Source organism: Panthera pardus, unplaced genomic scaffold, assembly GCF_024362965.1.
Source record: "Panthera pardus isolate Hobbes unplaced genomic scaffold, ASM2436296v1 HiC_scaffold_21, whole genome shotgun sequence".
Taxonomy (NCBI): Eukaryota; Metazoa; Chordata; class Mammalia; order Carnivora; family Felidae; genus Panthera; species Panthera pardus.
In genome coordinates this window covers 18,502,317-19,079,032 of record NW_026526777.1, presented here as the reverse complement: position 1 = coordinate 19,079,032, position 576,716 = coordinate 18,502,317, and the positions used below count along the sequence as shown (strand labels likewise).

Below are 576,716 nucleotides of genomic sequence, written 5' to 3'. Positions count from 1 at the left end.
TTTTAATATCCATTTTTATTTCTGACTATTCATTAAATAATCTTTATGTACTCTCAAATGTGTTTGTAGAAGTAAACTCTGATTATATATGTACATAAATGAAATGATCTATCTCCTCGTGAATTTAAAATCAAGTCGATTGCCATTTAAAATGAAGTTCATTTTTTATTACTAATTTGTTAGCTGGCACAATGTATAAATGAGTTAAATATTAGAAATGAATACATTTCCTTGAACTGATTGTCTATTTTAGTATTCAGAGTCTTCTCAACATTATCAAAGAATCTCAGAACATGACATTTTATTAATAGTGATACATTGTGAAGTGCTTTCAGTATCCCATGGCCATATTGGCCAAGAACACCAGATAGGTTTCATCACCCATGGTAAAGATCCCTATGGCAACAAGCAACCTGAATCTCTTTCTTTTAAAATTCAAACAAAATATATGAAGGCAACATTCTAAAACACTTTGCAATCCAGATCTTTTTCTGCCATATAATTATTAGTTTTTAAAAAGAATTTTCAAAAAGTTAAACACTTAAGACATTTATGAAAACAACTCTCCCAGTAGTTTATTACAGAAAAATTCAACTATGAAGAACAGAATTTTTAAAACAATTTTTTCTCAATAAAAAGAGTTTATGGGGAGGCTTAAGTAGGATTATAAACTCAGGAGTTGGACTCTCTGAGTTCAAATTCCAGTCTAACACATATTAGCTGTAGGAATTTGGGGAACTGGCACAATTTGTGTCTCAGTTATTACAACTGGAATATTGACATATTGATAATAGCTATCCCCCAGGATTTTGGTGAACATTGAAGTAAATAATGGAGGTAAAGAGATGTGAATGGTGTTTGGAATATGAAATATACTCAATAAATGTTAGTAATTACATCATGTTATTGTGATGAGTCCCAAATACATATAACTACTACTGATTATTTACTTACGGTCCATTACCAAATATATGTCTTTCTGCCATTCTAAAATAAACCTCAAAACTAAACACAGTTTGTCTCCCTTCCTCAAGCAAGCTGTTTTCCTCAATCTTGTCAACATTTTATCAGTACATTTCAAACATCAGAGTCGTATTTGTCTCTTCCTTTTACCTCCTCCACCAAGTCATATGAATTCTCTGATAAACACAGTGATCTTAAACAGTACATGATACATTCAGATGACGAGGGAATGTTTACTGACCGTATTGAGAAAAAAATAAAGTTATCTTTTCATCCTTGTATCTTAATGCCTGATTCCTTATATAAATCTTAAAAGTTAATGAATTTAACAATATTAAAATTTTAACACTTAAAGTAAATTAGTGACACAAAGAGCAAGCCTCCCCCATTTCCAAACAGAATGTAAAATACAAAGGCATTTTCCAGAAATTCTGTTTTGGTAAGAGTTAAAACACTAAGGGAGGGAAACAAGAGTGATAACTTCTCTGTCCATCATTCGCTCTGGAACTGCCTTGTTTTCCACACGGATGACAAAAGAGTGGTCATTGCACAGTATGTTGTGGTGATTACTTTATGGACTATAATGCATGATACATGTACCAAGTCATGAGAATTCTGTAATGAAGGTCTTCAGGTGACTGGCAGTCAAGCAGAGAAGTGAGCACTCACAGGAAGTGAGTGCCACAAGGGAAGACTCGTCAGAATAGATAAGAAATTTTTTCTTTACCATTTACCCACAAAAAGTGACTTTACCACTTTCTATCCAAAAGATATACATCACGGATAATAATGTATTTAGTAAATACATGTAAGTGAACTTAAGGAAAATGTGGCTAATTACATTGCAAATGAGCAGCTATTCTTCTATAGAGAGAGCACTTGATCCGTATTTAATTATAATGAACTTTATTACACAAAAATTATACTATTGATCTGTATAAGATCGTAACTGGTTCCGGGGTATCAAAAAACATCATAGGGTAAGAGAGACATTCTTCATCTCTAAGAGTGTTTTTTCTGGGATCAATCAGTGGCTGAGAAAGAGATTACAACTAAAGAACTTTGTTGGGGTGCCTGCCTGGCTCAGTTAGTAAGGCATGCAACTCTTGATCTCAGGGTCATGATTTTGAGCCCCGCTTGTGGCATGGAGTTTACTTAATCTCTCCCAAATTAAAAAAAAAAAAGAACTTTGCCTTTATTACAAGAAAAGGAAGACTGAATATTATGTATCTTACACATATAAATGGCAGGATTTTTTTTTAACACTGATCCAGTCCTTTCATACAGTTTAACAATTAAAAAAATACAATTTAATCAAGTTAGTAGCTCTATAAATAGCCTAGACTGAATGTACTTGTAATTCCAAGGTTACGAATATTTTCATTGAACTGAGGAATTTAGGAAGAATTAGGAAAAATATGATTTTTGAATTTTAAATACATTGTAATGAAAATGTTCAAGAAGAGCATTTTAATGTGCTGTACAATGTCTTTTTTGTGACCTTGGGGAAAGGACTTTATGGGTATACAAACCTATGCTCAAAGATGGCTGTCGGTAGGAATTTCCAATACCAACAAGTTTACATAAGCAATGTAAAACTTCTGGTTGATTCTAAAATATATGATATGTAATACAAGGCATCGTGGGAAATACAGCTATTTAAGGAAGAAAAATTATGGCATATAGTTCCAAATGGACAAGAAATTAGACATGAGTGTACAATATAGCTTGGTGGCAAAAGTGAAATATTTCAAGATGCTTATCAAGTATCATATTAGATTTTTAAAGGATTTGTTACTTTAACTGAAATAGTCACACAAGGAAATAGACTGAACACAGTCCTGACCACTTTTTAACTTTACTTCCAAAAAGGATTGCTTCCTCTAAAGGAAACAGAGACCCAAACAAATATATTTTTCTTCAGATGCTTCAAATTTGCACCTCTTCACGACTTCAATAAGTACAAGTTTTGAAATGAGTCCACACATTTAAATTCCTTCTGAAATGCACTGTATTGATGTGCCCTAGTAAAGTAATCATCAATTTTATTCCTTTTTCTGCTTATGCACTATAGGCAATGTAGAGAAAATGTAAAATGGAGGTACATTTGTCACTGTTTAAAACTGAAATCACCCTGTTAGATTCTTACTCCAACAAAAAAGGTAACATTTTTGCAAAGTAGAAAAGTTCAAAACATTCATATGAGGGCTGGAAATAATGTAATTAAGCTCAACCCAGAGTGAACAGACACAACAGCAACTTTAATAAATTATTTAACTTGGCTCATAGATTATCCTCCATACAACCAAATAAAGGTAAAGCATATTCTTATTGCAGTTATATTTTTTAAAAATACAATTGTGACAAAACTAAATTGTGACATAGATGCCAGTAAAGCAATAGTTTCTTCAGAAAGTTTAACAAGAGAGTTATAATTGATACATCATGCATTTTGCCTTTTCATGTCAGTTTTTATAACTCTCTTTTCTGAAACAATTATCGAGAAGTAAAAAAGTTTTACTTTAATATCAATATAAGCCTGCTGCTTCTAGCATACTTTATAATGATAATGATTGGAAGATTAATTGATAAGGCTTAACGGGGCACCTGGATGGCTCAGTCGGTTAAGTGTTCAACTTCAGCTCAGGTCATGACCTCGTGATTTGTGAGTTTGAGACCCGTGTCAGGCTCTGTGCTGACAGCTCAGAGCCTGGAGCCTGCTTCGGAATCTCTGTCTCCCTCTCTCTCTGCTCCTCCCCTACTGACGCTCTCTGTCTCTGAAAAATAAATAAACATTATTTTTTTTAATTAAAAAGGCTTACTTTCTATGGAAAGTGCAATTTAATAATGGGAAATTTGTTGATTACATGGTATGTAATTTCCTAGTAGGAGGAAAGAGAAAGATAATTTAGTGATAATAATATATCATGAAATGGATACACCATCTTATGGGGCTTTTTTGTTGTTTTCTTGATGACAACATTTTTTTTTTTGCTTCAGAACATGCACATGACTTATAATAATAGTTGTTATAAAAATATTATAACAAACTATGAACTATTTTTTAAGTTTATTTATTTTGAGAGAGAGAGAGAGAGAGTGTATGTGTGCAAGTGGGGCAGAGGGAGAGAGAGAGAACCCCAATGAGATTCCGTGCTGTCAGCGTGCTGTTAGGAACCCTGAGATCATGACCTGAGCTGAAACCAAGAGTGGGGACACTTAACCAACTGACTGATCCAGGCACCCCATTAACTGTTTTCAATAGAGCTTTGATTAAAAGTAAATTCAGAAGAGGAGCTATAAGCTTCAGTAGCAAGAAACTTTCCAGTATAAAAGTGCATTTAAGAATGCAAAACCCTGGGGGCGCCTGGGTGGCTCAGGTCACGATCTCGCGGTCCCTGAGTTCGAGCCCCGCGTCGGGCTCTGGGCTGATGGCTCGGAGCCTGGAGCCTGCTTCTGGTTCTGTGTCCCCCTCTCTCTCTGCCCCTCCCCCGTTCATGCTCTGTCTCTCTCTGTCTCAAAAATAAATAAACGTTAAAAAAATAAAATAAAATAAAATAAAAAAAAGAATGCAAAACCCTGAATTAAAATCAAACTTGTTTAGATACATAAGAAAGGTTAGCAAATATTTATACATTAAGCATCATTATATGTGAATCTAAACTTTCTCTGTTTCTTATCATCATAAAGCAAAATTTCTGTTTTTCTGTTTGCTAAATCTATTCCTATGATATTAAAAGATCAATTTCAGTCATCCCAAAGTCTATAAACGAGATAACAAATGTTGTTCTAATAAGAATGTTTTATTAAATGTGTGGTATGAACACGCTGTAATTTAGCTATGTTTGCAAAGCATTGTTAAGTTAATCACTGACCTCACTATGATTAACTGGTGTATGTTCCACATCAATTGATTAGAGCACCTAGTGTGTGTCAAGCACTTTGTAAGCTCTGGTGAGACAATAGATACAAAATATGTAAGCATGGATGTGACATTCTAGTAAGACAAACAAAAGCTGAATAAATGTATAACATACTAATGGCAAAATGTTATAAAGAAAAATAAAGACAACAAAATGTTGGTAAACCTCCGCTTCACGTTTTTAAAGTTCACCCACATGACTCAGTCAGTTAATTTATCCAACTCAGTCTTCTGTCCTTAAATCTGGGAGTATACATTCAAATGGATATTTGATTTCCATGCCTACTAGATATCTTATGCCCTTGGCATTGATTGACTGCACTGGTCTACTTCTTCCCTCATATTTCATATCTCTGAAGCTGATGGTATTGCTCACCTAGTTGGTCAAACCCCACACTTGGAAACCTCATTGACTCATACCTGTCTCAACATCTAATCCATCAACAGATAATCCTGTCTCAATTCTGACTATTTTTCACCATACCTACTGTGATACTTCTATGAAACCTGGCCTCTTATCAGTTTCCACCTAGACTTCAACAAAAGCTTCTCTACTGATTTCCTTGCTCTATTCTTCCTTACCCACCAATTTGTTCTCTAAGTTTGACTATTTCATCCCGTCCTGAAAATCTTTTAATGGCTTCTCTTCTCATTGGGAATATAATGGAAATTACCAGTCATGACCTCCCAGGCCCCATATGACCCTGCCTAATCCTGCTCACCTGTCTGATCTCAGATCCTACTGCTGTCACGTTTTGTCTCAGCAACACCAGCCTCCTTTCTGTCGCTGTAATGTGGCCAGCATACCCGTGTCTTGGGGAGGGGCACTCCTCCAACAGATGTTACAGAACTTGCAACCTCATCACATCCAGGCCTCTGCTCAAGTGTTATCCCTGGGAGGCCTTTCCTGATGTTTTTTCTATAAGAACACTCATGCCGTATCCGTTTATGCTGATGAATTTTCCTCCTGGGGATTTGTTATTGTCTGCTGTCACATTGCTTTATGTATCTATTTGTTCATTGTCACACTTGCCTCTGGGCCCCTACCCCTCCTTCCCACCCCTAGTTAAAATACAAGCTCCAAGAGGAAAGGGAAGTTATCTTGTCCCTTGCTGACTACTGAAATATGGGATAAATGAAAAGTGGAAGAAAATGGTAAGCATAATAAAATATAAGACATTCCAATTTGGAGTAAACTAATGCCTAAAGTTGTCCAGAGGAAACTCACCAGTTTGTTTGTGTCCTTTAAAGGAGGTTATATTTATTTCCAGAACTGTTACACAGGGAGAGCACTACTTGTCCTCCACACTGAACAAGTATATTTTTAACAAGTAAAAGAGGAAACATTTTGCCCTCCAAAGAAAAGAAGGTTACATTTTGATAGTAGCGGGATGTTCTAAATTATAGGTTATATCTTAAATTCCTCACAGTCAAAGTTGCTATAAGGAATAAAAAAGGCCAATATGCTGTTTAAAGACCATGAGTAATGGAAGACAATTGCTCTTTGGTTACTAATTTTATGTAACTTAAAAAAAAAAAGTATGTTTTCAGGCATAGGAGAAATACATAACCATTTTGGAAATTATAGAAACGAACAGTGTATACATACAGAATAGAATAGTATACAATAGTGTACAAAGAATAGTATTATGTATAATAATGAACATAACCTCATTACTTGTAGGCAATCATTGATAGTAATTGGGTAAACATAATATTTAATAGTTTCATATCCATCTTATATATAATATCTTTAACTATATGCCCGTGAGTTTATACAATTGTTTGAAATTTTCCATAATGTGAATAACATTTATTTTAATATCAGTACATTAAAATTAGTTGTGTTATTATCAATTATTCTCCATCTCAGGTGAATTTGCAAATTATCAAATCAAAAACATATCACAACAGAAAATAAAACTGAGTAAATATCCAAATTCAAAGTTAATATTTTAAGTCATTTTTTGATGTGAAACAGAAATATTTCACCACTACAGACTTGATTAAATGTTTTCTTTTCAAGCAATAAGAAACAGAGACAATCACCTTTTAAAAGGCAGTACTATGTCATTATAAACTCCTATTCCAGTACATCACCACAGTATAAATGAATACAAAATTAACAGAATTTAGACAGAACAAAAATACTTGCAGTAGTATAGCACATTTTGGTAAAACACAACAACTATGAGATCTCTCATATTTTGAAATATATGAGGTTATGCATTTTGAATTAAGAACAATTTATATGTCTATAGATAACAAAGGCCATTATTTAGAATCTTCTACCAATTCTGAAATATTACTTTTCATCATTTTTCTCATCTTTAATGGCTTGAGTTAAATGCTTATGATGACTTTTTCAAAATTAATTTAATAATGATTCTATTATATGTTGTTTCTATGGCACATAAGCATAGTCAATATATTAAATATTCTTTGAAGTTTAATCTAACTCAAATTTTTATTAAAGTCAAATTAAACATCCTAATGGAACACTGAAGTAACTTCCCAGAGATGATTTCCTTGTAAGTATATATTCAATATATATTTAAACAGCAGCATGTTTTCTTAGAGATAAAACTCTTTTTCAGTAAGTGTTTAAATTTTAATTTTCTAATCTACGTCTTGTTTATTTATTATAGACTTAGAAAGAAGCTCAAATTGAAACACACACAAACACACACATACACACACACCTATATGCAGAACAGAGCATTTTCTATAATGTGTTTTCATCTAATGTTTCTTTCAAGGATGGGAAAAAAAACTGCTTGAAGCTCTATTTTTGAAATTTAATGGCTGTTAAAGTCACAGGATTTTTTCCTCATTTTATTTCAGTGCATATATTTTTAAATTTTATATCTTAATTTGTGGTAGTTATACTGAATGACCAATTGACTGGTCATTGATAGACTTAAAATAAAGGTAAGATTGTTTTATATACATATTTCAAATAATAGACCCCAACTAAACTTATCATTAGATTTGTATTATTTAAATAATATATCTTGACAGTTTTTTTTAATGTAGTTAAAATAAAGGTATATTATATGGTGAAAGTATAGATTTTGGAACAATAATATTATGTTTCTACCTTTGCTTATTAATCTAATAATATGGCTAAGTAAGTTAACATATTTTGGTAATTTTTATCTGTGAAATTAAGATAAATTGAGGATTATGGCAAGAATAATGTAATAGTTATTATTAGTAACAGTTTTATTTATATTAGCTTATACCCTCCACACAATTTTTGTGTGATTTAAATAAAATAACATATAAGAATGCATTTTCTAAACTGCAAAGCATTTTAGAAATATGTAGCTCAGCATTCACTATGAATTGATTTGTAGAATCAAAATGGTTCATATGACTTTGGTTATTAATAACCGGTCTTTAACAAACTCTGGAATACTAATATTTTTCCTGGGTATGGCAGCATATTTAAGACATGGTCTTTCCAATATTGAAATGCTTCAATAATAGATACGGTAAACTATTGTTTTGCTAATAAAATTCTCACTTCTGCAATGTTTGGCATATATGCCTTACATTTATAGGTTAGACTTAGAGTATTAAAACTTTTTAACAAAAAAGTATCTTATTTCTTGCTCATAGAATATTTCCGAGATAAGTAGGGAAGAGCATTATGCGACAGTATAAGGAAGATTATAGCAAACTGCTTCCACAAAAGTTGAGCCACCTAAAGACCTAACCATTGTGAGAGACTGTTAAAGACACCAAAGGAATTTGGAAATTCCCAAGGTTCGCAAGAGTTCTCCCTTTCATATCGAATATGACCAAAACTATTTCAATATAGTCAGTTCAACGGATTCTTATCTATGGAAGAAAAATGCTAACATAAGCCTGTAACATGCAAGAAAAGGGAAACCATATCCCAAGCTTTTGAGAGAATATTTTCCTATGCTTGAAATGGGGGGGGGGGGGGGGAAGACACTGAAGGAACTAATCCTACTCACTAAACTGTTGACTCCATATGACAGTCATCCAAAAGCATTTTTAGAATATCAATAAAATTATCTTTTAAGCATATCTATAGGCTGTCTATCTATCTATCATCTATCATCTATCTATCTATCTATCTATCTATCTCTATCATCTATCTATTATTTGCTCCAAATATGTTTGTTGAACAAATTGCTGACCATCTCACCTTTTAGGTATCTTTAATTTATACAATTCATTATTGTGTATGATGATTCCTTTAAATGTGGGTTCCTCTGGATATCTTCTAAGTTTGAAATGTAATTGACAAATTATACTGAATGTGGGACAAAATTGAATGACAAATTCAATGACAAAATTGAATGGGGGACCTGAAATCTCAGAGATATTTTCAATTTAACTTTTTTACATCCGGATTTTGCCAAGCTGCATGTCCCACAAGCATTGACACCCTGCGCATCTTTGATAGATCCATTTTATTTAAAATTGCAGAGCTAGTCTCCAAACCACAGGACCTATGCCTTTTCTTCTGCATCAAACTGAGTCTTATAAATTTTACTGTATTTATCGATGGTTTTCACTCACATCCAAGTTTTTTATAACCTGTACTCATGGCACACAAACAACTATATATTGGAATGTTGCTTGCTGGACCAGAAATATATCGGAGAGTAGTACTTGAAATGCAAAACCCCTTTAAATATGAATTTCCTTTTTATAAATGGTGATTCATTTTATCCTTCAGTGCACTCCCTAACTCTTTCCCTAATTCTAGCTTAGTCTATGTTTTAAAGGTGGTTTGCTTTCTCTCATTGTGTCATTCAGACTGAAAAGCCACCCACTTTTTTTTGTAGGCTTTTTTTTCTTTTTTCAAGTTTTTATTTAAATTCCGGTTGGTTAGCATACAGTAATGGTTAGCATTACTCTCAGGTGTAGAATTTAGTGATTTATCACTTACATACAACACCCAGTGCTCATCACTACTCACGCCCTCCTTAACCCATCACCCATTTAAACCATCTTCCTGCCCACCTCCCCTCCAGTAACCCTTGGTATGTTCTCTATAGCTAAGAGTAGGTTTCCTGATTTGCCTGTCTCACTTTTTTTTATCATATATTCATCTGTTTTGTTTCTTAAATTACACACATGAGCGAAATCATATGGTATTTGTCCTCCTCTGACTGAATTATTTTGCTTAGCATTATACTCTCTAGTTCCATCTGCATCATTGCAAATGGCAAGATTTCATTCTTTTTGAGGGCTGAGTAATATTTCATTATATATATACCACATCTCCTTGGCTTCTTTTCATAATTTGGCTATTGTTTATAATGCTGCTATAAACATCGGGTGCATGTATCTTTTCAAATCAGTGTTTTTGATTCTTTGGGTAAATTTACCTAATAGTGCAATTGCTGTATCATAGGGTAGTTCTATTTTTAACTTTTTGAGGAACTTCCATACTGTTTCCCAGAATGGCAGTACCTGTTTGCCTTCCTACCAATAATACAAGAGGATTCCCCTTTTTCCACATCTTCTCTAACATTTTTTGTTACCCGTGTTGTTAATTTTAGCCATTCTTACTGGTGTGAGGTGATATCTCATTATAGTTTTGATTTGTATTTCCCTGATGATGAGTAATGTTGAACAGCTTTTCATGTGTCTGTTATCCAGCTGTATGTCTTCTTTGGTAAATTGTCTATTCATGTCTTCTGTACATTTTTTTAAACTGGATTATTTGTTTTTTGGGTTCACCCAATATCCTTTTTCAAAATATTATTCCAAAGAAGCAATAGTACTAACTATGATATATACAATGTATGGTGTTCCCAAAGATTCAATTTGTTAATGTTACTTTGATTTGTTTTCACATCTTATAAGTAAAATTATCTTTTTAGTTCCTAATAAGTATTTTGCATATAATTAGGATACATTTTACATTTTTAAGGTGGCTCCATCATTACAGCACTTTTTTAATTTATTATTTTTTATTAAGCTTTGTATTTTAATTCCAGTATATATAACACACAGTGTTATATTAGTTTCAGGTGTACAATATAGTTATTCAGCAATTCTATACATTACCCAGTGCTCATCATGATAAATATATTCTTAATCCTTTCCACCTATTGCACCCATCCCCCTACCCACCTTCACTTTATTTTAAATGAGTACCCTTAAAGTTAACTTTATTTTGATATACTTTATTTTAAATGAGTACCCTTAGTTAAAGTTAACTTTTTTCATCAAGAACATTTTTACTTGAGGCATATTTTAGAATACGTGGCTCTAAAATACATATATATATATATATATATATATACACACACATACACACACACACACACACATATATATATATATATATATATATATATATATATATATATAACATTCCATCCAAGGAAATAGAATACACATTTTCTTCAAGTACATACAGAAGAGTTCCCTGGTTATATCACATTAAAAGGGACATAACAAATATTAGAAATTTAAGAAGACTGAAATCATACCAAGTATATTTTCCAACCACAATGGTACAAAACTAAAGACCAACAATAAGACAACGCTGGATTCTACAATGTAAATGTTAAATTTTTAATATGTAATTAAACAATACACTACTGCACAAGCAATGGGCCAAATAAGAAAATCAAAATATGTCTCAAAACAAAAGAAAAAGAAAACACAATATTGTAAAACCCATGAGATACAGCAAAAGGACATATTAGAGTAAAATTTATGCTATAAAAAAAAGTTCAAATAAACAACTTAACACTACACCACAAAGAACTAGAAAAAGAGAAAAAAACTTAGCTGAAATTTAGTAGAGGAATGAAATAACAAAGAAAAATCAAAAATAAATAAAATAGAGACCAGAATAAACAATAACATAATACTGAAAGTAATGACCAGTCCCCACACCATCAAAATAAACAAAATTGGCATTGCTTTAACTACATTAACTAAGAAAAAAAGAGAGAAGTCTCAAAAACAAAAATGAGAAATGAAAGAGAAAATAATACAACAGAAATACATAGTGTGATAACAGGTTATTATAAAAATGATTATACTAACAAATCAGATAATTTAGAAAAAAAACACATAGTTATTTCTAAAAGCACTCGAGTTACCTGGATTAAATCATAAATTCTGAATCTAAGAAATAGGACTAGACTAGACTGGAAGTTAGACATAGATATAACCAGAATGAAAGTTGATTTGGGAATCAAAGATCTCCCAGTACAGAAAAGCCCAAGACCACATGATTGCAATGGTGAATTTTATCAAACATTCAAAAAACATATAATTAATGGCAATCTTTGTCAAAATCTTACAAATAATGGAATTGAGGAAACAAATTCAAAATCATTCCATGAGGCCAGTACTACACTGACACCAAAGAAAGATAAAAAAATACAAGAACAAAAAAGTCTAATTGATCCAATTTAAGTATTGCTACTCTGACATTCTTTTGACATCCATTTGTATGATAAATGTTTCTCTACTCCCTCACTTTCAATTTGCAGGTGTCTCTAGGTCTAAAATAAGTCTCATGTAGGCAGCATATGCATGGTTCGTGTTTTTTTTTTTATCCATTCTGACATCCAATGTCTTTTGATTGGAGCATTTAATCCATTTACATCCAGGGTAATTATTGATAAATTCATATTTAGTGCCATTTTATTACTTCTATTAGGGAATATTTTATATTTATTTTACATAAAATGGTTCTCTATAGATATTCATCCTAGTATGCTTATAGTTGTTACACCTTTTTAAAAATTGATTTGAAATAAATTTCTTTAAGTTTTTCAATCCAAACTGTATTATGATTTTCAAAATTAAATACTTAATATTTTAAATAATAAGAATATTAACAAGCAAAGGAAGAAAATATTGCTAACTCAAATACAAATAAAGCAGAAAGGGGCACCTGGTTGGTTTACTTGGTTGAGCGTCTAACTCTTGATTTCAGTTCAGGTCATGATCTCATGGTTCATGGGATCAAACCCCTGCTGGGATCCACACTGACAGTGTAGAGCCTGCTTGGGATTCTCTCTCTCTTTCTCCCTCTCCCCCTCCCTAGCTCATGTTCTTTCTCTCAAATAAATAAATAAATAAATAAATAATTTTTAAAAAAGGGGTGCCTGAGTAGCTCAGTTGGTTGAGCGTCTGACTGGCTCAGGTCATGATCTCGAGGTCTGTGAGTTCAAGCCCCATGTCAGGCTCTGTGCTGACAGCTCCAAGCCTGGAGCCTGCTTGGGATTCTGTGTCTCCCTCTCTCTCAGCCCCTCCCCCACTCATGCACACACACACACACACACACACACACACACACACACTCTCTCTCTCTCTCTCTATATATATATATATCAAAAATAAACAAACATTAAAAAAATTAAAAATAATTTAAAAAAGAAAAGAAAATAGAAGACGTTAGAGTGTTACAACTCCAACAAGATTGAGCATGTCATTTTACTTATTTCATAGAACACATAGACTTACACGTTTCATAGACTCACACATGAGTAATATAAATATATTTACTTATATTCAACTATTATTTATATTTGTCACATAAATTAATTTTGTTCCATAAAAGAAGATAAGTAGTATTTTTGTTTGTTTGCATGTGTGTACATATGTTTTTTCCTTTTCATAATCTGCAGTGCCTGGAACTAAATTAATTGCACCAGTCCTGTAGTGGGTGCTTGATAAAATTTGCTGATTGAATGAATATTAGTTATTGAGTTAGACTTTTTTTCTTTTTTTTTTTTACTTGATATTACATCTTGAAGATCCTCAAATACAGCGACCCTTAATATGGGGGTTTGAAGCATCAACCCTCGCACAGTTAAAATTCTATTGTATAACTTCCATCTGTCCCAAAACTTAACTACTGATTGCCAATTGTTGACTAGAAGCCTTACTGATAACATAAAAAATTGATTAGCACATATTTTCTATATTATATATATTACTGTGTTCTTACAATAAAGCTAGAGAAAAGGAAATGTTATTAAAATATTATACGGAAGAGAAAATACTGTACTTAGGGAAAAAACTTCACTTATAAGTGGACCCACGCAGTTCAAACCCATGTTGTTCAAATATCAACTGTACAAGTATCTATAACTGCACATAATGATTTATGGGCTGCTTTAAGATTTCACCATTATAAGCTATAAATTTCTATTATATTTTCAACAGTTATTTATGGGATTCCATACCATTATACTGACATCATAGAGGCATTGGAGACACAGGTACAAATATAGATCCCTTCTGTTTTATCATAACACTAACATTCCAAGGGATGAAATATATTAAGCAAGTGAAGAAATGGGGAGCCTGAGTGGCTCAGTCGGTTAAGCATGTCAGACTTCTGCTCCGGTCATGATCTCGGGGTTTGTGGGTTCAAGCCCCACATCTGGCTCTGTGCTGACAGTAGGAGTCTGGAGCCTGCTTCAGATTCTGTGTCTCCCTCTCTCTCTGCACCTCCCCTGCTTGCTCTCCCTGTCTCTGTCTTTCAAAAATAAACATTAAAAAAAATAAGCATGTAAGGAAATGGAAAATATAATTTAAGAGTGGATGGTGTTAAGAAATAAGCAGATTTATCTGATACAGGGTAAAGAGAAAAAATAACTAGATCAGGATAGATGATTAGGGAAGGCCTTTACAGGACATAAATATATGAGTTCAGATATGTAAAACAAGATAAAATCAGCAAAGAAATTAGAGAAAGGAAGAAACAGAACAAAAAGTGCAAAATGCCTGAGTTAGAAGAAATTTTTCCCAGAGTAAAAATGATTGTAGTGATGGTAGTAAACGAAGTACTAGAAAGGTAGATCGGAACCCACACTTGAAGAACTTTGTAAACAGTGTTATAAGACTTAAGTTTATGCTAAATTCAATGGAAAATCAAAATCACTAGTGTAGAAATTATCTGATTTATATATTTTTAAGTCATTACATTTTTGTGTGTGGTGCATATTGTGTGTCATATGAATTGTAGGAGGACCAAAATGGAGGGAAGAAAGTTGTTTACAATAATGGCCATTTAAAAACCTGCAAATCGTATTTTTTTCTTTCTTTTTTCTTCTTTTCTTCCTTCCTTCTTCCTTCCTTCCTTTCTCTTTTTTCTTTTTCTTTCTTTCTTTCTGTATTTCTTTCTTTCTTTCTTTCTTTCTTTCTTTCTTTCTTTCTTTCGTCTTTCTTCCTTTTTTTCTTTCGTCTTTCTTCCTTTTTTTAAATTAACCAGTTAAATGATGGTGCATTGGGTATCTATGCACTTATATTTTTGTGAAAATTATTTTATTTTTTTTCAGGACAGATTCATTGATTATTGGGTTTACCCTGTGTCTTTTGAACTTAAATATTTTTGCCATCTTTCCTTTATTATTATTAATGCTATATACCATATACTACTAATAAAGTCATAATAAAATAATAAAAAATCCTCTAATTTTTTGCGTTTAATTTTGCACATTTATTTGTTTGTTGGTTCTGGCAAATTTCTTAAATCTCCTATAGAATAAAGTCTGATATAAATAGAAAACAAAATCATTTTTAGAAAATAAATTTTAAAGTTCAAACATTGCAATCCTTACACCTTCTTCTTCATAATTTTAAAAATAATATGTGTCCTGGCTTATCCATTTTGTTCTTAAGAAAATAAAGCTAACAAGCTGGATTAAATAGTAAGTCATGAAAATATTCACAAAGCAGGACATTCAGGCAACAGCGTGTCTCTGAAGCAAGTAATCAGATGATTTTTGTGATACGTGTGAAGTATAATCAAAAGAACAATACTTGCCTTTAATCTTCCGTATTGTGTAAACAGCAGTATGAAATTAGCACATTGGGAACTCGGATTAACATTACCCTCAAACAACTGTAAACATTTGACAGACTTAGAATTTTATTCTAATTACTTTCCCAATGAGCGACATTATTAGAAAAACATGTCCGTTAATATTTTACCTTGAAGGTCACAGCAGAAATTGCATTCACATAATACTTTCCCATAAGTGTTTGTATTTACACAGCACCCATTATTTTCTTTCCAAATAAGCAGATTTACTGCCATCAGCATGCTAGAGTTGTAAATAAATTTCAATATGGTATATACAAACAGGAAATCAGATTCCTGGAACTTGGCCATTGTTTGATTTTGTCTCTTGCTAGAAGTAACATTAATTTGAAAGAATAGATTGATTGCTGACTTGTAGGAAATACTATAGAAGGAAAAGCAGGCAGTAATGCAGCATCAAACTCTACTGAATATTCACCAGAAATGAAAATATGCATGTAAACGTGTAAAATTAATTATAGAAATTTTGTTCAATTCTTACACTGTTTTCAAATAATCGAAAGTTAATTATATATACTATAAAGTGAACATTTTAGTTATTCGCTATTTTAGCAAGTAATTTGAACATATGCATAAGCTAAACTCCACCTAAGTTCCCTCTTATAATGTAATATAATGTAATGGAGTGGTACTACATTTTATATATGCCAGTAAATAAGATGTTCTGAGAAAGGAATCTGAGACCATGGAGGGGGGTTATAAAAATATGAATTTAATTGTATTATAATCCCTTAAATCAGAATGTTTGTAAAATAATTTAACAGCAACGATTCCTTGTGAAAGTGATCTTCAGCAAATTACTTTGATTAAAATATATTATGTTAGGCAAAATAATGTGGCACAGGATGTGGCCACATCCTGATAACTGGAACCTGTGAAATTGTTACATTACATAGTAAAAGAAACTAAAATAGCAGATGAAATTAAATTGCTAACAGTTAACTTGAAAATAGGGAAATCATCCTGGATTATCTATGGGGGTCCAATGCAATCACAAGATTCTTTACATATGGAAGACAGAGCAGAAGATGGTCTCAGAGTGATGCATTGTGATGTAAGATTCCACCAGCCTTTGGAAACACTCCCCTTACCATCACTGTTTTCGAAAAACGGAAGGTGGCTAGAAATAAAAGAATCCGAACAGCTGGAAAAGGCAAGAAAATGGATTCCAGAAGGAAATGCCATCAGCAATCCCTCTGATTTTAGCCCAGTGAAACTCTTTTCAGGCCTCTGACCTCCACAACTAGAAGATAATAAGCTTATATTTTAAGTCACCAAATCTGTGGTAATTCGTAATAGCAACAATGGGAAACTAATATATACATCAAAGTATTCAGTAAATAACTTTAAGGGGATGTATTTCATATTTCTTTTACACTGGTAAGATATGAAAATATAATTAGTATAGCATCATCTTACTGTACATATTCTAAAGGGAAAGTACAGATTATTGGGGAGAAACTGAATAATCATAAAAGGTCATGAATTCAACCCCAGTTTAACACTCATTTTCATACACCATACTACCTAAACTCAGAATGTACTTCAACTCCATAGCATCTTACTTGTAAATGTTTCTCAAAGTCCAGAGAACGAACTTCTTAGATGATTACATTAAAGAAAATAATCATAATTTTGGAATAAAAACACAGTCATTTCAAATTTAAGACCACAAATACAAATTCATTCCAGATCTCTTATAGGGAAAAAATAGCCAATTTTTAACATCTGCAAAATAGGTTTTCCCATAAATAAGTAATATCTCTTCTGTGAGAAGCTTTTCTTTGTGTTTAAAACCTAATCCTGGTTCTTGAGTGCAAAACTGACCCTTTGTATTATATGTAGAAAGTGGTATGAGAATATTTTAAAGAAAGTCTATATTTTTATATTAGAATGAGATAGGTAAAATAAAAATGTAACTTTTTTCTTATTTCTATTTAGCAGTTAAAACGCTTTGGATTATTTTCACAGTAAATGTTTTTACACAAAATCTTTTCCTTCACAGACTTTAATATCACAAACTCAATAATATCTGCCTGAATAAAAAATTTAACTCTTTTATTTGACAGTTGTTTTTAAACATGCACACACACATGAAAAATAGAAACAGATTGGACAAATCAACTACAGACCTGTAAAAGTGTTCCAAATAGATTTGTATAAAGAATTATAAGTTTAAGTAACAACAGTGATTTAACACTAAAGGTGTTTCATAAGTGCCTTTAAATCCCAAGCAATGTGGTTTGTTATTGGTCTATAATACCCACGTGGTCACGCATGATCATCTGGGAAACAGATCACATTTACATAAGAATTGGAATGTATTCAGTTTTGGCAGGAGCGTCACCTATGGTATAGAGCAATAGACAAAATGTTTTTAAACTGTTTTATGTTTATTTATTTTTGAGAGAGAGACAGAGTGCAAGCGAGGGAGGGGCACAGAGCTAGGGAAACAGGATCTGAAGCAGGTTCCAGGCTCTGAGCTGTCAGCACAGAGCCCAACACAGGGCTTGAACCCACGAACAGTGAAATCATGAGTGGGGCCAAAGTTGAACACTTAACCAACTGAGCCACCCAGGTGCACCGACAAAATGTTTCTAAATAAACAAATCAAATATAGACCCATAAAGTTACAAATCTTTAAAATTGTCGAAAAATTACATGGACTTCAGATGTGATCGTATTTGAATTTACACTATATACACATGATATCGGTAGCCTGGGGAAAAGAGCTACTAATACCAGTAAATTCATTTATTTATTTATTGTGTTAAAGATAGAGCAAAAGCATGCTTATATACTTTTGGACTTAATTTCTCTTATATGTAAAATAATAATTTCCAAAATCCTTTCAACATTTATAATTCAATGAGGCACAGAGGAGAAAAGTGAGGGTATGATAGAAGAAAATAAAAAATTCATGTTTGACATTTTTTTAACAGCTTCCTTTTGGCAGTTATCTTATACTATAATTGTTCTGGGCAGTGTACAGCATTTAAGAAAATACTAGGCATTTCCTACTGATAGAAAGGTAAAATTGTTTTACAACAATTTAAAAGGAGATCATGTATTAAAAAAAAAAAAAAACTTTGGCAGGTGTCAGATAAATAATAAAAATACAGATGCACTATGAGACCGATGTAGTCTTCCCTTTTCATGAATAAAGAAGTGTCCTGAAACACACTAAAACCTTGGAGAGCCTCGATCTCTAGCAGTAACTAGACTTGTGTTAAGTATGGGAAAATTCACCACCATTTTTTCCTGCTGGATTAATCAAACTAAAGGAAATTTTTTTTTTAATTACATACCAAGCCAAACATTATGCCCATATGTTTTGGGAAAAAAGCAAGAATAAAAACCACAATTATAACACCATTTTGAGACTAGGAAAGCAAATCAATTTCAATATCATTTCTCCATTAACTACCATGAGGTAGCTTCTTATTCTGTTTTATTTTAGTTCTCACAGAAAGGATAAGTTAATGTATCAAGAACTTCCTTGATCTCTTGAGCAATGAAGAAAACAAACTTATGTCAAATCTCTAAGGTGACTAGCTTTGGATGGGCTCAGAGGAACCAAGTGAAGCCTTGTTAGACACATGGATGTATGGCCATCTATGCCATGTATTCTTTAACGTTGTGATTATTATTCATTTAGTCTATCTACATGAACCTATTTTTCTTCCTTCTCCACATCTCTCTTACTCACCACTTTGTTATTCATTCCATAAATCCTTATTCAGTGGTCCCCAAGCTCCAGATATACTTCCAGGCATTCAGACGACAGAAGTAAACAGATTGGCCAAAAATCTTTGCTTACATCAGAAAGGAGTTTATGTTTTAATGGAGATAAACAAGAAACATGAAGAAAACATGTAAAACATATGGCATGTTACCTCGTGTTTGAAATGTAAGCAAGATGAGGAGAACAAGGAGGGTAGGGAGTCAGACAAGTTGCAATGTTACATATGAACCGGTGGAGACTTCAGTTAGAAGATACAGTTTGAATACTACCACAAAATTTACCTTAAAACAGCAATCATTTTATCGTGTCTCATAGTTTCTATGAATATGGAATTTGGGAAGGGCTCAGCTGGGCAGTTCTACTTGAAATCTTTCATGCAGTTGCAATCAGACAATGAATATGTGATTGACATATCCCTTGATGTATCTATTAAGATACTATACCAAATAAAATTACAAAGAATTTCTATCCAGAATGATGGTATAATGGTGAACTTCATTATTGTGCTTCATGTCAATTATAGAAGACAATCAGTTGTCCTGTGATATCAGTTTCCCTTTTCTTTCTTGCATTATGGTAGAGTTTTAGCTCTACATATGCTAGAGTTACATTTCCTGATTAGACTAATTTTATCAATTACTGCAGAGAGATGTAGCTATATTACCAGTTCCAGCTGATGAGATTTTAGAGCAAATTGTCCTGAAAACAATTTGACATCGTTTTTCTGGTGTTTTCTTTCTTCTGGTGGAGAGATGAGGTGGGGAGAAAACCTCTCATGGACCCACAAGCCAAAGCCACTTGCTGAAGACAGGAGAGATACTTGCCAGTAATGGAGTGCCTAAGTCTGTATTGTTACATCAGAAGTAACCTTATACCTTTGTTAGAGCACTAAAGACATTCAGTTAATACAGGGTGAACAGAGGGTAGAAAGTTTCCTGTATTCCTCCCAACCCCCTTAAATCTAAGCCTCCCACAGTGGAATGTCCACTGAAGAATATAGAAGTATAAACAACAAAATAAGTAAGGATGTTATTGGGTTCTAATCCATAGAATAAAAAAAGTGCCCACAAGTCCATCTTACATAGATAAATGAGTAAAGAAAAACAGAAGGTATTGAGGGAAGAAGAAAATTCTTCCTTACAGAATTCTAATTTATAGATGGAGGAGGAATAATGGGAAATGAAAATCACTATTAATAAATAGTAACAATTATTAAAGGCAATAGATGCTAAAATTAGTGGGCAAAACATGGTGAGAAAAAGAATACTTGCATAGTCCCCAAGTATATATTCTCAAAAGATTCTAGTGTTTTATAAAAGGAAAAAACAAAGTACAGTGAAGAAACCTGGCAGCCGCCACCTTAGTCAGGTGGGTGATTAAAGTGCCAACACCATTAATAAGAGATACTGACATCATGTACACCCTGGTACAACGAACGGAGAAGGGGAACAACATAATTTCAGTGACAACCTTGGGCAAATTGCACAAACTCAATCTAATCATCTGAAAACATTAGAGACAAATCCCAAACTGAGAGACAGTTTGACAAAAAAAAAAGCCCCCCAAAAAACAAAAAAAAACCCCAACTGATTACAGGTTTTCAAAAGTCTGAAGGTCATCAAAGACACACAAAGACTGACAAGTTGTCACAGAGTGAAGGAAGCTAAGGAGATATGACAACTAAGTGGGATCTTAGACCAAAAAAAGATGTTGATGGGACAACTGGTGAAATTAGAATGTGTAACATAGTGAAAAGTATTGCATTAACACTAGTAAGAGGAGTTGGAAAAAAAGGCTCTGGGAACTCTTTGCACTAGTCATGCAAATTTTGCCGGGGGAATCTAAACTTATTTCAAAATAAAAAGTTAAAAAGGGAGAGAAAGACTGCAACAGTGGATATCCATTATTAACCAAGACTGTCTTAACATTTCTCACAGCCTGAACTTTAAACAGGCTTCTTCCAGACTCTAGGCCCCTGACTTCCCTTTTCTTAGAACATTTACTTCTGAAAATTTTCTATTGTAAGGTCTTGGTCTGTCTCTTTGAGATGTAAATTTTCTCTGCCTTTTGCCAGTTTTATAATCCAAGAATATATCTTTCTTAAAAGACCTGGGAGCTGTCCCTTTGAAATATAACCACATAGGACATCTCCCTTATGTCCCAGTCACTGTGGGTGGGTGGGAACCTAACTTCTAGAGGGGACAATTAAGCACAGAATGCTTAATCACACTGACCAACCTGCTACTAAAGTCCTCTTGTACTTTTCTACTAGTTCACCCATACATTAAAACTCTCCCACATTTTGTTTCCTGGGAGTTGAGTTCAATCTCTCCCCCCTACTGTAATAGTCTTGAGTAAAACACTCCAGGCCTGTTTCACTTGTCAGGTACAATTATTCTTTGACAGTGTTCAAAATTACCATTCAGTCACATTTTACAGAACCATGATTGTATATAATTTTGGGATTTTAAGACACAATGCTATTTAATTAACTGGTAAATAAAAAATGCCATAATTTAACATTAAGACCTGGAAGGATGGAACATGTGTATTTAATCTCCTCTATTTTTATTTTTGAATTCTTGTAGTGAAAATGACAGGAAAGCAGGATCCTAGGTGCTTCAGTAAGTTTCACCATTTTCAACCAGCACATCTTTATATTTGGAATTTAGAGCTGACCATTTCAGATAGTTTCCTACATGTTGTCCTTTGATAGAGCAAAAGGAATACAGATATTGAAGTCACACGTCATCATCATCATCAACTGAGGAGTGTCATTTAATATCTTTAACTCATTTTCTTCATTTGTAAAAGGGAATCATAATCCCTATGCTGTGGTATCATTGGAGAATTCAATTGCATTGTAAAGTTAAAACAGCACAAGGCCAATTGTGTATTAAGTATTTCAGTGTGATGTTGCCCTTTTAAAAACTATTAGAGAAAATTCAAGAAACTTAGTAAATGCCCTTTGACAATTGTTATTCCCACTGAAACAATTATTTGTCTCTGTTTTTACTAGAGGTAACATTAGATTGGAACTTAATTAGAAAATTGGAAGGGGGAAATCAGTAAATAAAAATTATAGCATTGCTGTGGAAAGAATTCTGTTAAATCCCATCCATTAGTCAATATTAAACAAAATGATGCATTTAATAATTAAACTTTTAGGGAAAATAAGACAGTAGTGAAACAAATTTAATGGCTATTTAAGGTATAAACATTTGTTTCCATAATTAGCTATTCTTAAATGAGTGTTCCTCTCTAAACTTCCATAATTATGCACAATTTCTATAGACCTATTAAACTGTTCAAAGTGATCATAAGTACTAGCAACTTTCTGAGGTAAATTTGTCATTGGCTTTATTTTGAAGTAACTGATGATTCAAAGAATAATATGACTTTAAGAGACAAAGCACATTAAGTAGAGCACATTGGTTTCTTCAGATGTTTATGGTTGTTAGAAATGGGAAAGATGCTATTAAGTCTAATTAATATGAGCAAATAATAGAAATGGCTTGTGTGGGGATAAAGGAAATTACTTTATATTTCTAAGATATCATCAAAGATACCCTGCTTCAATTTACATATTTAATTCTTTTCTTGTAGAATTTGTGTCTAATCAGATAATAGTTGCATACAAAAAAAGTTACAAGGAAAATAAATCATCTAATTTCTAAGTATATATTTCTAAAAATGAATTTCCTTTGTAAAATAAGGCACACGAAATCTTTAAGTTTTAACATTAGAAGGACTATTTCCATGTGTGGGCACAGCAGCATCTATGGGTGTGAGGACAGCATATTTTCACTTTGACTTTGGTAAACTTCAGCATTGGAAGTCTTGCTCAAACATGATCCAAGTCCAGACTTTTAGACCCTTGGTACAACTGCACCAGACACGAGTTTCCAAAATCTTTTCAACAAATTAGAATACCAAGAATGTAAGTAATTTGACTTACAAAAAGACAGGTTCTGATTGAGTCATGGAAAAAAACTTCCAAGGCTTTCTGTACCATTCTACATGAAATAACAAGAAAACAAACAAACTATATCATCTATATCTATATATCTACAGCTACGTCTATATCTATATCTATGTTACTATCTATGTATATATCTTATCTATACCTATGTCTATTTATATCTAGCTCTGTGGTGATCCTTCACTTCCCAGTTTTCATTTTTAACCCTTGGTAGTTAGTATCAACTTTATTCCATAATGTTCCTTATCTATTGATCTGTTCACTGTTTAAATGATGATAAAATATCTTATCCCATTGATTTATAGCCTTAACTGCCTTCCTCTCAAATGCATTTTTTTGCATGTAACTACTCAACTATTCTAGAAAAATGCCCCCAGAAATAATAAAGCCTCACCTTTGTAAGACGAATGGCATAGCAATATACTAAAACAATAAAAGCTTGCAATATTCCTAGAACAAGATTTACACACCTAGAGCAATACTGGGGAAACAGAAATTCCCTTCCATTGTTTCTACCAATTAACTAGTATAAACTGTATTCTATGTTATATTTACGGGTTTCATGAGATACCATACTTGAGTGTTATCCATGAAAATAAATTATGCATGATTTCTAGTCCTTTATTGATGGATTAATATTTTCCCAGAAAAATGATGAACACTATTTAATGTATTAGATTAAAGATCTATCAGTGGTATCCAATAAAATTATCAGCAAAAATGGAAATGTTTCATATATGTGGTGTTTAATATGGAACCACTACCCACATGTGGCTACTAAGCACTTGATATTTGAATGGTGTAACTGAGGACCTGAATTTTTAAATTTAAATTTAACTCATTTAAATTTAAATAGCTACATATGGCTAGATGTTATAATACTGTCCACATAGACAAGATCATTTTATGGGTTTATCTGATAATTCCCAATCTTGTCACAGTTTTGCATTTATTTGTCTGCATAGGAAAAAATATTCTGTATTGTAACTATAGAACAAAATAACTATACAACTTTGACTTTGGGATAAACAAATAAGCAAATAACTATAAGTGAACAGTCAGACCAATTTTTTTATTCATATGAGGATACAAAATAAATTTACATTCTGAGTTATTTGATTTATTAAAAGAATAAATAGTGACCTACTTTTTTATTTGGATGTTGGAGGTGGATATCTTCTACATGATTCTACTATAACCAGAACTTTTTACATGAGAGTTGGAAATGTAAATATTGAGTCTTAATTAGGTGATAATTTGAATAGCTCCAATTTTAGTATATTGAGAAGTAACTTGAAGTCTGGCTGAACGATTATCTTTTTTTTTTAAGTTTTACTGATTTATTTTGAGAGAGAGAGAGAAAGCGGGCACATGTGAGTAGGGTATGGAGAGAGAGACAGAGAGGGAGAGAGAGAATTCCAAGCAGGCTCCACACTGACAGTGTGGAGCCTGACTTGGGGCTCAAACTCATGAACTGTGAGATCATGACCTGAGCCGATATCAAGAGTCCCACACCTAATCGACTGAGCCACCCAGGTGCCCCAGAATTAAATTAAAATTAAAATTAATTTTAATTAAGATCAATAATTTGGAGTGCCTGGGTGGCTCAGTCAGTTAAGCACCCAACTCGATTTTGGTTTAGGTCATGATCTCATGGGTTTGTGAGATTGAGCCCTGAGTGGGGCTATGTACTGACAGCACGGAGCCTGCTTGGGATTTTCTGTCTCCCTCTCTATCTGCCCCTCCCCCCAGTTGTATGTGGGCTCTCTCTCTCTCTCAAAATAAACAAATAAACTTTAAAAAAATCAGCAACTCAAAAAACTGGCAAATATCTAAGTTATACACACACACTGTATCATTTTACTAGTTATTGAAAAATTTTAAAAATTTAAATGAAAAAATAAAAATGATTCTCAATAAAATAACAGGTATCCTGTACATTTGATATTCTGCTTATACTCAAATACTGATAGAAGAATGTAAAAAAATATAGGGATTGCTTTTAAAACTATGTTAACTGAATAAAATTTCTACTTAACAATACTATTCCTAAAGTTTTCAGGTCAAATTCTAAACAAAAAAATAGAATTGTATCAGTTGTTACCAGCCAGAAACACTAAAACAAATTTTTTTTTCCAGAACATAAAGTAAAATGATTCATTCCCCACAACTTTCCCTTAGATGTTTACATTTATACAGCATGAAGCAAAAGTAAAAGGCAAATGTCTTCTCTTGCTGGTCCACCCTACTCACCTAATAGTTTGTGTTATACCTTTAGATTTTCTTCTTTGTTTAATTAATTGTATATTTATAAATCTTAGTCCATGAATCATAACTTGTATTGTTTGTCCACAACCATATCATGTCTATTGCAAACTAGTCTACGGGACTCGTAAGACCTTGCCTTTTCTGGTTTCAGTCCAGGTTCTTGGGGTAACACTGTGGCAAAATTCCAGTAAGACACATCCAGTGCACCTTCCTGTCCTCGTTCCCGACTGGTCTGCTGTTTTTCGTCCTTCAATGTGATGATAACACTAGATGCATGGGAGCCACTCTGTCTTCCTGCGCCATGCGGGGCCACAGCTAAACCCTGAGACCTAACACTGTCCTGTTCAGTACAGAAGGCATTCACCACTGATGTCTGTGGAGCACTTTAAATGTACCCAGTTGGATTTTAGCTGTGCTGCAAGTGTAAAATACATACCAGATTTTGAAGACTTAAATGAAAAGAAAAAAAGGTAAAAGATTTTATTAATAATTTTTAGACTGCTTGCTTCAATGATTATATTTGGTTATATTGGGTTCAATAAAATATGTTGTTAAAATTAATGTTCCTCATTTCTTTTTACAAAGTGTGGCCACCAAACTTTAAACTTTTCCAATGTGGTTCGTGTTGTATCTCCATTGCACAGCGCTACATTAGGCATTGTCCGTCTAAATGCCCCACACAGCTACCCCTCAGGATCTTGCTGCTTCCATAGACAGCTGATCTTAGGTCTCCTCTGCTGTCAGATTTCAACATCTTTCTAAGCATCTTGCTGTGTTTTCCTGGGGGTGTTTAAGAGTTCAAGTATCAGGCAGACACAGAGATACATATCAGTGTTACCACGAACTTCTCTTTATGATCTGTTTATGATTTGGAGGAGTTGGGTGTGGGGAAGGAGAAAGTTTTTATGTTTCTCTTTATATATTCCATTAGATTTTTTTTAAACTAGATTTCTTTCCATAGTCAAAGTTGCCTAGGCTTTTGAAATTAAACAAACAAAAATACAGCTTTTTTTCATCTAAATTTTTGCTTTATGCTCTTTTTCCTACTTTGAGAATGATCATAATGAATGCAAAAAAGTATAATGGGAGACAGAAATAATATCACAATAAATTAAAAGTTATTGTTTAGGGGCAGCTGGGAGGTTCAGTCGGTTGAGCATCTGACTTTGGCTCAGGTCATGATCCGATAGTTTGTGATTTCAAGCCCCACGTTGGGCTCCCTGCTGACAGCACAGAGCCCACTTTGGTCCCTCTGTCCCCCCCCATCTCTCTGCTCCTCCCCGGCTCACTCTGTCTCTCTCGAAAATAAATAAACCCTTAAAAAAAGTTATTGTTAAAAAAATCATTAAGCACATGAATGTAAACAAAAATGAATATATAGTGAGGGAAAAAATAAGGATGTTTATAATAAAAAATCAACATCATTCCGTAGTAACAACAAGGAAAAACTACAAAACACTGTAAATATTTCTACACATATTTTCCCCCCAAATATCATTTCAAATAACCGTGGTATTCAATTAGCTCTTTTCCATTAATCATAAACTGTTGACATCTTCTTAAAGTCAATATCTATTTTTAGCTATTTTATTTTATGATATATAAATAACACCTTGTATGTTAGCATTATTGGGGGCAAAACACATTGTTTCCATTTATTACAATCAATATAATAAATGTATTGTACAAACAGTATTGCATACATCCTTGAGTAGACCAAAAACATTATAGCAGGCTACACTGAACAATGTGACTTTGGATATAATGGAGTTGGAAAATGGATCCCAACTCTTTTTCATTCTTGAACTGGGCTACCCTCCCAGTATTCTCTGGTCTAAATATTTTGTCAGGAATGGACTTACAAAATGTGTGTTAGTTACTAGGGATATACCTATACATACTGCCACTGTTTGGAAATCTTAGCCAAGCTCAAGTCTCAGAAATTTCTTCATCAATATTTAAGCCAGAATTGACTCTTACTACCAGGTGGCACATGTCAAATCAAAGCTGTGACTCAGATGGATTCGGATTAGGTAGCTCCATCACTGGAACTATTGGTCAGCTTGCTGGACATGTTTATTGTGGTCATTTCATTAAGCACACAATTAAGCCACTCCTTGCCATTGACATTTCTGGAAACTATTTATTGTGATAGAATAGAGTGTCACTATATTTCTAGAAGACATATTTGTAGAAATGAAATTGTACTGTACAATATTGTACACAATTAAATTTTGATAAATGACCAACTCCCAACTCTTCTCTAAATATGTGTATAAATATTATATTTACTCACTAAACACTCTCCCTCCTTTTCTTCTGCACATAAGGCTATTTATCAGCTTTCTTTACACTGGCCAAGCCATGCCACTGAGTTCTGGCTAAGGGAATGTGCACAAAGGGAGTATGCATCATTTCCACAGATAATTCGCCTATACTTTTAATTCAAAAGGATTTCAAATCATGAGTAGTGTAGCTACAAGGTGAAGGAAGCTTGGGACAGGAACAACCATGGAAAAGGCTACATACTGATTGGATTTTGTATGAATTAAAAAATTGCCTTTATTAAACTGCAGAAATTTTGGAGTTGTTGTAGAAATTAGCATTTGGGACCAACATTTGAATTTTTCATGGCATTTCATTGGCCTTCCCTATGTCATGTGACAGTAATTAAGGTGAAAACTTAGCTAGGAAAGCAAGTATCTGGCCATCTTAGCTTCTTTAGTGGAGATTGTACCGGTCTGCCTCTAACAAGACTTTTGGATTTAGACTATTTATCTGGAGAGAAGGAGAGAGAGAAAGAGAAAGAGGAAACTTAACTTTTAAATATTTTTAAAATGCCCAGTAATGTCAAGTGAAGCAATGACTTTACAGAGATCTAAAGAAAGAATCTTTTAGAAAGAGTAAACAATGATCCCAAGAGCTATAAGGTAAGACAATCTTACATGTTTAGGGATTAGGAGGCCAGGGTAATTAGAGACTCGTAAATAAAGGAGAGAGTAGCAAGAGCTGCCATCAGAAAATTAGAGAGAAGACATATCGTGTAGGGATATATAAGCCAAGAGAAAGATTTTGGACTTTATTCCCTCTTTCCTTTCCTATATTCCACATTTTATTTGTTCATAAGTAACTTCTATAAACTTTTTTCCCTACTTTAAATCAAATAACCTTATTAGAATATTTTGAGTTTCATGAAATTTAATTTGATGGTTTGCATTACGTACTCCGAAATTTCTCTATGAATGTAACTTCCGAATGTTTTATATTTACTATAAATGTAGTAAGGTACACGTAAATAGATGTAAATACTTGGCAATTTGACTCAAAATTTTTATTTCCCCACCATACCTTTCATTCATACACCTACATCCACACACACACACACACTATAGATTGTGCATAAATGTATTATATATGTGAAATCATTGAAAACAAATGTAACATCCAAATAAATAATAGGAATGCCAACATATTTTATTACCCAGCCATCTTCCACTGAACATACATTATTAGTTCTTGGGATAAAGCCTGTTTGAAAAGCTGAACTATACCATTTTGGTGCAACCGACTTTAGATATCAGGCCTGTGGGTGCGAATGATGAAGTGTGTTATAAAAAGGATTTAGTAGGTTCCTGGGCAAAAGGATGACTGGCATTACAATGCACCAATATCACCTACCAGCTGTTCCACGCACTGCTATCCGAATGTACCGGGAGAAACATATCACCCGCAATACTGACAGGTGCTATAAGGCTAAGCTGCCCTTCACCAGTGAATAAAAATAAGCCACAGTGAAGATCAGAAAGTGAATTTAAGGAAGTATTTTTACAGAGAGTCTATGAAATTTATATTTGTTTAACCAGTAAAATTACAAAGATTTCAATCTATGTTGAATCCATAGGCTGAACGACTTCAATGGAACAAATATTTAAAATAATGTTGCTGTTGTATTTACTGACAGTATGCATTTTTTTTCCGAGAAACATTCAAAATAAATTTATATAGCAAAAAACTTTCCTTGTACTTTGGGTAAGTCTGAGACACATAGCAGTTAGTCTTCCTGTATTAAAGTCAGTGTCCATGGGATACCAAGTATCTATGTTAAAAGTACTCTGTCTCCCATCCAAGTACTAACCAGGCCTGACCCTGCTTAGCTTCTGAGATCAGATGAGATCAGGTGCGTTCAGGGTGGTGCTAAGTGAAATTAGTAAGTCAGAGAAAGACAAAAATCATATGACTTCACTCATATGAGGACTTTAAGAGACAAAACAGGTGAACATAAGAGAAGGGAAACAAAAATAGTATAAAAACTGGGAGGGGGACAAAACAGAAGAGACTCATAAATATGGAAAACAAACTGAAGGTTACTGGAGGGGTTGTGGGAGGGGGGATGGGCTAAATGGGTAAGGGGCACTAAGGAATCTATCTACTCCTGAAATCATTGTTTCACTAGGCGCTAACTAATTTGGGTGTATATTTAAAAACACAAAAAATTAAATTAAAAAATAAATAAATTGATACAACCACTTAAAAAACAGTATTCATATTGTTCAAATAGGAGTTTGGCAACACATGCTTAAAATGTTTACCTTCTCAAACGAGTTTTATTTTTAGTTTAAAATTTTATAACTATATAATCATTATATTAGTGTGGAATGTGCATGTTAAATTTTGAGTTTCTCAGAGATTCTTAGGGAATATAAGAGTAGTGAAATAATAAGGAAGAGATTAGCACTAGTGTTAAAGATCCCAGGCTTCATGTATTTCACAGAACTTAAAGAGAGCTTGAAATATTCTTCAGCATTAAAAGAAAACTGTAAGATTGTCTTTAAGTAGTTTATTTATAACAGAACCAAATATTTTTCCCTTGAAAGTCAATATTCTCCTGAAAAGCAATAGATATTGGTAATTGTAATATTCATGGAATTGCTATGATAAATCACACAAATAAATGTAACAAAACAAATATAAACCCAGACAAGCATGAATTTAAAACAAATATAGGCCAGGAGAAATACAACCTGTGAGAGACCTAAGAAGTGATCTTTAACTATAATTTCAGAATTATAATTGCTAACATGAAATTTTATCAGGCATGTTTTCTATACTCCAAATTCAGGGACATACTAAAATTTTAAGAATTTCTTTATTGAAAACTCATTTCATTGTCATGAAACAACACAAATGTGCTCTTTATTATCATTATGTATTAGATTATACTCATGTTTTAAAGCCAGTAAAAATGGTTTAAAAATATACAGTACTTACAGAGAGTGAGAAGAATAAAGTGTCACAATCTATAATCTATAATCTAAAGTGTCCTAGAATCAGTAGTTTGGTTTGAGCTCCAGAGTCTGGAGGCTTAGCCAAGAGGCAGTTGAATCAAAGCCCATTTTCCTGAACAATGTCAAAGACAAAATGGTTAATCGTGTTTACTATAAATTTTGAAGTTAAGACACAAAGAGCATATCTCAAATTGATGTTCTTTACAAGAACATGGTGAGAAAGAATATCTTTTCATATAGTATGTTTTTAAAATTTTCATATAGTGTTTGTATTGAAAGTGCATTAGTAAAAAAAAAATCCAATGCTCTTTGGAAACAAAAGGTAAGTATGATCTGGGTTTTATGTGTTTATTTGAATTGACCAAAGTATAACATGGTTTTATGTATGTAGATAATGTGAATGTTGTCCAACTTAAGGGAAGTTCTTTTTCACCAAAACCCAATTTGAATATATTTTTCTAATATAATTTTCAATTGAATCATTGTGAGGGATATCTACAGTTATAAATAAAATGTTTAAAATAATATAACATTTCTTTCTTATACAATTGCAATAAATATTACACAATGCAAAATATTTAAATTAAATAGTTCTTATTCACAACCCTAGTGATTTTCTAGAGAACATATTTCATGGAAGCAAGTGAACCAATTAATTGGTTTTTATTTATTAATCCACTTCAGATGTAATGAAAACATAACAGCAAATAAAATATATTTACACTTTAATCTATGATTAATGCTGATACTACTGTTGTATTCAAAGTAGCCTCATATTTCTAACAAATGCATGAAAATATATAATAACAATTTAGATAAAAGTCTAAATTAAATCACTAGAGACAAATAGAAGTAGTAAATTATTTTTCTTCATTGATTCAATCAAAATTATTTATTGACCTCATACTGTGCTCCAGACCTTGGAATAAGTTTAAAATAAAGTGTTTATCTTAGCACTTTGAAAGTTTTATTGTGGCAATTTAAAAATAATCTCTTAACTAGGGATGCCTGGGTCTGTCTGTCAAGCATCAGACTCTTGATTTCAGCTCAGGTCATGATCGCAAGGTTCATAAGAATCCCCACAGGGTTTCATGAGATCAAGCCCCACGTAGGGCTCTGCATTGACAGCACAGAGCCTGATTGGGATACTCTCTCTCCCTCTCCCTGTTCCTCTCCATTGCTCTCGTGCTCTCTCTCTCTCTGTCTCTGTCTCTTTTTCAGAATAAATACAGTAATTTAAAACACTTAAAAAGTTAATCTCTTCCCTATGTTTTTTCAATATATAGACATGTTTTCAACTTGATCTGAATGTAACATTACAGCTTTGTTTTGTTTGTTTCAACAGTTTCAAAGTCACATTTGGAAAACCTTTAGTATTCTTATTTCTATTTTCTTTCAGCCATTTGTTTGTTTCAGAGAATTTTTTATTTGTGTTCATACTAATTACTTTATTCTTTAAAATAATTTGGTTGTGGCAAATTTTATATTCCACAGATTTCACTTATTTTAACTTTCCATTTCAGTGAGCTATAATGCATTTATACAGTTGTGCAGCCATCACCACAATCCAGATTTAGATCATTCCCTTTACTCCAAAAAGATCCCTCGTCATCCTCTACTCAAGGGAATTAGAACCGACAAGAGCGAACATCCTTACTCTTTTCCCAGTCTAACAAGAAAGGCTTCCCACTTTCACCATTAAGTATGATGTTGGCGGTGTCTTTTTCATAGATGTTCCCTACTAGGTTAATGAAAGTCCCTTCTATTCCTAGGTTGTTAATATATTTTTTAAATCATGAATGGATGTTAAGTATTATCAAATGCTTTTTGTACCTCTATTGAGTTCTTATGGGTTTTGTCTTTTATTCTTTTTCTATGGTGTCTTATGGGGTTTTGAATATCAAAACAACTTTGCATTCCTGGAATAAACACCATTTGTTCATGATACGTGATAATTTTTATATTTTGCTAAAATTCTAATATTTAATTAAAGGTATTTTTCATTCACGTTCTGAGATATGCTGGTTGGACTTTCCTTCTCTTGTTATGTCTTTATCTGGTTGGTCAAGAGGGTAACATAAGCCTTATGAGATGTGTAAGGTTGTATTTTGGTTAAGAGGGTAACATAAGCCTTAGGAGATGTGTAAGGATGTATTTCCTCCTCATCCATTATCTGTGTTTATATAGAATTCTTAGGCCTGGAAATTTCTTTGTGGGAAATTTTTTCTAGACTAATCAATTTCTTTTTGTCATATGTGTTTAAGAAGACTTTCATTTATCTGGTAAATGTATGTGGATACTTTGTGTGTTTCTAGGAATTTGTCTACTTCATTACATTTGTTGGTATAAGGTTATTTATAGTAGTACCATTTAATCTTTTAAATGGCCCAGAATCTGTATTGATGAACTCTTTTTTATTCTTGATTTTGGTAATTTGGGTTTGTCTCTCTCTCTCTCTCTCTCTCACTCTTTCTCTTATTCTCCATCTCTCTCCTCTTTCTATATCTCTTTCTTTTCCTGGCTGTCTAATTATTTATCAATTTTGTTCATCTTTTCAAATAACTAATATTGGTTTTATTGATGTTTTTCTATTTTATATTTTAACTCACTAATGTTTACTCTGACATTCCCCCCACTCCTTTCTATTTGTGTTGGATTTGATTTCCTCTTTATTTTCTAGATTCATATGAAAGAAGCTTAAGTTGGTAATTTGGATCTTCTTTTAAATGTAGGTGCCAAAAGTTGCAAATCTTCCTCTAAGCACTATTTTGCCCACATTCCGTATACATCAATGCATTGTTATTTTTCATTTTCATTCAATTTAAAATGTTTTCTGATTTCCTTTGTGACTACCACTAGGTTATTTAGGATTGCATTATTTAATTTCCACATACTTGGAAATTTTCCAGAGTTCTTTCTGCTGCTGACTTCTGATTTAAACCTATTGAGATGGAAAAACATACTTTGCATAATTTTAATAATTTGAAATGCAATAAGATATGTTTCATAATTTACATTTGGTTTATCCTGGAGAACGTACCATATGCACTTGATAAGAAAACTGCATTCTGATGCAATTGGTTAGAGTTGCTGGTTGATAGACCTTTTTTTTTTTTCCTTTCAGAATTTCAAATATGTTATTCCATTGCCTTTTTTTCTCTGAGAAGCCAGCTGTTTTTAATCACATTGTTATTCTCTGTACATTAGGATTTATAGTCTTCTGCTGATTTCTCTTTGTTTTTGGCTTTCAGCTGTTTGACTATTATATGCCTTGGTGTGATTCTTTTCATGGTTTCTGAGCTCATTGCATCAGTAGATTAATGTGTTACATCAAATTTCAGAAGTTTTAAGCTATTATTTTATCAAGTAATTTTCTGTCATTTTTAATGTTTCTTCTTTTTCTGGTACTTAAATTAAATTTACATTGGAATGCTTGATTGATTGATTCCATAGGTCTGCCACGGTCTTTTCATCATTCTTTCAACTTTTTTTTCTCTCTTCTTTGGATTGGACATTTTCCACTAATTTCAGGCTCATTGATCCTTTCTTTTGTCATTTTAGATCTGTGGTTAAGTATAGCTGATTAATTTTCATTTAAATTACTATATTTTTGATCTGCAGAGTTCAATTTAATTCCTTTTTTACAGTTTGTATTTTCTGCTGAGTCTGCCTATATGTTGACTCATTGTTAACATAGTTTATTTACTATGATCATATTTGTAATAACTAGTTTAAAGTCTTTGTTTGCTAAATCAAACACCCAAAACCCCTCATGATCAGTTTCTTTTGAACTTTTTGTCGTGAAACATGGCTCACACTATGCTATTTCTTTCCATGTTTAGTAAGTTTTAGTTAAAAATTGAGTATTTTAGATAACATACTTAAGCAATTCTGGATTTTTGAAAATATTTTTTTCTAAAGGTTGCTTTTTTTTTTAAAGTAACTTGCCTGAACTTAAACTAGAAACTGTTTCTACCATTGTGTTCACGTATTTACTTAACTACATAGATTTTTTTTAAACCTATTGTGATTATTTTTTAGCCTATCTATCTAAAAGTTGCCATCTTCATAGCTAATTAGTCGGCCAATGTTTTGGACAGGGATTGCAATTAAACATCTTAAGCACAGAAGTCTTTTACTGTCACTAATCAGTTTGTGAGCTAGCAAGACCCTCCAAATTGCACCCACCTCTCGATGTTTCCTTGGCTTTCATTCTTCATCATCTTACTTAGGGTCTCATCTGCTCATGGACACCCGTCTGCCAGGAATGTATGGAGAGCTTTGCTCAGTCTCTACATAGCTGTCTCCTTTCTAGGATCTTCCTTTAAAGGTTCTGTCTAATCCATTGATGGCCACAAACTAGGACTGTAAACTTCAGTTAGCAAGTCCCTAGGTTTACTTCATCCTTTTCAAAATGGCCCTACCACTTTTAGCTGGCAAAGCTGTGGACTTCCCATACCCAGTCCAAATGTGGCTTGCTTCCATCTGACAGGAAAGCTGCTTATTTTCATGGCCATCCTCATGCTGGAAAGAAAGCATTCTTAGAAAAGAGCTAGAAAGAGAGAAAGGAATGGTCCCAGACTCAGCATCATTCTTCTCCAAAACTTAACATTATTTTTATGAATCAAATGTTTCTCAATTTGTTGTTTGCCTTGAAAATTGGTCAATGTGCAATGCCACAAAATGATTGTTTTTTAAACTTTGTCCAGTTTTAGACAACTTTTCCAGAAGAAAGTCACCGACCTCTTCATACCACCAGTAATGAAAGCTATTCAGAACTGGCTGCTTTTGTCACTGTTCTAAGTTGACTATTACAGGGTAAAAAAGCCATAAGACTAAAACCAAATACAACTATTTTGTTTCTCCTTGAAACTTTATTAAAAGTCTCTGTGGAGACTTTGTAAAACTATTGAATTGGTTAATCAATTATCTATAGGTTCTTTCCTTTTGACTTCACAAACTGAAAAAAAACAGCTACCAAAGTAGCAGTTTATAAATATATCTAAATAGCTCTTAACTCTGATAACATATCAAATAAATGGTGTGTTATCTATGAATTGAATATTTACATATATCACACTTCTAATCAAAATTATGTTAACCCTAAGTATTTGAATATGGCACAATTACATGCTACAGTTCTAATTAAATAATTGTTATTAAATATGTATAATTCAAAGAAATTATTTCTTTCCGAAAGTGAAAAACTGTTGCAGAATAAATTATAAATTGATGTAGCTATACATTATATATTATGCATAATTATCTGTTTTGGTCATGAAAAATAATCCTAAGACTTCAATAGGGAAAATATGAATATTAGTGATCAAATTTACTCACAATGTGTTACATCAAGTGGTGTATAAACAGAAACCCCAAGGAAATGATAGGATATTCAAAGAGGAGAATCAGACTAAACATGAGCTGCCAAGTTCCCAGTAAGTGGCAAAGCAAAGTCCCTAAATCAAAGATTCTTTTTTAAGTTACCATATTTGGGAGAATCACGACAAAGGAGATTACATTTAATTGGAAGAAGATGTTGAGCAGAGGTAACTCAGAGGCTACAGCTTTGCTCAAGTGAAGGAAGAGGAGCCTTTTATGCTTTTTTTTTTTAACATTTATTTATTTTTGAGACAGAGAGAGACAGAGCATGAACGGGGGAGGGTCAGAGAGAGGGAGACACAGAATCTGAAACAGGCTCCAGGCTCTGAGCTGTCAGCACAGAGCCCGACGCGGGGCTCGAACTCACGGACCGCGAGATCACGACCTGAGCCGAAGTCAGACGCTTAACCGACTGAGCCACCCAGGCGCCCCAAGAAGAGCCTTTTTAAACAGTTTTAATGGAAAGAAGAATATAACTGTGATTCCTGATGGGCTAGAATTCAAGCAAGCTATAATATCCAGCAGGACAAAAAGAAGGAGAACACACATGTAAGGCAGAGAAATACTCACAAAATGTTGAACCAGGAGAGCGTAGTGCATGTCCCCAATATACCCCTGAGAGAACCCAATGCATGAGGAATTCAGTCACTGTTTTTTTTTTTTTTTATTTAAAATTCCAGTTAGTTAACAAACACTGTAATGTTAGTTTCTAGTGTACAATATAGTCATTCAACACTTCCATACGATACCCAGTGAAGTCACTGACTCTTAATTTAGATACATATTCATATGTGTTTTCTTTTTAAAAATCACATCCTAGATTGATGTGTATTGATGAAGATTAACCATGAATGTTTTAAAAGTTATCTTTTCCCTACGGACATGGATTTTCAGGAATTTTCCGAACTAATTTGCAAAAGTATATATATTTTTTAGTTTATGTTAGCATAGATATAACAGCTGCAAATAACAGCAACTCAAGAACAAGGATCTAGAAACTCATTAGAAAAAAAAAATAGAAGCATCTTTTTATGAATTACCTTAGACAAAAATGTCAGGTCATGCCCAAGTGGTGAAAAAAACCTGTTAACTGGGTCCAAATATCCAACTAGATCACCTATTTATTATTACGCCCCTTCTGGGAGAAAATAAAAGACAATATAAAATGGTAAGAATAATTCTTAAGCAATCACTTACAATTAAGAGTAAACTGTCAGAAGTGTTAAAAATAGTAATTAAGATAGAGGAATTTCAAAGCAGAGGGATAGTCTTAGAAATACAATAGACCACACAGAATAAGACATATGTATGTGTCAAGACTTGAGAGTGGAGGCAGGCAAATCTCTAGAGACGGGAAAGATTTTTAAAATAAATGGTTCTGGGACTATTAGATATTCCTATAAACAAATTTATTGTAGATAACTTCCTCACAAAAATTATACATCAATTTTAGATAATAAAATACTCAAATGTGAAAGGCAACATTATATAACTTGTTAAAATATCTATAGAAATATCTATAGGACCTTGAGATAGGCAGACTTCTCAAAAACTTCTGGATAACTACATACAAGAAAGAACAGACTTATAAACTACAGTAGAAATACATTTGTTTTTCTAAGAAAAGAATACCATAAAAAATAAATAAATAAAACAGGGGCACCTGGGTAGCTCAGTTGCTTAAGTGCCAGATTTCGGCTCAGGTCATGATCTCACAGTTCATGGGTTTGAGTCCCCCCGTCGGGCTCTGTGCTGACAGCTCAGAGCCTGGAGCCTGCTTCAGATTCTGTGTCTCCCTCTCTCTCTGCCCATCCCCCAGTGGCATTCTGTTTCTTGGTCTCTCAGAGGTAAATAAACGTTAAAAATTTTTTTGAAAAAGAAAAAGAGGATAATATCAATACATTAATAAATTGAAAGTCACTGATATATTCATTGTTTCCTTTTCTTTTCCTAAGATAGAACTACCATTAGTTTTGGATTTTGCTTTATTATTTCACTTTTCTTTTCCATTGTGATATATACATATATATGTATATTAAAATATATATTATATATTATATGTATACATGTATTACATATTATCATATGTAATATATATTTTAATATAAATATATAATGTATAATTTTTCTAGAAATCATAATTTCAATTTAATTATTTTCATTACCTTATATATTTTGTCTTTGTCACCTACTACTTCAGAGAATTATGATTGTGGGATGTATTCATGCCTACATGTGCATTTGTACAGTGCATTTATGCTGTATAGCATTCCATTTTCTAATATTCCACATTTATTTGTCAATTCTGTTATTGATGGACATATGGACTTTTTCAGTATTTTGATATTATAAACCAGTGGCTATGAATTTTCTGGTATGTGCTACACATATACAGAATTTTCTCTATGTTATAGACTTATCTGGCATTGTCAGAGTGTGGGGTACACATATAATATATAATTTATGTAGTATGTATATATATACATGAACCATGAGATCATGACCTGAGCCAAAGTCTGACACTTAATGACTGAGCCACCCAGGTGTACCAATATTTTCCTAACTCTTAAGGTTAGTATGTGATTGTGTTTATTGTTGAACTATTTTCCACATATTATTTTATTGAGAACATTTATGGCAACATACATGAATAGGGAGGATAAAATGAGAAATTAAAGAAATGATTTGATGGATTTAATTTTTACAACAATAAATCTAAAATATCTTGGGGTAGGGACATCTGGGGGGCTCAGTTGGCTAAGCATTCAACTGGTGCTGTCAGTACAGAGCCTGCTTGGCATTTTCTCTCTCCCCCTCTCTCTGACCCTTCCTGACTTGTGCACTTTAAAAATAAATAAATAAATAAATAAATAGATAAATAAATAAATAAATAAAATATCTTGGGGTATTCAATTGTTCTATACAAAACCACGTGTCTACTTCACTCTGAGAAACATTGGCCGATGTTTTTTTTCCTTTCCAGCATTTAGCATCCTTCACCTCCCAGACAAGATATGGCTCTATTTTACCTTTAGGCTGGCACCATAACTCTTTTGACCACATCTTGGGGTTACCTGTACTGTTTGGTACTCTTTTACCACAGTGGCTAGCAAAGCCTCTGACTTGGATGCCTCCATACACCTTGATTCTTTGCTTCTTTGTAAGTCTAATATTGATCTTTTGCTATGGTTAGACTCCTCAGTTTCTAGAACTTTTCATTGCCAAGGGCTACATAATTTCGTGAGATACTATTTAATTGTGCTGAGGAGACATCCTGATTTTGTATGTTGCCTCTTGGGACTGTGGAAAGGGTGCCTTGCCTGGCATAGAGATTTATAATTCTTTATCTTCTTATAATTTTTTTCATTAGTGCTTTATTTATTTTTCTCCCAATTACACAAACCATTATTAAATGTTGCCTATTGTCCCTGCCAATTTCATCCTTATTTAATTGCTTCTCTTTTGTTGCTCACTTGCTGTGGTAGTGACAAATCATTGGTATATTTTAATTGTTAAGATAATTTCCAAAGAAATTATCTCTAAATAAACCATTTCATAGAGACAGGCTTAAAATGCTTTTGAATTGTTAACTATACAATCAGTGCTTTGTACTGCCCCAGAAATTTCTTTAAAAAGCAAAATGTGTACTGTGTCCTTTTCTAACTCCTGCAGTTACAAGACACAATTTTGCATTTAATTTTTGCTGAACCAAACTATTTTCACATTGTTTAAAGTATATTAGTTTTGTGTTTCAAAATGGGCCATAAGTTGCTTGGGGACAGAGAAAACATCCAATTTTTGTAACAATTTCTAATAACCACCTACCACCTCAATATCTAATACTGAACTAGATTGTCTCGCTCAGTTAAAAAAAAATGTTAATTATGTCTTCGATTAATTCCTATACTAAGAATACATTGATATATAACAGATTCCTCATATTTTTCAAACTGCAATTTCGTGGGCTTTCATTCTTTTTCCCTGAAAACAAAAATGAACTTTGGAACGAGTCTGATGAGTTTCAGAGACCAATATTTATGGTTTCCAAACATCTATTCTCTTTTTCAAAGTGATGGGGTTACACTAACTTTATATCAAGGAAACACTATCAATTAACTGGAACTTTCTAAGAGGCCAAGAGTCTTAGTAAATTGTAGTTTCTTTGAAACCTGAAACCTATAAATATCTACCGACCACTGCCATCTAGCAAGATTGTCCCTGCTTATTCCTCACCAAAGAAAGATCCTGTTTTTCAAGATCTTCTCTAATAAATAGCTGTTAGATAGTGATGTTTTACCACTGCTGCTCACCCCTGGGTTGTCTCTACATGCAAAAGGTGAAAGGAAGTACAAACTAAGGTTACACTCCTTAATTATAATTAGACACAAACAGAACAGCAATAACCATTTTGCTTCCAATTCCTATAGACTCTAAAGTAAAGGTCATCCAAATTTTAGTAATCAATCTCTAACAAATTTACATAGTATGGCTTCTACTGTATTTAGACAGATAACATGCCTTGTTAAGCCCGATTATTATGGAAAGATCCTTACCTGTATTACCCTTCTCTGAAGATAAGTTTCTATATGTAATCAACAATCTCTTGGAACTATATAAAGAAGATGATAGAATTTCCTGAAAATTACTAACTCCACTACACACAAAAAAACCTTTTCTTCATTTCTATTCTCAACTACAGAATTCAGCATAATATGGAAAAGTATTACTATCAGCCACACGAACAGCTGTAAAGTGTTTCAAAGGACAATGCTAGTGCTCCACCCAGATCCTTTCCAATCCCCTTTACATTTTGGGGCATATCCTCCTCAGTTTTTGTGTGCTTTTGCTTCCAATGGCTAATAATCGCATATTTTCAGAGCCCTGTTCTTGGTTTACAAAGTGCCTAGGAATTTTAGCTACCCTGAGGCAGTCTTTTATAAATGACTCCTTTACAGTTTAGAATTCCTCTGCAAGAGAAAGAGATTTGGCTGGAAATCAAACATTTGTGTGGCTTTCTCTCCTTTCTTGCCCAGCTTTCCCTACAACCTCACCAGTTTTTCCTGGGAACACCCCTTTGTATATCACATGCACAGTCATCTGCTTCTCTGAGTTTGTTTGTTGATAAATTTAAAGAAGCAGACATTGATAATCACTTATATGATTTATATGTACTAGATGTTGCCTAAACTTCAATCCAACCTCACGTAGAGTCTGTGGATCACCCAAAACCAGGGACTTCAAGGGCATGGTGTAGAGTTTTCAGATAAATTTCACCTTTTCCTGTAAACCTGGCTTTGCCTGTATTCACATGCTGGGTGTCTGCTTCTCACTTCAGATAACTTCATTACTTAATTATAGAGAGTCTTGGATCTCTGCTTATCTAATTTCTTCAAGTATTGTCTTTGAGTACAGAGTCTGTTTCATGCAAGTCTTTTTTCTCCCACTGTAATACACCAAGCGTTTCCTGCCTGCTTATAGATTGCAATGTTCTACCACATTATAGTTATACCACATTATAGTTCTTTAAGTCTCTAACTAGAACATTCCAAGTCTCTGCTCTCCCCCTCTTTTAAACTCCTCTCTACTACTTTTAGTTTGCTTTCTGATTATCAGTGTAGAGCAGTTGTAAATCTTTTTTTGAATAAAACTATTCTCTGTATGTAGTCATGACAGAAAAGAGTTTTCTTTAACATTTGGAGCTGTATCATTTCCCTTAAACATCTTCCTGGCACCCTCCTCTCATGAACATTTATTGCTGAAGACCATCGTGTTTAATATTTGAGGAACAATGACTTTGTACTCTCACACTTTTATAAGAATTCTTGAAAAACATCTGTTCTCATATAATAATGATCTTTGTAAAAAGAAGATCATCAAAATTAGTTTTTATTCAGGTGCAGCTCTAAATCCTTTTTTGGAACAAAATCTGTATAGTCTGTATAAGAAAGGGATTATAATCATGTAGAAAGGGATTATAGTGATGTGTTTGCCTTACAAATTTGAATGCAGCTTGACTCATTTCTATCTCATATCCCTAAGATCACTGCAAGAAATTCAACTTCTTCATATTAGGTTATTGACTGTGTGATGTTGTTGTTGAAGTTCTGAATTAACTAGTGTTTCCACAAGACCTTTTTAATCTGAATTCTAACTTAACTCTCTTTTCTGTCTTCTTATTCCCTCACTCAGAATTTCATTATCATGAAATTCTCCTCTGCTAAATCCATAGCACATGGCAAAAATTATAAACAAGTATTAGGGAAATAAAGATTTAGATTGGTATGTATTACCAAGTCTAAGATGATCAGAAATCAAAATATGTCTTCATTTTTACTATGTGTAGTCTAGTCAGGAACACACTGAAATTGAGGTGTTTGTGGCTTTACCACAGTTGTATGGAATTGACTCAAATATATAATTTAACAGAAGATGGGCTCTAGAGATTAGATGCTTAAAGGAAAAAAAAATCCAGAATAAAAAATTTATAAGACAAAGTTCAAAAATTAGACATATATATTTAAAGATTTCTTTAGCTCTTTCTGCTAGAGAGAAATATAAATCTCAATGAGTTTTCAGTAATTTATTTACATGTAAACTTATGATTTTTTACATCAAATAACTCAATAGGTAGCATATGATATTTTTAAAAAGTAGAACCACTAAAATAACTATAAGACAATGTGTTCATGTAATAATGATGGGGATTGATGTATCAGAGAGTAAGATAAATTAACTAATGTTTCCAACACTGCAGTGATATTATTTGTTACCCAAAACTCTGTTTAGATTCCAGGTTTATTTAATTAAAACTTTTTAGAAACATTAAGATATTTTTTTTTCCCCTGATGGTCAAGATAGAACACATCTAAAGATTGCTTTTATATGACACATAATAGAATTTTTACATAAACTTCAACAAAATTCTCCAAATAAACTAAGTATTAGACTCTAAAAGAAAAATAAGTCAAATTTCAAAGTTCTCCAGTGTCCCTTACTTCTACCCAACACACACACACTTATATACACATACCCACACCCACATCCCCATGCGCACATTGAAGTTGAAATATATTTCCTGTTTTCCATGTCTAATATCAAGAACTTTAAAATCAGACTACAGTTTAGAAAATCATATTTTAAATATTAAAGTACAGAGGCACCTGGGTGGCTTGGTCTGTTAAGCATCCAACTTCAGCTCAGGTCCTGTCCTCATGGTCCATGAGTTCGAGCCCCACGATGGGCTCTGTGCTTACAGCTCAGAGCCTGGAGCTTGCCTTGGATTCTGCATCTCCCTCTCTCTCTGCCCCTGCTCTGCTCTCTCTCTCCCTCTCTCTCTCAAAAAAAAAAATAATAAATATTTTTAAAAAATAATAATAATAAATCATAGTCTGTACAACTTCTAAACAGAAGAGAAATATCTGGCTCTTATCTTTAAGTTGCCAAACAGAGTACAAGACATAAATCAATTAAAAACAATTATTAAACTGAACAGACTGTATAAATTATTGTCATCAAGAGGTGGAAATTATTTTTTGACCTTTCTTTCCTATTTATTTCCATTTCTTAAAAATACATACATAATGTATTTTTCAATAAATGTCTCTAATTGAAAATGAAATTACTTATTCTAGAGACTCTTACACTATCACAACAAAGTTATTTAAATACCATAAAGGGGATTAAAATTGAAACCCGTGAAATAAGTTTCAGTCCCACAGAACAGAATGTAATAGCTTTGATATTTACAGAGCTCCCACAATGCCTTAGGTGTGCAAATACCATTAATACAGTGTGGAGGGACTTTTCTTATTTATGTTTTTTCTACTCATTTATTAGAGACCTATATTATAATATCTTATATTTTAATAATATGAATAATCCCAAAAACTGGAATAGAAGCAACACCTTACCAAATACTTTCTGATTGTTCACTCAGTTAAAGACACCAAGATATAAAATAGTATAAGTAAAACACCTGTCCTGAGTTAAGAAACAAATAGGCAGATTCATATGTCAATGAGATTTATAAAAAAGACCTAACTTTCTAATCTTGCAAGAGGGTTGACATTGTCCTTTAAGAAATAAGTTGAAAATGTCTATACCTTTTCACAGAAGAAACCAAAAAAATATTTTTGTCAGGTGAAGGAAGCAGTTGGAGGTAATGGAATTGCAGGCAGAAAGAGTGTGGGCAATTGTCAAGTGGAGGGAAATGTCAACAAATACCATGAGTCCAATGTAGCCAGAACTTAGGATAGAGGGAGGTAGGATGAAATGTATATACAACACAGAAAGCAATTCAAAGTTCTTCAGAAGAACAATGGCACCACTAGTACAATACTTTGATATTTTGATGTCTTCATCTCCTCTCATCCACACTAATTTACACAATAGACAGTTGCAGTGGTAGGAAGCAAGGAGTGGATAGAACACAAAAACAAGTAAAAACGTATTCAAAATTTTCTAGAAAAATAATGCATTCAATGGGAATAACTGCAGTCGTGGAAAGAAACGTATATGTTAGAAACAGTTTGATACTATACTTAATAGGAATTTATCATGGATTGGGCAAGGTAGAAACTTATGAAAATATGAATAGGCTCATAGGGTGGCATTAAATATAGGGAGAATAACATTAAAGATCTTCATTGCAGAAAAAGTTGAGAAAAGCAGGCTTATTAAATGTTGCTTCTATTTTAGATACTATTTATCTAGAATAGCTCCTAAATATCAATTAATATATACACAATGAAAGATTAGAAGTGTGGGGAAAATTGTAAAAGAGAAAGTAAGCAAGGTGAGTTAGGATGGCAGAGATGTAGGGGGACCTTAAAGTTGCCTCATCCTTTGAACACTACTAGATAAACATCAAATCATTTTGAACACCCAAGAAATCGATGTGAGGACTGAGAGAGTAAAACTGCACAACTAGAGGTAGAAACAATGGCCGCATCATGGAAGACAGGAGTTGCAGAGAGTTGATCTGGGGGAGAAAAGAACTGCACTGTGAAGGTTAGTCCTGATCATGGACAGAGGAGTATGAAAGAAAGAGAGAGACAGAATGAAAGATGTGCAGGGGATTACACAAGAGAATGTCTTCCCCAGCACCACTGACTGGGAAAAGGAGAAGGGCTGACTACCACAAGTTATTATAATCAGCAGAGTGCAAAGTCTGAAGTTTTGGAAGCCTGCACCATCTCCAGAGTAGTGCTTAGTGGTGCTCCTGTGGGAAGGAGGGTGGAGACCTGGGGGCAGGCAGTGTGCTCTGAGGATCTTCTGGGTTGCATGGCAGGAAACAGATCTTGTAGTGCAATTCAGAGTGGCAGAATGGCTTCTCCGAGGACAAAAAACAAAACAAAACAAAAAAAAAACCCTGAAGTGCCAACGTGCTACCCTGTTCCCTAGCATAGGAACAAAGACACTAGCTGAGGGCAGCAAACTTTGGTGCAGGCTTGATTTCTGTAGCGCTTTACCATAAAATATGAACCACTGTGATGTTGTTTGGAACAAACCAGGAAATGGCAAAAGCATGGTTAGACCCTCCCCCAGAAGATCAGAGCAGGTCCTCATTGCACAGATCCCTAAAACCCAGCCCTGTGCCTAAAAAAAAAAAGCAGAAGTACTGTGTTGTCCGGCATGCGGGCAGCTTAGACACAGTCAGTGTAAAGACAGGGATCTGGCAGAAACTAGTGACACAAAAGAGGTGATTGCTTGCTCTTCTGTAAGGGCTTCCTGGAAAGTGAATGTATGTGAACTCCCTACTCCTGGAAGGAGAGAACTGAGCTATGCCATTTCTCTGCCCCTCCCCCCTCTGCCCACGTCATCAGAACTGACCAACTTCAGTGAGCAAAACAATGCGCCCAGTGGAGGCCAGAGTCCTTCACTAAGCTCTATCCCCTGCACCCTGCAGGTGCATCTCTAATAGGGCAAGTGAGTCTGAGAATCAGCACAGCGGGCTCCACCCCCAGACCCCAGAAGACCAGCACAGACCCCTTGCATGCACCACATCGACTGATAATAGAGTGCTGCAAAGCTTCAGCTCCAGAGGAAATAGGATCTAGCTTCCTTTTATTATTTTTTAGGCCTCTTCTTAATATAGCCATTACTCTCAGGAATAGGAATACTCAGGCTTTCCCAACAATCACACACGCACAAAAAAACATTGACCTTCACAAAATGGCAAGACAGAGGAATTCACTCCAAAAGGGGGGGGGGGAAGGAAGAAATCACAATTAGGGATTTAATAATACAGATGAAAGTAAGATGTCTGAACCAGAATTTAAAACAATAATCATAGGGGGTACCTGGGTGGCTCAGTCAGTTGAGCGTCCGACTTTGGCTAAGGTCATGATCTCGCGGTCTGTAACCACGAGCCCTGTAAGTTCAGCAGTCTGTAAGTTGGAGCCCTGCCTCGGGCTCTGTGCTGACAGCTCAGAGCCTGGAGCCTGCTTCCAATTCTGTGTTGCCCTCTCTCTCTGCTCCTCCCCCGGTCATGCTCTCTCTCTCTCTCTCTCTGTCAAAAATAAATAAACGTTTAAAAAAAATAAAATAAATAAAACAATAATCATAGGGAACCAAACTGAACATGTTGGCAGCTATACTTGAAGAAGGTGTTAGGCCAATAGTCTCCCAGTTTGACAAACTGGATCATTAATTCAATATCACATTATCATTTTTCTTCATAAAACAAATACATGGGGACAGACTCTATTCTGTGGGGTTTAATCACAATAAGCAACAAAAACCACAGGGCACAGATCCTAATTAGCTGGGCCTTCAACCACGAACTCATTGTATGCACATGTCACTTCCATTATCATTAGTATGAATAAAGCAACTCTAACTTATACTACACATTTGGAAGTAGTTGGATGTCAGTGTTTGTGATTAGATATGTTGTAAAAATTACATTGTTTTATTAACAAATGTGCTTATACATATCAACATGTTTTAGAATTTAATGTCCTCCTCCTTAACAAAATAAATCATTGTTTCCTGAAAAAAAAATCATAAGGGTACTAGCTGGGCTTAAGAAAAGCATGGAAGAATCTAGAGAATTCTTTCCTACAGAGAAAAAAGAATTAAAAATTGTTAGGCCAAAATAAAAAATTCTGTAACCTAGATGCAAGACCAAATGCATACAATGACAATTAAGGTGGATGAAGCAGAGGAAAGAATCAGTGATACAAAAGATAAAACTATGGAAAACATGGAAACTGAAAAAAAAAAGAGGGAAACAAAGGTATTGGATCATGAATGTAGATTTAGGGAAATCAGCAGCTCTTTAAAGTGTAATAACATTTGTACCATAGGCATCCCAGAAGAAAAAGAGAAGGAAAAGGGGGCAGAAGTTTTATTTGAGCAAATTGTAGCTGAAAATTTACCTAATCTGGGGAACAAAACAGACATCAAAATCCAAGAAGCACAGAGAACTCACATTAAATTCAACAAAAGCTAGCCATCACCAAGACATATCATAGTCAAATTCACAAAATACATAGACAAGGAAAGAATCCTGAAAGCACCAAGGGAACACAGTCCTTACCTACAAAGGAAGACAGCTGAGGATCACAGCACATCTGTCTATAGAAACTTGGTAGACCAAAAGGGAATGGCAGGATATATCCAATGTGCTGGGTGGGAAAAAATCTGCAGCCAAGTATACTTTATCCAGAAAGGCTGTCATTCCTAATAGAAGGAGAGATAAAGAGTTTCTCAGACAAACAAAAACTAAAGGAGTTTGTGACTACTAAACCAGCCCTGCAGGAAATATTAAAGGGGACTCTTTGGGGAAAAAAAGACCAAAAGCAACAAAGACTAAGAGGAAGAGAGAAAATCACAAGAAATACTAACTTTACAGGTAACACAATGGCACTAAATTCATATCAATCAATAATAACTCTGAATGTAAATAAACTAAATGCTTCAATCAAAAGACATAGAAGTGTCAGAATGGATTTAAAAAAATCCATCTCTATGCTGCCTACGAAAGACTCATTCTAGACATAGAGACATCTGTACATTTAAACTAAGGGGATGGAAAATCATCAATCATGCTTATGGACACCAAAAAAAAAAAAAAAAATGCCAGCATAACCACACTTATATGTCACAAACTAGATTTTAAAGCAAAGGCTATAACAAGAGATGAAAAAAGAGCATTATATCATGATTGAGGGGTTTATCCATCAAGATCTAAAAATTGTAAATATTCATGCACCCAAATTGAAACACCCAAATATGTAAATCAATTAATAACAAACATAAAGAAACTCATTGATAATAATACAATAATATTAGGGGATTTTAATACCCCACTTACAACAATGGACAGATCATCTAAACAAAATCAGGAAGGAAACAAATGACTTTGAATGACACACTGGACCAGATGAACTTAATAGATATATTCAGAATATTTCATCTAAAATCAGTGGAACACATTCTTATAGAGAGCACATGGAACATTCTTCAGAACAGATCTTATATGGGTCACAAATCAGCCCTCAACAAATACAAAAATGTCAATATCATACCATGCATATTTTTCAGACCATGCTATGAAACTAGAAGCCAACCACAAGAAAAATTTGGAAAGCCATCAAATACATGGAGATTAAAAAAACATCTTACTAAAGAATGAATTGGTTAACATGAAAATTAAATAATAAATTAAAAAACACATGGAAACAAATGAAAATGAAAACACAATGGTTAAAAACCTTTGAGATGCAGCAAAGGAGGTCCTAAGAGGGAAATATATTGCAATACAGGTCTACCTCAAGAAGGAAGAAAAGTCTTAAATACACAACCTAACCTTATACCTAAAAGAGCTAGAAAAGGAACAGCAAATAATGCCTAGAACCAGCAAAAGAAGGAAAATAATAAAGATTAGAGCAGAAATAAATGGTATAGAAACCAAAAAGCCAGTAGAACAGATCAACAAAACTAAGAACTGTTTTTTTAAAGAATTAATAAAATTGATAAACCCCTATCCAGACTTCCGAGAGAGAGAGAGAGAGAGAGAGAGAGAGAGAGAACGGGCCCAAAGAAATAAAATATTTGCAAATGACATATCTGACAAAGTGTTAGTATCCAAAATATATAAAGAATTTAGAAATATCAACACCCAAAAAACAAACAATCCAATTAAAAATGAGAAGAAATGAATAGACATTTTTCCAAAGAAATACATACAGATGGCCAACAGGCACATGAAAAGATGCTCAACATCACTCATCATCAGAAATACAAAGCAAAACCACAATGAGATACCACCTCACACCTGTCAGAATGGCTAAAATTAAGAACACAAGAAGCAACAGATGTTGGCAAGGATGCAGAGAAAGGGGAACCCTCTTAAACTATTCTTGGGAATGCAAATGCAGTCACCCTGGAAAACTGTGGAGGTTCCTTAAAAAGCTAAAGATAGAACCACCCTATGATCTGGCAGTTGCACTACTAAGTATTTACCCAAAGGATATAAAAATGCTGATTTGAAGGGGTCCATGCACCCTGATGCTTATAACAGCATTACCAACAATGGCCAAATTATGGAAAGAGCCCACGTGTCCATGGACCGATGAATAGATAAAGAAATATGGTATGTATATACAACAGAATGTTGCTCAGCCATCAAAAAGAATGAAATCTTGCCATTTGCAATACGTGGATAGAACTAGAGTGTATTATGCTAAGCAAAATAAGTCAGTCAGAGAGAGATAAATACCATATGATTTCATTTATATGGAATTTAGGAAACAAAACAGATGAACATATATGAAGGGGAAAAAACAGAAGAGACTCTCAAGTGTAGAAAACAAACTGAGGCTTGATGGATGGAGGTGGCAGATGGGCTAAATGGATGATGGGTATTAATCAGGACACTTTTTATGATGAGTCCTGGTGTTACACGTAAGTGATGAATTACTAAATTCTACTCCTGAAATAAATTTATACTATATGTTAGATAACTAGAATTTAAATTAAAAAAATGGAAAATAAATGTCTTAAATTTTTAAAAAAATAAAAATTTCTTGCTAAATGATACTTTTACCGAAAATAATAACAATTTCTTACAACTTAGGTGTTCTTACACAATCTTTCATTCAAATGATACTTCCAGGAGCAGTCTAATTAACAAACTACAGAACAAATTGATAACAACTATGAATATTAACACAGGTTGCAATGTTGTGTAGGAAAAATAAACACAGAATTCTTTCCAAAAAAAAAAAAAAAGAAAAGAAAAATAAAGTAAAGGAAAATACATTTAAAATTATTGAACAAATAATATATCAGTAACAATTCTAGATGCTTCCATATACATAATCTCATTTATTCTCAAGCAGCCATGTGAGATAAGTATCACAACTTATTTTTAATGTTGAGAAGCTCTAAACTCAAAGTAATACTTGATTTTTGTCTAAAGTGCCAGAAACAGTAGCTTGTGAAATCAACCCTGCAACCAATTTCCATTTCCGGTATACTGATGATGTGAAATATGTAGATTTTTGAGTCATTTACTAAAGAGACAAAAATCAAACTCTTGATAGTAAATGAAGTCACTTTCAAGTAGGTAAAAGAGTAATATAATGTAATAAGTAATAATAAGTAATAAAAAATGATATGTATTGGGATGCCTGAATGGCTCAGTGGGTTGAGCATCTGACTTCAGCTCAGGTCATGGTCTCACAGTTCATGAGTTTGAGCCCTGCGTTGGGCTGTCTGTTGTCAGCACAGAGCCAGCTTCAGATCCTCTCTCCTCCTCTCTCTCTGCACCTCCCCCACTCATACTGTCTGTCTCTCAAAAGTAAATAAGCATTAAAAAAAGGAATAAGTATTTAAAAAACTGTCATAATGTCTGAAGAAACAGGTTCTAGGATGGATCTTCAGAATTGGCAGAAAAACACAGAACTATTGAAAGGAGAGCTACAGCATCAGAAGACAACACTAGATGTGTTAATGCAAAATCACACCTGCATCTCAGACATTAAAAGATGTTTCTACCCTCATGTCACCACACAACTGCCGCTCAACATCCAATGAGCTGAAGGATTGACATTGAAATGACACCACTGATAGTCATTCTATGTCTATCTATCTCATTCTATGTCTATAAGCAAAAGGATGTTTTGCTTATAAATGTAGGAAGGGAGAAAAATAAAGAAAAAAGAAGTAACAAAAGCAAAAAATGGAAAGAGAAATATAAATTATGTAAAAAAAATCCCTACCCCTCACCTGTCTTCGAAGGGTTATATAAGTGCATCCAAGTGACAGAAACTTAATCATCATCCAGATTTCTAGCTCTGAAGCAATCTGAAAAACCTCTCCAAATAGAAGGATGAAAGAGATATTTAGAAAGTTAATCAGTGATATTTCCCCAAAAAGAGAAAAAGGATGAGTACAGCCATGCTTTATTTAAAACATAGTAGGAGAAAGATACCAGTATAAATGATAAAAGACAGACAGCATTAAAGAATGAATGTTAAGTGTAAAGTTACTAACAGAGCCTCCTTTACCCCTGAAAATGTTACTGTTTTTAAGAACAAGGGATATAGACTGAACATAATCAAAAATTTTAAGAGAATCTAAGGTAATTACAGTGTTGTAATATCAGTGTAATATCAGTGTTGTAATTACAGTGTTGTAGTTTGTAGTAAAAGAGAAATATAAAACCAGCCTAAAGAATTATGGAGGTTATTGGCAGGTTTTTTTGTTTGTTTGTTTGAGAGACCTGGAGCAAAATATTTTCCAATTTTATTGATATATGATGGACACCTAATATTGTATTAATCTAAGGTGCATAACATTATGATTTATATATATATATATATATATATATATATAATAAAATGATTACCACAATAAGGTTATATAACAGCCATTACCTCACATTTTACTTCTTTCTTGTGATCAGAACTTGTAAGATCTACTGTCTTAGCAGCTTTCAAATATAAAGTGCAATATTGTTATAGCCACCATGCTGCACATAACATTCCTAGAACTTGTTTATCTTATAACTGAAATTTTGTACTTTTTGACCAACTTCAACCATTCTCCCCTATTCTCCCCTTCCCCACCTCCCATTGGCAACCACCAATCTGTTCTCTGTTTCTGTGATTTTGGGTTTTTTTAGATCCACATATAACTGAGATCATAAGACATTGTCTGATTTATTTTACTTAGTATAATGCCCTCAAGGTTCATACATGTTGCCATAAATGGCAGAATTTCCTTCCCTTCGTGGCTGAAAAATATTCCGTTGTCTATGTTTACCATATTTTCTTAATCCATTCATCTGTTGAGCTCTTTCCATTCATCTGTTGAGCTCTTAGGTTGTTTACATATTTGTTACTGTAAATAATACTGTAATGAACATAAGAGTGCAGATATTTCTTCTAGATCCTTCCTTTATTTCCTTCAGATATATACCCAGAAGTGAAATTACTGGATCACATGATAGTTTTACTTTAAATTTTTTAAGGAAACTTCATCCTGTTTTCCATAGTGGCTGAACCAATTTACATTTCCAACGGTGCACAAGGGTTCTCTTTTCTCTACATCCTTGCCAACACTTATTTACTCTTGTCATTTTGATGATAGCCATTCTAATAAGTGTTTTGACTAGAAAGTAGCTATCAGAGACAACTAAAATGCAAGTGAAAGTCACATAGTTGTTAAAGTGAGTATGTAGGAAAGGGAGAAGTGTTTCAAATGAAAAGAGAAAGAAAAAACTTAAGAAAAAAAAAGAATCATTTTTTTCTTGATCAAAATGTAGGTCCAAAAATAAAACAGATAATAGAACAATAATATTTTTAAGACATAGGAATAAAATTTTGGAAAAATTGCTGTCCAAGGTCTTAGTCTTATACAATGAGCCAGAAACTTTGGATAGGAATTATGAAATTGAAGTTTTGAGTATTATGAAAAAAGGGAGAAGAAGCCACTGAAAGATGGATCAGAAGATGATATAGAAAGCATGAAATGAAAGTTTATCAATAACCATCAAGTTGAGGCTAAAGTTCAATGTACAGTGAGGCATAATTTTATTCACTTTCCTCACAAAATTCAGCATCACAGATTTGAAAGAGAAAAAAAATGACAACAGAGTTGAATATTAGCATAGAAATGATTGTGTAGACTTATAATAGATATGGAGAACAGGGAAAAGTCAAGAAAACACTAATTATGCAAAAGTCTGTAAGACTGAGTGATGAGAGAGGTAGAAGTCAGTAGATTTTTTTTTTAAACGTTTTATTTATTTTTAAGACAGAGAGAGACAGAGCATGAACGGGGCAGGGGCAGAGAGAGAGGGAGACACAGAATCAGAAGCAGGCTCCAGGCTCTGAGCCGTCAGCCCAGAGCCCGACGTGGGGCTCGAACTCACGGACCGCGAGATCGTGACCTGAGCTGAAGTCGGTCGCTTAACCGACTGAACCATCCAGGTGCCCTGAAGTCAATAGATTTTAATCAGAGAGTACTTCGAGTTTGAGGTTTGGGATGATAGATGAGTCAAAGATATAGTCATTCTAGTCCACGTCTGAAATAAAGGGAAGAGTCAAACAAATTGGCTAGAGAAAATACAATAATGGCAACACTTATCACTGCAGATGTACTATATAAAGGATATGTAGGATAAAAGAATGAATTTGTGTTTAAATCACTGAGGAAATTCATATAAAGTCCCAGAGCTCAGTTGATATAAACATCATATACAGAAGACTCTGTGGGTAAACAAAATCCTTCACAGAAGTGCAATATAGGAATCTAATTTAAAAACATATTTAATCTTTTAAAATAAATAAACCATGAATAGTATAAATTCTGTGTTCACCTCCGATGTTATAATGCCACATTTGAATCAATATTATTAGAAAATTATTATAGTAAAGACAGTTTAGGGAACAATTACCAGAAACAGTGATAAATTGGTGATTTAAAATTCTAGAAAATGTCTACCTATTATTTTTCTTTGAAACACTAAGATAATTAGGCATTTTAATACATACTTATTACATTAGTAATATCCTAACTTTCAAAATGAACACAAATCTTTTGCTGAAATTTCTCCAATGTCTGGAAGTAAATTTAATTTTTACTGTTAATGTAATCATCTGTAGTCATTCTTCAGGTGGTTATGACGTTATTTCAGATTGATAACTCAACATTTTTAAACTTATTATAAAAAGAATGTTAAGATATTGTTCTATATAGGTCACTTTCTTCAAATAAGACTATATTTGAATTATTATCACGTATAATGTCAATATAAAAACAAAAAAACTAAATGTTAAGAATAAAAGTTAACATTACTAATTGAAAAAACAAACAAAAATTAAAGTTAAATAACGCAAAAGCTGATTATTTTTTAAAAGAACCACAAAATAGAAAATATTCTTATTATATTAAAAACAGAGGAATCAAAAGATAAGAATGGGAATGAGAAATAAGATATAAGATATAAATAAAGAGACAAATGATTCTAAGAATATACTGCTTACCAATTGATGGGATCAAATGTGTGAAGTGCTGAGGAAATGAATAGTTTCTTAGTAAAAATGTGTTTTGACGATAAGGGATATGAAACTTAGAGACCAGTGCAGAGAAAGAAACTTAAGATGGAAACTAAACATCTATTTTTTTTTTTTTTACATTTTATTTATTTTTGAGAAACAGAGTGAGACAAAGCGTGAGCGGGGGAGGGGCAGAGAGAGAAGGAGACAGAATCTGAAGCAGGCTCCAGGCTCTGAGCAAGCAGTCAGCACAGAGCCTGATGCGGGGCTTGAACCCACAAACTGTGAGATCATGACCTGAGCCGAAGTCGGATGCTCAACCGACTGAGCCACCCAGGCGCCCCACTAAACATCTATTTTAAAAGATTCCAAATAGCGGAGCGCCCCAGTGGCCCAATTGGTTAAGCATCAGATGCTTGATTTCAGGTCAGGTCATGATCTCACAGTCGTGGGATTGAGCCTGAGGTCCAGCTCCATGCTGAGTGTAGAGCCTGTTTAGGATTCTCCTTCTCTCTCTGTCTCTTTGCTTCTCCCCTGCTCATGCTCTCTCTCTCTCTCTCAAAATAAATAAATTCAAAAGATGCTTTGAAAGATTCTGAATAGAAGGACACGTGGGTGACTCAGCCGGTTAAGCCTCCGACTTCAGCTTAGGTCATGATCTCACAGCTTATGAGTTCAAGCCCCATGTTGGGCTTTGTGCCAACAGCTCAGAGCCTGGAGGCTGCTTCAGATTCGGTGTCTCCTTCTCTCTCTACTCCTCCCCCCACTCACTCTCTGTCTCTCTCTCTCCTTCAAAAATAAATAAAAACATTAAAAGAAAAGATTCTGAATAGCAAACATTTAGGAAAGTTGAATCACTATGTTGTACACATGAAACTAATGTAACATTGTACGTCAAGTATACTCAAATTAAAAAAAAAAAAAAGACCGAATATAACTGTTTTTCTCACTGTGTTGTAGCTACTCTTAAAAGAGAAAATGTACCACTTGGGGTGGGAGGATCAGGCTCTTCTCCTTTACCACCCATTCATAGCTGGGCCAACCAGTTGTACGCCTAGAGTTTATGACTCAGCTGCCACTGAACAGGTGGAGGCAGCTCCACACTGCAGGACATGAGAGTCTACGATCCCAAATGCCTATTGACGGACGAGGCTGGTAAGACAACCAGAGAAGACGGTGGAATAAATTTGTGGAGTAAACCTTATTCCCCTTTTTTGGGTTGCACCAAGAAAGAGTTTCTCTAAGATGTTCTTTGCTAGAAGTCCTTAAGTGTCCAGTAAAATCTTCTGGAGTATTCTGTTCAGTTTTTCTTAGGCTTGTTTCAAATCAGTAGCTAACATGGTGCGTGATGCATCACTTCCCCCATTGCGTCTCACCCTTCCTTACTCCTATTCTTTTCTTCCCACTGTTAGTACCGTATATTTGCACCTTCTAAATAAAATATCCGTTCTTTCTTTTTTTCATGCTCTGTTATATAGAGGACTCAAGCTAAGTCACCAGGGATTAAAAAAAGAAAAAAAGAAAGAAAATGATAAAGATTATTTAATACACCGAAACTCATACTCCCAAACTTCTCTTTTCATTTAACAATATAGACAATTTAATACCCAAGAACCGCCCATAAATGAATGAAAAGAGACTAGCACCATCTGTATAAACCACTGTAGTCGAATCATCATTATATTGTTTTGTTATAGATATAAAAAATATTAGTAATAATCTAAGAATATATGTATCAGTATATGTAAGTGTGTGAGAAGGGTGGAATTTATGTAAGTGAAATAAAAAGATGTTTGGTTTGAGAAATGCAATGGTATTGATGAGTGTCAATGAAGAGGAAAATAAAGGCAAACTTCTATGTCACAATTCAATTTTAAATACACACCAAATGACCCAAGGTATTAATTTTAAAAGTTTACCAGATAGGAGATTACATGTACACTATGGGGGTAAAAAATATCTTCCGATCTTATATTCAACAACAACAAAACAGGTGTATTTTGCCATATTGCAAATTAAAAGTTTTTGTGACAAAAAAAGAGAAAAATCCAACTCAGATCAAGAGCTAATATTTACACAACAAACGTTTTAAATCTAAAATGAAAACATTTTGAAACTTTGACAAAGGATATTAAAAAATTATAGATAAAAAACTTATTGACCATACATATATGAAACAAATCTCCAATTTCTCAGGAGCCAAAGAAATGTAAAGTTTCCCAAAATATCTACACAAATTAATCGGTTGATATCAAAAGAATTCTGGTTAAAAATAATAAACAAATCAACAAATATTATCTATAAGGTTTTGGTAAATGCTAAGATGAGGAATAGTTCACAGCAAGGGTACAAGGGGTAGGGGAGAGAAGAGAGATCTGTTTTGCTTTTATTTTTAGACAAGGTAGTAGTCCGAAAGAGCCTCTTCAAGCAGTAAGGAAATGAGGTTGGGGCTGAAGCCCTGAGATGCTGGGCTCTGGCCTCTCATAACAACCCACTGAGAAGAGAAGAAATTAACCTTAAAGGATGCCACCAACTTTATCAAAACTGAGATTAGCGAATGAAATGTTTCTTCACTCATAATATGAACATAATATGAAACACATATGAATATGTGTTTAAACATCTCTCCTTCAGTAAAAGTTCAAATTACTCCTGCTTTTGCCAAGAAAGAAGTATGCTTCTTTGTTTTTCTATAGGCCAAATGCATCACCACCGTAATTTAGGTTGCAAAAAAAAGTCAGATACACACCCGAGGGTGAATCCTTCATACAGAGAGCTGTAAATATAAAAATTGAAGGCCCAGAAGTGTCAACAAGCCAAATGATTTCCAAGGAGGACAATGTGATGGGAGCAGACCCTGCAGCTGAGACAGATGTGAGAACTGAGACGAGAGAAGACAGAGAGAGGCACCTGTGGACCTTGTAGGATTTGGAGGGACTTTAAATGTAAACCCTTGGAGGATTTTCATCAAAGGAATGGCAAGATGTGGCTTACAGTTAGTGAGTGAGAAAATGCAAGTGACAAAGCAAAGTAGTAAACATGTTATTATTTCTATATAAACATGTACAAGAAAATAAATGAAATCTCTCCAGGTATGCAGGTTTGTAGGAGCCAGGAGAAAGGACTAGAAAGACCCATACCAACCAGGCTACCAGTACTGCTGCCATAGGTCCATGGGGATGGTGGGTTTGGGATAGAAAACTTCACTGGTAGTGTCACTTGTTACAGCGAGATTGTATTACCTTTCCAACTTTAAAATAATCAAAGAAAAAGGATGAGTTTGAAAAAAGTGTAAATACCATCAACCATAATGATAGTTGAACAAGAAATATAGTAAAGCACATACTACTAAAAAAGATTATTAATTCAGAATCTTGGCTGTAATTTGAAAGAGTAAATGACTTTTACAATTAAAAGATAAACAATTAGATTTGCACTTTCAATTATTTCCATAATGCTAATTACAGTGTACCGCTTTCTAGGATTCATATACTTAATCTCTAAAACTCAACTTAAACATGTTTAGAAATTCACATTTGCAAATAGTTGAGAAGTCTAAGAGATCATTCTAACATTTTTTACTCTGTGACTTGGCATTTGCACATAGTATTATTTGCTCTACCCATCAGTAAAATGAGAATGATATTCATCTGTCTCATGGGATTGATATAAGGATTAATTAGATAATGTTTATAAAATGTTTTGAAGATTAAAAGTGCTAAGTATTATTATGCTTATTACTGCACTACTGACTCATCTGTGTTCCTAAAGGACTTAATCTATTAGTTGGCTAGCAATCAACATTTCAAATCAAGCCACTGAAAATAGCTTCCAATCTTTAGCAGGCGAATCCTAAAATAGTTTCCTTTGAAATTGTCTCACAAAATAACAAGAAGTTCTTTTAGTATATTTCATCCAATTTAATACCATCTCCCTAGAATGTTATTCAGATCTCAATGACTTAAATTATTTCTCCAGTGATTAATTCATTTTATCTAACAAATATTGCTTTAACATAATGCTTACAGAAACATAATCAGAATATTTCAAAAGATTTACAAGGAAATCTGTGAGTCTTAAAGCTATTGTTTAATAAAACAATGTGTCTATCATCTTACTCTTTAGATATTTTAGGTAAGATTTTCAAACTTTAATATAGACAGGAATTCTGTCTTCATTAACAATGATAATGATGTCCCCCCAAAATCTCTCTCATTCATTCCTATGTTTATTCAAATATATATACTATCTTAATTCTATCCCAGGCATCGTTTCTTAGGTGTTGGCTTTAGATAATTTCAGAGTCCACTTTAGTAACAAGAAACTGCACAAATTTTGGAAAGAATAGTACACAAACTACAAAAATAATGATATAGACAATATTCAGTAGTCTCCCATCTTCCACAAGAGCATAGGTTCAAACTTATAATACACTTACATCAGCTTAAAGTAAAATTGTTATGTCAAAAATAAATCCAGATTGAAGATACTTTGAAATTTTTTCCTAAAATGACAAAGATTTAATACAATTTTATGTCGGTTAAAAACACATTTCTGCCATTGTTCTTAACATAGCATCCATTTTCAGAGCATCAATATTCATTTTAAATGAATATAAAATTTATAATCTTATTTTATACTTTCTATTTGAGTTTTCAAGGTTTACAATTAAAAATCTTATGGAAGAAAAGACATAAATAAGTCAGTCAGAGATACACAAATACCATATGATTTCACTCATATGTGGAACTTAAGAAACAAAACAAAGGAGCAAAGGGAAAAAGAGAGAGAGAAGCAAACCAAGAAACATATTCTTGACTGTAGAGAACAAACTGGGGGTTACTAGAGAGAATGTGGTAGGGGCACGGGTTAAATGGGTGATGGGGATTAAGGAGGGCACTTGTGATGAGCAAAGGGTGATGTATGGAAGTGTTGAGTCGCTACATTGTACACCTGAAACTGATATTACATTGTATGTTAAGTAACTGGAATTTAAATAAAAACTTTTAAAAAAGACAGATATTGATTCTATCTTCAATATTACCATGTTTCTATCAACTCATAACAACGGTTTTATACATTGAATTTAAACACACACACAAACAACCCAGAAGTACATAAAGTTACACTAAATTTGTGAGTACGTGGTAACATGTATATCTGTTAAAGGAATATTTTCTCATCAGCAAATACCATTTCTTCTCATGTGCTGTCATACTATCAAATTTGTTTAGTACAGTTTATAAAACTACTATCAATCCATTTAGGATATTATATATTTTACTTTGACAATATACAGTAAATAAATATACAACCTATTATTTACAAAGAAGTATCTGTTAACAAGGTCTAGGTCTGTAATGGCATATAAAGTAGGATGCAAGAATTCACATCTATTTTTATGTTAATTGAAAGTTTTAATGTATATTGATTGTTAAATTTCTATAATGGAAAGTGAAAGTGACTAGGACATAAGATTATAAAATATTTGGATATCACTATTAGCATGTACATTGTAAACACTGATAAACTAAATAGGACATGTTATTTAGGGGATTGTTGTAATAGACTCTTATAGATTTTAAAAATCTCTACAGCCATATTTTATTATTTTCACTAAATGAGGTTACAGCATTACAAAACCTTGGGGAGATTCTATTTAAAGCAGACTGTTTAGAAAGTGGTGCTAGGCTATAAAAAATCTATTAGACATTCACTTAGAATATGCTCAGGATAAAGGAGTGTGGAAAACATCAACATTTAAGGAAAAAGAATAGTAGAAAAAACCAGTAAAAGAGGATGAGAAACAATGACCATGAAAATCTTGTAAAATTAGGTGCCACAAATGTGCAAGAAAGGAAAGTAATTTGAGGAAATAGGTAGTGGTTAACTGTGTCTAATGGTCCAGAAAAGGATAGTCACATCATCTATAAACAGATTTTTAAACAAAACATAATTGACAATTTTGGCAGTGAACATTCAGTTTTGAAGAGAGGAAGGAAAGGGAACATAGGTTGCTTGTGGCAAAGGCAAGGAAAAAAAGGATGAAATAAAGAATGAATTATAGGTGAGGAAGTGGAGACAGGAAGTACAAACCGCTTTTCAAAAGTATGTCAGTAAACAGGAGACTTCAGATAGTGCGGTCATGGATGTGAATGATTGAATGTGATGGTTAATTTTATGTGTCAACTTGACTGGGCCAAGGGATGCCCAGATATCTGGTCAAACATTATTTTGGGGTGTGTATGTGAGGGCGTTTCTGGAAGAGATTAACAACTGAATTGGTGAACGGAGTAAAGCAAATGGCCTTCCAGAGGTGCATGGGCGTCATCTAATCCACTGAGGGCCTGAAGAGAACAACAATAAAAAGGAAGATTGAATCCTCTCTGTTGGACTACACGAACTGGAAAATTGGTCTCCTGACAGAAGCACTCCTGGCCCCCAGGCCTTCAGACTCTGACTGGAATCCATGCCATCTTCTCTTTGGCTCTCAGGACTTTAAACTATATCACTGGTATTCCTGGACCTCTGGCTTGCAGATGGCAGACCATGGGGCTTAGCCTCCATAACTCCATGAGCCAACACATTGTAATAAATCATATATATTCATGTACATGTATGTATATATAAATATATATTATTGGTTCTGTTCTCTGGAGAACACCTAATATGGATTTTGGTATTAAGTGTAGGTCTAGAAGAACAGAATTTTAAAGATGAGTTTTCCAAATTAGTTCTGGGTTTTCTGGAATTAGCTCTCCAATTTGATTAGATTTAAAGAGAAATGACTTTATTTACTTACTTACTTATTTTTGAAGTTTATCTATTTTGAGAGACAGAGAGCAGGGGAGGGGCAGAGAGAGAGAGAGACAGAGAGACAGAGAGACAGAGAGACAGAGAGAGACAACCCCAGGCAGGGTCCACACTGTCAGCACGTAGCTCAGTGCAGGGTTTGAACTCACACACCATGAGATCCTGACCTGAGCCGAAACCAAGAGTCAGAAGCTTAACCGACTCTGCCACCCAGGCACCCCAGACACAAATGACTTTATTTACACTAGCAAAGAGAGCATTGACGGTCCATAGTGTCTGTGATGTGAGCTGGCAATAGAGATATGCAAGTATGTGCATTATTACTTCTAATCAACCACTTGTAAGAAGAGAGGAGGTAGGTGACAGTATATATGATACTTTGGAACATTTCCAGAAAACTAAAAAATATAATAAGATTGGCTGCTTGCATCCAATATTGCTGGACAAAGTAAAGAATGAAAAGCAAGAACTCAGGGATTTAAAGTCCCAGCTCAGGCTCTGTGTAAATTACCTGAAGGCTTATATACATCCCTGAAATAGACCCTTATCTTTTGAAGATGCAAAGATGAGATTGCTGAAAATCAACCCAGAGTCTCCTTCTCCTGTGACTGACTGAACTACAAAGCTTGTTGAACTTCCAGCCTCACAAGATATTTGCTGTTAAAATGAGGATGTTGATTTGGAAAGAATGGGACCTACATTTTGAAATGGGAATGTGTGGAGAGATTCTGATGCATCCAGAGATATGGAGATCCTAAAGTATAATAAGTTGTTTTTTTCTTTTTCTTTTTCTTTTTCTTTTTTGCTAGTAGGAGAGGTCTGTCCACACCCAATGGAAGTAGCTTCTAAAACTCCAGTGGTATCAGACCTTTCCATCCATAGTAGCATAAGCCTTTTCACCTCCATATAATAAGATTAACCATATATTCAGCTTTTTTGGAGGGAACCATAAGGGCTTCCATTGAGGCAGTTGCTTTGAGACATAATGCTTACTCTCCTTAGCACCACACACCTGACTCTTTGCTTCTGACCTACAGCTAGATTCTAGTTCCAGTGATGAGGGCGCATAAGGCAAGCTGAGCGCAAAACACAAGCTAATAACACCGGCTTCCCACCCCAGGTGAGATATGTGTACTATTCCTCAGGCATTGGCTGCCCAAGGACAAAGGAAAGGGAAATAAAACCATTGGTTAAATGATAGAGGTCACAGTCTTGCAGGACTTGAGTCTCCATCAGTTTACAAATCTTAGTAAATTACAAGAAAACACAATCTTATCAATAGCCTAATCTCCAGAAACTCCCTACTGTACTAATGATAATGCTTTGCTAGAGGGTAAAACAACCTTAGTTTAACAGTAGCTAAGCCTCCAGTAATCTGTTAGCCTCCTTTAGCATATAGAAATCCCTTTAAGAAACTTCCTCTTGACTGTGTCTCCCTCAATACCATATTATGTAACCAGTCACCCTTCACAACCCCAGTGCAGCTCTTTCTGCCCATGGGTTCTGTCCCTGTGCTTTAATAAAATCACCTTTTTGCACCAAAGATATCTTCAAGTTTCTTTCTTGGCAGTTGTCTCCAAACCCCACCAACACCCCAACACCCCATCAACTCCAAAACCCCATCACCAGCAGCCCCCTAAAAGTGAGATGCAACATACGGCCCATAGGAGGTGTGTTGCACCCCAAAAGAACTATTTTGAGTATTATAATTACACCAACAAAAATCTGGAGAACATGTATGGAAATGGATACTAAGGAGGAGGGATAATAGTAGAATAAACATAATATAGTTGACCCTTGAACAATGCAGGGGTTAAGGGTGCTGACTTCCCCCACAATCAAAAGTAGTATATAATTTTTGACTTTCCCAAAACTTAACTACTAATAATCTACTGAGGACCAGAAGACTTGACAATAACATAAACTGATTAACATATATTTTGTATGTTATGTGTATTACATATTGTATTTTCACATAAGGTAAGCTGGAGAAAATAAAACGTTAAGAAAATTATTAAGGGAAAGAAAATACATTTACAGTACTGTATTCATCAAAAAAAAAAAAAAAAAAACACCTATAAGTGGACGTATAAACCCATGTAATTCAAGGGTCAACTGTGCAACAGTAAGGCTGATAAATAGATGATATAGGTAGATAGATGATAGATGATAGATAGATAGATAGATAGATAGATAGATAGATAGATGGTTTTTGCATGTAAATGTCTTTGTTTTCTTTTGTTTCTTGTTCCTTTACTATGTAACATAAGATAGGTTGGTTTTATATCAAAGTTTTTAAGTACTGTTAATTTTATCTAACAGTATTTAACTCATGGGTTAACAAAGAAAAAAACACTCAAGTGAGACAGGAAAAATGGAGGGACCACATTAAAAAAGTTATTTTTTTTTTCTTTGTTCCTTTTCAGCCTTCTACTCTTGCTAGAAGCAGCACACCGTGTCCGTCCCCATTCTACATATGTCTACATATAGCATAGTACTCCTTGTAAGGGACAAAGAGATAATATCTTTGAAGTCTTACAGCACAATAGATAACATGTAAGGAGTGACAGGGTGGGGTCCTCATAAATATGCTCCAAGACCACTGACTTCAACCACTTTGACACCAAGACCCCTTGACTTCAGGGAATGATGACTTAAGATGGACATCTGGCCCCTGTCCTTGTTTAGACCAGTTCCTGGATGCCTAAGAGGACAGGTGCACCAGACCCCAAACAAAGATAAGATTCATGCTTTTCTCCTTTTGGAGTCTCCCAGACACTCTATTTGTATCTCTTTATATATCTTTCTGTATGTATCTTCAAAAAAACTCTTCTTTCACCTCATGCTGGCTTGTGTGATTTTCATCCTTCATGAAGCCAAGGACTCTCTTGGCTAGTCCTGTGGGACTGTCTCTAGGTCCTTGGACCTGGCCTGCTGACATCATAAGGACTTTACCTCCTTTTCTGGAGAAAGAGTGAGTGTGTTTTCTGTTGTACACAGGATAGCTATCATGTTACGATCTGGTTAGTTTGTCTACTTTGAGATTAAGTATCATTTAAGGAGGTGCTTATGAATGCCAAATTGACAAATGGTGAAATTATGATGGTTAATTTTATGTTTCAAATTGACTAGGCCAAGGAATGCCCAGATATCTCATTAAACATTTCTAGGTTTGTCTAGGAAGGTGTTTCCTGAAGAGATTAGCATTGAATTGATTAACTGGATTAAGTAGATGGCCCTTCTGATGGTGGGTGGGCATAATCCAACCCACTGATGGCCTGAATAGAACAAAAAAGTATGGCACAAAAACAGACACATAGACCAATAGAATAGAATAGAAACCCCAGAACTAGACCCACAAACGTATGGCCAACTCATCTTTGACAAAGCAGGAAAGAACATCCAATGGAAAAAAGACAGTCTCTTTAACAAATGGTGCTGGGAGAACTGGACAGCAACATGCAGAGGGTTGAAACTAGACCACTTTCTCACACCATTCACAAAAATAAACTCAAAATGGATAAAGGACCTGAATGTGAGACAGGAAACCATCAAAACCTTAGAGGAGAAAGCAGGAAAAGACCTCTCTGACCTCAGCCGTAGCAATCTCTTACTCGGCACATCCCCAAAGGCAAGGGAATTAAAAGCAAAAGTGAATTCCTGGGACCTTATGAAGATAAAAAGCTTCTGCACAGCAAAGGAAACAACCAACAAAACTAAAAGGCAACCAACGGAATGGGAAAAGATATTTGCAAATGACATATCAGACAAAGGGCTAGTATCCAAAATCTATAAAGAGCTCACCGAACTCCACACCCGAAAAACAAATAACCCAGTGAAGAAATGGGCAGAAAACATGAATAGACACTTCTCTAAAGAAGACATCCGGATGGCCAACAGGCACATGAAAAGATGTTCAACGTCGCTCCTTATCAGGGAAATACAAATCAAAACCACACTCAGATATCACCTCACGCCAGTCAGAGTGGCCAAAATGAACAAATCAGGAGACTATAGATGCTGGCGAGGATGTGGAGAAACGGGAACCCTCTTGCACTGTTGGTGGGAATGCAAATTGGTGCAGCCGCTCTGGAAAGCAGTGTGGAGGTTCCTCAGAAAATTAAAAATAGACCTACCCTATGACCCAGCAATAACACTGCTAGGAATTTATCCAAGGGATACAGGAGTACTGATGCATAGGGGCACTTGTACCCCAATGTTTATAGCAGCACTCTCAACAATAGCCAAATTATGGAAAGAGCCTAAATGTCCATCAACTGATGAATGGATAAAGAAATTGTGGTTTATATACACAATGGAATACTATGTGGCAATGAGAAAAAATGAAATATGGCCTTTTGTAGCAACGTGGACGGAACTGGAGAGTGTGATGCTAAGTGAAATAAGCCATACAGAGAAAGACAGATACCATATGGTTTCACTCTTATGTGGATCCTGAGAAACGTAACAGAAACCCATGGGGGAGGGGAAGGAAAAAAAAAAAAAAGAGGTTAGAGTGGGAGAGAGCCAAAGCATAAGAGACTGTTAAAAACTGAGAACAAACTGAGGGTTGATGGAGGGTGGGAGGGAGGGGAGGGTGGGTGATGGGTATTGAGGAGGGCACCTTTTGGGATGAGCACTGGGTGTTGTATGGAAACCAATTTGACAGTAAATTTCATATATTAAATAAATAAATAAATAAAAATTTTGATACCTTGTCAAAAAAAAAAAAAAAAAAGAACAAAAAAGTAAAGGAAGAGACAGTTCCCTCTCTTTCTACCTCACTGAATAAGCTTGAGCACTGATCTTCTGTGGTAAGAACTCCTGGCCCTCAGGACATCAAAATATACCACTGGTTTTCTTGGGTCTCCAGTTTGCAGATGACATATCATGTGATTTCTTAGCTTCCATAATCATGGGATTATAAGGTATTGATTTGTTTCTCTGGGGAATCCTGACTAACAATATTTAGGCATTGAGAATGTTTTTAGAAGATGGGAATTTTAAGAAAAAGTTTTGAAGACTAGTTCTGGGGCTTATGGAATTGGTTTTCTAATATATTCCCTATTATCTCTGTTTCTCTGGAGAACCCTGACAATTACACTGAGAAAAGTGGTGAGATAAGTCACTGGATTTGGGAAGAACTGGAAACTGAGCCTGGGGTTTTGAGTAGGCCATTTATGTCATTATGAAGTCACCTTCCAGGATTGATAGCTGGTCTTTTATTAGAGGGAAAGATAGAGTCAGATACCAGTGTCTTTAGAGGATGATCCAGGGGAGCAATCACTGTAATGTCAGAGAAAGGTAGACAAGTCTCTGCTCTGGCTATATGAGACTCAAAAAGTGTGTTTACTCCCAAAGGAGAATATGTACCATATCTCCTAACCCTGGAGTTTATAAAGTTGTTAGGAAAAAACAAAATTAGTTAATATTTGAAAAGACCAGAAAGCAGTATCCTCAAAAGAATGCCATACTTAGTCAAAACAAGGAGATTAAGGAAACATTTTACATCTAAATTGAAAAGCCAAAGTTTTTTTTCCCTTGGTTGGTTGCTTAAAGGGATGGTGGTTACTTGACCTCCGGTCTTGTTTCCCATGGAAAAAGGATCCAGTGTGTGCAACAGAAAGGCTGACAAGGCTGACCTTGAGAAAGTATGGTTGAGGGATGCCTGGGTGGCTCAGTTGGTTAAGTGTCCAATTTCGGCTCAGGTCATGATCTCACAGTTCATGGGTTCAAGCCCCATGTCAGGCTCTGTGCTGACAGCTCATAGCCTGGAGCCTGCTTCAGATTCTGGGTCTCCCTGTCTCTCTCTGATCCTGCCCCGCTCACACTCTGTGTGTGTGTGTCTCTCTCTCAAAAATAAATAAAAATTTTTTTTAAAAAGTCATTTTAAGATAGTTTGGTGGATATTAAATAATGCTAGCCAATTTTTTTGTGTGTTGTACAAGTATGAGAAAATAAGGGAAGTTAAGTAAGCTTTGTTCAGAATAAGGTTAAAGGTGAGACTAAAAATGGTTCTAAACTCAGAATAGCAGCTGATGAGGGAGGACTTTTACAAATAAAATATGCCAACCAAAATGGGAGGGAGGAAGAGGCAAAGAGCCAATAAGAGTAAGAACATCCTTTTATTGAGTATGTTAATAATAAGTTTCAGTTTAACAAATTAGGAATCAAGACAATTGGTTCTATCTCTAGTTGATTGGCCTTCTAGGCTAACTAACTAGTTTTATATTGTCACTGTCTGTCTGGGGTGCCTGGGTGACTCAGTCGGTTAAGGATCCAACTTCAGCTCAGGTCATGATCTCACAGATTGTGGGTTTGAGCCCCGAGTCGGGCTCTGTGCTTACAACTCATAGCCTGGAGCCCGCTTCAGATTCTGTGTCTCCCTCTCTCTCTGCCTCTCCCCCACTCACACTCTGTCTCCCTCTGTCTCCAAAATAAATCAACATTAAAAAAAATGTATATTGTCAGTGTCTGTAATGAAGGTATTATTCCCAGACCTTGATACATATTTGATTTTTCTGAACCACCGCAGCTCATAAATAGGAATTTGGAAAGGATGGAGACAGCAATAAAACCCACAGATAGGTTTGGCGATTCCTGTGGAAATAGATTTGTGCTCACAGGTTCTCATGTCTGATAGTCAGCAAGTTTACAGGTGTTCTTTGTGACACGGTGGCATTAGGGCAACAGAGGTGAGAGCTATAAGGGAGGCTTTATCAGTTAACTATTCTTACATATCAAACCACCCCCAAACTCAGTGACTCAAGGCCGTGAGCATTTGTCATTGCTCACAAGACTACAGGTTGGCTGGGTGTTTCTTCTGGTCTTGACCACGTTTACTTTTTTTTTTTTTTTTTTTTTTTAATTTTTTTTTTCAACGTTTTTTAATTTATTTTTGGGACAGAGAGAGACAGAGCATGAACGGGGGAGGGGCAGAGAGAGAAGGAGACACAGAATCGGAAACAGGCTCCAGGCTCCGAGCCATCAGCCCAGAGCCTGACGCGGGGCTCGAACTCACGGACCGCGAGATCGTGACCTGGCTGAAGTCGGACGCTTAACCGACTGCGCCACCCAGGCGCCCCGACCACGTTTACTTTTGCAGCTGAGGGCAGCTGTGATATGAGAACAGGGCTCCACTGATATGACTGGACTCCCTCTCAGGCTTTGAAATTGGCAGCAGTCAGTCTGGTCTAGGCTGCCACTTGGCTAGGATGGATGGGCCATGCGATGCCTTATCCTCCAGCAGACTCACCTGGAATCATTCATGTGGTCTTTCTCAGGATCTGAACACAAAACAAAACAAAAAGGTAAGCACAGAAAACTTTCCCAAACCTAGGCAAGAACCAATACATCTTCACTTCTAGCACATCCTACTCACCACAGCAAGTCACGAAGCAGCCAAGATCTGGGGGTTATGGAAATCGTTTCCACGTCTTGATAGGAAGGAGTAGCCACTGGGACAAACAAAATGAGATAAAGAATTACAGACATACTTAGAATAAGTCTTATAAGGGGGCTTTAGGGTGTCAAAATATAAAATGAGGCACATTTTTAAGAGTTTATTGGAGCACAAATCAGTTAGAATCAGTCAGTGCCAAACTAGGAGTGATTAGGAATGCTCTGGCCCACAAGAACTCGGGGAAAGACTTATAAAGAGAAGGTGTGGAAGTAAAGAAAAGACATTATTAATTGGCTATAGCTTAAAGTCTAGTTGGCTGTTTATGATTGGTTGTCCATAGCATCATGATTTTGTAAACTTGAGGTATTTACAACCTTGGATTTTTGTTTGCTTACATAGACACTCAAGCATTAGAGCCACCTCAGTCAGCTTCCTTGTGAATTAATTTAGCAAGGGGCAGAGTAAGTATCCACCAACAACTCTTGGTCAAAGAAAAATGCAAGAGAACAGTCTACTGCATACTAACATATAATGTTAGCAGATAAGAGCTGAGGGACCTGTACCAATATTTGCAACTAGGACAGGTGTCTACAGAACGAAAGATGCGGTGTGAACTATCGAGCTGAGTTTGAAGGAAGCAAGCCTACATCCTAGAATATTTCAGCGAAGACAGGAAAATGCCCAGGGATCAGATGAAACTGAGAATATCTCAAATGCTATTAATATTACATCAAGTAAAACCAATATCGAGTCTTCTATAGTCTCCTCCCCCCAATATGGCTGTACTTCCACAAGCCAGTAGATGGTGAGCATGAAATTCAGAAGGGCTTACGGTATAAAATAAAAATACTACCGGATATGATTGAAGTCATAACTTGATATGACTGAGAAACAACCGAAAATTATACAACCTTAGAAATAAGTCGTCGTGTCGCTGTGCATTAGACAGACAGAATCAGATGTATAAAGTGTAAAGTGAATTCATTTATTAAAAAAATAAAGTTAGATTTTTTCGTAAGAATATTTTATTTACTAAAGAAGTTGTACTAGCAGCTAAATCTATTTCTTTAATTCATTTTTTAAATATAAATAAGTTAAAAACTGTTGAGCCAAATAAAAGTTCGATTTTTTTTTTTTTTTTAGGCACCTGAGTTTCCAATTGCAAAACCTTTATTTTACAATTCCACCAAAATTCTTGGGGCACCTGAGTAACTCAATTGGTTGAGCATAGGATTCTTGGTTTCGCCTCAGGTAATGATCTCACAGTTTCATGGATTGGGGCCCCAAATTGACTCTGCACTGGCAGTGCAGAACCTGCTTGAGATTCTCTCTCTCTCTGTCTGTCTCTCTCTCTCTCTCTCTCTCTCCCCCTCCACTCACACTGTCTCTGTCTCTCTGAAAATAAATAAACTTAAAAAAAAATTTACAATTCCACCAAAATTCTTATAGAAGAGAAACATTTACAAAATTGGTAAGGAATTTGGAGGAAGGGTCAATTAGAACTAGATATGGTAAAGTAGCCCTATTTCAGAGCTTAAAAAGAAAGAAAGAAAAGCACCTGGGAGGGTAGGATTCACGTTTAGAAGTGTTTACCATATTTCCATAGGTTCCTTGCTTTTGTGTATTTTGTTCTGCTCTGTGTTATACAGTTCACAGCCATCATCATTTCCCATCTCTGTGTTGTATAAAATATAATCTGATGGTTATATTTTATTCCAATAAAGATATACTTATATTAATCTACACTCACTTGTACTTCAAATTTCCTGTGATCTCCCTAGTTGTGTGCTACTATCAAATGTATTACTGGAAAGCTTAAGCCCCTGCCAGGCACAGAAGTACTGCTATGACATTTGCAATAATCCATTTATTTATTCTCCAATTTCTTAAGTATCAAAACAACCCTAAGATTTATAAGTAAGGAAAATAACATTGGGTTATTTTCACTTATTTTTCCCAGAGGAACAAAAAACTAACCACTTAGAAACAGCATGGGAACTAGCTTATCATATAGCTCACAATTTGTGTTATATATACATATTTTTTTTAAACATTGCTTCACACTCTCATTATTTCTGAAGCTTTCAAACTACGAGTGACCAAAATTACTAGGTCAGTTTTTTTGAATGATCCTCAGCCAGTCAATCATGCAGATTATCAAAGCAGAATGGAAGACGGCAAAGCCACTAAATTTAGACAGACCAGTCCACAATTTGAGAATGCATGTTTGAACCTGTAATCTGAATCAAGTGTCTGTACCTGTTCATCTGTTCCAACATTCACCATATTACAGACAGCAGAGGAAACAGAGGTTGTTTTTATGTATTGTGTTTCTCTTCTTCTATTTTTGTTTTTTGTTTGTTTTTATTTTTGTTTTTGTTTGGTTTGGTTTGGTTTGGTAAGCAAGGATTCTTACAGTTCTCTATTTAAATGGCTTGGAGAAAGTGCTGAGAAACAATGAAGTTCTTTTGTTTTGGACAGGTAAATTTCCAGAACACCTCACCAGCTGACACTTTCACATACTGTCATCACATTCAGCATCTGGTGGAGTTTGTTCCTCTAAACAGTGGCGGGAAGCATAGCTAGAAGCATAAATGCCAAAGTCTAGAAGGCAATAGCTCTCCTCCAAGGACACAAAGTCAAAAGGGGTGTGTGGGCTGGAATCTGTGAATTCTAAGAATTCTCCATCTCTGTCACATGTCAAAAAAAGGGCATGAAAACAGTCAAGATATGTTTTCACAACTTGCCCAGGTATTGCTGCTGCGACTGGGCCACACACAGTGACCACAGTCCAAATTTTAATAGCCATTAATGACATGAGAGGTCTATTATAAACTGAAAAATGTTGCTTAGAATATATTTGTTGAAATTGAGCTACAAATACTGTATTTTATATCAAAATATGTGCATGTGTTTCACTTATAAGTGTATTCATGTGGTATTTGACCCTGAATTTGTCTTTCCCTTTTGAAGGGCAGTGGTAGTTGAGGCCCATTTGGGTCCCAAACACCAGTGTAAGAACTTTAATTTATTCCTCTAGTGACAGGAGGCTGTCCACTTTAAAATATAGCATAAACTAAGCTTTATGTCCTATCACAGTGATACAAGGGGGCCATCCCTGAAAATCAGATGGGAAAAGAAGGAAACAGAAAGATTTAGGAACTCACAAACTAAGCAGTTCTGTTCAAAAACAAGCACTATGCAATTGAGAATAGATTGAATTCAGACTTGTAATTTGAAAACTCGAAATGGGTAGCAATTATGAAGTTCATATCTGAATGATCTGCAACCTGTGGAGAATTCCCTCCGCCCTCAAAGACTAGTTTTTTCTTTGAGATTTTCCTCTTTCGATCTTCTGACCTCTCAAACCGCGTGGGTACAGGGTGCGTCCTCTTGGCTACCCACCATTAACACAATGGTCTATGCACTCCTCATTCACCTGCCATGGCTTCACACTAAAGCTTCTCTCAACACACCCCTTACCTCCTTTTAATCTGCACCAGACTTCTCTCTGTTGGTTCTTGGTCCACACTACTATATTTTCTCAAGGTGTTCCACGTATCCATTCTTGTAGGAAAAGTTACAATGTATTCGGAAAATTACTAGTTAATGTTTTTAAAAGAAATTCTAAGGATGCTTGGGTGGCTCAGTCAGCTAAGGGTCTGACTCCTGATTTCAGCTGTGGTCGATATCTCACGGTTCGTGAGTTCCAGCCCTGCCTGGGGCTTTGTGCTGACAGTGCAGGGCTTGCTTGGGATTCTGTCTTCCTCTTTCTCTGCCTCTCTCCCGTGTGCTCTCCATCTCTCTCAAAATGAATAAAAATAAACTTAAAAAATTATACTTAAGTATATTCTAGTTACTTCTACGCACCATTGAAAACTGTATAAAAATTCTAGGGTCCACATTTTTTGTAAAATTTTCAAGGCCTCACATATCACACAACACAGGGAGGGATGCTATTAACAATTGCTGCAGTATTATATGTGCAGTAGATATATTCTACATTAGAAGGTATCTAAAACACAGGAGGCAAATACAATCAGTATTGGTACTGACCGAATGTAATAAGGTACTATGCTGTGAAGGAGAGTGTAGATCAAAAATATCATTGTGAGCGTGTTTAAGGACTCTCTCTAAAACTCTATAGGTAGAGTGAATGAATGATTAAAAGAATTCAAGCAGAGAGATGTCATGATTGTGTTGTTACATAAGTGGCTCAAAAAACAAAAAACAACAAAAATAATCCCAAGTGTTTATCTGAACCTGGCTTGGAAATGTGCAGGAAAACAGAATAAGGAGCCATAATAATAATCAAATGCATGTCACAATATTGGTAGGTCTGGAAATCAGCACTTGGTGGAAATAATTTTAATTTGTTCTGAGCGTTGTTAATGATGGCACATATTCTCTATTATACACATTTACATTTATATACATATATTTTAATATAAACAAATTATCTGATTTTCTCACAAGCATACAATATGAACACATACCATTATGATCTCGTGGTATTCTTTTAAAAGAATTAATAGTGCTGCTTCTCAGCAGCTAATCAAAATATGTATAACTAATTGAATTAGATAATCTATATATCTGTATTTTTCTTCCTGTATCAAACTATTTCTACTGTCACTTTGAAGACAATGAAATGTCATATTTTCTTTACCATACTTCCAGTCAGATAATAATATTATATTAGGTGCACGTTTCAGCTCAAGAAATTATTATAGTAAACACAAAGAGCAGCCAGCTGCCTAGAAAGGTCCATGCTCATTAAGTAGGCTAAAATTTCTAGTCTTCACCAACAATAATATGACTTTTCAAGTAGATATGTAATATGATTTCATCTAAATTTATAGATAGGTTTTACACAAATTATTTCAATAACTATCTTTATCACCCTGTTCAACCACCACAGTAATATCCCAGACACCGTGGGAGAAGTAATCTTTAGGCTACTTGAGGCCAACCTCTCCACATGTAATTTGAAACACAATCTCTTCCTATACTAGGGGACTAGCCTTTGTGACTTCACCCCTTGTTACACACCGGGTTCTTGATGTCACATCACTATATGAAAGTGTTTACCTCACCAACTACAATGGTTGATCTCACTGTCTCTGAATTGTACTGCCTCTACTTGAACCAGTTTTCCGACTATCGCCTGAGTTACTTTGGTTAGGCAATTAAGAGTTCTAATGCCTCAGTTTCCTCCTCTGTAACGCTGGGAAACAACCTACCACCACAAGACTTTGTATGGATTAAATGAATGAAAAATACATAAAGTGCATTTTGAAAATGCATGACATGACAGATAGTGAATATTCAAAGACGATGGAGTGTTACTGTTTTAAAGTGATCATTCCCATTTTTATTTAATTATCATGTAATTTAACTTCTGTAATTATTCTTTTTTTCTCTTCTTTCTTTAAAAAATAAGTTCTTAGAAATTATTAGTTTATTTACTTACCATATCTACTTATTATCTGATATTTGGTCTTTCTTTTTTTTTAATTTTTTAATGTTTATTTATTTTTGAGAGAGAGAGAGAGAGAGACAGAATGCAAACAGGAGAAGGGCAGAGAGCGAGGGAGACACAGAATCCAAGAGAGAATCCTGGAGACACAGGCTCCAGGCTCTGAGCTGTCAGCACAGAGCTTGACGCAGAGCTCAAACTCGCAAACCTATGAGATCATGACCTGAGCTGAAGTTGGATATTTAACTGACTGAGCCACCCAAGCTTGGTCTTTCTTAATGTTAATTTTGTAATAATTCCAAACTTCAAGAAGAGTGACAAGTGTATTACTAAGAACATTCATGAATCCATCACTCAGATTTATTAGTCGTTAATATTCTACCACATTTACTTTACCATGTGCTCTTACTCTTTTCTAACACAGACACACACACATACACGCACACACACTGACAAACACACACACACACACACACACACCTGAACATGTTTAAACAACTTTTTCATGATCACACACTCTGTATTTGTAATTGGCATAAATGGGACAAAATTGACCTTTTTATTCTTGGCTTTGCCCAGTGAAAGAGGCTTGGAACAATTATTCCCATTAGTATTGAACACATCCAGTCTTTTACAAATTATAAAATCAGGAATCTTCCATGCCTTACCCCATTACATATTTTTATCTTCCTTCTTTCATATACCGTATACATATATTAACTGTATGAGTAAGCTATACATTGAACTATGTATAGATAATATGTTGATACTTATTGAAATCATGAATTTATAGTGATATTTCTTTTTTACATTTTTTTCCTTTTTTTATTTTTATTTTAGAGAGAGAAAGAGAGAGCAGAGAGAGAGAATACCAAGGAGGCTCCACGTTCAGCGTGGAACCAAGGCAGGGCTCTATCCCATGATGCTGGAGTTATGAAGTAGCCAAAATCAAGAGTTGGACCTTCAGTCAACTGAACCACCCAGGGGCCCCTAGACTGGTATTTCTAATTGTAATCTAACACCACAGAAGCCACCTTTGTCTTTTTCATTCCATATTTTATAATCTCTTCTTGTATAGTGGAGGGTTCTGGCTCCCAACAACGTCAATATATTTACTCATTACTTTAATGTTACAATACTACCCGGATAGTTACAGAATTTCTACATCCAAAATACTATGAAAAACAAACTATTAAATATAATTCAAAATGTTTTATTTTTTCTATTTCCACTGAGACATAGAATCAAAGTGTTGGGTTCAAATTTGCACTGGATATTCTTCTTTTTTTTTTTTTTTACACTTTTTATTTTGAAATACTTATAGACTCACAAGAAGTTGCAAAAATAGTACACATATTCCTATATGCTCTTCACACAGCTTCTTGCAAAAGCATTATCTTACATAACCAGAAAATTCACATTGGTGCAACATTATTAGCAGGACAACAGGCCTTATGCAATTTCATCAGATTTTATATGCATTCATTTTACACATTCACTTTTAACACAGTAGCAGTCTGACATCTATACTAACATGCAATTAATTCCTCTAGAGAAGGTCATTCCTACCTTCTCTAGGTAGGGACAGATGTAATGGACAGAAACTTTTCAAGCTATATATAACTGATGTTCATGGGATCTTCAATAATTTTGACAACTTCCTCCTCGTGATCCTGCTTTTCTTTCTTTTTCTTTTTTTTTTTTTTTTTTTTTTTTTTTTAGTTTCTGAGATACTGCTGGTCTGAAAAATTGGTATCTCCCCCTTAGTCCTTTTCTAAGATTCTCTTCTTTATCTACCCCAGAATGTCAGGATTTTTGCAGTTTACATCTATATTCTTTTTTTAATTTCCTTTCCTTACACTACTGCCATAAAATAAAAATTCAGTACATGATTACTGAATAAATAGATTGAAAAAGTTCCTTTTGCAAAACACTATTTTGGCATATTTACAATTGTAATTTAAAATTTTTAATAGGTGTTTCAAAGACCAGCAATTAACAATCCTAATATTAAATCCAATCCTCAAAATTAGAGATGAAGAGACAAATGCAGGTTGAAAAGATTTTTCCCTAGAATTCTCCTTTAATTCTGAGCTTTGTTCATAGAAACTTGATTATATAGCAGTCTGAAATAGTTTGAATTCTCTCAACATCACTGTATTATTAAGGTTCCTATTATTCTGATTAAATAAAACTATTGGTTTCTAAGCATCATCCATCTGAATTTTGTCTTATTTCACTTATAATGCAATGGAAAGGAAACTGGATAACAGAGGAAGAAAAAAAAAAAAAAAAAAAAAGCAAAGTGAAGTGCTAGGAATTAATAAAAAAGAGAGACCAGAAGGCATCTTTGTGATTTAGTTCAGAGTTGGGTTCATTTTATAATCTAAAAACTAACATTCTGCTCTTGCAAAATGTGCAAAATTATGTGATTATGTAAGAATTTAGAGCAGGTACCATGCATCTATTATCTACCTCATCTAACAGTATCATTACATCTTAAATATTGGAATGTTATTTACAGAATTAAAAAAAAAAGAAATGATCTGTTCCTGATTTGAAATCAACTGTGCCTGCTGATTTACTAAGATATTTTAATTAGGTACTTACCAAATATTAGATTTTTAATAAAATAGTTTGTTTAATAAAATACAAAGTTTTATTTCACAAATATGGAAGGAAACCCCTTATATAGTCATTAAAGGGTAAATCAAATCTACATATCAAAATTGATTATTCCACATAATGGAAAACAATGGAAAATGAGCTAGAGAACTTTATGCAGCTATACACATGTGGAATGAAGGTATTAAGTATAATGTCCTTATTAATTATAAGGTTTAAAAAGTGAACAATAAAATTATATGATATAATACATGCAAACATTAATTTTTATCATTAAATATGAAAATATACATGAGATTTAAATGATTAAAAATAAAGAGGGTTTATTAGCTCTTAATTTCCAAATAAAAGGGAACTTGAAAAGTATACAATAGAAAACAAATTTTGATAAAGTTCTACCATAGAAAAGGAATGGTTGTTATGCATTCTGGTCTGTAACATACTTGTTTTTTATATGAATTATCTTATCTATGTTGGGTAAATAAGAGAATGATATTAGTAAGAACATGCTTGTAAACATGCAATTTTCCCCAGCACATTAATGTTTGCAGCAATTTTTAAAAACACTGAACATCCCACAGAAGCACCTTTCTTTGGTGAATCAGTGGATAGCTGATAATCTTTGAACTGCTAAACCCTCCAATAATAGTAAGTTATTTTAGGATTGTTCACATATAGAAGACAAGCTTAAGTGCATATTGCCCTTTATTTTAAAATAATGATTAACAAAAATGGCTACTCCTGGAATGTATTCATTAACTTTGATGAAGTTTTTCCCTATTTGAAAAAAAAAAAATGTCTTCTGGAATCCTCATGGGAAACACAATTTTCATGATTTAAATGTACAAAAGATTGTCATTTCAGGTGCAAATTCCAGAGGAGATTTAACTATAATAATACCTATTTTGGAATTATTATTGTTTTTAAGTCTCTGATTATAAGGTACTCAGGTTTTGAGTGATTGGAAATAACTCTTTTATTCTCATAGTCCTATTATTTTTAGTGTATGATTTTTGCACAAGAAGGTTTTCAGGAACCCAGATATACCAAAAACTCCTGTTTAATTGTCATATGTTTATAATTGTCATATGTCTTAAATTACTAATAGATGAAGGTAAGATGAAGAGTTAAAAAATATCCACAATGTCAAAACATATATATCCCAAGAAACATATACAAATTTTAAAGTTTACTACTAATTTAATAGCAAGTACATAATAGAAATTGTCATGGACTTCTTAGCATGTAAGCAAAACAGAAAAGTTGTTCTTTCTTTAAACTGTAATATTCTAGCCCACTAAGTAAATTATAAATTTTTCAAGTAGGTAACTGTATGTTTTCTTTCTTTCTTATCCCAGGATAAGAAGATCCCAGGATCCCAGGATCTGTCATTCTATACATGAAGTATTCAGTAGCTGCTTATTGTTGTTAGATCGAGTTTCAGTTCACTTACTATGAAAGAATATAGGGGCGCCTGAGTGGCTCAGTTGATTAAGCGTCAGACTTCAGCTCTGGTCATGACCTCACCTCTTGTGTGTTCAAGCCCCACATCAGGCTCTGTGGTCAGCTTCCGATTCTGTGTCTGCCTCTGTCTCTGCCCCTCCCCTGCTCACACTCTGTCTCTCTTTCTCTCTCTCAAAAATAAACGTTAAAAAATTTAAAGAAATGAAAGAATATATTAAATTTTATGGAAAGTTATACAGTAATAGCAATTATATTTATACTTAGTCTATAACCCAATAATCCCATCCCTATGGATTTTCCTTAGAAAAAAGGTTACCAGAATTAACAGTACATATAAAATATGTATTTTTAAATCACTTACAAATATATTCAAATATGTGATAATAATTAAAATGTTTAGTAAGTAAATATATATCAAATGAACAAAATATGTTAAAAAGTAATTACTAATAACATACGGAAACACTATTTTATAAAATAATATCAAGGTGGAAGAGTATATCAAAAGGTATCATGATGGTAAATGGTGGTGTTTGCTGTTTTGAAAAAAATACCAAGGTAATATGCAAAAATTAACATATGTTTTATATTGTAGAATTATTTTAATTTATTCCACATTTTTATTTTTATTACATATTTTGAATAATTTACAAATGAAATGCCAAAATACTTTTAAGTTGCAAAGTTGACATTTGTTATCTCTGACAAGTGCTAGTTTGTTTTTTAAAAGATTTTTTAGGGGCGACTCGGCGGCTCAGTCAGTTAAGCAAGTGACTTCAGCTCAGGTCATGATCTCATGGCTGGCCCCGCATCAGACTCTGCTGACAACTCAGAGCCTGGAGTCTGCTTGGGGTTCTGTGTCTCCATCTCTCTGTGTCCCTCCCCCACTCGCACTCGCACTGTTTCTCTCTCTTTCTCAAATATAAATAAAACATTATTTTTTTTAATAAAAAAATAAAAGATTTTTTAAATACAAAATAAAAAATGTAACAAACTCTATTTGACATTATGCTAGCTACTTGAGAGGTAACCAAATAAATGCAGATCTAGATAGATACAAAGAGATAATTCTGTGTAAGTATTGTGTTTTTAATTCTCTCCAGTTACATACTCTATAAATATTGATAATCTGTATCTATTACATACGATGATAGTTATCAATATAGATAATGTTCTTAGGAGTTTTGGTTTTTTTCTGCATTTTCATGAATAATTTATAAGGTATATGACTAAAGGCTTAAATATTATAACAATGTACTATGTGAATCAATGTCTTAAATGAGGACTTTTAGTTTATAATTAAGCACGATAATTATTTCCTCATATTTGATATTTTGGAAATTCCATTTTTTAAACATTTACTTATCTATTACCTTATGTTGTTGATATAATTTTAACAATTCCTCATCATTTATCTTCATTCATTGTATCATGCATATAAATATATAATTTTTATATACTACTGTTAAATTATATCTCTATAAATTGTCCTCTTACTTTTTAGTAACATTTCAGTTTTTATATTAATTTAAATTCTGTTTTGTTTGATATTAGCATAGTTATACTAGCTTTATTTTGGCTCATATATTGTGCAGTGTATCTTTTTTCATTATTTTATTTTCCACCTTTTTTAAGCTGTATATATCAGTTATGTTTCTTATAAGCAGTTTATATTTGAGATTGCCTTATTTTGATTATTTATTCATTTCCTACTTTTTAGAAAAATTTATGACAGCTGTCATTCTTCCACTCCTCAGTGGTTATCCTAGAAATTACAATATACATACTTGATTTACCAAAAGTTGACATTTTACTTCTCCCTGGCCAATGCAAATGCCTTAGAATGTATTAACTACTCATTCCTCTCACAGTTTATATCTTCTTATTGTTTTATTATACATGTGCACACATATTCAGAATAAGATATCATATTTTCTTGTTTTATATACCCATGTACTCAGGTTCATCTACATATTTATATTTTACATTCTTTTTCATTTCTATCTTCATTTTTGAACTTGAATCTGTTGTCATTTTTTTTTTCTGCCTGTAAGAGACACTTCAGAGTGTCTGCTGATCAAACATTCATTTAATTTATACTTGAAGGGTACTTTCAAGTGGCTATACATTTCTAAGTTGGCATATGTTCATATGTTGTGAGTGACCATGTGTCTCTAGTTTAGGAGTTTAACCAGATTCTCTCTATGCCTCTCTGTGTCTCTTTGTGTCTGTGTTTCTCTCTCTCTCTCACTTAATCTCTCTCTTTCCCTCTCCTTTTTTGGAAAACTCTAGACCCCATGTTTTATTTCCCCTAAATTTAAAAGCTATAAAATCCCCAGGTAGTTTCTCATTTTCTCAGCCTCCCAAATTTCCAGAATTGGCAGATGCTGTTACAGAAAAAGAGACCCCAAATGCTAGACTCACAGCTCTAGTTGTATTTTCCCCCATTTTTGTAGCTGTTGTCCCTGTAATTTATACTGCTTTGTTTTGCTCTCAGATGTCCTCAGTAGATGATTATTACTTTTTACTCAGCTTTTCTAGCTGTTTTCTGTGGAAGCATTAGTCTGAATTACCTACTCTTCCTTTGTGGAAAGAAATCATTTGCTACGTGCAATATTACCTTAGTGAAATCCAGCCATCTTGCTGAATGTAAATGGGGTCCATTTTCACCATATAGTTTCCCACTGCTTATTTTTCAGTTCTGGCAAAAAGCTTTTAAAGGTTTTGCTATTGCAAATAGTGTTACTCTAAATATTTTTGTGGATGTCCACTAGCGCTCACAGACAAGAATTGTATTTATATATAAAGCTTATTCTGGGTCTGCATGGTTCTTCCCTCCAGAATGGCTTTGCTTCAGCTATTTCTAATAGCCAGAATGTGCTCAAAACTAAGAGCCGTTATAGGACTCAGATGGGAATTTCAAGCTCAGATTCTCCACATTAGTGTTCCAAACTTCAAAATCTTCTAGCAGTGCTCCATGTCTCAAGGAAGAACAGTGCCTTTGGATTCCTGCAGTTCCAAAATGTTCACCTTTACTTTGACCCTCTGCTGCTCTGACTCCCCACCACTTAAGTCTCCTTTTCCTAGTTTCTCAGGCCCAGGGATTTATGCACCATTCCCAGCTTGCACCTGCTTTTGCTTCCAGCCACAGGAAACTACCCCCTTGATCACAAAGGTCTGACTCAGACCCCCAAGGGCATAGTTCATGTTTGTTTACTTGTTCATTTGTTTGTTTGTAGGGTAATCCTTAGAGACCTCTGTTACCTTCATTATGACTTGAAAATGATGTCCAATTGAGGTCTGGTTGTTGTGGAGTGGGATAATTCCTTATACTTCCTGTTCTATCATAACACTCCAAAGAACTTTTAAAATTAAATACACATAATCCTTACAAAGATCTGTTATATATATGAATTATTATTTTATCTACTGCTCACCTCTTAATTCTGGAGCACATACAGTTCAGTGTTTAGGACTAGGTCATACAGCTGGTAAATGGAGAAACTGTTTTTCAAATCTGGTTCTTCTCATGCCTATAATCTGCTCCTTCCACTTCATAAATGCTGTGGTTCCGAAATGATTCTCATATATTAAATTCTTCAAATGTAATTTTTAAAAATGAGCTCTACCGTAGAGGTCAATAAACTCAATGTCTTAGGATTACTGATTGAATTGATAGGGAAAATTAGCAAACAGAAAAGAGGAAATTTCAATATAATCCTATTTCATTCTTTATTGACTTGGTAACTCTGATAAATCCTAATATCTCAAGGCCTTTAATTATTTCATTGATTGGTTTCAAAATTATGTCTATTGTAACATTTGAATCACTTAATAGATATGAATTGTCTCAGCAAACCTCAAGAAACTGGATGAATGAACCGAACTACTGATGTTGGCTTACTCAGCATATTTTAGTTGAAAGGACATCCTGCAAATAGGTGTGTGCACTTATATATGTATATGGTATATTCTATTTAAAAAGGAAATATACGCCATCTTACAATTGTCTTTTTTTCTGGTCAAGGCATGCTTTGCGTCCCTCTGTGGACACTTGTTTTACACCCATTCTAAGTGCATAATTAAGCTTTACTTTGTCATACATAAGATCAATGTACTAATTATATTAAATTTGTTAATATCTGACATATATTTATTCTAAAAGCTTGGCCTATGGAAGGAAAGTCTAGTCTTTCCTCTTTTAAAATGTAAAAAGTTTCTATCTGCAATCGAAACCACTGTCTGCTTCAGCAACAAAAATCCAGAATTCTGAACATGGAATATTTATGAAGAAACACATTATGATTAAACGACACATTCTTTCTCTATATAATGCTCCCTGTGCATCTATTACTATTAAAGCCCTGTATAGACTGGGAGTTCAGGAACACAGCAGAGAGTGAGGTGCCCCCATGGTGCTTCAACCAACCCTCATCATTAATTATATACTCTAAGTGGCACATTAGGAATCTTAGGAAGTGTCTTTGCTACATAGGCCAAAAGGATGATTGGAAAGATAAAATGCAAGATGAGAAATCACTGCTACCCCATGAAGTCAAATGATAAGAACATTGTGATTGACTGTGTGCAAGGCCACTGGTAAATTGAGAAAAATCAAGACTGACAGAAAACACTGGGGTTGGCAATCAGTAAGTCACATTTTGTTACATGCGCAAGCATCAGAATATATTTTATAAAATATATAGCAAGAAAAAAAAGGAAGAAAGAAAAGGAAAAAAATATCAAGAGGCATGGTTGGAAGGAAAAAAAAAATATTTCAAATGTGTTTTGGAGTTGAGCTTCCTATAGTTTGAAAAAATAAGTGGAAAATATATTAAAGTCTACAACAGAACAATTGTTATGATTGTAATAAAAAATATCAAGGTCAATAACCTCAGATAACATTATATGAATCTCAGATAACATTATATGAAATTAATCTGAATCTTCAACTCAGTTTTGAAGAGTGAAATTGCCACCAGATTTTAAAAATAAAATTAATAATTAAGATTTTTTTAAAAGATAGAGTAAAAGTAATAATAAATCACGAGTATATCTTTTAAGCATTTTTAAATATGAAATTTATTGTCAGATTGGTTTCCATACAACACCCAGTGCTTATCCCAACAGGTGCCCTCCTCAATGCCCACCACCCATCCTCCCCTCCCTCCCAACCCCCATCAACCCTCAGTTTATTCTCAGGTTTTAAGAGTCTCTTATGGTTTGGCTCCCTCCCTCTCTAACTTTTTCTTTTTTCCTTCCCCATGGTCTTCTGTTAAGTTTGTCAGGATCCACATAAGAGTGAAAACATATGGTATCTGTCTTTCTCTGTATGACTTACTTCACTTAGTATTACACTCTCCAGTTCCATCCACGTTGCTACAAAAGGCCATATTTTATCCTTTCTCATTGCCAAGTAGTATTCCATTGTGTATAAGCATTTTTTTAAAGTTTATTTACTTTGAGAGAGAGCAAGTGCGTGTGTGAGCAGAGGAGGGGCAGAAAGAAGGAGAGAGAGAATCCTAAGCAGGCTCCATGCTGTCAGTGCAGAACCTGATGCAGGCCTCCATCTCATGAACCTTGAGGTCATGACCTGAGCCAAGATCAAGATTCAGATGCATAACCAACTGAGCCACCCAGGTACTCCACACGTATATCTTTTAAAAATATTGTGATTCTAAATAGCTTTATAGAAAACTTTTCGGATGTAGAACCCTATAGTTTGAAATAACAGAAAATTCAGAAAATTGTTTAAACTCTGAAATATCTATAGAAACCTTTTTGTTCCAAAAAAATTTCATAGATGTATAGATCAAATAAATGTCAAGTATCATTTCACATTTATATGAAATATAGAAATAATTTATGTTAGAATCATTCAACATCCTGAAGTCATATTAATGGGTGTTCCATATTTGTCTGCAAAACAAATTTTGGTATTTCTTGTAATTGCAATTGTTCTTAATAGCTTTTAGACTAACATGAACTGTAAGTCCCCTTGTACTTCCCAAAGAATAATATTTCTAAGTCATCCATTCATTCATTTATTCATAACCAATACCATCTTCTTGCTCTCCTACTCATACAACAGTGAGTAGGCACTGTTCCATATTCTCAAAGATCTCAGATTTTAGTGAATGAGAAAGGAACATCAACAGTAAAATGGGTACCATTAGAAACAGAGAAATTAAAGGTAAAAACAATGCATGTCATTGGGTGACCTAGTCTGAGAAGAATTTATAAAAGTCTTAATGTATGTAGAAGGGAGCTGTTTAAAGTGGCATCAATATCATAAAATATTTGGGGATAAATTTAACAACAGATTAATATGAAGCTATAGAAATCAAGACAGCTTTGTATTGGTTTAAGGACAGATATAGAGGGGCGCCTGGGTGGCTCAGTCAATTGAGCGTCCGACTTCGGCTCAGGTCATGATCTTGTGCTTTGTGGGTTCAAGCCCCACATCAAGCTCTGTGCTGACAGCTCGAAGCCTGGAGCTTGCTTCAGATTCTGTGTTTCTCTCTCTCTCTCTCTCTGTCCCTTCCTCACTCATGCTCGCTCTCTCTCTCTCTCTCTCTCTCAAAATAAATAAAAATTTAAAAAGTAAAAAGTAAAAAAAAAAAAAAAGACAGATACAGAGGAAGGCAATGGAGCCACATATACATGGCCAATTGATTTTCAATACATGCATCACAATCCCTGGATAAGCAAAGTTTAATCTTTTCAACAAATAGTGTTGGAAAAATGAGATATTCATATGAAAAAAAGTGGACCTCAACTCTTTATATACAAAATAAATGGAAATGGATCATAGACTCTAAGAGCTGAATATATAAAACTTTTAGAGAAAACATGGAGGAAATTTTTGGTACCTTAAACATATAAAAATTTCTTGGATATGAGATGGAATGCACAAACTAGAAAAGAAAAATGATAAATTGGACTTTATCAAAATTAAATTTGTATCTTTGAAAAATATTATGTATGTGTGTGCATGTGTGTGTGTATATGTGTAGCTGTACATAAAATTTGACTAAATAATTGTGTTGACGGTTATGAAAAAAACTTTTACAACTTAATAATAAAACAAAAAAGAGGACAAAGGAAAGGTTTTTAAATGGGCAAATTATTTGAAAAGCTAGTCCAGAAACCAAGATAGACCAATGGCCAATTCACACTTGATAAAGTCCTTATGATTATTCATCTAGGAAAAGAAAACTAAATCCACAATGAAACACTCATTAAGAGCTAAAATTAAAACGACTAATAATACCATGTGTAGGTGAAGGTATAGATTAATTTAGATACTCATTTATGCTTGTGGGAATATAAACTGGTAAAGCCACTTTGGAAAACAATTTGACAGATTATAAAGTTAAACCTATATCTGTCCTATGACCCTGCAGTATAACTTCCAGAAATTTACAAAAGAGAAATGAAAACATTTCTGTATCCTAAGACATGTACATCATTGTTCATAGCAGCTATAATTATAAGAGCATAAAGCTGGAAACAGTTCAAGTGCATATCAAAAAAATGAATAAACATATTGTGGTATATTCATACAATGTAGTATTATTCAAATATAAGAAGTAATGAGCTACTGTATCTATATCAATACAAATAAATCTCAGAAACATTACATTGAACGAAAGATGTCAGACTGTAGAATTCTGTTTATACGAAAATTTAGAAAACTTAGACAAAAATGGGTATAGTCTATAATCAGCAGTCTCCAGGTCCAAGGTAAGGTGGAGAAGTAGGAATGTTTGTATGGGAACTTTTGGGGGTGAGAGAAGCGTTCTATAATTTGATTGTGGTAGTGGTTACACAGATGTATAAATTTATTAAAACTTTTTGAAATATATTCTTGAGTGGTTGCATTTAAGTGGTTGCAAATGACATTTAAGTAAAGTTGATTAAAAATAATCCAATGACGGGGAGCCTGGGTGGCTCAGTCGGTTAGGCGTCCGACTTCAGCTCAGGTCTGATCTCACCGTTTGTGAGTTCAAGCCCCATGTCAGGCTCTGTGCTGACAGCTCAGAGCCTGGAGCCTGCTTCAGATTCTGCGCCTCCCTCTCTCTCTGACCCTCCCCCACTTACACTCTGTCTCCCTCTCTCTCAAAAGTAAATAAACCTTAAAAAAAATTAAAAAAAATAATAATCCAATGAAATGTTATGCTGCCATAAGAAATTAATTATTACAAAGAATATTTCAAAACATGAGAAGACACCCTTGATATAGTGTTACATAAAATAAGCATGATAAAATATTAGGTTAAACGTTTTTAAATCTTTGAGGTATGAGAAAGAGGGAAAAAAACAAAATGTAAAAAAAGTCAAATGTATTCATTCGATAAGTCAAATGCATTGATTCAACAAGTTAATTCTGTGCTGTGTCACATGCAAGACACTATACTAGGTTTTAGGTACACAGAATAAAAAGGTATTTCCTATTATTCTAAACTGACAATTCACATTTAATTACCTTTCAGAAAAAGTAAATTTTAAGTCTCCATTTTTATTCTGTATTTATTATATTTGTAAGATTAATATTCCAGAATTGTAGTGTTACCAAAACAGACGGCTGTTTAATTTGTCAAATTACAATAAAAATTAAACCCTTAACAATTTAGTGGGCAAAGCAACAGTTCAAGAAGAACTCAGAGAGGCGCCTGAGTGGCTCAGTCGGCTTAGCGTCAGACTTGGGTTCAGGTTATGATCTCACAATTCATGAGTTCGATCCCCATGTGGGCTCACTGCTGTCAGCACAGAGCCAGATTCAGATCCTCTGTCCCCCGTCTCTCTGCCCCTCCACCACTCATGCTCGCTCTCTCGCTCTCAAAGATAAACAAACAAACAAACAAACAAACAAACTCAGAACAGGATAACCAGACCAAAAAGTCTGGTAGCAAGATTCTTTGCACGGGCACCTGGGTGGCTCAGTCTATTAAGCGTGGAACTCTTGATCTCATCTCAGGTCATGATCTCATGCAGTTTGTGGGTTCAAGCCCCATGTTAGGCTCTGTACTGACAGCACAGAGCCTGCTGGGAGTTCTGTCTCTCCCTCTCTCTGTGCCTCCCCTGCTCACTCTCTCTCTCTCTCTATCTCTCTCTCAAAATAAATAAACTTAAAAAAAAAAGATTCTATGCAGATATACATATTGAACTCAATAAAAATATGAATTTCCAAAATGGATAAAAATTAGGAATGATTTTTCATGCTACAAAAAATGTATTATTCAATTTACAAAGAAATCATTATAAGTCATAGCTGACTCACCTAGAACATTGAAGTACTTTTTTTCTGAACCATTAAGAATACAATCTTTTTTACTCCCCATAACAGCCCTGAGTACATGGTATTGTTTCATTTTACATATGATGAAACAGAAACTAAAAGATCCAAGAAACATGCCCAGTGTCCCACAGCTAGGGAGTGGTGGAAGAAACTTCACTTTGCAATGCTCATGACCTTAACAAAGTTGAGATTGAAAATTCAAGATAATTGACTTACCGTAGAAAAGCCAAGGAGGAAATGGGATAGAAGCTAAATTTCACCAATATTTTTCTTATCCTTCACAACACCACTTTCTTGTCTCTCTGCCCCACACTACACACCTGTAAAGAAAAATCATGGGAGATGTTATTTTCCTTTTCCATGCTTTTCCATTAAAAAAAAAATACATACAGGCATGCCTGGGTGGCTCAGTTGGTTGAGGGTCACATCAGACTTCTGCTCAGTTGATGATCTTGTGGTTCACGGGTTCGAGCCCCATGTCTGGCTCTTTGCTGACATCTCAGAGCCTGGAGCCTGCTTCGGATTCTGTGTCCCCTGTCTCTCTATCCTTCCCACATTTTCCCTCTCTCTCTCACACTCTCTTTCTAAAAAAAAACATTAAAAATTAAAAAAAAAACTAAAATTGTTTTATTGAATTTATTTAACTCATTAATTAAATCCATACCATTAATCCTTTAAAAGTGTACAATTCAGTGTTTTGTTTATTTATTTGTTTGTTTTTGAGAGAGAGAGAGAGAGGGTGCAAGTGAACAAGGGGCAAAGAGAGAGAGAGAGCAGCAGTCTCACCCGAAGCGGGGTTCTGGTGCTCACCCGATATGAGACTCAAACTCAAAAACCGTGAGATCATGACCTGAGCCAAAGTCAGATGTTTAATGACTAAGCCACCTACGTGCCCTATAATTCAGCGTTTTAAGTACACTTAGAGTTGTACAAACATCACTAATTTAAAAAATGTTTCTTCATTCCAAAAAGAAAACTTAATGCCCATTAGTAGGCACACTTACTCCCCTCTTCCATCAAACGTCAGGTGAACACCAATCTACTTTGCATCTCCATGAATTTGCCAATTCTAGGTATTTCACAAAAATGGAATCACATAGTATGCATCTTTTGTGGTGGGCCCCACTTCACACAGCATTATATTTTCATGATTCTGCCATTCATTTTATTACCAAATAATATCCTTTTTATTTTTGGAAGGAGAGAGGATCAGATGTGCAATTATATGCCAATTCATGGGGTTTAGCCAATGGTTTGGCTGGATGGTTACAGACACGGAAAAACATAATTCGAAAATTGGTGACAAGGAAACTTGGAGAAGAGTTTTTGTATAGATGCCTCTGAATGGGCAAAAAATGTGAAGTTATTTGTGTGCCGTGTGAATGTTCATCAATGGCTGATCTCAACAAGAGAGGATTTTAACAAAGTAACAGAATGATGACCTGTTTTGTGGTTACGAGGCAACCTCTTTCCCCAGCACCCCATGCAATTGCCCGGTTGGCTCACATAAGAAGTGGCCATGTTGGCAGCGAGGTAGGTTATGCATAGGCTCAGCAACATGGACTTCCACTCACCAAAGTCAACCTGACAATGGCTGTGACTGAATGTCCAATATACAAGCAAGAGACATCAGCACTGAGTTTCACATATGGCACCATTTCCCAGGTTGATCAGCCAGCTACCTGGTAGCATGTTGATTACATTGGACTGCTTCCATATTAGAAGGGAAGTATTTTGATCTTATTCAAGTAGACAGTCTGGATATAGATTTGCCTTCCTTGCACCAATATTTCTTCCAAAAATATCATCTAAGGGCTTACAGAATTCCTTACCCACCATCATGGTATTCCACATAGCATTGCTTCTCATCAAGTAACTAATTTCACAGCAAATAAAGTGAGGTTCATGGAATTCAATGATCTTACCATGTTCTCTAGCATTTTTAAGCAGATGGTTTGCTAGAATGGCCTTTTGAAGACTCAATTATAGCACCGGTTAGGTGGCAGTAACTTGCAGGTTTGAGGCCAAGTTCCCCAGAAGGCTTCATATGCTCTGGATCGGTTTCCAATATTTGGTACTGGTTCTTCCATAGTCAGGATTCATGAGCAAGGAATGACAGGTTATTTCTCCCTGAAGACTTCCTGTGACTCTTAATCAATTCTTTACCTGGTCATTCAGCCCTGTAGTCTATGTGTTCTTTTCCCCATCACACTGAACCATCTGATGCATTCACTAATTGGCTTTAATAGCTATGTAATCTGTCACTTCAAATGTCATGTTGGAATGCTGGGGCACCTTCTGTCTTGGGAACCATACCTGATCATCAATTTTGTTCTGATGTACTGAAATGCTAGTGATAATGTGTTTTGAAAGCCATCCTCTTTTCTGAGTCTAAAATGAAAAAAACATATATATATATATATATATATATATATATATATATATATGAAAGAAAAAGAATGGAAATAAAGAAAAATAAAAAGAGGAATGGGGGAAGAAAGAGGGAGGGCACAAAGAAATGAAGAATGAAGGAAGAAGTGAAGGATGGAAGGAAGGAAACAAAGCCTCTGTTCTCGGCTTTCTCCTTATATAGAGCAGGTTTTCCTCCTTGAGTAGGAGTTAGGTGCCCAGGAATTAGGGCCAGAGTCCGGTGGTCTTGTTTCACCTTATCGCTCACTGCCTGTTTTATTTACTTTAATGATTTTCTTATTTTAGTGTTTGGGCTTTTTCCTCTTTCTTGGGTATTCAAGAGCTTCACATACCCTATTTCTCTCCAACTCAAGGAGTATTTGCCACTCCTTCCTTTGAACTATGCAGGAATTGTTTTTGAAGTTCATCATTCATCAAGGTTAATAATAAAATACACAAAGTTCCAGGCATTATTATCACTCTTCTATGAATTGTATCACAAAATACCTCTGCAGATTTTGACTCTATGTCTTATACCTGCACTTCCAAAACTCCTTTTTTTTCCCACTAGTGCTTGTCCAATATGTCAGCATCATATTGAGATATTGAGAAGATAAAGCAATATTAATTTTACATGCAAAAATCCTGATATCCATAATACTAATAAATGAATAATATCTTTATTAGAAGCAACTTCTGTATTCATTTTTAATGTTTAATGGAACAGTTATCAAGGTAATGTTTATTCAGATTTTAATCATCACACATATGGTCTCTAACTTTTTCATTTTTATATATTTGTATATTGTTCGACCTATAGTGAAGCATGCTGTTAATTTTATATAATTATGAAATGTAATTCTCAAAATGATATAAACATATATAACAACATATTTAATACAGTGTTTTATGTAGTTACACTTGATTATATATATTTATATATAATATAGAATTTTCAGTTTATATAATTTTTGTAGCTTTCCTTTTTGTATTATAAATTACATTATTCTTGATCATTAAATGATTTTGATAAATCATTTGGATTTCACATTTTCATGTTTTCTCACTTAAAATCTTTTTTTAAGGATAATTCACTCAGAATCTTTAGAAAAATTATTTTAATTTTGCTTCCTTCTCAATTTAAAATGACAGCATTTTCTAATAAAAAAATTTGAAGAGTAATAATAGTAATTGAAAATTTGAAGTCAAAATTTAAAACCATAGACAGAAATCTTTAAGATTACTTCCAAATTTGATCATGTACAATTGAGAATTTTAATTTTTTATGGTATTTTCTACTTGTAATTTAATGGTAATGTAATATTATGCACCAAAATTTGAGATTTATGCCTTTAAGTATTATATAATACTTGGGAGAAAATGTAAATAATATGTTACTGAATAAATGTATATGATATATAAATACCTAAAACTAGAGTATGAATTTGCTTTTAAAAGTTTACAGCATTATATATTTTCAAAAAACCGAAGTCCAGAGGGGAATATGCATATTTCTTTAAACAAATGGTAACGCAATCTTCCTATCCCCAGGGCAGATGTGAAGACACATAATTTATATATTCAAAATGCCTGATTCTAAAGAAAATGAATAAAGGAAAAGTCCCTTTGTAAAACAGATTGGTGAGGAATTTAAACTGTATCTTACCTCAGATCTTTTACAAAGGATATATATTAACAGGAAAGGAAATACAGGAATCTATGAGGATGATGGAGAAGGAAATATAAGGAGCCTGAGTGGACATATTACTGTATCAGGTCTATTAACACTATAAATAATATTGAAAATATTTAAGGAATTAGTAATTAGAGTTACTTCAAACTTCATCATTTTAATTAATTCAGTAAGAGGTTAATGCTTACTTGACCAAAACTTATCTCCTAGAAGCTGACCTACCAGAAAAGAAGCTGGCTCAGGCAGAGCCCCATGGAAAGCTGTCAAGGTAAAGTGGTTATACAATTGCTTTTGGTCAAGAACAAGACTTGATCCTGCCAATGAAAGGTTTGTGCTTTTCCGTGCACAAATATTGGACTGGCAGGATAGGACTGGGGCCAAAATTCTGCTGTTATGTTGCTATTGTGTCTTGACCCTGATCTAATTAAGAGGGGGTACTTTAGGGGCGCCTGGGTGGCTCAGTTGTTAAGCGTCCTACTTTGGCTCAGGTCATGATCTCATGGTTTGTGAGTTCGAGCCCCAAGATGGGCTCTGTGCTCACAGCTCTGGGCCTGCACCCTGCTTCAGGTTCTGTGTCTCCCTTTCTCTGTGCTCCTCCCTTGCTCATGCTCTGTCTTTCTCTCCTTCAAAAATAAATAAGCATTCAAAAAAAATTTAAGAGGGGGTACTTGATCACTCATTCAGCGTAAGAGATCCTGTGGCCCAAGGATCAGCATCCCTTTCCTGGAGTGTGATGTTGTGCCTTGCTAGATTTCTGGATATGTACTAGAATATCAGGGACCTGTACACCTGCTACCACTGCTAACCCTGTGTATTTTCCCAATGATCACACTTTCAACAGTCTGGGCATTTGTGCACTTGTCCATTTGCTCTCATTTGTGGTACAGTCAGCTCCATAGTCAAATTTAAGAATAAGCTATGTTATGTTCTTTGAGAAAATAAGAGCTTTGTTTTGTTTTGTTTTAGATTACTTTGGTCACTTAGAATTGCCAATACAGGAATATTGTATTGTGTCTTGCTATTCCTTTTCTTCTCAAAATTTATAGATATTTGTAAGGCATTTAATTCTCATTTCACAACAAACTATCTTCATAAAAATAAGGAAAGAAGCTGACAAGATTATTTGATGATATTACACTTTACCATGGGTACACTGGTCTACTGTTAGAATGTCATAACCTAATGGAAGTTAACTCAATTATAGATTTACATGGGATTGAAAACCTAATTCATTTTCTTATACAATAATTAGTGATTGCTATCTGCAACATGCCTATATAGCTACAAATGTTGTTTAGGCCTACGGTAGGGATTTTGCTTAGTCAGAGTTGTCAAAGGCTCACCAGAGAATGACACCTAATTTGTGATATGACCGTTGAGTAGAAATCAAGCAAGTATAGATGAAAAGGCATCTTATTCTGGGTAAACAAAAGCAAGCATAAAGGACCGAAAGCATGTGGGGGCATGACAGAAGAAAATGAAATAAAAGTAGTGTTTTGCTCAAAGAAGATAAAGAAGAGTTTTGTACACCCTGCAGCAGGAGAATTTGGTTGGGGCCAGGTCATGTGGTTTATAGACCAAACTGGTGAACTGCGAATTGATCTTAAGAGCATTTTAAGGGCAAAGAATCATAATTTGGAGAACAACACGGTTGTATGAGTTTCGACAATATATCTCTGACTATGTTATAGAGAATTCAGATTAGATGCGGTTAGGAGGTGTTTTCAGTAGTTCAGATGAGACATAATGATATCTTGGGTAAAGGTTGTGGTAGTACAGTCAAAAATAGTTGATCAGAACAGAGTTGTTTACAGTGTTGCATGTACTTGCTGATGATTGAATATGGAAGAAGTGTAAGAAAGTAATTCAAGAATGACTTACACAGTTGGATGGTGGTACAATTCGCTGAAATTGGGAACAGTGGGAAAAGAATAGGGTTTAAGGAAAAAGATGGTGAGATCAGTTTTGAGTTTATTGATTTGGAATGCTTTGTGACATTCTTCTAATAGGAGATATTTTATGGTCAGTTATACACATCAATCAGAAGCCAGGCAGAGAAGTCTGGAACGGTAGTACACATGTTCCATTTAATTGCAAATAGGTTTCCCAAAAATAGGCAATAGAAACAACTGTGGATCATTTAAGCAGATGTGTGTGTTTATTGGAAGGATTTTTATTAGACAAGGGTTTTCTAATATGACCACAGAACCAGGCTCAGAAAACAATTAAGAGCAAAGAATGCAAGGTGGCTAAATCCAAGCAAAAAATCCCGAGCCCATCTGGTGAGAACACTGATACCCCCATCTCATACACCTCCTACCCCTTTGTGCCACAGGATATTGGATATTGCAAGCACTGCTGTTGCTACTGGGACTGCAAACGAGAAGCTGCTGTTGCGCCTGCTGCTAACGTGAAAATGAGTCCTTTAACGTTTGTGATGATTTGTCTTCCTAGTTGGAGACTCAAATTGCTAGGCATGTGCGCCTGATTATCCAACCTAGAACATATGCCTGTGCTGGAAATGTGCATCTCTGTAGCTTCTCTGCAGCCCAACTGGTCTCATTCAGTGCAGAGTCCTTCACTCATAGCAATGGGTTTCAGACAATGAGCAAGCAACATTGTGACAAATGTCCAGGCCAGTCCAGGCATTATACTGACTATGTAATAGATTTTAAGAATTTCTTAAGGAGAGAATATAGTTGAGAAAATGAAAATGCTTCCATGTAGAAGTTCATCTATATAATTATTCTTATATGGCCAAACATGTCTCAGAAAGATTTCAGTGTGACAATCCTTAATTTTTGTCCCTATACATCCTTGTGTATTTGTTTGATTGACTTAATAACCTGAGTTTACCCTTCCGTGATTGCTTTCATGCTGGAGTATAATAAGGAATTATGTATAACAAGCAGTTTATCTCAGGAGTCCTTTCTTTTAATGATACTCTGCAAGTGAGCATTTTCACCTCTAGTAAGGCAGAAAGAAAGTGGTGAATATTGCTGGGCCAGACTGATGGCTAAAAATAATCAAAGACTGTGACTTTAAAGATGAATTAGTATTGAGGCAAATTATTATTTTTTAGCACAGTCTATCTACTATGGACTGAATTGGATCCCTTCCCCTCCCCCCCCCCCCCCCCCCCCCCCCACCAATTCAGGTATCGAAGCCCTAACAACCCCTTCCCTCCATGTGACTGCTTTGGACATAGGTCTTTAAAGAGGTAGTCTAGGCTAATGATGTCATGAAGATGATGTCCTGATACAATAGAACTGGTGCCCTTCTAAAAAGAGGAAGAAACCAAAGCTTCTCTCCAAAATATGAGAACACAGTGAGAAGGCAGCCATTTCTACAGGCAAGGAAGAGAGCTCTCAGGAGAAACCCAACATGCTGAGACCTTGATCTTGTACTTCCCAGTTCCCAGAACTGTGAGAAAAAAATTCCTGTTGTTTAAGCATCCCAGGCTATGGTGTTTTTTTTAATGGAGCCTGAGAAGACTAAAGCACTGTCTACCTTCTACTGATTTTGTACTCCCTGCAGTTTTAGGAAAAGATGAGAAGACTCGCATTTTCCAACTTTGACTGAATGATGGAGAGCTACAAAGATCAGTAGTTATATTATAATACCATGATAATGTTTGAAGAATTCTCTATGAATCCATAGAATAAAAATGACCTGTATTAAACAAAACAAGTCATATTTACCTATACATAAATAAATATATTTTCTGAATTCTAATGCAATAATGAATTGTATATATTATTATAAGTAAACCACCTATTTATATATTAGGCAGAATTTATTACTGAGAATATTTAATAAGAACTTTTTTATATAAATATATGTTAATAGTGAAATCATTAAAATGTTTTAAAACCTGCTAATATCCATGTGTGGGACATGCATCATGATGAATATATTGAGTTTACATTATTTTATATTATATACATATTTATTTGCAAAAATATAATTGCCCTTTGAGAAGTTATACATTTTTCTTATATTCATTTAAGACAATGGTGACTTTCAAAAATCTACTATTATTACTCAAGATTAACAGCAAATACTGCATTATTTTCTAGAAGTGAATGAGATGTTTAATGGGCCTGTCAAAACAAATTAAGACCTTATCAAAGGAATTTAGCAATAATTGCTAAAATAATTTTTTACCAGAAATATACACATATCATACTATCTGTGACCAAAGCTTCTACCTTTCATTCTCAATATCCTCTCTCAATGTCATCTCTTTATTTTAGCTAATTATATTGCTTTTCTATGTCATATAAGCAAAACATAATTAAATCTAGAAAAAAAATTGACTATATGTATTCTTTTATTTAACTAAGAAGTCTTTAGGGCCTTTAATATTATCTACGTAAACAAGATTTACATTAAAATACTTTTTGTCTTGGCCCTAAGGAATATCATCAATTGAGTCAGGACAGGATAGAAAATTAATTTAGGAGGGGTGCCTGGGTGGCTCAGTTGGCTAAGCAGTTGACTCTTGATTTCTGCTCATGATCTCAGGAGCCCCTCCTAGGACTCGGCACTAACAGCCGGGACCCTGCTTAGGATTCACTCTTCCTCTCTCTCTGCCTCTTCCTCCACTCTCTCTCTCTCTTCTTCTCTCTCTAAAATTCGGGACGCCTGGGTGGCTCAGTTGGTTAGGCGTCCAACTTCAGCTCAGATCATGATTTCACAGTTTGTGAGTTCGAGCCCCGTGTCGGGCTCTGTGCCGACAGCTCAGAGCCTGGAGCCTGCTTCGGATTCTGTGTCTCCCTCTCTCTCTGCCCCTCTCCCACTTGTGCTCTGTCTCTCTCTGTCTCTCAAAAATAAATAAGTGTAAATAAATAAATAAACAAACTTAAAAAAAAGAAAATTAACTTAGGAGACTATAGCACATATGTACAAATTGATTTCAAACATAGTTCATGAATTATTATTAATGTACATTGTAGTTTATAATTATTAGGAAAATTGTCTTACTTTAGAATTTTGAATAATTATTCCCTTTTCCATCCTAGATTAAAAATAATTTTCCTGTAATTAATCTCAAATGTTTAATTATATGTATTAATGTGTTGGCCAATAGTATAGGTAACAACGTGAACTGTTACATTAGTTCAATTACAGTTCTTCCTAGAACTCAATTAGACTTCATCAAAAAGGAATAGTTAGATTGGACAATGTTTGTGGATTTTTTCTGAACTGAATATAGGGTTTGAGTATTAAAAGGAAGCTGCTGAAAAAACAAAATTTGTATGAGAAAGAGAACATAAGATGATTATATTTCAAACTTCTCTTAAATGTATTTGCAGGATAATTTTAATCAATCAAAAATATCCTATGACTCTATAAGATATTTACAATAATCTTGCAACTAAAATTTAATTTTTGATAGTCATTATTTTGCCTTATTGTCCCCTTACTAACTTATGAAGATCATCACCTTTTAACTATAGAAACTATATACAAATTGGTGGATATTTGCAATGAACTGTGGCTTCTTTGCATTTAACCTACACATTTTTAGGAGAATTTCAGCTTCAAACTTCCCTTCCTTTTTTTTATAGCGCAGTACAGGTGTGTGACCTAGGTCCGACAATTCAGACCCAATTTGAGATTCAATTTTTAAAGTAATAAAGAAACAGATGCTTGGTTGAATTAATATTGTGAAAAGAGTGGGAGTGGAGGCATCCAGATTTTGAAGGTGGAAACTGTCCTGAGTCAAATATTCAACACTGCTATGACACGTTCATTAGATAGCATACTGGAAAGTATCATAGAGAAGACCAAGAAAAAAATATTTCCGATGAAAGAAAAACTCACTGTTACATGTAGATGGACTCAAACTCATCACTCCATGTTTCTCTTTCTCATAAAGGTTTTGCATAAGTCCATTCTTGGTCTAATACAATGGGGTAATATTTGTATATTTCAATTTAGGAGTTGTTTGCTATTCCTGACCCCTTCTCCCTGCCAAGGAAAAAACAATGTTAATTAAAGTGTTGGGTGTTTAGTTTTTGTTTTCAGTCTCAACTGGCTTTATGGTATAAAACCAAGGTATTTCCTGTTTGCAAGAGGTAAACATTAAATATAATGATTTTTATAAACCTCCCTGTGAAAATGGGATGCCATTGGACTCATAGCAAATTTTTTTTTTACTCTAGTAGAAAAATTTTCATCTAGAGAATTTTTACTCTGATATTTAGAGCACTAGATAAAGGGTAATTTTATTTATAAAGTTAACAAAAGTTCTCTTGGCCAAGGTGGAGAAGGAGAGGAAAGGGAGAGCCAGATGGAAGATGAGTATCAACAGAAATAATTAGAAATCTCAAAGACAGAGATTTCTGCTCCTTTCTTCTCCTAAAATTTTGGAAGACAACATGCAGTGGGTGCTGTCCAAGGTACAGTAAAGCTTACATGTAGCATTTTAGAAAGAAAAGGAATCTGAAATAGTATCACTTTGTTTCTCAGGGACTGTGTGTGTGATGGAGAATATCCAAGTTTTCCAGAGGGAGATCATTCTGGACAGCTGCTTTCAGACCCAGTGAAGTCTGGGATTAAGATCACGTAAGTATAAAAAGGAAATTCCTCTCAATACGATGGCTTAAGAAGGAACACGACTGAAAATTTCTTCAAAGAGGTCAGTGTGGCTGGAGGACAGTGACTACAGATATGGTAGTAATAGACTAGGGGATAAAAGAAGGGTTACAAATTTTAGGATCTTGGGAGACATGCAATGATTTTGGTGTTTGTTCTAGATAAATAGGAAACCATTGCAAAATTTTTTTTAGCACAGAACTTGCATGAGAACTTTTATTTTAACAGGATTATAATGTCTGCTGTGTTAAATACAGGAAAAAAAAGTCAGAGCAGAGTAAAGAAGATACTGTTGCAGTAAATCAGGTTAGAAATTATGGTGGCTTAGCTTAGAATGTTAGCAATAAAACGGATGAGTAGTCAGAGGCTGGATTTATTTTGAAGGTAGGGTCAAGATGATTTGTTGATTATGCATGTCTGAGCTCTGAGAGAAAGAGAAGAGTTAAAGATTCCTTTAGTTTTTTTCCTGACTATATTCAAGGATAGCTTATCATTAAGTTGAGGAAGAATGTAGGTGGAATGGGTTTGAGAGGTGCTGGAGTACAGCAGATGAATTTTGAACATGTTAAAATTAGAATGGCTATTATACTTCCAAGATAAATTATTAAATAGTAATGTCTGTAGCCTCTGGAAAATCTACAAGGAATTGCCCTGAAAATATAAATTTGGGAGTAATCAGTAGACAGATGATATCGCGTGCCGTGGAAATGAATGAGTTCTCCAGGAGATTGAGTGTAGATATAAAGAAGTTCAAGGACTGTCCCTTAGTGAATTTCCACTTCACAAGTTCATAAACTAGGGAATAAACTAGGGAATAAACTAGGGAAACTAACTGAGAGGCAGTGACCAGAGACGTAGAAATAAGATCAATTACTGTTCTGTGCTGGAAGCAAATATAGAAACCTTTCCAAGGAGGAGTAATGTGAAAAATGCTGTTGATTAGTCAAAGAAGATTCAGACCAAGAATTGACCATTAAGTTAGATATCCCCTGTGTTCCATCTATTCATCCTATTTTTTTTCCTATTTTTTTTCATTCCCACCAACAAAACACAACCACTGATCAAACACTAATCTTTTTAGTCTCTTTATAACTTTATCTTTTCCAGAATGTCATATAGTTCAAATCATACAGTGGATAGACTTTCAGATTGGCTTCTTTCACTAAGTTGTATGTCTTTTTTGTGTTAGTACACTATTTAAATCAACTAATAATATGATGTGGCATGGATGCACAACCGTTTGTTTATCCATCTACCTTTTGAAAGATAACTTTGTTGCTTTCAGTTGGGGCAAGTAAGAATAAAGCTATAGGTATTTCTCTAGGTATACATTTTTTTAAGCTTATTTGTTTTATTTTTGAGACAGAGAGAGAGAGCGAGCAGGGAGGGGCACAGAGAGAGGGATAAAATGAGAATCCCAAGCAAGTTTCACACTGTCAGCACAGAGCCTGACACCTGACCTGGGGCTGGAACCCATGAACCATGAGATCATGACCTGGGCCAAAATCAAGTCAGACGCTTAACCGACTGAGCCACCCAGGCACTCCTCTGTTCGCATACATTTTTAACTCATTTTGGTAAATAAGAAGTACAGTTGATGAATCATATTAAGACTATGCTTACTTTTGTAAGTAACTGCCAAATATTCTTCCAAAATGGCTGTACCATTTTGCATTACTACCAGCAGTGAATGAGAGTTAATATTACTCTACATCCTCTGACAATTGGGTATTGTCAGCTTTTTAATTTTTTTTTTATTTTAACCATTTGTAGTATGTGTGCAGTGGTATTTTGTTGTTATATGTACTTCCCTAATGACGCATGATATTGAGCATCTTTGTATGCTTATTTGCCATCTTATATCTTCTTTGGTGAGGTCTCTGTTCAGATCTCCCGTCCATTTTTTAATTTTTTTCTTATTGTAGCATTTTAAGAGTTCTTTGTATATTTTGGATAATAATATTTTATTAGATATGTGTTTTGCAAGTATTTTCTCCAGTCTGTGGCTTTTTCATTCTCTTAATGGTATCTTTGGCAGACCAAAAGGTATCTAAAAAGTGATTTCCTGGGGCACCTGGTCGTCTCAGTTGGTTAAGCGTGCGACTTCAGCACAGGTCATGATCTCACGGTTCCTGGGTTCCAGCCCCACGTCGGGCTCTGTGCCGACAGCTGGGAGCCTGGAGCCTGCTTCGGATTCTATGTCTCCATCTCTTTCTGCCCCTCCCCCACTCATGCTCTCTCTGTCGCTCTAAAATACATAACATTAAAAAAATTAAAAAAATAAAAATAAAATAAATAAAATAAAAAGTAATTACCAAACTCAAGCTCATGTGGATTTCTTCCTAGTAACTTCTAGGAGCTTTATAGTTTTGCATATTATACTTAGGTCTGAGATTTATTTTGAGTTTATTTTTGCAAAAACTTTTAAGATCTGTGGATATAAAATTGAGTGCCAATTTTGGGTATAGGGATATTGTATGGGAACATCCAAAGCCAGAGGTATTCATTCATTAACAAAAATTTATTATGTATCAACCTTTTGCAGAGCCCATTCTAGATGCTGGCAAGGACTAGATTTCCTTCTATTACCTAGCAATGCACTACCCATCAAATTCCTTCTTCTAATACTGACACGATCATAACAACAAACAAAGTTAAAGTCTCTGTCCTGGACTGACAGTGCAATCAATGTTTGAGAATATCAGTCCAGCAGATTGCTATTCATATTCTTTTCTTCTTTCTAGACATGAAATTTTATTTCATTTCACAGCTTTTTTTTCGGGTAGATCCGGCCATAAGAATGTGTTCTGGTCAATGGAATGTGAATGGAAAGGATATGGACCACTTGTGGATCTGGCCCGTAAAATCTCCTAAGTAATTCTCCCTCAACTTTTGGTCTTTCCCACATTTAACAAATGAATAGCCAATATCAGAGGACTTAGTGAAACAACGGGTCATGGGATAGAAGGTGTCTGGATCCTTGAATTGCTGTGTATCAGATTGTTGCACCCATTCTGCTGACTCCACTAAACTGTGCATTAGACAAAATTAAAAGTGTGGTTGAATTAACGGCATTGGAGTTGTTAATTTTAAACTTATACTGACAAAAAAATTCACTCTGCTGAAACTGTCACCCCTTAAACACTAAGCAAACTCCTCCTGCCAACAAATGTAGGCAACAGGTAAAAACAGTTACATGCTGTCAGAAGCTAGTAAGTAATGTAAATAAGTGAAGCATGATATACTTATTGCTGAAGAGATCTTATGCCTAAAGACACCAGCAATTATTCAAATGTCAGTTTATTGTTTTCTTTTGTGTTGCTGTTATGATTCCGTCAGTATTTGTAAGAGGCTTGATGTCCATGATTTTGCTTATCTTATTCAGCATATTATCCTAAGATGTACTTGGCCCACAGATGACAATAAATTTGTTTTTCTTTCTAATAAAAGGATGATTGATGATGTGAATAGAATGCGGGATAGAGTCAAAAGTACCTTTATATTTATCAGTATACTCTCCTTATCCACCTACTAGGACATAAAGACTGTAACTTATTTATTTTTATGTCCTTGTAACATTTAGAACCTTGCTTCTTATATATAATACTATCAATAAATGATTGTTGAATAAATGCTCAATAAATACTTGTTGAATTGACTTTTAGGCTTGGTCTCCTTCCATAAATATGAAATGAATTCATTTTATGTAGTCTTTTAAAATTGCTTTTGTCTGTAAATTCATATTTTCTCCTCAGAGGCAAAACTCCATGATCAATGTGAAGGATTGTTTTTCTTCCTCCTACAAGGTATGTATTTCTTCAGAATAGGAAGTACACGCATTACGGAGATTTAGAGACACCAAGAGAATTGGCAATCAAGTAGCTCAGTTTCTTTTATTTCTACAAGGGGTGAAAGGCCTTAGGAGTTCATGAGACAGTAAAATTAATGATGCATCCTAATTAGGTAAATGTTCAGGTTCTTTCCCTGATTGCAATACTGTATAAAATACAAGGAGAAAATGATCAAATCGTTTCATATCTATCTTTCCATGAAAATAAAAATCCTCCTACATCCTGTCAGTCACTCTGTTGTGGTCTCATTTTTATCTCACATTTCTGTTAATATTTTGCTAATTCTCACTGGCTTCTGCACTTACTATTATATTATGCTTAGTATCTTTTCTTCATACCATCTAATTTTCATATATTCTTCAAATGTAATGATTATTATTTACTTTCTTACCTGCATCAATATTTGTTACAACCAAATCAGCATGCATTGGCTGCTAATATGTGTAAGACTCTATGCTAGCAGTATGTAGTAAATGAATAAAGCCATATACTATTATAAATTCTTAAATTTTTAGTTTATTTCCGGAGACTAGAGCTATTGTCTAGTTGTCCCCACCCTGGTTTCTATTCACTCTCTATGTAACCATGTTGGATGAATCACCCTGCTTTTTGAGGAAATCAAGTTTCAACCTGATGAAAGACAGTGGTTTGTTCAATACCTGGAGGAATGGAATGCCCATGAAGCAAGAATTTGCTGTAAAATGTTAAAATTCCTAGAGAGGAGAGAACATACTACTTATTTTTGAACTCTTTGCATGACTGGCTTTATTAGTTTCCTGTTGCTGCTGTTACAAATTACCACAAACGTATAGTGTCTTAAAAAAAAAACAACACAAATTATTAACTCAATGATTTTGTAGGTCAGAAGTCTAAAATGGATTAGCAGGGCTTAATTTCTTATGAAAGCTCTAGGGTATCATCTGTTTCCTGCCCTTTTCAGCTTCTAGAGGGTGTCTCGACTGCATTCCTTGGCTAATGGTCCCTCGTCCTTCCATCTGTTTCTGTCATCACATGTCTTTCTCTGACTCCATCCTTTTTGCCTTTCTCTTATAAGGATGTTTGTGATTATATAAGGGAGACACAGCTCGTCTAGGCTGCTGTCTATATTTCAAGGTCCTTACCCTTGTGAAATTTACAAAACTCCTTAAATTACGCAAGGTAACACAGTCACACATCCTGGGAATTAGAATGTGGATGTTTTGGGAAATTATATTCTTTCTATCAGACCAAATAATCATTGAAATTCAGATACAAGGAAGGATTGTAAGGAAGCTGTATCTTATCATATCTTGAATGTTTTCAAAAGTTTTACTTTTATAAGTTACTTCAAAAATTGTGCAAGTTTGGGGCACCTGGGTGGCTCAGTCGGTTAAACATCCAACTTCAGCTCAGGTCGCGAAGTAATCTTGCAGTTCTTGAGTTTGAGTCTCATGTTGGCTCTGCTGGCAGCTCAGAGCCTGGAGCCTGCTTCAGATTCTGAGTCTTCCTCTCTTTCTCTGCCCCTCCCCGACTCATGCCTGTGTGGGCTCTCTCTCAAGAGTAAACATTAAAAAAACTTTTAAAATAGTGACGTTTATTCATGTCAGTTGATAATGCATTAATCCATATGACCACTACGCCAATGAACATATTTTGGTCATTGTACTCATGAATAGATTTTGGAACTATAAATAATTTAGAAACAATCATTTTTGTGAATATCAAAAAAAATCTTAATTCTAAGAAGTCTGATTAGCAAAATGTTATATAAACCGATAGTTTTATGATTCAGCTCACAATATTAGAAACTTTTCTCTCTTCTATAAATATATTTTACTTGCAAAAGTTGACAGTTGAAGAATTTACTAACACATATCTTATTTCCAACAAGTTAGGAAATATAATATGGTGGATAAAAACAGCTTAATTGTTTCTTTTAGTAATCAATAATAGTGCTTTAATTTCTTCATACTTTATTTCCCTTATTCTCAAATAAATGAAATGCTTTAATTTATACAGCATGGTGAAAGGATAAATTAGTGTGATGGATAATAAGGTATTTATAAAAATACAAAGTCTCACGGAATAGGAAGGGGTCATCATTTTAAAAATGGTTTACTAAGGCCAAATATATGTCAAATATTCTGAAAATATTTTGAAAAATGCTGCCACTTAGTAATAACATTTCTAAATGTTGGATAAAAATTAAATACAGTAAGTCCTTGTAGGAATATTAAAGATGGAATGTTAAGCTTAGTACTTAATTTCATCCATTAAATAAACAGTTATTGAGTTTCTTCTCTATGTAAGGTCTTGTACTAACTGGTGCAGATTCAAAGCAAGAGGGGCGAGCATAAATATGAAAACACAGTCATGGTTTCTCCTTCATGAAACTGATAGTAGGCAGCTTTTTTCTGAAATAGGTTAGGCTCTGAATTCTATTACATGGCTGTGAAGACATTATTAGTCACACAAAAACACATACAGCAATACAGATGCCATTTAACAAATGCTTCCAGAATGCTTCTAGTATCCCAGTAATTTATATGTGATAGAAAAGTGCAACGGGAATCCACCTAGACTTTGGAGTCATAAGACCTGATTTCTAATTCTGAATCTTCTACTTAGTTTGTGACTTTGGACAAATTAATGAAGCTCTTTGAGACTGTCATTGCGTATATGAAGTGCTTGTAACCAACTTGCACAGTAGATATTGAGATAACCTATTTGAAGAGGCAGGTCTATACTAGGTTCTTCAAAATATTCTATGAATCTACTTACATTTCTCTTTAACAATTAGAAATTTTTATTCAACAACAGGTAGGTTTTAAATAAGACTAGAATTTTTTTGATCTTTAAAATGTAAAATAACCAATATATATTCTTTCTCATATGTATTCCATCTTTTGCAATATTTCAGATTAGTGTGAATAAGAGCACATTGTATACATTTAAAAATATGTTCACATTTGCTTTTATTCTTATTTAATCTAAGAACAATAATCCCTTTGAATAATAACTGTCAATGGATTTCGTTGTTGATATTTGTCTTTTAGGTTTGTTATTTCCAAAAAAAGTAACTTGCGTGTTACTCAAATATTGATGTCTATGAAGGAATGAAGAAGAATGGCTTCAGTCACTCCAGAAAACTGAATATTCCTAAACCACTGAAGTTTTATAACTTTTCTCATAGTAGAAAGCTCTTTGTTAATGGAACATGGATTTATTTTTGCATAATAATGTTTCCATCACAATGTATCGTCTTAGTCTCTGCGTTTTTTTCCTATTGTACATGTGTGTGTCTGTGTGTATGTGTGTGGTTTCAGATATAAGTTTAATTAACCTTCTTATTTTGAGATGATGGCTTTCTTCTCGATACACTTCTATTTTTTATATCGGTAGGGAAATTTAAAAGTAGAACTGCAGGTGACATGATGGAATGTGCTATTGCGGGTGTTGGAATTATCTATACGTTAAGGTTGTATAGGGGGTGGTTGGTAATAGTTTAGGGAACAACCTAGTGAAGTACAAAAACACTGAGAATCTTTTCTGAGAAAGTAAAATTACACCAAGAAATGTTCCCCAACCATTGAGGGCAGGGATGGGGTGGGGCGGGGGGGGGGTGGGGAACTGGGGAATATAAACCATGATAGGGAAATAAAAAATTTCTACAATGGAGAGTATTAGTTGTCAACAAAATAAACTCCAATAAGGACGCAATTTATTCATCTTTGTACTACCTTCTCTTTCATCTATTCCTTATCCCAATCTTAAACAATAGCTGCTTTAACAGCTAGTGTTACAGTTTAATGGATTTACAATGAATACTACCTAAGAAGTTAGGAAAACTACATTTAAAGTTCCTTGGATTACCGGTTAGTGAATGATTACACGAATCACTTAACCTCTCTGGTTCTCAATTTCTTCATCATAATGAAGGAGTTAGACTCAATGGCCATTAAAGTTCCTTCAAGTTCCAACATACAGTGGTCCCCTCTTATCTCTGGTTTCACTCTCCCCGGTTTCAGTTACCTGCCCGCAGCTTCAGTTTCCGGAAACTTCTGACAAGCAGTCAGAAGGTCAACAGTAGCCTAGCGCTATGTCACAGTGCCTATGTCATTCACCCTACTTCATCTCACCACCTAGGCATTTTATCATCTCACATCATCACAAGAAGAAAAAAGGTGAGTATAGTACAATACACACATCACAATACGATACGTGAGAGACACACGTTCACATAACTTTTATTACACCATATTTTTATAATTGTTCTATTTTATTATTGTTCAACTCTTACTGTGCCTAATACATAAATTCAACTTTATCATAGGTGTGTATGTGGAGGAAAAAACATAGTGTATTTAGGGTTCTCTACTATCCATGGTTTTAGGCATCTGCTGAGAGTCTTAGAATGTATCCCCTGTGGATAAGTGGGGAACACTGCTGTACTTTTTTTGAGATTCAAATATATTGGCTCAGTTTATTTAGCAGCACATTCATTTTATGGAGTAAGGCAAGCAGATGCCTGCACACTTAGGTATTTAAGAAACTTTAGGCACTTTCAAAGAGAAAGATCTAAAACCAAAATAAACATATAACAGAGACTAAAGAAATTTAAATATTCTAATGAGGGAAATTATATATGCATACCTGTGTGTGATATGACCCTTTCATATGCAAGGAACAGTTTGAATTTACTTATCTTCTACATTTTTGTTATAATTTTGATTTAAGGTTAAAACAATCTGAAGCATATTGACATTTTTATTGACAAAGCAAACTGACTCACAATTTCCCCGATACAATATACCTTGAATATTGCTTTTAGATTAGACATTTTTGTGGATTAATAGTTAACAAATATATCAGGTGGTACCTATACCACTAAAAAGGAGCCAGGATAGCAAATAAAAATATTACCAGTAATATAAAATGTGCTTAGATACCCATTATAGATGTGCATTGAGATGATCCAGGAAAAGATATGCTGAGTATAAACTTATAATGTATAACTTTTGAGACAGATCTAAGTACAAACAGGGTAAAAGCTAGCTAACAGAGGTAAAAGCCTATGGCTCCATTTTGAGGTTCATCACACTTAATCATACGGTTTAGTATAATGCTCAAAGACTTAGCTAGTTTAATAAACTTTAAGTGCTATTAACTATGTTAAAGTTAAGGAAACATGGGTCACAAAATTAATATTTTTTAATCCTGTACTTTTTATTCTCCAAATATTTAAAAGAACACAAATCTTGCATTTATTTTACATATAAAATAAAAATTTTAATATTATACTTTCTAACTTAAGTCAAGTTGGGTCCTCAAAAAACAATTGTATTTCTTTGAATCACAATTTAGGTAAGTAAGTTTAGCAGCATATTAAATCTTACATGAAAAATATGCTGTCTAATATATCACAACTGTTAAGGTTGAGATTGTAACAAATTTAATTCGGGGCATCCATCCCCCTACCAACATTCGTCAGCCTGCGTAAAACAGAGACATAACACAGAAATGAGCTTTTGGGTAAAATTAGATCACTGAAGAAAAACTTCTGCTCTAGGTCCTTATTAGGGCTGGAACACAGCCTAAGAACAGAAAGAAAAGAAAAGTTATACACACACATGAAATTTTTTCCCTGGACAATGTTGATAGTAATAACGACTACAGATACTTGTGCACATGCACAGTTTGCCTTTATGTTGTAATATGACACTTAGCTATCTCTCTTCTGGGATTTCCTAGTAGAGATTTCTAGAAAATTGATGACTTGAAATAAAGTCTATTCTTATCAATGGAATTTTAATGTCAGATACTTTAGATGAAATTAAAACCATCCTATTTGTATCAGGAATAGCTTATTCTTTATCGTTAAAATTTGGGAATAAGGGGTGTACAGTGTAAGGTATGACAACAATGGAGAAAAAAATAATACAGATATTGTACCAGTAAAATATCTGTAACTCAAAATTGCAATAATTTCTCTTAGAGCAAGTCTCCTTTAGTTTTTCACATCCACACTAGTCAGCTTACGCTTGATAAACCAAGTTCACACAATTTGCAAGGTGGATTATTCTGCACACTTAGTGACATATGATGTAAGCACAATCAAGAGGTGTTTGGCTTCCTCCCTCTTTTACACATAATGAGCAAATGCAGGTTGGGGGTGCTATAGACTCATGAAAACCAGAGGGCTTTCTGAATTTATAGCTATCACCACAACATGCAAATAGCTATCTTGGATGCTAATAATTTGTATCTGGTACAAGAGTTGGAACAAAGATGTACAGGTTAGTAAGGGGTATGAGAGCTTTAAGTTACCTTTAGCTTAAAGCTGACTTATTAAGCTTCAGCTGAATACACATTCTTATTTCTGGAGTGGAAAGAATATCATATTTTAGAACATGGCCAAAATATATGAAAACCATGGACACGGAGCTACTACAGTACCCATTTTCTTCATTTTGAGAAAGAAAAGTGTTAGTAAGAAATAAAGGAGATATTTAAATACTCTTCTAACAAGCAAGTGGGAATCAGCTTTACCTGTGTGTAGGTTTGGAATATAAGAACTGAAGCGCCTTAAAGCCTTCATATTGCCTCCTTAAAAGCCCCCTAGTTCAAATTCACCCTTACACGCTGCTATTCTCCTAGGAAGAGGGAAAAGAAAATTTCCACTGACCCAGCTCGTGATTTACATACAGAGAGCAAATAAATGAATGGAGTGGGGGATGGGCCGGTGAGAAGCAATGTGTTTCTTTTTCAACCGCAGAAAATAAGATTACTTACCAAGAACATTTTTATCCAGGGCAAATGTTTATTCCCTCTATCATTCGGCGCCTCAGTCTCTGCAAGAAATCAATTTCCACTCTACCTTTCCCTCCTATTTCTGAAAAAAAGAGAGAGAGGCGGATAATGCTTAAGCTTCAGGGTCCAGAGGAAGGTAGAGCAGAGGGCGAAAGACTCCCACAGCGCTCTTCATCCAGATCCAAGCTCAGACAGGGAACCCATGGGGAGGGAGGGACCTTCCCTAAGGAGGGGACCGAGGGTGGCGAGGGGCGAATCATTTCACAGCCAAAATATAAATCATCTACGAAGAGAGTTACCAGCCCCTAGTCACACAAGCAATCCCCTGGGGAAGTAGGTTTCAAAGAGGAAAGGGAAGTTCCTCACTTGAAAGAGAGGGAGAGAGAGAGAAAATAAGAGAGAGAGAGAGAGAGAGAGACGAGAGACTGCGATTTGGGTTGGGGTTTGGGCTTGTAGAAGGGATGGGACCGTGGAGAGCAAAAGAGAGAAGGAACAAAGCTAATCTTACCCGATCGATCAGGCGATCGTGTGTGCTGTATCGGGATACCAAAATGGCAAGATAATGCATTCGGCAGCAAAGCCATTTCTAGCACTCTCTCCCTCGGTAACTGTGCAGGAATCAGAGGGGCCGCGAGAACCTCACAGACTGTCACCCGCCTCCCCAGGAACGGTCCTCAGAACCTCCAAAGCCCCAGCTTCTAAAACAAGGCATTTGGAGCTGAGGTTTCGGGTGGAACCGAATTGCCTTGAGTCGCGGGCTGCAGAATTCTCCGAGAAAACAGGACCCGGGAGGGCTCCCGCGGCCGCCGCTGCAGCTGCTAACAACCGCTCCAGGCCCCCGCGCCCGAGCCTCCGGCACAGCGCCCCCGAAAGCGCCCGGCCACTCGGCCTCCTCCGCATCTTCAGCCCCTCGATTACCCGCCCCCCCCCCCCCCCCCCGCCCCAGTGCAAACCTCTGATGATTTGGTCGTCCTAAAGTGACCACAGGGGCTTATTTGGGGGGGGGGGGGGTGTGCTGGGATTCCTTACTACGCCTCCCTCAGTTGCTGCGAGTGAGAGAGTTCAAGGGAAATCCTAGTGAAATACACTGATGGAAAACTATTAATCCTAGTAATAATGTGCCCAACGCAGGTAACTCTTAAAGAACTGAGAGTGGGAAGATCAGAGCAGGATTTCCGAAGCAGTGCCCTCTTGAATTCTCATTGGATCCTTCCCAGCAGCCTAAATCATTCTTGCTGCTGTATCTATCAGGATGACTACAGCCCTGCTCACTAGTTCTCTCTTTATCTCTTGTCTTCAGCACATCCTTTTACTTCTCTCTGCAGATTTATCTGTATCTCACCTCCTGTTCTCTGGGGTTACACCGCTTCTATTTCTCCCCACTGTATGGGCATGTTACAGTCAGTAAATTTTCACTTTGTCTGCCCAAGGATCTTCACAAATAAGCCCCCCACCCCCCAAAATAAAAGGCACCTCTTTCGCATGTTGCTTCTTTTCCTTGGGGGTTCCGTGGCTTTCTGTGTAACTGGTTTTTAGTTGGTTACATGCCACCAGGAACTGCTGATTTTTTCAAAGTTCCACCACCCTGCAGCTCATCACTACCATAATTTGGAAGATCATGGAATTTCTGTTTGAATCCTGGATATCTTTTTCTCACAGTCATCTTGCTTCCTGAAATGTCCTCTGGTAAGTTATTCTCCTTACATTTTATTAGAAACTTATTGCTAGTGTTATTTTTAATGAGCTGTGTTGAGACAATATCTCATTAAAAAAATATTTTTTGTTACTTTCAGAACTCAAACATCTATGTGACTGTTAATTGATTAGTATATTAGTTGCAATTGTGCTACCAAGATACAACCCATGTGATGAATTATCCCATCACCTTTTACATTATTTATTTCTGTCCTCATTTATATTACAGGTTATAGGAAACATTAACCACCCCTCCCCCCTCCCATTAATGCTTCTTGGCACACATTCTTGTGCCATTTGAAAGGTCAAATTTTATATGTTTGTCTAAGAGTAAGCTTAAAAGAAACCTTCAAGAAAATTTCAGGGTCTGAGAAAGTTCACTAGTCTCTGATCTTCCGAAGGTTGTTCAGGTCAGCATTTGTTCATTGCAAGCAATTACATGACTGAAGGAGGACTTTTGTTAAGTGTATTTTTATGGGTTTAGCCGGACACTAAGTGCTAATAGCCACTCTATGGTAAGAAGAAGAGTGGGAGTTTTAAGTGAACCATTTTTTTTTTTTTTTTCTCACAGTATCCCAAACACACATGAACATATTATTTTGGGCATTGTATTTCAATACAGGCATCATACTTAGTATATTTCTGATTTTATGAATTTAGCTAGTGAACAGCTAATTGGACACACAGTACTCATTTCAGAGGAAGAAAGCCATCGGAAGGAAGCACTGATTATCTTCGTTCTAATAAATTGAAATTCAGGGGCAGACCTCATATGAAAAATTTAATTACCTCACTCTTCACACTTGTTCAGCCCCCAGACTCAATTTTTAATAAGTATGTTAATATGGCAGTGTTTTTGGCTTTTATGAACATTTTTTATGGGCTTAACTGACAGTTATGATTATCACTTCCCCTTTAAGTATAGGTATGTTGAGGAACATTTAAATCTTAGCTTTTACTTCACATATTGACAAAGACAGTGTATTAATTAAATACCAAGCCTGCGTGTGTTAGTTATCTCTAGTGCATACTAAGGTTTGAGGGCTTTCTCTGTGACCCCCTCTCCTCCGCCCAGCCCCCCTTAAGAACAAGTTCCTGGATTCTACAATATTTCTCTTTACTGGGATGGATGGAGGTGAGAACCTATTGTTTAAGCTTTTTACTTCCCTTACGCCTTTTCGTTCTTCATTTTCCTTTTATCTCTCTTTTTTTCCCCCTTTCTCGCTCTCTCTGTCACTGTTTTTTGTTTTTTAATTTCTCGGAAAGAACTGTTCCTGCCCTCATTGATGGCTGACGCGACTACCTAAGTAATGCTTTTTTTAATTCAAAAGCCCTTTTAGCTTCCAGACATAAAAGTACTCCAGCTGCAGCGTCACCCCATCCCCCAGTCTCAGGATTCAAGGGCTTTCCCCCCTTGGCTTCCACCAGCAGCCCATCAGAGCAGGGCTGAGACTGTGGTCCACACCACTTGGCGCCCCTCACCCGTCACTAGTTTCTACCTGGTCTCCTTCCCAGTCTGGTCGTCCTGACAAGTGCCATCAGCAGCCCTGACTTTACTTGAAGAAACGAGGGTTTCGCATAATTCACCCATTCAAATACCCTCTTTGGAGGACTGTTGCTATTGCGCAAGGGTGCAGGAGGGGGGTTAGGGGGAAAAAAAAAAGCCAAAAACACCTAAAAACAAAACCAAAAAACGCAACTTTCAGTGCAGTCAGATCTTTTCTTCCACCTAGTCTACTCCAGTGAAGCACAGACGTACGTTGTTGAGGTAAGTGCGTTTTGCTATATTCTAGCCTGAAACTCAGGCTTGGGAAGGGGACATTTACGTTTGAAAGGCTCTGCCACCGCCAAGGACGCTTTAACCGGAGGGCTATCAACAGGCGACTGTGCCTGGAGGCTTCTCCGCAGCTCCTGGCAACGCCTAGGCCACCTGGGCGCGGAGAGCGCGGACGACAAGGTGCCCGGTGGCCTGGCTGGCCCTAGGCTCGGCGCTGGGAGTGGGGATGGCGGCGCGGGGAGGGACTGTGTCCCGCACTCTGCCCGGCCAGCGCAGGCTCCGCACTCAGCCCCTGCGGCGCGCAGTGCTCGGTGTGGGCAACCGCAGCCCTGGAGCGCGGGGCGCGCCGGGGGGCTGCGTCCGTGCCCAATGCTCCGTTTCCAGCCTGCCTCAGGCCAAACTTGAGCAAAACCTCTTTTCTGCGTGAGAGGACGGACTTGGGAGCTCTAGACTCTCTTATCAACGCCCTTCTGCATTTGCATTTATTTATTTATTTATTTATTTATTTATTTATTTATTTATGTTTTTTAATGAGCTATATCTAAGACTAATAAATGACGGCTCTTCAGCACGCCCGCTTTGTAAAACCCTAATCGCCCTCTTCATCCCCCTGCTTAGTCGGACTCACACTTGCTAACTGACTTCTCAGGCTCCGTGTTAAAGTATCATTGACCGTCATTCCCTGTCTGCCTTCACCAACTCGCAAGAATCTGGGGGGGGGGGGGGGCGGGGGGAGGAGAGAGAGTTGAATTTCAACTTGGAGATGGAGCTTGTGATATAAGGTTGAAGTTAAAGCAAAGAGTGGGGTTGGGAGCCGTGTGGCTTATATTAGACCCACTTTCCAGTTGGGCTTTTATTTTTTGTTTCCCCCTTTCTGGAGGTGGGGCGGGAGGTAGGAGGATCTGGGACTGGGCGCGCTCCCCTCCGCTGTCCTGGAGGGGGTGGTGCTTCTTGGCCGCTGGTTACTGCTGGTTCTGCAGCCAGGCAGTGGCAGAGAGTTTAAGTCTCTGATGGCTGTTCTCCTAGTCCCCAGGAGTTGAACCAGAGAGCGTTTTACTCTGCACCGGGTCGAGAACGTGATCAACCCTTTAGAGCAGGGACCTCCTTCTAATGGGGATCGGTCTGGAAAAGGCTGGGGAGGCTCTGCCTCCGAAGATAAGATGCCTGTTTAGAGCTGTGTGAGATGCCAACCAGAGGCTTGAAAAGAGGAAGAGGTGACTGGGGTTGCAAAATAACCCCACTATTGCTTACAGATATTCTAGCCAGTCAAATGTATGTAAGCAAAGAAGAAAGCATCAGGGTATAAAACTGTCACAGCAGCCTCGAAGACAGAGGATTCAGAATTTTGAGACTTTTTTTGCATGCTGTTTAGATTTGTCATCATGCAGTTAAGCAGGTAAGGACTGAAGGTCTATATTTTATTGACAACCATGTAACCTGCATTTGACCAATCCTGTGATAATCTTTTTTCTGCCTCAAGAGATGGGATACATGTATTTTCAGATGGTTCTCCTATGATGCATAACTTCGTGGTATTCATATTCGTGAGCCGTTTAAATCAATTTAAATGTTTAACTTGCATTCATTGAAATGTGTAACAATGCTACAAAAATCATAAACTGGGCAGAGGTCAAAGGAAGAAATGGGGAGGGTACAGAGTTGGAGGGAGGGATGCATTACCCTGATGAAGTATGTAAAATAGTAGTTGAAGAAATGCCTTGAAATTGTGCTTCTTGTTAAGGTCACAGACCTTAATATAAGGACAATTGGAGATTATTAAGGGCATCTTGAACTAGCAATTTAATTCTGACTATTTGAGAGAAATGTTTAATGGGTTATAGTCCCATTATTTTCTCACTTTCAAAAAACAATTATTGGGGTGGGGGTTGCTTGGGCTTTCAAATAGGTTAAGAAAGGAGCTTGCCCTAAGGCAATGTTTCGTATAACCCCAGTATAGGAATCTTTGGGCTTGGAAAACTAGTTGCAAACTGAAAAATAAGCAAATTTAGAAAATTATAGTTAATCTCTCATAAATAAAGCCTTTTTTTTTAAATTTTAAATTTTGTAGATGTATAATTTTAGCAACTAATAGATTTCTTCAACTATTAGATTTAACAAAAAAATAATTAAAATGACAACACATGTTTTGAATGTGTGAAGTTTTGTTAGTATTGATAATGTTTTGTAATGTTTTGCTTACATGTTGAAGGAGTCTGGAGTCCCCACATAATGAAGCAAAAAATTAGTGAAACCCAATTCTAAAACTATCCTACTCATTTCTAACACTTTCTCTTCTCTAAGAAATTGTATTCTTTAAGATTTTCCCTGGAAATAATTTTAGTACTTACATTTATTGATGTGGATTTCTGATCAATAATTTTTCTGCTTGTAAGGCTCACTGATAACATCTTGAAGATATAAGAAGGATAATTGCACTTTGGGTCATAAAATTGCAAAGTTATAGTGCTTTTCTTAAAAGGGAGTTTGATACAAGAGGTAGTTTTTACTCCACTGGAGAAAGTAATTTGTCAATGAATTCCAATTCTTCAATTCTTCCCAATTCCTCAGTTCTTTTGCATTTTACCCTCTAGAGTTTTATCGTAGTGAACATGTTCAGTGTGTGTGTGTGTGTGTGTGTGTGTGTGTGTACACGCCCACTTTTGGGTGGGTGGAGAAAGTATTTATTTAAATATACATTGCTTTAATAATGTTTTTGAAGTGAAATATGCACAATACCTATATGATTGATTTCATTTATCATTTAATCAGATAATGTGTTATTCTAGCCTCTCACAAGATATTTTCTTAAACTCAACATTACAGTGGAAATGTAGATTTTTAAATAAAATACAGTACATCTTGATTTTCTTCATGCAAAATGATTGGTATATATAGGTAACTAAATCAAATCTAAATAGGAAGAAACCTTTGGGATTCTAAAAGAATGTGTGTGTGTGTGTGTGTGTGCGCGCAGTGCGCTTGTATGGATTATATATACACACATGCATATATAAAATTAACCTTATTACTAGATTTGTATGTTCTTTAAATAAAAGTGGAATTTATTTTCAGAATAGTGTCTTTGTGTGTTTCCCTCTACAAGTGCAAAGAACTTAACTTGTAGGACTTCAAAACTTTGATATTTTGTTATCAACCTATGCTTCAGTTTCCTATATTCCCTGCTATTTTGATTTTTTTTCCATATTCTTTTTAAAATGAGCAGTTACTGACTGGAATAAGTGTCTGCAATTTTAGCAATCTAGAAAATTGGGTATTAGTTTGAAGTTCAGACACAAACAGAAATGTAACACCAATGTGGCAAGTTGAGCATAAATTCATCTTTCATGAAAAAATACCACAAAGGTATTTGGATATTATGATTATGACTTCTGATTAATGACGTAAGCTCCTAAGAGTCTTAATATTTTTCTCTTAATTTCCTAGCAGGGGGTTATTGTGATACGTAGAGTGAGATGGGTTTAGGATTCCTTCCTCAGTGTCAATTCTAGCTCTACCTCAGTAATATGATCCTAGTGAAATTTCTTGACCACTCTTCATTTATTTTCCTCAACTCTCAAATGGGGGAAAATAATATCTATAATGTTGTTATAGATAAATGACATAAGAGATGAAAATGCTTTAAACAGACAAACATGTTCTGAAAACAAAATATATTTTGAAAAAGATAGCATTTACATTTATTTTATTTTATTTTTTTTTTGGCCTTTTTGGATACAGTTCTTCCATGAAGAAGTAATGATGTTGACAACTTTTTTTTTTTTTTTAATGATAGTATCAAATATTCTTGGTATATGGTGTCACGGTGTCTAATGAATTTAAATAATGTTTTCTTTTTGTTTTGATATTGTGTAGCTGAAAAACAAAACAGAAGTTGAAGAATGCATTCCTTGAGGCACACTAATTCTTAATTACATTATATTTACCTTGGCTTTAGTGTATTTCTGGGACAATAGTCACATTTACAAAAGTAGTTATTCTTCATTAACTTTTCAGTGTCAGTTAGTGAAAGGAACGTCTGATTTCTTAGCAAATTTTTGTTATTAACCTGATGATTCCTGTCAGTTTAATTGAAAATAAGGTCAACTGTTCTTATGTAGCAACTTTAAAAATGGAGTAAGTCAAAAAATGTCAGACTTTAAATTTTGAACATTGTTTATAAACTAATATTCAGCTTACCAGAATTAATTAGGAGACATCTGGCATTGTTGCTGTTTTAATTTAGCAACTATGTGGATATTTTCATTTAGACATTTAGGTGTGTAATTGAGCAGTTTCTCCATTTGCTGCTATATGGTTTTATGATTTTAATGTTTACAATTTATAAGTTCTAAAGGAGAACAAAAGAAAAAATAATTTGTGTTTGAAAATTATTGGCTGTTAATGGATGATCGTGATTGTTAAAAGAAGGGAATAGTATAATCATGTTTATTCTATTCTAGAAAAGAGGAAAAGAATCTCTAAAGATGAACTTTCATCATGAGCACTAATGATCTTTCTACTGAAAATCTATCTGGAAGTTCTTTTTCTTTCTTCTTGTTCTTCTTGTTCTTCTTCTTCTTCTTCTTTTTTAAACTGATATCAAATAGCCACTGTAACAATTTTATACTGGTCATCAAATACTGTCATCAATAACATTTTAAAGCTTTCATTACTGTCACTTCAAGGCATATTTGATGAGTTATTAAGAATATTGGTATCCACTTACTCATGTGCAAACCTATCCAGTTACAAAGTATCCGTAGCTAATGATATCTAAAGCTATGAATCCACTTTTCTATACTTAATATATGATATGAAGTATTCCTGCATACAGTTCTGGGATATTTCTCAATTTTGTATTCAGAGTAACAAATCATGAATAACTAGTTGATGCTCCATAATTGAAATAAACCCAATTATCATTCTCTAACAATTTATTTTCCCCTAAGATTGAAAGATAAAACAAATATATTTTTTTAAAGAGTTGGCTGGATTGCCAGGTATTTTTCATGAAATAAATGGTTTGTGTTGATTTTTTAAATGATTATTTTTAACCAAGAAAGTATAAATTCACATATGGAAAAATGACATGCAACCTAAAAATGTAAGAAGTCTTATAGATTCTTACTCTTCCATATTCATTATTATTTCTTAAATAATACAATTTTAATTTTTATTAAATTTACAGTTGAAAGTGTATTTTCCCTGTGTGACCTATTTTTATTTAAATTTAATATTTTGAGAGTGTTTGTTTTAATGCCTAAACCCTAATTTACTCAGATATAGATGCCTTTGAAAGCACCCAAAGCATAACAAATTCCCTTATATAGCTAATAAAGAAGTTTCCATGATATAGTTCCAGCAAATTAAATCTATAAAATACACATTTATTGATTAAATTAATAAATATGTTAACATTACATTCAAATGTATTGTAGTTCTCTGCTCTAAAAGAATTATTGTCTCATAATGGTGTGTTTCATTTAAATTCCATTATAGAGTTATGTGAAAGAATACTTATAGATAGACTTATTCTTCCTGATTTCTGTGAATATCAGCCAACCTCATCAGGATTGAGCTGTTTTTTATTAACTTTTTTGGAGTCTTGCATTTTGTTAATTTTAAAAGCTATCTCTAGAATATTGCACTATTAAAAAACAATCTTGCCTTGGGAAGAGCAGAATTGAGGAAGCTAGATTTTCAATGTCAAATAGTGGCCAGAATATAAACACACTGCTACTTTATAGATTCATTAAACACTCATTCTCACAACTGAAAAACATTTTCTTTAAAACATGCCAGATGATGTCCACAAATACAAGGTAGTTTGGAAAAGGTGATTAAATCAAACCAAAAATTACATTTAAAAAATCAAGCATGGGTTTAATCAAGTATCATATTACTGAATCCCATGTGTTGCATATAATGTGTTTTTTGTAATTTGTAATATCTTTGATAGGCATATCCTTTAAAGATACAAGTATATTTTAACTGCTTTCAGATATGCAACTTAATACTGTGTGCAGAAGCTTCTTCTGTTGTAGCTAAAGTAAATCTAGAACAAAATTAATTAAATCAGGAAGTCCTGGTGTAGATAATACATTTAAGTGTTTTTCATGTCTTTAGTATGGTAACATTTCTGATGGTTTGAAAAATCAGCTCTTTAAATGTATATAAAGAGATGATAGAACAGTCTTTTTCAGAAGTAAACAACTGTTAAATAATAATAAACACAATTGAAATTTTTAGAAGAAAATCATTAAAGGTTAAATAAATCTTACATCAAAGTTGTATAAAGTGATCTCTTTAGATAATTAACTCATGCTTTTCTCAACATTTTCTTATACCAAAGATATCAATATATAGACCAAGTCTAACTTACACAAAACATTTAAATTGAATGACTCAGGTTTACAAGTAATTGAATTTTTGATTATTCATTCTGACCTGTCACTAATATTCAAAAACAAAGTTACAATATATTTTATCACTGTGATAAGTAGTATTTTGGAAATTACACTAGGGAATAATGTGGAAGACAAAAAGTTTCCAGAGAATGAAAATGATCTCCCAATTACCAATCAACAGCAGTAACAACTAGAAAGTATATATTTTTGTTCCATTTTACTAATTTCTGTCCAAATGGAGTTTTTAAACAACTTCTTAATTTTAAGTAAAAAAAAAAGCAATTATTATGGGGGGTGTGTTTTCCAATGTGTAAAATTTACTCTTTTGTACATGTCAAAAATTTTAACAATTACCCAAAAACAGTGTTTTCATTTTTACATTGTGAACTAAGAGAAGTGAATCCAGTCTTCTCTGTGAGTCGAAAGAAAATCCATAGTTAAGAAAAATGGGACTCCTGAGAAATTTCTTAAGGGTCACTCCACATATCTTAAATTTAAATTTAAAACTTCTTTTTTGACTAAAGGACTTGCTTTAAGTATCTTTCTCACCTTTGAGTGGAGATATAGCTTATGGATTTATAAACTTCTTTTTCTCCAACACACAGATTTTTGCAATGTATCACTCCTTTTTTTGAGAACTTTTAGATCAGGACAGATTATTGACATTTTAAATATGTAGCTATCTTTATATTTTGGTTAAAAGCATAACACTGATTATGTTTGACTAGTGACAAAACCATGAGGAAAAATAACTGAGGATCCACGTTTCCTCTCAGAACTCTAGCAGGTTTTCATTTGTGTTTCATTTGTGTTTTCATTTCTTTCATCCATCCATGAAATGAAGCCATTTTACAATCATGCAAAAATAGGCCAGAATGAATAAGAAAGATCACTTATGTCATTATTACTTTTAAAACCTATCCCTGACTTCTGCTATTTAAGAAAATCAATTTTGATTTAGAGTAAGAATCAGTAACTTCATATAAATGGCTGTGATTAACTAGCAAAAATATTTCTTTCTTATCAATAATATTGAGTCAGTAAGACAAACAAGTTTTATCTAGCTTCACATGATTCTTTCATCACAAAAGTGACAAAAATTTAGCATGCTTTACTATAATTTTGATATAGATTTCTAGAGGTCTAAACTGAAGATGAAAATTTATTGACTCAGGATTTGAAACTAACCAGTTGCTAACTGTTCATGAAAATTTATTTATTACTGGGGCACCTGGGTGGCCCAGTCAGTTAAGTGTCCAACTCTTGACTTCAGCTCAGTCATGATCTCATGGTTCGTGAGTTTGAGGCTTGCGTGGGGCTCTGCACTGACACTGAGGAGTCTTTTCGGGATCCTCTCTCTCTCTCCCTCTCTCTCTCTCTGCCCCTCCCCTGCTGACTCTCTCTCTCTCTCTCTCTCAAAAGAAATAAACTTTAAAAAAATTATTTATTACCAAATTTCATTCTCAGATAATTCCCATAATATTGATTCCTATGATTATTGTTTAGAAGGTAATTCTTGACAGGTTCAGACAACATCATTTAAAAAATTACGACCAGTGTGTACATAATGTGCTGGGTATAGCTAATACTGAATAGTTTCTATATATTAGACATAGTAATGTCTTATTTATGCTTTCTTATAATATCCTTCAAGATCTTGCTGTTTTTAATATAAAAATTCTCTTCAAGAATATAAATTATTTTTTCAAATAGATTTACTTTGCTTTTCTTTTGAAATTAATATCTTATGTTCCTTATAACTTTCTAAGTTTGAAGAGTTAAAGTAACATAGTGACAAGAATGGTCCTTGAAAATGTCAGATGTTTTCAAAATTGTATATTGGGGGAAAATAAAACATATTGTTAGAAAAAAGCTTAATTAGACAAGCTGGAATATATTACCAACCAGGCAATATATGGCTAGCTACCATGTGAAAATATTGGCCATTCCAGCATTTCTGGCCATGAGGTAAGATGTGCATTCTTTGATTAGAAACATGGAGAGTCCTGACATGCTTTCTTAAATAAACATGTTTTTAAATTTTTTTTTACATTTATTTATTTTTGAGAAACAGAGTGAGACAAAGCGTGAGCGGGGGAGGGGCAGAGAGCGAAGGAGACACAGAATCCGAAGCAGGCCTCAGGCTCTGAGCAAGACGCAAGGCTCGAACCCCCCAACCGTGAGATCATGACCTGAGCCAAGTACGCTCAACCGACAGCCACCCAGGCGCCCCTGACGTGCTTTCTTGGATGGTAGTTCAGAAGGCACGGAGAACAGTAGATAAAAAAATTAACTACTTGATGTTGGATTGGTTTGCTTATTGTAGATCACCTCTTTTTATTGTTATTTTGGTTTTTTAAAAAATTATTTATTGGGGGCACATGGATGATCAGCTGGTTGAGCGTTTTCTCTTGATTTCAGCTCAGGTCATGATCTCACAGTTCATGGGTTCAAGCCCCATGTCGGGCTCTGTGCTGACAGCATGAAGCCTGGTTGGGGTTTCTCTCTCTCTCTGTCCATCCTCAACATGATCTCTCTCTCCTACTCTTTCAAAAAATAAACAAAACAATTAAACATTTATTGGATGTATGATCAGTGGTGTGCAATGGAGTGAACCTTGGGAATATAACAATGAAAAGATATAACAGTTGTTCATAAGATGTTTACAATTTTTATTTTTGCTTTGTGTAGTACACTTTGTTTTAGTTAATGAACAAAGGCAAATTTAATGCTTGGCCACTATTTGTTTTCACACATGTCCAATTTTGATATTATAAATACAATTCTCTTTGAGAAAAGAGGAGGGATGTCATATTTCTCAGGATAGAGATAGGTCAGTAAAGAATGTATTTTCCATTCAGAGTTCTGAGGATAATTATTAAAGGCAAATGAAGGAACCAGGACAGTTCTGAAGGTAAAACCATAACAATTCTCAGAGTGATGACTGACTTAGTTGATGTTTTATCACGGTTTGTTTTGTTTTTAAATGTTAGCTTTTTTTTAAATGGAAACATTTCCAATGTGTTATGCTTTTGTTTTTTAGTGACTAGAATGAACAAAAAACGATTAACATTGTAAGAATTTGCAAATTTAATTTTCTTATTCCATCATATGTGTACTGAGGGCTTTCTCCACGCCATGTTATTTTGTTAGTGCTACAGATGCATTAGTGAATAAAAACAGATACCAATCCCTGCCTGGTGTTGCTTGCACTGGAATTGCAGTAAGTATTACATTATTACAGGAATTATTGAATAATTACAAGAATTATCCTGTGAATTTAGTGGTATCTGTAACCAAGACTAGAAGACAAGTTTAGGACTCCACTGGCAATATTTCTAACCATACGCTTCTAGGTTAAAAACACTTCAACATTTTCATTTCCTTACAAAAGAATAAAAAGAAGCTGAAGATTATTATTTTGAGATTAAAAAAGAATTTCCTTTGGCTTAATAATCAGAACCTTTTTAAAAACTTTAACAATTTTATTGGACTTTCTTTGAAAATTCCTTAAATGTAGGGTACTTGTGCGGCTCAGTTGGTTAAGCATCCGACTCTTGATTTTGGCTCAGGTCACGATTTCATGGTTCAGGAGTTTGAGCCCTGCACTGGGCTTCTCACTGACAGTATGGAGCCTGCTTGGGATTGTCTCTCTGCCTTTCTCTCTGCCCCTCGCCCATGTGCAGGCACGTGTGTGTACACGCACGCATGCACGCGCTCTCTCTCTGTCTCAAAATAAATAAAAACTTAAAAAAAATGTTTTTAAGTTCCTTGAATGTAATGTTTACTTTGTGTATGACCTCAGAAGATACACTCCTATTTATGTTTCTTCATATAATAATTTCTAATTAAATAGCCTACTTTACCTTGTAGCCCTGGTTAACTCCAAGATAAGTTTTGGTCCTATTATAGAACAATGGATTCATTGTCCATTTGGTTCCAAACTCCAGCATTTCTACACTTCAACCCAGCATTATGTCTTACTCTTCGAATAAGTATAAATGCCTTTGTTGAAAGTCTAAGTTAGTATTATACTTTGTTTTTACCCAGGATCATTATTAAAAATTTTATTTTAATATTTCTAAAGCCTTTCAAAACTGTGACTGAGGTCATTTTCCATAGAGGTGAGGGAGAAATGTTTATTGTCTTTGTATTGCATAGTACTTACACATAGTCCTTTTTTAAAAATTATTTCCTCAAATTCTCTTTAAATTTGCCTTTATGTGACAAAAGTCTTTTACTGACCAGAATTGTTTTATCCAGGGTGCTTTATTATCAGACTGTGCCAGAAACAACAGAATTTTTTTCCTGGTTATAGTGACCATACTAAATACAGATGTCTGTAACCATGATTTCCATTCCATTTCTGTATGTACATGTAGATTATTTTAATCTTTATTTAATTAATTAATTAATTAATTAATTAATTAATTATAGTATTGACCATATCCCCTAGGTTGTACTTTTCATCCTTGTGACTTATTCACTCCATAGTTGGAAGCCTGTATCTCCCACTCCCTTTCAATCACTTTTTCCCCCACCCCAACCATCAGTTTGTTTTCGGTCTTTGTGGATCTGTGTCTGCTTTTTTGTCTGAATGTTTTGCTTTGTTTTTTAGGTTCCATATGTAAATTAAATAATATTTGTTTTTCTCAGTCTGACTTATTTCACTTAGCATAACACCCTCTAGATCCATCCATGTTGTCATAAATGGGAATATCTCATTCTTTTTTATGACTGAGTAATATTTCATTGTGTATATATACCACGTCTTCTTCATCTATTCATCTGTGCGTGGACACTCAAAGCTATTGTAAATAATGCTGCTGCAGACATAAGGGTGCGTATATCTTTTCAAATTAGTGCTTTTCTTTTCTTTGGGTAAATAACCTGTAATGGCATTATTAGATCATATGGTATTTCTATTTTTAATTGTTTGAGGAGCTTTTATACTGTTTTCCACAGTGACTGCGATTTGCAGTCTCACCAACAGTGCATGAGGGTTCCTTGTTTTCTATATTCTGGCCCTGTCTTCTTTCTAGTATTCTTGATTCTACTTATTCTGACAAGTATAAGGTAATATATCTCATTGTGGGATTGATTTGTATTTCCCTGACGGTTAGTCATACTGAACATCTTTTCATGTGTATGTTGGTCACCTGTATGTCTTCTTTGGAAAAAAATCTTATTTTATTTTTTAAAAATTGTTGTTTATTATAATGTCTATTTTATTTTTGAGAGAGAGAGAGAGAGAGAGAGAGAGAGAGAGAGAGAGGAGATATATGGGGGAGAGGCAGAGAGAGAGGGAGACCCAGAATCTGAAGCAGGCTCCAGGCTACAAGCTGTCAGCACAGAGCCTGACGTGGGGCTCGAACTCACAAACAGTGAGTTCTTGACCTGAGCTGAAACCAAGAGTCAGATGCTTAACTGATTGAGTCACCCAGACTCCTCTGGAAAAAATATCTTTGTTTTAAGCTGTCTCCTCTTTTATTGTTTTGGTAATCAAAGATACTTATAATCAATTTTCAAAAGCATTTTTCATACTTTAACATTAGATTTTGCAATTTAAATATACTATTCTAAACATCTTGCATCTGAAATTTATTCTTTATCCTTTTACCACTCTTTCCTTATGAATTAAAAAGAAATACAATCTGAATCTCACCAAGATGTGCTGTTATGTAATCAGTTATGTTGAAACACCAAGATATTTCACATTTAAAATCTAAAAAATAAGCCAAATGACTCTTGCACTTTGGGCATTTAAGAATTATGCTCCCTACGTGCTGGACAGAATTAAGGAACGGAACTCCCCTTCTCTTCATTTTTTCTAATCAGCTCCACCATTAGGTAGTAGCATTTAACTTCTTCTTTATTGGTAGGACAAGATTGTATTGACAGGATCAAGCAGGAGATTAGTTCCCTCTGCAGTATATACTCCTCAGAGGAATGCTAACCCTCATTAGGATGGAAAACACTTAAAGCTGTAATTCAGAGGCACTGTATTGCCTGATCAGCTAAAATAAATAATGAGAAGGACCCTCTGGAATGTAGGTTTATCAGAGTTAAATCACTGGAAAGATTCACTTCTCAGGCTAGTCTTAACCTATACAACATGATTTAAAATGAGAAAGCTCAGTTATTTAAAAAAATAAAGTGAAAAAATATAAAAATAAAGGATTACTAACAGATTAATATAATGACAATCTCTTTCTGGTTTAAGCAGACATAATGAAATAGCCTACAAACAAAAGAAAAAAATGGCATTCAGTACATGTTCCAGAAATTTGCCATGTACATGACAGTTTGTTAAGCTTTAAGGGCCACAGGGATTACTAAAACATAATCTCTGCCAGCAAGACCTTCACAAACTTCATATGAACAAAGGTGGTAAAAAGGATAATAGTGGCATATTGTGAAATTTTAGAAGATTTATGAATGGAAATCCATCTAGTCTGTAGTTATTTTAATAATTTTAAAAACAACATATTTGAAAGGATTTAAAAGAGTTATTAACCCACCAGGAAAAATGTTTTTAAACTTTTCTTTTTTAAAAAAAATTTTAAATGTTTATTTTTTTTTGAGAGAGAGAGAGAGAGAGAGAGAGAGCGCATGAGCACAGGAGGGGCAGAGAGAGAGGGAGACGCAGAATCAAAAACAGGCTTCAGGCTCTGAGTTGTTAGCACTGAGCCCAACATGGGGCTCAAACCCACAAGATGCGAGATCATGACCAAAGTCAAGTTGGATGCTTAACTGACTAGGCCATTCAGATGCCCCTGTTTTTAGATTTTTCTTAAAGTTCATTTATTTTGAGAGAGATAAAATGTGCACAAGTGGGGAAGGGGCAGACAGAGAGGGAAAGAGAGAGAATCCCAAACAGGCTCCACACTGTCAACAAAGAACCCGATGCAGGGCTTGAACTCAAGGAACTGCGAGGTCATGACCTGAGCCGAAATTAGGAGTCAGGTGCTTAACCAACTGAGCTACCCAGGCATCCCCATTCATTTTTATTTTTATTTTTTTATTTTTTATTTTTATTTATTTTTTATTTTTAACATTTTTTTTAAATGTTTATTTATTTTTGAGACAGAGAGAGACAGAGCATGAATGGGGGAGGGTCAGAGAGAGAGGGAGACACAGAATCCAAAGCAGGTTCCAGGCTCCGAGCTGTCAGCACAGAGCCCGACGCGGGGCTCAAACTCATGGACCGTGGGATCACGACCTGAGCCGAAGTCGGATGTTTAACCGACTGAGCCACCCAGGCGCCCCCCCATTCATTTTTAAAATTCAAAAGGAATTGCTATTTCACATAAAGAACACATTCCATTTTTTTTTTTTTTTAAGTCGCTGATTGGATAACCTTAGGTGTCTGTGATGCCTAGAGTTATATGATATTTTTTTTTGCTTTGGGGATTATCACAACTTTTTGGCTTTTTATATATTTGTTTTACTTTTTGAGAGATATTGAAAGGATTATTAGTGCATAAAGAAAAGAAAAAAAACCTTTCATTATAATTTCCAGATATACCCAGTGACAAACTGCATGGCTAAAAGTCAGAATGACTTTTTTCCCCATTTCTACATGTTACTATTTATTTCAACAGGTGCACAAAGGCAGAGCAACTATTTCTGTATACTCCTGGTGGAGTGCAGGAAAGAGAGAGTGGCAAAATTCTGCCTACTTGTGTGGAAAAAGGCACGCATTATGTAACGTATGCAAGATTTTATATCTTGATGAATTTCTTGACATCTTTATAGAATAAAATGCCAAATTCTACTCCATTAGGCTATTTAAAAATTCATTACTTTTATATAAACAATGTCTAGATAAGAAAGAAGAATTTAAGGTCATTTGAGGTAAAAAATTATAGAACATAACTGGCATTTAACTAAAGCCGTAAATTAATACATCATTACTGAAGTAATGATGTAAATCATTGAATAATGGAACTCTTATTCTTTTATTTATTTGACCATATACCATATATAGGTCATGAATATTCAACGGTGAAAAGTGTATATGTATATGCATATAGGAAGATGATGTGTTATATTATCCATATCTTTGAATACGTTCACCAAATGTAATACTTGAGTTTGCCATTTTAGAAAAGCAATGCCTTTGAAATGATTTTCCTCATAACTCATCTATCCTGCCAAATAATACTTTAAAATATATATTTTTAGTTGTAGTCTTGACTTTTCACACTATTATTCCTTAAAATAATACTTGTGAAAGATGATCCTAGTATTCATGTAATTATCTGGCATTTTTGACAACATAAGAAAACTTACCTTGGTTAAAAATTTATAATGCATTTCAGAAAATATTAAAATAATCTCATAATTTTATTATGTCTCCATTTTGAGACACCAACTCTGTTTTTTTTTTTCATTTCATTATAAAGCAATTTATAATAATATGGAGTCATTAAACCTACTGGATTAATCTTGCAATTTCTATGAAGAGCAAATAGGTAAATTAAATCACTCTGACCATGATTATACTTTTTAACCCAATAAATAGCACACATAATCTGAAAAAAAGTAGTTTTGCAATTTTTTAGTTTATAGTACCTGTTTTTAAAGATATTAAACTGAATCACATTTAACTTTTATTTCATTTTCTATTTCCATTATTTATATTTTCCATTTAAAATTTTTATTTTGTTCAAAAGCATTTTATTAAGTGGTAACAAAATTCCTAATAAATAAATTTCAATCTGCAATCAGTTCTGATTAGGTTGTAGTGTGGTATCATAGGGAGAGCATGGTTTTCAATATGGGTTCAAGACTAATGCCATTCGGTCCTTGCTCTGTTGCATGTTTATTCACCTTGAACCTCAGTCATCTAAACAAGCTAATGGTGATATTAATATATACTGCATTGTGTTGCTATGAGGTGAAATACAGAAATATTGGCAAATTTTTGGCATACCAAAAGACCTTGATAAAGGTAATTTATTGGGAAGAAAATAATGTCATTTTCATCATCACTGTCTATTTTCCCCCCAATAAACTTTGGAAGGATTTGAGTTAAAGTTATCCCTAGTATATGACCTTTCAAATGGGGAGGAGCAAGCTATTCAACTGCTGTTTCTGTTATTAAATTCCAGAATGACAACACAGTATAACATACATTATGCTTAATAATGAAAAGAGATCTTATGTTTGACTTTACATTTGACCTCGTGTTCATGTGACCTATCTTTAGAAACTATGAATAACAAATATAAATGACAGGATCCTAAGTTTATATGCATGATCATTATATTCCCTTATAATTATACTTAAAGCTAATAATTAATGATAGTTTTATATCCTTGCTCTTAACAATTTTTGAATATTAAGAATGCTTTGCTTTGATACTACTTGAATGTGTCATTTATGTTTGTGATTTGGACATCTAAACCATTATGTCAGGACTCCTTTTCCCTCCTTTCTCAAGTATAAAACTATGGTCATCCTGTGTAGCTCAAATGCAAACTCCTTTGTAAAGCTTTCTTCTTTCCATGTAGAATGAGTTTTCTTAATCTTGTCATCCACATCACATTAATTACACCTCATTTTACTACTTACTTACCCACTATTTATTCATTCACTTAACCAATTCTTATTAAGAAACTTTATTTCAGGTACTTTGTTAACTGTACCTGGTTGTCATTAAAATACGAACAATTATCGTCCCCTAAAACTAAGTCTGATTGAAGTCAGGGGAGATATGTAGCCAAACAGACAAAATATATGTATAAATATACAATATAAATGTGCTATATAGATGAAGTGATGGGATCATGAAGACCAAACAATCTCAAAGGATCACAGATAGCTTCATGGAGAAATGACAGTCTAGTCTGAAATTCAAATATAGGTAAGGATTGAGCAGGTGAAGGGATTCAAGTAGAAATAATAGGTCAGGTAGAATAAACTGCATATGCAAAGATGCTGAAGAAAGGGAGAAAGGGAGATGAATTTGAGGAATAAAATTATGCTTGCAGCATGGTTGATGTTTGATTGATAACTGTAGTGTTATATATAGGGAGAAAAGATGCAGAGGAAGAGTTAAGTAAGGAAAGATCATTTTAAAAATTATCTTGAAAAGTTTGGATGTTATCCAGAGGGTAAATGACACAAAATCATAAGCGGGGGTAAAAGAGTTGTAGGTTCAAACTTAACTTTATATCAAGATAACTCTGTAGTATAAAGAACAAATTGGAGAGAGCCACATGGGTATTAGGAAGACCAGTTATGAAGCTATTGGAGCGACCCAGAATAGAAGCTATGGTGGTAGCATTGGGGGTACAGAATGACCCACTCAAGTCAAGTGCATGTGGAATGAAAGTGTTAGATTTGATTCTTGGGAAGAACTTGGGAATTGATTGGATATGTGCAATGAGTGAGAAGGTAGAGGAAAGTAAGATTTGGGGTTAAAGATTTGAGAATATGGAAGTATCGTTTATGAGATAAAGAAACCAGAAGGAGAAAAAAATGGAAAATGTTGATTTTTAGTTGACAGAGGTATTGGTTTCTAACAGAGACTACCCTATAGGCCATGTGTCCTTCCTTACATAAAGCTTTCCTCATTTGATTGTAAGATTCTGAAGACCAAAGCAGCATTTTTAGTGATACCTGTGATCCAGCTTCATACCAAAACATGTTAGGGTATTTTGCACATTGTAGATGATAAGTAATATTTACTTTTTTTATCGTGTGATTTCTTTGTTAGTAATCCTACCAAAAAGGAATATAAATAATTGCTATTTAGAAAGACTATTGAAAATTTACAGTTAAAAATATGTTAACTCTTCCATTATTTATTTACTTATACAGTGTTTAGTATATATTTACTTCAGAGCTAATGTTTGTTCAATATATAATAAAATACCATATATTATATGATCTATGGTAATATAATAATATGCTATATATTTTAATAGATTCTAGGAGTATTATATACAAATATATTTATTTTATAATGATAAAATGATTCTAATATTTATGCTTTGGTAGAATGTATTCCATTAAATTATTAAGGAAGAATGTGGTTTTTTAATAAATATAATCATTTGGGAGTTAGAGACTTTATTTTGAAGACTTAACTTTTTATATTTATAAATTCCAATATTAGTGATTATGACTGTTGAGGAGCTATTTCATAGAGCAATGTAGCAGTTGCTGAAGATGAGGAATTTGGAAAATGGGTGTATGACCTGGAGCAAATCAGTTTTCCTTGGATCCTTGCTTCATACAAAAAAAACATGTATAAGGGATTAAGAAAGAGAGAGAGAGTGTGTAGAATATGTGGTAAAATGTAAACAATTGGTAGATGTGGCTGAACGATATATGTGTTTATTGTACTAGCCTCTCAACTTTCTGTGTGTTTTACAATTTTCAAAATTAAAAAAAAAAAGGAATCTCTTTGACACAATTATTTTCTGAAGCTTCTTTGCATATGCAAAATTGTAAATGGGTTTTATTCCCTGAGAAACTATTTTGAACATGCTAGCGAAAAATCAGTTCAAATGCAAACCTAAAAGAAGCAATTATATAGTATGCAATGTTAATTGTTTAACAAATAGTAATAATTAATATTCAGCATTCAACTAGACATTAAATAATGAGATAATGTGCTCTAAAAGATGAACCTCTATGACACGACCCTTCAGTCTAAAGGATATTAAGTCTAAGTCAGTAATTCATAATCTACTTTCTATCTCTGTAATTTCAGCTATACTGGAAATTTATTTTTAATATTATAGGAAATATTGCATAAATTCCAATATTTTATGAATTTCAAATAATATGATATGTCATTATTTTGGATAAAAATAATGCATTGCCATCCTGCAGTAGGATTAAGAAGAGCTAATGATGGGGAATATTTATTATATACTAGAATACATACTATATATATTATGTTACATAGTCTCTTATTATTTATGTATTTATTACATGCTTTAGTGTTTATTACTATATATGTAACATCCTTTGGTGTGCTTCTTCTGCATAGACTTTTTGGGTATTTGCAAGTAATAAACTTGTGTCATTTGGTAATGCTCCCACTGAATTTTATTTTGTGAGGATTGGTTATGACAGAAGGCCATGTACTAAATATCTATTTTTTAAACAATATGATACTTCAATATTTACTGCTTCCTCTTAATTTTTGAAAATAAAAAACTTGATCAGTGCGATTTTTAATTGAATACCACTTTTTAAATATGAACTCATGTTTTTTTTTGCCTTGTTTTTAATGTTTTGTTGTTTTTTGTTCTTCATAAAATATACCCTCACATGTTTCAGAACATGCTGTGCATTGACATTGTCATTTCCTTAGTTGGCCTCTTAAATACTTAGTTAGAAATAGTAAATTCAAGATAATTTTGTCATTTCCTCACAATCCAGAGGGTGACATTAGCAAATTCACTTCTCAGTTTAATAATTCTTTCTTTCATTGGACCTCATGATTTCCCTTCCTTAGTAACACCTATAAATACAGCTGTTCACTTCAGTAGTAACTTCCAAGTAACTTCAAGAGAACCCTACCCAATACTTTTGAAATTGGCATGCTATATCATAAAGGCATCTCTCACACAAGGACAAATGTGGTTATTAATCCGAATCAAATAAAGGAACCAATGCAGGCCATTTGGTAATAATTTAAAATTTACAAATGTGCATTTACCTGCTTTTATGACAAACTAGGTGAAAGAAGTACTTTTTTTTAAGTGAACATCGAGTCTAATGGCCACTTGTCCTAAGAATCTTTGGAAGCATACATCTTGCCTTAATGTATTCTGATACTACTTTTCCCTCTGCTTTTTAACTCTTAAAGGTGATTTCTCAAAGGTGACTTCAGTGGAAATGTTGGATATCATAGTTTGGTTATTGTTCATCTCTTTAAAAAGACCTTATAATTATGATTTCAAGAGATTCCCCCAAATTAATACAAATTTGGACAGGATTGATTCTCTCATTATCCCAGTGCTAATGAACTTTCTTTCAGAAAAACCCACTTTCAAACAGAAGTGGGAGCATGTACCCAAATTAGAGAAGTAGAAGAAACAGAAATAATGAAAACATAATACTAACATTTTTAAGTAGTTCTCCTACACACAATTTAAGAGAATCTTTCCATTTTTCTCTGTGTTAAGATTATGAAATATCACAACCATGAAACATCTTCAACACACTTGGTAAAGAAAAGAATAAAAACAGTAGTTCTGGCTAATTAAATATTGGAGAACTATAGAATTTTAGAGACCTTAAATGCCAGGTCAATTATGTGCTACTTTCTTTTTTAAGTTTGTTTGTTTGTTTGCTTGTTTGTTTAGAGAGCACATACTTCTGCACAGGGGAGGGGCAGAGATAGAGGGGGAGAGAGAGAATCCTAAGCAGGCTCCACGCTGTCAGTGCAAAGCCTGACATGGGGCTCAGTTCCACAAACCATGAGATCATGACCTGAGCCAAAATCAAGAGTCGACTGCTTAACTGAGCCAGCCGGGTGCTCTCCTATACTACTTTCTTACGAACTCATGTGCTGGAACATAAAGAGTTGGCTTAATTTTATGGTATATAATTACACAGTTTCATATTAGTATTAAATGTACCTTGAAGCACTCCTAAGCTCCTCCCAACTTCCTGGTACTATTCTAGGTCTTTATGTAAGAAAATATGACTTTTTTGTAGTGTAGTGATGATTAAATGTTTCTTATTTAAATGTATTAGATCAACAGAATGAAAATATGTGTTCAACTGGGGCGCCTGGCTGGTTCAATAGAAAGAATGTGTGACTTTTGATTCTGGGGTTGTGAGTTCGAGCCCTATGTTGGGTGTAGAGATTTCTTAAAATAAATAAAATTTAAAAAAAATATGTGTTAACAAAGATAAATATTTATTAGTAATAATGGGATTATACTATACCATTACACACAGTAAGAATCCTCAGTTTATGAATATAAATGAAATGTACTAATTTTAAGAAAAGTGGTATAGTTCCTACAGAAGAAACAATATAATTAAAAGTTATGTATTGAATCATTTGACAGTGTTACATTTATACAAGTAATTGATGGCGATCTAGAAACTCTCAACTTATATTCCAAAATCTGTCTATTATATGATATTATTCTTCATTGTGAAAAATACTTTTTTAAATGTCTTTACTTATCAGATTTCCTATGTTGTTTACAAAAGAGGGCATTGTTTAATAATGACAGCGGAGAACTCACATCATTGGGGCAACTCGTATAGTATGTGGGCATTGTCTTTCTAATTGTATAGTGTGTATGACTGAGAATCTGATGACCTAGGTCAGTCATATTGCATCACTGTTTGAGATACTTTATAGTTGTAAAATTATTGTTCTATACCTTTCACGTATAAATAGTGTATGATTAAATTGTGAATTATAGAGTCATAACTAGAAAGCAAATTAAAAATATCAATCACCCTATCCAAACACCAGAGAAATATGGTAACTATTATAATTAAAATATTTTATTTAATACTGTGCATTTTGATCACCTTCTAAAGAGATTTTCCTGACTAAAAACTCTCGCAATCAAAATGTTTTCATTAGTCAGATTTATATATTGCATAGTTCTAGGTGGCATAAATAATGATATTGGAAAAGATTGGTGAAGGTTGGAAAGTACAATTGAATTCAAATATTTGTAGAATATTTTGTGTAACATATAGACATTGCATTCGCTGCTCTGTGTGAAGTCCTCTATATTCTCCCATACCAGGATTGCACCTCTGGGTATTTTATTTTTGAATGCTTCTAATATTAATGTATGTGATTTCATAGTTTACGTATAATCTGCATCTGTCTGTTTCTGTGTGTATATGAATTTTGCAGATATGCCTGTTTATCTGAAGAATAAGACACAGATGCACATTTACATGTTTTTAAGGTCCTAGAACTAGTTTCATTATAATTCTGCTTAAATAATGAGAGAAGTTTGTCCATAATAGAATAATGGGAAAAAAGTCTGAGAAAACACACACACCTCCCCTTCCATCCATCACCCCTGCACATCCATCCATCCATCCATCCATCCATCTATATATAGAAATAGATAGATGATAGATATATATATATATATATATATATATATATATATAAACACAGTAATATATTTATGTATTCTTAAGTGCACAATTTTATTCCATTTAGTCTCTATATTATGAAAATAACTACCTGAATATCTTTGATCCATTTCTTAGAGATTATTCTAAAACAACTAAAATAAACAATAAAATACACCTAACATTAAAATTTATAACATAACATATGGAATAATTAAGCATATCAACATTTCCCTTGAAAGTGACCATTGTTATAAACACTTAGGCAGAAAAGAAGTATTCGTCAAAACTTCTGATCGTGGCTGTATGACACTGTCATGACCAAGTCTGTTATGACTCAGTGACTGTTTTTCCAATAAATGCAAAAGGACACAAAGTCTGCAGGGCACACAGCTTTGGAAAAGAAAAAAGAAATCATTTTGTTTTACTTATTATTTACTTTTGCTATCATCTATTTCAAACAATGATATTAGATTAAAAAAAACAAAAGAATTTGCCACCTCAGCACCTTAATTGCTAGAACAGAATCTTCTAGGGGCTAACTAATTGCCTGTGTATTTTGTCTAGGTGTTGAGGGAAAGCTAAGAGAATGAAGGCTCTAAATCCCCAGTGGAAGCATGATATGGCGGAGCAGAGCTGGTGCTGAATTGTTCTCTCTGATGGCTCTATGGGAGTGGATAGCCTTGAGTCTTCATTGCTGGGTTTTAGCGGTTGCTGCTGTTTCGGATCAGCATGCCACAAGCCCCTTCGACTGGCTCCTCTCTGATAAGGGACCCTTCCATCGCTCACAGGAATACACAGATTTTGTGGACAGAAGCCGGCAGGGATTTAGCACAAGATACAAGATATACAGGTATGAAGCAAAGGGAAAGCAATTATAGAGATATCTTCCTTGAAGGTTGTGTATGACTAAGTTTCTCTAAGGGAAAGTTTCAGATGGGAAAGGGTAATTCTCAGAAGGGTTATTATTTACTATTCACAATAGTACTGTTTTCTGGTTATTTAAAAGTATTTCTTGTACATGCAATACATATATATTGTATATTCCAATATATATAAATTTCAATTAACTTTGAAGCTGAGTTTATCATTTTAAATAGCCAAATTTTTAAGTGAATTTTCTTGAGATTCCTTTCTACCTCATACCATGCTATGTTACCTTTTTTAGCTTAAATAGAAATGGTATCTTCTAGTTGCTGAGAAGTTGAGTCTCCTGATCCTTTTTTCCCTTAAAGGTAATTGTACATTCAGAAACTGAAGAAAATGGCAATGGGCTAAAAAGAAGTAGCAGATAAATGTGACATGATAGCAAAGGCCAAGAAAAAGGAAGGGATGGAGATATATGGCCTTTTCTTTTACCCTTGTTATATATTTGAATATAAATAAGTTACACAAAAGGAGTCATATATTAAATCCAACACACTGCCTGCTTCCCCCAAAACCAGTGAATCCATTAAGTAGAGGAGTGTACAAATGATTGCCTGAATGGATTAGATTGTATTGATCTTTGCCATAAAGAATGTTTCACGTAAGGTTATCAGTTTGGTTTGTTTCTTCATGATTGAAATTTACAATTCCCAGCAGCTGGTTTAGCATTTATGCAGAAGCAAAATTTAATATTGTATTTTTGTGTCTGATTCTATGTAGATACTATTATATAAGTATTTTATTTTATGTTGTATGTGCACCAGAGGGCACTGTGCTTCTGGTCTGTATGTAGTCTATTATACATCATTGCGAGAAATTTATAAATCCTATCAGTAATGCATATTTACAGAACAGACTGAAGGTACTGAACAAGTTTCATGAAATCACACTGTTCCCTGTGTTTGGATGCACGTGCGTGCACATGCTTTTGTTTAATAAGAAATCCCTTAGTCCAGGCAGCCAGGGCACATTCACAAGTCTGCAAAAAGACTTATTCTATTTTTAAAAAAATGACATAATAAGTATTAAAGATTTTCTTTCTGAAATGCAGCAGGAAACAGTCAATATAATATAATTCCAGCTTCATTCTTTTTACATGTGTTTGTTGGTTTAGCCAGATTTCCTTTACAAATTGTGTGAAGCTACTTGAACTTAAGATTGTAAGAATGTCTAATATTTCAGCATTCTGCACGAGGATTTTTAACAGTCTGTCAAACCAACTAACCCAGAGCATGTCTCCATGATCTATTGGCATCTGTATTGGGAGGTCTGAGGTGTTGACTAGTGTGTGATTGTTTGGCTCAGCTTATGGGTCGATCAGCTGTGAGTTGGAAACATGGCCTGACATGTCTTTAGAGGTTCTAAGTTGAATGAAAGAGACACTATTTGGATCACCACAGTGAAAGGTAATGAAAAACAGTGCCTTGGGATGTGTTTGCAAGGCTCATATATACCCTTTTATCTTCATGGAACTGTATTCTTAAAGACCTCCTTTACCCCTATGCTCCTCATCCTTCCTATGTCTTTATCTGTGTGGCTTGAATAAACATGTATGGGAATTGTTTATTTATAAACAGTGGAATACAGTGTCCCTTTCCCCCAGCCCAGACAAGGCTATAACTTCTTATGTTACCTTTGAAACCTTGCCTAATGATATTCGTTGATGGTTGATATGTAATGAACAGTGTAATATATTTATGAGGATTCCTTTTGTTTTGGAACAGTAAGATATTTATTTATCCAATTAGTATTTATCTAAATTTCAGATAATTCTATCCACCAGTGCATCTAATGCAATGGATCTGCACTGTTCCTTGTGAAGTTAAGGTTGTTTTTGAGATATTAGAGAATCTCAAATAGAAGGATTAGAATGACTTTTTGTTATTGTTGTTTTTACTTAAAAAGTATTTGTCTTAAAAGCTAATTATTAGAGACTTTGTCTTTTATAAATATTTGTCTTGAAATACAGAATTTAAGGCACATACGTGGAAAATTAACATTTCTTATATTAAGCACTAGATTAATCATTCTAAAAAGACCAATTTCAAAGAATGATCAGCCAAATTTTACTATGTTTATTATTACTGTCATAAGCTCCTTCATGCAGGGTATTGCACTGATATAGTTTCTGCAAGGTATTAGTTCTAAATGTAAAACATATTAACCTATTAAAAGAATTAGGTCAGATCTTTTTCAGTTATCTTCATTTTATATCCTTCTCCAGCAACATACTTTTCTTTTCACCTCAAAAATAAAACAGCAAAATCATAACCATTAAACATTACTAAGATCACAGTCAAGGCTTAAAGAAGAAAAAAGTGCCATGATTTTTTTGACAAAATACATTTTTGCCAATTAATGAGGCCCATATCTGTATTTTTAAATTAAAGTGTATTATAAAGAAATTTTAGATTTTTGCTCTGGAATAACACAATCAATTAAAAATGGTTATTTTATTAGTAGATCGTTGAATTGGAGGATATAGAATTAACTTGCTAACACTTAACTTATCTGGTTAACATTAATAGTTGGGTGTTTAGCCATCTTTCCCTCTTAGTTGAAGATTGATAATAGAATCTAAGCATAGGCATTTTAAGTATCCTCAGTTTTAGAAAAAGGATTATGCTTGGAGAAATTTTGTGTGCTACAAGGCATAGAATAGGAGCACACTTGATCCCTTAATCAGTTGGAGCCTTGTGATTGGTTACTATGCTCTAGAAACGCCCATAAGCAGTAGGCCACCAGCAAATGCATAATTTCTTTCAGTCCTGGAGATTCTTCCTTCCTTCCTTCCTTCCTTCCTTCCTTCCTTCCTTCCTTTCTTTGTTTCTTTTTTTTCTCAAGAGAGTCAAAGTGCAAGTGGGATAGGGGGAGAGGAAGAAGAGAGATAATTTTTTTTAATGTTTATTTATTTTGCGAAAGAGCAAACATGAGTGGGGGAAGGGCAGAGAGAGGAAGGGAGAGAGAGGATCTTAAGCAGGCTCCACACCCAGTACGGAGCCCTACACAGGGCTCAATCTCCCCACCAGATCATGACCTGGGCTGAAATCAAGAGTGCAATGCTTAATCGACTGAGCAACCCAGGTGCCCCTTCTATTCTTTTAATAAATTATAAGAGTTCCAGACAAGGGACTCACTTTTAGCAACTCAAACTTAGAATTATCTTGAATCACATCTATAAGTTCTATGGTCATAGGAAGGTGAATTTTATTTCCATAAAAGAGACATTTCGCATATGTAGATCTTCAGATATGGTGATACAAAACAAAAACCTATAAAATCCTTTCTTTGCTTTACCAAGCTTCTACCATTCTTTGTTTAAGCATATGTGCAGGTTAACATTAAGGAAAATAATGTTGCTTTTCTTAAAATCTTCCAAGATAATATAAAGATATGGCATATTACCACAACTTAGTTTACTTCCTCAAAGCAGTTTTTCAAAACAAAATTTGAATGAGAATAGGAAACAATTGAAATAAATGTTAAATGTTGTGCCTTATTGGTCTTGGTGGTCATATTCTCTGAAAAAAAAATACTTAAAAAATGGTGTGCAAAGGAGAAGATAGTCTAGAAAATAAACAAATGTATGGACATTTTATATATGATAGGGGTATATGAAATTGTATATGGGAAAGGGTGAGCTTTTGAGTAAATGGTGTGCAATTTGAGTATCCATATGAGGTAAGCAGAAATCACATTCCTTCCTCTTCTGATATATACAAATCCACTTTAAATGGAATAAAGATCTATACGGGAAAGGCAAAAATGTTAACTTTTTAAAAGAAAACAGAGGAAAATACTTTCATGATGTTGGGGTTTGTACGGGTTTCTTCACCAGGCATTAAACATTGCACATCAACAAATATTGATCAATTCAGGTATATTGACATATATATATATATACGCGCGCGCACACACACACACACACACACACACACACACACACACTAACAGGAATCTGGCCACCGGTAGCAGCATGGATGAATCTCCAAAACAGAATATTAAGTGAAAGAAACTAACACAGGAAAAATTGCACACAGTATGATTCTGTTATATGAAATTCACAAAACTAAATTGTATTGTTTGGAGATGCACACCTGAAGATAGTGGGCAAACTTAAAGAACAGCAAGGAAATTACTAAAACAAAAATCAATATAACAGTTATTTCTATGAGGATGTAAGAAGGATGGGATTTTTAGGGCAGAATATGAAGGATTTTTAAGGTAATGACAACTCTCAATTCCTTAAAGTGGATGGTTGTTGCACTGGTGTTCTTTAGATTCTAAATATTTGTTTTAGGGGTGCCTGGGTGACCGAGTCAGTTAAGTGTCTGACTTTGGCTCAGGTCATGATCTCATGGTTTGTGAGTTCAAGCCCCACATCAGGCTCTGTGCTGACAGCTCAGATCCTGGAGCCAGTTTCAGATTCTTTGTCTCCCTTTCTCTGCCCCTCTCCTGCTTGCACCCTGTCTGTCTCTCTCAAAAATAAATAAATAATAAAAATGGAAAGAAAGGAAGAAAGAAAGAAAGAAAGAAAGAAAGAAAGAAAGAAAGAAAGATTTTAGACTTTTAATATAGCATTTTATATTTCACAATATAAAAAATTTTAATAGTAGTATTGTGTCAGCTTTGAATTGGAAGATTGAAGTCTTCAAATTAAATAGATTAATTCTTCCCTTTGAATTACCCCAAATTCAATACTTACTACTAAAGCTTATTAAGCTCTTATAAATTCTATAGAAATGTTTAATGATATGAGCAATATATGCTCCATTATAGTTTAGTATCTATACATGCATTAATATGCAATAATAAAATTTTTCTTGTTGATTTTTGTTTACAAAAACCATAATTTTTATATGTGAGTTTTACTATAGCCTTTCATTGATGGGATTATTACATAAATTTCAAAAAGCCAACATATAGATATTTTAAATAATATGTCTATAAACAACAAACATTAAAAGAACTTATATTTCTAATTCAAATTAATGACTATTTTACCACAATTAAAAAAAAAACCAAAAGCCCCCATAGATAGTTGACTAAATCTTTCTGCTGTTCAAAACCCAACTCCATTGCACCACTCTTGTCTTTGTGTTCGTGTGTATTAGTTTTGCTCAGTAAATATATCCTTCTAATATACATTCTCTGTTGCCAGAGGCCTAACAAAATTGTGTTAGACTGTTGCATTTAAGGTTCCCAATATATCAGGCCTCCCCATCTCAACGACCTTATGTATTACCTCCATCCCTGACTTGGGCTTGGGCAGCCACATTGCCTCAGTGAATGGGACATCAGCAAATATGATGCAGGCAGTATCTTACGAAGTGCTGGTGCACTGGGCTTGCCCTGAATCTTACCTGCAACTACTCTGTGAAGACGTTCAGTCTAGACCAGTAGAAGAGCTGAGGACACATGGAGCAGCTGTTGCTGCTCTCTGGACCTGATGGCCATCATATGAGTGACCCTAGGCATACCAGGAGAACCTTCTAGCTGGGCTCAGCCAATATTGTTTACTCATTCACAGAATCATTAACAGCAACAATAAAATCTTGTTTTAGGCCTCTAAGTTTACAGAAGGTTTCCACGTATTATATGTAACTGATAAAAGTATTCTTCATCAGGAATACAGATTGGACAGGTATTTATTAATGGTGTCATAAGTAATATGAAATGGTAAAGATAACATTTATCATAAAGTGCTTCTTTATTTAAGGATGCATACATTTTTTAAATAGAAACTAAGGGGGTTTGGGCTTAAAATCTCTCCTATCCAAACAGCAATTCCTACACAATCACTTTAAATTTCCTACTAAAATACTATGAATCTATGAAAGGGAGTGGATTTTGGAGGAGAATGAAAACTGATAAGAACACAGGATTTGAGATTGACACACATTGTATTGGACTATGAAAGGCATTTCAATAGTCATAAGTGATTAGCAAACATACTTAAATGCTTAAGATAGATTAAGCCAAATAGTCTTGACAAAGGTGATACCTTAAATACAGTTGGGAACTACATCATTATCACTACCTACTCAGAAGCCCAGAGTTGGCACCTAGGTAAAACTATGCAGCCCTCTTTCAGCTGCAAGACTCTGTTTTGTGATATAACCAAGTACACATAATTGATTTCTCTCTTTATTTTTTTTTCAAGTTTTAATTTAAATTCCAGTTAGTTAACATACAATGTAGTATTAGTTTTAGGTGTAGAATTTAGTGATTCAACCCTTACATGATTTCTCTCTTTCTTACCATGCTTGGAGATGGTAGTTCCTAAGAATAATACTATAGGTAGAGAGTTGCCAGTTGAGTAGGACCCATACAATATGTGGGGCATACGTACACTAAAAAAAAATTAATTGTTTATTTAAACTATAATTTGATTGCTTGTCATGTATTTTATCTGTTCTATCTGGTAACTCTATGAGAGGAAGTGATTACTGACTTTGATGATGTTGTATCAAGGACAAGGACTCTCAGAAGTAAATTAGGAATAAGAAAAGAATATAATCAATAGAGTTTCTCATGGACGTTTTTTTGTTCACCCTGTCAGAGAAATTAATGTCAGGGTAACTACTGCATTCGATGAAGATAGCCACACACTGACAGTTAAGCCCAAACCTCTACACATCTTCAGCAAACCAAAGAGCATGTGGGGAAAAAAGAGTGACTCAAACACTGTCTCTTAGCAAAATCTGTGTATTGATAGAGCTCTCCATTCCACATCATGTAAATAAAATAAGGCAGTAATAGCACCTTTGGGTTTGCAGTATATGACAGAGTGCCTATCACATTGTAGCGCTCACAGACCATGTAAAGCATGCTTACAGAAGGAGGCAAAGAACAAATAAAAAAAAAGATTAAAAAAATTACCATAAAAACTCAGTGAGAGAGGGGCACCTGAGTGTCTCAGTTGGCTAAGCTCTGACTCTTGATTTTTGGCTCAGGTCATGATTTCACAATTCTGTTACTTGAAATCTAAAATGCTCTAGCTAAACATGAATTAATTATATAATAGTGGAATTAAAAAAGTGTTGTGTCAGGGTGCCTGGGTGGCTCAGTCAGTTAAGTGTCCATCTCTTGATTTCAGCTCAGGTCTTGATCTCATGTTTCATGAGATCAAGCTCCAAGTCAGGCTCTGTGCTGACAGCGTGGAGCCTGTTTGGGATTCTCTCTCTCTCTCTCTCTCTCTCTCTCTCTCTCTCTCTCTCTCCTTCTCCTTCTCTTTCTCTCCGTGCCCCTCTCTTGCTTGCCTTCTCTCTCCAGCTCAAATAAATAAACTTAAAAAAAAACTCAGAAGAGATGGCCTCTACGATCCTCCTCAATACACACATATACAGGCATTACAAACATGTACACCTTGTCTCCTCAGTAGGTTGTAAGAAACTGTGAAGTCTACCAAACAGAAGAGACGGTAAGGAAAATATGATCTGAAAAGAAAAGAGAATTGGGTAAAATAATGTATAATAATTGGGTAATAATGCAAATAAATGCAGCAATAAGAATAAAATCTACATTAAAAACCGTTACACACAGTAAGTGTAAAAATTGCAAGCATGCTTATGAAATTGTATGGAAGTGTTAAAGTATAATTCTTGGAGGATATAATATTTAACATGACAAGCAGTGATTAAATACCTGTGTTGATAAGTTCATTTGATAGAAATAAATACCTAGAAGAAAGGTCTTATTATAAACTGAGTGAAGTCTTAAAAACTATTTTAAGAATAAAAATTTGTATTTATTTAAACTCTGAAAGTAGAAACTTGAAAGAATAAGTTTAAATGTTATTGCAAACCTTAAGGGTAACAACTAGTGAATACAAAAAGTATATTTATATTAAAATCTAATGCTACATACAAAAACAAACATATAAAATGTCAAAAAAAGAAGATAGTAAAGTAACTTAAGACAAGGTGACTGCAGAAACACCAAACATAAGGTTAATGTAATGAATGTATATATTTCAAGGTCTAAGCATAATTATTGTATTTTGATTAAAACATCTATTTGAATATGGTACTCATAGCAAAGTTACCCAAAACAAAATTATACCTAACAAAAGGTCATAAGAGGTAAAAAGGTGATCAATTAATTATCTTATTATCCATATAATACTATCTAATGAAAGGTATATTATACTAGATCTTCTAAAGGGAGTTAAAAAAAACAGCTGTCATGAAATTTTAATCTACCGTTCTTATTGATGGATGAAATAGTTCACACCAAAAAAAGCAGTGTAGGCGTAGGAAAAAGCAGGTAACTTGAGTATTGAATTTAGCATAATTGTATCACAATAAAATTGTATATGCTAAACATGTAATATACTTCTTAAACATATACATGGGGAATTTATAATATTTAATTTATAAGTTTATGTATATGTGTGTATATATTTATTTTAGTCCACACAAAAGTTTTCAGCACAATGTATCCCTACATTTTAGAGCTTTTGAAATCTTACCATATAGCCTTAAAACTAGTTACTTTCTATATTAATTTAAGATCTTAATTCAACTATTTGCTCATCAAATTGAAAATTGAGATTTAATGGTGTTAAACATGATTTTATTTTAAAATATATTTAATACAATGAGAAATTATTTCATACTTTTAAAAATGCCGAGTTAAATAAAACAAACAAGAGGATTGCTGGAGGGGAGGTGGGCAGGGAGATGGGCTAAAAATGGGTGTTGGGTATTAAGGAGGCCATTTGTAATGAGCACTGGGAATCAATGTAAGTAATGAATCACTAATTCTATGTTTGAAACTAGTATTACACTATATGTAAACTAGAATTTAAATAAAACTGGAAGTATTAAAACAAACAAACTCAAAAACTCAAAAACAGAAAATGGAGCTCAAATGACTTCTCTATGATTTTACTTTTTAAAAATACAAACATGCAGAGCATAAAGACTACAAGTAAATGTATCTCAATGTTTGCTTTATCTCTCCTTGGAAAGTTTTGTACATTTTTCTTATAGTTTCTATAATAAGTATGTGTAAATCTGTGATCAGCAAGATATTTAATATCATTTAAAATATCAAGATGAGACATACTTGAAAAACAACTTCCAAATAATTAACAGTGAAATTATTAGTATTAATCAGGATTATTTAAATAAAAGTTTAAAAAAGTTTTAAAGAAGAGTGTACGTCTTCACACCTATTTTCAAAATAATTATAATAAAACAACTTTATGTCACAAAGAACTATAAAATTGGTCAACACTGGTTTATGGAACATAAAGTGTAGACAAGGAAAAAGAAAGAGATGGAACTAAATATTTTATTTTCATTATGTGATTGTACTTTCACATGTGACTTTATTTAATCCCCAAACAACCCTAATATAAGAATTCCTATTCTACAGATTAACAAACAAGAACATAAAGCTATTGTCCTTTTGTTGACTCCTAGTATTCCCAAATATCTCTTTCATTGCACTTATGCCATTGCACTAAAATCACATGTTGACTCCCTGAACTATGAATGCCTTGAAGGTGGGAATTCTCCATCTTGCTACTTTATTTCTACATTATTATTATAATATCTATTTATTTATTTTGAAAGAGTGAGAGAGCAAGTAAGGAGGGACAGAGACAGAGAAGGTGAGAGAGAGAGAGACCCAAACAGGCTCCACACTGTCAGCACAGAGCCCAACATGGGGCTCGAACTCATGAATGGTGAGATCCTGACCTGAGCTGAAATCAGGAGTCAGATGCTTAACTGAGACACCCAGGCACCTCTTATTATATTCCGTATATTATTCTCTTTCTATATTTCTATCCATCTTTATATTCCTTGAGTGAGCCAGCTGCTCTCCCATTAAAGGCATCAGCTTTACATTTGGGGCTGCCTGTTTTCAAAGCCAATGCTCATGCCATTGAAAAGATCCCCTCTTGACTGTGAGTAAGGAGACATGAATTGTTTTCTGTCTTTGCCACTAACCAACTGTGCTACCACAAATTTATAAATTAATTTCTCACATCTCAGTATCATTTTTGTAAAATTAAGAGTGCACTAGACCTCTAAAGATTCTTTGAATTATAAAATTCAGTGCCTGTAATCCCAAAAGTGAGCAGAAAAATATCAGAACAAATAGATAAGCATTAAATAAAAAATCAACTGTGGTTAATTATTCTATCTGTATTATTCTGTATTTTGCAAAAGTCACTTATAAACACTTCTAGAAACATAATATCTAAACATTTCATATAAATCTGTGTTTATGCAAACTTAAACATCAATTTTGTAATAATTTCCCCTCTACCCACCACTCCAATTATTTTCTATTTCTTTATGTTCTTTTGAAGAGGCTATAGTGGAAGGAAGCTATTTTTCCCAATTGGTTGACTTTCTACAAATCATTTCATTTGTCTGCTACACTTTACAGTGCAGTGATAAATTAGAGAGAGTATTCTAGATAGTGATTTTATACATAAATGCCATAAATTATTTGTTAGTTGATATTTATTCAACAACTCTATTTAGTTATATCTCTAATTTTAAGAGTAAACCATATAATAAATTAACAATTTTATTAGTAAAGTCTAATTCACAATTGAATACACATATGAATTCATACTTTGTGTACTTTAGCTGACATCTGGAAACTTTTAGTAAGGAATAAAATAGAAATATTAATTCAAGGGTTTAGGAATTATAATGGATTTTCAGAAAAGCCCGTTTTCAATGGAGATTGTATACAATCTCATGATTATAAGTAAAAGACATGCTTCATCATAATTTCTGTAATTTGTAAGTAAAAGTTTTAGTCTAATAGTGCATTCATGTTTGTAACTATTAAAACAAGAAAATGAACAGGACTGCCAGCTTACACTATTATTTACAGAAGAGGAAATAACACTTATGATTTTTTTGTCATTCAAACAAATAATTTATTTGATTATTTTGCCCTCTCCCGTTCCACCTTACCAAACATTCTAATTCTTTACTGTCATCATCTCTGTGATCTTCTTCCAAACAAAATCGCCAAAATTGTCAGTGTTGTTTTCTTTTGGTGTCGCTATTCTGGGACTTTTGAATTGTTAATATGTATTTTTTTTTTTACCAAGCCCTATTCAAAAAAATGCACTGTTTAAAAATTGAGGGGAAAAAATGAGTAATAATACTTTTACAAGGATTTCCTTGTCTTTTTTCTTGACTGTGTTTGTATTGCACCTATTTAAATGGACTCTTATTTTAAAAATCATTTGCATTGCATTTTTTATTGTAAGTAAGAAAAGGTCCTAAATAACATTTATTATGCCTTTTCTTGTCTTAACACAAAATAATTACCGTAATTGCCATTTAATTGAAATATTAAAAAAAAAAGCCAACTTTTGAAATATAAGTCAAATGATTAAGATTAGGATATCATCTCTTTTACTTTAATAAACATGTAATGTGAATCATGGTAAAAGATTAGACCTGTACCTTCAAATTGTACTTTCTAAAAAGCTGAAATTTGTCCTGAGTACTTATAGTTTGTAATAGGTTTTATGTAATTAATATATATAATTAAACCATTCTTTTATAGAAGTAGCACATTTTAAATTTTTTGAGATTACTTTCCTATAAATTCCTTATTTTCCCATTATTTTCAATTAGACTCATAATTCCATAATTTGTTTTAGAATGTAAGAATTATCCAATAAAATTCATTCAGCTTAGAGAAGAGGCTTACCATCAATTAATTAGTAGTATTTAACCATGAAATTTGCCTCTCAGACTCAAGTGGCATATGATAATATGTAGATATTCAACAAATTTGGTAGAAAAAATTACACAAAGAATATTCACATATATACTTTTTATTGGAGTATAGTTGACATACAATATTGTATTAGTTTCATGTATGCAAAATAGTCTACAAGTCTATATTTTATGAAATACCACAATAAATGTAGTTACCAACTGTCACCATACAGAGTTATTACAATATTATTAACTATATTTTCTATGTTGTATTTTTTATCCCCATGATGTATTTGTATTATAACTGGAATTTTGTACCTCTTAATCCCCTTCACCTATTACACCCATCTCCCCACCCCCCTTTCCCTCTGGAAAACAAACCGCCAGTTTGTTCTCTGTATTTATGAGTCTATTTCTGGTTTCGTTTTTTAGACTCCACATATAAATGAAATCATGTGGTATTTGCTTTTTTCTGTTGGGCTTATTTTACTTAGAATAATGCCCTCTAGGTCCATCCAAGTTGTCACAAATGGCAAGATTTCATTTTTATGGCTAATATTCCATTGTATATGTATACATCTGTATCCGTTCATCTTTTGATAGACACTTAGGTTGCTCCATATCTTGGCTATTGTAAATAATCTTGCAATAAACATAGGGGTGTACATATCTTTTTGAATTTGTGTTTTCATTTTCTTTGTATAAATACCCAGAAGTGGAATTACTGGGTCATATGGTGGTTCTATTTTTAAGCTTTTGAGGAACTTCCATACTGTATTCCACAGTGATTGCATCAATTTACATTCCTACCAACAGTGCATGCGGGTTTCCTTTTTCCATATCCTCACCAACACTTACGTTTGTTTTCTTGTTGATACTATCCATTCTGATTGGTATGAGATGATGGTAGCTCATTGTGGTTTTGATCTGCATTTCTGCAATGATTAGTGATGCTGAACAATTTTTCATGTATCTCTTGGCCATCTGTATGTCTTCTTTGGAAAACTGCCTGTTCAGGTCACCTACCTATATATTCTTAATCTCCCTTTCATCTATTTCTCTACATATTCCAATAAACAAAGGCAATATAAAAAGCATACTATTTATTAAGTATATTTAAGTGTAAAAGCTAATAGCCTTGAGTTAAAAAAGAAATTTTTATGCTCTTCAGTTACTATTAAAGAATTGTTAAAAATTATCTGAATGTTTTCTTGGTAGAAACAGAAGATTCCACAATATTTGAAAGTACAGTTGAACTTTGAATAACATGGATTTGAAATGTGCAGGTCCCCTTATGTGAAGAATTTTTCCAATAAATACAGTAAAGTACTATAAATGTAATTTCTCTTATGAGTTTCTTAATAACACTTTCTTTTCTTTATCTTACTTTATTTAAGAATACAGTATATAATACATAAAACACACAAAATGCTTTGTTAATCACCTGTTTATGTTATCAGTAAGGCTTCCAGCCAAGAGTAGGCTATTTATTAGTAGTTAAGTTTCGGAGAAGTCAAAAGTTACACACAGATTTTCAACTCTGCAGGGAATCAGTGCCCCTAACCCTCCCCCATTGTTCAAGGGTCAACTGTATATACATTATACACACACACACACACACACACACACACACACACACACACTGCAGACATAGAATTATTTTTGTGTCAGCCTTCCCTTTTTTAAAGTAATTTCCTCCTCTTTCCATGGATGTGCAGGGTACCTGTTCTCTTCCTTTTTGACACAAGTGAAGAGAAGCAAAGAGAATGGCCTTACCATGCATTTACGTGTCCTTTTTCTAGCAGACATTTCCCAGGCTGCTCACTTAAATAGATATTAGCAGCTAACTAATTAAACTATCTCTTCTGTCAGCCTGAAATTAGCGAAGGCTCTGTTTTGCTGCAGCCTGGTGTGCTATCTTATCTGAAAGGCATGTACTACTATCAAGTGCAAAACATAATAGAAAATTATATTTAAAGAGACATACCTCGTTGAACTGTATAAAGTATTTCCTCACAAAATGTATCCTTAAAAGATTAACTATTATATGAAGTGTGATTTTTCAGTCATCACTAAATTCATCACGCATGAAAGTTACACACAGTCACACATTTTCCTTGTTATAAAAAACAAAAAGAATTTTTGAATTATATTTTCAGAAGTGATATTTTTTAATGTACAAGATTCTAATGATAAAAAATGCCTTTAAAATCCATCGACTCAAATATTTTGGTTCTACTGCATGCTTTTTATATGTCATTGTTTGATATGTGTGTTCCTATCTCCTATAATGTAATACAAAAGCACTTTTAACCATCTGACATACCTGTAAAAAATTTTCTGTTTTTCAACATTATAATCTGATACCTTGTTTTATTTCAAATCTGCACATTTGAAAAGAATGTATCCTATATATTCATTTGCATTGCTGATAATTTTAGCTGAGTAAGAGTAAAAATAGATCGCTCAGTCACATCATGAGAAACCCTCACACAACTAGATACATTTCAACTCTTTGTAAATGTTCGAAGGCCTTTATCAACAATTTCAAAATCTCAAAGCTCTGAAAATGAGCCATTTTCTTTTAGTACACATGACTTGAAAACCGGCCCTGACCTGGGCAGATGTGAGACTACTTATAGTTTTTATTTTTGTGCTTGATGCAAATATTCATACGTTGCATTGCAGGGATATGGGTTGATGCCTTTATCCACTGAAGATGTACAAAACATGCGCAATGTCTACCTTATTTTTTCTCTAAAATCTGAGAATTTCTGAATTCAGATGCTTCAGATAGAGCATTGTGGATCTGTATTAATCCCTAACCTTTTCTCTAGCTTTTGCATTTGGATAATATTTTTGAACATGTTAAATGCAAACAGCACAGTTGGATCCCACAAGGTGTGTTTTGTTGTCCAGGTGTGTGATGGGGAATATGTGCAGGTCCAAATGGAGGGCCAAGGAGAGGATGGGCTGGGACGTGTTCAGTGTCAGGAGTGGCTCAGAGAACAGGGGAATCAGGCTGCAGACACTTGCTGTTGAGACCACTCTTCCCAGAGAAAGACCTGTCTCCGGGGATCTTAGGAGTTATATGGAAGCAGCAGCATCATTTTGTGATTAGAAATACTTGTGTTCCCCCGGTGCCAGAGACCCCTGGTCCCAGGCTCATCTGTAAGGAGTCTGGCTCACACCAGTTATCAAGTAAACCCCAATTCTCTTCAACACATTTCCTGGTAACCCTCACAAATTGCACAGAATACCAACTGATTTGTTCATCTATCAGGTTAACAATCCCATCCAAGGAGATTCAATACATTTTTCTATTCTTAGCTTAACATATTAAAAATTCAATCTTGGACACTTAATTTATTTAAATTAATAAACTAACTTTTTATTTTAGAGAGAGAGAGAGAGCATGAGCAGAGGGTGGGGAACAGTGAGAAAGAGAGATAGAGAGAGAATCTCAAGCAAGTTCCATTCTCAGTGTGAAACCGAACACGAGGCTCGATCCCACAACACTGGGATCATGACCTGAGCCAAAATCAAGAGTTGGAGGCTCAACGAACTGAGCCACCAGGTGCCCCTCCCTTTTCATTTTAAATGTTGAAATTATATTCATAATTTTTTTTTAGGTTGTGACCTTGTGATTCTTATGCTTTATTGAAAAGTTTTTAATTTTAATCTTTTTTTAGTTGATCTTTAACTTAAGGAGTTAAATTACTTATTTTTGACATTATATTTACAAAGTTTTTTAAGTTTATTCATTTATGAGAGAGAGAGACAGCACAAGTGGGGGAGGGGCAGAGAAAGACGGAGACACAGATTCCAAATGAGGCTCATGATCAAATGAGGCTCATCAGGCTTCATGATTTCAGCACAGAGCCTGATGCAGGGCTCAAACTCACAAACCGTGAGATCATGACCCGAGCTGAAGTTAGACGCTTAACCGACTGAGCCACCCAGGCAAAGGCAACTCATGGTAGGATAAACAAAAAATGAATTGGCATTATAGAACTAAAGTTTCAGGCCTGTACCTATCATTTACCTTTTGTGTAAACCTGTAAAATTATATATTACCACTCTGTGCTTCTGAATCCTCATTTAACAAATGGTAATGACAAGACAATCTATAAGTTTCTTTCTCACTTTGCGGTTCAGTTGAGGCAAAGCTCTCGCTTGTCATTTTTCTGACAGAAGCTATTTTATAATGCTAATAATTGTTTAGGATATTATCACTGCATATAGAAATTAAATGTAAATGTACAAATATGCCATGGAACTGTTTGCATATTTTTTCTTTAGGATTAATGTTTGAATTTGTTTTGAATATAGATTTGTGATTTAAAGAATTTTACTTAGTGAGTACCATGTTTGAATATAAAGATCTCAGATTTTTCTAGAAAATAATTTCTAAAATTTAAGTGTAATTTTTCAAGATAAGCAATCTTAGTTGCTTCTAAAAGACAATGAGGGGGCATCTGGGTGGCTTAGTCAGTTGAACATCCGATTCTTGATTTCAGCTCAGGTCATGATCCCAGGGTCGTGAGATGGAGCCCCACGTAGGGCTTTATTCCAAACGTGGAGCCTGCTTACGAGTCTCTCTCTCTCTCTCTCTCTCTCTCTCTCTCTCTCTCTCTTTCTCTCTTTCTCTCTCCCACTTTGATCCTCTCCCCCACTCTCTCTCTCTGTCTAAAATAAACTGAAAGAAAGAAAGAAAGAACAAAAGAAAGAAAGAAAGAAAGAAAGAAAGAAAGAAAGAAAGAAAGAAACTTAAGTAATGTAAGATATGTGAATAAAAAATCCACTATTGACCCAGCCATGATAATTTGATTTTAGTAAGTCATATAAATAGAGTTTTTTTTACTCTATAAAATTTCCAAATAATTGTTTCCTATTTTCAAACTTTAAATTCACTTAATGCATTTTATATTATTTGTAGCTTTCAAAAATATGATGTTTGATATCTGCCTGAATAAATGTCGTCTAGTAAGATTCTTGAATGTTGTATTAGTACGTTTTAGATTAAAGCAGTTATTCAAAGTATTTTTCTGAAAAAAAAAATAGAACTAAAGTATTGTGAGTATTCTTTCCTTTCACCAATGGAAAAAAATTCAAAAGGACAATAAAAAAAATCTGTCCATGTTACAGGAACTTAACATCTTGCATCTTGTTTTTGCCCTTATTTATGGACTCCAGTTGCCTTGTTAGAGGAAACAGGATCATTGTCAATATAATATGACATTAATATTATATCTTGTAAAGACTGAGATTCTCTACCTCAATTTCTGGCACATGCTCGTACTTTAGTCTTTTCCCTAGTACTGTTCACTGTTGAACTTTATGCTTTAGGTATCAGGTTTATCAAGTTATCTGCCTTCTGTTTCTTGGCCTTAGTAATACTCCTAAAATAGATCATCACACAGTTCAACATCTGTCTGCCATTAACTTATTCAACACACACACACACACACACACACACACACACACACACACAAATACAGGCTTTATTATAAAAAATAATAATAGACTGGTATTTTTCCTGGATTGGAATAAGTCTTTTTTAAAAAAAAAAATAAAGTCTAATGACATATAGCATTATATTAGTTTTAGGTATGCAACAAAATAGTTCAGTATTTGTATACATTGCAAAATGATCACCACGGTAAATCCAGTCAACGTCTGTCACCATACATTCACAAAATTTTATTTTCTTGTGAAGAAAACTCTCAAGACCCATCCTCTCAGAACCTCCATATATGCAATACAGCAGTATTGACTCTAGTCACCATGCTGTACATCACCCTTGATCTGGTTTTTAACACCTGCCTTATTTCATTAAATATGAGAGTCTTATGCTATGCTTGTGTGACTTTAAACTTCAAAATAAATTAAAAAGGGAAACTCAAACCACATTAGGGTACTAGCATTATATAAAAAACACTTTATGTTAATGTATTCAGTTCATATTCAATTTCAGTTGAAATACTCTTCAATTTTTCTTTATTATATATTCATGTGAGCGTTATACCTACTTAGGGGCAATATATTTTTCCCCCATAGGAATAGTGGAGGGTAGAATATAGAGTAAGTCACTCACTATGTCTGTTGCCCTGAATTATTTCACAGCCAAAAGGGAAGAAATATATTCACTTGCATTCCCTTCCCCTTCTGTCCCATCTCTCACACATACACATAGTTCTGAAAATAATACCTTTACAGACTGGATAGATGGAGTATCATGCTAAGCAGAATAAATCAATCAGAGAAAGACAAATATCACATGATTTCACTCACATGTGGAATTTAAGAAACAAAACAGATTGACAGAGTCGGGGGAAGAGAGTCAAACTGTAAGAGACTCCTAACTATAGAGAAAAAATTGAGGGCTTTGGGAAGGAGGTGGGCAAGGGTTAAATAGATCACGGGTACTAAGGAGGGCACTTGTGATGAGCACTGGGTGTTGTATATAAGTGATGAATCACTAAATCCTACACCTGAAACCATTATACTGCATATTAACTAATTGGAATTTAAACAAAAATTTGGAGGAAAAAAACCAGAATAGGTAGAAGGAGTGATATCAAATCAGGAAAGATCTGGTCAATTTTACTCTGCCATAGGCAAGCAGAGAGCAAACATGAGTATAGGTAAACCTCAAAATAACCAGTAGAGTTGCTCCTGGAATCTGAGGTTGGTGGATCCTATGAAGAGAAAGAAGGAAGTCCCAGAACAGGGCTGGCATTAACCTGTCCTTTGCTCCTTTGCTTCTGTTATTACACTCTTTGATAGCTGAAAGCACCTCATAGTTAGGCCATCTTAGGAGAAAATAGTTTCTCTTCCTTGGTTAGTTCTCAGCTTTTTTTTTTTTTTTTTTTTTTTTTTTTTTTTTTGGCTCCATGCTCAACTTGGAGCCCAATGAGGGGCTTGATCTCGTGACCCTGAGATCAAGATCTGAGCTGAGATCAAGAGTCAGATGCTCAACTGACTGAGCCACCCAGGTGCCCCAGTGCCCTCCTTTGCAATAGATCTTTGACTTAGGCCACAGTTCAAATAAAATTGCTATTCACAAATCACTTATGAAATTGGATGTAGTATATACCACTATTTTCAAAATGTAAAACCTTTGTGAAAATCATTCCACTATCTTTAAATCTTAAGGTGCTTATGAGATTTCATGTAAAAGGCCCTCAACCTCAGGGCACCTGGGGGCTCAGCCGGTTAAGTGTCTGACTCGATTTCAACTCAGGTCATGATCTCAGGATTTGTGAGTTCCAGGCTTGACAGGCTCTGTGCTGAGATTCTCTCTCCCTCTCTCTGTGCCTCTCCCCCGCTTGTGCCTGCTCTTTCTCTCTCTCTCTCTCTCTCTCTCTCTCTCAGTAAATAAACTTAAAAAAAGTTCTTTAGAAAAAGCCCTCATCCTCAACGTAGGTTACCAGTTTAATCTAACAATGGAGTTCCATTGGTAAAATGTAAATTTCCCCAAAGTCAGGAAGTATGTCTTTCTGATATGGTAATTCTGAAAATCTTGTTAATACAGAATAATACAGATTTGTGTGGTCTTGATTTTAGCATAGTTTGCATACAGATAAGGGTGATAAGTTAGAGGAAGAGAGAGAGCGAGCGTGGGAGAGAGTACTGTTGATAGGGTCATCTGGTATATGCTTTAAAAATAATATTTAGGGTTCTGTTGAACATTGTTTTATAACAAAACCACAATATTCTAGTTACTTTTATAGTTTTTGCCAAAACATTTAAAAGTTGTATTTAATAATATACAATGAACAAAGAGTAATTCTACAATAACTCTTGCACTTGGAAGATATCTTAAGGATTACTGATTTGTAAGCTCCTCCTTTTACATTTTTGATTTTACGGTGAAATCTTGAAGAATGAAGGACAGGATTTTGCAAAATAACCTCTGTATTAATATTTATTTCAGCATTACTTTTGTAGTTCCACTACATATCTTTCAAGGAAAAAATTATAACAAAATCCTGTGGAACATTAGTCTTTAAAATATTCATTTATCCTGAATATATTTTATTGTCTACAATTCCATAAATGTAAAATTAAATGAGTTAGTTATATTTCCACATAATTTTAAACAGTTAAATTGTATACCAAGAGGTCATTAAACATTTTAAAATATAATTCTAAAAATTACCTAAATAATAACATTGTTGAATTCTGGCTTCCCAAAGTATTATCAAAATAATCTGTTGATAACAAAGATGATTTATTATCACTGCCACCATTTCCACAACAGAGACAAAATAGTGTCTCAGAGAGGAGAAGGTAAAGTTAGAACAGTTCTGAGATTTTAGTTTTGTTTATATGGGTCCATCAATGTGGGTAGTGTGAGGCTTGATTAGGGTTGGATAAGAACCCTGGATGTAACAGTTTAAGTTGACTGAATGGAGGAAAGGATGGATTTGGAGGCCAGGGGTTGAAACAATATTGGTGAAAATCTATTGTTTGCTTTGTTTTGAAGAGTCTATAAGCCTATCAGGAAGATTCTGGAGTGAGCAATAAACTTATTTGAAATTTATTTTCCTAAATAAGAATTTTCTGGAATTATAAAGTTATGCCGATGTGGATGTTAATAGAGATAGTAAACTGCATAGAGATGATACCTTCTCAGAAGTCTATGCTTTTACTGGAGATGGCCAAAAGAAAGTTCAGAAAGATTAAATAATTTGTATCTATTTGGGAGACAAAGGAATAGAGCCCAGGTATTTTGACGTTTAATGTGCCATCTTGGCATTTTGTTGAGGAAACTTAATGAGGTCACTTAATTTTTTTTAATAAAAATTTAATAATATGAAAAACTCTATAAAAACAAATAGCCACTTTAAACAATACTGATTATTACCAAATGCTTTAGTCAGTTCTCAATTAGGTGAAATTTGTCTTCATTAAATGGGTAGACATGGTAACATTTACATATCTTATATTGTAATTACTTGATTGCCTGACAATTACCTGAGAATATCAGCTTCCTGAGAGTAAACGTGATGTTTTATTTGTTACCATGGCTCTAGCGTGTAGCACAAGGTCTCGCACATAATATTCGCTCAATAAACACAATCACAGTACAAAAGAAGCTTGTACCAGACGGCACTGAGTGTAGTTCACACCAAGGCAAATGCTTATCTTCAGCCAAGGACAATTGATGCGGCTGTCATGATACTGTTTTCTTGAGTTGATTTGCAAACAAACCTATTTTTCTGTATTGACTTTTTTTGGTGTATTGCGGGAGGTTAATTATTCAAATAATTTTATTTGAAAACACAATTTCAAGAACATAGTTTTTAAATGAATTATTAAGCACCATTATGTGTCACATATTTGCCATTTATAATTCAGATATGTTCAGAGGCAAATCTGGATCTTTTTTTGTTTGTTTTTGTTTTTGTTTTTAGGTAGGATGATTTAATTTGAATAAGTTTATCTGATACAGTCATGGTAATTTTTATCTAAGAAGATCACAGGATTATTGTCCTTTCAGGGAAGATTGTTAGCTATATAAATTTTAAGATCTTTAGGTCTGGAATGGTTCACCCAAGGATTGGTACAAGTATACCAGAGCGAAGCTGGATATTCCACTGTTTCCAATTTCAGTACAATTCCATGACTTTAATATTGTGTTTAGGACGTGTGACTTCTGGACTTTAAGTATCAAAGCCATGTTAAGTACGGCATAATTTGACTTGCATGTGAATGAGAGCAGTAAGATGTGGATAGAAAGGTTAGGTTTTATAGGAAACTGCTGGGATTTATATATTTGTGACTTGTAGTTTTGATTATTTCCAGTACATCACTCTTCCCATTTGTATGTACACTTGTGTATGAATGAACATAATTTGTCACTGTGTTCTGCTATTACCTTTAGTACATTCCTCTTAATACCATTATTTAGTTCTTATTTTATACTAAAAATGCCCATTTTTTTAAATTTTTTTTTTTTAACGTTTATTTATTTTTTGAGACAGAGAGAGACAGAGCATGAACGGGGGAGGGTCAGAGAGAGAGGGAGACACAGAATCCGAAACAGGCCCCAGGCTCTGAGCTGTCAGCACAGAGCCCGACGCGGGGCTCGAACTCACGGACCGTGAGATCATGACCTGAGCCGAAGTCCGACGCTTTAACCGACCAAGCCACCCAGGCGCCCCTAAAAATGCCCATTTTTAATGCCCATTAGGGCTCATAAGTTCATGTGCAAATTATTATTATTTTTTCAATTTTTTTCAGCAATGCAAGTAAATTTTCGAAAGATATTTTGGAAGAAAATTAATTATGTTGTGGATTAATATTAATTTAATTTGCATAATCTGACAAAAACAAATAGTTATGCAGTAGGAAATTACTGAAACAAACTGGTTATGTGTAAAACGTATGAGTATGAATGCATCCACTTTCCCATGAGATTTTTTTTCATGGAAAATGAAAGCCTCATCTTTTTCAGTTAAATTATTTATGAATATAATTATACGTAACTGAAATAATCTCTTAAACTTGTATATAAATACAAGTGCAACCTTTACACGTAGAATATCAAATGTATTTAAAATGAATTAGTTAGAGGTGCCTGGGTGGCTCAGTTGGGTAAGTGTCCAGCTCGTGTGTTTCGCTCAGGTCATGATCTCATGGTTGGTGATATCGAACCCTGCATGAGGCTCTGCACTGACAGTGCAAAACCTGCTTGGGATTCTCTCTCTGTCCCTCTCTCTCTGTCCCTCCTGCTCTTTCTCTCTATCTCTCAAAAATAAATAAACAATAAAATAAAATAAAATAAAATAAAATAAAATAAAATAAAATAAAATAAAATAAAATAAAATAAAAAGTAATAGCCACACTAAATGTATTATTTAAACAAAATTTTTAATAAAATTCCAGATATATTTTAATTTAAACTTAATAATGTTAATAGAATTCAGAAGCGTATTGCACTTTTAGACATGGGTGCTTAAACTAACATTTTAGCTTAAAGGGACATACATACCTATATAATGTCATAAATTTTCTATTTCCTGAGACCTAATAATTAGCTACCCCATTATCCTGTAGTTCTCTCAGACATATGACTCAGGAATAAGTTTTCTGAGAAAAAAAGTCTTGTACAATTATCATTTGAACAGGATGAACATATTTGACTAGTTTACAGCACCATTAATTTGATTTCTTATAAATTATACAGTGGGATTGAATTGTTTCATTTTATAGATTGGCTCCAACAGCGAAAACCACAACAATTGAATTCCTTGCTTCATAAAGCTAAATTATGGCTTTTTGTCAATACTTCAGCATTCCACACTAAGAAGAAAATGTGCTATGCCATCATTGTTGTGTATCTGATGATCTTTAAATGTCATTGAGAATTGGATATTTCCCTTAAATGGTTCAAGTTGCAAATTCTAGATAAGAGAAACTCATATATAAAATTAAAACATATTTTAGGTGTATAATTTAGCTATGATATTCTGACTTATTTCCTATATGTGCTTTTCTCCTTTCCCCAAAATTGAGACCCTTTGACCTTTATCATCTGTAGTAGGCATAGTCCTCCCTTTTATGAATCTTAGCCCAATAAAAAATACATATATATATATTCACACACATATATATGTACATATACATATATACATATATGTATATCTATGACTATAGTCCTACATTGTAGGACTGAGCCTTTACCCCCTCTTTTTCCAGTTCAACTTGAACTACACATATTCAGATTCTGGTGGCTGGGATTCTGCCTTGTTTATAAGAGTAAATAATAACCATAATGGGCAATAATGGTACTTAGGTTTCTGCCATCATTTTCAGTTTAGGTCATAGCATTAATATCTCTCCCTCACTCTTAAATAAGACTGCTGGCAAAGTGACTAATAATGATTCCACTCATATGTGGAATTGAAGAAACAAAATAGAGGACCATAGGTGGGGGGAAAGAGAGTCATACTATAAAAGGGGCTCTTAACTGTAGAGAAGAAACTGAGGGTTGCTGGAAAGGAGGTGGGCAGAGGGATAGGTTAAATGGGTGATAGGTATTAAGGTGGGCACTTGTGACGAGCACTGGGTGTTGTATGTAAGTGATGAATCACAAATCCTGCACGTTAAACTAATATTGTACTCTATATTATCTAACTGGAATTTAAATAAAAACTCGGAAGAGAAACAAAAAAGCAAAACTGACTGGAGGTGTTTGAAAATCTTTTCTTTCTGTGATTCACCTAACCTCTGATAAAAGTCAAATTTAAAGTAAACATCTAAATTTGGTGATCAATGCAGACATCATTATAAAGAAAAATAGAAGAAATCAGGCTAAAGTGAAGTCAGATTTTATTAGAAATGTGCCTAAAACTTCCAGACAATAAGAAAGTACATATTGACATAAAAGATTTCGAGAATTTTTTGTCAAAAATTTTGTTGTATTGTTCCTTAAATATATATTTAAGATATGCAAATGCACATTACTAACATTGCCCTTTAAAAAACAGTTAGACATAATTAAAATTGCTTACAAGTTCTTCAGATAAATTGTTACAATTAAACATATATACAATAATAAATAAACACAGTACAAATTCAAACAGCACAAGAGAAAATATGGTGAAAAGTCTCCATCCTACTTTTGAACCTCTGTGCACTAATTCTCATTTTTTTATTACAGACGGATACAGTTTTAGTATGTATAAACCTACCATGTTTTTTCTGCTGGTTAAATTATTCCCACTACATGTGAGAAACACATTTGTCAAGCCCATCTTCTGCTGTTGATATTCAGATTATTTACCATCTGTACTGACATGAAATATATCCTCGCACATATGTCTTTGTTCACATGCATTAACGTATCTGTAGAGAAAATGCCTATCCATGGCATTATTCGATGAAAAGTTACACACATGTGAAATTTGATACTGCTTCCAGTGGCCTTATAGGTTAAAATGATACTTAGGTTTTCAAACTTGTTTGTCTTTATTATGAGTAAGCTTACAAATCTTATCTGTTTTCCCGAAAACCGTTCGTTCATGACTTTTGACTCTTCCTTATCTTTACTTAACTTTCATGTTTAAAGAAGTAAAGGTGACAGTATGAAACTGAAGTAATGTTTCTAAAAATTCTATCCAACATAAAAATTATGAAGAGAAGTATTTTAACTAAAGAGTCTAGAGAGGAAAATAGATTTGGTATTTTATCCTTTTGCTCTTCACAAAATCTATTGGCTTTAATTCAGGAAGAGTGATCTTTTAATTACCAGATCCTGGGAACTCTTCTCAATTTAGTGGCAGTATGGGAGTAACTAAATAGAATAATAATTAAAAAGCATGGCCTAGGTTTGAATTATGGTCTTGTCAATTCAATAACTTGTAACCTTGAACAAGTCGCTTAAACTCTAATTATCCGTATCATCATCTGTAAAATGCAGGTAATGATAGTATTTACCTTACAGGTTTTATATGAGGGTTCAGCTAAATAATGCATGTCCAGAAAACACTTAGTGTAGTGCCTGACATAAAGTAAGTCATGTTTCTGTAATTATGATTATTATTGGCATCTTGTCAACCTATCATATGTTCCTCTTGACCACATCTCAAGGTCTAAACTCATTTCTACTTAGTCTATAGTTGTAGGCACTTGGCTTTCCTCCCGTTTCTTTGATAACTCTTAGAGCTTCTTGCCTTATCCCTCTGTCATCTCTTTAATGAGTGCTTCTATTTTTGGAGGCTATCATATTAGATATGGTATGAGTGTTTCTTAGTTACAGTTCTGATTATGTTATCACTCTGATTAAATCTTTAACAGCAAACTGATTTCGAAACCCTTCTGTTAACTATTCCAAAGTTAAAATCCAATAATATATTGTGCAAAAAAGAACACCATGTCTGCACTTCCTTGTTCATTCCAGCACTGTTTATAATAACCAGGATATGGAAATAACTCAAGTGTATGTTGACAGACGAATGGATATAAAAAAAAAAAAAAAGTGCTATGTACACACAATGGAGTACTATTCAGCCTTAAACAAGATGGAAATATTGGGCACCTGTGTGGCTCAGACAGTTAAATGACTGACTCTTGGTTTCAGCTCAGGTCATGATCTCATAGTCTTGAGATCAAGCCCCACGTTGAGCCCCACGTCAGGCTCCACACTGGGCATGGATCCTGCTTAAGATTCTCCCCCTCTCCCTCTGTTTATTCCTGACTCATGCTCTCTCTCTCTCAAAATAAATAAACATTTTTTAAAAAAGAAGTATAAAATTTTACCATTTGGAACAACGTGGAGGACATTATGCTACATTAAGTCAATTACAGAGGGACATATACTGCATGATTTCACTTTTATGAGCTATCTAAAATAGTCAAACTCATAGAAAGAGAGAATACCATAGTGATTGTCAGGGGCTGGAGGATGGGAGGAATGGGGAGTTGTTAATCAACGTGCATAGGTTTTGGTTATGCAAGATGAGTAAGTTCTAGAGATCTGTACAACATAGTGCCTATAGTTAACAGTGCAACAACGTGCACTTCAAAATTTGTTAAGAGGATAGTTTTCATGTTAAGTGTTCTTAGCACACACATACACAAAAAAACAGAAACAAAAACAAACAGAATAAGCAACATCAAAAAACAAAACAAAACAAAAAAACCCACAACAAACGCTGGGATGTGTTTGGATATGTCCATTACTATATCAGCTATACCTCAGTAAAGATTTTTTTTAATGTTTATTTATATTTTAGAGAGAGAGAGAGACAAAGCATGTGTGGGGCAGAAGCAGAGAAAGAGAGAGACACAGAATCCAAAGCAGGCTCCAGGCTCTGAGCTGTCAGCACAGAGCCCAACAAGGGGCTCAAACTGAAGAACCCATGAGATCATGACCTGAACCAAAGTTGGACTCTTAACCTAACTGAGCCACCCAGGCGCTGTTTTTTTGGTGGTTGTTGTTGTTTGTTGGTTTGTTGTTTTTTGTTTTGGGTTTTTTTTTGTTTGTTTGCTTTTAATGAATGGAAAGAAGGCAGAGATTTCAGACAACATTTACAAAAGCTCTGGAGGGTCAAGAAGAAAAGAGAGTGAGACAAATTTGAGCAAAGCTTTTTTTTTTCTTTTTTAGTATAAATTATGAGTATATATTTTGGTTGTGAGGTATTAATGGAGAGGAAGAGATGGAACTAGAAGCCATCCTTTTCCCAAATTAAAGCCACAAAAATTTTTGTTCATAATATATTTTAGTATCAATAGACATATTGGTTTTTTATTGGTGCTGTAACAAGTTACCACAAACTTAGTGGCTTCAAACAAAACAATTTTTAGTTTATATTTCTAGAGGTAAGATATCCTATTTAAAAATAATTAAAATTATTGTATAAATGTGATATAAATTAAAGTATTTTATGTCCTTCATAGACAGTGATTCTTGTCAAAAGAAGGCTTCCGAATTGAGTTTGCCTACATGATTTATTTCTCATTTGTACATGTAATGTCAATGGGTCTTATTTTTTTTCTTCCACATTAATTCTAAGTGGGTACCTACAAATACAGACAGTATTTTAAATAACTTGAAATTTAGGATAACTTCTTTTTTATAAGAGGATGTAATTGCTTGTTTTTATTTATGCCCATATAAAGTTAAAAAACAAAAGCATACTGCCTAGACAGAAAAGAATACAATATTCCTTTGGCTAACACTATTTACAAGTACGTCTTCCTTCCCACACATGTAGATGAGAGGTATAGAAGTGTTTTCAAAACTCATACAAATTTTTTATGTTATGGAATAAACAAACTAAAAATATTTGATTTTAAGACTATAACATTTTATTTTTTTAAGCTTTTTTTTTAATGTTTATTTATTTTTGAGACAGAGAGAGACAGAGCATGAACAGGGGAGGGGCAGAGAGAGAGGGAGACAGAAATCGGAAGCAGGCTCCAGGCTCTGAGCCATCAGCCCAGAGCCCGACGCGGGGCTCGAACTCACGGACCGCGAGATCGTGACCTGAGATTGTGACCTAGCTGAAGTCGGACGCTTAACCGACTGAGCCACCCAGGCGCCCCTCTAGTATTTTTTCTAAGCATAATTTACAATTGAGATTATATATTCTTAATCTTAATTTTTCCTAAACATTATAATATAAATAATTCTGTTAGTACATTCGTTATAGGTGTGATATTTTAAAAAATGCATCCAATTTAATTAGGTTCTGTGCTCTCCTATAAGGTATAAGAAGGTAGAATGTCAGAAATTATACCATATGTAATCGTACACATTATATGAGACATTTAATGTCGCCATAGACTTATGTTTTATTATTTTCATTTTATGAGGGGTCTGGAGGGTGTTACGGTGAGACTGGGAATATTTTATTTTTTCCCTCAGAGATGATCCTGAAAATTATCCTCTGGATTTAGGTAAATATTTCTAGTACATATTTCCAACCTAAAAGATACATATAAACTTTTACAATCCTCAGGTTATATTACAATATTGAAAAAATGCTTGCTTCTTCACTTTTGAAGCTATGTATTATACATATCAATATATAATTGTGAAACTTTTTTGCAATACTGACGTTGTATATGCCAATGCATTTAAATTTTTGCTGATTAAAAATAAAATGCTGGGCTTTTCATTATTTATTGGCTTTTCATGAAAGTCAGATTTATTGGCTTCCTCTTGAAATGAATACTGTTAGAGAGGAAGATTTTATTGCAATGATTCTGGTTTGAGCCATTTACCTTTCAGAAAGGCACAAATCAACATTGTTTGGGTCTAATGGTTATTGATTTGGAAATAATTCTAACAAGTATAGTTCTTTAAGGTCAAGCAAAGGTTTTGCCAACTTAGCTGTTGTGTAACATTACACAGTACCTAAGTCTCTTTTCATAGGAACCATTTTCTTTTATTTGGCTTACAGTTTATATTCCTAGGGCAATGAGTGAAATGTTACCCTTTTTCATATTGCCTTGTTAAGTATGTTAATGGTGACTTATAATAGAAGGAATTGTTGTTATTTGCAAGTTAAAAATCCAAATTTCTTTGAAATAAGTAATTTGGCACTCACTTTCTTTGTCTAGTACACTCTCTGTTTTCCCCATTGTTGAAATAAATTAGTTGCTGAAGATTGATTGCAGATGTGAAAGAATTGTCCTTTTGTGTTTAGGAGTTTGGCCATGCTTATTTTGAGACAGTAGCTATGTATTTGCCAACAGCTGTCTGTTCAGTTTTTAAGTGGTTGGTATTACCTTGAAATTGTTACCTCGTCTCTGTCTACAAGCATAAACCTATTTTCAACTCATTAAGAATTTTTTTCCATCCTAATTTTTTATCATTTTCCATGTGTGTAAATTGCTCTATAGGACCTCTATTCATAGGTTTCATATTTGTTTTTGGTCCTTCAAACTGTCACCTTGCTTTTTACTATTTTAAACGTCTTTTTTCTTTTTCTTTCCATTCTAGCATTCTTTTCTTGATATTTTCCTCCTTTCTTGCTACAGCTTTGAAGTGTCAGCTCTCTCTGGGTTTGGTTCTCATCTGATTTTTATTTTCTTATTGTAATTCTAGGTTTTTTGATGTCCTTCCATATCTCATCCATCTTTCCTGTAATCATATCTGTTTTCTCTCTCTGACTTCCTCACCTCCAGATGTGCTCTTTTAAAGAGACACTGTCATCTTAGATGCTTCTTTGCATATTATTGGCACAGTACTGGCATTTCCTTCTGATGTTGGAAAGGGACATCTTTTTAACAGATGACTTCCTATAGATAACATACCTGAAACTTCTAGATTTAGCTTCTTTATTTGTGGCATTTTTAATGAATGAATGAATTAATTAATCTATTTATATATTTCTAAACTTTAGTTTGAGAGAGAGAGCAGGGTAAGGGCAGAGAGAGGAGGGCGAGAGAGAACCCCAAACAGGCTGAGCCTGATGCGGGGCTCAGTCTGATGAACCGTGAGATCATGACCTGAGCCAAAATCAAGAGACAAGCGCTTAACTGACTGAGCCATCCAGGCACCCCTATCTGTGGCATTTTTTAGAGCTCTTGTATTGTAATATGACCTAATCTTTGAGTTCTAAAAAGACTCAATGCTTACAGATATTTCTACCAGACTTGCTGTCACCATTTTCCTTTCTCGTATGTACAACAAGAAGGTAATCTGTTGGGCAGCGTTTCTGGACTAAAGTTTTTATCAGGGATTCCTTAATGGTGTGGAGTTGGAATGCTTCACTCAGACATCATATGGTGCCTTAATAACCTGAATTAAAAGAATGTATGAATATGTAAAGCCCCTATAATAAATACATAGTTGGCTCTTGAACAATATAGCTTTGAACTGTGTGGGCCTACTTATACATACATTTTTTTAAATGAATACAGCATAGTTCTATAAATGAGTTTTCTCTTCTCATTTTCATAACATCTTTTTTTCTAGTGTACTGGACTGTAAAAATGTGGTATATAATACATACAGCATACAAAATATGTGTTAATTGACTCTATGTTATTGGTAAGGCTTTTGGTCAACAACAGACTATTTAGTAGTTACATTTTTGGGAAGTCAAAAGTTTTACATGGATATGGGGGGGTTGGTTCCCCTAATTTCCATGTTCAAGGGTCAACTATGTTTCTTTTTTTATTGAGGCATATTAGTTTCAAGTATGAAACATAACGACTCAGCATATGTATACATTGCAAAATGATTTCAATAAGTTTAGTTAACATCCATTTCTATTCATTGCTTTAAAAATTTGTATCTTTTTTTTTCTTGTGATAAGAACTTTTAAGATCTACCGTTTTAGCAACTGTCAAATATGCAACATCATACTATTAACTGTAGTCAACATACTGTACATTATGCCCCTATGATTTTTTTATTTAACATTTTTTAATGTTTATTTATTTTTTAGAGAGAGAGTGTGAGAGAGCGAGAGTGAGCACGAGTAGGAGAGGGCAGAGAGAGGGAGACACAGAATTAGAAATAGGCTCCAGGCTCCGAGATGCTAGCACAGAGCCCGATGCAGAGCTCAAACCCATGAACCATGAGATCATGATTTAAGCTGAAGCTGGACGCTTAATCTACTGAACCACCCAGGCGTCCCTAATTTGTTTTATAACTGGAAGTTAGTACCTTTTTATCCCCTGAACCCATTTTGCCCCATTCCCCCACTGTACAACCACCAATGTGTTCTCTGTAAGAGCTTGTTTGGTTTGTTTCTTAGATTCCACATATAAGTGAGATAATATGGTATTTGTCTTTCTCTGTCTGAATTATTTCATTTAGTATAATGTTCTTAAGTTCTATCCATGTTGGTGCAAATGGCAAGATTTTATTCCTTTTTATTGCTGAATAGCATATCAAGTCTTCTTTGTTCATTCATCCGTCAGTGGATACTTAGGACAGTGGGGAAAAGACAGTCTCTTTGTTGTTGCTTTTTTTTTTTAATTTTATTTTTTATTTTTTTACATCCAAATTAGTTAGCATGTAGTGCAACAATAATTTCAGGAGTAGATTCCTTAGTGCCCCTTACCCATTTAGCCCATCCCCCCTCCCACAACCTCTCCTGTAACCCTCAGTTCGTTCTTCATATTTATGAATCTCTTCTGTTTTGTCCCCCTCCCTGTTTTTATATTATTTTTGTTTCCCTTCCCTTATTTTCATCTGTTTTGTCTCTTAAAGTCCTCATATGAATGAAGTCATATGATTTTTGTCTTTCTCTGACTAATTTCATTTAGCATAATACCCTCCAGTTCCATCCACATAGCTGCAAATGGCAAGATTTCCTTCTTTTTGATTGCCCAGTAATACTCTATTGTGTGTATGTATATATCTATATATCTATATATCTATATATCTATATATCTATATATCTATATATATATATACATATATGTATACCTATATATAGATATCTATATATAGATATAGATATACATATATGTATATAGATATATCTATATATATATCTATATCTATATACATATATGTATATCTATATCTATATATAGATATAGATATACATATATGTATATATATACCACATCTTCTTTATCCATTCATCCATCGATGGACATTTGGGCTCTTTCCATACTTTGGCTATTGTTGGTAGTGCTGCTGTAAAACATGAGGTGCATGTGTCCCTTCCAAACAGCCCACCTGTATCCCATGGATAAATTCCTAGTAGTGCAATTGCTGGGTAGTTCTATTTTTAGTCTTTTGAGGAACCTCCACACTGTTTTCCAGGGTGGCTACACCAGTTTGCATTCCCACCAACAGTGCAAAAGAAGAGATCCTCTTTCTCCTCATCCTCGCCAACATCTGTTGTTGTCTGAGTTGTTTATGTTAGCCATTGTGACAGGTGTAAGATGGTATCTTATTGTGATTTTGATTTGTGTTTGCCTGATGATGAGTGATGCTGAGCATTTTTTCATGTGTCGGTTGGCCATCTGGATGTCTTATTTGGAGAAGTGCCTATTCATAAGACAGTCTCTTTGATAAATGGTGCTGGGAAAACTGGACAGCCACATGAAAAAAAAAAAGCCACACCATACACAAAAACTAACTCAAAATGATGAAGGACTTGACTATAACACCTGTAATAATATAACAATATTAATTCCCTTACTCTCCCTGACTGTACTCCTTCGTGCAAAGACTCTGCTTCTCATTTTAAAATGCCTCTCTGCCAATATCAGAGTTTTTTTTTTGTTTGTTTTTAGTTTTTTTATTTTGGGGAGACTGGAATGTTTCTGAATGGGTATGAAAAGACTGGGAAGGGGCAATACTTACAATTTTGAGTAAGGTAGTAACTACCAATATATGCTATGCGGGCTTTAATCCTTTGGCTGTGTAACAACACATTCAGAAAATAGTAAAGTAAAATTTAGAATAGAATGGAAGAAAGCAAAATTTAGAATAAAGGTTAAGGCTGAAGAATTTATATACACACACGTTCTTTCATGGGAAGAAGCAGAAGAACTCTCTTTTAAAATTTTTAATAAGCTGGAACAAATCCCAAAATAGATTGCACATATACCTACTTAAAAAAAGCAACCCTGCGTATTTATGGAACTCTCACCAACGAAGAAATGGAAAGTAATTTAATATTCAGGATGCAAAGCCTATAAAAGAACAGATTGGGAGCAACACTGAAACTAGGTTAACATAAATTTACCTCACATTGTTCAAAATTAGGTTTTGGTGATATAAAATTATAAACTCCCTGTGAGAGAAAGATAAAAGCTGCCATAACAATAATCAAAGATAAAATCCTTCTGTCTAGCACCAGTGATAGGAAGTGTATGTGCATATGCTGTGTTTGGGGGTGGAATTGTTGAGAGAAATGTGTGAAGTCAAAAGTTTGACAAATTCATTTGTAAATGGGAAAATATCAAAAGGCAATATTTCACTCTTTTGCAATGATTTAATTTTAAAAATGTTTTAAATTATGGTATATTTGGATGCATAAATATAGTATAAAGTAGAAGTAAAACTTAAGTTAAAAGGATTGGCAATATTTTTCTTGTCAATTTGCCAAACAGACAAAGATGCAATAATTTTTCATACAGTAAGAGTAATCTGCCTGCTGTCAATTCATGATATAGATGGAGGAAAAATTTTACACTATGATATGAGTATATTTTAAATATCTACAATATTTGGTCAATATTCTCTCCAATTTTATGCTAAATAAACAGACGGAATTCAAGTCAATGTAGTGGCTTGGGCTGCCTTCAAAAGGCTCCGCTGTACTCCAAAAGCACAGAAATGTCAGATAATTTTTTGCAGTTGTTGTCCATGAATTGAAACATATAGCCATGAAAGGGACGTAGAGGTTCAGCTTTCCTCAATGAAAAGGGAACCCCCCATACTAGGTTGTGGAACAAATTTAACCATTAATGACTAGAGTCGGTGCTGTAATGACACCCCAGGAAGGGGAATACTTGCCTCAGAAACTCTGTCTCCTTACAGGAAGCTGGAGCTAACCTAAGCATAAGGCACTGCTCATCTATAACGGCAGTATGAAAGGAATGAGGGTCTAGAAACTTCTCCCTTCCCCTCAAAAGAGAAGGATCAGTGGAAGCTTGCTGCCTGCCTGAGCTACAAATGAAAATTGGCACCCTCCAAATATCAGATTAAGAAACCCTAATAGTTCAAAGACTGCTTTCAATAGACAAAATAAGATGTCGAAACAGGATAATAATACCCTAGCATTTTAGTTTTTTTCTGTGAAAGTTAGTATCTTTTACAAATGATATGATATGTCAAAAGATTTTTTAATATAGAAAAGCTATTTTGATTTAGCCAAAAAATCACAAACTTAAAATAAATGCTTAACACTAAAAATACTCAGCGTCCGCTTTAGTTTGTGTATGAGAGTCAAGATTTTAAATTCACTCCTTCCTCCCATTCCACTACCCCAAAATCTGGACTTTAGCTCTTATTTTAGGAAATTAGGCTTAGAAAATGTGGTATTTATGGGAGGAATAATTCGCTTATAAATTCTAGAAATCCTACCGCTGCTCTGGTTATCAGTATGTTTGGAGTTACCTATCACATCAGAGAATGTTCGTAGTGAATTTGCAGCGTATGTCCTGAATGTGTCATTTCTCATGCTGACTTCCCCTACAGCATGTGTCATTTTTCACTGACAGTTACTTTTATGATTTTTGAAGGTTTAAATAATTTAATAATATAGAATATAATTTTCTGGTGTCTTTTCTGAGGTTCACAGCGAATCTGAGTAATATGATTTCTACAGTTCTAGATTATTTAATATATTCAAAATATGTTACCTACCTCTATCCTGAAAATGACTTGTCAACCAGATTTAAAAAGAGCAAGGACACACATTCATTTATTATCACATTGGTCACAGTTAAGGGCTACAGACATAGGTCTAAATGCTTCATACAGTTTCTTATATATCCCTCAAAGTACACTGTGAGTTAAATATCACATTATGATTTCTCTCTACAGATAAGAAGGCTGAGATGTAAAAATTTAAGAAATTCACCCCAGGCCGTATAGCTATTAAGTGGCAGAGAACAATCATCTGATGAGATGTAAGGCCTCCTTGGGAAACATGGACAGGAAAGGAACAGTTTCTACAGATGAGTGATAAATGGACAATTCATTGAGTAGCTAGAAAAAGATAAAGGGTAAAGTGGTTTAAAATTAGCAAAGAAAAAGAAAATAATGTAATAAATATTCATGGAAAAAAACTTATGAGTAGTGAAAGTGGTAACAGAGACTTTGGCTTTGTGGACATTATGCTAACACCACACACTCATCACATTTGACTCTTTCATGAACTGTAATTAGTAAATTTTTGAGATGAGAAAGTTGCAGCTTAGTGAAGTTAAATAATATGTATAAGGAGTCAGAACAAGTGAGTAGGAGTAACACTGTCTATTAGACTATATGTCTATGAAAAGTTCTCAGACATTTATGACTTTTTCTTTAAAAAAAGAGAGAGAGATAGAATACAACTCTTGTTTGCAAGCATTAGAGTAATAAGCCTTCTAATTAACTGTCCCTTAAAAACTTTGTGACTTTGGACCCAGGCTTGATGCTTATAATTGTAGTGATATTACATTTTCTCTTGAACCTCATTTAATTCTGTGTGCTTGAAAATGCAGTTTAATTACAACTGTGTTGAATTTTGAATTAATCAGGGACTTTATGCACATAAATGATATCTAAATGTTTGCTAAAGTTTTAGAAACAACTTTTAAAAATGATTAAATTTTTTATCCTTTAATTTTTTTTCTTTTTTTTTTCTTCCTTGAATGACTCTGTCGTTTGCCTTCTGAATGGTTCTAGAACCAATTCTGACAGGTGTGGGTGGGAGAGTTGGTTTCCCCAGCACCCACCAAGCAGTTCTCAGAAGCCATCTGGGTGTCCTGTAATTCAACTCAGTTCTGACACTGTCTACCTGGAAATAGTGTCATATTCCAAAGGTTAAATCAGTCCTACAAGACTGCCTGCTTCAGGCACCAGTCACAATTCCAGGCTGTCATTTATGCTTCTTACCAACTGGCTATAGGTTGGAGGTTCCCAAGGGGACCTCCTTCATTTTGAATAATTTGCTAGAGTGGCTCCTTGGGTTTGAGTAATTTGCTAGAGCAGCTCACAGAATTCAGAGAAACATTTTACTTACTAGGTTACTGGTTTGTTGCAAAGGTTATAACTCAGGAACAGCCAGTTGAGAGAGATTCATAGAGCAAGGTGTGGACTAAGTGTACAGAGGTTTTCTGTTCTTTCTGAGGTAATCACTCTCCCCGTATTTCCACATATTCACCAACATGGAAGATCTCTGATCCTCATCCTTATGGGTTTTTATGAGGGTTTCAGTGCTAAGCATTAAAGCATTGGCCATTGATCTATCTCTAGCCCTTCCTCTCTCCCTGGAGCTGGAACAGAGGAGGGTGGAACTGACATGTTGTTGGGTTCCCATCTTTTGGTTACCTGGGCGCTTTCCAAGTCATCTCATTAACTTTACAAAAGACACGTTTATCCCTTTGGAAGTTCTGAAACAGGGACAAAGACCAAACATATATTTCTTATTATAAATCACAATATCACACCTCCTAATGGAATTCCATATTGAATTACATTTAAGCAAATTAGATACATCTATTATGTGGTAATATTACATTATTTTCACTATTAAAGAACTGAATTTTCTTTATTACTGCAAGTAATCATGCAATATTTAACATGCCAAAGCAGATATTAAAAAACAAAAACAAAAAATCAGGTACCTGGGTGGCTCAGTTGGTTGAGTGTCCAACTTCAGCTCAGGTCATGATCTCAAGGTTCAAGAGTTCAAGACCCACATTGAGCTCTCTGCTGTCAGCACAGAGCCGGTTTCAAATCCTCTTCCCCCCTCTCTCCCTGCCCCTCCTCTGCTTGTTAACTCTCTCAAAAAAATAAATATTTAAAAACATTATGATAAAAATTTAGTCATATTTGTTATTAACCTCTTAAGAGATTTTACTTTCTTCCATACTTTATGTGGATCAAACTTGAAAATCAAGATAATTATGAATAAATGAGAAAACTAAATATATAAAGATTTTATTTTAAAGTTTTGTTTTTAATTTATTCATTTTAAGACGTGGGTTGAAGGGCAGAAAGAGGAGAGAGAGAGTCCAAAGCAGGCTTTGTACTACCAGTGTGAGTCAGATGTGGGGCTCATACCCAGGAACCTTGAGATCATGACCTGAGCCAAAACCAAGCATCGGATGCTTAACTGACTGAGCCCTCCCAGGCACCCTAGAAAACTAAATATTTAGATTTTTTTCTCCAATTATGAAAATTGAAAATTATCTGTATCAATTTGAACACATAAACTAAAACAAGGAAACAAATTAGTCGTATCAAATGACAAAGCCTAAATAATATAGTAATGAGTTTGATGTCCTTTATCCTAGAGGGGATAATCCATGGATTGGGGGAATACAGCACCTCACAAGCAGTGGAGAACTCTTCCCTAGGGATTTTGGGCAAGAGCTAATCTTATAGAATATTAGAAATACGAAACAAAGAGGACATGATTTGCTAGGAGGTTGCAATTTCCCTATAAGACTAAAACTAAGCTCAGCTAAGGCTGAGTTGGAGGATTGTGATTGGGGTTCTGTTTCCTTAACAGTGAAGTGTTTCCCGTAAATGCAGACTGACTTACAATTAGATCTGAGACATGGGACATGGGCCAGGCCACTGGGGTGGCCTCCAATTTGTGGGTTCCCGTATATGAATTAACTTTATCAGGCATGTATTCAGAAATTATGTGTCACCATATTCACACACACACACACACACACACACACACACACACCCCTACACACACACTTGTTAAAGTCTTCACATGTTATTAAATCATATAAGCAAGGACATAAAATCTTGCAACTATTAAGATAAATGCTGTCATAAGCAATATATGTTTTCCCTAAATTCAGTAGCGTGTATACTCTGTGATTTAAATGAAGAACAAATTGTTTCTGAGGTGATATACTTGAAGAAATGATAAAAATGTGCACATTTTGAAAAATGTCTTAGAATCATATTATTATGCAGAAATTGTATGTGAACATTCTGAAAAGTATGATCTTTGACAAGAGAATAGATATGTGTGCAAAACAACAACTAGATTACACATTAAGAAAATGCTTGTTCAAGCACAATTTTCTTTTATAACACTCATGTGTTAGAAGTATTTTCATGATGTTCACCATAAATTACCACTATTCCTAACATTACCAGATCTAATAATATTTTAATACATATATTGATGGTCTTAAAATGCTGATGTTCACATAACCACATATCCATACTTTAAGTTCTTAAATAGCAAATAATAAAATATATAGATAGCTATAAATAATTGTATATGTGTATTGGAAACTTCTTCCTTTACCTTTATTATAAAATCTATATTTACAAGGACACTTAATATTGTTCTCCAGTTATAGTGTCATGGATCTATCTCCGTCCTTCATAGAAATAATTGTAATCTCTTCTTTCATTGTATAATATTTAACATCTACCTCATTTCATATGAAAACTTACTGTCTGTGTGAAAGGCCCAATGTGGTTTTTGTTCAGTTTTACCACCACAGCAGAGTGTCTGACACATAGTAAGACTTCCAAAAATATTTTCCACACTTTGGCTGAATGAATAACTTGAAGAAACTTTGAAAACTTTGGAACTTACCAAGTTTCAAAAGAAAGCACAATATTTTTGAGGCCATATAAAGAATATAATTAAATAGAAATGCTGAGTTTTTAATGACCTCTGAAATATTAACGATATATAATGTTATATACATATAATATAGACAAAGGAAAAATAAATATAATAACATGGTTAATGCTGTTGGATTACAACTATATTTTCAAGATTATTTTTAAAAGCCTGAATGCATGTGCCAAAATTCTAGGAGTCGTTTATTTTAATCTGTGGGGTAATGTGAGGTAATTTTCATGTGTATTAATCTTTTTGTAAGTTCCAATAGTATTAGCAGGCATTATTACTCAACAGAAGGAAAAAAAACAGCATATAAACCCAAAAATCTATTTTCTCATTCATAGTTATTTAAAATGGAATGTCTTTCTGCTCAGAGTTCAGGTTTAACTCAATGTAAATATGTAGTTTTATGGCTCCTACACATAAATACATATACCCTTCAAAGAGTTAAAAGTCCCTCTTATTATAAATTTGACATTCTTAAATATAATTATACATTTATTTAGATCACATTTGAGATATCGTTATTACAAATTCTTTTTTAATGAAGCATTTGAGTATTTCTGTCTTAAATCAGTCATTAATCCATGCTTCTTGTTATTTGACTACTATTAATTGTGTTTTGCTATTTGCTACAGAAAATTCTGCTTTCTGGGATTACCACAGTGGGAAAAAAACAAAAACCAAAAAAGTCTTACGTTATGGAACCTATGCTGTAATTGAGGGTGTATAGTAAACAAATGAATGGGTATATACATATTGTGTTGTGTGGTGATTGTTACTGTAAAGAAAAAATAGAGAAGGTGGATAGGTATTTGTGTGTTGGACGCAGGGTTCGAAAACTAAGTGGATGACTAGGAAAAAAAAAACTCATCAAAAGGTCATATAGAAATCAAAGTAGTTTTATATCATACCTCCAATCCATTCTTCATAGAAATCCCAGAGTGAACTTCCTACAAAATACTTTTATTAATCCAGCAACACATAGTAAAAGTAAAAATATAAAAAAGTATCAAAATTAAAATATAACCTTACCTCCAATGCCTACATAATTTTTTGTCTATGTTATTTATTCAAGTGTGTTTCTCACACAGCCCACCCAGCTAGGCTTGACTCAAGTGTCTTATGTTTATTCTAAATGTAGGTCCTGCTCAGAAATCTCTTCACCTAACTGTGTCACCGTAGATTGTTTTCCACTGATTATGACCCATCATTTGTATAGGAACAACGTCAGGAAAACATTAAAATTGTAATGATTTAACATAAGAATTTTGAAACTAAAATTTAAAAAATTAGCCATATTTTAAAAATTATGAAAAGAATGTATGGAATTGTGATAGGCACAATGGATGAAAACATCACTTCGTGCAGAAAAGACTATGATAATCATAAAAGGGATGGAGAAGATTTTATGTGAGGATCAGCTAGGAATACTAGAAACGTTAGAGATAAAAAACTTACATAGATTACAAATTATGGGTAGAGTGATTTCAGGTCTCATGAAATCCTAATCATTATTATATTCCCTTTATGTTGTGTGGAGTCTAAACAGAGGAAAATGATATTTATGTGCATAATCACATATGTTACAAATTTCAAGAAATGGAGCTAAGATTTGTATCATAGGGAATCACCTTTCATAAAATATATTTTGTGACCATGCTTTATCATGGTTGGAGAATCTCCTTTCATCCAACTTATATATAGTGATGCATTTCTACATAAAATTGAATAAAATAATGTAGAGATTCATCTTCAGTATCATTTTTTTAAAGATTACATCTTCATTAGTTCATGGGTCATAGATGGACTAAGGAATCTGCTGAAAGGCAGAGTTTCCCTAATAGCCTATACAACTTCAAATAGTTGTAAGAAAAAAGATCTTGTTTAAGTACCTTCTACTATTTTTCATGAATAGGCTAGTCATTACAACATTTTAATTGCATCTGGTACACAATATAAGACGTGTGATTTAAAAAAAGGACAAGTGTCGGGAATGCATATGAAAAGTCTACTGATTAGCAATTTATTGGATTACAGTATGAATAATTTTATTTCTAATTACAATTAGTGTTAGGTTAAAGGTTTGTGCACTTGTCAGTACAACAGCTAATACCAAGATGATATTTGTGTCATTCTTTCATACTAAGTGAGAGTCATGCAACTATTATATTTGCTAAAGTCATAAGGGCAGGAAAGTAACACCTCTTCACTCAGGAGGTTTCAATGAACAAGCTTGTTCTGACCTCTTTCTGATAACTAAAATAGAAACCTTTAGATGGTGAAAGGGCCAAAATCGCACTGGAAGCCCCGTCTTTTGCTAACATCCTCATTCAGACTTGGAAATCTGTAAAATCTCAGCTGTCTTTGTTGGATCTTTGAATGAGATAACTGACGTTGCCTGAATAAGTGACAGGATTTGCGACGTTTCACTTTTAAAGAATAATAAGAATTTTGTCAAGGATGATGGTTTGATGACATTTTCTAAAATCAGAGGACTAAAGTCATTTTTCTAAACAGAAATTTATCAAAACCTAACACCTGACTAAAGTTTTGTGAACAATTCATCTGTTAATTATAAATAGTCTAGTGCTGAAACTTCAGCTTGTGTCTACAAAACGTGACACTTTTTAGAGATAAAAGAATCAGTCAATTTGCCTAATTCAGGGTTACAACAGAATCATTGTTAAAAGTTCGATTTCCTCTTGTGATGAAAGTGGGAAGTCTGATCTAACTGCATTTACTATCAAAGCTTTGCTTTTTTGCGGGGGATGGAATCAGGTTTTGTATCCTTACTAGGTCTGGTAATCTCTAACCTTTTCCACACGTGTCCTATACACCTCTTTGGGATGTAGATTCAAGGAAGGTAACACTAGGACTGTTGAGTGACTGTGACATGTTGTGACAATGGAGACATAATGGTGGCCAAATGATTGACAGAAGATGTCAACTCAATGGACTGGAGAATTAGAGCAGTTGTGTGTGTCCATTGTTACTTCAAGACACTAACACATGCTCCTTCTTGAAGAGCTTCAGTTGTTAAGACATTACCACCTGCAAAACCATCTGTGTGCTCATGGAATCATATTTAAGATTCATATATAGATTTTTTTAAAGAAATCTACTTTGGTCCCCAAATCTGGTTTGCTTGCAAACATATTATACCAACACAGCTGATATTTGTGAAACCTCTTAAAAGAAACAGCTTATTTCAAAAAACAGAATGCTTTCAAATGACATTTGCATATTGACCTGGAATTTTTTTTTCTAAGTAGGGAATTTTTTTTCTTATAGTTGGCAAAGGTCTGTCTGCCAGTATCTTACATTAACTTTCTGTTTCTCATCACCATTGTTCTCTTTATACTTTCTTAGCAACCTGAAATATGTATGTGTGTGTGTGTGTGTGTGTGTGTGTGTGTGTGTGTGTAAATGTATGTACACATATAATCTTTAAGACTAGGAACCATACAAAGAGCATATGAAAAACTAAGGGAGGGAGTAGGGCTTGCCATATTTGTTCACTTGGCATCAGTTACCAAAACTGACATAAAATACTTCTATGTATAGTTTTATTTTAAGTATCCGTTCATTGTAATAAAATACTTTTAAAACAAGTTTAGATACAATACTCATGGGATAAATACATGTATTGTCTTCAAACTCAATTATAAATATTACTGAACAGAATTTTTTGTAAGGGTGACCAATGATTTAAACTTAAAATTCATATAGATTTTGCATTGTGTCCTTGTAGAACAAAAAGAATGACAAGAAACATACGGGATTTAGTTTTATTAACTCTGTTAATTCAATAAGAAATTGGTGAGCATGCAGTGACTGACTTTTTGTTCTTGAAAACTGGTTTCAGAGTTCTGAGATTCATTTTACATTTCTAAATGTAACGTTGTCAAAACACTCAGTTTTCCATTTTCACTTTTGATCATAAAGGAACTCATGTAATTAGGTTTTTTTTAATATTTGAAGTTTAACTAAGGAACGAATATTGATTTTAAGATTTGCTTAGTAAAAGCTAAACAGCCTTAGTAAAGCTAAACAGCCTCTGGCTCTCAAGTGGGTGCTCATATGGAAAAAGAGAATTATTTTAATTTTCCATAAACGTTCTTTAATATCAGGGGCACAAATACTTTAGAAAGGGTAATTTATATGGCAAAAAAAAAATCATATGATTTATTTTTTTTAGAAAAAGTAAACTCTTACAGGCACAGTTTCAATGGGGACCCATCAGGCATTACTTAGGTTTGTCAGCAATATAATGAGTAAGTTGAGGGTGCCATTTGTTTTTTAATCATAGTCAGGTTGTGAATTGGATGTAGAGGATCATAAAGAGGCTGGCCTTGTATTAGGTTTGAGACTCACAAGTTAAAGCAGCAAAAGACGAGGCAGACAGGTGGAAGGCAGATGAGAACCTTACAGGGCTCACAATAAGTCACTATTCTTGACAGTGTCTACTCAATTAGACTTTAGGGGTTATTCCTTCCATACCTTCCACAACACCTCTCAAACTTATTCCAGACAGAGATATAGATAGCATTCTTGGTTCTGACCCATTAAAACCAATAAGAACTCAGTTTTTTGCTATATTGTTTTTCTGTTTTGCAGACTTTTGTGTAAAAAAGCAGAAATCTATTTAATTGTAGGATAGGGTATATCTAAAAGGATTTAATTTTCAAAGATTTAATATTGGGTAGTTTTATTCAAAGAGTTATATGAAAAGACATTCACCATCATTAATTATCAGGGAAATGCAATTCAGAACTACAATGAGATGTTACTTCGTACCTGTTAGGATGACCCATTGAATAATAATGATAACAAGAGTTATTGAGGATGAGGAGAAAATGAAAGCCTTGTACTCTGTTGGTGGAAATGTAAAACGAGGCAGCAGCTATTGGAAACAGTATGAAGATTCCTCAAAAAAATAATTAAAAATAGAACTGATGTTAGATCCAGCAGTCCCACTTTTGGTTATATACCAAAGGAAATGAAATCAAGATCTCAAAGTGATATCCTTACTTCCATGTTTATTGTAACATTGTTCACAGTACTCAAGATATGGAAACAACCCAAGTGTTCATCAACAGATGAATGAAGAATATGTGGTGTATATATATTATACATTATACACACACACACACACACACACACACACACACACACACATATATATATATATATATATATATATATATATATATATATATATATATAATGGACTATTATTCAGCCTTATAAAAGAAAAGTCTGCCATCTGTGACAACATGGATGGACCCGGAGGACATTATGCTACGTGAAATCAACAGAAGGACAAATACTGCAAATACTGCATTTTGCTGTTGTTTTTATCATAAAGATCACAGTACAATATTTAACATGTGTTCAGATAAATCTGCAATAAGAAAGAAAATAAAAATTCACATAATAAAGAAAAACAAATTGCAAAAACATACAGAAAGGAGAATTATAAACAAATAGGGTAGAAAATCTGTGTGTTATACAGGGTCACAAATGCAACATGATGCTGAGTGACATTTCAATTTTAAAAAAGAATGAGAAAATAAGTGTGAATCAGAGCATGAAAAAAACTTTGTAATCTATTTCTCTTTTATCTTCATCAGCCAGGTTTTCTTTAGATTCCCCCCTCTCCTGGTAAATAGCTATGATATTTAAAAGATGTGTAATTTTACATTTAAAATTTTCATTATTGAGAAGAATTATTTATTGCAGCTCCTATTCAAGCCTTTCTTCAAGAAATTGGCAATCTAATTAATAATATTACACACAGGGGCCCCTGGGTGGCTCAGTCGGTTAAGCATCTGACTCCTGGTTTCAGTTCAGGTCATGATCTCATGGTTTGTGGGTTCAAGCCCTACCTCAGGCTCTGTGCTATCAGTGCAGACCCTACTTGGGATTTTTTTCTCCTTCTGTCCCTCCTCTGTTCTCTCTATTTCTCTTTCTGTCTCAAAATAATAAATAAACTTAATATAAAATAGTGATAATAATTATAATAATAGTAATAATACACACCATCCACCAACACACACACACACACACACACACACACACACACACACACACACACTGAGTCCATAAGCAATGAGCATTAGGGGAGAGTTAAATACTTTGAAGGCTTTGATATAGGCTATATGATGTTTTAGGACTTTGCTCTGTACAGGGAGGACTGAAATTCAAGGAGACATTAAATGGTGATATCTTGAAAGGAGGTAAATTATAGTTGAATCACAAGATGATGAGAATCTCTGTAAGGATGCCTGCAATGCGCATTGTAGGGATGAAGAATAAGGAATTATTTAGTTAGGAAGAAAGGAGAAACCATACCACTAAGACTTTTAGCTAGAATGAGATCAATAGTGTTGAAGGCTTTGGGAGGTCAAGAGTAATGGGAACTAATATGGTGAGTCACCGTGCTGATATCATTTAGGGATTAGGTATGCTTAACCTAAGAACTAGATGCTTGACGATGGGACCGATTACAATTCCGTTTTATTCTAAAACTGGTACACTTAATAATTAATTCTCTAGATTCAGAGAGGAAACTTCTGGTTTTATGCTTTTTATTTTATCTGGTTGTTTTGTTAATGGGTCAGAACCAAGTTGAATGATAGCTATAATCTTGTTTTCTAAGAGGAGACAATTTTTTTTTTGTGACAATTGTTATAAAGAATGGCCCATCCATACTTCTCAATATTTCTCCCCCTCACCCCTAGCATCATCACCATGTCATCAAATATGGCATATTCTTTTCTATTGTCTAGGAATATAAGGTTTTTATATCTCATATTGAAATAAATTTTGTATTTATAAGTTATGCTTTTGAATATTTTGTATTTTTTTATTGTTTGCTACTCAAATCCTTCTGTTTTAACTTTAGAGAAGGGTCAGTTACATAGCACTTAAAAAAAACTGAAACAAACAAATACCCCAAACTTATGCTATAAGAAAGGCAAAATGTGGTTATATTAAAAATATTTCAATTTTTTGGTAGATGACCTGCTAGATAGTATTACTACATCAGCAACAGAAATATCAGTAATGAGTAGCATTCATACTGAAATACCTGTGTGTTGCTGAATAGGGTTTTTAAATGAATGTTAATAAACAATAAGCATATTATGTTGATCAGATATACTTAGAGTATAAGAAGAGTTCTACCAAAGACTTTAATATATGCTCAGGAAAAAAAAAATCACAAAATGTGTAATCCTATACTTGATTTTTTTGAGAATGAAATCTAATGATATAGTCTTGTTTTGTAAACTCATTTTATAGTAAATTGTATATATATTTGTTGTTTCAGTTTAAAATTTTTTTTAATGTTTATTTATTTTTGAGAGAGAAACAGAGTGTGAGTGGGTGAAGGGCAGAGAGAGAGGGAGACATAGAATCGGAAGCAGGCTCCAGGCTCTGACCTGTCAGCACTGAGCCTGATGCAAGGCTCGAATCCACGAACCATGAGATCATGACCTGAGCCGATGTCGGATGCTTAACTGAGTCACCCAGGCGCCCCAGAAGTTTTTATTAAATTCTAATTAGGTAACTTATAGTGGAATATCGGTTTCAAGAGCAGTATTTCGTGATTCATCACTTACATATAACACCCAGGGCTCATCACAAGTGCCCTCCTTAAGTCAATAAATAGGTATATCTAATATTAAAAAAAAAAATTGTTAAGTGAGTTTTACTTACCTTAGTTTGTGATTCCATTTTAATAGATATTTCACTATATCTCAGAAAACTGTTTTTGTTCACTAGAATTTAGGGGCAGTTTACACAATTCTGAAGTGTAATTTTTTTTGCAATAGGAAAACTGGGGAGCATGATAAAACTAATCTTACTTTGTGCTTAATCTCATACATATAGTTTCCTGATTTAGCAACAGATATGAATCTAGAGAAAAAGGTAATCTATATGGTTTTGATATGGAAGAAAACCCTGCAGGTGTCTCTGCTTACTGAGGTTATCCATGTTCACAGGTTCTAGTTGTAAACCCAAGGCTAAATACTCCAGTTGTGTAATAAAACTGTATGTCAATAGCTGTAAAATCTTGGACAAAACAGGTTTATATTCTCTAAGTTCCTTGTTGGTAAATGATGGATTATAATAACAATGTGTAGATTACATGGGAAAATGACTGTAAGGTGCTTACAGAGACTGGAGTATATTTAGTGGGGAGTTAATCTTTGCATCATTATTACTTTCCTCAAATTCATATGAGAGACTTTTAATAAGCTGTGGGCTGTTATAAGCATTGGTAGACATATGCACCAGTACAAAAGTCTTTCAAATATTATGCTCATGTAGGTCTATGTTCTACTTCTGGTTTTGAAATTTAATTGAAATGAACTCCAGATTATTTCGTTTTTATTTGTTCACTTTTGTTTTTTGTTTTTTGATATGTTTGTTTTTTTAATAGTCACTCATCGAGCATGAATTAGTCTCTAATCTCAATAGCTTTTGTTGTGGTAAGAATATTTAAGATGAGATCTACCCTCTTAGATGTTTACGTGTACAATCCAGTATTACTAACTCTAGGTACAAGACTGTGCAGCAATCTCTAGAACTTAATCATCTTGCATGACTGAAACTTTATCCCCAATGAACAACAACTTCCCATCCCCGCCCCCATTGCCTGTCAACCACTGTCCTTCAACTTTCTGCTCTCTGTTTTTATGGATTTGACTCTTTTAGATACCTCATGTAAGTGCAGTCATGCAGAAGTGAGACCTCCTCTTCTAGAAGGAAGTGGGGCTTTCCCTAATGGATCTTAGGCTTTTAAAACCCCTCCATATGTAACAACATGGATAAACTCATAGAATGTTATGTTAAGTGAAATAAGCGAGAGATAGAAGGACAGATGCTGTTGGGTCCAGGTTATTTCCTAAGCACACACAATGTGCCAGGTACTCTTAGAGGAGCAGCAGTCATGCCTGGGATAAATCAAAATTCCTTCTCTCATGGTACTCCTGAGCAAGAGGTGGCTAGGGGTATATAAGCAGTATTAGCATCCAGTGGGTGCTTATTAATTAGGTAAGAGATTGAAAACTGAGCAAGTTAAAAATACAGAGAAAGAAATTTGTACATATTTATAGCAGAGCTAAGAACTATGTCTTAGCTTGATATATATGTATCTAAATATTCACCTACCATGGATGTGGAGATAATATAAACAAACACACATATATAGGGATAAATTTTTGAAGAGGTTCATAGTTCTTTAGACAAGCTAATGAATTTGTGTATTGAGTTGCTCATTGTTTAATCACATTTTTATATTGTGTTCTATAGAAATCAATTTAAAAGACATTCAACAGGGACCAAAATTGGGTTTAACTTTAGGAATACATTGAATGTGACTGAGACACAGTAGAATAAAATGTGTACAATAAACATAGATGATGTGTATGAAAGAGAACATTGTCTGAAGATCTTTTTTAATACTGAATCAAATTATATTTAGATTCCTTTATATTGTGCTCATATTCATCTGTTGAGTAATCTTTTCATGTAAAAAAGTGAGAATTTTATTTAGGTGAAAAATGTTCACTGGTGGGTTGTTTAGTATTCATTTGTGATTTGTCTTTTTTCACTTTGCTTCATTTGGCTATCATGAGTCACTAGAATTGGAGCAATTAAATACTAACCATTAATTTATGTAATTTACAAATTGAGGACTTGAAAATTGATAGCTTTCAGTCACACAAAAGTTATCCGTTCATTGTCATTTTTCTTGAATGTGTGGTCTCTTTATTTAGAGACTTTTGATTTCATATCTCATTTGGTAGTAATTTAGGTAGGCAGGCACTTCATGAAGTAGATTTATTTAATGAACAAACTTACATTTCCGCCGATGCTGTATTAGAAAAGAACTGCTCAGCAAGTTGCTGCAAAAGGATTAAGGGTCCTTGGCAGGCAGCTTCCCTATAGTATCACAAAGTAAAGATGAATTTGGAATTAAACATTTTAAATTCATATTTAATAATCTCTAACTTGCCTATATAACTTAAACAAACTGAATAGTTTTGAATCAAGAATGTAAAATAGGAAACTAGTCTATTTATAGTTTAAGTGGGCAAGAAAGAGAAAGTGGCAGGGTCTCTCTTTAGTCTCAACATGAAACAGTCTTATTGTCTAATTTTTCTTCCTAAAGAGATGGTTGGCAATAAATGTCACATCAGTGAAGCCTCTTGGATCTTGATGTTAATGCTTCTCAGTGACATGTTTATCTTTTTACTTTTTATTTTTTGTGGTTATTTTTTTGTAGTTTATTTTTTATTTTGAGAGAGAGAGATTGAGATACAGAGAGAGAGAGCATGCATGAAGGAGGGGCAGATAGAGGGGGGGACAGAGAGAATCCCAAGCAGGCTCTGCACTGTCAGCACAGAGCCCATCGTGGGGCTCCATCCCACGAACCTGTGAGATCATGACCTGAGCCAAAACCAAGAGTCAGCTGCTGTACTGTCTGAACTACCCACGTGCCCCTCGGTGATATCTTTAGTTGTTAGTGCCATGGGTATGGAAGACACTGCCAGTTGTCAAACCAATATCCATTCTTCCTTCTGCCTTAAAAACATTGCGCTCATCTATAAGACTATGATTTGCTGCCTCACGGCAAATTGGGATAATCAATTAGATATAAGTGGATATTAGAAATCATACCTCCTAAAAGAACAGAGGTTCAGCTGTGTCTTCCTCTTTACCCCTTTTCATTCTCCTAGAATGTTGATCCAGCAGCTACCATATGATGCCCTAATGCCTCTGGGAGGAAAACCATGAGCTAAGAATGGCGGAATAAAAAGACAGAAGATACCTGTTCTCCTGGTGACTTCTAGCACTGCTGCACCAGCCTTTAATATCCCATCTTCAGTTTAATTTTATATGGGAGAAAATAAACCTATGATATGTTGAACTGATCGAAGGCCTCTGACATTAGCAGCCAAATATGATTCCTAAACGATACACAGGAAAGGAGAAACAGATTAATTCAGCCTCAAAACATTATTAATTACATAAATAAGAAAACTAATTCAGGTAGACATGCCATCTCATTGGACTCAATACCCATGGGTACAGATACTTGGACTCTACACTTCAGCCTTTTTGATTAGATATAGGGATGTTTTGTGCTCAGACAGATAAGCAAATGTTATTAATTTTGACTTTAAAGTGAAAATAACATTATTTTTACCTGAAAAAATAATAGTGTCAGTGTAAAGGTTAAAAATGTTTTAAATTATAAACTACCAATATTCTCAGTATTCGTTTATAATTCCTGTTAATATATTTTTTCAGGCATTTATGCATGCAGTTTGGGATATGCATTATTTACAAAGTGCCTTTCTCAATTAACAATATAACCTAGGTACTTTTTTCTTGTCAGTGAACATAGTTTGAGATCACAGAAAATATTATCTAGGTCTCTGTCCCTGGTTCCTGACACAGGGCTCCTAGAACCCTTGTAACTTCCAAAGGGATAGGAGCACTCGGAGCGTCTTTTGTTCTAATGAGACGACCGACCCTGGGACGGGAAGTGTTTACCATGGAAGACCAAGCATGGGTAGAAGCTTGGAATTTTTAGTCCCCAACCCCCTTTTTTAGAAAGGGAAAGGCAACTGAAAATGAAGTTAATAATTGATCACGCCCATGTTAGTAAGCCTGCATGAAGGCCCCAAAATATAGAGAGCTTCTGTATCAGTGAGCAAATAGGCGTGTTGAGAGAGTGGCACACCCAGAGAGGGCATGGAGGCTCCCAGCCCCTTCCCTCATACTTTGCCTTATGCATCTCTTCCGTCCAGATATTCATCTGTACTCTTTATATCCTTTAAAAAACTATAAGTAAGTGTTTTCCTGAACTAGCAAATTAATTGAATGCAAGAAGGGGTTTTTGGAACCTCAGATCTATAACTCGTCGGTCAGAAGCACAGGAAACAACCTGGGTTTTCCACTGACATCTGAAGTGGGGGTTGGGTGGAGCCCTGCAGGACTGAGCCCTGAACCTGTGGAATCGATGCTATCTCTGGGTAGATAATGTCAGAATTAAGTTAAATTCCTGGACACCCTGTTGGTGTCCTACAATCAGTTGTTGGTGTGGGGAAAAACCTCTGAATACTTGATGACCAGAAGTGTCAAAAATGAAGGGTTTTGTGTGAATAGTAAAGGAGACCCACAGGAGAGAAACACAAAGTAGGGAATAACTGGGGTTTTCCCCGCTCAGGAAGGAAAAATATGAGTTTTACCATTACAGTAGTGAATTAATTTTCTGTGACTGCTGTAGCATATTACCATAATCTTGATGGCTTCAAACAGTAGACATTTAGTCTATCACAGTACTGGGGACCAGATCTCTAAAATTCAGTATCACTAGACCCAAATTAAAATGTTGGCAGAGTTGTGCTACCTCTGTGGGCTTTAGAGGGGAATCTGCTCCTTGCTTCTTCCAGCTTCTGATGGCTCGGTTGGTAGCCACATTACCCTAATCTCAGCTTTGCTGGTAACACTGCCTTCTCCTCTGCTGCCTGCTTCTCTCTTATATGGACACTTGTAAGTGAATTTGTAGCCCACCTGGAGAATCTAGCAAAGTCTGTCCATGTCAAGATCCTTAATCATATGTACAAAGACACTTTTCCTTGTACGGAAACATTTACAGGTTCTAGAGATTAGGATTGCATGTGTACACATGGTACTTAATTTTATCAATTCCCCAGGATAGGCACTTAAGTTTCATTGACTTTTGAATTAATGAAACAACAACAAAACAATCACACACATCTCTCCACATCTTTCTTTTTGCTCACTCAAAATATCTGAACATTGGCTTATCAAAGTATTTGAACATGAGAATGTGAAAATACATCAGAAAGCCCTTCAAAAATTATTACTACACATTCAATAGTGGATAGAATTAATCTATTGCATTTTTGTTAATTGGGGTCACCTGGGTGGGTTAGTGGGTTAAGCATCTGATTCTTGATTTTGGACTCAGGTTTGATCTCGCAGTTCACGGGATCCAGGCCCCTGTCGGCTTCTGTGCTAAATTTTGTTAAATTTAAATTTAATTTAAATTTTTTATTACTAAAGGTGAATATAGTTCTTATGTAAATTACTTATGTACATTCTTTGCTCATTTTACCATGAAACTATTTAACTTCCTTTAACTTAATTGCAAAGCACTTATAAAAGGGATATTAACCCTCTTTTGGTTATATATATCCCAAAAGTATATTCTCCTAGTTTGTTGTTTAATACTAATTGTATTTTTATTGATAGTATATGATTTTCTCATTTCCTTTACCACAAGATTATAGAAATAACCATCTATATTTAATGTGACAACTAAAATCTGTCACATTTTTAGGTGTTATGTTACCCAGTTATATGATAAACAAACCTCATCCCATCCCTTATCTTCCCTAATCCTTGTTAACTTTTTCTTGGTCTGTGTTTATTGTTTTTTCATGAATTTTGCTGTGCCAGGTGTTATAAACTCAGGAACTTTTTCAGTGCTCTTTTATCCTAGTCAGTCCCAGATTTCCTAGAGAGGATATGGACATGAGGGGAATATGCAAGGCACGAGGTAGGTAGGTAGTGGCTTGGGGCTAATGGTAGAAAGAGTCGGAGGTATAAACAGACTTGTGTCCATATGCCTTTCCCAGTTCCATTTGTTACATATTGGGTGACTCTGTGAGCAAACTGATTTGCTTTTTCTACATTTATCCCTTCAAGCACTTAGGTTTTAGTTTCTTCGCACTTCTAAACTGGTTTTCAATTCATTTGCTTTCCAGATGCTTAAATGTGTTTTAAGATCTGATTGCTATTATTGTACCCTCTGTAATTGGTCTTCCACCTTGTAAATTTATACCTTTAAAAAATTCTTAATGTCCTTTTAGCAAAACTTCAGTATGGAAAAAAAAAATAGACACTTGTTCAATAGACCGTATTTCCAAAAATCTCTATTTTTTTATCCACTCCTAATCAGACTTTTGCCTAAGGCACTTCATGGAAATAATTTTTGTTAAAACTGGAAATTTTTCTCTCACTATATCCAATGGCTGATTCTCTGTGCTCCCCTCACTTTACCTCCAAACAGCATTAGACTCTTTTCAGATCTTCGTTCTTGAAACATTGCTTCACCTGCTTTAAGGACAACATTATCTATTGGTTCCTTTTCTAAAACTGGCTGTTGCTCCCATTCTCCTTTTCTGATCCCTTATCATCTTCCTGACCACTGAGTCTTCAAATGCTGTGTGCTACCCTGTTTCTTTTTCTCTTTCAAGTTTTTATATTCTCTACAGGTGGTTTTGTACAATTTAAATACTACCTATGTCCTCCTATGTGCTGATGGCAACATATTTATAACTCAACCTCTAACTTTTCCATAATTCTCAAATATTGTCTTATATCTGTATTTATATGACACCCTCAACTTGACATGCTCAAAATAGAATGCTTGATTTTTCCCCCACCAAAACAAGCAAGCAAATGACAAAAATTGCTCAAACAAAACTTATTCTTCAGTCTCTTATTTTAGTGACAATCAATACTATTTATTTACTTGTTCCAGCCCAAAATTTTGGAGGCGTACTCTCTTGACCTTCATATCTGATCCACTAGAAGATCTTATGAGTTTCACCTTACTACTGTATCCGGCACGCAACCATTTTTTTTCCCCCATTTCTAACACTACTAACTTAGTCCAAGTCATTACCATTTCTCACTTCCTCAGTCTATTTTCTTCTTAAGAGCCAGAGAAATCTGAAAGGAAAAATGAAAGAAGAAAAACGAAAGGAGGAGGCAGGAATAAAGAGAAGGGAATAAATCAGAGGGGAAGGGACCAATTCTTGGCATTTTACTGCTTAAAATATACTAATGGCTTCCATTACATGACCTTCCATGCCTCATGTCATTTTTACTCCTGCCTACCTCTCAGGATTCGTTTTCTATCATTCTCTCTCATTCATTATTCTCCATACCCAAATCCTAGGCTTTTTCGCATTTCAATTTTAATTTCTTCAGTTTTTCATATGGTCTACTCCTTCACATCATCCTGGCATGCAAAGAGTGCTCACTAAGTGTGTGTCGCATGAATAATATTCAGTGTAATTCTCAGTTTCTATCTTCCAAAGTGAGACATTCACATCAATTTTCTTTAGAAGATGCTTAGTTAAAGGGAAATTACTTGAAACTTCTGCCAAAGAATTATCAGTTTGTGAAACAGAATATCAGTTTCACTTTCTAAAAAAAAATCCTTTAGGTTTTAGTTTTTTTCATTGTATAAGATATGCAAAACATCTTTCGCTAGTAGGTTAAGATAAAAGGAGCTAAAATATTAGACTACATTTTAGAAAGAGATGAAGATATATTAAATAAAAAATGGAGTGTTTTGCTTTCTTCTAAAATAGGTTGTGTTTATAGTTATGGTGCTTTTTATGGAGATATTTATATTTATCTAAATAGAGAGCAAACTAAGGACAGAGAGACCTTTTCCATCTAGCACAGGGTTTCTCAGCCTCAGAACTTCACTGTTGATATTGTGGGCTAGGTAATTCTTTATTGTGAGTGGCCATTCTGTTCGTTTTCAGATGTTTAATGCCATGGTGGGCTTTTACCTCCAAGGCCATTAGCAACTCCTAAGCCAAGTCATATGACCAAAACTTTCTTTAGACACTGCCAAATGTACCTTGGGGGTGAGATCCTCCCACTCTCCAGAACCATTGATTTAATTTGACTATTTTCTCAAGGCCGTCTTCAGCAGCAATATTGTACCATTCTAACCCATACGGTTAACACTTAGAAGTTGATAGCTTAAACTCCATGCTGTTTTGACAACCAAAATTTCTGCAGACTGTGATAAATAGCCTCGTGGTGGGGGGAGGGGCTGAATCACTCACTTGAGAATTGATGGTCTAGTATAATTGATAGAAAAGACGTTACATATATGGCTTTTCAAAAGAAAATTAAAAAAGTAGTAGTAAATAAACTTCACTGACCTTTGTGCTTTGAATTCATCAGTAAGACCAATCTTTTCTATTAATTAATTGATAATTTCATATCTTTAAATCAGAGCTTTTAGAATGGAAATGACCCTTGGGTATAGTCCAGCTCTCTAGTTTTATAGGTTAAGCAATTAAAACACCTACAATAAAATGTTGATGCAAGATCAGGTGGAGAACAATTTTTTAAAATAAGTTTTATCTGATATAATTAAAAGAAGATTTTATAAAAAATAGAAAAAATAAAAAGAAATCACAAAAATGTGAAAAAATACATAAACATAGAAAAGAACAGACATTTTTTGAGGAGGTTGGAACTATATCATGCACAGCATTTTCTCTGAATAAACATGAAAAGCATAACATTTAAAACAGTACTTGTTTGGTTAAAAATATAAATTATTAATTTTTTATATTAATGATGTCAGTATGTTCTCATTTCCAGATATTAAACTTGATATAAATTAGAGTTTTAATGCATTGAATGTATAAATTGTATGATGCATAAATCTTTTCTCGAACATCATTCCTTTCCGCCAGGGTTTACCAAAGAATTGGGTAACAGCAATGCCTTTAAGTTTATACTTTATGGAGAGAACTATACATGCCAATACCATTTCTTGACTGTAGAGGGATTCAAATATTTTAGATTGCCATATAACATAGGTGGATTTGATAATCTATTATGTAAGGTGGTAAACCAGAACTGTGTTGATTTTTAATTGCAAGAACACCCATCTTTTGTGGGCGTGGCCCTCAGAGTTGCTGACAAAATTCAAACAATGTATAATTTTTTTACTCAATAAATTGATTTGCTGCTGCTACAAAACTTGTCCTGTAATGATCAAAGAGTTTCAGTTCAAGGAACATGGCTAGTACCTTAGACTGAAATATTTTAAGATTGGCTGTAATCTGGCATCTAATTTGACCAAAAGAAAGCCTCGATAATATTCATGTGAAACCTTTGAGTTTGTACTGATCTCCCTTCACTTTCAAGGCTTTGATTAAAGTGAATTAGCTATAAAAGTAACTAAATTAATTAGTGAGTGAAACTGTTTTATCATTTTCATTTAAACTTTATTAGTTTTTGGTTTTGTTTTATTTAGATTTGGTAGAGTTTTCATGGGGCACTTTTTTTTTTTTTTCTAGAGGAAATTAGACAGGAGATCCTAAAGGTTTTTTGAGGAAACTCTTGGCTCATGATGACAAAACTGTTTTCAGCATATACGATGCTTGCATATTATAAATTAACTGGATGTATATCACAGCCCGGCAGCATGTATCTCAGTTCATCTCAAAGCTGTATTGAATTATTGCAAAATAAGAGAGGAAAAAGCCAAACTAAAATGCATTGTATTTTATATCATTTGAGATTAAAATCTGATCTGTCAGGAGATTCATCCAGATAGTTCTTATTCTTGTAGTGGTGTGAAAATACAGGTCTAGCAGAAATAGTAGGATAATGTGATTTGTGTTAAGCTTATAAAGCATGGTCCATAACATATTAAAGGATAATGATGGATAGGTGACTACTCTGAAGCATCTTATATTATTCTTGCTGATTTCTCAGCAAGATGAAAGAAAGCAGCCAGTACAGCAGTTGTGCCTAAGAACTGGAAACATAAAGATTTAGTGGTAGAGCTGAGTTTAATATCAGTGCCCTATAGCCATTTCTACAGTTTTACTTCTGCAGCTGTTGTAGTATTAGCAGCTAACAGTTTCACAGTACTTAAGACAACTTGGAAGTCAAATTTAAAATATGCAAATGAAGGAATGGGCAAAATCCAGCTGCCTCAACAGCCCAAATCATCAGGTATTCGTTGAACGTTCCTAGGCACGCTGTATCACCTAAGAAAAATGATGAAAAAGACACATCGATCTGGCTGATTAGTCTTCAGTCCTATTACCTGAATATATTTGGATTAATTTTGCTACTCTTTTGTCCATCTTATACAGTGACAGCAGCAAATCTAGCATGGTAAAGGATGATTGCAAATGAAATCCCCAAATCCACCTTTGGAATTCAGAAAGCTTAAACTGAAAACTAAAACAATATTGTTGCATGTTTTCGCTTTATTTCAGAGAATTATATCTGGCAATGCGTTTCCTTCAGTTTGAATTTGTTTCTCTGATTGTGTCTTGCTTGCTAATGTGACACTGCACTAATTTCTATGGTAAGCCTCCAAGCTGCATTCTCTGTGATCTTGCAGCATCATTAGAGCTCAAAACCGCTCATCGTTATTCATGCTAAGAAAGAACGTGACATGCCGATAATTCTTGGAAAATATTTTTTATTACTACAAACTAAGAATGTGGTAGTGTTAATCCTAATATTCAGGAACTGTTGATGCAGGGCATGGATGCCCTTTTTATTTCAATAAGCTGAAGAACAATTGCTTCCTTTTTGGTTCATTTGTTTATGTTCTTGGTTTTCTGTATTAGAAATATACTAACCTAATATTACTGCGGGATTTTTAAAAGCCATGTTTATGGGATGTTATGGTTATTTTTTTTTCATGGAAACTATTCAGTTATAATTTTTAGATTAAACCGTCTTGAAAACTGGGAAACTGTAAAACTCCATCCCAGATAGTAAAACCATTGCTGTTAAAAGAGAGGACCCCCAAAAATCCAGAAAGACACTTGACTTTAATAATAATATATAAATGCCACCATAAAACTATGTGTATTATTAGGTAAGACACTTAATCTTTCTGAGCCTTACTTTGCTCACCCATAAAACTGGGTTAATAATTTATCTTCCCTGGCAATCTCACCAAGCTCTTGAAGGGCTAAATGACATAATGTGTATGAAAGAGCCTTGAAAACTATAAAGTGCTTTATAAATTTAAGATACTATTATCATTAATTGTTTTTTCACTAAAGATAGTTTTTACCCATTGGTTAATTACTTATGTCTTGGTTGCTATGCAAATATGAGAACATTTTTAGTAATTGCCATTCTTTTCCAAGTGAAGGAAGTAAATACGTTAATAAATAACTGTTTTATGAAGTTGTGAGCCTCTATAAGTTTATTAAGAAAAAGTGACCACATGTTTTTAGCATGGTTCCATTTGCCCATCAAACAAAATTATTCTAGAAGTACAATATAAACTTTTATTAAATTTCAGCCCTGGGCCATGGATTTCTTCAGTGGATTCATTTTCCTTCTTTCTGTAATAACCTTTCAAAGGTGTCAGATTGTGCTCCTGGCTACACAATAGCTACTGCTATTAATTTTGGTTTGCGAAGGACTGAAGTTTGTTTTATTAGAATGATAACTTGCAAATAACAAAACCATAGAAAACAAAACTGCAGTATAGCCAGTAATTTGATTTAAAGAGCATGGACTATGGTGTTCACCGGCAGGGTTCAAGTATAATTTTACTTTTTCTTCTGCTCAGATTTGGTAGTTTGTGGTTACATGGAGTGATTATCACTATGGCCTGGAGTTTTTCTTGAGGATTAAATGAGATAAGGTAGATATGTTATCTGGCACATTGTAGAGTACAAATGATTTCAGATATATTTCACACATTCCCTTAAGAAGGTCTGCTTAAAATACACATTGCTTTCTGAGCCAAAAACTTCCCTCTTCGATTTTCACTTGGGTGTGGAGATATTATGCAATTACCTGTGGGGATGGGGATAATGATTCAAAATCAGTATATTTAGTGATGAGAAGGATTACATTAAAGAGAATTAGTATTAAATACCAAGAGAATTTAAAGAAAGAGCTCCAAAACTTGGAAGAACCTCAATACTTTTCAATTTATCTACAGAATCACCCTTTAGTTCATAATTTCCCTTAGAGAGTGCATTTCTTATTCATACTGTGATCCACTGATATGTTGATTAATTCCTCCTGCAATTATTAAATTATTCATGTACTCATGTACATGTATTTGTTCTGTGTTAGGCAGTGAAGACAATTGGCTCATCCCTGCTTATTTGATGGTGATGTTGATTTCTCTTCTCTCCACGTATGATTTTGGCTGGCATTTTAATTGCACTCATTCTGTTTTCACCCTGTTAGAAACTTAGAACCAAATGCGGGTGCTATGCAGACTTGCCTTAAGAATTCAAGTGATTCAGGGTGCCTGGGTTCTCAGTTGGTTAAATATCCGACTTTGGCTCAGGCCATGATCTTGTGGTTCATGAGTTCCAGCCCCGTGTCGGCCCCTGAAGCCTGCTTCAGATTCTGTGTCTCCCTTTCTCTCTGCCCCCCACTCCCTCTCGCTCACATTTGGTCTCTCTCTCTCTCAAAAATAAACATTAAAAAAAAAAAAGAATTCAAGTGATTCACCCAGCAGAACTTAATGGGTTAACTGAGTACCAATTTAGTAAATCTTTCCCATGGAGCCAGAATACTGTAATTTGACTTACATCAAGTTAGATTATAGGCTGTTTACTTTGTGTCTTCAGGTTCACACTTGCGAGGCTAATTCAGTATTGAACAATTTTCAGATAATTTGCATGTATAATTTATTGATTCAGAAGATTATGTTTTCAGGACAGTAGGAAAAATGTTTTGATAATAAAAAGAAATCTAATATTTTAAAACAATTCAAAGTAAGCCCACCTTTAAAGTCATGGCAGAAAAGTTGAGCAGATCACTGTGACTAGGGTGCTTTTTTTTCTTTTCTTTTCTTTTCTTTTCTTTTCTTTTCTTTTCTTTTTTTTTTTTGAGACTTCAAAATTTTTCATTTGGCCTGTTTTATAGACTGGTCAAGCTTGAACATTAAACTCTGTGTTCTGATGCGTGTAAAGCTTGATTCTGATTTTCTAGTATGTCCAGCATCAGTATGTGAACCTAGGACTCTTTCATCTGTTCTGTGAATAGACTGGATGGTTTTAATGGCAAAGCCTCCTTCTCTGGAGACACCTTCAAAGAAATTTTAGCATAGAGTCTGAAAGGATGTTTTAAAGTAAATTGGATTTCTAAAATTGATAGTTGCTATTAAGTATAAAGATAATGTAACTAATTTTAATTTATAATAAGAAGGAGCTATTACAGAACATTAACATTTGAATGTTCATGTGTTTAAAAGTCTTCCAGCTGAGGAGCATATGAATATATTTATTGCATATATTTCTATAATTTTTAAAATTGCCTATAATTTCACAAATGAAACCATAATCAACCATGTAATTTTTTTAATGTAAAAATATATTACTTCAATTTCTTTAAGTCTCTTTAGAGAAAAAAATATATACCATACATACAAATATACATACTTGTACACATGACATCAGCATCCATTTAAGAATGTTTCATGTGGATTTATTCTCAAGATTGATATTCTAGTCATTATGATAATGTATTTTTACTATTAACTACTATTTAGATTTTTTCATGATAGACTGGTTAGAAAAAAACATGTCTACTATAAGGATACTATGGTTTCTTTTTATTCACACCACAACACTTCTACCAGTAAATATGTAGGTTTTTTTTTCCCTCATACCAACCAATTTCCCATTTCTCCAGACACCATCTGGGGTCCAACCAATTTTTCATCTCTCCGGACACCATCTGGGGTCCTACAGTCCTAACAACCAAGTTAGTATAGACCCCATAGGTTAAGGGCTCAGTTCCATAAGACTGTCTCTTATTTTACATGCCAGTCACAAGTAGTGGATCCCTCAGTTACCCACGCTTGTGTCAACTTGGCAAAATATTAAGGGTTCCCATGATTCTCTTCTCAGGTTGGATACACTGCTGTAGTTGTTCTCAGAACTCCAGAAAACACTCACTTACGCTTTTCCAGATTATTATAGAGGATATGATAAAAGATACAGACGAACAGCCAGAACAAGGGAAGGTCCAAAAGGATTCCAAGCCCAGGAGCTTCTGTATTTGGTGAGTCAGGATGGGCCATCTTCCCCACATATGGATATGTTCCCCAAACCAGAAGCTCTCCGAACCTCATAGTTTATGGATTTTTATGGAGGCTTCATCACATAGGCTTGATCAACTTTAACTCAATCACCAGCCCCTCTGCCCTTCCCAGAGGGTAAAAGTGGGACTAAAAATTCCAAGCTTCTAACAAGGACTTGATTTTTCTGGTGACCAATCCTCTTCCACACGTATACCTAGTCACTTTATTACAAAAAAAAAAAAAAAAAAAATGCTCCCAGGACTCCTATGACTCAGGATATTTCAAGGGATTTAGGAACTCCGTGTTAGGTACCAGAAGCAGATATCAATATATTTTTCTTACCTACTATAATTTGGTGAAATACGCCTGGACCTTCTTTTTGTTCATTGAATGAAAGGAATATTTACAGATTGAAAATATAGATGTATAGTATAATTTTAAATTATGGTTTTTAAATAGGTTCCATTAAAATTAATGAAAATTTACTAAAAATATTTTTAAAATAGAGCATTATTTTGGTGACTACATATGTATAAATGGCACATTTGATAGAAATGATTGGTTTTTTTTATTAGAGTACATTTGACTATGATTAATAGAAATATTGACTCAAAAGTGGTTCATATTCACATTAATACCTCTTAACCTTTGATGCATTTGAAAATGCCATTGATATCTTGTACAGCCCTCACATATCCGTAGACAACACTCTTAAGTTCCTGATCCAGTTGGTCTGGGATGGGACCCAGGATTCACATCTTAATCAATTTCTCACCCGAGGCTTATCTTGCTAGCCGTGGGGCACACTAAAACACCTCTGGATTAAACAAAAAGACACGTTAAACAGTCTGAACTTTGGTACACTCCAATACATAACTGAGCCCTCAATTAGTTTGTTTATATTTCCCTTGTATTTCTCCATTCAGTGCTATACCAAAACATGTTGGATTTGTTGTGAGGTAGGCTTCCCTCAGGGCTATAATATGACTGCAGGAAGCAACTGAGGCAGAAAGCTTCCTTGTTCACCTTCAACAAAAGAGAGAGAAAGCTTCTCCTGAATCATGGAATATAAGGTCTTTTGTTAGAACTGACTGGACCACCATAAGTCAGGCACCAAACTCTGAGCAAATAAAAGTTGCCAGGGAATTATAGGATCTGCCTGACTTATGCCAGTGTCCTTGCACTAATATTACTGATAAGGGGGTTGTGATTCCCTTGACCAGCCCATACTAATCAGGGTTTATTTATTGAGTTATGGATAAGGTTTGCTTTTCTGAGTCACAGGGGCTGCACTGAATGGGATAGACAACGTAACAAAGCAAGTGTTCTGTTATGATGGTAGAAGGAAGTGGATGGCACTGGTTGGCCACCTCTAGCAAACACTACTACTGTTTTCACATACTGACCAAGATGTATTTATACACAAACCGATCCATAAAAAATGGCAGAAATCAGATGTGACCAATCACATCTAAGTAGTTGGTAAAATAAATCTTTGACTACATGTATTATTCTTAAAATACAGAGTTTTGGGGCACCTGGGTGGCTCAGTCGGTCAAGCCTCTGACTTCGGCTCAGATCATGATATCATGGTTCTTGAGTTCAAGCCCCAAGTGGGGCTCTGTGCTGACAGCTCAGAACCTGGACCCTGCTTCTGTGTCTCCCTCTCTCTGCCCCTCATTCCCGTCTCTCTCTCTCTCTCTCTCTCTCTCTCTCTCTCTCTCTCAAAAATAAACATTAAAAAATAGTTTTTACTAGATTAAACTTTCTTTTTTACAGTTATTTAATGCACAATATCCAGTAACATTATTTTTCTTTACATTAACTAGTCAGTAGAATTGATTTTGCCTCTCAGCCATTTTTGAAAACCTAAAGCATTTAAAAGAAAATTTTTTTACATTTATTTATTTTTGAGAGACAGAGAGAGAGAGAGCGTGAGCAGGGGTGGGGGGCAGGCAGAGACAGAGGGAGACACAGAATCAGAAGCAAGCTCCAGGCTCCTAGCTGTCAGCACAGAGCCCGATACGGGGCTCGAACCTATGAACCATGAGATCTTGACCTTGAGCCGAAGTCAGAGGCTCAACCAACTGAGCCACCCAGGCTCCCTGAAAACCTAAAGCATTTTTAATTTTTTTTAAATGTTATTTATTTTGAGAAAGACAGAGACAGAGACAGAGAGAGCACAAGTGGGAGGGAGGGGCAGAGGGAGAGAGAAAGAATATCAAGCAGGCTCCACGCTCAGTGTGGAGCCCAATGTGGGACTCTATCCTACAACTCTGGGATCATGACCTGAGCTGAAATCAAGAGACAGAGGCTTAACCAACTGAGTGACCCAGGCTCCACAAAAACCTAAAACATTTTGAGGTTGTTCTGTGCTCTTTCAAAATTAAGTTATATGATTTATTTATACTCCTCTTAAAACAAAATGAAGTACAATCAACATATACTATAACAAATTAGTTTCAGGCTTAAAGCATAATGATTCTCTATTTGTGTATATTGCAAAATGGTCACCATAGTAAGTCTAGTCAACATCTATCACTATATAGCTATAAATTTTTTCATATGATGAGAATATTTAAGATTGGACTCCAGATATATAAGACAGTATTATTAACTGTAGTTAATACATTACATCTTCAGGAGTTAATTATTTTATAACTAGAAGTGTTATAGCTTTTGACCACTTATGCCTAATTTGCCTATGCCCCTCTCCACCCCACCTATGGCAACCACTAATTTATTCTTTGTACTGAGGAGCTCAGTTTTGGTTTTTTTTGGGTTTTTTTTTGTTTTGCTTTTTTGTTGTTGTTGTTGTTGTTGTTGTTGTTTTTTAGATTCCACACATAAGTGTATTTGTCTTTCTCTCTCTGATGTATTTAACTTAATGTAATGCCCATGAGGTCCATTCATGTTGTCACAAATGGCAAGACTTCAGGGCACCTGGGTGGCTCCGTGGGTTAAGTGTCCCACTCTTGATTTGGCTCACATCATGATCTCACAGTCCTGAGTTTGAGCTCCATGTCGGGCTTCATGTTGAGTGTGGAGTTGGCTTGGGATTCTCTCTCTCCCTCTCTCCTTCTGCCTCTTCCCACTCATGTGTGCACTTTTTCTCTCAAAATAACTAAATAAACATTTTAAAAAAACCCACAAATGTTGGGGCATCTAGGTGGCTCAGTCAGTTAAGCATCCAACTTTGGCTCAGGTCATAATCTTGTGGTTCATGAGTTCAACCCTCAAGTCAGGTTCTGTGCTGATAGCTCAGAGCCTGGAACCTGCTTTGGATTCTGGGTCTCCCTCTCTGTATGCTCCTCCCCCACTCACACTCTGCCTCTCTCTCTCAAAAATAAATAAATGTTGAAAAATTAAAAACAAAAACAAATATCAAGATTTCATTATTTTCTATGGCCAAATAATACATCATTATATGTATATATATGTATATATATACATATATATCATCATTATATGTATATATATGTATATATATACATATATATCATCATTATATGTGTGTGTATATATATGTATATATATACATATATATCATCATTATATGTGTGTATATATATATATATTATATTATATTAATTTATCCATTCATCCATTGGTAAATGCTTAGGCTGTTTCCATGCCGTGGCTATATGTAAATAATGCTATAATGAACATGAAGGTACATATACCTTTTTGAATTAATGTTTTTGTTTTCTTCAGATAAAACTTGGAGGTGAAATTGCTGGATCATGTGGTGGTTCCATTTTTACTGTTTTGAGGAATCTCCGTACTGTTTTCCACAGTGGTTGCACCAATTTACATTTCCACCAATAGTGCACAAATGTTACCTTTTCTCCACATCTGCACCAACACTTGTTATTTCTTTTTTTATGATAACCATTCTTAACAGGTGCAAGGTGATATCTCATTGTGGTTTTGATTTGTGTTTTTCTGATGGTCAGTGCTGTTGAGAAACTTTTCATGTGCTTATTGGCTATCTATATATCTTCTTTGGGGAAATGTCTATTTAGATCCTATGTCCATTTTTATTATTTATTTTTATAAGTTTTATTTAGTTTTGAGAGAGTGAGTATATAAGTGGGGGAGAGGCAGAGACAGAAGGGGATAGAGGATCCCAGGTGAGATCTGTGCTGATAGCAGTGAGCCCAATGTGGGGCTTGAACTCATAAACCATAAATTCATGACCTGAGCCAAAGCTGAACACTAAACAGACTGATCCACTCAGGTGTCCCAAGATCCTCTGACCGTTTATTAATTTATTGATCATTTGATTTTTGTTTGTTTGTTGCTATTGAATTGTATGAATTCTTCATATATTTTGGAAATCAGTCTATTATCAAATAATATGATTTGCAAAAGTTTTCTCTGATTCAGTCAGTTGTCTTTTTATTTGGTTGATGGTTTCCTTTGCTATGCAGAAACTTTTTAGATTGATATAGTACCACCTGCTTATTTTTCCTTTTGTTGTCTTTGCTTTTGGTGTCAAACTCAACCATTGCCAAGGCTGAAAGCAAGGAACTTACTACTATTTTTTTCTTATGAGTTCTATGGTTTAGGCTTTACATTCAAGTCTTTATTCAATTGTGAGCTAATTTTTGTGTATGGTGTAAGATAGTGTTTGGTTTCATTCTTTTGCATGTAACTTTCCAGATTTTCCAACTCCATTTGTTGAAGAAACTGTCCTTTCCTCATTGTTGGTCCTTTGTCATAAATTAATTGACCATATGTGAATGGGTTTATTTATGAGCTCTCCATTCTGTTCCATTGATTATGTTTCTGTTTTTATGCCAATTTTGTATGTTGTTGGTTACTACAGTTTTGTAATATAGTTTGAAATCAAGGATTGTGATACCTCTAGTTTTTTTCTTCTTTATTTTTTTTAATGTTTATTTATTTATTTTGAGAGAGAGAGAGGGAAAGAGAGAGAGAGAGAGAGAAAGCAGAGAGAGAGGGAGAGAGAAAATCCCAAGCATGCTCTATACTGTTAGCACATGGCCCCTTGTGGGGCTCAATCCCATGAATGGTGAGATCATGACCTGAGCTGATCAAGAGTCAGATGCGTAACTGACTGCACCACCCAGGAGCCCCTGTTCTTAAGATTGCATTGGCAATTCAAGGTGTTTTGTGTTTCCATACAAATTTTAGGATTGTTTATTCTAGTGTTATGAGAAATGATGTTGGAATTTTGACAGAGATTAGTTCAATCTGTAAATTGCTTTGGGTAGCATGAACATTTTAACAATATTAATTCTACCAGTTCATGAACATGGGTTATCTTTGCACTTATCTGTAGCTTTTTCAATTTCTTTCCTTAATGTCGTAATTTCAGTGTGAAGGTCTTTCACCTCCTTGGTTAAATTTATTCTTAGACATCTTATTCTTTTTGATGCAGTTATAAATGGGATTGCTTTCTTAATTTCTCTAATAGTTTGTTATTAGTATATAGAAATACAATGGGATTTTGTATATTGATTTTGTATCCTGAAAATTTCTGAATTCATAAACTAGTGCTAACAGGTTTTGAGATTGTTAGTATTCAAGATTGTCTTGTGACCTTTCAAAATTAAATTATATGACATTTATACTTCTAATTTAACCTACATGAATTGCCATTATTTAAAATCTGTGGTAATCTCTATTATCCTTTTCAGATATGATATTCTATGAATCTCTAATGCCTGATAAATGGAGATATGTTACAAATTCAAATAGACAAAATATTTTTTAGTTTTCTTCTATGTCACACCAGATATTTTAGTCAAATACTTACATGGATTTGAAATGTCTTCACCTGTGGTATCTTACATCTTGACCATTTAGGATTTAGATGTTGACCCTTCTGGGAAATCCACAAATGTTTTTTATGTGATAATGAAATAGAAATAGAAATATAGAAATAGAAATAGAAATAGTGTAAAAAAGAAAAGAAGACTAGTAGTGTTTGATATAAGGAGCAATAGATTGGAAGTGATAAGACCACTATCATCAGGATGTATGTATTTATGCTCTCCACTTAAATAAATTTGAGACTCAGTATATTCATCTTTAAGATAGGGAACAGCTGAATATAGGTGACCCAGACATGCTTTAGCAGTTTTAAAAGTGAATGACACTAATTGTGACTTGTTCTTGATCCCAAAGAGTCTAGTAGAGTGAACATCTGATTAGGTAGACAGTCCAGGAGAGAAGGTTTTTTACAGTCAGAGAATCTTTAAGAATCATCTTTCTAAGTAGAAACAGTCTCTGTTTGTGTTTGTACATCGTATTCAACATAGGGAAATACTATGTGATATATGCTTCTTTTTCTGTTCCACTTGTACCTACATATACCAGTAGGCTAGTAATGAACAGAAGAGCACAGTATACCTATTTAAATTTTTTTATCTGTGAAACCCCTGGGAAATTTTAAATGAGAACTATTTATTGTACTTTATAAAGCTATACTTCAATTTCATGCCCAAGTAGTGTCACTTTCATTTTTAGCTGGAAGCCATTGTAACCTGATGAAGAGACACATGGGATCACAAATTAGCTCCCTTGAGAAGATTTCTATTTTTAGTCAGGGACTTTTGTAACTCAGAACACACACACACACACACACACACACACACACACACACACACACGCACACAGAATTTTTGGAAGCATTGCTATCTTTCCTTTCTACAGGCACTACTGGGTTTTTGTTGTTGTCGTTTGTTTATTTGTTTGTTTTGTTGTTGTTTCTTTGTTTGGAAGAATAGATATTTGTTGTTCAAGCAACAGTGTGTTTTTAATTAAATATATTTAATATTTAATATATTAAGTCAATTATCTTTTTTTTTTTTTTGGTTGTCAATATTGAAGTATTTTTCTTTGTAGTTCTTAACTAGCTGGGCATTCCCCTGCACCATTATTGATGTAATCTATGATATCATGAGGGTGGTGGCCATCAACATTGTAGCCCACAGATTGGGCAGTCCCCAGGATCTCTTTTATGGTTCCAGAGAGTTCTCTGGCTAAAGATCGGTGCTGCATCTGTCAGGCAATGTTGAAAATCTCATCAAAAGTGATATGTCTACTGTGCTTAATGTCTGAATGGTCAGTTTCAAAGTAATTCTCAGACCCTTCCAATCACCAATTGTCTTCGCAATGCCATCACCATCCTTTTTTGTAGACAGACCCAGAAGGCCAATCTTTGGGGCTAGGGCAGAAAAGGCACTGACTCACCCACAGTGCACCTCAAGTATATAACTTTGATTTCATTGGGGTTGAACTTAGGTGGCATGGTGGAGGCAACTGGTGTCAGATGAACCTGGATTCAGGAAGACCAAAGACATTCACCCCTTTGCCTCTTCTGAGCTGAAAGCCATAAAATTAGTCATCTTAATTCACATGTATCTAGCATGTCTTAAGAGTGTTTCAGAATTTAGCTTGTAGCTGAAGTGTTCCTTCTGCTATTTTCACAAGACATATAAATTAGGACAAATTCCTGTCCACAAAAAATTTATAATCTCTAGAAGAAACAGATGTAAAAACAGACATTAACACCGAAACCTGCCCAGGGGTGACGTATGATTACTTTTTATTTTATTATTATTTTTAGTTTTTAAACTTGTCAAATTTGAATATAGTTGATACACGATGTTCCATTTGTTTCAGGTGTACAACATAGTGATCCATCTTCTCTATATGCTATGCTGTGCTCACCACAAGTATAGCTACCCTCTGCCACCATACGACACTATTATAATATCATTGACTGTATTCCCTATGCTGTGCCTTTCATTTCTTTGACTTATTTGTTCCATAACTGGAAGACTGTATCTCACACTCCCCTTCACTCATTTTGCCCATCCCCTCACTCCCTTCCCTCTGGCAAACACCAGTATGTTCTCTGTATTTATAGATCTGATTCTGCTTTTTGTTTATTTATTTATTTGTTTTATCAGGTTCCATATATGAGTGAAGCCATATGATATTTGTTTTCTCGGTCCAACTTACTTCACTTAGCATTATATACTCTCAGTCCATCCATGTTGTTGCAGTTGTCAAGATCTCCTTTTTTATGGCCGTGTAATAATATGTATATCATATCCTCTTTATCCATTTATCTATCATTGAGAATTTGGAATGCTTGTATATCTTTGCTGTTGTAAATAATGCTCCAGTAAACATAGGTGTGCATGTATCTTTTTGAATTACTGTTTTTGTTTTTTAGGGGTAAATATCCAGTGGTGGAATTGCTGGGTCATATGGTATTTTTGTTTTTAATTTTTTTGAGAAAACTCCGAACTATTTTCAACAGTGGCTGTACCAATTTATGTTATCACCAGTGGTGCACAAAGATTCCTTTTTTTTCCATATCTTGGAAACACTTGATACTTCTTGTCTTTTTGATTTTATCCATTTGGATAAAATGATGATGATCTCTTATTGTGGTTTTGATTTGCATTTTTCTGATGATTGGTGACATTTAGCATGTTTTCATGGCCATGACTACTCTTTATAAGAGACATATCTGACTGGAAAGAGATGGATGATGAAGTCTTCTTGAAAGAGTTTAGTTTTAAAGTAGGTACATTTTTTGCTAAGTGACGATGGTGGAGGACTTGGCAGCAGAGGTGTACTAGGGAGAAGGAGACAACATCCTATTTTGTGCTCGTCGTAATTTCCTCACCAGTTATTGCAATGTTAATAATATCTACCTCATAAATGTTATAAAATTAGAATACAGTGTAAGTATAAAACACTGTGCTTAGCATTTGGTAGGTGTCCAATAATTGTGAACCATTTTTCCATTTGTACTTAACTATATTTCAGACGATTAATAGAAAAATGTTCTTTTAACTAAAATTATGTTGCTTAGTTAGCCTCTTTGCTAACATAAATTGGATCTCTCTCTCTCTCTCTCTCTCTCTCTCTCTCTCTCTCCCTGTTTATATCTCAGAAATGAGATTTTAAACCAAAAGAGTTAAATCCTTAACTCAAGCAATGAATGAAACAACTACTAACTTAATTCTCTCACATACAAAGGTTTATATAAGAAAAAACATTCTCAAATTCTGGTTATCTAAAAATTGCTTGTGTTTGTTTTAGTGCAGATTCCTGAGCCTTGAGGAGTCTGTTTTTTGTAGGCCTTGTCTACAACCTAGGAATGTGGATTTTTAGTAAGTACTACAGGGGAATCTGGTGCAGGTGTTCAAAGGGTAAAACTTGTAGAGAAATAGACTTAATGGATTTTGTCTCATTTTTAGCACAAAGTACTGCATCAATCTGCAGAGTGTCTAGCATAAAGTGTTTCATGGATCATATTCAATACAAAAATAGGCTAGCAACTGGCTTTTTAGATTCACTCGATCCAGATTTATACAAGGTGCATTCATTATTTTTTTCCAACATCATACTTCGTACAAGAGGTAGTCATGTGTAAGAAGTAACCCCCTGGTGAAATTAGGTTATCTTTTCCGCCACCCATATCTTTGAGTCACCACACCTATTCATTTAAATGTTCAAAGTAGACTCTACGTAAATCATCTGTCTACTTTCTGTTAATCATATATGGATAGTCAGTGAGGGTTTTAAAGCTAATGCTTTCTCTCCTTTATAAACATACATATGATCCTTCACACTCTTGATCTCTAAAGAAAATTGCACAGCCTCTCTGTGCTCAAGACATGAACTAATATTAATGTGAACTTAAGTGGAGCATTAATTAAAGGAAAACTTGTCTATCCTCCAAAATTTTTCACAAAGAAAAAAAAATACATGACTTTTGGGTTCTTTGAATTTATGTGATATTTTGAAAACTAGTTTGATTGATAGGAATCTTTCAAAATCAAATCAAATTTTGTTTTTGTGGCTTAAAAAAATACTTCTTTTAACATGTGTCCCAAGTAAATTTACTTTAAAAAATAAAATCTGCACTGAACAGGATATTAATCCCATACTATAGAGTCATTTAGGCAAAATTTGACAGACTCATATATTAATTTTCTTTTTTGGTAAAAGGTTGTAAAAATCATCTCATACATAAAAAATGATTGAGAAAATATAATAAATTATGTTTGGTGTAGTAATATTCAATATTAAAATAGTATTTACCTCTTCCTTTTCATGAGATAATTTTCTTAGTAAATTGTGGGGAGAATTTTAATAATTAAATTCAGATAACTAAATTACACACCTGGATAATTAGTGAAAGCCTAAAACTCAACCTTTGTGTTCAAACTCCAAACAGATATTCAGTTGGGTTCCAAACTTGCTGACTCAGGGAATACAAAATTTAGATCATAATTAGATTAGATAGTTTCACTATATTTTCAGTGTGGAGAGAATTAGGATCTGGCGTGAAGGAAGTAAAACATGGCAAACTCATTGTTTCCAGCCCACAAGGTGGCAGTAAATAAGGGTGAGGGAGATAAGTCCAATGCCTGAGTCCAAATGTATGGGGAAGTGGGGAAGGAGAGAGTTAGAAATTCTGGAAAGTTAAAGAACAGCAGGCATAGTGACATCCTTCACTGCTTATTGGGGAAGGCCGGAAGCCTGTCAAAGAACAATTCCAAAATGACATGGGTGTCTTGGTGATAGTAGAACATGGCTAGAGGGATGAACCTGGGCACCATTCTTGGTTCCCCATGGCTTGCAAGTGGTTTGCAAGGGACCCCAAATAACACTTGCCCTGTTAAGGGGCTGCAGAAGGGTGAGAAGTGGAGTGGCAGAAGATCAGAATCAAGTGAAAAATCCAAAGTAGATCTCAGCTTTGAGTCCAAAGGTAAGAGGTAAGGACCATGTTCTCCAAGGAAAAGTCCTAAGACCAACTGAGTATTAGTTCATAGGAGCAAACACAGCAGCTACTGCATATTGAACCTCCACATATCCTCTAACTCCACATGGTTATTAAAGGTCACACATCCCCTTTGTTTTGAAGGGGGTTAAAGAAAAGAGAAGTGTGAAAGCTTTATGCCTACAGAATCAGAAAATATACCTAAAGGGGAATGTTTAAATACTGAAAAGGACTATATATTATATCATATATAACTCAATTATATGTTACAAATAATATATATTTCTTAAGTGTTAATTTGACATATTTTTTTCAATGCTTACTGGGTGCAACGACTAAGCATTAGGATAAAAACTATGGTGTATTTAATTAAAATATATCAGAAAAACTGGATAAAGTATTTAATAGTTTTAATAGAGAATTGGATTGTGTAAAAAGCATCATTAAATGGAAAGTTTATTTTCTCTGTTGAAATTATTTTTTCCTTCTCTTAGCCTTGCTTATGAAACTGCTATTTTCAACCCATATGACCAATAGAAGACTCTCAGCACGTTTTTCCTTCTATTAAGCAACTGGATTTAGAAAAATTTACACATAGATGAGGCCACACCTCCTCTTACTTTATTCTCAGTGATAACCTGATAAAACCATGTATTTAGAGGAGGAAATCAAAATACAATTTTTGATTAATTTTTACTTATGGTAGCACATAGCAATTTCTGGCAAAATGATAGGAAAAATAAATAAATGCTTCTAAGCCATTGATAGATAAGAATACTATAAACATCACAATATGCTTTGATTTTATGAGATCTTGTCCACTAAAATCACTATGTACAAGATTTCTTCAGTGGTTTTACTAAATCTCTGCTTTAAAAGTAACACATTCTAAACATACTGCAAAGACATCTCTTTGAAATGGTGTAATTCTGCATTCTTTCAGGTATCTTCCCCTTTCCAAAAGGAGAAAGACTTTTCATGGCTGGGCTGTCTATTATCCTATCATTTAACTCTAACTTAGATGTATGTCCCTAGAATATATTTTCCAAGTATGCGAATCTTGGTATAAAATAAATATTTAAGTAAACATAGTTTATATCAAACTTTATATATTATAGTGAACACAGAATATAATATTTGAAAAAAGAAATAATGGATAACAAAGTACAGTTTCTTCTTACTTTTAATTAAAATGTGTTTCTTAATTTTCTTTGCTATGTTTTAGTTTTAATATCTCTCTCTGTAGTAAGAGACCTATGATACTTTAACTACCTAATTTAAGAGAATAAATCCCCTCAGATTACTATTTGAAATATCCTGATTAAAGAAAATAGCATAGTTTGCAATAATATGAATTTAGACATTTTGCTTTTTTTGGCATATGCACATGCATATTCTCTATAGAAAAGGGAATTAGTCATTTGAAAAAGAGTACAAGGAACCTATTTTCAGCTGAATCAGTGTTACAGGAAATAATGACATTTTAATTGTGCTACTCTGTTTAAAAAATCCATTTTTATTAAAAAAGGAAATTATATTTTGTTCTGAGGACTCATTAAATACTCCATAATAATGAGACTAAATAATCATAAGTAAAGAGAGAGAGAAATATTTTAAACTATTATAAAATGTTATAGAAGTGAAAGGTTTGGCACTTTTTAAAATCCTGTGCATGTATCCTGGCTTAATTTGTTTCTTTGAATCAAGCACTAAATTATGATCAGCAATTTGCCTACAATACTTCACTTACCTAAATGATAAGAGATTCAAAATACAACAGAATTGATGTTAAATATTTTGTATGGATTAAGCTTGAGTTAAAGAATAAAACACTGGCTACTTAGTATATTCTCAAGCAAAATAGTAATTTTAATGCAGAGGGAAATTTTAAAATAAAATACTTAAATGTATTTTCTCTACTTATTCCCTATTCCCTTGGCTTAGCTTTAGGGCATGTGGAAACATTAAAATACTTCTTAAAACTGAAATTCTGCAGTGAGTGCACAAAACTAGCCATAACATTCATTTTAGCATAATCAAATGCAAATTCTAGCAACCATTTCCAGAGTAATACATGCACTCAAGGTTTTTCAACATGCTTTTAGATTTAATAGTTCTGAGATGTGAGCTATATATAAGAAAATTAATGTAAAGTATATTTTGAATTCCTCCTTTAAGTACATGATTTTACTAGATGATTAGGAGGGAATACAGAAGGATGTGATTTTATATGTCTTAGGTTTTCTTAATGTCTATTGCTTTATTAAAAAAAATATATGTATGTATTAAGAGCCTGCAGCTTTCCATACATTGTCCTTATATGAATTGAAGAAATGAACTTCATACATACCTTCTTTTTTTTTAAGTTTATTTTTATTTATTTTGAAAGAGAGAGAGCAAGCAGAGGAGGGATAGAGAGAGGGAGACAGAATCCCAAGCAGGCTTCACGCTGTCCGTACAGAGCCCAATGTGGGGCTCAAACTCATGAATCTTGAGATTAAGACCTGAGCCAGAATCAAGAGTCAGATGCTTAACTGACTGAGCCACCCAGGCACCCCTGATATATATTTTCTATCATATACTGTTTGTGTATTTGATGAAAAGTGTATTGATGTATTAGCAAGGTTTTATTCTGAAGTTCCTAAAAGAATAAAAATTTCATGCTTATTCATACGTGCTACTGTGGTTCCCTTTCTCCACAGGGAGGGCTCTCTTTCCCATCAAACCTGGTCTCACACACTTGTATCCTTCTTAGAATTGCACTGAAGTCAGAAGCCCATTATAAATCAATCAATCAATAGCTTAAGTTGGTATCAATAATGCCTATCCCTACCTTGATTTTAAGAGAACTTTGTAGCAGTCTTAATCACATTTACTGGTCCTTTGACACACACTGTACTATATATGAATATGCATATAAATACATATATATGCATACATATGAATGTGTTTAACCTATTTAATGCATATAAAATGTTTTAGAGTCTCCCCGTTAATGTTTGAGTAAATATTATAAATAAAACAAAATTAGAATCATGTACTAAATACAATATTATCCTAATAGTATAATTAAAGAAGTTTCAGCTATTGAAAAGTCTACTTAGATCCTTGACAAAATACTATTCACACTGGTAGTCTTTTATTTAGGCATATCCCATTTCTAATCTTGTGATCTCAGCCTGTTCATAACTACAAACAATGTATAACGAAACTATAGTAAGAAACTCAGAATAATTAAGTGTAACACAAGGATTTTGTTACATTAACAGCATTTCCAAGACAATGCAAACAATTTAAAAGTCATAAAACTTAGGTCAAAGAAGTTCTAATTACTTTGTTTTCCCGATCTCCAAATTCTGTTTTTTTCCTTTTTTCTTTTTGCTTTGAGAAATGAGATTTTTTTTCCTACAATATACCCAGTCTCTCTCTCTCTCTCTCTCTCTCCCTCTCTCTCTCTCTCTCTATATATATATATATATATGTGTGTGTGTGTGTGTGTGTATCTATATATAGATATAGTCTATACATCTATACCCAATATAGAATAGCAGTGGAACTGGGTATAGGTTTGGATCTACTAGAGATGGAGTTTTAAGTTTTTCATTCTTACTGTAACTAACAAAATATCAAAAGTGTGAAGCACAAAGTGAATGTAAGGTATTACAAGTTGGGTTTATCTTACTTTTCTTTCAAGAAACGTTTATATTGGGAAGGAACAAAAGTGAGCGTTTCAGGGAAATCATTGTAAACACGTGCTGCCCTTACCTGCACCGTAGCAATATAATGCATTATGGGCAAGAGAGGCAATCTGAGAATTCCAATTATACCACTTGGGAGCTGGGTAAACTTAATCAAGTTACCCTACTTTTTTTAATCTCAGCTTTTTTCCATCAGTAAATTGGGAATTATAATAGTATCTACTTCACAGATTGGTTGTGAGAAGTGACATAAATTCCGTGTATACAACTTAGTTCCTGGTCTTTAGTAAGGGACTGAACATTTTAGACAACATTATCATCATCATCATCATCATCATCATCATCATCTGTACTATTGCAATTATTAGGATTGTCCAGTTTGGCAATATTTGTTGAGTTTTATTACTTTAATCTCATGTTTATATTATGAAACTGTGCAGATGACAATATAATTTTAAAGCCACTGTAAGAGGAGTATTAATCATCTGGCACCAAAACATGTTTGAAACTAATCTCCAGAAGATTATTTTTAATTACAAAGTTTAGGGTGTTTGACCAAGCTAATCTCTTATTCCATTTTTAACTTCATACCATCTGCTGTGCTAACCAAGTAAAATGGCAATGCATTGAAGATTAGGGTTATGCACACATTACCATCTAGTGAAATATTGTAAAACTGAAGAGGACAGATTCTGAAAATTAATTAGTAGTGTCTGTCCTACTTCAAGTATGGAGTGTAAAGTGATAAAGTTAACTGTCTTTAATCCTTAAGGTGATGAAGGCAGGCATGTTTTGGTCTCTATCACTGACCCTAAGAATTTGGCAAACCCTGTTCTGATGTTAGCATCAGTAGATTAAATTTAATTTATAGTGTGGTTACAGCTCAATCATATCCTCCTACCTGTGAATCACCACAGGAAGCCTTAGTTCCTGGAAGAAAATGTCTAAAAAGAACATTTCTATTTCTTATACTCTCTAAGAAACCTATAAGATTTTTTTTAAAAGTCAATTTACTCTTTTCAAGTTTCTATTTAAATAGAGCTATTTTAAAATCTATTGTTCTATATAATATATAATTGTTGTTTGTTTTCTAATGGCTAATCGAAGACTAGCTATTTATCATGATAACAAGTTGCTATCCTAGATCTGTCAACATAATATACATGCTTTTTCTGATTCAAATTCAAATGCTAATCATACCAAGTATGGAGTAGCAATTATGTATCAGCAAATGGAATACAACATATAGTTTACTAGGTATCTATTTTGAGACACTACTGTAAGGCTGTGTGAAGTTTTAGAAATGAATAATCCATATCCCCTTCCTTCCAAAAGCTCATTCAAGAAGTCTTTCTCATTTCTACAGGAACATTTTCATCAGTGTTTAAACAAACTGTTATCACTTCTATATCAATTAACAACAAAAACAACAAATGACTCTATTGACCCATGACTGCCCATTTCTCTGCACTTTTGAACAGTAAAACTCATCAAAAGCAATTTATATACATTTTATTGCCAATATTGCTTCCATTTTCCCTGCGTCCATCCCAGTTAGGGTTTGACTTAACACACTCAAACCATTGAGCAATCTTACCAACTTCGCCAGGAATTCCCATGTTCCGAAAATCAATGGTCAATTGACCATTTCAGTTATGCCTTTTTTCCATTTACTGAAGCCTTATTAATGCTTCAGAGAAAAACAAATGATCAAAAGTGCCAAATGATATGATTCAAGCTCATGATTTTTTTTCCCAAAAGAGAGGAAAATATCTCTTCTGATTCATAAAATAGAGCCTTTCACATCAATATGATTGGGTCAAATTAAGTCTTAGGTTGTTTCCCTTCATAATAGTCATTTTGACATGTTGACCACTTAAACCTTCATTCTTAAGCCAGTTATTTGTAAAGCAATATAATGGTGTCTGTTTATCAAAATCTATTCTTGGGAGTAGGAAAAAAAAATATATATATATATTTACATTTATGAGCCATATGATATATGATTTGATATTTGATCAAAATTAGAATTGTGGAGGAGCCTGGGTGGCTCAGTTAGTTGAGGGTCTTGGTTTGGGTTCAGGTCATGATCTCATGATTCATGAGCTCAAGCCCTGTGTTGGGCTCCATGCTGACAGTGCAGAGCCTGCTTGGAATTCTCTCTGTCTCGTTGACCCTCTGCCTCACTCTCTTAAAATAAATAAATAAACTTAAAAAAAATTAGGATTTTATTAGGAAGAAAATATGAGGGAATAAAGGGAATGGAAAATAGGAAGTGATCACTACAAACAGTTTTAAATTCATTTTTGCTTTTTTAAGGTGAGGATTGTATCGTGTATAAGGGTGTCAAACTTGGCTACTCATACAAACGTATAGCATATAAAAATATAATGAAATACTTATTACAATATTACATGTTATCATATTTTTCTCTTCATTTTGTGCAAAAAGTAATTTTGCCTGGTACACAGTGTTCTTTTAGTCTCGAACATTCTTCTAGGCCCGCTTTGCCTTATTTCTACTTTATACATTAACACATTCATTCATTATTTGTTCAAGCATTCATTAAGCATCAACTACTGTGCTAGTACCTTCCTAAATTCAATAAATAAGCTAAAGCCTCCATAGAACCTTTACTTCAGGAAAATCTTTCCTACCATCTCCTGGGCATATAAGCTTATAACATTCTGTATATATTCATAGCACTGTTGCATGATTGCGATTTTTCATCTTTGATGGACTTTGCCATTAGACTGTAAGCATAGTGATTATGACTTGTTACCACTCTATTGCCAGTAGCTAGTCATTTAGTTTCCTAGGGCTACTGTAACAAGTAATCACAAACTGGGTGGCATAAAATGATAGACATTTATTGACTTACAGTTCTGGAGACTAGAAGTCCAAAACCAAAGAGTCAGTAGGCCATGCTCTCCAAAGGACTGAGAGGAAGATGTTTACTAATCTCTTCACAGCTTCTTGTGGTTGCTGACAATTCTTGATGTGTCTTGCTTCATAGGTGCATCTCAATCTTTGTCATCACATGGCATTTTCCCTGTATGTCTTTGTCTCTACATTTCTCTCTTCTTATGAGGATTCCAATCATTGGACTGATACTATCCAGTATGACCTGATTTACAAAGACTCTGTTTCCACATAAGGTCACATTTACATGTACTAGTGGTTAGGACTTAGACCCATATTTTTAGGGAACATAAATCATCCTGATAACCCTATAGTGCCTGGAATATTGCAGGAACTCAGAAAATATTGTTGACTAACAGATAGAGTGACTTCCTCCACCTTCCATGGACACTGAAGTATATAGTAACTTACTACATAATCTGAAATACTAGAATTTCATAAAGGGAAGATATTTTGCTATTCATTTATAATGGTGATTTAGAGAAATAATTCTTTTATGATTTATGTTAAGATATGTTTATTCAACCTGTATTTGCACATTAATGACAAAGGAGAATTTATTTTTTGGGAATGGTTTATTTTTACTAATTGGTCAGCTGTTATTATACATTGTATATACATATGTACATACAATTATATAAATAAATATATATGCATATAATTAATGAAAATTAATATATATGAAAGCATACTTTTTTTTTTTAATGTATTTTTTAAAGTTTATTTATTTACTTTGAGAGAGGGCACGCAAGAAAGCACATGTATGAGCAAGCAGGGGAGGGGCAGAGATAGAGGGAATAGAGATAATCCCAATCAGGGTCAGCACTGTCAGTACAGAGCCCCACATAGGCTCGAACTCCCATTAAGATCAGGACCTGAACTGAGATCAAGAGTTGATCACTTAAGGGGTGCCTGGGTGGCTCGGTGGTTAAGTGTCTGACTTGGACTCAGTTCACGAGTTTGAGCCCTGCATCGGCTCTGTGCTGACAGCTCAGAGCCTGGATCCTGCTTGGGATTCTGTGTCTCCTGCTCTCTGACCCTCCCCTGCTCTCTCTCTCTCTCTCTCTCTGAAATAAATAAACATTAAAAAATTAAAAAAAATAAAGTGTCAATTGCTTATAAGCTTTCAAAATGCAATTAAAAAAAAGAGAGTTGGTGACTTAACCAACTGAGCCATCCAGACGACCCTTTTTATTTTAAAGTACTACTGGGACCATTGTGTTGGGAAGTGACTCAGCTGTTCAAAGGCCAAAGCAAGGATGCCAGTCTGTTGTATTCATCCATATGAGAGAAGAAGGTGACTTGTACCAAGGTTGTAGTCTTGGAGATGGTGAGAAGTGGCTACCTCATGCATACTCCTGAAGATGCTGATGAATTGGAGGTGAAGTGAAAAGGACTGAATTGCCAAAGATGACAATAGATACTTTATTTAAGCAACAGCAATGATGAAGATGCCATTCATTTAGAAAAAGAGGAATTATTATTTAGAATAATTATGTTTTGGGGGAGAAATTGATTTTGAATTTATTGAGTTTAAAATTTATTATATTTTCAAGCAAAGATGTCCAGAAGATAGTTAAGTATTGCAACATGAAGTTCAGCAAAGAGATCAGATACAAACTTGTGAGTCATTGTAAAGATGGCATTTAAAGCTGTGAAGCTGGATGAAATGATAAAAGAGGTTAATGTCAACAGAAAAAAAAAAAAAAAGTCAAGACTGAGCATTGAAACATTCCATTGCTTAGAGATCGTGAGATGAGGACAAGCAAACAAATGAGACTAATGAAAGAGATAAAAAAAAAAGTAGCCAGTAAAGTAGGATATTAAGGAGAGTATAGTGTCCTGCAACTCTAACTCACTCTACACATTATAGTTTCCTCAAGAATTCTCATACAGCTTCAATTACAGACTCATCCTCATCTTGAATCTTTTTTGATGGTCTCTTGATTCCATTGCCCTTCTTAAATTTTGGTATCCAAAATTAAACAGTGTTCCAAATTCATTTTGACAGTGCAGAATAGAGTGAGCTTATCAATTCCCATGATAAGCACACTATAACTCTATTAATGCTGCCTGGGATTAAATTAGCTTCTGCTAGCTTGTCACATTATTTGCTTTGATTAACTGAAAATCCCCAGATCCTTGACATATGAACTGTTTTCAAGCCAAGGTTCCTCCCTCCTTTAACTTTTACTATTGATTTTTAGAAATTATATCCAGAAATTTACATTTATACTTACTAATGTCATCATTTGGTTCCAGCTGATTTCGCCTTTCCAATTTATTCTCATTCTTGATTCAACAATGAAATAAAATAGTTACAGTTTTAAACTAGATGTGTTGTCCCAACCTGATAAGCATACTTTAATTGCCTTCTGCAATTCATCAGTATCAGAAAAGATGAAGTCTGTAGCTGTCTATTAGAAATGTCTGCAAAGAATACCACTGATTCTTCATGGTAAGGGATGATGTTTGTTGTTGGTGATGCTGGTATTTGCAAAACATTTATAAAATCAAAATGATTAGTTCTGACTTTTTTTCTCACTCTAAAAGAATAATAATGTTTATTAGGGTATAATTAGAGAATAAAGACATAATAAAACCACTCTCCTCTATTAACACAGTTGACAAATATGTAGCAATTATGGGCTGATATAAATTATAAGCTCCTTACTTAGATCGTCAGTCATTTAATCCTTAGTGAAACTCTAAACTAGATACTATTAACATCTCCATTATACAGAAAAGGAAGCTGAGGCTTAAAGGAGTGAATATAGTAATTCTTCAAGTAGTCATCATCATTCAAAAAACGGAGTCGATATATTATTCCAGGCATCTGACTCCAGAGCTCCTGCACTTATCTGGCAGGTTCTGTTCCCTCCTTGCAAATCAGTCTGAGGAGATCAGTGTAAAATTAAAACCACAAGTAATCTCATCATCAGATAAAGTTACTATGAATATTTTCAGCTGTATTTTTGCACATTTTTGAGTATATATGTTTATATAGACAATAAAAAATTTAATTGTTATTACATATATGCTTTTATTTATTTTTTTTTAATGTTTATTTATTTTGAGAGAGAGAGAGGGGAGGGGCAGAGAGAGAGGGGGAGAGAGAGAGAATCCCAAGCTGGTCCCATGCTCAGCGCAGAGCCTGATGTGGGGCTTCATCTCACAAACTGTGAGATCATGACCTGAGCTGAAATCAAGAGTTGGACATTTACCCACTGAAACACCCAGGTCCCCATAAATACTTTTGAAACTTGACTTTTTTGTCTTTACTTAAAAACATACCCTGAAAACATTTCCATGCCAAAGAGAATGGACCCATAGCAACAGTTAAGTTTATATAATTATATAAACATATAATATTAAATAATTGTAAGAATTAAGTTACATTGTTTATACTTAAAGGATGGGTTATTATTTTATCAACCTCTTGTCACTTAACTTTGCTTCTAAATATTTTTTTAAATATTTTAAACAAAGCTGATAATATCCATTATAAAATTATAGCCACTATGATATAGTAGTTTGAAATCATAAAGCCTAAACTTTAATGCAGGGTGCTCCATGGGATAGTGATCTGATAAGTGAATTACTTAGATTCTCTAAGCTTCAGGTTGCTTATGTTTAAATGATATAGTTAACAGTACCAGCTTCCCAGAGTTGGCGTATGGGTAAAGTAAAAGAGTGTCAGAAAAAGCTTAGAATGCTGTCGGGAAACTAAGAGCTAGTATGTTTACCCTTAGATTTGTGCAAATGATCCCATTATTTCTATAGGTTGCCTATAGATATGCCTCTGAAACTAAAACATGTGGCACAGAAAGTATTTGTAGTTTTTCTGTATGTTTATTTATTTATTTTGATAGAGCATGAGCAGGAAAGGGGCGGGGGGGGGGGCGGGGAGAGAATCCCAAGATGGTCCCATGCTGCCTGCACAGGTCCCAATGTGGGGCTTGAACCCACAAAACTGTGAGGTCATGACTTGAGCTGAAACCAAGAGTCAGACACTTAACTGACTGAGCCACCCAGGCACCCTATTTATAGTTTATTCCATCTTGATATACATGTGAAATTTCTTTCCAGAGCCCATTAAAATTTTGCCATTACAAAACACATTTAATTACATTGATATAGATCAGAGTTTTCATTTTTCATTACTTAAAGTAAGAAATGACATTTACAATTTGATTTTCTTAGAAGAGATCTGTAACTCGTTTATGTCCTAGGATTTACTTTTGCAAAAATGAAGGGTTTTTTCTTTTTATTTTATATACAACTTTAAGTTTTATGAGAAATAGTTTTTTTTAAAGATTCGGCTTTGATGGCTACATATACATGACCTTATACTTATAAAATGCTCAAAAATAAAAGTTCAAAAAATGAAAGTAATGGTAAAGTTGTGCAAAAGGCATTCAGGTCCAGAAGTTTTCCATCAGTAACATAATGTGGAATGATATGATATTGCACCTTTTCACATACTAATGAGGTGACTCTCTTAGTGTTGACGTGGCTACTTCTGTTAAAAGAGAGTTCGTGACTCCTATATTCCTAAAACTGGTTAAAGATACCAATGCTCCTGGGCCCCTTCACAAGAAAACTTCTATGATTGATTACATAAGAATGGAGAGTTTAATTTACCACAATGTTAGAGGCTGACAGACCAGTATTGATGCACAATGTATCAGTTTAAGGGTAGAAGCAGGTTAGACATTGTCTTCAAACTAACATTCTACTATTAACCTAAAGGAAATGTACTTGCTGATAAACTTCGGTTTAACTCAAATTATCTTTTTTTCCCCACATATGGAAAGAAGCAGCTATAGACAAATGTTTTTCATTATCTGGGCATTGTATATTTATCAAATAAGGCAAAAATATTCATATTGAGGTTTCCCAATGATACAGATTAGATGATTTACATTGCACTTCCTCCTTGTCATAAACTTCTCTCTGAACATTGTCTATCAAATGTTTTCATCAAATGTTTTTAAGTATTAATATAAATTCCAGTTAGCATACACTGTACTACTAGTTTTGGGTGTATAATATAGTGACTGGACACTTCCATACATCACCCAGTGCTCATCACAAGTGAACTCCTCAATCCCCATCTCTTGTTTAACCCATCCCTCCACCTGTCCACCCTCTGGTAATCATCAGTTTGTTCTTCCTAGTCAACAATATGCTTCTTGGTTTCTCTCTCTCTCTCTCTCTCTCTCTCTCTGCTCGTTGATTTTGTTTCTTAAATTCCACACATGAGTGAAATCATATGATACTTGTCTTTCTCCTGACTTAATTTACTAAGTATAATACTCTAGCTCCATCCCTGTCATTGCAAATGGCAAGATTTCATGTGAATGGATAAAGATGTGATGTACACACACACACACACACACACACACACACACACACACACACACGGAGGGATATTACTCAGCCATAAAAAATAATGAAATCTTGCCATTTGCAATGCACAAATATTTAACATTTGCTATTTTAAATGTTTACTTTTTACTCCACAAATCGTAACCATACTTTAGAAAATGAGCTTACTTTAATGATTGAATGAGTTACTACATGTAAAGTGCTAATAACAACAACGAGCTCCTAATAATCCCTTAATAATCCATAGCATGTATTACTTTATGTGTCTGTATAATCTGAGAGCACGTGAAAACACTTGCCTATTAGAATAAAAATAGTTAATATTTGTTTAATGTTTAATAACTTAAATATTTTTCACAAATATTAATGAGTCACATAATCTTCTCAAGTAAGTGTTCTTATTCTTACTCTATGGGTCAAGAAAAATAAAACATGGAAGTGCTGAGTAACTTTTCCAGGTTAAATAGATTTTAAATGACTAGGACTTATTCCAAGGGCTTATGATTTAAATTTCATGATTCATCCTTTATTTCGCTCACCAACAAAAGATGATTTACTCTCGAATACTATGAAATACATTCTAAAAGTACTAATGGACACAAATCTTATATAATTGATTTACAATTCATTATTTTCTGGAAATTTTTAGGGAGTAGGACCAAATATCTAGAACTCAGACAATAGATTTTGTTAAGTGGGAGATATTTACACTGACTACTGTGCTTTTACAAGGGAAATACAACGTTGGAACTTAATCGTGATGCTTCCTCCTTTTATATGTGCTCATAATTACCAAATGCTGTGTCACTGCAACCTAAAGGTGACAAATAATGTCTTCAATAAATCAGAAGTCAGGTTTTATTGTCATTTTAATACAAAAACATGAAATTTAAGTTCTCCTGAATCTAATGGCTCACTAAAAATGTTAAAAAACTAGGGAATTACTTTGTGAATGACTTCATACAAAACACCCAGTTAGATATTTTCCCGAGATGAATAGAGAAGAAAAAAATACATCCAGGAATGGATGAGTGCCAATATACTAATTTCAAGGGCCTCCTTTCATATCCCTGTTCCACCTGCACCACTGAGAAGACACAAATCAATACTGTATCTATTCTGAGTTGTCAATTTGCCAACCCCACGTGATGAAAGCACTTGAGGAAATTTAGAATGAGGCTGGGTCTACAAGACTGCAGTGAATTGAAATGACTGCAGCATTTGCCCTTTCCAGATTGGGTTGGGTAACTCATTCACATGGCTTGAACCTCACGGTCCACAGAACTAGGCACGTTTATTTGGATCTCACAACCAAGACAAACCTATTAGGACTGCGCTTTGGCCAATTAAGTGGCTGGTAATTTTATGAAAGCAAATATTAAATGAAAGGGAATTTTTAAGATCTGGGAGCAGGTGAAATTCGTTAGAAGGACATCTGAATTGTCAGATGAAGGACACCTTTGAACGGCCTGTTCTGAAGGGACAAAGAGTTTAATAAATATGTACTGTACTTCAGTATTTGCCAAAGGTAGACTGTCCTTTTCTCAGGAAGATTAAAGAATTAGAGCCTGACTCCCCTCTTTGAATAAATTCATTCTTGGCTCAGGGTGATTTTTTACAGAACTTATAGTTGTTTTTTTTTTTTCCCAACTTGTTACACAACTAAGTTGAAGTATGAGTTTTGTAAGACTCATTAAGTGAGTACACATCTCTAATTTTCTCGGCAACTATTGAATATGCAGTTGGAACCAAAAACAATGTTTTCATTTGTGATGGTGTATTAGGAGGGAGAATGTAAATCCCACTTGTGTAGACAAGGAAAGATGTGACAGGATTTCTAAGTATGAAGTAATTAGGAAAAGTTGAGAGGATAAAAAAAAAAAAAAACCCTCAAGATTCTTTAGAAGTATGTACATGCATCTTGGGATTTTGTTTTTGTTTTTGTTTTTGTTTTTGTTTTTCAGTTTTATATTTCATGTCAATGATAAGGTGAAATGGAACTGCAAGGTTCATGTTAATGAAAATTTTTAGGTTTCCCGAAGTAGAAAATAATATTACATTTTAAAACAAAAGAGTCACATGTTCTCTGCAAGTTATAAATGGCCTTAAGCAATACGTACATCCATTTTCTGTATGTGCACATATAATTTTCTACTATTCCTCATTATTTGTGTCTTTTTACTTTCAAATTTACACATCATAAGCTTTACCCAGAGGAGTTAAGCTTAATATAAAACTTTTTAACAAGGAAATTACCATATAAAATCTGAGGAAGTTAATTTCCACAAATTATCTTTATGAAAAGGCAAAGAATATTGAAATAGTCTTGAAAATAAGTACTGATCCATATGCCTAAGACCAATAAGATATCAGTGTGTGGTGAATGAAATTGGGTTGGAGCATGAATGAGAATTAGCTGATAGATTTAATGAGAAATATGCTATTCACTACCGTTCATTTACATTATTATTATTTGATAATTAATGAATCTCTGGTAGAAGCTTATGAATATTTTTATATGATTTAGAGTAAAAGAAAAGATGGCTAAAATAAAACTCAAGGTCATTGGGATATATGTATGTTATCAATTAAAATTTTAAAGATCTTGTAAAGTTAGAGATATCAAGGTCTAAAAATAGAGATAAGAAATATAAATGCATGCTTATATTTCCTTCACTTTTTTTTCCCTTTAAAGAAGTAAATTAGTCATATCACATATCAAGATTAATGTGGGTATTGCTTCTGAAGCTCAAGGCTGGCTCAGCACATGACTGTAAGGAGCTAAAGCCTGTGCTTCCACAGATACTGAGAACCTTATCCATATCGCCAGTGCATTTTTGGTGGAGGAAAATGTCAAGGAAGCAATGTATTGCCAAAATGAGGAACTAGGACCAACATACTTGGAGATTTTCAAATGACAAATTTAAGAAAGCAGGTAAATGAAGAAATGTAAAGATTCTTTTTATAATGGGACCAAGACTAGACAGGAAACCTGACATCCTGAGGTATGGGGAAGAGAGCATTTTTGTAAGAGTTGACACTTGAACTCTAACCATGACTACTAATTTTCAGGGTGGCCTTGAACAAATTATCAAAGATTTTTGAGGCTCATATTTTTCATTGATAAGAAAATGGGGATAACTGGACTTCTCAACCTAACTTCATGGGGTTGGAATATCATAATGAAGAAGATTAAATATGTTTTTTTATGACAGATAGAGTGGTGTGCTGGAAATGAGCTTAGACTTTAATGCCTGGGTTCTCTATTAATTAATTATGCCACCATGTGCAAGTTGTTTTTTTCTCTCTGATGATCTATTATCTGTAAAGAAGGTAAACTCTAACAACTATCTTTAAAGACTGCAACATCATTGAAGTGGTGAATCCATACCCTGAGAAGTGCAGTTTAGCTCTAATTTAAGTATTTGCTACTTGATAAGATTCCTTCTTAATTCAGTTTGAATTGGAGATGTTTTAATTGACCATAACTGGTCTAATGCTTCTTGTCTAAATGTTTTCTTGCCTCAAATTTCTGTCCTAGTACATCTTTTCCTCTGAAAATGAAATATCTTTCTAAGGAATCTCATTCAGTCCCACCCATTTAATACCCATAGTGTTAAATACAAGCATTTACTGATGTAGATATATAGCATTTGTTTCTTTAGTCCAGATCTCTCTGCAGAAATTCATCCTGATTCTAATACCTGTCTGCTTTTTGACATCTTATTGTGGATATTAAAAGGCTATCTCAAAATTAATATTTTGAAAATGGAGCTCTTGATAGTCCTTCAAAAATTCATCCTCCTCCTATTTCCTCACCATCACTCAGCTACTTGGTCAAATGAAAACTCTATGGATTATTCCTAATACCCCCTTTTCCCTCATTAACCGTATTCAATCCATTAACACCTTTAATCTCCAATCCATCCACTTGTTGCATTCCATATTTCACCTTTAGCCAAAGATACCATAATGTTTGATCTGAACAATTCTTACAACCATCTGGCAGGGCTCAGTGAATTCACTCATAGTAGCCAGGGTGATTCCTCAGCAGTGTAAATTAGATTATGTCAATCCTTTGAATGAAAAATATTCAGTGATATTTGTTCTTTTGTTCTTGGAACAAATTCCAAATCCCTTCCCATAACCCACAGATTTCTTCATGAACCTGCTCTCTCCATCTTTCTGATCTTTTCTTACAGAATTCTTTACCTTCTCACTGTTGTCTAGCTACCTTGTCTCCAAGCACTCTTCCCAAGCCTTCACACTATTTATCTCCTCTGGAATATGTCTCCTTGGCCTTCATCATGGCCACTTTGTTCTCACCTTTCAGTCAGCCCTGCAATGCCACTTCCTCAGAAAAGCATTTCTTGGCTGCTGTATTCAAACTGGATTCTCTGGTTCCTTTTTATTTCAAAATGATTGTGCATGTTTTTTTCTTCACAACACTACTCTCAAGCTGCTTATTTTGCTATGGCATTTCTCTACTGATTTATTGTCTTTACAATGCATCTCTCACTAGAAGGTGAATTCCACAAAAGAAATGTCTCAATCTGAGTTTGGTACAGCTATATTCCCATTGCCAAGAACAGTGGCAAGAGTTGAACTTGTGCTATAATAAATTTTACAGGGAGTATGGGAAGGGTAAGTAAAAGAGCATCTTTTCAAATAGGTATTCCAGTCTTTTTTTTTTTTTCTTGATACTCAAATCAGCAAATGACATGTTGCTTTCATCATGAAAATGAGTGAATTTCATGAAAAATTTTCATATTTTTAGATACAATGTGTTCATCAGCTGAATATTTGAATAACAGTATTCTATTTGGGCGTGTGTGTTTTAATCCTGTAATAAATCTAGGGGTAGATACTCAGAGGTTGGTACTGTGGCTCTGTTAAGCAGTTCCTATCTTTTACTCTACTGTTTTCAACAAGCTGGTTTTTGTGTTTAAACTTGTGTTTGTCAGGAATTGTGAAGGGTTTGAAACTTCACCCTACTTGCAGAATAAGTACAGCTGACCTTGGAACAACGTGGGTTTAAACTGTGTGGCTCCACTTATACAGGATTTTTTTTTCAATAAATATAGTACATTACTGGGGCGCCTGGGTGGCTCTGTCGGTTGAGCAGCCAGCTTCGGCTCAGGTCATGATCTCGGGTCTGTGAGTTCGAGCCCCGCGTCGGGCTCTGGGCTGATGGCTCGGAGCCTGGAGCCTGCTTCAGATTCTCTGTCTCCCTCTCTCTCTGCCCCTCCCCTGCTCATGCTCTGTCTCTCTCTCTCTCTCTCTCTCTCTGTCAAAAATAGAGATTTAAAATATATATATATATATATATATATACGTGTATATATATGTATATATATATATATACGTGTATATATATATATATATATACGTATATATGTATATATATATAGTACATTACTGTGAATGTATTTTCCTTACAATTTTTGAAGTAACATTCTTTTCTCTAGCTTACTTGATTGTAAGAATACAGTATATAATACATATAACATAGAAAGTGTGGGTTAATTGACTATGTTATCAGTAAGACTTTTGGTCAACAGTAGGCTATTAGTAGTTAAGTTTGGGGGGAGTCAAAAGTTATACATGGATTTTTGACTGCATGGAGGTCAGCACCCCTATCTGCCCGCATTGTTCAAGGGTTATGTGTAGTTATCTTGCTACAGCTTCAGAGATACTGACAGAAGACTTTGAACTTCTGGGTCAGAGACAAACAGAGAAGACTTTAGGAATCTTAGCATAGGAGGTGGCATGAATTTCATGTTTACATTGATTCTGTTTGTCCTGCAAGCCCCTCAGAGCTACTCTTCAGCAGCTCCGATGGACGCTACACACACACTCAGGTTGTTTCACGGATAAGTAACCCCCAGGTAGGAAATCCCAAATGTTAGAAGTAGGCTGCTGGCAAACATGCCCACACCTTTGTACCAGAGGAGGGTATTGTCTTAATTATCCTAGTCAGAAAACAAATGTTCTCTTGTTCAAGGGAAATACTATTTCCAAGTTTCAAAACTGTTTTCCATGCAAATTTTCTTGGAAAGATAATCCAAAAAAAAGCTGTCACAGTAGGAATAGAAACACCATGGAGAATTTCCTCCAAACAGTCTGGTGTTGCAAGAGAGCTTCTGTAGGTCCAGAATCATGTCTTCACACAATTCTTTTCAAGGCGGAAAGAACAGAGCCACGTATACAGCCTTTTTTCTTGTAACTTCTTTCTATATTTTTCTTTCTTTCTTTCTTTCTTTCTTTCTTTCTTTCTTTCTTTCTTTCTTTCTTTCTTTCTAGTGATGCAAGTCTTTCCTGGTGAGATGCCAGGAGACATTTTATTAAGACTCCTTGGCTAGAACTGGATCATATCTTTACTTCTAGACCAAAAACTGTCAAGCAGGAAGGGAATTCTCATGTATGATTTAGTTCAAAATTGGGTATAAGACCTTCATCCATTGAGAAGGTCACTGCTTGATAAGTACATCAACTGTCTTCTTTTGGTAAAAAAAAAAAAAAAAAAAAAAGAGCAAGAGGTAGGAGGAAGAAGGTATGATAACTCTTGAGTAATAATAATAATAATAACAATAATAAATGGAACACACTCAGTAACATTTACCATGAGCCAGACTTTAGTCTAAGGACTTCTAGTAATTAATGTTATACCCAAAACATATGTTATACAATTTCATAAAGGTAGGTTTTATTATTATTTTCATTCTACATGTGAGCAATTTGAGACATAGTAACTTACAAGTCATGTAGGTAGTATGTGGTGAGGTTTGGATTTAAACTTTAGTAATCCAGCTAGGGAATTCATGGTTTTAAGTAGGACACTATGCAATTACCTTCTCAACTGCAATAAAATTAAATTTATAGAAAAGCCAACATGTGCTTGTTGTAGACAAACAAGCTGGTATAAAGGTCTTAAAGTGGAAATAAGCTTAACATGTTCAAGAAACGGATATAGGAATATTTAATGGCATGAGGTTGGAGAAGTAGACAGGAGCCAAAATACACAAGGGCTTGAAAGCCTAGGTAAGGAAATTTGGATTTTATTTTTTAAATAATGAGCATCTATTTGGGGGATTTTCTGATGACAGAATGATATGATTTGAGAGGTTTTTTTTTAATGTGGGGTGCCTGGGTAGGTCAGTCGGTTAAGCGTCTGAATCTTGGTTTCAGCTCAGGTCATGATCTCATGGTTTCAGGAGTTCAAGACCCACATCCGGCTCCAAGCTGACAGTGCAGACCCTGCGTGGGATTCTCTGTCTTCCTCTCTGTCTCTGCCCCTCCCCCACTTGTGCTATCTCTGTCTCTCTCAAAATAAATAAATATTTTTTCTAAAAAATTATAAAAATGTAGTTTGAGGTTTTGTTATTTTACTTTTTATAATTATGCTAAAATAGATACATACATGCATAACAAACATTGCCATTTTAACAATGTTAAGCATAAAATTCAGTGGCGTTGATTAGATTCACAATGCTGTACAACCATTACTATTGCTATAGTTTTGAAAAATTTTATCAACCCACACAGAAACTCTGTACCCAGTAAGGAATAACTTCCAATTCCACCATTGTCCCAGATCCTGGCAAACTCTAATATATTTCCTGTATCTGCGAATTTGTTTATTTTAGATATTTCATATAAATATTTTTATATGAATCACATACTTTGTGTGTGTGTGTGTGTGTGTGTGTGTGTGTGGCTTATTTCGCTTAACATAACGTTTTTATTATTTATTTATTATTTATTTCCGAGAGAAAGTGGGAGTGGGAATGGGGCAGAGGGAGAGAGAGAGAATCTTAAGCACCCTCACACTCAGCATGGAGTCCAACATGGGGCTCAATCCCATAACCCTGGAATCATGACCTGAGCCAAAATCAAGAGTCAGGTGCTCAACTGACTGAGACACCCAGGCACCACTTAACATAGTGTTTTTGTTTGTTTGTTTGTTTGTTTGTTTATTTTTTAACATAATGTTTTTAAATTCACCCATGTTGTAGCATATAATAGAATCTAATTCCTTTTTTTTGGCTAGATAATATTCACTTTATGAATATATATTTTGTTCATCTGTTCATCTATTGATGGTCACTTGAGTTGTTTCCACCTTTTGACTGGTTGAGTGATGCTGTAATAAACACTGATATACAGTCATCTGCTTGAGTCCCTGTTTCCAGTTCTCTTAGGTATATACCTAGGAGTTGAATTGCTGGGTCATTTGGTAGTTCTATGTATACAGTTTTGAGAAACTGTCAAACCTCTTTCCATAGCAGCTGCCTCATTTCACATCCCCACCTGCAATGTACAAGAATTCCGATTTTTCCATGTTTGCCAGCACTTGCTTGTTTCTCTCTCTCTTTCTCACTCTGCTTCCTTCCTTCCTTTTTTTTTTTTTAATTAGAACCATTCTAGGAAGCATGAAGTAGTATTGAATTGTGTTTATGATTTGCATTTCCCAAATGATCAATGCTGTTGAGTATCTTTCATGTGCTTATTGGCCATTTGTGCATCATCTCTGGAGAAATGTCGATTCATGTCCTTGGCTCATTTTTAAAATTGAATTGTATGTGTTGTTGTTGTTGTTGTTGTTGTCGAGTTGTAAGAATTTTTAATATTTTTTGCATATTAAACTTTTTCAGAAATACAATTTGTAAATAATATTTTCCCACTTTGTAGTTTGAGTTTTCACTCTCTTTATTGTGTCCTTTGAGGTTTTTAATTTCAATGAAGTCCAGTACCTATTTGTCATTGTTGTTTTTCCTGTACTTTGGCATCATATTTAAGAAACTATTGCCAAATCCAAGGTCATGCAGATTTGCCCCTAAGTATTCTTCTAAGAGTTTTATAGTGTTTTAAAATTTACATCTTTGATACATTTTGAGTTAATTTCTGTATCTGGTATATGGTAAAGGTAAAATCCTACTCTTTTGCATGTGGATATAAAATTTTCCCAGGATTATTTGTTGAAAATAATGTTCTTTCCCTATTTAATGGTCCTTGAAACCTTCTACAAAATCAATTGACCATAGTTGGTGAGAGTTTATTTCTAGCCTCTCAATTGTATTCCATTGGTCTACTTGAATATCTCATGCTAGTACCATACTATTTTAGATATTATAGCTTTATAATACATTTTTAAATTAGGAAGTGAAATACTTTCAACTTCCTTATTCTTTCTTTAAGATTGTTTTGAGGGGCACCTGGGTGGCTCAGTTGGTTGAGTGTCTGACATCGGCTCAGGTCATGATCTCACCGTCTGCGGGTTCGAGCCCCGCGTTGGGCTCTGTGCTGGCAGCTCAGAGCCTGGAGGCTGCTTCAGATTCTGTGTTTCCTTGTCTCTCTGCCCCTCCCATGCTTGTGCTCTGTCTCTGTCTCTCAATAATAAATAAACATTAAAAAAAATTTTAAAAAGATTGTTTTGACTATTCAACTCCATAGAGACAGCATATGAATTTTAGGTTGGGTTTTTACATTTATGAACATATGCTGTTAGGAATTTGATAGGTATGCATTCAATCTGTCTATTGCAGTGGATAGTATTGGCATCTTAACAATAGTAACTCTTCTAATCCATAAACATGAAATGTATTTCCGTTATTTAGGTCTTCTCTAATTTCTTTCAGTAATGTTTTGCACTTTTCAGTGTACAAGTCTTATGTCTCCTCAGCTAAATGAATTTCTGACTATTTTGGTTTTTTTTGATTCTATTATAAACGAAATTGTTTTCTTAATACTATTTTTGGATTGTTCATTGTCAGTGTATAGAAATACAACTGTTTTTTGTGTGTTGATTCTGAGTCTTGTACTTTGCTGAATTTATCAGCTTTAACTGTGTGTGTGTGTGTGTGTGTGTGTGTGTGTGTGTGTGTATGCACTCATTAGGTTTTTTCCTATATAAGATCATTTCATCTACAATGGAGATAGTTTTACTTCTTCCTTTCTATTTTGAATGCCATTTATTTCTTTTTCCAAGCATTAGTGTTCTGGCTAGAACTTCTGGTACCATGTTCAAAGGAAGTGGTGAATTCAGGCATCCTCGTCTTGTATTCAATCTTAGGGAAAAAGCCTTCAATCTTTCACCATTGCCTATTATGTTATGTTAATTTGAGTTTTTTAAATACTTAGTTTTATTGCTATCTGGAGAAGGGACTGCCAGGAGTAAAAGCAGGTTTTCTAATTAGAAAGAAATTATAATGTTTGTTGCTATGGTGGCTTAACAGATGGGGGAAAAAAAAGCAGATTAGGGATGTGTTTGGATGTAGGATGACAGGACTTATATCGTTACAGGGTGGTGGTTTGGCAAAGACATTACTGGTGCACTGTCCAATACATCACCTATTGGTCACATGTAGCTATTGTAAATTATAATTAATTAAAATTAAATAAAAAAAATTCTAGCTCTTTACTTGTGTTAATCACTTTTTTCATTTATAACAAAAATTTAACATTTTCTTCTAGCTTTACTGAGATTTGGTTGATGAATACCATTGAGTATGTTTGTAGCTTAATGATTTGATGTATGTATGTGAGGTGGAACACATTCACCACCTCACATAGTCTGTGTGTGTGTGTGTGTGTGTGTGTGTGTGTAGTGAGAATATTTAAGATCTATTCTCTTAGTAACTTTCAAGTATACAATAAAGCACAGTTAACTATAGTCACCATGCTCTACACTGTATCCTCAGAACTTATTCATCTTATAACTGGACTTATACCCTTTGACATTTTGACCCTTTCTCTCCTTGTGGCTAGTGTCTACCATATCAGACAATGGAGATATAGAACAAATTGATGATGGCAGAAAACTCTACAGCATTAACCTAAATCCTGCCTGTGTGTTGGTCTCTGCCTTTCTTCCTTTTTCATGGCTAAGAAAGAGAAAATGAGTTTAAATAGGAAAAGAAATATCAACAGTAGCCTTTAAAGAGAGAAAATTATTTTTCTAATGTAACGTACTTAAATCAATTAGCATTCAAGCAAGTTAGATGCGTTTGTTTATGTCAGAAGTTCAACAAAATACATTTGTTATAAATGAATATTCATGACAGTATTTTTGGGCAGACAATATGGTCTGGTGTTTAAGAAATTATGCTCTGATGTCAGATTTCTTATTTGTATTCTACCTCAAAACAGATTAATGAATATTTGTAATCATCTGTTTCCTCATAGATATTATGGGGATAAGATATTTTTAACTACTTGTATTGTTATGAGAATAAGAAAATAAAGCTTATAACACAATTTCAACACATTTGAAATGCTTACTCTGAATCACAGAGAGATATTTATGAAAACAGGTTATAAATAGATAAGCAGATAGATGATAACATGGTTTCATTATACAGCTCTAATTTAGTTATGCCTGCTTCAAATTCTGAATAAAATTCACAGATTTAACATGGAAATTATTAAATTTTATTTCTTTGAGTATTCTGAACTTTCTATATTTGATGCTATTTCTGTATTTCATTTCATCAAAACAATTACTGGATGAAAAAGTCACAGAACACCCAAAGGTAAACAGTTACTTTGCCAGTATAGGTTTTGTTTCTCAGTGAGCTGTTATTGTATGAAGAGAAATCATGTTCGTAGAGTATTATGCATATTTAACACTGCAGGGACAAGATTTGTAATCCTCTGCTTCTTCATAGATACAGTGGGGCTATGATAGCTTTGACTATTTCGATTGTTATGAAAATGAAACAAAAAATATTGTAGCTATACTTTGTGGCTTGGAACTTTTTGACTTCCTTAGTACTTAAAGATGCCCACAGTCATCAGAAGAATGTGTTTTTGGTTAAATTACAAAGATATCTTTGTTATCAGAAAAATCTATGAAAAACATCATGTCTGAGGATATTCTTGTTTTTATTATGAGGACATTTTACTTAAAACTAAGAAGGCCATGAGGGGAATTAAAAATTCTCATTATATAAAATGGAAAAAAATCCTAACATATTTATTTACTTCTATGGTCTCAAAATGGCAATGTTTTCAGGTATCAAATATTTCAGAAGGCCTTTTTAAAAAAAATACTTTATTTTTGAGAGAGAGACAGAAACAGAGCACCAGTGGGGGAGGGCAGAGAGAAGGAGAGGGGAATTTTAAAGTGAATTTTCCAAACATGTATATGAACAAATATAATTAGGTTAGCAAGAAAGTCTGTTTCTTCGGATTACAGTTATATGAGTGATTAACTTATTACTCAATATATATAATTGCCTATTTATCTATTTATATGTTTTGCCCATTTCCCATTGAATTAAACTTTTTTTATTGATACATAGAGTTGTTCTTTTTTTTTTTTTTTCTAAATTAGGTATGTTAGCTTTTTTATATGTATTGTGAACTCTAATTTTGTTCAGTTGTTATGCCTTTTGCCTTTGGTTGCCATGATTTGGGGAGTGACAGTGTGGTGAAGCATACATTCCTATTTATATCAAGTAGAAATAAATATTTTATTTTATGAATTTTCGATTTTAACGTAAAGTTAAAACAACATTTTCCACTCCATATTCATAAGTAAGTAACCATATCTTCTATATTTTTGTTGGATATATATATATATATATATATATATATATATATATATATATATAAATCATGTGTGAATGCATGTATCTTTAAATCCTTTGGATTTATTTTAGTGTGTAATGAAATATCAACTGAACCCCATTATTTTTTAAATAACAACCCAGTTTATCACACTGTTGATTTAAAATTCTAATACCACCTGGTTTATTTGAAATGCTATCTCTAGGTTATAGTAAATTTCTCTATGTATGTGGGTCTATTTCTGAAACATTATTTCGTTGGTCTGTTTATCTGGAAGTCATTAAGTTAATTTTTCTTTTTATTTTGTTTTTTAATAAGCCTAACTTGTCACTGCTACCGCCCTTGTCCCTCTTCTTTCTAAAGGTTTCTTGGACATTTATGCTTATTTGTTTTTCCATGTAGCCTATCCATGACACCTTTATGAGGTTGTCTTTCTATGGTATATATTTCCATTTATTTCATTTTATGTTGGTGATTAAGAATGTTCAAAATTTGGAGCACCTGGGTGGCTCAGTCAGTTGAGTCCAACTCTTGATTTTGGTTCAGGTCATGACCTCATGGTTGGTGAGATCAAGCCCTATGTCAGGGTCTGTGCTGATAGCACAGAACCTACTTGGGATTCTCTCTATTCCTCTCTCTCTGCTCCTCCCCTGCTCACTCATGCTCGCTCTCTCTCTCTCTCAAAATAAATAAATAAACATTTAAAAAAAGAATGCTCAAAATTTTTTCTCAGGTAGATTTTTCTCATACTTTGTGTTTTTTCTCAGATTTTGATTTTTTTTTGTTTAAAATATAAGTAAGATCTTTTTCCTTATATCTTCAATCGGTCATTGTGCATATACATGAAGGCTATTGATTTCTGTATTTTAATTTCACATCCTACCACTGAACTGAATTATTTTCTTTGTAGAAGTTTTTCACTTAAGCTTAGTGGAATTGCTGAGTTTAAATCATATCATCTGCAAATATTGATATTTTTAGTGCTCCTTTTCAGTGTTTACACTTCTAATTTCTCTCTTTTGACCAGTCACATGGGTGAGGACATCTAGTACTGCGTTACACAGAAAGGTGATTATAGTACTTTTATCTTCTTGACTTAGCATTAAGGCCTTCAGTATTAGCCTGTGTATATGATGCTTACTTTTCACACATATATAATACACACACAGATATATAAAATTTATATAGGTGTATGTATATGCACATACATATGTATTTCAAGTATTATAAATGTATTTTATGTATGTGTGTATAATACTCGCCCATACACACACACTCGCTTTTCATTCTTCCTGGTCTAATTATAGTCTATGAAGTCACCACAAACCCTGAATTAACAAGTATTGAACCATTGCTCCCAGGGGTAATATGTGTATATGTATGTATTTGTGTGTGTGTGTAGATAGAGACATATCTCACGTATGATCTTAATTCCTAAAACAATGCATCCTGGTAGATTATATTTGCTTTATTTTGCAAAAGAGAAAATAGGGTTTAGAAGTGTTAAATGACCATCCCACTGACAGTACCAGACTTAACTCTGCATAACTGGCCGGAGAGCCAGAGTGTCTTGTACTACACTGTGCTGCCCCCTGCTGTCCCCATCCTGTGGTCATCTCTGTGGGAGAGCAGAAAGGAGAAGTCAGAGAGAAGCAGCACCTTGCTGGACCTCAGAGGGGAAGTGCACATTTGGACGACCAAACTTTTCACTGCTCTGCGTGTGGGCATGTCTTGGAATGATGGCGAAAAAGCCCCAAGTATTAATTTCAGGGTTATGAATAAATTTAGCCAGATGGTGAAATTGCAGACACAGAACTATCAAATAATAAGGATTATAAATGTATAATGCCATTTATAAGTTATGTTAAGGAATTATCCATCAATTTCTATTTTATTCAGTGTTTTTTTGACCATTAAGTAGTATTGAGTTTTGACAAATTTCTTTTCAGTGACCAAGAGGGAGATCACTTGAATTTTCTTCTCAGATATATTAATATTGTGAGTTATATTAATAAACTTCTTAATATTCCATGATCTCTCTGACTTCTTAGAATGTTTCTGTTACTACTAATAAAATACTATTTAAATGAGGTCCTGGAACTTCTTTTCTAGTATCTTACTTACATTTTTAATTGATATAAGACAGAGATTGGTCTGTGAAGTATTTGTACAATCTTTCTGCAATTGTTTTTTTTTTCCTAATGATTTACACTTGTTTCATAAAAAGTATTTGAGTGGAAATATATTCTCTGGAGTAGTTTAAATAGTATGTAGAACTATCTGCTCTTTACAACATTCTGTCTTGAGGTAATTCATGTTTTAGAAACTGAAATTACCTAATAAACAATTAGGAAACAGGGGGATTATGACAGTAAAATGCAGGAGTCACGTTAGTTCGTGCACAACCTCTTTTTGCGGATTTAGGATATACAACACTAAATAACAACAGCTGAAGGGAAGTTACGTGAACAGAGATGCCTGCATTCACCTCTTGTTCCAGAGGCACTTTCTTGTTTGCCTTCCAGCTGGTACAGGTCTTGATCTTGTGACAGCTTGAACCCTTCCTGAACTGTATATGGTCTGTGACTTGAACATCACAGAGCTACCCCTTCTGTGTGTAAACGGCCAGCTGACGTGTGCAATTCCAGTCGGTGAACACCTTGGGGAGGTGAGGCAGGACGTGCTGACAGAGAAGCTCTTGCAGAATGCAGCGGCATGGCCTGCAGTGAAAATGGCACTCCCTTGAACTTGGTCAGAGAGGCTGCAGGAGTGTGGGCAGAGTGCAAGACATCAGGCTGAATGGTGTCGGCCTCTCTTCATCCTTTCAAATTCAGTGATGTCTGAATGTCTTTTGGGTCTAGACTTTTAGAGTGTCCTCTCTCAGCCCCCTAGGGCTTCGGTCCTTCACCTCTCCCCTCTGTGCCTCAGACACGTGCTTTTGTCACTCCAGGCTGCTCTTCCAACATTCCTGCTCACAGACCGGTAAAGAACCAGCAGCGACTGGAGCGGTGGCCAAGTCTCCCATCTGTGGCATTTTAACCCTTTGGATGGGGTTTTGAGGAAGTGAGGGGCTGAAAATTAAGTTGCTGCAGAACCCTCAGGGCACCTGGGTGGCTCAAGTCAGTTAAGTGTTTGACTCTTGGTTTCGGGTCAGGTCATGATCTCACGGTTCATGGTTTCTAGCCTCACATCAGGCTCTCTGCTGTCAGTGCAGAACCTGCTTCAGAACCTGCTTCAGATTCTCTGTTCCCCTCTCTCCCTGCTCCTCCCCAGCGCTCTCTCTCTCTCTCTCTCTCTCTCTCTCTCTCTCTGTCTCAAAAATAAACATTGAAAAAAGAAATAAGTTGTTGCAGATCCCTGACAGGGGGAACCAGGCACTCACAGCCATTATTCCAAGGCGGTGATGCTTGAGTGGCACCTAACCCTTTGGAAGCCTTCAGGTCTTGGGCCTTGACATTCAATCCCCCGCTCCCCCACACTCAACTGTGATTCTTAAGATCAGTGCAGCTGTCCCGGTCAGTGGCTGGTCCAGCTCTGTGCCAGGAACAGAGGCCTCTCCAGCCAGAGCCCACCCTGCCTCAACCATGCCAGCTTTCTCACTGCCCCAGTATCCTGTGACCCATTTCTTCACAAGTCCAGTTATTTTTAACACAAATTTGCTTTGCAAAAGCTTTATAAAAGGATAAACATAGAAAGATCCGTATTTGATAATATTTTCCTCTGAATCCACTGTCATGTATATTTTCAGACTTGTTCCCTGTCACCCCCAAATATTCTGCTTTCCTTATGGTTTGTTTAGAATTATATAACTCTCTTGAGTTCATTTTGGTAAATTAGATTTTTCTAGAAAATTATCCATTTTATTTCGGCTTTTAAATTTACTTCTACAGAGTTGTGTAAAGTGGTATTTTATAATAAAAAAAAGAATCTTCTGTATCTATGATTATTTCCATCTTTTTTTAAAAAAGTGTTTATTGATTTTGAGAGAAAGAGCATGATCAGGGGAGGGGCAGAGAGAGGGAGAGAGAATCCCAAGCAGGCTCCACACTCTCAGTGCAGAGCCTGATGTGGGGTTTGAATCCACGAACCAAGAGATCATGACCTGAGCTGAAACCAAGAGCTGGATGTTTAACTGATGAAGCCACCCAGGCATCTTGATGGTTATTTCTTTCTTGCTTGTGTGTATATATATATATATATATATATATATATATTTTATAAATGTTTCTTGATTAGATTAACTAGTGGTTTGTAAGACTCACCTTACGCAAGTGTGTATATGTGTGTGTGTGTGTGTGTGTGTGTGTATTTAATAGTTACACAATTATGAAAATGTTAAAGGGATGGGATCGGCTTGGAATCATTCTTGCAGTATCTTCCTTTCTGTCCCCCTTATTCTGTTCAATCTCTTCACCCAGATGGTCAAAGGAATGTCATGCGTATTGGCAAGGTGAGAAACATAATAGTAGAAATGAAGTAAGCAGAGGGATCTTTGGCAATAAATTCCAGGGAGAGTTAAAAATAGTTAATATATCAGATTATTCACAGAGGTCTAAATGCATATTCGCTCAGGATCCTTTTTAGTGATGATTAGTGTCTCAATTGTTAATTCAAACACTGTCATAAAACCGTAATATATTTAGTAATATGAAGCATTACAACAAAATTTAGATCTGAAAATTTTTCAAATATTCTAGTCAGTACACCCATAATTAATGTAAAACTTGTCTTGGACTAAACGTTTTTCAAGGAGGCTAGCTACAGAGGTGTGAAATGCCTTTCAAAATCACAAGCACGTACTTTACACAAATCTATGCAAACTAAAGCATTTTAGAAAAAAGTTGTCTTTCTTGGGGGCGTGTTTTTTCAGACACTCAGAATATATATTTAATATTAATTTGGAAAACTTTGATAATCTAAAAACTTAACATTGTTTTTTGAAATGTTTCTATGATCATCTTTAAAACTTTATATTAATTATGGTTTTAAAAAATTAAAACCTGAGCATTAATTAGACTTATTTTCCAAGATGGTCTGTTGTATAGTTGATAAAACCTATTTCTGTCATGATAATAATATGTTATTATTAATTCTATGACAACTCTATTACCCTATGACATTGAACTATGACCCTGGAGTCCCCATTGCAATAACATAAAAATATATTTCAATCTCCATCTATTCAACACTTAATGTATATTTCTTGGGGTGCCCGATTGGCTCAGTTAGGGAAGCACGTGACTCTTGATCTCAGGGTTGTAGATTCAAGCCCCAAATTGGGCGTAGAGATTACATAAAAATAAAATCTTAAAAATAAGTATATTTTCTATTTATCAATGTTGCAAATATTCTTGTAGATGAGAATGTTGACATGGGACAAAGTACCATGTAACAAAATGTCAATTTATTTTATCTAGTCTTTTCCCATCACACGGGCAGATTCTCTGAACAAGCTCTTTTGGTGTGTAGGGTTTGCGAGATACACTGGCCATGACCCTTCATGCTTCTTTCATTGGAAAGCATTTTATCCCCCTTTTCCTAGTTATTTACTTCTGTTCTTCATAGGTCAACCCAAATTTCTTCAAAGAAGCTTTCCTTCATCTCTCAAAATTTGACAGGGTGTATCTATCTATCTATCTATCTATCATCTATCATCTACCTACCTGGATAATTTCCTCCCTCTCTTTCTCTCTTATTGTCTTCTTTGTAGCATGTATGATACTGTACTAGAAATATTAATTTTATAATATTTGTTTAATATCCATGTCCCCTGATAAAATGTAAACTTCATGAGGACAGGAATGCTATCTGGATAGTTCACCATGTATCCTCAACACCTGGGAGAGTAAAGGCAGAGAGGTAAGCACATTACACATGCATGAATGGACATGTAAATGGATAGGTGGATGGAGGAGCACAAACATTACCAACCAACTACCAACATTTCTCTCCGAGTGGTCATCTCTCATTTTTATGGGATGGGACGGCCTCACATTCCACTGCTACTTCATTCTCAGGAGTCAGGCAGGAGTCTGGTTTGTGTGAGATTTTTTTAACATATTCATATTCACTAAAGTTGATAACCAGTCAAATCCCAAATAATTTGACTTTGTGATCAGGATCTCCTGGTGATTTGATGTCTCACAACACAGCTTTGATTTTGGTGAAGGAAACCACTCACTCTCCCACGTCACCTTTATTTTCAGCTGAAGTAGAAGTACTTTTGGCCAAACCGATTCTGGGTTAAATTCAAGTGTTATCAGCCCACAGAGCCATCAGCCAGTTCTTTTTTGGGAGATTCTATACACAGGCAAATTAATTTTTAGATAGTCTTATAACTCAATCATTCCTTTCTCTCTTCTTTCAATCTATTTTTTAAAAATTTGGTTGGATTGGAAGCCCCATTCTAGGTTTTAAGCTTTTCTATAAAAGATATTTACAAAGGCAGTTTTTCAAAAATTATTGAAATTATAATTATTATATAAATATAATATATTTAATAAATGTTATTCTTTACCATCATAACTGTCACAACATATAATAGTTACATTTTAGTCCATGTTTTCACACAACAAGCCGCTTCTGTTTTTCTGGATCTCAGCTTTTTGATTGTCACATTTCTGTCTCCTTCCTGGGTTCCACTCTCCCTGTCTCATAGTCTGATCTTTTCCACAGTATGGAGACCGATATAACTTACTCCTTACCTGACAGATTCATTGTCTAGAATAAAAATTTTAGAATATCTGGATAGGACCATATATGAAAGTATTATTTGAAACTTGATGCAAGGGCTGATTCCTGAAACAGGCCAGTTCAGATTTATGCTTGTGAGACACATCTAAAGGGAAAAAAAGAGTCATAGAATACCCATGCAAAATTAAAACAGAAAAAAAAATCTTGGATCATTAGACTCTTTGATTGACAACTGAGTGGGAGGGGGATTCATTTCCCAGAATCAGTGTGAATACCATTAAAAGTGTATCTTGAAATTGCTCGAACATTTTATCAGAAATGTTAATTTCTTCCAAGAAGAAGGTTATGAATTACTCTTCACGCAAAAAGGAACAACAGATTCGGGACATCATTTCTTCTTCACATTTTCTTCTATAGACACCCCAAATACCATATTTTAAAATTTAATTAATCATTTTCTCCCATCCACCAAGTCAAATCTGTACCTCCTCCTGTGTTTCCATTAAAGATTGCAGCCCACGGTTCACCTGGACGTACATGATAGAAATCTTGGAATCATTCTAGGCAATTTTTTGTCCCTTTATCCTTGACATCCACATAATACTCATGCCTGTCATTTCTCCTGTTAATTTTGTTTAATGAATTTTGCTTCACTCAATTTTATTTCCACTCTCCTCAAGCTCTCCTCACCTGTTTGCCGGTTGAGTGTGGCAGCCTTCTATGTGGTTGGCAGTAACTCCCACATACCTCTCCTCCAAGCTCTGGCCAGAGCAACCTTGCACAAATGAAATCTGAACCCCATGCCCCTGCGTGTAATCATTCAGAGGTGTCTCCATAATCCACATAATGAAGGCCAAGTTCCTTAAAAGGCTTCAGAAGATTCATGAAATCCTACTTACCTGTACTGTATCCTGCTTTTTTTAGTTTCGTGTTTTGTGGTCTCTACTAATGTAGTAGCTTCTACAGCTACTTAACAAGTGGGCAGAGTTGGTCACTTAAAACAACAGAGACTGACTTTCCATGGGTTTGAATCTGGGTCTTCTGCTCAACTTATCAAAAGATTGAAATCAAGGTATTGGTTGGGCTATGCATTTTTTCTGCCAGTTAGTGTCCTCTTTCAAGCTCACTGGGTTGTTGGCAGTATTCAGGTTCTTGCAGTGGTAGGACTGAGGTCTCCATTCTCTTGCTGGCTCTTGGCCAGAAACTGCTCTGAGCTCTTTCAGGCTCCTCTAAGTTCCCTTCCCTGTGACCTCCTCCACAGGCCTTCTCATACTTCAATTTCTCTTTCTTCAGGAAGGCCCCAGATCCTGCCAAGGGCTTTTTGGTTAGGTCAGGTATGCCCAGATGAAATCAAAGTCAATTGATTAATAACCTAATCATAGCAGTGACATCTCATAAAGATTTGAATTTCTTTCTGGAGCCAAGATAATAAAGTGGAAATCCTAGACAGGCTGACTTAGAATTCTGCCCTATCACAAGACCCAACAAGTGTGGATTTGCTGCAAATATTCATATTCCTGCTCATGCTATTTCTTCTGATGAAACATTCCTTCCTAACTTTTGCTCCTGGTTGATTTGTATTCATCATTTGAGATTTTACTTAGCCATAATATTTTACAGAATAACTGCTTTCCCTGAATTCACAGGATTAGCTAAGTTTTCTTCTGATTTGCTTTTATAGTATACTATGCGTGCATGTCTCCTAGAATGAGTCTTATTAACTTAAGACTGTTTATTAGTTTGCTTCCCAAGGGTAGATTATTAGTCAGCTGATCCCACCATAACAAAATACCATAGACAGTAGCTTGAACAATAGACATTTATATTTTCAATATTCTGGAAACTGGAAGTTCAAAGTCAAGATGCCAACATGGTCAATTTCTAATGAGATCTCTCTTCCTGGCTGGTAGGTTGCCTTCATCTTGCTGTGTTTTCACATGACCTTTTATATGTGAGCAAAGGGAGAGAGAAAGAGAAAGAGAGAGAGAGAGAGGGAGGGAGAGAGGGAGAAAGAGAGCTCTCTGATGCCTCATCTTACAAGGGCACTAATCCCATCATAAGGGAACCAATCCTCTGATCTCTTCTAACCCTAATTACTTTTATAAAGGACCTGTATCCAAATGCAGTCACATGAGATGTTAGGGCTTCAATATATGAATTTGGGGGGGATATATTCACTCCACAACAGGAGTTGACTTCTTCCTCCTTGGTGACTTCTTCCTCTTTGTAATACAAGTGTCTAGTACCCTTTCAATAATACTTTTAACTGAACTAGTCTTGTGGGGTCAAACTCATCATATTTGATGTCTTTTGTTTTGACCTCTGTTATTCAATTAGTAACTATTTTCTATGCTGTAATATTACTTTATACCCTTCTAAATAATTTAATTCTTCAACTTTAACTTTGACAATACCACTTCATTAACAAATTAGTACACAAAGTAAGCTCAATATTCCTTAACCTGCTCTGGCTCCAGAGGTCTGGAGAGGTACAGAAATACTGGGATAAATATCTTTCTTTTAATTACAACATTGTAGCCTAAATCCCAAATAGAGAGACATGAAGATTCCATGGTAGGGGATTAGTCATGCTAATTATATATTAGCAACAGTAAATAATGTATTCATTAAATGATATTGTAGAAAATAATAGCATCAGATAATAATTATGCTGGGATGTTAAGTAAAAAATTGATTTGAAGAGACAATTTATTTTTATTATATTATTTGTTTTCTTATCTAATTCACTGACCCCTTCACATATACTGTATGACCCTTGAGGAAAAGGGCTGTGCATTATTCATCATTATGTCCCTGGAACCCAACAAGATTGTTTAAAGACAGTAAACACTGAAAAATGTTTATTGCTTTGAGTGGATTGGCTTAAGCGAAGCAGGAGAGACATAAAATGTGAAAATATTTTTACTACAAAGATACACATACCATATATTATTGTGTAATATTAAATGTCAAATATGTTACATACATTTTGAAGTAAAATTAAAGCTATCAATGTAATTGTAAAAATAAATTCACCTTTGGAAATGGAGGGAATTTATTCCCTGTGTTTCGTCTAAGTACAGGAACTTTTCTCATTTTTGAAATGTTCTTGATTTATTTTGAGAGAGAGAGATTGGGGAGGGGCAGAGAGAGGAAGAGAGAGAATCCCAAGCAAGCTCCACAGTCAGCATGGGGCCCAACTTGAGGCTTGATCTCAACCATGAGATCATGACCTGAGCCAAAATCAAGTCAGACACTTAACACTGAGCCACCTAGGCACCCTGACACTTTTTGCATTTTAAAATATTTCTTTACCTGATGTGGTTATATAATATTATTCCAGTTTTATTAAGTGGGCTAAATGTATTGCTTTTTTTAGAATTATTTGGATGCTTTCCTTACTCATGGTTTATACAGATCCTCTAAAACCCAAAGGTATTTTGATACACCTCTAAGTATATCTGCAGGTGAACAATCCTTTAAAAGCCTACAGTTCTAACGGTCAGAAGTAGCTAAAGAAACAGTTCAGTTAGTCAGGATGAACCATTACAGTACTGAAATTGTCAATCATTGAGTTGTGTATTATATTGTCTGTATGTTTTTCCTTTTTCCTAACTAAAGAGGCTAGTTATTTTCTTGCTGTGGACCCCCTGGATTTATTTAAACCACTATCTTCTGACAAGAAGAGTAATTTCTTAAATTATCTCAGCAGGACCTGCATGAAGAACAAAAATAATAAGTGATTGTATGTGACTTATGTTTTCCCCAAAGTTCATTGTGTGTGTGTGTGTGTGTGTTCATGTTTGTATTTACTAAACAATAGTAATTTTATAAGCTAAACAAATAAGGCATAGCATCTTGCTTCATTTTGAGATCAAAATAAAACTATGAGGCGTAAATATTCATTTGTCTATTCAAAAGTATCTGTTGAATATTTACTATTCACTATCATGTTAGAAAGTAACTTTGTTTTTTCATGTATTTTTTAAATGTTTATTTTTATTTTGAGAGAGAAAGAGCAGGGTAGGGGCAGAGAGACAGAATCCCAAGCAGGCTCCACAGTGTCAGTGCAAAGCCCAACACGGGGCTCGATCTCACAGACTCTGAGATCATAATCTGAGCCAAAATCAAAAGTCTGATGTTTAACCAACTGAGCCATCCAGGCGCCCCTAGAAAGTAAGTTTAAAATAGTGAGTAAGAAAGGGATGCCTGGGTGTCTCACTTGGTTGAGCCATGGACTCTTGATTTTGGCTCAGGTCATGATCTCATAGTTCCTGACTTTGAGCCCAGTGTTGGGCTCTGCACTGACAGTGTGGAGCCTGCTTGGGATTCTCTTTTTCTCTCTCTGCCCCTTGTCTGTTCATGCTCTTTATCTTTCTTTCTTTCTCAAAATAAATAAATAAACTTAAAAAAATAGTGAGTAAGAAAGACATATACTCTCTTCTCCAAAGCTTATTCTTTTTTGGATATGTGCACTTATTTGGGGGTCAGTGGTGAGAACAGGTAAATTCTACTCTCTTAGCAAATTTTAGTGAGGCAATACAATGTTACCAACTATAATTACCATGTTACCCATTAGGTCTTCCAACCTTATTCATCCTATAACTTAAAGTTTGTATCCTTTGACCAAAATCTGCAATCACTCCTACTCTTTGTTTCTGAGTTTTACCTTTTTGTTTTTTTCAAAGTTTGTTCTTAGTTTACCTGTATTCTACCTCTACTAATTCCTTCCGGCTATCTTAGAGAAGAATGTTTTTGCTCCTCCCCACGACAAACTCTTCTGTCCATTTTGATCTTATTTGGTAAACTTTCCCTATCATATTTTTACTGTATGATAATTTCAATGTGGTTTTCATTAGTTCCTATTTTTAACCCTACAATGATTCACTGTATTACACTCCATTAAAGCAAGTTGTGTGCTTTGGTTCTCTCCTCAAGTAGAAGAGTGCTCAGCATTTAGTGGTTGTTATTAAGTATTTGGTAAATGTTGAATAAGTAAACATAACTGTTGATTACCTTTAAAAAATTAGCAACAGATGTCTTTCTTGGATGCTGACAGTTCTGCACCATCAGATTTACTGAAAGAGAAGAAAGAATTCTTTATTCTTCCTGCCTTTCCACTCACTCAACTCACTGCAGACTTGTTTTTGCTTTTATCTCTCTCATGATATGGCCTTCATTAAGGTTAAAGTTGATTTAATTTTTTACATGTTTTAATGTTTATTTTTGAGACAGAGCATGAGCAGGGGAGGAGTAGAGGGAGAGGGAGACAGAGAGTCCGAAGCAGTCTCCAGGCTCTGAGCTGTCAGCACAGAGCCTGACGCAGGGCTTGAGCTCACAAGTCGTGAGATCATGACCTGAGCCGAAGTCTATGCTCAACCAACTGAGCCACCCAGGTGCCCCAAAGTTGACTTAATTTCTTAATGCGACATGTCATTTTGGCTTTTGACATATTTAAATGATCTTCTGCACTGTTAATAATGTTGATCACTCCTTCTTCATGAAACTATCCATTGCTTTGTCTTCTTTCACAGCACATTTTATTGAATATATTACTTGCTACCTGATTAGGACCTCTCCTTTTTATTTCCTTTCTTATCTTCCTTTCCTTTGAATATTGGTCACTGAACATTTTAAAGGTTGTGTCCTCGGATTCATCTCTCTTAATTTCCAAAGAATTCCTTGCCTTATTCCCTCATATGACTGATACTGTTGCTTAACATAACTTATGTTTCCAAAACCCTCCTCTTTCCTGAATTCTAGCCTTTTATTTCTAACTATCAGACAGCACTGAATGCAACCCAAGGCATATCAAACTGAATATTCAAATTAGGACTCATCTTATTTACCTTCTTCTTGATTTGATCTATTAATGGCTTATCTGCTCTGCCTTACAAACCAGAAATGGGAATCCATTGTTGACATCCCCTTCTGTAACAAATTTTACATTTAGTTAGGGTCAAAAGGCACCTATGCAAGTAGTAGAAAATGTCACCTAATACTCAGGACTCTTGGCTTTCATTTTGTAGAATATTATCACAGTTTTGTTAATGCTTTTATTAAAACTAAATATTTTACTACCACATGTCATAAAATAACAAATGTAAAAATTCTACAGTGTCTAGTTTGTGAATGGCAACCTTGACATATAGCATCCTTGTACATAACGTGCACAAGCAGAGATCTCCAGAGTCCTGTTGACTCTATCTGTGAGCATTTTGCAAATCTGGTCTTACCTTTTCCTAGTTCACATATCCATTCTGTTTTGCAGGTATATGAGGTATATTAGTATGTACCTCAACATCTCACTGGTTTTGCAACTATGTAAGAGTTATTTCATTAATTACCCCTTGATAATGCTATCTCTTGACCTCAAAATCTTTGATGGCTTATTTAAACCCAGCCTCCTAAAGGCTGGCCTCAGTGTCTTTAGATAGCCCTCTCCCTCCTCCCTTCACCATGGCATCCACGCTTTGGTCAAATGTAGTTGCTCATTATTCTCTGAACAAGGTTTTTCCCTTATACTTTGAAAGATTTTCACACATTTTCCTTCCTTAAAATATTCTTCATCTCTTCCCACCTACTGAAAAATTTCATTTCAAGTCTTGGGTGGCACTTTCCCTGACAGCACTACCAGAGTTAGTTATGCTATTCTTTATGCTTCTATAATATTGTGTAGATATATAACATTTGCCACATTAAATTATAATGATTTGTTTACTTCCCTGTCTCTTTTTCTAGATTGCAAGTTCCCTGACTAAACCACAGATTATTTTTCTTTATAACTGCAGTGCTTGACACACTGCCTGGTTGTTTTTGAAAACATGAAAAACACAGCTGGGAATAGACAAACCCAAGTCACATGTTTCCCACCAAGGCAGTGATGGAACCTGGAAAAAAAATTAGTCTCATCACCTTTTGACACTTCCTCATTGAAGATTATCGTATGGGTAACAGTCTTGTTACATGCAAAAATAAGAGTCTTTGAGAAATTCATATTTTTAAAAGGCAGTTTGCATAATCCAGAAGCAATGAAAGGATCCATATGTAACTCATTTTCAAATTTTAAAGTTCAGTGTTAGATATGCTTTACAAAATCTACTCATGATATCCCTGAGTCTTGTTTTGTTTTGACTTTGTCTAAATATGGTTTCTGAGGCAAATCTGCCTCCCTTCTATGATGGGGGTACAGTGACCATACATCACCCTTTGTTCCGATGGTCCTGTTTTATGCCTGTTTTACTAGTAGAAATTATTAATAGAATTCCTATTCAATATCAGAAGTATTCTGGTTTGGGCAATAATTATAAAGTTACCCTGATTACAGGAACTTTTATTGGTTTAATTAGAATGCCACACAGAACTTTGAAGGACAACACTAAGGCTTGAAAAGTATTACTGATTATTTCACATTTGTTAAAAGAACAGAGTGTCGTTGAAAAGAGTTTGAATAGTAAGATCAAGCGTATTTTTTTTTATTTAGTTTCCCCTTACATTGTGGAAAGAATCAACAACTTGACAACCTTATTACCACCTTTTTTTTTTTTTAATTTAATGCTTTATGGCTTGAAGTTTCCTATCTTTTCGGTAAAAGCCTTATTAATATCTTAACTCAAGTAAATTTGCATGTCATCCACACAATGTCAGGGAGTGTGAAGACTTCAGTCAACACCATAGTCAGAAGGATCATGGTCCTTTACAAGATTACCCTCACTTCTGACACCAGTTACAAGTCCAGAGGTTCCAAAATCTACTGTCAAGTTTGATTCAGTTAAAGATCCCAAGAAAATCACTGAAAACTCTACTCACTTTATGTTTACTTACAGAGAAAAATACAGATTAAAATCAGTCAAAGGCAGAACTGCATAGGGTAGAATCAGAGGAACTATACCACCTGTGGAGCTTCCATCGTCTTCTCCCTGTGGAATTGGGTCATGCTGTTTCCTAGCTTCCGTGTGCGACAACATGCACACAATTCAGGGAATTGCCAAACTCACAGGAGCACTGATGTTCAGAGATTTTACTGGTGCCCCATTATGTAGACATGATTGACTGATTGCTCATGTGGTGGTTCCCAGCCTCCGTGTGTACTGATACCTTGTGACCCAAAGCCTTGACACTAAACCACATCGTTAGTGTTTTTTGATGTGGCCACTCCTCACTCTAAGTCACCTTGTTAATGTCTGGCTAGTACAGGCAGACAAGGATCACCTCTCAGGAGCCAAGGGCAAAGGCTAGAATTCTTTTTGGTCAAGGTTAAACTCTTTACTAAACATCAAGTTTTTTGCATTCTGATATTCTTAAAAGATACTACATTGAGTACAGATACCTCAAGGCTGTAAATTCAGTGTCTAAGTGTGGAAATGGTAAACTAAAAAGACTCAAAAATCTCTATTTAAGCATAGAAGGTTAAAATGAAATGTTAGTGAAATGATACTGCAATCAAAGTACTTGTGGAAATTATGTTAAAAATACCAATTAATTAAAAATAAAACCTTTATAACCGTAATCATCAGTCAAATTAAAATCTAGGTAAAGTAGTTGACTCAATGAGGTCAGTTTCAAAATATCTTTAAAAAGATTCACAGGATTCTTTTTTGCAGCCAATTGTGCTGCAAAGTGATAGTTATTTTAATTATCAGAACTAACCATATGGATATAAAATAGAAGCTTGGGCATTAAAATAAATTATAATTTGGTGGCCAAAAAAAAAAAAGGGAGGGAGAAGGAATTGAGGGAGTCTTTTTTTAATGTTTAGTTTTGAGAGACAGAGACAGAACGAATGAGCAGGGGAGGGGCAGAAAGAGAGGGAGACAGGAGATCTGAAGCACGTTATGTGCTGAGATCAGAGAGCCCAATGTGGGGCTCCAACTCACAAATCTTGAGATCATGACCTGAGCTGAAGTTAGATGCTTAACCAACTGAACCACCCAGACATCCTGAGGGAGAGTTTTTATCAACACTATTAGAAGAAGTAGTGCTGATGATTCCCAAAGCCCCTCCCATTGCTCCATGAAAACATTTCTCACTCTGTCATTCTCCATAAGTAACTACTAACCTAGTTATGTAACCTGTCATCTTTCCCTTTCTAATGCTCTGAGCACATCTTGCTTAGTGCAGGTCCTGGAGTAAACTGCGTGTTTATTAAATGAGCGAACAAATGAATGAGTGATTACTTTCCATTCGAATGGGAGAACTGGATTATTTGGTGTGTTGACTCACCACAGGTGTTTATGTCCTAATCCCCTAAACCTGACAATGTTACCTTACATGCCAAGAGTGACATTATAGATGTGATCAAGTTAAGGACCTTATGATGGAGAGATTTTCTTGGATTATCTGCATAGGCCCCATCTAGTTGCATGAGAAAGGTAGGCAAGTGAGAATTGGAGGACAAGATGTGACCATAGTATTAGAGGTAAGAGAGGAAGAGAGATTTTCACATGTTACACTCTTGGCTTTGAAGATGGAGGAAAAGGCCATGAGCCAAGGGATGCAGTCAGCCTCTGAACGCTGGAGAAGGCAAGGAATTTAAAAGATTGTCCACAATGAACTCCAGAAGGAATGCAGCCATGCTGACTCATTTCAGACTTTTGACCTCGAGAACTCTGAAAGGATACATTTGTATTATTTTAAGCCTAAATTTCTGGTAATCTGTTACAACGGCAATAGGAAATTAATATACTTGGTATCTGCTGCTGTTCATCTACATTTTTAATGACTACCCACAGAGCCTGAAGGGAAGACCTGTTATTTAAAAAGTCTGATAAGCCCTGAGCTTTTAATCAGGCTGTAGGCAGCAAAAGACAATATTAGATTTTCTATTTTTGTTAAAGGTAGATTACAAAAGACAATGAGAAGGCATTCACCACTCATTCATGTAAAGAATACTTACACAATGCCTCTCAAGTTTCAGGGACTCTGATTAAACCAAAAGATAGAATTGAACATAATAATCATGGTGTGTGTCCCTCACAGAGTACACATAATTTCAGTTAAAATTCCAAATGGTTTAGAGAAAAGAGTGGAACAAATTTTTGTTTATGGAAATCAAAGCTTTAATGGGGATCATTCTTGCTGGCTAATGTGTCAAATGACTATTACCTACTAAACAGATATTGAACAAGTGAACACAGAAGTAAATATAATATATACTACCTTTATATTTTGAAGCAACACACCTAGGTAGATAGGTGGAAAGAGAGAGAGACAGACAGACAGACAGACTTGATTATGACTGGGGACATGGCTTAGAATGGCAGGACATTCCCTCTATGATTTGAAAATGATTCAAGGGAATCCTATAAAGATTGTAGGAAAAGGCATCCCAGGCAGCGGGAGCAGATACGAAAATTCTGGATTGTGGGAACAACTTGATGGCCATGAATTTCACAAAGAATAACTGTGTGGCTTAGTGTTCCAATATGGAAATTTCTTCCTGGTATTTCTTAAGAAATTGATATGTTTTTCTGATTCTTGGTCCTGAGAACAATCAGCTGGGAAATCAGAAAAATAAGACAAACTTCTCTGCACAGACGGGAAATGCCAAAGTACATAGAGGAAGGTTAAAGGCAACCGTTTGGGGAACCAGGACAGTTACAAGCAGAAAAGAAGTGGTCACAATCCATTGTGTGTCAGTCTTGGTTGTAGGTGTTGCCACAATATACTGTGTGTTTTGGGTTTGTATACAGCTAAAGGTGAGCTGTTCTCACAAATAAAATATGTGTTTAGAAGTTTATGTACACACTATATACAAATCCTTTGAGTGTGCCAAGAAATGTCAAGTGTCTGGAGCAAAATAAATCCTTAATTTGGCAATTTTGCGAGTGATTCTGTGCATGGCTTTTGACCTTACTAGGAGATCTGAATGTTATGTTATTCAAATGCTGCTGGGTGCTATTCACTGGTGCTCTCCACTCTGAATATTTACTATAGGCTACAGTCCTTGGAAATATTAAACTTAATATTTTCTTTTTATTCAGTAAATATTTTACATTTCCATAATAATGACTGGAGAATATAAAGACTATTAGATAATTATTTATGATTTCAGGGACGCCTGAACATGGTGGGAATTCTAATTGCATGTTCACAAAATCTGAAGAAACTAGAAAGACTAGGGTAACTAGTAAGTAGCTGAATTAGATGAGGCAGAACTAAACATAGAACAGAATACATAGGGTCTTGAATATCATATTAGAGCTTTAAAAATTACTATTATCTTAAATTAAATGGGAGAAACTGCCAAATTTTAAGCAGAGGAGTAACATGATCAAGTTTAGTTTCCCTAAATGATCTCTGGCTTCTGTATACAAACAGATGAAGGGGGTACATAAGTGGAAGAGGACCCTTAGAAGACCACTCAGAATGGGAAGTGGTTTTGACCTAGGAAGATGGTTGCAGTGGAAACAGAAATGGGCTTATTTGAGATATATTTTAGAGGTAGAACAAAAAAAAATATTTGGTGGAATATTAGAAATGTGTGAGGGGTAGCAGGATATCCAAGCAAAGGATATATGAGCTTAGGAACAGAAGAAGGGATAAACTATGGAAAATTAATTTTTAAAGCCTTATCCAAACAGCTCATCTTAGTATTTAATTTTCATAGTTCAAAGACTATATCTGTATGTACATTCGTTTAGTGTGTTTTATAAAAGGCCTTTTAAGAGTCAGGGCCTCTGTTAGATGCTTAGAATTTCAACATAAAAGATGTCATTCTGCCTTGAAATGGGATTTTCAACTTCCTCACCACGAAATTTTGGGCTGAATAATTCTTTTGCTTAGGGACTGTCTTGTGCATTGTAGGATATTAGCAGTGCCCTTGGCCTCTACCCGTAAAGCCAGTACCACTACACTTCCAGGTGTAATAATCAAACATTATCTATTGCTAAATGTCTTCTGGGGGCAAAATCATCCTCAGTGGAGAATCACACCTTTATGAGCACATTAGGGGGAACAAATAAATAGAAAACTGTAACTTACAAAGTTTACTATGAGAGAGCAGTAGTGCAGCTTAGCCAAAGTGGGAGCAGGGGGTCACAGAGCACCTGGGCTTCTGGTGAGAGGAGTGGACCTGTGGATAGAGACATAAGTCATACAGAGAAAGACGGATACCATATGTTTTCACTCTTACGTGCATCCTGAGAAACTTAACAGAAGACCATGGGGGAGGGGAAGAAAAAAAAAAAAAAAGGTTAGGGAGGGAGGGAGCCAAACCATAAGAGACTCTTAAAAACTGAGAACAAACTGAGGGTTGATGGGGGGTGAGAGGGAGGGGAAAGTGGGTGATAGGCATTGAGGAGGGCACCTGTTGGGATGAGCACTGGGTGTTGTATGGAAACCAATTTGACAATAAATTTCATATTAAAAAAAAAAGACTAATCAATAGGTCATGACCAAGTCTGTAAGTGACTTACCTGTTAAGAGATTTGGATTTGTTGTGAAGGCAGTGAGGAGCCATTGAAGGATTCCAAGAGAGGGAATAATATGGTCAGATTTATGTTTTAAAAAACACAACTGAGGCACCTGAGTGGCTCAGTAGGTCCAGGGTCTGACTCTTGATTTCAGTTCAGATGATTATCTCTGGTTTCATGAGTTTGAGCCCCACATGGACTCTGCACTGACAGCACGGAGCCTGCTTGAGATCCTCCCTCTTTATCACTTGCAAGATTATTTAGAGGATGTTCAAATGAAGACACTTGACCTCATTGAACTAAGGTAGCTACAGGCAAGATGAATAAATAGGGATGCACTTCAGAGACAGTCCTATGGGTTGTAATACAGAGGATGTCGTGACAAATTAGACATGGCGGGACATGGAAGAAGGATGAGAACATGTTGAGGTTTCTGGATAGGGTTGATTGGTTATGTGCAACACACTTTCTTTTTTAAAGAGAAAGAAATGTAATGATGGGCAGCAATGCACCTACGTGTAAGTACATAGCATCAAATAAGAACAAAAAAAACACTTGCGATAACCAATTTCATTTGAATTATTTTTGTAGTATTCATGTTTCAGTTATAGCTGCTGACAATAAGAGTTTAATTTTGATAAGTCACCATGATCATTTTACGTACCAGCTACAGTCAAATTTTAATCAAACGAAATTGTATGATTTAATGTGAAGTGATGTTGCCGACACACTTCCAGTATCATCTCACTTTCAAAATCCATTGTCTTACTAAGCCACTAATCAGCGTGGCATTCATGATGAATTTTTGGCTTATAATATTATTACGGGACACATTTTACATCATGCTGAAGAATACTAAATGATGGTAACCTTTTGACTCTTCATTTTGTGCATTTTGTATTACTAATTATTGGCAGTTTTATTCTTACGTCGTTGTACTTCTTTCCTAGCCTGATAAGCCATGTATCTTGTTATTTAAAAAGCCCAGCAATGTGTAAAATGTCGAATAGATTTAAAACGAAACCTGTGCTCTGTTGAGAGCCTGCATATATCATTTTAGTTAAAATGTTTGACAAATGAAGATTTTTATTTCGGTTTACTTTTTCATGGACAGCCAAGAAAATGCCTATTTCCTGAGTAACAGCCACACATATTGTCCGCTCTGTAGTTTGGATGTCCTAGAAAATGCTCTGAACATAGAGTTCTAGCTTTTCTAGTTTTCACTTTGTTTTGTTTTTTAAAGCAACCTGTTCTTTTTTTTTTAAGTTTATTTATTTTTTGATACCGACAGAGACAGTGTGAGCAGGGAGGAGGAGAGAGAGAGAGAGAGAGAGAATCACAAGCAGGCTCTGTGCTGTCAGCAAAAAAGCCTGATGCAGGGCTCAAACCTCACTCACAAAATCGTGAGGTCATGACCTGAGCCCAAATCAAGAGTCCAACGCTTAACTGACTGAGCCACCCATGCACCCCTAACTTGTAGTTTTAAATTGAAAAAGACAGAGAGAAAGTGAGAAGGGAGAAAGAAAAGGAGATTAGCATATTTGTCACAGCGCGATTGCCCTTCAGAGAAAATTGTAATATTTATATCTTAGCATGAACGTCATAAAAGAATCGGTTTTATTGGGGTGCTAGAAGGTGGTGTAGAAATGCTTCAGAATAAAGCATGATAGAATGGTGTGTTAAATAGGGCAAAGAATATAAATTAGATTAAGAAGCATTGAGATCCCAGAGTGCCTGGGTGGCTAGTAGGTTGGGTGCCGACTTTGTCTCAGGTCAGGATTTCACTGTTCCTGGGTTCCAGCTTAGCTCAGAACCTGGAGCCTGCTTCAGATTCTGTGTCTCCCTCTCTCTCTCTGCACCTCCTCTGCTCGCACTCGCTCTCTCTCTCTCTCTCTCTCTCTCTCTGTCAAAAATAAATAAACATTAAAAAAAAGAAGTATCGAGATCTTGCAAAAAAAGATATTTTGGAATTAAAAAGAAATTCTGTACCACCTTTCTTGCACTAGTAGAAAGACAGGTATAATGGGGTTTTGCTTTTTGTTTTTAGTGGGTTTTGTTTTTGTTTTTGTTTTGTTTTAGTAAAAGCTTCAGTCTCTATATTTTTTAAATCATTGAGTTTAGCCTTTTTTTTTCTTGAGAGAGGGAGAGAGAGAGAGAGCGAGAGAGAGAGCACATAGGTGAGGTAGGGGGCAGGCTCCATGCACAGCATGGAGCCCAATGTGGGGCTCAATTTGACCACCATGAGATCATGACCTGAGCCAAAATCAAAATCAGGTTGAGACACCCAGGTGCCCTACGTTTAGCCATACTTATATCTAACATGTAGATCAATCATTGTTTTCTCAGCAGGGACATTGTGGATATTTTAACAGAAAACATCACCTTATGTGATACTATTCCTTTCATGGCAGAATATTTAGCAACAACTGACTTCTAGTATTCACTCTTCCACTTTTGACATCCTCCCTGCACGTAAAAACAAGAATGAAATAAATTATAAATTCCTAAGTTTCTCCCAATGGAATAGGATCACCCAAACATATTAAAGTTCCTGAATCCTGAGAATGGTGTTAGACTATATTTTTGAAGGTCTAAATCAAATTTTCTTTAGCCAAATGATGCATGAGCCATATTATAAGTGTTCTAACCATCCAAACTTTTGTGTTTTCCATAGGGGATACATTTTATTCTATATAATTTTTTTCACTTTTTCAATTATCAGTCTGATAAATTACCCCTGAAACTTGGAACAAAGTGCAATGATTTTTGTTATTGATCATATTCCATTGAATGATTACTGAGAAGTAATGATTTATGTTTAACATATCAAAAGAAAGGATTTTTCCTATGAAAAATCTACAATTGTCAGAAACCTTTACATCTAGTTTGTTCAAGGTGAATTCAAACCATGGTTCCAAGAGAACTTCAAGCATATTAATATATTAAAGATAATTGTTTAATTTTTTTTACCAAGTAATTCATTTACACTGATATATTTATTTGAAAAATGGTAAAAATTGGATTGGATCTGTACAAAAAGAGCGTGTTTTAGATAGTATTTTTGTTATGAGAAATTGCTGATCCTTTCTAAAATTCTTCAACCAAGTTGTATGAATTTATGCTAGCCCACAAATAGCCAGAAATTAATATAAACCTCATTTCTATTTTTTTTGAAATATATGCTTTATAGGTTGAAGAGCCTAGAAATACAGTGCTGTATTCAACAAGGAAAAAAGTATATTTTCCTTTGAAATTGCATTTTTTCCCAGCCAGATAGTATATTTTAGTATTGTACAAGATATGTATATTTTGCAAATGCCAAAATGTACCTTTATATTATAAAGGTACTACTCTTCCCAATATGCTTTGCTAGAATTTTATTTTTATGACTCCATAAACATTCATAAATTATTGATAATATCCATTGGTAAAATAAACTATTACAGAAATTATAACTATTTTCAAATTTTAAGCAAAATAACTGTCATAATGTTTTGACATATATTGGCAATGTTTCCAATATAAATCACTGTGCCTGGTGTGTCCAATGGCTTGGACTGAATATCTGAAATATGAATAATGGAAACCTAAAATGTTAGCATGCTCTATCTTTCTCTCTCTCAATCTAAAAATGAGCAAAATTTTTATTGTCTAAGTGGCATTGTTTGCTTACTTTGTAGCTATAGTCCCAATGGAAATGCCAAAAGCAACAGGCCTTAAACTTGATTAATTTTGGCTAGAGAAATCCTTTATGTGGCCAGCCGGTGGTCATCAGGAACCTGCCGACTACATCACTTGCAAGCATGGGTTCAGATATTGCCATATCTTCTAAACTGTGAAGAGAAACTAGTAATTCATTTAGATTAGACGGAGCTACATTAAGAACAAAGAAGCAAATAAAACCTAACTTCACAGTGGTTGGAAAAACTGCAAGTTTATTCTTCTCGCTGTTTGGAAAGCTAGCAGTCCAGGGGTGTACATGGTCATTAGTGACTTCACTCCTTTTGTCTTTTGCCTCTACCATTCTGGTGCTTGGTGTCCAGCTTTCAAGGTCACCTTATTGTCCATTGTGCTACCAGCGTGCTGGCTGCTGTGACATTATTTCAGGCATCAGGAAGATGGAAGTGAGGAGGACAAAAGGGGCTTTGCCAACAGTTTGTCCTTTTTAGGAGCCTTTCTGGAAGCCCACAAATATTTAATCCACCAGTAACTTAAAGCAAGAAACAGGAGTCTTTGCTGGACATTTTGCCACCAAAATATAACAGTGATTCCATATCTAAGGAGGTTTATAAGGTGTTGAATAAAACTAATTTTATGTTATCTCCTTGTCTGCTTTGGCCTTGTGCTGCAATGACCCTGTAAGCTTGAATGTCTGATGAACATAGTGCTCCTGATTAAGAATATGGCTCTATTATTTTTCCGCATCCCATTTAGTCTGGAAACCTTATGGTTTCCAAGAAAAATTCTACTATTAGTTCTGCCTCCACTTTCCCTTGAATTCCCGCCCCCCCCCCCCCACCTCTAATAGACTGTCTGACCTTATTGTATCTTTAGTCTAAGTCGTAGCAGATCAAGAGCTACAAGGTCAACCTTCTTTAGGTTTTCTGCTGGCCACACATGAAGAGGACACCCTTTTGTTTTCCACAATGATCTTAATATATAGGAAAAGTCAGTTTCAGGTGAAGTATATCTAAGGATGGGCCTTTTCTTTCCCTGTTGTACCTTTATGGAGACAGGAATATACATGTTTCTAAAACATGAAGTCCTTACATTTCAAATTAAGAATATCATTCCTGATGTATGGAAGAAAGGTTTCACATGCTTCTGTGGCATAAGAATACAAGGCCCCAAAACAGTGTTAATCTTCTTCAGAACCATCCTGTCATACATTCTAATGATAATGAACCTAATAAGACATGGGCCTTAGTTTCCCTGGGCCTAGATTGCCCAAGAACCTCTGATATTTTTTTCTAAATGACACTAACCAAGGCAGATAAAGATTTATATTCTTAAACCTAACTAACTCTCTTTCTGGAGCTATCTATCTACCATATGAATTTAGAGTTATTTACTTTAAGACATTCCAGAAAATTATCCTTTTTTAAATTCTCCTGTTTCCTCTTCTTACTTCCTTGTTGACCCACATTGTACTTTTACTCCCATTTATAATCTCCAACAACTATTCTTCCTACAAGGAATCTAAAAACAGGTAAAATTAAGTAGCTTATGAAATTAATAAGGGGAAAATAGTACTTTCATTCACTTTGTACTATAATGGAGGAATTTTAATCAGCTCAAAACTTAGACTAGGATGGGAATCATTTTCTGGAATCAGTTGTTGAAATACCCATCTCTTAGTGGAGAGTTTAAGGTGATGAATTTTTGAGTATGCTTGCATTGGTCTATCAGCATGCCATTTCATGGAAAAATTGTACCTACAGAAGCCCAGCTATTACATCTGATGGGCTGAACCTCTAAGTTCCTCATTATTTGTTTAATGTGCCTTATAGGAGAAAAAAATATATATAATGTGGTACCTCTTGAAAGAGAAGGTGCAATATATTGTGAAATAAGTACCTATTTTCTTCCCAAGTAGGAAGTTAATGAAGACAAGGCCTGAATGAAGCATGGTTCATCCCAAGTAACTGTGATAGATAAGGCAAAAATTAACCCCAAGAGGGTGTGTCTACTATTCTTGAATACACATAAATAGCCTGAATTTGAAGGCAGAAGCTACACATGGACCTACAATCTGATAATTTGTGTGTACAAGTCAAAATAGTAGACCCTTCAGGAGATATACACAAATGCTTAGTATTTGGCAGGGTCATTTACATTATAAAAATACAGAACAATAAGGGATGTGCTGCCAATAAAGCAATAATCTGTGGATAAATTAAGAAGTCAGTTCCCAGGATTCCTTATACAACCATTCCAAATGTGTCAGGATAATTTTGAACATATAGTCACTGACACTGACACAGATAGGCTGGATTTAAGGATTGTGTGGTTTTTATTTATTTCATGTAAAGGATTCGGACCATAGCACTGATTATTTGGGGATGTCTTTCCAGGTTTCTTAGGTCCTAGTAGCATGTTTTGAGGTTGACTGAATAGAATTTATTGACCGAAGTCACATAGAGCGAGCACTCTACTCAATTTATAGAGCTAGAAGCATATGACCAAAACATTTATAAGGTATGATGTCAAAAAGGACCAAGGCAATAATATCTTGATTCAAAGTAAAAAACCTGAGTTTTCTTCCACTTTCTAAATTCTAGGTCCATTTCTTTCCTCCGTAAGTTCAGTCTTTCTGAATGGTTACTTATGTTTTATTTCTGTGTTGTATATAATCTTGTCATATCTATTTGAATTTTATTGAAGTTCTTATAAAAAACACAGTGGCAGCAATATTTTGGATAAGCTTCCCAAGTTAAATCTCCAATTTGGTTCATTCTATTTTCTTTATTAAAATGTTAATGTTTTAACTCATCATCCTACTTAGGATTCCATTCTATTTTCTATAGAAAACCTTCCATTCATGACTTCATTCTTTACTTTCTTTGTGATGTAGCTACTTGGCCACATACTATAAAAGATAAAAAGAACATTTTTCTCATTTCTGTAGTTCCTGCATTGGTAGCTGCAAAAACTCTAAGCAAAAGAAAAGAAATTAAACACGTGCTACTTCAGTCATCTAGTTGTCATTTTAAGGTGTCAGGAACACAAGCCTTCGATAATACTAAAGTTACCAGGTGGGGGGAAATATTCTAGCACTCTCTAGTAGAATGAGAAATTCACTCTTTGTGCCTGTTTCTGGAAATTGCAAAATCGGGGGAAAATAGGTATTTTCTTTTAAGCAAATACGTATTGAATTCCTATTATGTGCTAAGACGTGGGAAGCAGAAATGATTTATAAGAAATGTTCTTTCCTGAAATTTAGAGATTAGTAGGAGATATAGATAAGAACATGTTTTATTCTTATCATTAATGGAAAGTTACTGACCAGTCTTATATTAAGGCATTTTCCATAATATATTTTTAGCTATTTTGTTGATTTTCTTTGATTTCCTCATTAAGAAGTCGGTGGGAGGCATCGATTTTGAGGTTAGAAACACACACACACACACACACACACACACACACACACACAGCAACAGCTTAAAATTGTATAAAGCACAAGGTTTAAATTGCCTAAATGCAAAGTGCACCTTTTTTGGAAATTGATTTTAACTGAAATATCTGCTAATGCAGTAAAGAGGAGCCTACTTTAATATATTTTTTTAAATATTAAATTCCCATGCCTTTCAAAATACCAAATTTAAATCTTGGCTTTATTAGAATTTTCTGAAGGAGTCGGAAGAAAGTATGGATTTCTAACAAGTACATGAATTATGGAAACCCATAATGGGGGAGGATCAAACAAGTTGGGAAAATAACTTGTGGTATACAATTCCTTACTTTTCTGAAAATAGCAACATTAATTTTAGTCACCTTAAAGTTATGATATGATGCTTTCAGTGTTGGCCTCTGTTTCCACTGTTATGCCATCTCTCAACCCTCTTGTGTTTATTTCTTCCCATGTTTGCAGGTAATTCATAATGGGTACTCAATCATTACTTTTAAATAAATAAACAAAATGGAAATACATAGGAAACCAAAGAAGTATAGCATAGTAAGTGAAAGGTGGAGTCAGGCAGCAAGATCCAGAGCCTGGGTAAATTACTTTGCCCCTTAAAGCCTCCATCTTTTCAGATATAAATTAATAATTTTGATTAATTTTGATAGACACTGTAGTGTCTATGGAGTTTTGACACAAGGCAAACATTAAAATGATAGCTGTTATGATGATAATTGTTACTGACTTTGTGTGTGGTAATTGATGCTGTTGGATATAAATGTTTTCCTGCCCTTTATTCACCATTCTTATTAATGATTGATTGTAAAATTTATTTAATGAATCACATTTATTTATTGAGAGCTCTCTGTGTGCTTGTCATTGTAAATAGAACAATAAGCACATAAGGTTTTAATCTTCAAACTGTTTACTTTCTTTGGGAGAAGGTCCAGGACAATAGCCTGTTTTATAAACACTATGATAAGTTCTAACACAGTTTGCTCTGTGTTAGTTTTAAGCTAATCAAAGAGAAATAAGTAGTCTTTGACATTTCAGAGATTGCTACTAAGGAGCACGAATTCCACACTGAGTTCTCAACACTGAAGTGGAGTTTGTCAGGTAGAATGTGGGGGAACAATTAAAAGGGATCTTCTAGGAAGAGAAAAAACCTATAAAGAAAGCCCAGATTAAGAGATACTGACTAGAATTTTCAGATTCACGCCCACCAGTTATTAGATAGCTATTGACAAGTAATGAGTAGTCTTGGGCTGTGAATAAGCATAGGAATGCCTGTGACCAAAGGCTTTCAGTGAGAAGTTATTTGGGGATCATAGAGGATAATAAAAATAAATCAACGATGAAAACAAATGCCTTGTTATCTAAAAAGAAAAAAAAAATGTTTCAGGAATTGTTGCATATAATCACCTAAGTCTTAACAGAGCCCCTGACAAGCATGAAATTAGCACTCTATAGCCATGGCTTTGAGGTGCTCTTAGTGTTTTCCTACCATAGTTGTAGTATACATATGAATCAATCTGCACATTTTCTTATTATATATTTTGGCAATATTCTTCTACCTCTATTGAAATACTGCTTTTTTGATTTTTGCAGGATATTCCCTTAGGGGCCTATACAGAAATTACTTTATGCTTAATAATTTCAGTACAATTGATGGTTATTCCTACCAAAGCATGAATTTCTGTTCCTGCTTTTGAAAGCATGTTAAGAGGATAGACCTGCTAAGAATGCCACATTTTCTTAGCTATTTTGTGGTTCTAGTGTCTGATACTCTGAAATGTTATTAGTTTCCATTTTATTTAATCTTTCTCTTGTGCAAGTCATAATTATTACATTTATTTCAATATGAACATTCTTTAAAGCAAACTGGCTATTTCTGCTATTGGTGAGTTGATCATTTCCACAGAGAAGATGTACATTTACATACTTATAATTAATTTTAGAATGTGAAGGTATTTGGAAATGATTTCCAATGAACGTTTCAAAGAAAAAGTTACTTAATTTAAACTAATAAATTATCCTTTTACTATTTACTGCTTTGAGGGGACAGATGATAAAAAAGAGTTGCACATATTTTAAAATTATTGTTTTTCTGAGAGCAAATGAATATTCTGTGTTTGATTTGGTAATTTAATTCCTTTCATGACAAATTTTCCAAATTAAGCTACATAGTTTTATCAATAATCTTCTAAACAATTTGACTTGCAAATTTTGCATAAATTTTTTCATATTTTCTAATTCTAAATTAACATTTTCTATATTAAGCAACATTATGGTATAAATGAAAAGGATATATATGTATATATATATATATATATATATATATATATATATAGCTATAAAAGCTATAGATAGCTTTTATAAAAAGCTATAGCTATATATAGCTATATATATATATATACACACACATACATACATACATACATACATACATACATATAACTTAATTAATAATATCATATTTCCAAACAAAAATTAATTAAAAGACTGAAAGGAAATAAAGGAGGAGAGAGGAAATAATTTAAGGTTTCCTCCATATATCTTTCTGACTCCAGTTCCTGGTTTATTCCCTTTGTGAGCTGTGAATTCTTGCCTTATTTTATGGATGAATTGGCACGTTTAGAATTTTTAATATTTAAATAGTCTGGATTTGGAATTCTCGAATCCCTTCTCCAGAGAAAATCTAAGTGTTTTTTCTGGAATGATTAAAATGCACAACTGGTGTGTGAGTGGTGAGAAACAAGTGGACTTCTTGGGGACCTTTCCAGATGTGAGTCCAAATGTTTACAACTTTCAAAGTGAATCTGGCATGGAATGTTCATATAAACGAGCCAAGATCATGACTAAAATACTGTGTGGGTTAATGGACTTAATAAAGTGATCTAAATTCATACCATGATTCAAAAAACCATTAGTCATTTGTGACAATTTTTATTACTATGTATGTAATGTCTATTCAATACAATTATATTAAAGCCAATTATGTAACTCTCACAGTGCTCACTGTTTCTGCCTTAAGTTAGTATATCCTTAACTTCTTGTCATAGTACTCTCTTGAATTGCTACTCTCAGAAGGTCACTGACGGTGCATAGGTTAACATAATGTTAAGTAGTTGAAATATTTGAACTTTATCCTATGACTACTAATAATTTAATACTATACTTACTACTATCATTTTAAAGCTAGATTATTTATTATGTTAAACTTTTAAACTACTTCATAGCTAAAAGTGTTATATATGATTGATCACTGAACACTTGATATCATACACATTCTTTCTTTTGTGGTCTGATTTCTTAGAATAGTTTTCAAGATGGAGAGGAAAACCAGGATTATCAGGAAAAGTGTTCTCTAAGAATGTCATGAAGATGGTATTCACTTTTTAAGATTTTATTTTTAAAAATTAATTAATTAATTTTTAATTTGACGAGGGGGGGGATGAGTAGGGGAGAAGGGCAGACGGGGAGAGAGAGGGAGAATCTTAAGCAGGCTCCACACACAGTGTGGAACCCAATGGGACTTCATCCCATGACCATAAGATCATGACCTGAGCCAAAAAGATGTTTTTTAGAATGGTTTACAACAAAATTGGGGGTTGGGGGGGAGTACAGAGATTTCAATATGCCCTCTGCCTCCACACATGCATAGCCTCCACCATCATCAACATCACTTATCAGAATGGTACGTTTTTTTACCAACGGTGAATCTACATTGGTGAATCATAATCTAAAATCTATAGTTTGCCTTAGGGTTCACTTAGTGTTGTCTATTCTATGGGTTTGAGTAAATGTATAGTATCATACAGAATATTTTCACTGTCCTAAAATCCTCTGTGTTTTGCCTCTTCGTCTCTTCCCACCCCCACACTTGGCAAACACTGATCTTTTTATTGTCCCCATAGTTTTGCTTGCTCCAGAATGCCATATACTTGGAATCATATAATATGTAGCCTTTTCAGTTGGCTTCTTTTACTTGGTGATATGCACTTAAGGTTTCTCTCCATGTCTTTTCATGGTTTGATAGCTCATTTTTTAAGGATTGAATAATATCCCATTGTCTGGAAGTACTTCTATTTACTTATCCATTCATCTACTAAAGGACATTTTGGTTGCTTTCCAGATTTTGACAATTATGAATAAAGCTGCTATAAATATCTGTGGTCAGGTTTTTGTGGAGAAACACATTTTCAACTCTTTGGGTAAATAGCAAGGATTATGATTGCTGAATTTTATTTTTTATTAATAAGTAAAAAAAAAAACCTACTGAGTAAAAATCATGAACTTAAAATAGTAGTTGTCTTTGTTTTTCTTCAATAAAATACTACAAAATGTGTGGCTTATAAACAACATAAATTTATTTCTAATAGTCTTGGAGGCTGGAAGTCTGAAATAAGGATGACAGAATGGTCAGGTGAGGGCCCTTTTGTGGGTTGTGGCCTTCTCATTTTATGTCACTTTGCAGAAGGGATGAGAGGTTTGTCTGACCTTCTCTTTTCAGGACATTGATCTCATTCATGAGGGCATAGCCTCATCTTAATCATCTCCCAGAGTCCCCACCTCCCATGATCCACATGTTAGGCATTAAGTTTCAACGTATAATTTTTAGGGAAGACACAAATATTCAGACCATAGCCATAATAGACAGTCAAATATTTGCTGCTTATATTTGCACTCAAAGATTTTGGTACTGTTGGTGCTTAATTTAGCCATAGTAGTTGAAGTGTTACCTTTTTAGTGTCAAGTCGCCTGAATATTAATCTTAGCACCTTTCCACTTTGTGACCTCAGAGAACTTTACTCATCTCCTTTACATCTCAGTTTACTCAGCTCAAATTTGGCAATATTAAACTCATAAGAGAAATAAATTAATGCACATAAGCAATTGACACAATGCCTAGCAGAAACTTCTCAAATACAGTAGTTACTCTCTAATTTTATTCTCAAAAAGAGCTCTTTTAATTCAGTGATGGCTGAAGATGTTTTTACAATTCAGATTGAAGGGCACCACGTTTGCTCTTGTTGAACATAGTGTGTTTTACTACATGTTCAGTGGATAGTTCTCTAGTGATATTTATTACCTGTATATTTGCTCATGAGTACAAAATCTACTCATGATATGGTGTATCATGCTACATTGTGTTTTGTTCTGATATTATGATTAAATTATTGCAGTAAATGCTTGGGACACAGTCTACCAAGCCATATGGACTTATTAACAAGTTTAGGGGAAGAAGTTTATGCTTATTTACTCACAAGGGGAAAATCTGATTTCTATTTGATATTTGAGTATCACTCTTCCCATTTGATTTTTGAGTGCAAATAATTTCATTGTTATTATTTGATTGCATAAGGGAAATTAAAGGACACATATAGAAGCAGTTTATTGACTGGTAGTAGAAACTCTGTCCCTTGGCAACTTCATCAGTTTCCCTACTTGTATCACCTTAAACAAACTAACATATATAATAATAATAATAATGATAATGATGATGGTGATGATGATGATGATAATGATTGTGATTCTTCTCCTTCTTCTCCTCTTCTTCCTCTTCCTCCCTCTTCCCATTGTAGTGATACCAAAGGAAGTAAAATCCCTTATTGAACAAACACTACATACCAGGCATTCAAATAATCACTTTATTTACATACTTACTGTCATACTTATATACCATTTTGCCTTTAAAATAACTATGCAAACTGCATATTATTTTCCCTTATTTCAGTTAAGGAAACTGAGGCTTGGAGTGTTTAACTGAATTTCCTAAGATGCCACAGTACGTAGCAGAATTAATATTCAAAATCAGTTTTTTTCTGGTTTGGGAAAACATTTTGCTGTCTTGTGACTGTGCAGAGTTTTTGCTTTTATCTTTGTCATTATCTACTCACAAATCATTGCTTTAAATGTCCAACTTCTTTCTATCTCTATTTGCCACAAACACGTAAATATTTACCTCTCCAAATACATGCTACGTTATTTTTCTGTCAAAATATTTATTTCTTATGATTTCTCTGGTTCTGAAGTCTTTTTTTAATTAATTAAATTTTTAGTGTTTATTTTTGAGAGAGAGAGAGAGAGAGAGCAAACTCAGGGGAGGGGCAGGGAGAGAGGGAGCCAGAAGATCTGAAGTGGGCGAGCAGAAGACCTGACAGCAGAAAGCCTGGTGAAGGACTCGAACTCACAAACCATGGGATCATGACCTAAGCCAAAGTCGGATGCTCAACCCACTGAGCCACCCAGGTGCCCCCCGGTCCTGAAATCTAACCCTGGTCATTCTTCATGCATCTACCAGTTTCTTCTCTTAATTCAGTCAGTCCCTGGCTGATTCCTCTACCTGTTCATCTTAACGTAAGCCATCCTTTGACTGATGATAGATTTTCTTTTTCTGAAAATACAATTAAAGAGGACAGTTCTAATCAAAGATGTGCAATGGCTCTCCAATTCATACTGAATAAAGCCCACAGGTTTTAAACTTATATTCAAATCCTTTCATCACTTGATCCTGACATAATTTTTTTTCTAGCCCCTATTAGACTTCTATATTCTATGTACCAGCCAAATACAACTATTTGTCATCCTGGACATTCTTTATAAGATTTCCCTATCTAGGGGCGCCTGGGTGGCTCGGTCGGTTAAGCGTCCGACTTCAGCTCAGGTCATGATCTCACGGTCTGTGGGTTCGAGCCCCGCATCGGGCTCTGTGCTGACAGCTCAGAGCCTGGAGCCCGTTGCAGATTCTGTGTCTCCCTCTCTCTGTGACCCTCCCCCGTTCATGCTCTGTCTCTCTCTGTCTCAAAAATAAATAAACGTTAAAAAAAATTAAAAAAAAAAGATTTTCCTATCTATATTAATTCATTTTTTTCCCTGAACAGAAATATGGTTTCTGGACATCAGAGTTATTATTACTTATAGGAATAACCGTATTGATTTATTTCCCTTACCTCAACCCCCTGGATGACACCATGAGGGAGACATCAGATGCATATAGAAGAGTGTGTACTGCAGGAGATGGACCCCAAAATTATGTATCTAGAAATATATAGAGGCTACATGTTTTCCAGGGGCTAGTCTCTCCTGAGGGGAGAGAAACCTTGATTCCCTAATATGAACAAATCTTTTGGAATGTAAAAACCAAAACCAAAACGTGTCAGGAAGAGAAGGGAGAAAGTGTCTACCTGGAATACAAACATTTTACTCAAAGGATATGTTTCAATACCCTTTGAATGGGAGCAGATGGCTCAAGGTTGAATACCCTTGGGATGGAAGGAACAACTGATAGAGCAAAAGATAGAGCAGATGACGAAGGGCTAGAGAAATGGCAGATTTGAGAGGACTTGGTCCAACCTTGCTGACGTTGAAGATGTGAGAAGGGGGTGACAAGCCAAAAAAACGTGGGCTGCCTCTAGGAACTACGAAAGACCAGAAGTGGATCCTCCAGTCTGGCTTCCGGAAAGAAAGCAAACCTGCCAACACCTTGCTTTTAGCTCAGTGAAGCCAGTTTTAGATTTCTGACTGGCAAAAGTTAAAGAAAATAAATTTATATGATTTTAAGCCTCTAAGTTTGTGGTCATTTGTTATGGTAGAAATAGCAAATTAATACGGTGCAAAAGAATGGAAATGTTAATATTACTTTGTGACAGTGGCCCACATTCATGGGTTTGTATCCGTGTGTACTTTGTGTCTGTGTATTTATGTATGTATCCGCATGTTTGTTTGTTTCCAACTCTGTACCTTTTCTATGTCTGTGTCTTTTTCTCATCTCCATCACCATCTCAAAATAATGTTATTTTGTAAGATGAGGTCAAAAGTCACACCTTTGAAATCTAGAGCGATATTCCCTTCTATGAATATATGCATGCTCTTTATTCTTTGATTATTTTGTTGTTGTTGACTTCAGAGTTACTTTGTTATATATGTTATATATTTTGTTATATGTTATATATGTGTTATATATATATGTTATACGTTATATATAACATGTACTATGTGTTATATATATGTTATATATTTTGTTATACGTTATATGTTATTTGTTATATGTTTATGAACTGGGTGGCATTAATTACACATTAATGATGACATTGTGTTTTGGAATACCTTGTACCAGGGAACACACACTGAAAGAACAATACATTTTAAAGAGCTCTTACAAAGGAAGCATGGTGGTTACATAAAGGATAGTAAACATCGTAGAAGATCACGTGTAATAAAGGCAGTTGGAGATTTTGCACTAATCAAAATCTTAAAAAGGATGCGTTGTCTCTCCTACTAACTTTTAGTTCATGTGTAAGTTATCTGTATTGGGTTATGCAAGTGTCCTCCATGAGTTAACATGAAAAAGGATGACATATTTGTTCAATTAACCAAAGTGAAGAACAATGATGACTAACCAGTGGCTGACTGCTTCCCCAAGGACTATCATGGCAATTGGTTTTCTGAGTTTCAGATACCTGGATCACAGATTGTACCTTGTACTGCTGGAGCCAGCATCATCTCAAACAGATAAAAATATTAATGTTTCCTTTGTGTCCCTAATAACGTGAATGTGAGTTCTACTCAACAGAGTGTAAACTGCATGAGACCAGAGGGTTTCATTTTTCCTATTAACTGATAGATTTTCAGAGCTACACATTCAAAAATGTTTTTGAACTAACAAGTATCAGAAGCGTATATTATCTGCATCTACTCCCTTGGAGTCTCCAATTCAGAACCCAGTTTACTCTTAGCCTTCTCTTAGAGAATGGCTGTAGGGAATGAGCTGAGGATCATGTATCTGGCATTGATAACAGCATCCGCCCTGCATTGCACATTTCCACGTTGAGAATCTGTCATCTCATCTATAGAAAGATTTTATTCTGATATCCAATATATGGAAAGGGAATAAAAGCTTGCATTATGTTATCCAGTATAACCGCTGAATCTCAAGTGAATAGACTTCTAGTTTTGGAATGTGTCAGAAATACTTAGCCTTGACTGGTCAATCTTATATGTTATAAGGGTCGTTCATCTCTCAGAGCTTTTAGGGTCGTTCCCATTGAGTTCTAAGGACTTGTAATAAATCCGTGGACAGATAACTCATCAGTATACAGGCAGAGCAAAAAGCAATATCGTTGAGCTAAAGCAAAAAAGTAATGCCTTCAAAGACTGTGTTTTGGGGCATAATCCTTAAATACTTGATTATGGAAAAGAGAACCTTGGCTTTTGGGCAGACAGCACAGAAAAAGAGTCCCTAAAGCCTCACTCGTGGTTTGACAAATGTCCCTTGGGGAGTGTCCTCCACTTTTCCAATCCTTTATTGCTTTCAAGTTAATAAATCCTCTCCCTGTCTGCTGTCAGAATATAACTTAACTCAGAGGTCAGTCAGGACTCTCAAAATAGATTGTATTGAGAGCTTTCCTTATCTAAGGATTTTATTTACCTTTTATTCCCCCACATTTTACAGAATCAATGTATAAAATAATAGAATGAGTCACTTTAAATGTGATTATAAAATAGCCATTTTAATTCTCTCTCTCTCTCTCTCTCTCTCTCTCTCTCTCTCTCACTGCTCAATAACAGCTAGGAAGTCTAGCCAGGCAAATTTCCCTATGTTTTTGTCATAAGGCACCCATTTAATAATTGGACCAATAGACAAAGAAATCTAGTTTGAAAGATATGTCTTTCCACAGAAGAATAATCTAATGTCTTTTGCTATCTTAAATTACAGTTCACAAAAAATATCAAGAGAGTGTCTATAAGTATTGATCTAAAATACACCTCAGCTAAGTAAAAATATTCACTTTGGAAGATAAAAAATGAAGAGCTCAAAGTATACCCACGGGCTCATAGAACAAATGCTTAACTGAACTATATTATTAAAGGGTTTGGATAATTTTCATATTTTTTTGAAAGTATGGGGAGGAGGTTAGCAGACAGGCCATTAAGACAGGATCAATACAAATATCTAACAGAGGATGACCCCCTCTGAATGAAATCATTACACAAGAAACATTTCCATCATTGTTGCCGTTTGAATGGAAAATGACGAGCCACTCCTCACAGATTTTCATTTACTCTAACATTATCCACTGCTTTGCCTGACCTTCCTTTACATTTGAGAGTGGATTCCTGAGCTATATTCTTATTTTCTCACAGGTCACTGGCACAATGAATTGAGTTGTGATTTTGGTGCAACTTGTACAAATATTATTAAAAGACGTGTGGGAGTCCTCAGTGTTATCAGGATTTCTACCAGACACAGAGGGAAGAATTTGATTTTGATTTTTTTTCAGTCTAGGATTACGGTTTTGTTTTTTTTTTTTTTCCCAAAGATATTCTCAAGTTTAATGACTCTATGGGGCTATCTGCCGTATAGCTGCTGCTTCACAAAGGGTCCTGTGAAGCTTTAAGAGCAACAGGGACAAAGCAGATTAACCAGTTCTGTGAAGCTTTTGAAAGGCCACTATCCTAAGGAAGGTGAGGTAAATTGGTTTGTTGCTGAGCATTCTTTCAAGATTATAGATGTGCTGCCTAGGTTCTGCACTGAAAGCTGAAGAAAAATCTTCCTTTTCCTTTTCATTCACGATCAGCCATACTCTGCTCCATAAAATGAAAATATACAGGAAGAAATTAAGATGGCCTCCTAATGTATACTTGCTTACACAAATCATTTGCTTACTTTAGTCAATGATCAGACCTTGCAACTGTGCACGAAACTATTCTTCTCTATAGGCAAGAATATATTGCTCACTATGTTTTAGCCCTTTGTGAAATGGAGGCGCCACTCAATTCCATTCTTCTTAGTTAAAAGCTCCTTACTAACCATTCCTAAGTCTAAAATTACATTACCTTGCATTAAAAATTGATGAACTGTCATCACTTCCTCAGAGTTCTTGGTAAGCAAGGCACAACCCACCAGGAAAAAACACCACTACTGCAAACGTACCATAAGCTGATAGATAAAAACAAGTATGTGTTTAACATGTGTTCAGTTTATGTCAATTAAATATCCCATGTCTTGATGTGGATCTGTTGTTTTCTCTACATATTCCGGGCCTGAAAATATGTCAGTAGGATATACGTGCATAAGATCACAACCATTAGCAATTCTGGTATAAGTACAGTGTTTTCTGTCCTGGACATTGAAAGCTGAAAGGATAAATAAGCCTGAGCTCTCCCTATTCTTAAAGTTTGCTTCTTCAATCATGCCGTCAACATGCACAAAATTTGTATTCCTCTCAATGTCTAAGGTATAAACTCCTAATTTTCTCTACTAATCTTTAACTGCTTTGAAAACGAAACAAAACACATTTCCTCTAGAGCTCGCCTTAGACATTTTATTCTTTCTAGTTTCCTACTAGCCTCAGACACCACAGAAAAAGAAGAAAAGTTGTCTCTGTTGCATTTCACTGTGTGTATCGGCACCTTGGATGCTGCCTCAATTGCTGAAATCACTGATGTGTGGCACTGAAATTTACGATACTGTTCCTGGACATCATATCAAGTTTGAATTCTTGGACCAAGCATTTATTATACAAAACAGAGTGATTCTACTTGAAACTATCAATGCAGACCTGAAGAAATGAAGGCAAAACTAGGCAAAAAAAAAAAACAAAAAAAAAACCTTTTTCATATGGCAGAAACTATTTCACGTGGAAGTATAACCAGAAGTAGAGACTGTCATAGTTAAAAACACAAAATTAAAAAAAAAAGAAAGTTTAAGTATGGCCTTTGATAGAGTTCAAGTCTAAGCCCAAATTCAAGTGAATAAACAGAAGTTAACAAAGCTAACAAGTTGACAGGCATAGGAAATTGGAGGATATTATTCAGTTTATTTTAATTCCTTTTTCTTGGGCAAGAGTGGGAAGCAGAGGGAATCTTTTTTTTTTCTTTTTTTTTTTAATGTTTATTTTTGAGTGTGAGAGAGAGAGAGCTTGAGGGGGAAGGGGCAGAAAGAGAGGGAGACACAGAATCTGAAGCAGGCTCCAGGCTCTGAGCTGTCAGCACAGAGCCCGATGCGGGGCTTAAGCCCACAAGCTGTGAGATCATGACCTGAGCTGAAGTCGGATGGTTAACCCACTAAACCACCAACGTGCTCTGACTTTTTTTGAATATTTAGAAATCTACCACATTGGCATACAGTCTTCTATATTAGACATATAGTCCACAGAGACTTAAATTTTTCTCTCCTTCTAAGATGCCTGATGTTATTATTAGTGTAATTTAATATTACATGTGACTCATGTTTTCTGCTGGCATTCATAGAATTCTAAAGCTATTTCATCAAATATCCATTGTGCTCTTTGTGGATATTTTTCTAGGTAAAACCATTTATGAGAAATGAAAGAAAGAGTGAGAAGGGGAGGGGGAGAAAGGGAAAGAAAGGTGACTGTGAATTATTTTCAGTTTATTAGAATGTTATTTATTATTCACTGTGATATGCTTTAGAAAAAGCATATTTTGTTAGGGCTTTTTATGTGTGATTTTGTCTACACCAGATTTAATTTATGTTCACATTTGGGAACACTTTTTCCTAAAAAGTAGGCTTCCTTTGTGAATAACATACACAGTAATATTTGTCTTGAACTAAAAATCTCATTAAATATTCATGGCTTGATTTACAAAGTGATTTATATTTTCTTGATTGGAGAATAGTCATTTTTACACCTGTGCTTTGGGTTTTCTCTTATGATATTCTAATTTCCTTGATGTTAATGTAGATCCATATGGCTTTCTTCCAGAAACCATGCAAGTATCCCACCCATAACATACTTTATTAAAAATAAGTAAATGGGGCGCCTGGGTGGCGCAGTCGGTTAAGCGTCCGACTTCAGCCAGGTCACGATCTTGCGGTCTGTGAGTTCGAGCCCCGCGTCGGGCTCTGGGCTGATGGCTCGGAGCCTGGAGCCTGTTTCCGATTCTGTGTCTCCCTCTCTCTCTGCCCCTCCCCCGTTCATGCTCTGTCTCTCTCTGTCCCAAAAATAAATAAAAAGCGTTGAAAAAAAAATTTAAACAAAATAAGTAAACAAAAACAAGGTAACCATTCTAACTTTATTGCTCGAGGAAGGTAGATGTGGAATTCTTCTTTGGAGCCCCTCCTTACCCATCTAAAGAATGATAAGTATAACTTAGTTGGACCAACCAGAAAGCCTATGGCTACAACTACAAGCATAATGTTCAGAAGAACTATTATGCAATTGTGTACTATTGGAGTTGTGGACCTTTCAATTCAAAGAACAAAGGAAAGTAATTATGGAATCAGTAAATATAATAGCTTGACAGAATCTTAGTGGTTACCATATAATTATAATTTGGGGATACAGAAATTAAACCACTTGCCTTAATATATATCTCACAGCCAGGTTGTAAAATGCCCAACTTCCCACAATGATAGTCCCACTATGTTATTATGTAGGTCTTGTACCCCTGGGGATCACCAAGTAGTTTTGTTACTTACTGGATATCAGATATCACATCTGAGAGAAATAATAGGTTTCAGCTCTCACTGCTCCTAGAGAGTGCCTACTGAAATATCATAGGGCAAAAAGCTTTTAATTGTTTCAATACATGATACAGAAGAACTAGACAAGTTTAGGGCACAGACTTCATAAGAACTTTTAAATTTCATATATAATGAAGATATCCAATAGATAGTTATATTTTCACCTGTTGAAATTATTTTCCTGAAAATATCTTGATCTTACTTTGAAAACATTTGGTAATTTTTATTAAGATTTATAACAATGTGTAACTGAATCACATGTTCTTTGAAATACCAAAGTATTTAGGACTAAGATTTCATACAAGCTTTAAACACAAGAAACATATCTATATCATCTCATATGAAATAGTTGGTCAACATAAAATCTCTTTATTAACAATCTGAGGCTTAACCCATTCAATAATATAAAAATTTATTTTAAACATCTATATGTTATTAAAAACTATCAAATTAGGTAATTTTTAATTTTATTATTATTATTATCATTATTTAGTGTATGATAAATTATTTATATAGTATCTTATCATTTGTAACTTTGGGATGCAAAATCCTCTTCTTCTGGAATTACTCATCCTTTGAGGGAAATAGTCAAACAATGTAACTTTAGAGTTCATCTTTTATGTGAATGATGAAATAAATATCTTAAGATTTGCCTGGGGAGGGGGGCGCCTGGGTGGCTCAGTAAGTTAAGTGTCTGACTTTTGATTTTGGTTCAGGTCTTCATTTCACTATCTGTGGAATCAAGTCCCACATCGGGGTCTGTGCTGACAGTGTGGAGCCTGCTTGGGATTTTCTCTTTCCCTTTCTCTCTGCCTCTCCCCAGCTCTCTCTCTCTCTCTCTCTCTCTTAAAAAAAAAAAAAAGAAAAGAAACGTTAAAAAAATGTATGCCTGGGGAATGTTTTGTGGTATTGTTGTGGATGTTTAGCTCATTCTATTAATTTCTGCTCTTGCATTCTCTTCTAGCTATTTTACCATGACCAGATCTTGATGTAGATCTTTCTGCCCAAATCTTTCACTTAATTCTCCCTGCTTTCCCTCCCTGCTTTAACTAAAAGGATAATTATGGTTAACTAAATTTTATTGGAGACTTACAGAAATCAAAAGAGATAATATGGAAGAATTAGACTGTAAAAGAGGATATATCTTTAAGCTGTATATAAAATATAAAAATTCATCAAGCCCATTGGCCACACCCAACATAGGAAGTCTCTTCAAGAAATTATTTCTTTTTTGTTTCTGATGTTTCTCTTTTTCTACAGAGACTGCTATTTCTTCTTTTTCACATACTACTAACCTTAAGAAATTTCCTGTCTGGGCATGCCCAAATAAAATCAAATGTCAGCTCATATTTAAGGATTAATAGTACAAGCATTTAACATTATTAAATTGTCATAGCAATTTTATATTTTATTATTTTATAGTCCCCATTTTAGAGATGCTTTAGGAGACCTAATTATCTGTCATTTAAAGATCCAGAAAAATCACCACCTAAATAAAATGCAGTGTAGAGATCAGTTTTGCTCAAACATAAAATATAGAAAGGGCCATGGTCAATTTTCAGAACATTTTCCTTTATATAACATGTGTAGTGGGTAGAATCTCATCATATTCAAGAGCAGAAAAATCATGTAATTCTAATAAATAAGAGCAAATACATCCTAGTTCTATTCCTCTCCCAAAAATCATATATACAATACATGTATACAATACATGTATATATGTGCACAATACTTATATATAATATAATATATAATACAATGAATAAAATACAATAAAACCTGCCAACTATGAAGGAAACGGAAATTTTCACAATAGCATTTCTTATAGAAAAGACTTGAAAAGATCCAGATTTTTCTCTCAATTGTGATAGAGGAAATTAAAAAAAAAATAATTATTATTTTTGACCATATGTTTAAGTGAGAAGAGTTTACTCTTGAAAACAGCTTGGGAAGGGCCTTAGAAAACAAGAAAAATCCAGGAAAAAGTGAAACCCAAGCACAAAATCAAGTTACTTATTGGCTAGTCCACTTCATTTGTAAAGTGACCTTACAATTGTAAGTATCTAGGATTTTCAACTTTTTATATTTTCTAATTTCCATTCATATTATTTGTTTAACTGAAGACTTATATGCCCTTGTGTGCATGTGTGTGTCTTGGTGGGTGGGTAGGAGGAAAAGAAGGATTTCCTTCATAATATTGTGTTAATTGTGATACTATGCATCTAAACTAAGAGGTTATTTTCTGGAAATGAGAAACCCATTGGGGTCATTATGGAAACCTATAAATATTTGAAGGCTGCCAAGAAGAATCAGTAAGTAAATTAATTATGTGTTCTTCAGAGGACAGAACTGGAATCAATGAGTTGAAGTTCGAGAGAAGTGGGATAGATTTCAGAAAGAGCACACACTATAGATTGGGCTCTGTTATGAGGAATTGATCTCTTTTTCCCAGGAAATGCTTAAGTAGACATTGATGATCAATTGCTGTGAATGTTGTTAAGATAATTCCTATTTTAGAAAATAATTTGTAAGGTATCACTTTAAATTCAATTTTAATCCTGCAAGCATTTCATAAACAGAATGGTAAAAATAGTTTAAAAAATGCCTTTACGATGTGATGTCATAATATGATCATTAGCAAGAAGTATTAGGTTCAACTGTATTTCTTAAAATGTGCATATGCTGCAGTTATTCTACTTAACTTTATTTTATCTTTATTTCTTTATTCTTCACTCATTTGACATTTTAATAAGTTAAGATTTGGCCACCCATTGCATAGCTGCTCCATTAAGCTTAGGACCATTAACAAATGTCATCAGTGTACCTATACTGCCTATGTGTTTACTTCAGAAAAAAAAGCTTCAAAAAATTATGTTTCATTGAATCCTAGGTTCACCACTTAAAAGCTGAGTACTGAGGGGTGCCTGGGTGGCTAAGTCAAGCATCTGACTTTGGCGTAGGTCATGTCTCAGAGTTCGTGGATTCAAGACCCACATCGGGCTTTGCACTGACAGCAAAGAGCCTGCTTCAGATCCTCTGTCTTCCTCTCTCTCTGCCACTCCCCCAACTCTCTCTCCCACACTCATGCTCGTGTACACTTTCTCTCTCTCTCTCAAAAATAATTAAGAAAAAGAAAAAAAATTAAAAATTAAAGCTGTGTACTTAGAGATAGTTTTTAATTTTTTTGTACTTTGGTTTCCTTACCTATTAAATTATAGGGAAAAGTTACTTTAGCTGTTATAACAATTAAACATTATGCTAATCAATTAACACAGGCTTATAATAATTACCAAAAAAAATTTGATATAACCTTCTGGTTACAGCTATTATTTGATAATACTTGATATTATAATTATCACTGCCTGTACTTAAAAGTTGCTTAAGGATAAAAACATGATTTTTCATCTTTACACACAAAAATTTTAAACAGTTTTATGTGCAAAAATGGTATAAAATGAAGCTGTTTTTAAAATGGTTTTACACAGATAAATATAAAAGAAAAGTAGAGTAAGTCACTGGAGAATCCCTCACTAAGAAAACATACCCAAATTGATTGTAGCCTTATTTAAATGTTTCGTTAAATCAAGAAGCATATATTCTATCATGTTCCTTTTCTGTCTTTATTCAGAGAAATACTTCAGTAAAGGATTATCTGGTTCATTTTTATGAACTGCCATTAGAGAAATCATAGTGGAGTAAATCACAGTGAACACATCCCTTGCCTTGTTGTATATAGATATATGACTTTATTTGCTGCCAGAGTTTTCCAAAAAGGAAACATGAAAGATGTAAAAATGGCAAAACAAACAGAAGGGTGTATTTTTTCCAGAAGGACTGTCTTCCTGGTGACATTATGCCAGAAGACATCACAGACTGCTGGTAGCTACAAGTCCAAACTCGGCCACTCTTCCCATTGGTGAGAGCACACTGGCAAAGGAAAATAGGTAAATTTAAATCAACAGCTGGAGCATACTGGGGGATGTGGTCAAATGGACATTAGCGGTGGTCATTATGTAATAAGAATAAGTCATATTTCGTTACCATACAATATACCAGTTGAGCCAACTGTGAGTTCTTTGATTTGATGATGGACCCTTTAGTTGGGGCAGTTTGCCCTTTGGCATGCATCTACCATACTTACTCCCACTTCCAGTAGTAAAATAACTGGAGATGAAGAAGAGATGGCATTATACACACAAACTGATTTGGGAATTTCACAGAAAGACACACACACATACACACACATATACACATTCATGTATTTCTTCTTTGACATAGGTATTTATGTTATTAATATTTAACATGTGAACAGAAATGTGTATATATTTTAAAATCTAGTTTATTGGTAAATTATAGTTCAAAACAGGGTTGATGTAAATGTTATTATAAATAGTTGAGTTAACCAAACCAATTATAAAAAAAAAACATAGTGATGACTAAAAGAAAATTATTATCAAAAAACAAGAATAGACAGAATTAATGACTAGAACCAAAACAAGAAAATACTAATGACGTACTGATAACAAAAGGATTTTTCTTAGAATTATGAGAATTTAAGCTCTCAACCTGTCTGCTCACTGCTGCGACAAATAGATACCAAAACCCAGGATTCAAATATAAATAGGGTTTATTTTTCATACATGTGATTGAACTGCTGAGTAATTGGCTACCTTCAATATGGGACTTCCATTGTCGACCTGGGGGTCAACTCCATTTGAGCTAGCTGGAAGAGGAAAAGATCATTTGGAAGTTCAGATGCTAGATCGTCACAGGCCAAGCTCTCAGAGGGGCCACACACCATGGCTGCTTTTAGCTGATGGTAGAAATCAGTCACATAGCCACTTCTGACTACCAGATAGGCTATGCATGTGCCCAGGAGGAACAGAAAGCAGTTGTGTGTGTGTGTACTTAATAGACTCTACCATACGCTACATAATAATCAGACATCTTAAAAGCATAATGAAGAGTCCTCAATAAACTATTATCCTAACAAACGAACTTTAGTTTATAAAATGTAGATGAAGTAAGCTTTTATAGTTAAATTAAGATGTTTTCAAGTGGTTATAATGAATAGGTAAGAAAAGTCCATGGGATTATACATCATTCAATTAAGAGGAACTCATTATTTTTAATGAGTTCTTTTGACCTTCAGGGAACTCTCAGAGGGTTGAGTTTTATAAAATAGTTTAGTTTTTATTTTTCTTTTTAAAATTTTTGAGTAATAGGATTCATTTTAGTTGTATAAACTAGATATTTCTGAATAAATGGAAATGACAAGTCCTAAGTAATAATTTTTGTGTCTATGCAGAAATGATAAAAAATATTTTTATATGTTAGAATGTTAAATTTTAAAAAAATGTCAGATCAACACAAGAACTAATCTCTGAGTCTACCGGTTCAAAGTCATGTTACATAACTGGCTTCTGAATACATAAATGCCTAAATTATTTGAGTATTATCAAGCAACTCAGAATAACTTTCTTGAGTAGCCTAGGCTTCCTGTCAGTTCCCGGTAAATGCTCCTTTTTTTACACCTAAGCCATCAATTCACAATTCTGACTTACAAATTTGCAAGGGTTAATATCAAATTCTTCGGTGTAAAGTTTCAGTATCTTCCTGCTACCACTTCCTCTTCTTTGGAAGTCAGGGTAAGTTGTTTCTTAAGACTTTCTGGTACCTTTGCTGTGCTTCGTTATTTTACAATGTTTGCCGACATGGTTCCGATCATTCTGTCAGTAAACTTGTTTAGTGGAGCCAGTAATATTCCAGATGTGCTGGAAGCTAAACCCTTGCTTACCACAATTTTACTTTGGTGAAATTCATTCCCGCTTAAACCAGAAAAAAAAATATTTTGTTAGGGAAGTTGTAAGCAAGTCAAGAACTTTTCTGAGTTTAATTCAAGAATTAAAGTCAATTCCTTTAATACTCGAAACATAACTTTAAAATTTATTTTTGTTCCCTTTAACATTTTACTTAAACTTCTTCTCGAGTATGAGTCCTTCATACATCAATGCTAGATATTTGTGATTTTCTTGTATTTGTTCTACCGAGATGCCTTTTATTTAATTTTAATCATTTTATTCTAAAACGCACACACACTGAAAAAAATCCACAAATTAATGATATAATAACCTTTTGTTTTCATCCTCTAAAAAATGTTTGTTATCAGATTTTTGTTTATTGAGCTCCACTATTTCTGAATCTTATTCCCTCTAGGAAACCTAATGATTACAAGAGACTGCAATTATTAAAAAGCCATCAATATTGCTACTTTTTTTCTGCTTCCTTCATCCTCTCCTAGCTCCAATTAGTTAGAAGTAATTTATTTCACTAAACTTATGACAGATAATATCATCAAGATAATAATTGCTTTGGGGTTACAAAGTATTTTTGTATAGCTATTTATATAAACATTGATACCTATTCTTTAAAATATTAAAAATTATATTTATAGAAATATTTGATAATTAGTAGCAATAAAAGTTATTGGTGAAACAATTTAAACCTTCCCCATCCCCCCAAAAAACAGACAAATCAAGAAAAATCCTTATCAAACACTGGCAAATGTTTCAAAGCAATATTTGTTATCATATTGTGAAAATATATTGAAGTACTACACTTTGCAGTGATTAATCAAAACTAGATTTTCCCCCTCAAATAACTTCACATTTATTAGTGATAACATTCAAGAATTTCCTAGGGGAAAAAAAAGTTTGTGTTAGGTGGCTTGTGGTGAAGTTACTGGCTTTAGAATATAGCTTCATTACGTGTTAGAGACAGATAAATGTGGTGTCAATCTCCAAAAATTATGATAGAACATAATTTGGGAAAATGCCATGTCACTTTTCACTCTATTCATATTTAACCCCTCTTTTTAAGTCATCTTTCTCCTTGCCTCCTAGTTTTGGGACATCACACAAATTCTATAACCAAGATGTTAGAACATGATCTTTCCTCCTTGCTGCTTACCAAACCAAATGAGAAGCTTGTATTATAATGAAAAACATGGTTTAACTAGATTTAGCAATGTCTTCCACATATTCCTTCCACTTTTCACCCTGTGAAACATGCTCAAAATAATTTGAATTGCTCTTACCCAGTAAATGGCCATGAAGTAGTCATTTGTATTTAGTTAATGTTTGTTGAAAGTTCCTATCTTTTGGGGCGCCTGTGGGTGGCTCAGTCAATTAAGTGTCTGACTCTTGACTTCATCTCAGGTCATGATCTCAGGGTCATGGGATTGAGCCTTGCGCCGGGCTCTGTGCCGGCAGTGTGGAGCCTGCTCGGGATTCTCTCTCTCACTCTCTCTCTCACTCTGCCTCTCGTCCGTTCGTGCTCTCTCTCTCTTTCTCAAAATAAATAAACTTAAAAATATATACTAAAAAATAAAAAGAAAGCTCCTATCTTCTAATACTAGAAGCGTGCTCTTCAACTAGTTTATCTTTCTTTAACAACACTTTTTTTATCTATCTGTCTATCTATCTATCTAATCTATCTATCATCTATCATCTCATCTAAGTATCTATGTAGGATTCAAGTTGTGTAAGTGTAGATATTTCTTTCAAAAGGGATAAGAATTTATCACTCAGCACTTTCATGCACTTAAGCTGTTAAATTGCAAAGGGATTTTTTTCTTACAGTTTCTTATGTGTAAGGGAAGGCTTTTCATTTGTGGTAATTATGCAGCTGTCTCATGATTCTGTCATGCTTGTCATGTTTGCCTTGCTTTCTTGTATAATCTCAGTGACATGAGTTATAATATTCTGCCACGCTGAGTAGTTGAATAACCAGTCTTAATGCAGATGAGAAAAAAATTCTTGTGTAAACTTTCCATATTCCTTGAAGCATGTCTCTGCAGTACAAACAATTTTGTTATCTGTTAAATATTAAATCATGTATTATTATTTTATTCATTCAGTTGGGTAAATCTCATCAGATAAAAAAAATTAAACTACTACAACATACTTCATTCCTCAAGAGAAGATTTGCGATGGAGTTTTTTTTTTTTTCCTTTTGTAAATGTTATAGTTCTTAGCATCTCCATTGCTCCCATTTGAGCACTATGTCAACTATGTTTTAAAATTAAGCGATCATTCGATAACCAATATTCTTCGAGACTGGAAAAAAAAGGACCTAATATTCCTTCTAACATGTATCCAGTTACGTTTAACAGAAAAAAAATGATCATTCAAAACAACCCCAAAAAAATCCAACTTAAGGTAATATTTGTGGCAGAAAATAGCTTTTCTCCTTACTTTTGCTCCTTATTAAATTCTCACTGAGCAGGTCAGATATATAAAAAGGATTTAATTACCATACGGAAGACTATCTGTGTACTTCAGTTGGTAGCTGATCTGGACACCTAGAACTAATTAACATTTTAAACAAGAAATTATTAATGTTTTGAATTACTATATTCCTAGTTAAGATCTTGGATCTTCAAAGTATGATTTGGTCAAGTTACTCAATTCTTCTGATCTTGGTATATGTAAAACAGATGTGAGTCACATCACCTATTCTTTACAGGAACTGAACGGATTAAATGAAATGATTAATATGAAGCAATTCATTACTGTTTGAAAATTAACAAGCGTGAGCACTCAGGGCACGGGGATGATGACGGTGATGATGATGGTGATTGATGGTGATAGCTAACAATCACACATTTACAGCATTATGAGAAATGTAACTTTATTTTTATGAGAAGATTCGCATTTTAATATGTGTTTCCACTTAGCTTGGATGGCAGAAATTTAATCTCAGTCGGTGCGATCAGTGCAGGTTCCTACTTCCTTTCTTTGACATGGGACTATTGGAAAGATTAACATGGCACCTGGTGACAGCTGGTGGGAAGGACTATCTCTGCTTGTCAGGATCATCATTTATTTATGTTGGCATCCACTGAGATGTCTGTACCTCCACCTGACTTAGTGGAGAGAGTACACTGTACAATATTTCCTTTTCTCAGGCATGAGAAAGCCATTCACTTTTGTTCAGGTCTTGTCTGCTTACACAGTCACATTCATGCTGTTCTATCATGAATAGGAAACATTCCGATCCCTGCGGAGCACTTTTAGGCTTGTCTGCTTTAACATACGATACAGAATATTATTTTGTTACCTTGAAGATCTGGGAGTAAAGGGATTCCTGGTCCTTGCCATTTTTCCTGGACCATATTTAAAGAATGTAGACTGAGCTTCTTCTCAGATGGTCAAACTTACAAAAACTTTTTCTATCTACCTCTCCTATCCACCACTCCCAGAACTGAGTGAGGTATAGGAAAAATTATCAAGCTCAACCACCATATTTTTTTGGAATCCAAATTCTCCAGTTTCTAGATACCTTGTATGATATCTCTTGGTATCTTTGCTTTAAAGAAAATTTGAGTTCTATAAAACTTAGCTGTATTATTCTCATTCCTTCTCTCTGTGTTTTGTTCTTAGTCATATTTTTCTCCTTAAACTTCTTTCCCTGTAGGCAATCATATAGTTCACATAGCTATAACTATAGTTCTGTGTTGATTATTTTGAAGAATCTACATAATCCCTGATTATTTCCTCTGAACTCCAGTACAAAATATAGCTTATTTTGTAGATACCTCCTCTGGGATGTCCATGGTAGCTTAGGCTTAGTATATGAAAAAAGTGAATACTTTGTATTCCAAAACTTACTCCTTATTGTATGTATTTCTACATTGGTACCGTCATTGTCCTATTTTTTTTTAGAATAGCAACATCAGAATTTTCTCGTTTCCCTTTCTTACCTTTAGGGTGTAGTTGCTATATCTTATAAATTTGAATATTTAGTGATTCTCTTAATGCTTTTTTTTTTAAATTCTTTCTGTGACTTTGTTTTACTTACCTTTTATTTAGTCTATTAAAATAGGGTTTGGCAGGTTTTCCTTTCTTCTCCTTCTAGACTTTGTATTCACTCTTCATATTGTCACCAGAACCATTGTACCCCAGTGTTACCACATAAGCTACTCATTATTTGTTTTCTGCTGTTCTCTCAGATGTTAGTGTGCTCTTTCCTAAAGCAACTTCCCTTTAATCTCCTCCCTACCTGTCATTTCCCCCATGCCTCTGGAACATCTGATTTCATAGTAAATAAATAACCCACATTGTAAGCTTCTCCTCTCAATCATCTTTACCCCCTGGTGTTATAAATGACCTACCACTCCACTGAAGCTATTTCCCCTGCAGGCAAATCAAGAAGAAGCTTATTCTCACATTCCCTTCCTTACCTTAAACTTGCTCCCCTATACTATTATCATATTATTACTTCCTAACTATCAATTTCTCCTCTGCCCTTGAATAAAATCATCTGCTGTTTTAAAGCTTAAACCATCAGAGCATTCTATTCTCTGCCCTCTTCTTACCACTATAATCTATTGAACTAAAAGTAATTTCATGACATTTACTGAAGACCCTATCACTGGGGTCTATACATTCTTCATCAGCCAAAACTTGCTCTAACATCCAGGGCTATTTTAAATATCCATATGGACTACACAGATGGCATACTTGTTTTTTAGTTCCTCTATATTTTCATGTTGAGTGACTTCCAGTTTCTTTTTTTTTACTTTTTTGATTTTTTTTTTAATTTTAGGGAGTGCTCTCCTTATTCACTATCACCTACTTAACCCATCCCCTACCCACTTCCTCTCTGATAACCATTAGTTTGTTCTCTATAGTTAAGAACCTGTTTCTTGGTTTGTCTCTCTCTTTTCCCTTTGCTTGTTTGTTTTGTTTCTTAAATTCAACATATTAGTGAAATCATATGTTATTTGTCTTTCTCTGACTGACTTATTTTGTTCAGTATAATACTCTCTAGCTCCATCCATGTTGTTGCAAATGACCAGATTTCATTCTTTTTGATGACTGAGTAATATTCCATTGTATGTATATACCACATCTTCTTCATCACCCATCAGTCAATGGACATTTGGGCTGTTTACATAATTTGGCCATTTTTGGTAATACTGCCATAAACATTGGGGTGCATGTATTCCTTGGAATCAGTGTTGTTTTTTTTTTTTTATCCTTTGGGTAAATATCTAGTAGTACAATTGCTGCATCATAAGGTAGTTCTATTTTTAACTTTTGGAGGAATCTCCAAACGTTTTTCAGAGTGTTTTCCAGAGTAACTGCACCAGTTTGCATTCCCACCAACAGTGGAAGAGTGTTCCTCTTTCTCCTAATTTTTGCCAAAATCTATTGTTCCCTGTGTTGTTAAATTTAGCCATTCTGATAGGTGTGAGGTGGTATCTCACTGTGGTTTTAATTTGTTTTTCCCCGATGATGTGTGATGTTAAGCATCTTTTCATGTGCCTGTTGACTATCTGTATGTCCTCTTTGGAAAAATGTCTATCCATGTCTTTTGCCCATTTTTTAAATTGGATTATGTGTTTTTTGGCTCTTGAGATTGATAAAGTCTTTATATTTTTTGGATATAACTCTTTATTAGATATGTCATTTGCAAATATTTTCTTCCGTTGCATAGGTTGCCTTTTTTTTTCTCTATTGCTTCCTTTGCTTTTTAGACATTTTTATCTTGATGAAGTCCCAATAGTTTATTTTTGCTTTTCTTTCTCTTGCCTCTGGAGACATATCTAGAAAGAATTTGCTTTAGCCGATGTCAAATAATTTACTGCCTGTGTTCTCCTCTAGGACTTTTATGGCTTCAGGTCTCACATTTAGGCCTTCAATCATTTTGAGTTTGTTTTTTGTGTATGGTGTGAGGTAGTGGTCCAGTTTCATTCTTCTGCATGTTGCTGTCCAGTTTTCTCACCACCACTTGTTGAAGAGACTGTCTTTTTTCCACTGGTTGTTCTTTCCTGCTTTGTCAAAGATTAGTTGACCATATAGTTGTGGATTCATTCTTGGGTGTTCTATTCTGTGCCATTGACCTATATGTCTATTTTTGTGCCAGTACCACACTGTTTTGATCACTACAGCTTGTAATATCACTTGTAGTGCATAACTGTTATGCCTCTAGCTTTGCTCTTCTTTGTCAAGGTTGCTTTGTCTTTTCAGGATCTTTGGAGGTTCCATATGAATTTTAGGATTGTTTGTTCTAGCTCTGTAAAAAATGGGGTTGGCATTTTGACAGCAGTTGCATTAAATGTGTAGATTGCTTTGGGTAGTATAGACCTTTTAACAATGGTTGTTCTTCCAATCCATAAGCATGGGATGTCTTTTCATTTCTTTGTGTCATCTTCCATTTCTTTCATCTGTGTTTTAGAGTTTTCAGAGTACAGGTCTTTCACCTCTTTGGTTAGGTTTACAATCCAATAAGAAGATATACCAATTTTAAATATGTATGCACCCAACATGGGATCACCTAAATATATAAAACAATTAATAACAAACATAAATAACTAATTAATAATAGCACAATAATAGTAGGGGAGTTTAACAGCCATTTACATCAATGGACAGATCACCTAAATAGAAAATAAACAGGGAAATAATAGCTTTAAATGACACCGAGGACCAAATGGACTTAACCGATACATTCAGAACATTCCATCCTAAAAAAGCATAATGCACATTCTTTAAAAGTGCACATGATGGGACATTCTCCAGAAAAAGCACATATTAGTTCACAAATCAGGCCTCAACAAATCCAAAACAATTAAAATTACACTATGTACCTTTTCTGACCACAATGCTATGAAACTAGAAGTCAGCCACAAGAAAAAAAATTGGGAAGATCATCAGTCTTTAGCAACTTCCTTTGTAGTAAATGATTAATTTAATAATTCCTTTAGTCATAGATTCCCCTTGTACTCCTATTTCCTAAATCTTCATCTTATGCTAGTTTTACTTTCTTAAATGAATTTTTTTCAGTCCTCTGCTTATAACTTTTAAATGTCTTTTTCTTGTGACTGAGATGAAGTCCATTATCTTGCCCATATTTAACTGGTCCCTCCAGGAACTGCCCCTCGCCTTTTGCTTTTATCCATTGCATTTTTACACTATATTTTTGCACTTATATTTTCTTTTCACTTCCAATATATATAATTCATTTTAATAATGTTATTAAAAACAATAATTAACATGCTCTCAGCTCTGGGTCTTGCACATGCATTCTGTTCTACTGCTAACAATTTTTCTCCATTTTGAATAATATTTTTGAAGTTAAAAAAAACCTTTTTTTAAAAGGGCTGAAATGATTGTATGCTTAATTGAAGAGATAGGTTGTACAAGAAAAAAATCTTGAAATTCTCTTTTTCAATGTCCTCCAAGATTTGTATTCCCTTATATGTGCCTTGTTCTTTCCTCAGATTGGAATCGAGTGTAAATGTGGCTTCTAATTTTTCCCTCATATCATTCTCGGGCTTCAGACAAGGTGCTGGACCTCTCAGTCTACAAGCAGGTTATGGGTCATAGTACCAGGGGAAAGATAAAGCTTTGGGTGATAAAAGTTCCTTCCACATGGCACCCTTACACACTTCTGTCTTCTCCAATTTCTCAGGTGTCCACATGTTTTTATGTGCACGTCATAGTGAGCTAGTTTGACTTATCATAAAAATGCAAGATCCTTAGTACATAGGTCTCATTTTAGGAATTTGTATTAGTTTTCTATTCCTGCTGTAACAAATTACCACAAACTTGGTGGCTTAACATAATACAAATTTATTACTTTTTAGTTCCGGGAGCCAGAAGTCCAACATGAATCTCATACTAAAATCAAGATGTCAGTAACACTGCATTACTTTTGGAAGCTCTAGAAGAAAATTAATTTTCACTCCACTATTCCAGCTTCTAAAGGTGACCAGCATCTGTTGGTTTCCAGCCATATTCCTCCCTCTTCAAACCAGCACGGTCAGGCCAAGTCTTTCTTAAGCTGCCATCTGATTCTCTTTTGATTCTCTCTCCTTTACTTTTAATGATATTTTTGATGATAATGGGCCCACCTGCTTAATGCGGATAATCATTCCATCATAAAATCAGATGATTAGCAATTGTATTCTCCCTTTGCCACAGAACTTAGGGTAATTCACAGGTTCAGGGGAGTCGAATGTGGACATTTGGAAGGAGGTGGGAGTAATGTGCCTAATCCAGTATATGTTTCTCCAAGGAACCTTCTCTTATTCCCTCTCCATTCTAGATTATTGATTTTCACTTGTGTTTCCAACAATACTTCTACTTTTAAAGGTTAAATATCACTTATTACACGATATACTATAGTCCAAAGCCTAAATATTTATCTACGTCTATTTCTAGCAGGCAAAACTGCATGATGGCAGGGGCTGGCTGTGTATTAGTCACTACTGTAATTCTCATACACACAGGAATTTCTGAAGAAATAAACTAAATGAATGAATAGATACCCTGTGCAGAGAGCCAAGATTTAAGGTTAGAGTGTTGAGTTAAATCCTAGCTCTACCACCAATAAACTAATGATATGGAAACCGGTTAATTTATCAAGTCACCATATCCTTAAATAAAAATTATTCAAAATATCATGTGTCTTACCTCCCAACATTATCCAATAATAACATGAGCTAAAACACATAAAGTCATGTTGTTAATTGACAAGCCTATCTATGTAAATAGAAAATGAAGTATTATTAGATCACACATTGTTCTTTATACTTTCTCAATTCTCAAAAACCTAGTCCTAACAATGAGTCCAGAAATAAATTTCAAATTCTATAGCATTTTATTAAGATCTTTTTTTTTCGGGGCGCCTGGGTGGCTCAGTCGGTTGAGCGTCCGGCTTGAGCTCAGGTCACGATCTCGCGGTCCTTGAGTTCGAGCCCTGCGTCAGGCTCTGGGCTGATGGCTCAGAGCCTGGAGCCTGCTTCCGATTCTGTGTGTGTGTGTGTCTCTCTCTCTCTGCCCCTTCCCCGTTCATGCTCTGTCTCTCTCTGTCTCAAAAATAAATAAAACGTTAAAACAATTAAAAAAAGATCTTTTTTTTTTTTAATCTGGCCTAAATTTCTCTTTCTAAAAGTGTCTCAGATTATATCTAATAGTCATTCTTTTTTCTCTAGTGAATTTAATTATACTCTATTCCTAAGCCATACTATATTCAATTATTCTTTACAAAGTGATATATTATTAAATATCATTATAAAATGTATTTTCCAAGTATGTTCAAATACTCATGGCATAATGCCTATTGTATTCTGTGTTACAACAATAATATTAATAGCAGTAAAATGTCTACATTATTTCAAATATTACATGAGCTTTATATCCATTTCCAACCTTGATCTTTACTCAGGAGATTCCATCCCTGAGATTTTTATTCCCATCCTGCAGGTGAGAAATCCAGTACAATGAGGTTTTCAGAGTCGACTGGCTTCTCCACAGAATTCTCTTTTCTCATTTTTTATTTACTGAAATGTTAATCTTTTAACCCACTGAGATATTACCTACTTTCTTAAGATTTAACTTCCTCAGCTACCAATAATTATACCATTCTCTACATTTCTACAGCATATTTTGTGTGTGTGCATTTCCAAGCTATTTTATTCTCCATTAAAAATATAGTTTTTAGTACAGTTCAGTCCAAGATAAAATCAAGGTTTAAAATACTTTTTTAAATATCAAAATGTCTACCACAGTGCTCTCTTTATATAAGTCATCCATTATCGGTCGAAACTAAATTAGATAATTGAAGTGAAAAATACAAGATCTGTAAGCCGGCTAGGTGGCTCTTAACATCTCTTTCAGCTATACTTTATTTCATAAAATTGCATGTGACAGAGGAAAGGTCAGCCAAGACATTAAAGTACTTAGCTATAGTTTTTCTGAATTTGATACTATGAGTTGAAAAGTATTTTATACATTAAGCTTACAGAGTACCAACATAACAGAAGAATGAAACTAAAACATTAAGAGGCTATCAAGATCAGTTGAATGTAGACTAGAATCCTGCCTTTCTTTGTGTGGGTCTGTGGTATTTACTCTAAATATCTCAGTTTTCTCATTTGTCATATAGGAAGAGTTCACTTTACCTCGAAGGTTGTTATGAGAATAAAATGAAACATAGAACTTATCAGAGTGCCTGGAACATATTTATGTCTCAATTACACTATGGAGGATGTTATTATAAGAACAAAAAAGTTACACATGTCAAACCAGATAGAAATACTTTATATGTGATTAATATGAAAATATATGTTGTAGCAGGATTCTCACAGAGAGTCCTGACACCGAGGTTTTCTTTCCAGGAAGCAACTTTATTTGTGCCAGTACTGGCTCAGTTGGATTCGTACTGAAAAATTGAGCCCTGAACGCCACGTGGCTTAGTCTTTTATGCATCTTCAACTTCTTTGTCTCCCATATATGGGTAATGTATAGACATACAGTCTGATTGGGTGATCTCATGTTACAGAGCCATGATGGATGTAATGTACCAAGGTTGCCTTCCCTTATCTTGAGGTCTTTTCTCACCATATTCCTTAGGGAGGGGACTCTACCACAGTATCACATAGTTGGTAGAGCTTTTCTTTGTAGTTCTCTCTACATAGAGAGCCTTCTCTACTTAAATTATTGTTGTTAAATTCCTGTTGTTTTTGTGCATCCTGTTTTACCACAGTTACCACTCTCACGTTGCCCTCCTCACCAGTCCCCAACTCTGACCTGCTTTTGTTTCATGTACTTGATTCACCTATACTACCTCTTACTTTATCTATATCTGTATTGATATTGATATCAATATTGATATCAATATCGATATTTTTTTTTTACCTTAACAGAGAGAGAGAGAGAGAGAGAGTGTGCATAAGTGGGGGAGGGGCAGAGAAAGAGAAACTCCACACTGTGCACGGAGCCCTATGCAGGCCTCCATCTTATCAACCCGTGGGATCATGACCTGAGCCAAAATCAAGAGTCAGATGCTTAACCAACTCAACCATCCAGGTGCCCCTACCTCTTACATTTACTTTCATCTTACCTATTGACTTGATATAAATGAATTAGGGTAAGACACTACCAAATTTTGTTGCTTTGATTTATAAAGCATCTCAATAGCTTCTCTTGAGGAACACTCAAAAAAAAAAAAGAAAGAAAGAAAGAAAGAAAGAAAGAAAGAAAGAAAGAAAGAAAGAAAGAAAGAAAGAAAAGGAAAAAAACACACAAAACGTTCTGGAAGTACCAATCTTCTGTACTTAATTAACTAGACAACCAATTTATCTAACAATTTAATTACACAGCACTCAAGTAGGTCCAACCAATTATATTTGTAAATTTTTTTAAAATTGTTGTAAATTACTTGTAATCTGTGTCCCCCATCTTGACCTGACAATGCATGCATTAAAATAATTTGTAAATTAAAAACCCTTATGCAACACAAAGTTTGTGGTTGATAACAATGGTGATTACTACAAGAATACATTGGTGAATTTGAAATGAATGTTTTAATTCAAATTGAATAGAATGCCAATCTTGCTCAAGCCCATAAACCGTATATTCCCAGAATAGGTTATTGTATCTGCAAGTTGGCAAAGATTGCCAATTAAATGTTAGAGACTATAAAGAAATAATCCTTCACATACACTATGACATTTCCTGCAAAATATCACCCATATCCTTAGCTATCTTTTGTTATCTGATGATACAAAATGAGATTTAATTTAAGATTTGAGATCAGTATTTCAGAGTTTTAATTTAAGAAATTTTATCTTGCTCTACTTTTCAAAACCTTTGTACCTCTCACATTTGAAAGTTCTCAGTTACTTCTGGAAAAATCTTTGCAGAAGAAAGGCTGAGCATATTAAAAACACCTTAAGTCCTATTTCATTTCCTATTTGGAGACATAATGGCAACTTATAACTGGATCCACAGCGAAGGTATTTTGAACACCTAGGAAAGACTGCTCTATTCAAGACTCTATGGTGGATTAGATGTATTTGGGATATCACTGAGAAACATTTGTTTTCCCAAATACCTGTGGAGAACATATAAATGTATTACTACACATTCTATATTTTGACTTATTTTCATGTTTGTTTTTATGCCATTTCAAGACTTATTTTAGCTCTTTGAAATACATATATGTTCCCTTTCACACTATCTCTATATTATAGCTCATTTTCAACTATGCAGGAATTTTGTGGACTATTGTATTCAAATTTGCAATAACACAATTTATAAAAGATCATAATTGTCTATTAAATATTGGCACCACTTCAAATGTGGTGAGTAACTTAAACGCAAAAACGTTTTCATTAGTAAGTGTTTTCATCTATGAAGTGGCCTTAGACGTACTTGACATATATCCTTGATTTTTCTGGACAATCTTGATTTTAAACATTCTGTCCAGTTACGAGACCACATGCTCTGTACATATCAAGAAATATGATGAACACGCCTCAAGGCGTATGAGCTTTCAATCCACTGGCACCATTTTTATGTTTTGCTGTGTTCAATCTTTATAAACTCGTTTGGATCTGTGGAAGTAGACTTTACATTTCTTTTGTTTTTCTTCCATGTCTTTAGTTCCATCATCTCTATATCTCTAGCTCTTCGTCTGGTTCTTTACCTATGTATTCCGTGTCACCAGCTTTTTATAATTCTATTTTGCCTAATAGATCAAATCAATTTCTTTTTCACACAAGGTAGGTTTTTGTTTCCTTTCCTTTTTTTGTAACTATATGATTTAAACTTCTTACACGGTAAAGCAGTGTTTATTTTATCTATTCAGAATAAGAGTGAAATTAATTGTAGCATTTTGTTAATACCATTTTCTAGATCTGTGATGATCTTATTATTACCATTACTCTTTGAATCCTCAAACAAATCACTATTATTTTTATTTTATTCCTATTCTTTTTGGTTCCAAACCTCAAACTCTTAATCATTACCCTTTCCTGACACAATTGCTTGTTTGTTTGTTTGTTTGTTTTCAAATTTAATTACGTACCTCCTAACAGTGATCTTTGTCATCTAGGATTACTCTCTGCTTCATCAACATTCATTGCACTTTCATCTACACAAGTCTGTTCTCAGGTCTTTCTCTTAGCCTTGAATGCTTTTCACACATTTCTCACATATGAAAATTCTTGTCACTTTTCAAGACAAAGTTTAAATGCTATGTCTTCCATGAAGCTTTCCCTAATAATCAAGATTAAAATAAATGTCCCACCTTTACAAACCAAAAAGATTCATGATATGTGAGACTTGGCACTCACTGATTTTAGTTTGTGGAAACTCACTAGGATTCTGTTTCCAGCCTAGAACGAAGAAGAAAGAAAGTACAGGATAAAAGGAAATGCCTGGTTGTGTCCATGGGTAAATATTAAAATGTGTGGAATCTTTCAGAAAATACTGCATTCGAATAAGTAGAGGTGATTTTAAAAGATACTACATTGCTGGTACAGATGCTATTATCTGATGCCTCTAGTTCTGGTTGAGGTAATAATCAACCCATTCAAAATGATATTTTCTTATTTGCTTGTATAAAATGGAAACCCTATGCTAGAAGTAAAAATCTGTCACCAAAAGCTAAGGTGGTATGACCAACTTCTATGCCATGTTGTGAATGCAAATGTATTAAAGGAAATATATACTTAAAAAAAAGTTTGGGTTTTGAAGTAAAGATATAAGGGTTTTAGATCAGGCTCTGGCCTTGAAAACATTTACTAGGTGAATAAAAAGATGTAAGGGAAATGAAGAATGGCAAGTTCCCTATCTCTGCTATAGAATATGGAATACTCCACCAAGGTTAAGGAATTAATATACATTGGCCAGCATTTATTTAGTGTTTATTGACTTCAATTATGTTGTTTGTGTTCAAACTTAAATTGCCATTTGGTAGTGCAAAATAAGTTAATCTATTAATTTAATGTATTCTCACATTGTGCATTTTGAATGACTGGAGAGGGAAAAAGTATAGGGTAAGTAATGTTAATTTTGAGAGAAGATGAGCAATGGGGAATCTTGGGGGAGAAGGTAGAGGCTTTATATATTTTCACAGAAGGTTGTTCTATGATTATACAATTAATGAGTTAGAGAGGCTTGGGATGGAAAGAAGGCTGAAGAAACAGTAACAAAGGGAGAAAGTTGTAATGATTACATAGAACAAGCTTATGATATTGCTTTAAATTGTCTGTAACAGATAATTTCGGCATTTAGAGGAGATCATTAGTATATAATTAAATGCCAGGCTCTGTACTAGGCAGTTTACATATGCTATCATGTTTCTTCCAAAAAGGAATTTTGGTTGATAAAGCATGTTAGAATGATATTATAAGTATTTTTAGTCATATAAAAATATATTAGCATTGAAAACACATAATGTGCTTTAAATTCATTTTGGTTGACTAGCCCTTGAATTACTATCTTGATCACAAATTAATGTTCTCAGCCTGTATGCGTTATAAACATGAATATGAACTATCAGAGTTTTTGTCAGTGCTCCAAAAGTCAAAAGACAATAAAAAATTTCCTGTACAACCAACTACAAATGCTTTGCATTCATTATATCATCCTCTTCCTTATAACCTTTTTTATTATGGACTTTTTCTCGGGGTTAATTTAAATAGGGAACCAGTTCAGTCAGAACAGCAGTTTTCTTAAAAAAGAAACAAACAAAAAAGGTGAGTCCCGGTCCCAATATACTAAAAACAAAAGCAACAAATAAGGGGGGATATACAGACAACTAGAGATTGGTTCCATTGAGTACTCAATGTCTTTCTAGCTGCAAACCTGGAAGGACTTCCATAAAACTGGGTAAAGTTTCACAATCGCTACACTAGAACATTAAAATAAAATGCATTAGATTAATTTAGGATGTGTATCTCATTTTCATTCTGAATATTTGTTTTGAGATTTAAATTTTATATACATAAGTAGGATTAACTAACAGTCGTATTTTCAGGTTAACAGATTATAAAGAGAATAAAAAACCCTGTTACTTGTATAGAAGTAATCTAATGGGAGCTGGGGTGGCTCAGTTAAGTGTCTGATTTTGGCTCAGGTCATGATCTTATGGTTCATAGGTTGGAGCCCCACATCAAGGTCTGCACTGACATGTCAGAGCCTGAAGCCTGCTTCAGATTCTGTGTCTCCCTCTCTCTCCCTGTCTCTTAAAAATGAATAAAGTTAAAAAAAAGAAGTAATCTAAGAATTATTTAAAAACTGGAAAATGAAAATAGATATCCTTCAAATGATTCATTGGCAACAAGATCTCATTTTAAGCAACAAAATTTTCTTACCCCATTTATATTATCCTATTAGAATAAGATTTGTACAATAAAAACCTTAAACAGTGAGTTTAATACCAGCCATACCAGTCATTTGAAACGTTCTTCCCAAATTATTTTTTGTTGTAACTCTAAGAAAAATTGATAACACTTCTCTGAAGATATGCATCTGGACCATACTTAAAAAAAATGAGTGTTTAAAATAGTTGTAGGGGAACCTGGGTAGCTCAGTCGGTTGAGCATTAAATTTTAACTCAGGTCATGATCTCAGGGCTCCTGAGTTTGAGCCCCTCACGGAGCTCACTGCTATCAGCACAGAGCCCGCTTCCTATCTTCCGTCCACCTTTCTCTCTCTGCCCTTCCCCATTTGTGTTCTCTTTCTCAAAATAAATAAACCTTTAAAAAATAAAATTAAAAATACATAAAATAGTTGTAAAATATACATAATATAAAATTTACCTTCTTGACCTTTTTTAAATGTACAGTTCAGTGGTATTAAATTAAATACATTCGCATTTTTGTGTATCCATCACCACCATCCATCTCCATCATCCATCACCTTGTAAAACTGAAACTTTGTATGCATTAAACAATAACTTGCCATTGCCCCCTCTCCTCAGCCCCTAGGAAATACCATTTTGTTTTCTATCTCTATGAATTTCACTACTTTAGGGATCTCAAATAAGAATGATATAGTGTGTGTGTGTGTGTGTGTGTGTGTGTGTGTGTGTGTGTGCGTGTGTGTGTGTGTATGACTGGCTTATTGCACCTCGCATAATGTCAACATTTATTCATGTTGTAGCATGTTTTAGAATTCCCTTCCATTTTAAGGCTAATTAATGTTCCATTGTATGTTTATGCCACATTTTGCTTTCCAGTCATCTGTCTATGGGCAGTTGGGTTAGTTCCACCTTTTAGCTATTGTGACTAATGTTGCTGTAAACCTGAGTGTACGTGTATTTCTTTCAGATCGTGCTTTTAATTCTTTTGTGTGCATACCCAAAAGTAGAATTGCTGTATCATGTTGTAATTCTAGTTTCAATTTTCTGAGAAGCCACCACCTTGTGGCATCACCATGGAGATGAGGTGATATTTCATTGTAGTTTTGACTTTATTAGTGATGATAGATACCTTTTTATATGTTTGTTGGCCATTCGTATACCTTCCAAGGATGAATGTCTGTTCAATTCCCTTGCCCATTTTAATGTTGACCTACGGGAGTTCTTTATTATGCTGGATATTAACTACTTATTAGATACATGATAATTGTCTCCCATTTTATAAATTGTTTTTTCACTCTGATGATCGTGCCCTTTGACAGACAAAATCTTGCATTTTGGTGTAGTTCAGTTTAGCTATTTTTACATTTGTTGCCTATGTCAAAGAACTGATTACTGTCATTATTGATTGTATTTTTCTCTGTTATTGCTTTCTTCTCTATTTTGTCCCCTTTCCTCTTTCTTGCTTTTGATTTGTTATTTATTTACTTACTTATTTTGCTTACAAGTGTATATCTAATTTTCATTCTTTTTTGAATTTCCAATGTAAGAATTTGAGATAATTTTCATCCTTATAACTACTCAACTATATCTAACAGTTACTAATGCACAGCATTGTCAAGTTCTAAATACTTCCTTATTTGTTTTCATACATTCCTATGTTTTTGCTTTTTCAGATTTTTGCTCTTGAACAATCATAATTTTCTTGCTAGTTCAACACATTTTAAAATATTTTAATCTAGCATATTTAATTATATTCAAGTTAGAGACAATCTACCACCTACCACAAATGGAAACTTTCTTCATTATTTTTAATTTTCTTTTTGTTACTATTTCAAAGCACAGATGCAAGGAGAAGGAGGGAAGCTATTTCCAAATACTGAGGGTTTTTTTTTTTTCATCTTTAGGAGTGAGCTATGCTTAGCATTATTGATGAGTAAAATTTATACTATCTGAAAAACATTTTCTTTGAAATAACTCATATTTCTCCTCCTAGATTTTACTAATAGTATTATTCTCACTTTTAGGGACTATTTAAAGATGCTTTTATTTAGTTTTATTTATTTTTTACTTTTTTAATGTAATTTATTGCCAAATTGGCAAACATACAGTGTGTACAATACATTCTTGGTTTCGGGGGTAGATTCCCGTGATTCATCACTTACATACAGCCTCCAGTGCTTATCCCAACAAGTGCCCTCCTCAATACCCATCACCCATTATCCCCTCTCCCCTGCGTCCCCCATCAACCCTCAGTGTGTTCTCTTCATTTAAGAGTCTCTTGTGATTTGCTTCCCTCCCTTTCTGTTTGTAACTATTTTTCCCCCTTCCCTTCCCCTATGGTCTTCTGTTAAGTTTCTCAAGTTCCACATATGAGTGAAAACATATGATATCTGTCTTTCTCTGACCGACTTATTTCACTTAGCATAATATCCTCTAATTCCAGCCAAGTTGCTACTAATGGCATGATTTCATTCTTTCTCATTGCCAAGTAGTTTTCCATTGTATATATAAACCAAATCTTCTTTATCCATGCATCAGTTGATGGACATTTAGGCTCTTTCCAAAATTTGGCTATTGTTGAAAGCACTGCTATAAACTTTGGGGTACATGTGCCCCTATGAATCAGCACTCCTATAAGATGCTTTTAATAGAAAGTTCAGTTCATCAAAGTGTGAGTAAACAAATAAGAAACTAAAACTTTTAATACAAAATTAGGTTTTAATTATTAATTCTTATTCTTAACTATTACTCTTTGAGTTTAGCAACCTCAAAATGTCATTTAGCCTAGCTTAATCAGGGATTGGTTTCCAAGTCTGTAAAATGAAAAAATGTGCTATATAATACACAGAGTGATCTGTACCCAATAGACACTCTAGGATTCAAAGAATCCATGCTCCTCAATACCATACAATTTCTATGAAAATGATTTATGGTTTAGGAAATTAGTACTGTCAACTGTAATTTTTACTCTTAAGCAAGCTTATAAAATTTGAACAATCATAAATATAAAGGTAATATATTATTTTATAATATTATCTGCTATTTAAATAGCCTAAATTTTTTAATAAATTTTATGCATAGGAATTACCCCATCTGCCTTTGAAATGCAACATTTAGAAAAACCATTTATCCTGACCTGGTTCCTTTGTCTCATTCTTGTGTCTACCTATAACCGTAACTGTCGTACTATGAATGTTGATTATCTGTGAGAAAATAAGTGAGCTCTAGCACAAAAAATAAAAACAATTCACCAATTCGCTGTGCTGCAAACTTGTTCCATTAGACCAAGGTCATGACCATTTTTTCTAAAATAATATACCTTCCTCTATCCTCAACTTTGCCTTTTTGTTTTTAATGTTTATTTATTTATTTTGAGAGAGACAGAGAGAGAGAGCATGCACACAAGTGGGGCAGGGGCAGAGAGAAAAGGAGAGAATCCCAATCCATGCTGTTGCATAGCCCAATGTGGGGCTTGATTTCAGGAATAGTGAGATCATAACCTGATCAAGATCTGAACTGAAGTCAAGAGTCGGTCACTTAACTGACCAAGCCTCCCAGTTGCCCCCTTCCCATCTGTGGCTTTAATCCAAAAAGAATTTTATTACCTTTAAGAGGTAATATTGTTTTTCACTATGTTAATATTACTAATAAGTGCCAAAATCGTATCTTTTTGTGTTTTATCAAATTCCTTATTTTCTTTTCATTCTTGTCATTCTGATTGTTGACTGGACTTTTCTCGGAACCAGAGTGTTCCAGTGGCCTCCAGAATGGCTTATGTAAATTCAGATACTCCCAGCCTCAACACCTCAGCCTTCTTTTCACTTCTCAATGATTATGTCAGCCTCCTGCTCAGATGCCATCAATAGCATTTGTGGCTCACAAAATATTTCTACTGGGTAATGCTGGCTTATAAACTGTTACAGATAGGACAAGTGCTTCAACTTGACTTTGTCTTATTTCCATCATTTATAAAGTAGTGAAAATAATTATACATGCCTTACAGGGTGATTGTGATTCTTCAGAGAGGAAATATATAAACAAGTTATGGTTGATTGTAGTTATTTTTGCTTTCACATATTATCAGTAGATTATTGCCAAAAAAAAAAAAAGCAAAGAAAAAGAAACAAGCAAATGAGCAACATTTTATCACTAAAGTATATACATATGATACAATGGCATAGGTATAGATATAGAAGAATTAATGTAGGTCAATGTAAAATAATGTGAATCACATACTAGCTGTTTAGAGATATGCTTAATCTTGAGAAGTTTAAGTGTGAACATTTTCCTCTACATAATTACATACATTTCAAGTGGGAAATCAGAAATCTAGAAAAAAGACACTTGAATTTTGAAAGCCCATGCACTTAATTTTGTAGTGTAAAAAATTAAAAATCTAAGTGATAAGTAATGTATTCAAGGGCATAAAACAATTTAGTGCAGAAACATATGAGTATATAATTCTTCTTTGCAAGTTTTTATTTTTAGAACTTTATTTAATTAATATTTTTTAAGTTTATTTAGAAGTTTATTTAATACAGATTGTTACTTCTCTATAAGATGACTGCTTGTAACTTTTGTTATGAATGGTTACTTGAGTTACTAACTTGTGGAGAGAAATAAATTACCCGTGATTTTCTTTTGATTGATAATTTTTTATAGAGTCAGTCCCTTTTAAAATACCTAAGGGAAAAGAGAAGATACTTATTGTGTCTACGTCTGTAATTAGGAGAAATGAGTCATCTTCCATTGACGGGGCAAATTACCGGCAATTTTCCAATTTGCCAGATTTTCATGTATATCACATGAATAATTGAATAATGAGAATGAGCCAAATCCAGGGTAGTTAATTTTAGTTGCGTGGATTCAGTGCCATCTGGACTTCTGGCTTTACTAACTTTTAATTGACCGAGTTCTTTCAGAAAAGTCCTGATACCTAATTTATAAAATAGTTACTCAAGCTCAAACCAGAATGAGTAAAGACCACTTGCTAGAATACTTGCTTAATTGCCATCTTAGTCTAACCCGAATAAATGAAATAAATGGCTGACTTTGGGTCGTAAAAGCTCATTTCGTTTCAGTGTCATCAGTGTAGCAATTCCATAACATTGTAGCCTGATTTCATGACACTTACCTTATATTTTCTTATCTCTCCCTTCTCAACATTTATTGACTATTTTATCTGTGTTACTCAGTTGTAGACTTCTAATTACAATGTATCAGCTTTATAAAAAGCATGGTCACCTTCAACTTAACAGCTACCCTAATCCCATCTGAAATATTTCTTTCCTTTAAATATTGTAGTTCAATTATCATCAGAATGATCATTATACCACTTAACTTATGTTTACAGAGACACCAAAATGTTAATGTTTCTACAAGATTTATTTTTAATTATTCTTTGGGGATCTCCTTGCCATGATCTTCCTATTAAATTTAACAAAAATATGATTTCCATTTGCTGCTAATGCTCAAACTTGGAAAATTAAAATGTTATCTAATTAATAGTTATCATTATGGCCTCCACGAAAAAATAAGGCCTCAGAATTTTCCCACACCATTTTGATTTTAAGTGTTTTTAATTTATTAATTTTAAAAGTTAAAATTTAAATTTGTAGGTATTTCAAGTTGATTCAGTAAAGAACACTGTTCTAAGTCTATACATTCAAATATATTTTATGGTCATCATTAATTTTGTGTTTTATTAAGCACAATAATATTCAGCAGATAGGAGCTAAATATCCTCTGCATTCTGAGAAAATATTTGTGTTATATTTGAAGACACACAACATATAACTATTAAAAAATATTCTTATTTAGAGGAACACTATGGCCCTGTGATTCTTGCCTATTTTTCATATTTATGGCCTGAGCAACCAACAGGAGCAAGTCTAATCTATGAGACACATGAAGAATAGTTAAAATGTGAGGAGTAAGTAACTAAGCCATGTCATAATATATACAAAATTTTGATGTTGCTGTTGTAATTGGTTTCGGTTTGTGTTTTTGTCACAGACTTCATTTTTTTAAACTTACAATGTGATATTTGTTTCTTTTATAAAGCGAGTTTGACAATCTCTGCCACAACTTTTCGTCATAAAAAAAAAAAACACTTCTGCTTATACACGTATATCACCAAAAACACTTTCAATACAGAAATATATTTACAGGAAAATGTATAGATTTACAAATCATTTCTCTAAGTGTAATGGAGAAAGATGGAGTTCAATATCAATATATCTATACCTATATTATATGTAATTAAATACAGATTTTTTTGGAAAGTGTCTGGTTTTGTGCTCCATTTTTAATCTGGACAAATAGCATTTTCTATAGTCACATGGCCTTTCAATAAATACTTACAAAAATCCTACCCTTAAATGAACACAGAAATCTCCTTCAAGATTAATTATACTTTCACTAAATTAAATTTCCTATGTAATTACAAAAGGATGGTTTCTCCACCTGACTTTATTTCTTCACCAGCCTCTTTTATACTTTCCAAAAGCTCTAAAAGAATTTTCAATGTCATATATAATTTTCTCTTTATTTTTTCTACATATCTTCAGAAAGATATATGAAATTGGTAGAAAGGATTTTTGACTCAACGTTTTTCAAGTCACCTGTATTAACTTTAGTAACTCCTTCTAATAATTTAGTGGGATTACTAACCTCTTAGCAGTGTTTTGCGCTTCAAAATGCAATTACATATTTACTATCCATTATTAAGTAAATGAAAGTAATTTAAAAATATTAGCATTGTTAGAGCAACTTGTACTTCCAAGGAAATAAATTAAATGTAGCTTTCTTGATTTCTCCTACTCAGTACAACTAAAAAACCTGGTTATTACATATAAAACAAATCTAAGAAGACTTTGAAAGTTGTAGAGAAGAGGGTGGACTGTCTAGGGATGTTGAAACCCAAGCAGAGACAAAGAAGCAAAGGCAATACAATAAAGCAAAAAATAGTCTTTCCAACAGATGGTGCTGGAATGACTAGACATGCACATGCAAAAAGGTGAATGTATGGGTCGCCTGGGTGACTCAGTGGTTAAGCATCCACTTCAGCTCAGGTCATGATTTCCCAGTTTCGTGAGTTTGAGCCCCACGTTGGGCTCTGCACTGGCATCTCGGAGTTTGCTTGGGATTTTCTCTCTCTCCCTCTCTCTCTCTGCCCCTCCCCCACACATGCTGTCTGTCCCTCTCAAAATAAATAAATCAATAAACTCAAAAAAAAAAAAAAAGATATATGGCCATAAAAAGAAAGCATAATACATGTCTGTGTTGAGCCTATTGTATAATGGAAGAGGCAGATACTAATCAAGCAACCACACAAATTATTAACTACTAGGAAGGAAAAGAACACTCAGTTATGAGTATATGTAACAATTGTTTGGGGACTGGCTTGGTGTGGTAAGACTACAGTTTCTCCATGTGATATTGGTGTCTTTGAAGTTTGTATATAGTGGGTGATATTTAATACATTTATTTTACATAAATTCCAAGCATAGAAGACAGGAAGAGCCAAGTGCCTGTTAAATACTAAATTTCACATTGTAATCCATAAATTCTGAGGGTAATGTCTAGAGAAAGGTGACATTACCAGTTTATGTTTCACAAGCTTTTTGGGTGTAAAATGATATTTTGACAACTCAAGCCTGAATCAGGCTGAAAGGTTATAATTTGAGGAATAATCATTTATACTTTGTAAATTTAAGAGTATACACTTTTTTTTTTCCTGAAAGTTTTTCATAAAAGATCATATCTGGTCTCTCTTCCACATTTTGATGCAAAAGACGTAAAATTAATAGCAAGTTTATTTCCCTTAATTATGTGGGAAAAACATACTATTTTAAGAAGAGTTTTTTAAAGTACATTTTAAAACTTATTTAAAGAAAAATAAATATTCTATTAAATTGAGTTACTATTTAAAACTAATTTTTATATGGAAAGATTTCATTCAAAATTAACTTTGTATTCACTGTCTCTAAAAATTGTAATTACTCTAAAAGAGAATAATACTTCATCTTATGTTTTAACCTTAAGTTACTCAAAATGAAGCAACATATGAATTTATAGTTTATTTCAAGTTCAAATATTTAATTGGTTAGTTACTTGTCATAAATCATGATTTATGAGTGTTTGCTCCAATATTTAAGGTAGGAAAAGGATGACCATCAAGAAATTTTAATGAAGTTATTACTTAAATGTTCAAAGACATTTTCACCAAGCAGATTAATTTTTCATTAGCAAATAGCTATTCTTTTGGCAATAACCTTCTTCCTGAGCATTTAACTTATTAGTCTGCTCCCGGACAAAGAAGAACAATTTGTAGATACTTGGAGTATGGTTTTATTTATAAATTATTTTGTTAATTTTACTCTTTAATTCTACTAAGGCTTATTACCTTGACCAATGTTTATATATATTTAAAGAATTAACATCTTGGAACAAAAAATCATGACTCCACAAGCATACATGTCCAAAATTTGCTAAGAGATAAACAGTGTCCCCTGCACCATTTTAAAGAGAGAGGGAGGCAAATCATAAGAGACTCATAAATACAAAGAACAAACTGAGGGCTGCTGGAGGTGTGTTGAACAGGGGGATGGGCTAAATGGGTGTTCATGTTGCCGTGAGCATTGGGTATTATATGTAAGTGATGAATGACTACATTCTACTCCTGAAATCGTTATTACACTACATGTTCACTAACTTGGTTTTAGATAAAATTTAAAAAAAAATTAAAAAGTGTTACCCATTTTCTTCTTTAAATCTCTACAGAGTTAGTACTATTAGACATACGTTCCTAAATGAAATGACATCAGTGAGGTTTTAAGAACTTGCCAAAATTCACAGGGCTTTGAATTCTATGAATTGAATTGATGCTGGTGGGACTTGAAACTTTAGCTTTCTGACTTCTATTTTTTTTTTTTTTTGAAAACTAATATTGCCTCCCTAAAGTACTCAAATTATTGTGTGAAATGCAGATATTTTTACTAATTAACCAACACAAATACCCTTTGAATTACAAATATAAAAAAAGGACATTCATATTTGTTTCTTTTTTTCAGAGAGATTCAGAGTATTTTATTTTAGCTCAGTTGTATCTCTCTCTTGGCTTACCTACACTGTTTAATAATTACCAAATCAGTATATTATATCAATGTGATTGATGGAAAATTTTGTTAAATTGTAACAGAAGTTAAATTGTAGTTCCAAAATTTAGAAAGAAAAGCTTTTGTCTGTTACTTAATTCCTTCTCTTCAACTTAGAGATCATTCATTGACAGCATATGTGTATATATTTTACATCAATACTTTTGCTAACATCTCTTCAAAGGAGTGGCTTAATTTAGATGTAAATAACAAATTTCTCTATTATGTATATATCTGTGTAGGCACAAACATGTAGTACCCTTATATTTCTATTAAATAAGTTTCCTTTTGGTATAATGAAATTGACTACAGTAATTGAATTATGTGGTGTCTCTTAAAATTTGGATAGAACCTTATCTATTAAATTACAGAAAGTAACTTAAAGCTAGGTAAGGTAAAATTAATTTTAAGTCATTTCATAGCTCTGAAAATTTAACATTTTTTTAAATAATCAGAAATATACATTACTAGCCACAAATCATTCTTTAAAAGATTCTCAGTAACCCCCACCTCCACTTTATGTAATTCAATGATATAAAGAGGCTACAGCTACAATTCTTGTTGCTTTCTGGACTGGGGATGATATTTTGTTGCAATCATGGTAATTTGTCTTCTTTAATCTACTATGTGTTGGCAGTTCTTGCAAAATACTACAGTCCTTAATGGTGCTTCTCAAAAATTCTGCATGTACACATTTTACATAAGTCCTATTTTTCATCGGGTTTTTTATTTCAGTATTTTATTTGCCTAGATTCATGGTACCAAATTCCTAGCCTCACCCAAAAGTATCTCTCAAGCTTTAAAAACTCCACTACTGGGGTGCCTGGGTGGCTCAGTCAGCTGAGCATCTGACTTAGGCTCAGGTCATGATCTTGCAGTCTGTGAGTTTAAGCCCTGTGTCAGGCTCTGGGCTGACAGCTTGCAGCTCAGAGCCTGGAGCCTGCTTTGAATTCTGTGTCTCCCTCTCTCTCTGCCCCTCCCCTGCTTATGCTCTGTCTCTCTCTGTCAAAAACAAATAAATATTAAAAAAAAAAACCTCCACTACTGTTATTTTTTTTTAAAAGTTTTATATCAAGGGGCAGGAGGGCAAAAGAAAGTGGAATCACTATCCTGCCAACTGTTTAGCATTCAGCTGTTTTAAAAACACTAGCTTCAGAGCTAGTCATCCGGGCTGTTAGAACATTTCCCTTTTACTGGCCAAATGGAAAACAGCATCATCTGTGGGATGTGAAAGCTTTAAGGAAAGCACATCCAAATAACCTTTCCTATATGTAACAGTTACACATAATAAAAGTATGAGGAACTAGTATTGATTGTTAGTGGCATTTTTAAAGACCAGTATGATTTTACAGATGTAATAAGGTTATTGCTACTGAAGATCAGCAAGTCAATTTACGATTCTTATGGTGAATTTGTTTGGTGTATATTAGTGTTTGGGAAATACATTTTGTTTTACTATTCTGTTGTGTATGCAAATTTAATTAAAATTATGGAATTAAACTTATAAGCCAACAAATGTAGTATTGTGACAAGTGATATAATGATAGCCTTTTAAGGCATAGATAAACAACTTTATTTAGTGTACATTAGCAGTTAAGGATTTTTTCAGCAACTGCATCATCTGATTTGGTCAGTTTTTTTTTAATGCTGCTCTTCCTTTGGTACTGAACAGTGACAGAGTCTATATTTTTCAGGAACTGGATATACATGTGTAATTTGAAAGAAATTACAGTAGTTAATATATTTTAAATACACTAAGTACTTTAATGTATTCACATAGAATTTAAATACTAATAAGAAAGGTCAATGGCAATATGGCAATGATGTAATCATTATTTAAATGGAATGCGTTGATGTCATTCTTGTTTTCCAACCTTTTACATGAGATGGGCACAGATGAAGTTATAATAAATGTAGAAAAGTAAACATTACATAGACATACATAATAATAGATGCCTGCAAGTCAGACTTTTTAGCAGGCAAACATACAACTCTAATCAACTAATAGAGGCTTCTTAGAGCCAACAAAAGCATTTTCAAAGTAATGTTCTGGCTGAACTGTTTATAGCCCATTTGTGTGTTCCACAAAATAGTGCTGCTTCTAAAAGGGCTGAGTTACATTAAACTCTAATGATTGTGCCTCTTTTATTTAAAGGCTTCCAAAGGTTATGATGAGAAGATATTTATGTACTGTGAAGGCTTCAGGTAGAATGGAACATTCACTTAGATGCCAAAATGTTCTTATTTAATACAAACATAATGAATCTGGATGGAATCCTTGGATCCTTTAGGTAAAATGTTCTCATTATGAAAATCATACCCGACAGCACATTATCAATTCAGCATTCCATTGCTTTGTTTTTCCAAAATTTAATGAATGCATAGTCTAGTTGCAACTGAGGTGAATTGTATCTTCAGGATGAAAAAAACTGCACCCATAAGTTTCCAATTTATATACAACCGTTACTTCCTTATTGCCTTCTCAAGTTACCCCAAAGTCAAAACACTCTGCATTACTTATTATGTACTAGATTACATTACTAGAAAGCAAGAAAACGAACCAACTAATAACCCCATAATCTTGATAGCTTTTCATGACAAAATTTCTTTTTAGTTCATGCACTTGTTCATCCCAACAAGCTGCAAGGCTGGGGTTGGGGGATGGGGATTTGAATCTTCATTGTTCATTAGGGCCCCTGGCTGATGGGCCAGCATAACCATACAGGGCACACTTTGTCAGTGAAAGCAAGTCACATGGCCACACTGATTTTAAAGGACACCAGTAACTGCAATCCTATCCTGTGGCCAGGATGAAGAGACGCTGAGTATTTGTATTCATATCTAGCGTTCACTACTCACAGTGTGGTACTTCACTGTCCAGAGAGGACTTCCTGTACTTAAAGTGCTGTTATCAGCACTTCTCAGGATTATTTCAGTACTTTCCATCTGAGTTTTCACAAAAAATTTGTAGAGATTGTAAAAGTGATCGTGTGTCATTACAATACAAACCGATAATATGGAGAGTGGAAATGAGAGATCTCATAGCCCAAATCAATATTTGTGTTTTTTACACACACACACAATTACACTTTCGGATATACATAATGAAAGTATAATGCATTACTTCATCTGTATATAAAATATAAAAGAAAAAGTAGAAAAAAGGTTTTAGATGGAGCTCTTGAGATAAGAATTTGCTGTAATTACTAACAATAATTTTTTTTTAATTAATTAATTAAATTAGTTAGTGGGTTGTTTAATTTGCATTAGTATTAGTCTTCATTGGGTGATACCTTCAAAGAATCTGTCCTTTACTTTTGGTGGTTGCGTGGCAGAATAATCAGAAGGGACGGCAAAGTGTTTTGTCCATCTGAAATGTTAGAATATTCATGTCCATTTTATCTTGCTTAATAATATAATCTTTGAGCCTTTAAGGTAACAGTTTTTCTTACATTCATCTACAAGCCTAGCAAGATTTCTGGTAATAACAACAATAGTGAACAATTAATACTTTTTTTATTTATTTGGTGCTAGAAATTGATTTCAGGAAATGACATGTTTGTTTTAGATCTTTCATGTTTTATTTATTTATTTATTTATTTATTTATTTATTTATTTATTTGCTTTTTTTATTTGGGGTTTTTGGGTCAAATTTAATAGGAAGAAACAGGAGAAAGTAGTAAATCAAGTCAGAATAGATCATGGGATTTGATCTGAATACTCATTAGCTGCTAAAGATAAGAAAGACTAGAATTGTGCTCTTCAAATATGTATTTACGCATAGTCATCTAGCCTGAAATACTCAATGATTTAAAAAGAGTGTATATGGTATGTAAAATACCACAATTGAATCAATCTTCTTGGTTATTTAAAGTCCAATTAATTCACTTAGCAGCTCACATATTGGTCTATGAATGCATGCATATGAGTTTATAAATTTATCACTTTAAACCATTGAAAAAGATATGCCAAAATTCTAGGTTCATGTCACTCTCTTGACAAGATCATAACGTTTTTTCAGCAAATAAAAAAAAAATAAATGTTCAAGGGTAAGTCTATAAAGTTTGGAACTGAACAACTATTATTTACATCTTGGTTTAATAAATTACTTCTTAGAAGTATTATATGATTATATAGTTTGAGATATGTCACAAAATATTAAAATGTAAATATTTTATTTTTAATTCTTTTAAATTTATTTATCTATTTAGAGAGAGAGAGAGAAAGGGAGAGAGAGGGAATGAGTTGGGAGGGCAGAGAGAGAGAGGAAGAGAGAAAATCTCAAGCAGGGTCCCCACTATCAGCGCAGAGCCCAATGGGGACTTGATTTCAGGAACCCTGAGATCATGACCTGAGCTGAAATCAAGAGTCAGACGTTTAACCAATTGAGCCACCAGTTGCCCCAAAACTTAAATATTTTATTTTAAATGCTCTTCTTCACCATTTTGAATATACACTTATATTATATATGTATTATATATAATATTATATATACATATGTGTATATATAATACACAGGTACAATTTAGGTAATTTTTTATAAAAAGAAAAGACATAAAAATTGTTAATATCAACCCAGGTTTGGGGAAAAAAAGACATTCTTACTCTCTTCTGAGGAAACATGAACTAATAAATCCAGCATAGTGTCACTAAAAATCCTGTATTTACTGAAAACAGAACACTGAGAAAATTTTGGAGACAATATACTAAATTATCTAATAGTTTTCTTCAATGTAGCGGCATTAGTGTTGTCTGTTAATGCAAACTCTGGATCCCACTTCAGTCCTAATGGATCAGAAAATTCTGGGGTAGAGTTTCTATGTGACTCTACTAGGTGCTAAAATTTGAGAACCACCGGTAGAACAAAACTATTTAGATCAGCTGACTTATAGAGGAGACAGCAAGAGTTTCTGAAGGAAAGAAACACTAAATTGACTTATTCTAAGGCCGAGTCTTCCCTAGATTCCTTAGTGAATCTTATCTTCTAATTAATCTCCAAAAGACTGGGTGGATTGTTGGGCTGACAAATGTGTGTCACACAAGCAAAATATTCATAATTAGAGACTGTCAGAGAGATGCCTCTTTGTTCTGCAAGTATTTACTCTTCTTTATTCTGTGTAAATCTCTTCCCCACTTCCCTGCCTCTAGCAACCTTTTTGTTTTTTCCCCTCAGGGACTGCCTAAATATTAAATATCACCTCTCCAAAAGTTGCCATCCTGGTCACTTAAAATAAAATGGGGCTTCACTGTCCACAGCCAGATGGCTCATCACAGCAGGCTGTCTCTGGTAGCTCTCAGCACTTAAAGTCCTCTGACATGTGTTTAAAATTTAATTTAATGTCTTCGTTTTATTTATTTATTTATTTATTTATTTATTTATTTATTTAACATTTATTCATTTTGAGAGCTAGAGAAGGAGCAGCAGGGGTGGGGAGAGAGAGGGAAACAGAGAGAATCCCAGGCAGGCTCCACACTGTCAGTGAGGAACCCAATGTAGGGCTTGAACTCACAAATTGTGAGATCATGACCTGAGCCTAAATCAAGGGTTGGACCCTTAACCAACTGAGCTACCCAGGTGACCCAGTTTTATTTATTTTTCAAACTTTCTCTAGAATGTGAATTCCATTTGGACATGGACAGTATTGGTCTGCTTTACTGATGTATCCTTATCATGCACTGTTTGTTGGTGCACTACAGGCATTTTGTGGGGAAAAATATAAGTAAATATAGGACATCTTTATACAATATTACTCAATATTTTATCTGCCAAATAGTAATTGAGTTAAATAACACGCCTAGTAGTATTAAGCCTGGATGAAGGAATTCTTTCCTGTGGAAGGTATTTGAGATTTTTATCAGACCAACTCAGAATAATTCTGTACAGTTATCAGGAGATGCAGTTCACCATAGTTCTTTTCTGAAGTGTTATTAGTTTGATTTTAACTCAATATAAATGTATAAATCTTTGTTTAAATGTATAAATCATTTATAACCATATTTTCCATTTCCCTAATTTGGCCGAATCCACCTGAAATGTCATTTGCATCTAGAGAAATCGCTAAGCAAGTTGAATTTAGGTTTCAAAATAGGTTGTAAACAATAATTATTGTAAAAATATTTCTCTTTTGGTTATGCTTTTAAAATTCTTCCACAGCGCCATAATATTCTCGAAGTGTTTTACAGGGTCCCATGCTAAAGTGAATAAAGAAAGGAATCATTAGAGTTATGAAAATAAATTCATTCTCTTTTTTCAATTTCCCTCAAAAATAATAAAATATTATCTTAGTGTTTTTTAATGGCTCTACATTCATATTCTATGCGTAATGAAATCATTTTTATGAGTACGTCTTTCCTTGGGAAAAAACGAATCAGGGAAAGCTGTTTCTTTTACGTGACTTGTTTTTCCTTTATGTGATTTGGTTTTCAGAATATTCACTCGAGTTACATAAATTATAAATGTTGCTTCTCCTACTCATAGCACATGACACATTATTACAGGCGAGACTCATTGTAATGTGGTGACCCCAGCTAAACTACCAAGTGAACTTTTCAAATGAAAACATTCAGGTAGATTGTGTATTTATGAATAAAAATAAATTTGCTTTTCAGGGAGTTTGGCCGCTGGAAAGTAAATAACCTTGCAGTCGAGAGGAGAAATTTCCTTGGCTCTCCTCTGCCTCTTGCTCCTGAATTCTTCCGCAACATAAGACTTTTGGGACGCCGACCTACCCTGCAGCAAATCACAGAAAACCTTATCAAGAAATATGGGACACATTTCTTGCTGTCTGCTACTCTGGGAGGTACGACTCTTTGAAATATTTGCGCCTATGTATGCTTGTGTGTAAAACTGTATAAACCAAGTAAATGTGTGCTGATTAATTCAGATAGCTGCAGTTTGAATAATTCTAGAATTCATTCACTAATTTGTTCAATATGTTTACTGAGTTATTACTAAATGCCTTTTATGGTGTTCCCAATGGTTATTACCTAGTTCTTACCTGAACGCAGCCTACAATATAATAACATGCATTAAATATAGTCTTAGTTATTACACTTTAAAATGCAAGGTGATGTGACAAATTTTATTTAAAAAATGAATAACAAACAGTCCAGTCACAAAGTGGAAGTCATCACTTCAGGTTGCAGAGAGCAGGAAAATTTCCCTGGAGTAAACCTTAAAGATCTAAAATTATATTTGTAGCACTATTTTAGTATTTTTGATTGCGGTGGATATATGATATGAAAAGACTGATCAATAAATGTCAATTATGATGTACAATGTAGAAGTAAAGATTAATAAAGTCACTTCTTCAATTTATAAATGTTTAAAAATTAAGAAAACGGTGGTTTTAACATCATTAAATATGTTTATTTATCATAGTGATGTATAATTCAGCATTTTGAATATACTTAAATGATATTTGGGGAGGTAACATGTAATAGGGAAAATACAATTTTCCTAAAACTTAAAAGTATCCCAGAATTCCATGTATTTCATTTCTTGCAGGACTTTAAATAATGTCCAGCCATTTTATTTAGAAATAGATGTTACTTTTTCCTATAATGAAGAGCACTGAATATAATTGAGTAGGAAAGCCATGGAAACAGTGATTTCCTGCTTCCTTGTCAGTTCCCAGTAAGTTTACTAAATACGGGCAAACTGATTCACACCAATGGGGAGGTGGTGTGAAAGGCCACTTAAGTTCTTCAGTTTTCCTATCTTAGAAAATGAGTCATTTCTTTCCTTTACCTCCCAGTCCAGTCTGTCAGTAAGTCGTGCCAGTATTTCCCCCTCAAATATATCCCATGTCAAACCTTTCTGACTTTTACTTGAACATCCCTAGACCAAGTCATCATGTTTCTCCCAGAATACTCCTAAGGTCATGCTCCACACAGATCCTTATAAAACTTGAATCAGGTCAAATAATTCCCTGTGTCAATTAAAACCTATAACTAGCCACTTAAAATCCAAATGTCTTGCTATGGCTTATAATGCACTACATGAGTGATCTGGCACTGACTTTCATCACAGACCTCAACTTTGCTCTTTCCTCATCATGTTGTTTTTTTCAGTGAGAATGACCTTCAAGTGTTTCTGGTCAGTATTTCTGCTTAAAGGTTACTTTCCCGAGAGGGCTTTCCTGTCCATACCTCCAGGAACAGTGCCCAGTTGTCCACCAATAGTCTCTACTATTTTATGATCTTACTTTGTATTCTTAATTGTATTTATTTTATTTTTTCATGTTTTAGTATTTATTTTGAGAGAGAGCACAAGTGTAAGAGGGACAGAGAGAGAGAGGGAAAGAGAATCCCAAACAAACCATGAGATCATGACCTGAGCCAAAATCAAGACTTGGATGCTTAACCTACTGAGCCACTCAGGCACCTTTTTTATAGTATTTATTTTTATGTGAGATATTTTATTCATTAGTTTCCTTATTTATTATCTGTAATTTCTGCGTATTTCCTTGAAAAAAAGGGACTTGCTTATATTTGTCATCAATTTACTCTCATAGTTAGAAGCACACAATATATCCTCATGAAATATTTTGGTTTTTTTGTTTGTTTTATTTGGATCCTGATTTTTATTTTTATATTCTTAAATAATCTCTACCCCCAACATGGAGCTCGAACTTACGACCCCTGAGAGCAACAGTCACGTGCTCTACTGACTGAGACAGCCAGGTGTCCCTGGATCCTAATTTTTTAAAATATTTTTTTATTATTTATTTTTATTTTTTAATTTACATCCAAGTTAGTTAGTGTATAGTACAATAATGATTTCAGAAATAGAATCCAGTGATTCATCTGCTACATATAACACCCAGTGCTCATCCCTACAAGTGTCTTCCTCAGTGGCCCTTGCCCGTTTAGTGATCCCCCAACCCACAACCCCTCCAACAATCCTCAGTTTGTTCTATTTATGAGTCTTTTTTGTTGTTGTTGTTTTGTCTCCCTCCTTGTTTTTATATTATGTTTGCTTCCCTTTCCCTATGTTCATCTGTTTTGTATTTTAAATTGCACATATGAGTGAAATCAATGTGACATTTGTCTTTCTCTGAGAAATCTTGCTTAGTGTAATACCCTCTAGTTCCATCCACATTGTTGCAAAAGGCAAGATTTCATTCTTTTTGATTGCCGAGGAATACTCCATTGTATGTATATACCACATCTTCTTTATCCATTCATCTGTTGATGGACGCTTGGGCTCTTTCCATACTTTGGTTTTTGTTGGTAGTGCTGCTATAAACATTGGGGTGCATTCATCCCTTTGAAATAGCATCCCTGTAACCTTTGGATAAATACCTAGTAGTGCAATTGCTGGGTCATTGGGTAGTTCTACCTTTAATTTTTTGAGGAGCCTCTGTACTGTCTTCCAGAGTGGCTGCACCAGCTTGCATTCCCACCAGCAGTGCAAAAGAGTCCCCCTTTCTCTGCATCATCACCAGCATATGTTGTTGCCTGGGTTGTTAAAGTTAGCCATTCTGACTGGTGTGAGGTGGTATCTCATTGTAATTTTTATTTGTACTTCCCTGATAGTGATGTTCAGCATTTTTTTCATGTGTCTGTTAGCCATTTGGATGTTTCTTTTGAAAAGTGTCTATTCATATCTTTTGCCCATTTCTTCATTGGATTATTTGTTTTTTGGGTGTTGAGTTTGGTAAGTTCTTTATAGATTTTGGATACTGACCCTTTATTTGATATGTCATTTGCAAATATATTCTCCCATTCTGTTGGTTGCCTTTTAGTTTTGCTGATTGTTTCCATCACTGTGCAGAAGCTTTTTATCTTGATGAGGTCCCAATAATAGTTCATTACTGCTTTTTATTCCCTTGCTTCCAGAGACATGTTGAGTAAGAAATTGCTTTGGCCGAGGTCAAGAGGGTTTTGCCTGCTTTCTCCTTGAGGATTTTGATGGCTTCCTATCTTACATTTAGGTCTTTCATCCACTTTGAGTTTATTTTTGTGTACGGTATAAGAAAATGGTCCAGGTTCATTCTTCTGCATGTCACTGTCCAGTTTTCTCAACATCATTTGCTGAAGAGACTGTCTTTATTCCATTGGATATTCTTTCCTGCTTTGTTAAAGATTAGTTGGCCATACATTTGTGGGTTCATTTCTGGGTTCTCTATTCTATTCCATCGATTTGAGTGTCTGTTTTTGTGCCAGGACCACACTGTCTTGATGACTACAGCTATGTAATACAGGCTAAAGTCTGAGATTGTGATACCTCCAGCTTTGTTTTTCTTTTCCAGGACTGCTTTGGCTATTCAGGGTCTTTTCTGGTTCCATACAAGTTTCAGGATTGTTTGTTCTACCTCTGTGAAGAATGCTGGTGTTATTTTGATAAGGATTGCATAAATTTGTAGATCACTTTGTATAGTATTGATGTTTTAGCAATATTTGTTCTTCCAATCCATGAGCATAGAATATTTTTTTCATTTCTTTGTGTCTTCTTCAGTTTCTTTCATAAGCTTTCTATAGTTTTCAGTGTATAAAAATTTCACCTCTTTGGTTAGGTTTATTCCTAGGTATTTTATGGTTTTGGTGCAATTGTAAATGGGATCCATTCCTTGATTTCTCTTTCTGTTGCTTCATTCTTGGTGCATCGAAATGCAACTGATTTCTGTGCATTGATTTTGTATTCTATTACTTTGCTGAATTCATGGATCAGTCCTGGCAGTTTTTTGGTGGAATCTTTTGGGTTTTCCATATAGAGTATCATGTGGTCTGTGAAGAGTGAAAATTTGACTTCCTCCTGGCTGATTTGGATGCTTTCATTCCTTTCTGTTATCTGATTTCTGAGTCTAGGACTTTCAATACTATGTTGAATACCAGTGGTGAAAGTGGACATCCTTGTCATGTTCCTGACCTTAGTGGGAAAGCTCTCAGTTTTACCCCATGGAGGATGATATTAGCAATGGGTCTCTCCTACATGGCTGTTATGATCTTGAGGTATGATCCTTCTATCCCTACTTTCTTGAGGGTTTTTATCAAGAAAGGATGCTATATTTTGTCAAATGCTTTCTCTACATCTATTGAGAGTATCATGTGGTTCTTGCCCTTTCTTTTATTAATGTGATGTATCACATTGATTGATTTGTAGATATCGAACCAGCCCTGCAGCCCAGGAATGAATCCCACTTGATCATGGTGAATAATTCTTTTAATGCATTGTTGGAACAAGTTGGCTAGTACCTTGTTGAGAATTTTCACATGAATGTTCATCAGGGAAGTTAGTCCATAATTCTCCTTTTTAGTGGGGGGTTCTCTGTCTGGTTTTGGAATCAAGGTAATGCTAGCTTCATAGAAAAAGTTTAGAAGTTTTTACTCCATTTCTATTTTTGGAACAGCTTCAAGAGAATAGGTGTTAACTCTTCTTTAAACGTTTGGTAGAATCCCCCTGGAAAGCCACCTGGCCCTGGACTCTTGTTTTTTGGGATTTTTTTCTTATATTTGTTCATTTTTGAGAGACAGAGAGAGATAGAGCACAAGCAGGGTAGGGGCAGAGAGAGAGGGAGACACAGAATCTGAAGTAGGCTCCAGGTGCTGAGGTGTCAGCAAAGACCCCAATGCGGGGCTTGAACTCACAGATTGCTAACTGAAGTTGGAAGCTTAACCAACTGAGCCACTCAGGTGCCCCTGGGAGGTTTTTGATTACTAATTCATTTTCTTTACTGGTTATGGGTCTGATCAAATTTTCTATTTCTTCTTGTTTCAGTTTTGGTAGTTTATATGTTTCTAGGAATCTGTCTAGCTCTTCCAGATTGCCCAATTTATAGGCATATAATTGCTCCTAATATTCTCTTATTTTTGTTTTATTTCTGCAGTGTTGGTTATGATCTCTCCTCTTTCATCCTTGATTTTATTTATTTGGGTCCTTCCCTTTTTTGGGGTATCAAACTGGCTAGGGGGTTTATCAATTTTGTTAATTCTTTCAGAGAACCAGCTCCTGGTTTCATTGATCTTTTCTACTGCTTTTGTTTGTTTGTTTGTTTGTTTTGTTTTTGTTTTTGTTTTTGTTTTTGTTTTTGTTTTTGTTTTTGTTTTTGTTTTCCATAGCATTGATTTCCACTCTAATCTTTTTTTTTTTTCCAATCTTCTTCTGGTTTGGGGTTTTATTTGCTGTTCTTTTTCCAGCTCTTTAAGGTGTAACATTAATGTTGTGTACCTGAGACCTTTCTTCCTTCTTTAGGAAGGCCTGAATTGTTATATAAATCCCTCCTATGACCGTCTTTGTTGCATCCCAGAGATTTTGGCTTTGGACTGTGGTGTTATCATTTTCATTGGCTTCCACATACTTTTTAATTTCCTCCTTAACTTCTTGGTTAACCCATTCATTCTCTAGTAGGATGTTATTTAGTCTCCAAGTATCTGTTGTCTTTCCAAATTTTTTCTTGTGGTTGATTTTGACTTTCATATTGTTGTGGTGTGAAAATATGCAAGGTATGATCTCGATCTTTTTGTACTTGTTAAGGGCTGATTTGTGTCCCAGTATGTGCTCTATTCTGGAGAATGTTCCACGTGCACTCAAGAAGATCTGCTGCTTTAGGATGAAGTGTTCTGGATATATCCGTTAAGCCCATCCAGTCCAGTGAATCATTCAAAGCCATTATTTCCTTGTTGATTTCCTGCTTACATTGCTGCAAGTGGGGTGTTGAAGTCCCCCATCATTGTGGTATTATTGTCAATGAGTTTCTTTATGTTTGTGATTAACTGATTGATATATTTGGATCCATCACATTTGCGGCATAAATGGTTACAATTGTTACACCTTCTTGGTGGATAGACTCCTTAATTACGATACAATGCCCTTCTTCATCTCTTGTTACGGTCTTTATTTTAAAATCTAGATTGTCTGATATGAGTATGGCTTTCTCCAGCTTTCCTTGGCAACCATTAGTATGATAGATGGTTCTCCATCCCCTAACTTTCAATATGCTGGTATCTTTAGCTCTAAAATGAGTATCTTGTAAACAGCATATAGATGGAACTTGTTTTCTCATCCATTTTGTTACCCTATGTCTTTTGATTGGAGCATTTAGTCCTTTGACATTAAGAGTGGATAATGAAAGGTATTAACTTATTGCCATTGTGTTGCCTGTACAGTTGAAGTTTCTGGTGGTGTTCTCTGGTCCTTTCTAGTCTTTGTTGCTTTTGGTCTTTTTTGTTTTATTTTATATTTTCTCCCCTCAGAGAGTCCCCTTAAAATTTCTTGCAAAACTGGTTTAGAAGTCACAAATGCTTGTAGTTTTTGTTTGTCTGGTAAATTATTTATTTCTTCTTCTATTTTGAATGACAGCTTTGCTAGATCAAGAATTCTTGGCTGCATATTTTTTCCAACTCAGCACATTGACTATATCCTGCTACTCTTTTTTGACATGTTAAGCTTCTGTGGATAGGTCTGCTGTGAAACTGATGTGTCTTCCCTTATAGGTTAAGGCCTTTTTTATTTCCTTGCTGCTTTCATAATTCTTTCCTTGTCTGTATATTTTGTGAATTTGACTATGATATGCCTTGTTGATGATCAGTTTTTGTTGAATCTAATGGGAGTTCTCTGTGCTTCCTGGATTTTGATGTCTGTGTCTTTGCCCAGGTTAGGAAAGTCTTCCACTATGATTTGCTCACATAAACCTTTTACTCTTTTTACCCTCTCTTCCTCTTCTGGGGCCCCTATGATTCGGATGGTGTTCCTTTTTAATGAGTCATTGAGTTTCTCTAATTCTTATATCGTGCTCTTTTGCCTTCGTTTCCCTCTTTTTTTCTGCTTCATTATTCGCCATAAGTTTCTCTATCACTGATTCGCTGCTCTGCTTCATTTACCCTTCCTTCTGTGGCATCCATTTGATATTCGATCTCAGTTATTGCATTTTTAACTTCATCCTGACTAGATTTTACTTTTATCTCTACAGAGAGGGATTCTATGATTTTTTCCAACCCCAGATAGTATTCTTATTATTGTGACTCTAAATTCTGTTTCAGATATCTTGTTTATATCTGTGTTGATTAAGTCCCTGGCTGTCATTTCTTCCTGTTCATTCTTTTGGGGTGAATTCCTTCATTTCATCATTTTGGAGAAAGAAAAGAGTTCATAGAATTAAAAATAAAATTAAAAAAAAAATTAAAAAGAACACACAAAAAATCAAATAAAGAAAGCTAGATCCAAGGTGTGTTTTCTTCTGGTTCTTGAAAGAAGCTTGATAGAAGAGAGAAGAAAGGGAAATAAAAGAAAAAAAATGAAAAAAAAGTAAGATATGTTTAAAGATTTAAAAAAAGTCATACAATAAAATAGAATAAAATGAAATGAATAAAGTAAAATAGACTAAACAATGTACAAAAAGTAGTAAAATATAGTAGAAAAATAAAGAAAAATCTTTTTTATAAAAACAGAAAAAAAAGTCTCTTTTTGTATCCAAGAATAAGAAAAATAAAATTAGATGGACCATCTGACAGAATGGAATCCTAACAAAATTACATGCAGTTTCCCCTAGAAATCAAACTATGAAGTATGTACTTATAGTATGTACACTAAGCACAAAGCAGGGGGGGAAACTTGTGGTGCCTCTAGGGCATGTTTGATGTAGGTGGACAGGACTTGGTTTAATGACTCTATACTCCACTCGGTGTTACTGCTTAGCTTATTGGGGTGCATTGGTGTGGCATGCTTATGTGCCTATGCGCATGGGCAGGGGAGGTGAAAATAACATCTTCCATCTTCCCAGTCTCTAGCATCAAATCTCTGTGCTCTCACCAAATGGCAATCAAGCACCTCTCCTTTGTCTGGAGCTTCCATCCGCTACCTGCATCTCCACTGCCTGGGACCAAGCTGTCAGCCTGCCAAGTGGTACCTACCTCCCAAGTTTTATCTGAGATGGGGCTGTGTTTCCAAACCCTTCACTTCTGAAGGTCCTGTAGCTTGAACCTGCTCCTACCTTCTGGAGAAGGGTCTTGTGGAGTCGGGGCCAGTTGTCGGCCACCCTGAGAACAGTCATGCGACTGCACCACTGTAGATGCCCAATGTCCCAGAAAAATTTCACACAATCATGTAGCAGCAGCGGTTCAAGGACTATGGTAAATCACAACACACATCTGGTGCCAGGCTTCTTCATACCTTAGCATCTTTGTTCCACCAGCAAGTGTGGCTGTAATCTGGGGTCCGCTGGGACCTTTTCCTGTGTGTACACTGCACGGCCTCTACCAAATGTCCTCCTGGCCGGGGAACCATCTTTCCCCTTGTGGCCTGAGGACCCTTGGACCTTGCTGTCTGCTCCTGGGGATTTGTTCTTCCTACCAGAGCACTGCCAGGTATCTAGCTGCAGAGTTTCCAACTCTGCGCTCCCCTGTTTATAGAGTCCTAAAGGCAGCAAAACTTCTCCTTTCTCCCTTGCTGGTTCAGTTCCTGAGAGTGTTTCTGCTCTTTTGCTCCAGCTGCTTTTGAGGAAAGTGCTTTTCTTGTACTCTCCCCCGCTCCATCTCTGTCCTGTCTCTGCAAACAAAAACAACTCTCCACGCCCCTGCAGCTTCTCTCTTCCCCATTGTACCTCTCTGTGCCACATACCTGCCAAGTTATGTGCTTTAAGTTATGCAGATTGTTGATCGGTGCTCAGATCAATTTTCTGGGTGTGCAAAATGGTTTGATGCTGACATAGCTGCATTTCAAGAATGAAAGAAACAGAAAATTTCCATGCTGCTCCACCAACTTTGCCCCTCCCCCTTTCTACTTATGAAATATTTGTTAAATTAATATGTGAGATTACACTTTGCTTAGAGGCTGTGGTTTTCAAGTTCACCAAATAGATGTCAAAAATATGATACACACAGAGAGTAACCGAGATCTAATTCAAGAAGAAAGGTGAATGAAAAGCAAACACAAAGAACCAAAACAGTCGGTTAAACAAAGATTCAGAATTGGAGAGAATCAGGATGCAAGCAAGAGCAGGTGAGCAAGGCATAGAGAAGTTGGTAAAGGAAATTCCTGGGCACATTGAGGAAATATAAGTGTCAGGTGGCCTTAAGGAATTACAGGTGGAAGATGTAGATGGTTCAGGGAGACAAGAAAGGTCAGCCATGAAAACTCATTATCTCTGTCCTTCATAAATCAATACACTAAATAATATGATGAAGAGATCAGACAAAGCTGGTATTGAAAATTAACTCCCCCACCTTTTTTGAACTAATTGTGAAATTGTTAAAAAATGCTAAGTAACTTCTGTGATTTTAGGTTGTTTTTAGGAGAAAGTGGGAGAGTAATATCTGTGTGGTAGGGTCATGGGAAGATTAATGTCTATGTAGGAAAATATTCTTGGCACAATGTATGGTATGATGTCAACATGCAATGCACTCATGTTATTGTTATTACAGCAGTGCAGATAGAAATAATTATAAAATATCCCAATAATTTTAAAAACTTATTCTGTGAAAGCTGCATCTATATAGGTTAGTGAGGTCAATGATTATTAATACAATAAAATCTGAAGTAAAAGTGAAAATCATTACTCTAACTTATTTTATTCATTTTTATTTTTTTTAAGTTTACTTACTTTGAGAGAGAGACAGAGAGCATGAATGGCGAAAGGACAGAGAGAAAGGTGGAGAGAGAGAGTCCCAAGCAGGCTCTGGACTGTCAATGCAGAACCCCATGTGGGGCTCTAACTCACAAACCATGAGATTATGACCTGAGCCATGATCAAGAGTTGGACGCTTAACTGACTGAGCCATCCTGTCACCCTGTCTAACTTCCTTTAAAAAGTTCAGTGGTTTGGGAGCACCTGGGTGGTTCAGTCAGTTAAACATCTGGCATCAGCTCAGGTCATATCTCATGGTTTGTGAGTTACAGCCCCATTTCAGGCTCTGTGCTAACAGCTCAGAGCCTGGAGCCTGCTTCAGATTATGTGTCTCCCCCTCTCTCTGCCCCTCCCATGCTCGTGTTCTATGTCTCTCAATAATACTTAAACGTTATTATTTTTTTTTTTAAGTTCAGTAGTCTTATACTCCTATCAGGCTTCATTGTGGAGAAGAATTTCAGAATATAAAATATATTCTCCAAATAAGAAAAGAAGAAAGTAACAGGGGAAAGGCAGAGACAGAAATTAAAAAGGTGACTTTTTAATTGTTTTCATTGCTTTGGCATTGTGAATGCCACATTTGGGCCTTCAGATTGGTTTTTGTTGTGTATGTTTTTATTTGTTTTTATGAACATGGTTCAAAAATCCTTTGTGGGATTAAATCTTTTCTTCAGGTTGATTATTCAATGATGATAATATAGTCTCTTAAAATTGCTTTTCTTTAGTTATTTAAGTCTTATTCAAGCGTTTTCTTAAAGGCAGAGTGGAGTAAGGTGGGGCTGGGGGGTGAAGAAGGGGAAGAAATAGAATTGCCATACTCACTAGCCTTCTAACCTCTGACTATTACTTAGATTTAGTGTTCCTTATATTTTCTATTGGAATTTTCTTTTTTTTTCCTGTAAATATTACTTATGTTTTCTTTCAGGAATCTCTGCTGGATGATGTTAATAATTTAGCTAAAATGCATGAAATTATTTACATAGCTTAAGGATATAAACTATTTACAATTAACAAGTACACCAGCTTGATTTCAGACAATTTTTTAAATATTGCTGTTGTAATTCCACTAAGCCTTTTTTGTTGTTGTAAGTATAGTTTAGTTTTACATGTTTCACCTAGTTGAACATGAAATTGTGTTTTTCCATTAAAAAATGAGATTTGTGGTGTTTAATTGGAGCTAATTCTCTCTCTTAACTGAGTAAGTAACAACCCTAATAATAGCACACTGAGGATGTTATGTATATAAGTAAACATTTTAAATGAAAAGACAGTTGTTTTTGCTTCTTAAGTAACTAGATCTTCAACTAAATTTAAACATTTTTAAAAACGAGTTGAGTATAAAATATTCACTGTCAGTACTAAGGTGATGAAAAACAAATAAATGAAAAATGTCTTTTTTTCCCTGAGTTATTTAGTACATCATATTATTGACTTAGACATAAAACTTTGGATAGCATATTTGAAGCCTTTAATGGGATATTTTATGATAGATAAAGCCAGTGATTGAATTATCTCCCTATAGGGAAAAATAAATTATAAAAAAACCTTCTTCAATCTATATCATTTTCCACATTTATTTCATCTTATAGCTTCCAGACTATTTATCAATAGAGTAATTCAGCTTGCTTCTATTTGGATAATGATATCTAAACTCCATCACTGGTTAAATATCTAAACTAAGCTACTCAATTTGAAGAATCAATCTTGAAAAAGATTGCACTACTGGGATATATTGATTTCTAGCTATGGAATATATTTCATGACTGCTTTTATAATATATTTCATTATAATACAATATATGACAAACACTGAAATAAAAGTGTATCTGTGTACTGAATATAGAACAACAAAAAATGAGAATAGGAAAAAAAAGAAAAAGATCTTAAACCTACTGGGTTGACAGGAGAGGGAGGGTGCCCACTATGAAGCAACAAACCTAGGTTCTGCACCAAATGAAAAAGACAAAAGACTATGCAAGATGGAGCCCAAAAATTGCACTTAAAATTTTATAAAACCTTGTAACAAAATGTTTATAGTGATTTTATTTTTTAATGTTTATTTATTAGAGAGAGAGAGAGAGAGCACACATGAGTGCACTAATGGGAGAGGGACAGAGAGAGAGGGAGAGAGAGAATCCCAAGCAGCTTCTGTGCTGTCAGTGCAGAGCCCGATGTGGGGCTTGATGCCATGAACTGTGAGATCATGACCTGAGCGAAAATCAAGAGTCTGACACTCAACCTACTGAGCCACCCTTGTACCCCATAGTAATTTTAAATGGGACCTGATCCCCATCTCCAGTATTATGCAGATTTGTGTAAGAGTCATTGTTACAGCCCTGAGCCACATATAGTCTCAAGAGCATATGTGTGGTTCCCTATCAACCCAGCCTCTCTAAAGCCTAACACACTGAAGAGGAGAACAAAGCTTGTGCTCTCTCCTGACAAGCACAACCTGTAGAGAAAGAGGAAGAGGTGGGGTTACTCGCATAAGTTGCTTTCCTACACCAACCTCTCTGTTAACTCACTCACTGCACTTCTTCTGGCAGAATCAGGAATGCAGGGACAATGAGGATTGTTTGGGAAAAATACCTTCCCAGGAAGAGGAGTGCAGGAAAAAGTACTCTTTACTTGATAGAGATAGTTTTAAAAACTGAAACTGAAATTCATTCTAGAAGCAACTAGATAATCTATTAAGATTTGTTCATTTGCAACTTTGGAAAATATTTTTCACTCTCAGTAACATAAAAACAAGTCCTGTTTGACTACTGGCTTTGAATGCACAGAGTTTTAAAAGCCATGATTAAATTTTTAGTGGAAATAGTTATATTTTTTTTAATGTGTGTGGTTTTTATTAATTTTTTTCGTTCAAGTGCTTCTTATGAGAACATATCTTGTCATTACCCCATTATTCAACTTAAGCATTTTATCAGATATGTAATTTTTTTATATAAAGAAAATATTTGCTTTGTTATTACAATGGAAAAACACATGATTGAATGTCCACAGTAGCATTAACTTACTAGCATAGTTATTTATTATAATGAATACTACTGGGGCTCCTTGGTGGCTCAGTTGGTTAAGCATCCGACTTCGGCTCAGGTCATGATCTCACAGTTCGTGAGTTTGAGCCACGTGTCGGGCTCTGTGCTGACAACTCGGATCCTGGAGCCTGCTTCGGGTTCTGTGTCTCCCTCTCTCTCTGCCCCTCCCCCACTCATGCTCTGTCTCTCTCCATCCCTCAAAAATAAATAAGTGTTAAAAAATTTATAATAATGAATACTACCTCAATAACCACTTAGTATATAAGTTGTTATGGTTGCAAAGCTCTAGCTTGAAAAGTGTTACCATATGTTGCTGGCGTGTGTATTTCTTTCAAGAAGAACAGAGCAGAGTCAGGCAGTAACATACACTATAGGTAGAACAGCAATTCAATTTTTAAAAATTTCCTTGCATCCTTATGAGGGTAAGATTCCAAATATCCTTGTTTAATTTCAGAAATACTCGATTCTCACTCTTCTCTATGTAAATTACATTCTGTATAAAGTGTCCACGGATAGTTTTAACTCTACATCATATACAACCCTCTTTCAAAATCGATTAGTGACTGTGTTTCTCATTTTCATTTGGCCTCATCTTAGGAAATATAAATTATTTTATTTTAGTTTAACTATAACATAATTAAAGGAGCAAATCTGATAAAAAATATATGTAATTTATTTCTTGAGCAAAAAGAAATACTCACTGAAAATGCATGGAACTATTTCCTCTATTAGAATGCATAGTCTGCTTTAAGAAAAAAACTGAAAGGAAAAGCAATCTTTTCTGAAACTTGTATCCCAGGGAATCATTAAGCTAATGGTATTGAAAAGGAAAAAAAAATATTTAAAAAAAACCTGCCATACTGTTTTTTAGAAATAAGTATATACTCATGCTACTTAAGATTAGTTATATCCATTCCTCTCTGTCTCAGTCTCTCATCTCTCTCTTTCACCTTGTATCTCTAATATTTCTCTGATAAATTAAATGTTTTAAAAGTGAAAATTAAAGCAATATTGTTAATTAAGTTTTAATTAATATTGTTAATTAATTAAGTTAATTAAGTTATCTATTGAAATGCTTTGAAGCCGTTTATGTAAATAATGATATATATAACACAAAAGAAAATGGGATTAAAATTGCTATGCCGATTGATCTTAATAATGACCTTACTGGCAACTAAGTCAAAAGATAAATGTTAAGTTTTGGAATTTTATAAATTATATTGTTTGTTTTTTTCCTCTTCATAGCAGTTTGGTAAGGTAGATAAATGTCCACTGTTTGACAAACACGTACTGAGTTACCTAGAACGATGCAAAGACCCAAGACCTTCCTTAAAGGAACACACAGGTGACTAATAAATACAGACGTTTAAACTGGTAATAAGTTTACTGTGGTTTAGAGCCTCATTACTCAAGTGTGGTTCATGGTTCAACAGCCAGCACCACCTTGGAGTTTGTTTGAACTGCAGAGTCTCAGATTCCATCTCAGATTAATGAATCAGAATCTACATGTTAACAAGATCTGTGGGTGATTTATATACACATTAAGTATGAACAGCACTGTTTAGAGTATCTATATAAATTTAGAGTGTTCTTAACTCTTCCAGAAGTCTCACTTCTGAAAATTAATCTTACCAAAATAATAACAGGAGTCTATAACTATATATGTAACAAAAATGTTCATTATAACATAGTTTGTAAACAACTCCCAACATAGAGGGGACTTCATTGCATTTCACTCAGGGTCGATTCAATTTCATCTGACATGGGAACTATTTATTTCTAGTTCTTTCATGTCATTGTTCTATAGAGAATATTATGATCTGGGTAATTTTGTTTAGAATTTTCTCAGATGTTGTGGGGGATAACTGTTAATAATCATAAAGTCAGTTGCTCTCATTTGGAGTGTTTTGCAAAACACATTATGTTTCTTTGTTGAAGCTCTATAAGACCAGTTATTTCCTTTCCGTAATATCTTGCAGATGCCAACTGGTGTTAAGCCAACAAGTCTGTTTTTACTTCTTTTATATATTTGGCTCTGCTTCTTGTCAGAAGCCTAGTTTTCTCAGATTGATGTTTTTTAATATCTATTTGTTTCTGAACCAGTGGTTTTTTTTTTTTTTTTCAAGAACACTACATTAGTAGAAAGATATCATCAGGATGTTTACCTTTTAACATGTTAAACTGAGAAAGAATGCTCATTCATAGTGAACAAAATATTATCATATTTTAGCACAAGAAATAATGTAATCTCTCATTACCAAAAAGTAGGATAATGTTTTTCAGTTAAAATGTTACATCAAAAGTAAAACCTACAATTACATTAAGCTGTGTTTGCACTGATTATTCCTAAGAGAAAGATTTTTATGGCAGTTCTTTATAAGTAAACCTGACAAAAAGCAAAACAGACATTCACGATCAGATCTTCCAGTGTAAGGAAATTGAATGACCAGGCAGACATCTGCCATAAGTTTAAAGTTGTGTGTGTTTGTGTGTGTGTATGTGTTTGTCTGAACAGAATGTTATATGTTATAGGTTGGTACACTAACCCAAAAGCAGAACAATGATAACATAAAATACAGTCAACATATAAGAGTTATTGTCATCATATTAAAGAAATAAAACTCAAAATAAACAAACGAACAACCCTCAGTGGACTTTAACTATAATAGCTGTGTCTCCCTAATATGCTTTGATTGTGGATCCTCCATGATTCTGCTCTGGTTGTCTCCTCATTCCAAGAATCAAGCTGAAGAACGTTTTCTTTGGAACACGCTGTCCTCCTGGCAGAGACAAAAAGCTAAAGAGTTTGTGTAATTTTGCAATGCTTCTCAAAAACTTGTACTAGATCATGACCTACTGGCTCTTATGTATTCTACTGACCAGAGTGTTATCCTTTCCAATTCCAGTTTAAAGGGAATCACCCATGAACTGTTTATAGTTCTTCTTTACAATTTACCATTGATCCATGTATGCGTGTTTGCATCCATGATAGTGCAGAAAATAATTACAAAGATAATGCAATCTCCTGCATCATCATTATTTATTTATCCTTAGGATGCTTTTACTCATTCTATTATCCATTGTTTTCTGACTTGTTCTGACTTTTTGAAAGCATTACCTTTATCCTCAATAACCATATATATATATATATATATATATATATATATATGAGAATGCAGATTGAGAAAATCCAAGGAAAATATAATAGGGCAAAAGTTCTTTAAAGTTTCTCTTCTTCATGGACATAACATAGATGATTTGAAAATCAGGACAGAAAAATACATTATTATGAGGTCCATTGCGTATCAAATGTACCTCATCACCTCTTACGAGCCAATCATAGTATGACATTAAGGTCATGATTGTTTTTTGTTATTGTCTTATTGTTTTCTGTTTTGCATTCTCCCTAAAAGCATTTTTCAATATGTGCTCTTAATGTCCATAAATGACCACAGTATTTTAGTTGTAAAAGACACAGCTGCATGATTTCTGTGTGAAATGATCACATCTTTTTATATCCACAGTCATTAATCCTTTTCACTTTCTAACAAACTCAGAATGTTGAATCATTTTCAGAATCACATTTAGTTTTTACAAAATGTGTGGATGCCCTTTGGTACTCATGTCATGCTTATGAGCTACAGTTGGCTTAAAAAAATATGAATAAAAATGGCATACGAACACAAATTTTAGTTGATTGAATAATATCTCAGTTTTCAAATCTGAATATTGTGTTATTTATGTAGAATTTGGATGAACTTTTATAATCAAACACTTAAGAAAAAGTTACAATTAAAATCCAAAATGCATTCTTCCTTAAGACTGACTGTGAAAGTTTCAAAGAACGTGAAGACCATAAACATCCTCAAAACGTGGTAGTTATATATAACCTAAAAAGACCAGATCTCTGAGAGGAAAGAAATAGGCCTATTTTCAATGTAGATTGAGTAGCTTTGTTAAAATATCTTAGATATTTAACAATCCATGATTTATAACACTTGAAATTTAGCATAAACTACCCAGCTTACATCGCAATGTTGTCTGTTGTAACTAAGGGTTTAAAACAAGGTATTCATGAGAGAACAATTAGGGTAATTTAAACTGCCTCTCATGCTTCACTGCAGGGAAAGCTTCTGCATACGTGGATTAATGTTCAACTGCAGACAAGAACTATGGGCAGCTTCTGAATGGATTCCCTTTATCCAATTGTTAGAAAGAATAACCAACTGCTATCTCTAATAATCCCATATATCTTGATTATAAGATCCAGTAGAAACCAGTTTTGACTAAGTCCAGGTTCCTGTGGTGAAATACAATATCTATGAAATGCTAACTTATAAAAATTTAAAACCTTCTCATTTGCTGTTAGGCCCTAACCAAAAAAAAAAAAAAAAACAAAAACAAAAACAAAAAAACAAAAAAAGGAAAATAGAGGAAACCAACATTTATTATACACCTTAGATGTGTTCTGCCAGGGTCTATGGAGGAATTATATTGCTTAGTCTTTTCAAACAGGTGAGAGTAAGCTATTGCCTGTCTTTTAGAAATGGGAAGGCTAAGGGCATGTATAACTTTACCAAAGACCCATAGTCATCAGGTTAGGGGCCTATGGGCTGTCAGGATTTACCTTCCTATACAGCTGATTCCAAAACTCATGTTTTCCTTTCTCATATTACATCATAATTCCTTCAAGTTAATAACAACAAAGATTGAACTGTAAAACTAGTAATAAATGTATATTAATATTTACAATATTTTTCTTTTGATTGTCTCTGTGCACTATAATATATATTTACTCTCAGGATAGAAGGAGGAAAACACATTGACCTATACCTTACAAGCAAATGTAGACACTTTGGAAAACAAAGGAGATATATATTTTTTTAATCTCCAGTAGATAATGAATGGAAACTACTGTTACTCATGATGATGATTATGGGCCATCGTTTTTCTATGCACATCTTTGATTGTTTGAACTTATATTAGTATTTGTTATCATTCATATTGTAACATAGGACCACTCTGAAATAGTAATCCTTAGTTTTTGTTACGTGTCATTTTCTAAATTATCATGAGGCACTCTAACATCTGCAAAATATTCTTTTTTTTAAGTTTATTTATTTATTTTGAGAGAGAGGGAGAGAGAGAGTGTGTGTGCAAGCAGGGGAGGGGCAGAGAGAGAGGGAGAGAGAGAGAATCCCAAGCAGACTCTGAGCTGTCAGGAACCTGACACTGGGCTGGAACCCACAAACCACAGGATCATGACATGAGCTGAAATCAACAGTTGGACACCTAACCAACAGAGCCACCCAGGCACCTCTCTGCAAAATATTTTTAAATCACGTATTTTAATTTGCTTTTAAAATAAGTTTATGCTACTCCTCTCTTTTTGCATGAGATATGACTCAACTGAGGGCCTACGAAGGAATTAATAAAATTCCTACTAAGGAGTTTTCATCAGAAGAGTGAAGACATATAGAGGGATACAGTATTTAAAGGACTATTTTGAGAGATATTTACTTTCTATGTGTGGATACAGATTGTAGGACCAGGATTCATGGATATGTAAAAGAAGTAGAAATAGAGGCTTCTGTCCATCACAAATATGACAATGCAGCTAAAATTACTAGAAATGTGCAGATATGGAATGAGTTATTTTATTTTAAGTTTAAGAAATTGGGTGAATAAAAGAGAATAATACCTTGCCAACAACTTTCAAATTCTTACTGCAGTCTAGTCGTATTCTAAACCTTTTATGGATGTTATCTGTTTCATGCCTATAGCTCCTCTTAGTAGAAGGAATACTATACTCAAGTTCCATGAGAGGAAATTGAGTCAAGTTATACAATTCAAGGTCATTCAGTTACTAAATATAAGCCAGTATTAAAGCTCAAATCTGTTTGGCACTAGCAGTTGGCATAGTTACATTGAAACTATAACAATTAATTCTATATTTTTCTTCCTTCCAGTACCTCATAATTCAGTGAAAGAGTCCATTCTAGTGGTCTAATTATCTCCTCTGCTCAATGATGTATACTTTGTCAATTCATGTTGGACAGCTCCAGTAATAAGAAAAGTCACTACTATACAAAAAGAGACCGTGAGGATGACTCTCCTTACGTATTTAAAAGGCTTTCTTGAATCTCCAGAAGGCAAAACTAATTTCTAATAAATCAATTGAACCAACATTTTAAATTTAATGTATCACTGAACTGAAGAAAAATTAGATATTATTTCAAAGAATAGATAGTTACGCTTCTTTCCATCTACAGGAATCTGTAGAAAACACTGTAAATGCAAGGAGGCTAAACTTGGATATTTCGGTGTACTTTCTAAATAAAATCCCTTGAGAACTGCCAAATCATCCACAATTTTGTTTTAGTCATAATATTAAACTCATAAAACTTACTTATGTGAATAAATGTTTTAAGTCATTTTCACTTTTTTTTCTTTTCTGTTTTTAATGTCTATTTATTTTTGAGAGGGAGAGAGAATGAGAGACAGAGAGCATGTGTACAGGGAAGGAGCAGAGAAAGAGGGAGACAGAGAATCCCAAGCAGGCTCCCACACTGTCAGTGCAGAGCCCAATGCCAGACAACCCACAAACCGGGAGATCATGAATGGAGCCCAAATCAAGTCAGAGGCTGAAGCAACTGAGTCACCCAGGCGCCCCTCTCACTTCTTTCTTGTGGCTGCAGTGTATTCTACTTTGTAGATGCAACATAGTTTATTCTTACTGATGAGGTCTCTGGGTTGCTACAAATATTTCAAATAAAGCCACAGTAAGAAGCTTTTTGCATATCTTAACCAGTGTTTTTTGGGATAGATTTTAAAAGTAGAATTGCTGAGTCAATCATTGCTAACTATTGCCAGATTTCTCTCTGGTTACATCATTTCGCATTACCATCAGCAATATATCAGAGGGCATGTTTCCTTCCAGTTTGCCAACATCTTTGGCAAGGTTGTCAAACTTTCGGATTTGGGCAAATTCCGTAATTGCAAAGTGCTATATCAATATATTTTGAATTTGCATTTCTTGTACTATTTTAACCTATATCTCCGGTATTTTCTGCTTTATTAAATGTGTTGTCATTAAAACTTGACAAGTTTCAGTCTTTAGTACTCACTATGCAGTGTTTTTCTTTTTCTCACTTCTTAATATTTGGTCCGAATTCTACAATATCTGATATCAAGATTGTTAACTTTGTTTTCTTTTAATTTACATTTACCAAGATCTTTGTCATTTTGTTTTTAACCTTACTTCGTAAGACCTGCCTCTTGCTGTATTAGTCTATTTGGGCTGCAATAAAACACCACAGACTGGGTGGCTTAAAAACAGCAGAAATTTATTGCTCACTCTTCTGGAACCTGGAAGTCTAAGGTCAAAGCACCATCATGGTTAGGTTAGAGCCCTTTTCAGTATTGCATAGTCTTGTATTTTCGTGTGGCGGAAGGGGCAATGGAGCTCCCTTGGAACTTCTTTTATAAAGGCACTAATTTCATTGATGTGGGCTCTGATCTAAACACCTCCCCAAAGCACCACCTGTTAATCCCTTCATCTTTGGGGGCTAAGATTTCACATATACATTCTGAGGGGAACAAACATTCAGACCATAGCACTTGCATCTGTGATACACCCTCATTATGAGTTCTCAGACTACCACAGAACTGTTTTTTCTACATCCATGTACAGGATGTTGTTTGTTTTGGTATTCTCTCCCAAGCTTGGCACATAGGTGATTTTCTTTTTCTACGATTCACTGGTCTTTCTGAGATACATTCACTCAAATTTCCACACTAGTTAATCCTCTTTTTCTGGGGGTAAGTAGTCAGTGGGGACTTTTTATTTGCTTGTTTAGTAATTTACATATATATTCACTTTTCTCCTCCAGATGTTCTCGCCTGAAAGCCATTTATCATGCACATGACCTAATGCTGTTCATAATTGGACCTACTCATTCATATTTTTGAGAGTTTTTTTTTTTTTTTTCAGCTGCTATAGTTAGGCTGCTTATTTCTACTCTGCCTGTTAGGATCCAAATACAAACTGAGAATGTGACCTTTCAGAAATAACACTGTTAATACTTTATTTCTGATATCAGTTGACCTGTTCTCTTGTGGATAAATATAAGCTGTTACTTAGAATTGAATAGTCTCCGAGGATATGTCATTTTAAAATTAATATTATTTTATTTATTTGGTATTTTCTAAAACTGGGTTGTCACTTTCTAAGCCGGCATAATGCCCCCTAAACAGTGGGTTACTGAAAGAATAAGAGTAAGCATCAATTCTGACAATTATGTGTTAGATGAATATCCAAGAATATGGAAATCCGTAGATAGCAAGTTCTTAAAGTTAAGCTTAAATAACATTGATATTTTTATAAACATTTGAACATTGAAAATTGCAACTTAATTATATTATACATTAAATTTCACCTTTGAAAATCCATTGGCAATACTTAAATCTTCCATTGAGGTTAGTGATTTCCATAGAGCTTATTAACACATAATATTTGTATATAATGCCACATGTCAGGAACCTCTGAATTTAATACATATATTTACATAACTATATTTGTATATAGTAAAACCTTCATTTGCGACCATAATTCATTCTGGAAACATGATTTTAAATCAAAGCACTTGTATATCAAAGTGAATTTCCCCATAAGAAATAATGGAAAACAGATGATTCATCCCACAACCCCCAAAATTTCATATAAAATGATTATAATATTGTAACATAATACAAAATAATACAGAAAATACAAAGTAAAGAAATATAAAGAAATTTATTTATAAAGAAATAAACAAACTAACTTGAACTTACCTTTGAAAACCTTCGTGGATAGTGTGAGGGAGACAAGAGAGAGGAGGATTATTGTGTAGGACAACTTTCACTATCACCAACAGATGTTGACTACAGTATAGTATTAATAAACTTTTGACATATACTGTATTTAATGCAACTGGCAAAAGGGCAGAAGACAGAGGAAAGGGTCTATATCTGCAGGCAGCCTGACCTAGAATGAAGCAAAGCATTCTTAAGCTTACTCTTTTCTGGAAAAGCAAAGGGCTATCCATAGGTGCTTTGAAGGGACAAAAAATACACTAGTGCCTGTTGTGGGAACCTTCTAATGTTCTGAAAAATCACTGATTTCTGCCAAACACCATGGCCTGAGATTGAATATCATCTGAGTATGGGAGACGATCACCCACAATCCCTCAGTGAGCAAACGAGAAAGAGAGAGAGAGAGAGAGAGAGCACAGAACCATTGGCCCCATTGTTATCATGTGATGTTTGGCATCACTTACTCCTTGTATTCCAAGACATCACTCATTTATCAAGTTAAAAATGATAGAAATGTTTGCTCATCTTGTGTGACACTCACATAACAAGTTATGTGCAATCCAAAGTATTACTGTGTATGTTTTCTCTGCACTTTAAACATGGCTAAGGGCACCTGTCTGTCTCAGTTAGTGGAGCATGTGACTCTTGATCTTGATGTTGTAAATTTGAGCCCCACGTTGGGTATAAAGATTACTAAAATATTAAAACCTTTAATAAATGGCTAGTGTTTAGTAATATGCTTGGTCATGTTTCCATTAGTCATGCTGATCTACAGTAAAGATTTCTGAGTAAATACAACTTTGTATCATGCACCACACTTAAGTTCATATTACATATTTTCCATTCTTAATTTGCTTTTGTGCCACAGGGGTTTTAGGTAAGCTAAACTATATGAAAGTCAAAAAAATCCAGAGAAATCGTCCCACGAAAGCGAGTTTTTCACCATTTACTAGTCAGTATTTACAGCCTTCAATACCTCAAGTACCTTTCTAGGTACCAGGTGAGCGACACAAAAGTAAAACTTGCCCTTTTGTTACTTATCAGTCTTTTGTTTCATTATGTCTGTAATCTACACTTCCTCACCTGCAGATAAATGAAAAATTGATTTTAAGTGGAAAATTGAATAATTTTAAATATTATTAATGCAGGAGAGGAGTCACTCACAATTTTTGTGGACAAGCGGAAGTTGAGCAAAAGATCTGAAGGAAGTGATTCCAGCACCAATAGCTCTTTGGTCACTCTGGAGACGCTACATCAACTAGCCGCTTCCTATTTCATTGACAGGGACAGCACCCTTCGGAGACTTCACCACATTCAAATTGCATCCACTGCCATAAAGGTATGACGGACTTTACTCTAAAATGATATCATACCATTATTATTCCTAGGTCTAAAATGCATCTTTTTATCTTTGCATGTCTCACTGATGTAAAAAATTACATTATAAAAAACAGTTTAACATTTTCATTTGTCATAAGTTTTGAAACGTATTTCAATGAAATGGTGTTTATCTCAGTGTAATTTTTTGACTTGATAATTGGGTCGAGGTTTTTCATACCCTAATGTTAATTGAAATGCACTGGATACACAGACTCCCTTACAGTGTGTATGTGGATGAAACTTTTTAAAATAATATTAATTTATTTTGCAAATATTCATATTTTACAGTACGTAGTTAAAAACATTCTGAGAACATTTTGTGTCAGTGACACAAAAGTCATCAAGCAGCTTGGTTTAAGGAATATTCCCCCCCAATATTTTAAAAATACAATTAAGAAGTACAAGTATTTGGATAGAAGTTCCTAGAAGTCAAGACATAGCACAATCTAGAATTATTTTGTAAATTCCATGAATTCACTAGAATTTTTTGCCTCTGACTATACTACGTATGACTTTATCAAAACTGAGAGAAAGTGACAATAAGGCCCCTTTAATTTTATTTATTTATTTATTTACTTACTTATTTATAAATTAATGTTTATTTATTTTTGAGAGAGAGTCAGAGCATGAGCGGGGGAGGGGCAGAGAGAGAGGAAGATACAGAATCCGAAGCGGGCTCCAGGCTCTAGCTGTCAGCACAAAGCCTGACATAGGGCCCAAACTCACGAAACATAAGATCATGACCTGAGCTGAAGTTGGACACTTAACCGACTGAGTCACCCAAGCACCCCAAGAGGTCCCTTTAATTAAAACAGAGAGAGACAGAGGGAGAGAGATACAGACAGGCAGACAGATGGTGACTTCAAAAACATTAGATTTTTTGACACATTTCTCTGGCAATTTTAAATCAGCATGTTGTTGTGTTTGTTCAATGGCCACTGCAAAACAAACAAACCCATTGCAATGTGATAAGGTCATCCTAGACTAAGTTAACAAGAGCAAAATAAAATACAAAGAGCATTTCTTAGTGTTTCAGCTGTAACATTTCGTAATTAATGTAAAAATCTCTCATTAAATATATCATTTTGTTGCTTTATGATTTTAAAATTAATGTGTGAATTTGTTTTGTAAGTTAATTGAAAAACTAGTACTTCAGTATTTTGGGAATGCTATGGAAAATTTGCACCATGTATATATTGTTCAAGATATACAGGAGAGAATAAAATGTGATATAGAAATATCTTTATCATATGGGTTACATACATAATACTACCTGTCTTCAAGATCGCTAATAGATGAAGTTGGTTAAAAGAATTCTGTAGATGTAAATTACACAATTATAATTAGTCTACTTCTGACTATAGGAGTTATGTTGGATAATCAAGTATATAAATGGTATTTATGCTGTCTAGATAAAAATGTAGCCAACATGAATACAGATATTTTAGTTAATTTAAAAATACTGTAAGATAGGATACTGTTAGAGATATTTAGCTAGAGGTTTCTGAGGAGTCAGAGACTTTCTCAGAAATCAACTTCAATGATATAAACAGTAACTTAAAGCGTATTTTCTAATAGAAGACATCATTATTGTAAGTATGTTTATTATATGGCTATTGATTTTTTTTCTCAGCACCAAGTAGAATTTTGTAATAGAGTTTTGTACTTTATTCAGCAAGAAATATTCATTCACATTTTGTGTCAAAACTTAATGGAGGGTCACTAGGCACTTGGACTAGGACGTGGGTCTAGAGAGGCCTGGTCACAGGAATAGGATCTTGGGGACAAAAGGCATCTGCTTATCTCCGAGTAGTAAACTACCCAGAGGTGTGTATCCCCCCACGAAGACAGAGCTGGAGGATACTGGCCTGCCATCATAGGACAGGGATTTGCTGGTTGGCTGGAATTTCATTTAGTGAGACACCAGGGACTCCTAGCTGTTGGAGAAGCCCTGGACCCCATCAGGCAACAAGTCCAAATGGGAACTGACTGTTGTCAGTCTGTAGCTGCCACTTCAGGGTAGTTTACGGGGGGTGGGCCTCCTCCTTACTGGAACCTGTGCAGGTGGTTGGTACTTGGCCCCAGCTCCACAGGTCTGGGGGGCCCAGCTGTCCCAGGCCTGATAAAGGGGTGTATACTCCGTCTGCATGTGGAGCAGTTCAGGTGCTAGGGATTGGGGGAAAAAAAAGAAAAAAAAAACTTATGGATATTTGTATGTACTTCTGTTCTCCCACAAGCAAGCAGAGTCTGTATCACAAAAATCAACATGTTTTAATGGTGTAAGTATTGCACACAGGCATTGTTTTTCCGTTCTGTGATACAACTGGGAATGGGAAGTCTTCATGAAACTCATAATCTAGCTGTGTGGTACAAGAGAGCTTTAGAGAAGTGACTATTTTTAAGTTTATTTATCTATTTTGAGAGAGAGACAGGCAGAGAGAGGGAGAGGGGGAATCCCAAACAACCTCCATGCTGTCAGCACAGAGCCCAAAGAAAGGTTCGATCTCACAGGTTTGTGAGATCATGACCTAAACCGAAATCAAGAGTTGGTCACTTAACTGAGTGAGCCACCAGGGCGCCCTTAAAGAAGTGACTTTTAAATAAGTCACCTCAGAGAAGCTCTGAGGAAGAGGAAGGAGTAACCCGGAATGTGAGAGAGTGAACAGCCTCACCTTTAGAGCTGGAATGCTGGAATGCTCATTATCCATTAACCATGGGAGAGCCTTCCAGGGCACATAATGGACATATTTAAAGTGTAAAGATGGAAAGGAGAAGTGGGGCTTTAGATCAGGGAGAGGAAGCAGAGAACCATATTGGAATGATACAGGGATGGATAGTAAAGAGAAGTAAACATATTTTGTGCTATAACTGAGGAAAAAAAGGAAATGAGGTATGTGCCAATGGCAATAGCATGGCTAAGAATATATAATCACAGAATTACATGGGGAGTGCAAGGGTGAGGTAGTTGGAAATGGGAAAAAGGTAGACTATCAGACTTTGCAGGATTTAATTAGGTCTGGATGGAGTTCTCTTCCGAGGCAGTAGTAATTTTAAGTGACTGGTGATTTTCTGGTGCTGGGTCAGCTGCTGTCTGTGTTACTGTGAAAGCTCTAGGGGTAAGCTCTTGAGGTGGTCTACAGGTTCCTGTCTCACATGCACAATTGTATGTTCCTGTGCATTTTTCTGGAAAGAGTATCCTTTATTTTCATTAGTTATCAAGTGTGTCCCTACACAGATGAAAGGTGTCCCTCCTCAATTATAAGATTATAATTGCTTAGATGTAAGTTAACACAATAAAAAGGACTGGGGTTGGGGATGAGGTGGGAGGTGTAAGGGGAATTTAAAGTCATTCAACTACTGAAATTCTTCACACTTGAATACATAGTTCAATGCCAAGGGCTTTTGTAGTATATTTGGATCAAGAGCTGAGCTCCTTTACTAAATCCCTAAAGGTTTAATGCTCTGTTTATATATTTAAAATTTTCAACTAAGCGTAGTGAGAGCCACAATTTCTTTGATAAGGCCAAGTGTCTTGTGTTTGAAGTGCCATGTAATAGGTGTTTAATTTCTTGAAAAAAATGTATGAAGTTGTTCATTGATTTACAGAATTTAGGAAACAGAGTATTGTTAAAAAATAACATCAAGTAAGATCATTATCAGATAACGGCAAAAATATAATTAAATCTGGAAAACTGTGCCTGCTTTTATCATGTTAGTTCTTGCAAAAACACAAAAGAGTTGGACAAATAGTGTTAACTATGAGCCAATTTCTAGGAAATGGGATAGAATGATGTTGTTTTTATCTCTTACAATTATGAATATAAATGTAGGCTGCAGTTCATTAACACATCTGGAAATAAAAAAAGAGGCTCAAACACCTATGTAGCTTAATTAACTGCCATATTATTCCAATTAACGGCATTTATATAAAGTATTATTTTCCATATTGTTTTTAATGCAATAACATGTCAAATACAATTTCTAGAATTGGCCATTATTTTCAGAAGATCCAATTCAATTGACTCAATTTATCTAAAAGATCACACCGACCTGTTCTTTAGGATTATTATGAGATAGTATAATAAATTTAATATTATGTTACTGACAATGAAAATATATATTGGGAAACTTTAATCTATTACCTGATGTGGTGTGTGCATTTTACAAAACTTCCTTAGTACTCTAAATTTTAATTATTTTATTTTATTTTTAAGGATTTTTTAAAATTTATTTTTGAGAGAGAGAGAGAGAGAGGAGAACATGAGCAGGGGAGGAGCAGAGAGAGAGGGAGAGAGAGAATCCCAAGTAGGCTCTGTGGTGTCATCACAGAGGCTGTGTGGGGCTGGATCTCACAAAATGTGAGATGGTGACCTGAGTCGAAATCAAGAGTCGGAACCTTAACCCACTGAGCCACCCAGCCATCCCAGTAGCCTAAATTTTAAAAATCAGTTTACACATGGTGAGTAAGATTAAATTTATTAAAGACTTAACATTTTTAAAAAATTTTTTTAATGTTTTATTTATTTTTGAGACAGAGAGAGACAGCATGAGCAGGGGAGGGGCAGAGAGAGAGGGAGACACAGAATCCAAAGCAGGCTCTAGGCCCTGAGCTGTCAGCAGAGCCTGATGTGGGGCTCGAACTCACAAACCACGAGATCATGACCTGAGCCAAAGTCAGACGCTTAACCACCTGAGCCACCCAAGCACCCCTAAGGACTTAAAAATCTTAAAAGAACTAAATTATTATTAATTTCTCAAAATAAGTACTGATTAATGTCTGGTATTTCTGGCATTTTTCTTGTACAGAGAAAAAAAAACAGATTTTATTATTTTATTTTATTTTATTTTATTTTAGAGAGCACAAGAAAGTATCAGCGGGGAAGAGGGGCAGAGGGAGAGACAGAGAGAGAAAGAGAGATAGAGAGAGAGAGAGAGAGAGAATTTCAAGCAGGTCTCACACTCATCTTGAAGTGCAGCATGGGGCTTGATCCCCTGACCATTGGATCATGACCTGAGCTGAAATCAAGATCAGACACTCAACAGACTGAACCATCCAGGAGTCCGATCAGATAGATTTTTAAAATTATAGTGTTTAGAAATGTTTTCTAAAAAATTTAGGAAGAAACACAAATAATGTGTTAAAGTTACCTTAAAGGTTAATATGCCAATTAAAAATTGCGTTCATAAATGATGTCTTAGTGCCGCTCGGTTTATTTAAGAGTGATGCAGGTGATTTGGAGAAGAGGCTCCAGAACTTTGTATCTACATTTCTGTAATTATAAAAATCCATTAAATTAAAATTTGAAAAGCTATTTATAATATTAGGCCTGATAATACTTTTCCAAGAAGCTTTTCTGCTATGTAAATTATTTTCTTTGTGAGATAAAAATCAGTAAAACCTCATAATTAATTTTTAAATGTTACTTTTATATGTTCAAAAAAAGCTTAAAGAAGACACAAGACAACAAAATTTACCTGCAAGCCATTCTTAATAATTGGAGGATTGATTTCATATATTAGGTTCATTTTCAGAAAGGATTCTCTTAACAAACTCTTTCAGGATTTTAAAAGAATGTTTTAACTTACACACAAATTTAACCATCTGGGTACAATGCAAGTACATTTAACAAATTTGGCAATTTTTTTTCAAATTGAGAAAAAGTGTATCTACATTTTCTTGTGTATACATATTTCCTTGCCCACAATATTTTTTATCCTAAAGGAATAATATGTTATTCCAGAAGATTAATATATAAATATAGTATCATGATTAAATTCATAACAATCTCAGAATAATTAAGGTTAATATTTTTAAATATTTAGAAAATTCATATATTTTTTAGAACTCTCATACATTTTAATGTTTATTTATTTATTTTGAGAGAGAGTGGGGGAGGGGCATAGAGAGACAGAGAGGGAGAATCCCAAGCAAGCTCTTTGCCGTAAGCACAGAGCCTGATGAAGGGCTGGATCTCACAAACCATGAGACATGACCTGAGCCAAGGTAAAGAGTTGGATGCTTAACCCACTGAGCCATGCAGGCACCTGTCGACGTTCATATTCTTGATAATAATTTTCCACTATTTGTTGTAGGCATTCATTTCCTTGTGCTGAGCTTTCTCTATTTTGACAAAAGTCCTAATTTTCTAGAGAGCAAAAGCAGAATATGTTTTTATTTTTGTTCCATTTTTAATCAAAATAGCTTATATATAGTAACTACCAAATGGTAAATTAGAAAAATAAAATTAAACTTTACTGTTTAGGTTAAATTCTTTTTATTTTTTAAAATTTAATTCCAGTATCATTAACATGCAGTGTTATATTGGTTTCAGGTGTACAATATATGATTCAGTAATTCTGTATTCTAAATCATAATTATACAAATCTGAAAAAAAAATTAAAACTTCTATTTGTGATATTTTTCTGCATCTGTTTCATTCCACTGCACTTTTTCAGCTGTGTTCCTAGTGTTAGCTGTTGTTTCTTGTGACAGAATCTATAGTCCTAAGTCTATAATATTGATTTGTTTTCTGCTCCTTAAAACATCTCAATTGTCATATTGTCTTCAGTCAAGACCTGCTTTGTATTTATATTCTTGTAATAAACTATTTATAATTATATTTTCTGTGCTATCTCAGAATGCTGACTAAATTATCTCTTCCATTTACAAAAAATATTTAAAGTCAAAAAGCCTGAAAAATATTATCAAGAAGTGTATTTAATATTAAGTAAAATTAAAAATATCTAAGTAGGGGTGCATGGGTGGCTTTTGATTTCGGATCAGGTCATGATCCCAGGGTCATGGGATCGAGCCCCATGTCAGGTTCTGTGCTGAGCATGGAGACTGCTTGGGATTCTCCTCTCCGTCCCTCTCTCTGACTTTCTCCCACTGTATCTCTTAAAACACTATACATATATATGTATGTATACGTATATATGTATATATACGTATACATACATATCCCATATATATATACAATTATGTGTGTATATATATATATATATATATATATATATATATATATATCCCTGCTTCTAACCAAGATGGAAAAACATATGGAAATACATTCCAAGATGGAAATACATATACATACATATCCCATATATATATATAGATAGATAGATAGATAGATAGATAGATAGATATATCCCTGCTTCTAACCAAGATGGAAAAACAAGGACTGGATTCATCTTTCCACATAACAACACAAAACCCAAACCCAAATCAAAACTAAAACCAAACAAACAAAAACCCCAAAACAAAAAAAGTCACCTATGAGGGTCAGAATCAACTTCTTCAAAATTTCTGTTAGCATCGATATTTTGATTCCTTCCCATTAATCACAAATGTTCTTAATGGCATTCAGAATGGTGAGTCCTTTCCAGATGTTTTCAATTTACTTTGTCCACATCCATCAGAGGAATCACTACCTATGGCAACTATAGCCTCTGAAATGTATTTCTTAAATAATAAGTCTTGAAAGTCAAAGTTACTCTTTGATCCTGCAATAATATTTTGAAGGGATTTTTTTTTTTCTGAGCAGTAGGGAAATAGTTTAAAATATTCAGTAAACCATGTTGCAAACAAATGTACTGTCTTACAAGCTCCGTTGTTCCATGTTTGGAGCATAGGCAGTTAATTTGGCACAGTTTTTAAGATCCCTAGAACATTCTGAATGGTAAATGAGCACTGGCTTCAACTTCAAGTCATCAGCTGCTTCAGCCCCTAACGAGAGGGTCAGCTATCTTATGAAGCCAGGCATTGACTTTGCCTTTCTAGCTATAAAAGTCCTAGATGAAATCTTCTTCTCATACAAGGCTATTTCATCTACATTGAAAATCTTATATTTAGTGTACCAAAACTAAATCATTAATTATCTTAGTTAGATCCTAGGGATAACTTGCTGCAGGATCTAAATCAGCACTTGCTACTTTATCTTGTGCTTATTATACAAAGGCTTGTTTTCTTTTTTTTTTTTTTAAGTTTATTTATTTTGAGAGAGAGAGAGAGAGAGAGTGTGAGTGGGGTAGGGGCAAAGAAGAGAGAGACGGAGAATCCCAAGCAGGCTCTGCACTGTCAGCACGGAGCTTGACGCAGGACTCAAATGCATGAACCTGTGAGATCATGACCTGATCTCAAACTTTCTTTTTCTATCAGCACTGGGCTGTTTTGCTTTTTTCACATTTAGGTGTTTATTGGAGTAGCACTTTTAATTTCCTTCTAGAACTTTTCCTTTGCATTCCCAACTTAGCTGTTAGGTAGAAGAGGCCTAGATTTCAGGTTAGCTTGGCTTTTGGCATACCTTTCTCACTAAGCTTAATCATTTCTAGCTTTTGATTTTAAAGTGAGAGATGTGCAACTCTTCCGTTTACTTAAAGGCTTGGAGGCCATTGCAGAGTTATTAATTGGCATAATTTCAATGTTGTGTTTCAGGAAATAAGGAGGCATGAGGAGAAGGAGAGACAGGGAAACGGCCAGTTGTAGAACAGTCAAAACACACACATTTATTGATTAAGTTTATGGCCTTATATGAGTGCAGTTCGTGATCCCCCCAAAACAATTAAAATAGTAACATCAAAGATCACAGATCACAAATCATTATAACAAATACAATAATAATAAAATGTTTGAAATATTGTGAGAATTACCAGACTGTGGCACAGAGATACAGTGAGCGAATGCTATTGGAAAAATGGCATCCAATACTCTTGCTCACCAAGAGTTCCACAAACCTTCAATTTGTAAAAACTGTGACGTCTGTGATGTGCAATAAAATAAAGCACAATCAAATGAAATATACCTGTAATTTTACCTAGATGGATCTCTTCTCTGGACTCAACTAACAAATTATAATAACAAGACCCAAAATAAACAAATTGTTTTCAAGAACTGCTTTCCAGAGCAAAGCTCAAGAATATTTATAGGAATAGGGGAGCCTGGGGCACTCATTGGGTTGAGTACCTGACTTTGGCTACGGTCATGATCTCACAGTTCATGGGTTTAAGCCCTGCATCTGGTGTTGTGTTGTCAGTGGGGAGCTGCTTTGGATTCTCTCTCTTTGTCTGCCCCCCCCCCCAACTCTTGCACTCTCTCTCTAAAAAATAAACATTAAAAATTTTAAAGAAGTATTTATAAGAATATAAACAAATAAGCCTAAAATGCAACAAAGGAAGATTCATAATGTTATTCAGTCAAAAGTTCCAGGCAAGGAAGAAGCAGGAAAACACAAACAATAATGAAGAGGACATTCGGACAAATAAAACTGACTCTCAATGAACACAGACATTAGAATTATCAGATAAGAACATTAAAATATGTATTATAACTGCATTACGTATTTCCTAAAATAAAATAGAGACATGAAGATATAAAAAAAGACCCAAATGGAACTTACTGAGATGATGAATTTAATCTTTGACCTAAAAAATACAAAAGATAAGATTAAACACCTGCAAAAATGCACAAGCTAAAATTAGTGAAATTGAGACATAGATTGTGAGTATAGTAACTCTCGAAAATGAAAGAGAGAGAGAGAAAAATAATGTGAGAAAACAATGAACAGTGAGCTGTGGGACAGTTTCATCTGGTCATAAATATGTGTAATTAGAGTCTCCAAGGAAGAAAGGGTGAAGGGAGCATGTATTAGATTTCTATTGCTCTGTAACAATATTATCATGATAAAATTTAGAGGCTTAAAATAAAACACATTATCATCTTTTCAATTTTGGGGGGAGGAGAGGTATGGATTAGCTAGTTTCTCCAATCAAGGTGTTCACCAGAGCTAGTTTTTCACCTGACTCTCAACTTGGGGAGCATTTGTTTCCAAGCTTATATGGATGTTGGCACCATTCAGTTCCTTGCCAGTGTGAGGGTTTCAGTTTATTGTTGGCTCTTGGTGGGAGGTGACATTCAATGACTTGCCAAGTAACCTGTACTATATGGCAGCTCACAACAACTTAATTTGTTTCCTCAAGTTCAGCAAGGAGGAGAGTCATTATAAAACATTACAATGTTCTGTGTTCAGAAACAAGTCACAGTCCCCACCTATACTCAGCGGGAAAGGATTACAGAAGAAGGTACATATCCTGAGAAAGTTGTCATGGGGGCTACCTTAGAAATTGCCTTAGACAATATTAATATATATATATTTGAAGAGTTAATGGCCAATTTCCAAACTCGATCAGGATTTAAATCCCACAGATCCAAGAAACTCAAGAAATACCAAACATTAGAAACCTCAAGAAAATGACGACTCACTTCATAATCAAATGGTGCAGAACCAATTTTAAAGGGAATATCTTAATTTTCATTAGTTATCAAAGAGTCCTTGCACAGATAAAGGCATCTCTACTCATATATAAAGCTTACTGACACTGTAAGTGCTTAGATGTAAGTTAATGAGGTAGGGACATCAGGAAGAAATCAGAATGCATCGGATACAGAGGAACAGCGCAAAAGGATGACAACAAACTTCTTGGAAACAAGGCAAGTGACAAGCCAGTGGAGGTGAGATCGCTAAAGTATTAAAAAAATCCTGCCAACTTAGAGTTGATTTTTTAGAAAAAATGTTTCCAAACAAAGGAAAATGTATTTGCAGATGTATGAAATCTTTAGGAATTTCACCAACAGACCTGAACTGAAGAAATGATGTAGGAAATCTTTCGGTCAGGAAGGAAGATGATGCCAGTTCGAAATATGGATCTACACAAAGGAATGAAGAAAAGTAGCAGGGGCACCAACATGGGTAATTCTATCTTTTATTATTCTTTAACAAAATCACAATTAATATATTGTGAAGTTTATGGTATATATAGAAAAATAGTATGCCAGCAGCATCACAAAGATCAAAAAGGAGAAATGGAAGAATATACTTGTGAGGTCTTGTGTTATCAGTGAAATGGTATAATATAATTTGAAGGTAGTTGATAAGAATGTATACTATGAATCTTAAAGCAACCACTAAAATCACAAAATAGAGCTGATATAAGAAAAAATGACATATAGAATTATTTTAAAATTAGTCCAAAAGAAGTCAGGAAAATAAGGAAAAGGTTAAAAAGAACAGATGGGAAAAATAGAAGACAAATATCAAGTAGACAGACTTTAACTCTATCAATAATTGCATAAAACATAATAACCTCAACTCTCCTATTAAAAGGCACAGATCATCACATCAGATTAAAAAAAGGAATAACCAACTTCATGTTACCTACAAGAAAATCACTTGAAATTTTAAAATAAGTTAAAAGTAAAATGATGTGAACACTGGCGTGACTATTTTAATATAAGAAAAATGTGTTTCAGAAAAGAGCATTACCAGGGAAAAGGTAGTTTCATAATGATAAATTAGTCAGTAATCCAGAGGAATTTATAATTGTAAACATTTATGAACCTAGTAGCATAGCTTCAAAATACATGAAACAAAAATTTATAGGAGAGAAGAAAGTAATGAAGAAATCCATAATTACAGTCAGAGATTTTAACAGCCTTCTCTCAATCCTTGACAGAACAGGGTCTGTAGAAGATTTAAACAATATTATCTATCAAGCCTTGCAAAGTATATATTAATACTAGGCAGTCATCTAGAAAATCCTTAAATATTTAAAAACAAGTAACAAATTTTATATATAACCCAAGACTCAGGGAAGAAATCAAAAAGGGTATGAGGGGCTCCTGGGTGGCTCAGGAGGTTAAGTGTTTGACTTTTGATTTCGGTTCAGGTCATTGTCTCTCAGTTCCTGGGATCAAGCCCTGCATGGGCCTCCGTGCTATCAACGGAGCCCGCTTGGGATTTTTCTGTCTCCTTCTCTCTGCCCCTGGCCCCTCTCAAAATAAATATATAAACTTTAAAAAAATAGGTAAAAAATTGGTATTAGGAATTATTTTGAACTTAATAAAATGATGAAAATACAACGTATCAAAATCAATCAAATATCGGTAAAGCAGTACTTAGGGGGATATTTGCCAGAAACAATATTTTTATTAGGAACAAAGTGATAAAATAATGACCAAAGATTCCTCCTTCAGAAACTAAAGATAAAGATGAGCAATGAAACCTAAAGTAATCAAAAGAGTGGAAAAAACAATCAAAATAGAAATCATTAAAATAGAAAACAGAAAAACAATAGAGAATAAAATGAAACCAAAAGCTGTTTTTTAAGTGTATTAATAAAACTAATTAACATTTAGCCAGAATTATCAAGAAACAGAATACTGAATATACAAATTACCAATATCAGGAATGAAAGAGATAACCACATATCACTATAAATGACACAGACATAAATTTAACAAGGATATATCACGAACAGCTTTGTAATTATAAATTTGAAAACTAGTGAAAATATTCCTTGGAAGACACCAATTTGTAAAGCTCACTTGAAAATAAACAATCCGCATGGTCCTAAACTTATTAAGGCCAAGTGTTTTCACTATCGAATTCTAGCAAACATTTTAAGAAGAAATAGTAACAATATACACATCCTTTTCCAGAATATTCAAGAGGGTTAAAAAATGACCAAACAATTCTTTAAATTCAACATTACTCTGATATCAAAACCAGACAAAGATATTATAAGGAAATAAAACTACCAATATCTCTTATTGATGTAGAGGTAAGTATTTTTAAAATGTAAGCAGTTTGAACACAACAACATATCAAAGGTATTCCACATCATGACTACTTTGAATTTATCCTAGAAGTTCAAGATGCATAACATTAAAAAATCAACCAATGTAATTTATCATATCAACAAGGTAAATATAGGGATGATAGATGATAGATAGATAGATGACAGATGATAGATAAATAGATAGATGATAGATAGATAGATAGATAGATAGACATATGATAGGTAGAATCTTCTCAAGAAATGCAGAAAAATCTTTAGAAAATATCTGACATAAGATTCTGATTTAAAAAAAAAAACTCTTAGAAAACTGGAAAGAGAAAGGAATTTCCTCAACTTAATAAAAAGCATATTTGAAAAACCTTTATGTAGCTCAGATGATACTGAATGGTGAAAAAGTAAATGCTTTCTCCTTAAGTTTGGGAACAAGACAAGGATTTCTGCTATCACTACTTTTATTGTAGTAGAATAATACTAATATTCTGCTAGTAATATACCAAAATGACAGTAATAAATATTGTATTATGGGTTCCAGCCGATACAATCAAGCAATAAAAAGAAATCAAGCATTCAGATTTCCAAAAAAATTAAACTTTCTTTATTCACAGAAGTAGACATGAGTACCTGTAGAAAGTCTAATGAAATCTTTTTGAAAGGTACAAGAAATAAAAAGGGAGTTTACCAGTTATAGGATACATGATTAATTTATTAAACCGAGTGTATTTCTACTTACTGGCAATAGACAATCAGTAGTTGAAATTAAAATTTATAAAAGATTTGACTCCTGTATACTGAAAACCAAAAAAAAATTACTTAAAACCTAATTATTGCTTATTTTAATATTTTCATTATTCTACTTTAAATACACACACATGCACACAATACATGTGTGTATACTCATATGCATATATCCATCACTCAAACTGTCCTTTCTCTTTGTCTGTCTGTCATTCTTGATCTTACTATTGTCTTCTGACTTCCATTTTTTCCTGGTGAGAAGTTAGCTATCATAATTGTAAATTTTATCTTGAATTCAATGCTTCACCTGGTCTGGCAGATTTTAAAGTTTACATTTTCTTTTGGACTTTCAGAAGATTGACTATAATATGCTTTGGTGTGTTTTTTCCTATTTATACTTCTGGGAATTCTCCTCTGGGACTCTGATGCTAGACTGTTTGATATTGTCCTTACAATCTTGTACTGTTTCATGTTATTATTCCTCTCTCTCTTTGCTTTTCAGTTTGATTAAATTCTAATGACTTGTCTTGAGTTTATTCATGTTTTTTCTTATTTGCTCAGCCTAATGTAAAGCCAACCAATTTATATTTATATTAATTTATATTTGTGTATTTTTTTAGTTTTTCTTTTCTGAAATCCCCTATTTGTTTTTGTATACTGGGTCTAACTTTTCCACTAGTTATTTTAGCAGAGTCATTATCATAGTCCTTGAAATCTGGTGATTTCAACCTCTCATTCATATCTGAGTCATCTTCCATTGACTATTTCCTATCTCTCCCATTGGATTTACATTTCTTGCCTTTTCATACACATATTATTGTTATTTACTATTGTGTGTAAAAAAAACAGAACAATACAGAAGACATCAAAGTAAATGTTATTTCCTATGAAAATAAGTATACCCTTTCTTCTGTTAGGCTTCCATTATGTGTGGCTGAGTCAAACTAATTTAGAATTGGGGTAGACCTGTGCTTTCTTGAAAATTTAACTCAATCTACTGACATCTGGCTTAAAATAGTCTGAAGGCAGTATCAATTCTTTACATTTAGAAGGGTTTAGGATCTGACCAAGATTGAGATTCAGATTACCACATTCTTTTCAACCTAACTATCAGCTTTCTGAATCATGGGAAATCTCTTTTTGCTTTAAGATTTAACTACCAATCTCTTGGATCCTGCAGAATTATTTTTGCTTTCTAGTCTTGTCTTGTCTTTCTGTATACTGGAAGATTATTTTCCTTCTTATTGTTTTGTCCCTAGCCTTTAAAAGTTCAATGTCTGAGGGCACCTGGGTGGCTCAGTTGGTTAAGCATCTTGACTTTGGCTTAGGTCATGATCTCGCAGTGAGTTTGAGCTCTGCATCAGGCTCTGTGCTAACAGTTCAGAGCCTGGAGCCTGCTTCAGATTCTGTGTCTTCCTCTCTCTCTCTCTCTGCCTCTCCCATGCTCATGCTCTGTCTCTCTCTGTCTCTCAATAGTAAATAAACATTAAAAAAAATTTTTTTAAGTTCAATGTCTGGTACTTGGTTAAAGGCTGGAATGCCTCATAGGCATCTTTACCAGATCTTTACATTTTGTGCCCGATACTTGGTGAAAGTCAAAAGAACCTTGGAGGGTTTCTCTCAGCTCTGTTACTATGCTCAAACTTTGGGTTGCCACAGCTTATCCTTGGGGAAAGCCTGTATGCTTCAGACAGTATTTCTCTCAGCTCTGCTACTTTGCATCAGGCCACCTATGCACTACTCAGTGAAGTCTCATGGCCAGGTTCGGGGGACACTCACTTTGGAGCTTTCTGGTATTTTAATTTATCATATCACAAACACAGCCATTAAACTTTTTTTTCCAGTCTCTCTTTGTCTTATCAATTACAGATTTATCCTCTTCCCTCTCTGTTTTATCTGCTGATGAGAGCAGCCTTGTGTCCCTTTCTTCCCTGAAAGAGCTAATCATTTCCTAGATTTCAGTTCATTTACAGCATCCACTGCTCTCTTATAGTTAAACAAAAACTTTTAATTTGAGTTTATCTGATTTACTTTCACTGTTAGGGTAAGAATGATGGTCTCTTTTGATTTCCTACATTCTAAATAGAATTGAAAGTCCTTCCTTGTAGCATCTGCTGTTTTATTCCTATTTCCCTCTCTCCATGATAAGTATATATATTTGTTCAAAATGCTATAGTGTATTACTTTAGCCTCTTTTGTCATGTAAGGCCATAGAGACTTCCTGGAGATACTAAGACACTTTAAATTTCTATTATATACTGTGTTACCTTTCTAGCATTACTTCCTGGTGAAGTGCATGGGCTCCAGTGTTATACCTTTTTTCCTCATTAGAAACTTTAGAACCAATTAAGAAGTACTTGTAGAAATCACTAAGCTTGAAGTTAAATTATAAGCCTTATATATTTCAAGTCATCATGTAAAAGAAGCAGTCACAATAGGCTTCCAAACAATTCTTCTCCAATTAAACTTAAATAACTAACACTCCCCCTCAAGGCAGCACCTGCCCCCAACAGCACAACCTGTAAAAAAACAGACAGAATTATAGCTTCTCTAATGGATCTACCCGAGTGATATTTCAGAAAGAGCAGAGTTGAGAATGCACAGTCCCATCCTTAGATAGCACTAATCAAATGTTCTTTTCTCTCTGACGGAAGATATTGAACGTGGGAGGGAGATGGCTATGAGAGGGCATCAGGTAACCCTAACAAAACCTTGTCAAGGAAATATTAGGCGAAGTAAAATATGCTTTCTCCTCCAAAAACTTCTAGGACATCTTCCTTAGATTGAATATAACCAGTGCCTCAAAGTTCTCAAAGTAATCCTCCGTATATAACATGACCACTTTCCTTATTATTATATTGTCATCTAAATAAATCTATTTTATTACCTAGTGCATTATCTCCTCCATGAAAAGCAATTAGATGACATTTTAAAAAATATAATAAATGTTGATCATAATCACCCTACCATCAACCAGGAAAACAAGGCTGCTTTGATTTTGCTTTGTTATGTTTTGTTTCAATATAGCTATCAATATCAGATCACTAAATTTATGCAAATATTTGTTTGTCATTTAACCTTTTTTTAGAGATTGGAAGCAAAACTCAATAGTGTTGTGTCAGGGGTCATGTCTTTCTAGTAGAACTCAGAACTGGTTTATTAGAAACAATGATCTGGAACAAAGACTCTCACAAGCAGTACTTTAAATCAATAAACTCTTGAACTCTATTTCTTCCCACGTATAAATTCAACTTACAGTTTCCAAAGGACTATAGAAGGAGCAAATGTCAAGTAATACCACCAGGAAAGGATTCTTCCATTTCACTGAACCCATTATGGCTTCCCACCATTCTTGCATAGCCTGGTCATTCTGGAAGCTATCGGCAGAAAAACTAAAGACATCTAAAAACCACCTGGAGGATGCATTTGTTTGAGCTCCTTTCACTCCTTATCCCTTGTGTTAACTGCATTCTATGTGTGTGTGTGTGTGTGTGTGTGTGTGTGTGTGTGTGTGTGTGTGTGTTTGGCAGTATTTATTAAGTGAGTTCTGAAATGTTAACTAATACTCTCCCAGGTTTTCGTTTCCCTGCAACCAATCAAAGTGATCTGATCTACAAAATTCAAACTGCCCTAGAATATTGAAATGAACATCAATGTGCACATATGAATATTCCTCCAAAAATTAAAATACATTTTAAAAATAAGTATAAAAAATAAGTATAAAAGAATAAAAAACCTTTGCAATATTTAGTTCAAATATTTTGTGGGTTGCACAAAGAGAACTTTGGTTTTATTTCTTATGTATTTTTATTTTTAAAGCAGGATGTGAGTGATTTTAGAAATACCGTAACATTCAACAAATGGAGGCTATAACTCTTCCTTGAGTGTCTCCCCAATTTAGTGCATTACACTAAAAAGATCTAGCTATGTTAAAGTACTAGGTGGTGTGGTCTTATGTAATGTAATGCTCATTTTAAAAACCTTATTGAGATATAATTTATATAGCATATAATATACACATTTAAATAATCCAATTCAGTGTTTTTAGTATTTTTACATATATGCACAATCATCACCACAGGGAAATTTAAAAATTTTTCATCACCTTACAAAAAAAACCCCAAGACCATTTAGCTACAATCCCCTTCTGCCCTACCCACCTGTACCCAGTTCTGTCTAGTAAACACTATTCTATTTTCTGTCTTTATAGACATCCCTATTTGGGGTCCTCATATGAATAGTATCATTTAATTTGTGGGCTTTTGTGACTGCTTTCTTTCACATGTCATAATGTTTTTTGAAGTTCATCAAAATGGTTGCAAGAATCAGCACTTTTCCATTTTTATGGATGAAGAATATTCCATTGTATGGATATAACACATGGTTTATTCACTGATCTGTTGATGAGTATTTGAGTTGTTTGGGTCTTTATGGATAATACTGCTATCAACATTTGTGTGTAGGTTTTTGTGTAGACATATGTTTTCATTTCTTTTGGATATATACCTAGAAGTATAATTGTTGGGCCATGAAATGACTCAGTTAATTTAGGAACTTTCATACTGTTTCCAAAACTGCTTCACAATTTTACACTCCCACCAAAACATCTGAGGACTCTGATTTCTCTATGAACCTTGCTACAAATTGTTATAATCTGATTTTTTGATTCCAGACATGCTAGTGGGTATGAAATAGTATCTCATTGTGGTTTTGCTTTGCACTTCTCTTATGATATCACTGAGCATTTTTCATATGTCTGTTGGTCACTTGTATATTTTCCTTATAGAAATGTCTTTTTAGATCCTTTGCTCATTTCTTAATTGGGATTTTGTCTCTTTTTTTATCATTGAGTTGTAAGAGTTCTCTGTGTATTCTAGATAGAATTCCCTTATTAGATATGTAATTTGCAAATGTTTTCTCCCTTTCTGTGGGTGGCATTTTCACTTTTCTGATGTAGAACAAAAGTTTTTAATTTTGATGACACCCGATTTATCTATTTTGTTTTCTCTTGTTGCTTGAGCTTTTGATAATATATCTAAAAATCCTTTGCCAAATCCAAGGTCTTAACATTCACTCCTGTTTGCAGCCCCTGGGTGGCTCAGTCAGTTAAGCATAAGCATTCGGCTCAGGTCACGATCCCAAGATTCATGAGATCAAGTCTCTCATCAGGCTCTGCACAGACAGCGTGGAGTCTGCTTGGGATTCTTCCTCTCTCCCTCTCTGTCTCTGCCTCACCCCCACTCCTTCTCTCTCCCTCTCTCAAAATAAATAACATTAAAAAAATTTACTCCTCTTTTCTGAGGTCAGAGTCCAAAACTTCTTTATTTTTTGCATGTGGTTTTCCAGTGGTTCCAGCATCATTGTTTGACAATACTACTCTTCCCCACTGAATCTTTTCGGCATCCATGTCAAAAATTAGTTGACTATACATGTGTGAATTTATTCAAGGACTCTCAATTCCATTTCATTAATCTTAATGTTTGCCCTTGTGTCAATACCACAATGTGCTGATTACTATTGCTTTGTGGTAATTTTTGATATAAGGAAGCACGAGTGCCCCTACTTAGTTCTTCTTTGGAGTTGATTTCTTCTTTTGGGTCCTTTATAATTCCATATGAATATTAAATTAGGATTATCAATTTCTACAAAACAGAAATGTGGGATCCTGATAGGGATTTCTTTGACTCTGTAGATCAGTGTGGGGACTATTACCATGTTACCAATGTTAAGTCTTCCAGTCTATGTATATGTACATGGGTATGATTTTTCGTTTCTTTGGACCTTTAACATATTTCAACATTTTGTAATTTTCAACATGCAATTTTTGAATGTCTGTTATATCTATTCTTAAGATTTTTTTTTTCTGATTCTACCATGAATGGAATTTTTTTCTAATTTCATTTTGGGATTGTTCATAGCAGGTGAATTAGTCTGGGTTCTCCAGAGAAGCAGAACCAATAAGAGATTTTAGAGAGAGAGGTGGGGGGAGGATGGGGGAGAGAAATAGGTTTATTATAAGGAATTGGTGCAGTATGGAGACTGTCTTACCATTTGATCTCTGGTGCTTTCGTTCTGTCAGCATGAAAAGTGTTTGTGTCTCTGCTCTTGGCACCAGTGTATTAAAGACGTAGAGATCGGTGTCCAAAGTGAAAGCAGAAGACAATTTTATTAAACAGCAGTACGCTCTAAAGGTGGGAGAGGGCGGACTCAGAGGTGGCAACTGCTCTGAGGCTACAAGGATCTTTCCTTTTAGGTGGGCAGGGTCTTGCTTCATGGAGAGGGTGGTTTCTAATGAGGGCTGCTTCTAGTCATCTGGGGGACTCATCCCACAAATTGCGAGGGGAAGCTTTTGACAGTACAAGGTTTGTGCTGGAACCATCATGGCAGCCTTTCCCCATGGGGGTGGGGGGGCTATAACCACAATGTTAATTTATGTTAATGAATGTATAACTAGTTATCCATCAAGATGAGAACATGTTCTCTCTGGACTATGCATGTGTCTCCTTAGGGAGAGTCCCTGTAGGCTACGACATCCTTCAGTGAGGATGCTGGCCCATTTTGTTGCCACAGGGGCATTCCTCTGGTTTTCCTTCCACTGCTCATATGTAGCTGCTATGTAACACTTCCAGTAAAAACCCAAAGGCCTGAGAACCAGGGAGCCAGTGACATAAGCCCCAGTCTGAGTGCAAAGGAAGCAAGGAAGTTGATGATGTAAGTTCTAGTCTGAGTGCAGGGTAAGATGTATATCCCATCTCAGCAGTCAAGCAGAGAGCAAATTCTTCCTTTCTCTGCTTCCTTCCTTCCTTCCTTCCTTCCTTCCTTCCTTCCTTCCGTTCATTTGTTTGTTCGTTTTTTCGTTCATTTGTTCGTTGGTTCACTTTTTGTTTTCCTATTCAAGCCCATAATGGATTGAGTGATGCACACCTACATTCAGCAGAGTAATCTTTTCTACCCAGTCTACTCACTCAGATGCTAATCTTATCTGGAAACACCCTCACAGATAAACCCAGAAATAAGGTTCAGGCAAATATCTATGTACCCCACATATCAGTGATAAAATTAACCATTGCAGCAAATGTGGAGTTTTTAATTGATTTTGTATCCTGAAACTTGGCTGAATTTGTTTATTAGTTCACTTGTTAGTGGATTTTATGATTTTTTTATGCATAAGATCATGTCATCTGCAAATAGAGATACTTTTACTCTTCTTACCCAATTGATATGATTTTTATTTCTTTTTCTTGCCTAGTCACCCTAACTAAGACCTCTCTTATAATGATGGATAGAGGTCGTGAGAGAAACATCTTTATGTTGTTCTTGATTTTCGTAGATGTTCTTGATATATGAAAAAAGTTCCTTTCAATTCCATTTCATAAGTGTTTTTATAATGAAAATGTGTTGTGTTAAGTGCTTTTCCGGTGTTTATTGAGATAAGCATGTTTTTATTTTTTTATTCTACTGATAGTATACATTAAGTTAAATGATTTTTCATGTATTAAATTAACCTTGCATTGTTAGAATAGATTCCACTTGTCATGATGTGCATTTCTTTCTAATCCTGGGTTTGATTTGCTAGTATTTCGTTGAGGATCCTTACACCCATATTTATCAGAGATATGAGTCTATAGTTTTCTCGTGATATCTTTGGTTTTGGTATCAGGCTAATACTGGCCTTATAAATGGAGTTGAAAAGTGTTCCTTTCTCTTCTACTATTGTGGAAGAGTTTTTGAAAAATTGGTATTTAGTCTTTAAATTTTTGGTAGAATTCAGTGGTGGAGTCATCTGGGCCTGGGTTTTTCTTGTGGGTAGTTTTTTATTACTACTTTATTTTGTGCACTTGTAGGTTTATTCAGATTGTCTGTTTCTTCTTGATCAGCTTTGGTAGTTTGTGTTTTTCTAAGAATATTTCTATTTCCTCTAAATTATCTATATTGATGCACATTTGTTCATAGCGATCCTTTATAATCCTTTTTATTTCTATAAAGTTAATAATAATTTTCTCTTTTTTATTTTTGATTCCAGATTCTTCTCTCTTTTTATCTTTGTCAATCCAACTAAATGTTTGTCAATTTTGTTGTTTTTTTCAAAGAACCAGCTTTTGATTTCCTTGATATTCTTGTTTTTAAAAAAAATTCTCTATTTCATTAATCTTCACTCAAATATTTATTATTTCTTTCCTTCTGCCTCATTTAGGTTTAGTTATTTATTTTTCAGTGTTCTCTTTCTTATTTAAGCATTTACAACTATAGATTTCTCCTTGTCTTTTGTTTTCAGCCTTTTTATTATGATGTGTCAACTTGTGGATCTCTGTGTCTATTAGAGTTTGTTGATCTTCCTGGGTCTGTAGGTTGTTTTCAATAAACTTGAGACGTTATTGTCATTACTTCTATGGACTTCTTTTTTTCCTGCTTTTTTCTCTCCTCTCTTTCTGGTATTCCCAGAATGTAAACCTTGATACACTTAAAGTGTCCCACATTTCTCTGAGGCTTTTTTTTTATTCTCTTTTTCTTAGTTTGCATAATTTTTCTTGACTTATCTTCAGGTTTGCTATTTCTTACTTTTGCCAATTTAAATCTATAATTGAGCCCCTCCAGTATTTTTTTTCTTATTTTAGTTATTGCATTTTTTAACTTCAGAATTTCCAATTGGTTGTGTTATAATTTCCATTTTTTTAATGTTTATTTACTTTTGAGAAAGAAAGAGACAGAGCACGAGAAGGGAGGGGTAGAGAGAGATGGAGACACAGAATTCAAAGCAGGGTCTAGGCTCTGAGCTGTCAACACAGAGCCCGACGGAGGGCTCAGACTCATGAGCTGTGAGATTATGACCTGAGTCGAAGTTGGACACTTAACCGACTGAGCCACCCAGGTGCCCCAATATAATTTACATTTTTAAAATTCATATTGTCTGTTTGATGTGACATTGCCTTTCTATTACTTCTTTTGTCATTCTTTCTTTTAGTTCTGTAAGATTTATAATGGCTATTTTAAAGTCTTTTTCTGTCAAATCTGACATCTGGTTTCTCTCACAAGTAATTTGTATTCTTGCTTCTTTTCCAGGATATGGGTCATAGTTTGTTGTTTCTATGAATGCCTCACAATTTTTTGTTGGCAAGTAGGCATTTTAAATAATATATGTGGCAACTCTAGGTACTGTTCCTCCATAATCTAAACATCTTTAACATTTACAAATTTTGCAGTTAATAACCAATATGAAATTATTCGGTAATTATTATAAGAACTAGCGAAAAATTCTAATAGCTTAGGAATAAGTTATAAAAGGAAATATTTTAAGTCCTTTATTTTATAACATATAAAAACAGACTCTTTCAAGATCTTCTCTTTCCCTCTGATGATCAAACCTCAACATTTGATACTGTTCTGACTTCCAGTAGTATAAAAGTGACAGAATTTAAGACATGGATTGGGAAAGAAATAGATTCCTGCAAAAATTCTAGATAATTAAAAAAATATAGTCTCTTACTGTATGCTGCTGCTTTTTAAATCTATTTATATTTATATAATTCCTATGAAAGAGATATGCTAAAAGTCAGGTACAAAACATATATTCTAGATATATGGGCCACCACAGAGGAGGGGACTTGGATAGCATTCATCACCTTAATAACTTTCCAACAACATTAGTAAGGCAACCTTTAGGAAAGTAAGAAAGAAGAAAGGAAAGATAGAACAACAAAAAAAGTATCAATGCCTTTATAAAATATGCCCATTGTGAATGCAGAAGATGTCTTTTGTTAGCCATTAGAAAAAAAATGGCAGTTTATACTATGTATATGTTAATTGAATGTTAATTGAAATTTCAGTTTTATTCATAATATGTAGAAAAAGCAGAAAATGGGTAGGATGTTTTCTAAATTATAACACAACTGTAATTTAACAGAATTGCACACCCTGTTTCTTACAGTTACAGAGGAGTAAATGCCAAGCATCAGGGTAGAAATAATGATGAAGTCCAAATGGGAGGGTGAACTCAGTGAGATTATAATGTGTGGAAGAATGGAACTAACCAACCATCAGAAGTTTTTTTTTTTTTTTTTATTTTGACAACCCTCAGTTTAAGACAAAAATGGGGGTGCCTGGGTGGCTCAGTCAGTTAAGCTTCTGACTTCAGCTTCGTGATCTCACGGTTTGTGAGTTCGAGCCCCGTGTCAGGCTCTGTGCTGACAGCTCAGAGCCTGGAGCCTGATTCAGATCCTGTGTCTCCCTCTCTCTCTGCCCCTCCCCTGCTCATTCTCTCTCTCTCTCTCTCTCTCTCTCTCTCAAAAATAAATAAACATAAAAATATTTTTAAAAAGACTAAAATGTATGGAGTTGCAGATCTCTTCAGGAACCTATTAGCCTTGAAAAGTATGCAAGAAACCTGATCAGGAATTATTTTTGTTGGTTTGTCAGTTTCTTTCTCTCATGACCCACCAAGATTTCTGTTAGTACATACTTAGGGTTAAAGAACCAAATTCATTGCTCATATTTTTCTTTCTTACTGGAGTTTTCTCCCATACTATCTTAAAATGTTTCCATTTAACTCATGTTCCAAAGGTCTCCTTACTCAGTATCTTTCACATAATCATTTAAAGCATGTATGCATCCATTCATTAATCAACTCACTCCTTAATTTGAATACTTAACATGTAAATTCTAGAATCACAATACCTGAGTACAGATCCCAGCTGATCATTAGTCATGACACCTGGACAAATTAAAACACTCAACTTCTCCCCTACTTAGGTTCACCATTGCTAGAATAGGGATTATGCAGAATAGTGATGATTGAATGAGTTACACTGAAAAGCTTTTCAAACAATGCCTAGCATGTGAAAATGCCAAAAAGTGTTATCTATAAGTATTTAACATATAGTTATTGAGCCCTTATTATATTCCCAGAGTAGCTTGTTTATCTTCTGATCTCTCCACCCAGAGCTCAGTACAAGATAGGAGCTCAATAAATGCTAATTGGAATTAAATGAACCCAACTCAGCATGAGCAGAATTGATGATGTTGTAGCAATCAGAAACTGCAGCAACCCCAGAGTTTCACGTAGCTAAAATTAGGTGAGTGGTGGCAACTATAGCACGGATGCTGAGACAGCTCTGAAAAGTTTCACAGGAATCCCCAGTAGTCCTTTATCTTTCAAATCCTCATATTTCTCCTGCCTCTCAGTAGCAGAGTAATAGCTTTTCTAATAAGCAGAAAGAAAACTCAAAACCCTCTTTTGGAAGTGCTTATTTTTAATAAGAGCACACAACTGCCCTATTATAATAATTCTATGTATTCCTCTTCCTGCTCTCCAAATCGTCACGATCACAGCACAGCTCAGCTAGGAAATCTCATCAGTGTAACTAACTGTAAAACTCTTTGGCAGAAACTCCTCATCTTTGAACTGCCTGCCGCCCTAAGCTTGGAGCACATGCAGGATTGTACACGGTGACACTTGACAAATATTTATTGAGTGTATTTTGTTGAATTTGTGAAATCCCAGCTGCCAGGAATAAAGGTGCTCAGAAAGGAAAAACTGTCTTCTAAAACTGTGTACAGATTGACTATCTGTTGAATCTGTTTCACAGTAAGTCTGACAGACCTTCTTTAGGGAGAAAGTTGTGTTTTTTCATTTATTGGGTGAATAAGAATCCAATTCTTTGTGTTAATTATCTTTTTATTAATCATTCATGTCTGAATGCAAGACACACGGGATTATTTTTCCCACTTTTGAGAATAGCTCTGGAAAGTAAAATAAGGAACTGTTAGTTTTTTGGAAAGTATGAGCATGGTTCATGAGCTCTTCAGTGTTGGTTTTTTTTTTTTTTTTTTTAATTAAGAGTTTGTGTTTTTAGAGGAGTTTTAGGTTTACAATAAAATTAAGGGGAAGATCAGAGATTTCTCATATACTGCCTGCAATCACACATGCATAGCCTCTTCCATTAGTAACATCCCCCACCAGAGTGGTACTTCTGATACAGTGGATGAATGGACATTGACACATCATAATGACCAAAGCCCATAGTTTACATTATAGGTTGCTCTTGGTGTTATACATCCTATGGATTTGGATAAATGTATAATGATATGGGGGCACCTGGGGTGGCTCAGTCAGCTAAGCGTCCAACTTGGGCTCAGGTCATGATCTCCTGGTTCGTGGGCTCAAGCTCCACATCGGGCTCTGTGCTGACAGCTCAGAGCCTGGAGCCTGCTTCAGATTCTGGGTCTCCCTCTCTCTCTGCCCCTCCCTGACTCATTCTCTGTCTCTCCCTGTCTGTCTCTCTCAAATATAAATGAACACAAAAATATTTAAAAATGTATAATTATATATATATATATATATCCATTATTATGGTATCATACAGAATATTTTCACTGCCCTAAAAATTATGTGTGCTTTGTCTATTCATTCCTTCTCTCCTGCTCCCCACAGACACCGGCAACCACTGATCTTTTCAATCTTCATAATTTTTAAAAAGATATCGTTAAATATCATATCGATTTAAATGACAGAAAAAATAATTTTGCATCCTACCTCTCCCTTATTGTTCTGAAATTGATTTATCTACCTGTCAACAGATGATAACCAGCCCTTGTGAGACATTGTGTGTTTTTCTCAATTTCTTCTATTGCATTTCTAGAGGTGGGATTAAAAACTTTAGCGAAAAATATCTTTTCTTTTCCCTTTCTCTACATATCTGTACATATCAGCATGTCACATAATGTCTAAAATGGCCAGGAGAGCAGAGCAGTGACAAGTTCTGATTCTGGAGTCACATGCCTGTAGGCTGGGGTCCCCATTTACTGATTGTGTGATTTTGCTCCAGTTAGTTATCTGCTCTATCATTTTAATCATCTGTAAAAAGGAGATAATAATAGAACTTATGTTATATGGCTGTCATGAAAAAAGTTATTATATTTAAAGGTGCTTAGAACATTGCCCGCATATGTTAAGTACTATATAAATGTTAACTTTATTAATTATGCTTATGAAACAGATCAACAAAGGGCTCAGAAACAAGCTCTCATACAGAAAGAAAAAATAATTTGAAAAGAGGAAAAATAAGCCAGAATCTCTTTACCCTTTACCAAAAAGTTGGTTATTTTTTATTATTTCAAAAAAAAATTTTTTTTTTAGAGAAAGAAAGTAAGAGTAAGGGAGAAACGCAGAGGGAGAGAGGGGAGAGAGAGAGAATCTTAAGCAGGCTCCACTGAACTTGAAGCCTGACACGGGGCTTGTTCTCAAGAACATGAGATCATGACCTGAGCTGAAATCAAGATTCCTCTGCTCAACCAACTGCTCCACCCAGGTGCCCCAAAATGAAGTTGGTTATTAAAGAAAGGACCAAATCAAAGGGTAGAAAAGGGCAGATTACTTATTAGAACTAACCTGCAGTATAATAAGCCATTTATTGGAATTTATGAAAACTCATTGAACCTGAGATGGAGGCTATGCTCTGGTGAATTTATGTGTTTCCCATAATGACTGGAAGACTGTTGGGGAAAGAGGTTTCAGAACACGGCAAAATTCTCCTTTTCAAATTACAGGGAATAAAAATAATTCAGGAATCCCAAACTTAAAAATCTTTATTTTTATGAGTGGTCAGATTCAGTTTTGCCCATATTGTTACCATTAATTAGGGATAATGGGATTATTGGGTCTAAATGTCCTTGACTTGCCCTTTATCTTTTTACCAAAAGACTTGTTTTTCATGACTAAAGAGACAGGAGAAAGCTTGATTCTCCTCTCTTAAATAATAGCAATTTTTGACTGGCTGAGAAAACAAGCAAAATTTTAAGAAAGTTTATCTGCAAAATAAACATTTTGCTGACAAATATTTGCAGTTTTGTGGAAAAGTGTATGGCATGAAGTATGGTATGAGGACCTAAATGACCTATATACCAGTTACTCTCAGGTTAATTCAATATAGGAAAGACTTTGTTAATAAACAATTGTGCCTTTGAAATAAGCTTTTATTAATAGAACTATCAGGCTATAAGAAATGTCAAAAAAATCCGTTTTGTGTATTTCATGTTTTACCAAATGCCAAACTTTGTTGACAACTCCTAAAGATGCACTCCCATTCTCCTCCTCCAATCCGTTTCTTTCTTATGTTTTCAATAACCTAAAATACTTTCTTCTGTTTATCACATTTTCATCAAATTCTAAATGGTTACAGATAAGCTGTCTGTATGCCATTCTCTCCATTTATTCTCTCTACCTATCGATGAATGGGTTCTGCAGATGTCTCTGGTTCCCATTCCTTCTTTTCCATTCCTGAGAGGAGCCTAAATCAGGCACTCCCCATTGTAAAGCTTTCTAGTTACTCTCCCTGATTTCATTTTATTATTTTCCAAAGAAGGCTGCATGCCAATTCCAGATAAGCCGTCTGCAATACTCTCTTGAACCATACTACAAAGTTGCTTAACACTTGGAGAGGTTCTTATTTCCTGTTACCTATAACACTCCACAGATAATGGCCTCTAGAATTGAATGATGCAATGCCTGTCTTCCCTATTCATCCATTTAATCACTGACTTGCATACATTGACAGAAAAGACAGGATTACCAGTTGGTAGATACTGCAAAGGAAGTGAATAGAGATCCAAAACCATCTCAGTAAGCTGGAGTCTAAATAAATCCAAAAAGATGACATCTATATAAATGTAAAGTTCTAAAAATATACTGCATATTCCCTTTTCAACATTTTAAACAGTCAATATATTATTCCTTCGTCTTAACATTGGAACACTTTTGCCCAAGTAATTAATTAAGACTTAGCTAGGTTTAAAAAGCTATTTGTGATATGTAATACCACATTTATTTTATTCTGCTTGAAAATGGACATTTTCCCCATCACACTGCTTAAAGAGGAGCTAAAAGTTTAAGTGATCGAAACTCACTAGAGGATGTGCTGGACATAGAATTTATATTTCAGATTGCTGCTTCTGCCTCCAGCTGGATTGTAAAAGGTTGAGGTTAAATTACTTTTACATTTTAAAGTGCAGTTTAAAGTGCATTAGCTTCCTAACATTTCTGCCCTGAAATGCTACACTAATTTGATATTTGTCCTATATCCTCTTTTCTATCTAATCTAGATAGAAATCTGAGCTGACCTTAATTGTATTTCCTTTACTTTTAAACCACAGTCCTCTATTAGCAGTTTTTGGATCATAAATGGAAAATTTTTGTCATCTTAAAAATGATTAGATATTTTCTTTCAAATTTAGAGGTTTCTTTGAGAAATGTAATAATACTGTCAAGTTTAAAATATATAGCATTAGTCATTTGTGACTTACGTAAGTAGAAAAGGTTGGAGCCTATTTTAGTTAGGTGCATGAAAAATGTACTCTCACCTTCACATAAGTCAAGAATGGCTGAAGCAATTTAGTTCAAACTCTCAAGCAAGTTCACCTTTGGTCCAAGTTAAAGTTTGAAAAATCTCATCTAAAATGGAATCATGCCCAGTGAAAATTATGACCTAGAAAGGAGATAAAAATTTAAAAATAATTCTTTTTTTAAAACTTGATATATACATTTTTTACTAAATTTAAAAAAATCACTTTTCTTGCTGCACATTTTGATGGAAATCAGTTGCTAGTTTTTATCAACTAATCGTTAGGTGAAATTTTTTTTTCATAGTGTTAGTCAAAGCATTTAATTACTCAGTTGAATTAATAAAATTGGAATTTAAAGCAAAATGTATACGTAATATATGAAGCTATAATTTCTGGTCTAATACAATGTTTAGTGTCCTACATTAGAGTAAGGTTGCCTGAAAGTTTACAAATTACCCAATTAACTTGCTTATTTAGTAAATGTTTATTTAGTACCTGTGATGTCTCAGCACTGCCAGATATTAAGCCTATATAAAAAAGAAATGACACGATTTTTAGCCTTGAGATATTTAATCTAGTGAGGCAGATATCTAAACAGAGAAAGGCAATATGGCAAAAATAAATTTGCTTCAAGGACACTCATCGATTCCTACCTGAGGGAGCTGGTAAGAATGCTCAGAAATATCTAATCAGGGTTTTGAAAGATAAATAGCAGGGTAGTAACATGGAAGGGAAAGTCCAGACAGAAGGCAAACGCTTTGAAATGTGAGAGTGACGCATGCTTTAAACAAGAACAAAAACAAAAACTAAAAAAAGTAGAGAATTTCAGTGTGCCTGAAGAACTTTGTGACTGATTTGTGAAAAGCATTGTTTACCAAAGTTAGAAAGACATAAATTGAATTATTTTTCTCAATTCTCTACCCATGCCTTTGGCTTTTCGTAGTTTTTTTTTTTTTTTTTTTTAATTTGATAAATTTCACATGTTACAATTTCTAACTTTAAGGTATACAGCATGCTACTTTGATACACTTATATATTGTAATATGATTGCCGTTGAAACAATATTTACCATATTACATTATTATAGTACAGTATTATTGACTAAATTATTCTGTGCATTAGATCTCTATGGCTTACTTGCTACTCATCTAGTAGTATGGATACAAACTTGTAAGGATACAAACTTGTATCCTTAAGCACCATCAATCTTGTGCTGACACCCCAGTACCCCAATAACTACCATTTTACTTTCTGTTGTTTTCTTGTAAAGTTTGACATTTTTGATTCCACATATAAGCGATATCATATAGTACTGGCCTTTCTCTGTATGTTTTATCTCATTTAGCATAAAGTGTTCAAGTTCCATCTATCTTGTTGCAAATGGCAGAATATCTTCCTTTCTCGTGGCTGAAAAGCATTCCATTGTGTATATACACCACATATTTTTTATCCATTAATCTACTGGGGGCACTTACATTGTTTCCATATCTTGACTATTGTGTATAATGCTACAATAAATATGAGTGTGCGTGTATCTCCCTGAAATCCAATTTTTCATTTCCTTTGGGTATGTATGTAGAAGAGGAATTATTGGATCATATGGTGGATCAATGTTTTATTTTTTTGAGGAAACTCCATATTGTTTTCCACAGTGGTTGGACGAATTTACATTTGCACCAACGGTGTTAAAATACTTTTCACCCCATCCTTGCCAGCACCTGTGTCTCTTTTATTTTTGATAATAGCCATTCTAACAGGAGTGAAGTGGTATCTTATTGTAGTTTTGATTTGCATTTCCCTGATGATTAGTGACATTGAGCATCTTTTTATGTGCCTGTTGGTCATTTTGATGTCCTTTTGGGAAAATCCTCTATTTAGTTCTTATGCTCATTTTTTAATCAAAGTGTTTTTAGTTTTGCTATTAAGTTTTGTTTGTTCTTTATATATTTGGGATAGTAACACTTTATCCAATGTTCGGCTTACAAAAATCATCTCCCTGTTGCATTTTGTTGATTGTTTCTTTTGCTGTGCAGGGGCTTTTGAGTTTCATGTAATACCACTTGTTGATTTTTTTCTTTTGTGCTTTTGGCGTTTCAAAAAATTATTGGCGAGACCAATATCAATGAATTTCTTCCCTATATTTTCTTCTATAAGTTTGTACATTTTTTGATCCATTTGGAGTTAATATTTGTGAGTGATGTGAGATAGGGATCCATTTTCATTGTTCTTCATGTGTTTCTGTGCTCTCCATTTTGTTTCATTGGTCTAGTGTGTGGTTTTGTGCCAGCACCATACTATTTTTGAAATCAGGAAGTGTGATACCTTTAACTTTGATCTTTCTTCAGGATTGCTTTGGCTATTCCAGGTCTTTTATGGTTCCACACAAGTTTTAAGAATTGTTTCTTCTATTTCTGTGAAGAATGTTTTGGTATTTTGATGGCGATTCCATTGAATCCATAGATGGCTTTGGGTAAAATGTCCATTTTAACAATATTTATTCAATACATGAACACAGGATGTCTTTCTATGTATTCGTGACATCTTCAATTTCTTTCAGCAAAGTTTTGTAGTTTCCATTGTATAGATATTTCACTTCCTTGGATACATTCATTTCTAAGTATTTCAATGCTTTTGATGCTATTGTGAGTGGGATAGTTTTCTTTTAATTTTGTTTTCCAATGTTTCATTATTAGTGTAAAGGTGTATCACTGATTTCTGTAAGTTGATTTGATCTTGTAACCTGTCTCTTCACTGAAATCATTGGTTAATTCCAACAGGTTTCTGATCATTTTGGGGGGATTTTCTCTATATAAGACCTTATTGTCAGCAAATAGTAAAAATTTTATTTCTGCCTTCCTGATTTGGATGCCTTTTATTTCTTTCACTTGCTTAATTGCCCTAGGTAGCACTTTCAATAGTATATTGAGTAGGACTGACAAGAGTGGGCAACCCTTATCTTCTACCTGATCTCAGAGCAAATCTGTTCAATTTTTCTCCATTGAGTATGTTAGCAATGGGTTTATTGTACATGGCTTTTGTTATGTTGAGTTATCTCCCTTTTACATATAAGCTACTAAAGGTTTTTATCATGAAAGGATATTGCATTTTGTCAGATGTTTTTTGGTGTATGTCTATTGATATGATGATCTGATATTATTTTATTGAGGTGGTGAATTACATTTATTGATTAGTGTATGTTAAACTATCTTTGCATGCCAGAGATAAATCCCACTTGGTCATGGGGTATGATTCTTTTGATGTGTTCTTGAAGTTGGTTTGCTAATATTTTGTTGAGAATGTTTGCATCTATATTTATGAGATGTGTTAGTCTATAGGTTTGTTGCTGTTGTTGTTGTTTCTCTTGTGATATTCTTGTCTGGCTTGTGTATCAAGGTAATGCTGGCTTCGTAGATTGAGTTTGGGAGTGGACCCTCTTTGTCGATATTTTGGATGAGTTTGAGGAGAATTGATATTAATTCCTTAAGATGTTTGGTATAATTCACCAGTGAAGTTCTCTGTTCCTGAAATTTTCTTTGTTAGGAAATTTTGACTACTGATGCAATCTCTTGTTATTCATCTGTTCAAATTTTTTTATTTTTTTCTGACTCAGTCTTGGTAGGTTGTGTATTTCTGGAAATGTATCCAATTCTTCTAGGTATATAATTTGTTGTCATATAATTGTTCATCATAATCTCTTGTAATTATCTGACATCTCTGTAGTATTACTTGTAATGTTTTCTTCATTTCTTTTTTTTTTAATTTTTTAACATTTATTTATTTTTGAGAGACACAGAGAGATAGATCGTGAGTGGAGAGAGGCAGAGAGAGGGAGACACAGAATCTGAAGCAGGCTCCAGGATCTGAACTGTCAGCACAGAGCCCGATGAGGGGCCCTGAACTCACAACTGTGAGATCATGACCTGGGCCAAAGTTGGACGATTAACTGACTAAGCCACCCAGGTGCCCCTGTTTTCTTCACTTCTAATTTTATATATTTGAATCCTCTCTCTTTCTTCTTAATCTAGCTAGAAGGTTGTCAATTTTGTTTATATTTTCAAAGAACCCTTTTAGTTTTGTTGATCCTTTCAGTTGTTTGTCTGATATCTATTTTGTTTATTTCTGCTCTGATTTTTGTTAGTTTATTCCTCTATTTTTGGGTTTAATTTTTTTCTAGTTCTTTAAGGTGTTTATTTGAAGTCTTTCTAATTTATTAATATATGCATTTGTTTCTGTAAACTTTCAGAATTATTTTTGCATTATCCCACAAAATTTGATATGTTTTATTTTCGTTTTCATTTATTTCAAGATATTTTCTTATTTACTTGTTCTTTTTTTGGCCCATTAGTTGTTTAGAAATGTGTTGTTTACTTTCCACATATTTGAAGAACTACTTACTTTCCTCTTGTTGTTTTCTAATTTTATGCCATTACTGGCAGAGAAGGTAGTTGGTATGATTTTAATCTTCTTACATTTGCTAAGATTTGTTTTACGGTCTATCGTATGACCTATCCTGCAGAATATTTCATGTGCACTTGAGAAGAATGTATATTTTGCTGCTAGTGGATGGAATGTTGTATATATGCCTGTGAGGTCCATTTGCGGCTCAATTCCAATGTTGATATGATAATTTTCTTTGCGGATGATCTATCCATTACTGATAATGGGATACTGAAGCTCCTATTATTATTGTTGTTGTCTTTCTCTTTTAGGATGTATTAATATTTGCTTGATATATTTTGGTGCTCAAATTTTGGGATTGCATATAGTTATAACTGTTATATCTTCATGATGTATTGACCTCTTTTCATTATATAATCACCTTTGTTTCTTGCAACTATTTTTGGCTTGAAGTCTACTTTGTCTGATAAAAGTATGACTATACCTGCTTTCTTTGCTTGAATATCTTCTTCCACCCCTTCACTTTGAGCCTATGTTATTCTTTAGAGGTAAGATGAGTCTTCTGAAAGCAGCATATAATTGTCTCTTATTACTCTTCGCTTTTTAATTGATGTGTTCAATCCATTTATATTTAAGGTGATTGTTGATATATGGAAACTTATTGCTGCCATTTTCTTTTTTTTTCTAGTTGTTTTGTGTCTCCATTTTTCTTTTCCTGGTGTTAGTACCTCTTAAAGTTGGTGGATTTCTCTCTTCATTTGTTCATTCTCTCCGCTTTTTAAAAATGCTTTATGTATTTGCTCCAGACTTTCAGCTTGTGGTTTCCATGAGGTTTGTATAAAACATTTCATAGATAAAATAGTCTTCTTTCAGCTGATGATAGAAATTTATCTTCATTTGCCCATGAAAGTCTCATCATTTTCCTCCTCTTCTCTATTTTTGTTGTCATTAGTTATCTTTTTTTATGCTGAGTCTGTTACAAAAATGTGATAGTTACATTTATTTTATTTTATTTTATTTATTTCTTAAATTTTTTTAATGTTTATTTATTTTTGACAGAAAGAGAGAGACAGAGCATGAGGGGGGGAGGGGCAGAGAGAGAGAGAGAGAGAGACACAGAATCCGAAGCAGTCTCCAGGCCCTGAGCTGTCAGCACAGAGCCCGATGTGGGGCATGACCTGAGCTGAAGTCGGACACTCAACCGACTGAGCCACCCAGGTGTCCCAGTTACAGTTATTTTAACACATTTTTTCTTTTAACCTATATGCAGTAAATAAGTGTTTAACACCTTATTCTAAAAGAGTTATAATTTTCTGATTCTGCTTATCCTCTTACTCAAGGTTTTGTGTGTTTTTGTGTCTTCATTTCAGATAGAAGAGCTCCTTTCAACATTTCTTATAAGGCTGGCCTAGTGGTGGTGAACTCCCTCAGCTTTTGTTTGTCTGGGGTAATTTTTATCCCTCCTTGAGTATGAAGGATGACTTTGCTGGATAGAGAATTCTTTGTTGACAATTTTTAATCTTTCATTACACTGAATATGTCATGTTACTTTCTCCTTGGCCAGCAGAGTTTCTGATGATGGAGATTTCTTTTTTAGGTACTTTATTTTTTGCCTGATTGCCTTTAAGATTCTTTCTTTATCATTGAGATTTGACTGCTTCATGTCTTGGAGAGGGTGTCTTTACATTAAAGTAGTAAGGTGATGGATTAACTTGTATGTCTAGTTCTTTCCCAAGATTTGTGAATTATCAACTATTATTTCTTTAAATAACTTCTCTGCCTCTTGTCCTCTTCTTTTCCTTCTTATATACAGATTATGTTTATTTGGCTCTTCTAATGGAGTTTGATAGCTCTCATAGGGTTTCTTCATTTGTGTAAAAATCTTAGTTCTCTTCTTCCACCTGAATCATTTCTAGGTTTCCATATTCCATATTGCTTATTCTCTCTTTCTTCTGATCTACTCTGTTAACAGTTCTTTCTAATACACTCTTCATCTCATTTGTTTATTCAAAAGATATGTTAATGGGTGGGTGGGTCATTATGGAATAAACATTTTGTTTTCATTTTGTTGGAATAAAGTTTTATGGTTAAATATATTTTTCATGTTTTAACAGAGAAAGAATTTTTTTTTCCATTTTTTTAACATTTATTTATTATTGAGAGACAGAGTGTGAACAGGGGATGGGCAGAGAAGGAGGGAGATGCAGAATTGGAAGCAAACTCCAGGCTCTGAGCTGTCAGCAACGAGCCCGACGCGAGGTTCAAACTCACAAACCGCAAGATCATGACAGCCAAAGTCGGACACTTAACCGACTGAGCCACCCAGGTGCCCCAACAGAGAAAGAAATCGTAATTATGAGTATCAACAAATGGAAGCTAAACACTAATGGAAGACAGAGGTGAAACAGGATATTCTATACCAGACAAGGAAAAAATAAATATATAATAAAAACTTGACTAAGTCAATAAAAATGAGACAAAAAGGAAAAAAAATGCAAAAGAAAAAAGAAACAATACTAACGTTAAAAAAAGAAAAATTTGAATCAAGACTATCAGTGTAGGGGTGCTGGGGTAGCTCAGTCGGTTGAGCATTGGACTCTTGATCTCAACTCACATCATAATCTCACAGTTCCTGGGATTGAGCCTCACGTCAGGTTCTGTGCTGACAACATAGAGCCTGCTTGGGACTGTCTCACTCCCTCTCTTTCTGTCCCTCCTGCACTCATGTACACATTCTAGCTCTCTCTCTCTCTCAAAATAAAAATAAATAAATATTAAAAAAAAGAATATCTGTGTAAGGCAAATGTGAATGGATTTTATTATCCCATTAAAACCAAAAAAAAAGTAAATAAAACAATAGAGTGACTATTAGAAAGAACAAATTAATACAAGTTGATAAAGAATGTCAGCCGGAAGATGGCGGCGTAGGAGGACGCGGGGCTCACAGCGCGTCCTGCCGATCACTTAGATTCCACCTACACCTGCCTAAAGAACCCAGAAAACCGCCAGAGGATTAGCAGAACGGAGTCTCCGGAGCCAAGCGCAGACCAGAGGCCCACGGAAGAGGGTAGGAAGGACGGCGAGGCGGTGCGCGCTCCACGGACTGGCGGGAGGGAGCCGGGGCGGAGGGGCGGCTCGCCGGCCAAGCAGAGCCCCCGAGTCTGGCTGGCAAAAGCGGAGGGGCCGGACAGACTGTGTTCCGACAGCAAGCGCGACTTAGCGTCTGGGAGGTCATAAGTTAACAGCTCTGCTCGGAAAGCGGGAAGGCTAGAGGACAAAGGGAGGGAGAGCTGCTGAGCCCCCGGACGGCAGAGCTCAGCTTGGCGGGGAACAAAGGCGCCAGCGCCATCTCCCCCGCCCATCCCCCAGCCAAAATCCAAAAGGGAACCAGTTCCTGCCAGAGAACTTGCTCGCTCCGCGCAAACACCCAACTCTGTGCTTCTGCGGAGCCAAACCTCCGGCAGCGGATCTGACTCCCTCCCGCTGCCACAGGGCTCCTCCTGAAGTGGATCACCTAAGGAGAAGCGAGCTAAGCCTGCCCCTCCAGCCCCCGTGCACCTTGCCTACCCACCCCAGCTAAGACGCCAGATCCCCAGCAACACAAGCCTGGCAGTGTGCAAGTAGCCCAGACAGGCCACGCCACCCCACAGTGAATCCCGCCCCTAGGAGAGGGGAAGAGAAGGCACACACCAGTCTGACTGTGGCCCCAGCAGTGGGCTGGGGGCAGACATCGGGTCGGACTGCGGCCCCGTCCACTAACTCCAGTTATACACCACAGCACAGGGGAAGTGCACTGCAGGTCCTCACCACGCCAGGGACTCTCCAAAATGACCAAACGGAAGAATTCCCCTCAGAAGAATCTCCAGGAAATAACAACAGCTAATGAACTGATCAAAAAGGATTTAAATAATATAACAGAAAGTGAATTTAGAATAATAGTCATAAAATTAATCGCTGGGCTTGAAAACAGTATACAGGACAGCAGAGAATCTCTTGCCACAAAGATCGAGGGACTAAGGAACAGTCACGAGGAGTTGAAAAACGCTTTAAACGAATTGCAAAACAAAATGGAATCCACGATGGCTCGGCTTGAAGAGGCAGAGGAGAGAATAGGTGAACTAGAAGATAAAGTTATGGAGAAAGAGGAAGCTGAAAGAAAGAGAGATAAAAAAATCCAGGAGTATGAGGGGAAAATTAGAGAACTAAGTGATACACTAAAAAAAAATAATATACGCATAATTGGTATCCCAGAGGAGGAAGAGAGAGGGAAGGGTGCTGAAGGGGTACTTGAACAAATTATAGCTGAGAACTTCCCTGAACTGGGGAAGGAAAAAGGCATTGAAATCCAAGAGGCACAGAGAACTCCCTTCAGACGTAACTTGAATCGATCTTCTGCACGACATATCATAGTGAAACTGGCAAAATACAAGGATAAAGAGAAAATTCTGAAAGCAGCAAGGGATAAACGTGCCCTCACATATAAAGGGAGACCTATAAGACTCGTGACTGATCTCTCCTTTGAAACTTGGCAGGCCAGAAAGGCTTGGCACGATATCTACAGTGTGCTAAACAGAAAAAATATGCAGCCGAGAATCCTTTATCCAGCAAGTCTGTCATTTAGAATAGAAGGAGAGATAAAGGTCTTCCCAAACAAACAAAAACTGAAGGAATTTGTCACCACGAAACCAGCCCTACAAGAGATCCTAAGGGGGATCCTGTGAGACAAAGTACCAGAGACATCACTACAAGCATAAAACATACAGACATCACAATGACTCTAAACCCATATCTTTCTATAATAACACTGAATGTAAATGGATTAAATGCGCCAACTAAAAGACATAGGGTATCAGAATGGATAAAAAAACAAGACCCATCTATTTGCTGTCTACAAGAGACTCATTTTAGATCTGAGGACACCTTTAGATTGAGAGTGAGGGGATGGAGAACTATTTATCATGCTCCTGGAAGCCAAAAGAAAGCTGGAGTAGCCATACTTATATCAGACAAACTAGACTTTAAAGTAAAGGCTGTAACAAGAGATGAAGAAGGGCATTATATAATAATCACAGGGTCTATCCACCAGGAAGAGCTAACTATTATAAATGTCTATGCGCCAAATACCCGAGCCCCCAGATATATAAAACAATTACTCATAAACATAAGCAACCTTATTGATAAGAATGTGGTCATTGCAGGGGACTTTAACACCCCACTTACAGAAATGGATAGATCATCTAGACACACAGTCAATAAAGAAACAAGGGCCCTGAATGATACATTGGATCAGATGGACTTGACAGATATATTTAGAACTCTGCATCCCAAAGCAACAGAATATACTTTCTTCTCGAGTGCACATGGAACATTCTCCAAGATAGATCATATACTGGGTCACAAAACAGCCCTTCATAAGTTTACAAGAATTGAAATTATACCATGCATACTTTCAGACCACAATGCTATGAAGCTTGAAATCAACCACAGGAAAAAGTCTGGAAAACCTCCAAAAGCATGGAGGTTAAAGAACACCCTACTAACGAATGAGTGGGTCAACCAGGCAATTAGAGAAGAAATTAAAACATATATGGAAACAAACGAAAATGAAAATACAACAATCCAAACGCTTTGGGATGCAGCGAAGGCAGTCCTGAGAGGAAAATACATTGCAATCCAGGCCTATCTCAAGAAACAAGAAAAATCCCAAATACAAAATCTAACAGCACACCTAAAGGAAATAGAAGCAGAACAGCAAAGGCAGCCTAAACCCAGCAGAAGAAGAGAAATCATAAAGATCAGAGCAGAAATAAACAATATAGAATCTAAAAAAACTGTAGAGCAGATCAACGAAACCAAGAGTTGGTTTTTTGAAAAAATAAACAAAATTGACAAACCTCTAGCCAGGCTTCTCAAAAAGAAAAGGGAGATGACCCAAATAGATAAAATCATGAATGAAAATGGAATGATTACAACCAATCCCTCAGAGATACAAACAATTATCAGGGAATACTATGAAAAATTATATGCCAACAAATTGGACAACCTGGAAGAAATGGACAAATTCCTAAACACCCACACTCTTCCAAAACTCAATCAGGAGGAAATAGAAAGCTTGAACAGACCCATCACCAGCGAAGAAATTGAATCGGTTATCAAAAATCTCCCAACAAATAAGAGTCCAGGACCAGATGGCTTCCCAGGGGAGTTCTACCAGACGTTTAAAGCAGAGATAATACCTATCCTTCTCAAGCTATTCCAAGAAATAGAAAGGGAAGGAAAACTTCCAGACTCATTCTATGAAGCCAGTATTACTTTGATTCCTAAACCAGACAGAGACCCAGTAAAAAAAGAGAACTACAGGCCAATATCCCTGATGAATATGGATGCAAAAATTCTTAATAAGATACTAGCAAATCGAATTCAACAGCATATAAAAAGAATTATTCACCATGATCAAGTGGGATTCATTCCTGGGATGCAGGGCTGGTTCAACATTCGCAAATCGATCAACGTGATACATCACATTAACAAAAAAAAAGAGAAGAACCATATGATCCTGTCAATCGATGCAGAAAAGGCCTTTGACAAAATCCAGCACCCTTTCTTAATAAAAACCCTTGAGAAAGTCGGGATAGAAGGAACATACTTAAAGATCATAAAGGCCATTTATGAAAAGCCCACAGCTAACATCATCCTCAATGGGGAAAAACTGAGAGCTTTTTCCCTGAGATCAGGAACACGACAGGGATGCCCACTGTCACCGCTGCTGTTTAATATAGTGCTGGAAGTTCTAGCATCAGCAATCAGACAACAAAAGGAAATCAAAGGCATCAAAATTGGCAAAGATGAAGTCAAGCTTTCGCTTTTTGCAGATGACATGATATTATACATGGAAAATCCGATAGACTCCACCAAAAGTCTGCTAGAACTGATACATGAATTCAGCAAAGTTGCAGGATACAAAATCAATGTGCAGAAATCAGTTGCATTCTTATACACTAACAATGAAGCAACAGAAAGACAAATGAAGAAACTGATCCCATTCACAATTGCACCAAGAAGCATAAAATACCTAGGAATAAATCTAACCAAAGATGTAAAAGATCTGTATGCTGAAAACTATAGAAAGCTTATGCAGGTAATTGAAGAAGATATAAAGAAATGGAAAGACATTCCCTGCTCATGGATTGGAAGAATAAATATTGTCAAAATGTCAATACTACCCAAAGCTATCTACACATTCAATGCAATCCCAATCAAAATTGCACCAGCATTCTTCTCGAAACTAGAACAAGCAATCCTAAAATTCATATGGAACCACAAAAGGCCCCGAATAGCCAAAGTCATTTTGAAGAAGAAGACCAAAGCAGGAGGCATCACAATCCCAGACTTTAGCCTCTACTACAAAGCTGTCATCATCAAGACAGCATGGTATTGGCATAAAAACAGACACATAGACCAATGGAATAGAATAGAAACCCCAGAACTAGACCCACAAACGTATGGCCAACTCATCTTTGACAAAGCAGGAAAGAACATCCAATGGAAAAAAGACAGTCTCTTTAACAAATGGTGCTGGGAGAACTGGACAGCAACATGCAGAAGGTTGAAACTAGACCACTTTCTCACACCATTCACAAAAATAAACTCAAAATGGATAAAGGACCTGAATGTGAGACAGGAAACCATCAAAACCTTAGAGGAGAAAGCAGGAAAAGACCTCTCTGACCTCAGCCGTAGCAATCTCTTACTCGGCACATCCCCAAAGGCAAGGGAATTAAAAGCAAAAGTGAATTCCTGGGACCTTATGAAGATAAAAAGCTTCTGCACAGCAAAGGAAACAACCAACAAAACTAAAAGACAACCAACGGAATGGGAAAAGATATTTGCAAATGACATATCGGACAAAGGGCTAGTATCCAAAATCTATAAAGAGCTCATCAAACTCCACACCAGAAAAACAAATAACCCAGTGAAGAAATGGGCAGAAAACATGAATAGACACTTCTCTAAAGAAGACATCCGGATGGCCAACAGGCACATGAAAAGATGTTCAACGTCGCTCCTTATCAGGGAAATACAAATCAAAACCACACTCAGATACCACCTCACGCCAGTCAGAGTGGCCAAAATGAAGAAATCAGGAGACTATAGATGCTGGAGAGGATGTGGAGAAACAGGAACCCTCTTGCACTGTTGGTGGGAATGCAAATTGGTGCAGCCGCTCTGGAAAGCAGTGTGGAGGTTCCTCAGAAAATTAAAAATAGACCTACCCTATGACCCAGCAATAGCACTGCTAGGAATTTATCCAAGGGATACAGGAGTACTGATGCATAGGGGCACCTGTACCCCAATGTTTATAGCGGCACTCTCAACAATAGCCAAATTATGGAAAGAGCCTAAATGTCCATCAACTGATGAATGGATAAAGAAACTGTGGTTTATATACACAATGGAATACTACGTGGCAATGAGAAAAAATGAAATATGGCCTTTTGTAGCAACATGGATGGAACTGGAGAGTGTGATGCTAAGTGAAATAAGCCATACAGAGAAAGACAGATACCATATGGTTTCACTCTTATGTGGATCCTGAGAAACATAACAGAAACCCATGGGGGAGGGGAAGGAAAAAAAAAAAAAAAAAGAGGTTAGAGTGGGAGAGAGCCAAAGCATTAGAGACTGTTAAAAAACTGAGAACAAACTGAGGGTTGATGGGGGGTGGGAGGGAGGGCAGGGTGGGAGGGAGGACAGGGTGGGTGATGGGTATTGAGGAGGGCACATTTTGGGATGAGCACTGGGTGTTGTATGGAAACCAATTTGACAGTAAATTTCATATATTAAAAAAAAAAAAAAAAAAAAAAAAAAAAAAAAAGAATGTCAAAGCTTTCTTCTAATATAGCAAAAGGGAATTCAGATCTCCCACTGACAATTGAAAATAACTGAAAGTGGTGGGTGAAATTAACAACAACACATTCTTTTATGAAATTGACAAGAAAGAAATTCTTAAGTGATGTTGAAAAAGAAACCATGGAGCAGGAGACACTGAGATAGGCTTCTGCCTTGATAGTATTTGCTGAATTAAATGGATCTGAGCTCTTTGTGGATTAGTCTCATGGGGTGCAAGTTACAAATGATAAAGTTCAACTACTATTCAAGATAGGGAGTCTAGTAGGGATATTCCCATAAACCTAAGACCCCAAAAGTCCACACTTAACAGCAAATGTTTATTGGAAAACTAAATAAGTGATTTATCAAGAAAAACCCACAGGATCATATCAATGCATGCTGAAAAGACACTATAAATTTCAGCAGTCAATGTTAGTCAAACCTAAAGGCAACAAAAGAAAAAATCAATTAGGTTTAATTAAAATCAGTTGATTAATAATAACATCAAGGGTATTTTGAAACTAGTGGTTCTCAACACCTCTAGCAGCATATTAAAATTCTCTAGTAATTTAAATAAAAACTTAAAAAAATTAAAAAGAATAAAAATCTCCAGATAGCTTTCTAAAAGTAGCAGTGCCTAAGCTCCAACAAGAGACTGAGGGTGTCAAAATTTCTAATTAGTGATTTTTTTTAAAGCATCTCTGGTGATTTGAATGTGCAAAAGAGGTTAAAAAAATCAATGTTCTAAATAAAGAAATTACAGTACCTTTCAATGTAAAGGTATTAACATATATATTAATTATCTCAAAAAATTATACATACAATTATATTTTAATTAATGATTTGTAAAGGGGAACAGTGGGAGGCCAAAAAACATAGACTAGTAAGAAATAAAGACAGCAAAAAGGGGAAAGGGCAATTCACTCCCTCCTCCTTCTGCTTCACCATTTTTTTAAACATTTATTTATTTTTGAGAGACAGAGACAGAGACAGAGCACAAGTGGTGGTGGTCGGGGGCGCCGGGGGCGCGGGTGGGGGAGCGGGTGAGGGGTGGGTTGTGCAGAGAGAGAAGGAGACACAGAATCCAAAGCAGGCTCCAGGCTTTGAGCTGTCAGCACAGAGTTCAAATTCAGGAACCATGAGATCATGACTTGAGCCAAAGTCAGATGCTTAATTGACTGAGCCACCCAGGTTCCTGAAAGGGATTTAGACATTCCTTAAAAGACATTTCTTAAAATTATCTCCTTCTGTATGTGAGAAAGTTAAGACCAATTGATTTTGAATGATCTCTTCTAGGAAAGGGAAGGACTAGATGTAGGACTAGAACTCAGGTTTTTTTAATTTAAGTTCTAAAGTTCAAGAAATATTGATAGGGGAAAACATGATTTGATACGATATTTTTGTGTATGATATTCAGGACTAGAAACTAATCACTTTGGTTCTACATGAATAAAGAGGTGTAAACTTTAGAAAAACTTGAATATTTTTATGTTGGCTTTCAGTCTTAAAATTATGTCATGAGACATGACTCAGATATTTCCGTATAACCCATACTTTTGTTTGTTTACTTTAAATTCAATTTATATAATTTTTAAAATAAATTCTCTGAATTGGATCTAAATTTCAATAGGATGCTCAATTATTTCTATCTATCTATCTATCTATCTATCTATCTATCTATCTCTATCTGTCATCTATCATCTATCTATATCTGTATAAACTATTATTTTTAGAAAATGTTTTATATTAAGTACTCTTATGTTATCAAATGCAGGTTTTATGTGAAACTCTTCTTTCCAGATCTATCAATACGGATCAAATACATTATTTTTGATAGTTAGGAACTTTGCCACACTGTTAATGAAAACTACTAATTTGAGAATTAAACTTTGAAATCCTCTGTTCCCTTTTCTAAACAAAAACCTATATTTGTATAGGGATTACCTATTTTTACTGAAGCAAAATTGACATACAATATGCTATTAGTTTCAGACATAAATCATAGTGATTCAATATTTTTATACATTGCAAAAGGATCCACATGATAAGTCTAGTTACCATTTGTCACCGTAAAACATTATTACAATTTTATTGACTACATTTCCTATGCCATGCATTACATTATCATTACTTATTTCTTTTATAACTGGAAATTTGTTCCTCTTAATCTTCTTCACCTATTTCACCCACCCTTTAACCCCTCCCACCTATGATAACCAACAGTTTGTTTACTGTATCTATCAGTCTGTTTCTGTTTTCGTTTTGTTTTATGATTTTAGATTCCACATAAAAGTGAAATGATATAGTATTTTTCTTTCTGTGTCTGATTTATTTCACTTAGCATAATGCCCACTAAGTTTATCCATGCAGTCACAAATGACAAGATTGGATTCTTTTTTATGGCTGAGTAATATCCCATTGTATATTTCTGTCTGAATATATCTGAATCTATTTTATCCATTCCATTCATCTTGGATGGTATTTATGGTGCTTCCATAACTGAGTTAGTATAAACAGTGGTATAGTGAATTACAGGAGTATATATATCATTTCAAATTGTTGTTTTCATTTTCTTCAGATAAATACCCAGAAGTGAAATTTCTGAATTTTATGGCACTTTTTTTTTTTTTGAGGAACTTCAGTACTCTTCTCCGTAGTGGTTGCATCAATTTATGCTCCCACACAGAGTGTATGAAGGTTCCCATTGCTCCATATCCTCACCAACATCTGTTATTTTTGATAATAGCCATTCTGACAGATTTGAAATGATACCTTATTGGGTTTTTGATTTGAATTTCCATGATTACTAGCGATGTTGAGCATCTTTTAGTCTGCCTGTTTGTATGTTTTCTTTGGAAAAAAGTCTAATTTATATGACCATTTTTAAATTGTTATTTACATTGTTATTTACATTTAAATTGTTATTTACATTACATTAAATTGTAAGTTCTTTATATTTTTTATATCAACCCCTTATTGGATGTATGACTTACCAATATCTTCTATTTAGTAAGTTGCTTTTGTTTTTGTTTTGTTTTCTTGTCGGTTTCCTTCACTGTGTGACAGGTTTTGAGTTTAACATAATCCCATTTGTTTTTTTAGCTTTTGTTACCCTTGTCTGGGTTTGAAAAAATTGCTAAGACCAATGTCAAAGAGCTTACTGCTGATGTTTTGTCCTGAGATTTTTATCAGGTCTTACATTAAAGGTCTTTCATATCTTTTGGATTTATTTTCATATATGGAGTAAAGTAGTGGTCCATTTTGATTCTTTTTCATTCAGTTTTCTCAACACAAAGAGAAAATCAGATTACCTTGACATAAATGAAAACGGAAATGCAATTTTTCAAAGCCTATGGGAAGCAACAAAAGAATTTCTAAGATAGAAGTTCATAGTGATACAGGCCTACTTCAAAAGGAGAAGTTACAACTCACACTACAGAAATACAAAGGATGATAAGAGATTAATATGAACAATTATATGCCCACATATTGGATAACCTAGAAAACATGGATAAAATCTTGGGAAGACACAACATTCCAAGAGTTAACACAAATATAAAAAATCTGAATTGAGTGATTACAAGTATTGAAAGCAATTCAGTAATTTAAAACTCCCCCAAAACTAACATCTAGGACCAAAAGATTCACAGGTGAATTTTACCAAACATTTAAAGAAGAGTTAGTTCTGGTTCTCCTCAAATTACTCCCCAAATTGAAGAATAATGAATATTTCCAAACTCATGTTTTTGAAGCTAGTATTACTCTGATACTAAAACTAGACAATGACAGCACAATAAAAGAAAATTACAGGGCATTATCCCTGGCAAACATAGATGCAAGAATCCTCAGCAAAATATTAGCAAATTTAATTGAACAATATATTGAAAGGATCATATACCAAATTGAGTGGGAGCTATTCCAGAGATGTAAGGATGGCTCAGCATCTGCAAATCAATCAACATGATCCCACATTAACAAAACAGAGGACAAAAATCATACGATCTTCTTGGAAGCACCTGGGTGGCTCAGTGGGTTAAGCTTTCGACTTCAGCTCAGGTCATGATGTCATAGTTCCAGGGTTCAAACCCTTCCTTGGGCTCTGCACTGTCTCCTCTTTCTTTCCCCTCCCCCTCTCTTGTGTTCTCTCTCTCAAAAATAATTAAATATTAAAATCATATGATCTTCTCAATAATGCAGGGAAAAGATTTGAGAAAATTTAATAGCCATTTATGATAAAAAGTCTCAACCAAGTGGGATTACATTTGTACCTCAACATAATAAAAGCTATATATGGCAAATGTATAGCTAACATCATACTTAATATGAGAAATTGGAAGTTTCTCCTCTAAGACCAGGCATAGGACAAGGGTGCCCACTCTCACCACTTTTATTCAGCATAGTAGTGGGAGTCCTAGACATATCAATTAGGCAAGAAAAAGGAATAAAATGCATATAAATTGGAAAGGAGGAAATAAAACTATTATTATTTGTGGATGACATAATACTGTATATAGAAAATGCTAGACTTCACCAAAAAACTGCTAGAACTAATAATGAATTCAGTAGAGTGGCAGAGTACAAAATTAACACACAGAAAATTGTAGCCTTTTTATATGCTAATAATGAGCTATGAGAAAGAGAAATAAAATAATCCCAATTACAACTGCATCAAAAAAAAAAAAATACCTAGCAATAAATTTAATCAAGAAAGTAAAAGTCCTGTACTCTGAAAACTGTAAGATACTGACAAAAAAAAAAAAAAAAATAAATAAATAAATAAATAAATAAATAAATAAATAAGAGAGAGAGAGAGAGAGAGAGAGAGAGAGATGACACAAAAAATGAAATAAAATATATTTTGCTCATGAATTTGGAAGAAATAATATTGTTAAAATGTCTGTACTTCCCAAAGAAATCTACAGATTTAATGCAATCCTCATTAAAATATCAATGGTATTTTTCACAGAACTAGAGCAAAGAATTTTAAATATGTATATGACCACAAAAGACCCTGAACAGCCAAAGCAATCTTGAGAAAGAAGAATAAACAAAGCTGGAGGCTTCAAGCTCCCTGATTTCAAAATTTCAAACTATATTACAAAGCTATAGTGATCAAAACAGAGCTTAACAGAGTTTAAGTAACATACACATGTGTGTATGTGCGTGTGCCTGTGTGTGTGTGTGTGTGTGTGTGTGTGTGTTTACACATTAAATTATTGAATCACTTTTAACACTTGTAATAACTCAATTCAGATTTTTTATATTTGTGTTAACTTTTGGAACGTTGTGTCTTCCCAGGATTCAATCCATGTTTTCTAGGTTATCCAATATGTTGGCATATAATTGTTCATATTAATCTCTTATCATCTATTATATATATATATTATATATATATATATAACATATATATAATATATATATATATAATCTCTTTTTCCCTAAGTAATGCAGGTATTTTTGTTTTTATATGTGAAGATATTTACACCATAAGCAAAGGACAAAGCTGGAAATAGAAACCAATTTCATAACTGCAATTTGGTTCCCCTTTTGGTAATCAAAATTGTTTCATTTTCTACGCTTGAAAATCTAGTGTCCCATTATAGTTAAGCATAATATGGATATTTCTGACTTGAAATATAGCCCTTTTGGAAATTTTAATGTCATTTTTCAATAGCTTAAACTGTAATATGTCAGAAAACTTAAAAGCAAGTATAGAAGAGGCCTAAGCAATCTAAAGGGATTTTGTAGGTTTTATCTTAAAGTCCATGTTTTTATTTTTATTTTAATTTTTTTAATAAGAGGGAGTCTTCCAGGTTTTCCCTTAGAAACCATTCAAAAACAAATCTACCCAGCTTACTTATCTGATTTCCTCACTGGTAACAGATTAGTAGTAGATTTTCAGGAAGACAAAAAGGGCTGGAAGTTGGATTCATAGTTATATCAATAGATTACAGTTATAGTGAGATAAGGGGATGGGAAACCAAACAGGCCAAATGACACCTCAGTAAAATACATCTGAATAACACCTCAGTCATTTTTAGCAGGTCCCACAATGCAGAGGCAAATACCTTTATACTCAATATGTTATAAAGATAATTGGTATGTCAATAGAACCAAGAAAAGAAGAAATTGTGATTAAGGAGCAGATTAGTTTATTTTTTACTTTTGAAAGTTTTTCATAGAAAATAATTACAATATGAACTTTAAAAAAAAAAGAACAGTGAATCAAAGTTGGATCATCAAGAATAAATCCCTTTGAAAGTTCTTCCCTAGCAATGTTGAATGAATGAGATATGAATGAACAGGGGTTTGCTTTTGTAATCTTTCATAAGGAAAAGGGGAAAAAAACATAATTCGAAATTATATACCCACTGAGGAATTATCTTTTTCTTTTTTAATGTTTATTTATTTCTGAGACAGAGCATGAGAGGGGGGCGGCAGAAAGAGGGAGACACAGAATCCGAAGCAGGCTCCAGGCTCTGAGCTGGCAGCACAGAGCCCAAGGCAGGGCTCGAGCTCGCAAACCATGAGATCCTGACCTGCGCCGAAGTCAGTCACTCAACAGACTGAGCCACCCAGGCGCCCCTATCTTTTTCTTTTAAGATTTTTCTTTACTAGCTAGGTGGGTTTTAGTGTTTACTGTGGCTAAGAATCACCTGGTTGTATGACTAAAAAGTATCTTCTGAGATTCAAAGTTAATAGACTTGGTGCTTTGTAACCATGGGTGCATGTGGTCTTTGGACTGCATTTTGAGAAATGCTTGCTGTTAACAAAGCTCCATGAAGTCCCAGAGGCACCATGGAGATATAGAAGTCCCTTTAGTAACCTGATATCTAGCGGCACCTGGGTGGTTCAGTCAGTTGAGTGTCCGACTTAGGCTCAGGTCGTGATCTTATGGTTCCTGAGTTCAAGCCCCACTTCTGGCTCTGTGCTGACAGCTCAGAGCCTGGAGCCTGCTTTGGATCCTGTGTCTCCCTCTCTCTCTGACCTTCCCCCACTTGTGCTCTATCTCTCTATCAAAAATAAATAAAATGTAAAAAAAAAAATTAAATAAAAAAAGAAACCTGATATCTGAAGATAATAAATGGGAAGAAATAATATAACAAGGATTAGCATTTCGGAAAGAGGTAATGGAAGAGGAAGACAAAAATGCAGTGTGAGTCCACATTGGAGTTTTGTTATTTTATTTCTTTAAATTTTTTTTAATGTTTATTTATTTCTGAGAGAGAGACAGAGTGCAAGCAGGGATGGGGCAGAAAGAAACACACACACAGAATCTGGAGCAGGCTCCAAGCTCTGAGCTGTCAGCACAGAGCTGGACGTGGGGCTCGAGCCCACGAACCTGGAGATCATGACCTGAGCGGAAGTCAGACACCCAACTGACTGAGCCACCCAGGTGCCCCAAATTTGTGTTATTTTATTTCTGAATTTATTCCAGGAAATAGATACATACATGATTTAAAAATGACTAAGCTTTGGGTCCTTTTCACCTTTGTAATGTTTCCATTAATTTTTTATGATAAATGATTATATTAATTACACTCTTCAGCCTGTGTTTCAACTTGAAACAATAATGCAGAGGGGTGCAGCCCTACAGAATGTGATTGCAATATTACTGAGAGATTTTTTCAATTTATTCCTCACCCCAGCTCTTAGAATTTTACTAATGTGGATGTAATTCATGTTGATTATAAGATTATTCTTTCTCATATAATTTTGTTTGTAAGATGACAAAAAGTCATCTTAGTGACTTTTCGTGATAACCAGTTACTAAAGAAATTGGGTTTATCTGAACTTTTTTTGGTGGGCAAAGCCAATTATTTTTTGGAAAAGAAAAAAAGAAAGAAAGACAGAAAGAAGGAAGGAAAGAAGGAAAGAAAGAAAAAAAGAAAGAAAGAAAGAAAGAAAGAAAGAAAGAAAGAAAGAAAGAAAGAAAGAAAGAAAGGAAAAGAAATGACAGCAGAACTGTTTCTGTAATGACCAGTTGAAACAAGAAATCCACTTCTGTCTTTTTAATTATTCCTGGGTCTGTGGAGTTTTGAAATGGTGTGCTTATCAGTTCTCTCGGGCGCTTGTTTAATTGGGTGACAAATGGAAGAATATGACAGTTACAGTATGAAAGTTTAGCTAGTCTGTGCACAGGCATTAGTTGTCTAGTATAAAAAGATAACTGAAGTCAGAGATTTTGACATGCTTAAGGAATTCAGAAATATTGAATACTGCTGAAACTTCAAAAGGCTACAATAAAAAGTTTTATATTTTTAATCATAAGCAATAAGATATGTTTTAATAAGTAGGTCAGAATAGTGATATTAAATATGGAATTTTAGAGGAGTGATACAAAAATTTTTGGTAAGGCATTTTTTTTAATAAGAGAGTGGGATCTGTGCAAAATGGTACAATACCCTATACTGGCTCCTAAATTAAAATAGAAAATAAAAAATAAAAATAATGAAAGAGCTTGATTAATTGAAAAAAAAATTAATGTTTATTTATTTCTGAGAGAGACAGAGTGTGAGCGGGAGAGGGGCAGAGAGAGAGGGAGATACAGAATCTGAAGCAGACTCCAGGCCCCAAGCTGTCAGCACGGAGCCCGACATGGGACTTGAACTCATGAACCGTGAGATCATGACCCAAGCTGAAGTTGGACGTTTAACCGACTGAGCCACCCGGGCGCCCCAAGATTAATTTTTAAGCACAAAAAAAGCCTATATCTAATAAGTTGCCTTGCTTTAGTATCCCAGTATGGCAGAGCATTTTGCAATTGGCATTTTGCTAGTGACAGATTGTCCCAAGGTGTGCTTTGTATGCACTACTTGTCATGGTGGATTGACAGTACCCTTGAATCTGCTGCCATCTTTCTCCAATATTGTGTTAGGTTCTTTCACTCCAGTACTTGAAATTTGTACCTGCACATTTTGTTTTAAGTTTATTTATTTTTGAGGGAGAGAGAGTGGGAGGAGGGGCAGAGAAAGGGGGAGAGAGAGAATCCCAAGCTGGCTCTACGCTGCCAGCCATGAGCCCAATGCAGGGCTAGAACCCATAAACCATGAGAACATGACCTGAGCTTAAACCAAGAGCCAGACACTTAACAGACTGAGCCACCCAGGCGCCCCTGCATCTGCACATTTTTTAGTTACTTTGATAAGGAAAGCAAAATAGATAATTCAATTGATAAATTTTTATATTATATGGAGCCTCAGCTCACAATTAACTACTTGACTGAGACTCTGGGTGAGTACTAAATGGACAGAATGGGTAGATTTAGAAATATGCTGATAAAATAAATTATAGAACAGGGATAAATGAAGAGAGAGGCTGTGTTTAGTGTAACTCTTTGCTCACTCAACCTGGCAACACGTCTTGTTTGTGGACTCAGTGGCATTTGCTCAGTCCTAGGTGACAGTGTATAACATCTTGGATATGTTCAATCTAACTGCTTCTCTACTTTTTCCATCGAAGAAGAGAGAACACTTAAAGATAGAGGCATATCTTGGAGTGGTTGGATCTAGACATACAGAAAAGATTTGGAAGAGGAATAACAAAAACCATAAGGGATAGTCCGTGCATGTTCTTTTGCAATTAGAGATGACTGTCTCCAAGGCTAAGGACCCTTTTCGAATCCAATTCTTTTTTATATTAAATCTAGCCTTTTGTGTAACTCCTAATTTTGTTTTTTTGCTTAAAAGGGACAGCTGACAACATTGTTGTTGAAAATGATTGTAAAACACTCTTAGTTTTATGTGATGATTCCCATAATATTTGTATTCTGAACTTGGGTTTAGAAATAGATTTTTTTTTTACTGTTGTATTTTAGAGTTTGTGATCATTTGAAGTAAATTCAATAACTAAAAGGCAATGAGATTGCAATTCATAGAATAAACAGAAAATAAAATCATTTTTAAATATTTTACTTCTTCTGTTTGCTTTCATTTTTAAAATAAATATAATGAATGCTGCCTTGGATCATTTTTATTTATTGGGTGAAGCCACAGAAATGAACCTCTGGCTCCTGAGTTCCCTCAAATGTAGTTTCTTTGGTCTGGGGGAAGTGGCATTCAGGTCCACACCGGCCACAAGAACTGCGGTGCCTGCCTAAGGACTCTCACCAGAATGCAGGTGACATGCCCAGGCCCCAAACCAGGTTGTAAGCTCTTTGTTGTTTGTAGCTGCCCTGTGGCAGTGAAACTTCTCTGTTTTTTAATTATTAATACTGAATCCATCAGAAAACTCTAAGGCAACTCTAGTGTAATAACAATATTCCTTTAGACTTCATATAATGAAGTACAAAGTTCCCATTTATGTAACATGATCAGTTACAGGTACACAAATGTAGCTTTTAGGAAAATGTCAATTTTCTAAGTGTGTATATATATGTAGTTAGGAACCTAATGAAAACTTTTTTTTTCTATATAGTTTCTTCCAATTGCTGTGATTTTAAGCTCTGCGTTATTTATAAAATAAATCAAACAGCATCTGTAGGAGTGAGCTTATAGATTTGGCCTCTTTAAGACCAATCAAGTGCCACACACTGAAATTCCATGGTAACCTGGGATTAAGCACAAAGGAGTCCTGATGTTATTTGGCAACCTTGCTGTGACTAAATTGTGTCCACTTTACCTTATTCCATATCAAACTGAATAGACACTTTAAGAAAATTTCTTTTTTCTAGCCTCATGTGTAATTTTATATTTTAAAGTGTACCAAAGGACATACATGGACTGTCTCAACAGGTTTACATGTGGGTGTTTGTGTATAACTGTGATGGAGGGTGATTTATGGGGTATGAAAAAAATAGGTCAATCATTATAGCCATGCCTGGACTCATGGTGGCAGGTGTAAATGAAAACTGCACTAAAGCAATTGCTCTCCAAGAAGACATACTCTGTTTTGTCCCTAAATAAAGTGTACCCTGTCTTTTGTATTATTCTCTTCACAACTTAATAGTTTATTTCGCATGCTATATTTTGATCTGCATTGTGTCTCATTCTTTACATTTTACAATTCATAGTTCTGTTGTTTATTTTGCACATGCGTTATGAAAATACATAACTTATTATTTATGATCATACATTTTATCCTGTTTACAGTATCACTGCTCCTCCTGTAGAATAAAGTCCAGATAGCTTTTTAAAATGCAATCTTATAAATGGATGATTCTAATATTTAAAAGTGTGTTATTTATTGAAATTATGGAGAGTAAAATTAGGAGAAATAGCTTTCAGCATAAAGTTATTTGCATAGATAAATAATTCAACAATGGTGTATGCTCCTTTACATTCAATTTGTATTTGATTCGTATTTGTGCTTCCTATGTAAATATATGAGTCATCTGAGCATTGATTATATATCATGTACTATTTTAAACTTCTTTTAAACAGCTAGAACAGGTTCAAGAAACATTGACGATGTCAATATATTTTAAATCATGATATTAATTGTGTATAATGCACTAAGTGTAATGTGTGTTATAATGTGAAAATGCAATTAAATTTTGCATCTATTCATGTACATTGATCTACTCATGTATGTTTCACTTGAGGACATATAGCATTTTGTATATGAATTTGTAATTTTCCCACAAAACTTAGTATAAATAACAAAGTAACTTTAAAAATAAATGATGTTCTTGCTACTAGAATATCATTATTCCAATATGAACATTTTCATATGCTTTTTGTAATTAACAACATGTTTGAAAATTCTTTCTTAATTAAATATTAAGCCCCAGAAATATTGCAGCAGGATAAAGAACTCAAACTATATTGAATTGTAGTTTGATATTAAGTGCTCAGTAAAAGGTTAAAATAAGAATTAATGACTGGCAGAGAAAAAAAACGGTAAAAATACATTTAAACTTAATATTCACATTTGAAAATAAACAGAAATGATGCATGTATGTAATTTCTAATTATTATATATAATTTATAATCAAGTACCATATATAATATCATAAAATTATATAATATCATAAATGAATATCATATGATAAAATTATTGTATATTTAATTATAACTTATATCTAAGACTTATATAGTTACATATATACAATTATGTATGTTTTAGTATCCTATCATGATTTGATTATAAATAATGGGTTACAACATATATATTATACCATACATAAATTTATATATATATATATATATATATATATATATATATATATATACATATTTGATATTGGTATTGTCTAAAGGTTTTTGTTATTTTGATAGGTTTAACCATATACAACTGTAAAAGATCCTATATTAAGACATAATAAAAAGTAATCAGCATTTGTATTTTACTCTTTAAAAGTCTAATGTAGCATAATATAAGAACATGTGGTAAGTTATATTTCAAGTGTTTAATAAATTAATACTTAGCATAAAAGGTAATTCATTTGGCTTTTAAAAGCCAAGTTGTATTGTTGTATTAACCATCACATGGTAAAGTTGTATTAACCATCACATTCATGGCAATATTTGTTATTCATGAGAATGACCCAAGATACTACCCCATTCTAACTGACCTATACATCAATCTAGACCAGTTAAATTTTTATTTACTGTAACTCTATTGCTAAAGAGAGAGGGAAAGGTAGAGGGAGAATGAATTAAATTGATGAAGGCAAACAAAGTTTAAAACCCTTACATATAGAACTTGGAAAGCCGGTATGATGCTCAGAATGGGTCTTTGATTGATGAGTCAGGAGGTTTAAGACCCAGTTCCAGCTCTAATTTCACTTACATGATACTGAGCATGCTCCATAACCTCTCTGGGCTCCAGATACTTCATTTGTGTGATGAGATGGTGAGGCTGGATGGTTTCTAAGACTCCTGATAGTTCTAAAACTTTTTGTATGCTGTCACTGCTGCATTTTCTTCAAGAGGTTCTCAGAAAAGTTGAATAAATGAATGTAAATATTCTTTTGTTATTTCGAACTAAAACTAACATATTTATCCACCAATTTATTTCACAATCATTGAATTCCTACCATGTGTGAAGTACTGTGTGTAATTATGAATAGGGAGTTTACAGTTCAATAAGTGAAGAAAATAATGTGAACAGACGAGTGTAATTTTATAATTGCCAGGGGCACCTGGGTGGCTCAGTTGGTGGAGCGTCCGACTTCGGCTCAGGTCATGATCTCATGGCTCTGGGGTTCAAGCCTGGCATCAGGCTCCTTGCTGACAGCTCAGAGCCTGGTGTAAACCTGCTGAGGATTCTGTGTCTTCCTCTATCTCTGCCCCTCCCCCACTCATCCTTTGTCTCTCTCTGTCTCAGATATAAACATTAAAAAAATTATAATGGCCATAACAAAACATAAAGAAAACTTTGTGATAAAATAAAGGATTAAGCTATTAAAATATCTTGAGAAGGTTAATCTCCCAATTCTTAGTATATTTATTCCTTAAAACAATTTTCTACTCTTGGGAAATAGTGTTTCTCATGGCTACTCACTGATGAGTTTATTAGGAAAAGGCTAATTGCTTTTCATAAGAAATAATTGTGCTTTTTGAATTATGAGTACTTAACAAAATAAAAAAAGAAATAAGGATGCTACTCCTAGTGGAAGACTGATTTATCATGTGTTTATCCTTTAGATCATAGAATAGTCATCACCGTGGCCTTGAACAAAAACAAAATAAATATAACATTTCAATATTAAAAGTGGATTGGATTGGATTGGATTGGATTTTTAAAAACTCCTTATAAAAGAGCTACATTGTACTTATCAGTATTCTATTGTTTCCTATGCACAATCAATGATGATATAAAATTATCCAAAAAACTACTTCAATGTACTCTAATATAACTTAGAAGCAAATGAAATCTAAGAAAAAATAGGAGGAAAAAGCTGTAAAGTTTGAAGTTCATGAAAATTTGGTCGATGAATAAAAGATGGTCTTGAACAGCCGTTTCTTCTAGTTTCAATGATTTTTGTTTCTGGTAAACGGAAGATGGCAAATAAATGAGAACAGAGGAGAAAAGCAGTTGTCACTTTATTGTTTGAAGTTCCAACATAAACATTTATTATTTTTGTCATTAAAAATGACGCATTGGAACAAAAAGGATACTGCCATTCCATATTTCTTCTTATCACATGGTCAATAAATAGTTCACAAGTGACAAGCCATTGTAATGGAGAATAAACAGATTCTTATCTGTTTTATACTTTAAGAGGTATAAAAAAAAAAAAAAAAGTCCCCCTATTGATTTCAGATAAAGTTTCCAGGAACATTACAAGCTTTTTTTTTTAAATGTGCCTTTATAGATCTGTGATAAAGAGATATATTATTCATATGATCATGCATTTTATTGAATTGTCGATAAACAATAATGAGTTTAGCCAAAATGACAAACTAATGCTTTGCTTCATTCTGTAAAAAGCCTAGAGCAATATCACATTCACAGAGCTATGTATATAATGGATGTGTGTGTATAATTTTACAAAGTATATATTCATTTTCTTTTGCTTTTTTCCCTCAACATGGATGAAGATTTTCTCATATAATCATACTTGTTTTGAGAGACTCCTTGATTGTCTTCAATACTACAGATCAGAAAACTTTTTCTATTTTTCTTGTAGCTACTGTTGTTCTTTTCATTTTATGTAATTCAACTATTTTTTCCTATACCAATATTTCTAGCTTAACCTGTGGATTATTCTTACTATATTGTGCTCTAATTGTGTATTGATGTGATTTTGTACAAAATTTCTACCTAGTCTCTTTCAAGGGTGAGTTTGACTTAGGATGGTTTAAAATTCAGCCCCCTGCTCTCTAACTACAAAGAAAAGTGTTAGTTAACATTCAGCACTGATATCAGAAAAAGTATTGTGATCTTAATAACCTTGATTGAGAGGTAGAGTATGGATAATTTCAATAAGTTCACATGAATTGAGATCATCTTGTGCCTTTGCTTTTTAATAGTAAACATTTACACATACTTTACATTTACCTTGAATTAATTACTGTGGCCCAGGCACATGGGAAGCACTGTTTATGGATCACCTCATTTTTGTTTCCCAAGCACACTGTGCTCTAGGAAAATTTTAGTCATTCCACCCAATAGAAACTTGAAGCTTAAATAGCTTAAGTTGGTGGAGCTACAGTAGTGACCTGGGCATGTTCATTTAAGTCTGTTTTCTTCAAAATATATAACATTATTATGATTTTGACTGCAAGTATTTTAAATATGTAATGCCTGAGTTTGAAGATGATGGACTCTTAATAGTGCAATTTCATTTAGGAATGTGGCATGTTTTTTTGTGTGTTTACTCTTTTGTCCCATTTTCTTCACTGTTTTAATAGTTTAAAAAATTTGCTTCAGATAGTTTTTCTTCAACTAGTTCTCATTGAATTGATTTTATCACTCCACTGCATCGCTGTGGCATTATATCATCTTTAGACTATGTAAAACTGTAGAGAAATTTGATAGAAAATCATAAAGATGGTTTATTTCCGAGTGAAATATTTGTACCATTTTATTTTAATCTAAATTAACGTGACTCTATACTATTGGTTAATATAATTACTTCCAAGGAACTTCTTTGAGTTAAGAAGGTTCTATATTCTTCTTTTAGACTGTAAAATTCTCCCAACTGTGGAAATAGTAAGCAGTAGTTTATTGCAACAACATGGGAACGATATAGGAAAAATTGAAGGATCTTTTGTATCCGCTCTGATCTTTAACAATATATTTAAAACACAATCTGCATAGAGGCACCTGGTTGGCTCACTTTGTTGAGTCTCTGACTTGAGCTCAGGTCATGATCCAGTGGTTTGTGAGTTCAAGCCCCATATCAGGCTCCCTGCTGTCAGCACAGATCTTGCTTCGGATCCTTTGTCTCCTTCTCTCTGACCCTCTCCCACTTGTTCTCTCTCAAAAATAAGCATTTAAAAAAATGTTTTAAATAAAACACAATTCACATAAGTCAATGATAGAAATAAACACCGCATTTGTTATATTTTGAAGACATATTTGTCCTAAATACGTTCAGAAGGTTCGATTTTTCTTTCTCTCCCGGTAAAGTCGCCTCTTCTGTGTTTGCTACTCCACACTGGTCCTTCAACTTCCACAAACACATACAGTTTTCTTCATAGTGCTCAGATATAATCACAAACCACTGTGACACCTCAGACAGGGCATCATTTTTGGATACTAAGGACTACATTCCCTTGCTTTCAACATCCTCCTTCCAATAGATGAATAAACTAAATTAAAAAAAATATTTTCTCTTTCGATATCACAGTTCTCAAAACACTGAAAGCTATCAGTACTGGATTGTTGTCAGTCCGCATTCATTTTTTTTAGTCTTACTCATTTTTATGTTTACCTGTTTAATCACTCTTCCATTTTTAGATTATATATGAAGACCTCTATACCAGATGTTCATCTATCAGCTGATGAACAGAAGTTCAAGCTATTTGTGGTACCACCACATAATTCATTTTTGGTAGAGTTAATATATCTATAGAAATGCTTATAGAATAAATTGGCTTTTATTAGTTTCTTTTCATTTCATTTCCTTGATAGTATTAAAGAAACAAGGATGGATGCATTTATTAATGTTGACAGCAATAAGACATGTAAGAGCCTTAAATATGAAACCATTGAAAATAAGAGGTTTGCATTTTGACTGTGCTAGAGTTTGTGAATTTTTATATTAAATCAGAAAAGTATTAGCAAATTCACTTTTGAGTGATAATAAACAAAATAAAATTATAAATTGGGGCTCCTGGGTGGCTCAGTCAGTGAAGCTTCTGACCCTTGGTTTTAGGTCAGTTCATGATCTCTCGGTTCAGAGGTTTGTGTGTGCACTGACAGGACAGAATCTGCTTGGGATCCTCTCTCCCTCTCCTTCTGCCCCTCTTCTGCTTGTGCTTTCTTTTTCTCTTTCAAAAACAAATAATAATTAAAAAATAATAAAATTATAAATAGGATCTGCTAGATTTTTATTATTGTATATTGTGAAAGGCAAGAGATTAAATCAATCTGTAGATATAGAAAGGTATTCAAACTTCTAAATTTATAAACCCATTATTTAAATTTCCTGAATTTATTCTCAAAAACACAGTGACTTAATATAACTGAAGGTCTGTAAAGAGATGGAATACTACCATTGATCTTCTTTCAAAAGTTAAGTGCCAGAAGATTGCCTTCTAAATTCCAAGATCTCATATCTCAATAAACGTGTGCTGGAAGCCAATTTTATTTCTTTTTTCTTTTTATTTATTTATTTTTTTTAAGTTCATTTATTTTGGGAGAGACAGAGACAGTGTGAGTAGGGGAGGGGCAGACAGACAGGGAGAGAGAGAGAGAATCCCAAGCAGGCTCTGCATTGTCAGCACACAGCCTGATGCAGGGCTCAAACCCATAAAACCGTGAGATCATGACCTAAGGCAAAACCAAGAGTGGGACACTTAGCCAACTGAGCGACCTAGGTGCCCCAAGCCAATTTTACTTCTTAAAAATTCCTTACAATGACAAATGCTGGAATTTGTTTCTATTATTTTGGTGTCTGTGTGTGTTGGTGGACAGTAGTTAAACTACATGATAGGACAACATGAAGATTTAAGTTATATGAAACCTTAAGTATTTCCTTTGATGGCTTTAATCCTCCTTTTACCCTTTTGTTAATCATTTATATTTAAATGTCATGTGTATATACACACTCATACTCATACATGTATGCTATACATATCAACATTAGATATGATTTCCCTGAAAAAAATAAGGGATGGTCAGTATCACCATTGGAATAGAGTGGTGGGGAGTAGACAAAGTTGGTGTGATGTTAGGGAAAAAGTATTGCTTTGCACATGATAAGCTGCATTCTCAACTATTGCTTTGTAGTCATAGTCAATATACATTGTTTTAAAGGACTTGTTACAAAATATCATAGAGCTGTCATGGTACAAATTATACCTTCACTCAGTGCATCTGAGCTGACATGTCTATCCCTTTGTCTTTGATTATTACCTACAAGTGTTTGACTCCCAAGTTAGTAATCCCATCTTTGACATAACTTCTAAGAAATAGATCTGCACTGTTACTCCTACTGGATGTTTCTGGTTGAAAATGTTATTCCATTCAGAAGTCAGAATGCTCAAAACCAAATCCCTTACATGTTCTCCACAGTGGACCCTATTTCCAACATATCATAATGTTATCACTTATGCTCGAAACCTCAGTTTCCTTTTCCTCTCTCCACTGTGTATATTTTCAGTGTTTCCTAATCTTGCCAGGTCCAATTGTTTTATATAATCTGTCGTCTTCAGATAAATGTTATTGCCAAGCTTTATTCAGGCTTTATCATCTCAATAACGACCTTACTGTCTTCCTTGTTATGATTTCCCCCTCAAACTGTCCCCTTCTTTTTCACTTCATCATGGGCTTATACAAGAACCTAGTATGTGATGTGGATACTATAGTGAACAAAATAGGCAGTATTTCCTGCACTTGTGGAACTTGCATTCCGATGAGAGGTGTCAACGGTAATCATGATAAATGATTAAATTATACTGCATGTTAGAAGCTGAAAACTGCTTTGGAAAAAGTAGAACAAGGTAAGGAGGAAAGGAAATAACGGTTCAAAGAGGGAAGTGTGGGAAGGTGTATTCATTGAAAATAAGCTAGTCCAAGTAGTCCTAAGAGAGTGGCATTTGAACAAGAATTTGAAAGAAGTGAAACAGTGAGCTTATAAATATTTTGAGGAAGAGCATTCCAGATGCAGGAACAGCAGGTCAGAAATCCCAAGGTCGGATAATAACTAGCATGTTCGCAAAGGGTAAGTGTAGTTGGAGTGGACTGAACAAGGAAAAGAGGAGAGGGGATGGGTTTAGAGAGGTAACAGGGATAACTGGATAGTATGACATGTTTAGTTCTAGGAAGGGTTCTGGGTTTTACCCTCAGTAAGATGGAAAGCCATCATGGAGTTGTGAATGGTGAAATGAGATGATGTGAATTAATTTTGGAAACTGTTCTGGTTGTTCTGTGGAGAGTATCTTTTTTTAAAATACAAAGATCATCACAATATTTCCCTGCTTCAAACTATGGTTTTTTTTTTTAATTATCCTGAGGATAAATTTAATTTCTCTTTATTTCCTAAACTCCTCCTCAGCTTCTAATACTCTACATCCTGAGAGACCCATGGAAAAATTAGTCTGCAACATGTGATTCCATAATTCAGTGCTATGGCTGAGCACTGCAAACCCCAACTTTATAGAAATGGGAAAAATACAAGTGGAAGTCAGTAAGGAATATTTTGTGTGGGTGTTTGAAAATGTGCTTAATCTTGAGGAGAGATAAAATAAGTTAGTCAAAGGGGAGAAAAGAAAGATGGGGGTGGAGGATGTATGAGCAAAGGCATAGAATTAAGAATGTCCAGGGGCGCCTGGGTGGCGCAGTCGGTTAAGCGTCCGACTTCAGCCAGGTCACGATCTCGCGGTCCGTGAGTTCGAGCCCCACGTCAGGCTCTGGGCTGATGGCTCGGAGCCTGGAGCCTGTTTCTGATTCTGTGTCTCCCTCTCTCTCTGCCCCTCCCCCCCTTCATGCTCTGTCTCTCTCTGTCCCAAAAATAAATAAAAAACGTTGAAAAAAAAATTAAAAAAAAAAAAAAAGAATGTCCAGCTGGAAAGCAAGTTAATGTGTGTTGGGGATAAATGGGACAGATGGAAATCAAGCAAAAGAGTTTGGACTTTGAAGGCACCATAAAAGATGGGAAAATTACAGATTTTTAAGTAGAATAAAATAATAAAATCAGTTTTTAGACAGTAGCCTGACAGATGGGTCTGATTTATTGAGGAAAAATGAACAAACAAAAAACAATTCTCATACGAGTCAGAACTTGCTCTCTATCTAAAGGGGCATGGCCTTGTCATATCTTGGTTAAAATCAATGACCTTAGGTGAGTGATGCTTTTGACCAAAAAGGGCTTTCTATTATTTTCCCAGAAGATTTATGCCTAGCCAAAGGAAAGAGAATGGAATTGAAGACAAAGGGAGTTATTTGTCTTCTCTGTGCTTAGGTGTGTGTATTGTTGGTATGTATCAGATCCTATGCCTTTCAGTGATGTTTACTGTCAAACATATAATATCAGTGTGTGACAGCTACATTGAGCTAAAAGAACATGGTGAAGTCTGATTTATACAATAAAGTTGATGTTTTGTTTGTCAGGTAACAGAAACACGGACTGGTCCTCTTGGCTGCAGTAACTATGACAACTTAGATTCTGTCAGTTCTGTTCTGGTTCAGAGTCCTGAGAATAAGATTCAGTTGCAAGGTATGTAGCTAAAACTTCATTAATTCTCTACAAGTCTGGATAACAATTACCCAGTTGTGATTTCTTTCTCCTTCCCTTCCCCCACCCCCTCCCTCTTCCTCCTCCTCCTCCTCCTCCTCCTCCTCCTCCTCCTCCTCCTCCTTCTTCTTCTTCTTCTTCTTCTTCTTCTTCTTCTTCTTCTTCACAAGCCGTATATGCAGCACTAGGCTGTTAAAATTCTTACAAAATGCTAATTTCCTATTTTTAATTGCTAATAACATTCTATACCAGATGAAGAAAATGTTAAAATTCACTTTACTTCTTAAATTAGGTAATCTGTGGCAATTGAAAATTTATCATGATATTTTACTTCTATACAGTAATCTTTATCTCAATATGTAGCTGTGTTTTCATAGGTTTGTCTGGGTTTGACTTTTTCCTTATAGATTCTAGTAAAAGTTGTAGCCATATCAATGCACAGAGTAGCATGAACTGTTGACATTTTAAGTATTACATAATATCTAAGCATTTCGGCTCAGGTCATGATCTCACATTTTCGTGAGTTCAAGCCCCATGGCTTGGGACTCTCTCTCTCCCTCTGTCTGTCCCCTCCCCCATCTGCACTGTCTCTACCTCTCTCAAAATCAATAAATGAACTTTAAAAATAAGTAAATAACTAAACAAACAAACATAGCCTAATATGGTACATAGAGCTGAGTTTGTCCTCTGATAGACACTTATTTGAGAATATATTAACAAAATATTTATATTTGCATTACTTCCATCATAGAGATAGATTATGTGATAATGGTAATAATTTGCCTTTTGTTTTCTATTGCTATATTTTGTGAGAAAACTCAATAGAGGATTTTTAAATAACTTGTAACATATATATACTGTCCTCAAATGGGTCATTGGTGTGTGTACTTATTTATTACTTATTTATAATGACAGGAAAGATTATGAATACACGTGTTTAAACATGTACTAGTTGAAGAAGTTCAGAAAGGCCTTGTTTGTGGGGACATATTATCTAAATTAAGTTGACTGATCAACTTGATCAATTTTCAGTCACTCTTCTCTAGTCTACCTTTTCTCTCGTCTACTTTTTTCTCTAACTACATAAGTTAGAGCTGCATTTACATTATTCAGTTTTACCTAAGAATGCTCTAAAGTTCCAGAAATTCAGACATTTTCCCTCAACACTTCAATTTTCAAAAATGTAATAGCTTTGGGTTACTTAAATTTACCCTAAATAATAAATGAATCTCATCTCTTTTCAATTGTATACAAATGAAAAAGGAAGTACTTAAAAATTTAAAGTTTGAATGCCATCCAATTTCTCATTATCAATTTTGGATATAAAGTTATTGAAATATTTTTTTCTTACTTAAACAAATGTACTCTACTGATATTACATGTAATTCTCTACTCCTTACTCTTTTCTAATGTATGGATTAACTTGTCATCAGAGCATTAAGTTTAATAGAAAAGGATTTGGAATATTTATATGACATATGTTTATTGATTTATTATTAAAATTTATTTATTAACATGAGTTATTTTTTTATTTGTGAATCACTGTGCTTAGTTTTTAGAATATTATATTATAAAAGCAAAGCTTCAACCTCTTATCTGTCTTGAAAAACAATTAGCACAGGAATAAGTGAAGCAGCGCTTCTTTTTTGAATAATTATTGTTTCAACCTTTTACCATTTCTGTGAGTAATGCAGAAACCTGTATCTCTATTTTTCACCTTTTCTATTTTCCAGGCCTCTATTTTCAATTGTCTGCCACAACTTTATGTGTACCCCTGTGGTGCCAAGACCTTTCCAAAGATAATTTCAGGAAATTAATATCAACATCCTCAACTCCCCATGTGTTCTTTCTGAGACTTCATCTTTATTGAGAGTCCGAGTATTTATGTTGATTTACTTGTTCAACCTCACCATTAATACTAGCCCTTCTCCACTTAAAAAAAAAAAAAACAACAACAACAGCAAAGCATTAGTTGATTCTGGATCAACATTCCCAGGATACATTCCTTTGAAATGTATAAAAGATTTTAGGTCACTATATTTGACAAGTGGAAACACTGGTGTCTCGAAGTAGAATTTCATCAGAGCAAGGAAAGCATCAATAAGAATTATTCAAGGTAAAAGCATCAGGCAACAAATTCAGAACAAAACTCCATGACCTCACTATATTAGAATGAACATTCTGAAATGAGATGTCAAAGAGATGCACACAGAACATTAATTTTGACCTAAAAAAACTGAAATCAAATGTTTTCTGGCAGTGAGGAAGCTAGGTTTACCTGCTTGTTTGTCCTCGAGATCTGGCTTCACTGGTTAGCTTACAGACACTTCAAAACTTGAAAAAGCCATACCTGCAACTCCAAATTATTGATGATGATGATACATGTAATATATGACAAAGAGTAACTCATAAGAAAGTGTTAATAAATATACTAACATTAATATATTCATATTAATATATTAATAACATTCCAATGTTTGCAACGCCTGGTTAATTTAACATATCAAACAAAGTACTTCTGAGTGAAAGGGTAAAGGAGTAATGAAAAGTCATTTATTAAGTCTTGGTAATAACTTTTTGGTAAAATTCCCAGAAACTGAGATGTGAATGATTCATATGATTGAGTAACAAATACTTTTCCAGATCAGTTGGTTCTTAATGTTTTACTTCAACAAAATTGACAGAGGACTGATTTATTATCAAATAGGAGATTTATTGATAGGTCACTGTAATTGTTTTGTTTTGTTTTGTTTTTGTTTTTGTTTTGCTTATAGTAAAAATTTAATGATATTGCCTCATAAAACTGTTTTATTTCCTATTTTCTCTATTTATTGATGTATTGGAACAAATTTTCTTTTTTCTTTTTTTAAATATTCTTAAGAGTTTATTAGAGACTAGTTTCACAGGCCATAAGGAAATAGAAGGACTATGTACAGCATTACAGGAAACAGGCAGGGAGCTGAGGAGGGCAAGAACAGTCTAGGGCCTTGGTGGGCGCATTCCCGGGGGAGGAGACCACCAAAGGGAAACCAGACAACTTCATGAGACTGAGAACAAAGGCATAACAAACAAACAGGCCTGTGGTAACTTGGCCCCGGGCAATCGGGCCCATGCCTTTGTGGACTACATCCATATCTCTGTGGCCACAGGTCAAATAAAGCATCTCATCCCCCTGGAAGGCTGTTGCATCCTGAAAGGGGCATGCTTGTTGGACTTCCTCATCCATGAGGATCCTCACCGTGGGACCCGTGGGAATCCTCATGCCAGGTGGTGGGTCCATCATGCCTGGAGGGGGTTCCTCTCAACCCTTAGGTGGGGAAGGACACCACAGCCGGGTGGATACTGGGTTGGGGCCCCGGCAATACTGGCTATAGCAGCAACTGCAGCAACCCAAATGCCTCTTCCTTGGGGGGGTCATCACCTGTTGGGCTGGCCCACCAACCCCTCGGCCGGGCACAGAAAGTCCTGCAGGAGTGTGGGGCATTGGAACACCACCTCGGATTCCTCTGTCATCAGCTCTGCTAATCCCTGGGCCTCTGGCAGGTCCAGCAGGTGTCACTCAGACGATGTCAGTATCTTTGGGAAGAGGTCCCTCTCCTGGCATTGAGACCAGTTTCTCCTCCCCAAGCAGCACCAGACCAAGGACTTCCTTCTTTCTCTTCCTGTTTTGAATTCTTTGGCATGATCTTCCCAAACTCATTACAGTCGCAGAGGATCAGATTCACACGCTTGTTTAAAGCCTTGAAGGTGCCAATGAAGATACGGGAGTCTTGAGGGATGCACCTTATCCTGTAGTCGATGTACTGCAGCATCGTGCTGCTCTTGTCCACAGTCATGGTGGCCGTTCTGATGGCTCCCATTCCCGCCAGATTCACAATGGCAGGGGCTTGGATGCCAGCCCACTTCCCTGGAACAGATTTCTTAGAGCTTAACATATATACGGATGAAAAGCAGGAAAATGATTTTTATTAACATATATTTCTAGCCAAAAAACCCATAAACTAATAAACACTAAAACCCTATCAAGTCACTAAAATCCTGTGTTTTCATTAAGATGGTAACATTTGTTTTTAAAGATTATTTACCAATACATGTACTAAATTTAAATCTACTGAGTTGTGTGTTACCAGTAATTATAATGATTACATCGAGAGCTAACATTCTTTAGCTTGAAGATTTTCATTATTAGAAAAGTACATATTGAAGTGCAGGTGGCTCACTTGGTTAAGCATCTGACTCTTGGTTTTGGCTGAGGTCATGATCTCAGGGTTTGTGAGTCTGAGCTGGCGCTGGGCTCTGTGCTAACAGAACAGAGCTTGCTTGGGATTCTCTCTCTCTCTCTCTCTCTCTGTCCCGCATCTGCTTGTGTGTTCTCTCTTTCGCTGTCAAAATAAATAAATAAACTTAAAAAATTAAACAAAAGAAAAGCATGTATTGTATAATTTATGCCATAAAATTTTATGTTATCTCTACTTGTCAGTAAAATATACACACATCATCAATTATTTATTTTCATAGCAGTGATATGTGACTGAGGTCAGGAAAGATGCTTATTAGTGAATATATATTAGAACAAAAATATGTAGGGATCGTGAAATGAATTAACAAACACATATGCACATACACACACCTCACTCATAAATTCTTTCTAGTAGATGTTATTAGATCCCAAATTGCCAGGACAAGCATCCATTGTTACATAAGGAAATACAATGTAATATTTTTATTTTAAAATAGAATTATTTGTTTGTTTGTTTAATGCTTTTGTGTTTATTTTGAGATAGCACAAGCTGGGGGACGGACAGACAGAGCAGAGAGAATCCCAAGCAGGCTCTGTACTCTCACTATGGAGCCCATTGAGGGGTTTGATCTCATGAACCAGAAGATCATGTACCTGGTCAAATTGGAGGCTTAACAGACTGAGCCACACAGGTGCCCCAAAAGAGAAATATTTATAATGCAACAAATTGCTACTCTTGGTTTATTTAATATGTGATGAAAATTTTAGATGGCAACTTGATAATGTCCAAGGAATTCCTTAGTTTTTCACACTATTTTGGATGAACAGCATTGAAGAGCACTAGTCAGCTGGTCATTTTCACTTTGCTGCTTGTCTTGCCAGAAAGTATATTTTGCCTTGCCAGAACATATATTTGCACATTACAGCTTTCTTAGTGTCTCATCAATTTTGAAAAAATTTTAATATATTTATTCATCAAATATTGCTTTTTTCCTTCTTACCTCTTATTCTGGGGTTCCACTAAATATATTTTTAGACCTTTTAGTCATGACTTATATATCTTTTATACTGTCTTCTGTATTTTATATTCTTTTGCCTTTTTTTTTACTACTTTGTATTCAATATTTTTATGACATATTACAGTTTGCTTATTATCTGTTTAACTATTTCTAGCCTGCTATTAGTCCATCAGTTATTTCTTAACTTCAGTTTGCAGAATTTCCATTAGATTATCATTTATAATTTCCAGTGCCCTGTTTCATATGCTCCCTTTAACAGAACATCCTGGGCTCAGAACTCAGCTTCCTTAAGCAATGGCTCAGTGCCAAGTAGACCTTCTGTAATTAGTATTTTGGTGTTTTTACTCTATTTTTCCTGTACATTAAAAAAAAAAAATCCCCAGGAGAGCCTTAAAAAACTCAAAAAGGTTTTGAGTGATTTGTCTCTAGACTTCTTCCCCATCCCCCAAAAAACTTTTTACAGAATGTCAGTTTTCTTCTTGCAGGGATAGATAAATAGATAGATAGATAAAGAGATAAACATAATTGTAAAATCCAATTTTGTAGTAAATGGCAATTAGGTATTGGCCAGATGTTTCTTTTTCTTTTTCTTTTTATATACTGATCACTTTGAATATTTACCTTTTTTATTAAAATTTCCTATGTAACAAGATGGCTGAAATTGAAACTATTTTCTTGAAGTATCATAATAAATACTAAACAAGTAAAGAACCCTAAATATTAATCATATAGACTTATCTTCATTTTTGAATGTTTTCCTCAGAGATATCAATTCACTAAACTTGCATGTAGACAAGTAATGAATCATATCATAGAGCTGTCTTAATACATGGCAAGGACATGAACTGTGTAACAATGGAAATCAGTCCATCTGCTTCCTTGTAGTCTCAATGATCACTCCTGAATAACAGGGTTGGATAAGTTATGCATTGTTAATAACAAGAGATAAGCATTATCATCAACATTCTGTAACTCCTTTACCATTGCCACAACCCATTGTCTTGTGATATCTATGTAAATGTGGGCTAATAGTCTGAAAGTAAAAGAAAATATTGAAAACTACTTGAAATCATGTGGTGGAAAATAAATGCATCTCTTTTTAAAGGTATAGGAAGGTAGGTTCTACCTACATTATGTAAAAATAACTAAATATTCTAAACAATTAGGTTAAGGAGACAAAGGAAGAGAAATACCATATAATTTTGTTCATATGTGGAATTTAAAAAAACAAAAAAAAAAAATGAGCAGAGAGAGAAAGAGAGAGACAAACCAAGAAATAGATTCTTTCTTAATTATAGAAAACGAAATGATGGTTACCGGAGGTGGGGAAGATGGGTTGAATAGGTGATGGGGCTCCAGGAGTGGACTTGTTGACATGAGCGCTGAGTGATGTCGGGAAGTGTTGAATCACTATACTGTACACCTGAAACTAATATAACACTGTATGCTAACTAACTGGAATTAAAATGAACATTTTAGGGACGCCTGGGTGGCTCAGTCTGGTCTGACAGGTCAGAGCCTGGAACGTGTTTTGGATTCTGTGTCTCCGTCTCTCTCTGCCCCTCCCCCACTCTTGCTCTGTCTCTCACTGTCTCAAAAATAAATAAAATATAAAGAAAAAAATTAAAAATAAAAAAAATAAAATGAAAACTTCAAAAACTTTTTTTTACATAAATGAAGAAACAAAGAGCCAATTAAATTTTTTAAAAAATCAGGTAATCTGAGGGATTAAACACCTCTATCATTTCTGGGATTCTTGGACAGTGCACAGAATCAGCACATGTTGAAAAGAATTACAAATATTTGCAATTTTGAAGGCTTAGATCATTTTCTCTCTTTTTTCTTTCTTTTTTTTTCTCTTTCTTTTTTTGGCTTAGATAATTTTCTAATGATTGTTTAAAAAAAATTTTTTTAATGTTTTTATTTATTTTTGAGACAGAGAGAGACAGAGCTCAAGCAGGGGGTGGGGCAGAGAGACAGGGAGACACAGAATCCGAAGCAGGGTCCAGTCTCTGAGCTGTCAGCACAGAGCCTGACGTGGGGCTGGAACTCACAAATTGCAAGATCATGACCTGAGCTGAAGTCGGTTGCTTAACTCACTGAGCCACCCAGGCGCCCCTATTTTTAATAGTTTTTAAATGTTTATTTTTTGAGAGAGAGGGAGACAGAGCGCAAGCGGGGGAGGGGCAGAGAGCGAGGGAGACACAGAACCTGAAGCAGCCTCCAGGCTCTGAGCCATCAGCACAGAGCCTGATGCGGGGCTCAAACTCACAGACCGTGAGATCATGACCTGAGCCAAAGTCGGACGCTCAAACAACTGAGCCACCCAAGTACCCCTCTAATGATTGTTTTAAATCCATGACTTATATATTAAATTGTTGGCCTTTTCTGAATATTTTAAATATGTGTTATACCTTTTTTCTTTGTCAAAAAACAAAAAACAACTTATTTGCATGTTATGCTCTTTCAGGGCTGCAAGTCCTCCTTCCAGACTATCTTCAGGAGCGTTTTGTACAAGCGGCTTTGAGCTACATTGCTTGCAATTCAGAGGGAGAGTTCATCTGCAAGGACAATGATTGCTGGTGTCAATGTGGTCCCAAATTTCCAGAATGCAACTGCCCCTCCATGGACATTCAAGCCATGGAAGAGAATCTTCTTCGAATAACTGAAACCTGGAAAGCCTACAACGGTGACTTTGAGGAATCAGGTAAGATAAGTTTTAATGCAACACTTAAACTTGGTCAGAAATAAAAAACAAAAAATACTATACTGAAACGGCTACTTTCTTTTTGGAAGAAACTATTACATAATTGGAAAGCCTTTTATTTAATTTCTGTTATTATTGCTTCAAATAGACATCTATATCACTTTTATTACCAATGATTCTGTATTTTACTGAAAACATATTGTGCTTTGTGTATTGCTATGTACCATGGGCACTAGAACCTAACCTGCTCTTGAACTCATGTATTAGTCATTTAAGAAAGAAAGCTTTTGCCTTTCTCGATATAAGAATTTATCATCTGATTTCTCTGATATATCTCTAGCCTTTTCTAATAGCCCATGGGTTTCATTTGTGAGGCAAAAACGCAGAGAGCATTTGTTTGTCCTATACCTTCTTTACATTAACATGAATTTCATGAATGTGCACCTTCACTGAACTCTTTATTTTTTAATCAAATTTAAATCAATTTTGATTTATGTTTGTGGGTTTTTGTTTTTGTTATATCTGAATTTTTATGAGTGTGTATATGTGCTTTCAATATTGTTTCTTATTGATTACATAGCCTGTAATAGCTTTCATTTCATAAAGCACTGAATTTTAATAAAAGATTAAGGATGTGTCAACATAAAATTGAAAATGTTGATAAAAGCATATATAATAATACAAGATAAAAGAATAATTAAAATCCTTAGATTATGGTGAGCATAATTGTATAGTTATTACTCAAAAGTGCTGGGCATGTCTAACTTTCAAATGGGCAAAAGAAGCTTTAACTTCCAAGAGGCCAGACTTATAGGACTGAGTGTTAGAATTTTTCTGGTGATTGGGTTAGCCAAACATACTTAAAGAGTGACAACAAAATTCAACATCCATTCATGATAAAAGAACTCAACAAATTAGGCATGGAAGGGACATATCTCAACAAAATAAAGACCATCTAGGACAAGTCCACAGCTAACATCAGATAAGAAACAATACAATTGATGGTTGCAACAAATCATCTTTTTTGTGGAATAGAACCACCAAATTATAAAATAAGAGGGTAGGCAAATAAATGTAGGAAGGATTGATGAATTTAGAAATTCTTGAGGTATATTTTGATCAAAATAGTGCTTAATAAGTAACACTTTTCAATTATAAATATTTTCAAATATAAATACTTCTATTTATAAAAACAGGAAGAACTGTTTAGAATCAAAGATCCTTATCCCCTTGAAATTGTTGGAAAATCTTATGAATCTCTCTTTTTACAGTTTATATATTTTTTTCTTTTTTTAAGTTTTAATTTAAAATCCACTAAGTTAACATACAGTGTAATATTAATTTCAAGTGTACAGTATAGTGATTCAACACTTTCATACAATAATGGGTGCTCATCCCAAGCGCACGCCTTAATAGCCATCACCTGTTTAATTCATCCCCCACCTACCTCCCCTCTGGTAACCATCAGTTTGCTCTTTATAGCTAAGACTCCTCTGTTTCTTGGTTTGCCTTCCTCTCTTTTTTTTTTCCCTTTTGTTTGTTTTGTTTCTTAAACTCCATATATGAGTGAAATCATATGTTATTTGTCTTTCTCTGACTGACTTATTTCCATCTGCAGCCACGTCATTGCAAATGGCAAGATTTCATTTTTTATGACTGAGTACAACATCTTCTTTATCCATTCATCAGTCAGTGGGCACATGGACGGTTTACATAATTTGGCCTTTGTAGATAATGCTGCTATAAACATTGAGGTGCATGTATCCCTTTGAATGAGTATTTTTCTATTCTTTGGGTAAATACATAGTAGTGCAATTGCTGGCTCACAGGGTAGTTCTGTTGTTAACTTTTTGAGAAGTCTTCATATTGTTTTTCAAAGTGGCTGCACCAGTTTACATTCCCACCAACAGTGCAAAAGGCATCCAAATGAACAAGGAAGAAGTAAAACTTTCAGTATTTGCAGATGATATGATACTGTCTATAAAAAGTCCAAAAGATTCCACACACACACACACACACACACACACACACACACAAACCTGCTAGAACTGATAAAAAAAATTTGGTAAGATCACAGGACACAAAACCAATGTACATAAATCTGTTGCATTTCTATACACCAATAATGAAGCAACAGAGAGAGAAATTACAGAATCAATCCTATTTATAATTGCACCAAAACCAATAAGCTATCTAGGAATAAACCTAATGAATTTCTAATCTCAAATTTTTCTTTCTAATTTTCCCGGTAGAATAGTCAGATACCATGCCTGAGACATTTGTAATGTTTTATTCATGCATACCATCTAATGTTTAAAAATAATTATGGACTACAGCACTTTTAGATAAATTATAATATACGGTAGTCTCCCTGGGTTTAAATGAAAAAAAAAAAAACAACAACTTCCATTTCATAGTACAGTGTATGATAGGTGAGATCAGGGAATCCTCTGGGCCTCTGTATATTTGTGGAATTCACACAGGAATGCTACACTTTTTATTTTGCCTTGGAAATTTATTGAAATAGAGGGCACCTGGGTGGCTCAGTTAGTTAAGCATCTGACTTCAGCTCAGGTCATGATCTCACAGTTTATGAGTTCAAGCCCCACACTGGGCTCTGTGCTGACAGCTCAGAGCCTGGAGCCTGCTTCAGATTCTGTGTCTCTCTCTCTGCCCCTCCCCGCTCTCATCTGTCTCTGTCTTTCAAAAATAAATAAACATTAAATTTTTTTAAAGCAAAGTTTATTAAAATACAAATCACCAAAAGAGCATTTGGATTTTGTTTCCAGGTAGAATGTAGTATATTGAAGTAAGGCAGCACTTCCATTGATAGTGCTAGGAAGGTAAATAATTTTTTAAATTATATTTTTACGCATGTAATAGGTCACAAAAGCAACAAAACTAACTGAAATAAAATTTCTGACTGGAGGTATAAGCTGGCGATTCACATTTTTCTTTCCCTCCTTTCTTTCTCCCCTCCTCCCTCCTCCTTCCCTCTCTCCCTCCCTTCCTCCCTCCCTCCTTCCCTCCCTGCTTCTTTCCTTCCTTTCTTTTATTCACTAATTTACTTAGTTCTGTGAACATTTGACAGTTCTTGATTTAGAGTAGACTCTGAGGACTGTGCATTTAGCCACTCAAAGAGTGGCTGAAGGAAGAAAGATAAACCTGCAAAACTTTCAGTGGTTGTGGACATCGGAGTGACAAAATTCTAGATCTGATGGACCTAAAGAAGTTCAGTTTTAATACAAGGTATTTGCTGAATTTGAGACAGTGTTAGATGCTATAAAATGATTCAAAAGTCTCTGAAAGTGGAAAGAAGTTAATCACAGACTTTCAAAAGCTTAAGACAAAAACTCTCGAAAAGGAGGAGCTTGAAAATAAAACTGGCAAGGATGGAAAACCCCTACAGAAAATGATGAATTGACACAGTTTCTATAGCTGCTTTTCCCTGGGGCACATTTATCAGTTCCAGTCAGAGCTAGAAGCTGAGAACCTAGGATTAACTCTTGGAAAATGCTGCTCTTCCAGAACACTGAAACCAGAAGAATATTTTGCATTTAGTGTAGATCACAGAGAGAATACTGGAGACTTAAAGGCTTTTAATTTCATGGCCAGTCTCCTCTTTAAAAATGTTTGTCTTATTTTGAATCTACCTGTGGCAGAAGACTAAAGAGATAAACTAAAATCTCTCAGTGATAAAATGGAATCTTTGCAGTGTTACAGACCTGAAGAAGCAAATGCTCAAAAGGTGGATAATTGAAAGTTTGAAAGAACCGCACTTTAACAACAGGGGAGACCCAGAAGTAGGTTGAGTCCTATACAATTATAGCCCAGCACTAATGCAGTTTAAATCTTGATCTTAAGGAGTTGACCCTGAAAAAATTAAATCCCATAGCATCTGTTAAATATGGAGAGGGTGGCCTCTTGAGGTTGAAAGATTTTCTAAAGAGTCTGCAGTTCTTTTGATATATGATGGACATAAAACCCTAATTTACAACATATGTGAGCACACAAGACCTTGTAGGTAATGTCAAAGAGAAAAGAAACCAGACAATAGATGTCAGATGACTCCAATATTGAAATTAGTAGAAAAGATTTCGGATAATTGTTATTAAAATGTTCAAAAAAGTAAAGGAAAGAAATGATAGTGTAGATGAAGATGTTGAAACATTCACCAAGATTTGGAATCTACAGAGGTGGACTAAAGGACATTCTAAAACATAAAAGTACAGTAACTGAAATCAATAGCTCAGTCTTTTTAATAAGAGTTTTAATAAGAGTTTTGGCACAATGGATGGCAAGGTTAGTGAATGTGAAGACAGATGAATAGAACAGACAAAATGGACGCAGTGAGGAAAGCAATCACAAAATATTGGAGACATGCATACAAGGTCTAACATATTTTTTAATCTGAGGCATAGGAGGAGTAGGTGGTAAAATGGCATAAACGATATGCAGAGACATAATGGATACAATTTGTTTTTAACTAAGAATCCATACAAGTCAACCTACAGATAAAAAAGCACAGCAAACACAAACACAAAGAAAGATAAATAGAAAGAAAATCACAGATAGACACATCATAGAGAAACTGTTGGGGAGAAAAGGGCAGAAAATAGTTTTCAATATAATTAGAGAAAAAAAAGACATTACTCTCAGTGGAGTAATAATAGGTCTGACTCACCAAAAAACAAAAGATTTTGACATCTTTAAAATTAAAAAAATAACTATTGATTTATAATTATTTACCAGTCCACAGCTTTTCAAAACTAAGGCTGAAAATAAAGATGTGTTCAGACAAGAAATGCTGGGTAAAGACATAGAAATGCAAAGAGGAAGAGGAATAATAGAGTAAGCAAATATATGAGAGTGAATACAAGTGAATATCAACTGTACAAAATAATAATTATAATGTGATGTGGAAACAATATAGATGTATATAGAATTTTGATATATTACAATAGTATAATAATGAGTGATGAATGGAAAGAGTTAATATTCTCAGTATTCCAAGGTGCTCCTATTGCTAAGGATGTGTTAAGTGATGTAATTTGTATTAGAGTGAAATCAATCAAAGACATATATTCATAATCTCTATGATAATTCTAAAATAAGGAAAAATGCTTAAAATCTAGAAGAAGGAAATCAAATAAAAATATTTTATTACCCCCACAAAAGACAATAAAGTAGAAAATAGAAGAAGAATCATCTGTATCAAGTAGATAATCCAGTTATAAAGGGATAAGTTTAGATTGTCCTTTCAATAAATTGTAACTGGTCAGATATAATCCCATTATAATGGTTATTTATATTAAATATTATATTTTTCTTATCGCATTAAATATTCTAAATAAAAGACCACAGGACTGGTTAAAATAACATAGCAATAATAATAACAATAATAGTAATAAGAGATTATTTGTTATTTACTAGTGACATGCTAAGGACATAGATAAATTGAGGTTAAAGGGTGGAAAAAAATATGTAATGTAAACCTAGCTAAAAGTGCTAATTTATAATACAAGATATATTAATTGAAATAAAATATTTTATGCTAATAAAACAGTCAATCCAACAGAAATATAAGTATTAATTTATATGAACTACAAAATGAAAATTGTACCCCATCAGTTAACTAGTCAATTTAGACTTTATTTAAGACTATTGTAATTGGGGCGCCTGGGTGGCTCAGTTAGTTAAGCATCAGGTCATGATCTTACAGTTTGTGAGTTTGAATTCTGTGTGGGGCTCTATGCTGACAGCTCAGAGCCTGGATGGAGCCTGCTTTGGATTCTGTCTCCATCTCTATCTGCCTCTCTCTCTCTCTCTCTCTCTCTCTCAAAAATAAATAAACATTAAAAAAATTGAGACTAAGGAGAGAGACTTACAGTAGGGAAGAGAAGTTGAACTCAAATCCTCTGAAACAAAATGAGGGAGGATTTTTTAAACATTGGGATTAGCTCATGGTAAAGTACAAGAAAACATGACCAGGAAAGCTGGTCAACATGATTAAGCTAGCTGTGTTTGCTAATTGTCCCTTATTTAAGTTTGTCTTCTACTTTCCCCCAGAGGCTGGAGAATAGAGGTACTATCTCCTTTTCTTTGGATGATTACATTTCCAAGAGGTCACTCCCAGATCCTTGAGAAAGTCTTTATGGTTTATAAAGGATTTATATCTTAAAAAGGACACAGAAAGAATTTACCAATGCAAATTTTCATACAAAAAGGGAAATCAGGGGCCTGTAGTCAAGAAGAAACCTGTTCAAAATTTAGTGAATGTTGTGAATAAAATCCCAAATATTGACAGTAAAATACAAAAAAAAAAAAGAAATTTAAAATTTCTGTAATTAAAAACAGCATTAAAAATGAGAAGGCAAGGGGCACCTGGTTAGCTCAGTTGGTTAAGCATTTGACCCTTGGTTTTGGCTCAGTCATGCTCTTGTGATTTGTGAGTTTGAGCCCCAAATCAGTCTCTGAGTTCTTAGCATAGAACAAGTTTGAGATTCTCTTTCTCCCTCTCTCTCTGCCCCTTCCCTGGTAGTGCTCTATTTCTTTCCCTCAAAATAAAAAAATAAACTTAAAAAAAATGAGAAGGCAATTTATATAGAAGGAGAACATATTTGCAAGACATTTGTCAAACAAGAAACTCCTATGGATAATATATACAGAAATCCTTCTAATAGATTAAAAAAATCAATAAAGAAATGGTCAAAATATTTCAACACCTTAAAAAAGAGGAACTCCAAATGGAAAATAATTACACAACAAAGTGTTCAATAGCATTAGTAATAAAAAAAAAAGGCAAGTAGAGTCATAAAGCCACTCATGATAGCACTACTTGCCTACTAGAATGGCTAAAATTAAAAAAAAAGAAAGGAAGAAGGGGAAGAGGAAGGGGAAGAAAAAGAGAAAGAAGTGGGGGGAGGGGAAGAGACAGGGGAAAGGGAAAGAGAAGGGGAAGGGACATTATTCTCAACACTCTGAAAGCAGAAAATACCAAAATGCCTATCAAGAGGAAAAGAGTAAAAAAAATCACATTTACACAATGGAATTCTAAGAAGCTAAGTGAATAAATGATCTACCCAGGATGATACAAATAAATCTAAGTATCAAATTGAGCAAAAGACCAAAAGCAAAAGTGTACGTACGATGTGATTCCATTTATGTGAAGTATAAAAATAAGCAAAGTTCATCTATCCTAGTCCAAGTGGGGGCTTCAGTTCCTTTGCTGAGGCAAGTGCTGATGTGACAGATGAGGGTCTGAGGTGCTTCTTTGGTGCTAAAAAGTCATTATACCTCACTCCGGAGGCTGCTACAATGGCATGTTCCGTTTTTGAAAATTCTGAGTTCACACCTACGATATGTGCATCTTACTCTATTTATATCATAATTTAATACAAATTAAAAATTAAGAGCAAGAATCCTGGCATGTAAATAATCAGAAGGACATACTTCCAGAATAATTGAACAAAGTAAACATTTTTAATGCTCATTATATGTTATGTGCCAAAATATGTAATTGGTGAAAAATTAGTCAGAAATATTCAATGGCCAGAGGCTCTGAACTACTAGCTAAAAGCTAATGCTAATTACAGTCGGACTTTTTCACCCCCACCACTATCAAACAAAAAAAAAAAAAGTCAGACTTTTTCATCTTAACTCCTGTGTGTACTGTCCATCTCAGGTTAAAACCACATTCTTACCATATTGGTTCAATTGTGTCAATGTTGAAAAAAAAATGATTTACTGAATCAATCTATGTTTGGATGATATTTCTGAAACTATTTACAATATTGACAAAACATATTTTTTTTTGTTTCAATTGGTATATAGTGTATTTATTTAGCTGAATCAAATTTAATTTGAAGAGTGACCCTACTTTGCTGTAATTTTTTGATTCATGATAGATAATATTGAGGTGTTTTTTTTTTTCAATTTCAATATAAAGATAAAGAATGAATCTAAACTTTTTATTAGCACACTACATCTTTGGTAAAACCACATTCACTTACGCACACAACAGGTAAAATATTTTTACTGGACTCCTTTCAAAACTAGTGAAATGTATGGAAGGGCACACTTGATAGTTTTGAGAAGAGTTTTTTCCTGAGAAAGAAAATTTCCTTTTTTTGCCTCTTAGACATAAGCAAAACATAAAAAGTAATGAGGCAGATATTGCATTGGGAAAAGGTTTTCAAATGATCTCATCACCCACAGGCTCCTATAAGTGAATAGACTTTATTCTAAGTACTTTGATTGTAAGGAAATGCACCAACTTATATCATTTTGATTAAGAATGATGATAAGGTGATTTTCAAATATTTAAGTTTACTTGACAACTTTCTAATGCAAGCAATTAACGAATCTAACATATATTTTTATAGAAGCTGAAGAAAAAATACATTTCAGATTCTATTGGAGCAGGATAACTTGTTTGTAAATACGTTTCTGTTTTGTGTGTTTTCTCTTATCACCAAGTATAAAATTAAATCAGCTGACCAGATTAGTGTACGTTGCTAAGCCATTTTTATATTTGGTTATATATGATTCATTTTGTTTTGTAACACAAGTCTTGGAAAACATGCCTTTTACAGCCTGCCAAAAAGGTGTCAGATAATTTTAAAATAGAATGTATTTTTTTCATATCTTGCAACCTGAGAGAATTTTGGTTGTAAGAACTATATTTGAATAAATGTATTTATTCTCTACCTTTATATTTTCAGAAACAAATTAATGTTGTTCAATAAGAAACACTGGTGGCATATATGCAACAGCAATTATCTAGGATCTAGGATAGAGATACAGGGAAAGAAAGGATCTAGGATAGAGATACAGGGAAAGGCATAGGGAGATATAGATGCAGACAGCAAACGAAACATGTGCACACAGTAACAGTAACCAAACAAACATTGATGTCTCCTATATAATTTGAAAAAAAACAATATTTTTGCCAATTGCTACCCAGGTTTTGGTCAGGAATTCTATCCTAATGAAAAACCTGGAAGACCTTACAGTTTTAGAGATGTATCTAAATAAATAAACTTAAAATTTATTTTGATTTGGATCATGCCATCATTTACTAAAATTACTAGAAAAATAACCACTATCTAGGTAACAATATAGCATCTTTTCCATATAATACCCTAAGTTATCCTTAATTCTTCTTTGGATGAATAAGAAACTTAATTATTTAAGCTACAACTATGGAATATAATGATACAAGTAATAGCTAATCTTTAAGTAGTAACTAATCTTAAAAAAAATAAAGGGCTTTACATACAGCACAAATCTTTTAGAATTTTTTGACATGACATCTTTACTCTTTGGAGAAATTGTGTCATCACTTGGTATGTGGGAAATCTAAGGTGTATTGTATGTTGTCAACATAAATCTCGATCAGAATCATGTCCTATTAAATGTAAGGATATTCGTTTAATAAACCAGGAATGACAGCTGGAGGCCACCTTGTAATGGAAAGTGTTTAGGTGTTACTTTTAGAGAACACTGTCCATTTGACACTTCATCTGAAAAATGGATAAACTTTCTAATGTTATAAAGAGAAATTGTATGGACTATAAAAGTTGGGTTAACTTTATTTACAAATGTTTTTTTAAATATAGACTATTATTAATTTTCTTTCCCCAGAGGAGTTTCTCCTTCAGATGATAGTTAATTATAACTTTACAGAAAAACAATATTTTCCAGAGAAAATAAGTGCATCTGAATAAAACCCTTGAATTTTAACTAACTGTCCAGTTTACATGTTACAATCTTTAATGAAATCTTACTGTTTGCTGCTCAGTATTCACCACTAAAGAGCCTCAAATTTTCTTTAAGGAACTGCCCCCATTCCCATTCTTAGTATTGCCGTGTATGGTACTTCGCTCATACTGAGATCCAGAATTGCACTCTGATTAATGCAAGCAAATCACCAGAATCCACTCCCTTAGCTACATAGATCAGTTTAAGACACATGAAAAATTGGGTCAATGAGACCCAGAAATATATTTCCCAGGAGTATTTGAAGGAGATGAAAGATGCCTATTTTTTCCACTATAGCTATAGGGAATGTTATTAATTTTTCTTCTTAGATAAGAAGAGCATAGTCATAAGACCTGTAGAGTGCCATCTTGCAACTATAGGAATTGCTTGACCCATGCAGGACGGAAAAATATATTTCTTTGGTTACATTGTTGTGCTGTTAAATCACTCCTGCTTCAAGGTCACCTTTTCTTTAGTTTCAGTTACATGAACCAGTAAACTTCCTTCATTGTGTAGGGACTTTGAGATGATCTACCATTCAGGACAGGCTAGTAATAACTGCAGTAATCAACAACCCCCAAATATCTTTGGATTGTAACATCAATGTTTATTTCTTCCTCACATGACTATGGCAACTTTGCTGGCAATTTTGCTCTCTGCCCTCGTTCTAAGGCTCAGGCTGACAGACCAGGCCCCATGGGGAAGAGTGATCACCACAGAGAAGGAAAATAACATGGCAGGTGATGCGTGTATTAAGTCTTAAAGCTTAGCCAAAAAGTGATACATAACACCAATGCTAAATTTCATTGGTCAAAACAAGTTATCCTTGCCTACCTAAAGAGGGATCTTTTTCCTTAAAAGAGATCCTTAATATTTATAAAAAGTTGTAATGATTTCACGCTCCATTGTTCTGATTACTAGATACTCAATTTCCTCCTCTTCTCAGATGCAGAACCCGCATCCCCATGAAAGACAGAACCTAAGTCCCATCTATTACTGTGTTGAGCTCAGAGGAGTGATACTTGGCAACCTCTTAATCCAATCCATATGTGGTTTCTTTTTTTACAGAGACATGAACCAAACAGCAAGTTATGTGTCCCAGACATACCATACACCAAGATAGAATCAACCAGGATAATTATAGTGAGCACCTCCACCTAGAAAGGGGAGAAACAGGGAACACAAAACAATCTTGTTACCAATGATGAAATTCTATTCCGAAGACATTTTGAGGGCCCCAGACCTGGGAATATCCCTTGATTTGTCCTCAATTTATACCTCTGGGAGTGGCTCTCTTGTTGACTGTTTCCAAATTCCAAAGTATGTGTGATCTTTCTATTCCATTTCCTCCTTAGTCACATGTGAGGTGAGAATCAGAAAATGTGACTGGGGAACCACTTTCTCAGTCTGCTTTCTGCCCAACATTGGAAGGTCATTTTAAATCTTAAACTTCACATTTTTTTTTTTAACCCGGGTTCATGGGTTCTTTGGCAGCACAACTTATGTAAAAATTTGCTGCTCTTTTATCCATTTGAATTCAATCAATTCCATGGGCCAACAGCCACACCCGCAGTTTTTCCTAGAGATGCCTTCCATATTTGTTTTTTTCTTTTCTTTTCTTTTCCATCCTATTTCCTTTCCTACCTCTCTCATTTGAATCATGGGATTTTCTTAGACTTCTTTACTTGTGCCTTGTCCAATTAAGAATATGTGCTGAGTGCTACACCTTTTTTGGGCAAATTCTGTAAGACACATTAATCTATTCTGCGGTTGTGAAAAAAAACGTGAGGCCAGATACTAAATTTTATATTTGTTATGAAGGGGTGCCTGGGTGGCTCAGTCGGTTAAGCATTCAACTTCGGCTCAGGTCGTGATCTCACGGTCCGTGAGTTCGAGCCCCGAGCGAGCTCTGTGCTGACAGCTCAGAACCTGGAGCCTGCTTCTGATTCTGTGTCTCCCTCTCTCTCTGACCCTCCCCCCATTCATGCTCTGTCTCTCTCTGTCTCAAAAATAAATAAACGTTATATTTGTCATGAGACATTGATCGTTGTAACAGAGTCATTCATTTTAATATTGGGAGGTGAAAAGCAGTTCCCACTTTCAAACTCTACCTGCTTCATTGCTTCTGTATTTATTCCCTTTTATTTCTGCTTATAAACTCCCTAATTCTTTTCTAAGTCTGAGGTAGTACTTCAGACACAAAACCTAGGCAATGCTATACAAATGCACAATCCAAAGCTCATGTTGAAGTGTGACGTTACCATTTGTCTTTTCCTCATACCACTCGTGCGTCGTGAGTGGGCTGCAGGGTCTCCTGTATGTCTCTTCACTCCAGGCCTTGGGCTGACGGTGCAGCTTCCGCCCGGAGCAATGTGTCACTGAGACGGAGGACAATACCTGGCCATCCCTTACCAGAAGCAGCCATTAGCAATCGAACATTCTATTTTATGACATTTTCCCTGGCACTTGGAGCTTATTGGTCACATGATCTTCATCCCCAGTTACCACGGGCAAGAGTTTTACTAGCCGTTTTCCCACTGCTTAACCTGGATTGTCATCATTCCAGCTCTGGCAAAGTGGCCTTGACACATTCTTGATCAACTAAGTCAGTGTCACAACTGTAGGCTTTTGCTTTCTCCAGCCCACCCCACCCCTTCCATTCCTTGCTCCCATTTTCGTGTAAGTCAAGATCAGCTTGGTAGCACTACAACAACAAACCTCTACCATCTCAGCTATAAACAGAGGTCACTTCCCGCCTATACAGCATGCCCACACAGGTTAGTGGGAGTATTGGCACTGCCTTGTCCTCACTCCTGGATGGAGGCTGAAGGGCATGTGGCCACCTGGAGTGGTTTGCTTATGGAGGCAGCGGGAAGAGTGCAGTAAATCGTCGCTGGCTCTTATGTGAATTGCTGAGAATTCATATTAATTCCCAGCAACGCACATTACCTATGATCACATTCCATTGCCAGGCCTAATTTCAAAGGAAACAGAGAAATGCCACTTTACCATATGCCCAGAAAAGAAGAGGATCTAGAATATTTCTGAACACCCAAAATATCGGCCACAGTTGTTTTTCAGATACAACTAAAAAAATCATATTCTGTAGCATCTAACTGATACTCAGGTGGGAATATATATTTTGCCCTTGCTATCTGAAATTCTACAGTCTTCTGTATTAACAGCGAAAGGAGATGTGCATATTGTTAAGTGACCTTTGGCACATTCAGTCCACTACACCTATTGTTTTGTCCCAACTAAATACCTGAACATTAGATCAACAAACATACATTTTTAGCAACAAGCTATGTGATCATTAGCAAGTCATTTAATCCCTTAAAATTTTCGCTACCTCACTCGTCATTCAGTTGCCTTGTTTAGATTAAAGGAACTGTATATAAAATTCTTATTCAAAATTGACTATCACATATAATATTGCCTTCTAATGGGTTAAGCTTCTTGGCAATCATATTCTTATATTTGTAGTGTATTTGTTTTAAAGGGATTGGTGACTAGACTACAAGAGCAGGGGAAAGAAAATAAGCTTTTTACAACATGAAGTCTCAATTGCAATTCTCACAGTATCTAGGTATGTTTTAATTTATTGTGAGAATCTTTTATTGGATATACTGTAACTTAGAGATAGCCTAGAGAATTAGACAGAGTATTCAGCTTCAAGACTGATACAGCAAAATCAATTTGGTTTTCACTGCTGTTTGTTCTGATTGGTCAGCATTTCTGCTCTGATTCATCAATGCCTGGCTGTATCATATTTAATATATTATGAATATCACCTTTGCCATTACCAAATTTTATTCTGTACTTCAATTAATTTTTTAACATCATCTGAAATAAGATGGCTGTAGAGTGCCAAGCAGGTGTTTTATGTAATGATTCCTGATTTAGATCCCAAAAGGCCGTCTGCCAAATGCAATCTACCTGTTCTAGTTCGCTTGATGTATTTCCATACCTAGATCAGTGTCATCATCCCAACTGTGTAAAAAAGTTTGATATTCCTTGAGGGCAGAGAACATCATATTTCTTTTTGTCATTACACAAAAAACTAGTAAAGTGTGCTATATTTAGAAGACACATTATACATCACCGTATATGTTGATTGATTGATGAATGAGATAACAAAATATATGTGTGGCCAGACATTGCCCAGGAATTTATTTCGATCTACCTCATTCACTGCCTCTTGAATGTCACAGTGACTGTAAGACTATTCATCTTTTCAAAAGGTAACTCTGAAAAACAATTCTAAAAAACAAAAATACTTTACCTCTTATATTGTATTTCTTTTTTACCCAGGTATTTTAGGAATTTTTTTTCTTATTTCCGATCACTCAAATCCGAATAAGAGTGTGAACAACTGCCATGTATTTCCCCTCATAATAAGATGATAGATTGTATAGATGCACCAGAACACAAAGATGTAATGCTTTTTCCATCACTTTGAGTTTATTTGTTATGAAGAATTATCTCTCAATATATACATGTGTTTGTTCTAAAGCTATCATAGTCAGTATTTATTAGAACTCGTAATTTGGTCATCTCTCTGGTTTAGTCTAAAACAAATCATTCAAGGCTTTGATTCAGTATCATAAAAACAAAATAGTAGTGACTTCATTAAGTGTTTTATTGTTTGTTTTTCTCATATAGACATAGACTGTGGCAAAGAGAGATTAATAAATAATACTGTGTGTTCAGGGAATTTTTACTCGCTACTGTATGGCCAGTTTTATAAGAATATATGTGATGACCTTTCAGGGTTGTGTGCACTTTATGCTACCATTTGGATCGTTTTGATAAAAATGGTCATTCATTTCAAATAGAAACTTTAGGAAAACAGGACAAAGGCTTTGACCACTCAGTGCATTCATACCTTCTACAGTTGCCTCATAATGGTCACATAGACTTTGTTAAAATCTTCTAATGTTGTATACTAAGTACTTCTATATTAACTATATATAACTATATTAGCTATTCCATTGTATACATTTAATGTCTAGATGGTATTCCCTTATTATTACAAACTAACAAGTAATTCTATTCATCCATTTTCAGAGATTGTCCTTTGTGTTTTAGAATTTCATTATTTTGCTGAAGCAAACGAATCAACTCTTTATATGGATGTAGAGTGAATTTTGTTGTTTTTTACATGAAATGCTTTGCCATTTATTTCACTGATAAATGAAGACAGCAATATGTGGAATTTTAACCCGGGTTATTGGATTCATGCACATAATCTAATGGTAGGACATTAGAAATTAACATAATGTCAAGGTATATCCCATAAAATTTTTATGTGGTCATCAGATCTTTAATATTAGATATGGGATGCCTGGGTGGCTCAGTTGGTTAAGTGTCCAACTTTGGCTCAGTTCATGATCTCACAGTTCATGGGTTTGAGCCCTGCGTTGGGCTCTGTGCTGACAGCTCAGAGCCTGGAACCTGCTTTAGATTCTGTATCTCCCTCTTTCTCTGCCCATCCCCTAGTTGCACTCTGTCTCTCTCTCAACAATAAATAAACATTACAAAGAAAAGAAAAGAAAAGAAAAGAAAAGAAAAGAAAAGAAAAGAAAAGAATATATATACACACACACACACACACACACACACACACACATATATATATATATATATTAGATATATAAAGAAAAGAAAAGAGATATTTAAGGTATATAACAGAATTTCCAAATTGGCAAATGAAATTGTTAGGTAATATAAAGTTGTCATTCATGCTCTTCAGCAAATATTTTGGGCTCGTTTCCTTATGGATGCATAAGAAAATTGACTTGCATCACCCTTAAAGTTAGATATGGCCATGTGACTTGTTTTGATGAAGGAAATGTAAGAGGAAATAATGTAATTCTCTAGAGGAAGGCTTTCTGAGCCAGACACAATTTGTTAGGTTTGCTTCTTCCGCCAAAGCAATGGATGCTGTTTCAGATGGTAAAGACTCTGACAACATGTGTCACTAAAGGGACAATGGACAGTATAATTCACTCCAGCTATCCTGTAGTGGATCTGGGATATAAGCAAGAAATAAATCTTTGTTGTGAAATCTAGCAATATTTTAGTGATGTTTGTTATTTTGGAAAAACTTAGCCTATGCTGACTTACATATGAGAAGACTTGGTATTTCACTGTAAGTGAAGGAAACATAGAGATTGGTGTTAAGATTTATTTATCTACTTTTAAAAAGTAACATTGTGAGACTCTCAGTTTGATTGCTCTCTATAAGAAATCATGATAAGTATTTCTTATATTTTCCAAATTTATTGTTGAATGGTTTTAATAGAAAGTATATAGACCTTTTAGGCACATTTTCGACTTTATGCACTCTATTCTTTAAAATAATCATACAGGAGGGGCGCCTGGGTGGCTCAGTCGGTTAAGTGTCCGGCTTCAGCTCAGGTCATGATCTCGCGGTCTGTGGGTTCGAGCCCCACGTCGGGCTCTGTGCTGACAGCTCAGAGCCTGGAGCCTGTTTCAGATTCTATGTCTCCCTCTTCCTCTGACCCTCCCCTGTTCATGCTCTCTCTCTCTCAGTCTCAAAAATAAATAAATGTTAAAAAAAATAACAAAAATAAATAAAATAATCCTACAGGAGCATCTGGGTGGCTCACTTAGTTAAGTATCTGACTTCAGCTCAGGTCATGATCTCACGGTTCATCAGTTTGAGCCCTGCATCAGGCTCTGTGCTGTCAGCCCAGAGCCAACTTTGGATGCTTTTCCGTCTCCCCCTCTCCTTACTACTTCCCCATTTGCTCACTCACTCTAAAGTAAGTAAGTAAATAAATAAATAAATAAAAGCAAACAAATAATCCTGCAAAGTACTAACATTATATTTGTATTTTGCTTTCATTTTACGGATGAGAAAGCCAGGGCTAACCCATGTTGTCATTTGTTCAACACATCTAATTTGTGGCAAAGCAAGAATGCAAGCTATGAGCTAGAGGTCACAATAAGCCCCTTATGATCAAAACTGAATACCTGCAGGCAATGTACAAGATAAGCACAGGAAATGGCATTGTCATAGTGTGTTACATGTATTGACATGAAATATGATATTGATAACTAATTCCATATGTCTTAAATTCACTTAAATGCTCACAGTGAATTTCGTATCTCATCATCTGCTAATTTTATTATGGAATGATGGAAAGCTCTAGAGCCAAGAGATACTATTGTTAGTTAGAGTGAGTTGCATTCCATGCAGGGTGTCTTCAGTCTCTGTTCATATTTGCTATCTACATTTCAGCAAGGCTCTAATTACTTTTAAAGGTGGTAATCTAGGCTGTAACACTAACTATAATGGTAGTATTTCTACATCTCTGATTCCCCCCACCCCTGCAAAAAAAAAAAAAAAAAAAAACAATTTGTTCTTTACTGTTAGGCTAATTCAAGATTTTATATACATTGATTATTGCGAGCTTGTGCAGCATAGCCAGATTACTCACAACAAGCATTAAATCTGTTTGCAACAGATATATATCCTTTGGTTTAACCAATAATTCCTTCAACCTTCTCCATTCTCTTATAGTGACACCCATAGCATGCACATAGCATCTGCCACACGGCTAAATGGCCTGTCACGGAGAGTCTCGTTTAATTTTTGTTATCTTGCTAGTATGATCTTAACAGCTAGCTGTGAAGTAGAAATAACCCTTCTGTTGGCAAAAGTCAGTGCTTCATTTAAGGAGTTGACAAAGTGTTAGTGGAAAGATCTTGAACTTAATTGGCAGCAAAACAAATGTGTGGTGTTATGTCAGATTGTCAGGTAGCTGTGTTGTGTGAACTCTGAACAGGTATCATCTTAGGAAGGTTGACCAAATTTGTCGCGCTGGCTATGCAAGATAACACACATAGAATAACAAGATAAATTTCCCCGAACACCACTGAAGCATGAAGACAAGCCTCAACTCTTAAACCTGACAGGTACTTTATCGGCCAGTTTGTCAAACCTTCTACCTAATGAAAAATTCTCTGCCTCATACAATATAGTGTTGATTATTTAACTTCTATGTCCAGCGATGGGGAGCTCAGTGTATCATGAAGCTGAAGAGTATGAGTTTGAATGGCTCTAATTATAAGATTACTCTTATCTATTTTGAAATTTTATTAATTCCTCAGTTTTCTGCAACAATAGCATGATATTGCTAAAATATGTGTAACTCTACTTCTAAGAGAATTAGCCTTCCTCTGTGTGGTAGTACAAATGTCCCCTCTCTCTTCCATAGGACAGCCTTCAGCTGTTTGCGTACAACTATCACATCCTGTGTGTTTGTTCTAGCAAATGTAATATTCCCACTTTCTTAGATAGCTCTTTATTTCCAAACCATGAACAGTTCTCGTAATCCTTTTGGGATAATTTCAGTTTGCCAGTGGAAATCAGAACTGAACACAGTGCTATCAGTGTGGTTTCATTAATGTAAAATAAATAAATAAAATAAGTAATTACCGCTTTCATTATGCAGACTAAGAATCTTTTCACTTTTTAACATCTATGTCATACTTTTCACACATGCTGGTTTGTAAGCAAAATTTCTAAGAGTTTTTCACATAATTTGCTTGTAAATCAGGTCCCCTCTCTTTTATTTTAACACACACACGTGCACACACGCATGCACATAGGTTTTTGGTTTTGTTTTTGTTTTTTAATAAATGCTGGACTTCACTTTGTTTTAGTATTTCTGTCATTGCTGAACCCTTGAACTTTCTTTGGATTCTGATTGCGTCATGGACTAAAGTTGTCTTTTATGCTTTCTCATTAATCATTGAATCATTAACTGTTTCTTGTTTGTTTGTTTTAACATAAAAGGGCCACTAGCAGAAACCACACTAGGATTTCCCTGGAATTTGAGAATAGTTCCATATTGATTTTAGTACTTTACATTGCCCTTTTACACTTCATTCTTGGTATACCTAAAATAACATTCCATGATTTCTGTGTTTTTACATAGAATCCATTGAGTAAAATAATGGGTCCTAATTTAGCCTTAATTTGAAATGGCACACTTACAAGATTATTTTCGGCTCTGGATGATCTTGCTCTAGACCACGGTTAAACTTAACCACCTAAGTACAAATATATAGGGATGTATTTTTAGTCTGATGCTACTCTCTACCCTCTGGTTCTGCACTTAGTGATTATCTATAATTTGTCTTAATGTAAAGTTTTCCTATAGAAAAATACTATTGCAGCATTCCATTCTTCCTGTAAGTCCTTGAGGCTCATGATAGAGGTACATGGTGTCACTGTAGTATTAAATTTTGTTGTGGGTTTGGAAGCAAAGGGTCATGAAGCAAAATGTATGGAAATTGGAGGAAAAAGATATATCCTTTTCTTGGCTGCAAGCCTGGCCCTAAACATATTTGGAAGTTCGGTTAGCATACACCTGACATTTTAAATAACATTTGTAAGTTCATATATAACAAATACCCCAACTTTGACTTCATCATTTCTTCTCCCCATTCAGGGACATGGTCTGCTTCTGAAAATGCATAAAGCCCAGAATACTCTTTAACCCAACTCCTGTTCATATCAGAAAGGATAGGGAAGGTAACAAATGACCTCAGAATCTCAGAGCTCTACAACAACATACATTTATTTATCCTTTGCGCTCTATGTGTACTATACGTCAGCTGTCTGCTTCTTCCTACTCGTCAGAGACCCACGCTGACAGAACAGTCTCTCATTTGAACCAGGAGACATTTCCCATGGTCCTGGCAGGCAAAAGAGAGACCTAGAAGGACAGCACCAGCATCAAATTCAGCTGATGTCAGTGTTTAAGAAAGACAACCAGCTTGAATCGATCCATGCTTAATGTCTAAAACCTGACAGTTCTTAAATATTATTGGAATTCTTTTCATTTTTAAGAGAGGTTACTTGCTATTCCCAATGAATCTCTAACTCCTAAGATTGTGGATTATATAAATCGATGCAAAGAAAATCACAAGCTGTGAGGTTGAGGGTACTTTGGGTTATTTGGCAGACAGACTCTGCAGTCTCCTCCTAGTTTTGCAATCTTTCAATGTGGTTAAATATATGAAAGATCAAATAGTATGTCCTACCCATCCAGTAATTGAATTCTTCCTCTCTAAGACTCTGAGCATTGATGGGTGAGCTTCCTAAGGTGATCAGATGGCTCATGCTCTTTGAAAATAGCCACTTCAATTTTTAGATAGCATTACATTTTTATTTCCCATTAAACTCCACCAATCTATATCTACTGGATTCCCACCCACTCACACGAGTTCTGTCCTCTGGAGCTACACATAATGAATCCTAGTATCTTTTCCATTTAGTTTTTATTTTTGAAGTGAAATGATTTATTACCATAGTGTCTTATTTTTAGAGGCTAAATATTTCCTGTTACTTTACCTTTCTTTCCCTTGTAAGGCGGCTTTAAATTTCCGCATTGTCCTGTTTAATACCTATTTCTTAATTCTCCTCTTAAGGTTTGTTTTACAGACATTTTAGGCATAACTTACTTTGCACAGAATGACAAAAATCAATTTGGATCTTACTTATCTAGAGAGTATTTCCTGACAGTTTAAGTCTTGATGAGGTCTCTTTCATCAAGCCAACATTCAAATAGCTTTTATTCAATATCAATTTGCGTTAATTAATTACATTTTATTTCAAATTAATACCGAATCCTAAATGATATCTGTATACCCAAACATTTTAACAGTTTAATTTAAAAAAGAGATTACTTTTATAGAATGTAATTAGCAATTGCATTTAAATGCCTTCAAGCCCAGTATTTATTATAAATGCAATTTACACAATTTTATACTATTTATGATTTGGTAGTCTTATTTATGTGAAAAATGTTCGGCAATGCTTCAGTTTGACACGTATTTCTAATTATCCAATAAGAGTGGCAACAGATAAAATGCTAACATGTCCTCAGATTCCATCCTTGATAATTTTTTTCTTCCCTGATATCTTACTTTCTGCTAAAAATGCATACTTGTATTTTGAAGTTCTCAGATGAAATACAAGGTATTTACCATCAATAAGGTCTCCAAGGAGAGGCTACATCTGTTCTACAATTTTTAAAACAATGCTTGAACTTCTTAGTGTTTTTAAATTCCAAGCCAGCTTTGATGATAACATTCTAGTATGTGAAAATCCTTCCCAGGAGGGTGGAAAGCTGTAGTGGAATCTAGTTAGTTGAAGTTCTAAGAAATAGATTTTTAAAAGAGAAATACATTTGTAATATGTTTCTTTTAAAAATGTTCTTTGTTCTCTTTTTATCTTAACTTCACCCCATCCAAATTCCTTTTTGGAGAATCCTATGCAAATTTTTTATACAAAACATACTTGAATATATACACTTTTTCCTTAATGAATTATACAACATTTAAAAGTACTATTTATTTCTTTTTAAAATTTATTTAATGTTTATTTAGTTTTTGAGAGAGGAAGAGAGAGGGACAGCGCAAGCTGGGGAGAGGCACAGGGAGAGGGAGACAGAATCTGAAGCAGGCTCCAGGTTCTGAGCTGTTATGACAGTACAGACCCCCATGTGGTGCTCGAACCCATGGGCTGTGAGATTATCAACTGGGCCTATGTAGGACACTTAACCCACTGAGCCACCCAGGTGCCCCTAAAAGTATTATTTATTTCTATAATATGTCAGTGATAACTTCATCTTGCAACAACAATAAAGTCTTGGAAGTTCTAATAATACTTTAGGTGAGAAAGAATGATACAAAAATTTGAATAGTAGAATTTTGCAGAGATCATCCTGGTACACAATCAAAGAAGAGTGAACGAAGTTAGTATGGTAACACATATTTCAGAAATCACTAAGCCCATGGGAAGATTGTTAAAATTGTAGCTGCTTAGGCCATGTTTACCATCATAATACCTAAATATAGTGCATCTCTTCATGCATTTTGTAAGTGATACTGCTTGTTGAGTAAATTGCTCCCACAGTTAGTAATACATTTCGTCTATTGTCAGATGATTAATTGATCAAAATTTGAGATTTAGGAACTATATCAGTGTCTCAGCAGACATATCTAATTTGCTAAGACCCATCTATAAATAAATGTTCCCTGCAAGTCTACATGTCTAGGAGGGCGATCCAACACTTGTCCTCCATTTGTACCCTATGCTTTCTCTGGATAGAGACAAATATATGAACCATATGATGTATATTCCACTCCTGTTAAATTCTAAATTCATCCCACGTCTGAAATTGTCTCAAGATGAAATGCAGAGTTTTGGATCCAGGAAGAAGGCTCAGAAAATGTAGGCATGATTTACAAGCAGTAACTATTTGTTTAGGAATAGGTACTGATTAAGCAGAAGAGATAAAATGATGAAGCTTGTGTGCTCAAAGAATTCAAACTTTGTCTGGGAAAACAGATTTCAACCGGTGATGCCAAAATATATGAGACTCAGGTAGGCTCTGGGTGGTGCTCGTACAGGAAGAAATATAAAGGTTGATATGTTGAGGAGATGAAGTGAGGAGAGCTTATGGGGAAGTGAACACTTCAGCTACCCCTCAAAGAATAAGGAAAAGTTAGCCAGGCTAACTCCTGATCAGGGACTACCCAATTATAAAATAGAAGGGGAAATGATAGAAAACAAGGCAATTTATCCATTTATCACATGATAAAAGTTTTTGTTTTTTCTATACTAAAAAGGTTGCATTGATATTGAAGTAAAATTTTGAAAAAGAAAAAAAAAACAGAAGAGATGGGGCTAGAGTTTCATTTTAGGCAGACTGTGCTTTGAGCAGAAGGGCAGGTTGAATTTATGAGGAGTCTGTCACTTTAATTCTCATCTCTTCTTTTCTTTGTTTTGACTCTCATCTTGGTCAGTTTTCCCCCAAATTGTGACAAAGATGGCTACCAGCATCATCTGAATTTTATCCTACTAGCTTAGCCTGCGGAAGAAAGATTTTTTTTCCCCAAAATATTCCAGAAGTACTGGATTGGAGCCTTATAATTCTGTTTTGGGCCAGGAGCATAATGCTGAAATACTCACTGCAGACAAAGGGGTTGAAGTTGAGGGAAAATGTTCTGGTTTACCGGATGTAGAGCATTTGTTTCTCCTCTTCCTTGGCCTCAGACTTTGTGGTGCAAAAGACAGCATTTCAGGATTATTCTCAAGTCCATTGCATCCCTAAGGATAATGGAATAAGAATAAAATGGATCTAAAATGAGGCATTGAGATGCCAGTTTGAAAACATACAATTTAAAGTTCTGTTTGTTCTAACAATGGATGTATTTTAGGCCTACCCCTGCTTGCATTTGTTTAAAAGAGAAATTACAGAGTTAATCACACCCGTGATAATTTCCCAGGGATTAGTTAGACTCCATTCACAGAACAGCCTCCTTAAATGAGTCAAGTATGTTTCTAGAAACACTGTTGACTAGAATTAAGTTATTCTTTCTGAAATACAAAGTATAATTTTTTCCTGAAAATTTTCCTAAAGGTTAGACATAGCCAGAACAGAAACAAACACACAAAACTATCATTTAATGTGCCAACCATTGTGGAGACATGGAGAAAAAATAACTGAAGTACTTGGGTTCTGATTAGATTTATCTATAGCTTCCTTTTCAAGTCTCAATATCACAACCTAGGTTGGATGCTTCTCTGTTGAATTTTTAGTTCAGGAAACTTCTATATTACTGTTGACTATGAAATACAAATACATGTGTAAATATTTTGGGAGGTAAGATGTATACTATAGTTCCAAGGCCCTCTCAATATTCATATGAAATATCCAGAAAGTTACTAAATCTCACAATAGTTGGATAGCTCTCTGGTATTGAGCAAGCAATTTGACTATTTGATTTATAGCACATAAGACTAAATTTATATGCTTCAGCTGGTAACATACCTGACTAATGATGGCACACCGATAGAAGGGGACAGGGTACTCTTGGTGGGGGAGCGGAAATGTAGTGGTCTTGAAGGAACGGAATCTCTTTAAGGAAGTATGACTGAAACTTGGAAGGTAGGGTTGGGATAATATATTAGTGACTGATGTCGAAGTCTGCTTTGTAGAGTCAGAAACTGTTAACACTAATAAATCTTGGTTAGAGAATGATACAGGAGAGTTGCCAGAGGAGTTATGAGAGCCTCCTTAGGATCTAGAGAAAAAGCTCATGCTTACATCTTCTTGGCAACTGTCTACAATAGTTACTTGACATGAAATGTTTTGGACTGAGAAAGGAGGCCAAATACAGAGTCATTAGTGATGTGTAGCTGAACATGAGCATAAGAATAATTGAATAGAAAGAAAAGTAGACACAACAAATTTATTTTTTTTTCGAGAACTTTTATTATGAAAAGAGAGAACCTTAGTGTGGAGGACTGAGGAAAACAAAGAAGCTGGTCAACATTATTTGATTAACAAAGTCACAAGTGCTATTCTCACACCTAAAAGGGATGAAACAATGAAGAGAAGAAGTAATCAACCAAGAGAAAGGGGATTATGAATCATGTTTTAGGGCTTGTGGCCATCGATGGACATAGGTATATGCATAAGTATATGCATATATTTTTCTATGAGATAGGAGAAAAGGAATTCTTCATACCTGTAATACATAGGAAATTTTGAAGTAAAAGAAAATAAATTTTTCAAGTTTTAATTCTGTTTTTCAAGAGGAGGAATGGGGATTTTCAAGAATAATTAACAAGGAATATATAAAAAACTTTACTAGAAAATGCAAATATCCAATAAGATTATAAAACTATGAGGTTAGCACTATATATATTTTTAACTGATGGAATGATTTTGGATTTTTATATATAAAATAAAATAAAATTAGATAAACATTAAGAAAATGTAAACTATAAATACTATGCAAAAGTTAGTTTTATTTATTTATTTTTTATTGTTATAAATACTGATATTTGTTTCAGGTTGTAATTGAATCTACATGTGAGAAAAGTGAATACCATTCTAGTCTCAACAAAATTTCTGCTGGAGACCTAGGTATACCTAATCGTGATTGGGCATAAAATGTACACATAATAGTTTTATATGATCATGTGATGTCCTTGTTTGTATGAGTTTGAAAGAAGAACAATTAAATGATGAAAATTTTTGTTTTGTTTTTAAACTGAAACCAATCATGGAAAAGAAATAGACACATTGTACATCTAGAGTTCCAAGTAACCTTGTAAACATAGTTCAACATATTGTTTTTACCCAAAGAAGTGACTGGAGAGCTATTTTGAATTATTTATGCTAACCATCTGTTCTTTGCATATCATATCTTCCAAAACAGACAAATCTCATGGCCTTCAGACTTTAGCTACTACTACTTCTAGATGAGCAGCTGTTTTCTTATCAAAAATCCATACTGAAGCTGTTTATCCTAAATTGGTGAATTTCATTAGTATCTCCAGGGCTCCAGCTGAATTAATCTATTTAAACAACATTCTCCTTAAAAACAGGTGCTTAAGTGGCTTATCCCAATTCTATCATTTTAACAATAGTACTCAGGGAAAAAAAAACAAAACAAAACCAAAAAATATTTCACATTTCCCATGAAAACAAACTATCACTTTGGCTTTCCCTTACTACTACTTTTCCTTATGAAAACAGTATACAGTTGTCAAACACAGAGTACTTTTATGGCATCACCTTAATCAGAGTGGTATCAGTCTAAAATGTTTCCAAAGTGATGAATGATTTTACAATAGTTTAATTATAAGTTTAAAAAGATACTTTGAAATAACAATGTTTTCTGATCACTCTCTTGATGTTCTAGAGCTGCCAAAATAAAGTACCACAGACTTGTTGGCTGAAGACAATAGAAATTAATTCCCTCACAGTTCTGGGTGTCAGATGCTCTGGATACTCTGGAGGAGAGTACTCCCTTGCCTCTTCTGGCTTCTGGTTGCTACCAGCCTTTCTTAAAGACTTATCACTTGCATCACTCCAATTTCTGCCATTGTGGTCACATTCCTTCTCCTCTTATGTATATGGGGTCAGCCTCTACCTCTCTATTATAATATTGCTTTGATATGCTATGATGGTGTTTAGAACCCAGGTCAGGAATTCAGATGAATCATCTCATGTTATCAAAGGAAAAAAAAATCATACTAGAAAAAGGCAGGAAGATTTTAGTCAAAACTCTTATAATAGGAGAGAGAGAGAGATGGACCTCAATTCTCCTTTAACAAAAGGTGGGATAATTTTTTTTTTATTTTTTTAATGTTTATTCATTTTTGAGAGAAAGAGAGAGAGACGGAGACAGAGCACGAGTCGGGGAGGGGCAGAGAGAGAGAGAGAGGAAAACACAGCATCCAAAGCAGGCTTCCAGCACAGAGCCCAATGCTCGAATGACCTGAACCACTCAGGGGCCTCAGAGGTGGGGCTATTTTTAAACAGGGGTGAGCTAGTGAGAAAGTATGGAACAATACAAGTCTTGAGGGAGGTTTATTAATGTTAATAGGCCATAGGTGCTTGCTAATTATTGCCTATATTTAGGCTCCTACCTTCCCAGAGAACATGAGAAATAGGTGCCTCTAATGATTATATTTCAAAGGGATGGTTCCCAGGTTCTTGAGAAAGAAATTCCTGGGTCATAAAACTAACCAGGGGCTGGGATAAGATTTACATTTCAAAGGGTCAGAGGAAGAATTTATAATTCCAAGTTTTCTAAAGTAAATGCTCTGAGCAAAGAGAGGTCAGGGGTTGCCATAGTCCATTTGGACTGCTGTAACAAAAATATCAAAACTGTATGTCTTATTATGAACAACAGAAACTTATTTCTTACAGTTCTGGAAGCTGAGAAGTCTAAGATCAAGGTGCCAGTGCATTTGGTATCTGGTGAGGTCCTGCTTCCTCATTTTTAGGTATTTGTTATAGCAGGAAACCCAGTCCTAATACCATCACCTTATGGGTAAGAATTTCAACATTGGACATAAACTTTCAGACCATATTAAGAGCCTGTATTTAGGAAGAAACCTGTCTAAGTTTGAGTACGCTGAGGGGAACATTAAGGCCATCTTGGTCAATGTCAGGTACCTTAAATTAATCATGTTTGCAAATATGTTTTTTCCAATTAAAATAACATAAGTTCCAGGGATTGGATATATTTTGTTTGTGGATATCTTTTGGGAGCACATTTTTCTATTGCAACACTAAAATAGTGAATAACTTTGGTAACTGTCTTTATAGTCAAATGTCTTAAAAAGTTTTGATAACTCAGATATTTGAGGGAGTACAAACATCAAGTAAACCTTCCTAACACCCTTTGAAACACTTTATCACTCACAGGACTCAAATGCAGAAGTTCCTGCTTAGGCTTCCTACATTACTTCTTGTCTCTTCCCAAATATCCTTTTACTCTTTTCCAAATTATTTTTATGTTTTCCCAAATTTATTTCATATTATCACCTCTCCCTTTTCCTTCCATACTGACAGTTTCTTTTTTTCTTTTCAAAGCCCATTAAGTCATTTCACTAGTTTACAACCAATTGTTATTACAAATCTACTGTGAAGCTGAGTTACAGAAATGTGGTCTCTGAATGCCCTTATTATGTTACCTGCTTTTCAAAACAATGTGTGCAAACAAAAGCAGTTCCAAGAAAGTGCTGTTCTCTCTAGGCAAAGGACCAGGAAAGGGGAACCTAGAAAGAGAAAATTTTGGGACACTAACTTCCTTACTCAAGCCGAACACCCCAGAGAAATCTCAAGTCCTAACCCACCCCTGTCAACAAAAGCTAAGTTGGGATCTAGATTTCTGACCTCGCCAGGCTATAATGAGCTTCTTCCAACTCCCTCCTTAGGGTGTGTCATAAAAGACCAAGCGATAAGTCCTGCTGTGTGGTAACAATACCCTCTTTCTCACGGCATCAGAGGGGACCTACAGGACAACCAGGACTGTCACAACCAAGGGACCAACAAGGCCAAGTCCCTCAGTGTCAGAGAAGAGTATGTGCAGAGCAGTAATGAGACACCTATTCCTTCCTGGCAGGACTCTATCAGCAGAGACACCCTGTGAAAACTGATCTTTCACCCCTTCTAGCAGTAATGAGAAGTCCTTCTCTCCAGGAGGTTCCATGTAGGACAAGATTGAAATTTGGGTTTTTACCCTGATTTGGCATTAACAAAATGATGCCCTTTTCCATGCGTGACAGTGTCAAAAGCAACCTGATAAAATACATTTAAATAAGACCCAGTGGTTTCTAATGTTATACTCACAAGATTCACATCTTATTTGAAACTACTTACCATATAAAGTATCAGAAAAATCTCAACTTGAATGGAATAAGACCATTAACATATAGCAACAACAAAATGATACAGATTTATCTGATGAAGATTTTAAAGCAACTATCGCAAAAATGTTTGACTGAGGATTTATGAACATGCTTAAAACAAATGAAAAAAAAAATATATATATAAAGTTTCCTGTGAAAAGTGAATAGTCACTGAAAACTATTATACCATGGTTATACTTATTTACAAGAAAAAGATACAGATTAGTCAGCCAGGGGAAAAGTGAATAGGGCAGAGTCCTAGGAATTTCTAAACTTGGAACTTCTGTTTGCCTCTCTGCATGGAGTCATTATGCGTTAGTTTCCTGTCACTGATTTGTGACAATATGCATGGTGTGTTTGTTACTAACCGGGGAAATTCAGCTGAGCCTCTATGTCCATAGTTTTGTTTTGTTGAGAGAGAGTGCGTGCATAAGTGGGGGAGGGGCAGAAAGAGAGGAAGAGAGAGAATCTCAAGTAGGCTCAGTGCTGTCAGCACAGAGCCTAAAGTGAGACACAATTCCAACCATGAGATCATGACCTGAGCCCAAATCAAGAGTTGGATGCTTAACTGACTGAGCCACCCAGGTGGCCCTCTGTGTCCATAGTTTTTACTGGGGCTCTATCACATAGGCATAATTGTTTGATTGCTCATGCCTCTGATCTCAGTCCGCAGGTCAACTGATACTGTGTGAGCCAAATCTTCAACACTTTACCACATTGTTAGTCTTTCTGGTGTGGTCAGATCCCATCCTAAATATTATCTTGTGTGATTAGTCCCCTCCCTAAATAACATGGTAGACAACCTGTCATAACTCAAGGCTCCATGGAAAAGAAAGATACTGCCATCAAGCATGACAAATATTTCCTCCCAGAAAATTAGAGCTAAGATCTGACCTTTTTTTCTTTTTGCAAAGATAAATGTTTTATTTTATACATTCCACAAAAAATAAAAGTTTTAGAGAAGAACATATGGAATTTTTAGAAGTGAAAAAGATAATAACTAAAACAAAACACTCAATAGATGGGTTCAATAATAGAATCACTGAACTGGAAACTAGAAATATGTAAATTACCAAATCTGGACACCAGAGACCAACTTATAAAACAACAAACAGAGCTCCAGGGAACTGCAGTACTCTAACAAAAGATCTAACTTTCTTGTCATCAGAATCTTGCAAGTAGAGGAGAAAGAAGGGGAGGGCACAAATTATTCAAAGACATTATAGCAGAAACTTTCCTAAAGTTGGTCAAAGACACAAAACCTACAAGTTCAAAAATTTGAAAGAACATCAAACAGAATGGACACAAAGAAATCCACGCTAACACACATCATGTCAAGCTTCTGAAAACTATGGAGATATATATATATATATATATATATATATATATATATATATATATATATAGCAGAGTGCAAAATAACTTTTCACTTGTAGGGATACATGGTTTGAATGACTTCTCTTAAGAATTATGGAGGCCAGAGGAAGTGACACAGTATTTTTCAAGTGTCGGTAGAAAAGAAATGTTAAGCAGAAATCAATAAATATGAAAAATATCCTCCAGGAATTAAGGAAATGTTAAGACATTCTCAGATGAAGAAAAATGTAGGTACATTTCACCAACAGAGCTTCCCTGAAGTGATGACTAGAGGAAGTGTTCTAAACAGAAAATAATAAAAGAAGGAATCAAAACAGCAAGAAGAAGAAAGAACAACAGAAACAGTAAACATATAGGTGAAAACAGTTAACAATAGGCTTTCCTTTTCCTCTCACGTTTTCTAAATTATGTTTGATAGCCGAAGAAGAAAAACCATAATACTGCCTAATGTGATTCACTATGTATGCAGAGAAAATATTTAAGGCAATTATATTCTAAAAGGAGGAAAGTAAAAGAATTTAAAGGGCATAGGTAGTGTTTCTGTACTTTTTTCAAACTGGTAAAACCTCTGTACAAGCCCACTGTAATAAGTTATGTGCGCATGATATACGCCTATCGCAACCATTTAAAACAGACTTGTGCAAAGAAATGCATTGAAATACTATAGATAAGATAAAATTCTAAGAAATGTTCATGCAATGCACAGAAAGGCAGTAAAAAAGGAAACAAAGGAAAACAGGGTAGAAAAGAGAAAATTTAAAAAAATAAAATGGCAGAGTTAATCCTTCACATATCATTGATAAATTTCATGAAATGAAAATGATTTACTTTACTTGTATTAGACAAAAACTGTAAACAACCATAACGTCTCTCATTAGGTAAATAGTTAAGCAAACTGTGGTGTATTTATACCTTGCAATTCTACTCACCAGAACAAGGCACTAGTAACTGTATTGGTATACACAAAAATGTAGATAAACCTCAAGTGCATTATGCTGAATGAAAAAAAGAAAAACACCCTCAGTAGATCACATATTGTCTAATTCCATTGGATAACATTTTCAAAATGAAAAAAATTATGGAGATTCAAAATTGGTTATTGTTTGCCAGTGGTTAGTGATGGTCAGAGGAAGAGGGATTGCTTGGCTATAAGAAAAGAAACAAGAATACCTTTGCAGTGAGAGGATAGTTCAGTATCTTGATTGTGGTGAGAATTAATATATCTCTTTATGATAAAATAGCAGAGAACTATACACATGCATTGTACCAGTGTCAGTTTTCTGGTGTTGATATTGTGCTATATTGGTAGAAAAATGTACCCATTAAGATAACTGAATCTAAAGTACACATGTTTCTGTCTGTACTATTTTTGTAGCTTCCTGTGAGATTTTATTTTGAAATAAAAACATTTAAATAAAGGGAGCTTAGCACTAAATAATGGTGTGTTAAATGGAGTTTACCTTATATTTAAAAAACATAGATAATGCCTTAACTTCTAAAGTCCTTGAAGAATCAGTTGGAGTTAGACTCTGGTAATTTTGAGCTAATTATATGTGATTTATTAAGTCATTTCACACACTAACTCATTTAACCTTATAAATCCTGTTAGGGTGTTACTATTATTACTTGTGAGAAAACATAACTTCCCTCGATTTCTTACCTGTTCTGCAAAATTTCTTAGTCTCTGAAAAACATGTTCTCATACTATAAGAATTAGATTTGTCTCCCTGATTCAGTAACTAATTGCTGTGATCTGAAAGGAAAATAAAACTTCTATCTCCCCAAGAGGGCCAAGTGGTTACAGCCCACACTGGGTTTCTTGCTTAATCCCCAGGAAGACAGCAGAGACTCTCTCCCTGCATCTGAACATTTCAAGGGGAGATGAAGATCCAAAATTCGCAGAAAATAGTGTAAAATTTGAAACATACGGGCTGTCTGATTTCTGGAGAGATTTTATTTATGTACCAGTATTGAGTTCAGATTCAGCCCCATTCATTTCCAAGGAGATGTCTTCAGATAGGGAAAGGGATTGTTGCCTCCTTCTTTGTGAACAGAAAAGGTCATTTTTCCTGGACCCTGGTCAGGCTGCTTGTGGAGAAAAAAATATTATCACCTTCATCATGTCACTCCAGAGGTAAGGACTAGGGCGAAGGGGGCTGACACATCATTATTTACAGTAAGATATTCCATAAGAAATCTATCTCCGAACCAGAACACCTCGTGTGCTCATCAGGATAAAAGTAATAACAGTGAATATTGCAAACCCAACATTTCTCCACTTAACAGAATAAGAAACATATATGTTAAATTATTTTTCCCAAGGTCATATAGTTTCTGGAGGGCAGTGAGGGAACTAAAGCCTAAATAGACTGCTCCAGAGTCTCTTCATTGAGCTCCCTTCTGTAGTGGAGAAAGCAGCAATTTAATTTAACACGATCACAAACTAATATTAGATAAGGAGTCCTGAGTCTTTCTGACAGTAGATCTATTTTGCCAGAAAGATGATTCATTTTGTATGCAAAGCAAATTTTCTCTTGTTTTCACTGAGCAATCCCTTGGGGAACTTTTAATTGGATTGATGAAAATTCAGGATTCTTTTTAATAATTTAAAATAAGGCAACAGAGTATTCATAATTACCACTTTTTGTCAGGAACAGGGACTGGGTTAGGAGTGTAGACAAAAAGGAGTGTCAGGACCTGGGTTGCCATAGATATTCAGAGGACTGGGAATATCACATTTAAGATTACAAACAGTCTCTGTGAGTTCTCAATATAATTATGTTTTCTTTATTATTTTGCAAGGGTGTTAATTGCCTCCTAGTAATTAACTTCCCATGTGACTGTCAAGAAATGTAATCAATAGTAAGAGCAAAGGGACCAAGCTGTCATGGTTTCTGTGACCAATATCCTTTTCTCATCTCTGGCAAGGTGTTTCTGTTTTAATAAAATGAACAGGTGCAAATGTACGAGGTTACTCCAGAAAGCCACCAGCTAAATCAGTTCATCTCATGGTTCCGAAATTAAAATGTAGCCAATCAGAACTTTGAAATATAATTGCCTCATTTTCAAACTTAAATACATTATGAGCCTCCTGCTAGTGCTGCACCTGGCAAATCTACTTATTAAAGTCATGAAGGGAAGAGTTTGCTGAGACATTTTAAATATTATCCTGACATTGTAATAAAAGAAAGGAGAAAGGTAGGCATGATCTAATTCTACTTATGTCTGCTCAGTTTGGCATATATTGTTATTCCTGCAAAGCTGATAACCAAATTTCAATCATGGAAATATTTCAAACAATTTTGTACAACGTAAAAGTTACAAAATTTAAATATATCACCTCCCTTATAATTCTTCAATTTCTCTGGACTTTTTTTTATTACTCTGATATTGTCTTGTCATTTGACTCACCCAATTTGTTTAATATTTTTTTTTTTTTTAGCAAATCCATTTTCCTTCATCTCCATAGTGGTTTTCCGAACATTTATAGACACTATGTGAGTAACAGGTAGGGGCTGTAAGAGAGATGAAATTCAATCTCCGTCACTGTGTTGGCAAAACAATTATAGGTGTTCTGAGATGTAATTAATCTTCATCAGTGAGCAAGAAGGATATAGAATCGGTATTCAGATTTTTGTCATCAACATTTTAACCTAATTCCTTAGATATCTTCTCCCTTTCTTGGATGGTATAAATAATAATAAAATGTTATATTTTAATGAATTAAAATGCATACCTGCAAAGTTTGATATTGTAACTAGCTTATATGAAATGCAATTACTCTGTATGAATATCTTTATAATCCATATGGCTATAATACTAACAATAATGACAGCACACAGTAGTATTTATAAAAAAAATACACATACTGAATATGGGAAAATTTACAAATCTAAATATAATTAAAATGGGGAAACATAATGTGTGCCAAAGTATTATGTACCAGCAGTTACCTCATGATATCCTATTGTTTTTGGTGACTTAGGAATTATAGGTCCCAAGTAATATATGCAAAACCTTTGGGGACTACGTATTACAGAACTTACAGTATCTCAGCTTTTAGAATAATAATATGATTTTTTTTAAATGTTTATATTACATAACATTCCAACTTGTCTGGAACTGTACTCACCTTTTTCAAGAAAGATTTGTTTCTTAAAGAACTTAGGTAATATCAAGCATGGTTGTCAAATTAATTATAAATTCCTATTTGAATTTTAGAACTTCTTGGGATTTAGTATTGTAAATATGGGCTTGCGGAATTTATCACCAAAATGCTTTATTTTCACTGTTTTTCTGTTATTTGATAATTTTACTTATTATCAGAATTATACATTAAAATTATGGATTTTTTTTTCTAAAAAATAACTTGACATTGACACCCAAAATAATGGCAGTAACGAATACATTATATTGTGCGTGGGTTTGTCATCACTGCATAACCTTGTCCATCCTGACAACCACAGAAGTTGTGTTTTGGGAGAGGTATACTTCCCTGATAAATCACAAACAAACAAACGAAACAGATTTGATATTGGCTTAGTGGTAAATTGATGGATAGTAAGGAAAGATGTCAGCCTATGTGATCTTTTGGTAATGCTGTCATCTGTACCTATTTACAGGGGAGGTCACTTGTTTCATGCAATTATAGCTCTAGGGAAAGGAGTTAAAAAGCAAAGCCTTCATGTTACGTGTTGATGGCAAATGGCTGTGTTTGGCCATTTGTTAAAGAAACAGATGAACTCCCTTTAGGACATGAAAAGAATAAGCTCTTTGGGGGACATGAAAGGGACAAAGTCCAGAAATTTCAGGCTTTCCGACTTAAAAGAGCTAACTGCTTCTAGTGTCCAAGCATTACAAAGTGAAGAACGAGAAAGCTCAAGGGACACATGTTCTGTAAAAGATCAGAATAAGGATGTGGTCTTCCGTTAAAATCTTGGTAGCTTCAAGGCAGTCAGTCTCCTTTAAATCTAAGACAGGCAGAAAGGCACAAAGGTAAAGAAATGTAGCAGATCTAAGAACTATCTCTGGAAAAGAACTGTGAGTTCAGTTACTGGTAAAGGGGAATCATAAAAGGAAGAACCTCCCAGAAAGTTAAACCAAGGCCTAATCAAGGAACACTTTCCACTTCCAGAGTAAGGAGTTCATAGTGTGCCATGGAGGGTCTCAGGATGGTTGTGAACAGTGACTTCTTTGTGTCTTCTATTCACACTCTTCACAAATGGTAGTGATTACTGTCGTTACTTTCTCCCTCTTACAGCATTTATAGTATGTATAAGAAGCAAATAAATAACTCACCTTTTTAATTTATTTGACTTGAAGACCAATGGAATTCATATCTGAAATTGATTAATAAATTAGTCCACATCTCTCAAATAACTTGGCCTTTGCACTTGATATGGTGATGGGATATTTGTTTCATCTTCCCTGGGAAGAGTAGAGTAGAAGGAAAGGAATATTTGATGATCAGCAGGGTAGACTCCTGAGATAGTAATGTTCAACCAGCACTTCATTTGCTTCCTTATTTTTCTTGGTCCTCTCATAGTTACATGGTATAAGTGACAAGTCTTAACAAATAAAGGACAGGCAAGTAAAGTGTGTAATTTATGGACTAAGGCAGTAAACACAACAAAACACATGTCACTTTCTCTTTCTCCACTGTGAAGATCAAGAAGGTCTTATGTTCCAGGGTATGTGCTTAGAAGGAGGTAGAGCCTCTGTGATCCTGGGATCCAGTAGAACCCACTGCTGATCCAGTGGACCTGTAATGTGAGCAAAAAAGAAGTGTTGTTGTTGTTTTAAACATGTAGGTTTTGGGGATACATTTTTATAGAAGCGAAATGTAGTGTCTCCTGACAATTACAAGATATGTAAGAGAAGATAGATAGATGATAGATGATAGATAGATAGATAGATAGATAATACTGATATTAAATACAAAAATAGATTTCTGTTAATGTTTTAGTGTCCTATAAAAAGTAAAAATTATACACTATTTTTTATGTTTCCTTAATACGCAATAGAAAAAAGAAAACTACAATTTGTTTGGAAAATATGAGAATTGTCCCTAAACCTTTCTTGAATAATTACATTGACTGCATTTATTTGTACAGAGAAGAAACATTTCTGGCCAAGGTCTAATGTTTCCATGGGTTCCAATACAAGTAAACATTCCTTGAAATTAAGTAAAGTATTGTGAACAACAAAAATCATTTGGAACATAAAAATAAGTGTATTTTCATTTTTGTTCTTTGTGTTTTGCCCCAGTATATGAAAGATAGCAAGATATTTTTAAGTAATATATCTTTGGTAAATTGCTATCATAATGTTTGCACAATAGTGAAGCATCACTTTATTGAACATTTATTTGGGAGCTTGAAATATTTGTTTTATTGTAGATCAATCCCTTTGATAACAATTTTACTAGCTTTGCAATTTGCTATTTCAATTTAATATTGCCAGTGGTGTTAGACCTGCTATTACTTTTATTGCTTAGATTACTATTGAAAATATTGTTGTGAGAAAGAAGTAATATTGCCATGATTTTATTATTAGACCACTTTTCTTACACACAATGCCAGGATTCTACAAAAGCATCAGGCTCTCAGACCATATGGTATCATTTATATCTTTTATGACTGGCTCTCAGAGTTCTCCACTAAGAATAGTAATGGTGATTTTCAGAGCTATGATCATAGAAGCTTACCAGTGTACCAGATCAAATAAATATGATGCTCCAGTTTTGAAACTTTGCAGTACATTTTTTGGGGGAAAAACAAATAATAGCTGTGTCAGTTTTGTTTTTCTGCCCCATGTAATTCTAAGATAACCTATGACAAAAAAAATTATTGAAAGCATGCAGCAGCTATTAAATTTAAACTAACATGTGATTTTTATTTTTGATTATTGTTTAGATTGTTTGAAAAATGACACATTATATGTACATTCTTGGGGGATGGATATCCCAAATTCCTTTTTCTTCAATTTAATAGCATAACCATCTTCTATTGATAAACACGTAAAATATGATATTGCTTCATACTGTGAAACTGGTCCCATTTGTTGTTATCAGTATTATATTAATGTTATTACAAATAAAACTATATAGTTATTTTATATATTAGTCACATATTATATGCATTCACTACCTAATATATAGACTTTGAATACAAGAGGTTATATGTATGTTATTCTTCAGAGCAGCAGTTCTCAAAGTGTACTCAAAGGACACCTGGGGGTCCCTGAGACACTTTCAGGGGGTCCACAAGATCAAGTCTCTTGTTATAATATTATTGAGATGTTATTGCTTTTTACACTTTCATTCTCTTATGATTGTATAGTGGAGATTTCTGGAAGCTTCGTGGTATATGATATTGCAATAGATTGAACGCAGAAACAGGAACATCAGATGTTTTCTCTTACGTGAGACATTAAAGAAGTTGCAAAAAAATGAAATAAAGAAAATATTTTATGAAATATATTTCATCTTAAAAACATAGGTATTTTTCAAAGTATGTTGTTTATATGTGAGGTGTCCATCACCGTTATTTTACATGAATAAAAAAATAAATATCTAATTTAATATGGTAAAGACCTATGAGATAGCCCACAGAAACAAGAACTTTTCTTACCTCGAGATAAGAAGTTGAGGAACTATCAGTCCACGCTTTTCCTTGTCCATCCTCAGTTACAATAATCTGTGTGTTACAGAAGTAAGGTAGTAGTGCTTGTGCTTGGAGGAATTGAGGACATAAAACAAAGTCTCTCCCTTGCCATTGGGTTTTCTAGCATAGTTGCAACACCTTAAGATCTTCGTTTTGCTCAGGAGGATGCAGGAAAGGCCTGCAAGGAAGAAGAACAATACCTAAATACCTAGAAAAGCAAGACTTAATCCCTACACTGGCCCCCCCTTGCCCCGCCTCCCCGCAGATTGCTGCTTCTGTGACCCCGGCCGGAATGCTAGGTATCCACTAGAGACTACAAGCCGTTTCATATCTGTTCATTGCCGTCAACAATAAAATCAATGTTCTGTAAGAGGACAATGGGTAGGGGAGGAAACTAGCCACTGGTGCCTCACCTACTTTCTTTACCTGAACTGAGTAAAATAAAACCACTAAAGCATATGTGAACAAGGGGCTTGAAATGGGAAATCGTGCTTGCATGAGGAAAGAACTTGGAAAGGGAGGGATTTAATGGGATAAACAGAAAATTAAGGAAATATCTAAATCCACTTAATCTCGAAGCCCCACAATGGCTTGGAAAAGCGAGGCTTGGCACCTTGGACAAGTCCACGAGGCTGCATGTATCTGGCCACTGTCACGATGGAGCCCGTGGAGAGGTATTTGGAACTTGCTGTTTCTGGGCAAGCTGCCATTTCTGTGGAAGCTGCTAAATCTGTAGAAGCCACCATGTCACTGAATTTACGGACGGACTGTTTCTGTCACATGTCTATGGTCATAAACTCCGAGAATAATGGTTCCCACTTCGTATCCTCCTTCCGCCTCCCGCAAGTTTCTCTCACCCACATGCTCTAACCTGGAGCCGTCCAAAGAAAGGGATTTGGGGAAAGAGCTCTCAGCTTTGGTCTAGTGATGATGGTTTCCAAGTTCATAATAAACGATTGACTTTATTGTGATGTGAAAATGCCATAGTCAGAGATGTTTCAATTCGGAATAAATAGAATAAGCAGGAACAGTTGGCAGAATCATATATTGTTTTTACTTTAAAAGGTTAAGGTCCTGAAAAACTTACGTATTATGGTGAAAAAATGTATTGGAGGAGCACGATATAAAATACACTTGGTTAAATTGAATCCAGATTTTAAAAATCTTCAAATATTAATATTAAATATTAAGAAATATCAGGAAATACTTTCAATTCATGACATCATAAAATAGAGAATATAACATCTCAATTCTACATAAAAGCTAATATATAAATATTTGAGGAAGGAGTTAAGGATAACTATACATCCTTAATTACTATATTATACACAGTAATCCCTACATACATAATTATATATATATGTTAATTTTATACACACAGATACATATAAATGTACATTTACACATTTATTTGTTGTCACAGGCACTGACTAGGTCTTACTGAACATTTCATCATATTTTTTATACCAACAGATACTGGTATACATGTAAGATTTTTATAAGAAAGGAAGAAAAATAACAGCAGATTTCAAATGAATATCATACAGCCACATAGTGGCCTGACTTCTCCATCCTTCCTAGTTGTGTGTAGAGACATTCTATGTGGCTGCTTGAGTAGTCTCCTTGTCTTGATAGTTTACCTGTTGTTTTTGCGCAGAATCTTGGTCACTTTTTTTTGTTGTTGTTCTCAGAGGTTTCAGTATTTGAAAGGTATATTTACTCTTCGTTAAAGTTTGGTTTTCCAGAGTTTTAAAACAATGTATTAAGATTCTATCAAATGACCAGGGACTCAGATAATTTCTCTATAGTGCATCGAGAGTCCTACCTATACTTGGAAATATACTTGGCGTAAACTATATCAGAATAGCGTAATATCTTATATGTTTATTGGTAGCTTATTTATAAGTCACCCACATGAATATTGTTAAGAAATGGTGACTCTGTGGGGCACTTGGGTGGCTCAGTCTGTTAAGGTTCTGACTTCGGCTCAGGACATGATCTCACAGCTTGTGAGTTCGAACCTTGCATTGGGCTGTGTGGTGACAGCTTGGGACCTGGAGCCTGCTTCGGATTCTGTGTCTCCCTCTGTCTCTGCCCCTCCGTTTGCATCCTGTCTCTATTTCAAAAATAAATAAACATTAAAAAACAAACAAGCAAAGAAAAACCTCAAGGGGTCTTAATAAAAAAGAAAGAAATGGTGATTTTGTTTTTATAGTTCTAAAACTTATCTTGTTTGAGAACACTTTATAATAGTTCAATAATATGTGAATCAGGATTATTTTAATAAGTATCATACATTTTTATGTATGTTTAATAATACTTAAGATGACAACACAGTATATAAAATGCAAGTTATGGCTGAAAGTTACTTAAGTACTAATTCACCTTTTCTGTAGACCTGTGCTCATACGGAAAGCACTACACTTTTTTGGCCTCCTCTTTCATTGTTGTGAAAGAAGAGAAACCGCTGCAAAAAAAATGGACAACTGGTCTACAGGGGAAGGTGGTGTCAGATGTGCTTTTCCAACTTCAAGAGAAAGTGAATATTCTTTACATATTGCTGGCTAGTGAAAGGATATGAAATAAAATCTCTCACTTCTCACCACCATTAGTTACCCTCACCCAGGTTTCCCTGACAGTAGGCACGTGGTTTCTAATAAGCTCCATATCCTAAGCATGTCCATAACCATATCCATTCTAATAAGCTCCATTGCCTGTGGGTTCCACAGTCTCTCTCTAGGTATTACTTGCAAGGCTTCACATCTGGAGGGGTTTATGTAACATCTCTAAATCATGGTTTTAACATTCATACAATGGGCACAGCAATAACGATTGTGTAGAATTAAGAGGTAAGTGCCTAGAGCAGTACTTGATACTTAAAAGACACTGAATGTAAATTTTCCGTAAGCAATCGTGAATACGTACTTTTAGTTTTGCTTTTAACCCATGATTACATTTTTGCAGGATATTTTGAATATTTATCAATACGCTGAAACTTACATATACTGTAATTTCACCACCTGAAAATCATTTGCCGGTTTCTCACCCATAAATTAAGAAATTGATCTATGTTTTTATTTTATAATGTTGCTTTCAACCTGAATTCCCTTTTTCCATAGCAATATTCAGGCTTAGAATTATAATATTTATATTATTTCCATTCTGTTTTCCCACATGGCTAACTTGTAGTTTCATATTTTATATGACTAAACTCAAACTCTCCTTTCCCAAATGAATTATTCTGTATATGTTTACGTTTAGCTTCAACCATTTCTCTCTGGATCTTGTCAATTGGTTAAGCCAGTTAAAAATATATACTTAATTCATATTATATGTAATGTACTGTGTTAGGCTTTTGCAAATGGAAGATACAAAGAAAAATAAAATGTTGCTGCAACACTCAGAGAAATATAAAATTATCACTCCTTTTATATTCCCTTGAGTCTATTATTTTCCTCATTTTCTTTTCTCATAGTTGGCTCTGTGCTATAATTCCAAAATTCAAATTAGTTTCACATCATATCTCAATAAATCTGGTCTGTCCTACTGCACTGTTATGAGGTTGGATGTAATAACATTTGTGAAGTCTACCAAACAAAGGTACTTTTTAAATATAGAGAATAGTAACTTTTTCCTCATTACCCCTGTTTGTTAAGACAGAAATCATGCATTTTTCAGAGTTGGTTTGTTCTGAGCTCTAATTAATAACTGTGTCACTTTAAACAATTTGTTGAACCTTGCTAAGGTACATTTCCTCAACAGTGAAATGCAGAATATAATAGCACCCATCCCCAAGGACTGCTGTAAGGATTAAATGAGATAATCCATGTAAAGTGCTCAGCACAGCATGCATAGAAACACTGAATAAATTGTAAGAAGAAAAATAATAGCCACCATTTATCACTAATTACGAAAAAGGCATTTTATTAAGTTTTCATGGTAATTATCTAATTTCATTTACACAGAAAACCTATGAAGAAAGTACTATTGTTATAGCTACAATAATGATTCTTATTGTAGTTTTAACACAGCTAGCACAGTGATAGGCATGCTGTAGACATTTAATAAATACTTGCTATACTTTTGTTAACCTCTAGATTGTAATTACCTTAGGCCTTTATTAGCTGTATCTACCAGTCAACGTTCTTTCAAAAATAGAATCTGACTGCAGTAGAAAAAGAATTTATTTAAAGACATGGCTTGGACGGCTCACGGAATCTGTAGGAGGACTAGGGATTCCGGCTCAGAGACTATGCCAGGCCCAGTCCCTAAATCACATAGCAAGTGTGATTTCTTGAGGACGTCGAGAAGCAAAAGAATCTACAACTGGCACATCTGACACCCCAAAACAGCTTATTGAATTCATCGTTAATTCATTTCACACAACTTCCAACATTTGTATATCTTTGTTGTAAAGAGAGTTGAAGAAGCAGTTACCTGTTCCTCTTTTTGGAGAGAATATCCAAATGTGCTCGGGGCCACTAACTTAGAAATTTCACTCAGGCATTGAGTGCTTCCGTTTTCATAAGATTGATTTGTGGTCCTTGTACATGGCGAAGGTACGGGCCAGCAGCCAGGATCTCTGCTACCTGGGTTTCCAAGTTTTTTCAGTATGATGTCATTAACAAAATATGTCCTGGGGCATGATGAGATGGTCTACGTTCCCATGAAATAAATCATATCACGGAGACTGTGAAATGATTGAATCCTAGAATGAAAGGAGAAATGAGAATGTTTACCTTTTGTACCTGACATTTGAAAGAAAACTGCTTCCGGTATATTCTCTGTTTACAATGATAGAGAAAACACTTTGTGCCACAAGAGAGGATTTATCCCTAGTGCCAGGAGTCATCCCACCAGTAAGCTGCCACATCTGGAATAGCATTTCAATTAGAGTTGCTCTATGGTTAAGCTGTAGCCAACATGGTGAGTTAATTGGAGATGGAATATGAATACTATCCTCACAATTTTCAGTACTGAACGGATCTATAATTCCTGCAGTTGTGTCAAACAGAACAAAATAAGCAGTATCACTTTGGATTTAGTCTTTTGGTAGGAAAGGAAAGCTTCATTGTATTCTTCTTACCTTAATAGGTCTTATTTCATAATACGTTAGGGAGCCAATGTTCCTCTCTTCTAATTCTTTACCCAGGGACTGGGAAAATAAAGAGGCATGAGTTAAGTTCCCACTGGACCTAATTTGAGGGGGATTCACGGAAAACCCAATTTACTATCTTAATTCTATAAGGCTGCCCACTGATTCCTGGAATATTCTGGCATTCAGGAGCCCTAAGAATTAATTCACAATGTACAGAAAAGATTTGGCCTACTTAAACTTGTTACAGGAGTTCCGAGTCTTTGAGATGATTCAGGACTGGGAATTCAATAGGGCCTCATTCTTCTCTCTCATGATGACTCAAGTCAGGTCTTAGTCTCCAGATTTAATTTTTTTTCAATTATACAAATCGAATAGGACTTCAGGGCACCAGTCCTGTATTTAAATCCCTAGGAACCATGAGGTGATTAATAAACTATTAAATTCCTACTGTTTAGACCTTTCTAAGTAGCACACTAGACCTAATGTATACTATGATACCTATGCTTCAATCAGAGTATTAATTGTATCCTCATTGAAATCAGAATTTTCCTGATTTCACACAGCTTTTCACACTAACTGGTATCCCTACCCTACAGAAAACAGCCACGTTATTCAGCAGAGATGTTAGCTTTGTCTTTCACCAATGCATGTAATTTTTTTCTCCCATAAAAATTCGCTAATTCGTGATAGCTTATTGGAAAATTAGTCTTAGTTTCAATACACTCCCCTGGGGCATAATGGCTGATGGAAGTGGGGCATGATGAACTCCGGCTTCCCAGTGAAGGTCATTCCTTTGATTCAGATTATTACAACGGCTGAAAGCAAGACAGCATTAGTTAATCAGACAAAGAAGAAGGTGCTGTTTCTTGGAGTCAAGGAAGCAAGTATTAATGATTAATGCTTTGAATTATTCTGAGTTAATTTCAGTCCTTCCATATACCTACCTTGCAGTTACCCTGTTCCCATGCCTTCCCAATCAGCGTTCTTTCTAACTTTAATTTAACAGATCTAGCAGGAATTTAAATTCAGTCTTGGGATCAAAGTTTGTTTTGAAGCCCTACAGCTGCAAGAGATAAAAGATTCCTTTAGCACACTCTTTGAAAGTCTCCAACATTCATTCCGTTCTTTGAGAGGAAAGTGCAGGGATTTGAGCTCTTTAAGCAAGTCATCTCTATTTGCAGTAACCAATTCACCCTCAGTCTTTGAATTTTTCATGTTCTTCGTTCAGTTCTGTGGGTACATAGTCCCAAATGCTGTCTCCACAGCATTCTAGATGAGCACAGGTGGTAATTTCTGTTGTCAAATTTCCACTCATAATACCATATAGATTTAAAAAGCTTCATGTCTCAACCAGTCGAGGACACCAAGTATATATTGTCCCAATTCCCCAGGAGAGCTATTGCCAAAACACTTCTGATACCAGTACTTTATTAGCCCGGATTCTTTGCTGCAAGTAAGGAAAACAGGCTCTAGTTGAGCTAATCTGATAAGGAATTCATTGGAGGATATTGTATAGCATATGGAATCATCAAGAAATCTGGAGAAGCATACTTTTGGGATACATAGGATAAAGTAAAAAATCTTGCATAAGACTTACTTGGTGAGGTCATCACCGCTAACTGCAATAAATGCTAGATTGCTCCGGGCACTACCATCACTGCTGTCACCACTACTGCCTGAGAGAATTGCTCTGGGCATCCTCTTTGCTATTGCATCAATGGCTTAAGATTCAAAACCTGGGTGGGCACACTGGATTCCTATAGCTTTCATGATGCGCCCACTCTATCTGTAAGGGGACTGGGAAAGTGAAGACCTGAATCTTTCAGGTTCTGTAGTTTATGCTCTGTTTGGGTAATTTCTCAAAAGTTTGAAAAGGAGTTCATAAAGAGGATCATCTAAAGAAGGGCAAACTAATTGGCTCGCCATACTGAAGTATTTTAATATGAAAATATGTTGTGTCTTTCAGAGAAAAGGAAAACAGGAAAAGCACAATTTCTTTCTTTTTTTTATTTTTATTTTATTTATTTATTTATTTATTTTTTTTTTTTTTTATTTTTTTTAATATATGAAATTTACTGTCAAATTGGTTTCCATACAACACCCAGTGCTCATCCCAAAAGGTGCCCTCCTCAATACCCATCACCCACCCTGCCCTCCCTCTACCCCCCATCAACCCTCAGTTTGTTCTCAGTTTTTAACAGTCTCTTATGCTTTGGCTCTCTCCCACTCTAACCTCTTTTTTTTTTTTTTTTCCTTCCCCTCCCCCATGGGTTTCTGTTACGTTTCTCAGGATCCACATAAGAGTGAAACCATATGGTATCTGTCTTTCTCTGTATGGCTTATTTCACTTAGCATCACACTCTCCAGTTCCATCCATGTTGCTACAAAAGGCCATATTTCATTTTTTCTCATTGCCCCGTAGTATTCCATTGTGTATATAAACCACAATTTCTTTATCCATTCATCAGTTGATGGACACTTAGGCTCTTTCCATAATTTGGCTATTGTTGAGAGTGCTGCTATAAACATTGGGGTACAAGTGTCCCTATGCATCAGTACTCCTGTATCCCTTGGATAAATTCCTAGCAGTGTTATTGCTGGGTCATAGGGTAGGTCTATTTTTAATTTTCTGAGGAACCTCCACACTGCTTTCCAGAGTGGCTGCACCAGTTTGCATTCCCACCAACAGTGCAAGAGGGTTCCCGTTTCTCCACATCCTCTCCAGCATCTATAGTCTCCTGATTTGTTCATTTTGGCCACTCTGACTGGCGTGAGGTGGTATCTGAGTGTGGTTTTGATTTGTATTTCCCTGATAAGGAGCGACGTTGAACATCTTTTCATGTGCCTGTTGGCCATCCGGATGTCTTCTTTAGAGAAGTGTCTATTCATGTTTTCTGCCCATTTCTTCACTGGGTTATTTGTTTTTCGGGTGTGGAGTTTGATGAGCTCTTTATAGATTTTGGATACTAGCCCTTTGTCCGATGTGTCATTTGCAAATATCTTTTCCCATTCCGTTGGTTGCCTTTTAGTTTTGTTGGTTGTTTCCTTTGCTGAAGCACAATTTATTTCTACACAACTACTAGGGATTAGGATCAGTTTTAGATTTATGCCGTTGTGTACCCATCACTTTGTAGCCTCATAAAATTGGCCAGTTCACAAGCTATTGAACAAGCTTGTCATTTAGTTTATGCAACATTATAGTATTTTGTCAATTTCAGTAGAAACTCTATACCCATGACATAGAATGATGTGAATAGACTTGCAATGATATGTGGCCACTCAAAGTCATGTCAATGATTTACTGTAAAAGTTAGGAAAATTCTAAGCTAATAAAAATCATTCAAATAGTCCCTATGAAATGTTTGGATAAAAAATCTTTATGTTACCAAGTAAGGCAATGATTTCTGTCATGTCAAGGTTTGCAATTAATTTGGGCAAATCTTTGCTAGCGAATATCAGAAGATAAAAGAATCCATGCTATTTTCTAGAAAACTGGCTCTTGAGGAACAAAAAGTAACTTTATACCAGGGTGTTCCGATTGAGCAATAACTTTGACGAGCATTGATGAACACAATTTCATGTTCATCTGTCAGCTTTGGAGTTAGTACTTAGTATAAGTATCAACCTATTTTAGACTAAACCAACAAACAAATTAATAAATAAAAATACAGCCATAGAATCAATATATTTTGCCATGTGTTCAGGGTACACTACAGCATTCAGTACAAGGAACTTTATTTGTTTTATTGGCTTATTGCTTACAGAAAATTTGTGTTACTACACTCAGTTGTTATTAATATGTATTATTTCAGAAAGTCCTGCATTCGTAAACATAAGCAGGAGATGAGTTTGAAGGCATTAAATTGGTAGTGTCACAAAATCAGAAATGATGGTTCTTTCTTTTTAAAAACAATGTTTCATAGATTCGTCACATTCAACTGACACACAATTTTTTTTGCCTATTAGCTTCCTTCATTTTAAGATGCCCTGTGTCCCTGTTCTTTGCACATTTTGTTAGATATTGTACAATATTCTATTACTGTAGTAAGACTATTGCTATACTTTCATAATAATTAAGATTGTCATCCATATAGCATTGTCATTTCTACTGAAAAGATTTTTGATTGTCTCAATAGGTTAAGTATTCAGAAAGCAATGCATAAAATGTGAACCAGCAGGCTTCTACTTTTATATTAACAAGTAACTGAATAAGATCATTTTATTTAAATGTGTAACATAAGACATGCACATAGTGTATTGACAAGTCGATAGTATTTTTTTGGCTATATTTTTTTTAAACGTTTTTTATTATTTTTGAGACAGAGAGAGACAGAGCATGAACGGGGGAGGGTCACAGAGAGAGGCAGACACAGAATCTGAAACAGGCTCCAGGCTCTGAGCTGTCAGCACAGAGCCCCACGCAGGGCTCGAACTCACGGACTGTGAGATAATGACCTGAGCCCAAGTTGGACACTCAACCGACCAAGCCACCCAGGCGCCCCTTGGCTATCTTTTTATATGGATTCACCATACTTATTTAAATTTTACTCAAGTAACACATTGATATGAATTCATAAAAACCATAAAAGCACAGTTTCCTCCCTCAGTCCTTCCTAACCGTAGTCCTACTTTCTAAAGGAAAGAGTTTCTGGTTTGGATTATTTTGATGGATTTATAACTGAAGAAGTAACTTCTAAATAATCATGAAAAATACCTGATTACTTTTCTACATTTTTGAGGAAATGAATTGTATTTTCTCAAAGCTCTAGAAAATTTAGAATGCTTTAGAACACATTTGAAAATATATCCTAAATAAGTTCTGAACATAGATTTTGAATATTTGAAAGTATATAATTATATTGGTCAATGCTTTTCATGCTCATCAGTATAGGCAGAAAGGCAAATCAGGATATCCATATTTATGACTGTGAAGCATGAGAATAGAGTATAAATATAAAAATCCATAAGATCAATATGTAAATTCAGTAGTGTTAATAAAAACTTTTGCTAACAGAGTTATGAGATGAAAATCATCTGTATTCTACATCCATAACTGTGCCAATAAAACTCACATGAAGGATTATTAGAGGAATTGTATTAATATTTAAAGCACTTAAAGGAGCTCCTGTCAAAGTAAGAACTAATGAGAGAGACAGAGAGATGGGGATGGGAGAGATCGAATTAGTTTCAAAACTAGCTAATTAAATATCAAGTGTTAACTAGAGTTACTATCAGAGGAGGGGGGCGGAGAATGAATCTTGTCCAACAGTTTTGTAAAAAATACATTTATACTTAAAAAAATATTATTTAATGGAGAAGTACTAGCAGTATAGAGAGTTAACATGGTGCCCAGCTAATCTTCTATAACTTATTTTGAAAGTGTCACTTAGCCTAATTCCCTTTGCCTCCACAGATTCATTAATGCCATACATTTCTCTTCGTGTTATTCTTTGCTTCATGTGACCTAGTTTTCTTAAGAACAGTGATTGACTGCAATTTCCTGCCAGCAAGAGGTTGTTTATTACTATTATAATTATTGTTGTATTATTTTGTTTCTCTATAGTCCTCAAAACCATGTTGAACAAAATTACTTAGTTGGTACATACTTAACAGGTATTTCCAGACTTATATCTCCCTAATAATCTAGATACTAAATTTAGTTTTTCTGGGTCATTTTTATATAACCTTAATTTGTTTTCTAAGTTTATTCACCACAAAATATATGATTAGTCATCGTTTACTTGCCATTTGAAAAGTACTTTATCTTCGACATGACTTCTGGAAAATACTGTGGGCTAAAATGTTGTGTGACATCCTTTAATCATTGTATTGTCTCTTTGTAGTTATGTAAATCACTAGACATGCAATAATTCTAATGTATCACTGAAATTTCGTGTTCACATTCTATAAAAATGAATTTTACTAATTGCCAAGTACAAAAGAAAAGATATCCAGAAGCATATTTCTGGAGATTCTCTTGACCTCTAGTAGAATGAATTTCAGAAACTGAAGACATTATTTTAGTATCAAAAATAACCTTGTGTCATTTGCCATTTAAAAATTAAGATGAAAGTTTATCCACACTCACTTTCATAAACTGAAACATCTGTATGTTCTGTGCACAACAGGTGTCCAATAAGTATTTTGAGTGACTGTCAATAGTGACTCTTAATGACTTCATAATGAAGTCATTATTCAAGTGCCATGTTAAAACTGTGTTTCTTAGAAATTACATAGTGACAGTTTTCAGCTGACAGACACTGTTACATACATTTTGATAATCCAAAATGCATTCTATTTTAAAATACTATTTAACTGGAATAAAATTTACTAATTTAGAAACTTTCAGAAGTGTATTACAACAAACAATGAAAATAATTAAAATATGCATAGCCATGAAACAATAAAGTCTTATCAAATGTTTTCAAGTAAAAGATGACAATGAAATGAATGATTAGTTTTCAAAGTAGTGGCATCTGCTCTGTGAATAATCCAAGAAATGCTTTCCAATTTCCATGCATCAACTCCTTTATTCAAAAGAAGGAATTTCTCAAAGAGACACATGGGACCAAACAAAATGTAGGGTACTGTGAAATTGGAATTTTAAAATGCATCTCTTATTTATACCCTGATTACTTTAAAAAAATTATTTTAAGCATATCAAATGGGTATACCCTCAAAATTCTTCTTCATAGGGGTGCCTGGGTGGCTCAGTTATTTAAGCATCTGACTCTTGATTTCGGCCCAGATCTTTATCTCATGGTTCATGGGTTTGAGCCCCATGTGGGACTCCGTGTTGACAGTGCAGAGCCTACTTGGGATTCTCTCTCTCTCTCCCTGTCTCTCTCTGGCTGCCCCCTCAAAATACATAAATAAACTTTAAAAATTTTTCATCATAATTTTTTGCTATAAAAATCATTTTTCCTTCTTCTAGTAAAAGTCTATACCTTCAATATCCAAAAGATGCCAGGACTCTGTATTCCTTTGCTCTAGAAGAAATAACAATTCCAATATTCATGAATGTAATTTTCTGTTAATTGACAAAAAGTACTTGGCAGCATTGATGAAATAGTTTGGATCTGAATATTGATATAGCCCTAATACATAAAATGAATATAAAGTAATTGCCCTAAATATGTATATGTGTTGGTGTAATTCTCTTTTGCCTGAGTGGCATAGTTTAAAAATGATAATTTGGAGGTTTTAAAACAGTGTGTTAGAAACACTGCTTGCATCACGAAACTGCTATTGACACACTTTGTCCAAATTCAGTTAAATAAAAATGACTGCAACTGACCATTTGAAAACAACTGTTTTTTGAATCGGATATTTAAAACTAAATGGAACTTTAAAGAATTGTTTATAACATCATAGAATTTTAAGTTAAATGAGATTATGATCATCCATAATGTTCTGATTTTCAAAGGAGGGAATGAAGGTACAGAGGAAGGGTTTAATGTGTACCATATAACTTTTTGGTGGGTATAAGAGTGACTATAATGTCACTTGTCTCACCTGCCAATAATACTTCTTAAGCCACTGAAAACACTTTACAAATTTTGTGGTGTGTTTGTGTGGACAAAACTCAGCCATACACTATAGTGAAATGAAAGCAACATGGAATTCTTAATAAAACCAATGCTTTTAAGAAATAGTAAAAGCCATAAAAAGGGTGTTTTTGTTTTTTGAGTCCTTGTTCATATTTACTTTGGAAGTAAAAGAGACATGGGAGAAATGTCTTTTCTTTTGTGAAAATATATTTTTATTGAGGTAAAATATATATAAACATAAAACTTGCCATTTTATCTATACACTTCAGTGACATTAATTACATTGACAATATTGTGCAACCATCACCACTGTCTTCTTTTCAAAAAGTTTACATCACTGCAAACAGAATTTCTGTATCTAATATACAATCATTGTGTTCCATTTGCTCTTCCCTCACCCCTGGTAAATTCTAATCTATTTTCTATCCCAATGAAATTGACTAATCTAGATATTTCATATAAGTGGAATCATACAATATTTTGCCTTTTTTTTGGCCTGGCTTATTCCACTTACGTATTTTCAAGGTTTATTCATGTTTTAACATGTATCAGAACTTCACTTATTTTTATGGGTCAATACTGTTCGTATATATTATATATATATGTATATATACACATATATATACAATATGTATATATATGTGTATATATACATATATACAATATATATACATATATACATATATACACATATATATACATATATGTGTATATATACATATATACAATATATATACATATATACATATATACACATATATATACATATATGTGTATATATACATATATACAATATATATACATATATACATATATACACATATATATACATATATGTGTATATATACATATATACAATATATATACATATATACATATATACACATATATATACATATATGTGTATATATACATATATACATATATATACTATATATGTATATATAGTATATATATGTATATACATATATATATATTATATATGCTACCACAATTAGTATATATAGTTATCTATGGATGGATAGTTGAGTTGTTTCTATCTTTTGGCTATTGTCTCAACTATCTTTTATGTTTAGATAATTAATAAACTTTTAGATGTTTGCTTATTTTAGTGTGGCATCAACTTTGGTTTCTACCGTTGGTTAATCAGACATTTGAAAAAAACCAATTTCAGATAGATAATTAATGGCACCAGAACAAAAGTCAAAATTAGAACTTCAATTTTTTTTAATGTTTTTCTCTTCTGTATATACTTTGTTTCAAACTATTTTGCCTTGACACATTAGAATATAGTTAAAGGGAATAACCAGATTGCATAGTTGAATTTAAAAATTTTCTATTTTAAAAGCTTTCTCTTTCTTTGAACATTAATAAAATCATTTAATAATGATTATATATATTTTCTCTACTGAGTTAATGAAAATATTTCTTTAAAATGGAGCACTTGTAAAGAATTATTAATATTAATGCCAAAAATGAAAGTTAAATTAATGACTACCATTTGTGGGAGAAAGTTCATTCAAATATCATCTAATGAGAACATGGAAACATTAAGTTCAGCTTTAACTTTCAGGCCAAACTATTTGCTTTAGCACAAGTTATTTTAATTATCTTCTTCCATGAAAGTTCTATTTTAAGGGGAACAAAAAAATAAAACAATTCGAAAGCACCAAAAAAAAAAATCCCAACTTGCTATTAATTTGCTACACACAGAATCATAGATTGTATTTGTTTTTAATATTAACATATTAAATGTGTTTGGAGAAAAGGGAAAATAACTATTTTATTAAAGTATTGAATTTCAATATTTTTCCAGATGAATTCAAGTTCTTTATGAAAAGGCTACCCATGAATTATTTCCTCAACACATCTACCATAATGCATTTGTGGACAATGGATTCTAATTTTCAGCGCCGCTATGAACAACTGGAGAACAGCATGAAGCAACTGTTCCTAAAGGCGCAGAAAATTGTACACAAGCTCTTTAGCCTTAGCAAGAGGTGCCATAAACAACCCCTCATCAGCTTGCCAAGACAAAGGTAAGACATATGTGGCAATATAGACAACTAAAGACATTGTTTGGCCAGTAAACTGTATTTATTTTCTAAATGTGAATGTGGTGATATACATAGAATTGTGTTATAATTTGTATTATTAGAGATAATTTGAAAACAATATTTTCTCAATAAGTCCTAAAATAATAAATAGTGTTTTCCAAAGTAGTATTCCAAAGGGGAACCCGTATACTGATACTTGCTTGTTTTTCCTTTTCTTTTATTATCATAACCAAGAAATCTTCTGTTTTGTATGGTAGTCAACTAATATCCATATTACAGTGAACAGAAAAACACAAAACCCTACAGGTATATTTTAAGCATAGGATGTAAGCAGTACCACAAAGTAAAATTTCTCTATATGTAATTTTCAAATAAAAGAATTTAAAGTTTATTTTCTTTGAACATTGCTCATAATAAATGAATAAGCGTGAATAACCTTCGGTCTACATCAGCCTCTGAAAATTGCTGTAAAAGTTGTAACAATATATATGAAAAATGACAGACTCTTAAAATATTTGTGTCTGAGCTAATTTAGGGAAGCATAGTTTTTGGATTTGCTATTTCAGGGTGGTCGATCGATCAGTGCAGTGAGAAGCTATATTTATTTATGTGAAATTAGATTTTAAAAATACAGCAAAATTGGGTTGCCTGGGTGGCTCAGTCAGTTGAGCCTCTGATTCTTGATTTTGGCTGAGGTCATGATCCCAGGGTACTGGGACAGAGCCCTGCGTTGGGCTCTGTGCTAAGCATGAAGCCTACTTGAGAATCTCTCTTTCTTCCTCTGCGTCTTTCTCCTGCTCACGCACACCTTCTCTAAAATGAAATTTTAGCAAATACAGCAAAATAGAAAGCTAAGGAAAAATATAGGAAGATATCATCGAACAAAAATACATCTGTATAAGTATCTCTGTTATGTAATCTCTTATATGTCTCATATATAATGCTTGAATTTTGACTTGAAGCTTAAATCTTCATGAGGAGAAATAGATATAAATTTTTTCGCTGAAGAAAAAGGGGGGGAAGGCAATACATTTTTAAAAGTTCAATTTCAGAGGTGCCTGGGTGGCTCAGTCAGTTAAGCATCTGACTCTTGTTTCTGGCTCAGGACATGATCTCATGGTTTCATGAGTCTGAGCCCTGTGTCAGGCTCTGTCTCAGCAGTGCAGAGCCTCTTGGGATTCTCTGTCTCCCTCTCTCTCTCTGCCCCCCCCCACCCTATTCCAGCTGTCTCTATCTCTCTCAGGATTAATAAGTAAACTTTAAAAAATTTTTAAAGTTCAATTTCAAAATAAATCATTGACATTTTTTTGAACTCAGTGGCTTTTAGGCTATTCAAAACATCTTCAAATATTACCACTTGAGAATATTTTCATTGTCCCAAAAAGCAACCCAGTACCAATTAGCAGCCCCTCCCCATATTTCCATACCAAGCCCTAGGATATTTGCCACTAGAAATTTGTAACCTGCTGTTTGTGCCAATAATTTGCCTATTTTTGAAATTTCATGTACATGGAATCATACAATATGTGGTCTTTTGTGATTGGCTTCTTTTACTTAGAGTGCTTTCAGGTTCATCCATATTGTACCACATGTCAGTAGTATGGGTATATCACATTTTGGTTTTCCATTAATTACTTGGTAGACATTTGGGTTGTGTCCACTTTTTGGCTACTATGAATAATGCTGCTATGAATATTTGTGTACATTTTTTGAAATGTGTACATATTTTTAATTTTCTTTGGTATACCTAAGAGTGAAGTTGACAAGTCATAAGATATCTTTATATTTACCATTTTGAGGGGATGCCAAAGTGTTTTCTAAACTGGCTGCACCATTTTATATTTCCACCAGCCATGAGTGACCGTTCTAATCATTCCACAACTTTACCACCACTTGTTAGTGTCTGTCCTTTTGACTACAGTCAACCTAGTGGATGTGAAGTAGTACATTTTTGTGGGTTTTTTAAATGTTTATTTATTTTTGAGAAAGAGAGAGAGCATGAGTGTGAGTGGGGGAGGGGCAGGGAGCAAGGGAGACAAAGAATCTGAAGCAGGCTCCAGGTTTTGAACTGTCAGCACAGACCTTGACACAGGCCTCAAATCTATGAACTGTGAGATCATGACCTGAGCCAAAGTTGGACACTCAACCAACTGAGCCACCCAGGTGCACCAAATTTTTGTTTTTTTTAATTTACATTTCCCCAATGACTAATGATACTGGTTATCTTTTCACGTGTTTGTTGTCCGCTGTGTATCTTCTTGGATGAATTTTCTATTTAAATTCTTCCCTATTTTTAAATTCTTTAATTTTTATTATTGAGTTTAAGCATAAGTTACATATTTGAATGTCAGTCTCTTTTCAGCTATATGATATACAAATATACCATTCCATTCTCTGAGATGTATTTTTTTAATTGTTTTCATCGACATTTTCTCTCTCTTTCATCAGTCCAGCTAAAAGTTTGTCAATTTTGTTGATCTTTTGAAAGAAATTTTAATTTTCTTAATCTTCTTTATATTTTCCTTTCCTTATTTGACTTGTCCACTGTAATCATTATTATTTCCTTCCTCTGTTTGCTTTGTGTTTATCATGATTTTCTTTTTCTAGTTTTGTAGAGAGAAGAGTTAGTTTAGTGATTTGAATGCTTTCATCTTTTTTAGTATAGGCTTTCACAGTTATAAATTTCTCTCTAAGCACTGCTATGAGTTTTGTTATTTTATGCATCCTATAAGCTTCTTATTCTCTCTATGCATAGAATATTTTTTTATATATCTGTCTGCATATGTCCAGGGAACATTTCCTAATAGAGAATCATGGCTAGGGAAAACAACTGTTATTTAATTATAATGAACTTTATGCTTTATGTGGGTGGGTTAAGTGCAATTTGCAAACTACTCAAATAGATGGTTCTACACTCCAACAAAATCAGAAATGCAAGAAGATGAGGCAGGTTAGGAAGCAAATTCATGAGTTTGGTTATTAAGATGTTCTGTTAAGCAAGTATAACTAGAACAGGATATATACATCTAAGCTCAGAGGAGATCTGAATAACCGGGATGGCAATTATCAGCGCATATCAAATTGTGGAAATGGAATATAATACCGTGGAAAATGGGTAGACAGAACCTGAAGATATATTTACGGGGTAAGTGGAGAAATGGAACCTGGAAATGAGCAGATGGTGGGATAAAATATACCTTGAGAGCCTCATTAATTTCTAGCAAAAATAAATAAAATTTAAACATACGTATATGCCATAGAAGTGCAAGATTTATAAGAAAAACATGAAAATATGAAACAATTCAAATTGGATGTGTACAGAATAAATAAGCAAAATAAAATAAAGGTGTTTGGAACTACATTTAATGGAAAATAAATGGAACTAAATTAAATAAACCAAGGAAATAAATTCTTATTTTCTAAAACTTTTAAGCTAAATAAATCAAATATCACCAGAGGCTTTCTTGACTTTATATTTGAAATTTAGCATAATTCCTATATTGACTATTACTCATCACACACACACACACACACACACACACATGAAATGTAGACTTCTTGCTAGATAAAAGATTTTACGGAGTTTGGATTTTTTCCCATTATTATTTTCCTTTTACTACGAATGTGGGATTTATTTGTTTTGCTTTTTTTTTCAATTTTAATACAGTAATATAAAATGACACTAGGAGACAACAACCAGCAATGTACTATCGTCTGTTAGGATACAGTGGAAAAAAAAAGAGGTTAAATATTTGTGGGGTATGTTTTGAAACATTTTTGAAAGAAGTAGGTAAGCAATACTTGCAACTCATTTTCATCTGAGATTTTTTTTTTCTGTCCTGCCTTTATGGAATTTTTCTCAGCTTTTTTCTTGACTTCATCCCACCCTTAAAATTGGTCTGTTACACTAAAATGTGGAAAAATAAACAAGAACAAATAAAATGGGACCTACAAAATGAACCTCAACTAGTAAGATGACTTATTGACCCTTTCTGTCTAGTGACATGTAGGTTGAAATTTTTCTTTGTAATACATAGTATAATTCTTCCTTGAGATAAAAGATACTCAGATTAATCTCATAAAGTTTACACTGACACCACTGTTGATCTCATGAAGTCACGTGACATTAAAATCCTCTTTCTTACTTGAATAAATTGAGAAGTGGTAATCTGGCTTTCTTGAGGTAGTCCCCTTTTGCTGCTGTTCTAAAATTGTTGAGATTACAATGATATATGCACTTCATAGAAGGGCAACAATTCTAGCAATTATTAAAAAGTATTCACATATAATAATTCTTACAAAATTCTTACAAAATTCTCAACTACACTATTTTGTGCTGTCAAAGCTTATTTACAGAGCAGTCTTGGGCACATAGAAATACATTTAAGGTGTGTTGGTAAAAGTTTAACCACCAGCTCTCAAGGTGGGGGGGGATAAAAAAAACTAATAGCATTTGCCTATTTTTGTTATATGCACAATTGGCTCTTCTGAGCTAGTACATGCAGGCAGCAGCAAACCACTAAACAAGATTAAGACATTTTTTATGAAATTATCTCTTCTTCATTAGTAATGGAAGGTGGGATATGATAAAATCCCTTCTCTAATGTCACAGAGAAGAATAAGTTCAAGTCTACGTCACTCTTATCTAAGAATTATGTCATGCACTTCCTGTATATGCTCAACAACAGGGTTTAGCAAATTAGCTCATGGCCATAACTGGCCCGCCACCTCTTTTATATCAGCTCCTAAGGAAAGACTGTGTCATACATTTCAAATTATTGAAAAAAAAATAAAAGTATAATAGCAGGGGCATCTGGGTGGCTCAGTCAGTTAAGTGTTCAACTCTTGATTTCGGCTCAGGTCAGGATCTTGTGGTTGGTTAGTGAGTTGGAGCCCCGTATCTGGCTTTGCACTGATGGCACAGGGCTTGGTTGGGATTCTCTCTCTCCCTCTCTCTCTACCCCTTCTATACTGTCTGTGGTCTCTCTCTCTCTCAAAATAAATAAATAAACTTAAAAAAAGGTACAATAGCATTTTTTGATGGATGAAAATTGTATGGAATTAACATTTTAATGTCCATATATAAAGAAGCACACTCATGTGGTTACATATTGTCTATGGTTACTTTTGTACTATGATGGCAGAGCTAGAGAGTTCCCACATAGTTATATAGTCCTGAAATGCTACAATATTTGTTACCTGGTTCCTCACAGAATAAAAATTTGCCAACCTCTGCTCTAATATAACATACTCTGTCTTTAAAAGTGTTTTAATTCATATATCATTGAAATATTTTATATTATAAATACATGTTTTGCTAAATACAGGGTATTATAATAATCTTCATCATATGGAGAACTTATACAACTAGATTAAATCTTGAATCCTGAGTATTCATGGAGTAATATTGAATATTTTACTAATAATTTCTCTACATATACATCTACATTACATATTATAATGTATAATATAGAATATATATGGATATATGAATATAAGAGCATGTATTTGTTTATGTCACTCAGTGGCTTATATATATACATACATCTATATAAAAATATATAATAGAGACATAATATATATACACATAATATATAAGATTATTAACTATATACATTATGTATATACATATGTATATATAATTTGACTAATATAACACCTATAGGAGTAGTCTAAAACCCTATAGATCAAAATGATTTCAATTCAAATGCTATTTCAAATTGGTATCTAAATACAGAATTAGATTATTTCATAAAGTTGGCCAACTTTCCTATTTTCTCCTTCCTCTACTCTGGATCTCCAATTCTAGTACAATTCAGAATGATACTTTGATCATGAACTAAAGAGAACAATAACAACAACAAAAATGAACATTTGGGGAAAATGAATTTGAAAGATTTAACAGTATCTTTGGATAAGAGAGGATAAAATAAGTCTAAAATGTTGAAATGAAATAGCTGTTAATTTGTTTGGGAAGAATTGCCCTGCCCACTGGAACTCTCTGGTAATATGAGATTCAGGCAGAGTTTACAGGAAATCTGATTGTTTGGCTATCTGCTGGAGTTCCTAGAGACAGCTCTCCAATTCACAGACAGCAAGTACTCAATAAATATTTGATATATACTCTGTGATATGTTTTCTAATACTTTAGTTCAACTTCTAGAATCATAGGGCAGTGAGCTGTCATTTTATGTGAAATATTTCCTACTCTATATACACTGGATCTCCTGTTACAATAAGCATACCAGGTTCTGTTTGTTTTGTTTTGCCAATAAACAGGTGAATGCCTTCCTCCATTCTATCAAATGGACCTGAGACAATGTATTAGTTAGTTAGGACTGCTATAACAAAATTCCCAAACTAGGGTGACTTATAAACAGTTCACAGTTCTGAGGTTAGAAGTCCCAGTGAAGGTGCCAACCTGTCCCTCTTCAGGGCTGTAAAATGCTGACTCTCCTCTATGTGCTCACGTGGTAGAAGGTGCAAGGGGTCTCTTTGGGGTTTTGTTTATAAGAATACTAATCCCATTCACAAAGGCTCCATCCTCATGACCTAAGCACCTCCCAAAGGCCCCACCTCCTAATATCATCTTCTGTGGGGGTTAAGATTCCTACATAAGAATTTTGAGGGGACACAAATAATCAGATGATAGTTGACAGGGCTGGTCTCTACCTGTCGGTAAGACTTTGAGATGTGAGGGTGAGAAGGGTAGCTAACCATCTCTTGTGCAGGGATTCTATCCATGGTGGATGACAGTGTTGCTGGCATGTGCCCAATCTGGAGCAGAGCATTCAAGTACCACTCAAATCCAATTTTCACGTGACCCCTAGATCCAGTGCATTTCTCTTTCCAAGGTTTTGTTATCCAACTTTTTTTCTCTAACTGAAACATGACTCTTTCTGCCCCATATGTGTCACCAAGTATTTACAATTCTATAGTACATGCAAGAAAAATAGAAATTATAATTTTCCAGGTGAAAATTAGAATGGCATTTATATCTGACATACAGGAATAATGTGTAAAAATCCTTTAAATCCTATTTGTTTTTCCTTTTAGTTTCTTTTAAGCCCCTTTCAGCCTATTTTATTACTTCCCTTTCTCTTTTGCAGAATATCCATTTTCTTCTTTTAACCCTTCCTCTTTATTGACCCTCATTTCTTCAGTATAACCCCTTTTTACCGAAATCTTTTTTTTTTTTTTTTTTTTTTTAATGCAGACTTATTTGGTGCTCTTAGAAAATCAATTTACAACTCTTACTTATCTTCTGCAAAATAGTGTCTCTCCACATTGGATCAACTTCTTTTTTTCATGCATTAGAGGATTACATATAACAGGTTTTTTTCTCTTTATTTTTTCATGTTTTCAAGTATATGAGATATCAGATTATTCTTTCAATAATTTTCTCTTATAACATCAACTAATTCAAGTTGGTTTCCTTCACTTATTATAAGAGGGAACTTTTTAGTCAATATGAAATCTAATAAAAACCTCCATCCATTTTGATTATGTCCTAAAAGCAATGAAAATGAAGTATAAAGATGTGATTTGCCTGTGGTAATAAATATCTTCTACTTTCCTGTAAAGCTTATTTGAGATAGAGAAGTACCTTCAAAGTCTAGTTCTATTAATATGTTTGCTTTTTTTGTTTGTTTTGATAGTTAATTTTGTCAAAGCCCATGTATTATTAGAGTATGTTGATAATCTTCCAATGCACCATTATTGCACAATGTTGAGAAAGGCAATTTGGGAGAATATTGGCCCCAGGGATGGGGCAGTGAAAAAGCATAAGTTGTTGCCAAGTCTTAATGGTGCATTACATAAACTAATAAAGAAACTAATAAATACATAACATTAAAAGCAACAATATAAAGTAAATATAGCTATTAAACATTGGGGAAAAAATCACATTTTACTTGGAACATGAACCAAATGGAAATCTGTGAAGATAAACTGCAACTTCCTAATTTATGAACAGCAGAATTATAGAAATGAAAATAATTTTAAGTCATTACAGGACATTTTTATAAGTAGTCTTCATGCATTCAATTAAAGCAATCAAGGATTACAATCTTTATCTTGAATTAAAATATACCATCTTGGCAAACAAAAAAGATTTATTTTGTTGTTTCTTTAATAATGAAGAGAGAAAAACTTTGAGTAGATAAAATATTCACATATGATGTTACAGTATTTACTCCTTGACAGCATAGATTAAATATGCTTAGAAAAGGCATTTATACTTAAGCGTTTTTTAGACTAGTATCACCTTGGGCAAGAATAATTATAGGATTTTAGGTACTATGCCCTGACAAAAAAAAGCAAAGGCTGGGTTGGAAGTGTATTTCATCCAGATCATTTTTTTCTTGTTATTATTTTTTTTAATTTTTTACTTAAATTTGTATTTGTTTTGGGGAGAGATTGTGTGCAAGCAGGGTATGGGCAGAGAGCGGGGAGTCAGAGGATCGGAAGTGGGTTCCGTGCTGACAGCAGAAAGCTAGATGTGAGGCTCAAAATTACTAGCTGCGAGATCATGACCTGAGTCAAAGTCGGAAGCTCAGCAGCCTGAGCTACCCATGCGCCCCTAGATCATTTTAATTTTAATGACCCTTATTTCGTTCTTGAAAAGTCACACTATACGGTGAGTTGAGAAAACCATCTCTCTTGTTTGGGAGATGTGGATTTGAAAGCTCAAGACTCCTTCCACTTACCTTCAGCCATGTTTGTGTCTGTTTGAGCTCAAATTCCAGACTTGCGCTGCTCTACTCTCATTTCCCACTCCCTGGCTGATAACCTGATTCAGAGTTTCCTTTTAGTGGCGCTATATACACAGCAGCTTAAAAGCTTATCCTTAAAAGTCTATGTAATCTATAAATTAAGATTTAATTACTTTAAAATAGACTTTAAAAATTCTGTTTTAAAATGTAATCAACTAATTCTTTTCGCTATATTGTTTTGCATAGTATTTATCTTAAAATCTGTTTCATAACCATTTGCATTTTTTCCTGATTATTTTGTTATCATATGCAACAATCAATTCGACCAGTTTTTGTAAATTTGTTTTCAAGTGTTGTCTTGGGGGTCTCAAGTATGTAATTTTAAATTAATCTTTGGTAATCGTGGTATGTAATTTAAATAATTAGTATCAAAGAATCAATGAATTCTGTAATATTTAACTAATGAATCCGTAATGTAAATCCTTAAGTTGGTCAACTGCTTATAGTTGATTTCGGACTACAGAATTGTGGCAATTGAAACACCATCCATATCACTACAAAAATTAAAATGTGTCAAATTAAGTTGCACACTACTTCCTGAGATGACAATCCATAGCTTAGTATGTCAAAAGAAATGCCCCAGGTCCTTGTCATCTTTGCACTGACCTTTGGAAAAATAAACCACAGCAATGTAAGAACACATTTTATCTAAGTTTATTATTTTAATTACATTATTCACAGTATATCAATGAACTGGTTGAAGCAACACCCTGCACCAAGTTAACAATGCTTAAAATAGGGGAAAAATCAGAATTAAAAGTCTTTATTATTTTCTTAGGGGAATTTTCACTTTTAATTACATATTTTATCCTATCACCATTCCCTCTTTATGCTCAAGAGAAGAAAAGCTAACTTAAATGACAAAGCATTTCTACTTCCTAGCAGCAGGTATGATATTCAGGTGACATGTACATAAAGCATTCTGCTGCTTTATATGTTTCCATTGTAGCTTTTATGTTATCTTAGTGGCAAAACCTCTAGCTGAAATCTTCTGTAATGACTTTGACCAGCAGATGTCAAACTATTTGGCCTCAGGATCCCCTAATCTTAAAAATTATGGAGAAATTCAAAGAGTTTTTGTGTATGAAAGATATAAATCCAATATATACGTATATGTATACACATACAAATATTTATATAGTAAAAATTAAAAAAAGAAATTTTAAAATATGTATTTATTAATATAATTAGAACAATAAGATCACTGCATCTTAATATACATAAATTTAAATTTGAGTGATTTCTGCACATTTGCTTAATATTTGGCCTAAGTGAAGATAGCTGAATTCTCAGGGCTATATCTCTATACAATTGGTTGCAAATTGTAATTTTGTAATCTCACACATATTTATTTGAGAAGTGAGTATTATAATAGGCTTTTTAGGTAACTGTGGATATTACTTTTTATACTGCACCCAAAATTCAGCAAGTAGTTGATTTTAAACACTTAGATGTAATGTGGAATCTAAAACCATGTGATTAACATTTTCACACCTCTTACATCAAATTATTTTGTCTATCTTGGGGCACCTGGGTGGTTCAGTTGGTTAAGTGTCTGACTTAGGCTCAGATCATGATCTCGCGGTTCATGGGTTCTAGACCCATGATGGGCTCTGTGCTGACAGCTCAAACCTGGAGCCTGCTTCGGGTCCTGTGTGTCTCCCTCTCAGTCTGCCCCTCCCCTGCTTGCACTCTGTCCCTGTCTCTGTCTCTGTCTGTCTCTCAAAAATAAGTAAACATTAAAAAAATAAGTTATGTTGTCTATCTTGAACTTTGAAAGGGATATTGAACCATGCATATAAATCAAATGCCTGTCGTTTGGAAAATATTGATGCACTAAGTTTTGAAGATCTTCCAAATGTTGACAACATATCATTATAAAATAACAAAAAAAAATCATTCCTTAATACTATCAATAGATTCTTGAGAAAAATCTTTATGTATTGGGAAGCTGTCACTCTCATCCTTGCAGTTATAAGTTTACCAAATTTCTAACTTTCACCTGAAAACTACACTTTTACCATTGATATTAAATATGTCAGTGGTTTGTCTAGAAGTGATAGGTTTTCTTTCTTTCAGTTTTGATAACAGATCTGCCAAATATCGAAACATGAATAAACTAGTTGGTCTGTCAATTATTCTTTCAAGTAAAAGTGGTTTGCCATGAAGAAGTGCTTACCTCAGCTTGCAACCAAAACAATTGCACAGGTGTTTTGCCTCAAGGCAACCATTATAGTTCCTTGTGTAACACAAGTGCTTTATTCATATTCCCACTTTGTTCTGACATACAGATTTGTACTGAAAATTGAGAGCAGCAAACTTTTGTATACTGCTTCACCAAGAATATTAAGTGAAACTTCCTTTCTTTTTGTTCTACAAGTATGTGGCAGAAAATAATATATGCCTACTAGTACCACAGTTTGGTTCTACTGCCTTGCTTTGAGCTAAGTCTCCAGCAATAGTTTATCCACCATTGCTTTTGGCATCAATGCAAATGTCAACACAATGCAAAGGAAAAATAATGCCTTAGTATTTCTATGAACTAGTTTTCATCTTGGATACCGCCCATAGGATCATGCCTCCACTTCCCCACTGCCACTCATCCACACCCAGAGCTATGTGAACAACTCCAAGAATGCTGCCTTAGATCAGTTTCAACTCCTCATAAGGACCTAATACCAGACCTGGAAGACAAACTGTGGGACTACAATGGAGATTATTTATCCACTTCCTTTAGTTCTCTTTCCTTACTAACACAACCCCTGGTTAAAGATGAACTGATGCTACACTGCACATTTTGGGTTTCCGTGACCAAGGATGGATAATTCTAGTAAAATATATGTTAAGTGGAAGGAATACAGGAGACTTCTGACTTGGATCCTTAAAGGAATAGAAATACATGTCACCTGCCTTCTCTTCTTCCCCCTGGCTAAAATGAAAATGCAATGGCTTGGAACTAAAAATCATAACATGAAGAAAACTGTTAAGGATATTAAAGCCCAATCCTTTTGAAGCTACCAAGTCCTGGATTGTTTATGTTTGTACTGTTTTAGAGAGAGAAATAAAATTGCACTTTTTTCTCAGCCAATATTATCTGGCTTATGCTACTGCAGCCAAACTTGCTGTCCTAATAATAAAAGGACCTTACTGAATAGCCTCCAAGTCCTTTCATATTGTAGAATCTGTGATTTAATTAAACATGACATTTATATGATTAATACAAGGGACTTTTGCTGAGAACAATTTTATATGAAACTGTAGGGAAAAGTCAGGATATTAATTTCTTTACATTTCTATGTTACAAAAGACTTTTTTAAAAATTATTTTTGTATGTGTGTTTCAGCCACTCTGTGATGACTCACAGGCACATGCTAAGTAATAATGAAGCAGTATATTTAAAGAGTTTAATATTCAGATATCTTCAATGTGTGATGGGGAAATATAAAAGACACAATTAACAATTATAAGTACTCAGCACATGGGAAGTGCTTAAATAATTTTTAACTTTCCAAAACAGAAAACACAATTTCTTATGTGTAACTGTTTCTAATATATTAACAAGTGAGTTTCATAGTTAAAATTTGTCATGAAGATAATAATATAAACTATAAGAAACACATAAGCTATGAGAAACATATTGTTACTTGTATAGAGTGACAGACAGTAAATTGGATTCTGATTCAGGAAATCCAGGGATGTAAGATTTCAAGGAAAGAAGAAAATAGAATGCTCCCCACTTTCTTGGCACAGGGCCACTTCTACATGAATTTCATAGCAGACAAAGTTTTAGTTTTTCTCATGCCACTTCCTTTTACTTAATTCTTGGTGTAGTTTATAATTCATCTCTCATGGCTCTAAAATGTCCTTATCTTTTCACTATAACATTCCTACTTTGACCTTGAGCTCAAAAATCATTTTGTGATCCTTTGGGGCTCCTGGGTGGCTCAGTCGGTTAAGCGTCCAACTTCAGCTCAGGTCATGATCTCATGGTTCATGAGTTCGAGCCCCACATCTTGCTCTGTGCTGACAGCTCGGAGCCTGGAGCCTGCTTCAGATTCTGTGTCTCCCTCTCTCTTTCTGTCCCTTCCCCAGCTCATGTTCTGTCTCTGTCTCTCAAAAACTAAATAAACATTAACAAAAATTTTAGAAATCATTTGTGATCTTTTAATTCGTTAGATTTAGATCAAAGTTAGCTGAAAATAATTATTTTAAAACTGAGTTATATTTAGGTATAAAAATTATTTGTGCTTTTCAAATTTTATTTGCTAGCCATAGCAGGACCCAATCTTATCTATTTTAGGTAGAGTTAAAAAATATTAAAATGGAATCTGTGAGATTATAGTGCTGTGCTTGCTCCTTTTTGTCTCTCTCATGTATAAAAGATGATGTGAAGCAATCAAAGATCTTGTCACCTTGACATTTTATTGACAGTATGCTCTCTACCAGCCACAACCTTTAGAATGAGGTCCAAATTCAAGCCAAAGAAGCAGTGTTTTTATATAGCTGCTTTTGAAAACATTAATAAAATCAAGGGACTTTGCTCCTCTTGGAAATTCTGTGCACTTAAGTGTATGTGTCCATGAGTATATGTGTGAGAATAGTGCAAAATGACAGATCATCAGCTCATTACACGTTTTATGTAAAAGTCTTATAGTGGCGTATTATTCTGTCTTTAAATCAGTCTATTCTCTCAAGGGAGGAAAATGAAGCCAAGAAACAAAGGACAAGGCTTGAGTATAACATATATTCCAAATGAAAAAGATTTCTTTTTCTCTTTTTTTTTTATATTGTTCATTATGAAAATGTCAATTCAGTACCTCCTACTCTATTTTCTTGGCATTACGACACTCTGCTAAGAAAGATAAAGAATGTCATTCCCAGGGGATCCTGAATGGTTCAGTCAATTGTCTGTCTGACTCTTGTTTCGGCTCAGGTCATGATCTCATGGTAGTGAGTTCGAGTCCCCCCTCGTGGGACTCTTTGCTGGGCCTGGAGCCTACTTAAGATTCTCTCCCTCCCTCTCTTTCTTCCCTGGCCATGCTTGGCACACAAGCATGCACATGCTCTCTCTCAAAATGAATAAATCTTAAAAAAAAAAAAATAGAATGTCATTCCCAACACATCCCCCCACAGTAACTCACTGGAGTTCCTGGCTAAAATATCAGGTTTTTGAACAGTAACAGTGTAGACAGCTATATTGAAAGAGAACTCTTTTAACACTTTTGCTAACTTGCTTGAAAGAAAAAGAGTCTTCTCAGGAAAATCTTGGAAATAAAGTCATAAGGTCTATAATATCCAAGATTAAGAAACCCTTTTAACAGCACTATTTCGAGTAGTGCTACTTTGTTAAACAATCAGAATCAGTTCCTTACTTGACACCAACTGTTAAGTTTATGCAGCAGAGAGTGGTTAAACAGCTATGCTATCAGTCATCATTTTCTCTTCACTAAAGAATTGATGATGATTCTTCTTATGTTTCACTAAATAACTTGCATCTTGTGAGATGTCAATGCTTGTTTCTTGAAATAAATACATAGACACACACTTTAAAAGAAGCTATGACTAAGCAAATTTAGAGACTATAGTTACTAGAAACCCTACTTGGAAATCTACAGTGTATATACGCATGCCAAACTCTAAAACGTCCTACAATTAAAATACATTTGTTCAAACACGGACTTTTCAGAACAGCTTTTTTTCCTAAAACTGTTAACATCTTAAAGTATACAGTTGGAAAACACTGTACTATCATTTTTAATCCAAATATTACAGATTCTAGAATTGCCATCAGTTGTGATCCAGTCACCTCAATCACCATAAAATATTTGATTAAATACCTTGAGCTTAAAATGATTTTAGGTCTTTATTTTCTCAACTTCTCAGATGTTTTCTGAGTACTATGTACCAGTTCTTGGCAATAGTCATTTTTAATACTTTCTCAGAAAGATTTAGAGATTATACTACATCAGTCTATATACGTATAACTTGAAATGGTCCTACAAATTAAATGCTAATTCATTTACCAAAACACTGTTTTAAAAGAAAGAGTTCTGAGATTTTTATCCCAATATTTTGCATGAGGCAGAGATTTGCATTAAATGCACCCTTTGCTGTGATGATTAATTATTACGTGGAGTCACATCTCAGAGAGAAAAATGTTATGGAGTACAGGAGAATAAACATATTGTTTGTTGATATCGTATTAACCATCAGTGGTTTGTATATGGATCACAAAGTACGAATCAATACAGATCCCAGGATGCTAATATTTTTCTAAATCTTACAATGTTATTGACAATCAAATTCTTAGAACGGATGCACATTCAATTTTTGAGTATGTTTAAATCAGGGCTGAGAATCAGTCTCATTTCTATTTGGATCACTTCTAAGCATTTACTTGTATTATGGAAGAAATGATACAGGTTTACTTGCCAAAATAAATAGGAAGCTGAACTTCATCCACTTTTGGGATGGTGTGGTGATTTTATTATCTCAAAGCAGAAATCTGTCTTATAAATCAGAATTATTATGTTATCCATGAATCTTTCTCCCTGAATATTCTTCCTGTAAAATGTCGAAACGAGAGGTAAACACTGTGATGTAGGGGTGATCTGACAAACTTAAAGTAAAATAGGATTTCAAATCTCTTTTCCCACAAAGAGTATTATAGTATATACATAAAAGGAGAATAACTCAAAGTGTTTTTTTTCATATTATATGAAAGTCTTTTCTTATGTCAGTTTTCATACAAGTGATATTGGAAACTTTAATGCGTGTGGATGTTGACAATAAATTATATTTAAAAAATAATGTGTGTGAATGGAATTGGTTATGTTAAAACTGTCACTAGTAAATACATGAGAAGATAATATTTGTCCTACACTACTATTTTAAATTACAGAACTAATAAAAAATAATTCGATGTTGAACTAAAGACTAAAAATTAAGTACATCTTAAAACACTGCCTTTTTACAATCAAACAGGAGGGAAAATCTCATTTGGATTGTTTTAATAATAAATTTAATCTAATTCTTAATTTGGTAGTGCCATGTAGGGGCAGTGTGCAATCTTTAATCTTCATGTATGTTTTATAATCTTCATGTTAAGGACAAAAAAATAGGAAAATAGCCTTCTTCATATCCTCTCATTATTGTTATTTTACTACATATATTCCTTGCATGCATATGTATGTATGTGTATACACACACATGCACACACAGGCATGAACATATATACCAAGCTATTAAAATAGTGTATGACTAAAACCCAGAGCGGTTTTCCTTGAGTATTATTAAAGTAAGATACTATTTTCTAAAGGCAAATGGAGTTATGAATCAATAAAACTAAATATTACCAAAATATATACCAACTTAAATCCCTAACACTGAAAAAAAAAAAAGAACAACGTTTGAAGCACTTCATTTGAGACAGCCACTACAAGTTATAAAGCGAGTGAATAAATTTCAAAAATCAATGCCAATTGCAATCAAAATCCCCTGTCTCACAATCCAGATGCACTTCACACAGCAACAAATAGAAGAGCACAAAAGAACATTGATGTGACAAAAGAAACAGGAGAAAATGAAGGTCAGTTTGTTGTGGGTGTTCTTTGTTCTATTAAACCCAGCAGGAAGACTTCGTGTAAGGTTTCTCAAAGGAAAGAAAAAAGATTAAGTCTGAGGTAGTAACTTTTATTGAGCTGGAGCAAAATTACTTCATACAAGTACGAAACTTAGCTAGAAACAAATCTAAACATAGAGTAGTAAGAATATAATGAAACCCTGCCAATTTATGGGATATATATACTCATATGTAGACTTATATCATCCCTATCATTACCACACACATACACACACACACACACACACACACACACACACAATGCTCACATCCTCATCTATATATTAAAAACAAAAGGAGAGGGGCACCTGGGTGGCTCAGTCAATTAAGCATCTGCCTTTTGATTTAGACTCAGGTCATGATCTCACAGTAGTGAGCTCAAACCCTGGTCGGGCTCTGCACTGAACATGGAGTCCCTGTAGGATTCTCTCCCTCTCTCTTTGCCAATATCCCACTCTCACATGTGCTCTCTCTGTAAAAAAAAAAATAAAAAGGAAATTACATGATTATGATCTTAAGACCTGATTTTTGTTTTATAACCTAATCTAAATTACCATAGAAAATTAAGCTATATCACAACCTGAAGTTATAGAATTTTTCAATTCATATGGAAGAATGTGGAGAGATTTTTTGAGAGATGTACTGCAGGAAACAAACAGAAATGAAGGCAAAGCTGATCAATTTGCAAATTACCATGTCCAAGTGAAATAGCCTAAGTAGCAAATAGAGGAGACAATCAGGTAGAAGCCACGAATACTCTTTAATACAGAGCCAGGGACACGTTATGGCAAAGGGTGATAATTCTGAGGTTGAATTGCTAACAAGAGCCATTATAATTAGGTAACAGGTATTAAGCACAAACTATTGTCAAACTCTTCGAAGTCATTACCATTGTTGCTCATTTAATACAATGTTACATGGGAAGCCTGGGTGGTTCAGTCTGTTAAGCATCCAACTTTGACTCAGGTCATGATGTCGATGTCGTGGTTTGTGAGTTCCAGTGTCATGTCAGGCTCTGGGCTGACAGCTCAGAGCCTGAAGCCTGCTTTAGATTCTGTGGGTCTATCTCTCTCTGCCCCTCCCCCACTCGTTCTCTCTCTCTCTCTCTCTCTCTCTCTCTCTCTCTCTTTCTCTCTCATAAGTCATTTAGACTTATGAGGTCATTTTTTATCATAATCTAATGAGGTTAAATATTTTAAGTGAAACTTTTGAAGCACAATATTTTAAGTGACATTATTACCTGACTGGGAATTTACCCTTACTAATCCTTGGATCAAAGAAATCCAAAGTCTAACTCTAGAAAAAGCAATAAAAGAAAGAATTCATAACAATACCTATTAGATCATAAAAAAGTTTTGGGCTCCAAGTAAAATTTATAGTTTTAAATGCCTTAAATATTAAAGAAGAAAAAATTAAAAATTAATGTTACTTAGACCTGTAATCATTTATTTTTTCACTCAACAAATAAATATTTAATGACATTATAGGTAAAGGGGGTGCATCAGCCTCCAAAATAAAAAGAATTTTTATATATTTATGTATATATGAATAGTTTTATATATATATATATCCTGGAAATATGGAGTTACTGTTTTAGTGAAGTGAGAAAGAAAATAAACAGGTAAATTTTATTGTTTTAGAAGTTGATGGGTGCTCTGGAGAAAAATTAACCAGAAAGATAGAAAGTTTTAAGGATACTGTCTGTGTGTTTTCTTAATATCTCTTTCTGATAGTTCTTTATTAGTATATAGTTCATTGTTAGAATGAATAATAGTTCATAACTAGAATATAACAGATTTTTATATTTTTGTTTTGTATTCTGAAACTGTACTGAATATTTATTAGTTCTAACTATATTTTGGTGAAATCTCTATATTTTTTAAATATGTAATATCATGTCGTTTGAAAACAGAGACAATATTACTTCTTCCTTTCCAATTTGGATGTTTTTTATTCATTTTTATTACCTAATTGCTCTGGTTAAGACTTCCAGTACTATGTTGAACAAAAGGGATGAGAGTGGAGATTTTTACTCTGTTCTTGATCTTAGAAGAAAAGCTTTTACCTTTTCACCATTGAGTGTGATGCTAGCTGTGGGCTTGTCATATGGGTCCTTATTATGTTGAAGTATGCTCCTTCTATACCAATCTGTTGAGAAATATTATCATGAAAGGATGTTGAATATTTTCAAATGTTTTTTTTTTTCTTTTTAAGTTTATTCATTTTTGAGACCTAGAGAAAGAGCATGAGTGGGGGAGGAGAAGAGAGAGGAGGAGAGAGAGTCCCAAGCAGGCTCTGCTGTGCAGAGCCCAATGTAGGGCTCGAACTCAGGAATCGTGAGATCAGAACCTGAGCCAAAATCAAGAATCAGTCACTTAACTGACTGAACCACCCAGGCACTCCTCAAATGCTTCTTTTGAATCTACTAGCATGATCACATGAAGTTGAGCCTTTGTTTTGTTAATGCAGTGGATTACATTGATTGATTGGTGTAGTTGAACCATCTTTGCATTATCCAAATATATCCTCCCGAAGGTGAGGATTGCAGTTAGCAAGCACCTAATGCACACAAATTAGAAGCCAGGCCCTGAGGCAGCAGCTGTAAAATACTCCTATTTCTTCCAGGGAAATCCTGAGAGGTAGGTATTTTTGGCCTGCTCTCTCTGCACTGAGCCCTGGGGCAGAAGTGAAGTGAGTGCTTGCACCTCCATTAACAACTTTACTGTTTTCTACAGTCCTGTGGAATTGTGACACATACATTGTTGCCTTTCAGAGCTAGGTAGTTTGGGGGCCCATCTCCTGGGCGGCAGCTGAAAGACTTTACATTTGAGTAAGCCACTGGTGAACCAGTTTCTCTTTTTTTCAGATTTTGGGAAGCATCTCATTGTTTTCATCCGGTTCTGTCGGTCCTCCCCTCTGTTTTATTATCTGTTGTGGCTTAATTAAATTGAAGTGAGTGGACGTATGGTCTGGAGCAACATCAATCCCAGGGTGTGAGAGATAGTCTGATGTGGGGCTGAGAATCTCACTGTGCTCCAAGAGCCCAAAATCTTTATAAATATAACCAACTAACCCATGGGCTCCTAGCCTTTTACTTCCTCCATTTCATGCTGATGCATAATTCCATGAAATCTTCACAAATTTGAAAATGTTTTCAATTTTTTATTGAAAACCTCTTGCAAATTGCCTTTGTTTTAAACTAGGAAATGTGTATGTAGCCTCTATTCCTCTATAATTTTTTCTCAGAAAAACCTAGATTTCTCAAGCCAAAATTCTAAACTACCAAAAAGAAGAATAAAATTATTTCCAGACTTTAAGGAAACTTTTTTGGTAACAGTTACTCAGGCATATTTCCAGTCTTTCCTTTTTCTCGGGTCTCAACTTCATTCATTCTTTTTTTTTCTTTTTTATTTACCTATTAAAGTTTATCCCTTAAACAAAAAGTGAACATTTTCATAGATTAATTGGCTGAAGAGTACTTCAATTCCATATTTAAAAGTTTTCCATTTGGAAATTACGTTTTCCTAAGTATAAAAATATTTTCAAGAGATTTTCCTTTCAAAAACTATTAAACTGTTAAAAACTATTAGGACAAAAACAAAACCCACTAAAATTAGCGTGGAAACAAAAATCAACAGATACATGTTAAAATAGAATTCCTAAGCAGAATAATAGTATGGATTTCATCATTTCTTTCTGAAAGCCAAGTACATAAAACTTAAAATATTTCTTACTTCTGTTCTTAGCTTTAGTTATATCTAAATTCTCACTTCTCTGGTTTCCGACTGGAGTGCTACTGCATTTTTCTATTCCTATAACTAATCATGTTAAGTATTGTTTCAGATGCTTATTGACTATTCATATGTCATGTTCTGTGAGATATCTGTTGAAGTATTTTGTCCATTTTTCATTAAATGTGTCTTTTTTATTGAATTGTAGTAGTTCTTTGTATATTCTGATACAAATATTTTCTCCTATAGATATTTACAAATATAGTCAGCCCACCTGTGTCTGGCCACTTTATTTTCTTAGTGGTATCCTTCACAGAACAGATTTAAAATTTTTTTTGAAATCTTATTTATCAATTATTTACTTCTGTAGTTAACACTTTTGAGTCATAAGCAATCTTTGCCAATCAAAAGGCTGAGAAGGTTTTTCCCAATGTTTTCTTCTGAGAAGAGAGGGTTTTTAAAAAATATTTGATATTATTTTCCTTTTTCATATTCATTTCTTGCATTTTTATTATATACATAGTTTTTATAACTGATCTTATATCCGATCCTCCCATTAACTCTTTGAGATATACAACAGGTCTTGATTATTCTGTTTTACAGGTAAGAAAAATGAAGATCAAAATATTAAGTGATATTCAAAAGAGTATACTGTTAAGTGAATGGTGGTGATAAGTCTCAAATAGCCCTAGTCTAGTGTAATTTTCTCTACATGGCCAACAAACATCTCCAAGTACCAGAGTCTCAGTCAAGAGAGCTTGGATTGAAATCCCAGACATAAAGTCCTCTTCATTTCTGGAAAATAGCCAAGGGTGTTAGCAATTTAGTGTAGACAAAGAAATGGGATTTTTTAATGTAAAAAATCATCAAATCTATAAAAACTTGTTAATATCTTAATGGTAAAATTTTCACAAGAGACACAAACCAACTGGCATTTGGTATTTTTTTTATTAGTAAAATAAACTGGTTACTGTATGAAGAGTTGGAGCATTTAAATTAAAAGACCTATGAAAAGCAGGCCTCATTTAAAGAGACAGGGAATAAAAACGCTAACGCGAAGGGATCCTTTCAAGAATATTCATAAGAGAGCCAGTGTACCATTCTGCACCTGTTGTTAAGAGGAGGTACCACTGCTCAAGTTCCAAACTGAACTGGCTTCAAAGATTTTGAAAAATAGCCCCTCTGTTTGTAAGTTTTTCTCTCTTGTGAATAGAGACGTTTCTTTGCGAGAGAGGAGTGGCAGACTGTAGGGGCATTCTCTGCACGAGGCACCTGTGAAATTTGGCAAACTCAAGTGTCTTAAGCTGCTGGTATGAATAGCTTTACAGTATGTGGGTAAAGAGGCAACCAGTACGTTCTGCTGCACGAATCCATGGAATGCTAATTTTGTTATCCCCGAATTGAGTGACTAACGCAATGTTTTAAGTGTTATTTTGAAATACGGTTCACTTCATCTCACCAAGTCTGAAAACACATCGTTCAGCTTTAATTTCAGCATGTTTTTTGTAAAGTTTGTTTTGATGTTGAGAAAATGTCAAAACTAAGTTATGTCTGGCCCTAAAATTTCTGGTTTTAGTAAATAAAATTAACTCCTTGGTTAATCTGCAGTTAACTTCTATGTCTGCGGTAGGATCAATAGTTAATAATAGTTAACAATATGCACAAATGTAGTCCTGTATCTGGAACATTTTTATATAATACGATTAAGCAAATAGGTAAGTTACTTTTTCATGGCCGATGACCCCAATGCCAATAATAAGCATATAATATTGATGATAGTATCACATACAAAAGTAGATTTTGTATATTTTAATGTATATAAGAATCTTTATTTTAGATTAATACAAATAAATTTTAAACAAATCAATATGGCTTTGAATATTAGTGAAAATGTTTATATAGGGTAACATAAATAAAAACAGCTTTTAAAAGAAATAAAGTTTTATAAGTAGAGAAATACTTATGGCCACATGGAATAAAATTAAAAATACTCAAGTTAGCCCAACTTGAACGTTCTTTTCCTGTGTCTTTACCTTATTTCCTCCCCCTATTTGCTTGGTGAATTTCTACACATTTGTCAAGACATTGTTGAAATGTTACCTTCTTTCTGAAAACTTCTCTTAACCGCCTTTCTCTCCAACAAGTTAAGAATTGCCTTTCTGTGCTCTATCTTCCTCAATTAGGACTTATGCCATTTTTATTATATTTATTTGCTATGTGTTTGCTATGTGAACCCCTCAGAGACAAGAATTATGTTTTACTGATTATGCAGCCCTTTTGTTTCCCATAATGAACATTAAATACACATTTATCATAGATATAATATTGAGTATAAAAAAGAGATAGATAACATTACACATTGACTGGAGAAAACCTTAATTGTGTGGATTTATGCCATGCGCTATATTCTTGCAGCCTGGCTCTGCTGATTCCAGCTACCACTCAGCAGTCAATTAGCATTGTCTCTCATTACCTATAGTGACTTGAAATGTTTACTATCTTTCTCAAGTTACTCTACTCATCTTTCCTGCTAATACTGTTTACCATCAGATTTGATGGGATTTGCTTCAGATTTAAAATGGAAATAAGAGGGGCGCCTGGTGGGCTTAGTTGGTTAAGCATCTGACTTCAGCCCAGGTCATGATCTCACGGCTTGTGAGTTTGAGCCTTGCTTCAGCCTCTATGTTGACAGTGTGGAGCCTGCTTGGGATTCTCTCTCTCTCTCTCTCTCTCTCTCTCTCTCTTTCTCCCTCATTCTCTCCCTCTGCCCCTCCCCTACTCATGCTCTAAATAAAAATAAATAAATAAATAAATAAATAAATAAATAAATAAATAAACAAACAAACAACATTTTAAAAAAGTAAATATAAATAAGACATAGCATGCTTTTGAGAGTCACATCCACAGATGTGAAAAAAAAGATGTCATTTTTTTCTTATGATGCAATATTTTGACTTTTAGCCATCTATTGTATCAAATGCAAAAATTTAATCTAAGCATCTTTGGGCTACTCTTTCTAAATCTAACAGTTAACTCTTGTCTGTATTTTCATTGTATTAAGTTCTAAAATCTTCTCTTTAGGATTCTTCCTCTCTTTGGGTTGATTCTCAACCTAACATGGATTTTCTATACCCCAGTCAGAATGGCCTTGTTGTGGAACTCCAGACATGTTTGCCTGTCTCTGTTTGTTCCCTTTGAAATGTACGTGGTTCATACATGGGCTCTGGTTGACAAATCTGTACAACCCTCTGTATCGTCCTCCTTTTTACATTAAAGTCATTCAGATGTTTTTGTCCCTCCTTAGACCATCTGGACCCAAAGGAGGAATTGGATGTTCTGCAGTCCTGTGGAGGCACATTTTTGTCTACACACTGCTACAGTCCTACAAAGTGTGTAAGTGGGCAGCTGGCTCCCTTTGTACTGATCCCAAGCTTCACAGGGGTGCCAGCACAGTCCTCTAGGAATACCACCTACACTCAGGCTCAACACAGGGTCCAAAGCATGAACACTGGCCAGCATTCCACTTTCTGGGCTTTTCTCCGATTCTCTTCTCTGGGATGGGCTATCAAATCATTTTCTGACTTAATCCCCGCATCCCAACATTTCTTGTTTCACTTCCAAACTGTGATTTCAATAATTTAATACTTTGGTTCTTAATTTATGCAGTAACTTCTTCTTTGCCTCATTACTCATTACTATGTTTAACTGACTACACTGAGAGAAGGGATCCTAGAATACTAATAAAGAAATTAGTTTGGGTTTGAATAAGCTCTACCATTCAATAACTGTCAAGTATTTTCTTCATTTCTATAAACCTAAGTTGCACCATTTATCAGACAAGGACAGGAAAGATGTGAAGGTTGAAAGAAACTGCATATATAAAGTACGTAGCACATAATAGTACCTGGTACATTTATTAATAAATGGGAAACACATTCACTTCCTTTATTTCCTCTCTTTTTGAGCAGTTTCCATTTCCTTACCTATCATCCAGTCTTCCACAGATTATAAAATGGTTTTCCCTCCATCTTTCCATTTTATTCCTCCAGCTTAAAATAATGACCCCAGCTAAGAACCAGCAATAGATTGTCTTTCCTTTCCAACCTGGAAATATTTATTTTAAAACCCGGTAGCTTCTGTTCTTTCTTGAAACCCTCTCTTCTCAATGTATATGATCTTATATCCCCTTGATACTCTTCCTGCTTTTTTTTTTATTATTCTCAAGTTAGTTAACATACAGTGTAGTCTTGGCTGTAGGATTAGAACACAGTGATTCATCTCTTATGTATGAAACCCAGTGTTCATCCCCAGAAGTCCCCACCTTAATGCCTGTCATACATTCAACCCACCCTCCCCACCTTTTTCTCCTCCCCACCCCCATCAACCCTCAGTTTGTTCTCTGTATTTAAGGTCTCTTATGGTTCGTCTTCCTCTTTGTTTTGTCTTATTTTTCCTTCCCTTCCCCTATGTTCATCTGTTACGTTTTTCAAATTCCACATATGAGTGAAATCATATGTATCTGTCTTTATCTGACTGATTTATTTCAATCACCACAAGACCCTCCAGTTCCATTCATGTTGTTGCAAATGGCAAGAGTTCATTATCTTTCATCGTCAAGTAATGTTCCATTATATGTATATAAACCACATCTTCTTAATCCATTTATCAGTTGATGGACACTTGGGCTCTTTCCCTAATTTGACTATTATTTATAGTGCTGATATAAACATTGGGGTGCATGTGCCCCTTCAAATCAACATTTTTGTATCCTTTGGATAAATTCCTAGTAGTGCTATTGCTGGGTTGTAGGATAGTTATGTTTCAATTTTTGAGGAACCTACACACTGTTTTCCAGAGTGGCTGCACCAATTTGCATTCCCACCAACAGTGCAATAAGGTTCCCTTTCTCCACATCCTCGCCAACATCTGTTGTTTCCTAAGTTGTTAATTTTAGCCATTCTGACCAGTGTGAGGTGGTATCTCATTGTGGTTTTGATATGTACTTCCTCAGTCTACACATTGGAGGTTTTCCTTTTCCCTTGGTTCTGAGTCTAGAGTACAGTTAATAGAATATCTACATATCCAATCATGATATCTCCCTACTTCCAGTCTCAGATCACTGTTATTTGTCCTTTGCATAGTAGAGTCATTTTTCTTTCAAAAATCAAACTCTGATTATGTGGCATTGTATTTACTTCCTTCCTATCTACAATTCCTCATTGTTTGTTATGAAAAAATCATATTGATATGAGCATTTACTATCTCCTCTTGCCTTTTGTCCCAAACCCCTTCAGTAGTGTCTGAAGGACACAGTGTTTTCGTTCAGAAAAAGTCATATTCGAGTCATGGACCTGTCATTATTCACCTGCCCTACAAATTAGTTGATTTCCCTATAAATTAGAGAAAAATAATGCCTCCTCCTCTAGATATTGTGAGGATTTATAAAAGCTCAGTTTTATTGAGTATTTACCATATGCTAAACATTTAAAAGGCATTTTTATAAATATGCATTCAATTTTTTGGAGTTAATTCAATTAAATAGTTTTTTTTTAATTTGAACTGACTAATTAATGCCTAATATATAGAAAGTGCTCAATAATTAATGACCATGATTATTTTATACACAGCTCTTTCATTGTTCTTCTAGTCATAAATTGGCTTCTTACTACTGCTTTCGACAAGTCTCTTCTTAATTTTTTTTTTAAGATTTTAGCTGTAAATAATCTCTATACCCAACGTGAGGATCGACCTCACACTCTGAGATTGTCATGCACTAAACCAACTGAGCCAAACAGGTGTTCCTAAATTTCTTTATCAGTAAATACTGAGATAAGAATAATGATTCTCCTCAATTTATAGGACTTATGAAAATAATATGAAATATATATAAGTTTGGGGTGCCTAGGTGGCTCAGTCCATTGAGTGCTTGACTCTTGATTTCATCGCAAGTTATGATTCTAGGATTGTGGGAACAAGCCCACGTGGGGCTCTGCACTGAGCATGAAGCCGGCTTAAGATTCTCTCCCCATCACTATCTGCCTCCCTCCCCCATTTGCATGCTCTCTCTTTCTCAAAAAACAAAAAGAAAAATATATATGTATATAAAGAAAATGAATTAGATTATGGAATAGAGAAAAATGAGTGAATATGTGGACACTGTAATCTCATGGTAATTAAAATTTTCAATGATGACAAAAATATTGAAGCATTATTTTATGGAGTTAAATGTTTTAATGATAAAGTTATTCAAAGAATGAAGGCACAGAGAAATGTTACAAGCGTGTTCCATAATGTGTTAGGTAAAGGCTGCAACCAGTGCATTCCAATGGGAATAGAAAAAACAGAACTCATTGAGAGGGACTGAGATGACAAGTTGTAGTGGCTGAATATAGATCCAAAAGATGGTGATTTTATTAAGCAAAGCTTGTTGGACCTTTGATGATGTTGCTAATTAAGTCAACATTTTCAAAACTCTCTTTAAGTCAGATAGATTGTGTAGCATTCTTTTAATTCAAACAAAGCTAAAGAAAAATGGAAAAAAATGATAGAAATACAATGTTCTTGAGATCTGGGATAATAATACTATTTTAATGTGATTGTACTATGCTAGAATCTCTGTCTAAATAAAAGAGTATTTGTTTTATTGTTAAAAAGACAAGAACCTAGTGCATGTGCCTCTTCCTGTAAGTGAACCAATAGAAGATATTCTCTATACACATGCACACCCACAGTTACACGTGTGTCTTAACTGTCTTGTTTCTAGACTTAATTTTTAGAACATTTTATGGTAACTTTGTTCTGCAAGAGATACCTCCTATCGTAATATTATAGTAATAGAGTATTTAATATACTATATAGTATACTATAATATAGAGTATGTAGTATACTATTTATTACATTATAATTAGTATATTAATTTTTTTAAGTTTATTTATTTATCTTGAGAGACAGAGAGACAGAGAGAGAGAGAGTGATCATGGGAGGTGCAAAGAGAGAGGGAGAGAGAGAATCCCAAGCAGGCTCTGCACTGGCAGTGAGGGACTGTGAGACTGTGAGATCATGACCTGAGCCTAAACCAAGGGTTGGGTGTTTAACCAACTGAGCCAACCAACTGAGTTTAACCAACTATAGTTTGTAGATTATACACTATATACAGAATATAGTAAGAGTAATATGTAGTAACAATATATATTATTAACATATTTATATATTGGTGTAGAGATAATAAAGTGAAAGATGTATACAGACATTTTAACAAAATAGATATAACGGCATATACTGCATTCCATCCTAGCTTTTCACTTATATTGTAAACAACTCAAAATATTCAAGGTAAATGAAGAATATAAACTAAAGCAGAAAGAATTATTTGTTTATAATTTATAAACCTACACCTACTCCTACTCCTTTCCAATATCATGATTTGAGATAAATACATTGAAGTTCTTGTTTTTCTTGGGTTTATAATCGAAATCAAATTGTCAGATGCAAACATCATTGGTCGCTTCATTAAACGCAAACATACTTGTGATAAGCATGGCATTGTCTCCATGGAACAAAAAGTATACAAAGTTAGGAGCTCTGGTTACTCCTACCATATTGCCTTAATTTCCCCACATAGTTTTTGTTACCCATTACTATACATACACATCACAATTAAGTGTAACCACACATTAAAAATGACAAAAACTTTGAAAATTAAGTGTCATCTTCACAGTACTAAAACTAATGAACTCCAAATTCTATCAACATATGAGAAAAGCATCAGAGCATAACTGAAACAAGGAACATTCCCAGAAGCATTTTCATAAAAATGCTTTATAGAAAGCTTTTAACAAAATATATACCATTAACAACGTTTTATTTAACAATTCTACAATGGTAGCATTACCAATTCTCAGTTTAAATTGACAGTCTTTCACGGTAATTCTAAAGGATTAATTTCCATAGATATTTCTAATGACAAAGGCTACAATGCCTTGTGGAGATCTGTTCAAGAGAAACCAATCTGTTGTTAGAAAGATCTCATTTTAATCAAGACCACGGTCTTACAAGCTGGGCACTGGCAACCACCTCTGATGCTGACTGAAGGATATATATTTACTACTCCAGAGTCAAATCTTCCTGGAATTCCATGTGGATTTAAGCTTGTGACCCATGTCACTAGACTTGTGATAAAGAAGACCTGGGGTACACCCCAGGTCTCACCTTTTCTTAGCCTCCTCCAGGGCATTATTTTCCTGTTGTAAAGGCTCATTCTCCATCTCTCCAAGACAAGTTATCTTAATTGTTGGCATTTCATCATTACTCATATATTTAATATCTGAACATTATGCAAACTAAATACCCCTCCCAACAAGCATGAGCTAAAATATAAGCTATAATTTTATAAATCAGATCATATAATTCCATTCCCACTCATTTTCTCTGAGATAAAATTGAAGTCCTTCATGTAGCCCCCTTGGTTTTTATGACCCTTCCTGTGTCTGGAACCTCCTCCTGGCCACACCATTGCACCCCACCCCATTGGCCCCAGTCTTCCCTGTATATGCGTGCACAGCACCAAGTCCTTGCACATTCTCTTCCTTAAGCTTAGCACATTCAACCCACTCCCCTTCCCTGCTGTCATGGTTCAATCTATCTGTAATTTTTACATCTTTCACAAGTGTAATTTTATATGATTTATATGGCTATTTGAGCATCTTTCTCCCCTGTTAGATGGTAGACTCCAAATGGTATGATGACCATTTATTATTTGGCTCAATATTTTTTGGCTCAATAAATTTTTTCATCAAAGTTTTAGCATGCTTTCTGGAACAGACATGCACATTATACCAATTTCACCCAGGAAAATATATCTTTTGGGAAAGAGATATTATCTTATTTATATTTTTATATTGTTTTGAGAGGCACATTATTGAGAGATTTCTATGCATCAAGCACTATGTAAAGTTATTTTCATGCCTTAGCCTGTGTAATTCTCATGGGTTATGTATTATTATTATCTCCATTGACAGTTGGGGAAATAGAGTTGAAGAGAAATTAAGTGTCTTGTCCAGTATCCAAAAGCTAATAAAAGAGTTGGTGAGAACACAGGACTTGTAATATTTAAGTTCATGTCTTCAAAGTGTACATATTCTAATTCTGGCAGGGGAGAGGGGGATATTTAACTATTATAAATTTACTGAGAACTCTATTCAAGTTAACAGAAAAAGCTCTAATATATATATATATATATATATATATATATATACACACACACACACACACACACACACAACTAACTCTCAATTTTGTCGAGGTTTCAGGGTCTCATTTAAGATAAATGATCAAATACTCAAAAGATCTTTTTAAACTGATCTTTATATATCATTACTTATTCATACTGCAGTGGCCCCATCCACCTGGTTGTTCAGATACAACACGTAGGAATTGTCCCTGTTTTCTCTCTTTCCTTCATACTGTGTACGCCATCTAGCAGCAAGTCCTGTTAGTTTCACTTCTAAATATCTACATTCCATTTATCTAGGTCTTTCTGGCCCCACTGCTGCCACCATTGCCTGAGCTACCATCACATCTTCCTGAAATTATACTGTACCTGTGGCATCTTAACTGATCTGCCTCATTCCACTTCTGTCCCCACCTCCTAAATTCCTACTGCACGCAGCAGTCAGGATACTGTTTCTTTTCTTCCTTTTTTTTAATTTAAATTTTTTTAATGTTAATTTTTGAAGGAGAGAGGAACAGAGCATGAGTGGGGGAGGGGCAGAGAGCGAAGGAGACACAGAATCCCAAGCAGGCTCCAGGCTCTGAGCCATCAGCACAGAGCCTGGTGAGGGGCTCAAACTGTGAGATCATGACCTGGGCCGAAGTCGGATGCCCAACCGACTGAGCCACCCAGGCGCCCCAGGATGCTGTTTCTTAAAACAATTTTTTTTTTCTTCTTTGCTTTCTATTTTACTCTAAAGCTGTAATCCAAATCTGCTTCTTATGATTAACATTATCCTACTGGAGCTGGCCCCGGTTTTATCACTCTCCAGTAACTCACGATGCTGTAGCCATGACGATCTTTGTTATCCCTTTCATGCCAAGCCAAAGCATTTGCACTCTGCCTGGAATTCATATTCTTTGCTCAGCTTTGCAACGATAATGAATTCTAATCATTTAGCTCTCACTTTAAATATCACCTCCACAGGGAAGCTTTCCCAAGGCTCCCTTCTCACAGTAGCCCTTGTACCTTATTCCCTATCACATTACACTTTTAGTCTTTTCATAGCACTTATACTTCTTTAATGTCTCCTGTTTAGTCGTTCCACTTATTTATTGCAGGTTAAACCCACAATGGGACTGTGTGTCTTCTCTCACTATTGTAGTTTTAATCATAAAATACAAGAAATATTATAGGTGTTTTTTGTTTGGTTTTTTTGTATTGAACCTAAGTACAGAGATTTTAGTTAATCACATATATGGATCATAGTCATAATTTTCTTTTTATGCTAGGACCCAGTCTCATTTTATGTGTATATGTATTATGCTATTCTTTGTTCTTTATCCCTACTAACATTCTGATGGATGCCCTCTCTGCCAGGATTGAAATATGTCTTTAAAATGTGGCTCTCTCATTGTAAAATATGTAGTGATGATTTTAAAGTACGAATATTTACTTTGCATTACTGTCTTATAGATTTTATTATTTTTTCCATAAAACATGTTTTTAAAATCCATTCATTCTTCTGTATTTATATTTTGTGGTTTCTAATTGCTACATAATATTTTATAATTTGCATCCACTCCACTTTTTCACTGATTTGTACCCAAATTCTCTTTAACACCCACAAGCATACACTATGCCCCAGTGAACATGCACCTCCATATTCTGCCTCTAATCTGGGGAAAATTCCCCTGTGATGTATACTCAAGAGTGGGGTTGCTAGGCCCTACCACACACATATACGTATTTTTCTACATGACATAGTAGTTGTTTAGTAATATTTATAAAATCAATTATTATGTCTTAATTTTTTTAAAGTTTATTCATTTTTGAGAAGGAGAGAGAGAGAGAGACAGAAAGAGAGACACAGCATGAAGGTGGGGGCAGAGAGAGAGGAAGACACAGAATACAAAGCAGGCTCCAGGCTCTGAACTGTCAGCACATAGCCCAACTCAGGGCTTGAGCTCATGAACTGTCAGATCATGAACTGAGCCAAAGTTGGACACCCAACCAACCAAGGGCCACCCAAGTGCCCCTAAAATTAATAGTTTTAGTACTGTTTAATAAACTCTTAAATTACATTTTTGTCCTGCATATAATATAAAGCCCCACATAAAAAAATAACAAATTCTTGGAGAATAAGTTTATAGTCTTACTATAAACTATAAAATATTAGTTAAAAATTACTTTAAAATTTAGCATCTTACAATAATAGATACTTATAATTTCTGTGAGTCAGAATTTGGGGAGTATCTTAGTTGGGTGTTGTTTGCTCAGAGTATCTCATGACTTTGAATGGTAAGCTGCAGTCATCTCAATGATTGACTGGGCTGGAAGATACACTTCTTAAAAAAAAAGCTATTTATTTTGAGAAAGAGCAAACATGAGTGGGAGCGGGGAGGGGGGGGGGGTGGAGCAGAGAAAGAGGGAGAGAGAAAGAATCCCAAGCAGGCTTCGGGCTGTCAGGGCCGAGCCTGATGAGGGGCTCAATCCCAGGAACCTTGAGATCATGACTTGAGCTGAAATCAAGAGTCAGCCAGCAGTCAGACACTCACCCAAGTGAGCCACCCAGGCACCCCTGGAAGATACATTCCTAAGCTGGATCACTGACATGTGCTTTGGAAGCAGTTCTCAGTTCTGTGACAAGTGGATTTGTCAAAGTTCTCAATGGGTGTTCTCCTGGTATGTCAGTTTGCTTCTCCCTGAGTTAGTGATCCAAGAGAGAGCAAGAAGGAGACACGGATCTTTTTATGACATATTCTCAGAAGTGATAGTCACTTTCATAATTTTCTATCTGCTATATGCAAACAACCCTCACTCAAGGAGAAGAGAATTAAGCTCCACTTATTGAAGAAAAGAGTGTTAAGCAATTTTAGGCATATTTCAAAATCATTATAATTCCACAGGTTATAATTGAGTGTTATATCTTGTAAACCTATTTTTTAATTTTTGGTTTTGATTCAGTAAATAACATTAAATATCTACTTTGTACTAAACATTTGGCTAAATAATGGGAAGAGTAAGATAAATAGTATTGATGCTGTGAAGGGACTTAAATTAGTTAAAACAAAATATGAAATAAACAACTTGAAATATAACTCAATGCAGATCCACTGAAGTACATTTCACTACCACCCAATATAATATAATTCAAATATGTGGGATAACATGGTCCTATGTGACACATTAGAATAATAACAAAATTTGTAATGGCACAATACAATATAATTTCAACATAGGTGAAATTAGCCCATGTAGTAAAATAAAGGCTTCACAACTATAATTTGAGTTAAGATTTAAAGAGTGATTGCATAGGCACTTGCCAGATAAACCACCCATCTGTAGAAGGTTCTATGCAGAAAGAGCATCATGTGCAATGTGCAGAAGCACAAACACTTCAAGTGTGTTTGGAAATCCATGAGTGTAAGTCCTGGCAAATTTAACATGTAGGACCTGAGTACTTCATTACTTTCATATTAGAGAATGTCACAAATCAATATAGGCACTTGAAAGGCTTCCTTTATAGGCAAACAGTTTTCTTCTACACATTAGCCAAGACTAACAGTTAAAACCTTTGCTGCATGTTTTGCATGCACTTTCTTAGTCATCCCATCACACTGTGTTGTACGTATTACTATCTCAATTACAAATGACTAATGATTCATACAGCTCCAAGGTTAGTTGTAAATGACCAAAACACAAATCCAAATTCAATAATGCCCTGGATATACTATAGTTTACAGTTTCTAGCTCATAAAATTCAAGGGGAAGAATTGGGGTAAGTGAAAATGGACTTGTAGATAGGAGCAATGTCATGGAGAACTTTATTAGCCCACAACATAGAGCCATTGATTATTTGAGCAGGGGGATGGTGATACCAGATTTACTTGTTAGACAGTTCACTTTGGTGATAGTATAAAAGTAAGGAAGAGAGGTTGAAATAAAATCAGGGGACATGCAGGGAAAAGTTGACAAACATTTGCACAGAGTAAGAGGGTAAATATGAGACACATTTAAGGAATAGAGTAGAAAGACCTTGGCAATTGAGGCTGTGCAAGGATGAGGAAATCAGAAGCAATTAGAAAGATGTAAGCATCTAGCTTTGCACCGGGGTTGACAGAGATATTATTTACTGAGTTGGATGGTCACAATATTTGAAACACATGGTGTCTTCTGTTTTATTGTAACTATTTCAGGGATCTTCAATGAGAAGATTATACATTACTAGCTAATCTCAAAATTTTATCTCATAAATCTCCAGTGAAGGTTATAGTCAACACATTCTGTATCCACTTCACTGTAAGTGAGAGTTTTTGCACAGCTTTTGGGGGCAAACTTTGGACTTAGAGAATTCATCACCTTTACTGTGCAACCTGAGGCAACTAACCTAACTTCCGTTGGTCTCAGTTCCATTTCCTATAAAGTGGAGATAATAACCTATATCAGTTAGGGCAGGCTACCTAATAGAAGGCTACAAATAGACCCACAATGTATAGTGAACAAACAAAATAGGAGTTTGTTTTCCTCACTAAAAGAAACCAAGAATGTTCTATGTTGGTAGGGGATGGACAGCAGGATTGTATTGTGGGAACTTGTTTACTATGCTTCATTCAGGGATCCTGAGTTATGGAGGATTTGCGTTTTAAATGAGTAGCTTCAAAGGTTACCCAAGACATTGACATCCAGCCAGTAAAAAGGACAGGAGTGTGTGCAAAAGCACTTACCACCTGCCCCTTAAGGGCTTAGATCAGTTTAGTTATCTCTTCAATCTCCACTTCCTGCCAAGAACTTGTCACTTGGTCATACCTGGATGCAGAGATGACTGGGAAATGCAATCCCTGGCTGTTTCACCACTTCCTGGTGATACCTCAAAAATGCCCTGCTAATTTTTAGAATTGTTGTGGAAATTAAATAAGATTATATATGTAGCGCTTAGACCAGTAAGTGCTCATATACTGTAAGTGCTCAACAAATACTAGGTTGAACGGAAGCATTATGAGCAGCCATACTCTTTCCCTGCTTTGCTTAGGATCTTCACAGCACACTTTTCTGTTAAAGAGGTGATTAAATTAAGGCTTAAGGTAAATAAAAGCAACTAAAGAGGTTTGAGACCACTAAATCTGAGTAATTACCTGATTACCTCATGAGAGGGAGTCAAAAATGTTTTGATGAAAGACAAATTGAATAAAAGAAACCAACAAACCAGAAAGAGAGCAAAGAGTTTGGCCAGTTTAGATACCTGATTGCTCAAAAGATAGCATAAGACACAGGGCAGCAAGACTGAAGAAAGATTCCTTTTAATTATTTTTAAGGAGAAAGTCATACGTGCAGTCAAATAGCACAAAGGTGTCAGTCAAGTCCTTTATTTGCTCTGAAAAACCGGCAAATTAGAGGGATAAAGTGACATGTCTAAAACCAGACAAAAAGCTTTATGGCAGAAACAGAGTTGATATCTGGACATCTTTCCAGAATTCTTTCCTGAAGATCTACTTTTCCCCCGACCCGCTTTCCCCTTGCTTGGCAACTCCTCTTTGTGAGCACAACCACACTCGGATCTGTATTCAGAAATTCAGAAGATAAAATCATGCCTCCAAAATAGATGCATAAATCCTAAGGGATTTTACTCTAAAGAACGGAATTTTGTGCACCACATTGTTTCAAAATTAGGACTGGCTTCCTATTCACATGCTTACCATCATTATTTGCCTCTTCTTCTATCTTGATTTTAGAACTATAGCCTTCTCTGTGTTATTCATTACAGTATATGGAATTGATGTAACCATTTCTCTATACATCTTCTGTGACTTTTGGCAGAAAATGCTAGACAATTAAAGACTAACTAGGCAGCTAAAAACAACCTTTGTTTGCTAACGTCATCTACAGTTTAAAAGTATGATGTCAATAGCATTCTCATTGTTCACATTAGGCATGCTGCTCAGAACACAGATTGGCTTATTGTCCTTAGTGTTCAGAAACTGCACCTGTTCTTTTTACTGGTATTTAAAGAACATAATGCTGTAATTATCTAGTGCATGAATGACAAGTATCCCCAGAACTGGTAAATAATATAACACTACAAACTAAAATTATAATTCAATGCTTATTTGCATGTAGATGACTGAAAATATGTCTGTCTGCTCACTCTTCATCTACTAGACAATGAAGTTACTATCACTTCACTTCTAAAGATACTTGCTTTTTATTATTGGCTGAGCTGGATAAATTTTAGAATTGGTTTATATAGAGGAAACTGTCAGTAAGAATGAAGAGAATGAAGGGTTAGGGTATGTTCGTTATTAACCTTCTAACACTCCTATCCCTTATCTTGATCCTTATTTAAAGGAAAATAATAGAGTAGTTTTGCGAGAATAAGGTCATCATATAAAATTGAATCTGATGTTTTCAGTGTTTTGAAGGAAATTGAGCTATGTATAAATGAAGAAGACCTAACAAAAATTCTATTCTGAATTCCATGTATAAACTTGATAGACTTACTTATCCAATCGGGTCAGAACTTCCAAGTGTTTATTCTAATGAAATGATAATCAGACACAATTTAAAGTTTTCAATTATTTTTGCATTTTGTACTTTCTGTTGCAGATTTGGAATTGACATAAAAGCCTTTATTGATCTAGTGTAAGTCAAGCCTTGATAAATAAGCAGATTCAGCAAGGATTTGCCAGATGCAAGCCATATATTCATGTTTTATCCAATATCCTCCTCCCTCACACATGTCGGACAATGTGGTTTGCGTGGGTTAGTCTTCCTCCTGATTATCTGCTTCTTCAGACATAGGTAAAGGCATTTCAGTGTTTATTTGCTAAACTGGTAAGCCATGGAAAATATCAAGCGAGAGTTAATCCTGGAAAACTATTTTATTAACAGACGATGTGTGTTCAGTGTGACCGTTTGGGCACATATCAGGCAGACTTCTCTTGTAAGATATTTAGTTGTGAGCCAAGTTGATATTTAAGTTTCAGGAAATCAGTAGACAGGATTATCTTTATTAACCAATTCTTGTCCATTGATATTTATTTATTTTTATTTTTTTATTAAAAAATTTTAATGTTTATTTATTTTTGAGAGAGAAAGAGACAGAGTATGAGCGGGTGAGGGGCAGAGAGAGAGGAAGACACAGAATCTGTAGCAGGCTCCAGGCTCTGAGGTGTCAGCACAGAGCCTGATGTGGGGCTTGAACTCAGAACTGCGAGAGAATGACCTGAGGCAGGGTCAGGTGCTTAACCGATTGAGCCACCCAGACTCCCGTAATTTTTTAATTAGAAGCTTCAAAAAATAATCTGTGGCTGATAAAATTGAATTGTCAGCTACATGACACATAATAGTTACTTACTACATATCTGTAGAAAGAAATTGAATTATAAAATAATATGGCTAAAAGCCATTTTATAGTCTAAAGTATTTTTTTAAGTTTATTGATTTTGAGAGAGAGAGAGAGAGAGAACACAAGCAGTGAAGGGTCAGAGAGAGAGAGGCAGAGAGAATTCCAAGCAATCTCTGCCTTGCCAGAGCAGAGTCCATACCCACTATGGTCATGAGACCGTGACCTGTGCCGAAACCTAGAGTCGGATGCTTAACAGACTGAGCCACTCAAGTGCTCCTAGAGTCTAAACTCTTTAAAGAAAAGCAGTTAATACTTGCTGGGGACTTACCATATGATTATCTCTTACATATGTCATCCTTACCACAATGGTATAAAGTGGTTATTTATTTCTCCATTTATGTAAAGGGAGAAACAAAGTTCGAAGAAGTACATTATAAAAATTTCATGACTGTATGAGGTTTGAAATAGAAACATTTACTGACTACTGAGTATCCATGTGACTCTCCCTCCCATCTGCTTTTTCAAGCTCCATTATAGTTAGATGAGGCCACAAGACTAGTTATAGCTAATGGATTGAGAGGAGCAATGGTGTGTGTCACCTCTGAACCAAAGCATTTACAAGTCAGTGAATGACCCTCCAGCTTTTCTTCTACCTTATTGACCTTAGAGACTTCATGATGACATGGTGAGTAGGTTATACTTCTATAGCTTACAAACTCTAAAGGTCAGTGATGTAACACGACAAAAGATTGTTTCTTACTCTACCTGTACGGAAAGAGCTAGCAGGCTCTCTGTTCGTTGTGATTACTCAGATACCCAGGTTGATTGGCAGCCCACCTGGGCGCATACTTTCACGATTGCTGAGGCAGGAAATGCAATACTTAACTGCGCATTCATTTGTAGGTCTTCCTTTCAGGAGTGACATACATCACTTTTATTCTCATCCGATCGGTAAATAAATTCACTTGGCCACTGTGATGGTCCGTGTTATGTGTCAAACTGGCTATGCTAAAGTATTTAGTTGTTCAGTCAGATGATTGTGTGGGGAACAAAAACAAAATTGTATAACTTTTAGAGAATTTGTGTGCTCAGAGTTGTAAAAAACAAAGAAGACACTATGAAAGTCAAATGCATGTTGACAGTACTGACATTTGATTATATAACTTAGAAAAAGACTGGTCTTTTATTTTATAAAATGTTTTACATAGCCCAACCTTTTATATTTTATATGAATGAGTAACTAAAAATATTTTCAAATACTTGAACATTTGAAATGAATTTATTAGGTAATCTTTATTTTCATTAGGTAATCTTTATTCATGTAAACATAGAAAAAATTAATGTTATTCCAGTTTCAAGGACAAAATTTGGAATAGTTATTCAAATATATTGTAAGTCCTTCAATTGAGGAACAAAAATAAATTCATGTAAAAAGATATAAAATGTATCTATATTACAATTTATTAGAAGAGACTCATAACACTCTAAGTTACTGATTTATGAATACTTGTAGCTTTACACCATATTGTGTACAGTGCTGAGATTCAGTGAGCTTATGATTCATGGTTTTAAGAAACAAGTGAATTCTGGGACACCTGGGTGGCTCAGTCAGCTGAGCGTCTAATGGGCTCAGGTCATGATCTCACAGTTCTCTTGTTGAGTTCAAGGCCTGCATGGGGCTCTCTGTTGTCAGTGCAGAACCTGCTTCGGATCCTCTGTCCCCTCCTCTCTGTGCCCTTCCCATTCTCTCTCTCTCTCTCTCTCTCTCTCTCTGAAAAATAAATAAAAGAAACATTAAAAAAAGAAACAAATGAAGTCTGATTCTGATTAAATTTAACACTTTGTATAAGAGCCACACCACCCTCTTAATGATTACCTTAGTAATTCTTTGTTAAATGTTTTCTTCAGTGTCCTGTAAATCCAATTAAAGTAGAAAACGTGTACATGTTTGAGATTGCTGAATCTCAGCACCTCTTCTTGTATGTAATGTGCCTTCTTGAAGATGGCAAGGGGAAGGCAGAAAATAAACAATCAACAAACAAATACATAAGACAATAATAAGATTGAAATCTATGAAGGGAGTAAACAGGTGGATGTAGTAAGGATTGACTAGAAAAGAAAGTGCCATTTTCCATAGAGTGTCTGAAAAGTAAGATTTGCACAAAGACAAGAAGGATGGAGTAAGAGCTTGGCCATAGAGTTCTGAGAAAAGGATGTAGCAAATGCAAGACATGGAGCATTGTCTGGAAGCTGAGGATGAAAAGATCTAACACTGAGGTATCCTGCCTTCAATGGAAAGTACAGATAAGTAAATAAACAATTATAATACCAGTTGATAAGTTTTATGGCACAGGTACATTAACAGGATATACCTCCGGGATATCCAGAAAAGCACAGGGCAGAGGCAGTCGAAGTGGACTGTGGTAGAGCTAGGAATGTGCAACTGACTCCGTAAAATAGTAGCTACTGCTGTCAACCCATGGTTAAGATGTGGAAAATGCAGAAATTCAATTTAATAAAATGAGAGTTTTTTTTTTTTTTAATATCAATGTGTCTCTGCAATGAATCATTTCAAGGCCCACTGTTTAGTCCAATTTTCTCAAATATTCCATACATCACATGGTCAATGAAGCCTCCCAGTCAAATAAATTCCATTGGTATCAAGCAGGATATCTGATAGGCTGCTATGAAAGGAAAGACTCAAATGGTAGTTTACAGATTCTACCAGTGTCTTTCCCTCTTTTGTAAGTAACCATGTAGGACTTCGAGGACTGGTTTCATGGCTTCACAACGTCCGAGAGCCACCTTCTTCCAGCTGTCGCTCTGCCATCTCCCACACCCCCAGGGTTCATGATGGCTTTCAGCTATCTCTGTGGTGACTCTATTTGAGCAGAAGTGAAAAAGACATGGAAAAACGAACACTCTACTTTCCTTTGAACGACTAACCCCAAAGTTATATACATCATCTCTGTTACAACCCAGAGACGAGAACTTATTCTTAGGTCACTTCAGCTGCAAGAAAGTTTAGGAAATGTAGTTTTTGGCTGAGTGACCATGTCCTCAGCTAAAAATTTTATTACTGCACAAAGAAAGGAGGAATGAATATTAAGAAACAAGTTGTGGTCTCTTCCATACTATACCATCATGACTGTAATTTTCAAGTGTTAGATTCATTTCTGGAAATGGAGCAGGTTCTTTAAGATATAATCAAATGAACTGTGCAGAAAATCAATTACATATTCCGAATAGCAACCTCATTCTCACTGCTTACGCCTTCATCATTATCAACAAAACCATCATGTTTAATAATTGTTAAAATAAAAAGTGAAACCTATTCTTTAAGAAGAACAAACATGCATTTTAAAGAATTTTTTAAAAAGAGCAAAGATATATGTACATATCTACATGTCTTTCTATAACATATTATATATGAATATTTTTTACCTGTTCACTTTTATTTTTTGAGAATGTGTTTGATGATGGAGCCCTTTATTCTATTTTATTTTTTAGTGCTTTGAAACAGCATGACCTTTATTCAGTTGAAAGGACCCCAGTTAGGAGTTTGAACACTTATGTTCAAGGCCTTGTTCTGCGACTAATTATCTGTGCGACCTTGGGAAATTATCCTTACCAATCTAGTTTCAATTTCCTCATCTGCCAAATGAAGGTGTTGGACAAGGTGATCTCCAAGGTCCTATCCTGCTCTAATTTCCATGATTCTGACTCATGGTACATTGTGAATGCTGATCTAATTAATTTTCTTAGTCACTCTCATGACACTCAATGGAATATATTTTCTCATGATGTTCAAAAGGCTGATATGTATATACATAAAGATTTCAGTTAAATATAAACACCAATTTGGGCTTTCCTGAAAGGCACAGTGTTGAATTAATGATATTGTACACTAGTTGCATAGGACAACAACTCTTTCTTTTCTTTGTTCTTCTTCTTACATCAATTTTGCACATCTCTGCCTCCTTTGATAAGCTGTGCAATGGTGTCAAATTAATTTTTATACCAACAGTTATATGTAATGCTTTGTGGTTCAGACTATTTCTCAAATACATAGCAAAAACAAATGAGCTTTCTAAAATAGTGTTCAAACTGTTTAAATTGGAGTGATTTCTTTAAATATCATCCATGCATCATTTTTATGCATGATGTTATTTTCACTGTAAGGAAATATTTACTGAGCAGCTTCTATATGTTGCACATTTTGCTGGCCTTCAAGAATTAAAACCTAGGAGCCTGAGCCTGGTGGCTCAGTCCGTTAAGCATCTGACTTTGGCTTAGGTCATGATCTCGTGGTTTGTGAGTTTAAGCCCTATGTCGGGCTCTGTGCTGGCAGCTGACAGCCTGGAGCCTGCTTCTAATTCTGTGTCTCCCTCTCTCTCTGCCCCTCTCCCACCCGTGCTCTCTCTCTCTCAAAAATAAATAAACATTAAAAAGTTTTTAAAAAGAGAATTAAAACCTAAATATTGTCATCAGTCCTCAAAAGTTTAGCACTACTTAGGGGCTTAATAAGGATGTACATTTTATATAAGCACAAAGATGCTTTAAATGACTTCAGAACCAACAAAGGGTAGGGGAGCTGAAGACAGTTTGGGGATCCTACCATGTTTGTCCATTAATATAAGAGCAAGACTTAAGGAAAGTTGATGCGGCTATCTAAATAAGGGAAATAATTAAACAAAGATGTGGAAGTGAACATATTTAGAGAGAGTGCTTAGAGACATATAGTAAATACAAATTCCAGGCACCATATGAGGTCAGATTGTAAGGGCCTAGAATGTTGCATTGAGAGCTTTGCAATGGGGACTCAATGCATTTGTGGTTTTTTTCCCCCTCCAGCTAAGTGATATGGATGCTCATTTAGAAAACATTTTTAAAAAGTGTTTCTAGTAATCCAGTTGCTAAATTTGGTGGCATGATGAATAGGGCTAAGAGACAGTGAAAATGATAAAACCATAATATTTCGTAAATTAATGAACATGGAGGAAGTTTCAAGAAATGTGTAGGATTCTGAAGTTTTATACTACTTGCAAGCTACTATGTTAGCCTCTTACCTCTCACTGGCAAAGAACTCAAGACTCCTGAATCAGACACAAAGGGTTTTATTACTACTCAGGGCAAAGTAAAGCAGAGTAAACATCAGCTCAATTGCATGAGCTCCCCTTGCCTGAAACTCACACAGAAAGGATGTGATGGGTCCAGATGGATGCTTTACAAGTGGTAAGATTTCATCACAGCTGAGAAATGTAGCACCAAGGGTCTAACACCTTTTGAGGAAAAACCAAGCATGATAATAATCAGTAAACAAGCTTGTCCCCCTTCCCCTGGGACAGCTACAAAGTAGTCCCCATCAGGCTGTAGTAGTCTTCATCTACTTAGCCACCTGTGTGACTAGCTACAGAAATGCTTATTGTCAGGATACAGATAACCCTCGCATCCTGGCATGCTCAAAAAGGATGTGCTGGAAGCTCAGGGCCCATGGTGACTATGTTCAAACAGAATCCCAAACTGATTGTGTGATTTCCTGGACTTTTAGTTTGGAAGAGCATGACCACAGACTCGTTTTATAGATCTCAGGGACTGGCACCAGACCCAATAGTTTTCTATCTATCTATCTATCTATCTATCTATCTATCTATCATCTATCTACCTTTCATCTATTATCTATACCTATATCTCTATTTGCTTCCTAGGGCTGCTCTAACATATTACCACAATCTGGGTGACTGAAAAAAAAAATAGGACATTTATTCTCTCAACACTCTCTAGGTCAGAAATCTGAAATCAAGGTGTTCACAGGCCATGATCCCCCAGGCTCTGGAGAAGAATACTTCCTTGCGGCTTGCTATCTTCTGATGGTTGCCAATTATTACTGGCAACTTTTGGCTTGGAATTACATCACTCCAATCGCTACCTCCATTTGTACATGGTCTTCTTTCCTCTGTGTGCCTGTGTCTCTCTGTCATCTCTTATATAAAGATACTCATACACTTGACCCTTGAAAAAAATGGATTCAAACTGTGGGAGTCCACTTATACATGGATGTTTTTCAATACACACAGTACAGTACTGTAAATTTATTTATTTTTCTTTATGATTTCGTAATATTTTCTTTTTTCTGGCTTACTTTGTTATAAGAATACAGTATATAATACATATACAAAATAAGTATTAAGAGATTGTTTACATAATGGGTAAGATTTCCAGTCAACAGTTGTCTATTAGTAGTTATGTTTCTGAGGAATCAGACTTGTATGTGGATTTTTGACTGAGGGTCTAACACTTGTTCAAGGGTCAACTGCATTTGGATTTAGAGCCTACCCAAATCCAGCAGAGACCCTTGTAAGCTTAACTAATTGTAAAGACCCTCTTTCCAAATAAAGTCACATTTTGGAGTCCAAGGGGACATGATTTTTGAGGGGGGAATGACATAATCCGCTATAACATCTGTATCGATGTCTAGCTCATGAGCATATATGTGTATCAATATGAGTGAACAAATGAATGAATTCAAGACCATATAATTTGATGAACAATGGATCCAACTGCAAAAAAATATTATAGGAGGATTCAATACTAGACATGCTGATTTAACTTGATTAATGGGACTTAAGGTAAAAGGACCCACTGTCAGTTGGAAAAAACATGGGTGTTATCTCTCTACTACTTATTACTTCGTGTAATATATGCTTCTCCTCAATAATATTACCCTGGTGTTCCCTTTGCTTACCCATATTTTATTCATTCTCTACGTGTCAGCTAAGGGACCATCTCTTTTTGGTTATTTTCACTCACACAACTTGTATTTTTATAACTTCTCCTACAATTATGAACATAACCTACGCTTTGCTTTTTATTTAAGTTATATATTTATTATATATTTGTATTTCTAGTATAAGAGGCACTTGGAATTCACAAAAAAACTATTTTTTAATTCCCATTTTGCTCACATACTATTATCTAAAATTGATGCCAGACACATAATTAGAACGTAATAAGTACTTACTAAACTTCCATATTTATGTTTATGCAAGTTTTCTGTAAGTAGACTAATTCAGATTTTGTGTACAAGTTAAAGTATTTCAAAATAGGGGAACAAAGTAATACCAGTTTTAGCATTTATTTATAGAAATATTATTTTTATTAAGAATTGTATATGAAAAGATTTCAATAGTTTCTCTATGCAAATTGCTTTTAAGCAGCATTTGATATTTATCCAACTTTGACTTTAAACATTTTTGTTTTATCTCTAATATTAATATACCATTTGCATTATCTTCATATCCTCAAATAATGAAACACATTTTGTATGATCTTGGAGATTATACTAGTAACAGTCTGCCATGAACAAAGCAAACTACAGTTCGAGCCCAGCACACTGTGTGTCTGCTTCAGCAGAAGGTTAACTTTCAAGGCTTTTTTTTTCAGTTTTGCAAATTTGCCTGATCTATTTTTCATTCCACATTTAATTTGATTTCATGGCATTTTCACCTTAGTTGACAACATATACTATACTAAAAATGGTCTCTTGTCTGCATTTTCCTTAGTTTAATTTTAATTCTGTATTATAGCTTAAGTTTTGGTCTACAGACCTAGAGACGCATTATCTGTGGCTACTGTATGTACTTAATTCAAATATTATTTTTTTTAATTTTTTTTAACGTTTATTTATTTTTGAGACAGAGAGAGATAGAGCATGAATGGGGGAGGGGCAGAGAGAGAGGGAGACACAGAATCGGAAGCAGGCTCCAGGCTCTGAGCCATCAGCCCAGAGCCCGACGCGGGGCTCGAACTCACGGACCGCGAGATCGTGACCCGGGCTAAAGTCGGAGGCTCAACCGACTGAGCCACCCAGGCGCCCCTCAAATATTATTTTTAAAAGGCACTATATTTTGGTGCACCTGGGCGGCTCGATCTGTTAACCATCTGACTCTTGATTTCAGCTGAGGTCATGATTTCATGGTTGTGAGATCAAGCCCCACCTTGGACTGGGTGCTGGGCATGGAAACTGATATGATTCTATCTTTCCCTCCCTCTCCCCCAACCCCACCCCAGCTCACACATGTACACATATAAGTGCATCTCTCTCTCTCTCTCTCTCTCTCTCTCTCTCTCTCAAAAATAAAAGAAAAACCAAAAGGCACTATCTTTTGTATACAACCAGTTTTAGGTAAATTCTATACTTAATAAAAGGCAGTTTTGTAAAATTGTATTTAAATCTTGCCATTATGAGAAACATTAATTATAATGACAATATTTATATGTCCTGGGGGAAGAAGCTTTTGAATGTTTTCTTTGTGATATGTTGCATTTTCTAATCCACAAATTCCATACAACACATTCTTTTCTAGTCTCTTTTCATGGAATGATAAGATTTTATTATTAAATACTTCATCGTGCATTGAGTACCATGAAATAAGGTTGCAGTAGAGAAATAAGGTACAATGAAGTAAGGTTGCAGCATTATTTTAATGCTGAAGAAGGATGAGGGAGAACTGAGTTTTTCAGAATTCTCTATTGTTAGAATTCAGAGTCATTCACTTCTTATCACTAGCCTTCAGGCTTTTTCAAATGTACCCTTCATAATGGTCAGAGAAAGCCGTTAACCAACCTTCTTTCCCTGCAAAGATAAAATAAGTAAAAAACTAAAAATAAAAACAACTGAACTAACAATTGGAAGGAAGAGTCAAGGAAATGCAGCAGTGAGATATTTACTTTCTAGATTTGATGGAGTCATAAAGTGACTCATTAGTTTATTGCAAAGTGATAGGCAAACAGAGAGCTGCTGAGAATTAGTAGATGGCGTGTATTGGCACCCGTCTTCACCACAGCAGCACTGAGGAGTGAGACCTGCGGGGCCCCCAGCTGCAAGGTCTTCGGGCAGCATAAAAGTACTCCATCTTGAGTGCTACTCATTCCAGGTCGTGGGGCCTTTATTTGTATTTATTTTAAGAGACATGGAGAGCAAGCAGAGGAGGGACACAGAGGGAGGGAGACAGAATCCCAGGCAGGCTCCTTCGCTGATGGCACAGGGCGCAACGTGGGTCTCAAACCCATGCACCGCGAGTTCATGACCTGAACCAAAATCAAGAGTCGGACACCTAACCGACCAAGGCACACAGGCACCCCTATCTAGAAGATTTTATAGCATAAGAAGATATATGTAAGGTTTTAATCAATCAGAATAAACTACTATTCAATATTGTCATTGCTGTTTTCCCTGTCCCTCACATAATTTTAAACCCCATGATAAAATTACCTGAAATCTGCATTCAGTATAAGTAAACTTTGTGGATAATAAATGTCTAAAAAAATAGAAGGAAAATTCTTTTTAAATAAGTTTACTCTAATGTAATATCTTAAAAATTTAGAGACTATCAGGAAGTACTGACATGTAAAAGATATAAACTTTTATATTAATTCTGATAATGGTACTGTTACAGAACCTGGTCTGGATCACCCGGCAGAAGAACCAAGCAGCACTCAGAGATCTTGGAAAGCAGGGGATTTATTTTACACCGTCGGCTCAGAGGAGATCATTCTCCAGAGATCTGAGTCCTGAGCATAAGCTGAGGGGACAGTTTATAGGCTGTTACTTCCTCATTCCTCATTAGTAGTAATTTGGCAAGAGCAGCAAGCAGGGTAGGAAGAAGAACCTGGAAGGGGAGTCTTTGGGCAGGGACTGAAATTCCCCTATCAGTCCTGTCAGCCATCTTATAACAGAGTTTTCCCTATGAATACCGTGGAAATGAATCTAATTGAATTTTTGTTTTTGTTTAGCTACACACCAGAAAATCAGAAGAGTATAAACAACAATTATCTTGTTTTTCTCTTCTTATTTCAAATACAATTTCAACAGTTTTTAAAATTCAGATTTTAGCTCTTATTATTAATATAGAAGCAATGGCTTTTGTCACAAATAAGCAAACCAAAAAGAACCTGAGATAACCTGTTGGAAGATGCTTTGAATTGATGAATCTGCCAGAAATAAATAATCTCAGCTCAGTAAGTGATTCATGAATCAACAAATAACGGAATAATTTAGGTTTTCTCTATTTCTCTGTTAAAAAGTGTTCCTCTCCATCGCCTCTTCCTCGGTACTGGCATACATTCTTACCTCTTTCATGTATCAATGAGTCTCTTAGAATTGATTGAGGTTTTAATTATCTGAAGGAAATGTCATTACCTTTCATTGTGCCTTTTAAAAGAAGCCAGTTTTATGGAAATGCAGTATTAAGTAGTGCATAAGAGTATCATATTGCCTGTTTAAGTCCCAGCTCAGCCATTTCCGTGTTCATATTCAAAATTACTTCACTCCTCATTGTAATTCACTTTCCAAATCTGCAAAATGGAGAAGCTATCAGTCCCTATCTTAGGTTCCTGTTGAGTCTAAATGAGTTAATAAAGGTAAGGTGTTTAGGAAAGTACCTGAACATAGTAGGCAGTGCATACTATCCACTAGGGTAAAATTAAACCCTTATAAAAATACTTACCTATTTCAAAATTAAAATATAAATACCAGTTAATAAATCAATACCTTTGTTTATACCCAAAGTAATTATTCTAAGGCTAAAATTTAGGGAAAACTTAAGAGTAGTTTGCAGTTAAGCTGGGAACAAAACCAAATACTTTCTATTATAATAAGCAGTCTTGGTACTATATTCTCATAATTTTCATTTGAATTACTAGCTCTTTTCTTTCTTTCTCTCTTTCTTTCTTTCTCTCTTTCTTTCTTTCTTTCTTTCTTTCTTCTTTCTTTTTTTCTTTCTTTCTTATCCAAGGAAATATGTTTTCTAATGAAAGAATTACAAACAGCAAAGCAATTTATTTGCAGCAGGGTTCCTGATTTATAATGGTTCAACTTGTTGTAGACTCTAAGTCTAAAGTTCTCTTTTGGCCAGCAAAAGAGAGGATGCAGGATTAAAACAAAAGATGGCTAATGTCTGGGAAAAAGATAAGAGCCCTGAATAAGAGTCCTTGCCCCGTTTTTATTAGGATCAGAAGGCTTACAGACATGGCGATGGATGTGCACAAAGGGACAATGAATCTGTGAACATTAACTTGTGGACATGAGGGAAGGGGGTCATAAGGATACTTGGGGTTAGGGTTTGGCTTAATACAAAACAAAATCTGGGCGCTGCGCAGTTGGGAAGAAGGTTGCTTACAGCGGACATGAGGCAGCATCGCTGTTTACCTTAGTTAACCTAGGGGAAGAGACCTGTAGGGGAGATAACCTCAGGGTTGACAAGGCACCTTTTCTTTTGTTAACCATCTCAGCCCTGGGCTGCTTTGCCTGCAGTGCAGCAGTCCATAGTCCAATTCACTAATTTACCTAAACTGGCCCTATTCTCCTATGAAAGCAACTTTCTGCTATAGTACTAAATTGGGGGTGCTTTCACCCTGAATATCTAATCTTGTTATTCCTATGTATTGGGCACCTTTGCACTGTTTCTATTTCAGGCCTTTGCCTCTCTCTCTCTCTCTCTCTCTCTCTATTTTTTTGGGGAGCTCTGCACCCCTCCTCATTTGGGGGTGCTTTTGCACCTCCCTATTTCTGACACCTTTGTGCCTCCTTATTCTTGGGATGTCTTGGCACCCCCTATTCTTGGGGTGCCAATCTGATTTCCCCAAACTCGGGTGGGAGCATTTTATGACTTTGTATTTCTTTATGCCTTGTTAACAACCCATTGGTGTAAGCCTGTGGGATGCCTAAGCTTTTCCCCCACGTCAACTTATGATTTTTTGACTTCATGATGCATAATGGTAGGAAAAGAATAATCATTCAGTCAAAATTGTACTTCAAAATTTGGATTTTTTTCTATTTTCCCAGACTAGCCATATACAGTATGATACTTTCATGATGATGGGCAGCTCCCAGTCAGCCACATGGTCATGAGCTTCAACAACCCATACACTGAACAAGCAATCTGTATCCATACAACCATTTTGTTTTTCATATTCAGTACAGGATTCAAAAAATTACTGGAGATATTCAACACTTTATTATAATTTTTTAATGTTTATTTATTTTTGAGAGACAGAACATGAGCATGGGAGGGGCAGAGAGAGAGGGAGACACAGAATCCAAAGCAGGTTCCAGGCTCTGAACTGTCAGCACAGAGCCTGATATGGGGTTCGAACTCACGAGCTATGAGATCATGACTTGAACCACCCAGGCACTCCTCAATATTTTATTATAATACAGATTGTATTCTAGATATTTTGCCCAAGTGTAGGCTACTGTAAGTGTTCTGAACATGCTTAAGTTAGGGTAGGCTAAGCTATGATGTTCAGCACTGTTCAATGCTTTTCTGGCTTATGATATTTTCAGTTTATGAGAGGTTTATAAGGACAGAACTCCATCGTAAGTGGAGGAAGATCTGTGCTCATACTCATCTATGTACTTCTAAGTTTGCGCTAGTTAGTAGGAAGACCTTTGCTCAAATCCCTAATCCCACCCCTCCTTACTCATTATCTATATGACCTTAGGAAAGTTACTCAAACTGTCTCAGTAATCTGTTCTATAAAAAAAATAGTGTTAATACCATTTACTTCAGAGTAGTGAGAATTATATGAGTATGTAGGTAAAGTGACTAAAATAGCTACTTAATAAAGTTATATATCTTTCTCTTCTCTCTTAGATCCTTTGTGAAGGCCCGTTGTGAAAAGCTGTGTCTATTACAAACTCATTTCTTAACCTAATTCCAGTTGTATACTTTACCATATAACATCTTATTTCTTATTTGCACAGGAAGAAATAGAAATCTAGGGTTAGACAGAATGCCCTGGTTTGGTTTAATTATGCTGTTTCTAACTGAAAATTTTTTAGATCCTAACACAGCTTGGTTTGAAATCTGAGTTGTATTTCTGTGAGTATGTGTGTGTGCATTTATGATTTGAAGGAAGAATATTAATGTAAAGATAAAAATAGTGAATATTCAGAATCACTTATGAGATTTATATCCTGTGCCCCAAAACACAATGTATTTGAGTTTAATCATACATTTGATGCCAATTAATCATACAGGTAATTAATAAAGGATAGAAGAACAAGTTTCATGGCACCATCAGATGACACTGAGAAATCTATTATTCAAATTCAAAATGGGATATTTTACAGAACTGATCTCATGTCTTCAAAAAGTCAATGGCATGGGGAGAAACCAAGAAAGACTGAAAAGATTTAAGGGAAGTAACTGTCTAATGAAATGAATAGAATCTCTTTGAATCCTGATTTTTAATAACATAGATAGATAGATAGATAGATAGATAGATATAGATATAGATATAGATATAGATATTCTTTTAACTATATATATATATAGACTTTCAGAGGAATTTGAATATAGCCTGGGTATTAGTTGATAAGGTTTTTGGGGTGTTGGTGGGGCTTCCGGGGTCCAGAGTCAATGACCAAGAAAAATCCTTGAAGACCTCCTCGGTGCAAAAATGTGATTTTATTAAAGCATGGGGACAGGACTGGTGGGCTAGAAGAGCTGCCCTGGGACCATGAGGAGAGACTGGTTATATACTAAGGAGTTGGGGGAGGTAAAGTCCAAAGGAAGTTTCCAGTGGGATTTTGATATGCTAAAGAAGACTCCCAGGATAGTGGAGGCCTAGCTATTGTCAAGCTAAGGTTGTTTTCCCCTCTAGCAAAGCATTAGAGTTAAGACTGGAGGAGTTCTCTGAGTACAGCAATGTGTTTTACTCTGCCAGCCTCAAGTATTTGTCAATGGGCTGCAGGTTATAAGGAAATTGAGTTCTATCTTCCATTTCCTTTTGGCTTTGTTTCCCACATCACTATGGAGAGGTAATGTTGGGGTTCCAGGAAACGGAGTCTATAGGTTTCTGGAGATTAGGCTATAGATAAGATTGCCTTTTTCTTGTAATTTACTAAAATATTTATAAATAGATGGAGACTCAGGTCCTGCAGGACTATGATCTCTATCAGTTAACCATTTATTTTTCCCCTTTCCTTTGTTCTTTGGCAGCCAAGAGTGCCCAAGGAGTATCAGACACATCCCACCTGGGGGTGGGGAGTGTTTGCGGCCTGTCAGCTTGCCTTAGGCTGCTTCATCATTACTCACTGTCAATAAATTATGGTTACTTTTTGTTATGTGATAACTGCAATTGTGATTATGTAAGTTAATATTCTTCTAACATTTTAATTTTTGAGATGCATATTGAATTGCACACAGACTATTTAAGGGTGAAATTAAAGATTTGCCTTAAAACCTTCTAAACTATCCCAACCTACCCCCCTCATAAAATGGGAGGAGGTAGATAAAATATGTAAAATAAAATGTTGGTAGTTGTTGAGGCTGACTAATGAATGAATACTTAGAACTTGAGTGGAATTCTTACTGTTGGTGTGCATTTAAAAATTTCAAATTTGGGGAGCCTGGGTGGCTCTGTCAGTTGAGCCTCCGACTTCGGCTCAGGTCATGATCTCACAGTTGAGGAGTTCGAGCCCCACGTCGGGCTCTGTGCTGACAGCTTGGAGCCTGGGGCCTGTTTCGGATTCTGTGTCTCCCTCTCTCTGCCTTTCCCCCGCTCATGCTCTGTCTCTGTCTCAAAAATAAAGATAAACATTAAAAAAAAAACTAAGAAAAAATTTCAAACTAGAAAATTGTTTAAAATTAATTAAAAAATTGATTTTAGTGTCCTTAAGATTAGTTAGTATGTCTTTCCGGACTTCAGACAATTTACAGAGTAGGAACTTAAATAGCTATCAAATTGCATGTATTGTTATGTGCACATTTTAGTTTATACTAACACAAGATGTTTGTAGAAATGTGTTAAACAAAAAAGTTTAAAGGTGGATACTACAATTTTAAAACCTTTAAAAAGAAGTTTCTTCTTAATTTACCCCGAATAACACAATGAAAAAGCACTAGGATAGAACAATTGGATTACAAAGGCATTTAGACCCTTTAGTTCTACAATTTGCAAAAGCATTATATTGAAAAGGTCATTATATTTTGCATAGAGTAGGAGTTTAAATACCCAAAGTAGCGACAATTGCTCCATTTTAGCCAACTTTGACTTGATTTAAAGAGGTAATAATCTTTTTTAAGTTGGAGAATAACTGTAAGGATTATGGCATCCCTATACCGAAAACAGTTTTTTGTTGCTGTTGTTGTTTGTTTGTTTGTTTGTTTTTTAACAATCATACAGGAAACCAGAAATCTGTCTTTGTGTACAGAATTTTCAGGAAACACAAAGCTCTCAAATTCATTGAGCAAAAGGCAAACATGAATGTATCAAAAGTATTTCATATGTAGATAGTTAAATATAGCTTCAGGTCATCCCTTTAATTCTCTTCAGGTAACTGCTCCATAAATAAGATCTCATATTTATCTCACTTAATTTTTGAATCAGAAAACCTATTAAGAAAGGTAATGGAAATGTGTTCATTTGAAATTGTGTTTAGTCCCTTTAGAATGTTATGTTTACAGCAACTGCTGACATTGCAAGAAGGTTTGATGGGCTTACACCAGGGTGGGTATCCAGTTATATGGCGGTCATGCTACTTTGAATTTAATTTGTCAAACAAATAACAGAAAAGACAGCAGGTGTTTTTGTCTAACCCCATTGGTTATGATTAGAGATATTACAAAACTATGAAAATTAATGTTGACATACCACTTTGAAAGCTAATTTTCTCGAGTATGTGACATGCCATAGCATATCTGAAATGTGTGTATTCCCACTTGCCAGAACACCATATTATTTGTTGGAGCCGTTGGTTCGAAAAGCAGATGTTGTCTACTTCAATCAATTTTCAGCTATTAACGGCAGCTTTTAACTACATTTGTGAAAGGCAGATACCTCCAATTAGTATTTTTTGGGAGCAACATGAAGTTTATTCTGAGGAGAAAGTTATGGCTGCCAGAATCCATTGCAATGTAGCATCATGTAGATAAAAATTACCTAGTATAAGCAGTACTGTACACAGCTTTAGGGAACAACTTCATTTTGCCTCTGATTTTACACTACACAGGAAGCAATGAATGTTGATTATTGGTCTTAGTGGAATGGAAGGAAAAGAACAGAAACAGAGTGAATGGTTTAGCAAGTTAAGATGCACCAAAAAACTCCCCCAGTGGCTGTCAGCTGTTTGGGATAATACAGTTGCTTTGTTTCTCAGAAGACTCCTCAGAGAAACATACACATTTACTTCAAATCTCATTTCCCCATTCATGTGTAAGGAAGCCAAATAGAAAGCTGAATTAGAACGTGTTCAGAAAATTAATTTTGTCTACTGTGTTTTATATGTAATCAGAGCCATTAAGCAAAATATTACTAAATCAAATATTAAAGCTACAATAAAAAACTGTCACCTTTGCTTTTCTGCAGCTATCCGTGACTGTGTCGTGCAGGCTTCTCTCGTAGTCTGAATGTCTCTACATCTCCCTGTGTACAGAAAGCACTGAGCATAGGGGGCTATTAAGTCATCCTAAGTTATTTGATTTAATTGTTCAACCTTGACTTCTATTGCTAATACATAAAAACATTAAGCTTCTTTCCCATGTTCTTCTTTTCTTTAAGAAATGCAGTAAATAATAAGCTCAGATATTGATGATAAAATAAGAGATTTTTGATATGGATGGAAGTAATACCCATTGACTCTTCAGGGGAAAGGCAGATAGATGCTCTCTAGAGCATGTTATAAGAAGCTAGGATCTAGAAATATTTGTCAAGTTATAGGTGAGAAATCTATTCAAAGATTGACCCTTCTCTTTGCTCTTCAATTTTGCTTTATTCTAACATTTCCCCAAGTGGGATTTTTATTCCAAATACCCCTGTGCTTGACAAAAGAAAACTAAATGGAGTGAAATTTGATTGTTGAAGCATAGAACATAAAGTTGGGAACAAAAGGAAAAGAAATGGGTAATAATTTTCAGGCAAAGGTATTTCTACTTTGCTGAGAAATGTTGATACTGTATCTAAAAGAACCTTCTGAAAATTGAAGATAGGCAAATTGAACAGGCTATGCGTATTTGTGTCTGCTAAATATGCCTCTCACTTTATAAATTTTCTAAGGAATTAGTTCATTTATCTGTCAGTATAATTTATTGAATGCATACTATAAGCCAGATAGTGTTTCTGGGAATAAACTGTAAATAAATGACATAAAAATTCCTACCTTCCCTGGAGCTAATATTCTGGTGAAGAGAGACATTTAAAACAACATGAAAATTAATGCTCCAAGAAAAATAAAGCAAAGAAGGGTGATAGGGAGGACTGGGGTGGGCAACAATTTTAAACAGGATATTTGCAGAAAGCCTCAGCTAAGAGAATACAAGTTTAAACATCTGAAGGAGGTGAAATAAAAAACCAAACAAATGTATGATCAAGGGAGTCCCAGGACTAGGAAAAAGCTAATGTAAATGCCCAGAGGCAGGAGTAAAGGAGTGTTTTGTTCAGGAAGGGGTGAGGACGCAGTGAGGCAGATGTGGAGCTAGAGTGTGGGAACAAAATCCTGGTGAGGTTAGAAAGTGCTAGGGGGCATGGTTATGCAGGATCTTAGAGGTCACTCTAAGGACTTTTATGCTAAATGAGATGATTGGAGGGTTTTGATCTGAGGGGTGATGATCCTACCGCAGCCGTTAATGGAATCACAATGTAATCAGAAGAGAAGAATTTGGGAACTAAATGTTCATAGAGACAGTCAGTGCCACCTCAATCTGTCTGTTCTCTAGATAATAATAATGTATTCAAAGGCACTTAGAGGAGAGCAGGAGAAGGAGTGGATGAATTTGACCCAATTGTTTTCAATACTTGTTAGGAAGAAAACATACTCTGCTATTTTCTTTTCATCTGAAAAACATGCCTTGAGTATTGAAATGGAAGTTGTAGATTTAATTTAATCCTGGGTTCTTTCCTGGGGGAATGTAGTGCCTGAGCACAACTCCCACCAAAACAACTGTGGCATTGATATATGGTGACAGGCGCCTTTCAGTTTGGAGTAGGAAGAGGTTGTACTTCAGGTCATTTGAGGGAGTAATATATGTGGGAATAAACTGAAGTGAGAAATAAAACATTTCTTGTAAGGGTCCAAATACTTACTATCGAAGACACTAAAACCACACTTTTGATTCACTGAAAAAGGAAAAGCATACATTGGATTTAAAAATTCAGTACATATTTATTGGTTTACTTTGTTTCACTATCTAGAATTGCACATGGATTCTCCAAACCTTTCATTGCAAAACAAAAGGCATTCCAAAATATATAGAATATTCGACTTGGCTTATGTGGTGGCACAGTCAAAGGGGTCAGAATATATTAATACATAGAAATAGCCAATCATTTCAATAATATCAGTTAATGACTTATTATTTTTTTGAAATTCTACTAAATCCTCACGAACTAAGAAAACAAAATAAACTCTGAACATTCATTTGACATTGTTTCAAAAATAATTGCATTATAGGGATATGGCTGAGGCTAAAAGCACTGACTTAATTAAAATAAAATTTTTAACGTTTACTTTTGAGAGAGAGAGAGAGAGAGAGCCTGAGCGGGGGAGAGGCAGGGGAGGGGCAGAGAGAGAGGGAGACACAGAATCCTAAGCAGGCTCTAGGCTTTGAGCTGTCAGCCCAGAGCCAGATGCGGGGCTTGACTCACGAACTGTGAGATCATGACCTGAGCCGAAGTTGGACGCTTAACCAACTGAGCCACCCAGGCGCCCCTGACTTAATTTTTTTTTTTTTTTTTTTTTTTACATACCTCCACCTCCAGGTTTTATTTTAGACAAGCATTGAAAATCTTTCAGGTGTATTCAATAAAGCCTAAAGAATCCATATTCTTTCTCAAGTTGTTAATACTTTTGTTGATTGTTAAGTGTTTTCCGTCTTTTTTCAGTGACATAAAATCACTTGTCCAGTAAGCCAGTAGATTCAATTTTCTGCTTCAGATTGTCAGTCTTTATATATTTTGATTCCAATAAGTTCCAAGAATTTGGCTTGCTTGGGTTTTATTTTAGTTTTGCTAAAAATTAGTCACTTTTTGTTGAATTTCCTTCTAAAACTTATTTTAGTTTTGCTAAAAATTAGTCACTTTTTGTTGAATTTCCTTCTAAAACTTTGTTATAGTTAGTACACAATTTGTAAGTTTGTTGTTTAAAGTTGTTCCACCCTAAGATAGCCCTCCATTCCTAAGTGCAACTGGTTTCTTTTTTCTTTTCTTTTCTTTTCTTTTCTTTTCTTTTCTTTTCTTTTCTCTTCTCTTTTCCTTTCCTTTTCTTTCTTTCTTTCTTTTTTTTTCTTTCTTTTTTTTTCCCAGGAACAAGAAGATCAAGGAATTATTGTGTTTCAAAGTTTACATGCTTCTCTGAAACTTTTCATCTTGTTACTAGTAATCAATATGCTGCTACAAGTAACACAAAACTTGGTGAATTGAACCCTAAAAGGAAAGATTTTTCCTTTTTTTTTTCCAGTAACAGGAATTCTGTAGAAAATCACTATTGGCAATGGTTCTGCAACTCGATGTTGTAGATGTTGCTGTTGTTGATGGTTCTTGATTATGGGACCAGTTTCCATGCTTTTGCTTGTTTGGTTTTTATTTTTGTCTTCCCTGCAACTTTTCTTGCATATCTGTTGTCTTCAAACCATGGGACAGTTCTTGTTGCTTCGACATCAGAATCATTTTCAGGATCAGTAGCAAGAACAGGTGTGGTGAGCCATGGCTATTGACTTCTTTCAGAAAATAGAAGCTACCTCAGGCTCTTCCACCTCAGAGTTCTGTTTGTATCAGAACTGTGGCATGGGCCCAGTGCTAACCTCAAGGAAAACTGAGAAAGTAGGTCATTTTTGGCACACTGAACAAAATCAAGCTTCTGTTTGTAGAAATAAGGGACCCATGGGATTTTGCATAGGCAATTAACAGCAAATAAAATATCCATTCTTAATTTATATAGTGTATATATATAAATATACAGCTTGACTTTGCCTCTTACACAACCAGATGCTATAACATCTGATATATATTAAGATAACTTCATAAGTGAAAACAGAATAGGCACGCCTGGGTACCTCAGTCCTTGAAGTGTCCGACTCTTGGTTTCTGCTCAGGTCATGATCTCACAGTTTGTGAATTCAAGCCCTATGTGGGGCTCTGTGCTGACAGCTCTGAGTCTGCTTGGGATTTTCTCCCTCTCTCTCTCTGACCTTCCCCACTTGTGCTTGTGCTCTCTCTCTCTCTCTCTCAAGATAAATAAATAAACCACCTCCCTTAAAAAAAAAATTCAGAATGGAAAGAAATCTTGAATAAACTACTATGTTTAGATAAGGATGTGATTATGATAAAACTAATCCCCTTCCCTAGGTGAAACATTCCATGAAAACAGTTCATGATTATTCTCCAATAGGCTTATCCTATGCTAGAAGAATAAGGAAACATGACTAAAAATGTTTAAATAATAACAATTTAACTTCTGGAATCAAAGACAAGTTGGTTAGTCCTGGATCCACGTAGGTGTTGTTTCTCTTTCATGGAAGATACATATGACCTAAAAGTCTATTTATTACTGTTCCAAACAGAAGCTGAGGTAGGACCTACCCTTTTTTCAATTTAGTGATAGAACAGCTCTGAGACACACTGATCCAAATTACTTCAGAATATCCTTCATATATGGGGTACCTGGATGGCTCAGTTGGTTAAGTGCCTGACTTTGGTTCAGGTCATGATTTTGTGATTTGGGAGTTCGAGCCCTACATCAGGCTCTGTAGAGCCTACATGGGATTCTCTCTTTCTCCCTCTCTCTCTCTGTCCCTCCATCACTGGAACTGTCTCTCTCAAAATAAATGAACTTGAAAAAAAAAGGAAACACACACACACACACACACACACACACACACACACACACACAAACACAATAAAGTTAAAAGAAATACAAAAAAACTTCAACTTAAAAAAAAATCTCTTTTGTACAACATGACTCCTTTTCACTGTCACATGGCTTTAACATAATCTATAAAATAATGGTTTTAAGATTATTATAAACACTATGATGATATTAAGATGTCAGTGTGAACTATGTTTTCATCTCACTTTCTGTTTGTTAATCCAGAAACAGTTTAGTGGCTCACATTTTCTCCAAAGCTTATGTGAACTGTCCAAACATTTCAGACAATTGTCACCTGAGGAGGTAGACTGAAATAATAATTATCTAGAAAAATATACTTTCTGGACATTTTTTCATATATGCCTTTTATCGGGTCCATAACATCATAGATAAAATAACGGAGTGGTGAAGAGCATGGATGCTTGCTCATTTTTATAGACAGTGTGTGCTGTTGCTTAAGAGGTTCCTTGTGGAAAATGATAGTACTCACTTCATAGACTTGTTGCAAGGGCTAAATGTTAATGTATATATGTAAAATGCTTAAACAGTCCTTGGCATATAGTAAGTGCTCTTTATGTATCTGTGATTATTACTTAATCGTGCACATGAGGATGTGTGATTATGGTGGTGGCTCTGAGGCCTGAAGAGAATGTGGTTTTGACCTCTAGTATATACACTTTCTGTAGATCTGACCAACTAGCTCTGGAATGGCCTTTGTTAACCCTTGGTTTGCAAATTACATATGATTTTATAAGGTCATACTATTTGTATTAGAATAGGTACTTATTCTATGTCTCATATATAGCCACACAAAAAGAATCAATTATCTGATTGTTTTACATCATGGTTTCAGCAGGTATTTGCATTATAATGTCTTTTTCCTTTTATTTTCCAAAGGATTGTTTGGAAGATTAAATTTATTTATTTACTAAATAAATTTGTTGCTACTAAAAAATAATAAATGACAATGGTAATAAATGAAAACAAAAACTAAGGTAATTTAAAATTATTTTGTAAGCAAAACAATAATAATAACTAATTTCCAAATAATTTCAACATGGATTTATGGTTCAAAAATTAAATTAAGGCTAAACCTGCAGCACTAAGGAATAAACTTGTGGATTTTTCCCCCTGCCAACAGAACAGATTAAGCTCTTGAAGTGACATAAGTTTCTCTCTGTCTTTCTGCCAATTGATAAGAAGCTCCCATTTGTATTGTTGTGGTTTACCCTGCAAGTAAGAGAACCATACATTTTGAATACCCGTTTGATTTGTGTCACTGCTGATATCCTCCAGAGTGACTCATTTTTTTCCCTATCAGATGATATTTTGGTTAATGGAACGTCTTGTGCGCTGAGGAAAAAAGCGATGTTCTACATAATGTAAGTCTGCTTGAGAACCCAAGGATTAAAGTGATTGCTCTACTATTTGTTTTCTGAATAGATGTGGAATGGTCATTTGAGGTAATTCATCATTTTCTGTAGTCTCATTTGGAAAACAATGAGGCCGGGGAAGGCTAGACTTACTGAGTTGCTTCTGTTTTCTAAACAGTCATTTGCTCCACGTTTCTTTTCCACAGACTTAAATGTGATATTAAGTTGGTAGAAAAATTAGGAGATAATACCTGTCTTAGTCAATGTGGGCTGCTATAACAAAATTACCATAGACTAGGTGACTCGAACAATGAACTTTTATGTCAAACAGTTCTGGAGGCTAGAAGACCAAGATCAAGGCGCTGAAAGACTTGGTGTCTAGTGTGGGGTCACTTCCTCCTTCATAGATGGCCATCTCCTCACTGTGTCCTCACATGATGGAAACAAGGTGAGACAGCTGTTTAGGATCCCTTTTCTAAGGGCACTAATTCCATGGATGATGGCTACATCCTCATTATCAAATTACCTCCCAAAGTTCCTAACTCCTAATACTATCCATTGAGAAATGGGTTTCAACATATAAAATTTGAGTGCATATACACATTTGGTCCATTGTAATACCTGCATACTTTTCTTTCTGATGAACCAAATTATGTGAAATAGGGCCACAGGTTATTGTTATATTAGCAAGCTAAGTAAGCCAACTTTTTAAAATGGTTATTCCCTACATCATTGTACAAATTTTGCAACATTTAACACATTCACGCACAAACCACAATATTTCCTTATTCCTATAAAAGGTGACATTTTAGGGGCAGAAGCACCCATTTTTTTCTGAGATTGTGGTATAATCATTAACTATATCTATGGTTCAGAGTGTAGTATTTTATCTCCAACAGTAGGCAATGTTCATATAAAGCCACGGCCTTGAGCATGTGACTCTGAGACAGTTTTGATGGATAACAGAACTCTGGAAGGCGATTTTTTTTGTGTTTCCCACCCCCTCCCCCAATGGTCTACTTTCTGACAACCATAAAGCTCCGGAATCGCCATTTACATTAACACCTTAAAGATGACCAGTTTGGGGATCATAGTCCAGTCAACAAAATTCTTAAAGAATAACATACAATCCAGAAGGCTACGTTGTTATTTGCTGTCCTAGCTGTTATATAACTTATAAATCTTCTATAATTTAGTCAGTCAGATTTGTTCCTTTAAGAAACTTATATGGGAATCCAAATTATTATCATAAAAGTTCTTAGTGATCATGGAATAAGAGCAAATGATTTAGTTGATTGACTTTCTTTCCTAATGGCATTGCATTTTGACATCTACATACATTAAGGTCACAAATGCTAATTTGCCAAGAGGTCTGAGTCCACTCACCGTTCTGTCAGGGCAACCTCATGCTCAGATAATGCTAGATAAACATTGCTAAATATCACTATACTGAATCCCCAGCTTTCTTTGTCCTCATGTTTCCATCCTCTTTATTTAGATAAATAGTATTAAACATATGCAAATGCAATTACTTAGTCTGAAGTTACATTCTTTTGTTCCAATTTCTGAGTTAGGAGATAATCTTTTTTTTTTTTTTTTTCAAAATTACTTCATATCTATCTTGTCTCCGTAGTACAGATTAATAATTAAATTAGCAGTCTGAAAATAATCCTCTGCAATATCACATTTGTAATTGCCATAAATTCAATGAAACCTTTTCAGTTTTGTAGTTAGAGTACAGCACTGGTATTCACATTATAGAATCAATGTCATTCTTATACTACTCACAGTTGTTCAATAATTTGAGAAGCATAAATAATATATGTAATACTGATGTCTTATAAATTATAACTATAGTGCTTTCAGATTTTCAAATTTCTTCGTGTGGTAGGTACATAAAAACATGATTTTGCCAGTTTCTTGTCCTTTATTATCGAGATAATCAGGGTTAAGTTCTTGCCAAGTGGGAACAAAGAGCTGAAAATACATGTACGAGGGGACACCTGGGTGGCTCAGTCAGTTGAGCAACAGACTCTTGATTTCGGCTCAGGTGATGATGCCACGGTCTTGGGAGAGAGGCCCATGCTGGCCTCTGTACTGAACATGGTGCCTGTTTAAGATTCTGTCTCTCCTCCAGGCCCTGTCCCCTGCTCACTCTCTCTCTAAAATAAATAATAATAGTAATAATAATAACAATAAATAAAATTTAAAAAATAAAAAAGTAATTATTTTGTGTTTTTGAATGTAGAGATTATGCATTTTTCCCTTCTATTAACAATAAGGTGAGGGCAAGCACTCATTTGTCTCTCTTCCTTCACTAGATGTTTATTGCTATTGCTTTTGTTGTTTTTTAATCTGACTCTAAATCCATAGTGTCTGTCTTTCCAAACATAGTGGATCCCTAATTCAACTTCTTGCCTTTCAAGTGTACCAGACTTTGTCTTTGATACAGATCAGGCAAATGTACATCTTCCTTTATATTGTTCTTTATTTCAGTTTCAGCCTCTGAAGTTTACTGCATCTTACTTTCCATATCATAAATGCATTAAAAATAACTATTGCCAGAATTACTTGTCATTTTGTGTTGAGTTTTTCCACAGACTTAAGTCCATAATTCAATTTTGATTTAGCAGTTTGGTTTGGGAGGGTCAGGAAGGCATTTTATTGGTCTCTGGAATTCCAGTGAATATGCATTTTCTTTTTTCTGAGGAGCTTATATTCCAATTAAGAAAACTAACATGTAGGGGTGCCTGGGTGGCTCAGTCGGTTAGGCGTCTGACTTCAGCTCAGGTCGTGATCTCATGGTTGGTGGACTCGAGCCCCACATTGGCCTGTGCCGACAGCTCAGAGCCTGGAGCCTGCTTCAGATTCTGTGTCTCCCCCTCTCTCTGTCCCTTTCCCACTTACTCTCTCTCTCCTTCTCTCTCAAAAAGAAATAAACATTAAAAATAAAAAAAAGAGAAAACTGACATATAGAAAATTACAGATATTATCATAAATAGTATACTTCAGTTGAAATGATATAAGAATCTATTAAACCACAATATATGTTTATACATGGTTTAATTACAAATACAGTAATATAGATAACTGATACATTTGTTCAAAGAATTAAGTTGTAGTTAATTAGATTGTCCAAAAGAGACTGTTTAGAGTAAAAATGGTCCAATTTGCAACTTGAGCTGGTTAAGCAGAGGAGAAAGGACATTCAATTCTAAAACAAGAAAATTCAATGTAGTTGAAATCGCGAATCATATATTTAGGGAAGGAAACAGGGGCAGCCTAAATGGAGGACATATTGAACTGAACAATGAAAGTTAAGTGTTGTCAGTTCGTAAAGGGATTCAAAATTAGGCAAAACGCATAGTATATATGAAAAAAATTGGGGTGTCATGCAATTAAAAATGGATCAATTTTAAGGGTAGTTTGCTAGTACACAAATGTAATAAAATGACAAAAAGAGCAGGTGCAAGGCTTCTAAAAACCAGGTTCTTGCTTTACTTGGGGCACAAAGGGTTAAGCTGATATCCACCATTGCAGATAAGAGTGATTGTTGTATTAAGAGAGAAGAAAATGGTAAGTTCAGAGACATTCTACTTGGAAGGATGCTCCCCAGACAAACACAGGTATATCATAGACAGTTCGTGTCATAATTATGTTCACGGGTATAAGAATAGATGGACACCAGATTTGGGAAAATTATATTGTGTTTACTTAATTGAAAAATATGCCTTAAATGTAAATAGTATGCTATTAGTTTTAGAAAAAAATGTTAAAATCTTTTAAATCATTTAAATAGTAGAGTTAGTAGAGAACATTTTATTGATGTTCTCTAAGTTGGTAAGAAATTGGTCATGAACCATACTTAAAAAAAAAAAGATATTATGGTGCCTGGGTGGCTCAGTCAGTTAAGCGTTCAACTCTTGATATCAGCTCAGATCATGAACTCACGGTTGTGGGATTGAGCCCCCTATGGGACTCCACTGGGTGTAGAGCCTGCTTGGTATTATCTCCCCTTCTCTTTACCTCTCCCCTGCTCATGCTCTCTCTCTCTCTGTCTCTTTGTCTCTCTCTCTCTCTGTCTCTTTCTCTCAAAATAAGTAAACTTTAAAAAATATTTAAAAACTAGATATAATAAAAATAAGACATTTTTTAAAGGTTCATCACTTACTGGATATCAAGAAAACATATGAAATATTAACAAAAAAGTACAATGGACATTTCCAATTTAGTCTTAAATTTGCTCTTTCAACTTACTCTCTTGTTCACTAATTTATTCACTCATGTAAAATTTATATTACATTTGAAGTATTAGGATCAGAGATGAACACATCTGTGAAGTATGAAATGGAGTGGTCTCTTCATAAGTATTTTATTTTAAATTCCTAAATTATATTATTTAGATTTTCAAATTTAGATCCATAATGCACAATTTTAAGACCAATAAAGGTTTAGAAGGTTTTAATGGGGGAATTTAATCATAGACATCATAAATTGATTTAGCATGTATTGATGAAGTAAGCAAATATATATTTTTCTTCACAGAATGTGTAATATAATGACAGACATAAATTATTTGGTAATAATAACTTAGTGTAAAGGGCATTATAATGGATGAAAACCAGGACGTCTTGGGTGCACTTAGGAGAAGCTAGATTTCCCCATCTTTGTGAAATAATTACATTTGTGTCAATGTTCATCAATTACACTAACCACTTTTAATAGCTGAACTTGCACATAATAAATACTTTTTAAACCTTTTTTTAAAAAAAAATTATGTTTATTTATTTCTGAGAGAAAGACAGAACGTGAGTAGGGGAGGGGCAGAGAGAGAGGAATACACAGAATCCGAAACAGGCTCCAGGCTCTGGGCTGTCAGCACAGAGCCTGATGCAGGGCTTGAACTCACAGACCTTGAAATCGTGACCTGAGCCAAAGTCAGATGCTCAACCAACTCAGCCACCCAGGAGCCCCACTTTTTAAATCTTTTTAACTTAGTATCTAATGTGATTTAATGAGCGAGGTATTCCAATTTTTGGTAATCTTTGGAAGAAAATGAAATGTGAACCCTAATGAAGAAAATATTGGGGTTCTTTTGGTAATATCTTCTCTTTATTTATAATAACGTAATTGTGTTCGTTTTCACGTGCTTCACATTTCACACCCTGAATGTTGACCTGTTTCTTTTCATATTTTATGTCACAAGTAAAAGAAAAACATATTTATTGATGTTTTTTGAACTATAGTATCAAATGCAGCATCTTTGGGGACAAAGTGTTTCAGTCGCTCTCTAAGAAGTAAGCAGATTGGTCTCTGTTACACCATTCAACCAAATGAATTACAAATTAGTTAGACTGAAACCTTTTAGTTTGATGTTGTCCCATGCATTAATTTTTGCTTTTGTTGCTTGTGCTTTTGATGTCATATCAAAAACAAAATCACGGGGAGTAATAAAGACCAGGGATGTGTTTTCAGTTCTATCACTTACTGGCTGTTGGACTTGGGGCAGGTTTAAGTTATTTCAGCTTTAAAAGGCATGTCCTTATCTACAAATTGGGGCAGTAAGCATCCTTACTGTGAGTATTGAGAATCATGAGGAGTAAATAAATAACGCCTGTTAACGTACTGTATTTCTGATAAATCCTCGATGAACGTTACTTATCAGCTAATAATTTCTTTAGAATACAGCAAACACCTACAACTGTTCTACTCACTTCTTCGTTGTCCTTCTGCAAGCCAAATTATTAGTAGATACTTCAGTTTACATTAATAAATCAAAATGTGTGTATATATGTGTCCATAGGTCTCTAGATATATATCGATATACCCACGTAGTATATAGATGCTTCCTTGGGGACTTTTTGATAATGACATTCTTTTTCTTGGGGTGTAAACTTGTTTCCAAGAGTGAAACTACTATTATGTGTTGGAGGAGGCGTCAACATGAGCCCCAGGCCCCATCGCCAAGGCTGAGATGGCCAGAACAACAGAAATGGAAGACGGCGAGTGACAGAATATTATCTGGTTATTACCTGCCTGTGACTGAGCTAATAATCAGCTTATGATTGTTTAAATAGCCGTGGGTGCTTAATACCAAATTCATATTTAGTTTAAGGTATTAGAGTCTGAGAAACACAAATCTATGAAGGCTAAAACAAAATTCTCTATGCAAAAAACTGATATTGAACTTCAAAAAGATGCTGAAATTATATTGTTTAGGTTTTAAGATTTGGATCCACATTGCACAGATTTGGAGAGCAATAAAAGATTAGAAGGTTGAAATAAGAGACCTTTGAAATAAGATTATTAGTGCTCAGAGAGGATTTAACCGTGAGAGGAGGTAATTGTTTTTGTATCAACATATGTTCTAATACCTCAGTGCAAACCATTATACATCACAATATATGTCCTGAACTTGAGCAATATTGCCTTTACACATGGTTTAGAGTTTCAAAACTGTCACAAAGAGGCTGTACATATACTTTTAAATACAGTCTTAATTGTGTTATCAATAACTAGGTCTATTTTGATAAAGGTGAAACACAGACATACAGTGTAATATGCATGTGATGCATGAATTGTCATAGAAGAAATAAAATCTTCAGTTTTCTGGAGGAAAAAAGGATTTGTATTAAAGGAACTGCATACAGCGACATTTCTTTAAAAGATAACACTAGTAATAACAGCGATAATAGGACTAAGCATTTACATTTATTTTCCATTTATTCTGTGCATAGGCACTCTTAAGTACTTTTGAAATTGTACTTTAATTTTTACAACTACCTATATTTTATTCCCAATTTACATATGAGGTAAGTGAAACAAGGTTCAAAGTTGATAGTTGGCTCCCCAGAAGCGATTGAAGCCAATATAGTGTTGTGTGACTCAAAAACCTAAACTTTATATCATAATTAAAAGTTATTTTATTTTTGATGCTGTCTGCCTATAGCAAAACATAGATACTTTCCGTAAAGTCATTTGTTAAGCACTTTTTCTTGCTATCCCATGGAACACTTTCGACAACATTTAAAAAATAATATTTGAATTTGCTTCTCTGAGTTTGTCTTCATTGTAATAGTTAATAGATGTGTAATGGAGAAAGTCATTGAAACTACGAACCTCAGTATTTTTTAAATATTAAAATGACATTAACCTTTAGAAGCAACTGTGAAGAATTTTCAATAATGAATACAAAGTAGCTGGCCCATGACATGGGAGATATTCACTAAATAATTAATATTACTGTAACATAGTAGAATTCATTTATTAAGGCAGGATTTAGTATTTGCTTTGTCTTCAGTGAATGCCCATGGCAAATTTTTCTAATGTAAGGTTTACAAATTTTAGTGTATATGGTGGCCACAAGCCCCACATACATGTAAATTCAAAGTCATTTGCTGGTGACTCTTCTCCACAGAAATCTTAACTTTTCTCTACCTTTTTGGACACAGTTTGTTAATACTTACCTCTTTTGGGGAGAGCGCAAGTGAGGAAGGGGTAGAGAGAGGGGCCAGAGCATCCAAAGCAGGCTCTGCACCTACAGGCTGACAGTAGTGAGCCCAATGTGGGACTTGAACTCACAAACCACAAGATCATGACCTGAGTCGAAGTTGGACGCTCAACTGACTGTGCCACCCAGGTGCCCCCTTTGGACATATTCTTACATGCTGATGGCCAGCTTCTTTTTAAAGAGCCCTTGTAGATATTTGGGTTGTTAATTTTCTTACAGCCTACGTGTACATAATGTCCTCTGGGATTGCATATTCCCGGGCCCTGTTCCTAGAAATTCTTATAGTATCTCTGGAGTGAGGCCCAGGAATCTGTTTCATCAATCACACTTACTATCATTCAAAAGATATAAGCATTTCATTCATACTGTTTTATTATGAGCAGCTACTGTGTGTGACACAGTGATGATGGGGTTTATATGTTACATCATTTCACCCTGGTCAAAGGCTGGCAAGTGTAGTCACACATTAAAGCATGAAGGTTCAGACAGTTATCTGCAGTCCCCAGGGTCACACAGAACCAAACTTTGAACCAGTGTTTTTTTGAGCTTCTGCTTAAGATTCAGACCCGGCCCAGATCACCAGGTAAACTCTGGCCCCAGAATGAGGTATCCATCTTCCAGTCTCAGATAACATGTATCCTGTGGAGAAGAACAGATCTTAAATACACAGGGAACATCACATGTCAAACAGGGAAAACTGCTTAAATGGCTGTCTAAAGTTCTCAAATTAGGATGCCACAGGATTCCTAAAATATAAACATGCTATAGGCTTTTAACTTAAATTTTACATTTTCACTTAATTTTGGAAGGCAGTTTTCTCTTTTTAATACTATCCCATAAAAGCTTTGTAGAAATTATTTTCAAAATGCAAACTCTGTTCCTGATAGATAAGGAGTTCCTCCCCTTCCTGAAATGCTATATATCATAGTAGTTATCACACGTCAATGGCTTTTTTAAATGTTGTCTTTCATTTTTTTTTTTTTTTAAGAGAACAAGGGAGTGGGGTTGAGGGGCAGAGAGAGAAGCAGAGACAGAATCTTAAGAAGGCTCCACACTCAGTGCAGAGCCCTATATGGGGCTCTATCTCACGACCCCGGGATCTTGACCTGAGCTGAAATCAAGAGTAAGAGACTTAACTGACTGAGCTACCCAGGTGCCCCAATGCTGTCTTCTACTATTTCTGTCTTCTGTTCTTCCATAATCCATAGTTCTTTCACTTTAATTTGTCTTTCCCTCCCTCCTTACTCTACTTCCTCCTTTCTCCTTTCCTTTCTTACTTCCTGTATTAGTAAATATTTATTGAAGTGCAATTAAGTAGATGTCATACACAACACCACACGCTTGACAAAGAGTAGCAAAAGACCTGCCTGCCAGTAGCCCATCTTCTGGCATTGCAACCTCTATCCTTAACCCTAGTGACACCAGATAGCTTGTGTGAACAAAAGCTGTGTACCAGACTTAAAAAAAACAAAAAATTGGTACTCTTTTGCTTAAACATTTAGGTATTTTTTAAACAGTGTTTAAAAAAATACTCAATACAGCCTACTTTTCATTTATTTTACATTAATTACATTAATTTATAAATTTAACCATTAAACTCATTTAAAATAAATTTAAAATTTATATTTATATTAAATATATATTAAATATAAATTTATTTATAAATTTATATTTATATTCCAATTTAAAATTGTTTAAAGTAAAGAGAAAGCAGTCAAATTTTTCTTTGCTGGGAAAAATAAAGGTACGTGGTTTTTTGGGTAAGTGAAAAATCCAGGGTAGGCTTCTCTTTATTTTTGGCTCTTTGTTTAGCCTAGATTTTGCCAGGATTATTTTTTCCTTTAAAAATCTATTCCCTACTTGTGAAATAAAGTAAAATAGTCAAAAGGTAGGTAGTAGGGGAGAAAGGACAAGCAAAAAAGAAGAAAATCCACATGCTAACTCTTCCAGCCCAGGGTACGGGAGCTTTGACAGCGTGCCAAGTTATCAATATTCATACATGACAAGCTGAAACCCGCAAAGCTGAAACACATTCCTTCAGTAATGCATCTGTGGGGATGTGAAAAGGATTGGAGGAGATTGAAAGCTGAAAAAGCCATTGCTTTTCTAAAGTGTCCAAATGCTTCTCTCTACAGTGCCCTAGTTTTGTGAGCTCTGTCTTTAGCCTTAAGGTCCATTTATTTCGTTTTTTTGTTTGTTTGTTTGTTTGTCCTTATGATTTGGAAACATGATTAGAGCTTACAGTGAAAGATGAATTGGCTAAGGGAATTTATGCTTTGGTTTCAGGGAGGAAAATATAATTTCCAATCCAGATAGGATATATATTTTATATTCTTTATATTAGAAAGACAAAAGTAGAGTTACAGAAGACAGAGAGAGAGAGAAAGGAAGGAGGAAGGGAAGGAAAGAAGGAAGGAAGGAGAGAGAGACAGACAGGAGGGAGGGAGGAAGGAAAAGGGAGAGAAGAAAGAGATAGAGAGAAGTCAATAGGGCAAGACATTAATGGCCTGTGAAAGAGAAAATTGATGAAATATATGTATCAGTAACTACATATTAAAAATTAGTAATAATTTCTATGTATCTAGACTGAATACAGAAATAAATCAAGTTATTTCATAAACCACAAAAGGAGGCTTTTTGCACATTTCTTCTGTGGGAAGAAAACAAGAAGCATCATATATAGATGTCTGACTCATGAAGTGCCAAAGAGCCTCACATCATTCACAACTCTTGAGTGTACTCCTGGGAGATTTTTTTTTTTTTTTTTCTGAGAACTTGTTTTTAAATTATCTAGAGAAAGTTCGAAGTGAATTTAATAGGTTCAGTTTTGCTGTCAGTGTTTTTCAGTGTGACAAATAATTAAGAGGACAGTATTTTATGCTTTGGTTGAGTTTGGTTTATTTATTTTTCTTCTTTTCTTCTGGGTCTATAGCAAACAGTTTCATTTAGTAAAGGTGGAAAAGAAAGGCTTTTCATATATTTAATTGTGGAAATGTCAAAGTGTACGTTGTGTAACTCCACTTCCTAGCTAGGTCTTTACAATTGAATTAAATGTTCTTTTTAGAGCTTTAAATTTCACTCAAAATTACACTTACGAAGAAAATGTCTTTTAATTCATCTGTGCATTTGACTTAAGATTCCGTAAACATTAACGGGCTGTGATCTCCTAGCATGCTACCTGGTACTGTGCTGTATACTGATAAATAGGCCTACAGGGTTCTGGCAAGCTAGTTACTATATTTGACAGAGGAAATAGAGTACGGACAAGTAGGTACCAGTAATATAAAATTTAAAATTTAAAAAAAGGTACCATGAAAAAAAGAAATGAGTGTTATCAGAGGGAAGAAAGGAGTCATTTAATTTATTTGGGAAAACAAAGAAAAACTCACTTAAAAAAAGTAAGTGTTGCATAGCAAGGGGAGGCTGGGCAGGGACCAAAAATGACTATGTAATATAAATAGCTCAAATATTGTTCTGAGTATCTTAATAGATTGCTTTTATTGATTATTTGCACAGATTAATACCTGTGCTTTACCAATCGTCTCCATAAACAAATTCTTTAAACAGCAGCAGCATACAGGTATAAAGGATCGAGTGTAATAGATTTTGCTGAAAATCTCATAGGTACTAAATAATGAACACCAGAAAAGCATAAGAATATTAAAGATAGATACACTGTGAAATATTCTAAACACAAGCATACCGTCTGAGCCTATTTTTCCCAAGAATGCAATATGGGAGACATCACTATTCCCACTCTTCACGTGAGAGAACGACAGGTTACAGACGCCCTTCAACTTCTCCCTAATCATATGGCTAGTGTGAGATAGCAGCATGATAAAAACAAAGAATTATCTGATGACAGGGCCACACATTTCACTTCGTTATTTTACTGAGATTTTAAACACACCAAAAGAGTTTGAATAATGTGGGAAAACAGGGAAAAGCAAAATCTGACATTTACATCATGAAGAAAAAAATGTTAATGATTCTAATCAAACACGTCAAACTGGCACACTTAACAACTTGTAGTTGGTTTTAACGAGATATTTTCAACAATATTGTTAAGCAGCCTGTAAGAATAAAGCCAAACACGTTTTAATAATATTTTCCCTCTCAGTGGGTACTTGTTCTGTCAATGTTGATAACACCCCGGGATTTAAATACATTGATTGACATTTTAGAGTTGTTTATTTTTCTTTCATTTTTATTTTACTTTCTATTTAGCTGCCTACCACATCAGTGCTTTATGAAGCTAAGAGTGAATGAATGAGCCGTCCTCATGTATACGCTGTAATTCTACTGTAGATATTTTACGATAATATCACTTTTATTTCCTGTTGCTGGATAGCATTTCAAAACAATAACCGACCCAATTACGTTCACAGTCAGCCTCTGAGTACCCTAGTGAAATGGCATGCAATCTCATTGGAAGGTATCCCGTGGGCTATTCTAGATCTAATCTTGTGCAGTGAAGAATGGAAACAATTATACAGTATAAATATATATAACATATATAAATGTTATATAAATATGTATCGTTTTCCATCATAAGCCGTATAGCTCTTTTACCTCAGTTAAGTAACTGGAAATAACCTGAAGAAATGATAAAGCTTTCAGAGCTAAGGTTAACTTTGTTGCGGTACACAAAGAACATGTCTTTGTATTTACACGGAGCCGTGCTGTTTTGTGTTTCTAGAACCTCAACCTACTGGCTCACTCGCATCCAGTCTTTTCTCTACTGCAACGAGAACGGCCTCCTGGGCAGCTTTTCGGAAGAGACGCACTCGTGCACGTGTCCGAACGACCAGGTGGTGTGCACCGCGTTCCTGCCCTGCACGGTGGGCGACGCTTCGGCCTGCCTGACCTGCGCCCCGGACAACCGCACCCGCTGCGGCACCTGCAACACCGGCTACATGCTGAGCCAGGGGCTCTGCAAGCCGGAGGTCGCCGAGTCCACCGATCACTACATCGGCTTCGAGACCGACCTGCAGGACCTCGAGATGAAATACCTGTTGCAGAAAACGGACAGACGAATAGAAGTCCATGCCATTTTTATCAGCAACGACATGCGCCTCAATAGTTGGTTCGACCCCTCCTGGCGCAAGCGGATGCTCCTCACCTTGAAGAGCAACAAGTACAAGTCAAGTCTGGTCCACATGATCTTGGGTCTCTCCTTACAGATTTGCTTAACTAAAAACAGCACCCTGGAGCCAGTGTTGGCTGTTTACGTCAATCCCTTCGGAGGCAGCCACTCAGAGAGCTGGTTTATGCCTGTGAATGAAAACAGCTTTCCAGACTGGGAGCGGACTAAGCTGGACCTCCCACTGCAGTGTTATAACTGGTCGCTGACTCTGGGGAACAAATGGAAGACATTTTTTGAGACAGTGCACATCTACCTGAGGAGTCGCATCAAGTCAAACGGCCCCAATGGCAATGAGAGCATTTACTACGAACCTCTGGAATTCATTGACCCTTCCCGGAACCTGGGTTATATGAAAATCAATAACATTCAAGTGTTTGGTTACAGCATGCACTTTGACCCTGAAGCAATTCGGGACTTGATTTTGCAGCTGGACTACCCCTATACTCAGGGATCCCAGGACTCAGCACTTTTGCAACTTCTAGAGATAAGAGACCGTGTAAATAAACTCTCCCCACCTGGTCAGCGTCGTCTAGATCTTTTCTCTTGCTTGCTTCGTCATAGACTCAAGCTGTCTACCAGTGAGGTGGTGAGGATCCAATCTGCTCTGCAGGCGTTTAATGCCAAATTGCCAAACACAGTGGATTATGACACGACCAAATTATGTAGTTAACCATAAATGTCAAGCACAACCCAAAATCTTGAAGGAGTTTTTACAGTGCTTTTGTGGAACAGTTTATGTTTGGAAGAGTACATTTAAATTGTCTTTTCAATATCTGTCTTATATCAGTCAATAACATTGGATGGCAATTTACACACATGAACTTGCTGACAATGAATATATTATACTGCAGTTTTGGTTTATGAATGAAATAAATACTGACACCAGTCTAGAAGACATTCTACTTTTTACAATAAATTTCATTTGTAATTTTATATGTTCCGTGGCAATGCTTTTGTGCATTACATCCTCTAGAGGGAACATAAAAAGATACCAATAAAATTTTGTAGCTGAACAGTTATTAAAAAGAAGTGCTGTGGGATTCCTTTTTTCCATGAAATGAGTTTTATTTTGATGCAGCTTGTTAGAACCTGGGGAAAATTCACCAAGAGTTTTTTAACATTTGAAGGTCCCCTTCAATAGCCTTTAGAGAGAACCCAACTAGGTAGAATGTTTAGTATTCAGTTGTATTTTCATGGTCGACAGCAGAATGGCAGTGGTAACTTTATTACCTGTGCTTATAAATCATTCCTAGAGACACCATCATTATTAAAATAAACAGATAGACTATTTCCCAACTAAATATGAGAACATTCTGGCAAACATAAAGAAGAGTCAGTGTGATTAGAAGCTCATGGAGAAAGTAAACCCTTTATTTCCTTAGCAACGTGCTTTGGTCTTGCTTTTCTTTCTAAATTCTAATAACCAATAATCAGCATACTCTGAATAATCATTTTCATTTCAAGTACTGAAAACCCTAGTTATTCCAGCACTTTACCAAAGTCAGTAAAATAACATTTCTAGAATTCACAAGTTGTAATGTGTTGGTATAAAATAAAGAAGCAAATAAGTAATTCAAATGTAAATAGACATTTTGTTTTTCTCTCAGAGAAACTGCTATTACTAAAGTATATTTTGAAGACTAAACTCCTTCAGTATAAAACTGATTTTCGTTCAGGGTTTTGGCTTGAAATTTAAGTTGGCCTCCCATATTACACATGATATAATATTAGATATATAATTTGTACTTTTTTCTAGAAATTTAAATTGAATTTTTGTTTAGACACATAGCTGTATCTGTAGTGTGGTTATGATATTTGTCACTCAGCACTTGTCTAAATATTTTATAAATATTTCTTTTTTTAAATTTTTTTCTTAACATTCGTTTATTTTTAAGAAAGTGAGAACACGAATGGGGGAGGCACAGAGAGACGGATACACAGAATCCAAAGCAGGCTCCAGGCTCTGAGCTGTCAGCACATAGCCCAACGTGGGAATTGAACTATGAGCTGTGAGATCATGACCTGAGCCAAAGTCGGTTGCTTCACTGACTGAGTCACCCATGTGCCCTACACACATTTCTTATAATTGAAACACTGTTCAGGCCAGCTTTCCTGTTGATTTCATGGAGTTTTTCTCAGGGCATAGAGAAAGGAACCTATGACATGAAAGAAAAAGATAAGACTGGTGACAAAAACATTACACAGACATTCTAGATTCTTGGGCTGTTTGTTTTTGGTTCCAAAGCATTTTAGACAACAGCTCAGACAGCAAATGCTTATTTAATTTACCATAGGCAAGACATTGTTTTTCCACCCATTGAGGAGGAGCCAAGATGGCAGAACAGCATGGAAGTTTTTTGTGTTTTTCCACCCGTTGTTATCTGAGTAGCTGATTATCTTTCATTTTTCACCTAATTTTTTCTGCTAATGAATAAAAAAAATACACACCCATTAAATGCTGTATTTCTGGTATCATAGCAGACATTCTCTTCATTTAATTTGGACAAAACCACTAGGTTATGGATTATTATATCCATTTTCTTGGTAGAAAAAAACAAAAAAACAAAAAAAAACAGGCTCAGTGTTGTTAGTCAAATTCCTCAAGATCACAAACCAAGAAGTTGAAAGACCAAGACTCCAAGATAGACTCTTTTGGAATGAATCTATCTTCTTTTCAGTGCATCACTGAGCTTTAAATGAATCATCTTATTTCTGTATTTAATCCCATTATATGCAAAGACTTATGGCAAAATAAGAATCACTCACAAAATTGAAGTCTAAGTCATTATAAAACACATACTTTCAGAGTACATTTGAACAATTAAATAAAACAAGAATTTATCATCCCTCATCAATCATCTACAGAATGACCAATCTTATCAAATATAAACAATGTGTTTCAAAATATATTCACTGTAAAGTCAAGAATTGCCACTAGGACTTTTTCCAGAAGAGTCTTGGAGGCCCAGATATCTGGGCCTAGAAACCTAGAAACCACCAAGCAACATGCATGGTCACCAATTGACTCTGAACAGCAATCACTCCTTGGAACATAAGGAAATTTGTCAGTAATGTGACTTATGGCTCAGCTCACTCTGACGTAGCTGGCTCAGGCAAGAGAAGATTCTAGAATCACAGGTAAGAAAGTACATAACTAGGCTAAGTCCTGGGACTTCTTGTGCCTGGTATGAGTTGGCACAAAAGTCCCATTGGATATGATCAAATTATCTTAGTTCCAACAGTCTTGGTAACACTGTCAGTGAATTCTTTATATCTCTGAGTCAGCTTTCCCCCTCAAGGTGGAAAAGTGATATGAATGCATTTCTCTGAATGCTTTATCTAAGGTAACATAAATACACTGTAAGTAAACACATCAAGCAAATTCTAGAGTGCTTTACGGAGTTAAGGGATAAATAATCAGCATACATTTTTATATTTCTATTTCTCATGTGTTACCAGCTATTAGAGAGTGTCCAGTAAGCAATAGAAAATATAATCTAGTTTAATACAAAATGTGTTTGCCAGTGTATGGGGAAATAGCCTGTAAACATTTCATTTTTCTTGAATTAACTTATATGCAACATTTTTGCTCATTATTACTTTAGGAATTTGAAAAAAAAAATAAATATAGCTTTATTGTCAAAATCTTATCCAGAGCAAAATATCAGGAGGTGTATATGCAAAAGCATATCTTAAAAGGTGGGTGGGGTGCCTGGGTAGCTTAGTAGGTTGAGCATCTGACTCTTGATCTTGTCTCAGGTCATGTTCTAATGGTTTGTGAGTTCAAGTCCTGCATCGGTCTATGCACTGACAGCATGGAGCCTGCTTGGAATTCCCTCTCTCTCTCTCTCTCTCTCTCTCTCTCTCTCTCTCGCCCCTACCCCACTCGTGCTATTTCTCCCTCACAATAAATAAGTAAACTAAAAAAAATAACAACAAAATGAAAATAAACGATGGGGTATTTTATTTCTTTTTCAGTATTTCTACTTTAGGTCTCTAAATTAAGGACTAAAATAAAACCTTGGTTTGCAAGCATAATTTGTTTCAGAAACATGCTTGTAATCCAAAGCTCCTGTATATTAAAACAAATTTCAAGAACCATTGGCTCAGCTGTGATCATGTGGCACTCAGCATCAGGTACTACTCATATTGCAAGACATTGCTCTTTTATTGAGTTAAAATGTATTAAAAATGTATGCTCGTTTTATGGAACACTTGCAGAACAAGGTACTCACAGTCCAAGGTTTTCCTGTAATTGAATTTAATAAATTTTCTGAAACTTGAAATTCTGAAAATCAGAAATTTACCGAGGATACATTTCCTCCAGAAACATCTCTTAGTGCTATAGTTATTTTGATGACTATCTTAATTTGACTTGCCTCCTTATCCCTGGAATTTCTGTCAAATTGAGTTTTAGCAAGTTGCATCAATAGTCAAACGATCAGTGTCAGAAAATAAATAAATAAAAAATAAACTAAAGTAGCTAATGGCCTTCTCTAACTGCATTTATTTTATTTTATTTTTTTTTAATTTTTTTTCCCAACGTTTTTTATTTATTTTTGGGACAGAGAGAGACAGAGCATGAACGGGGGAGGGGCAGAGAGAGAGGGAGACACAGAATTGGAAACAGGCTCCAGGCTCCGAGCCATCAGCCCAGAGCCTGACGCGGGGCTCGAACTCACGGACCGCGAGATCGTGACCTGGCTGAAGTCGGACGCTTAACCGACTGCGCCACCCAGGCGCCCCTCTAACTGCATTTAAATAATGCAAGAAAATTAATTTTCTCTTTCCTTTTTTTTGGTGATTCTTGTCGAAATAAGAAAAAAATATTTTGGAGGAACCAGGACCAGGTACTGCTCTCTAATAGTTTATGTTTCTTCTTTGTGAATGAGCCCCCTATTCTTTTTATGAGGATATTGATGACCCTTTTGTATAAACAGACCTAAAATTTATTCACCATTTAAAACAATTTGAGAACAAAATAAAACTATGTGTATTTGCTAAATGGAACTTATAAAATATAGAAATTCAACTGAAAGGAAAGTTGAAATTTTGGAAACCTGGTAGAACACACAACTTAATTTTAAGGAATAGACTTTGCTTAAGGTTTTAAAAAGCTACACATAGGTCTCTCAAATCGATGCACTCGAAAAAAAAATTTACATAAATCCAGCTCAGAGAAACTGTAACAGCAATTTCATTCTGATATGGTGCCTAGATCATTTAATTAGAATGATCCTTGAGCAAAACTGCATTTTCCCTTTGGTCATAAGTATGGTGTTTATAATTTGAAACCACAGAGTCACAGATGGTAAACTTGTGGTGTTCTTAGGCAACAATTGTGCAATCAGCTGAAGTTTTGACATCTGACAGCTTCTATTTTGCCATGCCCATTCACTGCACTGCTATTCTGCTGCTATTGACTCCACTTGCCTCTCCTCCACCAACATGGTCAGATTTATATTTCTACCTGCAGGCTTTCCTGGACATAGAAATAGAAATCATAATTCAATCACTCCATAATATTCCAATCATTGGTAAGTCTATGTTAGGTGGAAATTTTTACCAACATCTCCATTATCTTTAACATTACCCATTTTAATGAATCATGAGTGCCTGATGAATTGGAATACCCACATCAAATCATTCGATATTGACGACATGCAGTCAATTGTGGTAAGTTAGCACACCTAAATGAAATTCAATCTGAAGCAAACATCCCACATTTGAAATTATCTCCTCTGCTGGCAGACTATTTCATGACTGGTACTATATCATTCCGTGATTGTGGAGTATAGCTATCACATAATAACTATCCCATATTCTATTTGATGAATTAAATACCTGTGCAGTACTTACCATGAGTAAAGCACTGTTCTGAGGGTATATATAGTGAATACAAAGATTTCGAGGTAAGGTAGTGACCTGACCTGCCTCTCCCTCTAACCAACATTACAATGGGTGTAAAAAAGTCCTGAAACGATCTTCAAAAGTGCAATGACGAACAAATAGGAGAAAGAAAAAAAAGGGGCTCAGAAAAAAGATTTGTAGCAATAATACAGAACATGACATTCAAAATGTCAACAGTAATGCATTTAAAAATTAACTATATACAACAGAAAACTGAAATCAACTTCACGATTTACACAAAGCATTTGAAAAAGCATCCCATATATTCTTGATTTTTGAATCAAAACTATAGTTTTGTTTGTTCGTTTATAGTAATGTGGGCAGATTCTTTAAAAATACACCAATTTCAAATCATGAAAGTAAGGGAAAAATTAGTAAAAATACCTCCATAGAGTGAATATGCTCTCAGCTATGTAGATTTTATGCTTAGTGTTTAAGAGATCTAGGGTAATTAACATAAAATATTATGAAAATAAGAATAATAAATGTTTAAAATGCTTTTAACTAAACCAACAATTATGAGTGTGTAATGGGAACAAAAAGGGTTTTTATTTTTTATAGCAAAAATGAGCTATTAGACCCTAATTTCTAATATAATTGGATATTTTTCTTAACAGAGTTTGAAAAAGTCTTAATGCATAAGAAGAAACTATAATGTAAAAGACAGAAGCTTAACTAGTTAAATATAAGAAATAAAATTTTAAAATATTATCAAGAAAAATACAAAATAAAACTGATGGTCTGGGAAATACATATAATGTTATCAGTGGGACTCCTGGGTGGCTCAGTCAGTTAAGCATCTGACTTCAACTCAGGTCATGATCTCACCATTTCTGGGCTTCGAGCCCTGTGTTGGGCTCTGCGCTGACAGCTCAGAGCCTGGAGCCTGATTCAGATTCCGTGTTTCCCTCTTCTCTCTACCCCTCGCACCCCCCCCCCCGAGCCCTGTCTCTCTCTCTCTCTCTCTCTCTCTCTCTCTCTGTCTCTCTCTCTTTCTCTCTCTCAAGAATAAGTAAACATTAAAAAAAGTAAACAAGATCTCTGATTTAAAAAAAAGAAAGAAAGAAAATTACACTAAATTTCTTATAAAAGATGTAAACTTCATTCCAAAATAATGTTTAAGTTTACTTCCAGTTAAATAAGATTTAATGGAATCTTTTATTAATATAAACATAACACAATAATTTGAAACGTGTTTGGAGAAACTAATGGTTTTGAACAAACAAATCAATAAGAAAATAAGACCAATCAGTGGGAACTTCTATCAAAAGACATTAGAATGTATAAGTGGTGGAAAAAAATGTAATATCAAGAAATATAAAAGGTGTGAAAATGGCATTTATGATAAAATTGCCATTTTAAGGGGAAGGTGGTCATACTGGCTGGAGCATTTGATTTTCTATTTGGAAAAGGAGATTCATTAATCAAATTTATATTTTAAAGCAAAAGCAAAAACCAAATTAAATTCTAGTGTCCTAGGAAGTTAACAATATAAACAAAAAATAATGTAGTTACTAACTGGGAGATCTTAGTGCTAAAAGGTCATCCCCTAGGGCAGAGCTGTCCAATAGAAAGATAAGTTGAGCCCCAAATGCAAGGAATGCATGTAATTTAAATTTTTTTATAGCCATCTATTTTTTAAAAAGTAGAAGAAAAGAGGGGGAGCTGGGTGGCTCAGTCCATTAACGCTTCTGACTCTTGATTTCAGCTCAGCTCACAATCTCGAGGTTCATGAGTTCGAGCCCTATGTCAGGCTCTATGCTGGTGCCAGGGAGCCTGCTTGGTGTTCTCTCTCTCTCTGTCTGTCTCTCTCTCTCTCTCTCTCTGTTCCTTCCTCTGTCTCTCAAACTAAGTAAATAAATATACATTAAAAAAGTAGAAGGAAACAGAAATTTTAACATATTTTAATTAAACTAGTGTATCTAAGATACTATACTTTCAAGTGTAATTGACAAGAAACTATTATCAGTGGGACATTTGTATCATTTTTTGGTATCATCTCTTGGAAACTTGACATGTATTTTACATTTACATCTCATTTTGGTCTAGCCACATTTCTAGGGCTCACAAGTAGTCAATGGATACTGTTTTGACAGGGCAGCTCCAACCTGTGACCTTCATTCTTGCTGTTTTCCCTTAGCAGCCTGACCTATGAATTCACTTTTTCTAGGTGGGAGACTGTTACCTTGATTAAACTTTTTCTTATCTACATTTTATAAGATTTTGTGTGAAAATTTTCATTATCTTTATTTAAATACTTTCATGGTTGGGGCGCCTGGGTGGCTCAGTCGGTTGAGCGTCCGACTTCGGCTCAGGTCATGATCTCGCGGTCCGTGAGTTGGAGCCCCGTGTCGGGCTCTGTGCTGATAGCTCAGAGCCTGGAGCCTGGTTCAGATTCTGTGTCTCCCTCTCTCTCTGATCCTCCCCCGTTCATGCTCTGTCTCTCTCTGTCTCAAAAATAAAGAAACGTTAAAAAAAATTTCTTTAAAAAAAATAAAAAAAATAAATACTTTTATGGTTTTTCCTATGTTGTACGATGGTTAAAATCTGAACCAACTGATTAGCATGACTCTGCTTGCTCACCAACTGTTCCTCATTTTCCTACCTTCACACTTCCTACTTGATCCCAGGGTTCATAGCAGCCTCTGTGTTTCAATTTATGTTTAATTTGTGGACTTTGACAATTTCTCTTGCTTTCTTACTTGTTACCTCTGCTTAAAAGGACAGTTGGATAGTTGTTTATTTAATTTGTCAGTTTTAAATGTTTGTTAAGGATCTTTTTATCCCCTCAAATTGCTGAGTCTGCTGTATTGATGCAAGTCTACAATTCATCTTCTTCTAATTCCTCTTGATACTTTTCCAATCCATCTTTTGTCTAGTCACCAGCATGAACTTTTACATTATAAATGTTTTAAAATGGTAATGTTACACAACTCTCTACAGGATAGGGATCTAACTCTTTATTTGGCATGTAATTCCTTTCTTAATCTAGCTCCTAGCTATTTCCCTATCCTCTTCTTTCAAAGTATTTATTTCATGTCAAACTATAATCTACATATATACGTGTGTGTGACGTGTTCTTTCATGCCTCCAGGCTTTTTCTTATGCAGCCTCCTGCCTTCTGTCTGCAACATTCTTCCACCCTTTACCATTGATTATCTTCTAAAAAGCAAAGTAATAATAATTCTCATTCATGAGTCAGATAAAAAAATTATCTCATCTTTGAATTTATTTTTCCTCTTTCCATTGGTAAGATGGATTATTTCCTTTTATACTCCAATTGCAACTAGGTAAAAAAACACATTTTTTTGATATTTTACTGTACTAATTTTTATATCCCTATTATATGGTAGATTTTTATTTTTATTTTTTTGAATATTTATTTATTTGGAGAGAGTACAAGCTGGGGAGGGACAGAGAGGAGGAAAGAAGATGCAAAGTGGGTTCTGCACTGACAGGCTGATAGCACCAAGCCTGATGTGGGGCTGTAACTCAGGAACCGCAAGATCATGACCTGAGCCAAAGTCGGATGCTCAATCAATGAGCCACCCAGGTGACCCTAGATTGTAGATTTTTAGAAAGCAAAAGCTGTACATACTCATATTTTTTAATATTTACAGTTATTGACAATGTGGAAATCAATGTCTTTATTACCCAGCACATTTTTTTAAGTTCAATAACTGGTGGTTCTATGAATAACTGATATGGATAGGTTGTTCTGAATTGAAAGATTCTAAAAAAATTCCTTGAAAGATTGACGTTAATAAATATTTTAACCTTGTGCACTCCTTATATTATACCAAATTTGAAATCAGTAGACTTAAGAGTGAACAGTACACAATGAGCAATTTACTATGTTTTTGTTTAAATTTAAACATGATCATTCAATCCTTTAAATAGTATTCATTGATCATTGTATCAGCAAAATATGTATCAGCATCATTGTATCAGCACAATATGGCTGATTCCACTGCTAGAGCTTGGTATCATTTACCTGAGATACATCATCTTTTAATATGTATGTAATAAAGGGTGATGATTAAAGCAGTTATTCAGATATAAATTTAGATGACCTTCCCTTAGCAAGACATCTATGCTACCTGACACAAAAAGAAAAGATTGGAAAATGAGTAACTCTCTCAAGAAAATTCACTTCCTTGATTTTCATACAAAAGAGCTAATATAATTAATTATTTTAATAACACATATTTGGTGGAAAATCACCAAATTCATTATTTAATATTGGGCTGGATTAAAAAAAGAAAATAAGGAGGAAAAAACATGCATGTTTGTACTATCTATTTTGCCTTAGTACTATCTGTGATTTTTTTTTCTAGAAATATTGTTACAAATTTTAATAGCATAAACTTAAAGTTATAAATTACTTACTTGTTTTTAATTTAAAAAAATTGTAGCATGTCTTCCTTATTCAAATTTAATTGATTTAAAATTAATTTAGTTTAATATACAGTTTCAAAGCCCTGATCATTCATTTTCCAGATTATTGCTTATCATTTATTTTTTCCTATATTTAAGTTATCCCATTTCTATCAGTATTTACTCAATAACTTATTCACTTACCAAATAAAAATTTACTATATGTGTCATAGACAGTGCTAGGTATCGATTGTACAAAGATTTTTAATGTGATCACTTCTCTTAAGGACCTGAGTATGTTAAAAATAAATAAATAAATAAATACATACATACATACATACATAAATAAGAAAAAGGTAGGGTCAAGAGAGCTTTTACTCTTTTACTTTTGTATCTGTAACGAAAGGGATAGTGGAAGTATAGTAACAAAATTAATCACAATTCAGAAATTTAATTTTCTAGTCTGGGTTTTCATCTTGTTTACTTTATATAATTTAACTTGACTATAATAAACATCTAGTTTCATGCAGAAAGCCGATGGAATTTTCTAAACTTTTTAAAAATAAAATCACGCAATATCCTCTCAATTAAATATGTTCTTTAATAAATTGTATATGTTAATAGCAAAATGATATACAATAAAATATAATGTGTTAAATATACAAAATAAAACATCATAACTGGCCTTCAGACTCAATGGTGACATAGAAAGAGCTTGGAAGTCATCACTCCTCTTCGTACAATAAGAAAAACTAAACTACCTGAAAATCAATGACTTTTATTGAACCAATTAGAGAACTAAAGAACTTGAATTTGCAGATCAAACCACAACCTCAAAGTCTGGAGAAACAAATGAACCCAGAGAATAAAAGCCAAGATGTGCCTCTCTGGAACAGAAGCTGCTGGCACCATAAACTGATGGGAACACCTACATGGTAATTTTATGAATTTCTGAAAGCTGATTTTGGTCCGGCACAAAATTAACAATCTCCTGGGGGCCATTCTTAGCCTCCCCACTACCCATGCCCTTTGTGAATTTTACCTTTAGGAACACCAATAGATTTTCATGGTGAAGATCAAAAAGAATGACTACATAGGTCTGACAGAACGAGAGGAAGAGAATTATTGTGAAATATGCCCAGAGATTTCTCCTTAAGAAAGGATTACTCTTCAGGAGAAAACCTTTGCCAGAGTTTATACCACATTATGGAAGGACATTCTGCTTATTTTGGTCTCACTAGCCCACTTGTCTTGTGAAAAGGGTGACAAGGTAGGAATACCACTAGAGAAAAAACACTTGGTCACAGTGAGAGGCAGAGATCCACTAAGAGACTACTATTTAATCAAAAGATTATAGAATGCATTCTCTCTTGCCCTGATGCCTTACCATGATAGCAATAGGGTTCCAATACAGTAACTGTGGATCACAGCTGAAACAGCAGACTCTTTCCAAGAGGGAGTGAGAACTATGAACCAACTGAACATGGGAGACAAAAACAAGAGAACTAAAGTCCGGGCATCTGTAGGTACAGAAGGCTTTAAAAATAGCCCAACTGCCATCCAGATTAACATCATCACTAGTCACTAAGGCACATTTACCTCAATTCCAATTACCCGATACAATGTCTCTACATTTCAAGAAAAAAATTACAAGGCATTCCAAAGGGAAAAAAAGAAAGATACTGGATTTTTTAACTGGGAATTTAAAACAGCTTTGATTAACATGTTAAAAATTCTATCGGAGAAAGTAGACAAAAGGCAAGAACATAATGGTAATGTAAGCAAAGAGACAGAAATTCTAATAAAGTACCAACGGTGAATGGTTGAAATGAAAACACCCTAACAGAAATGAAAACTTTAATTGATCAGTTTTTTGGTAGACTGTATCCAGTTGAGGAAAGAATCAAAGAATCCATGGGTTTAAAGATGCATTAATAGAAATGTCCCAAACTGAAAAGCAAAGAGAAAAAAAATGAATGAAAAAATAAATAAAAACACATCTGAACATCCAAAAACTGAACTGTGTGCTCCCAAAGTTTATAGGTTGATGCCCTAATCAACAGTACCTTAGAATGTGATTGACTTTGGAGATAGGGTCGTAAAGAGGTTAAACTAAAACAGAGGATCACTAGTATGGGGACTAATCCAATATAACTGATGTCCGTATCAGAGATTAAGACACAGGGTGCCTAGGTGGCTCAGTCTGTTAGGCGTTGGACTCTTGGTTTCTGCTCAAGTCATGATCTCAGGGTTAATCAGTTCGAGCCCCACATCGGGCTTGACACTGAGAGCCAACAGCCTATTTGAGATTCTCTCTCTCCTTCTCTCTCTGCCCCTCCTTCTCTCACTCTCTGTCTTTCTCTCTCAAAATAAATAAATAAACTTAAAACAAAAGAGAGAGATTAGGACACAGACACACAGAGTGAAGACCTTGTGAGGACACAGGGAGAAGACAGCTACCTCCTAGGCAATCAGAGAGGCCACAGAAGAAACCAATCCTACAGTCACCTTAACTTTTAGCTTCCAGAATTGTAAGAAAATAAATTTCTCTTCTGTAAGCCACCAAGTTGGTGGTACTTTCTTAGGGCAGCCTTATCCAGCTAATGCAGCTATGGAACAATTTCAAGAGCTGTAACATACAGATAATCATAATAACAGAAGAATCAGGAACTTTTGAACAAAATATTTGAAGCAGGAATGACAAAGAACTCACCAAAACCAACAATAGACAACAAACCACAGATTCTGGAAGCTCAAAAAATCCTAAATAGGATAAATATCAAAAATTCTAACCCTAGATTAGTCATATTTGAGTCACAGAAAACCAGACAAAGATAAAATCTTGAAAGCAGACGGGGGTGGGGTGGGTAACTTTAATCAAAGAGGAATAAGAATTAATTAAACTTCTAGTCTCAAACCATGCAAGCAAGAAGAAAGAGGAATAAAATATTTAAGTTCTGAGAGAAAACAAAAACAAAAACAAGACACACTCAGAATGTTATGCCCAGTTATATTATTCCTTAAAATGTCTAAAGTCTATTCCTTTATAATCCCCCCCAAAAATGAGAGAACTAATTACTAGCAAATTTGATCTTTTTTAACAAAAAATGTTTTTAAAAAGTTCTTCAGGGAGAAAGAAAATTATATCAGTCAGAAATTTGATCTGTGTAAAGAAAGAAAAGCATTGATAAAAGAAAAATTTAGGTTAATAATTTATTTTTCTTGTTAGTTGATTTAAAAATAACTGCTTAAATTCTAAAAAGCAATAATTTGATAGATAATTATAGCACATATGTAAGTGAAATAAATGAGATCAATGTCTTAAGAGATCAGAGAAAGGTATTAGAAATACTCTGATACAAGTTACCTGAATTAACATGATGTTGTATAGTGTCGTTTGAACTTGGAATTAAGACAGTTTTATATATATATATATATATATATATATATATATATATATACACATATATATATGTATGTATTATATATATGTAATATATATACACATATATATACATATACACATATACACATGTATACACACATATATATACACATATGTATATACACTTATACATATATACACGTGTGTATATGTGTATATATACACATATTTGTATATGTGTATATATATATACATAAGTGTATGTGTATATATATATATATATACATATGTGTATGTATATATATGTAATATATAGGTATACATATATACCTATATATTACTCATTTTAGAGCAACCACTATACATATATTTTTTAAAACTATATAACTGATATGTTAAGAAAGGAGATAAAAAATAATAACAAAGTTATCAAGTAACCAGAGAAGGCAGAAACAGACAGAAAAATAAAACAGAAATAAGAATTCACTTAATATAAAATGATTAGAAACATAGTAGGTATAACTACAAGTATATCAACAATAAGAGAGTGAATAGTGTCAACACACCAATTAAATGTCAGATTGTCCTAATCAATTAAACAAGACGTTATCTAAAAGAAACCATTTTAAATATAGAAATTCAGATAGCTTGAAAATAAAGGAATGAAAAACGATATACCATCCTAACACTAATCAAAAGAAAGCTGAAGTAACTATAATCACTGATGAAACAAGTTTCAGAAGGAGGAAAATTATCAAAGATAAAGATGGGCATTGTGTAATGAAAAAGTGGTCAATTTCAAGAAGACACAACAGCTTTAGCATGTATGTACCTGAGAGCAGAGTATTAAAATACATAGGGCAACAACTGATAGCACTAAAAGCACTAGACAAATCTCCTATTATAGTTTGAGACTTCAACATCTCTCTCCAAGTAATTAAAAGATCAAGCAGACAGAAGATTAATAAAAATATAGTTGACCTGAGCAGAACTATCAATCAAGTTGTTCCAATCAACATTTATAGAATACTCCATCCAGCAACAGTGGAGTACATGTTCTTAACATGATTAGACTGGGGCTCTGTACTTTTGGGAAAAAGCCATGCATTGGCATTTATTACATCATATAAAGGGTACAAACTATCCATTTGAATTATTGGTGTTGATGTCAGCCTTGATGATCTAGCTGAAGTAGTGTTTGTAAGAGTTGTGCACTGTAAACTTACTATTTCCCCCTTTCCTTATTATACTCTTTGAAAGGAAGTTACTTTCTTCCCCACACACTTGAGTGGGTAATTATGCTCAACCTCCTTGAGAATACAGGAGCTACAAAACTTAGCTGAAATTCTGCATGGGAGAAAAGTCTCTTGTCCCTCATCTCTTTATGTCAGTATGGAATCATCAATATTTATTTTATACTTGGCCTTATAACCTGCCATTACTTACTTTACCCTCAGCTTTGGCTGTGAAAGTTCTTTAAGGTGACTTCTGCGTGCCTTTGGCCTGTCAGTGTCATGGTGATTTTGTTTATGTTTTTTAGCACCTTTTTACTATCACTACATGATGCTTTCAGCTCACATATATTTCCTATCCTGGTCCTAGAGTTAGCCATTTCTCCAAGCAGCTCCCTTTCCTTTTACTGGAGAAAAGCATTAGTAATCAAGATCTGGGCGCTAGGATGTGCTCATGGCCACAGAGCTGTTACTGTGGCTAGGCCTTAGCCACTAACAAAGCAAGGATACAAAGTTAACACTGTCAGTTCTTTCTTACATACCAGCAATGAAAAAAAGGCATTAGGTAAAAATGGAGGAAATCTGAATAGAATACAAACTTTAGTTAATAATAATGTTACAATATTTATTCATTGTAACCATACTAATATAAAGTCTTCATAGCGGGGGAAACTGGGGGTGGAATATATGGGAACACTGTCTTCATCATTATTCCATAAATCTAAATCTATTCTAAGTAAAAGCTGTTGTAGACATAAGTCCATTAAGACATTCAGTCTATTGCTCAAAATTTCCTAAGTACAAATAATTTTCAAACAAAAATCTCAATTCTTTTTTTTTTTAACGTTTATTTATTTTTGAGACAGAGAAAGACAGAGCACGAGCAGGGGAGGAATAGAGAGAGAGGGAGACACAGAATCTGAAACAGGCTCCAGGCTCTGAGCTGTCAGCCCAGAGCCCGACGTGGGGCTCGAACTCACGGACCACGAGATCATGACCGGAGCCGAAGTCGGCCGCTTAACCGACTGAGCCACCCAGGCGCCCCAAAAATCTCAATTCTTAAATGAGGTGTTGCTACAATTCTTGTTTATCACCTCAAATTAATCTACTTTTCCCTAAATACAAACCTTCCTAGGTAGACAGCATTTCTTTGCCTCACTTGTAGGTAAGTGTGATTATGTCTAAATTTTCAACTGGTGAAATGTGAATGAAAATCCTATCAGCAGCTCCCACCTCACTTGCTTAAAAGCAAATTAGCCTGGGGGCGCCTGGGTGGCTCAGTGGGTTAAGCTGTTAAGTGTCCTACTTCATCTCAGGTCATGATCTCACAGTCTGTAAGTTTCCGCCCTAAGTCCAGCTGTGTGCTGACAGCTGTGTCTCCCTCTCTGCCCCTCTCCTTCTTAAACTCTCTCTCTCTCTCTTTCTCTCAATAATAAATAAAACTATTTTTTAATTTAAAAAAAAAAAAAAAGAAAAAAGAAACTTAGCCTGGACTCACTCTTACTTTCCTCCCTGCCTATGAATGGTCATTAATGGAGCTGCCTGGAAAATCATGTTTCAAGGGCAGCAGAGCCCCTAATTACTCTGAAATGAATACTCTGAGCAGACCCTACGTACCCATACTATATATTATGGAAGAGAAGAAATCATTTCTCTCTTTTTTGAGTCATTCCATTTTAAATCTTCTTAAAATTATTGTTTAGCTTTTATTAAACTACAGTAACACACTCTATGCATTACTTTTTCTTTCCAATGCATCCTCTAATTGAGTATTATGTGTTTTTATAGAAATGGGCAAAAAATTTACAATGTACAAAATATAAAAATGTTTTTAGGTTTTTATAAGAATATTTTCCAAATATACAAACCTTAACATCCCTTTTATGGCCTCAAACTGTTTTGTTGTTATTCTTTTGATTGAGCTTTTTCTAAATTCCTTATACAAAGATAGCAAGTAATCAAAATGACCATCAGTTATCTTAGGCTGTTGTAATAACATATAAAACATAGTGATTATTTTGGCAATAAGCTTGTTTTGCTCTCTACTAGAGGACTAGATGTTGCTATAATTTTTGTGTTTATGTCACTTTCACAAACATCAGCCTATTATTTGGGTACCTAGCATCACATGAAATTGTCCTAACACTCTTTCTTTTTTTTTTTTTTTTTTTATGTATTACTCTTAGTGGTTACAAAAAGGAAGTTATGATACCAAACTATGGCTGAATTAAGACTATTTTCCAAGAGTCATTTGATACACTCAGTGATTAGAGAACATGAGATTTTTATACCTCTGAACATATGGTTTGATCAAATATGATTTATACTTATGAAAATAGAACTCCACAGGACTACTACTAACCTAATTTTGCCTATTGTGTATCAAGGATTTTGTGTATTTTCTAATCTTTGGAAATATGTACTTAACATTAAATGTTACTAGTTTGGAATGGTCTCATTTTCCTAATGGCTTTGATGACATGCATCTCCCTAAAATGGAAAGATTTTAATTTGCTTTACCTCCATTTACTCAGTTATTGAACCATATACTCACTGAGCTACCAACAACAAAAAGCATGTTAAACACCAACCATGTGCCTATAGTATTGCTAGGTTCTGGGAATAAACAAGGGAAAATATGGGCATGTGGCTACGTACACTGGTTATAAGTAACATTCTTTATTTTCTTCTTTTAATATTATAACTCCTGAGTTTTAGCTGGCATTGGCTACCAGCAAGATATTACATTCCTTAGTTTTCTTAGAATAAGTTGTGGTCACATAGCCACATTCTGGCAAATAAGAGGTGAAAAGAAAGAATGTGTACTTGAGTCATTCTCTCAGGGTCAGATACATAATTTGCAGGGTTCAATGAAGAACAAAAATGCAGGGATCTTATTAAAAATTATTAAGAATTTCAAGATGGTGGCAGTGGTGCATTGGTCCTAAGCATGGGACCCTTCTAAACGAGATATCTTTGGAATCTGCTGAGGCCTTGGGATCTGACTTTGCAGCCTCTTAATAAGAATGCGGTTAAATAGTCCTTGTGCTTTTCTTCCTTCTGCACTTGCTGGGATACAAAACTTAGATCAAGGCCTGAAAGAGCCATGAATGCAGAAGTAAAAGGGATGACAATGGAATAGCTACCCGTTATCCCTGGTCTAGCTACCTATTTCCTCATTATCATGTGAGATAAAAATAGAAATCTTGTATAAGTTATTGCAAATTTTAGTCTCTTCGCTAGAGCACTTGGTCAGATGCCAAGTGTTCCATACATACATTTTCAAAAGGCCACCTTGTAAATTTGCCTTTATTTTATTTCAATACCCATATAGTTGAATGTTTATTATCATTATGTTTACTTTCTTGAGATGTAAATTAAAACTGAATAGGTAGACTCGTAGAAAGTTATTTATTTAAATGATCCTAAACTCTTTTAATATGGTTGAGCATATGTTCATTGTACCCTGCTATATAAAAACATGTTTCTTTGATATTTGATTTCATTTAATGAATCATTAATTTTATTAATTAATGTTGATGTCAGTTATGTCAAACTGTTGATACATATAAAATTACATACTGTTTCCACTTCAACTGACTTTATTACTCTCATTATCATTAATATCAGAAATCATACTGAATACATAGTTTACTCTAGGCCGTTGTGAATAAACTGGATGGGTTGGGGTAATATAAGTTTTTTTGTTTTTTTTTTAAGAAAATATAACATTTTTTTAAGACTGATAAACACAGTGGTTTACTCAGTTGTTCAGTGAGATTGAAAAACTAATGCCATTTTCCACTGGCAAGACTTTCTGTGCACAATTAGATATATTTTGGCATTTGCAGTAACACAGCCACAGTTAAATTTGCCAATACAGCAATTGCTAAAACCATAATTGTACCATAATGACTGGTGGAATAAAAAGAATATACAAAGAATGATTCATCAGATTAATTCACTTTGTACAATAAACCAAATTCTTGAAAATTTATTTTAGTCATGTTCGTTACAGGGATTACCAAAAAGTATATATAAAATTTAGAGATATCTTTCAAAAAGATGAACCTTTAAAATCAACACATAACAGATTCACCAGTGTATTCTGAATTTTTTTTCTCTTTTTACAAAAAAAAAGTCCTCAAAATAGATTAATGTAGTGGTGCCTAGGTGGCTCAGTTGGTTAAGCAATCAACTCTTGATTTCAACTCAGGTTATGATATCACGGTCATGAGATCCAGCCCTGTTTTGGGCTCCATGCAGGGCATAGAGCCTGCTTATGATTCTCTTTCTCCCACTCTCTCTGTCCCCCACTCATGCTCTCTCTCTCTCTCTCAAAAACCAAAAAATAAATAGGTCAATGTAAAAGAAGGCTGTAAGCTTTTCAATTGCATTGCCATTTACAAAGGTAGAATGTCTCAATAAAAGTAAAGTTGCCTATATGGGTTCTAAAGAAAGGGGAGCTCCAGAATCATGATTCATCCATAGTTCTCCAAACCATCCTGAAGCATACCTGCCCTGATCAGTCTATTTCCTCTTTTATTTTTTTAAAGATTTTATTTTTAAGTAATCTCTACACCCAATGTGGGGCTCAAACTCACAACCCTGAAATCAAGAGTCACATGCTATACCAACTGAGCCAGCCAGGTGCCCCTATTTCCTCTTTTAAATGTTTGTTTTCCATGTTAACATTTCTGAAACATGTTACTCCTAATAAGAAGCATTAACATGGTAGTACCTATTTTTAGTTCTGGTTTTCCAAAACTAGCAATTTTTTATTGCTATAGATTGAAAGTTTGTGTCCTTCAAAATTTATATGTTGAAACCTAATTGCCAATGTGATTGTATTTGGAGGTGTGGCCTTTGGGGTGATTGGGTCATAATGGTGGAGCTCTCATGAATGGGATTAGTGTTTTTATAAAAGAGACCTTAGAGAGCTCCCTCATCCCTTCTACCATGTGAGGACACAGGTAGAACACAGTCACTTATGCACCAGTACATGGACTCTCTTAAGACACTAATCTTCTGGCACCTTGGTCTTGACTTTCCAGCTTCCACATCTGTGAAATATAAATGTTTGTTGTTTAAGCCACCACTCTATGGTATTTTTGTTATAATAATCTGAATGGATTCACAATTATAACGTTGGCAAAATTTCTTAAAATCACTTGTGCCTTATTAAAGATCATAAACTTAGCTCATGCCCAGAGTGATAAGTATCTCAAGTTTACCTTGTTTATTTATTTATTTATTTATTTATTTATTTATTTTTAATTTTTTTTAACGTTTATTTATTTCTGAGACAGAGAGAGACAGAGCATGAACAGGGAGGGGCAGAGAGAGAGGGAGACACAGAATCCAAAACAGGCTTCAGACTCTGAGCAGTCAGCACAGAGCCCGACGTGGGGCTCGAACCCACGGACCGTGAGATCATGACCTGAGCCGAAGTGGGACGCTTAACCGACCAAGTCACTCAGGCACCCCTACCTTGTTTATTTATTAAAAAACATTTTTAAAGTACCAAATGCCTGGTGTAGTTCTAAGTATTATATAAATATCAATCCATTTAGCTCATAGATCAACCCAGTGAAGTCTATTTAAATCACTAGTTTACAGCTCGAATAAACTAAGACACAGAAAAGTAAAATAGTATACTCAAGGTCAATCAACTGGCAAATAATAAAATCAGACTTAAACAGTGGCATTTTTAGTCCCAAACTCTATGCTTTTAAGTGTCATACTTTTAATCTCTTTTTAAAAAAATTGCAATATGGTATATGCATTTAAACTTAGCAACTTCAATCATACTCTCAATTTCTTCATAAATAAATAAATAACCTTTAGGGACCATAGATGACTCGTGTTGTTAGGTACAGAACAATAATTTTAGCTAATTTTTAAAATGCATTAATTATCCATTCACTTCAATTACTTCATTTGTTGCACTTGTGTTTACTTAAAATAATTGAGTGCTTACACATGATAGTATAAAAACTCTGGAAATTAATTTTCCTTTAGCCATATGTAAATTACTGTATACTTAAAACTATAACAAAATTACTTTCTCAGATGCTAACCATATCCCTTGGGTCCTTAATTCTTAACTTTTTTCTTTCCCAGCTACATTTTTTTTAACTCAGTCAACATCAATCATTCATTCCGTTATTTGTGTGTTTGCATTCAAAGCACAACTCATATCCATGTGAAGTTAGTAACCGTGTTATTTTCCTGTGGCTACTGAAACAAATTACCACATACAGAGTGGCTTAAAATAATTTAAATTTATTTTCTTACATTTCTGAAGCTCAGAAGTAAGAAATCGTTATTCCTGGGCTGAAAGCAATGTGCTAGCAAGACCATACTCTCTGAGGACATTCTTGAGGAGAACCCATTCTTTGTCTCTTGCTGCTCCTGGTGGCTGCTTGCAATTTTAGCTCCCACAACCATCACTCCAATTTCTGCCTCAGACTTCACATTGTCTTCCGTGTGTAGTCAGCCTGGCTAGAAATCCTGGAGACTTCTCAAGCCCATTCTGGTAATGCATCTTCTCTGGGCTTGCGCATATAACCCCCTAGTTGAACAGGTGTGTTTCTTTCTACTCAGGTGTGAGTCTACTATACTGAAGGGTCGCTGGTGTTGTAACAAGCCATGGTCATGGAGCTTCCCCTAGTGTCTATGTGTGGTAATTCTCTGCAAACACCGGTCCTAGACCAAGCCATAGTGAAGTCCTCTTTACTCAGTGGCCACCGAGCCGGTGCCCATTCGTGTCAGCATTTAGATTGAGGCAAATCAGAAACCAATCTTCAGGCAGCCTCCCCCTAAACACAGAACATGAGACATGTGTCCCATTCTTCTTTTTCTATCCTCAGAAAGAAGTCAGGAATTGGGAGTTTTCTCCTGATTGTGTACCAGGGTGTCAGAGGAAGAGGCATGGCATGTAAACGCCACCGATTTTCCTACTAGATTCAGTGCAGATCTTCTTGGCTATCCCTTGCTTGAAAGGTGGGAAACTCTTAACTGCTCTCTGGGTTTCTAACAAGTCGATTGGTCCATGTGTTGTTGTTAAGTCACTGTCTCTATGGGGAAGGAAGGTGTGGGGTTACCTATTCTACAATGCTGTCACTACCCAAGATGTTTTTAAAGTCTATATATGTCAGTCCCTGTGATTCAAGTTGGTGACACAAGGCTGAAATAACATAATTCTATCCCTCAAATAGCCCAAAAACTAATAAAAATTGAATATAAACTGAAACTATAACACTGATACAAAGAATTGATGAATAGTGGTATTATAAGTAAAAAAATGGAGGTTTAATAACAAGGGTCTCAGAAAAGAAAACATCCAACCTGTGACCTGTGACCTGAATGCTCAACAGAAATTTTCTAGTCGTGTGAGTGATAAATAATATGGGAAATACCACATGAAAATAACCATAGTTATACATATATACATATATGGCAATCCATGTGGGCAGGTGGAGTGAAATTAGTTTGGACATAGAAATGTTATTCAGTTTTAAGCAGAGAAATAAAATAATTAGAATTGTCTTTTTCAGTCAAGAAGAATAGGTAGTAGGGTAGAGACCAGATTTAGAAAGATAAAGAAAGAAGAGGAGGAAAGGTTAAAAACATAAGAGTTGATGGGATTGGGAAATTTATTTTAAATTAGTCATGAGGAATTGGGAGTTTAGATTTAATTCCAACAGTCTATCTCGGACTGTCTGATCAAAAGGGGTATTATCATCAATAGGATAGGCAACGTGGCAGGAAGAGAAGGTTGGCAAAAAGGATAAGGGGTTTAGTTTGGCCACACTGAAATTCACACTCCTAGAAAACTTTTAGTTGAAATTATCCAAGGGACACAAACTATTGCACAATGAATATGCATTATCATAAAAGTATCTCAGATAAAACTCTGAACAAATACGTACAAGAAAAGAAACTGGCAGAGGGAACAAAAACAAAACAAGTGGCAACAAATAATGTAAACAATGGGAAAACTTGGTTTCTTCCTACAAATCAACAAATAAAAGAAGAGGGTGTTCAGGAAAGTCATAGGCCATGGATAGCTGCTGGAACAAAGATTGTCATGCTTATGACCTTAGCAAGAGAATTTCCAAGGCATAACCCGATGGAACGATGCTCTTACTTATTTTAAAATGGGATGGGAAATAAGGTAAAAATTAGAAAACGTAGTTTCTTCTTAAAGAAGTCTGGCTATGTGATGTAGGCTAACGGTTCATCTGCACTGGCCTCCTGATATCTTCACATGGGTTGTCAAAGGTGCCAAATGCAGTCTGCAGATGCTTTTTAAATGCATTCCTGGTAAATGAAGAACTGGAGAAGGACACAGAATAAAACATATATGACTGTCTGCACATCTTCCAGCATAAGTTAACTCATGTTACTATTACTTTGCCTTTGTACCAATGTTAATGTTTTTCCTGGTCTTTGGCTTCCCTGGCACAGCCTCCCTATTTTTCAACCTATTGGGAAAATACTGAAACCAGAGTATGAGGAGGAAGATCTACTCCTTAAGTACTCCTTAGGAAGGAATGCGATGGTTCCTGTATATAAGAGAGGGGTCATAGTAAAATTGCTATCGTGCAGTTGTAAACGGGAAAGCCCATGGTCATGTACATAGGCTAAGATAAGGAACCAATGGAAAGAATGAAGGTAAACTCTGAATAAAAAAGAAACTAAGAATTTGGTAGAGGTGAAACTGTAAACATAAACATTTCCAGTTTAATTACAGACAACAAGATTCTGAAATGAAAAAAATAATGAAATTAGGAGTGTGGAGGAAATAATTTAAAAGCAAGTGGACACATAGAGATATATCCTGAATGATCCTGAGAACAAAAGTGCTGATCCATAATTGGTATTGTTAAAAGGCAGGGTTGCATTTGGGAGGATTGTTTTGTTACGATTAAAGTGTATTTTAGGTGAGTCTTAATTTAGTTGTGGATGCAAAGCTTCAGGCCTTCTGAAGGAAATCCTTTCTCATTGAAATGAACAGACTGAGTGTAACAGAGAAAAATTACAAGGAAACAAAAAGAATTAATGACGGGCTTGAATCATATTTTAACCTAGTCAAACTTTGATATCATTGATATATATATCAATAATTTGGTAAAAGATGAGAATGTGCAAGAATTTCTTAATGAATAAAAGTTCATAATAGTATATTTCCAAAAGGATTCCATTTGGGACAAAATGATTGAATATGTTTTCCCAGAGGCATGATATGAATTTTGTCTTCACAAAATCAACATCAAATTCCCAACTAGGGTTGTGTATCATATTCACATAAAATGTGGAAATGAAAAATATTTTTGTTACTTGCTTCAGAAGTTTTCTGTTTCCTACGTTTACTTTTTTTTTAAATTCCTATTAAATAACTTGACTGTAAAAAGGAACCACAGAAAGTAGATTGCTCATTTTTATTTGATACACATTGCTTTCTATTATTTTGTAAAAATTTGTTTAATGTTTATTTATTTTTGAGAGAGACAGAGACAGAGCATGAGTGGGAGAGAGGCAAAGAGAGAGGGAGACACAGAATTGGAAGCAGGCTCCAGGGTCTGAGCTGTCAGCACAGAGCCCAGCGTGGGGCTCAAACTCATGAACCACAAGATCATGACCTGGGCCAAAGTCGGTTGCTCAACTGACTGAGCCACTCAGGCACCCCATTGCTTATTATTTTTAAGCCAGGCAAAATGTTGTAACATCAAGTAGATGGACATCTGTTGAAAACTTTAAATTGATTTTTACATAAACCCATAGGATCAAAACATATTCTTCTTGTTTTTTTGTTTTTTTAAAAAGTCATCTTCTAATAGCCAATACTTCCTGTAAAAGCTTGAAATATGGTGTGAAAAGCTACTTTTTAACCCTGTTGAGTTAAAAAAAAATATTTCAAGGGTCATTGTAGAGAAGCATGCTATTTTATTTGCAGATTTTCAACACATACTGAATGTCCAACATTGCTAGAAAGGAGCTAAATAAATTACCTTTTTCAAGCTAATGAAACTGATCTTTCAAACCTGTAGTATTGACATCTGAATTACTATTGGCTGCAGAAACCCGGGGCTGTATTTCAATGGCCAGGAAATTTCAAAGAGGATTCTAATAGGAATAAGAGGAAAACAGAGCTAAGGTAGATTAAATGGCAATTGATACAGGTTGAAATAGTGAAACAATTAAGTGGGGCTAAATTCTAAAACTAATTTTAAATAGATGTTTTGGTTTCTTTAAATAAATTTCAAAATATTATGTTCCTTTAAAGTAAATTGTAGAGGATGTAGAAGTAGTAACTTTTGCTCATTCATATTATAATGTGGAAGCATATTTATAATAAAACAATAAGTTATAAGATGGGTATACTTTTTAGTTGAATGGGAATAGTCATTACTGGTAAAATAATTTTGCTATTCAAAATACTCCTAATAGCATCTACCAGAACTGCAAACATAAAGAGTCCAGAATATATGGATTCAAAATTCAACATATTATAGTGACAAACACTATTTGATATATTTGCAATAAGCTTGTTTACTTTTTGTTTAAACTTACAAGTCATTTTTTCGAAGAAAATGCCTCAATCAAAGAAAGATTAAAAACTTGATGAGAGATATATTAGTTCTGGCAACACTGTGATAATATCGGCGATAATATCAATTACTTAAATAATGGCAGTTTACCTTTTGCTCATGAAACGATGCCATGTGGATGTTACCGGCTAGTGCACAGAATTTCTACAAGTTACCCACAAGCTTGGTTTGTGGACCAGACTCCTTTTGCTCTGAGAGCATATTAGCTGCCAAGGCCTCAAAATACTTTGGGTCAAGTTTGCAAACATTCTCTAAACTTAGAGAAGGTGCATGCACTTCTTAAATTCCAAAGTCAGAAGTTGGTGTTGAAATTAGAGAATAGTCCACTCTCATCTCTGAGAATACCTAAAGAATTTGGTGGCCCCCAGATCAGCCTCAACTTCAATAATTCACTACAGAAAAAATTATATGACTAATTGAAAGCTTTGATATTCACAGTTACAATTATTATAGGAAAATGGCACAGATTAAATACAGTTAAGGGAAGAGACTGTGAGGAGGAGTCCAAGCATGTTCTATGTGTGTAGCTTCCTCTTGTCTTCTTCCGGTGGAGTCACGGGCAATACTGTTTCCCAGAAAGAAAGTGTGACAATATGCATGAGGTATCTTGTCACTGGGGTAGTCACCCAAGCCTTAGTGTCTAGAATTTTTATTAGGGCTTATCACAGAGACTTGGTTCGCTGCCTACATGACTGACCTGATCTCTACCCATTTCTCAACTCCGGAGTTCAAGCTCATACAATGTAACCCAGAGAACCCACCCTAAATCACATTGTTAGACTACCTACTATGGCCCAAAGCACCCAGGAATACTAAGGAAACTTTATAAGGCAAAGCATTCTGAGAGTTTAGAGGTCATCTCCCCGGAGGCAAGTACAAAGCCTAGACCATTCTTCGAGCAAGGTTAAATTCTTTACTACACTGTAACATCACTTCTACTAATGTGTTTGTTGGTGGTGGTGGTGGTGTTGTGTGTGCTTTTTTCTTTTTCTTTTTTTTTGTGACAAATAGTCATGTAATACCATTTAAACTTTAGGGCAATTGGAATTTGGAGTCCTTGTCTGAATAGCCTCTTCCCAAAAATGACTATACACAATAGAAAAGGGAGCACAACTCCTGCTAGACAGCTATTTCTGGACTAAGGTAACTTTCTATAAATTAGTATTTTCTCAAATTGTACAGATTTGTGGTGGGTTTGTGGATATATACTTGAAGATACATAATTTCTTATAATTATTGTTCATGATAATATTAAAATTAGCATACTATCATCTTAATAAAGATAAAAATAGGTAATATTTATTGAGTCCATACTACATGACAGCCAATATTGTAACTACTTTACAAATATTATCATATTTAATTCTTAGAATACTCATAAAAGAACAAAATCAATAGGAAAAAATAAATAAATAACCCAGGCACTTGTCCCATAAAAAGTTCATGCTGCTAAGCATAAATCTTTTGGGTTGAAAGAGTTTATTTTGACAAAGAACCGATAGATCATTTTAGTGCCCAGGATTATTTGTGTTTGCTCTCATATAGAATCTTACAACAGGAATAATATTTTTGAAATATTAAAGTTGTTTTTAATTTCTGGAAATCATATTGCCCTGCTGCACCTGTTAGGTTATCCTGGGTACAAGTGACTGAGTGTTAAATAAGTCAATTTTCTGACTCATTGAGAAATTGGAGTGCTAGAGTGGACTTTAGGGACTGTCTTTTTTTTTTTTTTTTATCCAGATTTATTGAGGCATAATTAACACGGAGACCTTGTATGTATTTAAGGAGGTAACATGAAGTTTGATCTGTGTATACATTGTGAAATGATTACCACAATTAAGGTAATTAACATATCCATCAGTTCACATAATTATTTTTTTTCTTCATGGTTAGAACACTGAAGATCTACTCTCAGAAAATTTGAAATATCAATACAGTATTATAAACAATAATTACCATGCAGTACCTTGTATCTCCAGATTTGATTCATTGTGTATGACTAAGATGTTTTACACTTTGACCAACATCTCTCATTTTACCCCAAGTCCCATTCCCTGGCAACCACCATTCCACTCTGCTTTTATGAGATCTACTTTTTTAGATTTCACAGGAAGTGAAATGCAATATTCACACTTCCGTGTCAGGCTTATTTACTTAGCATAATGACATTTATGTTGTTGCAAATGGCAGGATCTCTCTTTTTTTTAAGGCTGAATAATAGTCCACTGTATGTATATACCACTTTTTTCTTTATTCCTTCATCCATTGATAAACATTTAGGTTGTCTTCATACTTCAGATATTGTGAATAATGCTGCAATGAACATGGGAGTGTAGATATCTTTTCAAGATAATAATTTCATTTCTTTTTGATTATCTGCCCAGAAGTGGGATAGCTAGATCATATGGTAGTTCTAATTTTAGTTTTTGAGGAATTCCCATGCCATTTTCCATAATGGCTATGCCAATTTATTTCTCGCCAAACAGTGGTACCAAGGTTTCCTTTTCCACCAACACTTTTTTTTTCTACCAACACTTTAACTTTGTCTTCTTGATAGTAACCATTCCAACAGGTTTGAAGTGATATCTCACTGTGGTCTTGATGTATGTTTTCTGATAATTAGTGATATTGAGTATATTTTCATATACTTGTTGGTGATTTGTACGTCTTTTGAGAAACATCTATTCATTTCCCATATTTTTTAATTGGGTTATTTGTTTTTGTTTTTGTTTTGTGTTTTTTGTGTTTTTTGATTTTTTCTTATTTGAGTTCCTTATATATTTTGGATATTAGCCCTGTAGGTTTGCAAATATTTTTCCATGTTCCATATGCTGTGTCTTCACTGTGTTCATTTTGCATAAGTTTTTTTAGTTTGACATAGTCCCACTTGCTTATTTTCACTTTTGCGTCTTCTGCTTTTGCTACCAGATCCAAAATCTCCTTGCCAAGATCAATGTCAAGACTTTTCCTTTTGTTTTCTTCTAGCAGTTTTACAGTTTCAGGTGTGACATTTAAGTCTTCTATCCATTTCGAGTTGATTTTTGCACATGATGTGAGGTAAGAGTTCAATTTAATTCTTCTGGATATAGATATCCAGCGTTTGCAACATCATTTATTGAAGAAACTGTCTTTCCCCATTGAGTATTCTTAGCACACTTGTCAAAGATCAGTTGAATGTAGATATGTAGATTAGTTTAGTCTCTCTATTCTGGTCCATTAGTTTATACGTCTATTTTCATGGCAGTTCCACACTGTTTTGGTGTACAATTGTTCATGGTCGTCTCTAATGATCCATTGTATTTCTGTGGCATGAGTTGTAATTTCTTTCTTATTTAAAACTTTATTTTATTTGAGTCCTTTCTTTCTTTTTTTTTCTGGTTAGTCAATTTTTTTAATTCTTTCTAGACTTCTGTTTGTTTGTCTTTTAATTTCTTCTCTAATCTTTATTATTTCCTTCTGCCAATTTTGGGCTTTGCTCATTCTTTCTTTGAGGTATAAAGTTAGCTTGTTTACTTGACATGCTTCTTTTTTTCTTAATATGTGTTTATTATTATAAACTTCCCTCTAAGAATAGCTTTTGCAGCATCTTACAAGTTTCAGTACATTGTGCTCCCATTTTCGTTTGTCTCAAGGCTTTTTTTAAAATTTTCGTTTGATTTCCTCTTTGATTCATTGGTTGTTTAGCAATGTGTTATTTAATTTTCATGTATTGGTGAATTCTCTAATTTTCCTCCTGTTATTCACTTCCGGTTTCTTTCTGTTATGATCAGAAATCATATCATACCTGATATGATTTCACCTTTTTAAAAAAATTTTTTTAATGTTTTATTTATTTTTGAGACAGAGAGAGACAGAGCATGAGCAGGGGAGGGGCAGAGAGAGAGGGAGACACAGAATCCGAAACAGGCTCCAGGCTCTGAGCTGTCAGCACAGAGCCCGACGTGGGGCTTGAACTCACAGACCAGGAGGTCATGACCTGAGCCGAAGTCGGACACTCAACCGACTGAGCCATCCAGGCGCCCCAGATTTCAATCTTTTAAAATTTGTTACAACTTATTTTGTGACCTAACATCTGATCTATTCTGGAGAATATTCTGTGTGCACTTGAGAAGAATGTATAGTCTGTTGCAGTTGGATGGAATCTTCTGCACATGTCCAAGAGGTCCATCTGGGCAAAGTGTTATTCAAGTCTTCTGTTTCTTGATTGATTTTCTGTTCGGATGATCCAGCCATTGTTGAGAATAGAATATTGAAGTTCCTACTATTATTGTATTGCTGTCTACTTTTCCCTTCAGTTCTGTTAATATTTGCTTTATATATTTAAGTGTTTCAATGTTGGGTGCATATTTATTTATAACTGTTATTGATTCCTCTTGATGAATTGACTCATTTCTCATTATCTAACAGCCTTCTCTGGTCTCTGTGACATTCTTGCACTTAAAGTCTATTTTGTCTGATATTAGTATAACCACCCTGTTTCCTTTGGTTACTATATGGAATACCTTGATTACTTTACTTTCAACCTGAATGGTTTCCTAAAGAGAAAGTGAGTCTCTGCTAAGCATCAGATAGATTTTGTTTTTAATGCATTCAACCACCCCATGTATTCCTGGTTTGTTAATTAACTACTTAATTAATTCTGGGTTTTACTTTCCGTCTTTGCTTAAACAGGCAGTTGGAATAGCACTGAGCATTCGTTATCACCTACCATATTTTATACTTATTCTATTGATGTTTTAATTCCTCTAAACATTTTGTCATCTGAGGTAGTATATATATCATCTAAACCTCTTGTTAAAATCCTTTTTTTCAGAGAAGAAGGACAATATGATCAATCTTAATCAATCAGGCCTAATGTTCACCATAGAACTGGAATAAGGTCAAGAAGGCCCTAATCAGTCAGGATCAAAAGTTTATTTACTGAAGCATGGAGTGACGAGAAGATTCTGGAGAAAGAATATGGCACCTGGAGATTTGGAATTTTCAGAGGACTTACACAAGTGACTGTTCATTGAGGAATGTGTAAGGCAGGTCACTGGCTGCATCACTGGAGTTTTAAAATATTCAAATAGCTTTGAGTGATTGAGGACATTGGGATTCATTATAGATTCCCCCCTCTAAATACCACTCTTCAATTTCACACATGTAAGCCATAATTTCCAATATGACTGTATTTGACAATTGGGTCTTTAAATATGTAAATAAAATTAAATGAGATCATAAAGACGTGGCAATAATCTAATATAATAGTGTTTTTGTAAGAAGACGAAGAGACACCCGTAATACATAGTCACAGAAAAAAGACCATACAAGAACACAGTGACAGGGTGGCCAGTTAGAATCTAAGAACAGAGATCTCAAGAAAAACTAAACCTATTAACGCTTTGATTTTGGACTTCCAGCCTCTAGAACCGTAAAAACTAAATTTCTATTTTTTAAGCCATCCAGTCGATAGTACTATTCTGCGGCAATCCTAGCAAACTAATATAGCACCTATCCCTTCACATCTTGACAGAGACTTTGGAGGTTACGTTTTTCTCAGAGAAGCCCTAGGTCAATATGGGACTAATCATATTAAATCAGAGAGAACTAAGTAATGTATGAGGCAGAGATAAAACTTAATCCAACACCCTTCTTATTCCCCATGGTATGTATCAGTTTGAAATGATACATTTACTTTCAAATAACCCTTAGGGAAAGAACAGTGGTAGCTGAGGAGCAAATTTTATGTGCCTGCCTGCTTCTCGGAAGCATGAGACTGAAGAACTCAGATAAGTATTTAAAGTTTAGCAGCACCAGCTAGAACGGAGGTGGAAAGCCTCATCAGCAAAGCAAGACAGTTGAGAAATTACCATCAATGTCTTGTCCGAAGAAAACAGACCACCAGCTGGCACTCAAATCCTGTGAAGATAATCTATACTATACAAGATGGCAAAGTATTTAGAGCACTGACACAGCCGTGGAATAAATATAATATACAGTGGAGAATAACCAGGGACTCCACATGGTGTTTTCCACAAGTTAGAATAATCCAATGCAGTCTTATTCCTGCACACTTAGACAAAGACTTAAACTATAATTCAAAACTAATTAATTATTTAAACATGCCAGAAATGCTTCTTCCTTAAATGGATGTTTTACAAACACACACACACACACACACACACACACACACACACACAAATAAGGCAGAATAAATAAATATTTTGTAAAATGTACCTTGATGTCAAGTATTCAATCTTCTCAGGTTATACTTTGCACTTGACGGTATCTGAACGAGTTGTGCATCATGAGAGTTTGTAAAGAACACTAAATGATTTTATAAGAATTAATGAAATCATATTATCAAACAGTAATGATATTGGTTTCAGAACAGGTAAGCATAGTTACAGATGTACAAGCACATTCGCACACACCTCCTCAAACTCAGTTACTATGCCATGTACTTCTATTAATCACTTTAAATCCTATCTTCCCAGTGACTTGTGTCCAGATGTTCTCTAGGCAGGTACAGGTTTTGCAGATCCTCTGCTTTGCTCCTCGTGCCGGTTTGTTCAGGAATGACTTCTGTCTGGCCAGTTTACGTCACTTATGAAGAATTCTATCCCTACAGCTACACACATTTAATCAAACCTGAAATGTTTTCTGAGGAAATTTGTATCAACAAACTGTTCACTTTCATCATGATGATTGTTTATGCAGGATTTGTGAGGATCCCATAAGTTTAGCAACTAGAGAATATTCTCTCCCTCATTCTCCAGTTTGTAAATTTTATCTCTAGTATTCTGTAATTCCATACCAATCTTTCTACATTGGTGTGCTGCACACTTGAGAAAATTTCACAATATTCAGATGCTTGACATCCAAGAATAGGAATTTACTTCTTTTTATGTTGATAATATCTCCCCATCTGATTTTCCTCTTCTTTCTTTGTCTCACTGAGTCTCATATACATATATATATATTTTTTTTTTCACCAGTTTGCATTCATCAGTTGCTTCAGCTGGTAATTGGATGGAATTAGTTTGAGGCAGAAATTGGCAGGGATTGATTACTGACAATAAATAACACGCTTACATGTATCTAATATAATGATGGTAGACATTGGTGAAACAGAAGAGGTGTGTAGTTTGGGGATAAAGTCACTTTTTAGAAGTTAAAATCTCTGTCTCTATGCTTTTTTTTTTTTTAAAGTTCACATTAAAATAACAAGAATTACACATAACAGCTTTTGAGTGGATTGCAGAAGCTGTGTGCCTAATTTGCAAAGTTACAGAATTTCCTAGCATAAAAGCACTTAAAGAAGCTTGTTGTGTTGAGAGGTTGGCACTGTAAAGGCCAAATTAGTGCAGATGGAAGGTAGAAATACTTGCAGCATATGATCTGGGAAGCAGGTAATGGAAATAAATAGTGGCATAATGGAGAAGGTATCATTGAAAAGCTCAATTTGATGAAACAATTGCTAGATGTTTAATGGGGTAACTCTTTTAAAATTATCCCTCACCAGATAGCATACTTCAAATTTTACTCCACCTCTCCCATGTTTCCTTATTTTTAGATAGCTATTGATTTATTGTACTTCTTTCAAATTACCAGTTAGATTCATTGCTTTGAATTTAGGGATATTTGAACTGAAAATTTAAAAAAAAAGCATGTTATTTGGTTTTAACTAACTTTTGTTTTTTAATTTTAATTTTTGAGAGAGAGAGAGAGCACAAGTAGGGGAAAGGGTCAGAGGAAGAGAGAGAGAATCTCAAGCAGTCTCCATGTGGGGCTCAATCCCATGACCATGAGATTATGACCTGAGCCAAAACCAAGAGTTGGACACTCAACTAACTGGACCACTCAGGCACTCCCTCTCCTTTTTTTGAAGTAGGCTCCACACCCAAACGTGGAGCCCAATGAAGACTTGAACATATGACCCTGAGATCAAGACCTGAGCTAATACCAAGAGTTGGACACTTAACTGACTGAGCCACCCAGGCACCCCTTAACTAGCATAGTTTTTGAACAGAAGTTTATTCTATATTTCCACACCTAAGAACATCCTATAAAATGGCTGCATGAAATACTCAATTAAATGCATTGTATTAATTTCTCCTTTTGTATTATAGTATATAATGTGTTGTAAAAATTCTTGTTGGCAAACTTCTTTCGTATTTCTAATTATTTCCTTAGAACACATTTCTAGAAATGGAAAAACTTGAAAACAAGTCATGAATATATTAATCACATAAGATACATGGAAAATTGTCTTCAAGAAATTACAATAAAAATTTATTTTTCAGACTCAGTGAAATTTACACAAAACTTTTACAATATTAATTATTTTGTAATTGAAAAAATGAATTCAATAAAAGCATAAATGTTAAAGTAAGCATAACTGTATACAGTTAGAAGCTACTTAATAATTTAATGTGATGACATCATTTAGTTAATGACTCAGTTCAAAACCAGTTCATTGCAATCGGTAGTTATATGTTAGAATACAGGCATATCTGATCTAGATTTTTTCCTTGATATACATTGCATTTCAAATATCAAGTGATATCTTGTAGATATCTTAGAATTACAAATGAAGTGAGTGATATCCTAGACCACTGCCAAGATAAAACTGTATTTTCACAGCTAAAATTGATTTCTTATTGTACCTATCTTAGCTGACAACTTGAATGAACATCTTTATCAGGATGAAAAAACAATAGAATATTTTTCCCAAAGTGACTAATTATTGGAATTGGGCTGACCTTGAAAGGCTAATAAACTCTGTTAGGTAACTTTTCTGGCTATATTTAATAGATATAATTATTTAACAAGATGTTTGAGTATGGGTTGTATGAATGATAAATTATGTGACTCTTGTTTAAGTGAAAATAATAGTTTAATTGTAAACACTGCAGTAAGATGATGAAAGTCCAAGACTACACTCACAAGACTGCATCAGATGTTTCTGGTTATCTCAGCAAACATTTTTATCAATTTCAACTTGTAATTCTTGCCAATGTATATATTCAATGTTTATGTATTTCCTAAAAATATTTTGATATTATCTTCAGTTAGAATTAATCTAGTTTTGCTCTCACATTTGCTGCAATCTGTTTTTTGTTTTCCTTGCCAATTTCCTTCCTTTCTGCCTTCTATCACTCCAAGTAGTGATGCCCTTCACACACACACACACACACACGCACACACACACACACACATGCATGCACACACACAAATAAAGGATTGTTTCCTTTTGTACTTTACAAATATTGAATCATCCCATATAGAACTTAATTTCTTCCTCAATACACAATGTCACATGAAAATATTTACCATTTACTGGACAAAAACCTGTCCCATTCATGTTAATGAGGTAATTGAACTTTGCCTAAATCTAATATGTATCATCTTTGAATTATGGTAATGGTGTAATTCATTTTTTGATATACAGCTCCAGAATTAAAATTGTTTGGCTTTTGTATATGTAAACTCCTAATTTTAATATACATTGAAAGTTTCTGACAACCAGAGATGTTGAGAGCATCTTTAAATGTGTTTTTGCCATGTTTGTTTTGTGAATTGCCTTGTCAAATCTCATTAGTTCACTTTTCTTTTGGCATTATTGTCTTTTCTTAACAACTGATAGAAGTAGTTTCTATATATTGTAGAAAAACTCTTTAATATATGTTTTATAGTTTTCAATCATTTTGATTTCTTTATTTATTTTCATTTCTATGTAATGCTTAAAAATAGATTCTCTATTCTCCTTTAACTGAATTTTCTTGTTTCCTTATACTACCAATCATAGGTTTCTGAGTATGTTTGTAAGTTTAGTATATAACAAAAGTTTTTTATATAATTCAGTAAGAAAATTATATTTGTTTTATTTTATTATTTTGGGGGGAAGGTGAAGGAGAAGAGAGAGTGGGAGAGAGAGAGTTTTAAGCAGACTTCACACTCAGCAAAGGGCTAAGTCTTATGACTGTAAGATCATGACCTGAGCCCAAATCTTTACTGACTGAGCCACCTAGTAGCTCCCCCAAAATTATGCTTGCTTTAAAAAATAATTAGCTGTCCACCTGAAATAAAGTTGAATTTTTCCTTACATTATATAAAAATATATCATTTATATTGTTAATATATTTAAACATAAGAAAAGAGTTTTGGAAAAAATATTAAAATATATGCATATTATATATTGTATTTTACACCATGATTTTAAAGGTTTTACATTTAAATCAGAAGAAACACGTATTTTATTAATGCTAGCCACAGCTATTAATAGCTGTGTATATTGTATGTATAGAAGAATAAACCAATAATGAATTAATACATGAATGAATATAAATTAAATAATAGTTTAAATAAAGCTAAAGATTTTAATGTTTATACAAATTTTTACTCCTTCAGTTACCTACCTTTCTTAAAGTTTTCACAATATTTTTCAAATTTCAAAATATTTTATTTTCTATTTTAGGTTGATCATTCAAATATTCACCAATTCTATATTGCCAATTCTATATTTTGATTTTCTTACTTTTTTATCAATTTATATTTTAAACTTGATGGAACATTTTAAATATAAGCATTGCTTGCATCTTTTATTTTACTTCATTATCTCTTTTTTTTTTTCCTTGATTGCCATTTTTCTTTTGTCCTTCTGTACCTTGTGATGATATTAATTTTCTCATGTCCCTCAACTCTTTGAGACACAGTTTGGGGTTGTAATCTCTCACAGAGAAATCCTTTTCTACCCACAGACTAACATCCAGCAATAATAGGAGTATGGAAAGCTATTTCAAGTTCCCTTTTACAGGTATAATAGATCTTTTCTGGCTCTTACTCAAATGCTTGGCCTCAGCTCAACTCCTGTGGCCTAGGCTGCAGTTTGCATGATGGCCGTCATAGCCATCAAAGAGTGTATCTGATCTTTGTTGCTACCGGATAAAATGTGGTAACTTCTGATAACAATGCTGTGGTATAGTTATTAATTTTTGATATCCAGAAATTTTCTTTCTTGCCTTAGATCTTCCAAAAGTATATTTATTGATTGTATCTTGCATTTCTAAATATGTGGAGAGTGAGGTGGAACTTCCTGTGTTTGTTCAGCCAACTTGCCCAGAGATTCTTTATTAACAATCTATAGATAGATATGACATATCACCATATGTATCCAGTGCATAAGCCACAGTTTAGTTTCTTTTAAATATTATTTAGGTATGACCATTAAATTGTTGTTATACTTTATTGCAATCCAAATAATTTATTTATATGAGACACATAACGAAAATATTTTTGGTTATGTTTTAACATTTATTCACCAATTAAAAATTTTCTGGGGCTGCTGGGTGCCTCAGTCAGTTAAGCATCTGGCTCTTGATTTCAGCTCAGGTCATGACCTCGCGGTTTGTGAAATCGAGCTCTATGTCAGGCTCTGTGTTGACAGCTCGAAGCCTCCTTTGTGTTGTCTCTCTCCCTTCCTCTTTGCCCTCCCCCACTCATTCTCTCTTTCTCTTTCTCTCAAAATAAATAACACTAAAAGAAAAAAAGTTTTCTACATAATATTCCTTTAAAAACGTAGGTGATGTAAACAATAAAAGGAAATTAATCTGTTTTTTTTTTTTGAAGGGGGGCGGGAGGACAGAAAGGGAGAGAAAGAATCCCAAGCAGGCTCCACCAGCACTGAGCCCTACCCATGGAGCTCAGTCTCAGGAACCATGAGATCATGACCTGAGCTGAAATCAAGAGTGGAGGTTTATGTGGAGGTTCCACAAAAAATTAAAAATAGACCTACCCTATGACCCAGCAATAGCACTGCTAAGAATTTACCCAAGGGATACAGGAGTATTGATGCATAGGGGCACTTGTACCCCAATGTTTATAGCAGCACTCTCAACAATAGCCAAATTGTGGAAAAAGCCTAAATGTCCATCAACTGATGAATGGATGAAGAAATTGTGGTTTATATACACAATGGAGTACTACATGGCAATGAGAAAGAATGAAATATGGCCCTTTGTAGCAACATGGATGGAACTGGAGAGTGTTATGCTAAGTGAAATAAGTCATACAGAGAAAGACAGATACCATATGGTTTCACTCTTATGTGGATCCTGAGAAACTTAACAGAAACCCACGGGGGAGGGGAAGGAAAAAAAAAAAGAGGTTAGAGTGGAAGAGAGCCAAAGCATACGAGACTCTTAAAAACTGAGAACTGAGGGTTGATGGGGGGGTGTGAGGGAGGGGAGGATGGGTGATGGGTATTGAGGAGGGCACCTTTTGGGATGAGCACTGGGTGTTGTATGGAAACCAATTTGACAATAAATTTCATATATTAAAAAAAAAAGAGTGGAGATTTAACTGACTGTGCTGCCCAGGCATCCCAATCTTTTTTTTTTTTTTTTCATGAGTTCAGGTCTTTGAAAACATATGGATATGGAGTGGGTAATAAGTTGTATCCTACTTTTTTGAAACAGTTAATATAAGCTCCAAAAGTTTTGAGAATTTAAAGGTAAGATAAATTACAGTAATTTAGGTAGAAGCTGCATTCTAAATGTATGTATTCTAAAACTTATTAAACATTTAAGTTAAGATAAATATATGTCACATTGTGACAATGTTTTAAAAGATTTATAACTAGTAAAGCAATGTCATTCGCTTCTGGTTTTGATATCAGCTAGCTCCTGAGTGTTTTGTAATAACCATTTTGAAGACAAAAGTTTAAGACTCAACTTAGTTTAAGGTTTTCCAATTACAGTGTGTGTGTGTGTGTGTGTGTGTATGTGTGTGTGCGTGTGTATTCCCCCCCGCCACCCCCCCCCCCCCGACACACACAAAGGAGTGCTCTTGCCAGAAACAATTGTATTTCCCCAGACTCTGCTGTTATGTCAAATCTGTTTGAGCTCAGATTTAGGGCATTATCCCAGAGGCACTTCAAAGTCTGATGATCCAGGCAAAAGAGAACATCCAGAATTCTCTAGCTCATAATGAAATGGGTCCTCCGGATCTAAATTAGCCAAGCAATCAATCCATGTCAAGTTATTGGAATAAGATGGTCATTAAAATATTTAATCTGGTCTTTTTCTGACCTCTTGTATACTTTTATCTCCCCCGAAATTAAAGCATAAGCTGTACAGATGATTTGTAAATACCACTGTTTGAAATAAAAAGATTTGAGACATGCAAAAGGAGGCTAGCTTTTACAGGAAAATGAAATTCCAGAAATAAGTAAGGAGTTAGTTAGTACTGATCATAATTCGTAGAAATATGTCATAATATTAATTAGAAAAAATAGGAAATGCAACATTCCTGAATTCAGAGGCAATATTGAAAAAAGTGGACACGATAAGGAGAACACATGGTATTTATGAGCTTCAATGGATGAGTGAAACGAGCTCCGAGTCAGAATTCCATTCAAATGGCACAAAGTGTCCAAAGGACACTGAACTGTGCAAACACCACTCCTGGTTGTCCAGGTTCAAGTTACTTTTCTGGTACTAACAAGATATAATTTTTAAAAAGAATAACAGGGGCACCTGGGTGCCTCCATGGGTTAATTCTTGATTCTTGACTTCGGCTCAGGTCGCGATCTTGCAGCTCATGAGTTTGAGCCCCGCATTAGGCTCCGTGCTGACAGCATAGAGCCTGCTTCAGATTCTCTGCCTCCCTCTCTCTGCCCCTTCCTCCCTACCCCTCAAAAATAAATAAATAAACATTAAAACATAAACTAAGAAAGAATATACAAAAGAAGCAAGTAATACACTTGGCCAATTTGATCAAATAAAACATTTTGAAAAATTATGTAGTCAAATAGGTAAATTATTTAGTCTCTTCATGTGTGATTTTAATTTGTTTCACTATAGAAAAACCTAGAATTATTGCATGGACAGTAACGATAGTAAGTTTTTTAGTCTCTTGGTGAAATATTTCTGTGTCGCTTGTTCTTTTTGCGTGTGTCAACTGCCACTTACTCTCTCCGCTTAATGAGCTTAATAAAACTTAATGAAAGAAACTTCAAACTGAATGAAGCACTTTAAAATGCAAAACAAAGGACAAGAAAGATTGGACAACAGCTGCAGACCAAAAGAAAAAAAAAATTCTGGGGACCAGGATGTGGACAGGGCATAAATCTATCACAATGAATATTTAGATAATAGTAAAGTTTACTTGGCAAAGTATGTTGTGTTTCTCCCGTTAGTTGGGAAAAGGCTATTTTGTAATATAATCTGAATTATGTATACACAGATAAATAGATATACATTTCTGTTGTATTTCATAATTCTGAATACATTAAAAGCTTTACTGCAGAGGCACCTGGTTGGCTTAATCGGTTAAGCATCCGACTTCGGCTCAGTTCGTGATCTCATGGTTCATGAGTTCGAGTCCTGCCTCAGGATCTGTGCTGACAGTTCAGAGCCTGGAGCCTGCTTTGGATCTGTGTCTCCCTTTCTCTCTCTCTCTGCCCCTCGTCTCCTTACTCTCTGTCTCTCTCTCAAAAATAAATATTAAATTTTTTTTAAAAAACTTTATTGCATAAAACTACACAGAATAAATTACTGATTTGTGATGTGGTAGGACCAAAATGAAGGTTGAAGTCTAAAATGTTTATGCATGGTGGGTTTTAGGGATTCCAAGATATTTGTAGAAGGTAAGGTAAGCTAAAGGCAACTGACATCATCACAGAGTTTAAAATTCAATTGCACGGGCTTTTCTGAAGTTCAGATTTTCATGCAATCTCTCTTTGTGAAAACATCATTGTTAGATTTAATTTACAAAGAGATTTAATGCCACATTAAAAATAAATAAATAAATATAAGGAAGAGTTACAGTGAAAACTAAGTTAAGGTTAAAAAACACCCTAAAGTCATTGGACATATTTAAAACATTAATAAATCAGTTTAAGGTCAATAAAAACCTATGATGTATTCTGAATTACAGATTTTTTATGAAAGAATACTAATTCTACACTTAACAAACCTGATTAACAAAATGTCTTCTAGCTGAACATATTGTTTTAATATAAGAAAAAAGTTAATTAATGACATGCTGCTAAATTTTTTAAGGTGAATTACTCAGCGTGGTTCTAAAGATGAGAGCTTGAGCCCAAGTTTGTATGGTATGGCCATAGTAAATTACCTCTCAAACCTTAATATCCTAGTTAGAAAAATGAGGACTAACAATTTCATTTCTTCCATCTCCATTGTTCTTTGGGGCAGTCCAAGAAATTTCATGCATAGAAAAACTGTAAAATCATGTACACTGTTAGTTCCTGTTCTTATTATTTGTCTTCTGTTCTGGATGGTGATAACATATATATTATGCCCTTCAAGATATTGTGGAGTAATTATAAACATGTTATTTGTACTGGCTTTTGGAACATATTACTTCTTTATAAACACAGAGAGACTGAAATATTATCGGCCAGTCTTTTTATAAACATGACTGGCTCTTCACTCAAGCTGTCAACAAGTGTTATAAAACTTTGAATATTTCTTTCTATTTTTGCCATAATTAGCAGATGTAAAGTCAACCCATATTCATTGAGAATGAGAAACAACTTTAAATAATGTTGGGGTTAATTGGAATATTCAACAAATAGCCTCTCAACTTTCCCTCTGTTTGGAGAAAGACATGTTTTCTGTCCAAAGGACTCTGGGGTTGGTCATGTGAGTTACTTTGGATGACAGTATGAGGGAGAAATAATGTGAACAAAGGATCAAAGTGCGTTCCAATGATTTGGCCAGTTTTTGGTTTCTAAAACATCCTCCAGGCAATTGCTGTTAGTCCGTGACTCAGACAGAGGCATGTGCTTAACCCAACAAAAAGAGCCTGAAACCAAGCCAGCCTAGATCGGCCAAAGTGCAGCACTTGCCTTGTAAACACAGAACCAAGTAGTAAACACTTGATATTTTAAGATATTAAGTTTAAAATGATTGCTACTCTATATCACTGCAGCAATAAATGATTGATACAAATAACTAGTCCAAATGTTCTAAATTCAAAAATGGATTAAACGTTAGTGTGTGAAGATAAAAGTTCTGTGTTGGGAGATAATCCTCCATGGGTCTAGTATTTTCGCACATCTTGTAAGCAGAGGCACCAACAGCTTTTATTACAGACTAGATTTCCAAGGATGTTTATAGAGCAATCAACCTTAGAAGATAAGTTGACTTGTTATCTTACACTGAGAGTAAAATCCTAGACACTTCATGACAACATAACCAAGATTTAATATTCGGGGATAAAGGTCTGTTCTACACATTCGATCATAAAAATGTACCTAATTCACAAAAAAGGCATAATTATTATAGTTCTGTGCAATTAATTATCAAAAATAAAAGACCAATATAATACAGCAGATTAAACTTGAGATGTAAGTGGGATTCTATATATATAATTACTATATATATATATATATATATATATATATATAGTAATGTATAAAGAGTTTAAGTCTAAGTTTAAAATGTATAAAGAGTTTAAGTCCTAGAAGTAGTTTGAAATTTTGTTAAATCTGAAAATTTTCTTGTCAAGTACTCATTGTCTAAGGAGAATCCCAAAGTAAACTTGTTTAATCACCAAAAATTACATATTAGTAAATAATACAAGAGTAAGGATTTACTGTAGTTTCAAAGTCAGACACAACAGATTTTCCAATTTGTATATATTGCTGAGATGTGGAAAAGGGAAAGACGGTATTTAAATATAGAATACCAATTTCAATATCACTTCATAAATTATATAGTATATTATTAGATACATATTCCATTACAGACTTCAAATAATTTAGGTACTGAAAGGAAACAAACGAAAATGTTGTGTGCCAGTATATGTTTACTGACACAAGTATGTAGGTTGTATAGTTGGTATTCCCTGCTAAATATTTCCTCTTGTATCTAATTTTCATTCTATATTTTAAGTTTTTTTCCCTCTGCTTTGTGTTGGAATATAGCTTTTCTTTTTTTTTTAATGTTTTATTTATATTTGAGAGAGAGAGACAGAGCATGAGTGGGGAAGGGGCAGAGAGAGACGGAGACAGAATCTGAAGCAGGCTCCAGGCTCTGAGCTGTCAGCACAGAGCCTGATGTGGGGCTTGAACTCATGAACCACGGGATCATGATCTGAGCTGAAGTCAGACGCTTAACCGACTGAGCCACCCAGGCGCCCCGGAATACAGCTTTTCTACACACGGACTGTCATATTTGACAACTAAGATATCTGTTGAAGCAGCTTCTCCATATTTTGTTACACACAATGCAAGTGTTGTTTCTCTGCAAGATAAATGACTATTACAGCTCATGCCACTGTGTAAAACACACGGATGCTGTGTGCATGCTCAAAGGCCCAAAGTTTGGAGATTAAAAAAAATAATGGTGTTTTTGATGCTTTGCTTATAAAAATAACGAAATCTCTCACTGAATATAGCTATACCGAGATTTATTGATTTGACTATTTTATCATTTCCATGTCTAAATCCCCAACCCATAAGTTACTAATCAGAATTTAAGCACATGTTTTGTTAAAAGACAAGGAATATGAATTCAAAATACTTTAGTACTTAAGATTAAGTAGTATTATTGACCACTTTAATTTTTTTGAAAAAGCTCATGTCAAGAAGAAAGGTTATGACATATAACTTTTTCATGTTTTTCTTCCTTCATTCCATGTATTCCTATACTTATTCATATATTTGTAAATTCATTCATCAAAATTATCATTTGTTGGGTTCTAGAAGTTAAAAAAAAAAACTTCTATGTAGGTAGATACTGAAAAACAGTTTTGATTTAGTTCCATGTAGGTAAATATCTTCTGTGGGCATTGATTCTGATAGTCTTACATCCCAAACTGTCCCTATTTGAAAACCAGGCAGATGTGAGCAGTGTTCCTCATATCTCACAGCCTGAAAACTCACAGACACTCAGTATTTGTTTTTGTAAAGATTGAATGAATACATCATGGAACAAATAGGAAAATGTATAGGTTGAAAAATTGCTAACTTAAGGGGTGCCTGGGTGGTTCAGTTGGTTAAGTGTCTGACTGGAGCTCAGGTTATGACCTTGCAGCTTGTGGGTTTGAGTCCCACATCGGGCTCTATGCTGACAGCTCAGAGCCTGGAACCTGCTTCAGGGACTGTGTCTCTCTCTCTCCCGCTCCGTTGCATGTGCTCTCTCTCAAAATAAATAAATAAACATTTGAAAAACATAACTAACTTTAGAATATTGCTTTACAGTGAACAGAACACCATCTTATATGTTTTTTACATAAGCATTAAATGCTTATTCATTTATGAATACACTAATGACTAAATATGTATTCATAAATACTTATTAACTAATTTTCTATTCTTTATTTGCATATTAATCTGAAGTCAGCAAAGACTAGATTAAATAGACTCTAAAGAAAAGTAAAATTTATCCATGAACAGATAGACCCCCCTTGTGACCTACTTATTCATATTCTTCAGGAGGCCATAAAGATTTGTCTGCTCAATGCTAAAAAAATAGATTATATTCCTCTTATTCTCCTGTATTACTATCCTCCAAAATCAATACATTATTTCAGAATTATATACAAAGTGAAAGGAAGCTCAATAAATGTGTTCATTGGTAAATATAATCATTACAAAATTGAGTAGTCTTTATAATCTCTCAGATTACTCCGATATCCATTAACATCATTAGCTGAACAACAGTGGTGTTTAGGGAGGCCAACAATTAACACTCTCCACTTGCACAAGAGAAAAACTGAACTCAGAGAATTACATTGCTTCCCCATGGTCCTCCATGGTTAGTAAATCATAATCTTGGAAGGGAGGCCTCATTTTATTATTTGAAGACCAGTATTATTCCAATTCGTCTGTTGTAGCAATGCTGTTTGTTGTCTGTACTAAGATATCCTTAGTTTTTAATTTAATTATTTTTTTTTGCTTATTACCCAGTCCAACCAACTAGGAAGCCAGACTGGAGAATCCAGGCAAGTGCAGAGCCCATCCAGGCACTGTGATTAGGCAGGAAACTGAGGCAGCAGTCCTATCCAATTGTTCCCAGCCAGCAGCTCACCCCCCTTGTCTCACCCCAGAATAGTCCCAAAAAGCAAGCCCCATCTGCCCAAGGAATCTATTCACTGATTCATCCAGAACCACAAATAGGTTGAACCTAAAAATGGCAATATTGACGTTCATTATAATTAAATTAAGGACAGAAAAAAGTTTGAAAGTAGCAAAGAAAAAGTGACACATTACGTCCAGTGTAGCCCCATCAGACTATAGGAAGATTTGTCAACAGACTCTTGACAAACCAGGAGAAAAGGGGATGATAGATTAAAAATATTGAAAGAAAAAAAAAACTATCTACCAAGATTATTATACTTGGTAAAGCTGCCCTTCAGAAATAAAGGAAAGATGAAGGTTTCTTTAAACAAACAAAAGCTGAAGGAGTTCATCATCTCTAGACCTGTCTTAGAAGAAATGCTAAAGATGAGCTTTCAACAATAGCCAAACTGTGGAAAGAGCCTAAATGCCCATCAACTGATGAATGGTTCAAGAAGATGTGGTTTATATATACAACGGAATACCACTTGGCAATTAGAAAGAATGAAATCCTGCCATTTACAGCAATGTGGATGGAACTGGAAGGTATTATGCTGAGTGAAATAAGTCAGTCAGAGAAAGACAGATATCGTATGTTTTCACTCATTTGTGAATCTTGAGAAACTTAATGGAAGACCATGAGGGACAGGAAGGGGAAAAAAATAGTCACAAACAGGAAGGGAGGGAGGTAAACCACAAGAGACTCTTAAATACAGAGAACAAACTGAGGGGGGATGGGGGAGAGAGGAAAATGGGTGATGGGCATTGAGGAGGGCACTTGTTGGGATGATCACTGGGTGTTGTATGTAAGCCAATTTGACAGTAAATTATATTAAAAAAAGAATAAATGCTAAGGAGAGTTCTTCAAGCAGAAATAAAAAGATACTAATTAAAATTGTGAAACATATGAATGTATGTGTAAAACTCACTGATAAAGAAATATGTTTACTCAATGGTAAATATATAGTAAAAACCAGATTCTCTAATATTGTAATGGTGTATAATACCCTTATAAATCTAGTTTAAAAGTTTAAAAAGCAAAGCAAATTTAAAATAACCATAACTATAATAATTTTGTTATTGGATGCACATATGAAAAAATATGTAAACCGTAGGGGCACCTGGGTGGCTCAGTCAGGTAAGCATCTGACTCTTGATTTTGGCTCAGGTCATAATCTCACAGTCTGTGAGATCCAGCCCCACATTGGGCTTTGTGCTGACAGTACTGAGCCAGTTGAAGAGTTTTTCCTTCTCTCTCTGACAGTAAATAAGTAAACTTTAATTTATTTAAGTGAACTTTTAATTTATTAAAACTATATGTAAACTGTAATATCGATAACCTAAAATGTGAGAGGGATGGGAGTAAAAGTATAAAACTTAGGCATACTATTGAATTTAAGATGATAGCAGCCCAAAGTAGTGGATTATAAATGCAAAGTATCAAGATAACTGCAAAGGAAAACCAGTAGAAGTTACACAAAAGATTAAGATAAAGGAGACAGATCATATTGCTACCAAAAACATCACCAAAACACACATATAGAAGATCCAACAATATGCTGCTAATGATCCACTCACTTTAATTTTACAGATACACCTACACCGAGAGTGATAGAATTGAACCAGACATTTCAAACAAATGGTAACAAAAAAAAAGCAGGGCTGGCTGCCCCTATAGCAGACAAAATAGACTTTGAGCTGAAAATGGTTATAAAAAAAAGACAAAGGAGGTTATTATCTAATGACAAAAGGATCAATCCTTCAAGAAGATGTAGCAATTGTAAATATACACCAACACTAAAGCACCTAAACATATTAATGCATAAAGCAAATACTAACAGAACTAGAAGAAGAAATAAAGAACAATGCAATAATAGTTGCTGACTTTACTACTCCACTCTCAAGAAAGGGTAAATTATCCAGACAGAGAATCAACAAGGAAACAGTAGATTTGAACATTATAAATCAAATGGACCTAACAGACATATACAGAATATTATATACAATGACCACAAAATATGTATATTCTTTTCGACACCACGTGAAACATTTTCTAGGATAGATCGTATGTTAGGCCACAAAACAAGTTTTAGCAAATTTAAAAAGGTTGAAATCATATCATGTGTCTTTAATGACCACAGTATATGAAACTAGAAGTCAATAACAGGAGGAAATTGGAATATCCACAAATACATGGAAATTAAACAACTCACTACTGAACAACTAATGTTTTTAAAAAATTAATTAAAAAGGAAAAAAGAATCTTGAGATAAACACAAATGGAAACAAAATGCTCTAAAACTGATAGGATGCAGCAAAACAGTTATAAGAGGGAAGTTTAGAGCTATAAACTCATGCTTTAAGAAAATAGAAAGATCTCAGGGGCACCTGGGTGACACAGTCAGCTGAGTGTCCGACTTCGGCTCAGGTCATGATCTCCCAATTCATGAGTTCAAGCCCCGCGTCAGGCTCTGTGCTGACATCTCAGGGCCTGGCGCCTGCTTCAGATTCTGTCTTACTCTCTCTCTGCCCTTCCCCTGCTTGTGCTGCTCTGTCTCTCTCTCTTTCTCTCTCTCTCTCAAAAATAAACATCAAAAAAATTTAAAAAAAGAAAATATAAAGAAAAATAAATAAATAAATAAAAATATAAAGACCTCTAATAAACAACCTAATTTATCTATCTAAAAGAACTAGATATGAACACACTAAGCCCAAATTTAACAGAAGGCAGGAAACAATAAGGATTAGGGCAGATATAACTAAAGGGGAAAATTGGAAAACAATAGAAAAGATTCACAAAGCTGAGTTCATTCTTTGAAAAGAAATGAAAATTTGGCAATCCTTTAGCTAGACTAACCAAGAAAAAAAAAGGAGAAAGAACGCAAATAACAGCACAGAAACACAAAGCCTCATAAGAGACTACTGTGAACAACTATACATCAATAACATTGACAAATGAAAAGAAATTTTAGAAGAAATGAAAAAAAAATTGTATAAACATACTGCCTGCCAAAACCAAGTCAGAAAGAAATAGAAAATTTGAACAGAACAGATTGAATCAGCAACCAAAAACCTCCCAAGTTTGGTCTCCTCCCAAGGGAGAAGAGTCCTAGGAACAGATAGCTTCACTAGTAAATTCTACCAAACATTTAAAGAAGACTTAATGCCAATCCTCAAACTCTTCCAAAGCACTTCATTTTTCCTGTAAGTTTCCATTGTTATTTACCTTCTGATCTGTATACTATTCTCTCTCTCTTTTACTATCATTGATTTCTGGTAAACATTTGTCTACTGAATACTAACCAGTAAATGCCAAAAAAGATTAAAATAATGGAAAGTAAAATACATATCATTACGAAAAAAAGTTTTAATTTGTTGATGTGTTGCATATGTTTAAAGGAGAACTCTACAATGAAGTTTTTTTATATTATTTGACCAAATTCCATTAATGACACTGCAACCCCATGAGATATAGGTAGTTTGGTAAATACTTATTTCGATCACCAACAATTGCTAATGATAATTTTGGAAATTTCTCAATGAAACTGTTGGCTTTCAGTGATGTACTAGTTTCTTATCTAACTTTAGAATAAATATAATTATGTAATAGAATTACATAATAATTGTAATAATGATCTTTTACATTGACCCTTAATGTACAATCACAGGATTGTCTCTGTCTTCAGAGTTTTCTTTGTGCTTTCTGGCTCAGAGTCATTTGTTTCTTTCCACAGTGTCCAATCTTTTCATTTTTTAATTTAAATTTTAGTTAGTTAACATACAGTGCAATATTGGTTTCAGAAGTAGAATTCAATGATTGATCACTTACATACAATGCCCAGGGCTCATCACAAATACACTCCTTGATACCCATCAGGCATCCAGCCCATACTCTACTCACTTCTCTCCATCAACCCTCAGTTTGTTCTCTATCTTTAAGAGTCTCTCATGGTTTGCTTCCCTCTCTTTCCCCTCACTCCCATACGTTCATCTGTTTTTCTTCTTAAATTCCACATAAAAGTGAAATTATGTGGTATTTGCCTTTCTCTGATTGACTTATTTTGCTTAGCATAATATATTCTATCTCTATGCATGTCACTGCAAATGGCAAGCATTCATTCCTTTTGATGGCTGGATACACCAGTGTCCAATCTTAAAGGACATTTGAATCATGAATCTAAAATTCTGCTACTTTTCCAGTTTACTGTACTCCATAACCATGGCATGGTTTTGTACCGTTTTACTTTTGAGATATGAACTGATTCCTTTTTGTCTCCAATTTATTTGGAACAAATACATGTTCTACCAGTTCTACGACAAAACTCTTCTTAGATAGGAGCCTGACATCATTAAACATTTTATTAAATTAACTTGGAGGTTTGAAAAGGTGCAAGAAAGAAATTTTGCAGCCATGCATACATCCTTCCTAACTAACATGCGATCCTCAAAGTAAGGCCTCTTGGGTTGTTCCACATGGAACAGTTTTTCATTTTAGAGTAAATCTGATACTTGTTGCTTAGGTAATGTTATCATCAAAATGAAAAAATGTCATTTAGTTGTGTGTTAATGTGTATGTATCAGGCTATTGATTTTTTCTGGTGGACAACAGAGTGTTTAAATCATGCAATATGATATTTCTTTAGCTCAGAGCTATTTTCCTGTTGTATGTAAACTTCTTCAATTCCATTTTCCTTTGTCTTCTAAAATCAATATACGTAATGGCTTATTATATCTCCATTTCTGACATGTGTTTCTGTCATCTTCTCACTGGTTGTTTTAATCTATTTTTTTTTTCTAAATTCTGGGTAAGTATATCTTTTACATCACATTTTTTTCTGTATGTTGTTTCCAACATAAACTTCTAATAACACTAATATTTATTCTAAAACTATATTGTTTTTTTAAACTAAGTCCTTACCATTTTTTGTTTTTATTTTTTTCCTAATTCTCAATCATCTTCTCTTTTAATTCAGCAGTATTCTTATTACCTTTTTTCCTCTCTTATCATATATAATCTATTCTTCCAAAATTTAATAATGTGCCAAGCAGATACTTTTTAATTTGTTTTTTACTTTGTTAATTTGTTTAACTTTTTTATTTGTTCTGTGTTCAATACTAAATCTATTTCAAAATACAACAGCTATGTATTAATAATGTCAAAGGTGTATTTTCCTTTATGTTGTAGGATCATACCATAATACCCATTCTGATTTTATTTTTCATTAGCCCTGTTTATCCGTCTGTGAATGAGAGAACTAGTCAGGCCTGATGTTTTCCATAAATAGGTGTATGGATTATCTTATCTTCACTTCCTAAATATGTGTTTGCTTTACGAATCCTCCTTCCTGACAATTTCTGGTAGGCTGATAAGTATACACAGCAAACTCTCAGGTATTTTTCCAGATGTCTATTTAGTATATGAATTGACTCCTCTAAAAAGGAATCTATTTCTAATCCCATTAGAAATGTTCAGGATTGGATTTCATTTCTGAATAATATGAATGAGTCTGCAGTTTAGTGTTCGGTCTCTTGATTTAAAAAAAGTAAATGAGAACTATAAATCCCAGGGTATATTGTCGCAACAATTTATTCAGTTCCACTCTCTTTTCATTGTGACCTTCCACATAGGAAGTGACTTGTCTTCCTACATAAACTGCAGTTTTATTGCCAAGAGTTGATTTTTTAGGAAGTTACTGACTGGCGAATGAAAGAATGTAATGTTCCTGGCTACCCTAAAAAAAGCAACTGAGTATATACCAATGGGGAAAGACAGGCATAGGAGTTGATGAGGCTGACTGTAAGATATAAAGATATAAAGGAATCGAGGTAAAGGGAATGAGATAATCTACTACATTCTAGTTCATCCTACTCGGTCCAAGTATTTTCCCCAGGATGCCTATAAATAAACTTGTGCCTTCAAACTGAACCAGACAGCCTGAGTTTGCATAAAAACCTTGCCACTTTTCTAATGGAATGATCTTGGATAAATTATTACCTCTCTTTACTATAATTTACTTATTTGTAAAATCCACTTAATAATTATACCTCTCTCATGAAGGTTATAATGGTATCTATGAAGGTTAAATGAGCTAATACTTGTAAATGTTTAGATTAGTAATAAATTCTGAGTTATTTAATGGTTGTGTAATATATAAATACATATCTATCAGACCTATCTCTCAACTTTTTTAGTGAACGGTGAAGTGTTTAAAACATATTTTTCTAGTGATATTTAAAATCCAGTATCTCCTAAGCATTTATTGACACATATATTTAATAATACTTTAGTCCTCAATATATAACATTTGTATTAGATCTAGATTTAGATAATTCAGATATTTATCTAAGTGTCTCCCAAGAGAAATTCCTGAAATACAACCCTTTAAGTTTTTTTTTTATTCCTTTTTGAATTATAGCTCATATAAAGCAACTATTGTAGCACTTAGGTAGTGATGTTTTTTCCCTGCTACTTTCTGCAGGATATTTTTTCAAGCGGAAAATTATTTCAAATGAAGCCAACTCAGGATAGGGCTGCCTATAGAGAATTGTAAATAGCATGTATGGCATGTAAAAATGTTGTACTTAGATATTCACATAAATATTTAAAATGAAGAGGTTCTCCGGGGAGGTCATAATCAAACTCAGACATAATCAATCAAAAATCACTTGATATAGTGGAGTCATATTTGGCACTCTATTTTTCAGAAATTAAGGATGCGATATATTCGTCAGGGTTCAAAATTCCTCGTATGTCCAATGCTCTTTATTATATCATATAAAATTCATGTGTGTGTAACATTTTTTCTTAATTAGTTTAGATAATAGTCTTTTAAGTAGTATTTCCTGAACCTGATATGGGACAATTAAGCTCTCTGATCAAATTATCCTGGTCTCTCTTAAGGTCTTCTTTTAAGCAAACTTTTCAAAATTTTTTTTTTGTTTTCTTTGTTTCTTAATGAAACTGCTAATGAGAGTTTTCTCTTAATAGTCGTGTAAATCCCGTTGAACACATATAACTTCAACTATGTTTATTCAGATGAGTCCTGTTCAGTTCATTTAAAAAATCTAAAGATGTTCAATTATTGATGGTGTCTATATACACACATCGATTTAACTGTTTTGATGGAATTTTCTAGTCATTAACCTGTTACTAAATGTGTGATAGACTAAATTGCTCAGTGAATCTATTTTATGGAGAGCAAAATCAGGAGAGAGCTTTCATCTGTTTTGTATAGATGACCAACTTTTTCATAAGTTCTAGTATCAATTTAATTTTCTATTTCATATTTTTCCCATAAGAAGAGATTAAATCTTTTAATAAATAAACTGATTGAATGAATTGTTTTACTAATCAAAGTCACTACTCAATCCAGGAGCTGGTGGCAGAAATAGCTTATAAAATGATTTCCGACACTTGTCAAGCACATAATTATCCCTTCTTAAAATTGGGTTTTTTAACATTGTGTGTCAAGATATATCAATTTAAAAAAATGGATTTTAAAAACCAGAAACTGTTTGAAAGACGAGTTTTAGGAAAAGAAACATGTTACTGTGGGAAGTGAAGATGGACATTAGGAGGCATCCCAGAATAGAACCAATGATTTGAGCATTGTCTAGAGACGACAGTCAACCTTGTGGGTTCACAAAATTGATCTTGTTAGAACTTTGAATTGATCAGACTCA

General features: G+C 34.7%; 1 protein-coding gene, 1 long non-coding RNA gene and 1 pseudogene across 4 annotated transcripts; 1 reads left to right on the top strand and 2 right to left on the bottom strand.

Moving 5' to 3' along the window:
* Window positions 1-107,276: 107,276 nt before the first annotated feature.
* On the bottom strand, window positions 107,277-110,221 carry LOC128778821 (uncharacterized). Its single transcript, XR_008424548.1, has 3 exons — window positions 109,846-110,221; window positions 109,320-109,419; window positions 107,277-108,121 (listed from the first exon to the last, which is right to left on the bottom strand). It is a non-coding gene; the product is annotated as an uncharacterized LOC128778821 (long non-coding RNA).
* A 78-nt stretch (window positions 110,222-110,299) lies between these two features.
* On the top strand, window positions 110,300-525,371 carry BRINP3 (BMP/retinoic acid inducible neural specific 3). Of its 3 annotated transcripts, none has more exons than XM_019465615.2 (8): window positions 110,300-111,023; window positions 134,877-135,162; window positions 307,622-307,812; window positions 330,619-330,809; window positions 393,005-393,110; window positions 400,858-401,094; window positions 452,624-452,846; window positions 523,992-525,371. In XM_019465615.2, exons 2-8 carry the CDS (start codon window positions 134,927-134,929, stop codon window positions 525,106-525,108), a joined length of 2,301 nt encoding a protein of 766 aa, XP_019321160.1. In that variant the 5' UTR covers window positions 110,300-111,023; window positions 134,877-134,926; the 3' UTR covers window positions 525,109-525,371. The 3 variants fall into 3 exon arrangements, with proteins under 3 accessions (XP_019321160.1, XP_019321161.1, XP_019321162.1); XM_019465616.2 differs by lacking the exon at window positions 110,300-111,023 and adding an exon at window positions 112,339-112,800; XM_019465617.2 differs by lacking the exon at window positions 110,300-111,023 and adding an exon at window positions 113,745-114,205.
* LOC109276564 (small nuclear ribonucleoprotein-associated protein B-like) lies at window positions 396,108-396,978 on the bottom strand (annotated as a pseudogene).
* Window positions 525,372-576,716: the final 51,345 nt, after the last annotated feature.

Bases quoted from the DNA above. Each gene is read 5' to 3' on its own strand.
- BRINP3 (XM_019465615.2), top strand. From the start codon at position 134,927: ATGATATGGCGGAGCAGAGCTGGTGCTGAATTGTTCTCTCTGATGGCT. The intron at 401,095-452,623 runs GTAAGATAAGTT...ATATTTTTCCAG, and splicing joins CGGTGACTTTGAGGAATCAG to ATGAATTCAAGTTCTTTATG. The intron at 452,847-523,991 runs GTAAGACATATG...TTGTGTTTCTAG, and splicing joins ATCAGCTTGCCAAGACAAAG to AACCTCAACCTACTGGCTCA.